The sequence below is a fragment of the Centroberyx gerrardi genome, chromosome 20 (assembly GCF_048128805.1).
Source record: "Centroberyx gerrardi isolate f3 chromosome 20, fCenGer3.hap1.cur.20231027, whole genome shotgun sequence".
NCBI classification, from domain to species: domain Eukaryota; kingdom Metazoa; phylum Chordata; class Actinopteri; order Beryciformes; family Berycidae; genus Centroberyx; species Centroberyx gerrardi.
Genome location: NC_136016.1, coordinates 17,814,842 through 18,380,397, shown reverse-complemented (window position 1 = coordinate 18,380,397; position 565,556 = coordinate 17,814,842). Strand labels below are relative to the sequence as shown.

Genomic DNA, 565,556 nt, shown 5'->3' with positions numbered 1-565,556 from the left:
TGAGCTCTAAAATCATCCTTTCATTATTGTTAAGTATTACAAAAAAGTACTGCAGTAAGTACTACAATGGCATGATTTTTCCTCATCATGCCATTTCCAGTATGCCGTATATAAATGAAGCACCCTAACCATTTAGGAACTCTTGGGTTAGGGTTAGGGTTAGCTGCATGTCTATAGGGCAAATTAGGTCCATTGTTTTCATCTAATCATCAGTCACAGTGAGCCGCTCCACTGTTCCCGCTAAATGAGGCGATGTTTGGCCGGAGAGGCGGCCGTTCACCTGACGTCTCGGCTGCTCCTCATGTCTCCTCTGTGACTGGGTGTCTTGGCTTGGTCATTACAACAGATGTTGTCACTCATGACACAAATTAAACCTCTCTGCTGAACTGATTATCTCTTCAGGCGCTTTCTGACTCTCTCTCTATTTCTCTAGCTGGTATTTTTAGAGCTGGTGTTCTACGGCAAAAAAAAAAAAAAAAAGCTCATTTCTTTTCCCAGGCGCAGCCACCTGTTTTCCACCTCCACGTATGGATGAGTGCTTGTCACTCGTCCAGTAAAAGACTAAGAGAGGGCGTTATCATTCTGAATAAAGATGCCTCCATCTTTGGAACAAAGAAAAATGGGCAAATACACATACGAACTGGACACACAGTCCTGACGGAACTGGTTCATATTCTTCAAAGTTATAAAATCCAGTGCAATTCTGGCAAATCAGCCCACTTTAAATGGCAGAACGAGGGCAGGGAGACCAGAGGAGTCAGCAGGCACGTCGTGACTTCGTCAGAGCTGTGTGTTCCTCGTTTCTCTCTCTCTCTTCCTCTAACCTTGATGGCTCAACTGCGATGTGATTGGACAGCTCCTGTGGAGCCCTCAGCGCTAGTCCCATGAAGGGGGCCGGTCGCAGCACCAGGCTCAGGAAGTCAGGCAAAACCAGACGAAACCAGGCCAGGAATCAGATCACGTCTCCCCACCTATTATAGCTTCCTTGATGAGGAGATGACGTTAGGATCAGATGTACACAAGCTTAGGACATGAACTCTCACTGTGTGTATGTGTGTGTGGGTTACTGTCCAGTGTGGAATCCATGGGTCAATTAACCTGTGTTGTCTCAAGGCATCGGTGTAGAATATTCCAGATATTCACATTTGCTGTGCGTGTTTGTGCTTGTGGGAGTGTGTACATCTGCGTTAGAACTTGTCTGTACGTACGCTTATTCCATGTTTGCATGTGTGTATGTGTGTGTGTGTGTGTGTGTGCACATGAATGTGTGTGTGTGCGCAGAGCTATTTGTAGCAGGTCTGGCTCTCTGGGAACCTATCCTCCATCTGTCGATTCCACACAGCCTAGCCCAGTGAAGCCCTAATTTTACCCTAAATTTACCAGCATCTGACCCTTTTTCACAGTGGCATCACAGAGACCCCATTATTTCGTAGCATCTCTTATTCTCTCTCTCTCTCTCTCTCCCTCTCTTTCTCTCCGACATACACACTCATAAAGACATATTTTTACTCTCTGCACACTCTCTCTCTCCCTGTCACACACTCAGCGGCGCTCACTCCATCACACGTACACACACTCATCTGTAATGTCACTAGAGTAGGCACGGGGGACAGGAACAGGGGATTTATACATGTAAATGAAGAAGGGCTTTTTGGATTAATTAAGTCACAGATGCCGACACGTGATTTATATACCATACGGTGTAAAGGGTTGAGTAAAAGTTCAGTGTAAAATGTTGTTATGGTATCACTGGTATGTTGAGATGTTGAAAAATAGGCCCGTGGCCTCGGAAAAATGAATTAACCAGTGGGGCATATGGTGGATTTGTGCAGGCATATGGTGCGCTGCCACTTGCCCCTTTAGCTTGGGGCCTTTTTGGAGAAAGCTAAGAGGGGCCATTCATAAGACTGGGCTAACAAGCTTTCCCCTACACATGACAGCTAGAGAGAAAGAGGACCGAGGACCAAGAGTGACCCGTTTTTTCTTTGGGGGGGTTGTAGCTTTTATATAAACTTTTATATAAACAAAATATTGGAGACCAAGCGGGCAGCGTGCCTGATTATCCATCGACCAAGCCTTTGCAAAACTTTTCCACTGCATCACATTTCTTCATTTCTATATCTAGATTGACTTTCACATCACTTACACTTCCTGTGCAATGCAACCTTCTCATACGCGGCCATATCTGTGTGTCTATAAATAAATATACCCTCAGCGTTGGGCACGGCAGTCTCAGTTGTTCAGAGTTTTCCAGGTTGGGCCCAGTGTTGCGTGGCAGGAGCTGATAGCAGGGGCCATAGCTGCGCCGTTGCGTCAGCCCTATTCTCTCCCGAGGCTTTACACTAATTCACTGCATCCGATCCCGCAGCAAGGCGCTCAATGGCCCCGCTCACCGGCTCCAAAGCCCAAACATTTCCCCCATTGTTCCCCAGAGAGAGGCCGGATTTAAAGAGATGGCTGGGGAAGGGGAGGATGCTCAGCAATTTTTTTTTTTTGGACTGCTACTGTTTACATGGGCGAAGTTCACCAGAAGTTTTTTTTGTGAATTTGTTTGCAGTGAGTTGCTACTAGTGCAGTGTGTGTGTGTGTGTGTGTGTGTGTGTGTGTGTGTGTGTGTGTGTGTGGATGCATTATGGATCAACACAGTGATATAACCTACATTCGGGTGTCAGCGACCCAACGTAACCCGCTGGGATTCGCTCCCCCTCTGTGAGATTAAGCTTTTTTGAGTTGCAGTCCTCCTCTAAACGGCTCTGGCTGTGGGCGTGTGGCTGTGAAGTGAGAAATAGACTGATGCTGTGTGAAATTATTAAAAGTCAGGCCTTGTTTGATTTACGGGAACCACATAGCGTTGGAAGAGGGGATATAAACTCGCCAGGCGAAAAAGAACGTGGATTTCCATCAAGCAATCATCTTGAAGGAGTGTGTTCTCTCTGCCAATCCTCTTCTAATTAGGACTGTTTTAGAGGAAAGCAAGTGAACCTCAGAACAATACTCGCTAATTATAGTATCTTGTTCCTGGGCTTATGCTGATCAAGTGTTTACAACACCATCACCAATTATTTCTATTATGCTGTTCTTGGGTTTTGTGAAATTCATATTCTTCTTTCATGTCTTGGATTCAGGGTTTTGCAGCCTCATGGTAGGGAAATACCTTGGAAACCCCTGAAATTCTGTCTTGTTGACTTGGGTTGGTACACCTGACACTGGTGACATCACTGCTTTGAGGGATTAGTAAAAAACAAAGCCTGTAAACAAGCACCTTGATGATATATATAAGTCAGAGTGCTCTCTCTGATCGTACTACACTGTAAAAAATGACAAGTTGTCAAGTGATTTTAACTCGTTCCCAGACATTTCATGATATTTTTAGTCAAATTATCTCACTGCACTGGCAGATAATCTTGCTGGTTTCATTAAAATTCACTTGATACATGCCAATATGACTTCATAATGTTTATCATAAAACAATGAAGAAAGTCTTGAAATAAGAAACTTTCTCCAAGACAATTTCTCTTTCACCAAATAAATGTCCTAAAACAAGTTACATTCTCCTGAAAAAAAAAAAGTCAAATTTGTTGAAACCAAACCAAAAAAAAAGTTTAAATAAGCTTGATAAGTCTGGATACAAGATTAAATAACTAGAAATAACTAACTAATAACAGCTGCATGTAAACTGGACCTTAATTAATATTCGTATTCTTATCTGTATTCATTCTCAGTGGAAGATGGCTGCGTTTTACCGAAGCCTTCAGAAACAGAGCGCCCGAACTTATATAACATTTAGCTCTAGTGCATCTAATCCTCTGGCATTAAAGCCTAAAGCTGTATGTGCACCCTTAACATTATCCAGCTCAGGAGACACTGGGGTGGGCCGCTCTCATTACAGGAGTGAGCGTCCTGACTGAGTCCTCATGTCACCATCGGGTTCAGACACCGCAGCGCCGTGAAAGAAGAGGTGCAAACTGACAGCCACCAGTGTTCTCTATTACACTGATGGGGAGAGGCTCTTATCGGCCCCACAATGGAGCCGTCAATGAGACGAGGGAAAGAGATCGCCCTCCGAGGTTTTGTCTCACCTGTCACACCACCTGACCCCTCCTAAACTCCGTCATTGTGTTGCCTACGAAACAAATTGATGTTATTCTCGGAGAGGGTCGTCTTAACGGGGATGTGGAGTATAATTTTCATGCAACAGGCTGGAGTAATATTATGCATCAGGATGAGTGATTAAGTGAGCAAGTTTGACATGTTCGTATGGTGTGGGTGTGTATGTGTGTGTGTGTGTATGTGGGGGGGGAGTGTGGGGGGGTTGCATTTGGGGAAAGGTTCAAAATTACTACTTATTATTATGAATTTATGAAGATAGGTAGGATATTTCTTTATACTTACTACAATGCAGTATGTATTCTAAAAATCACTATTCACTGTAAAAAAAGAAAACTGTTAAAAAAAAAAGTGTGTATTTTTGTCTCCTTGCCTTTTCCAGCTACTGTGGGACTGTTAGATTACTCTGTTGTTTGACATATTTTAGCTCATCCCTTTTTCATATTTTGTTGTGAGTTTTTGATGCAACTCTCTCTCATAGCATTTATGGTGTCCATATTTTATGGAGAAAGTCGTACAACATAACATTGTATTTCTGCATGTATTTCTCCCAGTGGCCACTGCCATCTGATCATCACTGTTAAACCACTGCTGAAGTTCAATCTCATGTTTGTTTGTTAGAAGCTCCCAAACCCCGAATTTCAGCAGAATTGTTAGACAGAAAATCGTCAATGAGTTACCAAAAGTGCATTTCAAAACGACTCTAGGTCTATCTGAACTAACATATTAGTCTTTACTGCAGGTTATTGTCTAAAGAACTGATGCAGCAAAGTGTTTGTTCTTCAGACCTACACTTACTTACTGTAACTCTCTGCATTGAGCCTCCCGCCTACAAATGAATGCATCTCTCTGTTTCAGTGTTTGAATCCTTCAGTCTCTTTGTCAGTTACTGTGTTACTATGAAGTTGGAGTGCTAACTAAGCTCCAGCACACTCTGAACATGGCAGAAGTGCTGCAGGATTATTCATTTTGTTGCATCAGAGCTCCACAAGGCAATAACAGTAGAGGACAGGAAAATCCCAAGTGGTGATGCTTCATGCTCTCATTTTGGAGGACTTATTTTATTTTTGGCTCATTCGGCACACACAAGCGCTCAAGTGGCTGTGCCAATAGCACTGTACAGTAACCTCCACGCCCCGGCCATTAATGCATGACATGAAGCGTGTCTCATTTTGGGACACAGAGCAGATTTCTAACTGTTTACACAAGTTACGTAGTAAAGGAGTAGACTTGGTTGCATGAAAGGGATCAAACCTTAAAGTATAATCCGTGATATTTTCACATTAATAAATTTCCGTTTTGCTATTCTCTATCGCCAATTGATATAACACAAAAATGATTCAACCTATACCCAGTTCATTAAAGATTTTACACTTGCTACATTTGCTGTTTTTCCTGGGAAAAATCCTCTGGCATGCAGGAAGTGATATGTTTTACATTTCTGGCAGCAGCATCAGCCGTTTGTTTAGAATAAATAGAAGAAGAACTGGGTAGTTAGCATGAGCAGCGATAGCCACCATGGCTGAACAGACAAAGAGAATAGGAAACTCAAACTTCATTCACAGAAAATGGAAAGGAAAACGACTCTCAGTATTGGACACACTGTTTGATTGACAGGTGATCTCACAGATTTCCACTTAAAGATGTTCACCAGAGAACCACACATTCAAATTGTGTTGTAATATAATAGAAAATTGCATGTATGTGTGTGTGTGTTTTGCGATTCTCATTACTTTTGCAAACTATCTAATTTCATAACAATTTCACTGTAATGTTGATACTGAAACATGTCTAGCAAGCTCTATAGTGAACGTCCAAATGGATCTTAGCGGTCAGGAAATTGAGCTTTTAATCTCTCAGCGACTGGAAATGATCCTCTAATTACCATAATTGGCCGGTGAGGACGAGGGTGAGGTGGCATGAAGCACCCACGGTGGCACCCGGGTCCCCAGCGTCATCACCTACGCCGCTCTGTCAGCTTTATGTCACCCCCCCCCCCACCACCACTCTATCCTCCTGATTGTGTTTCACAGGAGCCATCTCCTCTCCATCTGCACCCCCATGAAGACCCACAGGAGGGTTTCTGTACGGGCCGGCCCGGGCACAAGACCTGTGGCTGCGGCGAGAGCCTGAATGCTGGAAGCGTTGGAATAATAATTTAGAGTAATAAAATATTGACCCAAGTATTTTTAGGGAGAAACCTCATCTTCAAGAAATGATTACTGCAATGTTGTAACCATTCGGGAATAGTCTAAATTGTACCTTTAGGCTAAAGTACTCAATTATTTTGAGGCTGGAGTTAAAGAGCAGCAAAAGCTGAGTATTGATTGATTTAGTCTATTCGCTGAGGGATTTGAAGAGGAAACATACCAAAATCCAACCTATTAATCAATCAATGAATCAATACAAAACAATGTCACAGCTGTCCCCTCTTCTAATCTCATGATACAATTGTACTGATCAATACAGGAAGGAGCTTCACAAAGGAGTTAAAATAGTCTAAACAATTTCGAGGAAACTCCTATTGCAATCAGATCAGGTCATTCCATTTCTCCGTCCTTAACTCTTACAGTTGTTTGTTGAATTGACATAAATAGGACAAGTCAAGTTACGTTTATTTTGTTTCATTTTTTGTGTCTTTTTTGTGTTTTTTAATGTTTTTGAGTCATTTCGCAGTGTGGTTGAGAAATGAAAAAAAAAAAACCTGGACCCACAATTGCTCACTTCCATTTTGCCCCAGCTTGTTTTGATATTCATCGAATTGTAGCGTTCAAATACAAACTCTCTCCAACCGCCACAAGCAAACCAAGTGAAGAAGAAATCGGCGTAAACTCCGAAAAACTGCCTTTAAACAAGACTGACTCCTTACATCCATCGCTTCACTCAAAACCCAGCTGAGCCAAAGAGACAAGTTTTTCCACCAAATCCTAAACAAGACAGGGCAGTTTTTTGAGAATAATTGAGGTAAGAGGAGGGCGAGGGCGAGTCGACAGTGTATGGTGCTGTCAGGCCGGCTTAGTGTCTGCGGCTGCACCGGCCGCGCTGAGCTGCTGTTACAGTGAGTCTCCGAGGCAGGACACCAGCATCGCACTGACACTCCCAGGACATGTGACCTTTTACCAGCAGTCACCCTGGACTGCTCTCTCCACTGGACGCCTCCAGAGTCGCCATTCACATGTTATTGACAGTCGTTTTATATTAGCATGAGTGTGAAACTGGAATTCTGAGACAGTCGAGTTCGGCAGGTGAGACGTCATATGATCAGGAAAAACCCACCCTGTTATATATCATCAATCTGTGATGATGAGATTTATTTTGTGATCAAGTGCTGTAATTTACTTTTTTGGGTGAACCCACTTTCCCTCAACCTGCCTTGTTTACTTCTGCTTCAGTTGGGGATTTCTTACATTTCCCAGAATGCCTTTCGACGATCCCCCAGAGAACGGGCGTGAACTTGTTGCATTCAGCTGTGGGTTATACATGGAGGTGGAGAGAGTGATAGCAAGAGGTTTTCCAGTCCGAAAGATTGAGAGTCACGTCCCCTTACTCGAAATGCAACGTGTCGTGTAGCTGCATTGCATTCTGGTCTATTGAAGCTGCTGTCGGTGGAGAAATTGGTCTCTCTTCCTCTTCTACAATGGATTTCTCCCTGTATGACTGTTGCATATTAGTGGAAAATGGCGGCTCTAGAAAGAAGCCCTCGCTCTTTTTCTTTTTTCTGAGGGATTGACACCAAACCTGATGTTTATCGTTGATGTTTCTATAGCTGAAAATTTTCCGGCTATGAAACATGATGAACATGATTGTCTTCGTTTGGCCAGTTATCAACTGGAATAAGAAAAATACACCACCAAACAACAAAATGGACCCAGAAATGCAAGGAACACCCCCATAGCTATTTTTAACAGTGTCAAACTGTTTTAGGGTTGGATTTTTCCATCAAATATTTCTGAGAGGATTTCTAATGCTGCTCCATCACAGTGTGATAACGTTGATTATCTATATTTACTGTATCCAAACAGGAGGCGTTCTGGCAAGTACCCATATCTCTCTGAGACGGATTCAAAAAAAGACCTGCCATTCGCTCTCATAATAATCTGAGTCACAACTTTTTTTGCGGTTCATTTATCTCCTGCCGTCTGGGTCTCCTGTATTCTCCCCGGTCTTTTCTCCAGGGAACATCTAATCAGCTCCTGTGTAATTGGAGCTGTGTTAAGATGATCTGTAGGAGTGGGACCTCGGCTCTAATCACACACACAATGTGAACACCAGCAGTCTGGCGAGAGCAATTACGACTTCAACGCCGGTACCTTTGGCTACGCCGGAGAACAGGTTGTCCTCCGGGAGTTGAGGACTCTAATAAGATGCCGCGCATGTCTCACTTTTTTCTCACTTTTTCACCTCGCAACCTTTAAGAGAATGCATAATTATCCAGACTTTGTGGTCTTTACATCTGTTCAGTGCAAAAGGTTTGTCGATGCCCAAAGCAGAAGGTTTGTGCTCTTTGCTGTCAGCCGGCAACAAAGTGATGTAACCTGTTCATGTGCAGATTGATCTGGGAAGTGGAGCAGATTTGACAGAAAGTGGAGCAGATTTGTACTGTATTTGTGTATTTTATGTATTTGCAGATTTGTAATATCCCACTATACCATGCAGGTTGCTCACAGCCCTGTGTTCTATACATTATAATCCATATATAACTTTTAATATGCAGAGCAAATTGTCTACATTACTTGGGAGTTTCCTGCAGTCTAGTAGTATGAATTAGATTTGGAGAAAGAAGGCCTCTTTTTATGTTTAATTTACCTGCTTCTCAGCTTGTTAGCCAATGTGCTAATTCTAGAAACTGAAAACCGGAAAATGGGTTGAACGGCACAGTCAGCTGTCTCGTTGCTGAGATCTGAGGTCTTTGAGGAGCTTTTTGATTCGTTTAGCAGCAATCAACTATCACCAAGCTGTGCGTCTGTTGGCCGATCGACCGTTTCACTTTACTGTGTCAGACAGACGTTGTTTCTTCCCAGTTTCCTTTTTTTTTTTTTTTTATCCAACATGGGGTGTCACTTTGTATTTGTTCTCGCATTCTCCCTGAGGAATGATAAAGTGCTCTGTGCTTTTATAGACCTCAGCGCTTCTGAGCGTGCGGCTGTCCAGCAAAGTAACTGCTGCGCTGTCCGAGAAGTGAGAGTCCCAAAGTACAACAGGACTTTCAATATTTTGTTTTTCTCAGGGTCAATGTGGAGTCCCTTCTTCTCCAGCCGGCCTGGCGCTGAATCAAAACCAGGTCAACCGCTATCAAACTATACAGAGGGTCGCCCTTAGCCTCTGAATCACTACTATCCCCCATTTTAACTTCAACAGTTCTGACTCGTGTGTTATAATTATAGGCAGCAGGAACGGAAGAATTCAAACCTCTAATATGTCTAAAGAAATTAGATTTGATAATTGGTTGAGAATTTCCTAAATTGAGTCCTACGCGAGCGACCACGAGTGTGAGATGAAGCATGACAATAATTTGCAAAATCTTTATATAGACATCATGAGAAAAAAGGCACTGTGCACAGCGAATTTCCCGGTGTTGTCAGTGACAGTTGAGTTGACAAGTGGCCGGAGAGTTGTTTGTCCACTCACAGAGCTGATATGGCTCTGAGGCTGTGAGTGTTAAATGAACTCTGATGGGTGTGTGGACTTACATTAACACTGGCATAGTGTTGATTTTTACACTCTTAAAGCCTCAACATGCACATTTTTCACAATAAAATGACAATAAATAAATAGGATATACATTTTCAGCAGCCGGTGTCTGTCTATGACCCTGTGTGTTCATGCCTAAATCCACACTGAAACTGGCTTTTCAATCATTTTCATGACGTTTTGGGGTGTGTACACTTACTGTGGGTGAGTGTTGTATGGGAAGTCATAGCAACAACAACAATGATGGAAAGCAGTAAGAAACAAAAGACCAGCATAGCAGACAAGGCCATTTCAAAAACATGGTGAACATTGCCATTGCTTTTTTAAAATTGCAGATTGCCTGTGTACACTGTCTGCTTCTTCAGTACCTGTGTGGCTTTATGTATGCTGGTTACCGCAGCCTCAAGATAGATGCATGTTGCAACATTGCAGCTTTAACACTAATGATTTTGTTGTGTATTCCAGTTATGACACTGCATTTCAGTTTCACCCAAAGTTCTGTAAACACTTTGCTAGGTTTGCAGTTTGGTTGCTGCAGTTGCTATGGACCTGTGTTGTTTCTCTGGTTATCTTCATACACCCAATGACTTTTCTCAATTTTAGGAATTAGTTATAGTTCACAGTTACTATCATACCTTAGAGAATTTAGAATTGATGCTGTATGAAACTCTGTTACGCTGTGTGCAGCTACAGAGCAGGATTAGTCCTCCGCTCCAGCTCATGTCCATTTCTCTCCAATCAAGCTATGTAATCTCGTTACCTCACTAATTAAACACAGCCATTGATATTTTTAGAATCTGGGTCAGCATGGTGTCCCTGTGACCTGTGGAGACTGGCTGTAATTGCGTGGCCATATAAACGATAGTTTTAAGTTCTGGCAAGTGGCCACACACTGTACATTTAATATGCTTCGTCAGCTTTAGATTGCACATGAAAATGGACTTTATGAAACAAATAGTTCTGATCCTCAGTTCTGATTGGCTGAGTCACGTTCGAAGCTGTATCCGGTAAATGCACACCTGTGTCTACAAAACAGTTTAAATATGACAAAAAAGACTGACAAAAAAGCATCACTCATTCCAGTACTAGAAGGATAACATTCAATTATTGTATTTAAAGTAATATTCCGTGACATTTTCATATAAATAAATGCCGTCTACCGTCTATTGCTGATGTATCCCAATAGTGATTCAATCTATACTCAGGTCATGAAAGCTTTTACATTTGCTGTTCTAAACACCCGGAGTCTGGTAGGTCTTTCCAGGGAAAAATCCTCTGGCGCACAAGAAGTCATGCATTTTATGTTTCCGGCAGCAGCGACAGCGGTTTGTTTGGAATAAACAGAAGAAGAACTGGGTAGTTAGCATGAGCAGCGATGGGTACCATGGCTGAACAGACAAAGAAAAGAGCGCCACCTACAGAAACTCAAACTATCAACAGAAAATCCAAGGAAAAATAGATCACAGTCAGATGTCAACAACATAAAAATACGCCCACAAATCTCATGCATCGCCACTTTAATTATCATTGATTAAAACCAAAAGATTTATTGAACATTTGCATTCTTTATTTGTTACAACAGTGTGTCACCATTGTATAAGAGTGGTGACCTTCAAGAGGGCATGTCTTACTTTGATTTTAGAGCAGCTAAGAGGCAATCTGAGGAATGATGCGAAGCGACAGGAGGATTACCACTGACCCTGCACACTCAGGCAAACAGCTATTTCAAAAACTTTCCTCTGAGAGATTTTACCAGTCCTTCAAAGTCACAATGATTTTTTTCACCTTGTTAGCTAATTCTCCATATCATGTCGTACACCTATACGTAACAATGAATGCAAAGATTACTTTCTCCTATTTTATATCAAAATCGCTTTACTTTACTTCAAATCTATAGAAAACAGCATATTTTTTGTGCTCAGTTCATGGTGTACCAGTAGGTAACAGCAAAAAATACATGATTTGACTGTTCAAAAATAACTGCAGACCATTACATAGATGCAATCAGAGCCTGTCGCACTGCACACGATCAGAATCAACCATCTATCCATCAACCAAGTCGCTCGCAGTGTGGACGCACGATAAGTTGACAATATGGCTCTACGCCATCGGGACAAATTCCTGTACAATTATTTAACTTGGCGATGCAAATGATTGTGATTCTGATTCAAATTCCGAGCTGTGAATTGTTAGTCTTCCTACTCATGTCGAGTGTTTTCTCAACCACGCTCTCTTTGTCTGCTCTCACAGGAGTGTGTAATCACACTCAAAATGACTCATCTGCCACTCTGAGTGCATTGAGTGAACTGACCAGGTTACCTGCTGCACCAGCGCTGGCTCTGCACCGACCTCAACCCTGGATAAACCTCATCTCTCAGCTTGTACCCTCCATCCCCCATCTGACTGTTTTAAATGGATTGCTCCGCAGGTAAAGAAGCTCAAGTGAGACTCACTGCTGGCCTCTTTAGCACATGTTTATCAATTCCTTTATAAATAGACATAGAAATAGAGCAACATCAGAATGGAAGGCTTTTGTGTATGTAACTCCAAAAATGATTAAGCTGACAGATTAGCAGTTTACCAGTGAGTGTGCAATCGAAGCGAGTGAGTGTCTGTTGGAGAGAATGACTAATGAATATCACATTCTTCCTCCACACTTGGATCCTGTTGAAAGTATTATTGGTGAGATAATGAATACTCTTTAAGGATCCTGGTTTGATATTGTGAAATATCATATTTCTATGCTTCTCTCTCCTTCACCTTAGATGAGTTTGTGGCTTGAGCATTGATTAGTATGTGACATCCACCCCGAGCCCATGAATTCCTTACTTAGATTCTAATCTGTGTGCAAGTGATAAGGTGACAGATGATTTACCAACAGCTATGCAGATACACGCTAAAATTAGATGTTCACATCATTGCTATGCATCTCGTAACAAGGCATATGTAAAGGACCTGCAGAAGATCACACTTTGAAACCTGTGATTATTAATTTTCACTTCCAGAAGCTCCCTGACACTTTGGTGGGGGGAGCATCACTGGTTAGGAGGAACCACAGCGCTGCACGTGGCCCACATTATCATTGTGTGTGTATGTGTGAATGCATGCATGAGCGTGTGTGTGTGTATTCATGCCTGATTGTGTAAGAGTCTTTGTAACTGTATTCATATTTGTGTGTGTGTGAGTCTTGCTCTTTTCCTTCTCTGTTCTGGAAGCTGGACGGATCAGACCGAGCCTGAAGGAGCGTGTGTGTTTATTCTCAGAGGGAGACTCCGGCTCTGGTTACTACTCCAACTATGTGACACTGGTCAACCTGAAACCCGGCACCTACTGCCACCTACAACCAGTCTGATTCATTTGTCACTTTCACCACACTGCATTGTACGTAGTCGGGGGTTTCATTCGACTGTATATGCTCAAACAAAGAGACTGGAAGCACCTCAGATGATAATTAGATGATGATGATTCCTATCTCTTTATTTTGTTCATTCTGGGCTATTTTTGGAAGCCCTTTCCCCACTGTTTTTCTAAGTAGATAACTGTATATGCTCTGCCTGAAGTTATCAAACACATTTGGCCCTCCTGAGCCTTGTAAGAATCACATGATCACTCATCAAAAATTGCTGCAAACAAATAATGTTTACTATTTACCACAAGTAAGTACCACATATCTTTTTAACCAATCAATGTGTGTATGCCAAAAAATGAGCAAAAGTCACAAAGTCTGTCAGTTCCACAGTGAAGTGTGCGTAATCAGCCTATCACATGGCATTAAGCAATCCCCAGCCACAGTGGGGGTTTTTTCTCCTCCAGCTACAAAGAAGAAGGTTGTGTTTCCTGTCATGGCTGCCAGTGGTCACGGTTCCCTTGCATCCCTGCAGCTTGCCGTCTGGCTGGCCAAGCTTTTTTCCATTTTTGCCTGATGAGGCTGGCGCTGGCCGGGCCTTTCAATGAAGCCCTCTCCTCACTTTCACTTGGGCAGTGCTGAGACACGCTGGCCCTCTGCCCCGCCAGTCTCCTCCTCCCGCTGCCTCGCTTTGTCTCTGGCTGCCCCCACTGGCCACCTCCCCGCCTGCCCCCCCGCCCCCAGGAGCCAAAACAGCGTCCCGTCCAGCGAAGATGTAAACCAAGCTAGCACAACACCAGCACGCCCTCCTCCATTATTCATCTGCCCCCTTTAATGAGTTTTCCATCCACCTTCATGTATCTACCACAATTAAGGGACAATTATTGTGTTTGTTTCACGTTAATTTGGTTTAGCCTGGAAGTGTGTCTTGGTGCAAATGCATCTCTCCTGCATGAAGCGCTTTACAATGTAGAAAGTAGCAGGAATGAGGGAGGAGGAACTAAGTAATGGACTAGGAAATGCTAAATGAGGGTACATTTTTCAGCAGATGGAGTGCCCTAAAAACAACAGTAGCAACAAGCGAAACACAAGGTGCAGTACTGAAACTGATTTTTCTTTCACAATCTCATTTATCTTTTGTTGCATATGCATATATATATTTAGATAACAGTTTGCTTACTTTACAGAAACCAAAAAGTGCACTTCAAACTCTGCGCTTGCAGAAGTCTACCTTTAAGATACACCCAGTGGTCTGATCAAATCTTGCCAAAATTAATTAATCCTCCTCGGTGACCCTCTTTTCCTTTTACACTAAAGGGCTGTCTAAGCTTTCACTGTCGTGCCAGGCCAATAGATCGTGTGTCAATCACACGGATAATATGTTTGTTTACATACCATGATCATGAAAAGGAGGCCAGCTAAATATTTGATGGCTTCTTCGAGTTACCCAGGAACAGTCACCCTGTGACCCAGCCCAGGAGTTGGACCTCAACACAACCAGTCATTGTTAAACACTTCTGCAGAGCGCTGGCTCACGTTTGTGGGCACATGACTCTGGTGGGCAAATAATATCAACCATAATATACAGCATTCTCAGGCACTTTCTATATTGAAGCCTTGGCCACAAGAATGACCCTCAACAACCAATGACCCTTAATGTATACGGTATCAACTCTTCAGTCACAGCAGATTTGTATAAAAGTTCAACCCAAATAAGAAATAAGGCAAGCTACCTATACTGTATACATTATGCAAGGTGCATGTAAAAAAGAAATGGTAAGAACCCAGAACATGGAAGTGTGACATTCAGTGAGAACCATTTAATGTAAAAGTAGTGAACAATGCCACTGTCTATTTTATGGTTTGTGTTATGTTGCTATGTCAGGTTGAGGTCAGGACCATGTTGTGTGGACAAGACAGGACAGGACAGGACAGGACAGGAGAACCACAGCATGTAAGGGCAGGGAACAATGCCACTGTCTATTTTGTGGTTCATTGTTATTTTGTGATGTCAGACATAGTTGAGGTCAGGGTCATGTTGTCTGGACAAGACAGCACAAGACAGGACAAGACAAGACAAGGCAAGGCAGGGCAGGGCAGGGCAGGACAAGACAAGACAAGACAAGACAAGACAAGACAAGACAAGACAGGACAAGATAAGATAGGACAAGACAAGACAAGACAACACAAGATAGGACAAGACAGGACAAGACAAGACAAAGCAAGACAAGGCAAGACAAGACAAGACAAGACAGGACAAGACAAGACAAGACAAGACAAGGCAAGGCAGGGCAGGGCAAGACAAGACAAGACAAGACAAGACAAGGCAAGGCAGGGCAGGGCAGGACAAGACAGGACAAGGCAGGACAGGACAGGACAGGACAGGACAGGACAGGACAGGACAGGACAGGACAGGACAGGACAGGACAGGACAGGACAGGACAGGACAGGACAGGACAGGACAGGACAGGACAGGACAGGACAGGACAGGACAGGACAGGACAGGACAAGGCAAGGCAAGGCAAGGCAAGGCAAGGCAAGACAAGACAAAACAGGACGGGACACTATGAGACGGGACAGGACAGGACATTAAGGTTCCCCATAGGGAAACTGGAATGTTGCAGAAGCAAAAGGTAATAGGACACAGCAAAGGAACTAGAATAAAAATAGAACATCCACAAATATAGCAAATGGCAATTTCAACACTAGAACATGTTATGCAGAATGTATGAATGAAGAGCATGGGGAAAAGTATGGATTTAAGCATTACTAGGGTATGCAAAACAACCAAATTTATGCGCAAATGTGCAAATTTACTGAGAAAAGAATGAATGCAGAATATAATATACTCTAAAATATGAACTCTGCAGTATGAAACAGGTGGGTAACATAAAAATATATGCAATGTATAACAGTGGGAAGTATATGGAAATATGAGGAGAAACACGTGAATTCACAGCAAATATACATGACGTGAAAAATGTGTCTATAGAAGGCCATACATATGTACAAAAAGTGTCTAGGCATAAAGATCAATACAGTATATTTACTTTACAGATGTAGAATAAGGTTGATGTCTTTGGTGATGTGTCTTGTCCATCCTAACCTAACTGTCACCCCATTGCCTCTGACCCCACCTTGACCTCTTGCATACATTTACACACTTTTAGCGCAACGCCCCAGTGGATAGAGCTTAACCAAGCATGCATCAGTTAATACACTTCTCTGCGCTGTCCATATTAAAGGCATTCAATTGGTACTTGCCATACTACTCCCATCAGCCCCCACACACACCAATCTGCTCTGTGAGCTAAGACAATGTGAAACGTATAGCCCAAACAAAACAAGAGAGAGAGAACAAGAGAGAGTGGGATGGGAGTGAGTAAGAGAGCTGGAGATGAGACAACTGTCTGCAGCAACAAGAAAGGGCAATTAAACGCTTAGTCATGAAAGAACAGCTCAAGCTTTTTTTTGTTTCTAATTTGCTGTTGTGCCACTCCAAACAGAGCACTTTAAAAAGATGCAGATGAAGTCATTCTCTGTTTTATTTGTCATTTCTCATTCATTAACTATTTCATTGCCCCTTTGAAAATATTGTCTCCTTTGAAGAAATGACGACAGGATGAGCTGTAAAATTCTGCTTTCTTCCAAGATTTCTCTAGCTACAACCTATGTAGATCCTGAAACTTGACTTGTTATCATTTTGAGATGCTCTATTAAGACTCAGCTTTTGCTTCATGTATTTTTATGCATCTATAATGGACCAGGGTTGGACATTTTACCAGCTATAGCTAGTATGTAAGACAAGACTTTAAGGCAGTTAATTAGCCTAAAAACACCGTACTGCACCATGCAATATAAGATAGAGATGGTGCATTTTAGGTGAGGGTTTCCTCTGTGCTGATGACTTACATTTTTAAATAACAGTGAATTTGTAATTACAACGAGAACATCACTGTGTGCTCCCTGCTTTGTAATCCCTTTGTAACCCATATCCACCCACTGAACATGATTAGTCATGGTAGTAAGTATTAGCAGAGTTTTGGGTTATGTTGCTCCCACAGAGACTCTGTGTTTTGTCGTCCATTAGTGACAACACCAGAGTAAAAAAACAAATTCAATCAGGAAAATCTTGAGAAGCCCATTGAGTTGTATTCAAATTTTAGAAGCTTCAGAAAATGCCTGATTACCTCACAAATTAATATTAATCTGATGAGGTGGATTGGTCATTATTGAACCACTGGAGCTCCAATCTAATCAACAACTAACAACTATTTAAATTAAATGTGCAAATGGCTGCAATACTTCTCTTATCATAAAAAACACAAAAGGCCACAATTGCAGTATGGCAACAACTGTGGCTGTGGCTTAATTTAATTTATTCAATGTTTATAGGTCATTACATATGTAAGAAAGCTTTTTAAATGATTTTTTTTACCAAGGCAGCCATTCTCAAATCCACTGTAGATTCTGTTTCTATTCATTCATTATTACAGATGCCAACCAGTTATAATTGAATTAACATTTGCCTTATCGTGTGTGTTTTGACTGCATTGTGAAGGGAAAACAAGCCACCGTGATATTTATTTAATGACGGTTCAAGTGTTGTCAGGACAGCCGATAATGTGATCTGCGTCAAAGCATTAAGGCAAGTTGACCAGGTAAGAGGAGGAGATGGATTCCCCTATTTACAAGCATCTAATTACCTTATCGTGCCTCCTTAAATACAACGTTAGATGTCTCACTCCTGCATTATTCTTTACCCTCTCCTGTTCCTTTTTCCTGGTTCCCCTGTTTCTTGCCCCATATTTCCCCCAGGGTTTCTCTGAAATCCCCTAAATAATGCACACAGAGTGAAGGGCTTAAAGGGGGTGCATGATGGATCGCTCTCCTTCTCTTTCTGGAGCTGTTGTATTCTTCTTGTGCCACAGCTTATTTATCATTTCCATAATGACACTGCTCTCAGGTGAATGTCTAAATATCTATATTTACACCAGACAACCTTTAAAAAGAACCAGTTTTTCCATGATCCAGTTTTTAGCGTGTGACATCACAACAAAAATGGGTCACACGCCTGCTTTGAGGCTTTTATTTTGAAAATCCCTGTTGTACATGTAAAAAGAGCTTATTTACAGACAATGAAATCATCAAATTGCCAGTTATTCTATTTATCCAAAGCCGCACAACTTGTGGCAGCTTGTGACAGTCACACTCTTGATCAGAAACTTAACTACGCAGAAATTCAGGCCTGATGTGACCATTAAACTGCTGTCTAATGGGTTGTGAAGTAAACAGCGGAAAAACTTAAACCAAAGGCAATTTTAAAACAATAAAGCCCAAATCGAAAATGGATCTAATGGAAGTAAGTGCATATAGAAAGTGAACGTTTTGTAATATTCTGATTCCATCTGAATTCCAAACTTTTGTCAGTTTTTTCACAAACATCAAAACCTCAAAACAGTATTTAAAGCTCCTGTTTACCTATTACATACTGGCAATCATTTTGAGACAGAAAAATGCGGTATCAATCTTTCTGTAGGAACTATTCTTTTGCTTGTAGAAAGCAATTAATCTTGTAAACAAAAGGGTAGCTCCACCAGAAAAAAAGGAGTTCATTCTCAAAATTAATGATAAAGGTATAAATGCAAGGAGGTGATCGTTAAACATGAATTTTAAACTAATTTTAAAGTAGCAATTTGCAATTCTTTGTCAGGATTTGTGTTCATGGATTGATTTAAATGACTTGCTGTTTTGAGAATAGAGAGAGGATCCCCTCGAGAGGAAACAATAGTTCCTACCTGTAACAAACTGTATGCCTACATAAGATAAGATGTAGCTTTAATGATCCCCGTGGGGAAATTGGGTCATTGCAGCAGTAAGGAATAAGATATAGATAAGAATACAACAAATACTGAGGATTAAATACAGTGTATATAGGGCAGGGAGAACTCCCTGCCTAAGGACTTTTCTTTCCAACAGTGTCACACTTTCAAAAGTTTATCTGAAATGTAAATTAGATTTGGGATTAGTATTTGAATGTGTCCTGTATGTGTATGTGTCCTGCCCTCCTGCTCCAGTCGATGGGAAAGATGAAATGGCCTTAGAGGGGATCTTGCCCAAATGAATGCTTGATTCCTATCATGTCTTCTCGGTTTGGTCTAAATGTTTTTCCAAGCTCTAAGAATCCTGGATGTTTTTACAAGTTCTACCAGTCGTATTTATCATAAATTTAAAGCTGCACTAGGCAACTTTGCATTTTGGCAGCCACCAAGTAGCAACAGGAGATAAATGTTTGAGGACTTCATTACCCAGAAATGATGGAAGGACCAGAAAAGTTTATGTTTGTAGAGGAGGATATACTCTCTCATACATATTAGAATCAAATGTACCATCATGTCCTCTAAGCAAAAAATATAAAGGGTAGGCAGCTTTCCTGATGGGGCGTTTTTGGCCGCCTTAGCATCTTCATCATGCTAATTCACAGCTCCTGTTGGCTGGAAATAACAACTTGCTGTAATGGCTATTGACAGATTCACAGGTTAACAGATGTTTGCAGTTTGCAAATTTACAAATTCAGCGAGCGTCGTTCAAGTGTGCATCTTTACCTGTTCACACTATCAGATTTACAGAGGAGTGACATATGCACAGAAATCTGTTCAGAAATATGTCCTGACTCATATACAGAGATAACTGGCATGCTAAAATGAATATCAGGCCCTTAAATGTGACTCTGCAAAAGATTACCATAAAGTGAGTCACTGTTCAACATTAATGCTAAAAGAAAGTACGCTCCAAGTCTGCTGCTGTGCTTTCCCATCAGTGGTCAATTACAGTGACGACAGTCATTTATCATCGAGGTAATGAAGTCTCAAGAGACAGAGAGAGAAAGAAAGAGAGCACAGGCATAGTGGAGTAAATTAAGCAGCAACAACTCCAACTCTTTAACTGAGTGTGTATACTGTATATCAGACAACTATTTAAGTAGGAAATAGCCATAAATAGCCAATCAACAGGCAACCAGACAGATCACCGGCGGCCGTAGAAAAGCCTATGGAAAAAGGTTTGATGTCTTTTGGTAACAGTTGCAGTTCTTGTCCTGTTTTGTCTTAAAAGCAGCAGGCATTTAAGATTGATTGGCTGATTGATTTTACCCCTGATCAAGTGGCGTCACCCTCACAGTTAATCTTTGAGCATCCTTTTCACATTATATATTCTACACACTGTTCTGCGAGAGTGTGTCTGAAATACTGAAAGGCAGTGCAGGCCCAGGTCCCGTTTGTCCGTAAGCCACTTGCATCGTGACAGACCTGAAGCTGAAGTCGACTGTAATCTGAGAGATTTCGCCACAAGTATCTGCAAATGCACAGGAGAGGCCAGTGCAAGTCCATGATTATTCACACTGGTGAAGTCTGGTCATGTTTCCTCTTCAGAACAGTGAGCTCGCTGAACTACAAGGCTTCAGCTCTTAGTATGTTGTGACCCCTGGTGGCTATAAGTATACAGTTTGTATTCAACATTTTGTTAGCAACATTTAATCTTTGTTTGCCCGCTCTTGGCACCAGTTGCACACCTGACCGTCCTGCTAGGGGGATTCCTCTCTGTCAGGCCCTTCACAAGGTTTCTTCCATTTGTTTTTCTTCCTCATGAGGTTTTTGTGGGAGTTATTTCCTTGTTGTCAGTGGGGTGTTGTTTCATTTGTGTGGGTGTTGTGAAGCCCTTTGAGACTGTACCTGTGATTAAGGGCTATACAAACAAACCTGACCTCACTTTAAAATGTACTTACTTATTCTTAGATGTAGAGACGTTATGTCTTATAGCAGCCAACAACACAAACGATGAGTTTGCAACATATCTCTTCATTACATTACAATGTTAAGGCTGAAAATACTGTATATTGTTGTTGTGTCATTTTACAACATTACATTATTTGATTTAGGTTTTGCATATTGTTTGTTGATTTCTTTGTTGTATGTGGGTTTAATCCTTTGTTGAGGATGTAACGTTTTTGTAGTGGGCCTTGCTGAGTATATGTTAGCAGTTAAATTGTGGTAGTGAGCTTTTATTGGTGATTTTATTTGATTTTTCATTGTTATACTTAGGGGCCAGCCAGCTCTGCTGCCTTTCACTCTTGTATTTTATGTATTCTTCTTCTTCTTCTTCTTCTTCTTCTTCCCAAAACAGCCTTCCCATGCATGAAAATGCACGGAACTTGCATACATGCACACAGATCCAGTCACATACCGAGCAACACCCATACAGTGTGGAACCAACTGTCCTGGTGGCACAGCAGCAGTCAATATAATCTTCAAATGACACCAGACTTGCTATACAGCATCTCCAGATCCTCACCAATAAACAGTTTTAAATTCTCAAAAACGGAGCCCACAGTACATGAAAATGTCTCACTGTGAATTCCAACACAGGCACTGTAAGTTGTCGCTTAATAAATGTTGAATATCCATGAGAATTAATTACCAAATGTTTCAGTCTTTGTAGATAAAATATTTCAGAATTTCAACTCAATTTTTGACGGTATTATGAATGCTGCCCTCATGCAATTATCTTCAATGGAAAATAAAGCATCTATATTATGGAGCATTCAATCTTAGTAAAAAAAAATAAAAGACAATGACAATTATCAGAATTTTATCTTTAAAACTGAATTTTGGAGATTATTTTGAATTCTGCAGTTATAGGGAAGGAAAGTCAAAATTGCGCCCCTGGTGGCTGCATTTCTAAACTTTTGACAATATCCGCTCTCGGTCATAGTGTGAAACAAACACTGCTCAGCTCAATACTGCTTCTCTTGGAAGTTAGTCAGCCAACCAGACAGAAACCCCAGCTGTCACGTCATGATAGTCTATCTTCAGACTGGTTTATGTAGACAATCTAGTTAGTTAATCCTGATGTTGTAGTGGCAGGCTCAGGTTTCCACTTTGTCCACTTGTCAGACTCTTGTCACGCTGCCATTCAGGAGATCAATTTACTGACTATCTCACTTGAGGATTCCTCTGCAGCCTGTTTTCTCTGTGTGCAGCCTGTAAGCTTCTGCAGCAACCCTTTGGGATATTTGACTGCATGACTGAAATATGGGTCTTATTTAGAAGAAATTGGCCATTATTCCTTGATTTTATGTTTACAAATGTACATCCTGCTTAGATGCCATTGTTCTGTAGTATTCCCTTGCCAACCACAGTCACACCAGAGGACAAAATGTGCACTAGAGAGGCAGGAAAAAGCCCTCGTCATATAAATCAATGGACATGAATTCTATAGGGATACTGAACTGAGTTGTGAGTCTGGCTTGAAGAAACAGCCTTGACATCCCCTTTCTTTCTTCTCCTCTTCAACAAACATTCTTGGTCAATATTTTACTCTTCATTCCTTCTTATACTCACTCTTTCTCTCTTTATCCCCGGCAGTGGGTGGACAAGCTGCTGACTGTGGACGGTTGCTGGATTTGAACTCTTATAACTCTTATACACATTTTTTCTTTGCTCTATGTTAAATTGTTTGTGAATGGAGTGTGTTTTGTGTTCAGTGAACCTCGTGCACTTTCCTTGGCTTTGATTTCTTCATTCTATGTGTAAAGAAAGACCTCAACATCTACCTAGAAAAGAAGAGGCTGTGCTTGCCATGGTGATTCACACTGTATTATGAAGTTAAAATTATATTCTCACCTAATGAAGTCTATAGTACGAGTGCTGGTGTGACATCAGCGGAGAAGAAACCTGAACTGAGCCACCAAGATGATCAAAAGTCGTGTTTGGCGATCCGCATATCACTGAATTTCCCCTCAGTTACACAGATGTTTTTGCGCAGGAGGTGCTGCTGAAAAGTGGGGCAGAACATGGAGTGTACATGAAGTGTACTGTCGTCCCTATAGACTACAACACTTACAAAGGGCTTTCCAAGTACATTTGGGCTACAGCCAACCCACTGAAATGTACCACATTATTGGAATGGGCCACTGCACAAAAAACAAGGCACTTTAATTCAAGTTACCTGGCTGCATTAAAAAAATATGGTTAATTACTGGTGCTCCTTTCCTGTTTCATCTTACTGATCTTAGTGAAAAGGAAGAAATATAAGAACATATTATGTACTATTATGTTCAACTTACTCTCTCTTTTTTCCCACCTACGCAGCAAAGTTACTCAACTGCCTTGAAATGTTTTAAGTTAAAATAACTAAAACAATATCTATTTAGAGCAGGAGGGAACGGCAATGTCTTTGAGCAGTAAGTACTTCCGTATTTGCAAACATGGCATCAGTGCACTTCTCCCAAAATTTCAACATGAATGAATGAATGAACATGAATCAGACTGAATGGATGAACATGAATCACTGACTCCCCCACTTCCCCACCCACAGCTTTTCAGTGTCACCAGTATCAATATATGAATCAAGATTTAAGATTATGGGAATTAAGCTGCTTTCCCAGCAGTGATCTGATTTACAAACAAAACTGAAAGTAACCCACCAAGCTGCTCTCTTTTGTCACACCGGCATCATATCTGTGGAGAAATTCTGGGATATTTTGATTACTTCAGTCAGAGAAAAAAAATGCCAGGAAGCTACTCATCACAGGATGTCTCAAGGATGTGTCACTGAGGGAGAAAAAGGAAATATCAAATCAGATCAGATTTTCCATCATCTAACTGTCATTTTGTGTTAAGACTGAAAATACACTCCAGAGCTCCAGAAGTATCTGGACAGCAGAACAACACGCTAATTGTTTTATCTGTACAGTTTTATTACTTTGAATGGGTATAGGAATTTTTGATACGTAGAAAAAAATCACTTATTTATCAAATGTGATGAACAAAGAGGGCTGTAGTTCTTTAAATGTCCGTCTGACATGACTGAAAACACCTTCAAATATAAAAATAAAATGCTAGAACGAGGCTTAAAGTAAAGATATAATCCACAACAAATGGCTGAATGAATACATTTGCTAAATTAGGTTCAGGAAGAGACAATCTGTAATATCCAAAATATCCACATATCCAAAAGTTATCTGATTCTGAAGTCACTGCAAAAAGGGACATAAATTTGGGATTTGTGGTTGCTTCATGTGAACCAGTGATAATTCTCCATCTCTATATATAATTATAATCTTCAAAAATGCAAAAGAAGCCCAATACATAGAGGTTGTTTCTTATATTCTTGATTGGAATCTGCATCAAAGATTATGATTATGAGATGATGGATAATGTAGGTTCCCTGTAACTCATCTCTTTCACTTCAACAGGTGATAACAACTTATGTGGAATCATATGTTCAGGAAGTGTATGCTAGAGGGGATATCGCTTGAAATCGCACACCCATTAAACGTGGGTTATTAATAACTCATGTGCATGGATCTACCTGGGCACAATGCAGTCATGACATACTTCACAGTGGATATTTCATTACACCATTGTCTCCCCTCGATCCTCTCAGGCTCACTCAGGTGGAGCATGTCGGCCCGGAGAACATCCGGCGGGGCTCTAGAAGGTCAGGCGCTGCTGTTAGCTGAGCTGGAGAACATCTTCGGCAGGATGATGCTGGGCAAGGTGCCCGATGTGTGGGTGGCCGGGTCCCCCCCCCACCCCCACCCCACCCCTCCCTCCCTCAGTGACTGATCTCTGAGCCGGGCTGCAGTTCCTACAGGTGGGAAATAACGCTGCTTGAAATTAATGTGAAAATGAGGGGGAAAAAATCCTTGTTATGAGGGCACTACTGAGGCTATTTAAGTGTCTGGCAAGATTGATCAAGTACATATTAACTAGTTCAAATATTTGAGTCAATATACAAATATGTTTTCCCCCAGGTCTACAGTAAGGCATTTTGTTTGTGTCTTCCAAGCATTTGGAAGAAAAACAAGCAACAAATGAATTAGGATATTATGAAAGACCAAATGTTCAGGTATAAGAAGATGGTTAAAGATGCGAGTGTGGCATACTTCTCCAACTTCTCCTGGTATCAAAACAATTGCCATAACTTTGGAGGTATTTTTCATGGTATTTCGCTGTTATTCCCTTCCCAGAGAAGTGTGAGGGGTTCTTGGTTTTCTTTACCAAAAAGATAGAAAACATAAGACTTCAGATCTTCAGACCCCCCTGACCAGGACTTGTTTGATTTATCAAAACATTCTGCTGTTTTGAGCCATTTTAAACCAATTTCCCTATTGTTTTTAAAGCAAACTGTCTCCCACATGAGGTGGCATGGTGGAAGACTGGCAAACTCAAAATCACAACACATTTTTATAGACTTGCTTTTAAATCATTGTTTTTGATCTTTGATCCCACGTTTAACTTGTTTTCTTAAGTCTTTTATCTCATTTCATTTCACATATTTCTGTCTTTTAATCTTGTTTCCCATCATATCTGCTCCTGTTATATTTTCTGTTCCTGTTTTTGTGCCTTCCTGTAAAGCACTATGTAAACTCTGCTTTTAGATAAGTGCTATATAAATAAAGTTTTTTATTATTGTTATTGCCCCTGTTTGACTACACTTATAGTTAAATATACAGTATGTGCTTGGATGTCTGTAATGACAGGAATAGATATAAAACGGCTCTCCTACAGTTTACTAGCTCTCTGACTTTTACTTCACCCAGTCTTTCCTCACTGGAGTGTCTCTGAACTTTACCAGGAAGTGCATCATCCCCACAGACTACAATGGCTTTGAGTTGTAGACAAGTGAAATGTAACTCTCAATTGTTTTCCAGCTTCCTTTCCAGCGTATTTTTGCCAACATTTTTGGAGTGGATTTCATATTTTCCTTTTGTATTCCAGGTGAACACACAGACCACCCATATGGAAGAGAAGCCAAAGAATGGGGTGATATTAGGGGGGGGAAGATAGAAAACATGGATGCGGTTCCTGTCTGCAAAACCAGCACCCGTCGAGGAACCCTGTCCACCGCAGGCCGCTCTACCAGCTACTTCCCGTCCACCAGCTGCAGAAACACTGGATCAAGACAGTGGTGGGATGCCTCTGCCAGCTGGGTTTTGAGCCAACTACTATGCCTACAAAATAAGTTTATAGGCAAGAAATACACAGGCATACATCAGCCTGACTGACTGATTGGTCCAAGATATTTACACTGATGCTCAAACTATAGAGGCTGGCTGTAACATTCCCCGTATTTGCAACGTTGCATCAGTCCTGGAAAAATAGTTATCTCTGTTTTTACTTTCTTGAGAATCATAATGAATGCTTACCTTCTAAACTGTAACCTTGTTATGACTTGGCTACGACTACAGTATGATGTTTTTCTTTCACGGGCAATTCTTAAAGGGGAATACTACTGAATTTCAACATTCAAATTAAGTTATTATGAGCTAGGACATTTTATTTTGTATAGATGAACATTTGCTACTGTCCCCTATGGGCAGAGATGAGAGAAGAAACATTGATTGATTGATCAGACTTAGATTATTCAATTATTTTTGAGGCATTTTGCTTTGAGTGGTGCAGATATACAATGAGGTTACCCTATGATGGTAAGAAAAGTTATTACAGGGGATTAAATCCTCTTATTGTGGAACCACATACTGTACAGTATATTAAAACTCTTCATGTCAGGTCACATCCTTATTACTCAGGTATAAGAGCAACTTCATATTACAGTATAAACCATGTTTCTTGGCAGTTTAATTACTTGCTAATGAACAAGTCATAGGTGGCACAAAACAGTGAAAACATGTCAGAATGTGTATTTGCATTTTGACGCACTTTACACACCAAATCTGTTTTTCTATATGGTTCTATTTCTTATGCACAAGTAGTACAACAATTCTTCACATGAAATAATAAATAAATTCAAAATATAATACAACTTGATGGCATATTATATTACAAGATACACAACACTGACAGCGTTCCTGTGAATCAGTAGCTGGAAGCCTTCAACTATAGTTAAGACCTGCGTTTACAGTAAAAAATCTTTACAATGTGCCCGAACAATGAAAATAAATGGCTTTTTCCTGAACGACGGATTTTCTTGCATCTTTGAATGAGTGGTAATGAAAACCCAACCCTTGAGATCAGCCTGTGCCTGCACTCCAGTTTCCTGTCCTTGGTAACATGAACTCTTGGCAAGGATGGAGTAGCTGGAGCATCAGGTCTCGTCATGTGACTGTAAGTAAATTGGCTTGGCCTGCTTCCTGAGGCGCTGCTGTGCTCGCAGCTTCCTGCCTTTCTGCGTTGCCAGTCCCATCGGAGGCAGGTAGCTCTGCAGGAACATGGACAGAAAAATATTGAATTAAACCTCTCAACAACAATGTAACCTACACAGACACAGAAAAAGATAATCTGATGCGTGATTAGCACTTACCGCCCTTGGATATGGGTTCCTGTAGTGTAGACCTGTCAAGTTAAAGGAAAATAACAGTATGAGTTAGTGGGCATCTTCAAGATCATATGAAGTCAGGAAATAACTAAATCAACATGGGAATGGGAATTTCAGCATAAATATGTCCGAACATAAATTTCAAAACTGGTCTCTAGTAATATCCTAAGAACATTAACATCTGTGTAATCTGATTTTTTTCCTTTTAAATCTGTGTGATATCCTAATTGGGGATAATTCTGATGAAATCAATATTTGAGCTAGGGTTCAGAGCCTACCACTGACATTCGCCTCCTCCAGTCTTCTAGCCACGGCCCTTCACCAAATATAACTCTTAAAAAGTGCAAAAACCTTCTAGCCTAGACATTAACCACGTGCTTCCCCCAGTGTACAGATGATTTTTGGAGGTGCTTTAACCACTTACGCTCTCCTGTCTTAGATTCTTTACCCCTTTCAAAGCTACCTTCTGTTATAACATCCCCATGGTTAAATGGCAGCACCCATGATCTAAAAAGGGAATGTACAAGAGCTGAATGTAGGAGGGAAAAACACTAAACTACATGTCCATTGCCTACAGTTTAAGGACTTACTAACCTCTTACAATCTAAATAAATAAATAGACAAACAAACAAATAAATAATCATGGATGCAAGAGCCAAATATTTTTCTGATGTAACTTCTGCCAATAAGCACAACCCTAGGTTTCTATTTCGCACACACTGATCACATTATAAACCCTGCTCATACTAGTGTTTCTGCTTCTTTCGCTGCTCTTTTTCTGCCTCACAGGGTTTTTTTAAATTCTTTTTTGTTGAGGGAATTAGATCCAAGATTACATTCACTTCACATCCCATATATTCTGTTGTTCAAAACCACATGGATGGGAAGGACCTTTGTTGAGTCATGGGTCAATAGGTAAGAAATCTTGTGGCATCTTTCCACTCTTACCTATTTCTATCCTTGCTTCACATTCTTCGATGCACTTCTTTATTGATTCTTGATCTGTCAGCTTTAGAGAAGCAACAAAGAAGACGATTAGTCAAATTAGCTGCCATAAATCCACTGCACTTTCACTTCTGAGAGCAGAAAACATTTCATCACCTGTTGGTTCTGTCTGAATAGACTGCGGGCTTCCTGAACAATGTACTTTCTCTCAGTCTCTGTGTCGCTGGTGACAGCAGTCTGTGCCTGCCAGGTTCGGGCGATGCGAAACACCCGCTTGTACAGCGACAACACCGTCTGACGAGTGGAAGCCGTCATCAGGGCTCCTAATCTGAGAAATCAGCGTGTACCTGCACAGTGAAACAAATGAAGCTGTCTATAATTCATGCAGCTTTTGAAGACAGGAAAAACTCAAAGCAGAGGTGGGGATTCGAGTCACATGACTTGGACTCAAGTGAGACTAGAGTCAATTTTAATTGCTTGAGATTTGACTTGATGCATGAAGAGAAGACTTGAGACTTGACTTGGGTTCTGGTGACTTGGGACTTGACTTTGACTTGTACTTTGATGACTTCAAAAGGTTTCTAAAGTCTTGACAAAAGATCTTGTGTTTGTGTAAATGACTTAGATTGAAAGTGATGAGATTTGTTCCACCAGACGACTGAATTTAAATTCTGTTTTCTGAATTTGTATGGAATGATTGAATTTATTGAAGTTGAAACTGATTATAGAAATCACACTCATCATGCTCTTACCAGGTTTTTATAATATTAAAACCATATTGCATTGAAAAGGTCCAAGACATTTTGTTGTCTTTAAGATATTACATTGATACTGGATTCTTCATCTGTTCTGACTTGACTTGGTGTTCTACATTAGACTTGAAATTTGACCTGAGACTTGTGCCTCAAGACTTGAGACTGACTGGTGCAAAGTTGCCTTGGTCACACCTTGTTTATTTACGTTTTTGGCAGGGGTTTTACATACTGTACAGTGTCTATTACTGGTATAAACCCTGTACAGTATGTTTTTGGCTGGGGTTTTACATACTGTACAGTGTCTATTACTGGTATAAACCCTGTACAGTATGTTTTTGGCTGGGGTATTACGTACAGTGTTTATTACTTGTATAAAAAGCTTTCTAGTGTTTCCATTACTCGCCATTAGATGGCACTAAAAACATAAACACGTCTCTGTTTTGCATACATAACCTTACAGTTCATGACTGAAAGGTATCATGAGTCTGCTGTGTGTTGAGCTGAAGGATGTATTGAGAATAGTGTCGTTGCTTTATTCCTAAGTATCAATGTAGATGTAAATATATCGATTTTGTATTACCAAACACAAGCCATTGGGTAATACCTGTGCGTCACTTGTATTGTTAGTTAACGTTATCGTTAGCACTTACTCCTCAAACTAGGTATCTGCTGTTGACGAACGAAGGTAAAATTAGAAAGTAAGTGCGATTCATCTTAACAACCAGCATTTCTGTTGTCACACACTAGACTACACAGTTTTTAAACATTACAAAACTTGACCTACCGGCTCCGTCTGAAGGGATGGATAGTTAGCTAGCTTGGCCAGCATCACATTGTCGCTTAGTGATGACGTTTATCGAAACTGTCTGCTAAACGGGAAGGTTGCAAAGACGAGACGACGAAAAAAAATAAACTAAATGAATGCCTCTACTTTCCGTCGAACATTTTTACAGCGGGAAGTGTGTAACTTGTTTCCCACTTGCTATATTTCTCCATTTTTACAGTCCCCTGCCTGAAGACCCACTATATCTCAGATCAATGATCAAAGGTGGTTAACACCTCCATATAGAGGTATAGCTATATATTATTCTTTCAAATTGCCCTATATAAAAATACCAAAGCTAAAATATGTCATTTACTAAATGGTTCCATATAGACTTATACATCTGAATATAAAATAGTAATTATGAACAAATTGTTTCCTTAAAATAAATAATTAATCTTATCGCTCCCATCCCTGCGATGAAGATCAGCTGTGTGTTTGCTAGATGGATGCTTGTTTTGCAGGGAGGAAGTGATGCAGTGAAAATTCCCATAATGTAGCTACACTACACTCAATGACTAAAGGGGAAGCACAAAGAAACTGGCTGCTTTTAGTCCGAGATGATCTTTTAACTCACTTCAATGAGCGGACAAAATTCCAAGTGGATTCAAAAGTGTACAAGGGTTGATAGCAAGCTTTGTCTTTTTTCTAAAAGCGAAGCAAAACTCGACATTGATGTGGAAGTTTCTTGCCAGCTGCTAGCTAGTTAGCTAGCAATCTGAGTTAACGCGACGAGTTTGCCTCAGTTCTTTGCTGGTCTTTAACGCTAGCTTGGCTAACTTATTAACTACTTATTTGGATTGGCATTCCTGTAGTGATGTACATCCGATTCCATGTAATAGATGTTTTTAAAAGGGTAAGTTTCCTTACGTGGATATTTTCTATTTTCTTGTTGGCTTGATCGAAAGACATAGCTGATTGCTAACTTTTCGTTATGCTTGCTAACCAAGCTGATGCTAGCTAGCTAGCTATGGCGACGACGCCAGGGCCAGGCAGTTTTGATGCAAATGGCCCGGTGGCGGTGATGTCTCCTTTGCGAGTCAACAACAGCTTCATAGAGAGTAGCATCTGAATTGGCGAATAGTAAAAAGAAAAATACTAAGTATAGTCAGTCAAGAAATTACCGTTAACATGACATTTTGGATTGGCGTGAGTGTATTTAAAAGCTCTCTAACTTGATCCTGTTTGTGCTCGCCACTTGCCAATGCCAACTAACCTAACTTGGCTAAATAATGTTAGCTAGCTAACGTTACCTGTCCAACTTGTAAACTATGCATTATCGCCACTGCTACATATTTCAAGACGTTAGTATTTTATCTCAATTTGTATAACGTTACTCTGTGACTTTGCAGGAGTAACCTTAGCTGTAAACTATGTTGGTAGATAGCAGCTATCGATATCAATGTCTGACTAACCTAGCATGCTAGCTAGCTAAGCTAGATAATAAAGAATTATATTAAATAACTAGGCCTGCAAGCTTTCATTAGATTTAGCCTGGATGTACCAGAGAGACGGTTTTGCCTTTACATGCTCTGTGTAATGAGCTGTAGAAACTGTATATTCTGGATTTTTGATATATTTTATTTGTACTGATCTAAACCACTAAGAATCTTGACTTACCAAGATAAAGGAACACAACAGTACAAAGTCGAGGAAGTTAAACCATTATGTGGTTAAAGAAGTGAAATCATGGATTTTACAACGACTAAGGGTGATCATGAGTTGTTTGAGTCATTGAGCTAGCTTTGTGAGAGAGGTTCCTTAATATATTCCTTATAATCTGGACACCCTGTGAATACCAACCCCAGTCCCAGAGATGTAAAGTCCACTGTATACAATATATATATTTTTAAATTAAATACTATATAAGTGGTCTACGTTTTAGATATTAATAATTAACTGAATAATCTTGGGTTAAACAAAGCTGCTTTGTTGATCTCAAATTACAAATTCATGGCGTGTTGACAAAAATAGTCCTGCAGGATTGGGAAAGACAGGCTATCACATTCTGCTTATGATGACAAGATAATGTGTCTTTCAGCATTGCGGATGTCAAGGTCACAACAATGGAGCAGAATAGGACGACACTTTCATCTAGAATGGCCACTGTCATCTGAGGAATTGTCTGTGAGTAACTTGCTACTTTACTACTAACTTGCTACTGTATTAATTCTCAAACTCTAGAGCAACTCAAAGGTTTCTTGTGTAGATGTAACATCGGAGCCATTGATGTAAAAGGGTTTGGGCATTGCAATTTTCATTGGCAGCTATTGTAGCTCCAGTCTTGTTCCATGGTTGCTATTAAGCAGCTTGTGATTATAATTTTTTAATGTTTGGCATCTCATCATGGTGGTGATAGTGATATGGGAAGCACCGTTGCATATCTGCTGCCTGTATCCGTTGGATCTAAAAAAAAAGAGAGAGCAGCAATATGGCCCCTATTGAAGAACCATGTCAAAAACTCTTTCTATTAGTGGCTCTGTGTAACACAAACCGTTTCTAGCTCTGAAGGTTTCTGTGGTTACCAGCATGTTGTCTTTTTTTTGTATTTTTTTGTCAGGGTTTCTATGGTAACCCACACTGTGTAAGCATTCTGTGTATACATTCTGTGCATGTAGACCTTACTTTCTCTCATCCTCACCTCTAGGCTTTAGGGTGGTGGCAGAGCTTCACAGCTGCCTAACTGATCCTTCATCATTCACTACTCTAGCAATCAGCATTTGATTTTGTTCTACTAACAGCCATAGAAACATGGATCTTGACCTTTTTTGATCTTGAGCAAGACTGAATCAACATTGCAGAGAGCTACACTCTATGACCTTGAACTATTTATTTTAAATTCTCCTTTACCTCAGGGCCTGAGGGCATGTTGAGACGTCTCACCAGGCCAGAGCAGAGGCGTCTAGGTGGTTCGGACGGGGCCTGAAGGAGGGGAGGAAAGACAGAAGAGGGACCAGGGAGAGAGACATGGGCCAGTGTGTCACCAAGTGTAAGAATCCAACGTCCTCACTCGGCAGCAAGAGTGGAGACAAGGAGAGTGGCTCCAAGTCCCACCACAAGAAAGGTGGTAGTGCAGGCGGTGGGGGAGGGCACAAGGAAGAGCCCAGTGCCCCGTGTAGCAAAGCCCCCAGTGAGCTGTCTAATGGCACCAAGGACGTGGTTACGGTGGAGACGCCTGTCATCCCCACAGTGATGGGAGACCCGCGCAAGGAAGAGTGTCTGGTGGATGGAGATGGGCTATCGCTGCTGCGCATCGAAGAGCTGTTCTGCTGCTACAAGGATGAGCAGGAAGATGCCATCTTGGAGGAGGGCATGGAGAGGTTTTGCAACGACCTGTGTGTGGACCCTGCAGAGTTTCGAGTGCTTGTTCTTGCCTGGAAGTTTCAGGCAGCCACCATGTGCAAGTTTACAAGGTAAGATGGGGTTGGGGTGTGTAATTGGGGAGGTATTATTAGGATGACTAGCTTGTTCCCTTACCTCTGGTCACTTTATAAGATGGCAACCACTGCCTATCCCTGCACTGTCTGACCTCCTAGTCCGCAGTCTTTCACTGTGCAGCAGTCCATCCACCCCACCCTCACCACTCAGTTTTCAGCAACTCAACTCTACACACAACTGCCCACTGACAGGTAGGGGGCACACAGAAAATGGATCCGGCTCTGACGCTGCACTCCCACTCGGCAGTTAGTGTCTGAGATGAATAGGGCTGCCTGCTGGCTGGGTCACTTGTCACTGCTCCCCCTCTCTGATTTTTAACTCAGCACTTTTCTATCCAGAGGCTTTTTGGACAACAGCTATTCTCTGGTTAGGAACATGTTTCATTGTCAACTGTTGCTTACTGAAGCTATTATATTACATCTGATTTTGAAAAGCCTACATTGTTGTAGGGGTTAGATACCAAAGCATATCTGCCTGGGTCAGGGCCTGACGTGCTGAAGTGAAAGTACTGTTTGTCAGAGTTATATTGACAGAAACTTATATCCCAGGGCACCTTTCTGTTGCTTTATTAAACTGCAAGGAGCTAGGCTGGGCTTCTTTCTTTGTCCAGTTGATGTGTTTGTAGTATTCTTGCAGTTACTCAGCCTGCTGTTTGTGTTAGATGACTTTAAGTGGTTTTATTGTAGCTCTTGACAACTTTAGCTATTAGTTAGGTCCACTGCTGCTCGTATAGCTTTGTTGAGAAGTACAGACTTTACTTCTGGGCCTCATTTTCTTGAGTGAAATGGTTAATATCATTCTGTTTTCCTTGTGTCATCAGGAAGGAGTTTGTGGAGGGCTGCAGGGCCATCCAGGCAGACAGCCTTGAGGGCATCTGCTCACGTTTCCCTTGCATGCTGCTGGATGCCCAGGGCGAGGAGAGCTTCAAGGACCTGTACCGCTTCACCTTCCAGTTTGGCCTGGACGCCGACGAGGGCCAGCGCTCGCTGCAGCGCGACATCGCCATCGCCCTGTGGCGCCTGGTTTTCACCCAGGACATGCCCGCCATCCTGGAGCGCTGGCTGGACTTCCTGGGAGAGAACCCCTCAGGTGTGCGGGGCATCTCGCGGGACACATGGAACATGTTCCTCAACTTCACCCAGGCTATTGGGCCTGACCTGAGCAACTACAGTGAGGACGAGGCCTGGCCCAGCCTCTTCGACACCTTCGTGGAATGGGAGATGGAACGCAGGAAAAAAGAGGAGGAGGCACTGAGGGCAAAGGAGGAAGAGGGGAGATGTACTGAGACTGAGGGTTCTCCCACCACCGACAGACTTGAAACAGAGGGCAGCCGCGGCTCACAGACCTGGGGGGGCCACTGACCAGGAGACGAGAAATACTTGGGAGGGAGGGGAAGGATATGACCTATAAGTGAACTGTACATCTGTGAATCATTTGATGAATATTAGTATTACCATTACCGCTATTCATTTCTCTCTCCTATTCTGTTGGGGTGGGATTCCCGCTTTGCAACCTTATTTTCTGGTTATTGAAAGGGCTCTAAGAACTGTTATGTTTTAAGCACTTCTATTTAAGTTATTGTTTTACTTTGTTTTTTTTTTCTCCTTCCATGTGTGTTTTAGTAATTGGACATGTGGTCCATTTTAATCTTCACCCACCCACCATAACCCTGCAGAGTTAAGTAAAGGCTTGCTTTAAAAACAGGCAACAGAAAGCCATACCTTTTCCCATGAGCATCATTTGACAGCTCATTTTGACCTGGTAACACTGGTGATATGACTTTTTGTACAAGGAAATAGGCTTGCTTTTCATATTGCATAAAGAAGAAGGGAAATTGGGACAACCTGTCTGCTAATAACATCTGACCATCAAAACATGAGTATTACCTTGAGGGTCAGAGTCAGTGAAATCATCTTGATTGGACTAATCAATTCAGAATTTGATGCTTTATGATGATTTTATCTTGCGGTGCTGTGAGGATGAATTGGTTGCACTTCTATTGCCTTGACAACTGTTGGCCTGCAAGTATATGGCAAACAGTAATATATTCAATTTCTGTCACAGGGGCATTTTATCTTTGGAGATGATACAAATGACAATTACATTTGTATCTTTGATTCATCAAAGTTGAAATATCTATTAAAATTTCAAGTTGATTTCTTTGAAAACAGACCCGCCCTCTCTTCTGTATTGAGTGTTTATTGAGTGCTAAATACTTAATGCTGAGGAGTGCAGTTAGTGGCTTAGCTTATTTCAACAGCCAGGGCTGTGCTCCATTTAGCATCTACCCTTTTGATGTTCACCGATATTCAAGAAGTGGGTAGGGTGTATACAACACAACGATGCTGGCTTTTCTCAACTGCCCCATTAATCTCATTTATCCAGTATTTGGAAATCCGTAAACTCCAAACAGACTAAAGCTAGGTCTTGGTCATTTCTGGACAGAAGATGCCTGTACCTGGGCTACATTCAGAACTGTTACATTGGGCGTTACACAGAGCTTTATATTGTTTACCTTCAAGAGTTTGAAAGTCTTCACATCCTTAAACTGCTATACAGTAATATAGTGTGCGCACTTCACAAATATGTCGACTGCTGGTGATGGTTGTAATGAAATGCACAAAAGCCAATGCCCTGCTAAGTCGCTATACTAGCAATGCTTTGCCGAGAGATTGATGTCAGCCACATTATTTCCGTTTTAAAACTTTCAAAAACTGTTGAATGATCTTAAATATAGCCTAGGGTGTTTTGGGATGAGTGAATGATTGTTCACCAGATATGCTGGCGCATCAAGAGCCTGACTGGGTCCAGGGTGGTAAGAGGGTGCCCATAACCAGATCTGTGAGGTTTACATCTACAGTGGTTTTATTTCAGACCCCCTTTGTCCTTTTTATATGAAATGTATTGATTTATAATGAATAAAAACAGTGTTGAACTTTTGACTGTGGACCACGAAAATCTCCTGTGTGGTTTTACTTCAAAGACCTTAAAGACATAAGTGCACAGGTTTGCTATGCTCATATTGCATACCACACTTCTACTCTGCCTGGTCTACTCTGCACAAGTCGAAAAGTTTTGGCTTTGAGGTGAAAAGAGGTTTTGTGAGGCTTTGTAGGCATTTGGAGCTGCGGCCAGAGAGCAGGACCGGGGGTGTGTCTGACTCTGAGGCGGCTTTCTCCATTGGTGGACGGCCAGCCTGGTAACCAACCAACACTATCAACACACAGGGCACATGAGATGACACCTAGCGACATAATTACAAAGCTAATAATAACAAAGTAGTGAATTATCCGGACAGTAAGTATTTTTCCCAACAGTTATTAAGACTTGCATTGTCGAAGGTGGGCGAGGAGATGAAAACAATAGCTAGCTTTATTGTGAGCAAATATTAACTAGCTACATGCTAGTTAGCTTTTCAGTTTGTTATTAACGTTAATGCTAACTGAACTGGTTCACACGTTAGCCAGCTAACTGTTAGCTTGCTAGTTAACGTAGCTATTCTCTGTTAACTGTCTGAATACTATAACAGTTAAATGCACTGGAAGTTAGCTAAACGCGTTAGCTAGCCAATGTGTGCAAACCAAGAAAAAAACATTTTGCCACTAGCATTAACGTCAACGTTGGATAGCGTGTTAATAATGGCATTCAAATCCAGATATCATACGTATATGAACTCCCTGTAATAATAATCCCAGGTTAACGTTAAACTACTTCAAACGAAAGGTTTGACGAAAATGTCGCCGGGCAGATGGTTAAAGTTAGGCCTGGAAACAGTCCGCGGATTGTAGGTTTTCTCCTGCGGGACGACAGAATCCTGCTGCGGGTGGGGCAACATGTAAAATGTGCTACATTAAAGCTAATATTGGTTTTATGTCACAGGTGAGTAACCGTGGGGTATTCGTGTATTTACTTTTGCAGTGGTGAACCAATACAACGCAGGTTCCAATGATTTTTTTGAGGAACGGTCGGCCCTGTCCAAAATGTGGAACAGGGTTGTATGAGCACCATCATCTGCAGCCCCACAATGGATAACGAGGTAAGTGTAGGTGTCTTTTTGTATACATCAGCTCTTTTAGCAATGTTTCTGTAGCCCACACAAAGTGCTGGATGCATGATGAATTGTCTATGCTGTCATTTAACCTGACATGTAACACCGTCATGAAGGTCTCCTAATCTTCAGGGCAATAATTGCAACAATGCATGCCATGCCTTAGAATAGCGTTTCATCTGCCATTCAGTATTTCTATGTACTCTGTCACTAATAAGTATTCTCTACTCTTCCCTTAACCTTCCTTGCTTCTCTTCTGCTCCTGTCAGTGACAGATGCTGTAGCCTAGTTGGCCTGTAGAAACTAAGTAAGAGGCCTTGTGATTTCTTGCTCTTCCTGCATGATGGTGTCATTTATTTGCCTATAGTATGGAATGGCATGAGCTGTAAGTGACTGTATTTCGTCGACAATTGATGTTCCTTCCAAGAAACCCTCATCTGTGTGATTCATCACTGACTGAAGGCCAAGGCCAACATTTTACGACTAAAGGAAGCAGACATCTGATGTTTTTAATCCAGTCCAGGACAGTGTAGTTACTGTAGCACCCATGAGCCCACAATGCAATCTGGAGACATTCTCTTAACTGTGAGGGTCACGCCAAAGCTTTTGCATTTCCTTTTATCTGGAGCTCTTTCACTAATTGTTAAAGCTGGACTAGGCAACTTTACACATTGGCAGCTCCATACGGCAGTGAGAGGTAACTGTTTGAAAACTGTTTGAATTTGAATACCCAGAAAACATGCAACGTGATGTCAGTAAACTGCACACAGCACGCTCATGTTTACCAACCCGGCATGTCTGTGATTGCTTTATACCAAAGGGATGAGAGAGGAAAAGATATAATGTTGGGGAGTCCAGCTTTTTCTGGACGGAGCGCTCCTCACTGCTGTTTACCAGACAATTTTGTATTTTGGTCTCAAGTTTTGATTAGTTATTTCCTGTGGGCAGAGAAGTTTTTCCACCGGTGACCACATCCACCAGAGTTTCATTTGGCGTCTTAATTAGGTGGGATTGGAAGCTTTTCTCTGTTTTATCCCCACTTTGGCAATTAGGCTGATAAGACAGATGTATTTTTACAAAAACATCTTTCCTAGTGTAGCTTTAAAGCGCAAATGGTCAGATGTTTGTCAGTCACTTTCTTCTTACTATGACATTGTCGCTGTTTTGCATCATGTTTGACATTGTTTGTATTGTCAATGCACATTTATTTTTAGTGGGCTATGTTTTAAGGTATTGTGCAAGGACACATTTATGCAAGATGTAATAATAGTACTTGTTCTTCTCATATATACTCAGTAACCGCTGTATTACCTACACCTTGCGAGTACCAGGTAGGACCCCATTTTGCCTCTAGAACAGCCTGAATTCATCAAGGCATGGATTCAGCAAGGTGCTGGAAATGTTCCACAGGGATCTCGGTCCACGCGGAGTCAATAGCATCCAATAGTTCCTGCACATTTTTAGCTGCACATTCATGCTGCGAACATCCTGTTCCACCTCATCCCAAAGATTGAGTTGAGATCTGGTCTCTCATTGTCCTGTAACCATTTTGAGACAATGGTACATTATCCTGCTGAAATTAACCATTTGAAAAAGGATAGACTGTGGTCATTAAGGGATGCACCTGGTCACCAACAATGTTTAGGTATGCTGCGGCATTCAAGTGATGCTCAGTTGTTACTAAGGCCCCGAATGTGTTCCCAAGAAAACATTGTTCCTTCCACCATTCTCAGTAAATTCTGGAAACAGTAGTGCATGAAAATCCCAGGAAGGCGGCTGTTTCTGAGATGCTGGAACCGGTGCATCTGGCTCCAAAGATCATACCACATTCAAAGCTGCATAAATCACGTGTCTTGCCCATTCTAATATGTAGTTAAACAGTGACTGAACATCCAGTCTGCATGCGTTATGCCGATGCTTTATTTATACATGACTCACTGTCTGGAGAAGAAAGCTGCTTGCATAAACGTTGTGGTGGTGTACGAATAAAGTGGGTACTGAGTGTAATCCTGTGGTTCAAGACATGTACTCATACTGTCATAGTGAATATGAATACCTGTCCAACAGTGTGATGTATTGTGACACAGTCTATGCTCCTGAAACAGCTTATGTAGGCTTTGCTGACTCTGCATTGGGCTGGTCTGTGCTTGTGTGTGTGTGTGTGTGTGTGTGTGTGTGTGTGTGTGTGTGTGTGTGTGTGTGTGTGTGTGTGTGTGTGTGTGTGTGTGTGTGTGTGTGTGTGTGTGTGTGTGTGTGTATGTGTGTGTCTCTGCGTGTGTGTGTACACTTGCTTGTTCTTGAAGGAGAGTAAGACGTGCCAAGGAGGGAAGCTTGCCTCTGCTGTGGAAGAGACTCTGGATGAATATTTAATTGCCCTCCAGCACAAAAACAGGTGAAGTGTGAGCACAGGGTGTTGGGGAGAGACAGATTGGATTTCACAGAGGAGATACTCTTCCCTGACTGTCAGTGCTGCCTAATAGGAGACTTTGATTGGCTCCTTGCTCTGAAAGAACAGAGATGAGTGTGTGAAGTGCTGTGGGGTTTTTGAAGTTTGAATAGCTTGCAAATATGTGATGCTTTCTCATGCCTATGTTTGTGAATCCTGAAATTTGATCTTGGCTGTCATTTGCCTGTGCTATTCTGATTTTCAGATTTTGATTTATACATCTGTATTTTCAGAGGTGGTTATTAGTCTGTACTTGTGCCCCTCAGGATCCTAAAGCGCCTTAAAGTCAAAGACCCCAGGGAGATTGAGTTGGAACAGCTGGAGCAGGGCTTTTCCATTTATCTTAACGGAGCCAACGCTGAAGCCTGTAGCAAGCAGCCCAAGAGATCCAACCACAAGTCTCTCACCTCGCCACCTGCTCGGAGGCCTGCACACACAGCTGGTACGCTGCTGCCGGACCAAAATAAACCGACAGACACTCAAAACTGAAAGCTCTTATATAAGAGCTCATCCATTTTTTACCTCTCTATTGTGCAGGTGGAAACACTGTTCTTGAATACTCAGTCATTTATAGACTAAATTCCAAGATACCCTATTGTTGCTTTCGGCGTGGCACCAGCTAATGACCACCATCCCTTGTAGTTTGCATGGCATGATCCCATGCCCAGTGCCACTGAATAAATGATAGTGACAGTTGTAACTGGCAGCCAGTTTTTTGTTCTTCCTCTATGTGCTCTGGACCATCTGTGTATGTGACTGTGTGTTCCTTTTCCTCTGAGGGAATACTTTGCAGTGCCGCCGCTCATGTGCTCATGTTTTGTGCTGTGACTCATCTGCAGATGCCTCTAGAAGTGGCGCCCGCCAGCTAGCCGACGGTAGCCGTGATCCGGAGCAGACCCTCGGACAAAGGAGCTGCACTGCCCCAGGAAAAGTCCAGAGGAGAGAATGGGTGCAGGTAGAGGCTTCTTATTTCTGGAGCATTTTCTAATCCTTGATTGTGGCCTATCAAAAAAAAACTTCTATTTTGCCCAAAGCAAACACACCTAAGGTTTCGCTCTTTTGTCATGTATGCAGGATTCTGTCAGAATTCGAGCAGAGGAAGGACCAAGTTTGCGAGTATTCCCGGAAACGTGTTACTCTGATGATTTTGAGCCTACTGAAAGCATAGACATGGAGGTAGAGTGAAGACAAAACAATGCCTACTAGGCCTGTGTGTGGGTGTTCTTTGGGGGAGGGGCTGTGTGTCAGATGCAGCTGTCTGTACGATTTAGCATCTCTCTCTCTCTCTCTCTCTCTCTATCTCTGCCATCTCCCTTTATCTGTCCACTGGTGTTTCATGCAGAGCTCCAGCCCGCGCTCCCCCCGCAGCCCCTGCTCCCCGAGGGACACCTGCAAGGTGTCGCGCTCCTTCAGCTCCAGGGCCGAGAGCCGAGGAGGCCAAGTGAATCCCGAGCACAGTGAGAAGGTGCTGCTCAACCTTGAGGAGGTGAAGGTGAGGGCAAGAAATATGCACACGGTTTATTTCATCTTGTCAGACTTGCATGAGATGTAGTGAATCATCAGAATTTTGTTGCATGATCCCAGGTGTTCATTTATGATGTTTTTTTCAGCGGCACATCCATGAATCAGGGCATGCTTGAACTGTCAACATGCGTGCGTGTGTGTGTGTGTGTTGGTCGGATCTTACATTTACAAATGTGTGAGCGGATGCGTATATTAACGCTGACCTTTATAAACTAGGTTTTGCGTCGGAGCCTGGAGGTTAGCATGCGCCGGAGCAGCCGTGGCTCAGCGGGGGAGGAGTCAGACGAAGAGTGGGTGGAGGAGCAGATTGAGAGGGAGGAGAGCAGCGAGAGTCTGGAGGAGCTGGGGCTGCCTCCCTCTTCCAGCAAGACCTCCTCCATCTCCTCCTCTTCCCATCATCACCCTCGAGCCAGCGGCACCCACAGCCATTTCGATTCAGCAAACCTCATTGTGCTGGACTTTGGACCCTCGCCTAAAGGTAGGCTTCAGCATCTGCCATATAGAAATTCCTTATTGATTTTTAGGGCGAGTCTTAATTGTCCAGAGTGGTTCTATCTCCTCTCACTATCTGCTTCATCAGCATTGACCTGTAGTCAAGGAGAAAAGGCAAGTACATTAGCTATCTCTACAAGATGCAAGTCCTGGGTTAGTCAGCACATGTGGGAGGAAGAAAGACTATGTCCCTTTTATGCTCATGTTCTTTCAAATCTATTCACAATGGAATTAAGAGACAACTATTCTCAAGTTTATTTGGAAATGTCCCCTAGTTTATTCCTGAGACACAGATTGTTCTTTTTCTCCATGTTTCAGGTCGTAAGATTGAACGCTCTCTTTCCGCCAAGAGGAAAGACAACATTGAGACCTACATACCCACCAAGCCTATGTTGGTGAAAAGCAAAACATTGGATAGGCCACCTTCAAAGGAGAGCAGGGACGGTCAGAGTAAGTCTTTACCTTATTAGCATGGCGTATCACTGCAATGAATGTACATGATATATTTTAATGTAGTTCATGCTAAATATCCACTTTGAAGAAAAAAATAATTACCTGAACGTCATTCAGTATCTGTGAAATATAGAGGACGCAGTCTAAAAATGGTGGATTTCTCATTTCAGAATGCCATTTGAAAACAGTTACTGTAGATGTTGCACAGTTAAGTACATGGGTGTTGTTTTAAAGACATCTGTCTCCTCCTTCAGGGCCCAGGAGTCGGATAGAGAGGCCCCTGTCAGCCGCCAGGAAGGCTTCCTTTGAAGAGCGGGACCCGGAGGAGATGGCGTGCAAGGTGCACCAGGCCATCCAGAGGGAGAACAGCCCCCTGCGGAGCCCCGAGCCCTTCAGCCGCACCACGGTCCGACTGCCTCCCACCTTTACTGAACCCAGGGCCACTACTTATTTAAAAGATGTTTTCTACTGTTAACAGTTGTTTTTATTGCCTTTTTGTGCATGCTTTTTTATATGGTGATCAAGGACATAAGGTGATTGTCGACTTGTCATCCAGTACCACTAGAAAAACCCATAGCCTCTGCGTAGAAATCTCTCTTCGCTGTGTCCTCCCATAGCTCTATACATACAGTATATATGTGCTGTAGATTTGACACAGTGACAGCATTCTGGATTTGGCTTACATGTAAACCCTAATCTAAAATCTTATTTATCGCTGACTCTTTCATTTTGCTTCCGCCTCATCCAGGGCAGGGGACACCAGATGATGAATGGCTTGCTGCATGACAACAGCCGTGACAAGGATGAGAACGGTGTCACCAAGGCCATGCAGAGAATCACACTCATGGGCCCCAGGTATACTGACATTATGACATTTTAAACACACAAACATATATACTGTGCACAGAGGTTTCCTAGCGGTGAGAAGACACCAGACACCAGATACTCGTGCTAATTCTGTACTTCCTGGGAAGGCAATGCACAAAAGTAATTGTGTCTCCCAGAAACTAAATGGAACAGAAATTTATGACGTTTACGCCCACTAACCTTGAAGAATGAATTATCAATGTAGCTATGAGCTAGCCCACTGTTTAGCCCTCCCTCCCCCCTGACATCAAGGTGAAAGACGATAGATAAAACAACAGAACTGAGGATGTCATCCTTCTGTACAGGCAACAACAGAAACTACTGAAAGCCTTGGAGAACCTTGAAGCTGGCCCCGTGTACGAAATCCCTCAGTCTGTCAAAACAGACAATAGCATGCAGCCGGTGAGTCATGACAGACCGAGTGTCACAATTCAGAATGAATAACTCCCAACATTGCTGGGTGCGGCAGAAGCCACGACAAGGAAGTGCTTGTGATTAGTATGGCATGTTTGTGTTGTCATTGCAGAGAAGGCGGTCCTCGGCGGAGGTGACACCCGCACTGTACGTTACCATGGAGATCCTGTCAAACTGGGGGAGCGCTCTGCAGGTGGGGCTGACTGAGCTGCAGTTCTTCTGCCCCAGGAACAAGAAGCTCTATGTGTCACCTCACGACCTCGACATCAGGAACGCCGACTATCCCGGGAATCTGGGCGCGCTGGTCAACGGCAAGGCGAAGGTGAGTCTCGGCTCTCTGCCTCAAAATCCTGTCAATGGTTGCTGCTTGTTGGTAGGGCTGCACAGTTAATCAAATCAAATCTGAAATTCTGATTTGAACATTAGTTATATATAAACTGCAGAAGGCTGAGTTTATTTTTGATGATTGCTGCTTGTTGGTAGAGCTGCACAATTAATCAAATAAAATCTTAAATTATGATTTGAACATTATTTATAAACTGCAGAATCCTGCAGAAGTTTTTTAAAGCTATTTTCCCTTTTGCACACTATCTGTTAAACAACATGTAATACACTTAGTTGTTCAAAGCCCCTCTAATCAGTTGTTGATGAATCAGAGTCCAGTCATCAGAGGCAGTGTTGAATAGCCAGAGAGGAAAATGTGTGTCCGGTAGCAGGAGGAAAGGAAGAGGGGCAAGTAGCAAGTCAACTGGAAAATGTTACAACTCTATTGTTCAGGTTTTGAATGGTTCAGTCCATTACACAAACATTTGGAAATAAGCTGTAGCCATAATATTTTCAGTTAAAACTCATATCCAATATTTTGTTCTCACTGGTGCTCCATGCACCCCCAATTGTGTAGGAACCCAGAGTTTGCTATTAGATTCATCCAGTTCCACTTTCCTCTGAGTTTACATGTATAATCATTTTATCGAGGTGGGCTTAAAACAATTCCAGTGTGAGTTTTGCTGATTGTTTTTGTTTATCCTCTTGGGTTGACAGACCACCAAGGAGCGTCACATGTGGACTTGTCCGTTCCATCCCCCCATCCAGCTTTACTTCATCATCAGGAACACGGAGCGCTCCACAGATTTTGGAATATCCCGCATCAAAATCTGGAACTACAACAGAAGCCTCAATGTTAGTACTTAATATTTTGGTTATTTTGTGAGGGCGGCACTAAGGTTTATGTGAAGTTTAACTGTAAAATGTTACATAAGTTCAATTTCACTCATTGGTTCAACACAAGTGCAATCCTTTTCACACATCCTTTTGATTATCCCTCTCTCTCGAGTTCAGAGATTATTCAACGTTTAGCTGTCTGTAGCAGGCGAGCGCATAAATCCAATACGCTGTGTGTAGTCACTGTGATGAGGGGTGACCGTATTGGTGTGGTTGCATCGGGGGTGTGGTTCTCTTTAAGCAGTGGCTGGCTGAGCTGCCAGTCAGTCGGTCCAAATGTGGAACAGTGAGAGATTAGCCCCGGAGGATTAGTGTTAGGGGAAACCTGGGCTGCTGCCTCTCGCCCTCACTGCTGTTCATAGAGGGGTACAAAGACCCCATGATGGAGTCTCTTTCTGGCTGGCTGTAACAATATAGAACTACATGCATCATGAGTATTGGATTGTGAATGGGTGCCTGAACCTGTAAGGTAAGGAGCTGTCTAACCTGCAGGTCCACTGTGATTTACTGACTAGAGGATCTAGGAGATTTGAGTTGGGCTTTAGCCATCGCTCCATGGCAGCCACGACTTTGTGTCTGTGGGAAGGCTACTTACTGCTAGGTTAAAGAGTTCATACTCTACATGTAAGAAATAGGTAAAATAACCAATGACAGGTTTACATAAAGATGCTCTATTCTTTCCTGTTTGATTTCTTGTATTTGATTCCAGCATCAACTGATTTACTTTTTGCATCTCACCTTTTCCGTTTGTGTTTGGTGCTTGTGTTGCCCTGTGTTTTCATCGGCAAAAAAGCTGAATTGGAACCATTTTGAACTCAAAATACTGTTAGAGATATAATATGAAATGTTAATTATTTTCCTGTGGCACCATTTAACCCAAAATGCAACAAGGGTGTGTATCCTTTTGCACACTACATATTTCTTTTATTTGAATCTTACATATTCACATACATTTCTAGAATTTTCTTTTAACTTTTAACAGTAGAGTATTTTGTGTAGATCTCAGACTTAAAATCTCAAATAATTGGGTAGTTTGTTGCACAACAGAAAGTGCTCAAAGTGAAGTGGTGTGCAAACTTTTGAACATGACTGTAAATTTAAGGGTGCAGGTAAATGGATGCGGTGTTTCTTTTTTAGGAGCTGGACATTGGCGCACGGCATGTAAAGCTGTACCTCAACAGCACGTTGGTGTTTGAAGGCGAGCTACAGAAGGGCTGTGGCAACCAGGTCTTTGACTACAGCACCACCATTGACCTCCAGGCATTTCAGGTCTCAGAGTCCTTCTCTCCGAGCCCCGTGTCTTCAGGCCACAATCTGCGGGGTGCCAGCCCCCAGCGTCATGATGACAGGAAGGGTCTGGAGGGCAGCAGCATCCAGCGGGACCACAATTCGAATCCCTGGCCATCAGAAGCACGAGGCCAGGCTAGGATAGACATGCAGGACAAATCACATACACCGCTGCCACCCATCATTCCTTCACCAGCGCCGGTCTCTTCCTCCGCCCTGCACTCCTCCATTCAAAGGAACTCCTTTGACCTGTCTGCCTCAGAAGAACCCCTCCTTCTCAGGCAGCAGCTGGAGCAGCCGGCGCAGCTGCCAGCACCCATGGAGCAGACAGTCACCACCCAGCCCTCCTCCTGCCGGGTGGCCCCCCAGTGGCTGCAGCCCCTGAATAGAGGAGCCCCTGAGGGCTGCGAGGCCAACAGGGAGAGGGAGAGGCCCCGGTGGCTGGTGCCTCAGCACTCTGTGGAGCCCAAAGCCCCTTCGGCCTCCTCTTCTTCAATGCTCCCGGAGCTGTCTTGTAACCCAGGCCGGGTGTGCAGAGGGATGGAGAGGACAGTGAATGGCAGTCAGTGGAAGGCTGAATCGTTGGAGCTGGGCTGCGACCTGCTGGAGGAGCTCGGGGAACAAAGGTCAGACCGGCCCATCAGCGGACGCAGGAGCTCCATCCGAAACACTGCAGTCACCGCCAGACAGACAGAGGAGCAACACCTTGGAGCTGCTGCACTCTCAAACACTGGTAGGCGAGGCTGCTACCTGCCATGTGTGGGCTATCATGCTGAAATATACTTAATTATTTCTCCCTTGTGGTTTATTTTGTGCAATTGGCTATTACACTTCCCAATTCCATATTATAATATCTGAGTTATACTACATTTAATATTGAACTCTAGTCAGTAATGCTCACACAATGAATCAGGAAGAATTAGACTGATCAAATATATCATGATTCCTCAACGACATTACCTTTGGCTAGAGCTTCTGGTGGATTTTTTGGTCACCGCATGTCAGTTTGTTTTACATCAGTGGGTGCTTTTCGAGTCATGTGGTTTCATACGCCTCTTGCCACAGGCCCCATATATGAACCGAACACTTGGGTCCTGCAGTTACTCTCTCGGATGTTAATTTGATTTGATTAGATGCAGTTATCTCATAGTTGGACTGGTTGAAGGATGAATGGAATACTATTCATATTGTGTAGTTTAATAGAGTCCCTACAGTCCCTATACTGAGCAGCTATTCCCATTGTTTCTCTCTCTCCTCTCTCCTTTCCTCTCTTAACTTTGTTTTTGTCACTCAGTATCTTTTCAAATATAGGATTTTTGAAACTGAAACGTGAAGGAAATTTGCATCTCTAGAGATCTTTTGCTGTGCTCTAAATGAGATTATGGAGCGGGCAGATTGCCATATTACAAATCTGACTGCCTCTTCCATTATAATCCCTTGATCTCCCAGACTACAGGCAAATGAACTACTAGACTTAAGGGGCTGTTCCAGGCTCAAACACACGTAGAGAGATGAAGAGAGAGAGAGATTACACTGTTACAAGGCCATCTCTTGCCTTAACATACAGTTGAAAACACAAGTGAAGTGATCATTAGTAGTTTGACTTGTCACAGGTGGGGGCAGGTGTCTTTACAGACACTGGTGATGTAAAATGGGTTTCAACATTTGTGAAACTTAGAACTGGACAGAAATGCAATGTTTAGTCTAGGATCTCACAAGGTACTAACTTGTGTGTTTTTTGTGTGTTCGGTGTTCAGTGATAAATGTAAAGGCTGTTTATTGTCAAATATTCCCATTGCCTCATTAGTTTCTTATCTAGGTCATCTATGTTTGTGTATTCCCCAGAGGAGCCGATGTCATTGGTAACCACCAACAGGAGGCAGCGCACCCCTCGGGCCCAGCTACGCAGCCAACAGGATGACACCCTCATGGAGTCCTGGGACTCCCTCACCAAGTTCAACCAGTGCCAGCGCGGACGCATCTCCAACATGGGCTTCGAGGGTGACATCTTTGATGAGTTCCTCCAGCGCCAGGGCCGCGGCCCACCCACAGTTCTAGTGAACCCCTCCACAGCACCCAGGAGCCCACTCTCCTCCCTGGCACCCCAGGGGGGCCTGTGTGAAGACCCCGAGGATGATCCATCCACGGAGCGGGAGGAAGAGTTTGAGATCCCGGTGCTACCCCAGGGCCAAAGGCTGGTCATCAACATCCTGTCCACCTGGGGCGACCGTCACTACGTCGGCCTCAACGGCCTGGAGGTGTTCAGCTCCAGTGGAGAGCCCCTCCAGCCCTCTCACATCCGCGCCGACCCTCCAGACATCAACATTCTCCCGGCTTACGGCAAAGACCCGCGTGTGGTCAGCAACGTGATCGATGGGGTTAACCGCACCCAGGACGACATGCACCTCTGGCTGGCCCCTTTCACTCCAGGCCGCAGCCACGTCATCTTCCTGGACTTTGCAGCTCCCCACCATGTGGCCATGATCCGTGTGTGGAACTACAACAAGTCGCGCATCCACTCCTTCCGAGGGGTGAAGGAGGTGGAGATGCTGCTGGACGGAAGGTGCATCTTTAGGGGCGAGATCGCCAAGGCCTCGGGGACCCTGTCTGGAGGTAGCTGAAGAGAACAGGCTTTCTAGTTTTTATTGCCCTTTGTGTATTATTGATCAGCTGACCTTTTTCACATAAAATGTTTTTTACCTACATTTTGCATAGAGCCTCTATTACAAAATCTGCTGCTAGTTTACTTTGAATTTCTCTGTTGCCCCAGGACTGGACCAGTTTGGGGACACTATCCTGTTCACCACTGATGATGAGATCCTGGAGGCCATGTCTCGTTATGATGAAACCTTCCAGAGCGAGGGTGAGGGTCCCGAGAGCCTGGTGTATGAGGAGGAGCTGCAGAGACCGCGCACCGCCGACGGAGAGGGAGAGGAAAGACCCTTCACACAGGCTGGCTTCAGAGAGGAAGACCTCACTGTAAGTACAGGCATCCAAAAAGTTTTTGACAAGTCTTGGAAATTTATTTATAATATTATTTTCTCAACTCAAAGTCAGATGCTGGTAGATTGAAGTACCTATCAAGACCCGGGATGTTCAAACCAGCTATTCAACAAAAATCTTTAACATGTGAACACAGATGTTGACAAGTATTGGTCATGTATTTTTCACTATATGTCATGGAATGATCATGGAAAAATTATCGAATTTCATTAACAAAATTGTGTAGAAACCCAGAGTAATAATGAGGAAAGGAACCATCAGGGCATCAACAAGTTAGTGTAATACAACTACGTTTCTGATAAGTGCATGTCCTCTCAGTTGAAACTCCAGCTAAACCCCACTGTGAGCCAGTCTGAAGAGAACATGGAGCAAATCCCTGGGATGTACACTGGAAAGTGTGAGTACATGGCTCCATCTAAAAATAACCCTGTCATCATCACATCTTCACATTTACTGTATAGACACAGTAAACAACTGGCTCGTATTGTTTAGCTGTGGGTACTGCTGTTTTTCATCCATAGAACCTGACTTTACAATGACCGGATCATGTGATTGTCTCCCTCCACCGCAGGCCTTAGACTAGAGCTGGTGCTGACGTGGGGAGACTCCCACTACTTGGGTCTGACAGGGTTGGAGGTGGTGGGGAAGGAGGGAGAGAGTTTACCTTTGGACCTCTGTATGATGGCTGCCTCGCCCCGGGACGTCAACGACCTGCCTGAGTACGGACAGGACCTACGCACTCTTGATAAGTACGTGTGACGCCATGTTCTCTGTGAGCGCTTACATTACTTAATACATTTAGATTTCACGTACACACACATTTTAGGCATTTAGCTGGTGGTGTTACCCAAATTGGCTTACAACCAGTACAATACTAGAATAAGCTTAATTTCCGTGAGCAACCAATAGTAAGGAATGAAAGGCTCGAGCCAAACTACTACCAACTATAACAACACAAATATAACAAGTAGTGCTGAAACTATTAGTCAATTAATTGACTATGATTATAATTTTGATAATCGAATAATAGTTTTAGTCATTTATCAAGTAAAAATACCAAACATTTGCTGGTTACAGCTTCACAAATGCTGAGATTTGCTGCTTTTCTCTGTTTCATATCATTATAAAATGAATACTTTGGGTTTCTTTTGGCTGCTGGTCTGACTAAGTAAGCGATTTGAAGATATCACTTTGGGCTCTTGTAACTTGTGTTGGGCATTTGTCATTATTTTTGACATTTTATAGACTAAATGATTAATTGAAAAAATAATCGCTAGATTTATCGATAATGAAATTAATCGTCGCAGCCCTAATAACAAATACCCCTAATTTTAAGATTTCACCTTCTAATCACCTTTCCACCTGTTTTCCCACTCTGCTCTCTTTGTGTGAGTTTCTGCACCATGTCTCACACTCTCGCTCTCTTCCTCCCTTCACCCTGCTGCCAGAGACAAGCTAATAATATTTGCTGTTGCCGTCATAATCCTGATCTGGATCAGATCATTATTCTGTTTGTTTTAGTCTTCAGTATTGAGATGTCTACTTTCTTTACCCAGGCTTATAGACGGTCACAACATCACCACAGATGACCAGCACATGTGGCTGATCCCTTTCTCCTATGGAGAGCCCCACACCCTGACCGTCACCTTCAGCACAGCCCAGACCATTGCTGGACTCCGTGTGTGGAACTACAACAAGTCTCCAGAGGACTCGTACAGAGGGGTGAGACACTCTTCTGTCAGCCTCAACCAGTATTAAGTATTCAGGTTTAATTGTTACAGGAGATCTCTGCAAGTTCCCTTTACTTAATGATAATAATAAACAATATATACCAAACTATGTAATGTGACAATGTATTCCACCAAGCAATACAATACGATACAACAAGCTATACACCATTCTGTACAATAGCTCACAAAAGCAAATATTTCACAAGATCAGTATTTTTGTTAACACCTGAATATATTTCTAAGAGCATGATGGTTAATGAATCGACTAAATTTAGTAAGCTAGTTTGGGTGGAACGCAGCAGAGTGATGTAATCCAAGGGTCATGTGCCCTTTAATGAATCATAAAAATATGGAGGAGTGTGAGGTCGTGGTGGGATACAAGAGAGAACAGTTGATGTCCAGAGCTGTAAATAACTGAGACAGTTTTAAGAGAAGGGATTTTGAGAGTGATAGATCAGACCGAGCCAGAGATCCGTTGATGGTTTTCGATAGATACAAGCCGATAAAAACACACATGCCAATTTTAACCATGTGCCAGACAGAAAACTAAACATAAGACAAAAGTAGAGTCTGCACTTTGAAAGCTGCTCCCAAGGTGTATGCATTTATTAACACCACAAGCTCGCACTGAACTTGAAACATCACAACAGGTGTTAATCATTTTCTACACCTTGGGAGCAGCTTCCAGTGTGCAAACTCTGCTTTTGTTTATTTGATATACTATATGACCTAATAGGCAGTTCATCCTGTTAGTTTCATGGTACCGAGGATAGTCATTTGAATATTCAGAAACTATGTTAAAACTTCACAACAGTGCATGATTGGCATACGGTTAAATTGCATTAATTTTGAGTAATACCACAATGAGTTTTTACATTCAACAAGAAAGGCTTTGTACACAAGATTGCACACTATCTGTGATACAATGATATCTCATTCGTCTCCTTTCATCCCCTCATCTCTGCTCCAGGTGAAGGTGATCCACGTGTTCATGGACGATGTTGCCATCTCCCCAGCGGAGGGTTTCCTCATCAGGAAAGGACCAGGCAACTGCCACTTTGACTTTGCCCAGGAGATCCTCTTCATCGACTTCCTCCAGACGCCCACCGACAGCACGAGCGCCGAGGACTACTCACACAAGTAGGGACAGGATTTGGATTTATTTGTACTGTTACTATGAGATATTGTGAGAACTGCATCTTCTCAACTGTAATTCTGTCTTCTCTAAATCAGAGGAGGGTCTAAGAAACAAGAGCAGGCCAGCATGGACTATGAAGCCCCCATCATGCCTTGTGGGTGTATCCTTTCTTCTATGGCACCATTCATACACTGACTTAACAGTTTTGACAGCTTTGTTTGCGTCTGTTCGTGCCTTGTCAGTTGAAAAATTACCTTTGTCCCATAAATTAATGGAAAAAGAGGATTTGTTTTGATGTTTTTGACAGACAAGGCTCTGACGTCTTGATAGCTATACAATGTCTTCCATGTCACATTGTCCTTGACCTTTACCCTGCCAGTTATCTTCCAGCTGCAGCTGTTAACAACCTGGGGAGACCCTTACTACGTCGGCCTGAACGGCCTCGAGTTCTACGACCAGAACCACGAGAAGATCAATCTCAGTGACAACAGTATCCTCTTTAATGAGTGAACACCAATCCTCATGGAACTCTCCGTACAAACTAGAATATACGCATATGATCTTTTGCATTTCATCAAAATCCTGTTGTTGCTCGGTTGGGTTTTCATGGTGCAAATCCATTAAAAGATAGAGTTCAGATCTTAGTAGAGACATCTAAACAAATAAAGAATATTCTTATTATTATAACTCACCCCGAAACTTGGAGGCATGATGCTTCTTTTCACCGTGTTCCAGCATTTAAAAAATAACACTGATTGGGGCTAATGGGGCACTACTCAAGATTTTTAACTCAAAAATAATATCTCAGACACCACTCGTCCGTTTTTGACTAAACTTGAAGGGATGATGCATTTTGGCACTGTGTTATGACGTTTAACATCTGATTGATGGGACAGCTATAATTAAAGGTCAAAGCTTCAAACTTTGAAAGGCCATAATAACTGCTACACCACCAGTCCGATTTTGATGAAACTCGAAAGGATGATTCATCTTGTTACTGATTGGCCCAGGGGGTAAATAGCTGGTAATAGCTGTAGCTGAAGAGTATTCAGTTTGAATTCCTCAACGTTGCGTCTCCCAGACATCGCTGCTTTCCCAGACAGTGTGAACGTACTGGACAGTGTGAATGGTGATGTGAGGACTCCAGATAAATTGGTAGATGGAGTCAACAGCACCCATGATGGACGGCACATGTGGCTTGCCCCGGTGCTGCCTGGACTGGTGAGGATGTGTGTGTTTGTTTGTGTGTGTTTGTGTGTGTGTGTGTGTGTGTGTGTGTGTGTGTGTGTGTGTGTGTGTGTGTGTGTGTGTGTGTGTGTGTGTGTGTGTGTGTGTGTGTGTGTGAGAGAGAGAGAGAGAGAGAGAGAGAGAGAGAGAGAGAGAGAGAGAGAGAGAGAGAGAGAGAGAGAGAGAGAGAGAGAGAGAGAGAGAGAGAGAGAGAGAGAGAGAGAGAGAGAGAGAGAGAGAGAGAGAGAGAGAGAGAGAGAGAGAGAGAGAGAGAGAGAGAGAGAGAGAGAGAATGTAAGTAAGTAACCATGCCAAGACTGAGATGAAAGTGTCCGCCCTACTTGCCTTGAGTGTGTTGATTGTGTGTCACATAGGTAAACCGTGTGTACATCATATTTGACCAGCCGGTGACGGTGTCCATGATCAAGCTGTGGAATTACTCCAAGACACCACAGAGAGGAGTGAAGGAGTTTGGGGTGAGCCTCCTTGTCTGCTGTGAGCCAGAAAATCACGTTTTTTTTTAACATTTGGACGTCAGGCATGCAAATCCTTGTTTCTGTGTGTGTGTGTGTGTGTGTGTAGCTGCTCGTGGACGACCTCCTGGTGTATAACGGCATCTTGGACAGTGTCAGCCATGTGGCACGAGGCATTCTGCCGACCTGTGACCCGGTGGTGCCGTACCACACCATCCTCTTCACTGACAACGCCTACATCGCCCACCGTGAGAGGAACACCGTCATCAGGTACCCGGGCATTTCAGGACACATGAGGCTTGACTCAGACATAGACACATGATTGGCTGCCTGGTTACATGGCTGACTGGTTGCACACGTTTTGCCTGTTGCAAAAAAAATACTGATTGCTCATTGGCCCTGCATCCTTTCTATAACTTGTCACGCATGTTGTATTACATTTTTGGTACACATTGTAGACCCATGATAGGCTGAACCTCTGGTGAATCCTCTAAATCCTTACTGGATTTAGAGAGTCTTGGACATTGTGCATACAGCTCAAGAGTTTATTTTTTTCTCATTGGAGGTTTTCAATCTTAGAGTAAGCATCTCAATCCTATTGAGACAGTGGTTGATTGATATAGTGGGTTTGATAAACCCCATCACCCCAAATAGAGAGTTGTTTTGAACGGAGCTGTGCTCTTCTCCACTCCAGCCCCCGTGGCAGCAGACACCACCAACAGTGAGTAAGAGCCCTGAAAGCCCTGTGTCAGCACCCCCTTGTGGTCGATCCCTGTATTGAAGACTCCTCCAACGCCTCCGAATGTCCCCCAGCCATCCCACACCCTCACCCCACAGCCTGGCTCCCCCAATCCCTCCTCCCTCCCTTCCTTCCTCCTTCTTTATCTCTCTAGCTCCATCTTTGGTCTCAAGGCCTGGACCTGCTGGCTTCAAGCTTTGTTGTCAATCAGCCCTCCATTTTGTGTCGTTCCCTGTTCCAACGTTCCATAGGCGTGGCTAGACAGCAGATTTACTAAAGCGTAACTGCTGTGTCTTTTCCTTGTTGTGTTGCAGCAATTATGTGGAGGACCAGGATGTGAAGATGACCAATGAGAATCAGATAGTCCATCACAACAAGAAGAAGCAGACAGCAGATCCAGGTGAGCTAGCTAAACAATTTGTCCTGGATGGATGCTCAGAGTGCTTTTTTATGACTTATTAGTTTAAAAGTGTAATGCGTCAATCAATAAAACAGTCTGAGTCTAATCTTCATTCATTAACGCTCAACTAAAAGCTTGTTTGTTCTCCCTCACTGCAGCTCTTCGGCCTAAAACCTGCATGACTGACACTGGGAAGCATGGAAAGAGGAGGTACTGACTGACTGATGAGCAGACAGACATGGATGCAAGTCACACTGTTTATACAAAGGGAGCAGAACTGAAGGGGCGGAGCTATGGCTGACTTGTTTCAGCCCACTTTGTGGTGGGTGACCTCTGAGCCTTGAGCCTCCCTTACAAAAACAATCCCAAAGCGCTCCATCAGCCACTTGCCATGGTTCAGAATTGCACCCTGGCGGTGAAATGCTTATGGGTGACGAGGTCCCCACCGAAGAGGACAGAGCTTGCACAGAACACAGTGGGTCTGCACACACCCACAGGATTCCACTTTCTGGTTGGATCGCTCCCCTGTCCCTCACGGTGTAGACCCACCCACAGATATATTATCCAGAACCCGTATCGTAGCCCCTGTCCTCCCTCCCACAGTGCCAGGGTAAACCTGTGAGGCTGCAGTCTATCAGCCCTATTATCGTGCCTAGTTCTAATCACTATATCTGTGGCTGCTACTTGTGACTTTTGTGCTGCGTACTTAAATGCTGCTTGTGGCGCGTAGATTCTGACAGATAAGCTCCAGGGCCACACGAGTACACTCTCTCGTCGAGATGTGGTCGATGCTACATTTATTAATGAGTTTTATCCACGTATGAGCCTAGCCGATTTATGATAGCCCCTAGCCTAATGGCTATGAAAACTGACTGACACACCCGGCAGTGTGCACCAACCAATCAGAATGCTATGCAGACAGTGCCAGACACTAATTTATATCTATCAATAATTTATATCTGTTGGCTAATACTGTATATTACAAAGCCTAATGGTTTTATTTGGAGCAAGTGGTTCCAAAGAGGTTTTCACCTTTTGGAGGATTTATATTAATGGCTAAAGTGTTACCCATGTAGTTGTATAAAGTACAATAGGTAGATTTTTGTACATTTTAGCTTGACTAAAATAAAGACTACAGCTGTACTAGGCTACATTGGCTATTCACAGACTCTACACTTCCTTTCGGACGTATATTTGGCACTCCTAAATTAGGTATCAAAATATTTTTTCCAAGTACAACTTTTTCTTCTCAGCATCAGGTAGAAAGACTTGTTTGCTATCCAAGTGACCTTTATTGAAGTTGCTATAGAGGATTGATTTTTGGAGACAAACATTTCTTGAAGCTGTAAAGCAGTTTCAATAATTTGGTTGGAAATCGAAAGGATAAATTTGCCAGTTTTGTTTGGATTTTGAGTAGCTAACAGACAACTTCTAATATGCAAACACTGTTGACATACCTCAAATGGAGAGTTATCTTTAAAAAGGGATGAAATCTGGTTCTACCTTCACTATAATACTTAGTAGTTGGTGTTGTACAAGCTATATTCTGTATTATTTTGTTGCATGGGACAGTCTCCTCAGCATCGGCTGAGGTTACCAACTAAAAATGTTAGACATTTGTGTTTTGAGAAGATTTACTGCTTCATTGAGCCACACTATAACCTATTTCATACTCTTTAAGTCCTTGCATATGACAGGAGGAATCTAATTGTATATGAAATGCAGTTTTATGTATTTAATTTCAATATGTCCGACAGCAACAATAGTCATTATTCCGTATCTCAGTCCCGCTCCGTGTGGTGGTGGCTATTATTGTACGTTTGACATTCTGTGTTTAAAATATTTAATTATTTTTCTAATCTTGTTTAAATATGTGTATATTTGATGTAGGTATATTTGAATAAATAAAAGAAAGTTTCTGAAAAAGATGAACTCTTACTTGTTGGTTTACATTTCTAGTCATTTTTTCAACTGTAAGCCCGGTGCTTTAGGCCTGTATGTTCAGACTTGAGGTTTTATGTCCTCAGTTGAGTTATATTTCGAATTATACCAACAGAAATGATCTCCTCATAATGTAAATGCATAGACTTTATCCAGCTCAACTACCCACTGTTAAGAGAAAAAGACGAGGGACATAACATCCATCCATAAACTTTGCCTGAGACATTTTAATGCAGAATCTGCAGTACAATTCTAGTCTTTTTAAAGGAATGATGATTCAGCTGCTTTGTGCTCTGATTCCAGAGCAGCAGTAGAGGAAAGGTAGTGGAGGAGCCTCCTGGGCTCCGATCACTTATACAAACATTTAGCAGTAGAGATCAAGTCTTTGGAGACGGCAGTCTTAGATTTTTCCTGGGAAGGTCCCCTCCTCTCTCTGGTCGTCCCATTTCTGGACCTGAGGGGCAGAAATGCAGAGGAAAACATACTTTGAAATCCGAATATTATTATTCACTGATAGCTATTTTCTTGAATGTTCATATTTATTTGGTTCATTCCAGCTGATTTGCTTAAAGAGACACTGTCACTTTAAGAATTATTTAATATAGGTCACTAAAATGTAATTCCTAAAGGCTCAGAAAGTGTAAAAAAAAAAGCTTTGAAGGGAAAAATTAAGTTATTGTATCTTGTCCTTAAGGAAACTTATTGACATGCAATTGAAGAATTTAATTCAAAAACGCTATATATCTATTATGAAATTAATTTGCCAATATGTCAATATCCTCAACAGTGTTAGTATTTTGGAAGAAAAGATCTTTGGTTGGCTAATAACTTCAATAGTATTCTACAATAAAATATGCTTTTATACCAGCAATCATCTTTAACAGAAGGGGGATTGTCCCATTGTGGAATGAAACTCTTTAATTGAATCTTCCCCACTGAACCTTGTATTTATGGTAATGAGAAACAGGTGACGTGCTATTAAACCCGTTTAAAGAGCCTGTATTGTGGAACAGAGCACACCTCATGCAATGCCCACTGATATATGAAGGATTTCATTCCAAAACAGTGAATATCTGTTTCGGAAATCAAAACGTTACCCGAAATTGAGCAGTCAATATTTCAAAAACATGGATGATTTTATTGTTAATAATAAACTATTGTATGAGCACGCATCTTAAAATGACTCAGAGCTTCAAAAGTAACCCATATTAGGCTTTATTACTTTCATGCCAACAATCCTTTGGTCAGACTGAGCATTCATTTATTCCAAAGGGGAATCTCTCATTTTGGAATGAAACTCTCGATGTTGTTTTGATTCTCAGGAAGAGAGTCAGGAATGTTTGGACCGATAAGGTTGTTTTGACCTCAGCTGAACAAACTCACAGCCCACATTTACATTTTACTATTAAAGTGACTGTCTCTGTCCTTTTGGAAAACAATTGAAACATCAGAAGCATAACATATTTACCCAGGACATGGGGCAGAGTGACTTGTAGACCCTCTTGTACCAGTCGCAGGGGGCGGTGTCCACTCCCTTGGCGTCCAGGGCTTTTTGGCAGCGGTGATAGTCTGAAAATAGAGCAACAACAATGGATATGAAAACACTCCATGTCCTCCATCCATGAGTCACTTCTTAAGAAATCTCCTTGGATTGGATTATATCCAGCTCAGGGGTCAGAGGTCAACACCTTCAAAGATCTTAGGAGAGCTGACAGATTTATAAACTGCAACAAGTTTTCCCCGGCTTGAAGCATTATGGCATAATAATATCTGGTTAATATTATTTGATTATATAGTCTAGTCTAGTCTAGTCATGTTTCTTTATATAGCCCTTTATCATAAGTATGTCTCAAAGGGCTTTACATGCCATTATATCAATCAATTAGTCGATTACTAGAAAATTTGATCGATCATAATTTTGATAATTGAGTAATCATTTTAGTTAAGTAAAAATACCAAACATTTGCTGGTTGCAGCCTCACAAATATTGAGATTTGCTGCTTTACTCTCATATCACTTTCATATCATTATAAAATGACTTTGGGTGTCTTTTTTTTGGCTGCTGGTCAGACTAAGTAAGCAGTTTTAAGACTTTGAGCTGTGGTAACTTGTGATGGGCATTTGTCATTATTTTTAACATTTTATAGACTAACTGATTAATCGTAAAAAATAATTGATTGATTAATCGATAATGACAATATTCGTTAGTTGCAGCCCTAAAATACATACATCACTAAGTACCATACTACATCTACATCATATAGCCTACTACATCATATACCATACTGTACACAAACACACCCACGCCTATGGGCAATATGACCTCCCTGTTTAAATAAAGGTTAAATAAAAAAAATATAGTCTTCAATTAACCTGACCTGCATATCTCAGATTATTATTCATATCTAGTTAACACAACATGTCTTTATGGTTTTTAACTTTTCTGTCTTCATTTCCAAATGTGAGAATATCACATGAAGGAAACCAGCTAAATGCCTTGACCTTGATGCCCAGTCTTACCCAGGTAGTTGGACCAGCAGTTCCTGGTCTGGTTCTGGTTGGGGAATCTGGCGTCAAAGGGAGCAGTGCGGTACTTCTCCAGTTTGGCTTGAATGTCTTCAGCCATCTTCACTTCTGTCAACAGAATATTATTAGATGACGATGGGATGGGATGCAAGAAAAAAAGATCCCACTGTGCACTACACGTGATTTCAACGTCATGTCTCTGCTTTATTTCTCATACAGACCAGGATCTTTTTTGGCTTTGTGCAGCTTTGTACAGCAGTTTGAAACCAGTGGTAAATAGCCTACATTAAACACTACATAAAAAGCTGTAAATATCAAAAATATGCACTAGATAAATCGATGTGTACAAGAGAGTGCCTTATTTTTGTCATATACTCCAGAAGATAGTCTAAGACGCAGAAGTCTATAAACTTTCACTTTAGCCCAGACGTCTGTAATCATTCAGACGTTTTTTAAACGGTTACTCGGTGTAAAATTGCTCAGTAGAAGGTTTCTGTCACCCAAACACAAACTGAACCTACAATTACCTGGAGATTTCGTTCAATAGAACCATAATGTGTCAAATGCATGTTTACCATACAGACCGACATAACTTCACTTCGCTCCAGGTGCCTATAGATTACCTATATGCAGGTGTAAGGACTGACTTTACCGTTATAGCAAATGTCTGAAAACGCGCACGGACGAGGCTTTGTAGAGGATTATTATTTTGGGGTGTTTAGGGGTGCTGGGAGAATGCGGCACTTTGGAGATGTTTCTAGAAATCTAGGGCATGTTTTTTTTTTTTTTTTTACCCCACATTCAACAAAGCTTATTCCACAGAATAACACCAGAGTCTGGATGCAAAAATAAGCGACTGATATCATTTTCATTTTTTTTTTTTCTATCAGTTTCAGTTTTTGACTCATATTTTATTCGGTATTGATAAGTAGCTTATCAATAGCCTGTTGTCACCAGGCCTGTAAAAGCATTTCCTCCTAACATCGCTTCGTTAATGTTTCTTAATCTTACAAATATTAGCCTTCTAGCCTATTTTATTTCAGCAAGGTGATTAATTATTAACATTACAAAGTGAAATGTAGCTTATTGGAAAAATTAAAAATTCTATATACGCTACTCAAATTAAGTCATTTTCATCCGAGTCGAGCCTTATTTCATAATGCTGCATATCCTTTAAGTAACAGTGATGCTGTATTAAAGTAAATAGAAGAATAAATGCATTAGGCTAAGTGTTACCTTTGCAGCAGGTCCTGTCTGGCTCAAAGTGACTTTTACACCGGACGGTGAAAGTGTCGCGTTCCTCAGATAAGCAATGTGCGCCCCGCGCGCCCCGGTCCGAAGATATTGTTGTATCCGTGCGTGCAGTCCCGTCATCTCAGTATGGCGGCTGCAGGTCACATTGGAATGAGCCATATAGTCTCAGGGGTTTAATTTAAGGATGAGTGATGAGGAGAGGATAAAGAAACCAGCGGGATGCTTTGGAAATACCACAAGAGTTTGGAAGTGTTTTGAAATGTTTAATGTCATGTTTCGCACACAGCAATGCACTTTTATATTCAAGGCGGAAGTATTCTGCCCTCCAGCATTTCTGTTAATCATTAACAGCCCGTAGCCAACAATTTGATACGCAACATGAAAGGTATCCCAGGAGATTTTCGGGATTTACATAGACCTTATTCAAAAGCTCTAGCACGTTTTATTCTTTGATTAGGCTACATATCTGCTTTCAAGTGAGGAAATTCCATGTAAAAACAGGGCAAATTCTCACCTTGTCTAACCTAAACCAGGAACTATCTCTCTCTAGGAACAGCAGCTGCGGGTCATTTGAGGCGCAAGTGAAAATAGGCGCGCAGCATGGAGACTGTGGGGTCCTGCCAGGTTTAAAGGGGGGACAGAAGAGCACAATCCACATTAATCTGGTTGGTCGGATATATTTGTGCTCTCTTAAACTGAGATTGAATGGGGAATATCATGGGTAGTCGTTCTGTTTGAGTACAAAAGCTATATTCCGACTTAAAAAAAAACAACAACCTGTCTGAACAGTCACATGGAGTAGGCTAAAGGTATTCTGGCCACGGACTGCATTGCTCTGCATTAATACCACAATCGCTCTTTACTAATAGTCCCTCAGCCTGTTTGTACATCCAAGGCAAATATGCGTCCGTCCAGTATTCTCTCCATAAACCTAAAAAAAAAAACACTGAGCGTCCCGTTTGTCGCACATTTTTGCGCCCGCTGCTCCTCTACCCTCGCTAGAAACATGAACGCCTCCAGCCTCATTGCTCGTTCACGCCGTATACGGTCTTCAACATCAGGTTCGGGACGGGGTCTATAGGATCCGATTACTTCCATTCTCGAAATGATTTCCTATAGGAGCAGGTACAGCGTTTCAAGCCCTATCAGCCGTTGCGCGTCACGGTGAGCGGATCACGCCCCGGCTGCTGACATGCGGTGAGCAAACTGAACAGTGAACCATGAGGTACGTGACTGAGGGCCAGTGCTCCTGCACGGCTCAGCGCGAGACTCTGCGCATGCCAGCAGGACGTAGCCCGATGTATTCTACACATGTGCATTTAGTGAGTGTAGATACTATAACACAAGGCAGCAAGAGGTCACCCATAAATTAATTAATTAACACCCTGTGTGACTGACTTAAAGTCCACTCATTTGTCATAAGCATGTGTACTGAATCTACAAAATATTTAAGGATACTTACTGTTTACTTGAATTCAGGTAAAAGCCATTACAAGGATTTTTAGGATATGTGGATTCTGCAACTCAATATCAGGAAGATGTCCCTACTATTTTATACATTCGGTGTATTTGCTCCCATAATAAGCCCCATCAATGGAATTAAATGAAACTAGTTATTCTAAAATAGTTTAATATTGCTATATCAAGTCAAATCAGAAAAAGAACACGTCTCCAATGAGGGCTTGTTCCACAGGTTCAATATATTCATGTATGGCAAAAAATACTAACTTTAAAAGGCATAAATGTTCAAGAATTGGAAAAAAAACAGCAAACCTCCTTTACTGTAGACCTGCAGGAATAGCCCAGTATTTTGTTGAAACTTTGAAACTCAGTGTTGAATGCCTCAAAGGAAGTCTGCAGTTCTGTCTGTGTGCATTAAAGGCGTCACTAGTTACAGCATCATGGATTAAGGAAATACCCCCTAATGGACACAAATGTCACACGATTGTCATCTACAGTACCTTGACTACAAGACTACCTTGTCAACACTTTTGGAAGCAGGATCCTTTACAAAAGTATTTACATCAAGCACAGAGTTGAATACCTTGGGGATCTGTGGGGCTTCAACTGTCATATGTCAACAACTACTTTACAGTTTCATAGGGTTAAAGCAAGTTTACCAGAAAATCCACCCAAGGAAAACCATATCCCTCTCACTGTGTACCCATGCTTTAAGGCTATTGTAACTTGAAATGCATAGGGAACTATGACCTTTTCTATTGGCATGCTTCTGCAGCCCTTAAAGCATAGTGCAACAATCAGTTGCATAGTAGATTCAAATCATAATCCAGCTGATAGAGACTGTACAGTAAGAAAAGAGAGCATCGCACTGATGCTTGAAAGTGCTAGGAAACAATACAGCAAGTCAGGTCCTCTTGATGGATTTCTCAGCAGGAGAGCAACAGTCTGTGTGGTGTGATTGTCGGGAAACGGTAGCTTTACGGACAGAAGAAGAAAGTATGCATCCGATCAGGTCTGAGGACAGTTAATGCCTAGTTTGTCCAATGGTGACTTATGGGAAAATCCCATCAAATCAAGTCAACCTAGGCGCACTAAACATTAAGGAATTTGTTTGGTTGTCAGCAGTTGTAAGGTAGTGATAGCTAGTGTGCGCACTTTGGTTGTTAAAGTCAAGTTAAGCAACTGTACAGTCAGCTGTGCCAAATGGTTGCAGCATTGAGGATACACTGTGCAATTTCACAACTGGTCCCATCACTCATCACTGAAGCGGAGTCGATTGAAGGCCTCTTTGATGTCGTCGTTGGATTCTGAACTGGTGCCGGTGCCGGTGCCGATGCGAAGAACCCTGCTGGTTGGGACGTCCTGCTTCAACTTTCGCTTGCTGAGGGTCACCGTGCCATCAGCTCCCTCGCCCCATGGGCCCGTCAGCAGGATGTAACAAGCATGGCGCCCGCGCTCCAACAACGTGGCTAAGAGGAGGACACACACACAGACACGGAAAGTTTAATTCACCCAAGTGACATCCCCCTAAACAGTGATTCACACCATTGACTTGTTGCACTCTTGTCTACCCAAATTAATATAAAGTTCTAGGGATTTGTTGGAGCGTATGAAATTCAGAAGAGAACAAAAAAACACCTTTAAATGTAATGATGTGTTCCAGGACATTGGTTGACTCTAGGAGAACTTCAGAATAGTGAGGATGCAGCATGTAGGAACGACGGTCACCAGCTGGTACCTGAAAGAAAACATTCATTTAAAATCAGCATTTTTCGCATCTCTCATTACGATGTAAAGTGCTGAAAGAGCCAAATAACACGTAAATGATAATGAGTTGTATGTGTAATATGCATCTTCTCATACAGGCAGTGTACTCACAGAAGTGTTGGTCTCTGAGGGCAGCATGCCCCAGAACATGAAGACGGAGAAGGAGTTGATGGTGTTGACTGAGGCGGGTCGGGGTGAGTTGGGAGTGGCCAACAGGTTGACTTCCCACAGCACACCGCCCGACTTCCCATCCAGAATCCTTACCTAAATACAAGACACACAGCCACAAATACATATTCAAGTTGATATCACCATACAAGAGAAGCAGGGCAAAGAAATCAATGAAATGAGGTTGTTTTTTTAGTTACTGGAAGGATTTCTGATTACAGAGTGAGTTTTGGTATCACAGTAGTGTTTGTACAGTTGTGACCCGACTCACCCTCTTTGTGTTGTTGCCGATATCCTCCTCAATCACTACATCAAGTATACCATCTTTGTTAAAGTGACCAAAGGAGGGCTCGCTGAATGAATGAGAAGATACGTAGATGAGAAGATGTATTTGACTCAAAGAGCCTGGTTACAATCACAGAGTATGATATGTGTGTTAGAGGTGCATTAAGTAAGACTTTTAGTGTCCCATAGCACAAATGACTATAATATATCTGCAAGGGTTTAATGAGTTTGTTGATCAATACCAATGACTCAATGATTACTTCGCCAGGCCTAGGATTGAGCGACCATAGCTGCAACACATTTCGTTCTCACAAAGCAGTATTATTTTGCATTGTGATCACTAGGCGTTTCTGTTAGATTTGTAAAAATATGACTTGATTATTCCTGTCCATTAGAGGCTGCTGTAAGCTGTGCCAGAGACCCAGTGATGATGTTGCAATTCCTTAGTCGCTCGTAGAAGTCTTTACTTAATGCCCCTTTAAATATTAATTTGCATGTGGAGTGAAAAAGCTCCATCAGAAATCGGCAGAATACCTGAGGACTGTGCTGGTATTTAATCTCCACAGTATTTGCAAACTGCTTCCATCCACTAACAACACCTCCTGTCCAGTCACCAGCAGCAGGTTGGGTGGCTCATCTGTTTTCCCCGTTTGTAGCACCTGTTTCACTGAGTCAGACCTACAGAGGAGAAAAAAAACATTACTGACACAAGTCTCTGGTTAAAGCCACCATGATTACTAGCTATTCAGTGAAATCTGTGTTTCAGACCTGGTTGCAGTTTAAGTCATAACTAACAGGTTGATGTATTTGTCTGCTTCTTACTCGTAGATAGGTACGAGGTCAGAGGTGGCGCTGGCTTTGCTCTCCCAGTGTTTATCCTTCTTGAGGCCGACTTCGATCCCTGCTTTAGCCTTGGCAGCAATCTTCCAAAGCGACAGTCCATACAAGCCAGTGTCTGTGAATGAAATGCAGGATAACTCACTACTGCCATCAACTGTGTACAGATATTGATACACAATGGCTGTACTGGAGCTTGAAATCAATATACTTTTCCCAGCTCCAATATCAACACTGGAAAACCAAACCCACAACATGTCACACTGAATCAATGCAAACTGAGGATACAATTGTTAGCATGGTCAAGTACTTATTTACTGTGTACAGTGTAAAGCAAGGTTATTATTGTAAAATAAAACTAATATGAAAACTAGGTGTTAAAAATAAATAACAAGACTACCAGAATTTGGCAGAATTTGGAAAAAAAACTACAACTGAGCTAACCAACTTGTCAATAAATATATGTTAAATACGTTTTTGTCTTTTTCTTAATGTGCAAGGTAAAAAGAAACTTTGGGTGGAGAAATGTTTGGCTATTTTTACTGAACACAAACTACAGCACACAATTGCGATCTGATCTGAGATACAAACCTTTCTGAAGCAGTACATAGTGAGAACTTTTGGTGGTGTGATGGAGGAGATGTTTAGTTGTCTCTGCTGAGTCAAGAACCACCGTAGAACCGATCTGGACGCCTGTATTCCCCGACAGAAATACCAGCTGAGTCTGCAGACATGACGAGAGACATTTATATTGGGTGAATTCTGTTCTGTTGCTACATTGACAAATGATCACATTGGCAAAGATTTTCATTTGCATATTGTAGCCCTACCAGAGCTCATTATTACCAAAGAACTAGAATTAAAATGCTTAAATACTGAATACTTCCAAAGAGGCCTTGCAAAGAGCCCTAGAAGACATTGTGAGAGAGTCACACTACAATGTAACTTAATCCTTGCACTGTAAGATACTAGAAAATAAATGTAGCTGTAATAATTGACATCATTGGTGTTTACCTGTGTGGTGCCGGGTGCCACTAGAGCCACATCACTGATCCTGTCCCCATCCAGATCTGGGACACTAAGAACAGGCACAGTGCTGCGCAAACCAGGAGGATGAGGCTGCTGCCACCTGACAACACCTATAGAAACACAGACAGCACAACAGGACACTGAATTTGACTGAGTTTATTTAATCTTAAAGGTCCCATATTGTACAAAACTGCTTTTTCCTTGCCCTTCCACATGTAAGCATTTTGTCATTGTATCTAATGGCTGAGAAAAAGGGAAATTGGATATTCAATTCAATCAATGCCTGTTCATCAGCAGCCTGTTCTTTACAATAGTGGCACTGAGAGGCTGGAACACACACTACAAAAAACTAAACTGGATTTAGGTGGGGTTTTTTTGCTATACACTTCACAAATGTTTTTTTTTTTAAAGGCCACAGCGAACTGTGTTAAATTGCTAAAAAAAAAATTAAAAAAAAAGTAAAATATGGGACCTTTAAAGTAGGTAAAACTTCAGCAAACAATGGTTTCTTATCTCGACAGTCAAAGACAAACAAATGGAACAAAGGCAGCCTGTGAAATGCAGGACAACTCTACTGGAACAATATGGCATACATTTAATATGGTGCATGCATTCACAAAGCACACCATAAATTATTCCAGGAAAGCTTTCCTGGCACCTTTATCTCCCCTTTGATTAGATTTGACAATTTAAAAAGCCTTGTGCATCAGGTCCTGCTGGAATCAGGCTTATAATTTAGATACTCAAGGATGACGCAAAAGGGCTGTAGGCAATAGCTTATTTCCTTTATGTTCACAATGATTTATATCCCTGCTATACCTCTACTTGATACAGTTAGATGTACAGTTAAGATACTGCACAGCATTGTTTATTTTGGTGTCTACTAAAATATGTTGTTATCCTTTACTTTCAGTTAAATATGTATGATAATGCAGACTCAATGTTGTAAACAGAACGAGCCTCCTTCATGCACTACTTTATCACCTCTCTGCTGCAGTTATTTGGTTTATGATTATTATGTTAAGGAATTTTCTAAATAGCCATCTCAGACATTGAAAATTCATAATTCATATGATGTGGACCAACAGTTTTGAGAAAATGTAAAAACAAATACATCTCACTGTTCACTCCCTCAGTACCATCTTATACAACTGTGTTGTGAACAGTTAATAATTCAGATGGGACCAGCAGCCCTAAAACATTGTTGGAACTGTTCGGGGGTAACTTATTGCCAAACCTGACATTTTCACGTTTTTTTCATTTAATAAATGTAAAAATCAAAGTTACAAAACATTAAAAGTGCTTTGTGTTGCTTTGAAGAGGTAATTTACAAATTAGAGGTGTTTTTACCACAGTGCCTACTCAATAGCCTCTCACGAAGTGAAAGCTTCCCCACCCACAGGATTTGAAAAATCACTAGAGACCCATTACTTTGTTAAATTGTGCTGAGGCTGGCAGCATTTATGCATGGTGATATATGTGATATGTTTCACTGGAAAGGGAGGAAGTTGTCACATCTAAAAATTACAGATGGACGAAAAGAACTGAATTCATTACTTGCCATGTAGAAAATAGCTTCACTATTATTGTTCGTGTTATGACTACATACATTTGAATGATGTATTGCAACATTATAAATACTTGATGGAAATGTGGTGGAATCATTTGCAGAATACATAACAGGGGGAGGTAGAAGGAGTCACTAACCAGTGTATTTGTCGATGGCTGTGAGCTGGTCAGAGTGGGACAGCAGACAGTCCCAGTCCTTCTCTGTCTCTCTGTCCAGACCGCACTGGGCCCAGTGGAACTCTGGGAGCAGTGGACGCTCCCACAGTGTTTCTCCATCTGTCCCATCCACTGCAAACACAAACACACACGGCGACGGCAGACCTGGAAAACACACGGTGGACCCGAATTACGCACAACAACCTTAATACACAACAAATTATTTGGTCTGCAATCCAACTCGGGATCAATACATTATATTTTCATACCCGCATTAGCACATGTATTATTCTGACTGCCTTCCTCGTCCTTGAGGACAAACAGGACATCCATCACCTTGTCTTTATTTGCATCTTCGATGGCTAGAAAATCATAGGTGGCTGTAGTGGAGAAGGAGAAAGTAGTTAGTCCCTCAGTTAAACCACTAGCAAGCAGAGCAAAGCACAGAGTTGTCCTCACCTGCTTGGGGGAAAGTCCTGTTCCAGGCACTGAGATACTGTGGTCTGACGGGACAGGGGATGATGAAGGAGAAGGCAAACACTATGGTGAGGCAGAGGAACAGGGAGAAAAAGAAGACTGCAGTTCGCCAGTGGGACATTCTGGCAAAACCCAAGCCTTCCTTACAGCTCTTCTTCTTCAGCTCTGTGGGTGACGGTGCTGTTCCACTCCCATCCTCTCCCCTCTTCAGAGGGTCTCCCTCTGTAGCATGGTCAGTGGCCTCCATTGTCGCCTCAATGCATTACCAGCTTAAGGACCTGCTTGACATGAAAAGGATGAAGCATAGAGCTTACAGCAAGGCATCAACTAGATACAATGCTGCTGATCCTACGCTCTGAATAAATACTTCAATGGCAGAACTCTACAAATTTCTAATCCTCAGGGAACAAACCCAGCATGATACAGCATGATACAGCATGATACATCTGTTCTGTTGTAAACCACAAACCAGCATGTGCCACAGTTGCCTGCGATGATCATAGAGCTACAAACAAAGCTTATTGGCACTCATTGATATACATGAAAAAAATAATGAAGGCAGCAGTGCCTGTAAGTCCAGCTATTTCTGCAGCACCAACCTTTGTGGGTGTGAGCCTATTCAGACGTGCCAGCACTGACTCCAGAGATTTCTCAACAGAACAACAACAAACCCATGACGAATATTCATGTCGCAGCAAACCCTATTATTTGCTCTGTAGCCAGAGCCACACTACTCCATTCGGAGACGTTCAAGATAGTAGTGCCTTCTATGTAACAACTACGTGCCGACGATATCTGCTATTAAATTACTTGTATTTGAGATTTTACCCTGCACTTCCTAGTTTTACAGCTGAGAGCCTGCCTGTCCTCTGGCTAACTTTGTGTTGGATAACCACCTACGCTAGCTACCTTAGCTAACGTTCATTTGGTGACTTAACAGTTAATAGCTGGTTAAATTACTTAACTTGTTGAACAGAGACCAGTCAGCTCAACAGCACGAATATGGACTATCGCCAAAAGCCCCACCATCTGAGCTCTAACGAAGACTTTACACTGACTTGAGAAAAGTTTTTTCTTACTTTATTCTCCACTGCCGTCTTTGGTAGCTAGCTGGTGTAGCTAACTAGTACCAGGCCTGACTGAAACTGTCAACCTCAGCTGCGTAAACAAATCACAGGCAAGACAGGTCAGCCCACTTTCGGGTTCAAGTGGATGTGATTGGTTCATTCACTGGTTCTGCGCCGTTACAATTGGCCCATTTCAGCACAATGGGCGTATGTTTAACGTTCAGACAGGACGTTTCGTCATTTCCCTAAATTTAAAACGGAAGCTGGCGAGTCCACGAAAGAGAGAAAAGCTGCGAGCGGCGATGCTTCGAAGAGTGAATATAGTTAACTAATATTACAATAAAATACAAAGGAAGTGTAGCCAGTTGCTTGAATTTTATAGAGAAGCATCGAAGAGAGACCTACAACAATGTCTGCCCAAGCTCAAATGAGAGCTTTGCTCGACCAACTAATGGGAACTGCGAGGGATGGTGAGTTGCAGCAGAATGCTAGCTGTGCTAGCTAGCTAGCAAAGATGGAGCCATTGCAAAGGCTCGCTTGTGTTGTCGTGTGATGGACAAACCTTGCATGAATGGATGGACTGCAGGCGGCTGTGTGAAATTCAGTAGATCCAGCTAGCCTCTTCTCTCGGGTTTGGATTTAATGTTTGTATCCATTGTGGCTAACGTTGTGACTGATCACGTATTTAATTTCGCTTTTTCCTTTTCATCTCTTCGTGCCGTTTTTTATGAAGTTATTATACGCAAGCAGTGGGTAATATGACAGCAACCTATCAACGTCGCTTATTCACCAAAACAATTAGTACCGTGTCACATACATATCACTCCTAATCGATAAGCAGGCTAGACCTCCCTCCCTTGGGCGAGCCAACTGTTGATAAATGAGAAACCTACCTGGTCATTAAACTTAAGCTGGCTGACATACAAAATAATGATCAGGTAGCTGAGTACCTGTACCAAATGAGCACAATAATATCATCCAAAGTTATATCTAGCTTATAGACATAATATCATCAAAGTTGTATCTACAGAGATCAACCGATTGATTAAAGATAGGCTGATATATAGTTATTTTGATAGTAAAACTGCTATCCATGGTCTCTTCCTTTGTATATACAGAAAATACTTATGTAGTGTCTAGTAGCAGTTTGCAGCTGTTTGGATACAAACATTAAAAGATAGATCAGCTGTCAAGTCTGATGGTCATAAGCAGAAAATGACTTACTGCAACCCGACCATCTTACAAATTAGAGGTTGATTCTGACAGTTGATTGAAAAAGGACTATAGCTTTTTGGCTTATTTTTTAACAAGTTGATAATTCGATCTGTAGAGTAAGAGTGAATTTGTGCTGTGAGTTTGTGGGTGTATGTGTGTTGAGATTAATATCAAATTCTTCCCATACATATGTTGCATACAAACTGAACAATTGTGGCCCCTTTATTTTATTCATAAAGGTTCAGTGTATCTTTGCCAGCCTACATCAATCTGCAAAGGAGTTGCAGAAAAGCCTCATGTTCATCGAGCCGTGAGTCACACATAATTTTTAAAGCTGTTATGATGAATATCCAAACAATTTGTTTGCCTTCCGGAAGTTATTGTAGCCTATTTTTTTTATCACACAAATGGGTAAATCTTCAGTGGCACTAGAATTACAATTTGGAGTAGTGTATGCAGCTTGAGCTAAGACGTCTGGTCGCGCTGAATCCAAAGGAGCAGTTCTCAATGTTCCTTTAGACGTCTTTTGTCTGAAGACAATTTTAGCAATCAGTCAAAACAAACACTTTGCACAGATCATTTACAATCTGACTTGTGTATGACTCCCAACTTCTTACTACAGGTATGGGCAAGAAAACTGTTCCCATTTATACTTTTCTACAGCGGGTTTAAAATTCTGCAGCTGAGGTCTTGAAGATGCAGATGGGTACAGTATGTGGTGCAGATCGCAGTGTGTATAAACTAACTTTTTTCCTTGGTTTTCATTTGTATTTTGTGTTAATTTCTTTTCAATGTTCCATATCTGTAAAGGGCTTGGCTGGAGCAATTTTCTGGAATGTTTACTTTTCTTATCACATTTTCTAAAAGCACGGTCTTTTTCTGTATAGTCAACTTTACAACTGTTGTGTTAACATAAAGTGAGAAACTTCCCAAAATTAAGGTAGCTCTGTGAAACATGTTGTTACGTTCAAACAACACTCACATAGCCATTTACCAGTTACGTGCCCTTACTGCTGTATAGCTCTATCTATTTATTGCCCTAGCCTAATCCCATGATATTCCACCCTTACAGAGTGGACATTGAGCCTTATCACAAGCTAAACTGAATTGAGGCTGTAACATTACTGCATTATAAATGAGGCTTGGGTAAGGTAAGCACCAAGAATGAGAGGAAATAACATGGAGAGCCACCTGCCACTTTTTCTTAGTTTACTCTGTTGTGACATTAATAGCCAGATTAAATACCTTGGCCAGCAGAGGCACAGTTAGAGTATTACTGGTAACTATAATATTACAGTAATAAAGTATAAGAAAAACCTTGACTTTCAGAGAGTAAATGAAATTCAGGTGTTATGTTTCACTCATTTAGGTGGGCACAAAATCCCACAATGCAGCTATAGTGACATTGTCATGTGTCTGCCCATTTGTTATACACACAGTAACAGAATAGAAAGCATTGGATACCTCGCTCCTGCTAACAAGTATGTGAGGTCTTTCTCATTGGTTGTTTTTGGACTGTTTCAGGGGACGAGACGCGGCAGAGGGTCAAGTTCACCGACGAGCGAGTCTGCAAAAGCCATCTCCTCAACTGCTGTCCACATGACATCCTGTCTGGAACTGTAAGTCCGCTGCCATTTAGGTCTGGGTACCCAGAAATAATCTAAATATCAGTTTTAAGGCACTGAGCTTTAAATAGTTGGATTCTCCACTGGATGTTAGTACGCCAGTCACTGAGGAGGCAGACACCAGTACTGAAATGTAGGGAATGGAGGGCAGAGAGGTCAGACAGCCAAGGAACGAAAAGATCTGTGGGCAGAAACCTGGAATGAAATGCCCTAGGGCTTGTGAAAGGAGGGAATGGGAATCTGTCTAAACCGATTCTGAAAATAGCACTAGACAGGCTGAAAGGAACAGCTGAGAATAAACTAGATAAAATGGGGGATATTATCTGTGACTACGGAGCAGAAAGGTTTGGAGTCTAATGAAAAAAGATTGAAGGCAACCCCAGAACAAAAGAAGTCTAGGTGATAGCAAGAAATTGACTGACATGTAGGAAAGAAGGCAGGTCAAGGTCAAGAAGCAATGGAGACAAGATCACAAGATGAGGGAAAAAATGAGTCAAAGCACTACAAGTAAACTTGAATGATGTGATAGCATCGAGGAGGGCAGAGAATCTTAGAAAGAAATGGAAAAAAGGAGTGCAAGCAATAAAGTATGAACTCCAAAATCACCTAGAAAAGACAAACATGGACGGGGAAAGGCACAAGGAGATAAGGCTCTGTACAGATATCCCACCAGTTGAAAGGCCATAACACAAAATGGATGTTAGCCCAACAAAATGGGAAGAGGTGCATGAGCCAGCAGGTCTCCAGGACCCAACAGAGTCCTGTACTGAGTATACAGACGTGCACCAGATGTGTTGAGATTTTTATGCAAGCTCCTGAAAGTAGCATGAGAGAAGCAAATAACCTCCAGATCATAGCGGAGAGCAGGAGGAGGATTCTGAGCAAGAATGAGGCTCTAGAAATGAGTTAATTTCAGCCTATTTGCTGCCTCGGTGTAGAAGGAAGGTGTGATTTAGTGTGATATCACTACTTGAAACCAACAAACTGTTTAAAAAGAACCAACTAATTCGGTTAAATTCAACTTTGTTATCCCCAAGGGAAATTTCGTCTTGCAGCCAGGTGAATGAAAACGCACTGCAAACAGCGACATAAGTCCACAACGTATATAAAATGAAAGGCAATAGCAGCAAAAAAACAAAACAAACAATGGACAATAAGCTAAATGACAAATTAATGCAAAAAGCAGGAATATCCCTGGCTTCTCAGGATCTGACAAGCATCATTTGGCACCAAATTCAACCCACCAGACAACAGAAGAGAGGAATCCATGTTGTTTTTCTAGACCTGGAAAATTGGCAGCTAATATTTGGCTCAGTACCACAGTGACACAACCTTCTGTGTGCAGCTTTTGACTTCTGTAGCGGACTTAATGTGAAAATCTGATTTAAAGCTTTTTCCAAGCCTATTTCAAATGCTTCCTGTGGAAACATATAATTTTAAAGTTGGTGTCAATTTTGAAGCAATGGAAATATTGGTATCAAAAAATCCCAACGATACCCAGCCCTGCTTTTATTGCATATCAGTCTCATTGTGATTATCATTTTTTAAACATCTTTTCATAAGAGGTAATTGGGCGATTCAGAATTATTTTGGTTTCATTACAAAATTCCAAAAAAAAGTCTGTGTCATGTGTGCTTTTTTTGTTTGTTTTTTTTTTATAGCGAATGGACCTGGGAGAATGCTCGAAGATCCATGACCTGGCACTTCGGGCAGATTATGAAATTGCTTCCAAGGAGAGAGATCTGTTCTTCGAGCTTGATGTAAGTGATGACCTAAAGTAAACCATCTCCATATGCATGTGCAGAGATATCCATTGAGTCAGACGCTTGAGTCTTATGTTTTTTGTTTTATGTTTGTTGTTGTTTTTTCTTCTCCCAAGGCGGTGGATCACCTGGAGTCATTCATTGCCGACTGCGACCGGAGGACAGAACTAGCCAAGAAACGCCTGGCTGAGACCCAAGAAGAGATCAGCGCTGAGGTGGCAGCAAAGGTAAGAGCAAGAGGGGAATACAAAGTGTTGAATGACTTTTGTTTTGCAAGAAATGATGCAAAATTACAACCTCAGTTTGAAGATTTTGAAGTATGTGATAACGTTATGTTTTGGTCCAGACATGACCAGGTGTAACCCATGTTGTTTGGGTTGTGTTGCAGGCGGAGAAGGTCCATGAGCTCAATGAGGAAATCGGGAAGCTCCTGGCCAAGGCGGAGCAGCTCGGAGCCGAGGGCAACGTGGACGAAGCCCAGAAGGTCCTGCAGGAGGTGGAGAAGGTCCGCACCAGGAAGAAGGATGCAGAGGTGAGGAGGACTGCTCAGGAATTATTTATCTTATCCTTAAGTTACTCTGATTACACTTTTTTTAGCTTGCTCACATAAAACTTTGATAGTTTCATGTGTACAAATAATGCATATCACTAGTGTCTGAGATACTTTTTTTTTACGTTTTAATGTCACCTTAGTTTTATTTAAGCAGGGAGGCCACACAGAACATTTTCATTTCCAAGTGTGTCCTGCATACAAGAGGAAACATTTGAATTGCATAATCCCCACAGTGAAACTTAAACTCACAATGCACACATACACCAACCATCATGCATATATGCAACAGGAGCTAAGAGAGCATCATTTAAAAAAGAAAAAAAGACTGCATTCCTCATTGGTTAAATCCACCATTAGAGTTTTAAAAATTTCAGGGAGAACAAAGAGTCAGTCTTTGGATGGCATTTCAACTCTGAGGAGTTGGGGAGTGTGTCAAGCTGCTGGGATGTTCAGACAAGTCTTGAAATAAATGGGGACATTGTGCAAAATGAAAAGCTCTTTCCTCTTATTAATTCTTTCCCCTTCTGATCCTTCCATCCTCTTTTTTTCTGTCTCCTCTCAGGAGGAGTACAGGAACTCCATGCCTGCCTCCAGCTTCCAGCAGCAGAAGCTGCGGGTGTGTGAAGTGTGCTCTGCTTACCTGGGTCTCCATGACAACGACCGTCGCTTGGCCGACCACTTTGGTGGGAAACTTCACCTGGGCTTCATCCAGATCAGAGAGAAACTGGATCAGCTAAAGGTAAGTGCCTATCTGTCTCCCCATGTACAGTATAAACATATTACTAGAAAGTTCCTGACCAGAAGCTGTGAGTTTTATCTCTGTTTGACATGGAGCCTATGGCAAAGCTTATCATGAAACGTATGATAAAAAGACTGATTATGATCTGTTTTGAAGGCATGCATTAAGTCAAGTGTAGTTTCACTGCTAATCGGATACCGGTCTTTTCATTTTGATCAGAAAACTGTGGTCGACAAGCAGGAGAAGAGGAACCAGGAGCGCCTAAAGAGGAGAGAAGAGAGGGAGAAAGAGGAAAGGATGAGGAAGAGGTGGGTGCAGGCCTTGTAAAGACCTGATTTGACATCTATGGAAGGGAATTTATTGTTTGCATTGTTATATTTTACTGTTAAACTTTTTTGTCCATTTATTTCACAGGACCAGATCACGAAGCAGAGAGCATAGAAGGTAAGACATTCCCCCAGCCATGTACAAAGAACTGCATTTATTGTACCAAAAATCATTTGTTTGTTCAGTTTATATATATAAATGGAATATCTGAGCTAAATTATAACCTAAGTGCTGTCTGTTGTTCTTTCAGGTCCCGTTCTCGTGACCGCAGGCGGAGGCGTTCACGTTCCACGTCGCGGGAAAGGCGCCGTTCACGCTCACGCTCCAGGGACAGGGAGAGGAGGAGGCGGCATCGCAGCCGGTCCCGCTCCCGCAGCCGAGGCCACCGTCACAGCCACGAGCAGAGCTCCAGACACAAGTAAACACACAACCAGCTCAGCCACTCACACTGTGCTCCCACAATGCCTTGCTCACAAGCAAAAGGCCCGTAAAGCTCAGACACATTTGTCAGGAATGTGTATGCGTTATTTTTTATTTAATTATTTGTTTGTTTTCCATAATTGTAGCTTTTTTAGAGACAGAACATCCATTCTTTTGCCTGTTTATAAAAAAAAAAACTCAGTGGGCAGTTCCCCCTTAGGACTTTTTCTTTATTCAGACAGAAAGATAAAATGTGAGAGTAGGAGAGGCACAGGAGAGAAAGTTGTGACGAGATTTGATTCTAGTCCAACAAGTGCATATATTTCTATTTCTATTATTACACAGCTTTGTTCTGATTGGCCAGTGAACACGTTCTGTAGTCTATTTCTGAATAACAAATCACTGTTTCACATAACACACTGCTGTTTCACATCTAATTATATCACTGCAGTCAACAAGTCCGGTTGATTTTGTTGATTTCTAATCAAATTCATTGGTGACACCTCATGCCATGAAGACATTACTCCTTAGTTACTGCAGACAGTCCTTCTCGACTTTTTCTTTCTTTTAAAGCTTGTAAATCGCTTTAGCTTGTAATTAAACCATTTTAAAGCGATATTTCATAATGTCTTTAGTGAGTAGCCGTGTAATAAATAGGATAAGGAACATTATTGGCGTTGAAACCCCCTTGCCAGACCTGGATGTTCACACAAGCCTTTTTATTCTGTTAGTTCTGTGTATTTTTTTTTTATCAACATTTAATTTTTGTTTGCCCACACACAACACCCATTGCACACCTGACCATCCTTCTAGGGTGATTCCTCTTTGTGAGGCCCTTTCCAAAGTTTCCTCCATGTTTTGTTTCCTACTAAGGTTTTTGTGGGAGTTTTTCTATGGTTCTCATTCGTGATTGTTGTTTTCATTTATTTCTAAATATGGGTGTTCTGAAGCCCTGTGACACGTGAAACTTGACTTGAAATAAACACTCCCGTTTTCTACTTTTCCTCTTTGCTTTCCTGATGCAATTTTGTGTCACTTCCCCTGAATGTGTGCGTGTCCCGCCGTCTCGTCACCCAGGTCATCCAGGGACCAGGAGCGCTCGTCCAGAGACAAGTCACGGGAGCGGGAGCGGGACAGGAGGGACGGCGTGAACGGCAGGTCGGACTCGCGCCGGGCGGACGACAGGGACATGGGGGACCTCTGAAGACCAAACTCCATCCACCACAACACACACAACCTCCTCCTGTCTCTCTCACACACACACACACACACACACACACATCTGTCCATCCTCGCATCTCCGTGAATGATAACCCGATGTTATACAGACTCTCCTTGCCTTGTATGATGAATAACCTCATCGTTCCCCCACCTGACCCCTCTTGTTTGACTTTGCTTTAACAGCTACTGCAGCCAACCCAGTGTGTGTACATAACTGCATACAATCACCTGAAATATTATATGCATTCTCTTTTCTAGCATCCAGATATAGGTATTTTTTTTCTTCTTTTTTTTGTTTTTTTTTTTGGATGGGGATTAGTTATTGGTCAGTGATGGAGTGTATTGTAATTCCCACGCATCTGTGATTTGGTGGCTGTTTATATTCAATACATGCTGTTATATTCGTAAAAAGTACCTTGCCCTGATTCCAATAGAAAATGTTCAGATTAACCTTGAAGAAAGCATAAATTGACGGTCTGTTGGAATGAACCGGAAAATGAAACGGATCCGTATTCTTTTTGTTATTAATTGTTGGTCTTTTGATACAGAATTGCTGTCTGTAAATATCTTTCGGGCCTACTGATTGTCATGTTCAGAATAGCCTTATGCTATCAAGGCTTTAATTTCTCCCCCTGAAGGCTTTCCTCTCACCAGCTTGTGGTAAGCAGCAGTTTGACGTTGCACGGCATGAGTGCAGTTCATGAATGTCTTTCTCCACAGATTTGTCTCCAAATAAGTTAAGTCGATAAAGCCCTGTTATTATTTATGTTTTAAGAACTTGCAAATTTGAAGATCAAAAAAGGTTTTAAGGTTGCTAGTTTTAGTATCTAGCTTATGTCTCTCAACTTCTGCCAATTCCCAGCTGATGTCTCAACTAATCAAGTTTTATTTTATGCTGCCAATAGTGAAGGAATTACATCTGCTCGAGAGCTTGGCCAGTATAAGTAAATGCTTTTTTTGTATTGTTGGCATTGGTGGCAAGTCTCCTTTTTTGTTTTAGAATTTATTCCCATCCTGTTATTTTTTTGTTTTGTTTTTTTATGTAATGAAGACAAATATTAACTTCAAACTTAGTCTTGGCACGTGAAGCAATAGGTTAAAAAATGACTGTTCTTGGTTTGTTGTCATTAGAAATTTGCCACATTGGAAATCCTATCCTAAAAATTGTTCAATATACATTTGAATCGATCTGATTTTCTTCCGTTGCTCCATCTACATCAGCCTCTAATAGTTGAATGCAAACACATTTAAATGGATGCATTGCTTTACCTAATGTGTGAAGTCTGTGGACTTGTCATAATTGTTTGTTTTGCTGGAAAACTTTCTTTAAAGTCTCAATAAAAATCCCAGCCTTTTAATTTTTATTGTGTATCGGCCCTTTCTTGCCAACGTAATATGCAAAGGGACTTGGTGAGAAATCACATGCTAGAATGATAAGACAAGTATTGTACAAACAAAAGATAAATACATTCATTCAAGTTAGTCTTCAACTACCAGGCAGAAATGGCACAGGGGAAGCAATCATGCATGTCGGCATTGAAGTTAAGAACAGTGTACAACACAAATTAACAGCCTTCAATGTTAAGAAACTAAAATTTAATTTGCACTTGCTTGTACAGATTAGAATTTGCAAGCAAAACTCTGATTTGTGATTCAAGGCCAGACACTTCGGCTTTGGGATTAAGTATCAAAAATGCCCTTCATGGATGCTGCTTTTCATGGACATCATGTTGTTATTAGAAGGTCAAGGCACAGTCAGGGGTAGATTGTGTCCTCTGGCAAAAAGAAAAATGGAGCCTTTGCTATTTTCAGAGTCCAATATAAGTGATGGCTGTATTCCTCATTGGAAATTCATGATGTCGACCGCTGGGTTTCACAATGTGCTGCTCTCCAGTTTCAGATCAACCTTCATTTTCTGTTTCTCCATGACTGCCTCCAGCTCTGTGGCTTTTCGGGCGTCCTGTGAATCAAAGGAAATAGAATCAAATCAGGAGAAATGAACATAAAAAGAGGGTTGTTTTTTTTTGTCAGGCATGCCATGTGGTAATATGATGAGAGGACTATATATGCATAGTTTCAAATCTAAAAGTTGCACAGGTCTCAATGCTCCAGAGTCCAGAGGGTTGTAGGCTACAGCGAGACGATTATCGCAAAATAACCCCCGACATCACATTATTGCATTTGCAGTATTACACAGCTACTTATCAAAGATGTCAATCACTTTACACGAAATACTGATTTGAAATTATTTTATTAAAAACTACTGTAATTCACACGATTCCTTAGAAAAAATAGTCCAGTGGGACTGCAACCATAGAAACATCTGTAACTAGCATGGAAGCTAGCATCAATGGACTACGCTATTGCAGAACTGTAACCATAGCAATGTAAACAAATCCAGTAAGATTGACGTTCAGCCTCTAACCGGCAATTATATTATTTGTGCTGGAAAAATCTTCTATGTTTCTGACCTTGGTTAAGTGAGTGTCTTAAATAACCAAGGAATAACGTTTTTTTAGAGTAAATTTGATTAGAACTCAACAAAATCAACCGGACTACTTTAGAGCGGAGTGATATGATTAGATGTGAAAGACCTCAGAATGCGCATTGGTCACTCAGAACAGTTCATTACCTCCAGCAGAGCTTTCTGCACGGTGAGCTGGCTGTACACTCTGGCGCCCTCGTCTGGAATCACAGCGCGCAGCTCCTCCTTGTTGAGGGAGAAGAGCTGAGCGCCTGTCAGCACACCCAGACACGAGACCGTGCTGCAGGACACACACACACACACACACACACACACACACACACACACACACACACACACACACAGTGAGGAAGACAGAGATTAAATCTTCTGTTTACATAAACTGCCCGTGAAATTCTCATGACAAATGTTTTAGCATTATGGAACCTCCAATCTTTAGTTATTTAATGTACATAAGTAGACTTTTATTTCACACACTTGAAACTGACATGGGGAAAACTGTTTAACTTGAGAATCTGCAGGTTATTGCTATGACAGATTGGAAAGTCGTAACGTAAAACTGATCTAGTGGATGTGGTAGAATGTTTGTCTCAGCTTTTACATCCAAATAAACTTTATATTATATCCTTAAACTCACTCTGAAATGGAAAAAATTGCCTTTGTAGCTCATTCTAACTATATACCATACATCTATTTGACAATTTATGCCAAAAAACAATGACAATGTTGACAAAAAAGACAAAAATTTTTATCTTATTAGATTTTTATATCAAAATCTTATTACTTTTACTTCCTGGAAAACAGAAAAACTTTAGTGGTGACTTCATTGTGTATCAGGAGGCGACATAAAAACTCCCGCCCCTCCGCCCCTCCCATCAGATAAAACTGCCTTTCTCTCCCTAACTGATTGGTTTACGCTTTTGATTGATCCCTCCCTGCGTTATGTCCCGCCCCAATATCCTGTTTCAACAAGAAATACATCACATTAAGGAAGCAAGATGTTCTCGAAATGCTGTTTCATTGTGACTGTTGTGTTTGACTGTTGTGTTTAAACAGAAAATGTACCTTGATGTACCAGAAAATCATCCTACGCACTGTAACAGTTACCCTTTTCCATCTTTTCTAATTCATTCTCTATTAATTAACTCTCTCTTTTAATGAACTCAGGCGTATCGGTGGCATTTCAATGTTAACTGAATGTGGTTAATCTGGTCTGTGGGATTATGGCAGCGGTTGTGACATCACTCACGGTTCGCTGAAGCCCTTCCCTCTAAGCCAGTCGGCCACCTCCTCTGGAGGTGAGTGGTAGTCCAGGGGAACAGAGGTGTCCACGGAGCGAGGGATGACCAGCGGCTTGTTCAGACCGGCCTTCCCATTGGTCAGCCTCTGCAGCAGCTCGTCATTCACCAACATCACTAAGGAGGTGGGAGGTGGCACAGATATTTAGGCCTTTCACACTCAACTGAATATATAACTGTGACTGTGACTCAGTGGCAAACATCACACAAGAGATGGGCTGCACATTACTGAAGACGATCATTCCATCCCCTTTTTGTCTTTGTCCTTTCCATCTTTGACTCATAGAAACTACATAGACTACATAGAAAGTAACTTTGTGCAGTGAGAGTCTAGAAAACTATAGCTCCCTATACTATGATAATTACTGTAAACTTTCAGCAATGGAACTATATTGTCAGATTCAGTACTATCATATGCCGGGTTTTATAAGGACCCGCCTACCCAGAAATTATAACCGCAAGACAAACACAAATCATTTCAGCCATCAGTAATTGTGAGAATCCCTTGCCAAAATATGACAATTATGGACAATTATGGTCTTAGATCTTGCAGCTTTTCTTTTACAGCTGCACCATATTTTTGGAACAAGATTTCCTTACATATTAGAAATTGTGCATCTCTTGTCATCTTTAAACAATCTTATAAAAACTTCCTACTGGAGGATCAGGTCTGTCATCAACGATTTGTTGTGTAGTCAGGTCGTATCTGGGATTGCTTCCGAACCAAGAACCTTTTAAATTCTTAATCTCTTCCTTTGTTACTTCCTTGATAATCTCTTGTTTCTTATACTTTCTTCTAAATATCTATCTCTTTTGAATCGTCTCCTTTTTAAATACTTTGTTTTCCTTTTCTGTGGCTGCAGGACAGGAAGCCTCTATAAACCTACAGTTTTTCTGAGTAGGGCCCAAAGTGTTTTAAATATCTTGTATGGTGTTTTAATCTTTTTTCCTGTATAAATAAATGAATGAATGAATGAATGAAAAGCCTCCTTGCCACACGAGACAAAGATTGTCTCTATGACACAGCGGATATGTGACACACCCACACCTCCCACACACTCACACACCCGAATGTAGAGTGTGGTACCTTTATCTGAGTCCTCCGCAGCTGGGATATGCTGGCTGTAAGGCGGTAAACTGCGTGGGCGTTGGGGGGAGTGGGTTTGGGGCGGGGCAGGGGGGCTGGGAGGGGCCACAGAGAAAGGCCTCGCCTGGGGGGGCGGAGCTGGAGCCTGGGAATGCGGAGCGGGGAGAAAATAACACTGGAATTTAATTCAGGTATGTACAGGTGAGAGGATACTGTGTGGTTTGTGTGGTTGTGTATCTGTGTGTGTGTGTGTGTGTGTGTGTGTGTTACCCTGGGAGGTTTGTTGGTGACGGGGCTGTCTATGTGAGCTGCAGGCTCCAGGATGTTGAAGGGAACGAAGCCAATCTCGTTGAACCGATTACGACACTTCCACCAGCGCTTGGACGACTCGATCACCTGTCAAAGACGTAAATGAGTGTTCTGCTGGGTGTGTCGAAAACCAGAAAATATGCTTTCTAGATGAACGTACCACACAAACATGAATCATGTGTTGTCAAACCCAGCGCCACGTCATCAGTGTCTAAAAATTCCTCACTATCTGATCTATTTATACTTTGAGGTTGGCAAGTGTAGGCCTCCTGCCAATGTAATATCTGTTTGTTTGACTCAAGAAACTCCCACTATGGTCATAAATTGATCACTAATGACTGAATAAAGAACTTCCTGTCTTCCTCAGCTACAGTAACACCTGCTATATCAGTGGTGGTTATAGGGTGGGAATCAAAAATACGCCCTGAACGTCACGGTCCTGTAATCACTGTGTAATGGCAAACGAATGACTTGACTGCATTACCTCAAGTGTCTCTCCCTGCAGCACTGAAAGCTCGCTGCTGTTCCTGGCTACAAAGTCGTAGCTGCAGCTGTAGAGTCTCTCTGGCTCTGGCTGGGGCACGCTGCTGTCTCTGGAGAGGAGAGGGAATGGAGGCTGTTATCATGCAGTGGAGGTGAATAGTAGTGATAGTTGAGTGTTTTGCTCTTTGACATACGTTTCATCACTGATGTAGGTGGCAGGAGGTCCGACCAACTGAGGGGGCTGCTGCTGCTGCGGGTGAGAAAGAGACAGAGATACATAAACATACAGGAAAACAGAAACACACACATACACATGCACACACACACAGGCAGAGAGAATTAACTTTGAAGTATCTAAATCACAAATACAAAGGCCGCTATGCAGGTGAGTCATATTAAGTTGAATGCCATTTAACAGCATGTTTCAACTTTAAAAGAGGTCTGACAAGCAATTTTCAAAGCAGTATGAGGCAACAAACAGTTCCAACAAGGCCAAAAACTTGATGCTTGAATTACAGGTGTATTGGTCACAAAAACACTAATTTTAACAATTATAATGTGGCAAGGGAACCACAATTTGCATTGGCAAAGAGGAACTGTGGTAGCAAGTTGAAGCTCACCTACAGGGACAGATGGGCACTTAACAGGATAGTTGCTAAACACCACAGAACTACAGCCTCAAAAATTACAACCAAGTGAATCAACACCTCTGTGACACAGTCTCAACAAAAACTGTAGGTCATGAGCTTCACACAGCTGGTATTTAAAGCAGGGCTGCCATTCAGAAGCTGCTTGTAGCCAAGGCCAGCACACAAAGATGCATAACCTGTTGTAAGGAGCACAAAACCTGGAGCCTGAGCAGTGGAGGAAAGTAACATGGTCTGATGAGTCTGATGAGTTTTTCACCCTTTTTCCTCCATCCAGACAGGTTTATGTTTGGAGAAAGCAAAAGGATGCCTTCAACCCACAATGTCTGTTGCCAACTGTTAAACACTGTGGTGAATCTGTAATAGTTTGAGGGTTAGGATAATTGCTCTGCATGGCCATATAACAGCCAAGGAATATGAGGCCGTTTTACAGGACCAGCTGCACTCTATGGTGTAAAAACTGTTCCCATATTCCAAGATTATGATGCTCACATATACAGTACACTGCTAAACAAATTCAAGAGTGGTTTCATGATCTCCAGGATGAAGTCAAAGTCAGATGAAAACACCATTGAATCTTTATGGAAAGTAGATTTCCACCTCCTTCATCCTTTAAAGAACTGGAGGCATTCCTTCTTGAAGAAAAGCTCCAATAGCCCACTGCACAGTTCAGGACTTGTATGACAGCATTGCAAGGAGAATTTAATTGTTTCACTGTGTTATTATGAACAAACCCTTTATGTCTGCGTGTAGACACTCTGATTTTCCGTGCTCCTCACTGACACACATCTCTCTCTACACACACAATGCAGTAAGTGTCTAACCCACGTTATCCGCAGGTATTCCATACCTCCTGTTTTGCTCGGAGGGCTTCGTGTTTGTGCTGTGACTCGACCGGATCCTCCCAAACCTGCCCGTCCGCCCTCGAGGCTTCTGGCTTCCAGCCGTCCAAAAATACTGGAGTGTACGGAGCGACGGGCCCTCTGAGCTGAGAACTGAGAGAGGAGAAGAAACCGTCAGTACTGCTCCTCATCACTCATGGGTATCACGTTACAGTGCAACCAGAAACAGTGGGCAGTGTGAATAGGGTTCGACTGATATGGGTTTTTGAAGGCTGATACAGATGCTGATATTTTGGTATTGAGCATGTTCAAAATCTTAAAATTTGTCAATTTTCAAGCCCAAGAAATCCCCCAAAATTCAGTGTTTCCCCCAGAATTTATTCTTAGGAGGGTGGAAAAGGCATTTATGCCATCAAGTGACACTAAAACTCTTCATTAAAACCCATACCAATAAAATTCATTTAGGTGGTTAGCAGCTCCTTAAAATAAAATAAAGAAAAGAAAAGTTTACTGTAGGTTTTTATGTAGCTGTGGTCAGGGAGGAGCCTCCATCATAGCGGTGGATGACACTGACTGGCCAATATTCAATATCTATATATCAGCCTAACCCTAATTGTGAAATAAGTGAATCCGGCAAGAAAAGAAAAAATGACTGTCAATATTAACCATTTAATGTTTACTTTTTTAAAGAAAGAAGTAGTAAGAATTTACTCAGCAGTATTCAGTCTAAAGAAAAGCATTTCAACTCAGTGGAACTGGGACAACATTCTTTAAAATAGCAAATATTGACACTGTCATTTCATGTTACTCTGATCTCCGACTGGCACACCGAGCGACCCTCGTCACTGCAGGTAATGAGGCGTCGGGTGACGGTGCAGATTACTGACCGAGGGAGAGTCCAGTTGGGGCCCAGAGACGTCCACAGCTGCCTCTCCTCCTCGCTCAGGCTGTCCTGCAGCAGGGAGACGGCAGAGCTGGTGAGGGCGGGGCTGGTCACCGAGGCTCCCAGGGCCGGCCCGCCTGTCGTCTTCACCATCTGCACACACAGATAACACAACACTTTGTTCACACTGTCGAAATGCTCAGGGAGGGCTGATAATGTAAGTCTAACAATAGCTGGTGTGGTAGTGAAATCCACACTATTGCTTATTACTAGTGATTGACCGTTTGTACATTACATACAAAAATGGCATTGGTTGATTAAATTGCACATGAACACTGAAAAAGATCTTTGGATTTACTTGGTTCCATATCATTGAAATGTGTTTAATCAACACAAATTATTTGCTTTGGATTTAATTAATTGTAATTGATTGCATAGCGTTAAGAGTACAAACATAACTTCTTTGAGTAAATAACACATTTAGGATTTTGTAAAAGTGACAACCAATCTTTCCACGTTTTTTCAGCAAAAGCAGTCTTAATGGAGCTTTTTTCCTCTGTTACAGCAATCAGTGAGCATACATGCACACACACACATAGTGGACACATAATGGACGCACCCAAGCGCGCGCACACACACACACACACACACACACACACACACGCAATCCCAGAGACATGAGGTTTCTCACACCTGCCTGCCTCTTTCCATACAGGCGTGTCAGGATACACACATCAAACACACCCAGTCTACCTTTGATTCTGTTACTCTGGGCTGATTCATATCTTGATGGGAAAAATTAAGGCAATGTGCCATTCATGTTGCATTAAACATCAAAAGGGACACACCTGAACTTCCATGTGTGACGCACACTTGCTAAATATTTTATTTGGAAGTATATTTTATCTTAATTCAAGTATTACAGTGCAAGAGTCAAGAGTAAATGTACATGTATTGTGTTTAATTTCATTTCAGTGTTTGATTTCAGGAGAATGTGTCATGGCATTAACACTAGAAAGGCCAATGGATGGCATTTTTGGGGGGGTCTAAGAGAACAACAAGCGGTCAAATGAAGCAGGTAAATATATTTAGAAGTAGTATTTCCTTGTGTCATTTTGAAAATCTAACACTGGTTTGTACAGAAAGTCGGTCTTGGAAAAGTCATGGAGGGACATTTTGAAAGCTCAGATACTTCCAAGCTAAAATTCAAAACAGCAGTCAAGGAAGAGTGGCTTGGCTGTTCTCATGATAAAAGACTCACTGCTCAAATCCAGGCCAAAATATGTTTGAGGTATTCATTAAGAACGCATTCCTGCACACAAACTGCAGAAAAACTGCCCCGCAAACAAGCCCAAAGCAAATGCTGCATTTATCATATTCAGCCTATCAAGCAGGGAACTGCCTTGTGTAAATACTGAATGGCACTTGTAGTTCCTGGCAGCATTACTTAATGGCAATGAGGCCTTTTCCATTATTTTGACACAACACATGCTTTCAGTCCCTTTTACGCACTAACCATACTGTCCAATCATACTAGCCCAGGAACAAACATGACAACACACACAGCCTGTGTCCACTACATGAACAATTAACAGGTAAATGATTAAAATAATCATAATCCAAACATCTATAATATAACTCCATCACCATGGCAGTCTCCAAATGTTTTTCTCTCCACCTTTATTCTCTGTTCATCTGCTCTCCTACAGTTATTGATATGACATCATGGGGAATAGTGATTATTACATAAGCTAGATGTATTTTAAGACGCTCTTCACGTCTCGCCCCTGGCTTTTTATTTATCTGGCCTGCTATAAAAGACGAGACCTCGTGCTGACAGCAATAGCAACAACAGGTGTCCCACCAGCTTTGCCACAAGGCAAAGGCCGTGACTGACTCACTCACCATATCCAGAGGTTTGAACACATGGTGCACCAGCTCCTCTGATGAAGGGCTGGAGATAGCTGACTTCAGATGGGCCTGGAGAGAAAGAGACAGAGACACAGAGAGAGAGAGAGAGAGAGAGAGAGTGGTTAATATAATGCAAGATAATAAAAACTGAATTTGAAATGTGACCTGGTTAAACACACACCAGTAGGCTGAAGCAATATTTGAATTTCTGGAAGATATCGATGAATTCCTCCTCTGGCGGGGGGCGGGCCTTCGCAGTGAGTAAGTCCTCTGTTGTTGACAAACGGTGACACACAAAATACAGATAAGTGTTATCAGGTCATCGTGTTATCAGGCTCTACGTCCAAATGATAGGTTTGTTGTTTCAACCAGTTGTCTAGGTGAGTCCAATTAGCTTCCCATCAGTATGAGATCACTTCAAAACTGATAATATCTTCTGGAAAATCTCTCCCTTTTCATTACCTTCAGCATTTTGCTTTTTGCTTTTCTTCTTTTTCTTCTTCCTCTGACTCAGCACTGTGGCAGCCTCGGCAGTCTGCTGCAGCTTGGCCATGAAGCTCTCGATGTCGTCGAAGCAGTGATTGAGGATCCCCTAAGGAGGAGAGGGAGAACCAGTTAGTTGTCCTGTTCAGGTGTGAGTTACAACCAGAGCTGATTGGAAAACACAACAACCAAAAAAAAACAACAGTGTGTGTGTCAAGGTGATGAGAAGGCGCACCACTTCTCTCTCCGCTCGCAGGAAGGAGGCATCAGGCCCTCCGTTCAGGCCGTTCGCTGTTGTGGACGAGAGGAGAAGATTCAGTTCATCCATTTTCATTCATCGCCCCGGTATTTCCTGCATTTGGAATTCCTGCCCCCTTCACCCCCCACCCCCCACCCCCCAAACACACACAATGTAATCTCTGTGCTCCTGAGAGCCTTTTACCTTAAATACCTCTCTCTGTGCCTCACTTCTCTCCTTCCCTTCCTTTCCTTCCGTCCTTCCTACCTTTTCATCCTCTCCTTCCCTCTGACTTCAAGCACTTCCCGCACAAAGCGTTTTATTGACACGGCAAACACGTAATTGCTCGAGCGTGCGCAAAAACATTCACGTGAAAATAAACAACGGCCTCACCTCTGGGTCCGGGGTAAGGTGGAGGGTTGGGCGGAGGGGGGTTGGGAGCGTGTGGGATGGGGTGGTTGGGGATCTCGTAGGGGTCGATCATCCCTCCGGTACTCTGGGGAAGCCTGGAGGACGAGAAGGGAGTGTGTCAGCGGTGTAAATATAACATTTTACAGGTTTGAAAAGCTGCAGAATCAATTTTGACTGCGTTACGATAACAACGGTGCCTTCTTGTAGGTGCAGCCGCACTGCTGATGGTAGAAGCCATTCACTCAGCACCAGACTTTACAGGGAAACACCCTACAGTTGAGGGCATACGGCATTGAAACACACTGAATCACCCTTTTGATTGTCAGACAGGCTCATCCTCTTTCTGTCCGTCTCAGCAGCCTAGGTGACTAGTTACAACAGGAGGACATCTTTGATCGCTGAATCCAATTAGACGACACAGTCCGCTGTCAACAGAAGTTATGTTGTTCCTTCTGAAACTCAAGCCTGCAGCCCTCATATCAGTATCAGAGTACAGTAAACAGTGCGATTAAGCTTACTCATGGCTAAATATCCCACAAAATACAACGCCTCGCTCTAAATTCTCCTTTGAAACACATCAACAAGTAAGAAGGGAAACCAAGTCTACCAAAAGACAACAAGGACATGTATCAGTCTAGGTCAAAACTTTGGCTGACATTGGTATGTTTACCTACCCTTGCACGCGTATTTCTGCAAATACCTCTGTGTTGTACTAACTCAAACGTTGCCAGAGTTACAGTGGATCGGAAACAGGTGTGTCTTCAAGCAAAACCCAGCAGATTCCCTTACCAACAAAACAGTGTGTGTCCTTTTCACGTCCTTTAAGAGAGAGTGTGTTTCAGAGCGGTAATCCGTTCAGGCCCTGAGCCCGCGCACCTCCACCGTCATCCCTCTGCTCTCCTCTCTCTCCTTTCTGTCACAATGGCCTTGTTCTCTCTGTCACACCTTCTTAAGTTATGTAGAAACCGGAAAAACGGGTCTGTCGTCTCTCGCTCTCTCTCAGCTGTTTACACTGTCCTCTCTCTCTCTCTCTCTCTCTCTCTCTCTCTCTCTCTCTCTCTCTCTCTCAGACAGGTGGATGGTGTCTCCAGGCTGCTTTGATTCAGTAGAAACCAAGAGATAATGGTGATAAGAGCAGGGAAAGGCAAACAGTGAGAGATGGGAAGTATAACGTTGTATTATGTGTGGCTGTCTCTTTGTTTGGCCATGTGTCTGTTTTCTGTATGTTTGTCTATCTAACTCTCTCTCTCTAAAACACCAAGGGACATACTGTATGCATGCAGGAACAGTACACACACACACACACACACACACATACACACACTTTGCTTTAAGATCTTCCAATGACAAGACATGGGAATGGCAGCACTCCAAAAACCGCAATCAAACAAAAATAGGACAAGACTTGATCTCGATTATTTGTTATTTTTACTTTTTACAGCTAAGTTAAGGCTAAAGGGTTTTAGCATTAAAGCCTTCATCAGAGCCATTCCCATGTCTTTTCATGAATTCATTGGAATGTAGTCTGTAGTTTTTGGCACAACATTAAACCATAAGAAGGTTATGCAAGAAGGTGGGTGGACCTGCTATACGGTTTGCGTTGCTTTAAGAAGCATCACCATGACCGTGGTGTTCACTGTACCTGAGAGCCTCGGGGAGCTTCTTACTCGAACCTGAAACCACGGCTGTGATGTCATCGCAAATCTGCTCCGCCTACAAAAGAACAAGCAGCACGGTGAGGCGGCATCACTTGTAAAACCTGACTGGGTAAGACGGGACAGACGTCACTCAGGCTTCGCTCACCTTCACAGTCTCACAGTTGAAGAAGTGAATGTCTGGCTTCTTCTGATCTGTGCTCTGGCAGACCAGCAGAAGGAGGGATGGGAAGCGTTTTTCCGTGTGAATGGCATCGCAGCGGTAGATGGATTGGATAGAATATTTCTCCAGCTCGTCCTGCATGAGTCGATGACATTTTGAAAATCATTATCTGAGCCTGGTGGAATGGCATTTCTGAATCAGGATCTTCTACATCTACTACTGCAGCGCACTGCTGTATAGCCATTCTTTCATCCATAACCCAGAAGTACATTGCAATATAATATTTTGAATAATTTATTGACTCATTAATACATTAATTCAATTTAATGACCCACCACTTGGGCTGGGCCATATTGACAAAATCAAATATCACAATATTTTAGACAATGTGACGAGTTTTTGGGGATGAGTATTCGTGCTTTCATAAGATATTTACAAGAAAATTTAGAAAATTAGTTATGATCATTAGTAATCATTAATGTGTAATCAGTAATAAGTAATGTGGATATGATGAGAAGGTAAAGCCAATATTTGTTCATTTTACTCAGCCAGAACAGGCTGATAAGTTCAGAAAAATGTATCACTTTACTGTAATGCAGCCTTTAAGACCAGGAAAAAGTAACATTTAAGTTATTTAACATTACGATAACCAAAATCCCAGACGATATCTAGCCTCATATCACAAATCGATATTATACAATATACCGCCCAGCCCTACCCAGCCTGTGGCCCTCACCTGGCTCTGTACGTCTCGGAGCCGAATGGCCTCCCAGCTCACTTCCAGGATCATCTGTTGGCTCCACAGCTTATCGGCCTGAGCCAGGAAGGAGAGACGAGCCTGGGCTTCCTCCACGCTCTGCACCTCCCCATCCTGCAGGGAGAACGTCAACAGGTGCTGCAAACCGGGGAGAGAGAGAAGTAAAGGATGAGGAAAAAAATATATGTTCACTCCTGCAGGAAACCTCCTGTATCTGTAATAGAAAGCAGAATGTGCTCACAGAACTTACATTGACAAGATACCGTGAGATGTTTGTCATCCTTGGTCCGCTCTGACGGCTGCTCTAGTGTTTTACACTTCTGTTGAACATGGAGAGAAAATGATGGAGACATTTTGTAAGGTAGAGCGGCTCATGATGAAAAGGCTGCTGGAGCGTGGGGGAATGGATTATTAGCTTCATTCAGAAAACATATCAGGTGGATTTACAAAGGGTGTAGTCAAAAGACCTTTGATCCACTGACGTCCACTGATGAGTCATTTTAACACAGTGACTCTAATTTCTGCTATTTTTCCTTCCTTATTTTGCCTTGGCCAGTACCTGAGAAAATGCCAGTCGGTGTTAAAAGAAAGTAACATCCTCATTCACATCTTCCCTTCCCCTGTTTCAGTCTCCATCAGCCTGTCCCTCCCTCTGTTTGACTCAGTAACCCGGGACTACGTCGTGTGACTGAGCCGCCCAACCAGTCTGACGACAAGACAGTGTCGCCACATCTCAACCATTCATCTCTCTGCTCCCCAGTGGCCATCAATACTGGGATCACTGGTACTGAGGAAGTCGGGAACAGTTTCAATCTGGTATCACCCACACCTCTTCATGACTGGTTTCATCAAAATGTCTTACTTTGATTCTGTTGGTGTCAAACAGGCTGGCATGGTACTCTTATGATATGCTATTTCAAAATAAAAGTCTGAGACACTGCAGTTAAGGATAAATGACTGGTTTTTTGTGCACATTTTCCCTCTGTAGTGAAAACAGTTTTCAAAACATGGACTAAAATCAAACCAAATTCTTACATTAGCAGAGTTGAATTTCTACACTGTGCTGCTTGCCTACAGATCTCAGGATTAATGTCCCTCTAAGAAAAGACCTTTTTGTGGGAAATCCACATCAGCAAATCCTCCTTACGATAACTATCTCCAAACCACTTAAATCAGCAGTCTAGTGTATGTTTATAATGTATGTACACTTCATAGGTCGTGTTACCATGACAACAGAATTCAGGAGTTGATCAAAGGTCAAGTCAAAATAATTAAAATGTGTTTTAATAAGGATATGATGACCTATGATGAGATTGAATGAAATGCATATGATTTTTCCCAGATATCCACATCAGCAGATCCTCAGTCAAGATTTAATGAAATCTCAGATTGCGATAGATAGTTCTTTGATTTGGACTTTAGATCTCAGGTAGCTTGACAAATCACTGCAAGAGAACAGCCTCCACTGGCATTACATTCATACATCAATACTAATCATCACCAGTGGTGGAAAGAGGACTAAAATATCCTACTCAAGTAGAGGTACTGTTAATTTGCTTATATTTTACTTAAGTAGAAGTAAACGTAATGGGGGGGAAATCTACTTAAGTAAAAATAAAAAGTAGCTAATGTACTCAGAGTAAAAGAGTTACTTTTTAGAGAAGGGAACAGTTAGATCTTTTCCAAAAGGAAGAGAGTAGAGTTCAAACTAGATTCTTTTAACTGAAAAACTTGGAAATTACAAAATAAAGTGCACAAAGTAAAGCCAGATTATTCTTCTCACTGTGAATGGCTCCAGAATTTGTCAATTTACTCTTGTCCAGTTTCTGATTCTTATGGAGAGCCATAAAAATCTGTACTCTGTAATGGATGTGATTTAAAAATGTAGCTGCGTACAACACTTCAGTGAAAACATACTTGAGTAAAAGTAAAATTACTGACTTGAAAAAAATACTCAAAAAAGTACATAAAAAAGCTACTCAATTACAGTAAGGCGAGTAAATGTAATTAGTTACTTCCAACCTTGATCATCTATGATTTAGTGAAACAAAATTAATCAAAGACAGTATAAAATGTCATACAATTTCTGTCATGGTTCATGGCTGCAAAACCAAATACCTGAGAATGAAGTAATCACAAGACGATCCATCGGCAAACCTTCCACTGTACAAGCTTATTTGTTCCCTCAAGCTATTGTCTAAAAAATCACAGTCATAGATATCAAATACATAGACGGATGACTGGAAACAATTATTTGTGATCAACTTACCAAGGTTATTAGGCTTCAGATACTTTGGCTCCTGAAAATATATCAGCAAATGTGTGTGTGTGTGTGTGTTTGCTGTCTGTGTGTCTGTCTGTGTGTGAGTCTGTGTGTGACTGCAGGTATCTCATTCCTCGCTTTCCTCTCTCTTCTAAAAGCTTTTCCAGAGCAGAGGTGTGTCACCTCACCCAGCCCCGCCCAGCACACCGCTCCACCTTAGAGATAAAAATATTTACTCTCTCTCTATCTCTCTCTCTCTTGCACACCCACACACTAACAAGCACACACATTTCCAAGGGTGGAAGTAACTAATTACATTTAATCATGTTACTGTAATTGAGTAGCTTTATTGTGGAATCGATGAAGCGAGCGAGTGTGCTTGTTAATAAACTTGCTACCTACCTCTTCACTTCTGTCATTGTGGGACATGTAACCTTGAGAGGGAGAAAGCAGATACGTTTAGCTTAGCTATTAGCATTTATCCTTCCATTTGTCCTTAAAGGTCTCTGTAGTGCAGTGGCTTTGCTGTGTGTTATTTACAAATGTGTTGCGGTTTCTGTCTCCCTTTAGTGGTCAGAAAAATCGCTTATTGCAGCTTTAAGTGAAATATCAGCAAAGTTCCATAGGACATTCCAGTACTCCTTCCACAGTGGGCCACATTTGGGAAATCTGTGCCCATAGAAGGCACTCCCTGTAGGCTGAATAGGCAAATGCCTAAGTTCTCACGCATCCATTAATTTATTTTCAAAAAAACAAAACAGACAAAAAAAAAAGTGTGTTTTACTTGGTCTTTATTACTTGACAGTAGGTAGGATTTGTCTCAAAAGGGGGCCTCCACAGATATTTTTCCCCAGGGCCTCCAGCAGTTTAGAGCGGCCCCTGTCTGTGCCATAGGCTGCACTTGCAGGCAGGCACATTTCAATACGTTACCTGTCGTCGCACAAAACGTGGCCTACAGCAGCAGACAATTTCTAAATAAATACCCGAGGGTGTCATATTTCACAACAGTCTGTGACAGGATGGGACAAACCTGCGGCTCCAAGCCTCCGTCCGATCCGCCAATAGAGCAGAGCAGGCGGAGTCAGGTGAAGCGGCAGCACGTTCACTGTTTGACTTTGGTTAGTGTCCCTGAGGACATTTGGACAACTTGACTTGAGAATCTATTAACTTGATGCCATAAGGTATTTGCTTTTAATGAATGCATGAAATTATTTCCAAGTATTTCCCAGTATCCTATAGCCTATGGACTGGCGAAAGCAGTGGATCTCATATTGTATTTGAGCAGGCTTACGTGGCAGACAGTGTGACTGCACAGTGAGTACCGCAGCCTGTAATTTCTTCCCCCCGGGACAGTTACATTGGAGTGAATTTATAGCCTGATGAAGTCTTTCTGTATTCAAACTTAAACAGGTTGAAAAGGGTAAAGCAGTTTGACATTTTAAATAATTTGATCATGAATACTGTTAAAAGCCCAAAGCTATAGTTAAGATTTGTTGGCAGGAACAAACTATTGCATCAGCCCAGTTTCTGTAAATTTCTTTACTTTTTGACAAACTAAAAAGTGAAAAATAGCCAAGGAGGGACTTCTGGTAGTACACCAAGGCTATCACAGGTTTATAAAGTTAAAAGTGAGAAAGTGAATATCTGCCACGTGTTGTATTTGACAATTCAGGCAGGGCAGCCTAACGTGCGTCAAAGCCATATCAACAAATCTCCAACTTCCCCTCATTTACTTTAACCTAAATATTACAAGTTTTGCCTGATAATTTGATAAATTAAAGACAAAGCCTACGATAATAAATAACAAAAGACTGCTGTGGTCTCGCACTTGTATTTCCAAACGGCACGTCTGTCACCACTGCAACAAAGGGGAGGTGCTGGAGGCGTGTGCTGCGTTCACGTGCCCCTCCTACGTTCGTATTTCACACATCCACAGTCTCGGCGAGCGGTCAAGTGCTTTTGGTCGGAAACAATAACAAAACAAGCGCTGAAACAAAAGTGGCGTTTTGGTGGCTGTTTGTTTTATTTTAGCAATGAAGCATCACAGAGCTGCTTTGTTCTGCACTGTGAGAATGAATAGGAGAAAATGCACCAGTTGTGTAATTGATGTTTTAATGTTTTAACTTATAGGGCCTAATATCGCTATGTGTGTTCGTGCAAATGATATTACAAACAATCCAAATGCATTCTGGTCAAGCTGCACTCCTGAAGTCTGCTGAAATGTTGACTCGCTCCCGCGGCCCTCGAAGGGTCAACCAATAGGTGGAAGCATAGTAGAAACAAAATCGAACATGCGCAAAATTGAACTGTTGTCGAACACGGTGCTGCAAGCAAATGTCTGAATACTTGCTGCAACTTGAGGTCTGTTCATCTTGGAAATGAGCGAAACGATAGGGGAATAATTGGGAATGCGTAGCCCAAAGAACATACCTAAAAATGCAACCAGTCACGTGACACTGTTGACCAATTGCAGGCTCACACACTGCAGCGATCGAAGCCAATGTGTCACTTCGTTTTGGTGGCACAAACTGGCCATTTTGCCTGTGCGAGCAAATCTTGACTTCGTTTCTACTACAGCTGCCGCCTTCAGACATTTCACTTCAGTTGTCAGAGTTAAGGGAACGGCAGCGCGGGATTCCTCCGAGGGGGGAGTGGATGTTCAATTAACCCTTTGGTGGGTCGTTCAGGTGCTTTCGATTCGTGATTCCAATATTTCCGACAGCACCTGAATGCGGCACCTCTGTGATGTGGGCGCTGTCCATCCTCGTTGCATCATGCGGAAGAAACAAACCCACTCAATATAATAAGACAGACCGCGGCTTTTACTCACTGATCCTTTGACGCGGTTAGAAAACTACAACTGGCTTTTCAGCACTAATTGTTGCTCAATTTTTTTAGAAATCTTTCCATGAGCTCGGAACTTGAAAATGGTTACACACTAAAGTAAGCTGCTGTAGTACAGACTAAAGAAGGTAGCTCGCGACGTGGTTTACATTGTAGTGACAGTCGGTGCAACATCGCTGCACGTGTTCCTCTTGTTCCTCTTCTGTACGGACTGACTGAAGATTACCGCCGATTTTCTTCCTTTTTTCTGCCACATCGACTGTGTTTCTACATCTTCGTGGTCAGGTCAGTTATCCATATCAGGAGGTGGTTTTAAAACAGCGATTTTTATATCAAGAACCCCCCAATTTAGTACACAATAGGGCCAGATCTTGTCTCTCGGACACAAACTGAAAGTATTTTTTATTGTTAGACATGATTTTGTCCAGAATTCCATGACTATCAGTATTGTAGGTGGAGATCACAGTGAAACTATAATCAAAATAGTCATTCTTCAACATTTTACAGTTAAACGATTTATCAATTTGCTGGGGGACATCCTGGAACCCTGACCCCTGGTGGTCCCCGAACCCCACGTTGAGAACAACTGGCTTAAAACATATTTATCCATTTTCTGTGTGAACTCTTTCAGGGTTGCCAACATATGTCAGCTGGCTGGAGTGAGATCTTCATGTCATGGGCTTGAGCCTTTGTGTTATGTGGATCTTTAGTTGATAGTATAAAGTATGTATACTGTAGATTATGTTCTGAATTAGAGAATAGTGTAGATAATGAAAATATATCATATTGGGCCCCCACTATCCCAGGCCTTCCCATATTATTGTGATTTATTGGTATTGTGTGATTTGTGTGTGACAGGCACATTTTTATATTATTTATTATCTATGCAGATTTGTTAGCAATATGTTAGTTATAACAATTCACCTAGAGAAGAGCTGGATAAGAGAGTTGCTAACTTATGATCTGACTAAATTTCAATTTGCAAAATGTGAACATGCAAAGAATCTATGGGAGGATATCAACTCTGTTTCACTAGTTTATGGAATTGGCTAATAGTTTAATTTGCACCACATTTCTTTATGAAAAAAATTATAAGACAATTTGTCGCCTTCTTTTTTCTCTCTCCTCTCTTTCCTTTTTTGAAATCTTAACTTTAACTTTAGCTTTAGGTAGAGACATAGAGACAAAGTACAGTGAGCTGTCAGCATTGTGTCTACAAGGACAACAGTAAGTCAGATGAGGCTTTGGTGGCTATTTATTTGTTTAGGATTTTTCTCAGCCAGAGTCGTGACTTGTGATCAGGCAATCATTAGGAAAGCCTATGGGACCTATAGATTGATCTCTCTCTCACTCACTCACTCACTCACTCACTTTCTCACACTCACTCTCTCACTCTCATCAGAATAGTTATTTGTGGCCCTCCACGAGTAAAGGCTATAATTGGCCGTTGCTTTATTTGGGTAAGGTCAGTCTCAAGCCATGCCTCCAAAACAAAGGTGTTGCATGACGGAAGTGCATAGTTTACATTCTGACCTGTTTCTGTTTCCCCCTCCCCTAGATGGAGAAGCAGCCCTTGCCCAGTGACGACGACAGGACAGGTGACGCGCTCGTGACGGAGGTCGACGGCGGTGCTGGTGAGGAGAGCGGCCAGCAGGGTCCGTCGGAGCCGCCCGCCAGAGACGGGTGGAACAGTAAAATAGAGTATTTCTTGGCTCAGGTGGGGTTCAGTGTCGGGCTCGGCAACGTGTGGAGGTTTCCATATTTGTGCCACCAGAATGGAGGAGGTGAGGTCCTAGTCTTGTCAGTCAGCATTCGGTTGAACTTCACATTAGCATCATTTTTGTTTTTCTATAGATTAAGTGTACCGTTTTGACACATCTCTTCTCCTCTCCCCACCAGGAGCTTTTCTCCTCCTGTATGTGCTGCTCATGCTGGTTGTTGGCATCCCCTTGTTCTTCCTGGAGCTGGCGGCCGGTCAGGCCATCCGGCAGGGCAGCATTGGGGTGTGGAAGTACATCTCCCCCAAGCTTGCAGGGATTGGCTACTCCAGCTGTGTGGTAAGATGCCGACAGTTAAAGGGAAAATCCTCCCTCGGTTACTCTTGTTAGATATCATCAATTTGTGAAGTTCAGTGCGTTCCAGGAGTTATTTTGTGATGTGAAGTGTTTTCATTTATTTTTTTGGTGTACCCACTTTCCTCAAACTGCCTCATTTACTTCTGCTTCAGTCACTGGTGTCCTACATTTCCCAGAATGCCTTTCGGGGGCAAAATGGGGTTCTCAGTGCTGTGTAGGTGGAGAGAGTGATAGCAATAGTATAGCGTGTTTTTCCAGTTGAGGAGTGGAGACTAGAGATAGAAAAAAATTAAAAAAAACTGTGCCCGGTTGTTCAAATTACAAAAAAGCTGTTGGAAGAGGACGCTGTATTTCACACGCTACCAATGATAGATCAGCAAAATGCGAGCTGTGGCTGCAATGCATTCTGGTCTATTGAGGCTACTGTTGGTGGAGAATTTAGTATCGCTGCCTCTTCTACGATGAATTTCTCCCTGTATGATTGTTGAGCAAAATCATGATTCTAGGAAGAAGCTCTTGTTCTTTGATTCTGAGGGAGTAAAATCCAAACCTGACATGATATTTTAGATAGATGAATTGTTTTTCTGCTATCAAACTCCATCACCAGTAGCAGTGTTAAAGTGTTTTAGGGTGTATTTTGTGACTTGAACTTGTTGGACATCAAGTGTAGGGTTATGAATGTATATACAGTTATGTATACAGTATTTGCATAAGTATCCATAGAATGTGTTTAATGTTCTTAAGAACCTAGTAAACCTGGTAAACTTGTTCTCAAATATCCCCAGGTGTGTTTCTTTGTGGCGCTCTACTACAACGTGATCCTGGCATGGAGTCTTTTCTACCTTGGGAACTCGTTTCAGTACCCTTTACCTTGGGAACAGTGTCCAGAAACGGGGAACGTAACAGGTAAACACTCAGCATCACACATTACGTGACCAAGTCTATTACTCGTTAAAGGTGAGCTGATGGCTAGATCAAAACTGTCTCTGATCAAAACTGTATATCAGCCGAGTTCACACTAGTAAGACGTCCATGGTACAGCGATTGAGCGTCTATTTCTCTCTCTTCACACCAGTAAAGGAATGTGCAGGCAGCTCCCCCACCACATACTTCTGGTACCGCAAGGCCCTGGACATCACAGACTCCATCGACGAGCTGGGCAGTTTTAACCCTTACATCACCTGCTGTCTGCTGGCGGCCTGGACCATCGTGTGCCTGGGAATGTTCAAGGGTATCAAGACTTCTGTCAAGGTAACTGTCTGATCTGCTGTGGCATCTGGCTTTCAAAGCAGCGTTGTCACTATGAGGCCGACTGTGCCGGTAAAAAGTGTATAAGCGTAATTGTATCTAGCAGCTCTCAGGGTGTTGTAACTCTGCACCTGCTTGACTGAAGAGTTTCCTAATTGGTTACTAGTAGAGTTAGAGTTAGTCTATTTTTGTCTGCGTCTTGGTGTGTTAGTAGAAGTATGTTGTTAGTCTATTGTAAATCAATCACTTGCTTGTATTTCTTGTTGACAGTATGCATCATTCATCAAATGTTGAATATGTTGGCTTTTTCCATTGTTGCACATCTTGAATATCCAGTATTCAAATCCAGAGTTCAGCATGTCTGCTTTTGTCAAAGAGCTGAATTACCAAATTCTGATTATGAATGGCTTGTTTTTTTAAAAAAGAAAAGATATGTGATTGAGGCAGTCGAATAAGAATCACTTATTCAGTTTGCACTTACTGTGAGTTGCTTTGGAAAGCGAACATCACGCTGAGGCTTAGAATGTAAAATGTAGTGCAGTAATACAAAAATGTTGTGCTTGCAAACCTACCAAAATTTGTTCATCACTCAATGTTATTAAGACTGCTGATTCATTTATTCCTTGTTTTCGTGTGCCGTACATGGAGGATAGACTAAGTTGTAGAGTTTTACTTAAACAAGCACAGATCCTGTACAGACCCACGGCGTGTGTGTTCTGTTCAGTTCATTTCAATGCAACGCACTGAAGCACTGCGACACAGTTATCGGTTAAATAATTCCACTAATGTTAGTTAAATACCACAAGGTGGGCTGTACGTTGCCTACCGTTAATGTTTGAAGGGCAGCAGAAGACGTTTGTAAATGGTTACTGTTTATAAATCCCGTTAGTAACACAGGCGAGTTCAGTGAATGGTGGAATGTTAAGTTTCACTTTTGTTTTCACACCGGGAGACTCTGTGGATTGAGTTCAGTGCTGCTGGTCTGCTGTCTGTACATCTCCAAATTACAGACATGACGTGATGTGACATCAGGCGCATTAGAGATCGATTTAGATCCATTTCTCTACATTGACCAACTTTTGATTTTGTGCTTCTGTATGGGAAACACTGCATCTCTTAGCCACAAACGCCCTCTAGAAGTCATCTCATGAAGCACATCATCTCACTAAGCGTTACCTGACTGCCTGCCTGACCTGAATTTGCCTTGTGATGTCCTCGGCTGCACTGTGGGGAAAACTGCCTACCACAGTGTGTGTGTGTGTTTTCATACCTCCATGTTAGAAAAGATCAAAGCTGAGTATTTGCAAAGTAAGAATCACTTCTTATGAATGCTATGCTTTCTTTTCAAGAGATTTTTTTTATTTTTTTTTAGATTTATTTTTGGCATTTTTATGCTTTATTCGACAGAGTTAGTGAGAGAGAGACAGGAAGGCATGGGAGAGAGAGAGGGGCGGACATGCAGCAAATGACCGTGGGCAAGAGATTATTTGTGACCAGGGTCTGAAATGAACACCTGCAAAAATGCAAAATTATCAACCAAATTGCAAAGGGTGCTCATATATTGACCAGCACTGTATAGGCCTTCCCAGTTAGATCAAATCCTGGTCATGTGCTGGGCTCAGATGTCGGGGTTCCCATGGGCGATGGAATCTCTGGAATTTCTGGCGTAGGTGTCGCCCCACTTCAGAGGGCAAAGTCAATAGATTATCTCCCCTGGTAATACTAAAGCCGCCTGGAGAGGGCTACAGTTTGTCTGTTTGATTCAGATCACTTTTTCACCAGGACGTTCCAGGTGTGGGGGCATCAAACATACACAGGCATATATCAAGACAGTTTTATTACCGTTTACAGTGTTTGCTCTTACTATCATAAAAAAACAGTCCTAAAAGAGGTAGCCAGACTAGCCTAAGAGTTCACTAGCTGGGTGGAGGAAGGCATAAAGCTAGACATGGATCAGTGTGTGTGTGTGTGTGTGTGTAAACTATTTGAGACTAGCCCTGTACCGCTATGAAAACTTCATAGTACAATTGTCTAGGCCAAAATTATCTCTATATACGATAATACATAATTAAAACCGTAGGAGAAGGATTTGATGAGGCTGGTGACGCTGACGTATCGCTCGCAGCCAGATGATTCCCAGCTTTATGTGTTTACCACGGACACTTCCTCTATGACGCTGTTCACTTCCCAACAAGTGGCATTCATTGTGTGGCAAAAATGAATGATGACAGACGAGAGAGACCTGGGGCTGTGTGATTGAGTTTGTTATTCAGCCTCCCAGCAAGTCACCGGTTATCGCAGTGGTCATGGTAATACAAATTAGAGGCGGTGGCATAATGTTATTGTTATTTACCGGGATATGTAGTAATACCAGTTATTGTCCCTTCCCTATTCGAGACCCCTCCTTCCTTGTCCGTCTGTTGTAGCTGCTGGTCAGTGGTTCCTGGTCTGCGCCTGCGATTTCATTGCAGATCCTTTGCTCATGTGTTCATCCCCTCTCTCTTCCAAGGTGATGTATTTCTCCTCCATCTTCCCCTACGTGGTGCTGCTGTGCTTCCTCATCAGAGGACTCCTGCTGGACGGGGCCATGGAGGGCATCAGCTACATGTTCTACCCCAAGGTATCTGCAGCTAGTGTGTCTGGTCGGGTGTAGAGAAGGGAGGCGAACGTGAGGATTTCCCCTTTGACACATCTGTTGCTCCTTCCGTGCGTCCACAGCTGGAAATCTGGGCGGACGTGCAGGTGTGGCGGCAGGCGGCCACGCAGGTCTTCTTCGCTCTGGGCCTGGGCTTCGGATCTATCATCGCCTACTCCTCCTACAATCCTAAGAACAACAACTGCCACCGTGACGCCTTCACCGTCTCCTTGATAAACTTCCTCACCTCTGTGCTGGCCACTCTGGTGGTGTTTGCGGTGCTGGGCTTCCGCGCCAAAGAAAAAGTCATGGAATGTGTAGCCAGGTATGTTTTTAGTATAGGAAAAACAGCGTTACGCATCGAAATGCACACACAAAATCATCATCCATGGGTCACGCACGATATCTCAGATGTCACTGATCCGATTTTGACAAAACTTGATGCATCATTCATGGGGGACGACATGTTTACTGTTGCCTTGTCTTTTGTGTTTTTCTCAGTAATTTGGAGCAGCTGTCACAGCAGTTTTTCAACGGTGAGGTAGACAAGAACCTGATGCCAGGCTTCAACTACTCTGATCCCACTTCTGTGGCCCTGACGGACTACAGGACCTGGTTTAAACACTACGGAGATAAAGTCCCTGGCACCTTTACTGACTGTGACCTGGAAAAAGAGATGCAGAAGGTAAAGATGAAAGTGAAATTTTGTGTGAATTAACATTGTTGCGTAGCAGAAAGCATGTTTTGGCTCTTAGCTTTCTTATGTGTTTTACTGTTACCACTCTAACTCTCTTATGCTATCAATCAGACATCCCAAGATCTCTTGATGTAGTGTTTTAATTGAAGGAACTGAAGTAAATTTTATATTCCGTATGCATTCTGACTCCCTCCCTTTCTGTGCACCCGTCCTGTGTGCAGGGTGTGGAGGGAACAGGCCTGGCCTTCATTGCCTTCACAGAAGCCATGTCCCTCCTGCCAGGCAGCCCCTTCTGGTCGGCGCTCTTCTTCCTCATGCTGCTCAACTTGGGCCTCAGCACCATGTTTGGCACAATGGAGGGCATCCTCGCCCCCCTCACAGACAACTTCAAAACTCTGGCCAACAACAAGACCAAACTCACAGGTAAACACCCGTTCCAAGTGATACTCCTACAACTAGTAAGATGCATCGTACAGTTTCGGTAATGTATCAAAAAGAGATACACTGGGTGACTTTGTGTACAATGCTGTAGAACAACATTGCCGAAGGAGATATCACTCTTGCATTGATTACAGATAGCTCTACTGTATAGTTGAAGCTATACTTGAAGTTGAAGCTTACTTCAGTACTCTGCTGGCAGGTACCTTTCCCTGTCATTTTGCCCCTAAAAGTCACCTGGTGTCAGAGCCTGTAGATGAGTGGTAGGGGTGAAACGGTTCCCGAAAAAAACATCCGTGCCGTACAGTTCACCGCCCACGGATCGGGACGCGCATACGTCCCGCGAATCATTCGGTTCCGTGTCCCCCACTCCCCACGTGGGTCCGATCTCCCTGGAGAATATCTGTCCAATCAGTTGTCAGAATTACATGTCAGTCTACAATGGCATAACAGCTGGATACCGTTACCAACACATGCGAGTTTGGAGCAAATTGTGGAATTTTAAGTTTTGTTTGGGTCGGACTGACTACGACGCTACTGCTCTACTGGTTTGTGCATCGCTGAATGACAAACATGACGTGATGCGCACATTAGGTGGATTAGAGATCGATTCCTATTTTTGATTTGGATTTTGTGGCTTCCGTGGCGATACTGTGGCAGCGCGCCGCAGAAGAGCCCGACGTCACTCTGCTACCACACTGGCAGCACCAGGAGAGGAGGACGAGAACCAGTCGGACCAAAACAACTTGCTCTTCCCGCAGCTTTTAACCAATCTCTCGGTGCGAGTTCACAGGCACTGAGCAATAACCAAAACCTTGGGGGTGTTTACAGTGATACACCTCACTGAATGTACTGTGTTTTTCATTATCTTGAAGCCATTTTGATCTAAAGGCTTATGCTTAAATGCTTACAATGTGTTTCTCAGACAAATATAAATAGTGAAGTTGATGCCTATGTATGAATTTCTTTCCAAAGCCTTTGCCTTTCCATCAAGACAAAGGGCGGCTACTTTAAAGAATCTAAAATATAAGATCGTTTTGATTTGTTTAACACTTTTTTTGGTCACTGTATGATTCCATTTGTGTTATTTCACAGTTTTGATGTCTTTACTATTATTTTAACATGTTGTTTCACAGTGTTCAGCTGCATCATCGGCTTTCTGATTGGCCTGCTGTTCACCCAGCGCTGCGGGAACTACTTTGTGATGATGTTCGATGATTACTCTGCCACCCTGCCGCTCATCATTGTGGTTGTTTTTGAGACATTCAGTGTGTCTTGGCTGTATGGAGCTGATAGGTGAGGTCTATTTTCAAACCGTGTGAAACTTTCTCTTCATTGAGTTCTTGAGTTTCATTCAAATTCCAACTAATTAATTCGTTCTCTATTAGTCTCGTCAGTGCTTGCTTGCCACAAAAGTTCTGTAACCGTCACCACTCTTTGTGTTTTATAAAGGTTCCTCAACGACATTGAGGCAATGCTGGGTTGGCGTCCCAGTGTGATTTACAAATACCTGTGGAAATACGTTTGCCTGCTTGCTATGCTGGGGCTGCTGGGAGCCAGCATGATCCGCATGTTCCTCAAACGACCCACGTATATGTCATGGAACGAAGAGCAGGTGGGGAAAGTGTCCAAAAAAAATCCACCCTAAAACAAGACATTTTGTGTTTTGGAGTAAGGGGCGTGACTCACTTTTTCTGACCGGGAAAAACTCTTGTTCTCTTGCTCTTACTATGCTATCACTCTCTGCACCTGCATGTAAAACCCACAGATGTTCTCTGGAGGTTGTCAAAAGTAATTCTGGGAAATGTATGAAATCACTAACTGAAGTAGAAGTAGACGAGGCAGCTTGAGGAAAAATGGGCACAACAAAAAGTAAACAAGGGTGGATTCAAGGGTGGATTTTTAGCAGTTTTTATCATTTCTCACTGATTTTAATGCAAAGTAATGAAACGTCAGGCTGTTCTCTTTCAGTTCTTAAGTAATTATATTATTTCAATATTTTTATCTCTTTTTTTTCAGGCCTCTGAGGTGACCCTGGAGTACCCTGGCTGGGCGCTGGCTGTCTTGTCTTTACTGATCATATTTGCCATGATGCCCGTCCCGCTGGCCTTCATCCACTCCGTCCTGCGGGACAGGACCAAGCAGCAGTCCAGAGACACAGAGATTGGTCAGTACAGCCTGGTCAACACTGACGAAAAGTGTGAAACCCCCATGACCGACATGTCGGAGCTGGACCAAAGGAACGGGGACTCCACTCCTGTTTCCTCTTAAAGTGTGTCAGGCCGGAAATGCCTTTAGTAAAGTCAAAATTTCAGTGGATCATTATGAGGGACACTAAAATTTCACACCATTTGTTGCATAAATGGCATAGAGTGGTTGCTGCTTACACTTGAAGTTGTTGCTGCTTACGCTTAAAGTTGTAACAGAAAAATATTTTTCAGAGAACAGGTACATCGTATCCCAAACCAACTTCCAGCTGAAAGACAGCAGCAAAGTAGAAAAAAAAATCCACAGCACTGCCTCTCTTTGGGGGGAAAGGGGAATTATTTAAATGGCAGTCATAACATTATCCAGCTGTTAAACTCCTCCGTTTAAAAAATGTCTTTTTAAAATTCACTTAGTTTTGCATTTAAGTGTAATTTCCTTCAGAAGGGACTTTGAGTATTAAGTTCCCACAGATTTCTGTGTAATGTGTGTCATGGAGTTTTAGAATAATGTATAGTTGTATAACAACTACAGGGAACAATATCACTCAAGGAGCCATCGCCTTTACGCACTGAATTGTCAGCTGCCAAAACAAGCAAAAACAACTTTTCTTATTTGTTTTGTTCCACCTTTTTAAATATGCATTATATGCATTTCTGTGTGAGAGACACTTTAGCATTTCATGAATACAGACATTGCCCCAAAAAATGTCTCGTATTTTCAAAACTTCAACATTTCGCTCCTCTATCACTGTTCAGTATCTGGTCCTTATATACACATTTACCACAAATTGTTAGATTGTTCTGGTAGCAGCTTTAACGACAAGTACTATCCATACTGTATGCATCTGTACGGTGTAGCATGCAGTGCATGAAATATATCAACATGTTACACATGAATGTCAATATTCTCTGTTCACAATATCCTGACATCCAATTGCTGATGCATCTAGCATCCAGGTTTTGGTTTTGTTACCATGATTATCATTTTACTATCAGATATCAAGTCAAACTGAAAACATACAATCATATCATTGTCATGTAAAGTGTTCTGATGCTGGGAGAAAAAGAAAAGTTGAAATCAAGTATATTGGAAAAAGCCAACTGATCAGTACTGCAGTGTGGTGGTGAGTAAAGGTAAATAAGGACTGTCACCAGGCTGCAGCCTGACCTGCTGAACCCACTGGTCAAGTGACAGGCAGCACGGTACTAGAGAGAAACTGAAGGGTCATGGCCTTCAAAATTATTGTAATGTAAATATGTATATAGTATATGTAAAAACCCTTCAAGCACAAATGTACTGGAGAATATGTGAAATCATTTGGGATTTTCATTACCTGTTGAATGGAATTTGTACATTTGCATAAGAGCATTGTATAGCAACACAACATGAAACATATAACTTGTTTGTCAGTTGTCACTATGCAGTTTGCACTAAGCAGCATACATTCTTTAAAAGGGCTGGACAAAAGTCTCCTTTCCTCCAGATTTAGCGCCAATACTTGATGTAATTAAGGTGTTCTGGATGAAATTATTTTTAAACTCTAATCTTAATTTGCTTGTAATCATTTTTGTAATGGTTCACTTGCCAATTTGTGCCATTTGTTTTTGTGTTGCTCCTATATTTCAGAGACCTTTTTCTGAACGTAATGTGTAGTTTTGTACTTTTTCACAAATGGTTAAAATATCACCAGACACCCTGACCTTAACAACTTGATGCTGTTAAATGGACGAAGACCAGTACTAAGTGCCTTCATATGCTCAGTGCATTAACGAGGGTGATTGAACAAAATGTAGAGAGTATTCCACCATAATATGGGTAGTGTTTTTTTTTTTTTTGGTTTTTGTTTTTGTGTTTTTTAAGAAATATCTTTGTAGTCTGCAAGTTTGTCTAAATTGAATCTTGGAGAAAATGTAATATAATGCCTGTGCTACTGTAATATATTGTTGCCATCTTATATATTTTATAGTTTTCTCTTACAATATATTAAAATTTAGATTAAACATTGTCTTGTATTTTAAATGTTGCTCAGACGTTTGTCTGACAGTCTTGGCAATTGTTCATTTAAGTGGTTTTCAAGATTTACATTTTCAAAATGAGATTTGTTACAAGATGTTTGTTACCTTTCTTTGTAAAAAGATTCAGTACAGAACTCAAAGCATTCTCAACTGAAAACTTTGTTGCAAAAAAAAGAAAGAAAACGGACTGTAATGTGATTGGAATTGTACGATTATAATGTGAAGTAAAGTTTATCTGAACAACCGGTTTTTGCTGTTGCAGATACAAATTATTCTTGTTGAAAGACAAAACCACAGCTGTTGAGGAATAGTTGGTTTTCCACCTTCAGTACAAACAAGGCTGCTGTGTGGGATACGTGACTCTGGAACGACCTGATGGGAGCAGGCAGAGGGAACCACAACCCTCTGGCATCAAGCCTCAGGTAAACAAAGATGTCAAGTGCTTTTTATTAACTTGCTCTCAAACACATGGAAGTGAATGTAGAAGAGTGGAGCAAAGAGTGTAGAGTGGCTTTCTGAGGCCAGCTCCAAAGTAGGGTTGTATGCAAGTGGTCAAAACAATCAGAAATTTTGTTTAATAAGTGACACTTATTAGGAACTGAGGCAGGAGACAATTCCACATCAACTTGGGACACTTGAAGGATCCTGATGCTTCAAAACAAGAGGACTATTTCACTCATTTTACTTCTCATTGATTCCCAGAAGCAACAACTTACCACCGGAAGGATAATGATTCGCCGAATGCCACTGAAACTCTGTTGAAGTCAGACCATGGTCATGTTTGCCTCCCTAGGTGCTGTAGGTCTAATTCAGTATGAAGCCACTCTGTTTCTGCATCACTGAGACTCTGTTTTCTGCTTTTATCTGTCCAGGGAAGGTTTGCTGAACACGCAGCATTCACAAAGTTACACACATTCCCACCTGCGACCCAGTAAACACGCAGTCTTCTGCTGTTTGCTCCTCGGCTGAAGCAGGTGGGGGTGTAAGAGCTGCTGCGTTCAAGGCCGACTCAGCGGCAGGTTTTCGAGGGAGTGGAGAGCGTTTCTTAATCGTTTTCTCTCCACCCAGATAAATCTAACATCAGCTGCTGCCTGCCTGGGCCACTGCCTGCCAGACTTCTGCCAAGGTAAACATCTGACTGCCTGTGGCACCTGGCTGGAAAAGCACCCTTTTGGATATTAGGCCGACTGTGCCAGTAAAATGTGTCGGAGCAGTGTGAGGCCTTCTTGTGATGAGTAGCGGGTTGTACTGATTTAGAAGTGTTTCCAAATTAGTTACTGGCTAAGTCAGCGTCTCAAACATCCCAGCTTTGACTGTCTGGCTGGTGTGGGCAGATATTTGTCTGTGTCTTAGTGTCAGTAGAAGTCTGGAGGCTCATATTTGCAGAATAAAAAGTGTAGGCGGCCTGAAACACCGTGTGCCAAGGAAGTGTTCAAGGATATCAAGACCTCTGCCAAAGTAACTGTCTGACCTGCTGCGCCACCTGGCTCTCCCTGCTCTGTTTTGACTGCTGGGCGCGGTGAACAAGCCGGGACACTCTCTGTGTTTCCTTCATATCTATCAGCCCTTGAACATATTTGAATGTCCTTGTAGGATTGTGCTGACTATGGGAATGAAACACTGGATCTCCCTTTTTGAAAAGTGTTTCCAAACCAGCCAACACAAGAGGTTCAAACATCACAATATTAAAATGATTAAGACTAACAAACCAATTTAAATCTATTTTGGCTCATATTTTCGGTGTAATTTAGCGTGAAGCTGCCCTCCAGCAGTGGATGTTCAACCATTTGCTTGATTTTATGTCAGGTAAAAGGTATCTGCTTTGTCTGATTAGCACTAGCTATATCATAATTATCATTGAAACATTATGATGATATTTAATGGCCTGTGTGACAGCTACTGCACTGCCGATAACATTGGGTGACAAGAAAATGGTGTTACAGTATTTAATATTCTGATATACTGCAACAAAATGACATTATTTGAAATGTATCTGTCTTTTTTTATTGAAGTCAAATTCATTGCCAAATTCATCGTTTCATAAACTGTTTTTTATCACTGAAGGAATAACACACTGACAAAATTACTATCTTCATGTGTCCCTGAATCATTTTTTGTTGCAGGCTTGTATATGAAAGTGTCCCCACTTGAAGCTTAAACTGAAGAGGTGTTTCAGTCATTGAGGGTTAGCTTGTATAATGCACATAACAGATACTTCTCTGTGTGTGTGTGTGTGTGTGTGTGTGTGTGTGTGTGTGTGTGTGTGTGTTTGTGTTTCAAATTAATTTGTTTTCAGATCTACAGATTGACTCCAGATTGTGGATTAATGTTGGTGAATGATGGACCGAAATCAAAATTATCTGTCCAACTATCAAAAGAAATACCCACACATTTTATCTATCTTGTCACTTTTATAACATAAGATAAGATAGACTTGATTGTCCCGAAGGAAATTTGTCCTGGACACATACAGTGCCTGCTGTATAAAAAACAATCAGAATACAATACAATAAGCACAGTATAGGAAGGAATAATGAACATACTGACTCATTAGTAAATGAGCAGAAAATGCAAAATATTTCACCATATCAAATGACATTTAATCGTTACACATTTTCAGGAAGCCATTTGTTGTATGACATGTTTGTAGTACTTCTCTGTGCCAGTAGGGGGCTCTGTTGCACTCATGCACGCAACACTTTGATATTCCAGTTTACAAGTTAAAATCAGGTTGCAGCAGGTTGTGTGGCATGGATAAAAACAATAGAGCTGTTTTTTTGGTTTGCTGTTATTTTTATTTGTGATGGCTGTTATATTATTGTCTTTTAAAACACAGATGAACCTTGATCTGACTGGCCCAGTGTGGGCAGCTGTTCTGTCTAGTTTTTCTGCTGTTAACGAGTTCAGCATTTTCAAAAGCTCACAAAGCATCGTGCCAGAAACCAAACTTACAAAAGGAAAATCTCAAGCACACTCATCATTTTATCTAGATGTGAAAAATTGCTGTGAAATCAGCAGGTCACGTGAATATAATACACCCCATACAATAGATGTTAATTGTTTCTTCTTCGCAAGTTAAGAGACTTAAATTCTGTCATTTGTGTCTGCCATTTTCTGTGTGAGTAGTCTTGTGTTGCAGGAGTGCTTGTGGATTTCCCCTTGGAAATGAAGCGGCTGGGGAGTTCAGTTGTCTTGGCTGCAGTGTGACTTCAGTCAGCCAGAGACCAGGAGGGGAAAACACCCGGCAGAGAGAGACGAGACAACCTGCCATCAACTTCAGGTAAATATCGTTGAAAATATCCATATTAAACATAACTTTCTTTTGCATAATGGTGTGAGTGTGTGGCATTTAATGGTTTTAAATTGCCTTCTACTACAGCAGGACCAGGTGGGGCTTAGAGACAACTGAACCGGATCAAAAGCACTAACCAAGCTGGGAAATCATTGCTATGACCAAGAAGCTGTATGAAAAACAACTGAAATATTGTTTTGAGAGGTATTGAGTTACACAGATAATTAAGTAAACCATGGCAACTCCCTAACTGGCCCTGTTGTAGCAACCAAGCAGATACGCAATACTAGATCTTGGTACAAAAAACCCAAAATAATAGACCTTTTTTCAATGATTGCATTTCCCCCAGCGATTTACTTGTGTTTCCTAGGTGCCGCAGCAGCAGGACCCACATGGCCGGCCTGGCAGCTCTCTGCCTGCTGCTGGTTCTTCCAGTGAGCGGCTCCCAGATCACCCTGCAGTCCGAGCAGCAGATCCACGCCCATCCGGCTCCAGGTGCGCCACACATACGAGACCTGCTCAGGAAGGAGGAAACCAGTCACCTTAATGCAAAGCAAACATGTAAGTCTAGTCTGAAAACAATGTTGTTTCGTGCAGAACTGCAAATTTCTCATATCCAACTGGGACAAGGAAGGTTTTAAGATTTGTAAAGGTGAACTGCCTTTTCCCTAGGTTTTACCATCATTTTGTGAGTATTTCAGTCATTTTCAAATGGTTTTAATTAGTCAAACTGGATTGTTACATTTCCCTCATTCACAGTGAGATTTGTGTGTGAAAACTCTCACTCTGCTGCTCTCTGCTGCGTGTTTTTATGCCTCCACAGATGCCCATGTAGACAAGGATAATGCCAAAGTGGGTCTGTTCCTCGCTGCAGCCATGGGAACAATAACTCTGATGGCGGCGGTGTACTGTATCTACAACAGGTTCTACACCAAGCACCAGTACCTGCACACCCAGCTGCACGATGACCCAGGTACTGACTGTTTTACAGCACATCAGAACAAATCAACAGTCTTTCAAGTGTGACCTATCTAGAGAAGATTTTTCACTTAATGCATATCACACTTTCCTCCTTCCTAACAAAGGGATAGATAGGAGGCAAAAACAGTTGAATGTACCTATACCTATATTTAAAGCTGCACTAGACAAGATTTATATGTAAAAATAGACCTTTTTTTATCAGTTAAAGCGGGGCTGCAATACAGAAGAGTGTCCCATCCCCACTAGTTTACACCAGTTTACTGTGTTACATGATTTCTGGGTATTGAAGTTGAAGTTCAGTTCAGTTACCTCTCGCTGCCATTTGGAGGCACTAACTTACAAAATTGCCTAGTGCAGATTTAATAGCTAGAATTACAATAGAAAGACAATGGTGATGTTTAATATAGGCACAGGAACATGACTGTCCATGATGTTTGCTTTTTTTCAACAATGTCAAGAAGTGCTTTTTCATGATGTCCTAGGAATGCATTTAGCTTTATCCTGTGAGTTAAAACTCAAAACAACAGAAAAAGAATCTTAGGGACTTTTAAGGAAAATATCTACATTTGCAGAATAACAACTCAAAAGTCAGTCATGGTGGAACTGAAACCCTATTTTAGTAGTCAGTTTTTGTAGTCAATATTTCAGTCTTCATCTCTCTCTCTCTCTCTCTCTCTCTGTCTCTCTCTCTCTCTCTCCAGAGTTAACCGTAGGCCCCATGGACGATTCCCCCATGTTTTTCCGCGGCTCGGTTGCCTCCAGTGTCGGAGATGTGCGGAAAGCAGGTTACGGCTCTCTGTCTGACACCCCGTCCATCATCTCTGTTCCGCCCAGCCTGTCCCCTCCTCCCTCCGTCCTGCCCTTCCCTCCCCTCTTCCTCTCCTCCCGCTCTCTACGAACTATATCAGCTAAGGACCTGGAGAAGAGCTTTCTCTAATGTTGAAAGCATAAAGGCGTGAGGCTTTTGAGTAAATTGCATCATTTTGGAGAGCGAAGGGGAAGTGATTGTTGAATAAGCACGTTTTTTTTTTCATTAAATATACATATTAATTAGCTAAATCAGTCTTGTCTTTAAGAATGAACTGTAGTAATTTCTGTCGTATATTTGTATGTTCATACAGATACCATAAACTAGATCTTTCATTAATGTACTCGCACTTTATCTCATAACATCCATTCTTGTAGTAGACATCATTGTACCATATAATAAACCCTCCAACAGTGACAGAAATGTTGTCTTGCTCATCTCTACCTCTGTATGCTGAATAAATACAGTTTCAATCACATGGTAAAGTAGATTTGGACCCTTTTTCCATAAACTTATTGGTATAAAAACAGGCCTCTACAAAACTTCACCATGACATTCTCTCAGTATGAACATGTAATTGGTCAAACCGGAACCATTTTTACTCTTGATAATAAATACATATTATGGATAAAAGCACACCATGTGCTTTGCTTGAACTTGCTCCATATCTGCCATTACCTTTCATTTGGCAAGAAGTGCACCCAGGCACATACAACAGCCCACATGGAAATTATTTGTTGTTTCGATGAAAATAAGGTGCATCTGAAAATGTTGGCATGTATGTGCGTGAAAATACATTCTCAGAGTCTCAGTTGTGTGTTTGTGCCTCCACAGATGTCCATGTTGGCAAAGACGATGCCAATGTGTGTGTGGTCATTGCTGCAGTCTACTGTATTTGCTGTAGGCTACACACGCAGCTTCATGAAGACATAGGTAATGTTAATAAATTGATTTATAGTTTAGCAACACAAACCTACAGTAAAAGTACAGCAAAGTCCAAAAGTGTTAATATTCACAGTTTTTGTAGCCTATATAACCAGGACGCCAGAATTGATTGGATTATACATTCAGTAGGGCTGGAGTCAAGACCACTATAGTTGAGTCCAAGTCAATTCCAAGACCAGATCCAGTTAAGTTCAAGTTAAGACTAGTTTCAAAGGGAGTCGAGACTAAGTCAAGATGGAGACCAGAGCAAATCAAGTCTTGTTCGAGACCAACACTGGCAATAAACAGTGTCTTTCCAAATCTAAAAATAACACTTATGGAGTTTCTTAATGATCAACAGAGATGTAGATCTTACTGCAAGAGCTTTGGACTATAACCTTCAACATGCAACTAGTTAATGCATAGGATTCTGACTAAACAATGCATAAATGTTTGAGCACCATCATATACTATGCACAGGTGTAATCCATTAAATTGTCTGTGGTGTTGGGGAGAAAAACAAAGGTGGACCAGGTGGAGAAAAATGTATCTTTGAAAGAGTTAAATTAACATCCAATAGCGGCCACAACAGATTTGAATGTATGAAAAAAACTGAAATGGATGGAAAAAAAGGATTTAAATGAATGAATGAAAAGGGACATTGTCATAGAAAGAAGAATCCAAAACTGACACCTTCTTTTACTTTAAACTTTTTTTTTCATTTTCAAAACTTTTTTCGCTTTCAAGCTTTTTTCATGTTAAAAATAAAGAAACAAAACTCTCCATGCAAGACTCACAATACTGTCGGCGCGAGACCGAGCCAATTGGAGACAATTAAGCATATGAACTGATAGTCACAGGGTTATCAAAGGGCGCGCAAAGATGATGCGTAACGATGCGGCACTGTTGGAATGGCGCGCGGGGCGCATTGGAGACGCTGGGACGGACGCACAGACGTCCTCAGCCTCCTCCTCACCACCGGTCACACCCATGAGGTGAAACACGAACTAAACCAACAAACACCTCTGGCCCCTCGACTCAGTTCAGTTTCACACTGATATATCTGTTTAGCTTTTGCGCTCCGAGTTTGATATTTTCTCCCTCAGAGAGAATAGAATGGCAAGCACAGTTACACGTATCTCAGTATTCACGAAGGGCGTTTCATTAACCTTTTGCGGCTAATTGTGGGTGTTAATAAGATGGGACGTGATGCTCTTTCACGTGCGCAAAATTACAAATTGGTTGGGATTTATAAAGGGAAACTTGTGCGACGGAAGGCGGTTTTGTAAATCAGACTGTACTTGGGCAACCTTTCAGTGTGGAATCTAGGCGTCGTTTTATAAATAAACCCCCTGGTACGTACTCATTAATTGCTAATGCGCAAAGACTTCCACTGTGCGAGTCTGCAGGTTAACGCACGAACATTAGCACATCTGTCCTCAGAGCAACCCGCCCCTCCCATCAAGTTACAAATACCGGGGAAGTCTCTTAATATGCTCCAACGGGACAGTGTTTACTCCAACTCGCTCCATTCAGCGCTTGTGTGGTACAAGAATAGCCGCTGCCCTGAACAGCCACCGCTTAAAACGCCGGGCTGCGGGGTAGGAAGTGACATGCGGCTCACTACTCGCACTTGGAGAGATTAACGCACAGGAGCAGTAATCTGGTTTCAGGACCGCGGCCAGAGACACCGTTTGACCATGAATCCTGTCGGAAGTTGTCTCGAGCACTCCTTGAACCTTAACGGACACCCGAGACTGTGAAGAAGTTGCTTTGGACTCTCATCTTCTGGAAAAAAAAAAAAAATAGGGAGGCTGCATTTTCGTGACAATGTTTGATTCGTTTATTTTATATAGAGGTAGTTGAGGCCGGATTTATTTATGGTTAACATCGGAGGTGAATCGCTGGACAATCACTGTCACTTGCTACAAATTTTGCTAAGAAGGAACCGGCGCGTGAGGCATTTGGTTATAAAGTAAAAAAAAAAACAAGTTTTATGTGTGAGTGAGAAGCACAAGGCGGAGGGAGTAGAGGCGAAGGCTGCGCGCTCAGTCGGGAGCGCGCAAGGACTGTAAATTGGTCGGATCCTGGAGTCGTGAGGATGGAGATCCGGTCGGACAGGTTTAAGGTCGTGGCAGCCAGGACTCTCGGGAAAATATACGGGTATGTAAAACAACTCTGGAACATATTATGACTAGAAAATGTTCCCCTGAAACTCTCTTTCTCTGCTAAAGAGAAAGTTCATGTTCTGTAGTGAAGTTAGAGGACTAGAGTCATTCTGCATGCTGAAACTTGATTTTAAGCATTTCTTTAAAAATAAAAAGGGGGAAGCAAACTAGGCTACTCCTTTGAAGATCAAGATGTCCAGGGGCCTGGATTAGTTACTGAGGTTGGATGACCTGGCACAACATCTGTCTCTCCTTACAGGCTGCTGAATTTAGCGCTTCATTTTAATTGAACGAAACAGGCAGTAAAACCTGTCAATGAGTAACAGTCAAAAAGTTACAAACCTTTTCTTTGAGCGCACAAATTCTATGAAACCTTAATGCACCAATCACCAATGTCTATTTCCACCTATTTTCGCACGCAATGATTAGTGAATTAGCCTGCTGTGTCACTGAAGAGCAAATATAAAGATTCAAGTTTCATTGTAGGCCATAACTGTTTTTTCAATGTGAGATGAAGCAGTAGATCGATAGCTGGATTGATTTCGCCCAGGCCTTCTGCCCAGTTTCTGCTGTGTCGTCGTGTGGTCAAATAACAGAAAGGCCTTCTCTTAGTTTTATGTATTCCAGTCTCTGTATGGAAGACACAGAATGGCTGGTCAATCAAGTATAGTGTGTTTCAGTTTCTACCATACAGACACTGAAATATAAATAAGCATGCTTGATAGTCTGCCCATAGTTTCTCAAAAGACACCGAGTGCGTGTTGAAGAGTGTGAACTGGGCCTGTGAAGTGACTGTCAGCCTACTGGGCCTGATGGAGAGCTGCAGCAGGCCTTCTGCTACTCTGTCACTCCTGTCATTGAGACTACAAGCTTAAGAAGACTTAGACTTTCATCAAACCTCACTATCTGATATGTTTCACCTTTTGATTACAGGAATATCAAAAATGAAAAACAAGGCTTTTGCAGCTATTTTAGGATGCCTGGGACATCAAAAATATTATTATGGGCTGAGGAATCTAGGCTGTAAAACCAAAAAAACTAGAACTAAACCACTTTCCAGAAACGTGACGTGCTTTTGGGACCAACAAGGATAGAGACACCTGAGCAAAGAATTCGTGTGATTTAATAAAATTAAACCCACTAGAACCTGCTGTATCGGGAATGTCCTGCAAAGCTGCGTGACACATCTTCCTATAACTGGAGGGGAAAAAAACCCTAAAAGAGTCTGGTTGTGTGGAGTCTGGCCTAAATATACACGCAGTGATGGATATCTGAGCGCGAGAAGATGTTTGTGGACTCCCTTTCTTTCTCTCGGGATTTGAAGTAGCGTCTAAACACATAAATCCTCTCCCGAAATAGCCCTCTCCTCGTCCAAGCTGTCGGCCCACGTAAATCCCTGCAGGCCGTCCACCTTGGCCACCTCTCCCTCTCCCTCCCTCCCGGTAAGTAGCCTACCTCTCCGGGCCCGGTAGCTCGTCATCGTCCCTTCCCCCCAGGGCACTTACACCCAGGATTACTCTCCCCGCGGCACACAGACCGGTAAGCTTTCATTCCTTCGAGCACATGCTCTGAGGTGAGGAGAGGAGCTGCTGCTCCCGTGGTGCCTTGCTGCAGCGGAGCCGGGCGGGCCTGCCGTGCGTAATGCGCGCTGACCGGCGACGTGTCCTGTTCCGCTGCACGCGAGCTCTGCTCAGCCAGATAGACACCTGTCTGTTACACACTGAGCTCCACTAAAGCCTACTGTCTCTGTTCTATTCTATTCTATTCTATTCTATTCTTTTTTCTATTCTATTCTGTTATTTTCTATTCTATTCTATATTATTGTGTTATTTTCTTTTCTTTTGTTCTATTCTATTCTATTCAGTTCTGTTTGATTCTATTTTATTCTATTCAGTTCTTTTCTTTTGTTCTATTCTATTCAGTTCTGTTTGATTCAATTCTATTCTATTTTATTCAGTTCTGTGGGATTCTATTCTACTCTGTTCTGTTCAAGTCTTGTCTATTCCTTTCTATTCTATTCCTTTCTATTCTATTCTATTCCATTCTATGCTATTCAGCTCTGTTTGATTCTATTCTATTCTATTCCTTTCAGTACTATTCTATTCTATTCTGCAATAGGCAATTCTATTCAAAATGTAAACAACATTTTATTTCAGCCATCCAGTGTAATATGTTAGTCATAAAGTAATGTAAACTTCAGTTGTTCAGTTTGTGTCCATCACAGTAGCCGGTGGTCAGTTACAGTTATGTGATGAGACGAAATTTAATTGACATGAAGGACAACATGCTTCCATTGATCTGTGACAGTCTTCTGCCATTCAACCATCGAATATAAGTGGAGTGCTTGTCCTGTCTGTGCTTTGGGGATTTCACTCCTGAATCCTTGACCTTTGCCCACACTCACAGTTTGAAACTGTCTCTCCTGGTAGAAATCTGGACTCTTTGCTAATTTAATTACTTTTGATTCAATTTATTGTATTCCACTGGTGCAGATGATCCCACAGTTGAGTTTGATGGCCATTGCTGATATGCTTCTTCTAGATCTAATTCAATGTTAGGTTATGCTGAGCATCATTAAGAGTTTTTCAACTTTGGTAACAATCTACACCAGTTCTTTGTCTCTCTCTTATCCAGTCGATGACTCCAAGCTGTTGATTGAACTCTGAACTGTGCTGCTGAACTGTCCTCACTCTTGTCCTTGGTGCATGAATTAAGAGATTAAGTTGGAGAGAGAACCAGGAATACTCCCTGAGCGGAGCAGCGGTATGGATCCAGCCTTCCCGCACTTCATCTAGATTTGCATATTCATATTGTTCATATTGACCCAAATTACTGCACAGACAGGACTTCATGGTGTGACGAGAGCCAAAGGGAGAGGGTCAGATAACTGCTAGGGATTACAGGGGATATTCTGTAACTCAGGGTCAGACAAAGTCAACCTGAAGTCAGTCATGAAGAGTCATGGCAGCAGAGATGTGGTAGAAAAAAAAATCTGCCAATAAGAGACATCTTCTATGGATACATTTTCGTGCAGTTATGGAAAATACAACTGATTCTCTCCATGCTGAGACGCAAAGAGAAAGAAATTGGTGTAAAGACGAAAAAAAAAATGTTGTGAATTGTGTGTGAGACTATGTGAGAGTCGGGGGAATTGATGGTGGTTGAAAGGCAGGGTTAAAGATGAATGGGAGACAGGAAGAACGAAGAGAGAGAGAGAGGCCCACGCAGACAAAAATAGTCTGAGAGAGAGCCAGAGATATTAATAATTCAACATTGAGAATCATTAATACTTGATCAATGTCAAAGACCGTTCGAACCGCTGCTTAACTAATCTGGCGTGTGCTGTGCGCTTTGTAATCATGTTGCTGTTATTCCCTATTGAGAGCGTGCTGTCTGCTTACTGTTAGGTTTTAGCTGACTGCACTGTGCAGGTTTGTTGGCAGGAACACAAAGTCCTTCTGCAGAGTCTTTCTGTTACTAGATATGTTATGATCCCTGTCATTTCTCAAGCCGCCACAGGAACTAGACCTTTTGCCACCAGTGAGCTGCAATGACATAGAGATTGCATAGAGATTCTTGCCGCATGCTTTGGTGATCGGTTGGTTGGTGCGTCTTCTTCTCCTGGTGTTTCAGAAATGTCAGGTTTTGTGTTTTGAGTATACAGGAGAATAAATTGGTTAGGCTACGCTCTACTTGGACTATATGTACTTAGGATACAACGTGCATAAGGCTCTTTATTATACCTTTATTGCATAAATTCATATGTCAGTGTCCACTTATATATATGGCATTTGTTCATATCCTTGCAATATGTTTTTGCAGAAAAGTGAACAGGGAAAACACAACAGAAGGATAAATACACATATAAGGAAACAAACTGAACAAAGAGGGAGGAAAAAAAATCATTGAAATTATTATTTACCTTCTACTCATCAAGACTGCGCATACTGATGACCACAACCACATGAATAAGTCTTGTGTCACAGTCAGAGACACATTTCTTTGCTTTCGAACCTGTTACATTCCCTGAACAGTTTTCTTGCATCCAGCATTTACAGAATAATAGGCATTGACCTTATTCACATGGCAGCCATTTTGAATTTACGTCACACACTGGGTGGGAAATGCTACCTTGAAGATTGGCACATAAAACTACTCTTATTTTAGCACATAATTGAGGACTTCAGAGATAGTTATCAAATTAGTTAGCACTCTCAGGAACATGTAACTACAATGACTGTTTGAATTTAGTTAGCTTACTAGCTAGTTACCTAGGCTAAATTCCAGTAGCTAGCAATAGTTGGCCAAATATATTACCTTAAAATGTGAACCTATGTCCCTCTGGGCTCTTGAGATCCTTTTGTTTCTAAGATGCTTTCACTGGGGAATCTGTAAATGATAAATGTCTGTCAGATTCCTGACATAGGACATAGCTGGGCTCTTCCAGGTAGACAAACATTCAAAATGGGCACCGTGGCACATGCTATGTAATGTGACACAGCGTTGTGGCATGTCATCCCCATCTCTCCTGTCTCTCTCCACTCTCTGCTGTCAAATAAAGCATAAAATCCCCTAAAAATAATCTTTCAAAAAATCTGCATGGCACGGAAATGCAATCCGAGGTTTATCCATGCTCTGCACTATTGGCTGTTGTATTATGGCTCAAACATGCAGGACTGTGTTGAACAATGTGATTCCTCAAACGCAAGCATTTTGTAATATTGGTATCACTTGACACTGAGAGGAAATTATCTTCACCAGTGGAAGCCAGTTGGGATTTTTAACTCCTAAACATAAACATACTGTATATCCGTATGGTATAAAGCTGTGATATGAAAGGGGCTCTTTGCCAGTGCAGGTTCAGTCTGGTGTGTGAACTCAGCACAGCACGTCATGTTTAATGGATGATCCGCTGCGGTTAGATACATATTTGATGCTTCTTAGACTGCAGGCTGGCAGAGGTCAGGGTTTCTCAGCAAGCCACATGAACAGGGTAAGAGACAGCAGTGATGAAGCTTGTTTGGACAGAGAAGAGGGGCATGGATGTGCCAGGATGAGAGACGCTTCTGTAATCACTGTATCTTTTAGTCACACTGCACTGCTCACTGTCAGCCAGGTCTGTCAGGAGAGACATGGCTGCAATACAAAAAACACACCCAAGAGGAAACACCTTTCTCGGACAGGATGAGTCAAGGTTATGTCAGAAAGCTGGTAGGTTTTGTGTTTGGAGTTGATAGAAGAGTGTGTCGAGTGTCTTTGCTAAGGCGCTGGAGATACCAGTCGAATCCACAGTGAAAAAGATCTTCAGCACAGTTAGATCCATGCAATTTACATTTATTAAGCCAAGCTCTCAGTCTGCAAGACCTTCAGAGCATGAATCTTTTTCACTGTGGCAGCCGCAGTTTGGAAAACCCAGACTGATTACTGAACGAAAACTACAGTAAAGAAAGCTGTGCGTAAACTGAAGCTTTTTGATGGTTTAATAAATGTTGGATTAATTCTTTCTTTGAACTATGAACTATTCTTGAACTGAAATGTTGAGAATTATATTATTTTGTTATACTGAACTGTGAGATTTACAGATTTTACAGATTTACTGATTTACGTATTTATCTGTTTTGTTGGCTTGAACACACATACACACACACACACACACCCATCTACACTGATTCTTTATGATCTTCAATATGATTGATTTTGCACTGAAAAGTTTGTTGTTGTGTGGTTTGTAAAAGGTTTTCATTGTGGTGATTAAACTATATTTGATTGGTAAAGGGTTGTTATACAGTGTTGCAAGAGTGCATGAGTTGAATCTTTTGGTTTCTTGTGTAGGTGTGGGTTTGACATGTAATTATAACAATTTTGACTGATTTAACTTTGTCAGGCTTCAACCTGACTGACACAACAGGCAATCAAGTCAAACTGCCACAAGTTGACAGATGAGAATGACAAAGACTTGGGATATAAAAACATTAAACGCTTCAAAAGGGAACTTTGTTTTTTTGGCAGATAATCATTGGAATCCCCATCTTTAAAATGAATTACTTTGCATCTTCTCTTAAACACACTTTAATGCATATGTGTAGTTTTTTGGTATAGAGTCAGAAACGTAACTGACTGAAATCTAAACAGCAGACGCACACAGACAGTAATTTACATATGACATCCACTCATCCTCAGTTTTTCCGACCCTTCCTTCCCAGAGCGCTCGAGAAGAAGCAGGAGAATGGCGAGACCATCGAGCTGTCGGCAGAGGGCCGGCCGGAGCTGGTGGAGGAGAAGGAGATGCCGGTGGTGGACTGCACGTGCTTCGGCCTGCCCAGGCGCTACATCATCGCCATCCTCTCCGGCCTCGGCTTCTGCATCTCCTTCGGCATCCGCTGCAACCTGGGCGTGGCCATCGTCAGCATGGTCAACAGCCACACCATCTTCAGAGACAACAAGGAGGTCATAGTGGTGAGTTGGGGGCAGAGGAGTGAGGGCTGAGTGCGTGTGTTTTTGTGAGATTTACAGTTACATGTTGCAGAGTGATTTTCAATAAGAGCAACTGTAAATTGAGCTGAAATTTCAAAGTTGAGAACACAAATCTGTAAATTAAGCCGAAAAGCAGACAATAATGTGGAATGCAAAGGTCAGCAGCAGCTAGTAGAAAGAAATAATAAACATTATAATTAGATAAGTGTTAGGTAAAGGAATAAGAACCAGCCATAAAAATGTGTTTACAATATAGTATCAAGAATAGTTGAAAGTAGCGAAGGAAGGTAGAGGAGAGAGAGGCGAAAAAGTGTTTCTTGAAGTTAAGTTTTCATTACAGTGACTTTACCATATGTCTCCATGTAATCATAGGTGTAGTTATTACACAAGAGTCTCGGTGTAATGGTTATTGCAATTATCATATCAGTCTTCAGAGGGTAAATATTCCCATCAGTGGAGTTGCTATTAAATATTTGTTGATGCTATTGGTCCTCTGGGCTCTCGCCGTTTTGTGTCAACAAATTAAATTAAATTTATTACCGGGACAGATGCTGCAAATGGGAATGTTTACAACAAGGAAAGCAAAGGATTGGGTCACCATGAAGTTTCTGTCAGCCAGTCTGTTTTTGTCAGTAGGGTTACTATGGGGTTTAGAGGTCTGACATGCCTAAGTGATGTGGTCTGTGGGTTTTCTGTGAGATCAAGGTGAGGAATATGAGTGATGGGTCAATGGGTGTTTATGTCAGAGGGGCTACCATATGCCCTCAGGGGGCTAGTGATCAATCAGATCAACTCTGTTGTTGTGATGGTTCTGACTCCAGCTTAACGGTTGGTTATCCCAGTTTAAGTCTAATGACCAGCATGCAGTGTTAGATATAAAATTGTCTCTGTACATTGCAATGTGGCTGTTTGCTTGTTCATTTGAATAGAAGCCATAAAATACTAATACTTACAATCTCATCCTTGTTCTCAATCCTTCTTTAGACTTGATAACTTGTCTTCCTGTCTCTCCCAACAGAAAGCTCAGTTTGACTGGGATCCAGAAACAGTGGGAATGATCCACGGCTCCTTCTTCTGGGGATACATAGTGACCCAAATCCCAGGAGGGTTCATCTGTCAAAAGTTTGCAGCAAACAGGTCAGATTACTGCCCTGTTCATCGTATGCTAGGGGCTGCTTTATTACTATTCTTTTATTATTGCAGCTGCTTTTATATGTATATATCAAATGTCACTTTCCTCTCTCTCTCTCTTCCCCTTCCAGAGTGTTTGGCTTTGCTATAGTGGCCACCTCCTTCCTGAACATGCTGATCCCTAGTGCAGCGCGGATGCACTTTGGCTGCGTTATCATTGTCAGGGTATTCCAAGGACTTGTGGAGGTGCTTGACTCTGCTCTATTTCTTTCTTTTATATAGAAGAGTTCACACATTGTAGTTTGTCTGTTTTCTCTCTCTTGATCTGGCCGTGTTTCATACTTAAAAGGGATTTAAAGTTGTAAACTAGGGCCTTAGTTAAAGTCAGTTAGTGCACTGTAGTTATACCATGAATTTTAACACTTTTCATATCCATGGCATAATTTTCTGCTGTGACTCCCTATCCTGCAGGGTGTTTCATATCCGGCCTGTCATGGTATCTGGGCAAAATGGGCACCACCTCTTGAAAGAAGTCGCTTGGCCACAACAGCCTTCTGTGGTGAGTTTATTTTATTCCTACCCATGTTTTTCTCTGGCTTTAAATGATGGACGTTTGTAATCACTTTGGAAACATATTGTAACTTTTTTAACATCCATTATGTGTCTCTGGATGCTAGGTTCCTATGCTGGAGCTGTGATCGCCATGCCGTTAGCTGGAATCCTAGTCCAGTACTCAGGATGGTCATCAGTCTTCTACGTCTACGGTACGTGACCCTTGACCCTTATACTGAACTTCAAACTGAACAGAGATTGATCATCAAAGTGAATATTTATTTTACTATGTTTGTCATAACCAGGATTATTAGACGTAACTATAACCGAGAACACTAGACATTCAACGATTTTTCATAACGTGAAATACAATAAAAATGCATTCATTGCCATAATGGACATGAAGTGGAGACAGAATTTTATAGTAATCAATTCGCTCAAAACAATCAATACATTAGCAAAACGTTGATACCTACTATACTCATGTGAAGGAAATCTGTCAGTATGTACGCAAAGCAGGCTTTACCACAAACCAAACACTATCAGAATCACTTTATTAGCCAACAAATGCACAATAATTGGTCATATAGTCATATAGACAACTACTACCGACACACACTGATACTGCAAGGACAGAAGACCTTACATAAAGTCCAAAGGGCCAGAAATATGAGAAATAGAAGACTATACCTATCACTCTGCATGTATACATTCAACACTTAATCACAGTCTGTACTCAGGCAGCAGCTATAGAGAAGGTGCAGCAAGTTCTTTTTGTCCTTACGTCAAGTTTTAACACATCCCATGCTCTTTTTCTCTCCCCGACTCTTTCCATCCTTGTCTCCCTTCGTCCCCCCAGGCAGCTTCGGGGTCCTCTGGTACTGCTTCTGGATCCTGGTGTCTTACGAGAGTCCGGCAGCCCATCCCACCATCACCGAGGAGGAGAGGAAATACATCGAGGAAAGCATCGGCGAGTCAACCCTAAATTCCACTCCAGTAACGGTCAGTCCATGGATTTCCTGGGTTACAACTTGATGATTGAACTATGAACTATTACAAACAGATACAATATCATGTCATATTGGTTGAAGTTACCAATATTGATGTGGGAAATGAATATTTTCCTGCCATTTACATTTCCTTCAAGTGAATGTGAGGAGTTGGCAACATCACTGGAAACACAAGGACAATGTAATGCTAATGTTTAATGTTTTGTGCGTCTAACTAGAGTTGACAAAACAGCAAGTTGGTAATGGTTTAGTCTTTGTTTTCTTTTATGCAGTATCATTTGTATAGGGGGTATAGCTCAGTGGTAGAGCATTTGACTGCAGATCAAGAGGTCCCTAGTTCAAATCTGGGTGCCCCCTGAATTTCCCCACGGGGGAAATCTTAACTTATCCTATAAAAGAAGATATGATCACTAATAGATTTGAACAAAGAGCTTAGAAATGGAAAAAAAAACAGTGCAAAATAACAATAAGTAGAAAGTTAGCCTGGATGAATTTTAAGGAGGAGTCAATCTTTATTATGAGTTCTGAAAGCTACATCAAATAACTGCTGCCAGCAAGTGAACCTGTCTTAGAAAGTTTAGTGTTTCTTACAAACTGTTAACTGTCAGAACTAATCCATTTTCACCACCAGCAGATTCCCTCTTCATGACCACAATGTCATGATGCCTGTTTGCTTTTAATGGAGATCTCAAATGGGGAAAGTTGGCTCAAACCATATCTGTTACCAGCCCCTGGTTTTTGACAAAATCTGTGAAATAACAGAACGATCCTGATTTGGACGTAGGGTTTTGTTCTCTGTTTTTCCCTGATTTGAACTGAAACGTCTAACTCTTGCATCTCCCTGTTGTAGAAATTCAACACACCGTGGAGGGCCTTCTTCACCTCCATGCCGGTATACGCCATCATCGTGGCGAATTTCTGCAGAAGCTGGACATTCTACTTGCTTCTCATCAGCCAGCCTGCGTACTTCGAGGAAGTGTTTGGATTTGAGATCAGCAAGGTAACAAAACCTAGATATCGACCTTAGGTTATGTGTAATGCACCGTACCAGGAACAAAAACTTCTGTACATACAGTAGGGAATCTGCCTTCCAGTCGCATGTTGGTATGATGGCTTTGTGTGTCGACGAACCCCAGAAGTGTAGAAATAAACGGTCTATTCTCTTATCTGTTGCGTATAATTATTGTTTTTCTCTTCTACCCATCTACTCTTCATCTAGGTGGGCATAGTTTCCGCCCTTCCCCACCTGGTCATGACCATCATCGTGCCCATCGGGGGCCAGATTGCCGACTACCTCCGCTCCAACCAAATCATGACCACCACCAACGTCAGGAAACTCATGAACTGCGGAGGTAAGAAAGGACAAAAAAGAGGGGAAGTAAGGGAAAACATGCATTGAATATACAGAGATTATAGCTTAGTTTGATGCCTATGATGGCTTTAAAAACATTACCTGGATTACATCACCTTAATTTAGGATTTGTTTTCCCTTCTAATAAAGCAAAAGTGTATTTTAAAACCATGAAACTGTTATGGTTGAATTTAAGTACTAAAAATTTATGGTTCACAAACTTTTCTGGCAGATGACCCAACATTGAGGTCAAAAAATTCCTGTGACCCCAACAATCACAACCAAGCTGCTGTCAACGGCAGCTGTGTGAAAACAGTTTGTATGGATTTCTCAGTGCTTTCTGTCAGTTTTCAGTTCAAACTATTTGATATTTTTACAGTCATTTCAATACGATTTAAGACTTTTTCTAGGTGCCCATGTCTTTGTCAGAAGGCTGGTTCTTTTCTCGTTCTTCTGCTGCGGTTCCTCGTTAGCAGATCATGGGGGTCAACTACAGTATTTATTTAGCTGTGGTGAGAAACTATTTGCTGCATGAGGCAAATGATGACTCACTGTAAAGCAGCAGCACCGCCTCAGTAGGCTATTTTTGAACTACAGAGAGAAATCGATAGAGAAGCGGGCGATGGGGGAAATGGGGAAGCGTATACATATCACTTTGTGAGAAGCTGCGTCATGCATGGAGTCGATGTTGGGTCAACGTCAGGTCACACCGCTCTCAGCAGCAGCTTATAGAGAGAAAGAGAGGAAAGACTGGAATAAGAATGTCCTCCATTGACTTACTGTCTTCTTGTACTGAAACTTATTTAAGTTTCTTCCTCTTTGTTATTTTCAACCTCTGCCTCATCATTATTTCACTCTGTGTGTGTGTGTGTGTGTGTGTGTGTGACAGGCTTTGGGATGGAGGCGACCCTGCTGCTGGTGGTGGGCTTCTCACACACTAAAGGTGTTGCCATTACCTTCCTGGTCCTGGCTGTGGGTTTCTCCGGGTTCGCCATTTCAGGTGAGACTGTCACTATAGTATATTTCTCAATTTCCTCCTTACTTTCTGTTTCTTACTGTTTAAAACACCTCTTTGGTTCTCTCATCCATTTGACAGATCAAAAAAGTTCTCATTAACACCCATAAGCTCCTAGTCAGCAGAGGAGCTCTCCTTGTTCCTTTATAGCTTTTGGTTCTTACGTTTGGCCACAAATATTAGACTGTGCCGGGCTTTTGGATGTGTAACTATTTTAAGAATCATTCTAATGCTGTTATTATCTATATCCTTCCTCATAAGGTTTCAATGTCAACCACCTGGATATTGCACCGCGCTACGCCAGTATCCTTATGGGCATCTCCAACGGCGTCGGCACTCTGTCTGGCATGGTCTGCCCTCTTATAGTTGGATCCATGACAAAGCACAAGGTGAGGACTGATTCTGCATACATGTTATTCTGCACAGTAACATAATGTGCCATTTACAACAGCGCCAGTGAGTTGAATGACACATCTTTTAACAAAATTGAAGTGTAAAGGGAAAATTCCACCCTAAAATCCTTTGACACTGTTTAGAAACAGCCATTAGTGAAGTATTTACGGGTCCCTTTTGTTTGTTTGGTGGTGTATTTTTCTTTTTCCCTTGGATAACTGTCCAAAAGTAGACAAGGTGACGTCACATTGAGATATTTCCAGTGCAGCTACAATGGAGTATGATCAGACTCAGCAGAATCAAAGAGCAAGAGCTTCTTTCTAGTCTCGCCATTTTGCACCGACATTCAACAATCATACAGGGAGAAATCCGTCATAGAAGAGGAGAGAGACCAATTTCTCCACTGGCTGTAGCCTCAATAGACCAGAATGCAATGCAGCCACAAGACATGTTACGTTCTTGAGTAAGGGGCACGACTCTGGCTTTTTCTCGACTGAAAAAAATGCTCTCTTGCTCTTACTATGCCACCGCTATCGCTCTCTCCACCTGCATGTGTAACCCACAGCTGAAAGCTACAAGTTCACATCTGCTCTCTTTGGGTTGTCAGAAGGGATTCTGAGAAAGGTAGAAAATCACTAAATTAAGTAGAAGAAGAAGTAGACAAAGCAGGTTCAGGGAAAGTGGGTAAAACAAAAAGGTAAATTACAACACATGTATAACAGTGTAATCTGAGAGTAGATTTTTCTTTAAGTTTCGGAGTTTATACACATTTATAGATCACAATACAGATGCAAACTACACCTTGATTGGTTTGATTTGGCTGATTTATTGGCTTAGCATTAACACTTGCAATATACTGTACATCCATTATTGATGAGTCATTCATAAAACGTCTACTAAGAAAAAACAATCTCTGAATATCCCAAAACTATCTTGACTTTGGAGTTTAAATCCAAAATCAAAACATACACATGGAAAGTTGTCCTCACTCCAATTAATCGCCCTAAAAGTATTAGTCGTCTCTCTCTCAATCCCATTCATCTTTTACCTTTTCTTTTACATGGCCCCTCTCCTCCTCTAATAATCACTCTTCCTCTTTTCTTTCTTTTTCTTTCTCTCTCTCTATCCCTCTATAGACGCGGGAAGAGTGGCAGGGTGTGTTTCTCATCGCCTCGCTTGTTCATTACGGAGGTGTTATATTCTACGGTGTGTATATTCCCTTCTTCCTTCTTCCTTCTTCTGTTTCCTCTCATCCTTCCATCAGTGCATTAACACTAGAAAGGTCTGAAGATTTTGGGGCTCTAGGAGGAGGCCAATAAACTGTCAGTTGAAGGAGGAAAATATAATTCTAACAACTATTCCCTTGTATAATTTTGAAAATCTAAAGATATCAGGTGTTGGAAAAGCCATGGAAGGACATTTTGAAAGCTGAGATATTTCAGTTCAGTTCAAAAAGTGTGGCTTGGCATTTCTAGTGTGAAGATGTTCAAAAATCTGTGCATTGTTCTCACTGCAAACAAACTAAATGACTGATGAAAACATATTACATAACTTATGTTTTGTTGATTTTCCCTCCAGTAGAATTGTTGTCAGCGGTCAGTGTCATTCTTTAAAGGTTAAGATCAAAAGTCTGACTGATGTTTCTGCTGCAGGCATCTTTGCGTCTGGAGAGAAGCAGTCTTGGGCCGAGCCGGAGCAGATGAGCGACGAGAAGTGCGGCATTCTGGGTGAGGACGAGCTCGCAAACGAGACCGAGGAGCTGTACCGCACGAGCGACGGCGGCGGCGGCTACGGAGCCATGAACCAGGGAGCCGATCCCAACGGGGGAGGAGGCATGGGAGGAGGCTGGGTGTCGGACTGGGACAAAACTGAGGAGTACGTCCAGCCGGCCGGAGCCAATAACTACCCTTACGGAGGAGAGGACGACAGAGAGCAGAGATAAAAAAAAAAAAGAAGAAGATCAGCTGCAGTGTAGGAAGACAGGAACAGTAGATCACAGAGTGTGGATTTGAGACGGGATGGGGAAGGAGCGGCGTTCAGCGAGTCTGACCGCGTTATTCTAATTGAACTGTATGAAAACGACCACAGCACAGTGGAAGTGCAAGGAGGTGGAGGAGACATAAGTAAATCTAAAGTGTGTGTTTGTGTGTGATTGCACTTGTGTACCTTGTGTGACAGACAACCTCAGTAAGAGTATTTTAGGGCTCCACAGCCTCCCTGTTGATTTCTCTGGTGGAGAAGGGGTTTGTTTTAGGCCTGGTTTGGTTGCTTTCTTTGATAGTGTGTTTATTCATTTTAATAACTGTATAAATTCTGATATTAACTGACAGGATTTTGATTTCATTTGTATGCCTCTCATTTATATCAAAATCTTTGAAGATTACCAATCTGTAGGCACACATTGGTCACATGCATATTGCTGTTGTCGGGTGAAAACCTTGCATCTCCAAACAGAAAAGGCCTTGTTTTTAGCTTGACAACCATGCATTTTTGAGTTTATTTAATTGATTTTGAAAAGGTTTCATTAAGTGTCGTAGAATTTTCTCAACCCATAGAAGAGCATGTAATCCTTCAACTGAAGTTAAAACATGAAAATCACCAAAATTGGAGTTGCGAGGTTTTCACCCGACAGCGCCGACATGAAAGCTTGTTATCTAAAATCAGTGAAGCTAAAAAAAAATCTCAAGTTCCTTCCTTAATAATGTGCACACTTTTAAGAAAAAGCATCTTACTTGTGCCAATACAACAAAGTATTTTCCGCTGCAGTATTGGTTTGCTTATCCACTGATCCGTTAAGACCAACAAATTATATTTACACTGCTCTCTGTTAAGTCTTTACAGTGAGTGTTTTCTTTTTTTGTTTGTTTTTTTAGATTCAGCATTTTGATTTCCTCATGCAACAATATTGTATGTACTAGGCCTCTAACCTGTCTGCCTGTCTACTGACATGCTGGGGAATAAAAATGAAAATTGAAATTATGACCCCATGTCAAACTAGCTTCTTAGCTTAGAGCCACTTTTAAGACATTCTCCTCAAAATTCAACTTCTGAATCTTTCCAGTTCCATTTGCTTTACATGTGATGTATGTTTTGATGTTAATGTCGTTCTGTTGTTATGTTACTGTCGCGTCCGAACAATTCACCTTCAAAGTGTCAGCATATTCTCTTTCAGGTAAAGCAGTTTGCTGACACCGTAAAAACGTAAAAGAAAAACCCAACACATGTCTCTGTTGTAGTGACAAAGCAATAAAACACTGAGCCGGGACTGTTGTGTGGTGCCAGTCAAGTAATAAGCATTACACTTCAACATTACAGTTCAACATGGTATAATGAATAATATGATGAGGCTTGTTAGTGCTAAAGAGCCGTCGATCTCACTAACAGGAGGAGTTTCTCTTCTCCTATCCTTCGCTTTGCTTTGTAGTGCAACCGACTGAAGTGAAGACGTTTTTACACGCTAAGTAAAAAATACAGGGCTGATAATTCACGGCACAATAATGCCATTTCACTGTACATGAGTAATATCTTTGTTGGTAGATGTTGTGAGGTATTATAGTTAAAGGTGAAAAGTCCCTGTGTTAGGTCATGGGTTAAGTAGAGAGGTGCACAGCATCACTTTGACTGAAGAGTGTTTCAGCCAGTGGATTACATTCAGAAACCGTAGCTAGTCTCCTTCACAGTCGAAGAAAGGCTGAATATTAAATGTTAGGGTTTTTACTGTTTTCGTCATTTTTTTGTTTTGTTTTGTTTCACCACTTTTTCAGACTGATCTATCAGTTGCTTTTCTTTTATTGTTAACTGTTCTGTTCTTGATTGTCAACTAAAATTGTATATGTAAAAAAATCATGTACATGTGGAAAATATTATTGTATAATAAAACCTAGAGGTGATTACTCCAGTACAATGAGTACAGATAATCTCGGCAGTTCTATGAAATTCCCCACAATTCCCCCCCCCAAAAAAATGTTTCATATTGGTTTGTTTTTAGACATTATCTTACTGCAAATAGATTTTTAGAGTGGAGTATTAGACATTTGGTCTGGTTTCTCTGGTTCCAGATCTGAGCGAGACAACTTTCCCCTTCTCCCCCTCTTCTGTCCCCATAAGGTTCAGACACTAATAGGACTTTGGATACAGCGGGCATCATGTTACACTGCTGCTCCCCTTCCTCCCCGGGCAGCGTATCGATCACTGAGCTAAAAGATATTACACTAGAGGAAATGAGGAGGAGAAATAGAGATTTTGATGGGACCTGAAAAAAGGGCCTCGCCGGTTTCCCTCGACCGGTTCTAAGCGCTAAGGGACAGGGATCGGCTCTCACTGTCTGTCTCTGCCCTCTGTTACTACTGTCTAAAATCAGGGGGATTATCCTGCATCCATCTGCCAGCGAGAGAGCAAGAGGGGAGGGAGGAAGGGAGATATCCATTGCTGACATCTGATAATACTGCAATGCTATATACTTGGCGATGTTTTTTGTACCTTCTCATAGCTTTGTTCTGTGAGAAAGACAAAGGACACAGAGAGGGAAGGGGCAGAAGGAACCAGCAAGGAGGGAGGACAGGAGGGTTAGACTGAAATATCGGTATATTGGACCAATGTTAGGCTTTTATATATTAAACAATCATCAGTCATTGTCATCCATTGCCGATATGATGGAGGTTCCTCCCTGACCGCAGCTACATAAAAACAGTCTGTAAATCCTGCAATGAAATTTAAAAAATGTGACATTTTAAGCTATTAATTCTTCAATTACATTATTTGTAAATGTATTCTTCATTGAAAGGCCTATCCTAGAGCTAAAATAACTATTATTATGGTTTTCACTGAAAAGCTTAATGGTCCCATGATGGTCTTGCTCTCAGCTCCTACTGGATGTTGACTTAACTTTTTCCTGCCTGTACCTAAAAATGTTCAAAGATCCATTTTTCTCCACCTTGTATTTTGGGTTTTTTTCTCCACAGCGCTACAAACAATTTAAAAGATTATATGTGTGTAGAGTATGTAATGATCCTCAAACTTTTATGAATTGATTAGTCAAAATCCTCGGCACTGATTAGTTGGATACTGAAGGGCACACATCACAATTTAAACTTTGTGGCTAGAGTGATGGTACAAGACAGAATATAAAAACAGCAAATAAAATGCTTTATTTCAAATATAAATGCTTTATCTCAACACGTAAAAAAAAACCTAAACTAAACATCTCTATGATATCTTAAACATATTGGCATACATACTGAAAAATAAAGTGCTTTTACATTTTTAGCAAAAGTAGAATCTCACAAGTACAATCTTGTGACATTTCTTGTGTGGCAACTCGTGATAAAAATGACACGGGATGTTGCTAAGGAAATACTAATAAATATAAACAAACCACAATCACATCATGAAAGTATTCTCTTTCTCTGCTGAAGTGAGATACACTGTATGACTGACAGGACTGACTTTCTGGAAAATTTATAGATTTTTTATAGGAAATGTAAGCAAACAAAATTATTTCTGAGCACAAAAGCTGATTTGATTATTTTTTTTACCATTATTGAAAGCAATTCTTGATGGTTACAGCAGTCAAGCAACTCTGTACATTAAAAAAAACAAAATTAGAAATGAAGTCACACACTTTGGAAAAGCTAAATGTTTTTAGTTTGAGTGAGTGAGTGAACAAGCAAGTGGATGAATGAATGATCAAGATTAACATGTGGTGATGTGGGATTTTGAAACAACAGTATAAAACTGTGCAATTGTGTTAGTGGGAATATATGATGAGTATCAGGGTTGGAAAAGTGTGTTGGAGACATACAGTATCTGCTTTATTGGAATTCTTCCTATTTCCTAAGATGGCTGATGAGGTTGGGAAAAAAAGGTTTTTGTCCTCTAAATCACTTGCTTGCCTCACTCAGGGTTTCTGCCTCTCTCTGTTGTTATCCAGTATTTTGAACAAACCTCTGTGCCTTTGTAGCCGAATCTGATACAGATTTAACATTAGGAAAAAGGAAAAATCACCTAAACTCAGCATGACTTATATTTGTATCTGCACATATTTCATTGACCGTAAAACAGAAACTTTACATTTACATTTACACTTTTATTTGAGTGGAGTGAGTGGAGAGACTTTGGTGCCACTTACAGTTCCCATACAGCACTACATCTGTGTTACACTTTGTCCCATCATGGAATTTAAAGTTCAGGAATGAGACTGAGAAATCACCTCACTTTTTTTCCACATGTAATTCATTTTTGAAACATAAAGTTCGTTTTCAGTTCATTTTTTCCCTTTTAAGTAATGGTTCACCCCCAAAATGAAAATGCACTCATTATCTACTCATCCCCATGTCAGTCGAAACAATTGTGGGTCCAATATTTCAATATTTACCTCATTATCTCCTATATTTTCCTCACTGACCATGCTTTGAACATGAGGTAAATATTAGACTTTTGCACTCAGTGCAATCGTTTGACCACAAAACACAAGCTACGTATTTGGAGAAATTTAGTTGACATTTGATGCTTTTGTTTGTGTGTTTGTGTGTGTGTGTGTGTGTGTGTGTGTGTGTGTGTGTATGTGTGTGTGGGGGGTGATCCTACAAACTTCAATGGAGTTTCGACTGACATGCAAGTGAGCAGATACAGTAACTATTCCTTTAATGCCTCAGTTATACCCTCCTGTCCCTCTGCGCTCATGTCCCTGCGATTCTCCAGTGTCTCATATTCCTCTCTCTCCCTCTTCCCCAGTGCTTCATACCCCCCCTCTCCTCTTGCTCCCCCCTCCGCTCCCAGGGTGTGGTACTCCCCATCATTCATTCCCTCTCTCTTCAGCTCTTCATATTCACCCTCTTTCTTCTCCCTCTTACCTCCATCTGCTGACTGAACCACAGTCAGTCCCACATCCTGGTAAATTGCCTCTAAAAGAAAAAGAGGTGGTTTTTGATGGGCAAACAGCCTCATACACATGCATGCTCAGCCACTCAGCAACTGGAATAAAGTGAAATAAGTAGTTGTTACTTACCAGTGTTATTCCTCTTCTTATAGCACACGTAGAGGGCTACTAGCAACAGTATGGCACCCACAATGAACAGCCCAATGACGACCATAACTGCAATGTTAGGTCGAACAGCATCTGCAACAGAAATAGAGACAGTCCTTATGTTACATATAACTGATGTGTGAAAACCTCATAACTCCAAGTTGTGGTGATTTTCATGTTTTCACATCAACTGAAGCATTAACATTTCCTCTTGGATTTATGAAACCTTTCAAAACCAATTGGGTTATACTTCTTAGTTCTTGAAAAGTTGACATTCTGGAGATCTGAGGTTTTCACCCGACAGCGATGATATGTTAGATTCAATGACCTTTTCAGTGTAAGATTTGGTTTTAACTTTCAAATCCCATTCAAACCCTTTTCACATCACATGCTGTAAAGTAACATTTCTGAGAATAAGTCCCTGACTCCACACAAAGGCAGGAACTCACAAGTCTGGACGTTGCTGAGCAAGGTTCTCTTGTTCGGCCACACAGCTCTACATGCATAACTACCAGCCACACTGGGCTCAATGTAGCTTTGGACCGAGGGTTTCATTTCCCACTGCTGACCAGGGTCTTTGTGGTACCAACGATAGGAGGCGGCGCTGGGACAGTTAGGGCAAGAGCAGGTCATGCCCGAGTCTGCAGAAAGAACGGCCTTGAGAGGAGGTTCTGAAAAGGAGAAAAAGAGAGGAGAAAGGCTTTTAAATAAACGTCCATTGAGGGAAAAATGCATGTGCAAGGCGTACAGCATCACATGGAGGGAGGGGAACTTGGTTGGGTCTGCATACCGTGGACAAACAGCTCTTGAACATCAGAGGTTTCTGTGTATGGCTGCCCGGCAGTCCTGCCCCTGTACGTGAAAGTGGCAGTACACTTGTATTTCCCCTCACTGGATTCTATGACGTTGATCTGGTAGTCAGAGCTGTCACCGTCCTGTATGATCACTTCATCCTTGTAGAAAATGGCGCGGCTAATTTTATCGGTCCCCCAGGCGAGGCACTTCAGAGTCAGACTCTCCCCAATCATAGCGGGCCTGGGCAGCATCTCCAGCAACACTTTCTTCTCTGGAAGGTTGGATTAGTAGCAGTAGTAGGTTAGTATTTACCCCCTGTGTGAATTAACTAGGAACAAAAGCAAAATACCTTACAAAGTGCCAGTGCTAAACAAGCATAACTTAGGCCAACGTACAGTACAGAATAAAAGTTGAATGAAAGTTGTTGTTTAAAGTATGTAGGTAAAATAAAATATGAGTGTTTTAGTATATCCAGTGTTTTAGTATATCCAAATTTTCGTATATCCAGTGTTTAAGTATATCGATATTTTAGCATATCCAATGTTTTATTATATTTTAGTTTATTCAATGTTTTAGTATATCCATATTTTAGTATATCCAATGTTTTAGTATATCCATATTTTAGTATATCCAGTGTTTTAATATACTGTAGTTTATTCAATGTTTTAGTATAGCCACTGTTTTAGTATATCCAATGTTTTAGCATATTTTAGTTTATCCATTATAGCACTTGACCTCAGTTTCTGGGGAAAAACACTAATCTCTAATTTCCCTGGCTAAAAAAAGTTTAAGAACTCATGCTTTAGAATAACATGTAATGGTGCATATCCACAGAAAGTTTCTGTACTGGAGAGCTTTAGAATAACAGCAAGCCTACCTGAGGTCCTGATGGTGACTGGGCTACTCCTGCTTTGGTTGGTCTTATCACTGCACCAGTAAATGGCCTCCGGGTCACTCAGGTGGTGGGGCTGAAAGATGCGATTGTCACCTTCGTCCTGCTTGTTCTTGAAAGTAATCTTTCTCACCCTCCCTCCCTTTTGGACCCAGCAGTTCCACCCCTGCAGACTGTCCTCGCTCTGCAGCACCAGGGAAAACGGATTGTTCTTCCACATCACCGGCTGGCCGATCTTGATGGAGAGCGAGGCGGGAGGAAGGTAATCTGCCACAGGTGAAGTCCAAGAGGAAGAGACAAGACAGAAAATCAGCAGGAAAGTTAAGTTTTGATGACATATTTAATAAAAACTTAAATTAAAAAAAAAAAAAAGTTTTGATGACATAAGCTTAAGCTACACAGTTTTATGTATGGACAGTGGCTTCCTTTTAAAGTTGCGGTTCCTTCTACATCCTCAGAGTTTCAACACTGACAATTTCAAGTCGTGTGGTATATTTACCCAGAACTGAGATGGAGAAATTGTCACTCTTTCGCCCATCGCTTTCACACTGATAAGAGCCCGAGTGCCTGGGGGCAGCAGCCGCTATGCTCCAGGTTTGGCCCTCTTGTGAAACCTTGGCATTGTTGAAGTACCATGTCACCCCAGCTGTACTGTTGTCACAGCTCAACTTAATTGAGTCCCCAGAGAAGGTCGGCATGAATGTGGGTGACATAGAAACTGAGGTGACAGACGGACACAGGGAGAGAAGAGATGCTGTGAAGTGTTTGTGCACGTAGACCGAGGCCTGGCTCAGTTTATTGTGGTTGTTGCTCCGTGAAGCGACAAACGGTTGTTGTACGTGGTTGTTGCTGCCACCTATTGATACACACTTGACATGTCACACACTTGAGAAGTAATAGAGGGAGAGTGTGTGTGTGAGCACTTAATTACCTTGGGGCGTTTGCTGACACCTCGCCGGGAATCCTAGGATCATGAACACTGTAACAAAATTTATTGAAATTTATTGATTAATTAAATTCGATTTTGACCAATTCTTACATCTCAATCTACATCAGTCTCTATCATTTAGAGCAGTGATTCTCAACCTTTTTCATATCAAGGACCTCTAATTTAGTACACATTAGAGCCACGAACCCCCATTTCATGAGATTTTGTCTCTTGGGCCAAAATCTGAGAATATTTTTTTTTGTTAAGAGTTGACTATGACTGTCTGTATTGTAGGTAGAGAGATGACAGTGAATCTATGACCAAAATAGTCATTCTTCTACATTCTCTAATTGTGTTAACTTCTTGTAAATTAAATAATGGTGAAGTTTAACAATTCATCCATTTGCTGGGGACCCCCTGGAACCCCCTCAGGGACCCCTGGTGGTCCCCGGACCCCACTTTGAGAACCACTGATTTAGAGCAGCGAAACTCAGCCAGTGGGTCACAATTTAAAGTGGTAATCCATGTTTTTTTTTATTTTTATTTTAGTGACATCTTTGGTGCTAAGCTGTCATTGCTGTGGTGTTTCTGCACTGCAATTCCCGGAGATCACCTGTCAATCAAACAGTGTGTCCAGTACTGTTTTCCTCTGACTTTCTGTTGATGAAGTTTGAGTTTCTGTAGGTGGCGCTCTTTTCTTTGTCTGTTCAGCCATGGTGGCTATCACTGCTCATACTAACTACCCAGTTCTTCTTCTTCTGTTTATTCCAAACAACCCGGACACGTAAAACACATTACTTTTTATTCATCTCTGAAAGTCTATAACAATGGGCTTGTTTTCCAAATGTCCTTGCTTTTTTAAAACTTGTTCGTGTTTGGCCGCCTAATGCACACAAAAGAGACACAAAAGAGTGAGACCAGCTCAGATAAAATCCAAGCAGAGCAGCCTCTCTCTCTCTCTCTCTCTCTCTCTCTCTCGCTCTCTCTCTCTCTCTGTATCTCTCTCTCAAATTCAAATTTGCTTTATTGGCATGACAAGTATTCTCATATTGCCAAAGCATGAAGTTATATAATAATGTAATGTAATATAATGTAAAGCAAACAAACAAAAAAATGCAGTAGTAGTAATAATGATAACAGTAATAAAGTAATAAGCAATAAGAACAACCCACATGGGAAACAAACAAATAAGCATACAATATGAAAAAGACTCTCTCTCTCTCTCTCTCTCTCTCTCTCTCTGTCTGTTTGTCTGTCTCTCTCTCTCTCTCTCTCTCTCTCTGTCTGTCTCTCTCTCTCTCTCTCTCTCTCTCTCTCTGTCTCTCTCTCTCTCTCTCTCTCTCTCTCTCTCTCTCTCTCGCACTCAGAGATGAATAGTAATAAGAAATATAAATATTATAAATAAATTTAGCCTAAATATCAGTGTTATCCGTGATGATATCATAGGTAAACATTCAATAACAACTCAATTTAAATAAACTGAATTCAAATCATTTCAACGGTTCCATTCAAATGTTTCTAATAAACAAGTAGGATGAACCGGTTGATTATATGGTTGATGGTATACACACACACACACACACACACACACACACACTAGCAGCAGCTGTAGCTGTGTTGGTTACCCACTCCGCCCTGCAGAGCTGTCCTCCTTTCTGCGGTCATGCTGGTGGCGACCTGAGAGCGCTGTATTATTGTGTGCATCTTTCTATTTTTAAGCGCGCTTCATTTGCCCTGGCCATCCTGCACAGGTGGCAACTGAAAGCAATGTGGCGAGCTTAAAACTACCATTAACCTAGTTTTCACTTCAGTACATATTTCGCAACGTTTGTGTTTGTGTGTTTTTTGTATGTGTGCATGCATGTGTTTAGCTTTGGCTGCTGTGTGTGTGTGTGTGTGTGTGTGTGTGAGTGCGTGTGAGTGCGTGCGTGTGTTACTGTATATGTGTGCATGCATGTGTTTAGCTTTGGCTGCTGTGTGTGTGTGTGTGTGTGTGTGTGTGTGTGTGTGTGAGTGCGTGTGTGTGTGAGTGCGTGTGAGTGCGTGCGTGTGTTACTGTATATGTGTGCATGCATGTGTTTAGCTTTGGCTGCTGTGTGTGTGTGTGTGTGTGTGTGTGTGTGTGTGTGTGAGTGCGTGTGAGTGCGTGCGTGTGTTACTGTATATGTGTGCATGCATGTGTTTAGCTTTGGCTGCTGTGTGTGTGTGTGTGTGTGTGTGTGTGTGTGTGTGTGAGAGTGCGTGTGAGTGCGTGCGTGTGTTACTGTATATGTGTGGGTGTGTGCGCACATGTGTGTGTATGTATGTGCGTTACCAGCCTTTCACTGTTCAGCATAACTTAATATATTGTGCTCACATTATCGGCAGAGTACGTTCTATTTTATGAGATCAGTTTGTAATGCAGTAAATTCAAGATTTTCTAGAAGGACAGATACGGTAGATTGGCATGAAACTATTATCTACAGTTTCATGAACATTTTTGGCTCACATGCACAAAAGTCTTTAGGCTACGGTTGTGGATGATGTTGAGTATCCCTCATACAAATGACACAGCAAAATCATTTTAAATGCAAAAGTCTGAATTCAGTTAAAAGTGAATGAATTGAATGAACAAATACATTTTTGTGCACAACAAATTGGTTGTAAATTGTATGCATGTAAGCACTACCAAATCTCAGTAAATGACACAATTTGAAATGTTATGTAAAATTTAGCAACAGTAATAACCCCCTCAAAACATTAAAACCTTACAATCTGTAAAGACCTTCAGGCTCTCCGGTCATGGTTCCTGCGTGATAGCAGACTGCTTACCTGCTGACAGCAGCAGAAGGTTTTTTCCACTCATCGCTCAGAGCGACGCTGACCAGAGACGCAGCAGAATGACCAAGACAGACTTGAAACTCTTATTATGTTATGTTGAGGAAGTTAAAGCTGGGAGGGGAACTGAGTGATGAAGTCATGAAACAGAAAACTAATAGTTCAAATTCAGGCTCAAGTTTATCTAGCCCTTCATCATACACATATCTCAAAGGACTTTACAGAGAATGAGCCTAACTAGATCTAACTGATCGACAATCAATCATAGAACTTTCTTAGCTTCTTAATTTATAGGTACACACTTTCTTATTTTCAGCTGAAATACCGGTATATACGTCTCTGCATTGCACTCCTTTACCAATTTGTTTGTGTATTACTCCTCTCTCCTCAGTAGTGTTTCTTTCCAAGTATCGTACCACAGGCTGTCTTCACAGAACTAGTTCAGTAAATTTCAGCTGAGTCATTTGTCATCACACTTCATTAGTTAACTCATCTGTGAACTGATGAGTAATCATGTAGAGAGAAAGGAGATAAAAACCTATTTTTGCAATGAACAACGCAAATAGTTCTGTTAATCCCACACTAATCACACTTTTACAGAACTGACTTGAGAGAAGAACTATTTGATTAACTTTTCGCAGTCTTGTTAAAAATATCACATATATTTTATTTCTTTATTACCCTCTGTTGTCATTGTCACTGAGAAAAATCTTATAAAATTGGCTTTTCTACAGTTTTAATCTCTTTTTTCCTGACATCAACAATTCTCCTTTTTAAGTGGGTTTAAAAGAACACCTTGTGCTTGTGTTTGTGTTTCTGACCATACTAAACCACTGTAGTAGTAAAGTGTCACAGCAGTTTATTAGATCATATAGTTGAGGCTGCATATAAAGATTGAAAGCAGAAACCACAGAATTGTGATGAACTGTTGGTGGCTTCTGTCAAAGGCAATGTTCCCACACAACACAGCAAGTGTGAATAAATGAAGAAAATAAAATATAAAGACTTTATGGTAGGACTTTACATTACAATACACAAATTACAGGGTAATAACTGCATATTACATAGACAGATTATCAGAAAGTAACTGGTCAATTCTGGTAATAACGAGTAATTATTTGTAATTATAATGTGGAATTTCTTAGTTCAATGCTGGTAAATACAGCGGCTCTGTATAATTACCAATAGTAGTATTTAGCATTACAAAAGTGTAACTAATAATTACTATGTAATACCTTGGAAACATTTGTTTACCGCTCCTTTCCTTCTCTCTTATATGGAACTTCTGTATTCTAGTTCAGAAGAAGGCTGTGGTTGTTACAGTATTGTTAGCCAATACTTATTATGAAAGTACTGGGAAGTCAGGATTGATACTTCAACATTATACTGATTTTACTCTGTAGATACTTTATTCCTAACTGTTATCATGCTAATAATTACTTATCTCCAGAAATTAGCGGCATTTAACCAGGTAATTACACATTAATTACAAATAGTTACTCGTTATTACCAGAAATGACCAGTTACTCTCTCATAATTTCTATGTAATTACACAGCTATAACCCCTGTACCATAATGTAAAGTGCTACCGAGTTTAATTCTAAAATGAGATATTCACCGTTTACCACTGCACTGGATTTGATGCGGTTGCAATCCTTTGTGCCATAATCCAAGGTGACAAGTCATACAGAAACCCAATTCACATGTCAAAAGAAAGATGCACTGACACAATAATGGTGACTACAGACAACATCAGGCTCTGCCATCAGACAGGCAGCACCGTTCACCAGCCACCTATCTACATGTTACAGTGTGTGAGTGTGTGAGTGTGGGTATGCATCCCCCAGTTTCCAACATTACTCAGTAAATGTATAACTCACTATTGATGTCAACAACAACAGGCTAAAGGGTAGAGTGATCCTGCTGGTTTAAAAAAAAAAAAAGGCCCGTTCAGCCGTCCAGAAAACAAACTGTATCGGCAAACAATCATGAGCTGAGAGCGTGTATGACTAGTATCTATACGATCACACATATAACTCCTGCCTTAATCACAACATAGCTGTTCATTCATTTATTTCCTAGTCATAAGATGGAGCTGATATCCTTTCTCTTCAACCAGAGCAAACATGCTACTAAGAATGTCAGCTAGCATGCTGCAAACCATCAAAAGCTAACATGCCGATGTATTTGCATGCTAAGAAATCAATATACCAGCAAGCATGCTACTAACAAACACTGAATAATGTGGCACCTACACTTAAATGATTGACAGCAAAATATTAAAACAAACCATGCAAGCTTTTAAATATTTGGTAATGTAATGCCCCCTTGGGTGATAAAATCATAATGCGTTTACAGACTGGATCATCTATGTTTTAGAGATTTTGAGGGAATGATTGTTTTTCCCCCCAAATGGTTGCATAGTATTTTGGAATCAAGCTGTTCACTCGCAGGTCGTGTGAGGACGGTGCAGCCAGTCGATCAGCAGAAGACGCTGTGATCCTGCCAGCAGTCTGTCTTCATGTCAGACCAGACGCTGCTGAGGAGGGAGACTGTAGACAAACTGAAGCCCTTACAGTCCCAGGGCCGCCTTCTGCTACTTCAACATTTATTTTTGCATCCTTGGTGAGGAAGGGAAACTTTCATAAATTATACAGATAAACCACGGCATGTCAGTAGGCATATTTTTTTTTTGAATTGGTTAAACAATCAAACGGGGAGCTTCTTTTTCTTGGAGGGTGCACTGCAAAAATGTAGTAGTATGAGTACATGTAGTATAGAAGGGAATATAAGCGTTAACATCCAAAAGCACCGAGAGACAGGATGTGTCACTGTCTGTGTTCACTGAGGTCAGTGTCTCTAAACAGGAAGCGCATATCTGCTGAAAGGGTGCTGAGAGTCGTGCTGTGGCTTGGCAAACTTAAATGTGTTGTTTCTATTTCTGCTTCTTGTTTCTGAGAATGCAATGCAATAAATCAACAGACACTTTTATTCAGTGAGAAAATGTACACTTACTGTAGTTAGTAACATCTCTAATCTTATATAAATGTATTAGGGGCATATTGTAGCTTAATTTCTTTGAATGGAATTTCTTTTTTTTTTTTTGTCTCACTCTTTCTCTAAACAGAAACTGATACAAACAGGAAAACGTGGTCAGGAATGACAGTGAAGTCATATTGAAAGAGGAAGTTAACGATGTAAGTAAACGATGAGTAAAAACGATGGTGGTGTCCTTCAGAAACCTTATTCTCAGAATTCAGATTTAGATTCAGTTTTTTATTATCTCTTTACATTTGGCACAATGTTAATGAGGAGGCTCCTGTTTCAGTTACCTGTGATGACCACCAGAGTCCACCACTGCATTGGTTTTCCCAGAGAATTATGAATGACCAGGAGTCTTATGACATACAGCAGGTTTGAGCCCATTTCCCTGAAAGTGTAGGTGCACAGATGTTTGACTGAATGTAATATGATATTTACACTATTTGCTGTCAAAAGTGAACAGCAATATTTAGGGTTGTGTCTTCACATTTCAGTTTCAGTTTGTGCAAGAAAGCCAGTGGCAAGCAGTGACTCAGTGTTTCTCAATTACTGTTGGGTAACATTACTGGAATGTGTTGGTTATGTGAAGTACGTGCTGTGTTAATATGCCAAGTCCATTGTGTGTATTAAGCCGGTGATACTTTCTTTGTGCTACACGGCTTCTCATTTAGTAAATCAATAATTTCTCTCTTCACCTCTATTTTGACCTCTTCCCTTCTCCTGTCTTCTCCTTTTTCATTCTCTTTTTCTCCGTTTCCTCAATTCACAGAAAACACAAGTACACACGCGCGCAAACACACATACACAGAAAAAAAAAAAAAACATATACGTACACAGCATATTCTCTGCTGTACTCCATCTGCCCGTGACCCACTTTCCTCTCCTTGCCTTTGGCATGAGAAGGGTTAACACAGAAAGCAGGAGCAAAGCTAGTTTCTCAGAATAAGGACATTGGGCAGCAGAGGCAGTGGAAGCACCACTGTAGGATGAAAGTGTGGTGAATATAGACCGTGGAGTGGTGCACCATGAAAGGAGAGCACCCACTACAGCACTTATCAAGCGCTACAGTGCAGTTTATGTGATGTCATACTGTCCTTAAGAGGATGGCTGTGGCAGGCTTCATCTACATCCCCTCTTAACATATTCCAAAGAGCATTATTATGTGCATTAATATATTCAGCCAAGCCTGCCTCTGTCTGTCCTCCACCCCTCTCTTTGAAGGCCTCTCTTTCTCTAAAACAAGCATAAGAACAGTGTTTTTCCTCAAATACTTCAAGAGCATAAATGCAATTCACTAGTTTACTGCATTTGAAAACTTACTTACTATGATCACAAACATATTCAGCATTAAACTATTGAATATGTCTGTTCTTAGGTAAATCCCTGATGATTCCTGTTATGTTGGTGGTATTGCAGCTATTAATTTTTATAGCAGTTTTCATCTTTCCTCTACCAGCAGTCTGTCGAATAGCGAAATGTGACATCCTTAGACCAAAAAGCAAAGCTTTACCCACTGGGACACATATGTTAACAACATGTCATCCCCCATGAATGATGTAGGAAGCCCCTGGGCCAGTCAGTAACAAGATGCATCTTCCCTCATCAAAATTGGACCGGCGGTGCAGCATCCTTGGCCTTTCAAAGTTTGAAATACGTACCTTTAATTACAGCGTCAGGCCAGTCAGTGTCAAAATGCATCGTCTCTCTGAGTTTCATCACAATTAGACCGGCGGTGTCTGAGATATCACATTTGAGTTAAGAATGTGGATCTATAATTATAGCGCCCCCATTAAGCCAGTCAGGGTAATTTGTAAGGATTGCTGGATGTGCTTAGCAAGTTGTGTTTGAATTTAGGGGCCAGACAGAGATTTATATCTGTCAAAAACATATTGAGCCAAAGATTTCTCTATGTGGCTGAAATGTTGACGGATGATGGAGGCAACGGGGAGCTGTCCGTCTTTTTCATGCAGCGTTGTTTGTATTTTTTTGCATGTCAAAAGATGAAAACATTTGAACTTTTCAGACCGCATTATCCGTTAATTATCAACTAATCTTACTTGGACACAGCTTCCTAGAGTAGCATGAACAGCAGCCTACCAATTTACAAAGACAAAAACAGAACTAACATGGCCAGTTTGGTTCCCAGGTTGGTTGTATAGAAACACAATGTTCAAATTGCAAATCCTGATATTGATATTTTAGTTGGCCAGCAAGTTTAGCTGTAAGAGAATGGGATTAGCAAGGAGCTTGAGCTTGTCGAGATCCATGTTTCTGTGTTTTTCATCTGTTTCTGTCTGGCCGCTGTCTTACACTAAAGGAGTTGGAGCCTTTCAAAGTTAGAAATTTTGACCTTTAGTTATAGCGCCCCCATCAGGCCAATCAGTGTATTTATTTAAAACGTCAGAACAAAGTGTGAAGATGGGTCACCCCCTCCATGGTTTGTCAAAATCAGACCAGCTTCACCCACACCCCACTTTTCGTGGGAAACAGTGACACACACATATAGTACACTCACAACTGCTGTGGTTCCCGTCATCATCATTTTTTCTACTCGATGTGTGATGATGTCGTGTTAGGTGAGAGCAAACTTTGGATTTAATCAGCGGAACAAGCCCTGGAGTTTTTTATATTTTGATCACCCATCAGCACCAAAGAGACGAGAGGGAACAATGAGCTGGCCTGAATCTAGCTGCTGCCACTGTGAGACACGGAAAGAGAAGAGGGGGGGGGTGATATCATGGGACGAGTGTGTGTGTCTGTGTGTATGTGTGTGTGTGTATGAATGATTGAGAGTGAGTGAAAGAGCGAGAGAGAGAGAGAGAGAGAGAGTGAGGGAAGATTGGAGGGAGGTGGAACAGTGAGAGACAAAAAGAGTGTGAGAGAGAGAGAGAGAGAGAGAGAGAGAGAGGCATGAAGAAAATTGGGGATAATTGAATAGGAGAGCTCATGGGTGAGGAAAAAAAAGGAGAGAAAGAGCAGCTGAAAGATAGAGCTGCTGAAGTGTCAGTGGACAGTGGAAGTAAGAGGAGAGGATGGAGGCTGAGGGAGAGAGATCAATCTAGCAGCTGGAGAGAGAGAGAGAGGAGAGAGAGAGAGAGAGAGAGAGAGAGAGAGAGTGAGTGAGTGGGGGCAGAGCGATCGAGATAGATAGGGAGAGGGAGAGAGAGAGCAGAGTCATTTGAATACGCCACAGTGGAGAGAGAGTGGATGAGTGTGTGTGTGTGAGAGGAAGAGAGAGAGAGAGAGAGACGGCTACACCGGGGCATAGAGTAGGTGAAAGTGTGTGTGTGTGTGTGTGTGTGTGTGTGTGTGTACGTGTGTGTGTGAATGAAAAAGAGAAAGCTTGTCAGACCCCCCCGCCCCCCCCCCCCCCCCCATCTAACAGAGGCTGCTTTAAACAGTTGCTCAGGGTGCACACCGATGCACATTGAAAGACTAGGAGGCATGAAAATGTGATTTTGAAAGAGAAAAGCAAATCACTTTTTCATTTTTCCTCATCTATATTTCACCAGCTGGATCTTCTCCTCATCTCTAATCCCGGTCCCTATTTACTCTCTTTGTGGCTTATCAAGGAGGTCACTGCGGATACAACGAGGAGCAACACAGACTGGGCTGCACACTGACAGGTATTTACTTTTTTTAATGTTCATAGATATTCTGATCTTTTGCCTCCAGCTGTTAATTAAAAGTGAATAAGAATAATTGTGTATCTCAAGGTGCAAGTTAATGTAAAGTGTCCATAGCACAAAAGAGCAGAAACTTATGATGACAGAATCCTTGTGTGTGTGAACTGCAAACTGAATCTGAAGAAATGCATTTTAAAGTATTGGGCGCACAGAAGGGGGAAAAACAAATTATCTTTAACCGCAAAGGGGTGTGAGGGTGAAAGTCACAGCGCTCCTTAGGGAAGTGAGCGCTGGGGTAAGTGTGGCAGAGAGGGGTGTATCACCCCGGTGAGGAGGACGAGAGGGCTAACTCAGATGTTTTATGTAGGTGGGGAGAAGAGCAAAGTGGGACAGAGCGAGAATTACAAAGATCACAGAGCCTTCAAAGAAAACTCTTCATTAATTGTGCATATCGCTTCAGAACAGCTTCGAGACAGATTAGTAAAGGGCTAACCGCTTTCCTCTAGCCCATACTGCCTGTTTAAGCTTTATTAGTTATGGTATGCAGCTATTTTCTTTAAGGCAGCTGTAATGGAGGTTTTGCAGATTCAGTTGTTTCTGGTTAATGTGAACGATTCGTTGAAATTAAATGTTGAGCTGACCTCCTAACTAAGAGGATTGCTGCCAGACACACTGAAGAACTGTGGGCAGCGATGGGGAAAAAGTTTGTTCCTGTGACTGAGGCTTTCATGGTGAATCCAAGTTTATGGCCATAATTGAATCCCTCGTGACTAGCTGAAGCACTGTTTCATGTAGATTATTCCAATTTTTATGAACGGCATACAGTAATTCACGAGTGCTACCCTACAGTTACACAGCAGGTTAGGACTTGTGATGTTACAGCGATATAGTTTGCCTCCAGAAAACGGAGGGGAATTGCTGATAGAGATGATATAAAGCTGGATGTCAGTCTAGGATTTGTGCTGAACAAAATATCACCGCTTCTGCTTATGTAAAACAGTGGCTACATAAATATTACCCAGACAGTTACAGAACTGTGTCACATTGTACACCGGATGAGTTCAAAGAGGTGAAGCGCTGAAATGGAGAGGTGAGCCGGTAGGAGAGATTCATCTGAGAGCTCATCAACACCCCGGTTTCACACACTTCTTGTGCTGTGACTCGTCGAGATCATTACCTGCTCTCTGTATTTATGGTGTCAGCTGGTGGAAACCCTCTAAGGGCTCCATAGAACAGATTCACCTAGACACACACACACACACACACACACACACACACGTACACACACATACACATGTTTAATTTATTCCAGGCCTGGCTGAAATTGGGCGTTATGGTATTAGCATTGAATGTGTGTCAGAGCCTGTTTATAGGCATGGTATGGAAATGTACTATGCACCAGTGGTGTGTTACTCTGGTGCTGCAGCTTTATGGACTTTGATCCTATAGATACAAAGTAATTGACTATGCACAGCCTCCCTAGACCTGCCCTACATGGTGTAATGCACAACAAGCAATATTGGCTTTAAAAGCATATTTTTCCACGGGAGAAGTGCACCTGGGGGAATTCATTTGGAGAGAGAGGGGAAAATATACAAACTGGGCAATTTGGAGGAGAGTGCTTACAGTAAGATTAATGGCTCCCTTGCAAACACAGAACAATTGATCAAAATGGAACAAAGGTTGCGGGGTGACATTATCAAAGCCGGAGAGGGATTGAGTGATTATGCGTAATGTGGGTATGCCTATGCCAAAAGGGAATGTGATTATGAAAGAAATGAATGGAAGATGAAAGACGTGAAAGATATTGGATTGGCCAAAATGACGTGTGTCTTATTGAATCAGGAATTTCCTTGTATTCTGTATCCTATCCCATCCTATTCCACCTTATCCTATCCTATCCTATCCTATCCTATCCTATCCTATCCTATCCTATTCTATCCTATCCTATCCTATCCTATCCTATCCTATCCTATCCTATCCTATCTTATCTTTTTTCTATTCTGTCTTATGTTCTCCTTACCTGTCCTGCCCAATTCTGTCCTATTCTGTCCTTTCCCATCTCTGAAGAAAGAGTAGGAGTTGATAAATGGGTAGGTCACTATAGTAAATGTGACTCTGCTATATGGCGCAGTAATTCTCCAGGGTTTAGTGTGGAGAGAGTGTGGGACAAAAGACAGACATGCTGAGAATATTCCCAGTGGCAGCTAACTGCTGTGGAGAAATATAACTAGGCTCTATTAGCTACAAGCTGCTATCTGTGAAGCAAAATGTTAAATCCACAATAGGATTTTCCTCAAATCATTCCCATGGGGGTATTAAACTGGGCTACAGCAGTATGGAGCTGCACAAAACAAATATATAAACTCAACACATATACACGTGCACATTCATATTCACACACACACACACACACACACACACACACACACACACACTAGCTTTTTAACCAAACCAAGGACAAACATTGGGACAACTGTGTAAAAAAAAAAATGCCCCAAACTTAAAATACCGTAAATCCTATGTGTTGTTTTGGTTAAGAAGCATCATCAATTAGCCTTGAGAAGTAATTTAATGTTTAAATAAAACTTATCATCCAATATAACTTTTAATGAACTTCCCATTGCTGTTTATAGGACTGGCATAATAGAGTCCCATTGCGCTGCTCATTAAGATGGAACGTAACAGAATGGCTGTTTCTCCTGACTCGGCAGGCTTTTCGTATTACATACAAGGAGATTTCCCCCAGGGGGAAGATCTGGAGGATTGCCGTAAGCCATGAAAACTGGAGCCAGTAAACTGCAACACATCCACCATTATGAAGAACTCAAATAGCAATTTCAAAATAAAAAGCTAGTTAAAATGAAATGACTGTGAAACGCAATGTGATTCAGTCAAATTTATTGTCTTATTGGTGAACTCTTCTTCCACGGCTGGCTCACAAAGTAAAGATTATATTTTAGATGTGTTGATAGCAGTGTAAGGAACACAACAAATACCTGGCAGCTTCTGAAACAGGACAAGTTAGAGTCCAAAGTATGTAAATCTACCTTATGATCAGAACAGGAGTAATATATTGTGTGATGACATGGCTATGGAGGCAGAAATGGGCAGTCGCACACCATTTTCAGCTCTTGGTAGAATCGTCTTGCATAATTAACTTGTACTGTTTGCTGATGTAATTCATTTTCTGAACTGCTGAGCCGCCTGTTTCAAGCCGGCAAGGGCAGACTTTCCTTTAGCCGGTGACTGTTCGTACAGTTTGGTTTCTGAACTGCTGATCAGGCCGCAATAACACTACAAAAAATGACAAGCTGTCCAGTGATTTTAAATTGTTTCTAGACCTATCAAGCTTATTTCAAGATATTTTTAGTCAAATTATCTCACTGCACTGGCAGATAATCTTGCTGGTTTCAATCAATTTCACTTGATACATGCCAAAATTACTTATTTCAAGAAATCATCATAAAACAATGAAGAAAATCATGGAACAAGAAACGTTCTCTGAGACTCTGAGATTTCACTTTTAGTCAAATTTGTTGAAATTATCTGCCAGTGCAGTAAGACGATTTCACAAAATAAATCCTAAAATCCTAAAAATGAGCTTGATAAGCCTGGATACAAGATAAAATAACTTAACAAATTTGTCAGTTTTTGCAGTGAAGATAGCATAGATCTGATTAGAGTTGAGAGCAGGTGTGGAGGGAGCTGGTTCTGGGTTGCCAGATCTTAATGCTGATCCTTCTGGAGGTGTCGTGAACCTAATTCAACAAAACATCTGTACATCTGTCAATGCCTTTTTCCTCCAACAGATCCAAGCTAGGTGTCTACAGGTGCTCTTCTGAAACAGGTGGCAGTCACATCTGACACCAAGCAGTAATGAATGTTATATGCCTAGATAGTAGCATAGGGATCACTTCATGTACCTGGCAGTTGCCTCACACTTTCCTTTGCCTTCTTGGTTTAAGCAAACAACGATTACTGGGTTAGGATAAGGGTTCATTAGAAGACATTGTAGTTGCAGTTGTACACAGCAGTAATTGCAGTGTAATAGTAATACAAGTACAAAGTAAAGCTGAAGTGCAAAGTGCAAATAAAGGGTCTTCCTGTCTGTGGGAGCAGTTACACCCCATTAATCGGTAGCGGGGCAAAGCGTAATGGGGCCTGACAGACACAGGCATGGTCCTCACTTTGTCAGCCGTGTCTAACAGCATTTATTAGCATCTTGTTCACTTTTGTCTCTCAGTGTTACCTTTGTGTCAACGGACATGCAAGGTAAGTGAATCTGTCACTATAGGACAGTCTATTTGTGGCCGTTTATCCATGATAAAATCAAAGCTGAAGCGTGTGTTCGGCTCCTTTTGTCTGAGTGGTTTGTCTGTGGCCTGCTTTCATTGTATTTGAGGCCCGAGGTCTTTAGTCAGGAGCTCTGGGACAAGTATAAAAAGTAAAAGATGCCCTTGAAATAGTTATTTGATACCAGATATTCTAGAGAAGCTCCGTTTCACAAGTAATGTTTTTTGACCCTCCATCTGCACTTCTCTCCTCTTGTTGATGTGAAACAGAAGGCGTCCTGCAGCACAGTTGCCTTTGAAGTGTCTATTTTCATGGCATTTTAATGCACTTTCTGTCATATTGTGCTTGGAGAGAAGGCAGCAAAGGAGAAGGTTCTGTCTCATGGAGTTAACTAGTTTATAGTAGAGTGGAATAGGCACATTCTCATGTTAAAGCTCACAAAAATATTTACTATGTTTTTTTCTAGTTATTTATAAAGGCTATAATTAAGATATTCTGTCAATATTTTTGTGTTTTGTAAATCAGTCAATCAACAATGGGATTGCAATGCAATGCACTTCACAAAAACACAAACAGAAAAATATAAAAATAGATAGAAACTATGAAATAGTGAGAAAAAAGAGAAACTTGTACAGTAAAATGAAATAAAACATGAGTGTAAAAATTGGAATGATATTTAGACAAAATGAAAGGAGAGTGTTGCACCTCTTTATCATGTTTTTGTGTTTCAGGTAACACAGCTCAAGTTAGTGGAGCATGGCCTGTTTTTCCACATTAGCTAGTTTATAGCCAACAGCAACACAACACACCACAGCTGACAAGCACATTAGTTTAGTTTCATTGCAGCGGAAATGTGTACATGGGCCTGAGAGGTGGACTCATTCATTTCAATACTAAAGGGAATTACTAAAATGGCAATAGCGAAACTTATGACTCACATATTACGTTCAAAGTAAACACGATATCGGCCCACAGGGATTCAATCTAATAACACACAGGAAATGCTAAGTTACTTTTCCAACAGATTAAATCCGCTTCATCCGCCTCCTATTAAAACAGAACATGTAGCCAACATCATGCTTGTAAGGCTTCAAAACATTTCTTCACTATATTACGTGCTGAAAATGACATGGCTTCAATTTCCAGATGGAGACTATTTAGTGATTCATGTAGTTAGTATGACACAGACACTTTTAAAAGCTACTGTATTAAACAACCTTTTTGGTGGGAAAGGGGAAGTCTTAAAATAGCACGGGGGATGTTCAAGCCTAAATGTGTTCTGCATTCAGGTCTCCCAGCCCATACAGCCAAGTATAGCCCAAGTGCGGCCCTCATGCTCGCTCCACCTGACCCATTTACACCCAGTCTGGGGGGAAAGATAGCCCACTTTGATCTACACCCGACCGCCGGCCTCGCTCGGACCGACTTACTGTACAGCTGCTTCCTACTAGACACTTTTCCAGATGTGTTTGAGTGCTGTCTAAAGAGTCAATCTGGTGTGTGTGTGTGTGTGTGTGTGTGTGTGTGTGTTTTATCGTGTGTATGTGTGCTCGAAACAACGTCAGGCGAGCCGCCTGTAACCTCTGAGGAAAGCTGTGGCCCCTTTTTCCTAAAAAAGCTCGTCCTTGGTGAGGTGGCAGTGGAAAGGATGGAGCTGGAGAGCAGATCAAAGGAGAAGGAATTGTTTACTGTGGAGGGCTGGGGGTAATTATTTTAATCATCCAGTTAATTAATGATCAGCAGGGTGATAATTTTTTGTTTGAGTAGTGGTTTGATTAGCATCAGACACGCAGTTTGATTAAAAGGCATCTGTTTTTGTTGGACGGGAGAGTTTCTCCTCCCCACTGAGGGGGATGGCAGAATCTTGGAGTGCATGTGGGATGAATCTATTGTTATTATTGTTCTTATGTGCCTGTAATATTAATCAAGCAAGCAGTGATTGGCAATTAAGTGCTCAACGACTGCGCTTGCAGATTTTGTCAAGCACAGAACATTTAATTGACGCTTGGAAATGGCGAGCCTTGCAATTGCAATTGGAAAATATACAAATAATAGAATAGAAATATAATTCCTTCTTCTGCTCAGCAAATATGTGATTTTGATGCTCATTTTTAGACATATGTTGAGACATTTATCTACCATATGGTCCTCAGTGAGTGCTGGTATTATGCAGGGTAACTCCTGATCGTACCCTAGCTTAGCCCTTCCTCCACACACTCCCTAAAGGGAACTTGCCACGTCAGAGAACCACTCCCAACACCGACGGCTAGCGATGCACCATTCATATAAAACTAACCAACAACCCTCTTCCCCCAGTTGTTTCATTCTATCCCTCCTGTGTTGTAGTAGGCCCAGAGTATTCCTGACGGTTCCTCGTCACCGTCAAGGTTACTGATGGCGTGAAAGAGGCTGAAGGATGGAGACCCAGTGAAAGAGAGGGATATGGAGGACAGAACTTGGCCGCTCCACTTTCGCAGGACATAAAAGTGGGACAATCTGTTCCTTGGATGATCTCCAATTCTACTTTCTGGGGACCGATACACTGAAAATATATCTATACACATGCTCTGTCCTACATAGGGAGCGAGTGAGTGAGTGAGTGAGAGAGAAAGAGAGAGAGAGCGACAAAGAGAGGAAGCGTGAGTATGAGTATAATTGACTGTCCATAAGGCCTTTACAATGCTTTGTGCTGGGACTGTGCTTATCAACATTCCCTTGAGACTGGCCCAAAGGAAAGAAAAAGAAAAAAAAAAAGAAAGCCCTACAGGACATAGGCAGCAGTCACACATGTCCGCCATCATCCGCCAAACTGTAGAGAGAACAGCTAGATCTTTTATGTAGCTATGGTAAAATATTTTAACAGAAATAAAAAACATGAAAAGAGGGATGACACGCCAAAATGAATCAGACAAATCCAGCTTTATTTTGCAGTAATTCTGTGCATAATGCATCATTCATGCATTGTGGCACAGTAAATTTTAATTTGACTTATTAGCCCAAAGCATGTATGATGTTTTGTTTATGACTGTAAGGAACCCCTAGGACTACAAAACAGCCAAACCAGCCCCAAAGTCGCTGCAACTTTGTCACACTTTCTACAAGCAACAAGATCTAGATCTTATCGTTTAGTATTGGAAAAGGCAAAGGTAGATAGAGACCAGATATGCCAGTGACCCTTTTCTCCAAATCTTTCCATCCATCCATCTTGGCTTTCCGGGAGCTGAAGGAGGGAATCCATCTCTGTCCTCGTTATCATGATTAATCAGCACCTGATCTTCATCTTAGTTTCAGTCCATTTCCTTGCTTTCTGTAGACCTCTGTCTGCTAACTTGCTCTCAATATTATGCTCTCTAGACTATGGATGTCCAGATCTATCCAAATCCTCTCTTTAGGTCTCCATGTGGCTTCTAATGATCGAACGTCAGACTGTCAAATGGGTTCACTTCCCATGGGCAGACCAACTCACCAGCTTCTAAAATCTTCACGCCCCCCTTTTCTTCTCTCTCATTGCGTATAACTATTGAAATTTCTTTTCTTTTCTTCATTCGTATGACATAATTGAATCTGAGATTGCTGAAAGAAAACTTTCCTGTACCAATATTAAACATCTAGAATTACAGAAAGTATGTGTAGATGTTAAGTGTAGGTCTAAGAATATATGTCTGAAGCTGTTTATACATTTTTTCTTCAGCAATCTCAGACAATGCAAGCTACATTTATATTACGTTTTAGGCATTTAGCTGACACTCTTATTCAGAGCAAATTACAGTAAGTAGAACAGTAGAATAAGCTTAAATTCCTGGATACAAACATTACAAGCGACTAATAGTTGTGAGTAGAATAGAGTGTGAGGGTAAGAGCCATATTGTCTATTCCTGTGACCACAGAGAATGAGAATGTAAGAGAGAAGTGCAAGGAAAAGAGCAAAATAAGGGTTAAGGAGAAAGACAGAAGGGGATTTTTAAGAGCAATTAGAGTGAGTAGCGGAAAGGGGATTTGATTCAGTGGAAGACGGTGAAAAGATTATTTTTCAGCCTCCGGTGGAAGATGGGGAGTGACTCTGCTGCTCTGTCTGGAGCGGGGAAGTCAGTCCACCATCGAGGAGCCTGGAGGGAGAGGAGTCAAGACTGGATGGGTGGAGCGATGATGACCAGGCCGGCACAGGGGAAGGGAGAGGATTCACCGCAAAAAACGTCCATCTTAACAAGTCATTTAGTCATTTAACAACTCATATTCAGCCTTCGAAACTTATTTTCTTTAAACCAAGAGAAAAATTCTACCAATGAGGTGAGATTAACTTGCCTCCAATGCAGTTTCACTTGTTTTAGTAATTTTATAGAAACGAGTGTCAGTATCTTGAAGTCAGAATAAGGCAGATCACTGCACTATTATCAAGAAAATGACACTTGATTCTACAAAATACTTGAAACAAGTTGATTTGCATTGGAAACAAGTGAAATTATCTAACCCCACTGGCAGATTTTTTCACTTATTTTAAGAAATGTACAATTTTAGGACTCAATAATAGACTAAATGACTTGTTAAGATGAAGATTTTTTTTTTTGCAGTGTTGAATTTAGTTTGACAAACCACAGACAACCAGTGAAAGTGTAGGAGTTGAGTGACATGAGAGGAGGCGGGCATGGAGGGAGTTGCCAAACTTCAGACAGGAGAAGACTAAATCAAAAGAGATAGATGTTACACGCAGAGTCTCAGATGAGTGTCGAGCTAATAATGAGTCACACAAAAGTAGAGCTCGCAACTCCTTTTATGACGCAAAGTTTAGTAAGTTCCCAAAGTTTAATAAGAGCAACGTTTCGATCCCCTAAAGGATCTTTGTCAGGTGGATCGAAACGTTCTTCTTCTTCTTCTTCAACTTTGGGAGCGTCATAAAAGGAGTTGCAAGCTCTACTTTTGTGTCTTCCAGATGGCTAAATCAAGTCATTGGATTTGGCTGTTGCATTTCACTTCACATATAATTCCTTTGCACCTTTTCATCCTGTTTTTGCCTTTGTTTTTCTTTCTTGATTTTGGCTCCGTTCTCCAGTCGCTCTCATCACCCTTCCAGCCACAGCCTCACCCCCTCTTCTTTCCCTCAATCTGATTACTCTGCTTTATGCAAAACACAACTCTCTCTCTCTCTCTCTCTCTCTCTGTTTCTTTCTCTCTTGTGTATTCCCCTTTCACTTTTACATCCCAATTAGTTAGCCCCCGTCTACCCTCGGCCTGTCCTTCCAGTTCCTTATCTTGCCCAGTGCAGACTCAATGTTCTTCAATATTTAATGAGACTTTGTTCATAAATCAGCCTCCTCCTATTCCCTCTTGGTGTACTTGAATGATAGTGTTAATCTCCAAAACCTTGTGAGTGTTAACACGCTGCTCTTTGTCAACTTGTGATTAGAAAACCCATCAGTCTTGAATGTGATGCAAAATCTCAAACATGTTAATCAGACAAAAAAAACAATAGCCTGAGATAGATCCTAGTGCGCTATTCCCCAAGAATACAGATTAAATATACGCTGGATGGGTATTTCAGGGCATTGTTGGTTGAATAGGTCAACTCTCACACTATTGATGGATATCACTGAGACTCCCATATTCACTGCCAGCAGTGTAAACCTTCACGAAAAAGTTTTGATAGATATGTTTTTGTTAGATTAACCACACACTCTCCGCTTTGTTTATTTCATTGCATTTTTATTTTCTTCTTCTCCAGCAACATATCTGTGCTTGCTGAAGTGGTTAGACACATTTTATTCATCGACCCTCCACCCGGTTTCTCTCCTCCCTGTCCTCCCCGCCTCACTTGCTCTGACAGACGTTTGTTTGCGTTGAAGTGGCCCACCCTGTCACTCTCTCAGCTCCTTGGGGGATCATGCTTCCACCATGGTCAATCCTCCTCCCACTACAGTATCCATCTTTTCTCGCCAGAACTGCTCAACTGGCAGACTTCCTGATGGGCACTCAGACATGACATGAGCAGACTAGGCCAGGATTGATTTGCATGCTTCCAGTCAGTCATTCAAACACTGGTGACTTTAATCTTTAATAATCGTAAAAGATGGAGTAAGTAAGATGTTTACTGTCCCAAAACACAAAAATTACCACTATATATCTGCGGGGGTTGTTTGATAGGGTTGTTGATCGATACCAAGGACGCAACGATTTCTTTGCCAGGTGCTGAGATTCCTGGATTTTCAAACTCACTTTCAGGCCCATACTTTGTTTTGAGTACACACACACACATACACACTCACGCACACACACTCATTTTCAACTGTTCAGCGGTGCGACCGGCAAACACAGTTCGTTCCCAAGCCAAAAAAGCAAATGGCAAAGCAGTATTTTAATTACAGTATTTTGCATAGTGATATATTACCTCTTCACCAGACGTTTCTGTTGGATCTCTGCTCTAATTAGCTAGCTTACTCGTCTATATTGTGAATATGTGACTTAATTATTTATGTCAATTACAGGCCACTGTACGCTGTGCCAGAGACCCGTTGATGTTGTTGCATTTCCTACTGGTCGCCGATAGAGGTTGATAAGTCAAAAGCCATAGATCACTTAATACCGCTTTAAGTGTCTATATATTGTGTAATCTCCATCAATACTATGTTTTCTACATATTTCATTGATTATTGATGGACTCATAAAGTCTCTGCATTTTGGTAAGCAACTGTGATCATTTAAAGAATTTAGATCTCTGCCCTAATTTGCGCTCTAATGTGTGTCTCCATAGTCTGGTGTGATATTTTATTGAGCTCCATCTGTCCATCTGAGCATTCTGATACCATCTATTTCAGACTCCCAGCTCATTTTATATTCAGAGCACCAAACTGCCAATGAGACGGTGGGAGATTCCCTACGTCATTCACCATCATTAAGACGGCTGTTGACAATGGTCCAGATCTGCACGATGGCAAAGCCCCTGTAGCCAGACTTCACCACAGCAAAACCAGGACAGAACATATGGAGGCCCCAGTATGCCAAATCTGAAAAGATCTTGAAAAATCCACCCGAAAACACTTTTAACACTGTTGAAAAAGTAGCTATTGGTGATGTACCTTGCATTTCTGGGACCATTTTGTTGTTTAGTGGTGTATTTTTCTTATTCCCGTGGATAACTGGCCAAACATAGATGGAATGACGTCACTTTGAGATATTTCCAGCGCAGCTACAATGGAGTTTGATGGCAGAAAAGTTTTCAGTTACCTAAAACATCAACAGTAAACGTCAGGTTTTGGTGTCAGTCCCTCAGAGTCAAAGAGCGAGGGCTTCTTTCTAGAACCGCCATTTTGCACCAACGGTCAACAATCACACAGGGAGAAATCCATCGTAGAAGAGACAGAGAGACCAATTTCTCCACTGACAGTAGCCTCAATAGACCAGAATGCAATGCAGCTACAAGACAGTACATTTTGAGTAAGGGGGGCGTGACTCACTTTTTCTTGACTGGAAAAACTCTTGCTGTCCTGCTCTTACTGTCGCTATCATCACTGCTATCGCTATTGCTCTCTCCACCTACACATACTAAATGCAACAAGTTAAGGCATTCTCTGGGGGGTGTCAAAAGGCATTCTGGGAAATGTAGGAAATCACCAACTGAAGTAGAAGTAGACGAGGCAGATTGAGCAATTTTACATTGATTAGCCGTTAAATGGTTTTACAGGCTAAAAGTGGGCTATATGGGTTTAAAAGTGACGGTTTAGTAGACATCTACATCTAAACTCAGTGCATATGGACTTCTCTGGTGCATATTTTTGATTTTTACAGCTGTTCATGCATTGTATGAGTACGGAATAATGTATTTACTGCTTGGTCTAAAACTGGGCTATATGAGAGCTAAAGCATAAACGCAACATTGAAATGACATCTCAGTGGGTGGTTTCCACCAAAAAAGTAAATTACAGCACTTCATCACAAAATAACCCCTGGAACGCATTGAACATCACAGATTGATGATATATGACAGTGTGTGAGTATCTGAGGGTGGACTTTTCCTCCAAGGAGCTCATATTAAGCTGTTAGCCCTGGGTTGTGCCTCAGAAAACATAGACCTGCTCCATTAATACAATATAGCAATGCTCTTGACCTCACGAGAAGCTAAATTGCACATCCAACTCGCTCTGTTCTGCAATGAACCTGCGATGCAAATTCATAGAGTTTATATATAGCCAGTCTTTCATCAGCCTGTTATTCCCCTGTGCATTCCCAGTGGCTAAATGGAAAAATGTGGACCAGCTCTGTGCTCGTTCACACATGTGGATGTATTAGCAATGCCTGTTTCTATTATTGCACTTGACTTTTACAAACTTGAATTATACACACTCATTGATCAGTACAACAGTGCACACACCTATGTTATTATCAATGAAATGAGAAGAAGTAAATAAATGACCAAAGTTTTACTCCCTTCTCTGCCTGTTTCCCACAGCATGTTTCTAGGGATGAAGCCAGAGTCTCATGGGACAGCCATGTCTTGTCTCCATGACAGCTATGTCACTCAGCCCTCTCTGCAGTGACCCCTGCACAGCAAAGGATGCTGGGAAATAACAAGCACTTTTATCCCGGTCAGGACGACAAAGATGGGGAGGATGAGGAGGAGGAAGAGGAGCAGGGGAGAGAAAACACAGAAGGGGAAGATGAACGTGACACGGAGAATGGAGGGATAGAGGGACTGGAGGAGGCGGAAATGAGGGGAGGCCGACAATCATGGGAAGGGAAAGGCGGCGAGGCGGGAAAACCATCGGCCGTTGTGGTCGGTAGACAGAGGGCGGACCGGCCGCTGAGGCCCGGCAACCTGGGGAACCGGGGGATCCCTTACATGTCCAATCAAGCCCTACATCATCAACCAGCCAGTAAACAGCAGCATCATCTCATCCCGGCCAATCAGCAGCCTCATCACCCCGGCCTGACCACCGCGCTGCAGAAGAGGCGGGCTCACATGGAGCGTAGCATGACCACCGTAGCTCCGCTGGAAGACACTCACTTGACCATGATGGTGTTCCGCATTGGCATCCCCGACATCAAACAGACAGTAGGTGCATGCTGTCACCGACAACACTCAGGTCCAGGCCGGCTGTGTGTGATACTCACATAATGTAAACATCTAAACATCAAGCAATTCCAGGTTCTTTTGGACCACTAACTTGAAACCGGCCTAAGTCTACACTGGGGAAAAGTTACTAAACAATGGTATGGGGTGCAGACAGAGGTTTTGTGAAGGAATGGATGGGGATTCTTTCGGTTATTTCTTCAGCCAGGCCTCTCACTGCAAAAAACATCCATCTTAACAAGTCATTTAGTCTCATATTCAACCTTCAATTTTTTCTTAAAACAAGAGAAGGATTCTGCCATTAGGGTGAGATAACTCCACTTGTTTCAAATGCAGTTTCATTTGTTTCAGGAATTTTCTAGACATGAGTGTCTGAAAGTCAGAATAAGGCAGATCACTACACTTGATTCTACAAAATTCTTGAAACAAGTTAATTTGCATTGGAAACAAGTGAAATTATCCAACCCCACTGGCAGAGTCTTTCACTTGTTTTAAGAAAATTACAATTTTAGGACTCAATATTTTGCAGTGCTCTTTGCCTGTTCCAAATTTCCTGATGGAAACTGAAAGAATGAATAAGTAATTTTATGAAGGTTGCACACTTCTCTCCATATGAAAATGTTTATTTTACATCACCAACATGTTTCGACATTATGCCTTCTTCAGGGTGTCATGGAAACCGAAAGAATCCCAATCCATTTCCCCTCCAAAATCTCTGTTTGCACCCCAAACACAACATATCTTTTCCAAATCTTATGAGCGTACCTCTTACCATTTCAAAGCATTTTCATTCCAATTTCCCACCCTAGCCCAGGGATGAGCCCCAAAGGGAAGCTTTGCCATGGAAATATCTACAGTATGTAAAAATAAAAAACATGCACTTTGACTTATGGTGAGAAACCAGCATGTGCAGAAATACTTAGTCAACAATACAAGGGAACTGGCTGCCCCGGGTCACGTATGGTCATAATTAGTTTCCCAACCTGAAGTTAGTACCTATTCACACTTACAGCAGCTCTCAGTCGTACGGCGGAGGCAGGTGTGAATTGGCCGGCCCACACACACCACATTCAGGTGAGAATGGGCGCCCCACTGTAACCCCTCCCCCCCCATCATCCTTTCTCCGTTTCCAACTCCCTGAACATGCCGACTGTTCTACATGTCAGCTAATCTGCCCTCAATATAACAGTAATTGCTAATTATCTAATAGGTTTTTAATGAGTTTGGGGAGGGCTGGGGGAGTGAGTGACGCTGGAAAGGCATGAATGCGTCTAATGCGTTTGTGTTGCTCTTAGGGCTCCGTCGGCCACAGGCATCACACTCAGCCGCCTGCCCACTACCGACAAACACTCAGCACCCCAAACCTCGCAGCTGGGATATAATTGAACTGAATTAAAGGGAGCTGGAGAGAGGGAGCGAATTTTAGAAGCTGGCAAAAGAGACAGAGATGGAGCGAGGGAGGAAATGATGGGAAATGCAATGAAGAAAGATGAAAAAGCAAAGATATATTTACAAATACCATAAAGCTGCAGGATGAAGATCTGAGCAACTCTCCTGAGCGGATACAAGCGTTGCAGGAAAGAGCCCAGAAAATCCTTGCTTGTATGACAGAATGATGGGGAGGAAAGTGTCACTCTTATATATATTACATTAGTCTTCTCTCTCAGGGATTAGCCACACTCACATACACACACACACACACACTTGTATGTATGCACTACACTGCACACTTACACTCCCATAAGTGTGTGCACAGACACACACATATACTGTACAACTCACACATGCACGCGCACACACATACACACACACGTCCTCCTCACTCATGTGGTTTACCTCCCAGGGACCACCAAGACATTGCTACGGCAACGGGTGCCTGCCTCCTCTAATGAACTGGTTGCCATGCCAATAGTGTTGGCTACACTATCAAACAGTGCAACCTAGTGGGGGGCGGGGCGGTAATGGGACGGCTGGGGAGGGAGGAGAAGGGAGGAGAAGGGGGGGGTGAACATGGAAGTCTGCTGAGCTGTGCAATTTTACTCAGTTCTCCAAAATGGAACAATAGTATAGATCCATACATCTCATTCACGCCTCTCATTCCCGCTCCTGAAGCCCTGCACTCAGTCAACCCCGTCCCGCGGCTCCGGGCTGTAATAGGAGAGGGATGAAAAAGCTCGTCCTCCCGTGGAAATGCATGGAAATGAAATAGTATGAGCAAACGGCCAGTGCACAAATCACCGTAAAATCTAGTTAAGCATACCAGATGCACATAATACATCCAAGGTATTTTTCTCATTGTGGCCGGTGAGCCTCTGGTGTATCACGCACAGACATAAGAGGGAAACGACTTTGTTCTTTCTCTCATGGATTGTGGGGCAGATCTAACATCGTGCCATGCAGAGATAAAAGGAGAAAATAACCAAGAGGAAATATGTTTTTTTCCCAGTATAGAATCCTTACTTCCTCATTTGGTTTAGAAGAAGTGTTGTGCAAATGTGTCTTGAATATCCTTAAAGCAGACTATAATGTTATTGCCATGAATATGGCAGTGATTAATTATTTAAAGATAATGCATTCATATTCAGCACACACAACCACACACACCACATTCTTATGCATACATCACTCACTAACTGGTGTACAACCATCATGCAACAGTGCTAATCCACAGTAAAAGATACTATTTTCAGATATTTCCACACTGACTTGATGAAGCTGTGATTGTGTGAAACCATACATAATTAGACAGACAGACACACACACACACACACACATGCACAACATATGAAACCTGACTAAATGAAAGCATTTCTCTGCTGCTTTGGAGGCAGAAATAATCTCATTGGTTGAGTTAAACCTCAGTGGGCGGAGTCAAAGAGCCATAGTTTTTCTGGCCAAGTAACAACTGAAGCCAAGTGAGGCAAGAGGTAAGAGAGGAGGAAGCTAATATTATGAAGCCTAGTGCTCAGCCACTAACGGGGAAAAAAAATAATTTAACCACACTAAGTTAGCTACTTAGCTAGTTAGCCTAGCTGACCTTCCAAGTTCAAACTAGCCACATTAGCCTATAGCTATCTAGGTAAGCTAGTTAGCTAGCTGCTGACCTTCCAACATCATGAATGGCATGGTCATGAATGAATAAAAAAATCAGTAGTTTTAATAATTCATAGTATTCTGTTCCACACCATCTTGGTAGGAAAATAACAGGTGATTGTAATAAATTAACAGGTGATTATAATCAAACGACAGCCACAGTCAATGAGCTGTGCATATGATAAAGCACCATATTGGTAGGAAATGCATGTGACATCATGGGAATACTATGAATACTTTAACTAGAGCTCCTCCTCTCCCATTCAACTTTGCCAGTTAGCTAACTTGTGCTCTTGAGGTTATAACTTAACCAATAAGATGATAAGAAATGTTTGTACAGCTCAAACCTCCAAACTAACCCCCCTGTGTGCCCTGTGCTGTCTGTCAGAGGTGTCTCCAGTTTGACCCTGACTCCTCGGTGTGGAGCGCCAAGCAGCAGGTCATCTGCTCTCTGAGCGAGTCGCTGTGGGACGTCTACAACTACGGCCTCTTCCAGCCCGCCGGGGACGGACGGGACGCCAAGTTCCTGGAGGAGGAGCGGGCCCTGCGAGACTACCCACAGTCCTTTGAGAAAGGGGTCCCTTACCTGGAGGTATGTGGGTGCAGACGGTGGAAAAGTGCACGGACTGAGTGCACTTGTATTTGGGAGTGTATTTGACTTGTTTGTGATTAAATGGGACATTAAAGGGGGAATTCTGCCAAAATTGACTTTTATTCTTTTTTAATTTTTTTTACACAGATGTTTCTTTCATGCTGTCTTTTACACTGCATAAGCTGACACCTAAAATGTATCAAGATTATTTTGGTTTGCTTCTGTTTTGAGTGATTAGCTCTCAGGATCAGAGAAAATACAGTCTTGTAACATCACCGAATTGCATAGCAAGAGGCTGAAAGAAAATGTTTAAAGCCCTCTACTTTCTTGTTCCTAAGTTAAACATCTAGAACTATTGAAAAAGTAGATGTTTAATATAGGTACAGGAACATAATTGCCCATAACATTTTCTTTCAATTATCTCAGCTTTTACAGTTCGGTGATATTAATGAATTGCATTATACTTTGAAACCGCATGACTCACAACTCATTAAACAAAACTAGAAAAATAGTCAACTTTTGCGGAAGAACAACCAAAAAGTTAGTTTTGGTCCATTTCCCCTTTAAGTTCCATTTCACCCTCATCAGTGCAGTGAATGAACTGTGAACAAATCCTCACAAAGACAATATCAACTTCATGGATTTAATTTGCATTCTGTACATTGTGTAACCTACAAATTCAAAACTGAAGCTAATTTTTCCCTGTCTTTTGGAAAGTGGGTTGCGAACGGGTGCAAGGTGACATAGATTTACACTGTGGTTTCTCATGCTGTGATACAGTGATGTTACACCGCCCTCTGGTGGTTCATCTGGTGTAAATCTCCATGACCTGGGCGGGGCTCAAAGTATGCACAGTACTCAGAGTTTGGCTTGAAACCAGACAAGTGTTTCCATTCTTGACAAGGTGCCAGGTGTAAACATGGTTGTGTAGTGATGTATCTTGTATCTTAAAGGAAAACTGCACTCTGAGGCAGAATATTTACCTCTGCTACTCCACTGGTCTTGGATCAGTCTGTTTTTCTAGACTGATCTCGATTTCAGTCTAGATTTTATGCCTTTTGGTGGACGCTTTTACCCAGAATACCAGAACTGTGAGTGCATTTATTTTCAGAGTGGGTGGTCCCAGTGGGAATCATAGCTCTAACCCAGGCAATATTAGTACCATGCTCTACCTATTGAGCTACACATATGAACAAGTGTCTCCTAAAACTAGGAACAGAGAACCAAAACTCACTTGATATCTTCAAGACATAAATCCTGGAGCAGTTCCAGTGACAGTGAATGGGAGACAGGGGGTTTAACAGGGGTAGTTTAACAGGGATAATGTTACTTTTTCAGCTGCTAGACTGCAATAAACCCATCTGCATGAAGTACTTTGAGTCATGATGAATGGAAATCTGTTTAGAGTTTTTATGTACGACTCCAGTGATAAATTTAAGTGTGTTACAGTAAGTTGAATCAAAGTTTTCACACAAATCTTCTTCTGGTCCGCAGTTTAGGTACAAAACCAGAGTGTATAAACAGACAAATCTGGATGAAAAACTACTTGCCAAACTCAGCACAAAGGTACTTCTTTCTTGTCTATTGGATACGCACAACATTGCTGCTGCACAGTATTCATTTCTGCTCACACACATCCTCTTCCTTCCTCTTCTTCACCCTTCAAGGCCAGTCTGAAGAAGTTCCTGGACTACGTTCAGACTGGAGCAGTAGAGAAGATAGCAAAGGTCCTGGAAAAAGGTCTTGACCCCAATTATCACGACCCTGACAGTGGAGGTGAGTTTGTCACATGCCTGTAAGTGTTTTCTGACTCCGACTTTGTGAAATTAGATTTTTGACCTGGTCCATAGGATTATCATTTGTTTTCAAATAAACAATTTGTGAGTGACAAGTCTAATTAACTTGCTTTTTTAACTGTTAAAGGAAAAATCCACCCTAAAACACTTCAACACTGTTAAAAAATAAACACTACTGGCGATGTACTTGGTCTATTTTTCTTATTCCTGTGGATAACTGGGCAAATGTAGATATCAAGATATTTCCAGCAGCTACAATGGAGTTTGATAGCAGAATTATTTTTTAAGCGATCTAAAACTTCAACAGTAAACGTCAGGTTTTGGTGTCAGTCCCTCAGAATCAAAGAGCGAGGTCTTCTTTCTAGACTCACCATTTTGCACCAACATTCAACAATCACACAGGGAGAAATCCATCGTAGAAGAGGCAGAGAGACCAATTTCTCCACCTACAGTAGCCTCAATAGACCACAATGCAATGCAGCCACAGCTTGCCTGTTTATGGGTCTGTCGTTGGTAGCATGCCTTTTGTAAGTTGAACAACCGGGACGCACCACAGCATTGTTCTCTTGCCACTCTCACTTTTTTTCTGACTGAAAAAATGTACAATGTTATCGCAATTGCCTTCGACCTTCTGTGGGGGGCGTCGAAAGGCATTCTGGGAAACTTAGGAAATCACTAACTGAAGTAGAAGTAGATGAGGCAGGTTGAGGTAAAGTGGGTACTCCATGAAGTAAATTGCAACACTTCATCACAGAATAACACCTGGAATGAAACTGATGATATTTAACAGTGTAAGAGTATCTGCAGGTGGATTTTTTTTCTTTCAAAATCTGAACATTTGCATGATGAAGTTGACCTTTTCCTCACCTGGTGATGTTGACACCTTCTCCTTCTCTCTGTCTGGCCAACCATCTCTTCTCTGTTTCCCCCATACTTCATCTTCTTAACTCTCTCTCCCAATTGTCCCCTCTCTCTCCGCCATGATCTCCTGTCTCTCTTCCTCTTTACCTACTCCCCCCCCCCCCCCCCCCCCCCTTCAGAGACCCCCCTCTCTGTGGCGGTGCAGTCCTCCATGACGGTGGAGGGCATCAGGGTGCTGGTTCAGGGCGGCGCTCATTTGGACTTCAGGACCAGAGACGGGCTGACAGCCGTGCACAAAGCTGTCAGGGCTCACAATCACGCCGGGCTGCTGGTAACGAGGACGTCTCATTAAATCACATGCATGCATGCAAACTGCAGACACACATGCAAGAAAGGCTGGGTGTTATATAACGATATCTGCTGACATTAAATGTTAAATAATCAAATTGTTATTCATTGCGTTGAGCTGCATGGTAATAAGACGTAAAAGAGTAAATAATATTCCCTTATTTGTTTCAGATCTCATTTTGTGAGAGATTTTAATAAGCATTTGCTTTTTATCATTAATGTAGGCAATAGAATTGTGTATCACGATAACTCGATATTATTATTTCTTTACAATATGATTCTGAATATAAACGATAATACTGAATTATTGCCCAGCCCTACACCCAAGCATGTGTGTGTGTATTCACATATATTCTGGTTTTCTATCTCTCTCCTTATACACACAACAGTATTATACATTAGAATAGAAGAGAAACTTTAATGTCCTCATTGAGGCGATTTGTTTTGCAGCTTAAAAAGTAGGCAGCAGACTTATTTCAACATTCAGCACACAATCAAATCACATGGCAAAAGTTGAATCACCTATTAAAATAAAATGCATACTCCGCAGTAATAATACAGTTTCAATACTTATTTGTCAACAACCCTCGGGTGACATGCACATATCAAGATAAAGTACATACTGTAAAATACATACAATATAACATGTACACTACCAGTCAAAAGTTTGGACACACCTGATTGAATGTACTATGTTTTTCATTATCTTAAAGCCATTTTGATCTAAAGGCTTGTGTTTAAATGCTTGAAATTTGTTTCTTAGACAAATATAAACAGTGAAGTTGATGCCTATGTATGAATTTCTTTCCAAAGCCTTTGCCTTTCCATCAAGGCAAAGGGGCGGCTACTTTAAAGAATCTAAAATATAAGATAGTTTTGATTTGTTTAACACTTTTTTGGTCACTGCATAATTCCGTTTGTATTATTTCATAGTTTTGATGTTTTTACTATTATTCTAAAATGTGGAAAAATAAAGAAAAATGTGGTGTGTTCAAACTTTTGACTGGTAGTGTACATGTCCAGATAAAGTGCATACTGTGAAGTGCACATCCCATAATGTAACATCATATTTAACTGCAAAAACAGTTCAAAACATCATGAGCTAAATCAGAATTAGAAAAGAGCTGGCTTTCTCTTAGTCTCTCTGTATCCCTGTCCCTCCCTGCCAGGCTCTCTTGTCCCTGGGAGCGTCTCCGGACTACAGAGACCGCTGTGGCCTGACCCCGCTGTACCACACCCTGCTGACAGGGGGCGACACCTCCTGCTGCGAGACCCTGCTGTACTACAGGGCAAGGCTGGGGACGAGGGACGAGAACGGCTGGGACGAGTCTCACCAGGTAGCAATGGACAGACTTATGGTCAACTCACCAAATATCTATGTATCTATCTCTCTATCTATCTGGATACTTTTCAATCTATCTATCTTTCACCACACCATCTGCAGGATGGTACTGGTATTGTGTTCCACTTCCTTGTGAGTTCCCATATGGTTTCCTTTCATATTTTTATGTGTAAAGTCATCTCTGGTCGGTGTGTTTTCCTTCTTCATCTCTCTTCATGTCGACTTTCGCAACGCGCCGCCACTTCCCTGTCTTATCCGTGTTGTTGTTGTTGTCACTTACCATCACCCTCCTCTCTCTCTCTCTCTCTCTCTCTCTCTCTCTGTCTCTCTCTCTCTCTCCCGGCGCTCTCTCACGCCCCTTCCCGCCCCTCCATCGAATGACATTCACTCGCTCATCTCTGCATTCTCTCTCCTTCCTCCCCTCCTTCTCTCTTTTCCATAGCACAGGGATGAAGAGGAGTATGCAATGCAAGAAATACATAAGGTACCCTTCATCCTGCCATCGTCCGCTCCATCCACATCAGACCATGCCAGGATCTCTCTCTCAGAGTCAGAAAGAGAGAGACCCCAGATTAAAAAAAAGAAAGAAAAATGATAATAAACTGAACCACAAATGAAAGAAGTCGCCACATACTGTAGTTTCCTCACGCCTGTTCCTATCAAAATCATCTCAAGCTGTGTCCGATTCTGAAAGAACATTGGATATTATCATTATTATCTCTTTCTTAGACATGGGCACATGTGGGTACATTGCCCACATTATGTCTCTGTGGCATTCTAGTAAATTTGCGCTTGTGCTGCAAGCCGGTTGTCATGGTATTTTATTTTGGCTTCCGCCGTGCCCTATGTTTTCCTCCTTTATTTTGTATGTATCTTGTGTTATTTTAGTCCCTGCAGAAAAAAATATGAGGAAACCTGTCGGCCTGCTGGAGGCTCATTTCTGTTGTTTTAATGTTTTGTCCTTTCTTTTCACCATGGTGCAGATGTAATCGTCAGCTTTGCTCTGACCTGTTTTTCTGTAAGAGTAATTGTGGCTCTAAATGTGGATGTAAGACATTTTCTCTCCTTTTCTTTCTCTTTGCATCTTGTTCTCAATTTCTTTCTTTCTTTCTTTCTTTCTCTCTCTGTTCACCTCTTCCTAATGTACTGAAACAGTTCTATATGAAAGTCATCCTTTCCCCTTTTCCCATGTCTCCTCCTATACTTTCTAATCCTGCCAATTTTTTTGAATCTTTCTATCACACTCTTGACATTGAAAGGCTTGCCAGAACGGCTATGCCCAGCACTTGGAGCACCTTCTGTTTTATGGGGCAGACACCACCTCTCAAAATGCCTCAGGGAACTCTGCACTTCACATTTGTGCCCTGTACAACAAGGCAAGTATGGAAACAAATCCCTTATATTGAGCTATTATTACTAAAACGATTACTTCAAAGAGAACAGCTGGTGTGTTTAAGTCATGTTAACCGATCACTATCCCTCTCTGACCAATCAGGAAAGCTGTGTCCGTGTTCTTCTGTACAGGGGAGCGAATAAGGAGGCAAAGAACAAGCATGGCCAAACCCCTTTTCAGGTAAATAGTACAACTGGCAACTCATATATTCATGAACGCATTTTGGCATATTTATTAGCTTTGACAAATCAAGTCTAATGTGTTTGTAAAGCAGTTTTGATCAATGGGTTTGTCACCAACTGCTTTACAGAAAACAAAAGGGCTCAAATACAGACAAAAATTAGATAATAAAACAAGGCATAGTAATAATAATAAGAGATAGAGCAGTTACATCAGAAAAGCAACATTTTGTTTACTTTTTTTGCAGCTAGCTGTAATGTCTGGCCATTTTGAACTCGGGGAAATCATCAAAAACCATAGAGATTCTGACGTAGGTAAGCCTTCATGTCAAACTTGGTCTCTTCTGAAGGGGCCATCAAGTCTTGTAAACTAATTCCACTACTTGCCTGTCTTTGCACTAAGATCTCCTGAATCTGTCAACTATTTACCCTCACAATTTTCATCCTCTCTCCCTCCATCTCCCCCCCCTGTCATACCTACCCTCACTCCTCACCTCTGACCCCTCACCCCATATTAAACCTCACCATCACGCCTCACACCTCTACCTCCAGTGCCCTTTTTGGAATCGCCAAAGTATGTTCCCCAGCGAAACGAGAGCGCCCGCACGCTGCCTCTCCCCTTGCTCCACTCCCATCCCCTACTGCGCGCTAACAGCGATAACACCATGGCCCAGCCCGACCCTCTGGCCCTGCCCAACAAGGCCGCAACCAATCCCTTCCCCGGACAGGTACTGAGGGCCAGTAGGTCGATGTCAAACCACTGACGTAGCATCTCCGAGACTATAACTGTGATATTAAATGTGCTTTGTTGACGCTGCAGTGCTTTCTCAGCCTCTTAATGTTCTCAAGCATTCTGTTCGAGAGCGAACAGACTCTACTGTTTGGGGTTTCTTCGCCCCGCCGGGACTCAGACGCTCTGTATGTTTGGGACTTTGTGCGTGTCTTGCAGGGCCAGCGCAGAGCTTCGGTAGGCATGAGGAGCTCCAGCAGCCCCAGAACTCGCACTCGCTCCCCGTCCAGAGGGAGGGGAGGCCAGAGCGACACCGAGGAGAGACACCGCCAGCCACGAGGCAGACAAGGGTGAGGAGACACCAACCGATGGAGACGTGGACATGAACAGAGCAGTGGGCTCTATAGCTCATATCACTGATTAGTTCCTCCTCTCTGGTTTAAGGTGGAATGAAAACCTGTATACTCTTGTGTTAAGTAGAGCCTCTGAAACTTGGGATGACTTGGAATAAATAGACTGTACAATTACAAGAGGATATGTTCTCAAATATTTACAATAGCAAACAAGTTAACATGTCCCACACGAATGATGCAGGCGAGGCGCACCGTGGGCCAATTAGTAACAAGATGCATCATCCCTCCAAGTTTCATCCAAATTGGACTGTTAGTATAGGAGTTATGGTTTTTAAATTTTGTCCTTTAATTATAGCATCATCAGTGTATTTTTTTAAACGTCAGAACACAGTGCCAAAATGCGTCATCCCTCCAAGTTTCATCAAAATCGTACCGGTGGCATCTGAGGTAATATTTTTACCTTTAATTATAGGACCCCCATTAGTCCAATCAGTATAATTTGTAGGGATAGCTGGATTATGTAGCAAGTTTCGTGTCAATCGGACTTATGGACTTAAGTTATGGCCGTTCATAGTCTTAAATTTAGACCTTTAATTATAGCGCCTTCATCAAGCCAATCAGTGTAATGTTATTAAACACGGAAACAGTGCAAAGAGTCATCATCCCTCCATCCTCCCTTTGATTTGCTTACATTCAGCAAAAGGAAATGGGAAATCAATGGGAAATGTCACACAACTGTACAAAACTGGAAATTACAGATGTATGCTGCCATATCAGGTTTTGTTTATATCATACCAAGGATGGCTTTATCATCTGAGAATTTAACAATGCGGATGTTTGGCTCATCGTTTTTACAGGAATTGGTGTAGAGGGTAAAGAGAATGGGGGACAGGAGAATCAGCACAGGCGCTGGGTTTGTTTAGTGAGAAAGGAGCGATGCTCCTGATTATGTGAGCGTTCACTTCCAATTCCTGTAACTGTCTGAGTAGTATGTGGGGCTGGATGGTATGAAAGGCTGAGCTAAAGTCTAAGAACAGCAGCAAAAAGCTTTCTTATTTCATTGGCCATGAGCTCTCTTTTCTCACTTTGTTCTGCCACTGTCTCATCTCATGGTTTCGTAATAACCTCTCTCTCTCTCTCCCTCTGTAGTGCGACCTCAGCAGGCGGAGGGGGGGGTCAGATGAGGCGTATGTACAGCGCCGTACCAGGCAGAGTGTATGTGGCCACTCGCGCCCATTCTGCCAGTGGAGACAGAGAGCTCACCCTCAGCAAAGGAGACAAAGTTAAAGGTGAGACAGATGCATGAGAAGGTGAACTTGGTTTTAAAAGGAAAAATCCAGCCTAAAACACATGAACCCTGTTAAAAAGTAGATATTGGTGATGCACCTTGCATTTCTGGGCCCATTTTGTTGTTTGGTGGTGTATTTTTCTTATTGGCTATCGAAAACATCAACAGTAAATGTCAGGTTTTGGTGTCAGTCCCTCAGAATCAAAGAGTAAGAGCTTCCTTCTAGACTCACCATTTTGCACCGACGTTCAACAATCATGCAGAAAGAAATCCATCGTAGAAGAGGCAGAGAGACCAATTTCTTCAGTAGCCTCAATAGACCAGAATGCAATGCAGCCACAAGACATGTTGCATTTTGAGTAAGGGACACACAATCATAGACAGTGGCCATGAACTAGTTGGCTCGATGGCTGTATTCATATGTCCATATGCTCACTTTTGATTGAAAGCAGCAAAAGTGCCCGCTCTCCGGAGGTTGTTCAAGCATTCTGGGAAATGTAGGAAATCACTAACTGAAGTAGAAGTCGACAAGGCAGATTGAGGGAAAGTAGTTACACCAACAAAGTAAATTACAATACTCAATACACAATCAAAAATGATATATTGATGATATATAATTGTGTAAGGACTTTTCTGTTAATGTTGTGATTCACTGCAGCTTATCTGTTGCTCTTATCTTTGCCACACTTCTTCATTTCTACACTATCTATCTATCTATCTATTTATCTGTCTGTCTATGTCCTCCTCAGTGCTGAGTGTAGGAGAGGGAGGATACTGGGAGGGAATGGTGAAAGGTCGCACCGGCTGGTTTCCCTCAGAATGTGTGGAAGAGGTGGCAGGTCTCAGCAAGGACAATCGATCAGGTGAGACAAGGCCGACTGTTTTTCTGATAATAGCGTATAAAAAATCCACAGTAACTTCTGGAAGGGAGAGAGGACACCTTCACTGTGGCTGGAATTATCCTTTAAGTCAGTGCAACACCCAGCAAATGCACACTCATGTTTATCAGCAGGCCCATGCGCATATTTTAATATTTTCATAGCTCCATAGTTCGCACAGCAAGCGAACCATATGCCACAAACACAAAAAAAAACAAGGATCACGAGAACATGGTGTAAAAACGTTTGATTCGGATGTGTTGTGCTAAAGGCAACACTTCTATAGAGACACACAGAACGTGTCATGACGGAAAGTGGCGGAAGTTGAAACTGAGCATATGTTTGTGCCTGCATGTGCCTTGCAGAGACGCGCAGTGAGAAAGCCAAGAGGAAGCTGTTCCGCAACGTCACCGTCGGAGCCTACGATGGGATCGATGGCCCCAGGTGAGACTCCGCTGACCAGCTGCTCCGACCCTCGCGACCCGAGATAATTCAAACGAGTAGCTGACCTCTAATAGGTGGTCAGTGAGTGTGTTAAAACAAGGAATGAGGAACTGTCGGCTTCAATCCGGCGGTAAGCCAAGCCCGCCGCCTTTCATGTTCAGTCAATACTGAGAAAAACTAGACTGAAGCTCATTGGCTGCGACCCCTGCTGATGTTTCAGCTGTGGCTTGTCACATGAGTTTGTGGGCAGCACCTGAACTGTCTGCTCTCTGGTTTATTAAGGCCAGACTGTCAGGCAAGTGAAGTTGATTGAAATAGTAGACCATGCTGGGTTGACACGCTCTTGTTTTGTTGATAATTGGAGGCTCTGCGTGTGTGTGTGTTCGTGCGTGCCTGCCTGTTGTCTGTGTGTCCATGCCTTCACGCCTATGTGACTGCATGTCTGTTTTCCTGCTGATCCTCTGGTGAAGCTCAGAATCGAGCGCTTGCTCTCTATTGTTGTGCTGTGTGAACATGTCAGCGCTGAAAGCACAAAGAGCAGGCATGTCATTTCACTTGTTTTCCCTTTTAGCTCCACCAGACAAACGCGCTCGTCGCTGTGATTGTTCCTGATGCGCAGGACTGTGCTGGCCCTATTCAGATTGTCAGCCGCACATCCATCCACACGCTTCACTCTCTTTTGCGCTTGTTTACAATGAAGAGAATAATGCCGTAATGAGTGGTGATGGGGGTTTTCTTCTTTCTCCCCCCATTGCATCTGTCTGATCCGCCTGCATCAAGCTGCAGCTGGCCCTAGGCAGTTGTGCATTATGAAGCTATGTATGTTTGTTTATGTGTGTGTGTGTGTGTGTGTGAATGTGTGTGTGTGTGTGTGTGAATGTGCGTGTCTGTGTATACATAGGCACGAACATCATGCTGCTGATGAGTCATGAGGAGGCTGGTTTGGTCCCTGGGCTGGTGAGGAGGACTTACCAGTTGCCACCCCTGGGCTTTTGAGGCTCTTACACATTGTAGCTGACATTAGCCCCGTGCTAAGCGGCTCTCACTGTCACTCAAAAACACATTCACTTTAATGCAGCCGCGCCGGCGTTCTAAATGGAAATAGCGGCCAATGGGGTTACATTACCTGTGTTAAGTCGATTAAGCGTAATTTCAGCACCGTGGTGAAGTGGTGCTCAATTAAGAGCAGGGTGATACCGCGAATGTTCCTCACTGCGGTTAGGCATTTGGGAGAATGTCAATTGCTATTTCACAGAGAGAGAGAGACAGAGAGAGAGAGAGTGTTAGCCTGTGTATGTGGTGATGAGAGCGCTGTGCTGCGTTAGAGGAGGGGAGTGAGAGGAAAGTCTGCAAATGTGTGTGAGTAAATCCAGGGTGGGAATCAGCTGTTGGTGAATCTGTGATACACCAGTCACTGGATGTGCAAATACACGCGCTATCTCTCCCTCCTTCCCCCTGTGTCGCCTCACATCTATACCCATCCCCCCGTCCACACCCGCAAATTCAACTCCATCTCCCCCCCTCCTCTCCCCTTCTCTCATCCAGCACTGGCTGTATCCACACACACACACACACACACACAATCTCTCTCTCTCTCCCTGTTGTAATAATCTCTGGCGTTCTCCCTCTCTCTCTCTCTCTCTCTCTCTCTCTCACTCTCTTTCACATTCTCTCTCTCTCTCTTTCCCTTGTCTGAAGTATGCGGGCTGCAGACCAGCGCTCTCTCTCTTTCTCTTTCCCCACCTCTCTCTCTTTCTCTCCTCCACTCTCGCGGCTCTCTCTGGCTGAGCTCTCGCTGGAAGACCGGGAGGAGGAGGAGGAGCGGGAGCGGGAGGAGGAGGAGGAGGAGGAGGTGGCGGCGGTGGAGAGCGCGCGAGAGAGGAGGGGGGGACATGGCAATGGGGGGATGCGGAGAGAGAGATTTCTCTCTCTCCCTCTCTTCTTCGTGGCCGTCACTGGGCCCCAGAAACAGGAGCGTGTGGTTCATTTACAGGTAGCGGCTGTTTCCTCATTCATTGGCTGGCTATGGATGTGAGGAGAGGACAATGGAGAGAGGGGAGAGGTAGATGATGCTATTGAGAGGCCGTGCCTTTTCAAAGGCAGACTAATAAGCTATGTATTCTGTGTGTGTATGTGTGTGTGTCTCTGAGCGTGCGCGTGTATATGTGCGTCTGTGTTTAATTGTCTTTTTCCTCTGCATGTGAATATCTCTGTGGGACGGAAGTGCCTATTGAATGGAGACTCTGCAGCATGTTTATTTCTGTGTCTTCCTCCCGTGTGTTTCTGAATGCTGTGTGTGTGTGTGTGTGTGTGTGTGTGTGTGTGTGTTTGTGTGTGAAAGAGAGCATATATTGATGTATTTCAGTCAGACAGTGTGGGTGTATTTCATTCTCTTTGAGTCATGATTCCTTAAAGCAGATATCTCTCATTCACCTGTACTTCCCATTTATGTGTATTCCTGTTTCTTTAAAAGGCTATATTGTCATATCCCATAATTTTGTGTGTCCCATTGTATCATTAAAAATGTGTGTGTTGTTGCCATAGAGAAGGATGAAAGTGGAGTCAGTAAGTGGCAAGAGTGTGGTTTTGTCAATTCCTCTTCAGCCTAATTTGAGATACTGGTAATTTCTGTGCGTGCCTGTGTGTGCATGCATTTGTGTTTATGCATGTGTGTCTGTATACATTGGATGTGTGTGTGGTTTTCACATATAAGTGTGTACGTCACAGTGGTTGATTGTTGTGGGAGTATCTCTTCTGCATCCATCTCCATACACGGTGATGTGTGTCACTAACATCAGTCAAGTGCTTTACTTGTGGTGTGTGGGTACTGTCCCCGCACAGCCGGTCTATCTGCATGTACGCTCAGCAGACGAATGGTTAAAAAGCTGCCTTTTTTCTCAGTAATTGTGGATAGAGGAGAGGATGACTCAGGAGGGAACATAATAACTCTGTTCTCTAATAGGCTTACAGCTCCGTTGAAGCCAGTTCAGAGAGAGTGTCCTACTAGCCGGTAGAGATTAACCAGGGACGTTTGGGCTGTGCATGGCCGCAATCGACACGGCCTGAGCGGACGACATGGTGGTAGAGCGGCCGCACAGCTACGTATATGTAAAGGAAATCTGGTATGTTACTGCGAGCTAGCAACACCTCAGAATCACCTTGGGGAAGCACACTGGCTCTGTTTCCCCCTCCCGTAGAAGTGGATGGATGGATGGATGGAAGAGAGCCTGGCGGATCCAGCGTCCACCCACTCCACTCCGTGTTACTTTGATCCTCAGAGAGGGAAAGCATGATGGAGGACAGGGTGAGAGAAAAAGGAATGAGGTGTGAGGAGCAGATGGCTGGAAGGCGGCTGTGCGTTGGCGAAACAGTAACATTGATGGAGAACGCACAAGGGATGGACCTCAGTAGGGGGAATCTAGCAATCGTCTGTTCGGTGCTAAAAGTTACGGCTTGGTGTAGAAGACTTCGGGCCTGTGGGCTTAAGCCAACGCTCACGACTCTGCTGTCCCTCTCTGATGCCACAGCCGAACTCGGGTTATTCCACGCTGTGCTGGCATGAATACACAAGTAGTTGCTGGATTTGTACTGTAAGGGACAATGTGGAAAATAGACCATCATCACAACGGTGTGATATTGTTATTTTAGTCCCGCCATACACTTGTCATGTTTGGAAATTCTACACCTGCTTTTTTTTGGCAGTCAGCGATTAAGTAAAGACAATTCAGTGACCGGGCTACTCGTCCTGTTCACTCACAGTTCACCCACTCTAGGAAATCAAAACCTTTGATTTGATTTCAGTTGGAGTGCCAGTTTGAGTTAAGTTGAAGAGCACCAACTAATGCAGAAATAAGCCGCTGAGGAAAGAAATGTGTGGAATTCCTCTTAAATCATACAGCTCTGCTCAAGCCCCGGGCTTTCCAACAGAACCAGGGTGAATTGACATTGTTGGAAAGTCAAGTCCAGAAATGAGTCATGAGTAAGGTTGTGTGTGGCAGTGTGGAGTCTGTTTATTCAGTGCTACATGAGGGAAAGGGTCGTAATGCTGCTATAAATCTGACTTAGCCATAAGTCCCAGACATGGTAATAGAGTAATGAAGCAGCTTGACTTGCTGGGTTAAACGTGCCATTACACTACTCCAACCGTCTCATAATAAGATTACCGCATCAATCAATGAACATCATCAACTCCTGTGACCGCTGTAGACTGTAGTCTTGGGGCGAGCAGAGCCGGTTGTGCAGGGAGATTAGAGGACTGTCGGATTTCTTCCCGTACATAATTTGAAGTGTCATGTATGACCAGTAGTGGTGCGCTGGAGTCGGTAAAGCAGTATCCTTGCAGAAGCTGCCAGAGGCGGTGAAAGCTAATGCAGCGATTTAGGTGCATTTGGAAGTTTCCATTATCAGTGAAGTGTGTGTGCACATTTTTCTAATGTGCCGTTCCCCCTGGCCCAGCGCTTGTCAGCTCTAGCTGGATTAGGCTATAGTATGGATTGCCATCCCATATACACTTACTCCTCACCCACTGTGACACTAACTCTACCCCTGCCATCGACCCTTTTCTACAATAGCGTTTTTTGTATGACACTCAAGCCAACCTATCTTTTGGTGCAGTGTGATTTCATAATGTGATGCAGTATAGCCATTTCCCACATTCAGAAAATGCTTTATTTGCATGACAAAAAGAGTTTTCTGTTGCTAAAGAAGTCATATAGCTATCTCTCTCTCTCTTTCCCCCTCTCTCTCTCTCTCTCTCGCTCTCTCCGTTTCTCTCTTTCCCCCTCTCTTTATTCTCTCTAAGTGACTACATCATTAAGGAGAAGACAGTGCTCCTGCAGAAGAAAGACAATGAGGGCTTTGGCTTTGTGCTTAGGGGAGCCAAAGGTGAGCCAGTGCCTCTTCTCCTCCAGAATCGACCCCAAATCCCTCTGTCTCTATAGATTTCTCTGTCTCTGCAATTCTTTTCCCTTCCCTTCGCCTTCTCACCCTCTCTAATCTGTCCATCCCTCTCTCAATTTCAAACCCGTGTTCTTTTTTATCTATCTCCGTTCATGCTCATCCTCTCTGTCTTATCCTCTCCAGCTCAGACTCCCATAGAGGAGTTCACTCCAACGCCAGCGTTCCCCGCGCTGCAGTACCTGGAGTCTGTCGATGAGGGGGGCGTGGCTTGGAGGGCGGGCCTGAGGATGGGGGACTTCCTCATCGAGGTAGGGACCAGCAGGGTGTCAGTGGGTGGCATTTTGGACTGACACACACACTGAGGCTGGCTCAGAACTTCATCTGAACTCATACGTTTTAATAACTAATAAGCAAGCAACATGCCTTGTGCAGAAGCCTCATTTAGATTCAGTGTCACCTGTCACTAAAAGGAAAACTCCACCCCAAAAACACTGTTGAAAAACAGCTATTGGTGATGTACAGTAGCTTGTATTTCAGAGTCCATTTTGTTGTTTGGTGGTGAGTTTTTCTTATTCCCAACTGGCCAAATGTAGACAACGTCACATCAAGATATTTCCAGTGCAGCTACAATGGAGTTTGATAGCAGAAAAATGTTCAACTATCTAAAACATCAACTGTAAATGTCAGTTTTTGGTGTCAGTCCATCAGAATTAAAGAGCTAGGGCTTCTTTCTAGACTCACCATTTTGCACCGACATTCAACAATCATACAGGGAGAAATCCATCATAGAAGAGGCAGAGAGACCAAACTCTTCATTGACAGTAGCCTCAATAGACCAGAATGCAATGCAGCCACAAGACAATTAAGGGGCGCGACTCTTGCTTTTTCTCAGCCGGAAAAACTCGCTCTCTTGCTCTTAGTATCTTACTTACTATATAGCTGTCGCTCTCTCTACTGAATGCAACAAGTTCACACACGTTCTCTGGGGGTTGTCGAAAGGCATTCTGGGAAATGTAGGAAATAACTAACTGAAGTAGAAGTAGATGAGGCAGGTTGAGGGAAAGTGGGTCCACCAAAAAAGGAAATTGCAGCTCTTTTTCATGAAATTCATGCAACACCTCAGCTCATTGTACATTCAGTCTTTCTTTGTCTGTCTGTGTGTGTGTGTGTGTGTGTGTGTGTGCGTGTGCGTGTGTGTGTGTGTGTGTCAGGTGAATGGCCAGAACGTGGTGAAGGTGGGCCACAGGCAGGTGGTCAACATGATCCGACAGGGGGGCAACAGCCTCATGGTTAAAGTTGTGATGGTGGCTCGTAACCCTGAAATGGAGGACACCGCCAGGAAGAAAGGTTAGAGTCAAATTTTCCACGCATGTTACTTCCATCTTGTGTTTATGATGTGACGATGAAGCCGATCGCATCGTTTATTTCACCGTAAAAGCTTGTTGCAGTGTGGTTGTCATTGGTGACTGCGTGTTTATACCAGAATACTAAACATTAAGTCTGAATTTGGCCGGCTTCCTCTGGCAGCCCCGCAGCAGACTAAAAGACTGACTCCTCCTGCCATCGCCCTGCGCTCCAAGTCGATGACATCAGAACTGGAGGACATGGGTAAGTAAGACGAGGGAGGAGGAGACGGATAAGAGAGCGAGGGAGAAAGCGGAAGGCACTTAATTGGTTTAAGATTCTGACCCATGCAAAGAAAATGCCAATTCAAAAAAATACAGTAAATTAGTGTTTCCCTCAGAAGTTTTTTTTTGGCAGGGTGAAATAGCTTCAGAAGCGGCATTTTAGAGCCTGTGACATTAAAAAAATCTCTACTGAAACCAAGACATGGAATTCTATTAGGTGGGCTGGCAGCTCCTCTCTGCAGGGTGGCCCACCGCACCATTTGAGTGGAAGGGGAAACACTGCATTAAATATTAAGCGAGTTGATGCAGGGAGCCTTGAAAATTATCCAGCATAGGTGTAATTTCATTTTTTCATTAGCATTGGCTTAATGAGGGAGGATTGCTTCGATTAATTTCCCCTTGCCAGTAAATTATCATGTGTTACCTATGAATAAGAAAGCTGAACATTGCTTACTATGGGATGCCTGTGTATCTGGTTAAGTAAAGAGAGATCTAAGCAGTTTCATGCTGTGAAATGCTAGTAGCTTGATGGCATCACTAACAAACTGCTTCTTATTTCTTTTTCTGCTGAACCAAATGTGCTGCCTGAAGTGGAGAAAGGTGGGAGAATCACGGATTTGTGTGCTCTCATTTTCATTTCCGTCCTCATCACCATCACCCTCACCACATCAGCATTCCCATCATCACGTGTGTCCGAGTATGTATCTCATCCTTCCATCTGCATTATACAGACGGCTATACGGTAGTTCTAGTCAGACCTAATTTCTGTTTCTCGAATTATGTATGCCACAGCTGCCTCTCCGTGGAAAAAGAAAGCAGGTGAATATCCGTCTTTATCATTACCCCCATCAGCCCCCGAGCCTTAATTAAGAGTCAGACTGTTTGATGCTAAGAGGATTCTTTTCTTCTTCTCCTCCTCCTTCAGAATACGAGTCCTCTCAGGCTCCTGATAAGAAGAGGACAGTCTATCAGATGGCACTGAGTAAGAAATCCCTCCTGTTTCTGTCATATTATAACCGGGTGTATTTAAACCTTTAGGGGACAGGAGGGGGCTCGCTGTTTGTGCCCTGCCCACCAACTTTTTTCTCATTTTATGCTCCCTCTCTCTCTCTCTCTCTCTCTCCTCGCTTTCTCTCCCTTCCCCCTTTCTGTCTTCATCTTAGACAAACTGGATGAAATCCTGGCTGCTGCCCAACAGACAATTACATCAGACAACCAGGGCCAGAGAGGTCATGGGGGCAAGAGGGACCGGAGCAAGAGTATTGTTCCCAATGTCTCCAGTGAGGTACTGCTGGGAATTGGAAGGGAAATGGATGCTGGTTCATGACCTGCATCTGCTATGCACTCTTACCATAATTCAAGCTCCTGCTGCCTTTTTAGAATCAGCCTCTACAGTATCTAGAAATGTCAACAATAATCATGAACAGCTGTGAACCTCTGTCCTGAATCCTATACTGCCAGATTCACACATACAGCAGAGCTTCTCCACTGATTTAGATTGACGACTGCTCACAAAAACCTGACAATTGTATTTCCATAAAGTAGCACGGTCTTCAGCTTTTTCTGCGCCGTTGTTCATTCTGCTGCCCTCGCTGTGCTTTACAGAAAATGATTGACAATGGACCACCCACACCAAAACGTTTGTTTAAGTGTGAGTCAGGTTGCGTCCATTCGACTATGCTCGGGTCCCTGATACACTAATACTCTCTTTTGACTGATTGGTTCTGCTGTATTGCATTTTATATCTACTTTGTAACAGCCAACAACAATATATTTTTTATTGCTTATGTCTGAGCAAACATGTCTTCTCCTCTCTTTACCCGCTCCCTCCTCACTTTCTCTTTTGCTCTCCTTCTTTCTTTTCATTATGCGTTTCAACACCTGAAGCCGAACTATGAGCAGCAGTCGTCACTGGGTATGATGCCACCCGGTTTTGGCTACAACCAAGCTCAGTTTCAACCTGGCCATGGTCCTCAGCATGCAGTCATGATGCGGCAGAAATCTATTGGTAACGCCCTTTGTTGTAGAAAGATATTCTCCACCTGTTCAGAAAGCGAATTTGCTTTTTACACCATCTAACTGCCTGTGTCTGTGTCCTCAGGTGTGACGGAGGAGGAGAGGCAGTACCTCCACCCGCCTGCCATGAAGCTGGCTCGCAGCCTGTCAGTCCCGGGACCTGAGGAAATCCCCCCACCCCCGAACACATCCGCCCCAGAGCCGCCTTTATCCGCAGGCCCCCACCCTGGGAGAGGGCCCGCTATGCCCATACCCTCTGTACCCCAACCCCACTACCAGCTCCACTCCCAGCCGGGACAAGCAGCCTGGGAGAGGGGAGGGCCTGGTGGGATGAACCAGCCGGTCATAGTCCCCACCCTCCGGAGACAATCTGAAGGACTAACACTCACCGGCAGGGAGCCGGAGCTGCCCAGGAGGGGTGGGGGCAAGATGGGGGGGCTGAGGAGAGGCTACAGCAGTGCCACGCCACCAACAAGTGCTACACCCAAATCCCAACAAGCTCCGCAGCATCACCCGCACATGGCCACCCGGGAGCGGGGCGGAGGCGGTGGCAGGGGCGGAGCCAGGAGGGGCGGCAGGGGAGCTCTGATGAAGCAGTCGAAAGTGGAGGACGGGCTGAGACAGCACCGAGGGAAAGGAGGCGGTGCCAAGGAGAAGAGCTCCATCCCCATCCCCACCATCATCGTCAAAGCCCCCTCCACCAGCAGCAGCGGCCGCAGCAGCCAGGGCAGCAGCATGGAGGCCGAGCCCACCGTGGACATAGACGACGCCACCTCCCTCCCTGGAACCCCAGACAGCCCCAACACCAGCCTGCCCTCGCCCCTCACCCCCACACCGCCTCAGCCCCTCACCTCCACCCCTATGCCTCCGTCATCTGTCGCCCCCTCTGTTTCCACCCAGCAAAACCTGGAAAACCTGGACTACGGTACATCGTTTGCTGCGGGCTACATCGGAGGGGCGCGCAGGGACAGGGAACGTTTCCGGGACATGAGGAGAAAGAGCGCTTCTTTCTTCCTCTCATCTGAGGAGGACATCCAAGGAGAGGCGGGAGGAGGAGGAGCAGTGGAGGGAGGCGGAGCAGCAGGGGTAAGAATCCAGCCTTTACATGGCGCTACGATGGAAGTGCCCACCCCTCGCCTCCGGCCCTCCAAGTCTATCGATGAGGGCATGTTCTCTGGAGACAATTATGTCAACTACGCCAGCAGCATGCCCCCAGCCTTTGGCCTGCCTGAGTACTCCTCCCCTATCCTCGGTCAGGACGGCCAGCCCAAGTCCGCTCCCTCCAACTACGGCACCCAGCCAGCCACTACCTTCATCCACCCACTGACAGGCAAAGTCCTGGACCCCTCGTCCCCCCTGGGCCTGGCCCTCGCTGCACGAGAGCGGGCCCTAAAGGACGACCGCAGGACCCGCCGAGAGGAGAGACACTTCGGTCGGCAGATGTCCACAGTGGGAGCGTTCCCCACCCCTGTCCAGACCCCGACACCTTCCCTTTTCCCGACCCCTACGCAATCCGCCTACACTTCCCCCGTCTCCCTCCACCTCACCTCCCCCACCACCACCACCTCCCCTGCCTCCATGAGCCGGCCGCAGTCACCTAGGATACTACGGTTGGGAGGAGGAGGAGGTGGAGAGAGAATGGAGAGAGAGAGGGAGGGTGGACCCAGGGAGGGCCTCAGAGTTCGCTTCTCAGAGGACAGAACGAGCCAGTATCAAACCCAGTATTACCCACAGAGTCCTAGGGAGCGGGAGAGAGAAAAGGAGATGTATGAGGCGAGACCTGTTCCACCCTTACAGCCTCCTCCCCCACCAACTCAGCCCGCTCCCCGCAGACCCTCCTTTCTGCAGATGGACCCCGCTCCCAACACCAGCTACGTACCCCAGTACACCGTCCCCACAGCCCCAGCACAGACACATGAACCTGGGGGAGATCCAAGAGGAGGCGGAGCTGGAGGTCTGGGGCTTATGGTTCTCCCTCCGCCAGCTCCCTCAATCGACGCAGATGACGAGTTTGTCTTTGCGGACCCGTTGCCCCCTCCTTTGCAGTTTGCTAACGGTGAGAATGAAAGAATTCAGAAGTTCGCCCAGCAGCATCAACACTCCAGTCACCACTCTGCTGCTGTTGCTCCGCCTCCACCGCCCCCACTCCCAACTCCCAAACCTCCCGGAGTTGTCTCCTCAAACGCACCGCAGCCGTCTCCCCAGGGTGGCGACTCTGCCGCCTCCAGCCTTACGTCATACGACAGCGAGGTGGCCAACCTTACGCAGTCTGCTCTCTCTCCCTCTCTCCCCTCCCCACAGATATTCCCCCCTTCCTCCACCACCACCACCTCTGCTCCTGCTCTGCCTGCCCCCTCGCTGCACCGACCCCAGCCCATGTCCCATTCTCACTCCTACTACGGCGGCCCTAACAACCCCTCGGTGGGCGGTCAGACCCCAGCCCAGGACAGAGGCACGGCCGCCCTCACCACCACCATGACCTACGCCACCACCACCATGACAGCCACCGCCGCCGCCACCACCACCACAGCCTCCGCGGCATCCTCTGACTACAGCATGGCCATAGCCGGCCCCAAAGCCGGCCTCAGCACAGTGGGCAAAGCCGCCGACCACCACCATCATCACCCCACCATCACGCCCAAGGGTGGAGACTGGCAGGATGCGGTGGTGGATTCTGGGATTGAGGAGTTGGACAGTCACAGCAGTAGCGACCACCATTTAGAAATGCTGGGAATGAGCGGGCTGAGAGGAGAGAGGGGAGGGGGTGGAGGCGACGTGGGAGGAGGAGAGGGAGAGAAAGGAGGTGAGCACCAGGATCCCTACGTGACCTACTCAGGTGGGCAAACATTTGAGGTGCACAACGCCAAACTGGCAAACCCCGTGTTTCCAAAGATGACTCATTACAAGGAGGTGGGAGGGAGGGGCCCGCCTGTAGCGCTGCGCAGACAGAGCAGCACCAACCCTGCCTGCATGCAATCGCAGAGACATAGCAACCCAGAAGAGACCAGGAGAGACGGAGCTGTAGCAGAGGAGAGGAAACGCAAACAGAGCCGATCCAAAATGGAGGACGGCTTTGGCTCCGCCCTGGCCGCCTGCTTAGAGCGGCCCATCGAGGTCAGGCCCATGAGCTGGGGAGAGGTGGGAGAGCATGAGCGAGGCGGCGGCGGGGTGCAGAGGGGCGGCATGTCCCTGGAGGGCCGCAGGGTGCACTCACCTCTTTCAGGTGTGAAGGCCAGCATCATCAATGAGCTGAGCTCCAAGCTGCAACAGATGAGTAACATCAAGAGCATGGATGACTGGAGCCACACTCCCAAGTCACCCACCATGCATAGGTATGTTGTTTCGGTCAATGGGTCATTGACAATTAAAATGATAGTTCACCCAAACAACATATCAACATTACATTCTACTTATATGAGCTATAACTCATTATCAGCATTAAGGCTCACCGGTTTACCTTTGTGTCTCTTTCAGGTATTCAGCAGACTTCACTGATGCGTTTCACAGCCCCCCCACCGGCCGCTCCACCTCCCCCTTGCCCACCTCCTCCCCACAGCACCGTCAAATCCTCACGCCCAACCTGTCCGCCACGCCATCCGTCTCCCCCTCCCCCCAGGTCTCCATTCAGCGCAACTGGACCCGCTCCCCCTCTCCGCAGATGCCTTCCTCCCCGGTCCACTCCCACCCTCCCCTCTCCCCGACCTACTCGCCGTACCCGACGTCGCCCAAGCACCGCTCCAAGTTCCGCAGACAGACGTTTGACTTCCAGTGTAACCCCGTTCAGGAGATGCGGTCTTCGGGCTCCCGGCGCCGCGCCCCCAGTCCGCTTATCTATAACACCGAGCAGCCCAACCCCACCCCTCCCAGGCCCTCCTCCCTTCCCATCCTCCCCAGTACGCCCGTCTACAACAGCCCCTTCGACTTCCCCGGCCCGCTCACCCCTCCCTCCCCTGGCCACCCCCTAGGAGACTCCTACAACACCTCCACCCCTCCGCTGTTCTCCCCGTCTGGCGTTCCCACTCAAAACCCACTCCTGGTGTCCCGCTCCCTCTCCCCCACCCAGTTTCTCTCCGGAGCCTCCTCCCCCATGCACTTGCCCCCCAGCCCGTCCTGCCTCAGCTACCCCCACCTCACCCCTCCTCCGCCGGCCAAGCCCTTCGCCGTCAAGCCCCTCCCCTACTGGACCAAGTACGACGTGGCCGACTGGCTGGCGTACCTGAACCTGGGCGAGCACCGGGAGCGCTTTATGGACAACGAAATCGACGGGTCGCACCTGCCTTCGCTCACCAAGGACGACTTCTTGGACCTGGGAGTGACACGTGTGGGACACCGCATGAACATCGAGAGGGCGCTGAAGAAACTCACTGACAGGTGAGGGAGGGGACTGACTAACAGACTGAGGAACGTACAGAGGCAACGGGGTCGACCAGGGGGGGGCAACAGAAAGGAAGGACTGGATGGTGAAGGAAAGTCCAAGTGTCTCATTCCTTCCACACAAGCTAGCTGGGTCCATCCACTTCCCTCGTTAGATGTTGATTGCATATAATTTGATAAGTTACTTCATCTCCCCTCCATTTCTCTCTCTTTCTCGATCATTTCCCCCCCATCCTTATAAACCTAAGTCTTTTTATCCACCAGTCACCCCATTTAGTTTATTCCCTTTATATTTCTCTCCCGCCCATTCTTATTCCTTGATTTGCCCTCCCTCTCTCCCCAGGCGGCTCTCCTCTCCTTTGCATGTCACTTCTTCTCCCCGAGACACAGACTGAGAGAGTGAAAGATGGGGTGATTCAAAGCTGAGAGAGAAAGGGAGAGAAACAAATTGACAAAGACGAACACAATAACGGAAGAGGCGCAGGAGAAGAAGAACAGTGGACGCAAACAGGTTGTGTGGAATTCAGACTAAGGAGATGGTTATGGGGAAAAGGTGTTATGATGCTCGTTTGCTATGTGTGGAGGACGCTGTTGTGAAATTTGTGAGATTACCATTGGTCAAAAAAAAGGGTACAAGAAAGAGCCGCTTGAAACGATACTCTACAACTGAAAAAACACTTTACAACTGCTGATGGACAGGCATTTAATTAACACACACAGTTTTGTGCTGTAACAGACATAAACACATACACACACATGCACACACACATGCACACACACACACACTCATACTGTCACCACACACACTGACAGATGGATTCTCATGCCATCTGCTGCTTGGCAGCACTGGGAAAACTTCAATCCGAGTCTAGAGATAGGAATGTTGCTGCTTAAAGGGTAAACCCCAAGAAAACTGACAGTGGCAGAGCAAGAAACTCTCATTAAAATATATTAGGGCCACATTCTAACTACAGTTTTGTAGCTTTAAGCAAATCAGAGTATCAATTGGCTGTGAGTGACACAAGCCAAAGTCAGAATATGGCCCTAAAAACAGGCAAGAGGAACAGTTTTGTGTGTAAACCATGATAGAAGAAAAGGATAGATAACAATAGTAGTCTTTTTATACTGATATTATTTATTTGCCATAATCCCCCAAATGATGCCCCAATAAGCTTTGTATGTATGTACTTTGCGAGCACTAAATATATCCTACGTGTAAAAAGGGATTCACTATAAGTAGACCCATTTGTTTGTTTTGTACTAAGTGCTGATCGCAATCATTCATTTCAAACTGGTCAGGGTATTTATAATTGTTGAATTCAAGTTGTGCATAATGAGGAATATACAAATATTCAAAAATATTGTTGTGAAATGACCTGTTATTATTTTCTTGGTTATTATATAGGAGAAAGGGAACGGGGGGAAATGGCGCATATCGGAGAGGAACTGAAAAGAGTAGAGAACGGGGTTTGCATGTCATTTTACACTGCAGATCAACTTTTCTTAGACGATATCGATGTTTACGGACATAGCACAGGTCAAGGGATGGATCCGTCCTCTTTGATGCCATAATGTTGACCGCTCTCTCACACACAGGTGCAGTGATCAAAAAGGGCTTTTTACTGCTTCTCTGTCTGCCTGACTTCCTCAACCTTCAGCCTCTGTGAGTCTGTGTGTCTGACTTTGTGTGTGTGTGTGTGTGTGTGTGTGTGTGTGTGTGTTTGTCAGCCTGCCTTGGTGGCCAGATGCTCTCCCCAACCCACACACCCCTCTCTTTCTAATGCCTTCTCCAAAACATATTTATAACGGTCAGGAAACTGTTTTTTCTCACCACTTGACAATCCTAACGTTGCCCTATTCCACACATTCACCCCCTCCAAAAAAAAACTCTCACCCCCTTTTTAAAAAGGTTTTTGAAACCTTTTTTCAGAGTGATAAACTTCAGGCAAATACTATATATGTTACATAGAGTTGAACATGAACGCCCTGGATTTTTTTAGCCATTCCCTGCGGTGAATTCAACTGCAAGGTGAAAACACATCATTTATAGATCTATATGTAATGATGATGATGAGAATAATAACATAAAAAACATAGTATATTAAAGATAACAATATTAATTATTAAGTATGTAAACATTTTTAAGAATCTCCGTCTTCCAAATAGTGTGGACATTATTTGAAGCTATTTGTTTTGTTTCTGTTTCATTTTGGGTTTTCTGTAAATGCTTTCTATACTGCTCGCCCTGTGGTGACCCCAGTGAAGCTGACACACGTTTATGCATATTCTCTCTATGTGAGTATAAAATTACGACTCCATAACCTCATGCTGAGTTGCCTCACTGCTAGCTTACGATGGACGCTATTCCCAGACTGCAAACTGAAAGGACTGAGCGGTAGTGTAGAAAGCATTACATACTATGATTTAAAAAGAGTATTTTAGGACTAGTGAAATACATAATGAATATGACTATATACAGTATGAGCATAAGTATGCAGAGATAAAAGGTATATATATATATATAAATATGAAGTTTTGTTTTAAATGAAATACAGTATATACTGATAAAAATATGATAGAGCTACAACTAAGGTGTTGAAATAAATGCTAAATAAACTCTGGCCCTGTCTTGATTCTTATTTCTCCATGGATCCCCTCTTCTGACAGATTCACATAATGATCCAATTTAAAGTGCTGTGTTTGAATTGAGTCATTTGGCAGCAGCTCCTCTTCGCCCTGCGGTGGTCGAACACAACATTGTTTTCAGGTCCTGAATTATTTTCCCATCAGGCTTGATGAGGTAATAGAAACAAAACAGTGGAGCTCTCTGGGGGGGGGGAGAAGATGAGATGGCTTCATTCAAAGCATGCGGTCGCTGTATTCATGTAACGAAGCAAAAGATTCCCATAAGGCGTGAGAAACACTGAGAAACAAGAGGATTGTGGGATAAGATAGTTCCCCAGCACAGCGGCCAGCTTCAGCCTCAACACATGGAACTAATAATACCAGTTTGTTGTTTAAGTTTGTGCCAATCGTCTAGGTTGTCTGCACACAGTCAGTGTAGTTGGAGATATCTTCCCTTTTTCCATTTGCTGCCATTCATCTTTACACAGTATGAAAAACTATTTCCACACACTTGAAAATTGCCCGAGCTTGATAATCCAACACATGACGCCTTAATTTGGTTTTAAAGTTTCTGTTTTACCGTTATTTCATTTTGCCCAAGTTGAGTGTTTCCATATCAGCGCTGCATTACGTTCCGCTCTGATTACTGTCAATCACCTGACACCCACAAGAAGAAACAGAAGTCTCTGCCAAGAAATAATCCCCCAAAACATGTCACCTTAAACACTTAATTGTCATATCCATGCCTTCTTATCTGGCTTCAACGTCTTTGTTACCCAGAAGCTCATCTCAAGCTAGGTTTGACACTGGAAAGTTTGGATTTTAAACACAACAACAAAACAAGTAAATGCAAAATGATTGAGGAAAATGTAAACTAGACCTAGACAGAAGTAAATTGGCTTTAACTCTAAGTGACACCGGTGTTCCCCTTTAACTACTGGCTCAAAACAGCACAGACCAGTTAGTGAATACTATACAGCTGAACATGCTGCTTACTGTAGTCTCTTTGACACAGGCATATTTCTAGGCCTCACCAGAGAGCGGCGGGTGACAAAGGAGCGCAGGACTAATGTGGCAGTTCATGGGACACTCCCCCCCCCCCTCACACACACACACACACACACACACACACACTAATGAGCTCACATGACCCTGTGCCACACTGACACGATGCTGTGACCAGCAAATGGTCAAAATGAAGTTCACATTCTCTCCCGAGCTTGCTTAACGTGTCAACACTATAGTTCATTAGCACCATATTGAGAGAGAGAGAGGGAGAGAGAGGGAGGGAGGGACAGGCAGAGAAAGAGAAGGAGGGGGATTCTTCCAGCTGTTTTTCTAATGCAGAGGGAGAAGGGGAGAGGGTGAGAGGCAAAGAGGGACAGAAGGAACAAACAACCTGACAGCGAGGGAACCAGTGAAGTCCATAAAAAGAAGGGAGGGATGGGGATAAAGTAAAGGGGAAACAGAAGAGAAAGAAGAAGAATAGGAGTGTTCATCCATGGAATGACTGTGAACTAGAACAGCACAGCTGACAGGGGAGGAGTGCAAGAAAGGTAAGTTTTTTTTCTTCTCCCCCTCTCCGTTTGTTTGCCTCAAGCCAATTAGCAGCAAAGTGATTACCATGCAAATGCGCTGATTTGTTTAATTTTTTTTTTTTGTTGTTGCTTGCATTGCCTTGGTGACTCACACAGCCGCTCTCAGATCAACAACGAGTGTGTGTAACTTTAAGTGCCAAGGGAAAATTGGGTCAGTGAGTGAGGAGAGAGAGGGAGGCATGTGTTAGAGGAGGAGAGGCACACGGGGAGAGGGGTAGACGGACAGAGAGAGAGAGAAAGAGAGAGAGAGAAATGGAGAGAAATCCTCAGAAGCTCTTGAACTAACAAGTGGTCACTTGAGTAATCAGAGAGAAATGTAAGTGCTGGTTTCTCCCAGGCATGACCTCTGCCACTTCTTGGGTTTGTTTTGTGTGTGTGGATCGACTTTCTTTAGCATTAAAATACTTGGGCAATATGAACGCATCTTGAATTACAGTGTGATAGCTGTTGAGTCGTGTTTCAAATCAGTTTGTGCAGCTTTCTCTTGCTTTGGACGGGAACATAATCAGATAGAGGATAAAATCAGAAAGTAGAATACAAGAAGTTAAAGTGTGCAAGGACTGCCTACCACGCTTTTACCTATAGAAGATCATGGCAATAGTGAAAAACTGCAACTGGGCAATAGTTTAACATGAGAATATAACTATCAGGAGCAGCTAGCTGAGGGAAAGAAGAGGAGATGTTGGAAGATAAACACACAGGTCCTTTTCTGGAGGAGCCTGACTCTGCCTCATGCTCAGTCTTGTGATGAGGTGTGGTTAGTCACTTTCATATTACTCAGCCAGCAATGTGTCAAGTTGTTACCCAGACAGAAATAGGCCTGAATGTGACTGCGTCCTTTGCGTGTTTGTGCATGGATCTCCCTCCTTTTGTTCAGTCTGTCTTTTTACACCCATGAATCCACCGAGCCTGGAAAAATATCTGCTATCTGGACAGTTTATTCCATTTAAATCCCACACCCACACTCGTTTGCCAGATCAGAAATCTGCCCCTGTTGCGCTCTTGTGGTCATGATCTCTGGATCAAATGGCAGGGGGAGTGAGAGAGCGGGAGACAGTTGGGTCTCGTAGGCCTTGTATTAGTCAGAGCAAAGGGAAAGATGACCTTTCCCTGCTGTTTATTTTGGGACGGCAACAGGAAGAATGCCGGAGCGGCTGTTCTATTCCTGCTGTCAGATTCCAGCCCAGTGGATTCCAGTCCGCCACTGGAACGACACTCCCCTCACTCACGCATGGGCTTGGATGCATGTAAGCAATGTACAGTATAAATAACACCTCATCAGGCTCTTCCAAGTTGTCATGGCACTGCGCTAAACAAGACATGCTGCTACGCTTCAAGAGCCAATTATTTCCTATCAGACACGACTGCTACGCGAGGCAAAACGGCTCTGGTTTATGAGGAAGTCGGCTTGCTGTATCTGCATATTACACACACATAACGCAGAGGTCCAGCCTGTTATATGATAATATGTGTCACCTGTCTGCTTTTCTTTGTTTGTTATGCATCTTAACCAGTCTAGGGACTTCTTTTATAAAACAGAAACAGCTATTCCTCCCTCTCTGCGCCAGACAAGTCCCTAATAATGGCGAGTCTCCCCAAAGAGCCGCCTGAGGATGCCAAGAAACAGAGCTTCTGGATGGTGAGGATTATATTTATGAAGAAATCTGAGAAATTAACTGCCCCAGAAATAGCCAATATATCCAAAACAGTGCTTATGTGTGCTCATGGATGTCCAACTCGTGCTTGTGTGCTTGTGTCTGTTCTTCTAACTTTTCACCGCCACTTTTTCTCCCCCCGCTGTCGACCGATGTCTGTCCTCCCAGCCGGGGAATTATGAGCGAACGGTGCGGCGTACCGACCAGTCCTACCAGGCCTGCAACGACATCATGACCTGCTTCCTGGAGAGGGCCAAGGTGGAGAAACAGTACGCCCAGCAGCTCAGCCAGTGGAGCAGCAAGTGGAAGACGATAGTGGATTCTCGTGAGTATGGGAATAGCAACAGCAAGAGCCACTGTGGCCTGAAAACAAAGCTGGTTCCCAGGCCTTTTTTAATCATGTGAAGTCCCATTCTCATCAAGCTAAAGATACACTTTGAGTCCTGCTAAATGGGTGCATCTGCCCTTGTTTGAAATTCTCTAATGGACAGATGGAGGTGATTTGTTCCTTATTGGCTCCATGACTCACCTCTGCACTGTTATTTCATTCCTCCCTCTCTTTTCTTTCTCCCCCCATCCCGCCCTCCCTCCCAGGACCGCTCTATGGCTCCCTCATGAGGGCGTGGCAGAGCTTCTTCTCCTCTACCGAGCGCCTCTCCGCCCTGCACTCCTCCATCTCCCAGTCCCTGGTCTCAGAGGACGGGGACAGGGTGAAGACCTGGCAGAAGGAGACTTTTCCCAAGAAGATGTTCTGTGGCTTCAGGGAGAGCCACAGCAACGAGACGAGCTTCTCACGAGCACAGAAGCCCTGGAGCAAGAAGCTGAAGAAGGTCCAAACTCACATGTGCTTTTCTATTCATTTTTGAGGACCTTTTGACTGTGTGTGTGTGTGTGTGTGTGTGTGTGTGTGTGTGTGTGGGTGTGTAGTTGTACATGTGTGCAACAGTTTGCGCAACTACCTCTGGTTTTAGGGTACATATTTGTTTTTTATATTTATTTAATTCTGCTAGTAACCTCAACAAGATAAAATTTTAGGCGAGAAAATATATAAACTGCAAGATGTCAAAAATGTTAAAATGTAAAAAAAAAAATAAAAAAAAACTGTGACTAGCTATGAAAAAAACAGTTTAGTAAACAAAAAAAGAAAAAAAAAGAAACAAAAATTAAAATCAGCCTGAATTATTTGCAGTTTTAGTCTTTTGATAATTTCCATAATGGGAGCGGAGGGTGAATGCTCTAGCAGAGAATAAGCACATATCAAATCATTCATTCATTCAATACATTATCAATACATTGATGCACAATATAACCATGTATACACAATTTTCTGTCTGTCTGTTCATAATAGAGGCACTACAAACACACTCCATACAGGCATTACTACTGAAATACTAAAACTTTAATGAAAAATAAAGACTAAGCTAAATCTGACTTTGTGTTTCACAAATGAAACTAAATAATACTAATGCTTATACTACTAATGCTATATTAATACTAATAATAATAAACTTTAGCTGTGTAGCACTTATCTAAAGGCAGAGTTTACAAACTGTTTCACAGAGTGGCTTAAAAAACAAGAATATTAAAATATGTAATTTGGAGAAATTATGGGAAAATATGAAGCAGGAGAAAACACATTAAAAGAAAATGAATTGATACATTAAATGAAAGCAGATAAAAGAAAGCCTTAGAAACAACACAACGTTAAAAGTGAGCAGGATCAAAAACAATTACATAAAAGCAAGTCTACAAAGGTGCATTTGAAGAAGTGATTTAAAAGATGATACTGACTTCATAAAAGTAGCAACAAATAAAATGTTTAACCACTTCCTGAAAAAAACTTACTGAAACTGAACTGAAATGGAAATAAAAAAGAAATAAGAACTAAAAACTAATGGAAATCATATAATCAAAATAACCCTGGTGTGTGTGTATGAATGTGTGTCAAACAGCTGGAGGCGGTCCGAGTCGCGTTCCACAAAGCCTGTCAGAAGGAGCAAACAGCCATGAGCAAAGAGAAGCAAGCCAACGAAAACTCGGAGATGAGTCCGGAGAAAAAGCAGAAGATAACGGCGGCCAGAGAGAAAACCACAGAGGAGAAGGACAAAGTGAGGAGAGATGTTAACACACCTAAACACTCCACTCAGTCATGACACATCTAAGTTCACAATTCTCGATTCATCACAGACTTGGAAATATTGGATTCACGGAGAGTTTTGTTGGGCCGATACATGTGGTGATATTTATTCAGCTGATGTGAAACTCCTCCAGGGAAACAAATCTCTCCAAACACACACTCCAGCTTTGAGCTCTGTGTGTTTTTTCAAGCGCTTCCCTTGTATGGTGCTGTTTTATTGTTACCATGCCCCGTGTTTATGGAGGCTTAAATCATGTGCACATTGCATGGGAACGGTGTAGAGCTCCAGAACTGATTTAAACTTTGACTTTGCTCATTCATGCTTGCAGTAAAGTATACTGAATACAGAGCAGAATTTTACATAGAAACACTGGATTCATAAAAAGAGATGTGGACAAGACAAAGTACAAAGAAACATAAAAGAATGAATTCATTAAATGATCAGAAAAATGGAAATTTAGAAAGGTATATATATAGACACACATTTGGACAAAGGAAACACAAATATACACAAACTGTATTCTTACCACCTGCCTCAAAAAGTTTTTCAGTCGATTTATTTTGGCACTGAACTGTTGTGGTTGCTGCATGTCCCTTGTGAGATGATACCAGCTCTTCTTCTAATCATTTTAAGGGCTCGTCTTTAGAAATTTTCGATCCGCCATAAAAGAAACACATTATGAGGTTCTTCCTGAAGGAGGGCATGGCAGGTTTTGATCATAAAACTGCTCTTCTGAGCTCCCCGCAGGTCAGGGAGCGCTATGAGCAAGTGTTGGAAGACGTGACGTCCTACACTCCTCGCTACATGGAGGAAATGGAGGCTATTTTTGACCAATCGCAGGAGGAGGAGAGGAAGAGGATGAGCTTTCTGAAGCAGGCCTTCCTCTCCATCCACAGGCATCTTGACATCACCAACAACGAGAGGTGAGCCGCCATCTGCGTGCTTGTTTGTTTGCGTGTGTGTGTGTGTGTGTGTGCGGGAGTGTGTGTGTGCAGTGTGTGTGTGTGAGTGGCTGGGTTAATATAGGACAAGTGTTGCTGTATACTTAATGCGTCATGACAAACACGCGTCTCCCTCTGTCAGTGTGAAGGCAGTGTACAGCGAGCTGCACCACACTCTCATGTCCATCAGTGAGCAGGACGACCTGAGGTGGTGGAAGAACAACCACGGGCCCGGCATGCCCACTGACTGGCCCAAGATCCAGGTATGTTATAAAGTGTCCCATTCAAACTAACCCATTCATGAATTGAAGTGAGAATGCATGGTAAATTCCCATGTCACCCAGCTCTAAGGAAACAGAACTGGAATTGAATTGGAATGACAGAATTCAGAATTAAATCCCATGAAATCCCACTTCTAAGAGAGTTTATCTTGACTTTTACATTATAAATCAAACATTCTGAATCAAGACAGTTAAACAAATCAAATACATTCAATCATAATGTACTGTATGTATTATGATTACGTGTTATGCATCATATACCTGAAAGGAACCTTTAACATTTTACAATATTCAGTATTGATAATATATAACAGTATGTGTAATCTCAGATATGTGGTAAGAAAAAACAAATAAAAACATGGAATTTCACAGAATTTCATTGAATTAAATTCAACTTCTTAAAAAGTTAATTAAATTCACATTCTGGTTCCTGTAGGTTTTTCAAATTCCAATTCCAATTCAACTGAGGAACTGGAATTGATGAGTTCATTCATGAATTGACCCCAACCCTGCAAAATGTGATATATTTTGGGGGGGAAATTATATACTCTTTGCACACACAAAAAAAAATGCTGATGCTTTTGAAAGGATAGTGGTAGGTAAGTCCTTGGCTGAACAAATTAGAACACTTTTACAGAGAGATTATTCTTATATTTTAGAGATATTGAATTCTGAATTAAAGGTAATGATATTTTCCAAAATGGATAGAAATCTGGAATAGAACGCTTCATTTGCAGTCAGCAGCTAAATTACCTTTAACCCGAGTTACAATACAAGTATATTCCTGTGTGAAGGTTCGCTGGGGATGCATGCACCCTATTTCCTCTGCAGTTGCTCTATCTGATAAAAGCATTGATAAACTTGAAGTCTAAACCTGTATCTCTCACGTCAGGAATGGGTCCCACCGGTAAAAAAGCTGAAGAGAAAGAAAAGAGACCGGAAAGGGCAACAGGACCGATCGTAAGTTACCCTGTGTGACAACTGATAAATAACCCAGAGATGAACAATACACATTTTATTCAGTGAGTCAGATTTAATGTTGTTTTCTACTCCTGAAACCGTCCATGTCTTCTCCCGCTAGTGTGATGATTGGGGGTGTGAAGGTGCGAGCTCTGTACGACTACGTGGGAGAGGAGGGTGATGAGCTGTCCTTTAAAGCAGGTGACAACACCAAGAAGTGTGATATGACAGGACTGGGTATACACTGTATTACAGCAATATTCTCAGTGTTGAAGCTGCACTAGCTGCTTTAGTAAAAATACACCCGTCTTATCAGTCTACATCACAATGTGGGGCTGCAGCGGAGGAGAGCGTCCACTAACAGACCTTTTTCACAAACATGGCTGACGTACTTCCACTTCCACTGTCAACATAATGTATAACACAATACAGGTGTTGTCACTGACACATCTTTCTGTTTGTCAGACGACTGCAAGAATACAAAAAAGTGATTTGATCGAGGGTGCTAAAATGCTAACTGGCTAACAAAAGCTAACGATCATTTCTGTGCTGTTAGCATTTTGTGACCCTCGATCAAATCACTTTTTTATATTCTTGCAGTTGTCTGACAACAGAAACAAAAAGATATGTCAGTGACAACACCTGTATTGTGTTATACGCTATGCTGAAACACAAAACAGGTGATCAGTTGGAGCCGACAGAAAGTTGGCTTCTTTTTTTTTTTTTTATTACTTGAACTTTTATTGGTTTTTCCAACAAATAAAAAAAAAAAAGGAAACAGCATATTTCACTTACATACCAACACAGATACCTGTACAAGGTGAAAGAAAATATAAGAAACAATAGAAAAAAAAAAAAAAAGAAAGTTGGCTTCTTAACATTGCTGCCAATGGTGAGAACTGATCTGTACCCTGAAATACGTCAGCCATGTTTGTGAAAATGATTCTGTAGATTTGCCGTCTTTGACCAAATGAAATTCTCAAGTCAGGTATGGACACAATATTTCCCATTAGTTTTAGTTTCTGGAAAACAGCTTGCTAATCTAGTGGTTACTTCATGGCGTTCCAGTAGGCATCCATAAAAAAGTTCCAACCAAAAATACCATCACAGATTTTTGAACGAACATTTTTGGGTCCTCACCCCTGAAAACCCTGTTTCTTTTTCCTAACACACCATGGTTGTGTCCCGGTGGCTGGAATTTATTCATTTTGAAGAATCCAGAATTTGTGACAGCTCAAGATTATGAGTTACTTTCCATGTTTGTTCATGTCCAATAACCAAACCCCTTAATTTTATCCATGAAATGTTCTTAATTTCTTCATTACATAAACATTAATTTTAAGGGATGTTATTCATGGGTTGATTCACAGAGACACTAGTAATTCATGGATTTCTCATGCCTTTTGTGCATGGTTTACAGGACTATTAAGTGGAAATTAATGGAAAATTTCCTGTCTCCCTGAATTTTTCATTAAATTCGAAAGTAAGGAGTCAAGATTAAGGGGGTGTTTAAGGGGGTTTCGATGGGATCTCCTCCATTAATAACGCCCTTAACTGATTTTAAGGGGATTTTGCATGAATTAAGGGGTGAATTAATGTAAATTAATGAAAATGTAAGGCTATTTTAAGGGATCGCTCCCTTTTGAACAGTCCGTCCCAGCGTTATGTCCCGTCCCAGCATCCTGTTTCAACCAGAAATACGTCAAATTACAGAACCTGTTTCGAAAATGCCGTTTCCTTGTGACTTCAACAGTCTTTTATTTTCTTGAATCACAATTTGAATCCTGACCTGCATCCAAAATGTGACCCCAGGTGAGGTGTTCCTGAAGGTGGAGGAGGAGGACGAGCAGGGATGGTGCCGAGGAATACTGAGCGGAGGGAAGGAGGGCTTCTACCCAGCCAATTACGTTGAAGTTGTGGAGTGACATCATCATCCTGAACCTATTTCTCACAAAGTGTTAAGAGTTTTCAAATCTTCCAAAAAAAAATAACACCAATTAACACGTAATGTCCAAGATGTTTTGTCACGATGATTCTGAACAAATGTAAAATGTTCTCAGTAATATATGAAACGTAAGATTTTAGTAAGTACTTTAAATTCTAACCAATATGGTTCGAGTACTTTTGCAATATGGATTAACTTATCGATGACTAGAATGTGCTTTGTACTTTTTGTGCAGGAGCTATGGGTGTATGTATGTGTGTGTGTGTGTGTGTGTGTGTGTGTGTGTGTGTGTGTGTGTGTGTGTGTATGCATGTCAGCATCAGCGTGTGTGCATGTTTAAGAGAAAACAGAAGAGAACAAAGGAGGATATTTATTTACCGCCATCTTGTCCAAGTCATTAGCTCACTGTAATTACGAGCGTTTATCACGATACATAAGCTTTACCCAAGCACAGGTTTACAGTGATGTGTCATAAAGTCCAAAAAGTTAATGTTTACTTGATAAGTGTAATGAAGAAGCACATAGAAGTTCTTTTGACAGTGGAATGCATTTTCAAAATAAAAGTAACTAATAATTTTGTTTTGCCTCTTGTCCTTCTTGCTGACACATTTGAGGTTGTTTTGTGTGCGTGTGTGTGTGTGTGTGTGTGTGTGTGTATTTTTTTTACCTATCAAAAGAAAAGCCATACTTTTCAAATACTGTATATTAAGCATGTGTACTGCTTTTTTGCTTTTTTGTAAACATCTTCCAGGTCATTTTTTATATCAATTTTAAACAAATTAAATAGACGCTTGCTTACTGTCCATTTCATTTTATGGATAAAATATCTTCCAAGTAAAATAAGTAATAAGTAAATTAACAACACACAAAGCATTATTGTCCTCATTGTTTGGTTTGAAATAATCTTCTTCTTTTTTTTTTTTTGCCCACTAAATGCCCAGATGCCCTTGGTTTCATTCTGTAAAAAGTCCTCTAATGCACACCAGAAGTCTTTTACTCATTAGCATTTCCAAAACAAATCAGTAATCTTCAGCCTCAGGGTAACATACACAAAAAGCACATTTATCTTCAGTGGCAGTTTTAAATCTGTGTTTTTACAGGATAGACTCTGAATGAATTGAAAGATACTTGTTTTTCTTTATCTGATTTAGGAGTTAAATTGACCTTTAACCTTTTACTGCATAGTTTGACAACAGGGTCTCTGAATTCTGTTTTTATTTCTACACCCGTTCTCTTAACATTTGTGAAATGTTTACCTAGAGTTAGGCAATGTGCAATTAAATCACTAAACCAACTGAACAGCTTTGTGTGCACACTATGCAGGCACCACAGAGGGCTCTTAAGTAAAAACCTGTTTGACAAGAGATAAGAGGCACAAATGATGAATGGCAAGACGTCACACATAGCTTGAAACATTTCTGGGACTGGGAGGGTTTCATTTTTATGGCTGTAGTGTACAGTCAGTGTTCAAAGGGCTCTACGTGTGTGTAAGTACGTCTCGCCTATACTATCATTTGTTTGATAAAGAATCTGTTCATTTAATAATATGGCCGATATAATTTGATGCATTTTTGAATCTCTACTATACTCCTTTAAGTGTCACTTGGAATGGTTATAGTGTCTGAATTACTATTACTTTTATAAGGCGACTTCTTCAAGACTTCTTATGAGTGTAAGATTACTTGTTACATAAGTCCGCATACTTGCCTGATGAAACTGTATCTGTAATCTGTTTGCTTCTGGATTGTTTTAAAACCGGTAAAACAAAAAACATAGGTTAGTTGTGTGTTAAAGAGGTAGATTTCCACTTTAATCTCTTGTTAGGTGCTTCAGTATATTCCTAATGTCCTTTCTCTCACAGGCAGGCAGAATCACCAATGGAATTTGCCTGTGGGTTTGTTTATGTCCCACCAGCAGCCAATCAGAAGGACGTCCAAAGATCAAATCCAAATGTCCTTAAACGCTCAGGTGTGAGTTCTTTTAAACATTCCCACACATGACATTAAAGGAAAAATCCATGCTAAAACACTAAATGCAAGTACATTACAACACTTCATCACAAAATAACTCGTTGAACATCACAGATCGATGATATATAACAGTGTTAGGGTATCTGAAGATGGATTTTTCCATTAATAAGACCTTTCTTGCTGATTCTGACTACTAAGATGCGTTGTGCATTCAGCAGTGTAAACAAAACATTGATGGAAGTCTATGTTAGAGGAGATATTTCTCTTAAATCCTCCTGACTATAAAAACTAAGCTCAGCACAAGCCATCTGCCACCTGAGTCACAGTTTCATCACAGCACACAGGTCATCACTGGACCAGTTGTTTGTCTACGCTTACATTTCCCTTGCTAGACAACTGTTCTCATTTATTTATTTCCGTGACTTTTAGCCCTCCTCCCTCCCATCAACCGGATGCGTCCTAGCAACCCTCCCCCTCCTCCTCCAACAAACTCTGCCGAAGCCAAAACAACAAAATCCGCCCCGACTGCTCAGAAGTTCATTGAACACTTGGAAAAGAAGGAGGAGGTGAAGAAAGACGTAAAGCCGTCTCCCTTCTACGAAAATGTTGAATTTCACCTGAAAGCAGGAGCGGCTTCCTCTGTCGACACACCGCCTCAACAGATAACACCACCTCGAAGGACAGGTAGTGTTGCTTAAGATGTGACTGGCAATATAAAATGCATGGTGGAACCAGTATAGCTTGCTGAGTCACTAACCCACAATTCTTTGTCAATGATTTTCAGAGAATAGTGGTGACAACTACAGGGATTGTCTTCAATAGATGCAATTGATGGTTTAAAGGACTAGTTCACCCCAAAATGAAAACTCAGTCATATCTACTCACCCCTATATCAGTCAAAACTCCACTGAAGTTTGTACAACCACCAAACACACAGCGAGCTAGCCCACATGGTTTCATCTCAACCTTTTCCCAAACTATTGAAGTGAATGGGGCCATCTTTTTACAGCTACAAAAAAAGCCTAACATGTCCATCAGATTTCTCCAAACAGCTCGTGCAGCACAATCCAAGTGTTTTGTAGCCATACGAGTACACTGTGGGTTCAAAAGTCCAATATTTACCTTATTATCTCCTATATTTTCCTCACTGACAATGCTTTGCTATAAAATACACCCTGTTTGTGAGGAAAGTATAGGAGATAATGAGGTAAATATTGAACTTTTGGACCCACAGTGCGATCGTTTGGCTACAAAACACTTGGATTATGCTGCACAAGCTGTATGGAGAAGTCTAATGGCCATTTTATGCTTTTTTGGAGCTGTAAAAAGATGGACCTGTTAACTCCAATAGCTTGGGAGATGGCTGAGATGTGAGTAGATAATGACTGCGTTTTTATTTTGGGGTGAACTACTCCTTTAACGCTCTGCTCCACTTTACCCAGCTCTTCTTCCACCACACATGAGACCCGCAGCAAAGTCGCCACCTTACAGCCAGCCGCTCCCTTCCTGCCAGACTTTCAACTATGACCTTCCCAAAGAGGAGCCTGACATGAACGCCGATCCCTGGGACCCAAACTACTCATACAATATCCCAGAAGGCAGTGGGGGCGAGGTGAAGCTGCCAGTTGATACTAGCGACAGTGTGTCAACACAGAAGGCAGGTGAATATGACGACATTGTTTTTTCCTCACTGCAGTCATTTTTAATTTCATTCAACACACATGCATGCCAGATTTTAAGCAGCCTTGTGCAGATTGCTCACGGCAGCAGACACATCATCCAGATCATTTATAAACAACAACTGAAAACATATATTTTTAATGGAGCTTATAACTAGTAGCAGTCTGTTTACCATTCTAAATTATTTTATTATTTTTATATTATTATTTTATTTGATATCTTTATTATTTTAACTTTATTATTTGTGCCGTCTTCCCTTCCTTCTTAATTAAATTGTTTTTTATTGCTCTTTTATCACTAGTTGCACCCCTTGTTTTGTTATTAAACTTTTTATCTTTTTATCTGTCTTTTTATTGGTTTTTGATTTATTGCTAAATTGTGATGCACTGCATTTTATGTATGAAAGGTTTATTATTATTATTATTATTATTATTATTATTATTATTATTATTATCCCAATTTCTTCTGCTCTCATCTCAACCTTCAGCTCCACCGCTCCCTCCGAGACCCTCGTTCATGACGTCAGTCCCAGAGTACCTGGTCTTGCTGCCTTCCACACGCAAATCTTCCTCATCCTCGCAGAAGTCGCCCTCAGCTTCGCCTCTTGACTCAGCACTTACTGGTAAAGATGTAGATTAATATGTGATCACACTCTGGGCCTCCAATAACAGCCCCTGTCCTGCTGTCAGAAGGATAAAAGGAAGAGCATTTCTTTACATCTAACACAAGAAGCCTATTTTGAATGGTGTTGTGGTTGATTTTTTTACATCTTCAACACAGGCTCAGCAGATAAAGGGCCGCTACCTGGGAATCCAAACGTGATCCTTGTCAGTTTGGGAAAACTGCTCTCAGAGGAAAGAGGTTAGTAGACATTTGCCATCATCACTTGAACCTCTATTACCTGTCCTGTGGGTTGACTGTCAGTGGGTATATATCCTAATCTACCATGTTAGCCTGTGTTAACCAGTGTGTGTGTGTGTGTGTGTGTGTGTGTGTGTGTGTGTGTGTGTGTGTGTGTGTTCCCAGCGCTCCCCATACATGGAGAACCCACCTCCTGCTCCCAGTGTGGCTCTGTGCTGGACTCCTGCTATGACAATGTGGTAATTAGAGCTTTCATGTGACCTTTATTCTGAAATAGAAATCCTATAAGTAGTAACATGATTAAGAGTCATTGATCTCAAATTCAAGTCAGTACTATAAATGGCAGTCAAGCATTATTGATCATAATGTAATGAAGCAATGGATGATCGGTATTGGCTGTAGGCTGCTTTGTATCTCACTTAATGTTGGTTTAATGTCTCGTTAAGCGACATGCCCCGGGATTCAGTCCTGGTCTATTTTTATACAGTATTTATGTCAATAGCCTGGGTCAAAATGCACCGAATGCCAGTCTTCATTTTCATGCAAATGATGCAGATGTTTACTGGTATGAATCAATACCCACAACACAATCTGCTTTTGACATTGTACAGTTTCAGTTATATCAAGTGTAGCTTGTCTTGAATGCAGACAAAATAAAGTTAATGACTTTTACTAATGTTAGAAAGAAACTGTCCAATTCTCCAAACGTTGTAACCACACATAGTAAGCAAACTGAGGTAGAATCTTCTCATAAATATTTGGTTATTTTAGTTGATAGCTGTCTTTCTTCTAAGCCACATATTGGAAGTCTTGCCTGAAAAAGAAACTTGAGCTTGAAGTAGTTGTTTTATTTAGAAATACATTTATTTTTCTAGAAGAAGACACTGCTGTGTTCTTAGCTGTAGTTGATTTTTGAGTGCTGTTGTATATGAATGCGTCGGCTCAGGGTCTGCACAGGTTGGATGCTGTTAACTGTAAGGCCTTCACTCATCAATGTGCAAAATATTCCAGGGCAAGTTGCCCATCTGTGTCACTGCGTAGGCTCAGTCACTGGTTATCTATGTATTTATATTGAGTACAAATGTGGTGGACAGTAAAGTCTGAGGTGCTGCTGTAAAAGCTACACTATAGGCAACAAATTTGAAAAATGTATACTTCAATACCCAGAAATCATGTTACATGATGTCAGTAAACTGCACACAGCACGCTCATGTTTACCAACCTGGACGGTCTGTGATCGCTTGACTAAAGGAAACCAAAGAGACGAGAGAGGAAAAAGATCTAACGTTGGTGAGTCCAGCTTCCTCTGGACGGAGTGCTGCTTACTGCTGTTTAGGAGACAATTTTATGTTTCACTTCCAGAGAAGTGACCACACCCAACACCAGAATTTAATCTGAGCAAATACAGGGTCTCAATTAAGGGGAGATGGGACGCTCTTCTCTATGCAGCCCCACTTTGTGAACTCAGCTGATAACACTTATCAGCTCGGACAGATATAAACTAGAAATCACTCCTCAAAGCAGTTGTTATGAACATGGAATATACAAGACTTTATGTTTTTATTAAGTTGATTATGTTTAGACTGTACCGCTGTTCTTCTTTCCCTCTGTCTCCCTCCTGCCTCGGTCTCTTTCCTTCTTCCTTTCCTCTCACTTTTTCAAGGTTCTTGATGGGGGGTGGGAGTAGGTTAACTTGGATAAATAAAGGTTAATAAAACAAATCCAATTAAAAAATAAAACGTTCCCTCCCTATGTTGAACTGCAGGTTAATGTGTGCAACTTCTGTGAGCCGTGTGAGGTGAGGAGTCCTCCCAGCAAACCCCGCTGTCCCCCAAACGGCTACCAGGACGGCCTGTTCCTGCTCCGCCCCGACGAGGAGCTCCTGTCTCCTGCTGACGCTCTGCTCCTCTTCTGTATCGACATCTCAGGCTCCATGAGTATCACCTCCCAGGTAAATAAAAGCCATATGACTGAGACTGCTGTGTTCAGGGCCACTGGAGACTGCTGGGATTTACAAATGACGAGTTTCACTCCAAAATTAGGTATCCACCATTTAAAGAAAAGACACCCACTCTGCCATATTGACTGCTGGCATGAAAGTTAAGCACATTAGGGGTTAGTATTGAAGTTACGAGTCACTGAAAGACATTTTGCATAGAAAATAGTTCATTTTGTGAGGACAGAGTCATTTAAATCATTTCAAATATTGCCTGATGACTTTCAGACAGCAAAATCTTTCCAAAATGTGAAAACTGAATCCCTTAAAATACAGCCTGTGTTGTTACTGTGTTTGCTGTCTGCTGCTGAAGGTGTCAGAGGGAGAGCAGGTTGTCTACAGATCCCGTCTGCAGGTGAGCTCATTTTCCTTTAAGTTTTAGAGTCTAAAGTTTCCAGGTGTACTGCACAGCAAAGTCGTCAGCGTTAATGTAACCCTGAGAGTGTGAAAGTCCACACTGTGCCAGTGTTTATGTAAGTCCACACCCATCAGCGCTGATTTAAATACTTTAGATAGTTTAGATCCATATCAGCTCCATGAGTGGACAAACAACTCTCCAATCAATTCTCACTCTCCATTAACTGTCACTGACTAATCAACACTTATTAACACTGGGAATTTGCTGTGTGTATACATGCACAATATACCACAACAATAAGAGTATTCCATAGATGCTATCGAGATGCTATTAAAGATTTTTTTAAAAATAAAAATCAATGTATTCAAACCAGTTTGTCCAGGACGCTGTGCTGCAGTGTGTTCAGAAACTCAGTCAGCAACATCCAGACAAACGAGTGGGTCTCATCACCTTCAACCATCAGGTACTTTAAACTGTTAGACACACATTTCCACTGGCTTGATCACTGTAGACAACAGACACGGACTTGAATTATATCCACCTTCAAAAAAAAGCTCTTAAAGCTCAACTGTTCACTATAGCCTTTAATATATAATTTTCTCCCTTTTATTTTCTTTAGTCATTTTGTTCTATCCTTTTTTAATTTTGTGTCTGTTTGCAATTTGAAATATTTTTTCAGTTGTTTTTTTGTCTCATGGTTCTTGTTGTTTCTAAATTGCTATGAGTCATTTTATCTTTCTGCTTTCAATTTAATGTTGTTAAATTGTAATTCTTTGTATTTTTTCTGCTGTGAAGTGTCTTTTGAGCACCTAAAAAAGCGCTATGCCCATAAATTTAAAAGTTAAAATGAGTTGAAGTTATTAAGTTATTATTTATTTAGTTATTTATTTTTCACCCACTGATATTTGTGTTGCCAGGTGACAATACATGGATATGAGGATTTCACGTCATGTTACCTGTCGGATGCTGAGTTGATTGACAGCGAGTACCTGAAGGCGGCCGCCTTCAGCTTGCCGAGTCCGCCTCCGCTCTCACGCACCAAGGACTGCTTACAGAGAGAGGTCCTGGGGTAAGAACAAAAAAATTGTAGGTCAATAATCAATCATTTTTGTACCATATAATAACAGTTTATAATATTTGTTTTCATGATTCTCCTCATGCTGAAAGATTGTCTGAAAGTGGGGCCACAGCTCTGGGTCCAGCTGCTCTCCTGGCCGTCGCGATGGCCTCCAGACAACCAGGTTCAAAGGTGAGCTTGGCTGTTCAGTCGTCTGATGAAATATCTTATTTGCTTTTCATATTATATTATCATATATCTGTGTTTCATTTGGCTACGTTCTAAGCAATGCAATCCATCCTTGTTGATCTCCAAGGTGATAATCTGTACAGATGGGAAGGCCAACACAGACTTGGGGAATCTGGAGGTGGAGGACAACGACGCTCGCTCCCTCCTCTCATCCACCATCTTCTACCAGGATCTGGGGGAATACGCTGCCAATCAGGGGTTGGTACAAAGCTGTACAAATGGCTCCACAATGGCTGCCGCTCTAGCTGTGCTGTAATGGAATTTACAGTGAAATACCCTTCTTCCACTAGTGTGACAGTGTCTGTGCTGTCCATAGAGGGAACAGACTGCAGACTGGACGAGCTGGGCAGACTGGCAGATCGCACCGGGGGGAAAGTAAGGGAGAAAGTGATGTAATGTGTTTCAGCGATTGTGCCAGCCTTTTTTATTATGTATCAAACTTGTCAAATCTTGTGTTATCTCTTGTCCCCTAGGTGGTGATAGCAAGCCCTCATCAGCTGCACCCAGAGTTTGAACAGATCATCGAGAACAGGACCATCGCCACACACTGTAGCGTCACTTTACTGCTGCCCAAAACACTGTAAGATCTGAAGCACATTTCTGCATGTGTGTTTAGAAATAATACTGTTTCTAAATCTTGGTTTAATGTTTCACGAGGCGGTGTAGCTTCTTGGCACATGAATGGGCATGAAGCACGTTAAGTCACATTACTAACAACGCCCACATTGTCGTTCTCCCTTGCCGCAGGCGTGTGAGAGGCGAGAGGGAGGCGGGGCACCGGGCGACCAGAGAGGTGGGGAACGTGGCTCCGGACACAGAGATCACCTTCCAGTTTGGAGCCAATGAACAGGATTCAGAAGGTGAGATGGTGGGATGTGGGAATACGATAAGATAAGAGAAGAAACCTCAGACTCAGTGCCGCTGCTGTTGAAAGAAACACCAAAACAGGCTTTAGCAGACATAGATGGGTTACAGTACAAGACAACAAACAGACAACATTAATGTAAAACATACAGACAGTCCAGTATGCAGACATGAATTTTTGTTGTGGTTTTCTGAGCCAGTCTGACCTCTGACTCGTCATAGATGGCCTGAAGGAGCGGTTTCTGTCTGACTCCAACCTTCATTGCTTGGATTTCTTGGATTTTAGTCATACAGACAGATTTCCAAATCTAACCAAGCTGTGATACCATATCTAATAATGCGTTTTAGTACAGCATGATAAAAAAAAGCAGCATGTGCTTTCTCTCTCCTCCAAAATTCCTCAGAAAATGATTGCTAAATAACTATCTGCAACTATCTCGCTCCGTATTTCTCAGTGTTTGTCTCTCTGTGTGTTTTTAGTGTCAGCGCCGGCCTCTGGTAGCCGTGTGTGTGTCCAGCTGCAGATCAGGTACAGACAGAGGGACGGACAGACGCTGCTCAGAGTGTTGACTGCAGACCGAGAGGTGACTGATGACAGGTGAAGATGACGTTCCCAAAATCACAATACCTCACTTTTGTTAATAGAGTCGGGCCAAGAGGGAGGTTTCGCGTATTAAAAATGAATCAAACAACATGCTATTTCACCTGCTGCTATAACATACACTCAGTGGACAATTTAATTTACCAATTTACCAGGTAGAACCCCATTTTGCCTCCAGAACAGCCTGAATTTTTTGAGGCCCGGATTCAGTAAGGTGCTGGAAAGATCTTGGTCCATGTTGAGTCGATTTTTTTCAGCAGCACATTCATGCTTCCAACATCCCATTCACCTCATCCCAAAGGTCTCTATCGGATTGAGATCTGGGGACTGAACTAAAGTCACTGTCATGTTCCTAGAACCATCTTGAGATGCTGGTGGATTATCCTGCTGGAAGTTTCCATTTGGAAAGAGGTACAGTGGCTGGGATGGGATGCACCTGATCAGCAACATTTAGGTGCGCTGTGGCATTCAATTGATGCTCAGTTGCTACTAAGGGCCCGAATGTGTGCCAAGAAAACATTCCCACGAATACATCATCACCCGCAGCCTGTCCTTTTGACACCAGGCAGTATGGATCCGTCGATTTATGTTGTTTACGCCAATTTCTGACCCTGCCTTTAGCATGTTGCAACAGAAACTGAGATGTGTCAGACTAGGCAACGTTTTCCCTCTCTTCAGTCATTCAGTTTCATCACATGCCCACTGTAGCCTCATCTTGTTCTTAGCTGACAGGAGTGAAACCTGGCATAGCTTTTTTTCTGCTGCTGTAGCCTATTTGCTTCACGGTTCAATGAGTTGTGCGTTCTGAGATGCTTTTCTGCACATCACTGTTGTACCGGGCGGTTAATTGTGTGCTTGTGGCCTGTTTGTTAGCTTGAACAAGTCATTCTCCTCTGACTTCTCTCATCAACAAGGCGTTTTCACCCTCAGGACCGCCGCTGGCTGGACGTTTTTTCGTTTAGGATAACTCTCAGTAAAGTCTAGACAAAGCTGTGTTAAAAATCCCATGAGGTCATCTGTTTCTGAGATGCTGGAAGAGACACGTCAGGCACCGACGATCATACCACATTCAAAGTCCCTTAAATCACTCGTCTTGCCCGTTCTAATGTTTAGTCAAACAGTAACTGAACCACTCGACCCAGGCTGCATGCTTCACATACTGAGTCACAGTCACGTAAGTCACCGTCTGGAGGAGCGAGCTGTTTGAGCAAAACGGGGGAGAGTGCCTCATAAAGTGGCCGCCTGAGTGTATCTGTGCGGTGACATGATGAAAGGGATGAGGTTGTTGATGTTGATAAAAGTGTAACGCCGCTCCTTCTCAGCTCGGCGGCCCTCTCCTCTCTGTCTCTGGCCATCGTCCAGCTCAACTCGTCGCAGGCCAGCGCCGCTCTGGCTGTCAGAGGTCGCTTCCTGGACGCCAGGGGGGAAGGAGAGGCGCAGAGGAACCTGATCGAGAGAGCGATGTGAGTGACGGATGTAGAGACCTTTATCATTCTATCTCAGACTAGGTGAATATGTTTTTTTTCCAGCTCAGTTTCATCAGTCATGGCTGCAAGGTTCATGTCATCCTTGTTTTTTTTTCCTCAATGAAAATTATTAAGTTAGGTAGAAAACTGAGATACTACCTTTAAAATTGAAAACCTCCAGTGAGAAAAAAGTAAACTCTTGAGCTGTGTGCACAATGTCCAAGGAAATCTAAGTCCAAGAAGGAGGGAAGAGACTAAAAGCTTGAAATTGAAAAAGCCTCTATTGTCATGGCTTAGAGCCAACATGTTTCGACCATAAGGTTTTCATCAGGGCCCTGATGAGTCCCTGAGAAACTCGATTCCTGTTCCCAGTGAGTACCTATAAACCTAAGGACATTTTCCTAATCCACAAGAGCACCAAGTGTTACTTCTGTCTGCCTCTCTGATGTAGTTAGGTTTTTGACTTTCTGAAATGTTTTATTTACCTGGAAATATTTAGATTTGTTTTTCTAAACCAGCGTTTGTTTCAGCTGCATGAAGATATTTTTATTCTTTAAGATCAAGTTGATAATATCAGCAAAAAGAACAGGAAAGCACTGATGAGGAGCATCGTGTGTGTGTTGCACAAGACTAGATCATGATGTACTGACTGCTGAAAGCAGTGTCTATGAATACATATTGTTTATGAAATGTACCGTCTTATACTTAGGCTGGGCAGATACTGTAAGTGGTGTGTCTGTGTTTGGTTGCAGAGAGCATAATCGCAGTGCAGAGGACAAACAGACGTACCAAGAATGGGTTAAAACCATGGAGCCAATATACAACAACATACATAACTACACCAGGGTGAGCTTTTAATAGCATACTGTGCATTTAATATGGTCTATACCTCACAATGATCATAATCACCACACTGAAACTTAATCACTGCACTCTTTAATTTATTTTTTGCAGAGAAAATCAGTCATTTCAGACTCACAGGTAATGCACATCATGTCATAAAATCACTGTCAATTGTAGCTTGGTGGTAAAGCTTTGGGTGGCAGCTTGGTGGTGGCAGCTAACCTTTCATTTACTCTTGGAAATCTGCATTGGTTGAATACAATTAATTCATTATCCTTATAAAATGTTAGCAATTAGCATTTCATGAATAAACATTTCACTGTGTTCATTGTGTTGTACAATGTTCAATGTAAAATTGACTGTGTACTGGATGTTGCATTTTTGTGCTCTCAAGCATTTGTCCATCTATGTCCCTTATCTCTTTCCACTTACTCCCCTGATAATTCCTCCTTTCTTCTCCTCCTCCCTCCAGTCTCTAACAGACATGGGTGCAGCGCTGCTCTACAACATGAAGCACAGCAACAGGAAGTCCATCTCACTGAAGGATAAACATAAAGCCTAGCCAACTGTCACTCTTCACCTTTTACCTCTGTGGAAGCAACTGAAGTCATGTATAACAAATACAAATACGGGGGTGACTGCCGTTGGCTGGCAAAAACTAAATGATTAATGCTTCACAATGCAAATAATGTATTACAGCAGAATATATCAATTGTAGATATTGCCATCTGTATCGTAGAGAAATTCATTTCTGAGAGTAAGACTTGCTTAAGTTCTTCCTTTCAGTGTTGCAGGTCACACCTCTACCACCACCCATGTATACTGCAGTATACATGGGTGTGTATTTTACACCGTCCCTGTAGCTGACTCTGTGTTTTCACCCTGACCAAAGCACACAAGAAAAACCTGATTCAGAAACACCACCATACAGCTGAGACACACAGATCCTCCTGTCTCGGAAAAAACAAAAAACAAAAAAACAAATATACTTTCAAGCCAGTAGTTTATTTACTTCTGATTATGATTATTCGGTTGCAATTAGCTTTAACTAAACTTGACAGATGTGACATAATAGGAAAGAGTACAAGAACAACTTTGCATTACATACTTTACACACAGAAGTTATTTAGAAGATACATTAATAAAAAGATACACTGAAGCTTTGTTGAAATGCCATGCATAAAGTCTAAATCAGATATGCCTTCAGTGATTTAATATGGTAGAGACAGAAAATGCTTGAAGGACATTTATGTATAAGTGCCAGTATTTAATATTTGCAAAGATAGTGAGCAATGGCGTACATACAAAACAAGCTTGAACAAACAATAACCATGCTGGAGATGGAAGCCAAAGCGTAGATAGACATGCGTTTCTCTGGGGCGGCCCTCACAAGGCAAATGTGTAACTCTGAGCACATTTCCGTCCTGCATTTGAAGGGGCCCTTCAGCGTGGGCAGGTTCCAGGTCAGCAGAACAAACACAAACCAGACTTCAACCACAATACGCAGAATGATGCTGAGCAAGTAGAAGCCCACAGCGCTTCTGTCTCTGTGGAGATCGATGACCATCTCGGCCTTGGTGTCTGCGGATCCAGCCGGAGTCTCCCCCTTCCCCAGGGCCTCCAGCTCCACATCGACCCTCATCTGGGCGCTCTTCTTCTGGGCCAGGGAGCGCAGGTGGGAGGCGAACAGCTCCATGAGCAGGACAGACAGGATAAGCAGGACATAGAAGAAGTTCCAGGCCACCATCACCGGCTTGTGGAAGTGTTCGTTGAAGCAGGCTCGGGTGCAGATGTCGTCCTTGGTGGAGTTGCAGCTGAAGTCGGCGTCCAGCTTGAACCAGGGCAGCTCAGCCAGGAACAGGATGACCAGGCGGATGCACAGGAAGCCGAACCACAGGGAGCGGCACTTGTACGTGGTGGTGCTGTCCACCGCCGTGCGCAGGATGGGGATGAGGCCGGTTACTATGGCTGCCATCGTCTCTCCGGGCTTTTGGTGTGAATCTAACAGTGGGGAAGTTGGCAAAAAGTTAAAAAGTAAACTGTAAAATTGTGCTTATTTATCATGACAGATAATTGCACATTCAACATTAAAATAACAACTACCAATATACATCCATTTAAGGGCCTTCTACACAGAAGATTTTGCAGTGTCGCTATTTTGCAAATAATCTAAATCATAATAACTTTGCTAAGTACAATAAAGAAAATGTTCATTTTTAAATGTGTTGTGCCCAGGATGCAATGCAAACACACAGAGGAAAGCCCTCTGCTGAGCTTTACCACGCCACATATTTTCTCCTTTGTCAAACCAACAAAGCTCCCACCTGCTTCCACCTGAGGCCATCTGTTTCAAATTAATACCGGTCCTTGATTTTAAGGAAACACGCAATTTAATTGAAGTAAAAACTATTAATTGAAGCATTCATAGATGTCGCAGTAAACATATACAGCTCTATTTTGGTGTTTGGACTAAAGTGGTCCTTTATGTTCTTGAAGGCAAAATGTTGTTTATAGACATTAAGTGTAGCAGATAAGAGAGCTTACCTTGAACAGTTGCAGCCTATCCACTAATGGACTGTCTCACTGTCCTTTGCATTCAGCCTGTTATAGGTTCAAGAAATGTCGCCGTCATCAATGTTTGTGTTACAGTTTCTCACCATATAATGTGTTGACTTGACCTAAGACTACTTCTCCTTTCGTAAGCAACATTATGCATCTCTCTCTTCGGTGTTTAAGATGTTTATACATAGGAAATACTGCAAAGACACTGAAACAGAGGCTGTCTTTGAATTCTATATAGGAACACCAAAAAATGTCATTTCTTGACCTCTACTCTCCCGTTCACCATGACGCTGTGTAAAGACTGTATTGATATGTCTGGGAACGCAGGTTACTACTGATAACATTGTAATAAAAAATAATTATTAGTATGATAATGTGTTTTTATCCTTGACTCATTATTTTTCCACAATGATTCATTACACAAGAAAACAGTTACAAATTGTTTACTTGTTTCATCAAAATGTAAATTCAAAGACTGGAGAGCATTCAAGACAGGCTGTAATTAAAAATGTATTATAAAACATGTTTAACTGAAATCACAACATTTTAAGTGAGATTAGTTCTTACAGTGATCAGAATATACGTTTGCAACACCATGTTTTTATGAAGTGATTACAACAGATAAGACAATTTGATAGTAGGCTACTTATAGTACGCATTTTAAAACATGAATAACATATACATAACATCTTTGAAATCACATGGCAATACAAAACAAGGAGAAAGCTTTGACAAATTCACAATGAGTAGACTCCATATTGAAATTTTAAGGAAGCTATTTTGAAAAATAACCGACTGTCAAAATGAAGCCTGTCATCTAAAAAGATTGAAGGCCGAAGGCTGAATAGTTGTGAAATAATATTTCCAAAACAGTAAAATATCTCACAGTCCCTCCTCCTTGACCAAGTACTCTGGCAGGGTCTGGAAGGCCGTCACAGGTACAGTCACTGGAACTGCCAAGGATATTGCACTGGGCTCAACGGTGGTGGGGGAAACCTCACTGGGGGGCGGAGGAGAGGGGAGCGGGTCTGTGTGCTGAATAATGTTTAGGTCAGTCATTTGGGTAGCTGCAGTTTGCTCTGGGTGTGTCCGTAAGTGCTTGCGAAGGTAGGCAGCAAACAGGAAGGCTTTGCCACACTGGGGGCAGCTGTGCGGTTTGTTGGTGGAGTGGATCTTCTGGTGTTTACGCAGTCCAGCTTTGTTGAGGAAACCTTTGCCACAGCTGCTGCAGACGTGGGGCCTCGGCTTGGGATGCTGCTTCTCGTGCTCCTGCAAATCCGCCAGCTGTGCAAACTCCGCCTGGCAGGTCTCACACACATGTGAACCCAGGGGGACGATTTTGGTGACGGTCGCAGGAGCGGAGATGGTGTGAAGGCTCTCGTGGGCCTGCACTTCGTCCCAGGTTCCGAACGTGGCATCGCAATGCGTACAGGAGAACTGGGGCAGGGTGGTGTGAGCAGGAAAGACTGAGGCAGACCCGGGCGCCGTCTCCCGCTGTTGCTGCTGCTGCTGCTCAGATCGCTCGGCTAGGTGAGTTCTCTCATGTTTGCGCAGGCTTGAGGACACAACAAACGACTTGAAACACTCTTCACATTTGAACGGGCGCTCTCCGGAGTGCACGCGACGGTGCTTGTTGAGACTGGAGCGCTCTGCGAACGACTTATCGCACTCGGTGCACGAGAAGGGCCTGAGTCCTGTGTGTACAAGCATGTGGCGGCGCAGATCCCAGGATGCTACAAAGGCCTTGTCGCAGCTCTGGCACTTGTACGGCCGCTCGCCAGAGTGAACACGCTCGTGCACGGCCAGATCTGCCGGCTGCCGGAACCTCTTGGAGCACTTATCGCAGGGGTAGGGCTTGAAACCCATGTGGGCTCGCTGGTGGCGGCGGAAACTGGAGGGGTCAGAAAACATCTTGCCACACTGTGGGCAGAGGAACGGCTTCTCTCCAGAGTGCGTGCGGAGGTGAGACTGGTAGGAGGAGAGCTGGGTGAAGCCCTTGCCGCACTGCTCGCACTGATACGGTTTGCTCTGGGAATGAATGCGCTGATGGCAGGCCAGGGAGGAGGAGCGGGAGAAGGCCTTGCCACAGTCCGAGCACAGGTAAGGCTTTTCTCCAGTGTGGGAGCGCTCGTGGTTTTTCAGGTCCTTCAGCTCTGTGTAGGTTTTCCCACACTCATCGCAGGCGTACGGCCGATGGCCCTGGTGGTTCCGCCTGTGCTTTCTGAACACAGAGGGGTCGGCGAAGCTCTTACCGCACTCGGCACAGAAGTACGGCTTCTCTCCCGTGTGAGAGCGCATGTGCACCTTCAGTTTAGACAGGGTGGGGTAGCTCTTAGAGCACTGGCGGCAAGAGTACGGGCGCTCTCCGCTGTGCTGCGTCATATGGATCCTCAGGCATATGGCTTGCATGAAGGCCTTGCCACACTCTGTGCATATAAACGGCTTCTCCCCAGTGTGAGAGCGGCTGTGGTTGCGTAGCTCTGTGGGAGTCTTGTAAGCCTTGTGACAGTCGGGACACTGAAACGGGCGCTGCGCTGAGTGGGAGCGCTCGTGCTTTGAGAGCTGGGCCTTGCTAGAGAATATTTTACTACACTGGGAACACGAGTGTTGCTGCTGACGTTCCTTTGCGTGTGCCGCAAGCTTGTGACTCCGTAGAGCTGAGGGACTCCTGAAAGCCTCCTGACATGCAGAGCATTTGAAGGAAGGCTTGGCTTTTGGAGGCCTGCCTCTGCCGCGCTTTCTCGTAGGCTGATCCTTCACCGGCTCTTCCTCTTGTTGGCTCTCTCCATTCTGTGCAGAAGGAGGGGTGTACTGCTCTGCAAGGGGGGGGCTGCCAGGCTGAGGAGAGGCCATCTTTATGTTATATCTGGAAACAAAAAGGCATTTGTAAGGATTCTGTAAATAAAAAGATGAATATTAGCATGAGGATATGAGACTGGAAGTTAGATTTATCAACAGACAGCAGACCAAAGCCATAGGCCAGTCTTGCATTTGCAGAGCAGTACGTCAATGACAGTGGATGCTGCTGGACCTGCACCAAATCTATAGTATAATATAATAGAATGTTGTGGGTGTGTGGTATTAAATCACAAAATGGCTGGCATTAGGACCTCAGGGACAATAAGCTAACCGCTTGATGCCAGAGGAAGTTGGCAGCGCAATGGTGTGGAGACCACAATGTGCAATGCATGACAGACAGACATGTAAACGACTGGAGACCTTTTGGTACGAGAACTAACGATCACGAGTCGATGCGATGGTTTAAACAACTGGACGTAAATATGTACGTTTTCCCTTTCGCTAGCTTGCTTGCTAGTTATTTTACCTACTCAAAATGGCTGGCTTTAGGACCGGCTGCACCTACTCGCTCACTAGTGTCATCATCATTATGACCATGATTTTACGGAATGGATTTAGCTCTGTCTTTTGCATCGTGTATGTATTTCCATAAAAAAGTTATTTCTTACCTGATTCAGGGCATTAATTGGCCGAGAGTGCCTGGATTAAACGCCAATGCGACTGCATTTACTGTGAGACACTGCGATTGGCGTTGACTGCAGTTTTGAGGGACGGCTTTAGGACCATGATGACGAAAGCTCTCGAGTAACGTTAGCCAAGTGTGCAACACTTGCGCGAATGGTAAAATAGCAAGTTAGCTGGATAGTTCAGCGACTATCTAGTAAAAGTTGTCCGTCTTGATAAAGTTAGTTGTTTATATAACATTATGGAAAAAACGTCTGCAAAGCCTAGTCGGCGGTTACAGTGTACATTACAACTGAATAATGTTGCATAGCTGACGTCAAAAGCTGCGTTATGTTATTTCAAAGAGGCTGTCAATGTGCGAAAATGGAGAATAGAACAGTCTTGAGAATAATGGCTGAATTGTTGTTTTTTTTTATTTGCGTGTTATTATAGCTGTCTAGTGACTTTAAAGTTCCTCTCGCTGCAGTGTTTATTAACTCAAAAGTAACGTTACCAAGTTTACATAGCTACTTTAGAGGGGGACGTATTTCAGTGCTACACATTTCCTGTTTCCTAGCAACAAGAGCAATGTGGAAATGGGGATGGAAGAAAAAAGACAATTGGAAAAAAAGGGGGGTTGCCCTTTACAGCAAGAAATAACGTTAGCCAAGTATTGAATTAAAATACACCGTCGGAAGTGTTTATTGAATGAAAACTGCAAAAGGTATTTCATTTGACTTATGCGTTGATACGGTGGTTTCGCGTAAAACGACTTCTTCGCTTTTTGGTGCAATGTTTGTTTAGCTAAGCATGATGATGCTACTAGGTAGCGGTTAGCATGCTAACGTTAGCTCACTGTTTTGTAAAACAAACATCACTGTAGTCAGCCTGTCCGCACGTTAACATGGCCCTGTCAACACAAGTACATTTATTTGGTTCATTTTAAAATGTCGGAGAATATGGACTTTTACAATGGCGATATATTTTAAGCGTGAGGCGTTGGTCTCCCGGTTTATTGACATTGCTAGTAGAGTTAGCTCGCTAGTGCGAAGATATAGCATGACAACAAGCCGGGCTAGCTACAGTTTCTAGCCTAAGTTTATCCATAATGTTGTTTATGCTCGACTGGACATTTACGTTTTGCACATTGCACTTGGATAGCTGTGCAGGGCTTTATGGATTTTGTAAGATGTACATCATGGCTAAAGAATTGTAGATAGTTAATAAAACTAACTATGAGATGCTCTCTATCGCTACAAAACTGGCGTGGGAGCATGGTATGATTTGTTTAACATTATGTTGTAGTATGATTGTATGAATAAAATAAAACTTTAATGATAATTGTGGGGAAATTGAGTGATAGCATGTTATTCTTTGAGTTAAAGATATTGTAGAATCAACTTAACTCATTACATAAAATTGAATGAACATACTGTCACAGTCTTAGGAAAAATGAGTTTGTAACTAACATACTAATGCATTTTCCTTGGCTTATCTCTAATTGACGTTTTCTTTACCCCCCACAGCTTTCATGATTTGCCTGCCTCTCCCAAACCCAAGTCACTCTCCTCCTAATGCCGTGGAACTGGTGCTTAACATCTTATGTTGTGTCACTTTCCTGGACACTCCTTGGACCTTATTGCAAAGAATTGGCTTCTTTTCATATGGACGAGCTAGACATCTAATGCATTTCCCCTCCACTTATTTATACTATCTCTGTCAGGTTCAGTTATTTCAATTATTATCCTGTAATGGCTGTGCAAGAGCCTGGCAGGACAAAAGGTTTCCCTTGCAAACAGTGTGGCATGGTATGCTCCAATATGCCCAGTCTGCTAGAACACATGGATAGTCACCTCCGACAGGAGGAGGAACGTAAATTTAAATGTGATGAATGTGGACGTGGTTACAGGCATGCTGGTAGCTTGGCTAACCACAAGAAGACGCACGATGTGGGTTCTTTTCAATGTCAAATATGTGGCAAAGAAAACTCTAATGCTTTGGCCCTGAAGAGTCACCTCCGGAGCCATACTTCACAGAAGAAGTACTCCTGCACAGAATGTGGGAAGGCATTTCGTCTGGCTACACAACTGGCTACGCACGAGAGGGTTCATCTAGCCAGGCAAGCAAAGGAGCAGTCGTTTAGGAAGGTAGACATGGAGTATGCCACACTTGAAAATAGACATGAAAACGAAATTGAAAACGATCACTCACTTTGTTTCAGTGAGCAGTCAGCCAGTGTAGCAATTTCTACAGAAAATAGCCCCACTGAGGACAAGATGGGGCTAGTCCATAATGCGGAAACTGAGACCTCTGATGATGCAGCAAATCGACCTTTCAGATGTGATTTGTGTGACAAGTCATACATACACCATCGAAGCCTGACCAATCATAAAAAGACTCACCAGGTAGGAATGTTTGAGTGCACGGTCTGTTTCAAACTGTTCAGTAACATGGCTGCCCTCTACAGCCACCAGAGAACTCACAAGACAAGAAGTGGGGCAGACCCTAGTTCGATGGATGTGACGTACACAGGCACAACACCAGACCAGTTTTCACCTCAGAGCCAGGATGCTCCAGTAAATTTCTGCCACCTATGTCAAGTACTGTTCCCCAGTGACGAGGAGTTCCAGGAACACATCCAAATGCATAACTCTTCATCTGTGTCATTTGGGCTTCAGGATGGCTTGTCAGAGAACCATAATATATCATATGATAACAGTATTGCTTCTCCCGAGTCAAATTTTTATGCATCTCCTGTAAATAATGTTCCTTCAGTATCATCGTCAATGGATAATCATGGAGATTATGATCAGCCCCAGGAGCAGATTAGAAATAATGGTCATATTTATTCAGACTGCTCCAATAATCAAACACCATCCTCCAGCAACACTCAGGGAGAGCCCTCAGTCATCGACTCAGATATTCTCAATCCTACCCTGGCACATACACAAAATGCTGATGATGCAAGTGAAATGGAAGAGAACTTGGCTGCAGATTCTGATGGGCGTCGCTTCAAGTGTCAGATCTGTGGTAAAAGCTACCGGCACTCTGGGAGCCTAATCAACCATAAGAGGTCCCATCAGGTCGGGATTTACCAGTGTTCGATCTGCAGAAAGAGTTATCCTCATCTGGCCGCCCTCAGGAGTCACCTTCGCCTCCACAAGGCTCAACCATCCTCTTTTAGCCTGAACAATGAGGGAGACTGGCTCTCCTCTGAGCCTCTGACTCTGGAAAACCAGCAGGGCTGCTTCCCCTCACACGAGGAGGAGGATACTGGCCCTATGCTCGGTATTGATCAAGAGAATGCAGTTGACCACAGCAATGGAGCGTTGTACCATGAGCAATTCAGTCAGGATTATTCCCAGGATATGACTGTGCATCTACCTCATGACGAACACCTGATGCAGAGGCACATGTGTGCAGACTGTGGTGAGACATTCGCAGACATTGCAGGGATCAAGTCTCATAGTTGCCCCCTGCTACAACAGCAACATGAAGCTACTAACAATGGCTATGGCAGTAATATAAACTTCCAGGACAGAAATGGTCAGTGTGCCATAGGAAATACAGGGGATAATGTAGAATTCCAAGGTCTGAATGGTAGCCATGACCAAAGTTACTTTGAACAAAATTTCCATGAAAATATAAATAGTGATCAGTTGAATGGCGGTGGGGAAGGTAATAACTCTGAAGAGGATGATGACGGAGATCTTTATCAATGCTCTGTATGTGGGAACAGCTACACCAGCATGAGGGCTCTGAGGAGCCATCTCCGTGGGCACACTCAGGCCCATGGTACCCCTGCAAGCTCAGTGCCTTCTTCCATGTCCTCCCATGAAGAAGTGAAAGATGATGAGCCAGGAGAGATGATGATCTGTAGTACATGTGGGGAAAGTTTTGCCAAGAGGCAGGACTTAATCACTCATCAGCTGCTACACAACAAGGCCCAGGTAGATGATGTCAACTGTTTGCATATGAACAATAGCGACAGGTCTGGAGGCAAGCTGGAGGCACAGAGCATCATCTGTGGCAGCTGTGGCATCTTCTGCACCAACTACCATCATCTTGAGAACCATGGTTGTACAGCTGAGAGGAAAAATGAGTCAACAAATGGTGAAGAGAAAATGAAAGTAAATGTTTCCCAGGCTGAAGAAGTGCGACGCATCAAAGAAAATGTTGATAATGAAGATCGTCAGTATAAGTGTGATCAGTGTGGGCGGTCATATAGACACGCTGGCTCCCTTCTCAACCACAAGAAGTCCCACAAAACTGGAGTATTCCGCTGCCTTGTTTGCCAGAAACGCTTCTACAATCTATTAGCCCTTAAAAACCACCAGAGGTCCCACTTTGATATAAAGAGGTTAGTGCCAGCTTTAAGAAAATTCACATAATTTATACAAATTAAATGCTGACATTTTTTTACTCATGTGGCAGCTATGTCAATTCTTGTTGAAAGTGATTGTTGTAAAACACTGCAGTGAAACAAGCTAAGAATTGCTTCTGTTGTTTCTGTTGTCTGCATTGCAGATGTGTTTTGGCATCATACCTCTATTCCTTCTGTAGACTGTTCCTTGTTTTGCAAACACAGGATTAACCAAATGCCTTGTCTCCTCCCCCAGGCATACTTGCCATGAGTGTGGGAAAGCCTTCAAAATTCAGAAGCAGCTATTGAACCACCTGAGAAGGCACAAGGAGAACCAAGCCAAAATCCAGGAACTCAACAACCAGATCCAGGCCCTCATGCAGATGAATGGGACCAGGTCAGATGGAGGAATGCAGTCCCAAAATGCAAATGCCAATCAGGCTTTGACCCCCATCCGACGGCGCAGACAACCCCCTGAAGGCAAAACGGGTCAAACAAAGCCTGAGACGTTAGTCAAATCAGAGGACACAGGCGACCTCCGTCCGTTCGCCTGTGACCAATGTGGGCGCACATATCGGCATGCAGGAAGTCTGGTCAACCACAGAAACTCTCATAAGACAGGTGAATATTACTGTTCTGTATGTAACAACACGTACTCTAACCAACTAGCAATGAAGAACCACTTGCGCACCCACTTTGCATATAAGAAACATTCTTGCCAAAACTGTGGAAAAGGCTTCAGGGGAAAGAAGCAGTTACTAACCCATGTATGTGCCGACCTCAGAAAGGACGGGGCAGGAAGTAGGAGGGGTCTAAAAACTAGAGCCTTTAAGTGCAAGGAATGTAAGCAGGCGTTTCTGTCTGTTGACCAACTGGCAGCCCACACCTGTGATGGACCTTCAGGCAATAGTGTTGCACAAACAGATATGTCCCTAAATAAAGAGGAGCGGCCTTTCACGTGCAGCATATGCAATCGCAGCTACCGTCACGCAGGCAGCCTCCTGAACCACAAAAACACCCACAAGACAGGACACTTCAGCTGCACATTTTGCTCTAAGCCCTTCACCAACCCCATGGCTTTACGCAATCATACACGTATCCACACACAGAAGAAAAAATATGTGTGTCTCACGTGCGGAAAGGCCTTCCGTCTTGCCAGTATCCTGCACAACCATCAGAAGGTGCACAACCGGGTGGCAAGTCACTTCAGCTGCCCTGCATGTGGCAAGAGCTTCCAGGGCCGGTCCGGCCTGAAGAGGCATCGCTGCCGGAGGGGGCAGGATAACGCAACGAGAGCTGGTGTCCATCAGTCAGAGAGTGGAGACAAGTGCTTCATGTGAGTTACTGTCCCATTGTGAACTGAGTATGTAAGTCATGTTCTGTCTTTTGAGTCATCATTACTGTAGTATGTATTTTTCAGATTAATATTTATATTAATATATGCCATTTGTTGTACATAACTGTTCTGACTGCTATTTTGAATGTTTGTGGATTATTTTGAAGTATAATTGTAAGAAATGAGTTATCAATATTATCAGTCATTTCCAGTTTAGAAGTAATTCACTGTTGGGTAAAATGATCAGGGTAGCAATGGAATATTAAGGATTGAATATGAACGTGTCCCTGCTGCAGGTGTGACCTGTGTGGGCGCTCCTACCGCCACGCTGGCTCCCTCCTCAACCATAAAAAGACACACTCCGAAAACCTCCACCACTGTACCTTGTGTCTCCAGACATTCCCTGATCCTCTCACTCTACAGATACACTCCCAGATGAAGCGACACTGCTGTCCCGAGTGCGGCAAGACCTTCTGTCTAATCGCACACCTGCAGAGCCACATGGAGGTGCACTCAAAGGACCGGTCTGTGGTCTGCAGCCCCTGCCAACAGAGCTTTCCCAACACAGCCAGCTACCAGCAGCACCAAGACATGCACCACAGGGCTCAGGGCCACTATCAACAAGGCATGGGTGCGCCCATGGATAACAATCTCTGCTGGGACGCGGGCATAAATCAGACCATGGGGATGGAGGGAATGCCCAAGCTGGTCCCACCGTTGTCCCATATGCCAAGTAGCATTTCTGACCCACAGGAGAGTAATGACGCCCCTGGCACAGAAGAGAAGAGCCACGTCTGTGAGCACTGTGGACGCACTTACCGCCACGCCGGCTCCCTGCTCAACCACAAGAACAGCCATAAGACGGGCTCCTTCTTCTGCTCCGTCTGCCAGAAAGAGTTCACCAACCTGATGGCTCTCAAGAACCACCGGCGCATTCATACGGAGCCCAAGCGCTACCAATGCCTGGAGTGCGGCAAGGCCTTCCGCGTGTCCACTCAGCTCATATGTCACCGAAGAATCCACACCAAAGAGAAGCCCTTTGCCTGCCTGCTGTGCGATAAGAGCTTTTCCAGCAAGTCCAACCTGCGACACCATCAGAAGATGCACCAGAACACCCAGGCCTACGACTCCTCTTTTAGCATGGATGCTAACACTTTTATGGACCTGGACATGGGGTCTTTCCTTTGAAGTAGGATTCTAGAGTATATAAGAGAAGAGAGGGCAAGTGGTCCTCTTATTTATCCCTCTATCAATAATTGTAAAACAGTATTTTTTCAGAAAGTGCCCCGAGGTCCTGACAAAAACTCCTTTGAAGACACGCACATTTCATTATTGACTTCCAATCTTACCTCTGCAACGGATGGCGACGTCAATGAAAAGTCTCCAGAGGGTTTATCGGTCAGACCGCTTTTTATAAGGTCTCAATGTTTTCCATGGAGTACACAAGATCCCAGAATACTGAACTGTCTGATGGGGGCGGCTGATCAATACATTAAAGAGTCCAGTCTCCCCTCATTCCTCTTCAACAAACCAACCAACCAAAGTGAACAGAAAACTGCAGCCCAGGTCCATGTGAGAACATGATCAACACGTTGATGACTTGCTTTTTTATGAGACGGTACTGTTCTGATAAAGGTGATATTTCCTCTCTTGCTATGTATAATTGTGTTCAGTGCCTCCGTAAGTTCCTTACAAAAGAAAATATACAGACTATATTTATCTCTGAATCCTTTTGTCAGCTTTGCCATAGGTGTCAAAGGACTGTCACTTTCCTTTGAGATTTCACATAGGGCAAGCCTGTTATTATTCAGTCAAATACCTCTGGGTGTATCCAAAGGTCAATGGCAAAGTGATTTACTGAAATCATGTAATCAAGTAAATGGTTGTACTGCTAATAATATTCAAGTTCACGTTTGAGTGGCATTGTATGCTAAAATGGATGTATTTAATAATTTATTCCTGTTCTATTGATTTTATTTTCTGTGCATATTTTAATAGAAAAACTTTTTATGAATGTTGTAAAAAAAAAAATTTGCGTCTTCTAAGACTCATGTAGCCTTTAAGGAACTTCATCAATCGATTTGTAATTCCGCAGTTCTCAGTTACAACAGGTAGGAATGAATTAGCCAAGGACGGTGTTATTGGCAACACTCAGGGGAAACCTTCAAAAGGAACATACCTGATGTGTAAAACATTGTAGATAATCAGTTTCTGAACTGAGCATGATATTTTTCACTTGTGCCATTTCTACACCTATATATTTTTGCTCATGTAATTGTCAACTTTCTTGTCCGTTGTCTCTCTGTAACATTGTTGATACATTTTGTTGTAACTTCACATGCATTGCATGCTCTTGAATTGTAATCCCCCTCGAACCTTTGAGAAGCATCAGTTATGTTTAAGTGCCAGTGCCTAAAACGTAAGTCGATTGTAGCAATTAACCGTTTCATGTGAACAAACCTTTTCTCACTGTAATTGGTATACTGTAGAACACAATGTTTATTTTGTCTTTTTCATGTTTCTGATTTGCGAATTCCGTTTATTCTGGAATATTATTAATCTTCTGATTTGTTAACCTGCTCAGCCACAACTAGTTAAAACGTCTTTATGCACTCGGTGGCAAAAGTATTGCAACAGTGAAGTGAAAGTGGTTCCTTTTTGCTCCTGTCCCCATCAATGGTTTTTCCCCTCAAAAGCTGTATATGAGACAAACAAAATATAATGATTTAGGGTATTTTTTGTTTGTATGTTAAAATATCAGTATATGTGGTCAATACTCCTAATTTCAGGTAAGCACAAGTATTGCTACAAACTTAGCTTTATGGGTTTAAAGAAAAGAACCAGTTTCATCTTCACTGTCAATTAACAACTTACTGTTCTGTGATAAATGTGCAATTATTGATTCTTTGGGTTAATTATTTTTTTATTTGTCTATGGTGCCTGTTGTTCCTTTGGCCGTTTCTTTTTTGACAAATCAGAAATCTAGGAAAGTGGAGTGGAGAACACATGGCCTTCGGTGTCATTTTAACAGTATGAAATTTGATTTTCTTTATGCCTTATACGTTACATTTCATATATTAATATGTGTGGCACTGGTCAGACGTATGAAATACCTCATCAAAAGCCCTGCCTACCTAGCAACTGATATTTAATGCCTCATGCAGCTTAATTCTAGAGAATACACTGTAATCATGCAAACTTTGATAGTAATTGTAAGACACATAGACTGATAATCTATGAAGCATCAACGTAATGGTTTTACTTCATGGTTTGCAAGAGCCGTTTTCACCACAACATGATTCCTTCTCTGCGATTTGCCATTTTCAAAGTTGTATTTGCACATTTGGTAGTAGAGAAGCTTGTAGCCTAAGGGGAAGTGAAGTCTGTAATAATGCAGCCAACCAGCGGAGACGGTTGTTTGTCGGGGTGTCGATGCTTTTTCCCCCCGGGACTCGTCTCCAGTTGACCGTGAACGAGTTGGCTGGGCTGTCTGATAGTTCACCTCACCTGAGTTTGCGGGTCGTAATATTTAAGCAATATGCTGAACTCTTAGAAGATATTGTTTCAGTGCATGGATTCAATTCATCTCTCATTTGTTTTATGTCTTACCATTGTATTGAGTACAGTGACATTATCAGATTCAGTATATTCTGGATACAAACAATAGCCTTCAAAACCATGACAGTCTTGACAACTTGCCATCTGCCATTTTGTTACATTATTTAAAATCTTACGTGCATTAATTGTGATGATTTAGACTGTCTTACTGTAATGTATTTTCATATGCCATGGTAGCCTACATGTAAAATGACACGTCAACATTTCAGTTAAAACTGTAAACTGACTTATTGTTTTCCAAAATGATCCCGGTCCCTTCTCCTATGGCACTTATATGTTCACTCCTCTGTCATTGATCACAATCACAGCCTAGTATTTGTGTCATGTGTTTATCTCAGAGCTCTGTAAATATTAGGATGAAATATTGGTTGGATCTCTGTACATTTATGGCAAGATTTTCTTCTGCAGGAGAAAACTGCTAGATTAGCTATTGTGTAATAAAAAGCATATACCACACATTCTGATTTATTGAATTTTTAGTGCTCAGAAACAAGTCTGCTCAATATTTAATTCATATTTATATAACTATTTTGTCACTCTGAAGCGTAGATTTTTACTTCTTTGTTAGAACTTAGTTTAGAATATAAGCAAATTATTGAAAATTAGTTGTTGAAATTAAATGACTTGGAAAATACAATGTGTTCTGTGTCTATATTCTTCTCAGACAGTGAATGTGAGATGTATATCATTACATATTAAGCTGCTCATAACAAAGTAGATATAAGAATGTTTCCAATTAAAAATAATGGTAAATGACATGTTTGCAGATCAATAATCCTTGCATTTTTAATGAAAGTTGTCAATTTTATTGTGAAAATACATTTGGTACACAAAGCACAGTTTATTTGTAACATTGCATTAACTAAAAGAAGCCAGTGCATGTATATACAATTACACACAACTAGAAAGCAAGAAAAAGATGCAAAAAATGTTAGTTATTGCTCAGTAACAATGTTGGCTGGCCTGGTAGAAGTTGTACAAAAATCTTCACAGGAGTCCCTTTGACGATCAATATCCACATGTAGCAGTTGATGCAACTCAACGTGGCAAGATACTTTAAAAAATAAATAATATAAAGATATTAAAAAAAAATGCAAGTATCTGTATTTTAACGAATTCCCCAATTTTACTGCCAGGGGGCGAGCAGTTTACCCACAAGCAGATCCACAACATGATCTGAACAGAACATCGTCAGTCACACACCACATATCTCAATATTTTGCCTGGCAAATTATCTTGATGCATCACCTTAAGGAACAGGTGCCACATCATAGTTTGAAGATAAAGATCATTTTGAAAAACAAAAACAGGGAAGCAAAGTGAAAAAACAAACTATTTTTCCCCCCCAAATCACTCAATGATTCACGTGACCACTTAGCTTTTTGCTAGACTTCCTGGACATTACATGTCTTTTGCCCTGTTGCAGATCTGAAAGGATTTGACAGGTCAGAGTTAGTAAGTAATGTGATTATGTAGCTCCACCTAAGACATTATAGGTGCAATTTTCACTACAGTACATTCCTTGCAACCTTCTCATATCTTGTTAGCAGTTTTGGGATTGCATGTCTAGTGTTTCAAACATCCTGCCCTACAAGCACTGATACTCTCACATGTTATTTACCACAGGGACAATAACATGTGGGTAATTGGGGGTAATACAGCAAAATCCTACCAAAAAAACAAAAACAAATCACAACTTTGTAACATGGAAACAATATTGAAAATGACCTGCAATGGAGGGTCTGTTTTTGTTCTCAGGAGACCCAGGAACAGTGCATAAGAAAGTTTCACTCCCTTTATCAACAACTTTTACTGTATCAGGCTCTCGAAAGAACAGGTACACACGTTCTAAAATGGAGGTACTGGCAGGGATAATACATTTCACCTAAAAAAAGTATAGCTACATTCAAATGGCCTTGATGTGCCTAACAGTATGTCTTGCTCACTTGTTGTGGTTCATCTTAAAAGAGGCTGTTGTTGTGGTAAATGACCAGCAAATAGACCCCTCCTAACCCGGCTGGATAGCAGGCGACCAAACTGTGGCCCGGCAGGCAACAAAAGCTGTGTTACATTCACTGGAGTCCTGCTGGTGATAGAAAATACAATACAGGTTTTGGGGCGGCGTCTGTCACTCTGGAAGGATGACTGCAGTTTTGTCAAATTTCTGAATCTAAAAATATATATATACACACTATATATGTACACGACAAAGGCTTCCAAATCCAAATTTTATAAGAATTCTAATATTAAGGCAAGTAAAATGTGAAAATGATACCACCGCTAGTATAATGTCACTATTCCTAAAGAGGTGTGAGAGTTGCTCTTTGTAAGTCACATGATCAGTGCACTGTTGGACTCGTATCCGCACTTGAACCTACGCCGAGTATGAGAACTGAGCACATCTCTGCTTTGAACAGTATAATAAATTAAAATGGTCCGTTTCTACTCAAAAGATACCCTGTGGTCAGAGTACAGTTCATGGCACAGAGCGTCTTCTGACTCTGAACCAGTCTTTCCTTGGTTCCGTCACATCTGTTTCCAGAGAAAGATGAGGCTGTGGAAGACATGGGACTGATTAAAGTCTGGTGAGTTTACATTCACGTTATGTCAAACTATACAAGGTTCAAGAAGAAAAAAAAAAAGATTGAGCTCAAACAAACGTAGAGAAGAGGTGCTGCTTTACAGATGGGGGCAATCCATGAGAACGAAACGTCGCATTTTTAATGTGGTGCCAAGATAAAAAAAGTCTATTTAACGGAGAGAGTGTCATGCCTGGTCGTTGTCATAAACTATACAAGATTAAAATATTACTCACATTTAGAATTAATAACGTGTCGTGACTAGGGTTCGACAGATGGGTTTTTGAAGGGTGATAAATAAGATGTTTTGGGGTTTTTGGAAGCTGCCAATAGTCATGTTTTGTGCTGTATATTTCAATTTGACCAGAAAGTCCCCAAAATACAAGGATTCGGTCCCCATAATTTAATTATTTACCCAGTGAAAATCCATACAAAGGCAATTCATAGGCTTCTTAAGGCAGGTGAGGCAGGTTTCACTGCTGTTTTTACAGACTGACACCCAGGAAGCTGGTTGAATAAAATCATATCCTCTCCTCCATCCTATCAGCACTGGGAAACACTGACTGGCCAATATCTGATTTATATTCAAAGGCCAATATCAGCCTGATATATCAGTCTAACCCTAGTTAACACAGTGAAAAGTGAAAAGTATACCTACTCAAATGTTTAAGCTTGATAAAGTGGCCCCGCAGTTTCTTCAATGGGTTCTGCAGTAAAGGAAGAGAAACATGATTATTTTACCCAGCATTCATTTGTCTTTGGAATCAGTGCTGTGACAAATTGGCCTTGTTACCATATTAACACATTTCACTATTGTTATTATCCTGACTCAACATAACTAATAACTAAAGGTGTCTCAATATTAAAGACTAAAACTCACAATAGAGACAACTTACAAGGGGTTATGCAAAATTCAGCTGAACCACAATAATACTTAAAAGCTACACAAAGCGACCAGAGAAGAAGAGTTTCTGTGTCACAGTGACCTAAATTTGGACAGAAATTTACCTTATTAGACTATTCACTTTTACTGATTAATGTTAATGTTACTAAATGCATCTACACACAGACCAGTCTTTTTCAGGCGTTTCTCTTTTTTAGCCCAGTTGTTATATATTTAGACATTATTTGCGTACAGCCCATTCTCACATGGACCTCCATGATGGCACCAGATGTGGTCTCTAGAGATTTGAGACGCGACTGCAAAGCCTTAATACACAGAAATCATGTAGCGTGACATCGGTAAACTGCACGCTGCACGCTCGTGTTTACCAGCCTGGCCGGTCTGTGATGCTTTAGGGAAACTGAAAGGATGAGAGAGGCAAAGGATCTAATGTTGGTGAGTCCAGCTTTCTCTGAGTGGAGACAGTTGGTATTTCTCTTTTAAGTTTTGATTCGTCACTTCGTGTAGGTGGAGAAGAACGGAAGAGGATTAGGGCCACATGTGAAAGATTTATTTGAGTTCTGAGTCAGAATTCAGATTTTAAAGTCAGACTTCGGAGAAAAAAAAGTCAGAATTCTGACATTCTGAGTTTAAAGTCAGAATTCTGAGAATAAATTCAGAATTCTGCCTTTAAACTCAGAACTCATATACATTTTTCACGTGGCCCTAATCCTCTTCCGTAGAGAAGAGTCCACACCCGACACCAGAATTACATTTGGGAAAATAGAGTGAATCTACAGGGTCTCAATTGGGGAGGATGGGACACTCTCCTCTACGGCAGCCATTCTTTGCGATTTCAGCTGACAAAATGGGTGTATTTTAACCCTCTAAGTCACTCTCCAAAAGGTCAACCTCAGATCAGTTTTTACAGAAGACTCTTACCACGTAGAGGCCGTTTCTGTGACTTGCGCCGATGCACCATAACCCCGATAATCAACGCAGCACCAACCAGCACCACAGCCAGCACCGAGAAACTGGTGATGGCCGCCAGTCTCCACACATCAGATGTCTCCTCTACATATATAGGCCTACCTGTAGAGGAACACATCACATCAGAGTTCAGAGAGTTAGAGAAGATACTGCTGTTTGGATATAATGAGATCAACAACAGAAAGCATGCTAGTAGCAACATGTTACCACAATAACACTTTAATGGCACCACAAGCCAGAAGGCCCATCTGACCTGATTAAATAGCTTACATGTGTTACACGATGGCGTCTTCGGGTATTGCTTGCATGACGCACATGGCACACAGAGATCCACATCTGAATTCCAGAACTCTGAACTGCTACATTGGCCTGCGCACAGAAAAACATTGGAGATTGGCTGTTAGTTATGTCATTCTAAAGCGTCACGAGTCATCCGCTGGAACACTTTCTGCAAGAGCCAAACCCTGTGAGTGTTTATGTGAGTTCTCCCAAAGCAAAACACATTTCCTGATTTATAAAATATTTACCACCGCTCTAGCCCATGAAATATTACGACGGTGGTGGTAATGTGAAAAGGAGAATGATGATATTTGGAGTGGGACAGACTTCCCTTGAGAAAGATGCAGATGTTTTTGAAAACCACCAAAATTCCTCCTCCCTCTTCCCCCCCAAAAAAAAACAGAATCAGGTGACTCACAGGAGAAATGGAGCTGGAATGCTAGATAAAATGGTATGAGTCAAGCCGACAAGCTGAGAAACGCTGTGGGTTTCTTCTTCTTAAGAAACGAAATGGGAAATTCCTTTGGGGTTGACTGTCTGCTGATGCGCTCAAATGCAAAAGAGAATTACTCAGTGATTTTGGTTGCGCAGGCACAAGCCCGGTGAGGCGGCCGGTGTGTGAACAGCAGGATGTGTTTTCACAAAGTGCTTCCGCTGAATTGTTTTGAGTGTGTGTACGTGTGTGACTTCCAGAGAATGAACGCTTGTGTTATACAGTATCTGTGAGAAAGAAGCCGCAGCGGTGAACAAGCCTCACAAGCTCACGCACAGAGAAAATGTCTACCTCTCTGGACACAATGGAAACCTTCATATCTTTTTATGGCAGCCAGACAGTAGAACAATTAAAGCTGTGCACTTCCTACATGATAAGGGAGGAATTAGCCTGAATATCTGACACAGTAAAGGCCAACAGCAAGCTCAATGTACAGAGCAAAGATAACATTAAGTGTGTTGTTCTGTATTATCAGATGTGGGATTTACTCAACTGCTTAACTCTGGCTTTGGTGTAAATGCATGATGTGTGCATTAATAAACTGATGTGATGCATGAATGAATATCAAGCTGAACATCTTACAAACCCTATAAGCTTAATTCATAGAGCATATGCACAGCTTTTCAAAACAGTGCTACAAAACACTACTTCAAAGCGAATAAGATGAATAAAAAAAGCCAGGCATGAAATAAAAACAGGGTTACAAAGAGTGAAACAGGCAAATAATCTATAGATATTCGATAGATAATAAATATGATGTTCATCATGCTTCCTTCTCAGTGTCGCAAGTGTATTTGCATGAGCAACCTCTTTTTTTCCACATGGTAAAAATAAACCACCATACTAGGTATATGGCAAGTCATCGTATGTCATTTAATGGCACCCTTTTTTTAAAGTCAGCTGTTCCAGTCATCAAAGAAAACAATACCAAAACTACTCAAGAAAGGACTTTGACGTAAACTAAAAGTAGAGAGATGAATATGCAGGAAATTGGGTCAGCGCTGCCCTTGAATGAAAATGATAACATCAAACTGTCAGTGTGGGTTATTCACAGCGGTTTTGGGTAGACAGCGCTATTGATTGCTCATCCTGTGCATAATAGCTCACAATGAAGTGCATGCTAGACAGGATCTGTAGGCCTATTCTATATGATGGTTTTAAGTGTCAAAGTGACATATAGTGTTTGTCTGAACTTTTACATCCAAATGAGCGATATATTTTTGTAGTGCTATCAGTTCCAGTTTCAATGTAATCTTTTCTATCTTTTGCATCTCATTCTCTATGAAGCTGTACAGCAGTGACAGTACAGATTAACAGGTGGGAAAAAAACTCTCACGGTTATGGCTGTGGGAGTGCGAATGTTGGCCAAGTTAATTTAACACAGACTGCACTGTTCTGAGGAAAGATTATCTTGGATTATCTTGGCATGTTTCACCATTCACACCCAAAATGCATCCAGAATGATATTTCAGTTTTAGAATAGCCTACATCACAGTATACATTTGCAGTCAAAGCACACACACATTGCCGATTACATTGTATTATATGGCCAAGAACAGAAGAGGCTGCATGTTTACAACAAGGGTCTGAAGCCGGTCACATTACACGAGCCGCTCAATATCTGTCGATCAGGCTGTGGAAGTCACTCTTCATCGGCTGACATTAGAAAAGGCGCCAGTTTTAAAAGTCAAGTGGAAGGACTTTGACTTGTGACGGGCTGACTGTGCTGTGAGGAGGTTACATGATCCGCTCCTGCCTCCAGAGCCACAGCGGGACCGCCTGCACTGCTGCCTGCCTGGGCTGAATCACTTTATTGGGGTCACAGTAAAATGTGTCACTGATCTGGTGAGCATTTGTCATCGTGCTTTCAGCATTACTCCGCCATCCCCCGGGTCCAGGTGACCCACGACTGAAGGGCTCAAACAGTGACCAGCAGGAATTAGAGCATGACTGTGAAGTTTGAGCCTGGCCTGACCTTCACTTCTGTCCAATCACAAACCAAACCTGTCTGCTCAAAACAGACAAAAGCCTGAAATCTGCTAATATCAAACTGAGAACATTTTCCAGCAATATTTTTGTTCCTGATCAAAACTTGAACAATTGAGTGCTAAAGAACAACGTTGGGGGTATTTCAATGTAGGACTTTACATGGACTTTATATAGGTTATTCCAATGGGTTATACCACTTTATCACACATTCATAGAAGGCATAATTTCCACTAGCCAATATTAAAACTTTCAGAAGCAAAGAGGTATCGTTTTGATTCACATTTGGCAACCACAGGAGTTGTATTATGGCTCAGTATTCTGTCTGTAAATAATGGGTAACAAGATCATTTACTGTCAAAAGAATCAGTTAATACTGAGTAAAGATGAAGTTTAAAAATCATCTTTTTTTTTGTATCAAATGAGTTTTCATGACTAAAAGACCTTGACAAACCTCAACATCTAACCTGACAAAGAGGATGGGTGTGTGTGTGTGTGTGTGTGTGTGTGTGTGGGAGGGGGGGGGTCCTATAGTTTCTCCTAAGTTATTTTGGGGGGGTTGGTGGGGGGGGGGGGGGGGGGGATCACTGACAGCTGATGTCCAGATGTCCAGATACCAAATTATACAAATAAATGACTATTAATTTTCTAGATGTATTGTAGGCTATATTCTAATGTTTTGATTTTAAGGTCTATTTAAATGTAGTTGGTCCAATGCCTATAAGATAAGATAAGATAAGATCGCACTGTTTCTATGGCAATGTTCTTATCAATACAATTATTCAGTAGTTCATTATTATGTTCCAGCTCTATAGTCCAGTGCTTTAGGCTTCTCAGCCTGTTCCCAGTGCTCAGATCCAAATAATCCATCCAGAGGGCTGGGGAAAGAAAGTCACAAACTGGGATTTTTGTGAAATTGTAAAACCTTTTTATATATTTAGATGTTTTTTTTTTCTATTTTACAGTTTTCCACATAATGGACACTAGCAGTGCACCATTCCATGTGGCTTGTCCTTTTCACCCAGGGGCATGGATGGGGTGAAATAAGGCGATCGGAATGCGGAACCGGTGAGAAATGCAGCTGGTAGAGGAAGCGGCTCTGTAAGCAGCCCCATTATCTGACTCCATTAGACTGACCAACATATTCCGTGTTCACTGACAAGGATACCCGAGAAAAAAACATTTAATATAAAAGTTATATAATCCCATTATCAAGCCGAAATCTTAAGTCTATGGTAACCTATTTCTCAAGTCATCAGCTTACACAAATCACAGTTCTTGTTGGGGGAAAAAAAAAAACAAGTGTTAAGTTATTTTACTTACTTTTCTGTGCGTTCACACCATGGAAATTCGTCACGGCCGCAATAATAAGTCCGCACAGCGCGCAGAAGACGTTTGAAGCCATGTCGGTGCTGGGTCGGCTGCTCGCTGTAGGCTACACAATTCCCGAAAGTTCATCTGATTAACAATCCGTGCTGGTTTTCACCATGGAAAAGCGAGCATCAGAGTGAGTCACCCGGAGGAGTCTGCGCCTTGTTTTAATAGCGCACACACCCACGCTAACAGTTCAACTACTATGAGTCATTTCCTATGTACTGTAGCCTGCTCGGATCCTCTACGCGCACCGAGGATCCGACCCAGACTTACAGGAAACTTCATTACAACACTATTTGGTTTCGTTTGTTAAAGAGTAAAAGTGAAAGTTTAAATTGGATCGACTTTGTTAGATGCCGTTCAATCCATACACTTTATGTTATGTGGCCCCACCCTTGAGGTTTTTCACATTTCACTCGGGTTAGAGAGTCTGTGTAGTCTGGAGTTAATAGTGTTCTCATTGTTATTACCACGCCTGTCGACGTCATTCACGTCTCGCTGCCAAAAAACACAAGTCTCTGGCATGAGTCTGGGTCCCATACACAGAAGAGGAACAATAACTTCAGACTTGAGTCAAAAGACGACATTTAGACTATATAATATTTGCATTTTCAGACTAATGGGAAATTCTGCTCCGAGTAACAGAAAACCTTTATCTGTGTCCACTTCAGTGCTTTCTCTGCTCTGCCGCCCTGCACGCAGTGATAATGTTGCTTTTTTAAAAACTCACATTTGAATATTTAATGTCGCTGACGCAGGGTCGTGATATTAAAGTCTGGGGCAGGGTGGAGCCCGCTACACAAAAATGCAATAACAAAGCCAGTGGACGCATGCCTGAAGTGCAATCAGTTTGGCCGCTTTTCAACTTTTCTCTCGGCTACATAATGAAGACCAGCAGTAATTACACAACATCTGTGCTGCTTGGCACACAAATTATCACTATGCACAAAATGGAAACCGTTCTAATTTATTTATGACAGGTTATGCATGTCCATATGAGAAAACAACCACAGCCCACCTATCATGACCAACCTAAATATTCAGACATTTCTTCATCATTACATCAAAATCTCAAGTTTTCCCCAGTGCATGATGAGGATTTTGTGTTTTTTCACATCATAGACCCTCTTTTTCTGCAGCCTGGAAGCTTTTATGTGTGCTACATGGTGTGAACTGCCTTTCCCACAAGAGCTAACGTCAAACAGACGCTGCCCAAACTCTCATTAAAGAGCTCACATCATCAGAATGGAGGAAAAGGGGTTTCATTGGTTCAATTAAGACCGAACCGTGTTGTTAAACAGATGTTTTTCTACTTGGATGTCAGGGGTAACCTTTCGTAAAGTGGTCTAGGAGGACCTGGAGTAGCACAGCCCACTAAGGACACCCATATGAGCTGACTTTCCACTGGAGTGATTTCATCAGTAATGAGGCACTATAAGCTGCAGATGTTGTGTCAAACTCTCCAACAGGAACCATGGTAACAGGATGAACACACACTGAGGACTTTGCCCAAGGTGATCCAAACACTGCTGTATGTGCTGACCGGGTGCCAAACTAAGCTGTTGTCTCTTAGGCATTGTTAATACTACAACCTAAGCAAAGAAGTTAGAGAGGCTGTTGTTTTTTTTATGTAATACTAAAAAAAACATCTTTAGTTTTGTACATGCAGTCCACTCAGATTTGAAATGGATGGATGCTTGGAAGTTTGAGGGAAATTTCAGCTTCACTGGATTCACAGGATTTCCAAAACCAGCAGGACAAAATAATCCAAAGACCAACCATGTACCGGCGAAGTTCAACGTTTTTAAATACATTAAAAACTCGAAAGAATCTTTAAAAAAAAACATGGGCCCAGTTCATTAAAAGTAAAGATGTTTAACATTGGCAAGAACTGCAAAGACAAGACAGGAAAACAGTGCAGATCGTCAACATGTAAGAACATCACCGTGTGCACAAACAACTGCGTTTTATTAACTACAGCACAACACTCACTCAGTCAAGTCTCACTATCTGTTTGGTCACAAACTGAAGCACCAACTGGCAATGATGCGGTAAAACAAGTCTTTCCAAAGAGAGATTAAAATGGGAAAACACAAGCCTCTGATATCCCCGAAAACGTCTGCCTCTTTGAAAACATCCTCAGTTCCTTCGTCATTTCACTACTTTTCTCCCCTTTGGTTCCGTCTACTGTTCTCTTCTTTCTCTCCTGCGTCTCTACGTGAATTAGGTGATGTAGATGCGGTGGAAGTCGTTGGCTCCGAAGGCACAGTTGCACTTGGGGCACTTCCTCTGCCGGGTGTCATACCGCGTCTTCAGACATTCGTAGCAGAAGACGTGGAAACACTTGGTGAGCACCGTCTCCTTGTCTCGTGTGTTGCAGCAGGGGCAGCGCAGCTTGGCCTGGAGCGAGGGAGAAATACAGTTTATATGGGCCAAACAATGACTTGCTAACACTATTAATTACCTCTGTTTAGCGGATGGTAAAACAGTTAACGTTTAAAGATGCATTAAGTAAGATTTTTACAATCCCATAGCGCAAAATGACCATAATATATCTGCGCGGGATTGATAGGGCTGTTGATCAATACCAGTGGCTCAACGATTAGTTCGCAGTGTGCTGGGAATTCTGGCTTTCAAAAACTCACTTTCTGGCCCATACCCTCTGTTTTGGAAACACCCCCCCCCCCTTTGCATTTTTAACTGCTAAAAAAACACATTTCATTCTCAAGCCAAAAAACAAATGACAAAGCAGCATTATTTTGCACTGTGATATATCACTTCTTCACAAGACGTTTCTGTTTGATCTGCTCTGTTTATCTGTTTGATCTCCGCTCTCGTCTCATCTCTATTGTGAAACTGTGACTTTCATATTTCTGCCTGCAACGGTTAGTAGGCTGTGCCAGAAACCTGTCGATGTCGCAATTTCTTGGTCGCTGATTGAGGTCGAAGTCATAAATTACTTAATGCCCCTGTCTTATACAGATGTGAGTGCCTGAATATGCGATCCCTCCAATGGCACATAAACAATGTTTCCTTTCTCTCACCTTGTACTGGTTGATCTCCTCTTGCAGGATCTCATCGGCATCGGTGTAAACCTCGACCTTCTTCTGTTTCTCCAGCTTCCGTCTCAGTCTGGACAAATCCTCCTGGAAGGCAGAGAGAGAGTTAAAGCCACAACCTATTTTCAAACCCACTCACTCCTAATATGGTCTTCCCAATGACTTTCAATTAAATAAAGGACTCAAAATTGGCATGTTTTGGGGTAAGAAATGACACTGGTTAAAATCAGACATCATCTGAGTTTTTGCTCATGATATTGTCAAGAGAAATCACAGTGAAATCTTTCATTTCAAATATCAAAGTAAATATCCATCTTAAAATTTTCATCAGGATGTTAAGTGTTGATCCTGGGAGGGAGAGAGAGGTAAAGAGAACTGAGGCATATTGATGAATATGGGTGCTATATATTTTAGTACTTTCAAGGCCACCCAGTCATTTTCAAAACCTTTTAAGGCTTTATTTTAGTTTTCTGAAATCCACAAACCTTCAAGGATTTCAAGGGAGAACCCTGTTATAAGTTTGGTGAGAACTTGGGACTCTAATGAGCGATACCCCCAGGACCAAAATTCGACGTACCTGTGCTCGTTTAAGGTTGCCGCTCTCCCTCTCCCGGGCGGTGCGGTTTTCAGCCACGGAGACCTGGATCTCCTTAAGCTTGGCCTGGGTGTGCTCCAGCTGCACCTTCAGGTCCTCCGCCAGCTGGGCAGCCTCCACCGCCTGCAGCGGGGAAGGAACCGGACACACTCAATAAAAAAGTCATGTTGAAATTCCAGTGCGGTAACAGTGATTGTTTTATGTAGTAAACTGGAATAAATCTGAGCCATTTTGGTTCTATTCTTTGTGCTTCAACTGCTGAGATTTAGTACCGTGCATAGTGATAATCTGCGAGATTCTTGCTTTTCTTGATTTTGGTGAACCATTAGCAGTCATTGCTTTGGTGTTTTGCACTCAGTGTAGGCACTGGTCCAACATACTGTAATAATAAAAACACTCAATGTAGACTGCAGCTTGTTATATTTCTTCTTTTTCTTATATTTATTCCAGACAGACTGCTGTTGTTGCTTCTGTAAACACACATCACTTCCTGTGTAGCAGAGGATTTCTCCTGGGAAAGAGGGTCTTCCTCAGCAAATGTAAAAGCACTGAGTCACTATTGTATGGTATTTATTGGTAATAGAGAGTTGCAAAACGGACATTTATTTATATGAAAAAGCTGTGGTTTATTACTTTAAAGGTGATTATGATCGATGGCATTTCTCAACTCACCTTCCTCTTGTTGAGTTCTAGTGCTTGTGTCCGGACACCCAGCTCTTTCTCCAGAGCGGCTAGTGAACTCTGCAGGATGCCCTCTTTTTCCTCCAACTTCTGTACAACCAGCAGCTGTGCATCAACCTGGGGGAGGCAGCAACAGTAACCAGTCAGTGCTTGAGTACCCAGCCACAACAAAACTATTGATACTGTATTTCCAGATGAAAACAATATAAAGATGACTCCATCCAAGTCTTTCACCTGGGTTTTGAAGGTGAGAACCTGGTCAGCCAGCTCCTCCTTCTCCTCCTTCAGCAGCTTGTAGATCTGGTTGGATTTGATCCGCTCGCTCATCAGCTTGAAGTTGGCATCGTCCTTCTCCCTGAGCTGCTGCAGCAGCCGGCTGTTCTGCTCCTGCATGTCCTCGAAGGCCTGGCCGGTCACGTCCATCTCACTCAGCAGGGCTTCCTCCTCCTGGAATGACACACAGACGGCAGTGATGAAACGCAGTCATGTGCCTTTGTTGTTGCTTTTGGACACTTTAAGAAAGAGTGGGACCTGCTTTGATCACCATTTGTAGTCATTTATATACATGCTATAATGCTATGCATTTGAACAAAATTACATTTAGTAAGAAATCATTTTCCTGTCTTGTTTTTAGATAAAATTCCTGAAGTATGAAAAAAGTTGAATGTCCAGTGTTGATATTTCCTTATTTACAGATGCAAAAATCCAAAATAAAGTACTTTCAGAAGCTGAAAATCAAACAGTTACTACACAAACTTATTTCAAACAAAGGAACATGAGTTTGCACATGGTCAAAGAACTGTGTCCCTGCCAGCCACTCCCCCAAGGCCTTGGCCACCTGAGGCCATATAATATTCTCAGCCTTCCAGCAGGTGGAGAGAGTAACCTCACAACCATTAGTACACCCAGACAAATATGACTATTAGGCTCACCGATGTATCCAACTTTGAAACTGCGCTAGACAAGATTTAAATGTAAAAATACACCCGTCTTATCAGCCTAGATCACAGTGGGACTGCAAACAGAGAAGAGCATCCCATTAGTCTTATTTGAGACCTTGTAGAGTTGCTTTATTTGCCAAAATAAAATTTTGGCGTCGGGTATATTTATTCTGGCGTCTATACTTCAGTTCTAAATGAATCTCCTTGCATTCATCATTCTTAATTTATTTTTATTTTAGAGATGCAGTCAAGACAATACAAAAATATAGAAATACAGGAATAAAAACAAGAACACAGCTCCATTTGAGGGACTTGGGTGTCCTGCACTCCTGAAAAACCACATCTTTGTTATTTACTTTTTACGTCTTTAGTCCAATAGAAGCTTACAGGATGAAGAATCTTAATGTGCTCTGCGGCTCACGCTGCAGATGAGTTGTGTGAAGACAATGTGCTCCATATTAACTTGTTTTCCTCCCCAAGTCCGATAATAACCTCCTAAGCTCCACTGATATCAAATTCAAGGTGGCAGCAGGGTCAACAATTGAACGAATATCATCACGAAAAAGACATGCGTATTACATTATCTAGTGCGGGCGTATCCGCAATCCATGCAACTCAAATTATATCATTACAATGACATTACTCAATCAACATTTTGAGCCTAATCACATAATGTTTTTATAATGTCTCCTTGTCACGAGGGTCTCCTCTCGTAATCCCTTTGTTTGGTGAATTTCTAATCAAATTCCATAAGATTGTCTCAACTCTTGGAAAACATCTACAGGACGACGAGGTCAAGGAAATGATCAGTCAGCTCAGACCTGATGTGTGTCATCAATCTTCCGTTTACAATGATATTACAGGCGCTTGTATCATGTTAAATAAACCAAGGAACTCCATCGTTCTAGCTCCAGTTTGCTACGGGTTGCACACAGTTTTGCATGGGAAGAGACCTACCTGGGCAAGATTCAACAGTTAGAAAGTTTGTCTGGTAAATCCTCTCAAAAACCACTACTTATCCCATGCTCGATCACAATTCGTTTTTTTTTTTAAGGGGTCCGCTCTTTCAAACTTGGGAAAGAACAAACCATTCACCTTCTCTCATTTCATTCAGTTACGCCAGTTACTCCCGATTCACTGACCAACTTGCACATCACCGCCATGATAACAGCTTCCAAGTGCCTATAGATTTTGTATATATTTTACTGAAATCACAGACAGAAGTTACAGACAATGAGGTCAAAGCTATTAAAATAAAAAATAAAAAAAGATGATGAGCTGGAGGTACAAAAATTTTGCAAATGTGTTGCTACCAACAAAGACTGCATCTGGGATCTTAAAAGGCACTAAACATTGCAGGCAGACAACTTTGAACAGTAACCAGATGATTAGGTTCAAGTTCCAGGCCACAGCATAAGCTTTCATTTCCTCTTTGGTTGTCTAAGATTAGGAGCAGTTCGCTCTTAGGCCAATGTGATAGTTATTGTACTACTTTCATTCTTAACACAGATGGCCTATATATATATCAAGAGCTGCCCAAAGGTTTAGTTCATGCTTGAGTTCATGCTTTGTAGTCACTTTGCTTATTAGGTCTATTTGGTTAAGTATTTGTCATTGTCAGGCTTTTATCTTGTTTCTTGCAGTGCTGAAATGCTTAAAATGTTTAGGAAGTGAAACAGGTTAAAGTTTAATTCACACTTACGTCATATGTTACCGTCTTTGCACGTCATTTTGCTGTAATGACTTATGTTTTATACCATTATGACTGACAAAAGTAAATTAACAAATATTTTTTCACAATAGGCTACACCTTTCCGGCAAATTTTTAAATAGAGAATTGCTTGAAAAGAAATGCTCCCCCCCCCCCTCACTGGAGTTTCATTTCGTGTCACATCACTTAAAGGATAAGGCTGGTGTTTTTTAATGCATTGCTTACCGTCAACAAATCCTATGGAAAATAACAAAATCAGCAATGATTTTGTTTTGCCAACAAGTCTCGTCCATGTAGCCGGTGCCCAATGCAGCCATGTCCCAGCAGCCATAGAACTCCATTGTATTAAAAAAAATGGTTAAAAACACATCAAAGAGCCATGCCGTTGCTCTGGGCAACATATTTCATCATCGCGATGCACCGGGCCAGCCGACTTTTTCCTCAAACAACTTAATAAACCGGCTGTAAACACGTTTGCAATCTCAGGAAAGTAGTTCCGTAGCACCGAAAATAGTCCCCGACGTAATGAAGAATTTGTTCCCATTTGAATTTGATTTGGAAATAACTACAACAGCCTGACTTTTCGTGGTAACAGTTAGCGATTGTTAAAATGTAAACTATGTCTTTGTGAGCTGTATTTAAAGGTTTTTAGCTTACAATTGGAGCCAATGACTTCCGAGTTGACGGCTAAAAACGTTACGTGGGAAGTCAGAAAGTAACGGGAGTAGAGCGAACGCATTGTTGATTTTGTTATTTTCATAGGATTTGTTGACGGTAAGCGATGCATTAAAGAACACCGGCCTTATCCTTTAACATGCTCTGATATGGTTATGAGTGAGGGACACACCTGTTTAGTAGCAGCAAGTTTCTTCTGTAGATGATCAATTGTCTCCTCTGCCACTCTGATCTTCCTGAGGGCGTCTTCGTCAGCCAGCTTCTTGCTCTCCTTCCTCTCCCTCTCCTCAAGCTCTCGCACTCGCACCCTCAGCTCGTCCACCTGGGTGGGTCCAGATTAGAGACAGACGACTGTTAACGCATATAACTTCAGGTGTGAAAGTTTTCCTATTAGCAGCTCATGAACACCTTACTGTTATATGCCCAAAGGAATCATGTGAAGACATTTTTGAAGGATGTCTAATAGAGAAAGTGAACAAACCTCGGCTTTGGATTTGCGTTCAGCTGCCATGAGCTGGACTTTGTCCCTCTGCTCCTTTGGGGCAGACTTATACATGTCCAACAATAGCTTCATCTCTTTCTGGGACTCTTGGGCTTTCCTGAGAGGACGACATAGTTAGACGGGTTAGTGAGGACAAAGAAACTAGAATGACATGAAACAACATCATCAGTGTGATGAGTTGAGCGCTTCTAAACCCAGGTTCACACATTTGCTTAACGACATTGCTTCTAGCATTACAGATCAGCACCAGACGCTCACTTACAGAACAAAACAAAAAGCGACTAGCTACACAAAAACAGAACAGTATTGTATTTTTTGGCTGGCCTTGATAGTGTTGTGCTTCTGTGTGCAGCTTGTTTTTCAGTAACTTTTTCCACCAGCTATGATTTAAAATTCTGAATAGTTTAACAGAAGGGAACCTACTTGAGTTCCCCTCTGAGCATCTTCAGTGTGTCAGAGTCTTTTCTCTTCAGCTCCTCGCTGCGCTGCCTCTCTCTCTCTCGCTCCCTCTCTCGTTCTCTCTCAGCCTCCCGCTCTCTCTCCCGGGCCCGCTGCCTCTCCAGCTCCTTCCTCCTCTCCTCCTCCTCCTCCTGGTCCTCATCCTCCTCTTTCTTCACATCCATGCCGTCGCTCGTCGTCTCTTCCAGGATGAGAACCCCGGTGTCACCACTCTGGCACCGCAACTGTTGATAAAGCAAAAAACAAAATGTCACATCAAAAACGCTGATTAACAAAGTGACTAGCATCAGAGGAAACGTATACTACTATTGTTTCGGTATTGCTTAGGAACAGTTCTTTGCATCTCAATGTAACTGGTGATTACACATCACACTATGAATCGTATGGTCTACCTTGTTGATCTCCATCTGTGTTTCTCTCAGCTTCCTCTTGTAGCGCTGCACATCACCTTTCAGCTGGAGGTTGTGGTTCTGCAGACTGCTGATTAAGTGTCGCATCTCTCTGTTGATTGGTCCTGAGAGAGCAGAAAGAGAGCATGATGATCAGGCTGATAAAGAGGAGAGTCAACATGAGTTTTGTTTTTGGCGAACCCTAATCTGTGCTAAGAGAAGAACAATCAACAAGGGAAATGTGTCAACATGCTCGACATTAGCGATCATCAGATTCTGGACACAAAGAAAAATTTTAGAAAACATGAACAAACCGTATATTTATCCCCAGACCGGTAGTGACTGGAGGGAAGTGGCAGTATATGGTGGATACACCATCATATTTGCTTGCTCTTAGAATAACAATAAACCTAATTTATACTTTTTGAAACAATGTTACCAAGTGTTTTATGAAAAAATAACACAATAAATAAAAGCAAAGATAAACAATAAAATCTTGGACACTGATTAAAGCCACATGTGTGCTTTAAGATGAGATTTACAAGATAACAGATTTTGGCAGCCTATGCTCCAGACAAAACAGCCCAATGACCTTTGGTCTTTAGCCTAGATTATGAAATGGCCACTTGGCCAGGAAGGCCCCGCCTGAGGAGCTCAGACTATCCTATAGCACAAGAAGTCCAACCTGACAAAGCTATAAAAGTAATGAGTGAAATCTTAAATCAATTTCAAATGAATCAATGAAGCTAGGACAGATAACCTAAAATACAGGCAATAAGAACCCATGACGTCCAACTTTGTCAGTAAACTGCAGCATTTTGCACAGTCTAGAGCTGCCAGACTGGCAAACCAAGAGACAAGGACATTAGTCAAGGTAAGATGATAAAAAAACACATGTATAAATCTCTCAGAGTTGTTATTTTGCAATGTTCTAAAGTTGATAAAAACAAGTCTGAACCTGCTTATTAGTATGTTGCTCTAAGTCAAGAAATTATTCAAAGCCTAGATTCTTAGATACAAGCATGACGTACAGACTTAAAAGACCAAGTGTCAGCTGGATTTAGTAGCAGTTTTGTCCAAATTTAGTTGGATTAAGTTTTGGGACATCCAGTCCTCAACATCAGCTACGGGGTCATGCACTCACCCAATGAGAGCAACAGCTGAGTATCACCAGCATGGCAGTTAAAGGAGATGCTATGCTGACAACTAATGTGTACAAAAATCAGTATCGCCACAATGATCGAGCCTTGAAGTGCACCACACATAATGAAACAGAAGAGATATCATCACCCAAATGAAAGAAATGTTTGGGCAGGTTCCTTAATGCATCAATTTGAACAGCGTGATCAGTTGTGTCGAAGGCCGCACTTAGTTTAGGGTCAGAAGCACTGAATCTCACTAGAAGCACGATCCATAACCTGCATTCATCATTAGAATTCCCGAGAGGGGCAGATTCAGCACTGGGTTGAACTTGTCACCAAAAAAACAAACATACATACAAAGAAATGTTCACAATTATTTCATTTCCACCACCTGTAGGAGTTGTTTCAATAGTATATTCTCCAAAATTTTGGAGAGAAAAAGAAAACTTGGAACATTTCCTATCCCAAAATATAGACATAGAGAGCAAACTAGAGTCTATAGCTCCCACAGCCTCTATGAGGAATGCAGTGGGAATGATGGATGTTCTCATATGTCATACATTTATGAAGTCTGGACTAGGTTACAGCAGCAAGGCCAGCTTCTGTCAGAAATTAGGTTACCTATAAATAAATTCAACAACGGACATAGCCATCAAACATGTTTATAAAATACACAAAACATGATCCATAGACCACCCCTCACCCAGATTGACTGTGTGAAACTAAGAAGGTAAAGATGAAAGAGTGATCTGCCTATTCACCACTATACTCCACTGCGACAATCTATGCTATTGCACCACACAGCGGCATATTTTCCCTTCCTTTTTAATAGAGTGACTGATAGGAGGGTGTGTTTTGGACGGTACCTGCTTGCTCGTTGGCTGCCAGGTTCTGCTCAAACTCGATCCGCAGCATCTCGTACTCTTTGCGCACCTGGGCCAGTGTGTCCTCCAGCTGGATGACCTCAGTCCGCAGCTTCTTCTGAAGGGACAGCTCGTCACTCTGAACAGTTGAAGAGCAGTAAGGAATTGTTGAACATGTTCTCACTAATTCCCCTTTCACACTTACGGTCGACCTGCTTATTTCATGGGTCACTAGTCCAGTGTGCAAGGTGTCTACAAGTTCCGTCAAGTTAAATTTAAGACTTTTTAAGATCTTTTTAACGACAGTTAGAATGAAATATAAGGCCAGTTTCGCAAGTGAAATACAGGTGAAAATGAGAACTGTAAACTGCCAAGAAATATCTGCCAAGAAACTGCAACATTTCTAAGACCTCTAAAATGATTTTAAGGCTTATAAAGATTTGTCTACCTGTATTCAAGAACTTTTAAGGCCTTAAGTTTACATAATATAGTTTAAGGACCAGGTTTGAAGACCACTGCTTTAAATAGTTCTATCATAATATGAACGTAATATCTGCCGGTCTGCTTTTACTGAAACTGCTGAGAGCAGCAATATTCATCAGTGTTGAGTGTTCATGGGAATCTTCATGGGAATGCCTTCACACAAACACACCATCCTCTGAGAGTTACCTCCATGTGTTCAATCTGTCGGAGATGGGCGTTCTTGGCAGTGAGCAGGAGGGCCCGTGCCTCATCCAGCTGGGTCTTCACCCCTAGAGACTCATTGTACAGCAGGGAAAACTGGGACTGGAGGCACTTGTACTCTGGGGTTTCCTTCACAACCTCCTCTGGAATATTCCGCAGGTCCATCTGGGAAAGCAGGATGGAGATTGAGAGGACAGGTGAAGGTTGAGACATGGAAGTCTGATGCCACACTATAACACCAACTATAGATGAAAAGGACTTGTCTCAGGAAAATGTGATTGTGCCATTTAGAATATTGACAGACCACTACATGTATTGATAGCAATGCTTCTAATAGCCCATCCAGGGACTGCAGCATTACCTTGAGCTTCTCGCTCTCCCTCACAGCCTCCTGGAGCTCCAGCTGCAGTTTCTCCAGGTCTGCCATGCGGCTGTTTGCCAACTCCTGGTTTTGTTCCAACTCTGCATTCAGACTCTCAAACTAGGATGAAAACAAAGACAGTGTGCATACAGATGGCAAACAGGAGAAATTTGTCAAGTAAAAACCAATGTTTTGCCAGCACTGTATCCTTTTTCTCCAAGCATGATAATAACACTGTATGACTGTATTGGACAAAAATAATAAAGCATTCTAAGGTAAACACTCAAACTTTTACAGCTATGATGTGAAATCCAGTTGGATAAATTAGGTATATGTTATAAAAAATAAGTTATGAACATTGCATGCAAAAAAAAAGACTACCTATGAATCCTTACCTTCTGAATGTTCAGCGTGATCTGGCCTCCAGGTAGCCCACCTGAGCTGCCAGTGCTGTTGTACCCAGAGTTTAGCTGGAGACCACAGACAACAGAACCAGAAGTAAAAGACAATAGAATGGTCATAAAATGAAAAAACAAGAAAGGACAACAGCACAAAAGCAGACAGCACACCCACATCTATCCCATAAATCATGTTATTCAGATATTGCTTGTTTTGCTGACATTTGGATAGCTGACGTAAACAATAAAACTCTATCAACAGACACATAGACAGAAGGATATGCATTAATAGCAACAGCTGGCTTGACACGCTCAGGTGCTTACGGCCTTATCGTTATCCACTGATGTGTAAGAGAGAAACAACAGCGATAACACAGAGTCGGGTGTGTAAGCCTCATGGACAGATAGACACACACACAACAGAAACACACAGATCCATATCCAAACACACCTGCTCCAGGGCTTCAGCTAGATGTTTGTTGAGCTTTTGTTCCCTCTTGCGGAGTTTCTCAATGTCCCACTGCAGGTCCTCCACGGTCGTCTCCATCTCAGACACCTTGGTCTCAGAGCTGGTCACCTTGTCCACTAACTCATTGTACTGAGAGGAAGACAAGATATGACAGTAGCTGTTTAATCAGTGACAAGTGAATAAGGTTGAAAGAAAAGAAGTGGAAGACAGCTGCATTGATATGGAAGAAGGATTTATTTCAGGGTGGACGATGGAAACTTCTCCATTTCTACAATTTTTCTCATTCACACTCTCATACACACAAATATTCACCATAAACACTGACACCCATGCACTGTGCCAAGGACAACCTACCTCCATGGACATCTTGTGGTGTCTGCCCTGCAGGAAGGAGGCCAGGTCTTGCAGTCGACCGTTCTCCTCCAGCAGAGTGCGGTTCAGAGTGATGATGTCAGACTGGCTATCGTCCTCATACACTGTCGATGAATATCAGATTAGTAGTACCCAATCAGTGGGGAGCTTATGGGTGCCTCAAAAACACTGCTCACATTTATGCCACAGACATGCGAGCACCAATGTTCACATATGAAATAAGTAGTGAGTACAACTGGTTTTAATGTGGGATAAACAATGTATGAATGTCATGTACAGTATGTAATATCACGTAATCATGTATGAATGTGTCAATCACAGTCTCCATAGTTACCTGCAGCCTGGACGTGGTTGCAGAGCTCATCGATGCGGCTGTGCAGCCTGTCGAACACACAGACCAGGCAGGCAATGGCTTCTTTGCTGAACTGCATGCGGTCCTGCAGCTGCAGAGTGAGCTCCTCCTCACTGCTGTGGTCCAGCGTGGCCAGGAAGGCCTTGGCATTCTCACTCAGGGGAGGAGGTGGCGGCGATGAATCTGCACAGCAGGAGGGTTGCAATCAGGTTAGAATAATGAAGGCAGGTAATAATGGGATGAAAGCATTAAAACCCAAGTCTTTATCAGAAATAAACAGGAGTTGTGTGTCCCAAAAAAACATGAAATCCTGGAAAGACAAATTAGTGGAGCTGGTGCAGATAAGTGACAGAATAAGCTGGCAAAGACAGACCGTTTGGCAAAGTCCCAAGTCATTTAAAACATGTAGCAGTGTACTCAGTAAATATAGATACAGGGGATTGTGATATTGCTCTGAAACTAGGCTATGTTATGGCCCTAAGTCTGAAACAGCCTTGGGCGAAATCGAACTGCTGTCAAACTCAGCGCTGTAAGAAAATGTCTGTATACTCGCTGCAACTTGAGGTCTGTTCGTTTAATGACACTCCACACCAGATGTAGTCTTTATAGTCCCTGCTTGTGGGGTCATATAAGTGCACATATCCTCCCACAACTTCAGCAAGTCTAGCCTCAAACTGATTCATCTTGGAAATGAGGAGAGAAAAGAGGGACGCAACGTAAACAAAGGCAATGAACTGGAAACATGCAGCCCAAAGGACACACGTAAAAAAGGCAAATCAATTTGATAGTGCACTGCTATATTGGGGTAATGTGTCTGAAAACTGACTGATTGTCTGACTAATCTGAATTTGTGTCCTGATGCCCAAATTTTGCACCATGGGAAAAAGTTCCTCAGGATTTTAGCAGATAAGCTTTGACAGTAAAAATCCTCCTTACCCGTTGTTGATCCCTGTGGCGGCTCTTTGGGTGTCAACGACTCTTCCAACCCATCAGGAGGAGGGGGCTGCTGCTTCTCCTGCTGCTCCTCCTGCTGCTCTGCCTGCTCCTCCTCATTCTGTGCCTCTGGGAGTGGAGGTGGAGGCAAGGCAGGGGCTGGCGGGGGTGGAATCACCCCGTCTTCCTCCATCGGGGCAGGGTCAGGGAGAGGGACAGAGGGAGGGTCAGGGGCGGCCGTCGCTGGAGCGTCGGGCTCGATGCGTTGGCGCAGAATGTGAACATTCTCATCCAACTGCAAGTTAGAGACAAAAAGATTGAAATGAGTGTTAACTCTTTGGACAAAACATTACAGTGGAGTTATATTTTGTACAGCCTCAGCATCACTCGTATGTAATTCACAATACTGGGTCCTGAACACTGAATACAGCGCTATCTATTGCATTCTGTGAGATCTTTTAACAGGAATTACAATGATACATCTACAGACTAACTTATCACTGTGCAAGACATTGTTCTGTGTGTTAGAAGCACCTGCGACCAGTAGCGGTTGACAATCAGCAGGGTGGTGTCGTCAGTGGCTTGTCTTTTCTCCAGCTTCTCAATTTTCTCTCGCAGCTCATCCTCCATAGCCTGCCTCTGCTCCAAGCGCTCACACAGCTTCTTGTTCTTGAACTGGATCACCTTCATGTCCATTTCCTCCTGCAAGACAAAGCATTGGATAGATACAGACATGAAGACACCGGAAATCAAAGATCTTGAATGTTTTACTGAAATTGACTTGATATAGATAGATCTTTGTTGAGATACTTGTAAGTGGGCTGGTGAGGATAACAAGTCTCTTGAACTAGAGACGCTGACTAACCGTTGAAGAGACTCCCCCTATGCGTATGGGCTCAATGAGAGTGGTGGTGGTCTTCTCTTCTTTTTTGCTCTTCTTCTCAGGTGGGCCAGGGGGACTGTCCCCTCCTGAGGGCCGCTTCCCTCCCCCAGCACCCGACATCATTACTTCTGCTGTGAAAGATCAAGAGGAAATGAAATCTTGGCGTTAGAAACGTTGAAAACAAAAACAAAGAATACTGGAGAACTCATTCATTTGATGACGGTGAAGATCAGCAACGGAATTAGCTTATATTGCAGGCTCAGAAACAGATTTAACAGACTCATAACACTGATCTCCTCTTCGTCAATATTAAGTTATATGTTCCTGAACTGTTAGGTCGACTGCTGTTATATGGGCCACCGTCTGGAAAGCTAACAATCACCGTTTATTTTATACGTTCAGCTCACGTTAGCAAGCTCGCTAACCGAGCTATGCTAATTTTGCGAACTGGCTAGCTAAACTGCGCTGGTTGATTACTGCATTGAATGATTGGTCGGCAGTTTATTTCAGTAGCTATCACATACATATGTGAGGTATCTTTACAGCAACTCTATGCAGAATTATATTGACTATTTTCTGACATATATTACAAACCTTCACGAGCAGCAATTGAAATCGTAAAACATCCAGAAGCTACAGGAGATGACGAAATTGCACTTCCGGTAACTAAAAAATAGGATTATTTTCAGTCAAGAATATGAAGAGAAATAAACACAAATACATTGTGTTTATTGGAAAATCTTGAAATTTATATATATATATTTATAATAATTAAATATTCCTGAAACTACAGTAAAAAAAAAAAAAAAAAAACGCAAACCGACATCTTGCATGTTCCACTCCGTCCTCGCGGAGGCAGTGCTGTTACACTCGGTAAAAAAAACAAGTTTCAAGGAATGTGACGACTAGAATGTAAACAATTCAGGTGCTACTGCTAACATTATCTGGATAGAATCAACGTCGGCTCGCATACGGTTATGGCTTCTCGTTAGCTTCCTCGGACTGTGGATGGCATTATTAGTTTGATCGCTCATTCGGTTTCCTCTAGTCTCGTTTATTTTGTCGTTTGATTGCATACATGGTAAGTAATTTCCGGGGTACGGACAGTGAACCTGCTAAGCCAAGGCCAAAGCAAAGACACCGCTAACTAGCAAGTCGGTTAAGAGACGTTTCTAACTGTCAGTAGAGAACGAGACCTTTGAAATCCTTCTAACCAGAATCAAATCGTACAGATGCATGCAAAAACTTGCTAGTGACTCTGAGTAGATATGTAGATCAACATGATTATTCTACAGGGCTTCCTCTTACCCACCTTAAAAAACATGCAGCACTATTATAAAGTCGGTCATTTCATTGACAGTTGTCACTGTTTGTTGTTGTTATAGATTCATAATTTGTCATCATGACCAAAGACATAGTTGTTGGAGACGAGCTGCCAGACTGGGTGGGGGCCAAAGAGTTTTACCAGAAGTATGATCCTAAAGAGGTGATTGGCAGGTGAGTCCAGTAAAGAAACATAAACATCAATTTAACTTTGTGTGGTGAAAGCAGAGGTGGGGATTCAAGTCACATGACTTGGACTCGAGTCAGACTCAAGTTAGTTGCTTGAGACTTGACTTGACTTTGGTTCTGGTGACTTGGGACTTGACTTTGACTTGTACTTGACTTTAAAATGTTTCTAAAGTCTTGACAAAAGATCTTGTGTTTGTGTAAATGAATTCGATTGAAAGGTACGACATTTGTTCCACCAGATAATTGAATTTAAATTTTGTTTTTGAATTCTGAATTTGTATGGAATGATTGAGTTTATTGAACTTGAAACTGATCACAGAAATCAAACTCATGATGCACTTACCACGTTTTTATCCTATTAAAACGATGTTGCACTGAAAAGTCCTAGATATTTTGTTTTAAGATATTGAATTGATACTGGACTCTTGATTTGTTCTGACTTGACTTGGTTTTCTACATAGACTTGAGACTTGACTTGAGACTTGTGCCCCAAGACTGGTGACTGACTTGGGACTTGATCAAAGTGGACTTGGTCACACCTGTGAAACCCATGCTGTGTTCCTGGTGGTGTGTGTCAGGGGTGTGAGCAGTGTGGTGCGCAGGTGTGTGCGCAGACACACAGGACAGGAGCTGGCGGTGAAGATCATTGAAATCACAGCGGAGAAGATGACGGTCCAGCAGCTGGAGGAGGTGAAAACCTCCACGCTGAAGGAGATCCAAGTCCTCAACACGGTGAAGGGACACTCCTCCATTAGTACGTTGGTATTCTCTATTCTCCTTTGGTCCGCAAGACGCTTTGATTTGTATGTCATGAGGAATTCAATATCACTGAAACGGTTTCATTTGTCTTTTATCCCCTAGTCACTCTCATTGATTCCTATGAGTCGACAACTTTCATATTTTTGGTGTTTGACCTGTGAGTATGAAGACAAATAAGTCGTTCAACAGAAAGGTTAATATTTGTTAAATATTTCACGAAGAGAGATAGATCATGGCCTCTAGTACTGGAACATGAAAAATGTAAAAACCAAAAAAAATGGCCATTCTCAAAGATGGAGGCACACTGTTTGCAGTGAAAGATATTAAAAAGCCTTTATTATATTGGCTTCCCACCAGTGCTTTTCGGCTTACATGCCTTCATCAGGGTGCGCCTTGGTATTATTGTTCACATTTTTACTTTTTGCATGTTCAAGTACTAGAGGCCATGATGTATCTCTCTTCATGATCTAACTCCAAGAACACCTTTTTTTGCCACCAGCAACTTCACGTTTTATGGACAGTGCAGCCGTCTTTGTATCTTCTCTTCTCTTTATGAAATCTTTGTTGCATCTGTACGATCACTCAGTGTCGCTGTTTTCCTTTTCAGCATGAGGAGAGGAGAGCTATTTGACTACCTCACAGAAAAGGTTACTCTGAGTGAAAAGGAGACTAGGTGAGGATGAACACAAGGGAAAGTCTCGCTACAGTCAGTGTCGCTGTCTGAAACTGATGAACACTTAACTCATGCCTTATTAAAACATCTGTTTGTTCTGCAGGAGCATGGTGCGAGCTCTGCTGGAGGCCGTCCAGTACCTCCACTCCCTCAACATCGTCCACCGGGACCTGAAACCCGAGAACGTTCTGCTGGACGACCAGGGACACATCAAGCTGTCCGACTTTGGTTTCTCTGTCCAGCTGCAGCCTGAGGAGAGTCTCAGAGGTGATCTGAAACCAAACACATGACTGTAGATCAATATTAGAGTTTTGTGGATCCACTCCATCATGTGAAGGATTTAGTTTTCATCTGTGGAGGCAGAAGTCAAACTTATTTGATTTTGTCTTTTGTTATGATAAATTAGAGCTTTGTGGGACGCCTGGTTATTTGGCTCCTGAGATACTGAAATGCTCGATGGATGAGATGCACCCAGGCTACGGGAAAGAGGTTGATCTGTAAGTTTGTTTTTATTTTGTCATGCCTTTGTCAGTAACATTTATCTCAATATTTGAATGCTAGATTCACAAATCATATTCATGTGCGTTGTGCTCGATCTTATTTCTAATTCTTGCTTAATGTTTTTCATGTACCTGTTGCTAAGCTGGGCCTGTGGAGTGATCCTCTTCACCTTACTGGCCGGCTCTCCGCCGTTCTGGCATCGCAAACAGATGCTGATGCTCAGGATGATCATGGAGGGTCGCTATCAGTTCAGCTCCCCAGAGTGGGATGACCGGTCCGACACTGTCAAAGACCTGGTAAGACCATATTCTGTCAACTTTGATTCCTGTTTAAGCCTACAGTTGAAGTCCAGATGGCGTGTTGGTGCCACAGTGAACTACATAGCATTTTACTATTTGACAAACTTAGTTGTTTCATATAGTTGAAGATATTCATTATTAAATTCATACTGGTGATGAGTAGTTCATACCAATGTTAGAATGCCCTAATGGCAAGTTTCTCAAATAGATAAAAATGACAGTTCTCTAACTTATCCAGTTTCTCAAACTTCTCACCTGAATGTTCATTAAGTTGACAAAAGACTGGATGAAATCTTCATCCACTTTCTCCTTTTCTAGGTTGTTTGTTTAGTCAATGAGACCAGTGTGTGGACAGCTCTAAGTCCCATCATCATTGTTCAGTATATCATTGTTTTTAGTTGTTCAGTGTTTGCACTAGACCTAATTGTCAAAGCCTGTGGGTGTTTTCAGTACCAAGAACAAGCTACAATGCAATATTTGTATCTCCAAAATGGTATATAGTATAACAAACAGTTCTGTTAATTTTTTCCAATAATTCTCCGTGCTGCTCAGATATCCAGGCTGCTGGTGGTGGACCCAGCTCTCCGTCTCAATGCTGAGCAAGCCTTGGCCCATCCCTTCTTCAGGCAGTACCAGAAGGAGAACGTGCGGCTCTTCAGTCCTAGAAAGTCATTTAGGGTGAGCCGTAATGCTAACTGCTTCATTTTGGTCAACTGTTGCCATTTTATTGAATTAAGGCCGACTGTCCGAAAGAATGGGTATATTACAGTATGTGTTCATGAAGCAAAAAATGTCCTTTCCCTCACTGTAAATGTCTGGTTCCTCCCCAGGTGCTGATAGTGAGTGTTCTGGCCTGTATTAGGATGTACAGTCGTTACCGCAGGGCCCGGCCGCTGACCCGGGAGGTGCTGGCCAGAGATCCTTACTCCCTCCGCGGCGTCCGCAAACTCATCGACGGCTGCGCCTTCCGCATCTACGGACACTGGGTGAAGAAGGGCGAGCAGCAGAACCGGGCCGCTCTCTTCCAGAACACAGCTAAAATCATGCTGCTGGACCTGGAGGACTTTGAAACTTAAAGGTCAACCTCATTTCTAACTGCATTGGTTTTTATGTCGTTTGAATAATGTTACCATGTGCATGTGCTGCCGTTCCGTCGCTGTATGTCTGGTCAAATCGTTGTGTTTACTGCAGATTAATGTACAAGATGAGGAATTCAGGGACCAGGACATTTGTATGCCTTAGCGTGCACAACGGCTCTGTTATTTATAGATAAGGTGCACGACTTCATATTCCATATCTGCCTTTTGATCTGAATTGGTGGGTCAAAGATTTCATTCACGATTCTTCAAGTCAGGTCATAACAGTTGCAGAAAACAATATTTGCAGCGCCACTTTAATGCAGTACTGAACACAATGCACAATCTGCTGATAAAACACATGGCATTAAGGTGTATTATGTATATTAAGGATTTTATTAACTGTTGATCATCAGTTATAACTGAGGAGAGCATGGATTTCTAAGCATCGTGTGGCTGAAGTTGATATTAATGCACTGTAACTAATTATTTAATAATTACATGTACATATAATAAGACTCGGTTTTCAAGAAGATAGGCCATATTAAACATTAAGTGTTACTAATCAATATCAGTGGACTCAATCAAGAATGTAAAGACACATCTGAAACATTCAGGTACAGTATTGGAAGGTGTTTGGTAGAAAATCCTTCTTGCTGCCATTGCATGCCGACATTCCTTAGTAGGAAACCCACTTAGAGAAACTGTGAAGACTGTTTACGACTGTATTTCCTATTATAACTAACCGATAGCATTCCCTACTCAACTCCCTCTTCAGTTTACTAAGTGCTGCTTTTCCTGAAAGAACCTGCCTCTATGCCTGAGAAATGTACAATAATTGTACACATGAAGAAAAGAAGTTTTATTAATGATAATAATAAAAAAAATTGAGTTTGAGTTTTCTCATGTTGTGTGAGTGCTTATGCTTTGACAGAGTGGATGGCTGATGGCATTGCAGCAAATGAACACTTTGAAATGACAAACACTATAAAACAGAAAACAGAGCTTTATATAAGTCAAGTGTTTTCCATTATTTTTTGCCCTGGAGATTGGGCTGTATGGAAGCTAGTGTGATATTGAGCTGATCTGCACTTTCTTTCAGTCGCTGCTCTAGTTGGCCAAACACAAGCATCATCTCCTCTCTGAATTCCTGCTGTATCATTGCCTTCAGCTCTGATTTGGAACCTGAAAGACAAGAAACAAAGCAGTTACAATTACCACTTGGGTTGCATGAGTAACAACAGAAGGCGTTTTGATGTAGAAAGTTATTTCTGCACAATTACTTTCGTCCCTGGTATGATTTGGGAGCCTACCCAGTGTGGCTCCTTCTGGCTCTGTGGTCAATGTTTCCTGTGTTTCAGGAAACTGGTCTTTCTCTTGTGCTGCTTCTGATTCGTTTTCCATCACCTTTTCGACATCTGGTGCAAGAAAGAAAAGAAATGTGCTTAAAATATTCTCCAAGTATTAAGACTCTGAGTGGTTCAAAAGTATCAGTGGATAAAGGTCATCTGTGTCTGCTGACCTAAAATAGAACAAATATGATTCAGTGCAGATGCGGATGCAGAAGGTCATTTCATAACAGAGTCATCGCAGGTCCTTAAAAAGTATGAAAAAGTCTTACAACAAATTATCTAAATTAAAGGCCTTAAAAGGTATTAAAATGTCTTATATACAGTTATTAGAGATCTTATTCTTCTCACCATGTAATGACAGGTTTCTTTGTGCTGCATGTCTACTCTTACATTAATACAGAACAGGATTAATAGTACAATCTGCATCCTATCTGCTTTACTAAACACAGTTGGACTTCATGTCCCTCAACATTTAATTTCCTGTTGTCCTTTTCCTCACACTGCCTATTTATAGTTTCAGAACATTCATTCACTTTGTTCAAGCCTGTGGAAATAGGCTGGTTTTGCCAGCTTTGTTTCTTCATTTGTTTTTAAATTGGTATTAAATTCAATTCCAGGTAGCATTAAAAAAGGTTTTACAACCTGCAGATACCCTGTAACAATACTAATACCTGGAACAGCAGAGTCTTCAATGGTAGGATCATCTTCCTCTGGCATCCCAGAGTAAGACAGAGACAGATCAAGTTGTACCTAATGAAATGAAGAAAAGAGAAACTCTGGAAGCTCTTCACTATTACTCTCGCCTGGTGCATTTTGATGGTAGTGAAGTGAAAAGAAGTTTAAAAAAAAAAAGAATGATGGCAGAGCTTTGCAATGCAAACTTTTCTTACTCAAAACAACATGTTTATGTGTAGAGTAATAAAAATGTCCCATCACTACCTGCGGAGTGAAAATATATTTGTAGAGGTTGTAGTGTCTGATATAGGTGTTGTGGATGTACTTTAAGATATGGGTCACTTCCTCAGAGCTGAACAGGTTGATACTGAAGGGCGGCCGCTGCAGCAGACAGGACAGAGGAACATCAAGATCAAAAGCAGGAAGGCTTAAAAGATTACATATACAGAAATTATTGGGTGTTAAAATAATATTATAAATAAGTTGAAAATGAAAACAGTCTGCTGTTGGTTTACGCACCCTGACTGAGTGACAGAGCAGGAGCTCGCTGCAGTATTCAAAACACTGTTCCATGTTGTTGAGGGAGGTTTCTGTGAGGGATGAGTTTCAAACACAAACATCCCACATGAGATTAAAGAGCATTTAAATCACATCACCTATGAATGTGAAGGGCTGAGCCTTTACTGTAAGATTACTATTTTTTAGCTACTGATTTAGTTGAATAGACAAACTTGTAATATTTTCCCAGCAGCAGAGTTAAATATTAGTATATTAATATCAACTACCTCTACTATCTGCTTAGTTGAGCAACTGACTATTTTGCAACACAGACTTGTTCCTTATCCCCTGGCTGCATGAAACCACTGCATAAAGAAAGACTGTCCATTGTTGTAAAAGCCTTTCCTGGAATCAGCCACTTTTTCTTTTTTTTTTTGGACGCCGTCTTGGTTCAAAGCCTGCCAGCTCCACAGCAGTGAGACGCTCCAGTGACATTACCTCACTCACCTGTGTTAGCCTGGTGGACGCACTTGATGATGGACAGGAGAGCAGAGGTTTGCTCTCTGTTGAAGCTGCTCTCTCTGCAGAACAGCACAGTCTGCACATACAACTCCAGCTGAACTCCTCTCCTCGGCTCAGGAGTGTCAACACGAAATACACTGCATAAAGCACTATCACAGAGGAGAGAGAGAGAGAGAGAGTGAGAAAAAAGAGACAGAAAATCATGTGTGTCTGTGTGAAAATGGATGGATGTAATTCTAGTCATTAATTAGGTTAGAAACCTCTCCAACTCGGGAATGGACTGGATTTTGTCGATTTCCTCCATGTCACTGTAGCTTACATCTGTCCTGAAGACACACAGTGGAGAGGTTCAGAGTTAAAGATGACATGAAGTCTTGCAAACAGTAGATAAAGTCAAAATTAACATATGGATCGATCTGGTTCTTACCATAGCATCACCTTAGGTTTCAGGGAGTGTGGCAATGGTACCTACAGAACAAAACAAAGCATTAGACAAATATTGGATGTTGGATCTAGCATTAACGTTAGCTTGCTGTCAATCTTTAACTAGTTAAAACTCAGCAGATTACATTAAACTAGCAAACCCGTCAGCTAAAATATTTCAGCTGTGGTCAGACTGTAACTTACCTTTATTTTCGCATCCATTTTCTTTGGCCAAATCGTAGCTACACTTCTAACTATATAAACTCTAGATGTGACAGTTGATTAAAAAAAATAGTAGTGCAATTTCGTAGTTAACAAAGACATAAGTTATCCATTGCTTGGTTGCCAAAAAGTTTTTGGCTGCGACCCAAAGAGCCTCCAGTGAAGCAGATCAGTGGATCAGCTGTTTACCTTGCTCTGTATCCTAGCAACAACATTTCCACTCTTTCTTTCTTCTTCCGGTGTCGCACTTCACTGCAGAATCTGTTCGCTTCGTTCTCCCCAGAACCAAAAAACTGCTCTCTCTTCACTGGAGGAAACTACTAAAATAATGCAGGTATTCGATGATTTAGGGAAATCATTCAGACTTTTAACTGTATGAAAATCTATTATGAGATACTTTTTCAATCAACAGTCTAGGCCTGTTGATCAATTTTTAAATCTCTGATCCCATCCAAAGTAATGAATCTGTTTTGCATGTTGCTCTTGTGCAATAAGTGATGTGTGCATTGAAGTGGGCTGCAGAGGATTCACAGGCCCTCATCTCCTGGGCTTATGCACAACAGGAGGGGAAGGAACACATGGACACAAGTACAGGACCTGATCAGCCCAAACTGGGTGTGTGATGAAAGACCTGAAACGACCAGTGAGCCCAGGTTACATCACTAATGTGTCCAAGTGCATCAGAAGATATGTGTATAAATATGACAGCATGGAAGATTATCAGCTATTTATAAGCTATTTATGTAAATAGACATCCTTGGTAACACAACTCTGGTCATCAATCTTGCAAACAAATCATCAATGCATCGAACGGAATGAAACAAAAACCACAAAAAGACACAAAAATGAATAAAGAAAAGTTAATTTCAATGCTCTCGCGCCAGCTCCCGTCTCCATGGCAACGGTTATACAAGCCAGATTGTTCCACTAACGCTACATGCAACGTCTGTTTTTGGTAGCTACTAATATTTTGTGATATTTGAGTAGTTTTATTGGTATTTTAGGCGATACATTTTGGGTGAATTTATTTTACTCCTTTCTGGTAATTAAAGGATACACAATTCGGCACAACCTTCATGGAAGTTTTAGGGTTTTTTAGGGTCATTTGTATCTTTCCAGTGCCAGTCTTAGCGATTGCGCTGGCCTCGGTGCTTGATTGTTTATGCCTGGGGAAACTGTAAGAAAGACGTAGCCCGCTCACTTGTAGTAGGCCTAAATAATCTAAACTTTGACTGACAGGAGCAGGGCAGCATCTTTCTGCGTCTCCTTTACCTCTTTTCAGCTGTAGGTTACTGTATAAACGTATGATAGAAAGTCTGCATTACATGGCCTTATTTGTAGTTTCTTGCCTGCCTGAGACTGTCCATACTGACTGAGCTGTGAAGTGGAGTTTAAGAGCATTATCCCCTTCTAATCCACTTTGCCTTCTGCCACATGCAGGTGGATAGACTGTCAGATGGAGCAGGAGTGGGAGAATGAAACACTTCCACAGCTCCATATTTAATTGCTGAAAGTTTTCTTGTTTTCCTTTTGACACTGAACACTTTCTGGCATCGAGTACTTTTGATGCTATATTTCCTCTGTTATTCTGAGACATCGTGTATCTGTTGATCATCTTGTAGGCCTACTCTGTGATTAAGGGATCTTACAGCAGCGAGTCTTATTTACCATTAACTCAGACATGGAGGACCCAGATATGCGTCAACAGAAGCTGGACATCCAGGTAAACAAATGTTTAATGTCATTTAGATATGAAATACATATGGACGGTTTACGCCAGTACCAGTGGATTTAAAGTCAGTACCAATAGCAACGATAATGTTCTTAATAAGAAAATAAATGACACATTTTTTGGGGCTATTTCACTTCAAATACATAGTGTGAATGATAATATCTCTGGGTGGTATTTGCATTTAAAAAAGGATAAGCAACATGACTCCATGCTTTAGGGCAGTAGAACAATGAGCTATACTTTTCCTTGTTTAAGTGGCTAAAATGGAGGTAGGCTATAATAGCCTTGCAATTAAATATAAGCTATCTTGAGTTTCATGGTCTAGATGGTCACAGGCTACCTGAGGCAGACATTTACCTAGAAACTAGCATGAAATCACCTGTTGGCTTGCAACTGAACCTGTTACTCAGGCCCAAATTAGATTATGTCTATTTACTCTTTGGACTCTAGGTTGAGTGTAAGGATGATTCTGCCATTGAGGGTTTTTTGTTGTTTTGTTTTTTGTAAATAGGAAAATTGGTGCATGGGTTACTGTATTTAAAATCTTGCATCCATCATCCTGTCCTCAGTTGTCAGAGAGAGTTAAATCAATTCAAATTAATCATCTAAATTATATTACAAATAATTATCTAAATTATTCCAGAAACAAAACACCATCAAAAGCACATTTACAGTTAAAAGCCCAACCTTGGCCCTTTTAGGAAAACACATTATGGCCTTTTCTTGCACATCAGTTAAATAATAAAATATAATGTTATCATTCTTCTGACCAAAGAAAATGTCTCATTATACCTGTTGTTTATCTTAGTTCTTTCCTTAGCTCATCTTTGTCATGTGGACCCATACTTCTGGAAAGCACTGTATTATATCAAAGTGATAAGACGAATATACTGTATAATAATTCTAGATCTGTACCTAGTTCTAGCTCCAGTTGTGAACCGTATGGAGAGGCAGAGTTGACACAGTTTGAATTGAGTTTAATATTAAATGTCCCACAGCGAACTCTTCTCATAAAGAAGCAGCAGAGGAGGAGAGCCGACACTCAGATGGTGACGGCCAATCGAGACGCTCGGCCCAAGAACCGGAAGCACAAGGCCGGCAGCTCAGATGACATGGCTCTGCTGATCAGCCAATCCCAGAGCAACACTTCCTTGAATGGTTTGCAATAATATGAATAAGAATAATTTATTATTTTGTGAAGTAGAACAATGGCAGACTGCATCTTTTACAACTTTACCGATGTAACATTGGTCAGTCTTTTTAAGATGTAATTTCTCTAGAAAATCATTTTCCACAGCATTGTACAATTGGACTTCTTACTATATAACAGTTAAAACAGTTGTATACTTTTGTTTTCGTCTCCTATAGATGCTCAGGTTGAACATGCCCATGATAATCCACTGGAGGAGATCACTCTCGGTGAGTGCGGCCTCACAACAACGATGACGTCAGATGAGATGCCTCCTGAAGGGCCTGGCACCCCCAGGAAAATGAACCTGGACATCGAGAAAGAGCCGGAGCCAAAGTCTGAAGTGGAGACTGATGCCCAGGAAGATGGAAAAAAGACCAAGAAGAAAGGCGTGAAAAAAGAAAAAGCCAAACGTGAGATGAAGCAATTGGCATATTTTATTCCTTATGTGAATGTGTCTGTGTGTTTGTGTGCATTTAAGTTCCCGCCCCATCAGATAAGTTAGGCAAATTACACAAAAAATTGCTCAGTGTACAACTAGTGATGATAGCTGAGATAGTATGCAAATTTGTCCGAGAGGGCAAATTTACAGTTTAATTACAAATTTATCTACAGGAGAATCTGGGGCGTTCGGGGCCCTGCATGCCCAGTCAGTAATCCCTGGCCTGTGTTTTCATGCATGCATGTGTTAAATCTAGAAGACACCTTCCTTTAATAAATTATTCATTGGCAACTTACTGCTTTTTTCAGAGCTGGAACAGAACGAGGGAGAGGACAAAGACAAGGAGAAAAATGAGAAAAAAACTAAGAAGAAGGACAAAGCGAAAGGATCAGAAGACACGGAGAAGAAAGACAAGACACACGAACAAGAGCGTAAGAGTAACATCAATGTTTGTGAATTTATCCTCTGCTATCTAACTGTATTCTACAGCTCTAACATTAAAACTGGCTGTTGGTTAAATGCACTACACATGGAACACATGAAAATGCTGCCACTCAGCTTTTACAGTATGTAAACGTCTCCCCATTTGCAGAGAAACATTTCCTGGAGCTTCCAGATCTTGAGACAGACTCAGTGGTGGAGTTGGTGAAGTCAAAGATGAATAAATCTGATGAGAGTGACAATGAAAAGGAAGACTGCTCCCAGAGTCCTGCCCCGCAAACCCCTAAGAGGAAACAACAACTCAACACATGTGAGTCATCTGTCTTCTGTGCCAATCCAAGGTGGGATCAATAATACTCTAAAACAATTGTTTGTCACGTGGAATAACATTGTGTGTGTGTGTGTGTGTGTGTGTGTGTGTGTTGTCTCCACAGCCAGGTGCCAAATAAGCGACGACAGCAAAGACGAGGAAATAATCGAGAAGGAAAAAAAAACAGGAAAGACAAAGAAAGGGGAGAAATCTGCGACGAGTCTGGCTTCACTCAACTCTAATTACAGGGAGAGTTCGTCATCAGACAGTGATTCAAATGAAAGAGTGAGAAATTAAAACCTACTAAATTACAAACTCATTAGCATATTTTCAGAAGTGAATTTGGCACGTATGCAAGTTGACACGTAAGCTGTTTTGACACAGAAAAGCACAAGGAAGTGAGTGGTGGGGAAACCATTCTCAACACAGATGTGACCAAGTCAACTTTGCTCGAGTCCCAAGTCAGTCTCAGGTCCTGAGGCACAAGTCTCAAGTCTAAATGTAGATTATCAAGAGTCCAGTATCAATTTAATATCTTAAAGAAAACAAATATGTAGGACCTTTCAATGTAATATGGTTTTAATAGTATAATAACTTACTAAGTACATCATCAGTTTGATTTCTATAATCAGTTTAAGCTTCAATAAATTCAATCATTTCATACAAATTCAGAAAGCAGAATTTAAATTCAGTTGTGTGGTGGAACAAACAAAAAGTAATTTACACAAACACAAGATCTTGTGTCAAGACTTTAGAAACCTTCTGAAGTCATCAAAGTACAAAGTACAAGTCAAATCAAGTCCCAAGTCACAAGTATTCTCTTCATACATCAAGTCAAGTCTCAAGCAATTAAAATAGTGACTCTAGTCTGATTTGAGTCCAAGTCATGTGACTCAAGACCCCACCTCTGGTTCTCAGTGACTCTCCCTTTGTCATTTCAGTCGACTTCTCCCATCTCAGTGGAGGATCTGGAGAAGTTTGCCTTGCGTCCCGCTCCGAGAGACGTGACGATCCAGTGCCGGGTCACCAGGGACAGGAGAGGCGTGGAGAAGGGACTTTACCCCACCTACTACCTCCACATGGAGAAGGAGGACGGCAAGAGGGTCGGTGCTTCTGTGAAATTTGATCCTAGTCATTGCACATACTCTTGTTTTAGTTGCACTGATGTGATCTTGCTTTCTATAGCCATCACAACTCCATCTAAGTTCTCCTTTTCCATCTGTCTCCTTCTATTCTACGATTCGTTCTTCATTGCCACCTCGAAGGTATTTCTGATGGCAGGCAGAAAAAGGAAGAAGTGCAAAACGTCCAACTATCTCATCTCCACTGACCCGACAGATCTGTCCAGAGATACAAACAGCTACATAGGAAAACTAAGGTATATCTCCATTTTGCTGTCATGTGAAAACTTGGGAAACTTGGAGATTTCCACTTCAATTGAAGGATCACACGCCCCTCTATGGGGTGAGAAAATTCTCCGACCTCTTGGACTTATGAAACCCTTTCAAAACCTTTTGGACAATGTCAAAAATGCATTGTCATCAAGCTGAAAACAAAGCTGAAAAGTTTACATTTTGGAGATACAAGGTTTCACCCAGCGATGATTTGTTCTACCTGTCATCTCAGCATCATTCATCTGATAAGGCCGGTTTGTTTCAGGTCAAACGTTCTGGGCACAAAGTTCACGGTCTACGATGGAGGAGAAAACCCAGAGAAAAAACCCTTCATCAAAGAGTGTGAATCAGTCCGGCAAGAGCTGGCAGCAATTTGCTATGTGAGTCCAGCCTTAATACTTCACACTTAACTTTCCTCCATTTATGTCAACAAATAAAATCTGTAACACAATCAATGATCATGTTCCAGGAGAAGAATGTTCTAGGCTTCAAAGGTCCCAGGAAAATGACAGTGATCATCCCTGGCATGCTGGAGAATGATGAAAGAGTGTGCATCCGTCCAAAAAGTGTACGTTTATGAAAAGTTCCTCAACTTTTAAAACTCTGCAACGCAAATGCAGCATATAAAATGCCACTGGGAAGGTTTTGTCAAATGGACTGTGATTTTGTAATTTTCTTTCCAGGATATTGAGACTCTACTGATCCGTCACGACAACGGCAACACAGACAACCTGGTCACCCTGCTGAACAAATCCCCCAGCTGGAACGAACAGACCCACTCCTACGTTCTCAACTTCCACGGCCGAGTCACCCAGGCCTCCGTCAAAAACTTCCAGATCGTCCACCCTGACAACGGTAAGCTGTGAACGACTGATTCGCTCGACAACCACAGGAAACGTCTCCGAGAGCAAGATACCTTCTCGGTAGCCAAACAGCAGAAGGCTTTGGTTGTAGCGTTCATGTGCTATCAGATATATCGGAAAAACGACTTTCCTGCTCGGAAATTTCACATGAACTCCCTCCAAAGTCGGATGATTAAGTTGGAAACTCAGAGAAAGTTTTGCTCATGATACAATGGTGACCTTTAACCCCTCTCAGCAAGGCAAAAAAGTCAGTCAACAGTAGAAAAACACATACCCATGCACCTTGTTGTTAACCAAACTAACCGAACATTTGTTTGAAGTTCCATGGTCCATGTTCGTTTACTGTATGTCTTCCAGTTTTGATTTTCCGACAAAATTGCACATGAATGCAACGCTGTAGGTGTGTGTCTACATTCCTAACTTGCCCATCATCCCTCTCCTCCCCCTCCTCCCTCTATGTGTTGATCTTTACTCCAGACGATTACATAGTGATGCAGTTTGGCCGTGTGGCAGAGGATGTGTTCTCCATGGACTACAGTTTCCCCATGTGCGCCCTGCAAGCCTTCGCCATCACCCTCTCCTCCTTTGATGGCAAACTGGCCTGTGAGTGATGCATGTCGGCGTGCCTCAAGTGTGCAACCTTACAGCTTAAACTGTCCGCGCCCAACATGATCAGATGTGCTGTTGATAAGAGTATTTGTATATTTGGAGGGTCAGTGTTTATTGAATGACAATAATTTGGAGTGAAGAAGTAAAGTCATTTTTTACCATTACCATGACAGTAAAGAATCTGAAATCATGTCTTGTAATACGCTGGTGCATTGTAGAACACTACGTAAAAAAACGTACAAATCATGTGCAAAGGCTTAGACTTAAAAAGACACTTTATTGCTTCATTGGTCTAATATTTTGATTATCACTGATTTTATATTTAAGTGGAAGCAGAGTGATTTCAATTTATCACACAATTTATCACAATTTATCACACTATCACATTTCATTTTTGTTCTTTTTATATTTTGCTGGATGTCTACAAAATGGGTGCAATAATTATTGATGACAACTGTATAACATTAAATGATAATAACACAATATTTGCAGATCCACGACTCTTTATTCCTGTTAAACTAATGATATTTGTGCATATACTTGAAAATCTACTTGGTGATTTCATAGATCATGTATTTCTACTAAGTTTCTCTTTGCCATTTTTGATGTTACAACACTAACATGGAAAGTTTTCTTTCAATAACAAGCCATCAAAACTTCACATCATTTGCAGTACTCTAAATATTTTGATCTTGACATTTGAGACATGAACTTTTTGCCTTCATGCTGCTGCAGTTGCATCACTCTCCTCAGATCTTCGTCAGACAGAGTAAATGTTATTTGGAACTGTAGCTATTTTCAATAGAAACGCCTCTAGGTGTCTTCCCTATCTTCTTTAGACTTTATCACAAAGACGGAAGCTCTTTAATCAAAGTGCCGAACACTGAGAAACGTATTCATATCAGATGCTGAGGGACTGCAACAAGATGCAGATAGAGCCAAACATATCATGGTTTCTCCTGTTGCGCAATGTAAAGACTTAACAAGCCTTCCATCTCACAAGAGCTTCATTACTGATCGCAAACAGGTTTTTAATACGTGCTTGTATTGCTTCACACAGAGGAGAGAGAGAGCTATTGAGGTTCCAAGATGCAAAAATAGGCCACAGTTATGCTCTGTGGTAGAGTAAGTTGACCACGACAAGTACTGATAGTTTTATTTGAATTCAAAAAAAAAAAACAACCAAATTAAACTCATACCTCTGTCTGTGGCATAAAAAGACACTTGACACAGCAACCTGTATAGTAACATATATGTATACCTGTTTCCTGTCCAAACTACTGTATATAGCTAGCTCTGAAGACGTGTGGCAACCGTGAACAACCGATGACTACATCTTCACTTTTAACCTTTGCTGGCTCCCTGTTGCGACACCCGTTAACAAGTGATGAAGTTCATGCATTTGAACTTTTGTCAACGAGTCCTCCAGGCATTGCTCACCCTTTGATCTCATGACTCCAAATCTAACAGTTTTGTGTAATTAGAAATCACGTTTTTTCTCGTCAAACTGAAAAAGCCTCAGCAAAAGGTTGCTTGCTGCTGATTTTACCTCCGGATTTGTTGCCATTTACTTTTTTTATGTGCTTTAATAGATAGATTACATCCCAACACAGTGATATGGATTCCGCTGGTGTGAAATTTATCATGTTTACAAGCTCAGTATCAATGAAACGACACGCATTCACTCAGCACAGAGGAAGAGAAACATGATCTCGAGCTTCAGTATCAGTTCTAATCTTTAATCGAGTCACACATAACCACCAAACGACTGATCTCCTTCTATCACACGCACACACACCCACACATACACTACGCTTCACTACATGTTGCCATCACACTCTTGCAAGTGGTAATACATTCTCCACCAGTTACTGTCATCATGTTGCGATTTCAAATGAATCCTCTCAAAAAGAATCACCAATATGCACTGTCCTACATATATTGACAGTTCAGAAAAAGTCTTTTCTTCCCAATTGTTCCCATCTGTCACTGTAAACTGATCAATATAGCAGAAATGCCATAAAATAACCCTAAACACTGTCCATCAACATGAACTGTCTGCTTTCATGTTGGTATAGAACTTCACATTAAGCTAAAATAGATTTACTGATGGGGTTTCGCTATTTAAGTCACTTTGCTGTTATTCTGATCATAAATAGTATTGAAAATGTGTTTTGTGTTGTTGCTTTACCCAAGGCTCAAGATCAGCAGCTCACATAAGAACTCTACCTCAGTGTGGCATGATGGGTATCAGATACTGAAGTCCTGGAGTCGTCACATCCTTTAGCTGTGAGATTGAGGCCAGATATCAGTCTTTCAGATGAACACACTACACATGGCATCGCCCTATCTCCCAAACACAGAGACAGACCAGTCAGGTGTATTTCTATATCCCTTCATCACAAAAGCAAGTCTCAAAAGGACTTTACAGGGAACAAACCTGCCTAAATCGAACCAATCAGCAATCAATCACAAAACAAAATGACGGAATATGGTGTACAAACAAAATAAAACACAAGAAAACAAAACAAAGCACAACAAAAAAATAGCATGTTGGAAGATTTCATATATAGAAGATAATCCTCTGAAATTTTTTGATATGTTCTATGGTCATCATGTTATTTTAGACACTTTTTGGAGGAAATTCTTATGGCTCAGAATGTAATGGGTTGAAATATTTGCAACTGTCAATATTTGCAACTGGGCTTTGGCTGGTTCACCCGAAGACTTTCACATTGTTCTTGTTCTTGTTCTGAATGCATTGCAGCGTTGATTTGGCTTTAAACTCAGGTTCATTGTCCCGTCTCAACATGAATCTTTCCCCCAAACTAAGGTCTTTGGCTCTGTGAAGCAGGTTCTCCTCAGGCTCCATCCTTTGTTCCCTCTATCCCCCTCCCCCACCCCCCCACCCCCCCACCCCCACTATGCTTCAGGGCAGGGAAGGTATTAGACAGCTGATGAACTGTGCCCAGTTTCCGCCAGACATAGTGCTTTGGGTTACAGCTGAAGAGTTCAATTTTTGTTTCATCAGACCACAGAATCTTTCGCCTCGTACTTTCAGACTCTTTCATGTGCCTTTTTGTAAACTCCAGGCTGCTGTTGTGCAGTTTTTTCAAGACTGGCTTCCTTCTGCCCACTCCGCCATACTGCCCAGATTTGTGAAGTGCTGCACCGACTGTTGTCTTCTCGGCAAGATCTCCCATCGCAGCCAAAGGAACTTCGTTTTGTCAGAGCGGTCCTTGGGTTCTTGGATTTGTCTCCTCCCAAGGTCCTTCTGCCTGGTTGATCAGTTTGGACGGATGATCTGCTCTTTCCTTATGATGAAGCTGTAAACTCCCAACACTTTTGGGAAATTGTTTTATACCCTTCCCCAGATCTATGGCTCCTCACAGTCTCTTAATTTTACACACAGCTTCTTGAACTTCAGGGTAAAGTTTGTGCTCTGACATTACTGCTGTCATCTGTGGGACTTTAGACATTAGTCTTTTGTCCTAAATCATGTCCAATCAGTTGAATTGGCCACAGGTGGACTCCAATCAAGGACATTCAAAAGGTGGATGCACTTTAACTCATTTTAGGAGTGTCACGGCAAAGGGGTTGAGTACTTATTGACTCAAAACATTTTAGCCTTTGATTGTTAATTAATTTGTAAAAATCTGCAGATCTGTAGATAAAAGAAATCCACTTTGACATCATGGTTAGTTATTGTGTGTAAATCAGTGACAAAATCATTTAAATCCTTTTTTGAAATGTGGTGCTACAGCCTCAATTCAAACAACACCGCGGTTACAGTGATGACAGAATAAACCAAACTGACAATTCAACAAAGGATGATTTTCTTCCCAAATGACTGGGTCTGATGATGCATAGGCCTACTGTTGAATACCAGATTTCATTACAAAACACACCAACCTCAATGCATAGTACTAAGTTAATGATGTTAGATTGGGGGAAAGATAGCTTCTTGGTTAAACAGAATTGGTTCACACTACAATGTTTTTCAGCCTTTGGTTATGACATGTGACTAGATTACGGTTGGTTTCGCTGTAATCTTAGCCCTCTAACACTTATCACTTTCTCAAATAAGCACATCCTCCACTACCAACATCTCAGCGATAGCTATCAGTTTGAAGTGACTCTCTGCTCCCTCCCTCTTTCAGCCCTCAGAAGGTTTTTCTACAACTCAGGGCGACATTACTGCATCAAGATCTGACAAGCTGGGGTGATGCGCGTCTCGGCCGATCTGATGGAGCAGGCTTCTCTATCGAGGTGGAAGTCCATGCTGCTGATTGTCTTTCTGCTCATGTCTACCAACTCTACAATGACAGGTTATTGAATTACCACCATCTTCTACTATACAAATTCTCTGATTCAGCCTAAAATCACATGATCTGTAGTCTGTAGAGAGAGAAATTCCATTGTCTTAAAATTAGAGGCTTTAAAATAACTTTGGGAGATATAATACTAAAAACTAGACTAAAAGGGGACCTGACATTTTGATGATTTAAAAGTGCTATGATTGCATAGTATTTTTTTTTACACAGTGACACCCATATTTTGGAGGTTCACAATTATCTTCGAGAGGAAAGGCTGCTAATACTTTTAACCTGTTAGTCACAAACTGTTTATGGATAAGGAAGTATCTGTCGACGGTCTACAGCTCCTCCTGCACCTTGTTTCCCCACACCAGTGCAAAACATATACTTATTACAGTCATACCGGTACATTATTTGGATAGTCCAATTCTGTTACTCAACTTATCAAGTGACTAATATGTGTATATATCTACTAAACGTCTACTGAGTTTCTGGTGATTGTCACAGCAGTGTAAAGTAGTCTATAGGTATACAATATCTGGGTTGGGGTTAAGTCATAGTCATAGAGTTACACAGTCTGTAGAGATGCATCAAATAAGGCAAGTGATACTTTGTTGAACATCTACTTCTGGTCACCTGATAGTTGCATATCAGCATTAGCCTATCCAAATAAAGTGCTACCCTTATTACTTGTTATTATTACTAGATGTGGACCATCCCCTTCGATGTGTGACTGACTACCTGTTCACCATCAACTGTTCCCTAAAGATCACACCATCAGACAGCAGCTCCTACTGGCTCCAAGTGGAAGGGTGAGGCAGATTCCACTTTTTTTTTACCGACACATTTCACTAATGCCTTTAATATCATGATATCATGTTGGCGGTCTTATTGCTGCTTTGCCTCTCCCTATCATGGCCAGGCTGGCAGAGGAAGAGAAGTATGTGTGTATGCTGTCAAACACCAACGGGTATCATTTCTGTTCGTTGAACACAAATGAGCATGACCCAGATGCATTGAACTTCTTGGATACAGACATCTTTGAAATCTCTCTCTGTCACAACACACGTAACGGGTCTAAAAGCTGCAAGCTGCTGGACGACAAATACACACCTAGGAGAAACAGTAAGGAGCATAATGATCCTGGCTTGTTCTTTGTCACACCCAGACACACAAACATGCAGAACAAAGTATGCATTAAGAAAATAGGTCTCTCATGCGGGATCATCATTACAAACACGTTTCACGGACACGCTTTGTTCAAACACACAGAACTTTATTTTTAATTCTAGTCAAGATCCCAAGGTTTCCAAAGATACCAAACATTTCATACTGAATTACAGGGTCATGTGTATAAAATCATGCACAAGACATCTAGATTTTTTCCATTTGTTATAATGGTGCAGCCATAAAAAATGGCATCTTGGGTTTGAATATTTCACTCAGTGTACGCATGCTATAGCTTCAGGGAAGCATTGGAACGAGGAGATACAGAATATGTATGTGACATGGTTGTGCGGTTTGGAAAAATGTTTTTACTTAAAAGCTACTTACGAGGAAATTTAAGGGGAAACTCAGGGTGCAAGGGGTTAATTCTGAGGGTATTCAAGCCTAACAAGCTGATTCAAAGGCAGGCTGTTTTTTCAAATGTCCGACATTTCATGGACGTTTACCTCTTAAAAAACTGCGTATGTTTGTTTTCTTTAATATGTCATTCTCTTGACAGTTACACCAAACGCGCCATGCTGCCTCACAGTTAACTCAAGTAAATACCACTTCACCTGGAAAAGTAGCTATGACCTTCCTGGCGTCCAACTGAGCAACAAACTGTCATATGAACTCCAATACTACAAAAGAGGCCACACAGAGAATGTAAGATTCAGTAATAAACAATCAAGCATGGGATTCCCTTTGTTGATGGAAATAAAAGGATCACAGATGCTTTTTGGGAAACGTAGTTCTGGTAATTTCCCCTTTTGTAAAGTCTCATAAGAGCTCAGCCTTTTCACTCGTTCTTTTTCAGGCAAGGTCAATTAACATAGAAACAATTTACTACTCGCTGAGGGATGTTAATTTCAAACCAGGCACTGACTACTCTGCCAGGGTGCGGTCCACTCCCAACCTGTCCACACCATCCTACTACATGGGACAGTGGAGTGAATGGTCATCTGAAGTCTACTGGAAGACAGAGCCACTCGGCAAGTCCCTGAGATGAACAGCTCATCTAGGCTTACGCATTTGTATCTTTAATTTGAAAGCAACCTGATGACAATGCAGCAATTTAACCTTTTGATTTGACTTTTATTCCTACATTTGAGCCTGTGGCAATTTCGCTTTTCTTAATCTTTTCTACTTCCCATGTTCCCAGACAAAATTACACATGCTCCTCAGCCCCGACTGGATAAGAGGGTGTTCATCCCCTTGTGTGTGATGGTGCCACTCGTGTTACTTTTGTGCTATGCTCCTGTTAAAAAGTAAGGCCTTCCTTCAGCTTTTTACTCCTCAGTAAATGCCAAATCATAGGACAGAGAGAATGCAATGACCTGCAATGCAATTTCCGATATAGGGGAGAGCGGGGCAAGTTGTCACATGGGTAAGTTGTCTCAGCGGGCTTATTTCTGAAACTAAATATTATAGAGCCAAGCTAGAAAAATATATTGTATCTCAGTAGTAAGGAACTGCTGAGAAATACACCAATAAGTAAAAAGGTAAAAAGTGACACAACATGCCCTGGTCTCCCCTATATACATATATATATATATATATATATACATATATATACACACACAGAGCATTATCATCATTATAGTCATCATGCTTGCAGGTGGAGGCAGAGTGCCTTTATCCCAACTCCAGCACCCTATTTCCAGTCCCTATACAGTGACTGCCAGGGAGATTTCAAGGTAGGTTTCACTGGTCTTTCCTCTCACGTAATAAACCGAAAACGATTTCATGAGTCCCTGCAGATGAAATGACTGTGGTTTTAGAGCTGGGTGGTGACGGCAGACAACGTAGCTGACCTGCTCAAGGCCGAGGATACCCTCCAAATCGACACCATGACCAAGTGCGCACATGTCCCGGAGAAAGACGACCCCTCTCAGTATCACCACCAGCTGATGGAGGACGGCCTATGCGGATCCGACCCAGCGTTCGACGGTTCTCTCCTGGGCGTTCCTTATGCCATAAGTCCTGGACCCGGGCTGAAGAGCCTGTCCCTGGGCTGTGAGCAGGAGAGCGCTGTTGAGGGAGACTCGGGGTGCTGGCTCTGCAGCGACACGTCCTTAGAGAAAGGCACTCCCTGGTACAGCAACGAGTACTGCACCTTGAGCGCTTTCCAGAAGTCCGGTTCAGTCACGGCAGAGCGCCGAGGTTCAGGAAGCTCCTTCAGCATTGTTAAGTCTAACGGGGATTATCAGAATGGATGCCATCAGAGCAGCGTGATCTGATTTAGGGCTGGGTGATAAATCAATATTATCGCTTATCGTCTTTCAGTGGAATCGTATTGTGATGATTTTGGGATATCGTGGATAAATTGACGATAGCAAGCAAATTTTACTTAAAAACTGACAAAATGAGGTATGAAACATTTTAAGGAATATTATTTGAAAATTTCTGTTTTGTTTGACATCACACCTAGCATTAGGGATGAACATTCGATTATTTAACATGCGATTTTGCATACGCATATATATATATATCATCAATATAAAAATCCTTGATTATCGTGATATTGATTCCAACTACATTTCCCAGCCCTAATTTAACCGATACTTCTGTACACCTGATGTAGAAAGGTAGTTGGGAACACACACTGTTATTGAGTGTGAAGCTGAACTTGAAACCTTGGGAAATGGAGGGCCAGAGAGAAATATAATGCTTAATAACGCAACACTCCAGCAGCCTGAAGTGGAAAATAGACAAATGTTTCAGCAGTCCACTTTCATTGCTTTCACACTACTGAGGAGTTTAATAAGTAATTTGGTAACAGTTTATAAATTCAGCATGGATTTACATAAACTCATGAACTGTTCTCATGCTATTATGCAGAATGTAGAATCTAGAAAATTCATGTATTCATAGCACAGGCTGTTGCTTTCATGTCTTTTCAAACAACTTAATTTTGTAAGAAGCTGTAAATATGCAGTGAATGTTTTATTAAACTCCAGAGTTATATATTTTTTTTGTTTTTGCCTTTTATTCGATAGTTTACAGTAGAGTGACAGGAAAGATGGGAGAGAGAGAGAGGGATGACAAAGACTCCAGGCAGGAGTCGGACCCAGGACCCCGTGGGGTACGCACCTGGCCAACTGAGCCACCAGGACGCCCTTATACTTTTTAAGACTGCCTTCATATGGGGCCCAGGCTCATGACAACACTGACTCATGTCACATGGGGCCCCACAATCCATTTTGTGTCCTGGCTGGTAGTTTAAACACCCCATGAAATAGAAACCAGAGTTCAGTTCAGAACTTGTGACAAAATATGATTGTAGACATTTTATCACTGTACTAGGTTTGACTTATGGGCTCATCATGCCTCTTTAGAAATCACTAGCATGCTAATCTATGGAAAAAATAAATATAAGTTTGTACACGTTGTTTGATCGATTGCACATTTCCTTAGCCAACACCATGTCCTTTGAGTATCTCATGGTCAGCTATATCACCAGCACTCAATAAAAAATAACATATGAATTGGGTCTTCTAGAAAACACAATTTTGCTTTGCTTTGTTTCTAATATTTTACCTTTTAACTTGTAATAATCAGCCAGTTATTAATTTGTTAGTTTCCAATAATGCTAAAGAAAAGGTTCGTAGAAACAATTTTATTTACTCCAACACATACATGAACAAAAGCACCATATAAACTTAAAGTCTGATACAGAAGTAAGCCTACCTGCTTCAGTCAATGTGGCCATTTTCTTTATTCCATAGCAAACACTCTGAATAACAAAAAGACAGCCAAGGCAGCAGATTCTATCATATATTACAGCATGCTGAATAGAAAACCTGCGAAAGAGAATTAGACAGAGCCATCTAGAGACACTAGTGAGATACGACAGTATAAAAGTGCCATTCATTATACAGCAGTTGAAATACTGACAATGAAGTAATAAGCAAATTTTACATTATTCTTGGAAAATACAGGGGGGAAACTTAAGGAATAGACCCTGTGAAAGAGCAAAATAAAAACAAAAAGACAGACATTTTCTTCCTTGAACATTGATGACAATCAGCTTGCATGGAGTTGGTGAAACTGGTACCGAGCTGTGTCCCTTGCACCACATAAGACAATTAACGGCTAAAAAAGAAATGACCAGGGTGCTGGAGCACCCATCCCCTCCCAGCATTATGCGCCAACCGGCAATTAAGAACAAAAAATGGTAGGTCAGAGGAGAGCGGATGGCACAGAATGTGTGTGGAGTTTTAAATAGAAGTCTTTAAGCAAGTCCCGATGTGAGAGGAGCACATTCATTGAGAGACCGAGCGGGGAGGTGATTCTTGTTTAACCCATTCCTTCTGCCGGAGCGGAGTCTTCGCCCTTACGAGGGGGAGAATTTTTTGGCTTGTCCTCGAACTCTCTTTTCATATTCTATTCTGTTTTGGCTGGAAGGGGGTTAAAACAAAAACAAAAAAAAAATCAATAGGGTAATCATGATGGTGTGATGCCTCAACGAAATCACAACAAATATTTCCAAGCAATTTCCAAAACCAAAATTTTCCCGTTTCCTTTGTTGTCATGAAATCACCCCATACAGTTTGACATAATTTTACCACACAGCACAAATACATGAATCCTTTTCTGACTGATCTTTTGTGAGCAAAGGTTTATCGTCATGTAAAAGTTCATCTTTCAGGCTGATAAGCAGCATACGTGTTCACATGCAGCAATTCTTAAATGTAAAGCATCTCATTAGACCTAGCTGGTGTGCACAATGCTTATTGTACAACAGCAGTGTGAACCACAAACCACCAATGAACCACTTCATCTGCGTCGACTCGATTAGGGTGTGAAAAACAAAAATTTCCTGAAAAAAAGCTTTAAAGCAGGATTTATACTTAGTCCCAGACCTTTAATATATACACATTTACACACAGACAAATGTTCGTGGCCGTAGGGTCACTGAATATACTACCTCATGCAACCTCAGCTACACCTCTACCTTTACATTTGAGACATGTCTCTTTAAAAAAAAAAAAAAGGGTAGGCTCAGAATTTTTTAAAGAAGCCTATTCAATCAACAACTAATTAAAACAGCCCCACCTTAGAACATTAAAGTGTTCACATCAGTTAGGCGTTTTTCCCTTTTGAGAAATTGGAACCAGCCCCGTGTTCACAATGCAACGGCAAGTGAATGAGGAATGAAGTCAATTTTAGCATCAAATGGAAGCCAGTCCATCTACTTCCACAGCTGTAGTAATGGTAATAAAAAACAGATCTGTTTCAAAGAACTTGTGAGATTTAAAGCTACAATGTCCAACTTTTTGACAGTAAAATGACAATAAATAGGATATTTTTGACATTATCATTCTGTGTGTCTGTGACCCTGTGTGCACATGCCTTGATCCCCCTCCTGTCTGCCTGAAAATGGCCTTTCCATGGTGTTCGGGACATTTTGTGGCGTATACCATTTGCATTGGCCACAGTGTAGGGAAGTCATAGCGTGCAGCAGACAAAAAAAAAAAAAAAAAAAAAAAAAAATTAAAAAAGGGGACATCGGCATTGCTTGTTTTCGTTTTTAAATTGCAGGTTGGTGTTCACCGTCTACTTCTTAGCTTTACGAATGCCGGTTACCTCAGCCTCAAGTGTTGGGGTGTCAAGTGTTGGGGTGTGATCTTGACCAACTGAGGGGGAAGAGGGCAGAACTAACAATACACTTCCTGCCTCAAGGCAAAAAAGTTGCATGCAACAGTCTCGTTCTCCATTATTGTCATTTTGTCTTAGGTTTGTCTTTGTGTACTTTCACTATTCTTTGTTTTTGTGTACTTGTATTATTGCATTGCTTTTGAGGGGACCCCCTTGAAAATGAGATGGGACATCAAGGTCCCCCCCCAATAAACAAATTTGAACTAACTTGCACCACAAAAGGACAAGAACGTTCCTTAGAACCGTAAAGCGGTGAAACGCCAGCAGTCCAACCTTCTAGGCTTCCTTGGAACATTCGTTTATGAACCCATTTGTGTCAAGTGTTATAAGAATTTTAGTTCGTAAAAAGCTACATGTATAATTCAGATGATTTGGGAGGGGGTGGGGATTATATTACAAACCACGGAGATGAAGTCAGACCACTCACCAGTAGATCGTGTAGGCCTCTGCTTGGGCTGGATCCTGGATATTTGGCTCATTTAGGAGTTCCTGGATACCCAATAAGATCTGCAGAATAAATTAATGAACCAATGAGACAGAAGATAAGCACAAAGTTTAACCTCAAGTGAAAGCCTTAAAATGAGCAATTTATTCTGTTTTACATGTCTAAACGAGTCTTTGGTGGGCTGCATATCGGTGGTTATGGGTATCTGTCGGCTGCAGAAGATCTTTGTGTTGGTTACATGAATCTCCAAGCATTTTAATTTTTGTCAGATCTTACAGAGGATGCAAAGACTTGTGTGTTTACCAGTGGAGTCTATATAATCGACCAATCAGGTTGTTCCATTTTGATTTTCATGTGAAAATCAGTGGACACTCATATCAAAGAGGGTAAGAAACAAAGCCAGTTTCCACATAATTCTAATCAGTCTGGAATTGAGTTAAATATCTATATACTTCATTTTCTTCAACTTATCATAAAGACACATGTCCAATCTGGATTTGCTACATCCCAAAATAACAATGAATAATGTGAAATGCATGCAAACAATCCCCCCAATCATTTTTTTTTCTCTTAGACATTTGATTGGTCATTAGCTTTGTTGTACTTTGTAAGACATTTCACATTTAAAGTGAAGGTCCTGAACTAATACAGATATCTGACAAGATTTGCTGGTTGCAACTTTCAAACAACCCATTTTAAAATTGTCTTGAGATTTTTTCCCATATCCATTGATGTAAAAATAGACAAAACAACATTCCCCCAGGGTTCCCTTAATGTTTTATATAATTGTGTATTCATTTTAAAATAACACTAAACCAATGTGGTTTCTACTCTTAATTTTGTGGTGCACCAGCCTTTTAAGACTAACCCTAACCTTTTGTTATTTTTTTTTGTAACCCCTCCAAGCTCTTGCCACAACAATGGGCGGTGCTTGTATCACCTTTCCTGAGAAAATCTGTCACCACTGCATCATTCCTTTGCCTTTTATAGCAGATGCTGCGTGAATTGATTTATCTGACTGTTGCATTGATGATTCACATGTAAGGGAAACCACATGCTGAAGTCAGTTTAACTAAATCAAAGTAGATTTTTTTTGCCATCTAACCCACTAACCCAAGATCGCCCCTAAAGGAATACTGCGCTGAAAACCTTCATGTCAATATAATGAAAAAAACTTGCTTCCCTAATCTAATATTAACAGAACAAAGACTGGATTGCTGTTTCACGTCAGACTACATGCAAAATACAGAAATAAATTGAGCTATTTAAAAAGAGTGAAAACTTTTTCGAAAGGTCAGTACTGTGAATGAAGTAGGTGTGCTTGGCAATCCTAACCTGCTTTATTGTGATGGCTGGTCTCCAGTCCTTGTCCTCCTCTAGAATAGATAGGCATACTGTGCCTGATGGATACACGTTTGGATGGAAGAGTGGAGGCTCAAATTTACCTGCAACACAAAAAGAAATGCAAAGTGTTTCAGATACAACACAAAAGTCTTGTAAATACTAAAATACTTCTGAACTGCAAGGGATGGACAAAATAACAGAAACCCTTAATGTATGGATATCAAGTACCTGATAAGGAGTAGAGCCACCCTTTGCTCTTAAAACAGCCTCAATGCTCCTTAGAATGCATACAAGTCATTAACTGTGTTTAAAGGGATATTGCACCTTTCTTCAAGAAAGAAAGCCTCCAGTTCTTTGAAGGATGAAACAAGTGGAAATCTACACTGAACAAAAATATAAACACAACACTTTTGTTTTTGCTCCCATTTCATGAGTTAAAATGAAAGATCCAAGACTTCTGCTATGCACACAAAAGGCTTATTTCTCTCAAATTTTGCTCACAAATTTGTTTAAATCCGTGTTAGTGAGCACTTCTCCTTTGCCAAGATAATCCATCCACCTGACAGGTGTGGCATATCAAGATGCTGATTAAACAGCATGATTATTGCACAGGTGTGCCTTGGGCTAGTCACAATAAAAGGCCACTCTAAAAATTGCAGTTTTTAAATCACACAACACAATGCCACAGGTGTCGCAAGTTTTGAGGGAGCGTGTAATTGGCATGTTGACTGCAGGAATGTCCACCAGAGCTCATGTTGCAGCATGATAATGCACGGCCCCATGTTGCAAGGACCTGTACACAATTCCTGGAAGCTGAAAACCTTCCAGTTCTTGCACGGCCTGCATACTCACCAGACATGTCACCCATTGAGCATGTTTGGGATGCTCTGGATGTGTACGAGTACGACAGCGTGTTCCAGTTCCTGCCAATATCCAGCAACTTCTCACAGCCATTGAAGAGGAGTGGACCGACACTCCACAGGCCACAATCAACAACCTGATCAACTCTATGTGAAGGAGATGTGTCGCACTGCATGAGGCAAATGGTGGTCACACCAGATACTGACTGGTTTTCAAAAAAATGCATATCTGTAGCCCTAGTCATGTGAGATCCATAGTTCAGTGCCTAATAAATGTCTTTTTTCAAGATAAAACTGCACATTTTAGAGTGGCCTTTCATTGTGACCAGCCCAAGGCACACCTGTGCAATAATCATGTTGTTTAATCAGCATCTTGATATGCCACACCTGTCAGATGGATGGATTATCTTGGCAAAGGAGAAGTGCTCACTAACCCGGATTTAAACAAATTTGTGAACAAAATTTGAGAGAAACAAGCCTTTTGTGTGCATAGAAAAAGTCTTAGATCCTTTATTTCAACTCATGAAAAATGGGAGCAAAAACAAAAGTGTTGCATTTATATTTTTGTTCAGTGTACTTCCCATAAAAGGTTCAGTGATGTTTAGATCTGGTGATTGGGGCCATGGAAGGAGTTTGACTTCATCCTGATATTCACAAAAGCCACTCTTGAATTTGTTTAGCAGTGTATAATGGGGGCATCATAGTCTTGGAATATGGGAACAGTGTTTACACCACAGGGTGCAGCTGGTCCTGCAAAACAGCCTCATATTCCTTGGCCATTATACGGCCATGCAGAGCCATTATCCGACCTAAATCCAGACTCCTATAACATGGATGTGCACACTATTACAGATTAACCACCATCTTTAATAGTTCGCAGCAGATATTGTGAGTTGAACACATCCTTTTGCTTTCTCCACTGCTCAGGACTCCAGGTTTTGTGCTCCTTACATCAAGTTATGCATCTTAGTCCATTGGCTTTGGATAAAAGCAGTTTCCAAATTGCAGTCCTGCTATAAATACCAGCTCTGTGAAGCTCACTGTGCACAGTCTCTGACTTCTGTGTCACAGAGGTGTGAATTCAGTTCTTTGGTGTTTTTGAGGATGTCATTTTGTCATGTAAAGCAACTATCCTGTAAAGAGTCCTTTGTTGGTGAGCTCCGACGTGCGTGTGTGTACAAGTGTGTATGCATGTGTTGGTCAATTATCCATAATTAGTGTTTGTGGTTCAGCATGAATCGACTGTAGCATGCTGATACATTTCCATACAGTATACACACACACACACACACACACACACAGTACTGTTAATGTGAGTAGTACTACTAAAGATTGTGTTAGTACTGAGCACAGGTCAGACAGTAACTCACATTTTGGAGGCGAGGAAGGATAGTCATCCTTGAACAACATGCGCAGTTTGAACAGGCCTCCTTCCCAGGGGGTCTGAGAACAGAGAATAATAGATTCCAAAAATCGCCACATATTTATCTAGACCCAAAACAAAAAAGGTGTCTACATCAAGTTTCTCAATAATGCCCTTTAGAAACTGTGTCATTAATAGCAGCAGGTGAGACACCAATTGCAGTTGACCTCAAATTGAACTGTGAAATTTGATTCCAAGGGCAGGTTTAGGGTTTTCAGAAGCCGGATCAAGCTCCCCCTAAGGATATTCATAAAGTTTTCACACCATAGTTTTGGTTCCTGAGAAATTGGCTCAGTCTTCTTCTTGGCAATAGTTAGCTATGCTGACAAGTGAAGAGGATATGCAAGACATACCACATACCTCCAGAGTTGTAATAAGAATAAGTAATAGAGCTGCTTTTAAAAAAATAAATAAAAAAATAAAAAAGACTTGCATGCTATTCTGCATTTGCTATGCCAGTGTCACTGTCTTGGCTTACACTGCTCAAAGTGCCATATCTGACAGGGGCCACTACATAAAGCAAAAGGTGGTATTGTTTGCATACTTCAATTGCTAAACAAAATGATAACATTACCCCCTTCTTGCCAGGAATAGCGCATTCCCAATTCATGAGGTTCATGGTTCCATCTGGATTTTTTGTTGGTACAGCAACAAATCCCTGAGAAATTAAATGAGCACAAACAGTCAGAGAGCCGCGTTTACTAAAAGAGTGGACACTCCTCTTTCTACCTGAAGAAAGTCGAAAGAGGTCAGCATTGTAAAACCTGAAACAAGTGCATCTTATGAAATACTACTTACAAAAGGATGGTCTTTCCGCCATGCCTTGCGCTCCTGGGCAAGCCGGCTCAATGCAATGCCAGACATGACTGCTGGACTCCTGCAATCAAACAGACAATTTTGAGTCTACAAGAGATCAGTTACAAAAAACAATGTCTTGTCCTGAAAAAGAAACATCCCATCATCACTTCATCCAGATAATGTGAAGTAATCAATGATACAGCTAGTAGTTACAATTTGGAAAAAGGGAAGAATGAGTCTAATCTAAAACATTAATGAAATTAGCCTGTTGTCAGTTGACCAAAAAGTAAACGGCTTTATATATATAGAAAAAATATATATAAAAAAAAAACAAAAAAAAACACAGGACTTTGTTGACTAACCACTTTGCTGATGCCACATTAATGTGTCACTTGTCGCTATTAGTGGTGGAAAAAACTCCTTTGTAACTTTTTCAGGTGGGAAATTAAAACTAGACAACACCTGGCAAATTTTGGCTGTGGCTGGTAAGCTCGTTTACTCAAACCACTTTAAATTGACCATTGTGCAGGTGCGTTTGTATTTTAAACATCTAGTTGACTGAAAGAATAGTGAAAGTGAATGGTTATTTATGAGCTCCACCAGCCAATGTGCCTGTGGACAGAGAGTTTTCTGCCCAACTCTCTATCCACAACTAATATGGCAACATGGATTCATCCAGTCCAGGACTTTGTGCAGGAGATCAGTTTAATTGCCTTGAAGATTGAGTGGGAACAGATACAGTGGAGCAGCAGCACTTTATGTCCAAGACAAATTTCCCCTTGGGGACAATAAAGTTCATCTTATTATTACTATAATATATTGTAGGACTTTACTACATGTCTTCCTAGAGCGGTGATGTCCAATTGTGTGCCATGGAGAGCTGAGAGTCTGCAGGATTTCATTCCAATCAAAGATTACACCAGGTGTTATCACTGTTTAATTCCTCCTCTCTGGTTGAAGCCTGTTAATCAGTGAAATCAGCTGGTGTAGTGTTTGATTGGAATGAAAGTCTACAGACTCCATGGCACATCACTGGAGACCCATGTCCTAAAGTCACTGACCGATACGATGCCATCCATCTAGCTCATAAAAAGCCAGATCATAATTAACCTGCTCTTAAATTTTACCTAACTTGTCTCTCGCTATAAAACTGACTAGCCATCCCACAATGCTTCAGTGCTAACTAGGAGTACAAATTAAGTTCTTCCATAAGCACGCTTAATGATCTCTATGGCAACGACGCTTTTGACGTAGCCATAATAGCGAAGCAACAAAACGCTACCAGCAAAATTAGTGCCTACACGGTAACGTTACCCGTTGACTTCACAGAGTAGAGCTCCACTTTACCAACTTAAAATTTAACTTTAACAGCCTGAATATGTTGAGCCTAAAGCCGAGCCACATGAATACATGGGGCTAGCGAAGTTAGCCAGCGGTAATACACATCTGCCACAAACGTTTTTGAACTCTTCAAATAGTGGCCAGTAACGTTACCTTGAAACTACGGGGGTTATAAAGTGGAGTGAACTCGTTAGCTACATTAGTCCAATGTCCATCGAGCTCCTGGCTAAGCTTGCTACCAACGTAAACGTTCACAAATTGACCCTCAAGCTATCCAACATTATTAGCAAGCTAGCCGGTTAGCTAGATAGCTAGCTCATGTGCGCCAGAATCCTGCTGCCTAGCAGGCGCTGGCGCGCTGATAGCGCTTGGCGCGGCCTGATGCAGCACAAAAATGCGCACATGCACTTGATTTGGCCACAGATCTGGTTGCGAGAAAGTGAACACTGCTTTCATTTTAACGTTGAATACTACCTAGTTTGGAATCGCTATCAGTATTGTGAAAAAAATCAGCAGTAATATACCATATCATAACCCATGGTAGAATAGGGACAAAGAACGCCAGAGCTAAAAGGCGCACATTTATGCATTCACCAAACTAGCGAAAATGGCGCAAACTCAGGCGGATTAAATAACCTTATATACCGACAAAATTAACATGTTGAATAATGGAAATTTGCTCTTACCTTTCAGTGTGGCTATAGTGGCTCGGGTAATTAAGCTATATGAATTAATCGTGTTCAGATCGGGTTAAACCTTATAAAGTTTCCCTCCTGAAAAAATCACCCGTTCCGACTCAAGCCAGAGACAAAACTAGCGAAGCGAGACAAGAATCCCCCGTATACTTCCGTCTTTGCTTAAATATCCTCAGATTAGACCGCATCTGTTGTGACTGCGAGTCGGTTTGTCTGTCAGGGACTCCGTCGGAAAACTTTCCTCTGGCGATATGCTTATTAGTTTTAGTTGTCTTTGCGCAATATATAGTTTCCACTGATGGTGCTCCGTGCATCATAAGTGTCATTAAGTTGATGAAAATCACGTTTGTTTGGCAGTTGTCACACTTCGCACATGCGCAGTGGGACAATGTGTATTGCCGCTTACTCGGTAGCCTAAATAATAGAAACAAGCAAAGGTAAAACTTTAAATTGTCTAGGAGAGACTCTGTATGCTCGATTTCGATCATGATGCGTTGTTGTTGTATCAGAAAAAAAATCTTTTTTGCATCCCATGCGTCGTCTGTAGCCTGGATATGCGCAGGTGCTGGATATCCCATTCTAGCGGACGCTGAGACGGATTTTTATCTTCTTATATATACAATCTTTGTCCCGACGAAGACTATTAGGCCAAACAACCGACAACCCGCCTGCAAAATTGCACACCACTTGGCAAATCTATGAGGATATACGAAACACATTCAGCTATGCTAATTAAAACAAATAATTGCAATAAACTTTTTCTCGCAATCATTGTACCTTTGACGGAGTTTTTTTGTGTGTACAATTGAAACCAACAATGCTATTTATCCTCACACCCATTTTCGTTAAGACACATAATTTAGCATATTCTTCAAATATAGATTTTTATGCTCTTCGAGCTGGCAAAATTTATTGTAATTTTATCAACTACATTTAAACAGGCAATTCTTTAGGCAACTATGCCATAGGAATGATTTTTGAAGAAATGACACAAGAGGTCGCCATTTACTTACATTTCCTATTTCTTTCTATGACTGATCTCTACAGGTGAAAGGACACCTCTGTATGCAGATTTCCAACTACTAGTTATCCATTACTGCTGAAAATAGAAATCTTACAACAGAACATATAGCCGCTTCTAGTCCAGTATATTGGATTAGATATATACTATCAGATTAGATATATATCTAATAAAGACATTTATATGACCTGAAACATATTTCTGAAAAAGAACTCTACACACACAAATATGAATGACAATTTTTTTATTGGGTTTACCTTATGCAAGACCATATAGATCTATCCCATTAACATCATACTTAGTTTTGTACATTTTGAACATTGCATAAGATCAGTTATAGAAGTTAGAAGTGATTTATGTAGTGATATGAGAACCTTATTCATCAACATAATTCTTAGATTGAGGAAAAATGACACATTCATTCCCTCTGATTACAAGTGTGACCGTCTTCAATCATGCATTACAGTGGGATGTGGTTTATGAATCGAATGCATTATTAAAATACACCGGGCACTTACAAGTATTAGGCTACAGGTCTGATAAGTTCATCCATCACATGAAATGATTATCAAAGCCAAATGCTCAACTAGACAACCTGCTTGGGAAGGGCATTAAAGGTAATGTGGAGGGGTGAAACGGCTTAGACCGGAGTATATCAAATGATGTTACAACAGAATCAAGCAAACCAAATAGAAAACACTTTAAAATCTCATTGCAGCAAGGCTCAAAAGGAGACCAAAATAAACCCTCCCCCTCTGAGCCGACGTAGCTAAACTTCACCGTATTAAAAATGAGCATCACTACCGTCACAAAGCGAGATTGTCTGCTACGCTCAAGCACAGGCTGTTAGAAATAGAGTATCTTATCCATTAACAAGTCTGCGTGAATATCAGTTCAGTGTGGAGTGGGAGTGCTAGTTGCCATTGGTGCAGTCAAACAAGTCAGACTATGTTAAGGTATGTGAGGGAGTGCAAGACACAGTATATAATTGGAAGGCTTCAGAATACTATAGCAAATGTAAACATAGCCTAGCTCTGGCAGGAAATCCAGTCTATTTTGATTGAACCTCTTTGCAGATCTCAGATTTTGCACTTTAAAAGCCCTTGTGTGTGTGTGTATATATAATATATATATATATATGTATAGATATCAAAAACATGCATCCATACTTTAGTCGCCAACAATATAAAATTGTGTTTTAGTCAAGTGTATACGTGTAGGTGTGAGTAAATGGAGGTTTGTGTGTCGTTAACAAGTCTGTATATGTACAAAGTGTGCCAGCAATAAGAAAAGTTCACTCCTCCCTGACACTAAGATCAATGTGTACAATACACATAAGACATTGGATTTTGGTCATTGGGGAAAAAAAAATAAAGGCAACACTAAATGATTATTTGTGAATGAAATATCCAACCAGTCAAAACCACACGTCAAACCTGAAACAACTTCCTATAAAAAAAGTGTTCTAAAATGCAGTATTTACATTAACAACATTACAGGCTTATAAGCATTGTGCACAGTGTTATTCCCACTGTAGTGCTTGTAACGCTGTGTACGAAATCTACACAATTCAAAATGCTTAGAAGAATCTATCACACTGCAGGAAAAAAATACATTTGTTTGGGGGTTTTTTTGTTGTTTTTTTTGTTGTTTTTAAATGTAACAGTCAACTTCTTAGCCAGCCAAGTATAGCTTTGTTATTGGATATCAAAAAGATGTTCCAGGCATGTTCTCAGTGAAAGACACCATATTCAGCATCAACCGGTTCAATCCTAACTTAGAAATCTCAATAGGTCTAGAATCCTGTACAAACAATGCAAAACAGAAGTTAACATTGTCAAGATTTTCTAGCTTTTAAAGATCCAGTATAAACAACTTCTATTTGAAGTTGCATTTTTCTATACAGTGTACAAAACGTGCAGTTTTTAAGAGTTAAATATTAATATTGGACTTGGATTATTTACATCAAAAAAAAAAAAAAAAAAAAAAAAAAAAAAAAAAAAAAAGGATATGAACAGATATTCCTTCACCATCGCCTTCAAACACAGTTCCAATCCCCAAACCTCCCACACCAAAATATTTTCCCTCAAAAAACCCTTAATCAAACAAGATGTTCCCTCAACATACAAAATAAATCAGGTTAGGAAAACTCAGAAGTCAGTGAGAAAACAAAGACGACATTGTCTCTCAGGATTTTTTTTTTTTTCCTGACTGCTTGATTCAACAGGAAGAAGTCCAGGCCCTCGTCACAGGACACTGATGTTAAACGGAAAATCACCCCGAAAACAGAATTCACATTTGAAACTCCTTTGATTTTTGACAGTTCACTCTAGATTTATGAACATGAGGAAGAGTCGAGACTAAACTGCGATGTTATCAAGTGACTATAGATAAGAAACCACAGTGGCTACAGTCATTTTCATTGTCAAATGAAATGAATGAATTGCTAATACAGCTTCAGAAAATCTCTCCTGACCTCAAATACACTTGTGCTTTAAAACATTCTGAGAACAATATTTCAGCTCTTTAAAATTGTCAAATCCACATTTCCAGGAGCTGCAAAATCCTCACTGAACCTGGATTTGGAAATGTTTTGAAAACAATTGAAAAGGTTTTAGTGGAGTTTGTGAACAAGGAACATTATGAATCGTTACCTTGCATCATGTAGGCTAGAGAAACTTTGCATTAAGGTTCCTAGTTCATCTCTGAGAATATATAAATTGATCTAATTTATTTAAATGCATTAAGTAAGATTTTTCCTGTCCCATAGCACAAAGTGGCCAAATCTGCGAGGGTGTGATGGGGCTGTTGATCAATACCAATGACTCAACCATTTCTTTGCCAGGTAATTTTTTGGATGGTGATATATTACCTCTTCAACTAGACTTTTCTACTAAATCTCTAATTAGCTAGCTTACTCGTTCCATATGAAAATGTGACTTCGATTTATTTCTTTATATTTTTATTTCCACCTTAAGCTGTGCCAGAGACCTGTCGATGTTTCCGCAATTCGTCGTTGATAAAAGTCATAAATTACTTAATGTCCTTTTAACTATAAAACCAAAATCACTCACTTTTTAGGGCACGTGAAATTTTAATTTTGGTAAATGGCAAGGAAAGATTCATATGGGTAACGATTCTCAGTTCCTGCCTGCCTCGTTGACATTATGATGATGAATGTTTAATGTTTTGTTGCTCATTGTGAATGTGAATAGTAACTGGAAAGTAAAAAAAAACAAAAACTAAAATGTTTCCCCAAAAGTAGCTAACAAAAATGTGCAAGTGTGTACAAAGCCTTAGTTGTAGTTTCTATTTTTGGGATACAGTTCATCATGTTCACAAATCTCAGTTCAACTGTCCAAGATCTTTGGAATAACATTCTCTCAATTCGTTTTTGGGGCGCATCTCACATTAAATGGCCCAACTCTTAACATGTGCTAAGTAAATGCATAATTCCCTTCTTAACATCTCAATTCATCTAAATAATGAAGATTTTTTGTAAGTTTGATACTTTGAGTTATAAAGACCATAATGATCCCTTACAAGACCCTTGAGTTGGAGGATATAAGAAGGAACTCAATAGAAGACCCTGAGTGAATCATTGGCCTTGTATGATGATGGCCAGATTTTGTAGCATAAAACATTTGAAGATTACAATTCCTTACTTTTAGTTGGAAAAACCAAAAATCTTGCCGCTAATTCAAAAAGGTCCAGTTTAAACGTACAGGCACAAAAAAGTCAGTAAACAGACTTATTTACATCAAGAAATAAAAAAAAAATGGAGGGAAAACACAAAACAAATGTACACCCCCCTTTCAATCTCCATTGTGCCAAACGTTCTTCCACAAAGATGATATGTTTGCATCGTAACACCTGGAGCTCGTAATACTGAGTCCTCTTCACATCCGGGAACCCCTTTCCTGGAGAATCTGCAGAGACAGAAGAGGCTTAATGGCATAAGGAACAAAAACACAACGTACCACATGCTCTGTAAGCCCTACAACACTTCAGCAGTGCTAACTCTCTCAGCCAGCAGCACACTTGCATTTACTCTACATGCAGGCTGAAACACACACTGAGTGGAGTGAGGGGAGAAAAAGGAAATGCTAACATGAGGGAGGAAAATAAATCTGCTGTGCTACAAACTAGGAGCGCGTGCTTGTAGAGCGACGTCAGGGTCGGTTCACAAAGGGAACCTTGGCAGGTGCGGTCAACCTTGGTACCGGAAAGGCACGGCGATAAAAGCTACAACTAACCATGACGCTTCGGCCGAGTCTGAAATCCCAAAGAGATGAAGGGCGAAACTAATCTCATTAGTTTGACCCAAGGATCAAAACAAGGCAACATAAACATGTCGCACCCAGTCATGCATGATGCCGTCATTGCTTGGGCTAATCATTTAAAACTATGTTAAGCAATGCTGGTACGGTATATAGTATGGTCTTTATCTGTGGAGTCATTTGTGTGGTGTCTCGCATCAAATCTCAGACACCTAATGTTTTTAAATGCTAGAACACAGCACCAAAATGCATCATCCCTCTATGTTTTGTCAAAATCGGACCAATGGTGTCTGAGATATCGTGTTACCGAGTTAAAAATTTGGACCTGTAATCACAGTGCCCCTATTAGGCAAATCAGTGTAATTTGTCAAGACAGCTGTATTTGTGTTGCATGTTTTGTATCAATCGGACTTGTGGTGTCAGAGCTGGAGCCTTTCAAAGTTAGAAATTTTGACTGAAACTTGATCTTTATTCTCTTTTATGCATTTTAATTCTTTATTTATACCCTCTTCTTATACGCTTTATAATCTCTTTTTGTTTTTAGCTGTATTTCTTATCTAATGTCTTACATACCTTGTGTAAAGCACTTTGAATTGCCTTTGTGTGTGAAATGTGCTATATAAATAAACTTGCCTTTTAATTATAGTGCCTTTTTATAATGCCTTAATGTTAGAGTTAAAAGTTTGACCTTTAACTATAGCGCCTTTAATTAATTATAGGGCAATCTAATTTTTAACTGAGCAAACAGTGCAAAGATGCATCATCCATCTAAGTCAAAATTAGATCAGTGGTGTGTAAGATATCACGTTTGACAGAGGGACGGACGCAGCTAAATCCCCGTCATTTCATTGAGTGGAGGACAATAAGTCAAAGTGCAGCAGCTGACGATACAGGATGCCCTCCATTGACCAAGGTTGTGAGCATGACAATAGTAACAAAAGGTCCTATTTACACTACTGACAGAATGGAGCTTTTCCCATCTGGTTTCAAAGAGAGCTTTACCTGAAGGGAAATAGTTTGACCGGTCTAAGCAGGCAGCATCAGGCTTTTGATCCAGCTTTGGCTTGTAACCTCTGGAGGTGGCAGGCCAAAGCTCGATTCAAAACGTGTAAAAACATCTTTTCGACTAAAGGCGTCTTTGAAAACGAACGTGAAAAAGCCCTCAGTAGCATAAATTGGGTCAAAGAGGGATGGAAAGGGAGGACGAGGAGAAACTAAGGAGGTGCGGTGGAGGGACTAAGAGAGCAGTTGAGCGCTCACCATTGAGTCATAAGTGCTCAACCCTAATCAGAGTCATTCATTTCATAATCCGTCTCTTCGTCCTCGCTCTGAGCAACATGCAGCATGCAGACGGCACAGAAGAAGACAAGAAAGGCATGTCTTAAAAGAATGGAAATGAATGGAGGTGTAAATGTTAGAAAGGAGAATAAGGAGAAAAATAAAACTAACGGGTTACGATCAGAGGGGATTCACATTACTTAACGACTAACATTTAATCTCTCTATGCAAACAGTCCAATGAAGACTCGACTGAGTATCAGACACACCCTTCCCACTATTACTACTCTTCATTGGACTTTGACAGGGGTGAAATGAACATACACATACCCAATTACACAGAACACCACATACAAAAAAAAATAAATACAAAAGTTATCCAAAGGCACCTTTCTACCAAGCTCATTTCATCAAGCGCAATACATCTACATGTACTTGTCTAAATAGGACTAAATAAATAAAATAGGCCTATTCTGAATAATTACTAAGCATTTTAGATCTCAAACAATTGTATATTGAGTAAGGCACCGCAATCAGTCATCTAGAAAAACCCAGTCCTTATACGGTTCCCTTGAAAAGTATCACAAAATAGCCTCTGAATGTTTTTTATTCATGTAATAATAATAATAATAATAATAATGTACAAAAACAATGAGTGATCTGCTTAAAAGACGCACAAATAGTGCTTAAATCTTAATCTCAACCATTGAAATCATTCAATAGGCGAGTGGATAAAGGTTGCTCAGTGTGTTGCGGCGGATGAGGAGCGAGCCCCCATGGGTCCGTGCTGATGGGAGTTTTAATTCCTAAGGGTGCGCCTCCTGCTTTGCTCCCAAAGCCCTTGAGAGAACCACAGTCCTTGCTAATAGTCCCACTAATCCGCAGACCTGTGCTCTCATGGTCCCCCCCCCCCCTCCACCCCCACAGCACGGATTACAATGTTTAGACTTTTTCCATTTCAGGTCAAATCTAACATGACATAAATCTTAAAGCTGGGTTAATGCTATTAGACCCCTTGCGTGGTCTTTGACAGTCAACATCAAAATAACAGTTGTTCTTTTCCTGCCTAAATCCAAATGGGTGAGTGTTGTTGGCTGTGAAAATGTCCTTTACTTAAATGTCCTCAACTGACAAAATTAAATGATCAACCTTTGCTTCACTACAATCGTTTCGAATACTTAACTGACAAACTAGGGCAGGGCGATAACTCAATATTATCGTTTATCATCTTTGATAAATCATAGCTGTCTACATCGATGATAAGTAAATTCTATTTAAAAACTCAGACAAAATGAGTAAACATTTTTAGGAATATTATTTTAAAATTTCAGTTTTGTTTGACATCACACCTAACATTACCTTTTGGTTCAATGGGATGAACATTGATTTGATTATTTAACGTGTGATTTTGCATACATGAGCCATATCGTCATATATATATATATATATATCGATATTGAAAAAAATTAATTCCATTATCATGATATTGATTTAAACCATACTGCCCAGCCCTATGACAAACACAGACTCATTTTAGAGTTCAAATAATTTCCTCTGATCAATACAGGTTATAAAAGGCAGAGTCTAGTTTAACTGCAGCAGTCACAATGCGCTCCTTCATAGAGGTTCCTCATCAATAAACCAGCGGTACTTATCATAGTCCCGTGGGGAAAAGTTCATCAACGCTGTGCATTTAAAAACACCCAACACAGACCGTCATTCACAGATGTTTGCTATGGATGGATTTTCAACCAGCCTTGCCACTCGTGTACACACAGACGCACACACACTCACCTTGGCCTTCTCACTGGGCTCACTGTTTGTCCCGTATGATTGGTTGTGCAGCTCCTTGGAGACTACACACAGGAACTCGGCTTGGTCCTCGTTTCCGTAGTTGTAAGAGGAGCCTATGCTGACCAGCTACAGAGACGAGAGAGCACAGCACAGAGGAAGGATTAGCCTTGGACAGGCAACATGAAGACACAAGTTGGGCAGCTCATGGTGGAAAACAGAAGAGGGAGGAAGTTTAACGGAAATTTAAAGCAATGTGTAAGAGGTTGACAACCAAACAGGAGATGCAGAGTGTCTGCAGGTTGCAGCAAGTTAAATTTAAGACTTTTTGATATATTTTAACGGCATTTATGATGAAATATATGACAAATTTCACCAGTGAAATAAACGTCAATATGAAAAACAGACCTTTCCAAGTATCGGTCTTTATGACTCACACTATGAAATTTCAAACTAGAAAAGCAGCACACCAAGAGAACATGTTTTAGGACCTTTAAAACAATTTAAGACTTAAAAGCTACATTTACCTGCATTTAAACACTTTCTACAGCCTTAAATTTCTAAAATACAATTTAGACATTATTCTTAAATCCTTTCAGGACCTGCAGACATGCCAGCATGGAAATCCAAAATAAAAACAGGGATGTGTTAGGATTCATAAAGATTAAGGGGAAAAAAACAGTAAAAAAGAGAAATGGGTGAACAGATGGGATATTATGAAGGCAATTACCAAGAAATAAAATATGGTAATGTGAGATCCACAATAAGAAGTTAATGATTGTTAGAAAGAAACAGCTAAAATACACAAAAGGACAGCAAAAGATATCAGTAGTCAGTCACTAAGAGAATACAAGTGCATGGACTCAACCACAGGGAGCAAACATGCTAGTTGAAAAATCAAAATGGGGAACAGTGGGTTTGATTTGATGGAACCAAGCTTGTTGTCAGTGAATTGTTGTGATGCAATGAAGTATTGGAAACTGTCTCCTTAATAGTGAATAAAGTCAAGGTGGAGCAAACCACTAAGTAGCTCACTCCCAGTCTTATAAACAAGAGTGTCATTTTTTAGCTCCGTGACTATGAAGAGATTTGATTGTTAGTACCATGACACTACTAGACAGTGCGTGTAGGATTTTCTCTCATGCTTCTATTGTCAAATGAATTGTCATCAATACTATCTGCACTGTTCTACTGTCCCTGTGAGCTGCTTTCTATCAGCGTATTTCATGATGTCCGCTCCCTCCTGCTTCTGCTGCATAACTTACCAGACTACCAGAAGGGTTTTGTCAAGACTTTACAGGGAATAGAGGGTGAGAAGCCCCAAATTCAACCAAATGAAAACATCACTGTGGCTGCTGCTTGTAACAGCGAGTCACTTTTTCCCCCTAGCATTACAAGGCGTTAGTCATGCCAACCCTTTTCCTAAGGAATACACCAATGAGAAAATCCTACACAGCATTTTTAAACGGATCTCTAAGACAATCATTGCAACTTCTAATGTTCCTGTTCCTGCTAAAATGTCTTATTCACAAAAGGACACAAATAAAACAATATAAGAGGAAAAATTATAAAGGGACAAGATCTTTAAAAAAACAAAAAAAACAAAAACAGCATGCACACCTTGAAAAACACTGTTAGAAAAACAGAGCAATGCCTCTTCCGGATCGACTCCTTTTAACTCTGTGTGTTAAGTGTGTGTACACTGCAGGCTACATGTATACTGTCTGCACCCAGGTGTGCATGTTCAGACACGCACCGCCTCATTAGCCGCTTCTGCCGAAGACTTGTTGTTGTCGAGAGATCTCACATTAGCAGTCAATGCAGCAAAAAGACCAAATAATGTAAACTAGCTACCAAGGACTCTACTCTCCACAATGCTGATGGCTCAACATGCACCAAATCTAAAAGACCCTCGATGTCTCAGCTTTAAAATAATAACCTTCAATGACCAGAGACCATGACACACCCTCAAAACAAATGGACTATAATTATGGAGTCCTGAAGGCAGCGGTGCCATTAGTGGCCCTGAAAGCGAGGCAGTAGGTCAGCTGAGCTCGTCTCCCCAGATGACTCCCCTGGGCCGGCTACTGAGCTTTAAGCTTTGCATAAGGGAGTGTTTCTAGGGGTTTCCCATCTGACCTGTATAAGGAGATTAGTGAGATTTCAGCCCTGATGGGAGATCCAGTGATCTCCCCTCATCTCTTGAGGGGAGATTCATTCTCACACACACACACACACACACACACACACACACACACACACACACAAAACCACCCCAACACCCAAATGAGCGTGCCTTCCCATCAAGAGAAATAATCCCTTGGTGGTTTTGACTGAGGACAAAACCTCATGTAAAACTCAGTATTGTAAACTTGGATAATTCATACTTTAATGTTTGAATCTATTTGTATTTCTAGGTTAAGTGCCTGCTGGGAAGATAAAACAACTTAAGAGACCTCCTACACTTTTACCTCTAAAACAACCAGCAGTATATTGCAGCATAGCCCCCAAAATAGCCAAGTGGCTACATCAAAGCAAAACAAAGACAGTTGCTGACAAGCTACAACAAATTGTGGATGGGGAATGAATGGAAAAAACAAAACAAAAAAACAATCACAGACAAGAAAAAAGGTGTCATGTTCTCTTAGCCTCATTGGTGAACAAGCAGTACAAATGAACACTGAAAGGAATCAACTCAAAAAAGGCCAACAGCTATGTGTCAAGTCGGGACATAGGATGGCCAACGGGGTGTGTGTATGGACAACATGGGGACCATGCAGTGACCAGCCCGGGGACAGAAATTTGTGGGACACACCTCTCCGCTGTTGTTTGGCAAAGCAGACTCCTCTCCCTTCACCTCCCTTGACACAATCAGCAGAAACTCTGACTGGTGGGCCCGCCCGTAACCTATACTGACAAGCTGCAACAACCAATCAGAGCACAGAAGGGATGCCCGGATCATGTATGCGGACATGGATTTATTTTTTTTTCATTTCCAATATTGAGGATTGGATTGTCTGGTCAATGTGAGGATAGCGGGGTGCGTGAAGCACATGAAAGGAGGATCGCTGCTGTGACTCTGCGGGAAGAGCTTTACCTGTTCAAACTTCCAGCCGTCGGACATGGTGGACACCATCTGCGTCAGCTCCTCCTCCTGGCACTGCAGCACCCGGTACACATGCTTCACTGGAGCCTGGGAGAGGGGGGGGGGGGGGGAAGAGGGATGAAAAGGGGTGGAAAAAAAAAATACAATAATATTAAATTTGATGAGAAATCTAGCTAGGTAGAGTGTCACTGGAAGAATTGTACACACCTGTGATGTTTTGCAGTCACGTTCCCTGATCTTGTCCTTGATGAGCTTTATTAATGATGTAATGTTGTAGAATTCTGCTTCTTCTAGCACCCCTAAAAAAGTGAAAAACAGAAGAGAAAAAAATCAAGCGTTTCAGGCTGAGTGAGCCTGCAACTGCTACAGATCAGGCTTGGCTGAACACCATGGCATTCACATAAGGGGTGTACGGAGAAACTATGATATGTATGTGGTGTTTATAGTATATCTTTGTGTCAACCTCTTTTTTGAAATTCTTTAATTTTACCTCTACTTTTTGTTTAATCTGCATATTCTGCTACAAATGAAAAGAAAACCAAAAAAATCAAAAGCTTCTCTACGAGTAATATATCTTTGACTACTGTGCCTCTACTCAAATTTCTCCGAGTTGTATTTTGTGAAGACCAGTAGTGTTGATCAATCGGGAGACACAGCATCCCGCTGTACTGAACAGACTCAAGAGGACAGAGAGTCTTCCTCCACTCCCAGTCAAATCAACTCTCCCTCGCAAAAGACGGTATCAGCCAAGCAGACGTGCCAGGACAAGAACAAGCAAATAATTGGCCTCACTAATACTAAATTAGTATCAAAAAATGTACAAACAAGCAACTCTTTTTCTCTCTCTCAATTTCGGCAGTGTATGTGTGTGACAGGCAGTAACAACACAAGCAGACTGAATGAGGAACTCAAATGCCGCTCCTCTCTCTTCTGAGTTCAACTGAGAAAAAAGCCAGTCAAGTTATTTTCAGTTGAATACGTTTTCATCACGACTAAAGGCATACTATTAAAACATCTGAATAAAACTGAAAAAAATGTCGAAGTAACAAAAATGAAAACAATTTTTCATGCTTTGCAGAATATGGCATTCGGATTCGGGAACATCCCTAATCTTCATGTCATATCCCATGGAGAACATTACCTTCCTCTGCCAAGTCCCTGTTGAGCACCAGTTTGCCGTGCCTCAAGTAGTTCAGCACTGGCCCAAAGTACGTGGGGTCTCTGTCTATGAGATAGGCACCAGTTTCATCCTGGAAAGCAGAGGAAAAAGGAGGATGAGGTTAATAGAATTCTTAACTATGTATGGTTAGACTAGGAAACATTGAATTTAAGATAAGACAATCAATGGATAGGCCTCTACCTTTGTCAAACATAATGAGTAAAACCAAACACCAAAGAATTATGAGGTCAGCTCCTGTGCTGATAATCTCTACATGGGTTGAGAAGACACACACACACACACACACACACACACACACAATAGCTTTGGAATATCACTTCCCTATTCCCACAGGCCTTGGGTTTGATCCTCATTCCTTCACAACCACTGGGTATTCCCCTATTTCTGTAAGTACTGTGATTAGAAGGTCTTTGTCTCGTGGGGGAAAAGGAGGTTAAAACAATTAGAGCAGAACAGAAAGAGATTTGGAACAGCAGGCTGAATCCACCGAGGGGACCAGAAGGAAGCGCTGCTACCTTGGCGTACAACTAACAATTAGTCCAGTCTGATCTGCGTTACATAGTTAGCTCAGCCCATGAGAAATTCAGTTTGTGAAAGTTGTCGAACAACTGCAGCCAACACCAGTTCAGTAAAAAAACACTTGTGTTTAACATGGCCAAAGGCTAGAAGATCAAAGTTTCATCTGATGTCTGGAGGGTTAAGAGTAGATCACATTCACAAACACTCAGCAGGAAGGAAAAAACCCCAAGCAAATTTTATGCAAATCCACAAATGCAACAGGATGTGTGAGTTTGCATCAGTTCATCATATGGCCTCAGGACCAATCTAGACAAATTAGCAGGCCTGCTAGTCATTGCAGCTTCCCCAACATTATTTACACAAGAACACAAGCATTATTTTCATACTTTCCAGGCCATGACCACAATCAAACACACTGCCAAGTCTTCACTGACGAACAGACCTGCACATTCATAGCTAGCTCCCCTTCACAAGTCCAGGGATTGATGGGCCTTCAACTCAGAAGCCATTAATCTTTCTAATAATGAGAAAAGGTCCCAGTGCATTTTCTTTTGTAATGAATCTCTGAACCCTCTTGGCTGGCTGACCTCCTTTCCATGGCAAAAATACCCCACAGGAGCCCAATGGAGTTCTATTCTAGTCTTATTGCCATGTGTCAGTTCTTACATTTCTGCAGTCATTGAAGTTTAAGCACAAGTACAGGTGGGCGTACATGGAGGATACAGACAAGGCCACAGCTACACAGGTCACATCAAACCACATCCTACATAACAGTTAATTTCCACAAAGAGGGGTTCAGCTGCTACTGTCTGATTTTCTTCCGATTTTACCACACATTTTGCCGTGTATGAATAGTAACTTGAAAAATACAATTCACTAATGAATTTATGTTTCAACTAAAACATCTACTGTATTTCTACAAGCAAGAACTTTCCTGATTTAACATGCTTGTATCATCACCAACATTCAGCCACAGAGCGATGATTTCTGATTGGCGGTTGCTCCTCTAGCTCCTAAAAAACGAGTCATTTTTTCTGAGTCGAGGACTTCCAATAGTAGCGAGTCATTTCTACTGATCTCGCCACGCTCTGCCCCTCTTCGCTCTCCCTCTTGGACAAAGAATGGACTCTGGTCACTGCTGCTAGACTCCCGACTAAACCTAGAAACATTCAACTGCAACATAAACTAAAACAACTACATGATGCATTGGCCTTAGAACAAACCCTGGTTTCACCAAAGTTTTGAATTCGAACCCAGTCATGTTTGCAACAATGTTCAATGATGAGCATTCACGAGAAGAGCTATGATTGAAGTATGACGTCCCAAGCATGCCAAGTTGCTCGAAAAGTCTCTCATTAGCTCACTGTAGACATGTAAACCAGCATTAGATCGATAGCGCAGATATTGGCCCTTTATTAAATATCGGATATGGATATTCCCTCAGCTACATAAAGAGTATAAAACCTATGGAATTTGATTTTCTTTGCATATTTAGCATTTTCATTTAATTGTTACATAATGTTTTCTGTAAATTTGCCTAATTCTTCATTTAACGGCAGTAATGTTCCCAGAGTTCGCCCACTACTGAATAGATGGCATGGGTCAACCATGTCAAATGTTGTTTCAGAGGCTTTTCCGAACTGCCAAGAATAAAATGCTTAATGTAAACAATGAATACTTGTAATTTTGGGACAAGAAAATGGTCAAATTTAAAGAAAGTGAATATCGGCACAAAATCGGAAGCTTAAATACAAAAATATCAGTACTGGTATCGGCCTTCCAAAACCCACATCGGTTAAAACCCTAAAGTAAAAAGCCTAAAAACTGTGTGTAACTGTGTTTCTGTAAACTTGAAAGCGAGTCAACCTATTGTTCTGAGTCCAAAGCTGGAACCCCCTCGGTTCACTGGTCCTCTGGGTGCACATGGAGCTATGGGGGAGTCTTCCCACTTGGGGTGACAGTGACCCAGTTTATAGAGAGAGAGAGAGAGCTGATTACAGGGGGCACTGGCTTGTGATTGATGTGGACCCAAACACACAAAGGGGACAGTGTTGTAATTAAAAACAAGAGACTGTGTCTCTGGGGGCCCCGGCTGGGGAGCACCGGGGAACAAACAGAGGGGTGGGGACAACGAGCACGAGTGAGGGAATAGGAAGAGACCACAGGGAAATACAGTAGACAGGCAGGAGAGGAGACAAGGAGGCAAGCTGAAGAATCAGGAGGAGGAAGGTTACTGAATTAGGAAGCTTTAAGTGCAGAGGTAAACACACCTATGAAAGTGCACCATCTCTGAGCAATAGCATGATGGTTTGCTTGAATCCAGTTTATCCATGAGACGTGTTTCATGGTCGTGAAGATATTAAAAGTTAACAAAAAGTGACTGTGCAATATTCAATGACATGCTAATCACAGAGCAGGCCTAACTTAAGTTGAAAGTATCCTCAAACTTTGTCCGCCGACATTATGGGTCCATATTAATGAAGCAGAAATGCTAGATCTATATGGGACAAAAAGGGGGGCACTAAACTTGAAGAGACGGATGGTTGCGGCCGTGTTATTGTGGTGGGAATACCAACTGTATAGGCTAAACTGCCAAATTCAGGCACTCTGAAATGTCTTGGGCTGCACAAAGTTTGGTTTGTTACATTTGTGTTTTCAATGCGACTTGAGATCAGACCATAAAGACTGGATTTTGTGAGACTACATGTGCGTCCAAACACGTTTAAAAATGCCTGTTATGCATATCCTGTGGCCGTATTAAATTTAATGCGTCTGCACCCCCCCCAAACACACACACACACACGTTCATGTTACACTGGTCCTATTGTGTATTGTTGCTGTAGATGAATTTTGATCGGATTGTGAGCAAATGCCTGCTTTTGTAAATCCAAGCCCCATCACTTAATGCATCCTGGCATGATCAAATGACCCAAAAAATAAAATGAAAAAACAAACAAACAAAAAAAACCCACACTGAAACAAGTGTAAACACAACCTACAATAACCACCAGATGAGGTTAGTTCAGGGCAACATGGTGTTGTATGGTTCTCATCACAGATCACTGGGACAAACACCATTAACAGAATAACTGGCAAATTCTTCAGCTCTGACATGGATCAAAGTAGGCCCAATCATGAACAGACTGAAGATAACTGTAGACTTAAAATGACGGTAAACGGTCTAATTAGAAGGGTGGACTTCACAAAGAGGAAAGCTTACTGTATAACCTAATCGTTCTTCTCCTACACACAATACATATCCTCCCACAGGAAATACCACAGTGGCCCACCCTTCAAGCACATGGAAGTCCAATAAGGCTTTTTAGACACATGAACGCTGCAAGTCTATCTGTTATTCATCAAATCATTACAAATTATCACATGTTGGATTCTGACTACCACAAAGTGCGCACACTAAGACTTCTCATTGCAGCATTGCACCGTTTCATGCTTGGCAGGTGTGGAGGGATCCCTAATTTCACTAAACACACAAAACGAGCAGGCTGGCTTAATTGTATTCACTGCTAAATTTCATATATCCTCTCTAATAATAGGCTAGCTTGTCATGTGAAACCGTTCCAATCCACAAATTTGCTCAGGCCAAGAATAAAAAGAATGAAAGCCTTATTAACGCTGGACGCCTTCACTTCAGCTGAGCCAGAATACAAGCGCCCTGCGGAAACAGGGCTTAAAGATGTTGCGGTAGATCTTCTGAGTCACATGACTGTAACTACTTAGCCAAGCCAAGTGGAAGTCTGATCCTTGTAGAGCAGGAGCCAAAGTCCCTCTGGAGTACAAGTAGTAATGGCATAGTCAAATAGGGCTTCATCCTCTAAATAATACACGCATCACATCAAGGCTGCATTATGTGAAACTATCTCGTATTTCAAAATATTTAACACTGTCGTTTTAGTGCCTGATTTTACTGTCAAGCTTGACCTTTCCTCTGGGTTGGTGGTGGTGGTGGGAGGGGGGTCATCTCTCGTCTTTTCAGCATTTTCTAAGCATACATGATTTCGCAAAGGCAACGCCACCGGTGCATTTAGCTGAACAATTTATGACGGGGGAATGTTTCAGGCACTAAATGAACAACTCCTTTTAGATGACCCCCTAAAAGCTTCCCTGTCATGGTGAGACGGCACAGTTAAGAGTTGCTCGGCCACGCTGGCGAGCGGGAAATCACTGCCACCCGGAGCTTTAGGTAGAAAGCAGCAATGCGAATCACAGAGGAGAGAGGAGCTTAGTGTAAAATATTTACTCTGTTTAAAACTCAGTCATGGGGGAGTTCCAGCCTGCGACATTTAGGTTCATTTCAGCACAAGGCTTTAATCAATTGTGCGTGGCTGGCTTTTGTGAATGAAGTGGCCTTGTGCTGGTATAGGCAACAGAGTCGGGCTGGAGCGGTTTAAATTTGCACCTGATCTGCCAGTGGAACTCTGCAGCGTTGCATTGAGCACTGACTGCGTGGAGGCAGCGGAGGAGATGATGATGTCACCGTTAAATATTTACGTTGCCTCCCACAGTGCGCTCAGGCATGACATACAACGTGAACCCGGCATTAAATGCGGCCATATTTCTCGCACACACGAGAGAACCTTCTCAGCCAGCAAATGGGAGATGAATATGAAAAAAAAAAATCAGATGTGAAAGGAACAAGAATTCTATGTGATGGAATGCTTGAAAAATTGATGCAGCTCTCAAAACCAGAAAGCTGGATCTCCGCTTGAGTGGTGCTGAGTTGTTTGAGAGGAGTAGTCCGCCATTACACATTAACGAGAAGGATGGGCGTCCATCGATGTGCATCTCTCAGTTCGTTGATTGAACCATTGACAATTATTTGACAGCGATATCCTCTTAAGACACTCATGACGTGAATTAGTCAATGTAGGCCAACAAAACGCTTCATCAAATATTCAGAATAATGACAATACCACACCAACATGGTCACAGACAGGGGCGTTTGTCAACTTTGAGACAGACAATTTAAAAAAAATAGACTTATATAGATACTTATTTATAAAAAAAAAGTGACTGTCAGCTGTGATGGCTGGCTGCGCATATGAGTGCACTCCCTCCACTTTCTCCCTGGTCTACCCCAATGTGCAAAACAGGCTCCAGTCAACAACATGAATAATGCAGTTCTCCTCAAGAGTCCTACTGAAGCACGTCAGCCTGCGTGACTGAGAACTGAACCACTCATTTCCTTGGCTGGGAAACACAATACTGCATTCGCCAAAAACAGAGCACTTCAGAAAGCCATCAATCTTCTGGGCTTCCTGTTCATGTACAGAGTTGTGCGAGGTGACAGAAAGAATAGGCCCTCTTGACTGTCATTCACATGCGAGATAAAATCATGTAAGCATATATAGTTTGACTGCAAGTGGTTAAAGTAAAACGATACCCTGTCCTATATTGAGAGCTGTCTTGAGTCAGCTGCAGCAAAGAGGTATGGTAATGGCTTGGGAGTCTGACATGCACTTAAGACAAGGGATTGAGATAGGCTGATCAGTTGCTCATGGCAGGACAAAAAACAAGCTGATTATTCAAAGATTAAGATATTTGCATGAAAATATGAAAGGAAACAAGGCCTCCGCTGGGTATAAGGGGGGGTAGGGGTGAAGATTAAAATGTGTAAGTGGATGAGAACAATGAATAATAATGGAGCAGTAAAAATGGAGCAAAACAGCACGCCACAGTATCTGTACAGACTCTAATACATGGACACTTGACAGTGCTGGGGGACTTAAAGCACACACTGCTGTTACTGGCAGATGGACAAACAGAGAGGCGCCTGATTCTCGCCCAATGAAGCCATTCAGGGAGATGAGTGACATCATCCCTTGCTCTTGGTTGTCAGCACCTCACCCCACTTGGCAATGACTTGTGCACTCATTAGGAGATCTACACCACACAGGCTGATTATTGCAGACCAAGCAGAACCAGCGGGGCTAGGGGACAATCATTGCACTCATCGTGTAGAAAGTGACAGACCACCCAAAGAAAAAAAAAAAACACAGATAATTAGGTTAGTTTACTATTAAGTCATATGTATAGATTATTTGGTAAGTTTACAAGAAAAATCGAACAGTTGTATATGAACACTGGACAGGGCAGATTACTTTGTTATCACTTAGCTGACATTTGATACCTTGATGAGTGCAACGCAATGCAATGGCCTTGGATGGGGAAAGTTTGCAACTACTGTGGCAACTTGCTGTTTTCACTAGGAAAGCTGCAGTTAAAATACTAGACTACTAGACGATTCCGCTGAATTACCACTCTAGATAAATTGTGTCATTATAAGCCCAGGCACACTCACTTTTTAAGCACTGTAACGTTACGTATACGATCTACAGCAACATTACACACAACAAGCTAGCAAGCTCGTGTCATGTGGTGTGACTGTCGGAATCTAGCTAGCTTAGCAGGTTAAGGCTAGCTAGCTATAAAGAATGAAAGCTAGCGTTAAGTGACTACCTAAGACACATAACAGCATCTTTAACAGAGCTGAAAGAGTGACTACGCAAGTCAGCAAGAGTAACTGATACCCACCCCGCTCGGCCAACACTGGACCGAGCGATTACTAGCCAGTTTGGCAAAAAAATTTTTAAAAAACTGGAGCTACTGCGCTTCCGACTAGCAAGCTAACTTGCTCGACTAGCTTAGCATTTACCTTATCGGAGTCGAGCTCGGGGTCAGCTTGGCTCAGTCTGTACAGAAATGATTTTGGATCTCGACACAGCGTCTGTCTTGTTGTTAAAAAATACGTTCCCCCAACGTTCAGGCGAATCCATTTCGATGCCCCGACACCGGATGAAATGTTCTTCTCTGCCGAGGAATGGGCCAAACATCTCCGATAAACGGAGCCGCTTGTTTCGGAGCTGTTTTCTGCCATCCCTCTTCTCCGCCCTCGGCTCTCTCTGTCTGTGCGGCTGACAGGAAATATCTCAGCTGCAGCTACTAGATTCCACGATTCATGCAAAGCAGGGTGCCAGCTCCTCAGCCACTCCTACTCCCACTCCACCAGCAGTGACAGACACTTGCATAGATTACTCTCCAGAAAAGAGGTCTTCATCTACTGACGCTTCAATATGGACCAATGATTTGAGATACTGTAGGCCTGCTCGACTTATTTTTTGTTTTGTTAGAAATATCATAGCAATCTAAAAATGTTATGAAAAATATCTCATAATCCTGTGTCTAAAGGAAAGGGTGACAGGCATCTTATTCATATTTCGTTTTGTATACAGCATTTCAGGATCATTTAATAGAAAATATGCTTTAACCAAGACTAACTCATTGTCTAGCAAACTTCACAGTCCATATGACAAAAGACATTCATGATGGGCCGATACTTTATTTACATGTTGCAAATGTGGAGATGCCATTGTCACTGAATGCTGCTGCTTTCACTGTGTCATGACCGTGGTTGTTAACAGAAGACAGGACACACTGATTTATTTGTATGCCTAAATCCCTACATGCTTTAATTACTGGACTACCAAGCATTAAGTGGAAAATTCATCATTCAACATCTACTGACCTAGCGCACAAATAATCAGAGAGAGAATGAACAGATTCATTAAATTATCAGAAATATGATTAAATCACTGAGCAAATAGAAAATGTATATGATATAGTAAGAAAAAAGCTGTAAAATATTATAGTTTACAATAATTATTCACATTCAAAGGCTTTACATCTCAATACATACACAACATGGCCCCTGAACATGACTTCAATCCAAATATGATTCATATATTAGAATTTAAATAACACAGAATGAACTAGAGGCTAAACAATAGCCATCAAATAACCTTATACAAGAATAAAAATACAAAAACTGTATCCTAATATCATTGCATTACTTGCTTCAGATTTCAATAATACATCGTCTGTACATCACAGTTCTAGTCAGTTACAAACCAGGTAGAGTATTCCATACACAATGTAACCGACTGCCATCAACTTTGATTCGAACAATTTTTCTAACGAGAGAGAGGCACACACTTTTGTAGAGTGTTTCCTCAACTTTATAGACAGATACAGCAATTTCATCTGTTATTTGGATCAGATAGATATCCTTTAACTGACATCCAACCACATCGAGCCCCCGGCCCCCGGGCCTGAGGTTCCTATTCACCTACTCCAGTCACACACTGCACACACAGACTCAGCTGGAGGAAGAGGACCTTTGGAGAGGACCTTAAGGTAATATGTCAAAATTAAAAGCAGTACGATAATATATCTTTCTAAAACAAGAGCACAAGTTAAATCAATCGCTTAATTTCTATTGGGCCAGATGTCAGAAAGAAACAAAAAACAAAAAAAACATAGGGGCGCTCCCAATGAATGTTGAGAACCCATTGAGGCAGTCCTGCCAACTTGTCCAGGGACTACAGCTTTACTGTGATTGCTTCCGAGAATGATAGTATGTGTATGTATCTCTCTGTTGATGAAGGTTTTCTGTTCAGCATGGGGTGGTCAGCACATTAGATTTTGTTTTCAATAGGACATACTGAAGATGAGCCGACAATCCCACCACAAAAGAAATCGAAGTATTCACACCACAAAGAAATAGCCAGTGAATGGTACAGAACAGCCAAATCATCCAATAATATTAGCTATGGTTGCCAATGCAGTCAAAAATACCCACCTTTGAACTTGAATAAACTATATCTCCAGTGCCCTAGGAGAGAGAAGCGGACAAGGCTGAGCTACAAAACTGGCCGTGCAGGAAAGAGAAGCAAGTTATGATTAGGGAGTACAAGCTAGTGGCATGTTCACCCGCCCCTTATTAGCAATATATCCTCAGTAACGGTCTATGGAGAGCTCACACTAAAACACTGAGACTGATTCAGACCCGTGTGTCGCTGTAGACCAGCAATCTGCTCTGTAATATCCAGACCCAAAGTGGACTGCAATAAGCAAAGTACCAAGAGACTAGAAAACAACTCAAACAAAGGGGCTTTGACAAAAAAAAAATATAGGGTTTGAGTTTGGTAAAAGTATGAGACTGAATCAGGTTAGAGTATCTGTTGCGACTATGGAGTATATGCACTAGAAGTGGGGCCTGAGTACACCTTGCACATACAATGTAGGATTAGGATATGGTTTAAGTAAGATACTGGTATCAGGATAGGCTCTGGTTCACAAAAGCTGGATTGTGTGTTATGGTGTCATAGAAGCAGGAAACCAGTCCTTGCACTTGAGATAGTCTTAGCGGTACCTAAGCTTGTGTTATTCTACAGACAAGCTTGCCCTTCTCTTTTCCCCTGCAGAATGTACAAGAAGCAGATGTGCATGGTGGCAGTCTCATCATCCATACATGGAAAAATGCAATAGAAGCCTCACAGAGAGCACAAAGAACAAGCAAAGCAACCCTGAATCCAAAGTTGTATTTTTTTCCCCATGGTTCTACTCAGGAAAACAAACAAGGTCTAGATGCCAGCGTCTCTAAGAGTTTGTTTACATTGCGGTGATGAAGGGCACTAAAGAGGGTGTTACTCTGCTCAGTGATTGGCCTCAGAGCTAAGAAGGAGTGGCCACAGGAGGAACTGCGTTCCTATAGGCCAGGATTTTGGTGCCTTTGATAGATCTTTCTCCACACTTCCTGGATCTTCTTGCACCATTTGTCAGCATTTCCGCTGGGGTCCATCAAATAGTATGTTCGATTAGGCTGCAAAGATCACAGGAAGGAAAAAAAAAAACAAATATGAGAAGAGATTATGAACAGTGGGCAAGTGTCAACATTTTGCTGGAATAAAATATGCTGGATAAGAAATAAGCCATCATTTACCGTGTGAACAAAGAAAGTCTTGAAGTTCTTGGCCTCTGGGCGGAGCTCTAGAGACCAGGGAATCTCCCCCTTCAGGACCTTATTGACAGGATCCACGTAGTACAGGTGTGGTCCCTCGGTGAGAAGCAGCTGTCTCCGTCGAGCAAACAGACCCTGCAGTGGAGAACCAGACGTGTTGAGACATTAGACCGCCAACAGAGGGGGCTAGTACACAAATGAGACTTTCCCCACCAGACCAGGGAATTCCCCTTCATTTCCTATAAGCTTGCACACGCAGCAATGCCACGAAAAGTGACTTCACTGAGCTTGAATCAACTTGTCTTTTACTGGATGACCTGGTTACATTTTAACTTGAAAGCAAAACCATTACAGAATGCTGCAACACTCTTGTTAGTAGCAAACTCTTGAGTGCTATATGAGAAGTTTCAGTCCATAACTTGTTTATAAAGATTCTGGATTAACAAAACATTAAGAGATCATTTTCAAATACATGGGCAGGAATCTACACACCTTCCGTTTGTCCACTGGGCCCATTTTCAGGATCAGGTTATTCTCAACAAACTGGTGCCTGTGTAAATAAGCAGTGCTGATTAATGTACACAGTAAAGACATGTTTTCCCCTTTCACTCAAGACATCATTTATTCCTCAAAAGAATAAATTTTTTGACAACTATACACACTCATCTACAATATAACATCACTTCTATATTTTTAAGACATGAGCGTCAATCCAAACATGATTCATATAATCAGGATTTAAGCAACACGGTGAACTTGCCAGCACCCTACACAGAAACATCAACAGGTTGACAGGGGTGAGGCGTTTGGAGAGGGGCTCACCAGGGGTTTCCAGTGGTCTGCTTGTCCAGCAGCAGCTGCTTCTCCTCTTCGGAGAACTGCAGGTCCAGCTCAAAGGAGTTGTTGTCCAGATCGTGGATGTACTGCTCAATGTTGCTGCTGGACCTCTGTGGGGGGAGGGACTCGGGCGCCGACAAGGAGTGTGAAGAGCTGGACTGGGCCACCTGCATGCTGCTGAACTGGCTCAGGAGGTCATCGTACTGAGGATGGACAGGAGATCAGCAAGAGAAGGTAGGTTGATGTTTCACTAAATATATATATGGTTTGTACATGGCTTGGTGGCATCACAACCCCAACCACTGCCCATATGGATTTATGTGTGCATGATTGGGCAAGCGACAGACAAAAAACAAGACCTGCACAGTTATAGTAAAGAGAAGAGCTCACATTTCCATAGCAGTCTTCATCATCCTCCGACATGGCTGGCAGGTAGGGGGTGAGCTTGGGGGGCGTCTGTAGGTGGAGGTCGCTCCAGGAGATGGTCTCGAAGAAGGGGTGCTGCCTCAGAGGGTCGTACCCTCCCATCTCCTCACAACCAATCCGCTTGGAGGGGTCCAGTGACTGAGGTAGAAACAGATCACGTTCCAGTGCTTTCATTCAATCTAGAAGTACTGACCCCAATATAACCTTAACACCAGTACAGATAACCCCACGGGATCAATAAAAATGTCATTGTATCTTTTAAGTAAAGTATGAAACTATGGCATATGATGACCTTCTTCCTTGTGGCACTGTTCAAATTACAGAATGAATGAAATAATTTTCAATTTTTTCCTATGGCTCTATTGATGAAAACATGACCTACCAAAAGCTGTTTGACAAGATCCTTGGCTTTGGGGAAGAATTTCTCTGGGAATTCATACTCCAGCTTTATTATTTTCTGGAATATTAGGTACTCGTTTCTACAACAAAGCAAGTATATAACACAAGGGGAAAAGAGGAGAAAATAAGAACTCTGTTAAGGAAGTGTATCAGATGAAATGCTGTTAGCTGGAGTGATATTCTTGGGGAAAGGTTCTCTAAAGACAAACATCTGTTGCACTTGCAATCACCTTCAAAGATAATTTTAGTGGAAACAAAGAATAATAGAAGTGGATCAGTCTTCATGAAAGCATGAATTTATGACAATCAAGTGAATTGTGAAAACTAAATATCCCCTTAGTACTTACCCAGCTCTGAACGGTGGTAAACCAGCCACCAGCTGATAGATTATACATCCCAAGGCCCAGAGGTCAGAGCTAAGGAAAAAAGAAAACAAGTATAGATAAAATCAGCTATACCAATGTATTATCAAATGAGTCCAATAACATAAAAATGGAACAATGATCAGCAACTATAGGAGTTGCCTTGTGGTCAAACCCAATTACCTCTTGCAGGCTGATTTCTCTGTCAGCAGCTCTGGAGACACATACTGTGCCGTTCCAACAAAGGAGTTTGCTCTCGCTGCCAAACAATGCAAAAAACATGGTAAGGAGACAGAATTCAGTTTCTGTTATTCTGAGAAAGTGAAAAACTGACACTTGGAATATTAAATAAACACCCTGAATACTTAATGTTGAAAAGTACAAGTGAAAGTAGGATTGCGGATGTACCTTGCTTACTGTCTGATGACAACTGCTTTGCTGTCCCAAAATCTGTTATCTGGATGTGCATGTCTTCACTCAGAAGAATATTCTCTGGTTTTAGATCTCTGTAATGAAAGGAATTAGGGCAAATTATAGCAAATAAGCTGCTTAGAAGGCTTTGAAAACTCATCTAAAAACAACAGCACTAAAAACAGAAGTAAACATTATCATAAAAAACAAAAAGATAAACTTACCTGTGTATTATCCCCTTATCATGCAAATATTCTAGAGCACAAACTATTTCAGCCGAGTAGAATCTAGTACAGGTCTCATCAAATGAACCGATTTTGCGAATGTATTTCAGAAGCTCTCCGTTCTTAGCGTAGCTAAGACCAAAATCTGAGAAAAGTTAGTTAAGGAACACTGTGAGGACCAGCAACCAATTCTAAAATATTCCATGTAGGGACATTTGGAAAAAAAACCTGTCTTTAATCTTGTAAGTATAATAATATTAATGATGACCTTATTGAAAACAAGCAACTTATTCTGCCAAGTTCTAGCACAGAAAACAACAGAGCAACTGATAATTCAGTTATATACCCCATGCCATGACGAACTGAACTTGTTTAAGGATACACAACTTCTCATCATCTTGAAACGTAAAGTAGAGTTTGACGAAGAATGGGTGATCTAGATTTGACATCAAATCTCTTTCTCTTTTCACGTACTGGGCTTTGTTCTCCTTCATAATATGCCGCTTCTCCAAAATCTTAACTGGAAGAGAAAAAAAACAAGAAATTTTAGGATGTAATAGTAAAAAAGCTAAGGCACTTTCAACAACTTTACCACCTTGAAATTACAGTGCTCTTTGATGCATTTGCCAAGTGGTAATGCATTGTTACTTACTTGCATATTCTTTCCCTGTTAACTGTTCTCTTGCCAGGACAACCTTTAAAAACAAACAGACAGAATGTAACAGACGACATGTCACTGCTATGTCAGAGACTTGAGAGCAAAGCTAGTGACTCTTAAGCTCTTTCTCATCAATTCACCTCAAATGAACTGAAGATGAGTCACTGAAGTATCTTGACCACAAGAATGCTAGCATGTAGCAACATCTATCCAGGTATAATTCATAAGGTAAAAGGAATGCAGGCTACATACGGTCGAGAAGGAGCCCTCTCCCAGTATCTTGCCGAATTTGAAGTCCTCTGGCCTCTTCTTGCGCGGCTGGGGGGCCTGGATGGCCGGCTGCGTCCGGGCCTCTGAGGCTGGGCCCTCCATGCTGGGACAGTGGCTGCTACTTGCGCCTGGGATAGCAAGTGGCGAGCAGGAGTCGGGGTGATTTCTTACCATTGATGGATGTGGGCAGGAACAGATGACAACACTGGGTTGAATGGGCACAACATCATACTGGAACAGGAAGAGGGGAGAGGGTGTATTTAGATAATGTCACTTAACAGAAGATGCAGTTGGAATTCTTGTAAAAAATATTCTTGTGTCTATGTAGCTCAAATCGTGCATTCGTAATAGTCAGCAGAAGAATCTGGAATATTGTGCATCCCTGCCCAAAACTGTCTAAAACTACACTCAAAGATCGTTCCCTTTATGACCACTGATGGGATATAGGTGAGTTCAGGCGACTGTGCCAATCAACCATAAAAATGCTAATAATAAATATGTACTTTGAGGGTGCTGCAGACTGTTAAATATAACAAAACAATGATGTACAAAACAGCAAAGCAGTAACTAAATCACAGCAAATCCCTGAATGTCTGCCCTAAGAATAGGTGGAGAGCAGAGAGCACGTGCAAAATAAATCTTGTGAGAAACTACAAAACCGAATAATCCATTTAAAGTAATTGTAGCCACTACTGTGACCATAGTGGGATCAAATAAGTTCAATGGACAATTTAAAGTGGGCCTAATATGAAGACTAAAATTGATAAGACATGGTTATGGAGCGCCTATTGAAGAAGCTGCTTCTGACGGTCCCACCCTCCAGCGCTAAAGCTGAAAATCTAAACTATGTAGCCAATGTGACAGTCGTGTTGAGTGACACCACTTAAATCACCAAACTTATATCCGTGATCAAATGGACATAGCAGCGCACACAAACATTGGTGAGAAATCAATCAAATGGTGCATCAAGACCCAAAGATAGGATACAGCGCGCAGGTTAGCATGCTTACTATAACATTATTAGGTGCTATCCCTAACGTTACTTATTGTAACTTATTGAACTAGTTGTACGATTTTATGCAAATAATGTTAAGCCGTCATTCAGTGTTAAGGTCGCTTAATTTGCTAACGCTACTTAGCTTACAACTCAGTTAACGCTAGCTCAATTGGCCTGGCCTCTTTTCATTCAAATCCAAGGTGTGGCCATTTAGCTGCCTTATCCAGACATGATTGTATGTTGGCTAACTGGCCATATGGCTACTGGTATATTAATTAATACTGACTAACTAAGTAATGGTCGTTTTAAAACTTAAGCTAACGTTTACCTGACCGCGAGTACTCGACTAACATTAGGCCTGTGCAAACTTTCTTTGCTAACTAGTAACGTTTGCTAGCAAGCTAACGCTAGCTACTGCTGCCTTGTCAAATAATGCCGGCCATCATTGACAGCGAGTTAAAAACTTAACAGCGAAGCCAATTAGCTAGCTAGCTGGCCAGGTAACTAACTTACAAACCATCTGCCATTTTAACGGTAGTAAATCATACCCACGCTAACGGTGCTAAAGTTGGTCGCGAAATTTGAAAGTCAAGAAGTTGGCAATCGAACTATCCAACGCTATCCTTAATTAGTTAACGTTAGGTAGCACGCAATACAGCTAGCCTGCTAGCAAACAGGAGCATCGTTAGAAAGCGCGAACCTGGCTAGCTAACGTACAGCCTTAACGTCAGCTAACGTTAGCCAACAGTTACTGACCAACACGAATCGTGAAGGGAAAATGGTCAGACATGATATAAAATATCATAGCTTTGGCAAATGTTACACCAGCACCAAACTATTCAAATAACTTGTAATACTGAATCGGGTCAGGTACTCAAGAAACCTGATTAACGTAACATTAGCTGTTATGTTAGCTAACATTAGCTAGCTAACGCTGTTAGCGAGTCATAACGTTAGACGATCTTCTGTGGCTAGCACCGCTGTTCAAATGAAGGCCCAATGTAACAATTTGTTGTCAAACAGTCGCCACACTGTACATCTTTAGCACCGGCTTCGAACTGTTATTCGCGTTAAAGTTGCAATACTTACCAACTGACTTGTGGCTCTTGCCATGGAAGTTTTCCGCGAGTATTTATTTGAAATAAAATAATTACAGAACCTCCAGTAATGGCTGCCTCTGCGCCTTCATTTTCGGGCTGTGACGTCGTTCCACAACAATGTTACCGCAAGACAGGAGAGGATAGTCCCCTGTATCCGCCCCCTCGCCACATTTACAACCCTACTGAACTTCATTTTATTGATATGGAGTCAGATGGCAACACTTGTTGATAATCAAATATAGCAGTAGACGTGGCTTATCTAGTCTTTTTGCGCCAGTCTCATGTTTGTGTTTTTGATCGAATAATAACGCATTGCAATGAGGTTTGTCTTCAGCTCGTTTCTGCCCTAGCCATACATTTTTGCAAAACTTTCTTCTCGAAGCAGCCTGAATTCATGCAGCACACTGATGCAATTAAATGTTAATGTAAATGCACTATTCTGTTTTCACTGGTCAGTTTAGGAGCCATCTTTATCCATCTAACCAACTATATCCATCACTGAAGCTCTGATATTGTCCCACATGCCCCTCAAAATTGAATGAAGGAAGACTGCAAACATTCATATTTATTTTGTCTGTGCTGACATACACACCATTTAGTCTTTTGTTTGATACTTTATCAAAACTGGATAGCCTAAATAGGTTGCAGTTTATGTATAAATTATACATGTTACAAAAAGTCTTAATTAGTCTTGCCAGTCCTTGTATTAAAAAGATTCACAATATTCTTTAGTGTGATGTCTTTGATTCGTTCTCCTCATCACGACCTGATGGTACTCTTGACTCATCGTTGCTTTCTGTTTTCTCATCTTCTGCTTCATCTTCGTTGTCATCTGAGCCGTCGGTTTCCTCACTAGAATCATCCTCATCTTCGGGGGCACTAAATACAGAATTGACAGTTAAATGACGTAACTAAACATACTATTGGAAAAGGTCTATTTGCAAACAGAAATAGTGGGCCTGAGAGACTTAATGCCCACATGAGCAATATCAAAAGTCTTACCATCGAGTCGGTCTGTTGAGATTCATACATTCTCTTCCTGAGTCGACATCAAATGGATCTGCAAACAAGATGGATGATTAGCTGTATGATTAGATGTAGTAAAAGAAAACTGCCTCAACAGTAGAGGTCACAACCTCAGCAATATAATAAATCCCTCACAGAGTATGGGGCAATTTTCCACAGATGTAGGAAATTCCTGCCCACACAATGCAAGGGGTGTTCATATCCATGTGCAACATTTCTGAGAAAGTTGCCCAGAATTCTGGGTCAGACATCACAAATCATATTAACTTTGAATAATAAGAAATTCATAAGACTCATACATGTGCCTCTGACAATGAACCATGTTTAAATATCGTCATATCCAAAAAAGGAACATAAAATGGATAATCTGACATTAGACCCAATACTTTTCTCCCCCATTTTACCAAACTCCTCCTCCTCTGGAGCGGCAGTGAGATACTCCTGCTCCACAGACAGGAGCTCTTCCTCTGACCGGCACGCTGCATAGCGCTCCAGCAGAACTTTATTGAGCTCCAAGAACACCATCCCCCACTTGAATTTATTCAACAGGATCACTGCCAGGTCCTCAAAACCTGCAAAATCAAATATGATGGGTTTTCATTGCTTTGGCATGAGTTACCAAAAGCACTCAGGAAGGTAACACAACAAACACACATCAGCTCAAGCCTACCTACAATGCAGAAGGTGGCAGCAAAAGCTTCAACACAAGATAACTTGCAAGGCTTGCCGTAGTTGACTGGGTTTGCAGCTACAAGGTAGGGCAGTAACCTGGGATGAGATCCCACCATCTTACTGAAGGGAGTCTCCTCCAGTTTGGCCCAGGAACAGTCGATGACTGCCAGTCCACTCTGAGCCACAATCTCTCTGCATATAAAGGGCCACACATCAGAGATTTTGACAAATTATTTCATTCCAATTTGATCACAAAACAATGCCAAGTTTAACAAAACCATCTAAATAAAATACAATTTTTATGGACCCAAACACCCTCAGCTTCTCACAACAGACACACAAACCCACTAGGTATTTTCGGAGTACACCTGTCTCTCATTATGCTTGTTAGAATTACAAACTCAACAGTCCTTACAAATACAGTCTGTAATAGGATGTAGCCTGATATATTGTAACTAGCATCATGACAGGCCAACAAAAATAAAAAATAGATGTGTTCACCAATGACCTAAAAATATATGGTTTGGATGGGAAAGAAGAGTGTATCCCACTTATGTGTTTCTCCACATCCCTGTTTATCTGTGGCAGCTTATGGTGTGTCTTATAAATCCTGATAATTTGTTATAATAATAAACAATGAGGCTAGTAATCATTTTAATGGGCGCAGTATGTAAGTGGGTAACTCAAAACACACCTGTCTGCTGGCGTCACATACTTTGTGCCCATTGGACTCAGTATGAGGCCATTAAACCTCTGGTTAAGGCGCAGGTTGCGTACAAAGCCCTTGCGGACCAACTTCCTGCCAGTGCAACGCTTTGGATCACAGTGGCCCAACTCCCACATGGCAAGAGGACAAGGCAGCTTCACCTGAGCAGCCTCTGCTCCCTCCTCTGGGTGAAGACTCGCTGGAAAACACAGTGGACAAGACAGTGGACATGAGCGTACATTATAATGTGAGTGTCAACCTACATACTGTAAAATAAACACCTATACACACGTTTATTTGGGATATGAGTAATAATATTTTACTGGTTTTGTTGCCACATATGAATAGATATGAAGCATAATAATAGCTAGATCCAAATATGAATAGATATGAAGCATAATAATAGGTAGAAGCATTATTTTGGATCAACAGTCAGTGCAGCTTTACCTTCTAGTGCAGTATGCATTTCTTCTGTAAAAGCTTCTAAAGATTTCCCCTTCATTTTGTGCCGTTTGTCTTTCCCCTTGCTGTCAGGGCGGAAAGGTTTGCCCTGTTTCTTTCTTCCCATGTTGCACACACAGCGGTTAGCTAGACAACCAGATTACAGTTTGCATGAAAGCTAACCATCAGCTGTTTAAAATACTGCCTCCTCTACTTAGCTAGCTACACTAACCAGCACGAAAGAGTGACACGAGCATGAGTGTTTGAAAATTAATCTTCCTTAAGATATGTTTAGTATTTTATCTAGGCGTCCGTAACTAAATATACTTAATTTATAAGTTTAAAAAACATGTATCGCTATTATTGTATCAGTTTCTACTTAACTTGCACTGAATGTTATGCTACCACTTGGTATCTTTGGAAGCACGCAGTCTAAGGAGAGAACAACGCATGCGCAGGGCTTATTTTGATCAGCTGACCTGTCACCTGACGTGTTTTCTTCTCGAGACGACCAACGAAGCAGGAAGTGTAGCAGAATGTCGAAGACCTAATTGTTGTTTAGGTCAGAGGAGTCTGATAACACATTTTAGTTTACCAATAATTCAGCCATGCACTGTTTGTCTAAAGCAGTACGTCATGTAATAAGGACGTGGATGGTCTGTTTATCTCTTCTCGGTAAGTATTTTGTTCTCAGTTTGTTTCCCGATGATGCGCCACCCTGTGCTGGGTTGTGTTGGTGTACAATGTGTGTGTCAGTGGAAGCTATGAGGCATGTTGAGTCTATCTGTCGACTTCTTTTTACACAGTAACCCATGGATTGGCTGGTAAAATGAAGATAGTGGAGGAGCCGAACACATTCGGGTAAGCAGAAAGCCATGATGTGACTGCAACACTGCACCTTGTTGTTTTATCTTATTTCTGTTTTGTTTACCCATCTGTTCAGGCTGAACAATCCTTTTGTGGCTCAAGGAAGCAGACTGCAGCCTAAAGTCACTCCATCTCCAGTGTCTGGTAAAGTGGCCTGACATATAACTTACACGTCATCCTCCATCCATATTGTGTCTCTCTAGAGAAGATAGATTTATAAGTAATGTTGTCATACTTTTTATTTGTAGGAGTCAGAGAAATGTTATGAAAACCTCATTGTATATCTTTGACCATGACTATGTTTATGTCTTCCTCAAGGCCCAGCACACCTCCATCGGTTGGCTGGAAAGTGCTTCAGTTTCATAGAGTCAACGTAAGTATTTTACATCATGCATCATGTAGGGACTGTGTGTTTTCATTCCCCATTAAGTTTACATTTGCTTTAATCATAGCTCTTTTGGCTGCTGATTGTAGATTTGATGCATGTTACATAAGAGTAACTACAGTATGTGGAAAAACTGATATAAAAGGGTGATGATGACTGGTGATTTTGCAGGTATAAATATGAATTCTGTCCATTTCACAACATTACGCAACATGAGCAGTCATTCAGATGGAACGCCTACAGTGGGATCCTGGGGTGAGTGGCTTCTACTCAGAAGCAGAAACCTAATCTACAGTCACATTTACAAGATATTTGGAAATGTGAATAAGTGAATGATTGCCAGTAAGCAATAATCATACTGAAAGACAAGCTAACTATGTTCCCCAACAGGATCTGGCAAGAGTGGGAAATAGCAAACAACACTTTCACCGGCATGTGGATGAGAGAAGGGGATGCATGTGGGAGTAGAAATAGGCAAACCAAGGTTGGTGACATTTTGAAAAATTGAAATACATTTGGGTATTCTTTCCTTTAATAGTATTTAGGAGGTCCCACTGGCTTGGGTCAATGTCTGTATTTCTCAAATAAAAGACCCATAAAGACCGTTTTAGACCTTTGGGGGGTAATAAATGAATCCCTACATGGCAATGGATGTTCATTTAACTCAGAGTGTAAAAATCAGTTAATATACTGTAAGTCTGTACCCATCAGAGTAAATTTAACACTTTTAGATAGTTATGAACAGCCTCCTCAGAGCCATATCCGCTCTCTGAGTGGACAAACAACTCTCTAATCAACACTTGTCAACTGAAAATCATTGTCACTGAAAAATCAACACTAATTAACACTGGCAAATTTGCTGAGTAATTTGTTTTGTCACGTTTCTGCAGGTTATTCTCACCTGCGGTCGCAGCAGCAAGCTTGCTCAGGTGTCGGAGCCCAGCACCTGTGTTTACTCTCTATCCTTTGAGTCTCCACTTGTCTGCCATCCGCATTCTCTTTTAGGTAAGACAGAAGATCATTTCATACGACAAATCAGCTCTGGTAATATTGCTGTCTGATCATTTGTCTACTCTATCCTAGTGTATCCGACTCTGAGTGAGAAACTGCAGAGGGAATGGGATGAAGCTGAGCAGGCTCACTATGAAGGTCTTATTACTGAGCAGGTGAGCTACTGACAGGAGTGTATTCCAGGTGTGAGTAGGGCTGGGCGATGTGGTTGAAATCAGTATCAAGATAATCATAATGATTTTTTTCAATATCGATATATATCACAATATAGCTCACGTATGCAAAATCACGTTAAATAATCAAATTAATGTTCATGCCATTGAACCGATTGATAATGTTAGGTGTGATGTCAAACAAAACTGAAATTTTCAAATATTCCTTAAAATGTTTCATACCTCATTTTGTCAGTTACGAAAAAAAAAATTACTTATCCATTTAGACAGCAGAATTGTGCGTCACAATATCCCAAAATCACCATATAGATAGATAGATAGATGGATAGATAGATAGATAGATAGATAGATAGATACAGTATTGTCCTACAAAAGGAAATTTGATTCCACCCTTTATATCATCACGATATGATTCCACTGAAAGACGCTAAATGCTAATATTGAATTATCGCCCAGCCCTAGTTGTAAGAGGATGGAAACTCAAACCCAAACTGATTCAAATACAAACGCCTTAACTGATCCAGGCAAGAGCTGCTACATGTTAATCATATATTCCATTTGTGTTGCAAACTGTGTGTGTTTATTTACATTTCGAAGCGAAGTTATAACCAAAACTGTCTCAGAATTAAACTTCTTTTAGGATTAACAAATTGTTAACCATTTTCATTTGCATTTTAGGTATTTAGCGCTTATCCACAGCAACTTGTCCACTAACGCACTGTATGTTTGCTGCAGGGATACAATAATCTCTTGAGGGATATTTTTGAGGATGCTGGTTTCCTGAAGAGCCAAAAAGTGAAGGTGAAGCCAGATGTTGCAGCCCATTCAAAAACACACGACTCTTTACAGAAGTGCAGTGAGGTGTGTATATTTAGAACCAAGCTATAATTACATGTCCAAATGATGGTCTACAAAAGAAATTGTGTACAATATTATTACAATATTGTTTTACCTTTTGAGTGATTTCTTTTTATTCACTTACCAATATGTTTGCGTACAGGACTTCCGCAAACAGAGTGAAGAAATTGAGAGACTTCGCGCTCTCCTGACTCAGCACAACATTTCTTTTGAATCAAGCCCAAGTGAGTAAAGCCAGCTAGGCTACACGGCTTTACACAACCAAGCCAACCCTCAGTTACATGTTGTCACATTATAATCAGCTGTGTAATATCATTCTCTGTCTGTCACAGATGAAGCGCAGGGTCCAGTCAGTGTGACAGTGAAGGATCAACACCTGAGGGGAGACAACGGCCTCATCGCAGATCTACAGTGAAAATCTACAACCACCAGTCACATCCATCTCAAAATCCCACACTATTTCCAGATATAAACAGCAGGACTGGATTTGAAGATTTTGGTTGGTGTTCAGTGTGCGGTACATGGACAGTGGCTGGACAAGATGAGTGTCAACAAGGCTGTAGAACTACAGCTGAAATTATTCTGAACAACAAATATCTCCCTGAGAAATGACAGCGAGTCAAAAACTGAAGTCATTTGTGGATCTCAAATTTCTTCATTCCTTTCCAGACTTTGTCCATTTGCAAAACATTTCCTACATAGGAACTGAGACACCCAGCCAGAACCTTCTACAGAACTTGTACAGAAAAACTGTTACGCAATCAGACTGTAAATATGGCGCCATGTTGGGGAATAAATAAATATTGTGGTTTTAAGACAATGGATCACTGTAATAGTGTGAGGATCTTTTGTTTGGCCAGAGAAGAATGCTTTTTCTTTTTTTTGTTATTAAAGAGAGACTACCTGTATTCACTATCAGAGCGTAGAGTGGCAGCATAATGTTTTTTACTTATCTAGTCTTTCAGAGTCCTGGATTGACATCAGAGGCTTTATATCAAAGACTTCCCCTTAGCAGTCTAATACAGATATTGATTCGCTTCCCCTGTAGAACTCTGATTATTGAGGATTATTGTCAGTGACCTATCTTGGTATAGTGTAGAATGAACAGATGAACCAACTGGCGACCTGTCCAGGGTTTCTCTCCCTGCCTTCCGCCCCAGTGTATGCTGGGATACGCTCCAGCCCTGTGACCCTGAACTGGATGAAGTGGGTAGAGAAATTAAAAATGGGGTTAGGGTTAGGGTTATTCAGTTTAAGTAGCAGAATATGAAGAACGCTCATTCTTAATTTGCAAAACCTAACTTTTCAGTAATCCCTGTTTATCACACAGAGCAACGCCAAAGATGACAAAAGACAAGAGAAAAGATGTCTGACTTTTAAGTTGCTAGTTGTGGATGCAAGCTAGGTCTGCATGATATTGTAATGAGTCTCCTTGGCCTGCTGCCGTTGATAGGAATCTCTACAGAAAACCCCGGTCTGCTGGTTTGGTCATAAATATTAACGACTAAGTGGCGGACAGAGAGGAAATGGACTAGGGTCAGTTTTTATGAAAAGTCAGTTGTCAGGGCAAAACGTGCTGATCGTTATTATGCAGTGGATGGGGAAAATCATATTCATCAATGAGTTTACAGATCGTGGGCCTTGACATGCACAGTCATGTACTTCCTAACCATAAACAGAACTACAAACATTCCCGAGGCTTTAATTTCCACGGGACTCTCAGCCTTATACTGTATATCATCTTTGGTGATGTACACCGTGACTTTGCTCTGACTCTTCATGTCTGTCCAAACTGTCAAAAGTGGATACCATCTTGTGGATACTGAGTGTCAGGTAAGAAAAAAGTACCAAAGTCAAATCAGTTCTCTATACCACAGGTGTAATTTGCAGTATGACTCAACACAAATTTAGCACAAAATTGTAAAAAAAAAAAAATGTAATTAGAATAATCTATTTAAGCTTATTTTGTCCTATTATTACTGTACTATAAATAAACAAAATCTTATAAAATGGTGACTTCAGAGAGACTTCACTTAAGAGTTCAGAACAATGCATATTTATAATACTGTTATGATTCCTCAGATGCACAAAACTATCCAGGACACATTCAATATGAAAAAAATTAAAAAGACAAACTGATTTCATGTCTTTGCTCACTGGGGCAACAGTCATTTCAATGCGACTTATGTTGTCATACATTAAGCGACAGGTCTGGATGTACAAAACTCTTCTCACATTGCAATTGGATCTGCTTAACTGAATATGGAAGTGGTTATGCTTGCTTGCATTGTGGCTGGAAGTCTATATAGACAATTCAGCAACAATGCGGATATGAGCAATGTAAAGACAGAAAAGGAAAGTAATGTAGACACAGATTTAAATAAACACAGCTATGGGAGATGCATAACAGGCATTTTCAGGTGGTCTCATAAAATCTAATCTTCCCCCAGTGGACCCATCCATGCAAAACAACATGGGATTTATGATCAGATCCCAAAAATCACTGATCAACAAAGAGGCTGCAGTTCTTTTCTGGTATACTTGACAACTTCCCAGGATGGTGGAGTGTCAGGTAAGCAGCTGGATGACTTGTTTGGCTCTGTGCGCCCTCTGCTGGCCGTCTCTGTCGTCCGGCCCCTGTCCCGGCTGTTGGACCAGGACTGTGGCCTTCTGCACTGTGGTGTCCCTCGCCCCGCCGCGCAGCCCCTCCAAGTACTGGAGGAGCACGGAGAAGCTCTCATCAGAAATCTGAGGAGACAACAGACATATAAATACATATTTCATGACTGTATGTCTTAGCTGTGCGGACGAGAAAGAGGACGAGTATCCTCCAAAACAGGGAGAGGAATTTGGAAGCTAAGTGAATTTCATTCCCGTACTGTGAGTTGATTTCATCGAATAAGTATCACGTGAAACAAAAAAAAGGAAGTCGAGTATGCAATAGTAACTGATAACACAGAAGAAAGAGAGAATAATTACCTTATATACCTTACCTTATCTTTTTTGTTTTGGAAAGCACTTTGTTGTTTAGAAAAGTGCTATTATATAAAAATAGTTTATTATTATCAACAGAATTTACCTTTCCATGTCCTCTTCTGCCAACGGAGATTGTTATATTTACTTCTAAAGAAATCATGGAAATCTTGATATACTGTTTCTACACTAAATACTGTAATGGCCCTTTCACATTCCTCAAAATATACCGTCAATGACAATATGTTGATACATATGGAGGGTTATTGGTTGAAACTGTGTATAGACATTGTGTATACTACATGTAATTCTTTTTTTTCCAAGTTTTCTGTTCCAATTTCTTAATTTGATGCATGTACAAGACAGTTTACATACTGGATTTATTGTTGCTGGTTTTGTTTTTTATCAAAATTAATGATGGGCACAGAGAGTGTTTTTCTGTCACAGGTCTGTAGAGCCAGTATCATTGTTGTAATGTGTTGTAATTGTTTCAAGAGTACACACTTCTAAGACGCCCGCACAAGAGTGAGCATCTCACTCCTAATTTCATTTCTCTTTTCAGAGCAGGATTATCAGTGCACCTAAGGGGAACTTTTCGTGGCTCGAGCACTTTCTCTTTCAACAGAATTGGCTGTAGCAGTTAAACCATGCTTTATTGACAAAACATCAACATTTCACAAAAACTGTTTGAAAGGTGACATGAAAATCGTTTTTGGAATGAAGGATGGGAAGTAGATGTAACTGATAAACCAAACAGGAAGTTTGTCTTCAAGTCAACACCACCCATTACCTCAGAGGAGAAAAATCCCCCGTTCTTTACTTGACACTGACGTCAGTTTGAATGAACTCGGCTCAAACTCCCAGCTGAGAATCTTTAGCTCAGTTTAGGTCTCAATCACTTTCTGACGAGCTTTATGCACATGGCAATAGGTTTCAAATGACCGTTATACCTTCTCAGAGTCAAACATGTGCTGCAGTAGCCACGTCTGCCTGGTCTTCTGGAACTTCCACTCTTTGCGGTTTTCAGCCCAACTGCGAAGACAAAACCAGGGCAGCTTGCAGGCATTAGCTACCATATTCAAGGTGTTAACCACTTCAGAAAAACACATACTGAATATATTTGTGCTGTGAAATATTACTAAGGAATCAGTCATCTTAAGTTCCATCAGAAAGGGGCCAGGTGCATAAAGATGGCTGCCTCCTGGATTGATCCTTTTTGGTCCTCTAAATCAATACCAGGGTGCCATGGCTTTGATCCTTGTAAATTGCTCTGGATTGTATCTGCTAAATGCGTGGATATTGACATGTGGATGCTTTGCACTGATGTAAGAAGTGATGAGTTCGCAGCAGGAGGCACCATGTTGATTCACCTGGTCCGTGTTAAACAAGAGCTGCTCTTACCAGGTGAGGTAATCTAAGGCCTGCTGAGGTGCAATGGGCGCGGACGCTTCAGGTTTCTCTGAGGGTTGCGGCTCAGCTTTAAGCTTCTTCTTCTCTTCTTTTTTCAGGATCTTCTTCATCTTTCTCTCCAGGACTCGTCGCTCCTCCGGGCTCAAGTCCTCTTCTCCTTCCATCATCTCCTCCTCTTCCTCCTGCTCCCGTGTCACCGCAGGGCGACTGGGTGGCTCTGAAATCTGTCAAAGCACAACAAAGGCAGATTTGGAGTTATCTACACTAACAGACTTTCCTCTATAGACCTTTATCATTTCAGTGTTTACGAAAAACCTTTATCAAACATCCTTCAGAATGCTCATATTTGTATACACTGCCAGCAAAATCCCATTTCATATGTCAATATCAATTTTACTGTTCTACTCAATGCAGGGCTAATTTTCCTATTAATGTTAGATTTGATTTCCACTGACTGCAGAACTAGTGTGGCAGCTTCTTGTAAAGATAAGAGCATGAAAATAATAGGCTGCTAGATGCTGCTGCTTGTTGGGTTTGGATCACTTCCTGTTGCTCTGCAGTTCAGAGGGACGTTTCCTGCGTCTACAATCTTGTGAGGTCAGCATCACACGCATTTTCTCTGCGTATTTAAAGTTCATTGTGGTTGGCAACATCCCTTCAGCTTTAAATGCAGAGCTCAATCTACAGTACACTGGCCCTCTTGCACCTTTCAACCCCCCCCCCCCCCCCCCAAAAAAATCTGTTTTGTCAGAACATGTTCAACTCACCGTGTCTCTCACCTACCAATTTTTGCTTAAGTATGCAGAGGAGCCATTGTGAACAGATGGTCTTTGTGTGACTTTTTATGAAAAAAAAATGGATTTCAGAGAGTAAAACATTTACACTGAAGGCTGTTGAGCGAAGGTAAGAGTGCGGTGGAGGCTTCGGCTGACTCTTTATAGCAGCTGACATTTCTGTATGTTTGCAGCGGCACAACTGAAGTGTAAAATTAGAAATAAACTCAATGGAGATTTTTCTTTTTTTTACAACTATGACTTAAGGTATGAAAACAAAACTACCAAAATAGAGATAATACATAATTCTTTCATTTGTAACAGGCTAAGTTTGTATATTTCTACTTTTGCCTGCAGAAGCATGTATGCAAGGCAAAAGATTTACTAAAATTCAAGAGAAATAGTGAACAAATAAGAAGCCAGTTAAATGTTGGAGCCAGTAAACACAGTACAACTTGCATTTGACTCCGAGTGGAACTTAAACAAGGGGACATATGTTCTCTGATGTTTAACGGTCCTCAGCCTGCTTGGTGATGAAAAAAAAAGAGGGGCGGGGGGGGGGGGGGGGGTTTGGGGGCAGGAAAAGATTTTGATCACATGGTCACGAAGTCATTCTGAAAGTATGCTGGCTGGGTATTGCCCATGAAGATGAAAAAAAGCTATTCACAGTGAGCAGTTGCAACAGTGTCCATGCAACAAGCATCATTTTCAGAGCGTACGGCTTCGAGTCAAAAACAGTGTCGGCTTCGTAGAAACAAACAGAAGAAGGGTGACGAAAGCAAAAATGGTAAGTGGAAACACATGTTTGTCTGAGCAGGCAGTTCCTCAAAAGCGAGCACACAAAGGCAGGGCAGCAGGGAGATGTGGTCATAGTAAATATTTACACTGGATAAACTTGTAGAGATTTGTAATTACGGCTAGAAGTGAAGATTCAATTTTTGGGTTTCATTGTGAGTTAGCTTGGGGAGGAAATGTAAAATGTGTTGTAAGAACATGCGTCTTCATGGTAAACCTTATTTCATGAACCACAGATTGACCAATAATAAGTAAACATTGTGTAAAACCACACTTCCAGCCAATGTATGATAAAAGATACCTGACGAATGAGTTTCACTATTCAAGCAAGGTTGCAATACACAACGCATTTCTGTGTGTCATAACCTGCTCACTAAAAACCAAATAGCAACATAAAAAAAAAAAATAGTCTTTGTAGGCGCTTGAGATATTTGATTTATTTGATATTTGGCTTGATTTCTGGTCAAATCCTGATGGGAGTAAAGAAAAGCTTGATAAACTGTTGATGGTGATGCTGTGGAGGGAATCAGTGGCTCTAAGGGTGTTTTCTCTTTTCATCTCCAGTCGAATCAAAGCGTGAATCTGTCCTCCACTGTGATGAGCAACTCCACCTCAGGAGCCTCCCATACCTTCCTTTTTGATGAAATGGCAGCCAACGACCTAACCTCCAGAGCCAACTACGTCTACAGTGTCTTTGCGGTGCTGGGCTACGCCTCGGCCTGCTTCCTGCTCTACAGCTTCATCCTGACCTACCGAGCCCAGAGGCGTCTGGCCTGGCTCGACTGCCTGCTCTGGGCCTTCTGCGGCTTCCAGCTGCTGCTCCTGCTCCTCTCCTCCACAATGGCCTGCAGACCTGAGTACCTGACGGCCACAGGTTTGGGCTGCGCCGCTCTCTCCTTCACCATCAACACTGCCTCGCTCTGCGGCCTGTTGCTCCTGGTGCTCATGGCCTACGTTCTCACCTTTGACCCTCCGTCGCACGCCCTGCTGAGGCGGCCCGGGGTTTGTGCGGCTCTAGTGGTGCTGGTCTCTGTCCTGTCCTCTCTGCTGCTGGCCGGGCTTCGCGGACCCAGCAAGGATCTGGGAAACTGGGACAACTGCTATATGGACCGAGTCCAGGCTGGTGTTTCATATGCAGCAGCCAAGTTCTGTCTGGCTTTTCTGATTCCCTACATTCTCCAGCTTGGACTTCTGATAGGCGGCTGCGTCCGCCAGTGGAAATCTAACGGGCGTTTCCTCTCCGGGTCCGAGGAGGGTCCGGTGTTCCTGACGGTCACAGTGGTCATGTTCGTGTGCCAGCTCTTCTACAGCGTGGCGCTGCTGAGAGCGGTGCAGCTGGAGGAGGGGGAGAAGGGGGAGGGGGAGAATGGGAAGGGGGGGCTGAGCCATCATGAGCGAGCGTTCCTGAGCGTGGCCGAGTTTGTCCTGTTCTCCGGCAGCTGTGCGAGTCTGCTGCTGGTGCTGCTGATCCACAGGCCGTGTCGAGAGAGTCTCCGGGGAGTGGTCAGGCAGCTGAGGGACTGCTGCCGAAGCCCCGGACGCACGCAGACCCACAGACACATCATCGCACCCCGCATCGAGATCGCAGAAACCCTGCAGGACTTCGAGCCATAGAGGCCAGTAGCAATCACGGACGTGATGGAAAATCCCAAGCAAAGGCCTTGTCAATATATTCATCAGTATAAAACTTATTAGAACTTTTGATGTATCAAACAGGAGATTTTGTGGTCCGATTTATTAGACACATTCCTAGGCCAACTTCAGAAGTGCTTATGCTGGTTCATCTCATCTAAAAAGACTATACAGTATAAATGTCTTTTATATTGACAAAGTGTCTCCTCTAGTGTCACCAGAGACTTTTGCTGTTTATATCTTTTGAACCTCATTTTTTGTACACCAATTGTACACTTTTTTTTACAGATTGTAAAAATAATATTTCAGGAATTTGTCAGTTCAGAGAAGAGTTAATAAATGTTTTTTGCTGTAAATCATTACTGTACTATATGTTGGCATAGTTTTTGGTATATGATAATTCATCAAAATGTTGTTGTCCAAAGTTTAGTGTATAAATCAACAGCTATGAATGTCAAACAATAATGAAAAGAACTACTTTAGGCAGTAGGTGGGATATACATATATATACAGCTCTCCAACCTGCTCTTAGACACACCTCTTTTCCCGGAAACAGACACAGTTTGCACAAACATGATTTGCACAAAAGCCCATTTAGACAAAATGTCCGGAAAAAAGCTGTGCAATTCCCAGAATGTCACATAGGAAACATTTAGTAGCGGAAAATAACAGTAAGATTGTAGGTTCAATCCAGATGTAGGAAGGCTAATAGTGTCAATATTCTTAGTTTAATGAATTTCTCAACCTATTTAATAGCCAAAAAAGGGGTTGGATAAGGTGAGCAACTCCACGACTGCCAACTCCTCTTTCAGGAAATGTATTGACACCTGTTCTAGGAATAACTGACCTGCATGGATCGCATATTGTGTCATATTGTGTCTATGCCAGCACAACTAGAGTGGCACCAAACCAGGGACCAGCAGTCAAAACAAGACAGGAGCTGGGTCATATAAGATATTGGCGCCATGTGACACGTCACACCTGATTCACACTGATTCAAGGCAGCACTGGCTGAAGTCATTTATCTCATTCCTGTTAATCCATCAAAGAAATAACCTAAATCATTAAATACATAATACTATGCATATTTATAATATATATAATAGCATTAGAATGGTAAATCATCTCCTGACTCAGACTGAGGACTGATTTTGTTGATTGGGCAACCAAACAAAAGGAAAAGTTGCCACTGGTAAAGACAGTAAACCGTCTTACTGGGTTTTACTGTCACTGAGGACAGAAACGACAGTGTGAGGCAACACTCGCCTCTGTCCTTCATCTTGTTTTGTGTAAATATGGTGTTGGTCCATCATTGCCAAAATGTCCCCTGACTCCCATATTTATGTATTTGAACATTCTACATTAACAGTCACAGTTCACACACCAGTGAGAAAGTGTTGAGAAGTTAGCCCCAATTCACCCTACAATGTGAATGCTAAATTAATTATGCAAAGGGGAAAGTAAAAGAGAAATTAGTCCATATAAAAAGACATGGGTGGTGTTCAATGTAACTACTTACAGTAGTGCACACACGCACATACTGTGTACTGTAGCTGTAAGAAAAATAAATTGATGTTGTAATGTTTGGCCACAACACAGAATATTAATATAAATTCTATAATGCAATCAGGGTGAGATATTTCAGGGGAAAAAAACAGGGAGAAAGTGTGTGTGTGTGTGTGTGTGTGGTGCATGTGTTTGTGTTTCCTGCTCTGAGTGGTGGGAGGCTCCTCGCTACCTGAGAGAAAAGATGAGGGACGAGCGTTTGTCCAACCTCAGTTGTCTTCTCTGGATTTACGATCACCACCTCACCGGCAAAGGACATCAGGGATTAAAACGACCCAAACTGGAGCAAGGAGACTTGTGTAAGTTTATGCTATTTTATACTCATTCTTACTGTCTGTCAGAAATTATTGTTAAATGACAGTTTTATAGTTTTAAAGTCACTGTATCTGTCAATTTGATCATTAATTTGATCAGCTATTGCTGCATTTTCCCTGCAGCTGAAAACTGCTGGGGAACAATTTTTATTGTCATTTTCAGACATGAAAATACATAATAAACTACCAGACTCAACAACAAGGTCACAGCACTCTGAAACCACAGGATGCATCTTCAATGCATGACATTCTTTCTTGATCCAATTTCTTGATTTCTTGTTTCAAAACCATTGCAAACCAGACTGTGAAAATGCAGCAAACAATTTGTAGTAGAAATAGCCACAGTTATGAGATAATGAAAACTAGATTGTTTCGTAACTGATTATGTTTGGCTGACATGCCATTTGATATGATGGTAAAGGTGGGTATGTCACTCACACAGGAAAATGTGCCCAACATTATGTCCATGTAACTACAGAATGATTATTAATTGATGTCTATTCGGTGTTGTCAAATTAGTTGATATTCACTGATAATGCACATAGAATTTATGCCTACCGCTATTCTATTCTTTAACAATAAATGTGAATATGAGAAGGAGAAGAAGAAGAAAACAAGCCACTGACTCACTGCTGCTCTCCTCTCTGTCTAGAACAGAGCGGGCATCATCATCTCCACCTAACCAAGAAGACCGCATTTCAAAGTGGGGAAACACAGATGGCACCGCAGACTCCACAGCGGCTAAAAACCCCTTATGAAACTAACAGAACTATGGCACCTTAGGGCAGCCGACACGAACCGATCAACACAACAGAGTAACATGGAAGTGACGATGTACTTGGACTATGCTGTCTCCACTGAGAGTAACTTCACTGTGCAGCTGAACGGCTCCCTGGCGGTCGTCTCTAGTCCGCTGCGGGAGGCTTCAGAGCGTCACCAACATTACACCATCAGCCTCTTCCTCTCGTGCCTCTACACCATATTCCTGTTCCCCGTGGGCTTCATCGGGAACATTCTCATCTTGGTGGTCAACCTGGGCCACAGGGGCAGGCTGACCGCCCCGGACCTGTACTTTGTGAACCTGGCAGTGGCCGACCTCGTCCTCGTGGCCGATTCCCTGATCGAGGTGTTCAACCTGAAGGGGGAGTACTACAAGAGGGCCGCCCTCTGCACCTTCATGGCCCTTTTCCAGCAGGTCAACATGTACAGCAGCGTCTTCTTCCTGACCTGGATGAGCTTCGACCGGTTCGTGGCGCTGACCGGCTCCATGGGTCGCAGCATCTCCCACGCCCGCCTCAGCTGCTGCCTCATCTGGGTGTGCTCCTCCCTGCTCACTGTGCTATCGTTCGCCGTGGCCCAAGCGCAGCACGCCGGAGAACTGCACTTCTGTTTCGCCTACGTGTCCCAGATCCAGTGGCTGGAGGTGACGCTGGGTTTCTTGGTGCCTTTCTGCATCCTGGGTTTATGCTACTGGAGGATAGCGCGGGTGCTGCTGCGCGGCCACAGGCGGCGGGACGGCCTGCAGCAGCGGCCTCGTAGGCAGAAGGCTTTGCGGATGATCTCAGCGGCCGTGTTGGTCTTCTTCCTCTGCTGGCTCCCGCAGAACGTGTTTGTTAGCGTTCACCTCCTGCGGGGCGAGGCGGACGGCGGCACGCTGTGGCGCGACTACCCTCTGACGGGGCACGTCGTCAACCTGGCGGCCTTCTCCAACAGCTGCCTGAACCCGCTCATCTACAGCTTCCTTGGGGATACGTTCCAGGACAAACTGAGGCTGTTTCTTAAGCAAAAGAGCTGGGCCAAGCTGCACAGGTCAACCTCAGGGAACTCGACCGGTCTGCCGGCTGCAAAGACATGCGGCCGTCCAACGTGCAAAGGGGAGTTCCAGTCCACGCACTTCCTTCAAAGCTCTCACATCCTCCCGCAAACTGTCATATACCCCTCAAATACAAATCACAAATCTGAGATCACACAGCTTCTCTAGACAGCCGAGGTCTGTGCCATGAACTTGAAAGACAGTATTCACACTGCCTAAAAAAGTAGCAATGCAGAATGCGATAACTGGATGAAGTAGGAAAATGCCTCAAAGCTACAACTCACCACTGTTGGGAGAAATAATGGTGATACATTTATGTGTGCTTCATTTATTGGAATCAATTGTGTTATAGGTCCAAATTTGTTATTAAAAAAGTTATTACCAGGAGTATTGAAGAATTTTCTATGTGGAAGTCAATATTGAGTGTTCAGCTCAGGACTCACAGATTCCAGCATCATAACAACATTGTTTGAATCAAAAAAGAAATAATAAATAAGTAGCCAACGTTCTTACCTCCATTTGCTTTTTCTTCTTCTTTGTTTTCTCTGTGGTTTGTTTCTTTTTGTGTTTAATGTCCTTTTCCTGTTTTTTGGTATCTGTTTTGATTGATATGTCAGGAACCTGTAATGGAGCCTCCTGGATGAAATAAAGATATTCATTATTTTGACAGCACGTTCAATTGGTCTCATCTCAAAGAGATATAGGTGATGAATAACATCTTTACTGTGCCACTCACCTCTATTTCAGTGTTTTTCCTTTTCTTTTTCACTTTGCTTTCCGTCATTTCCTTCACACAAACCTCCATCTCATCTGAACTCTGCTTCTTCCTTTTAGGACCGCTCCCTTTTGATTCTGGTGCCAAAGATTTGTTCTTAGCCATGAGATACCTTACTCCTACAAACAAAAACCAAATGTGTATGTTACTAACAGACAGATCCATAGAGTCAGAAACAGACAGACAGACCATCAGCCTTGGCGGTGGTCTTTTGCGTGATTAATTTGTTGTGATGACACTAACCCTGAAAAATAGCAGCCAACCTCGACTTTCCTAACAGTTGAAAATCAATTCTAAACTGGAGTCAAATTATATTTCCTTGAAATTGGCTATATTGTCATCTTAATGTATTCCAGTAAATAGGCTAACAAATCTGTACAAAATTTCCTCATTTGACATAGGAATAGCTGATGCCTTCATCCTATTTGAGGGATCACAGAACGTCTCAGCTACATTCACAGTTGAACCATTGGTATCAATGGGAAAATAAGCAGGCGGGTTCCTTCAAAAATCATCTCAATAGTTTTGAGTGTTCAGTTCCAGGTTGGCAGAGTTGAGACTGTTAGTAACACCTGTAACAACTAAGTAAATCCTTACATATAAGCAATCCATACTGTTTCCTATACTTCCCACTCTTACAGTCTACCCAACAATTGTCGTAAACACATTTTCGTAACCACACAATTGTTTCTATATTCGGCCTACTGCTTTTATTATATTTTTTTATTTCAACATTTTATATTTGCATGTTTTATATTCTTTTTTGTGTGCTTCTTTTCTCCCCAGGAGAATCCTACTACTTTTGCTGCTGCAACAACCTATTTTTTCTCACAGGGATCAATAAAGTTTCATCTTCTCTTAGTGGCACCATATTACATGGCAGCAGTAAAAAATAAATAATACAATAGGCTAGTTGATCTCTAGTAGAACCCTGCTGAAATGAATCTATAAAAATGACTAAGAACCATAACAAGTGGTCCATTTACACTTGTTACCAAAATCCTAAAGCTTAAATCTGTGTTTGAATCTATGCATTCAGGCCATATTTAAGCACAGGTGTAAATAACAGTCACTCAATGCACACATGGCATTATGGGGCAAGATTGGGTGTAATTACATGTGTTTGAATGTCTTGGTTCCCCATCTGGTAGTAAAACCTTAATACATTTTTATCTGCAAGGTTTCCTCCCATGTGTAAATGGAGCTATAAGGAGTAAAATAACAAATTCACCTCAGTGTGATTTATAATCCCATACAAATTGAGTGAATTTCTCAGGCAAACGTTGAACAGTTTTGATAGCCAACAACTGATTTTAGCTAGCTATGCTAGCTAAAAGTAGCTAAAGCAGATTCTAAGGTTCCTACATTAAAAAGTTCTTAACACCTAAATGTATTCATACGACTAAAATGTTTATTTTATCATATAACTACTTCTTACCTATGGTAACTTTCTTGAGCTACAGAAGACACACAGGACGCTGTCGAGGCACACACCAACAAGCATGGGGATCCAACCAGGAAGTAATGTAGCTTGGTGAAAAATGATTGGACCGATGTCTCACATTGTTTTGTGATTGGTCAATGAGTGTGACTTAACATTATAAAACAGTTGAAATTCTGATTGTGAGTGTTAACGCTTCTATTTATGTTATATATTACACTTAGCACCTCACATATATATATTACCAAATAAGTAAAGTGCACAAGTAAAAATATAAGTAAATCGATGGTTCGGAAATCACTTTACGCAACACAAAACCCGGAAGGAATTCAATGTTGCACAAGCGGTGTACATGACCCTGAAGTCGAGCAGCTTCTTACCTAAAATGACCGTTGTCCGAGATGAATTCAAGACGTGTTTTCGGTAGTTTGTCACGCTTTGCCTTGAATCGAGGGATATTAATTCACGGCACTACGAGTCTGAGGTATGTATGAATCTGTGTAACTGTCGCTACAGCTGAAAGGTCGCCCACGTTGATTTTATCATGGTGGATGAGGTTCAATGACAGTGTTAGGACTTGAATGAATGGCTGCCACCAGCAGCAATTTGTATAGTTTAATTGGTTCAGCTCATGTCTGTGTTACTCAGGTTAGTACGGAGTAACATAAATGGTGTTTAAATAAACTGTTTAGTGTTTAAAACTGGGTTTCTGACACGCTGTTGCCACATGCGGACTAATCTTTTCCAACAGCTCATGATGGCCACCACCACCAAACCATTGTAATCCCACTGTACAGTAATTACCATTATAAATCCATTGATAGTGCTACATGACACCATACTGATCATAATAAATATTATGTTCTAGCAATCAGTGGTGGAGTACAGAATATCCTACTCAAGTAGAAGTACTGTAGCCTGCTTTTCTGATATTTTACTTAAGTGATGATGATTTTCTTTTATTTTCGTGTCATGCACACAAAGTGCTCAACCCTCATGGGTTTACAAGACACCAGAGTTACAGTTGCAGTGGTCATACATTTCATTTCATTACAAAATTACAGATTATTATACAGCTCGGGTTAAACAAAATATTCTGCCTTCTCTCCCAAACTTGGCAAATAAAATCTGCTACAGAAAAGATTCCCACAACTGAAGATGAAGCACAACTCAAGTTTTTCATAATCATCCAGCCCAAAGAAATCAACACAAATAGAGGACATTTTACTAAAAAGTACATCCCTTACGTCCTTGTAAACAGGACAGTAAAGCAAGAAATGAACCTCATTCTCAATTTCACCTAACTCACACAACAAACAAAGTCTGTCCTCTGGAGTGGCATTAAACCTACCGGTCTCTAGGGCTAGTGGTAATGTTTCTGAACGTAACTGTGCACATAGGGATCTTTGTCTTTTGTTTAAATTATACTTCAGGTTCTACACTGTAGCTACTCTTTATGAGACAATAAATTCGTAGTTTTTGCTTATACCATATCAACAGACCATTTTTCTTTATACATGAGAAACATTTTACTCCTAATCTCCTGAATATCACAAAGTAACCTGTTCTGGAAAATTAATGACAAATTGTTCAAATAAAATAAGGATTTCAACTCATTGGCCCAGGGATGACCATGCGAAATGTCCCAATTAAAGATCTTTTTAGTGAGTCTCTGATCAGACATCTTCACAAGTCTATTCCAAAACCGAAGCATTTGACCTATATGTCTGATGTTTGGAGATTCCCATCCCATATCTCCACTAATGGCCAAAACTGAAGTAAATTTATGGAATAGCTCTGTGCTGCACAGTGTTGCAACTTGTGTGTTCACGGAAACCCCAAACACCAGAAGCATAGTCAGACACAGGACACACACATGAATTATAGAGTTGTGTATAAGTATGGAATCCCAGATGACCACATTGTTTAATTTTGTTCAGTACAGATCCCAGTGCTCTACCCGCTGACTGAGCTAGATGTCTAATATGTACATGTATTTGTGTTTTGTCTTGATTTACCACTAGTCTCCATTTCCAGCACCATTCCGCAACAATGTTCAGCATAATCTGCAGATCTTTTTCATGTTCAGCAAGTAAGACTATGTCATCCGTATATAATAATATGCCCACAATCTGATCATCAACTGTTGGGAAAGCCATCCAGTTGTGTATTCATTCACCTGCACATGGGCAACAGGTGCTTGAAAAAGAGACTTAATGGCATAATAAAACTTCCCATTGACTCCAGAATTTAACAACCTATATTGAAGAAGTTCCCTATTAATCCAGTCAAAAGCCTTCTTGAAATCAATAAAACAAACAAATGTAGACCTATTCTGCTTAATTCTTGCACGTATAATGGAAGTGACTGCATATATATGATCAATACATGCTCTGGCTTTTCATTTTGCTCATCCACAAGCAAACCTGTCCTCTCAAGGTGGTCTACAACTCTGCAATTTAAAAGTGAAGAATACAATTTATATACACAGCTAATAAGACTTATACCCCTATAGCTGAGTGGTAGCTTGGGATCAGTAGAAGTAAAAGTTCTGGTGTAAAAATCAACCTAAGTAAAAGTAAAAAGTCGCTCATTTAAAATGTACTCAGAGTAAAAGTCATTGAGTTACTTTTTAGAAAAGAGAAGAGTTAGATGTGATCTTTCCAATGCAATTATAGAAGGATGAGAAGACATACAGCGGTTCATTTTAATTGGAAAGTAAAAGTGAAAACTAAAGCCAGACTACTCTAATCTTCTCTGCTGACTGATCATTCACTGTGAATGGATTCACAACTTGTCAATTTACTATTGTCCAGTTTCTGTTTCTTATGGAGAGCCACAAAGTTTGTACTCTGTAATGGATGTGATTTAAAATGTAGTGAAGTAGGCTACAATACTTCAGTAAAAACGTACTTGAGCAAAAGTAAAGTTACTGACTTTACAAGTACATAAAAAAAAAAGCTATTCAATTATAGTAACGTGCATAAATGTAATTAGTTACTTCCACTCTTGGCAATTACTATTATGAATTCACTGACAGTGTTACATGATACCATAACATCTATTCTCACTGTCTGAACTGTTACCCTTCTAACTGACTCTCCCTCCCCGTCAGCAGACTGAACCAGGTCAGGTCCGTCTCTCTGACCGTCCAGAAGTCGACCCGCTCCAGTAAGCCAGAAGAAGATGAAGAGGTGAACAGCGAGCCCATCAAGTTCTCCACCAGCAAGGCCAGCCACCGGACCTGGAGGGTGGACCGCTCCATGGGAAGCCAGTTCGAGCGGCCCTGGTGGAAAGTCCTGCCCATCAGCCTGTTCGGCATCAGCTTCCTGCTGTGGTGCGCGCTGCGAGGAGAGACTGACATTGATGCTCAGCTGGAGAAACAGCTGTATGAGCATTTACCTGGCTTGCTTTCAGACGAAGAGGAGGAGGAGCAAGTCCAGAATAAATCAAGTTAATACCTCTGGGACTTTATATGATGTATATATATTTCAGGTTATATTTATTTTGTCGGATGCATCTTCATAATGTCTGTGACACATGCAGGGTGAGGGATGGCACCGCCTCAATGGAGAGGCAGGGCTGAAGGTGCAGCAAGCGATGCCGTCCAGTGAGTGCTGAAGCAACTCAACAGGGACTTTTCAATCAGTAGCTATTAGGAAACACTATTGATTGTGTCCAGGGACGGGCAATTATGTGCCACGGAGGGCCAAGAGTCTGCAGGTTCTCATTCCAACCAATTACAACATCAGGTGATTTCAGATTAGTTCCTCCTCTGCGGTTGGAAGTGTATTAATCTGTGGAATCACCCGGTGTAATGTTGGAATGAAAACCTGCATATTCCGTCCTCTATGGACAGATTGCCCATCCCAGCTAGATGAAACCCTTCTGCCTTTTGTTTTCATATCAGTTGAATAGAGCAGGGTTGAGTGTACTTGACTAATTTCAGTTATGAATAGTGAAAGGGCTTGTGGATGTAATGCCTTGCTTAGATCTATTCATCCAAGATGACAATTTATTCTGCCGTGCTATACAGAGTAAAGTTGCTTTCAGTTAAGTTTAAGTGACTACTTTTTTGCCAAATCACACATCGTGTACATACCACCGCTCTAATGCATCAGCAAACATTGCCAAAGCACAAATATTACACAACACAATGTACAAGTCATTCACTAACCTAGGCAAGTGTATTCAGTGCTTTCAGTCCTTTGTCAATCCACAGCATGTGTATTTAGGTACGATCGATTGGGCAACAGAAGCAAACTTCAAAATTTAAGTCAGAATTGAGGTAGCGGAAAGTTTATTTACAACAATGTGACAACAAATCTGTCGACATGCACACACACAGGATGAAGGTACAGAGTCTAAAATAGAAGATTTTCAAAACTTGAGAAAAGCAAGGAAATTTTAGCATTTACTTACAAATCTCAAGCTCTATCCTAGTGATCAGGACAGTAAATCACAGAATTGAGGGGGAAATAAGAATTAGAAAATAGTCAAAAAAAAAAAAATGCTGAACCTACAAATGACAGACAAATGAGATGTTACACATGCCGTTATAGTTCAGATTTACAAGAATAAAATAAAAACCCAGCCAGTCCCACCCACCCCCTCTAAAAAGATAAAATTCAAACATTCAGATTATGCACGCTCTCCTCTGATTCGCCTGGCCAGCTGGATGTCCTTGGGCATGATGGTGACTCTCTTGGCATGAATAGCGCACAGGTTGGTGTCCTCAAACAGGCCGACCAGGTAAGCCTCACTGGCCTCCTACATGGACAACAAACATTTCAAGTTACACTTTAAGCAAGTCAGCAGTAAGTATTTGATATCTGTGACTATGTTGGCACAAAGGCAAGTAGCCACATTAAGTATTCAACATTAACTTCATTGATCCCAAGGGGAAATGTGGATCATTGAAGCAGTAAAGAGCAACAAATGAAAACAAATCAAACATATGGAAGCTGAGCTGAAACAACATACCAATACAGAGTTTTGTACTTTATCATTAATAAGGATTATTACACCATGTTTATTATTTGAGATCGGGCTGGGCGATATGGCCAGAGATTCATATCATTGTAAACGTAACATTTACCTCAATAACAGTAAATGAAAACTATAGTATATTTTTCTAATCCCGGTGTAGAAAAACTACATTCACCATTAACGTCATAAATATAAAAAGTATGCTTTTATTTTGAAGGTAAAAGTACTTCCAGTCATATTCTGTCCTTCTCTAGCTTGCTTGACACAGCAGATTATATGCTGCCCTTATATTTTGAAGGTAAAACCACTTTACTTATTCCGTCCATCTCTTGAGTGCCACTGTCAGTTTGGGTAAATTTTCAGTATAATCGCCCGGCCCTAATTTGAGTGCATCAAGTGTCGTCTCACCTGCAGAGCACCAATGGCTGCACTCTGGAAACGGAGATCTGTCTTGAAATCCTGAGCGATCTCCCTGACCAGACGCTGGAAGGGCAGCTTCCTGATGAGCAGCTCAGTGGACTTCTGGTACCGACGGATCTCTCTCAGAGCCACGGTGCCAGGCCTTCAATGAGAAATAAAAATCAGTTCTCTTGTATATTAAACACCCCATTACAAAGTAAACACCACATTAGAATGGAAACAGACTAATTTAATCACTTTCAGATAGATCATATTAGTACTTAAGTGAATTACCTATTAATAAAACCTCAATAAATTACACAAAAAAAGGGTAGGGATAGGGAGGGGTAGGGATTTGAAATTTACTGAATCACGTGACCAGTTGAGGTCATAAAAACGGATTCCTTTTGCATGCCAGCTTCACATCTGTACTGCTGATCATGACATGCTTTGTAAGGACACCATACAGTTTACTGTATGCTAGTAAATTGTGATCCATCATTTATCTTGTGACTCATCCAACAAACAAAATAGTTTGTGGATTTGGGCTACCGCAAATTAAGCCAACAGAAATTTGAGCATGCTTCAGTTATGATAAAGTCAATATGTATTAGTCATTACAGCAGCTGATCCATACCTGTATCTGTGGGGCTTCTTCACTCCGCCGGTAGAGGGCGCGCTTTTCCTGGCAGCTTTGGTGGCGAGCTGCTTCCTGGGCGCCTTTCCTCCGGTGGATTTACGAGCGGTCTGCTTGGTACGAGCCATATTTCAGCTGCAGGTTGGAAAACAACAAAACAAAAGATGAGACTGACGGCGAAGCAGCAGTCACTTAAAACACCGGCACCCAGCATGCCCGGCCGACATCTACCGCACTGAACTGATGCCTTTAGAAAGTAGATAGTGTAAGTTAGTGCTTCCATCAAAGACATTCAATTCATAGTCAAAACTTGATTAATTAATGTGCCATCATCTGTTCGACCATTTATGCCATGTTCGGTGCAAAAGCCATGTTGGACATGTAACGTTAAATCAAGCTTTTGCAGCGGAACGCTTAATAGGACATACTGAGTAACTTCTGACGGTTTTAAACCACAGCATGAAACACAAACCTATCCTAACGTACACCGGCCCGCCACCATTACGCTACAAGGATCATACACGTTTCCTTTTCGTTAACGAGCTAATTTAAAGCTAGCATTAACTGAAAAATGGCGCCAGCTAACTAGCATCACAAGACGCTACACTATACTAAATTATGCCGTTCCATTCTAAATCAGTTTTGCATGAAATTATATAGGACATGGCCTCCGTTTCACATTTAATAATAGTTTACTGGGTTTGCCAGCTAACAACATTTGCAGAGCGCCTACTAGCTAGCTAACAGTTAGCCAACTGGCTATGGCGCGCGTCGTTTTGTGTAGATTATTCCAGCCATACTTGGACGTCTATTTCATAACTGAAAAGCAATGTATAACAGTTACAATCGAACTTAAACAATCACTCATAAACAGCATCGGCATAATGTATAAAAACCGGCAGCAACATTAGTGATCGTAAATGCTCTCTCGTTACCTTTTTCTGTTTATTTTCTGGTACAACAGCGGCTAGTCGGCGTGTCTCGGTAGAATAGTTTAACAGAGGGCGCACGAGGTATTTATAGACTGGGCAGACTGAGAGCCGAAGCCCAACCCATGAACTTCTGTGATTGGTCAGCAGTCAAACCCCAACAGAATGTGATTGGTCGAAGTAAAAGTCTTACCACTTCCTCTACATTTGAAGTTGTGGGAAGTGTCGTCTGTTCAAGAACTCCCAAGCTCCTTCAATATAAAACCTCCTTGGTTCCTTAGATAAAGCAGCTATGTGCTTAACTTTAGATACTCACTGTGACAAACTTTTAAAGACGTTTTTGGAGCTTACTAAGAGATTTGTTATTTCGTGATTTTAAGGGAGCAACTGTTAAAATCATACTTCCCAATACCACAAGACAATGTGTAATTACACTTTTCCTCATTCAGGGAAAGACAAATTTTTTGATCATCTTTGTCCAATTACTCTATTGAACAATGATTATGATATACTGACTCACATTTATATCAGTCGTTTCAAACTGTGATTAACTAAAGTAATTGGCGAGACACAAACTGGTTTAAAAAAAATCAAGGTCTATACTTCATAATATACGTTTAGTCCAGGATTTGCTTGAGTACAGCTTTAATAAAGACCATCCGAATGCAGAAAGCAGTTGGTCAGAGCCATTCTGGACTAGCTTCTTTTAACTAGAGTAATTTGTCCAGAGTCTCGTGTTGTTGGATGTGTTGTTGCACAGTGTGGTGGAGCCTGGAGGACATAAACAACCTGATCCTTTGTGCCTCTGTTTCACATCATGTGTATCAAAGAGGAGGATCCAGAGGAGCCGGTCCAGCTGGATCCTGAAGACCCTCCTGCAGAAAGCGTCATGTCCCTAACAGTGGTAGACTCTGGTCACCAAAGGAGTTTATTTCCTGACAGATACCCTTTACCTGTGATTCTCAAGTCCGCTTTATTTGCATACAATGATGAAGGCAGTTTCATTTTCTTGTTTAATCGTGTGCTCTGTGTAGATTCATTTCATTGGATTGCATTGCATTGCATTCCATTGGATATTTTGTGCTCTGTTTTATTTCTTGCAACTGTGTTTTTTTCTTCTATTTTATCTTCTTGTGTTATCGAGCTTGATTTTATTGATTCACTCGTACCTCACACTTCATGAGACTGTGCCTTTTTCATGCTGTAAATCACTTTGTAACGTTTGTTTGTTTGTTTGTTTGTTTTAAAGGTGCTATACAAAGTTTATTATCATTATTAGGAAGATGTAACTAGCAAATGCTCATTTTCAAACTTCATAATAATATTAGTTGTGTGGCGACCTTTGCCCCTAATATGCTTCCTGTGCTGTTTTCTTTTTGATTGCTGTAGGCAATTTAATTTATGCAATGCAACTCCTGCAAATAAAATGTCAAATCAGTGCTATTTATTAATAGATTATGATATTTGCAGTCATAATATGATATTTGGATATTGGATATTTATTTGGATAATTTTCATCAATTTGTAAAATGTAATGCTGTCTTGGTCCAGAATTTGCGAACATTATGCTGCGATGGAGCACAAATGCGCGCGTGTATGTGTTAATAGTTCAGTTTTCTCCGTGACAACATTTGTTAGTCCATTAAGTCTGCAAAATCTGTCTATCAGTCCACTCACTCCTCGCTCGGACCGGTTCGGACGCATCAAGCGGAACTACCAGCATTGTGGAAACATTACCCCGTCGGAGTTATTCTCAAGTAACATCGTGGTTGAGTTTATGAGCAACATACCTCACGTTCTAAACGGTAAGCAAACCCAGAAAACAGAGAAAATATTTCATAATGTTCAAACCGATGCGCATATTTACACTACTGAAGCCTTGAATATATAAAGTCAACTGGAACAGGCGCTTTTCACCTGGAAATCTGCAAAACAGAGAATCATCATGGCTGAGCAAAGGCTGTTGGTTATAGGTACATTGTAACTTAAACAATTTAGTAACGATTTCGGCACAACATGAAGCTAAATATTATCTTGACGAGCCATTCTCTCTCTCTCTCTCTCTCTCTCTCTCTCTCTCTCTCTCTCTCTCTCTCTCTCTGTGTGTGTGTGTGTGTGCGCGGGTGCTGCATGTGTATGTGTTTATGTTTTTATGTTGAGACAGATATTGAACCCAAGTCAAACAGCTCCACTCCCACTGGCCCAGGCCGAGCAGAGAAAGCCCTCTGGACTCGCAGCGATAACTCCTTCAAGTTCAACTTCTTCTCTGGGGATTCTCCAGCAGCGCAGCAGGAGGAAACACCATCATCAGACAGGAAACCGCCATCGAACAAGTCAGCAGGCCTGACAGCCTTTACAGGACAGGGCTCTGGGTTCGCCTTCAACTTCCAAATCCCCCCCGTCCCGCCTGAAGACATGAAGATGGAAACCTTGGAGGCTGCTGCTTCTTCTCCAAGCAGCCAAAACTGCGTCCGAGAGGAAAATCCCTCCGACTCACAGCAGCAGGTTAGTTCCCCACCTCAGCCGACGAAAGCCAAGAAGAAGAAGAAATCTGGGAAGAAGAAAGCCCCAGAAAGCACCGAGGTGCAGCAGAAGCCAAGTCCGACTGAGGGGAGCGGAGGAGGCGAAGACCCGGTGCTGGTCAGTGTGAAACGTTTTCTCTCAACCTAATCGTTGTCACGGTGGGATTCGTAGTGATTTGATGTCGGAGTAAAGTGCGACTGTGTCTTGCAGAGTGCAGAAGAGCAGCTGAACAGGGAGCTGGACTGGTGCATCGAGCAGCTGGAGCTGGGAATGAGGACCCAGAAGGGGACACCCAAACAGAGTCAGTCATCATGATACGATTCCACTGAAAGACGATAAACGATAATATTGAATTATCGCCCGACCCTGTTTACTACACTTAAATGATAAAGATGATGCACTACTTAAATGTGACTGACAGTTCAGGATCATGAATGGCTCTGATAGTTGATACCTGTGTGTGTGTGTGTGTGTGTGTGTGTGTGCAGAGGAGGAGGCGTCCTGCGCGCTGAAGACGCTGCGCAGCTCTAAAGCTCCGCTGGCCAAGAAGAGGCAGGTGATGAGAGCCATGACCGGAGACTACAGGAAGAAAATGGAAGAGGAGAAGGACAAGCAGTTCAGACTCATTCAGGGCGGTGAGTAGAAATAATAAAGTGCTGAGGGAGAACAGTGTGTCTCCTGTTGCTATGATACATCTGAACAGGATCATGCAGAAGGGCAATAAAATGGCAAATCCATGGGAACAGTTTATGTGTTTATAACAAGCAGAGTTACTTTCTCTTGAGAAAGGTCACATGAGTTGGACTCGAGTCACAAATTGAGACTCAACTTGATTCATGAAGAGAATACTTGAGACTTGACGTGACTTGGGTTCTGGTGACTTTGACTTGTACTTTGATGACTTGAAAAGGTTTCCAAAGTCTTGAAAAAAGATCTTGTGTTTGTGTAAATGACGTAGATTGAAAGTGATGAGATTTGTTCCACCAGACAACTTTTTTCTTTCTTTCTTTTCTGTTTTCTGAATTTGTATGGAATGATTGAATTTATTGAAGTTGAAACTGATTATAGAAATCAAACTCATGATGCTCTTACCAAGTTTTTATCCTATTAAAACCATATTACACTGAGAAGTCCTAGATATTTTGTTTTCTTTAAGATATTAAATTGATACTGCACTCTTGATTTGTTCTGACTTGACTTGCTGTTTGCTACATTTAGACTTGAGACTTGACATTAATGACATAGACTTGACTTGGTAATATACATTTACACTTGGGACTTGTGCCTCAAGACTTGAGATTGACTTGGGACTCGAGCAAAGTGGACTTGGTCACACCTCTGCTGATTCCTGTCCTAAGCCTGAAGGTGTTTTCTAGGTGAAAAAAAGCCACTTAAACCCACTTAAAAAGTTAAAATGCTCTTGGAGTTGTAGTTTCTGTTTCTGTTGTGTGTGTGTTGAAGTCCCATTAATTAACAGATTTCTTCTCTCCACCAGCAATTGCATCAGCGCAGGTCAAAGCTGTGTCAAATTCCTCAAAGACATCTGTTTTCCACCGGAGAGCTGAAATCCAAACCCACACACCGGCCACAGAGGAAAAGAGCAAGCGGCAGACGTTGCAAACTGAGTCCCAGGCTGCAAACACGAGCGCAGCGACTCAGCAGGAGGTGTCGACTTTTGTCTTCGCTCCGTCAAAGGAAGAGTTTCGCTTCAATTTTCTTGACTCGTAGCCTGGTAATTTTAGACAAGTTTTCGACCATATGTTGGAAAAAAGGCCTCACTCACCAGGTCTGGTCAGTCTGATTTGTGCGGTGTGCCGGACATGTTTTGTGTCAGAAATTAGAAAGAAGCACGCAGAAATCAAAATGCCTTCACTAGCCAGGAGTTGCATTGCAGTTGGAGAGAGAGAATGAAATCCTTCAGTTTCCAGTCCTGACTGCTTGCAGTGCTGGCTGTTTGTATCATATGTCTAAATAAAGTATTTTGTATGTTTGTTTGCATTGTTATTTTTTATTGTAAGCTGTTAAACAATAATAAACAAGTTATTACTGCAGTATTTGATATTGTTTGATCATTGTTTCACTTCATCAATGGTATGGCACATTGATACAAATATAAGAGTTTACAGTAAAAAAATCCCAGCTAGCTCAGTCAGTGCACACGTGTTTTTGTGTTGAGTGGATTTATCACAGAAGAGAAACAGCTTATTGCTGATTACTTGTCTATGAAAAGTTGAGCTAGAGTAGTTGCTCTTGGTCTATTTCTGTCTAGAAAAAAGATTAAATGAAGTTGGTTGCTCATATCTCTAAAGTAGGATCTGCTTTACATACTGTATCTATTAAAACTTGTAAAAGGTGCTCAGTTGATGCCTAACAGTTCTGTTTGTACAGTTAAAGAGAGGCAGGTTCAATAACGTAATAACACATTTTGATTATATCAACTTCCAAAAGCAGTAATTCACGAAATAAAGTTTAGTAAACAGTAGTGTCCTGGGTTGATTACTATTTTTTGTGTGTGACACCAAATCCTTAGATTGCAGTTTACAGTTAGACTACAAAACAGAAAGTATTTGTCTTTAGCGTATAACTAAGAACCTTTGCTGTTTTTTTGTTTTACCAATATAACTGGATATATATTGGTAATGCTATCTCCCAGACTGAGAAACAATATGCACTGTTTTAAATGAAAATTCTTCGCAGTACCTTTAAAGCAGGAAAGGAACAACCCGAGCACAATTGAGTGTGACACACACAACAAAAAGTTTCAGGATTCGGCCACTGAGAAAACAAACTGTACCTGTTGCCTGTAAGTTTAAATTATAAGACTGTTTTTTTCCACTGTTTAAAATATAGATCCTTTAGGTTGTTGTTTGACGGTTTTAATTATTGTTCATTTACTATATGTGGTGGGAGAAGTTTTCCGGGCTAACTTTTATCTCGCTAAGCTAACTAGCAGAGTCAAGTTTTGAGCGATTCGTTGCGTCCACACTGTACATTATTAACTAGAACTTACTGTTAGCTAGTGTTAGGTATGAGCTAGACTTCAAATGTCAGTGGTGCCTGCATTGAAGTAATTGCATGTCATAAGCTAATATTATTTAGGACAGTTCTTCGTATATTATAAAGTAGACTCCACACTGAACCCATGGATTTTAACTGAGCATTTCATCTTTGCCTTTAGTGCATACTCACTGATTCGCCTCTGTTTTCAGGTGTGAGGAGAGAAGAGTAGAGGTGAAAATGTCTGAATTGAGTGACGAGGCCAGCGAGTCAGAGCAGCTGGGTGCCAGCCTCTCCCTGTGGCTGGGTGACACCTTGGTCCGGCCTGAGGAGCTGGATGTCCCCCTGGACCTCCACACTGCCTGCTCTATAGGCCAGTATGATGTAGTGGCAGAGTGCATCAAAAAGTGAGTACTAACAATAATTATAACAACTAACAATAATACAATAATAATTACAACTACTGCCAGGTCCATTCATCTCTGTTTGCAGTCTATAATCTTGTGTCTTCTTAGAAAACAGGTGGACCTGGATGGAAAGAACGTCGGAGGCTGGACTCCACTGATGTATGCGTCTTACATTGGACATGACAACATCGCCAATCTCCTGCTGGAGGCCGGAGTGAATGTAAACGCAACGACTACCAAAGGCCTCACTCCGCTGATGCTGGCGGCAAGCTGCGGGAATGAAAGCATTGCTTACTTTCTGCTGCAGGTACAAAAGGCGCTATTGGACAGTAACAGTTCATGCCATGCTTTATCTGTGTTGTCAGTGTTTGAAATTGCCGTGTCAGTGTTTACAGTACATCTTAATTCGACAGGGACTAGTGTTATGTATTTTCAGTATGTCATTCAATATATGAAATGTTCTTTTGTTGCCCCAAAAGCAAGGTGCTGAGCTGGAGCTGAAGGACTCCAGAGGCTGGACGGCTCTGCTCCACTGCACCAGCACAGGCCACCAGCAGATGGTCAAGTTCCTGCTGGATAACAACGCGAATGCCAATGTGAAGTCAGTGTCTTCATTCATCTTCTTAACACTGAATTACAATCTTCCATTTAGTCTGTGAGGTTTCTTATGAGGCTTTTTCCATCCACAGGGAGCCAGTGTCTGGTTTCACTCCCCTGATGGAGGCTGCTGCTTCTGGGCATGAAATCATCGTTCAGTACCTGCTGGACCATGTGAGTAGGATACCGTCCTCTGATACGCTCTAACTGATCTACTACTCCATCTGATCCTGACAGCTGTTTTTTATCGACGCTTATGCACTAACAGAAGGTGAAAGTAGATGAGAGGAACGCTAAAGGAGAGACTGCCCGCGCCCTGGCGATGATGTACGGCTACACCAAGATCGCCAGCCTCATTGACTCACGTTCTCCAAAAGTCAAACCAGGTACAGTGACATGTCTTTCAGCAGTATTAAAGAGCTTAATGTTTTCTATTCATTGATACTTTTTTCTGGACTGTCTATAAACCTTTGTAAGTCTGTCTTTGCGGTTTTCTGATGGGTTCTCTGTCTGCGGTTCACCCCCGTCAGAACACTTTGAGGACCTGAGCTCCTCTGAGGACTCGGACAGCGCACCTCCGAGGCCGAGGCCGAGTCGGAGCCGCACTAAAGGCCTCAGCATCCACGATGGGCCCCAGGCCATCGCCAAGTTCCGAGTAGGAGGCACCAGCAAACTCTGTGGTAGCGTCACATAGGTTATCCCATCCCATCTCAAATCCGCCAAACTGTTTGCATTTTTTGCATACCAATTACACTTTGCAATATCAGAGTGTGGTGGTTCAGGTTGGGAAGTTATAATACACAAAACCTCCCTCCTCTCCTGCCCCTTCCCTGCTTCAGCCCACTTTGTGTACAGTTAATGGATTTCCCCTGATTGGCTCAACTGCCTGACTGCCTCTGTATGTTGAGATCCAATAAACTGAATCATGGCAAATATGAGAGGAAGTAAAGTTGAGGACAAACCTGTATTTACATGTTAAATTAACCATACAGAGATGACTGTGGTATGAAGCACTTAATCAGTGACATGTTGCCATTAGTTAGTACTAGGATGACTTGGCACTGAATGGTTCAAGCTGGTTGTCTCTTCCTCCCTCTAGAGCCTCCTGCCGCGCCGCCGGGCTACATGACGTTCCGGGACATTGGGGAACAGAGCGAGGGGATCTGTTACCGTGATGTCACCTCGCCCATCAACGAGCTGGACGGCCAGAGCAACAGCAGCAGAGGTCTGAAACTTACAAGACTGACAACCCATAATAACCATACTGTGGTGTGACACCTATAGTACATCTGTTGAACAGTAACATCCCTTTGGAATAAATGCACCACAAGAAATCTTAATGTTGCTATGATCTTTGATTAACTCAAGGAAGATTTTAGAAATCCTCCTCCATCAGCTGTACTGTGTGTCTGCCGAAACAACCGAAATACTCTGTGATCCTCTTGCAGATGAGAGTCCGTTCTTCGACAACGACATGCCGACCATGAGGAGCAGCAGCAGCAGCAGCGAGGGCCTGCCTCGGGTGATCGGCCTTAGCTGGGAAGGCTCTGTGGAGAGCAACGAGGTGAAAACACATGAGAGCACTTTAGAGACACAAACCAGAATAATGTTTTAACTAAGCACCATTGTTGGATATCACATTGACACAGACAATGCACCTTTGTCCAACAGGACTCAGACCAGTGCAAAAAGAGCAGCTCTCGCCGAGTCAACAAGGGTCATCATTCAAAAGGCAAAAGTCGACATGGCAGCAATGATGCAGCTCAGTCCGGTGGCACAGGAAACTGCGGGATGCGCTCGCCTGTTGGTCATCCTCCTTCCTACACTGGTCCCAAGGCATGCCTGTGCTTGCTCAAGTTTTTGTTATACCAGTAATAATGACCTTTACTGCATTATGTTTGGACCATTTTATTCTTGACTGTCTTTCTGATTTTGGGTTCTTGACCTATAATCTTTTTATTTGAGTAGGATCTTGCAGAGTTCTTGGAGCAGATTGGCTTTTCTAAGTACCTCCCCGTACTGGAAGAGCAAGACATTGACCTGAGGATATTCCTCACCCTCACTGAGAATGATCTAAAAGAAGTAGGGATCACGTAAGAGATTTAGGTCCTTCTTTCACATTTACCACAGTGCATACTGTGTGAAGACCTTGCCAGTTGTTCACATTTCTGTTTGCTTATGGCATAAAACACTGAATCTGTTGCTGGCACTGCAGATTGTTTGGACCAAAGCGTAAGATGACCTCAGCTATTGCAAGATGGCACAGCAGCGCTCGACCGCCGAGTGACGCTCTGGAACAGGCCTACGCTGACCAGCTTGAGGCTGAGATGCAGGAGATGGCCATTCAGCTACACAAGGTAACTGCTAAGCTAACCCTGACTGTAACTGCCATACAGACACTAAATATTTCAGCTATGGTTGTTCCTTAAGTTACTGAACTGACTGACACCTGACTGACTGACCCTCCTCTCCCCATACAAGCGCTGTGAGGAGGTGGAGAGCCTGCAGGGCCAGGTGTCTCAGGAGAAGGAGTTGCGTACAGTGATGGAGGGATGTCTCATGGAAGACAAGATGGCGTGGAGGAGGGTCCACGCCGAGCTGGTGGAGAACCACCGGCTGGCCCAGGAAATCAGCGCCACGCTGGTGAAGGCCAGGGCCTGTCGCACAGAACTGCTGTCCCGCCTCAGTACTGATGGGAACGGCAGCCCTTATCCTGGCGGGGAAGATAAAACGAAAGGTGACACTGGTGTTAAAGGTGGGTTCAAGCGTGTTAGGTTGGATAGGACCTTGACAGTGTCTGCAGTAAATCACTTAAACATTTTTTTTTCACTTGTCCTTGTAGCTGGGGAAAGCTTGAAGCCCTGCAGTGCTGTAGAACTAATGAAAAAGCTGGATTCCTATGAAGAAGAACTGGGTAAGATGGTGTAATGCTGAGTGATCAAAGTGGTGTTGTGATGTCAGTGGAGTCGTCTTATGCTGGTGTCTGGTTGTTTCATCATACCAGCGGGGACCCTGCAGACGGTGCTGCAGAGCCTGAGGCGACTGAGCGTCCCGGAGAAAGTCACAGACAGCTGGGAGCGGCCTTAGCCTTCACAGGTGAATCCTTACAACAAATTCTCCGGCGTTATCAGACAGATACGACATGAACAGCTTTACTGCTGGTACTACTAAATCAAATGAGGACAAATTGCTTTTCTCGTCTTTGTAGGGGGCTTCTGCCAACGCTGACGGAGGGTGAGCGTACCACCCTGAACAAACTCAATGGAATGGGAGAAGGCCAAAGATGAGGCCGGCCCTGCCTGACCAGAGAGGCTGGAGGAGTGAAGCCGCTGGCCAGCTGCTTTTCCAGGAACGGCTGAAGGACCGGAGCTGGCCAGACACGGACAAGGCCAAGGCCAACGGCAGCTACTGCAGGGAAATGACAAGCAGGCAGGAAGGGTAACTGACCCACACATGCTTGTGCTGGTGTGTATTGAAAGTGCACAGAGAGGAGGATGGACTGACTCGCACGGTCCTCTATGTGAGGATCAGAGGCGGTCATGCTGTGAAGCTTCTCTACCCAGATGAAGTAAAATGTTTGTACCTTCAGTGCTTTTTTCCTATATGAAATGTGGAGTAAATTATGATTATGCCACCAATCAATGAAAGTTCAGAGGTAAATGTATTATAGTAGTCTGATCACTTAATCAAAATCATCTCTGTAGAGCGATGCTTTACGATTTGAATGAAATTTACTCATTTGTATGCTGTTGCTAGGTGTCTGGAAATATAGTCCTGCTGAATGCAAGTTCAAGAGCTGAAAAGCTCATACAGGGGAAAAATGTCTGTGAAAACTGTCAGTTTATTATTTACAGCACTACATTATGATACACCAGGAAGGGTCCTTTCTATCCATTTGAATTATATGGACATTCCCTAATGTAACTGCAGAGTGCTGAATTTTCAAAATAAAATGATTGAATACATCTTCAATATATCGACCCGTTTTTAGAGCAAAACAGCATTTTACTGTTCCAGCTTTCTGTCTCGAAGCACAGAAATATTTTGCCATCCAATTGCTGATTTCACCCAGTGTTGCAAGCTTCTGAACTCCAATCTCAATTAGTAGACGATCAAGTTGTCAGGTAGAATTGCCATGTAGCTCCACTTTCTACACAGGTCATACTTAAAACTTAATCTGTTTTACCCTGAAATCCCTCCAAACCTCTGAAATACAGATAGGTCCAAGAATAAACCCGAGGAGCCTCCACGGATAATGAAACGGTATCACTGAAACATACTGACAATTGTCTGTTTGATAGATATGATGCAAACCAGTCAAGTGCGGATCCAGAAATACTCGCCAACAGCTGAACCATTTTTCAAGAGGGACACAGCCAGCATCAACATGCATTAGAATGCCGTTAGGATGACCTGTGTCAGTGCTATGTTTAAGATAACCAGGTTAAAATTAATCAAAAATGTTAGGTTATGCAATAATTTACATATCTAATGAGAGAAAGGTGTGAAGGACTACCAACATGCAGATTTACCAAGAGAGAAAATTCTGGTTGGGTGGTGGGTTGGAGATGGTTAGTGAGTCTTCAAGGACCAGCATCACTTTTCCCATTAGATCATTGTCAGACAAAATTTTCTTACCACAACCTTGTATGACATTAATCTTGCTGGAACGGTGACAGTCTTGGCAAACGCCGCTCAAACAGCCCCAACAACTGCTGGTCATCAAATAAGCAAATCTGAATTGGCACCAATTAATCACACTGAATCTGTACAAACATACACTTGTGTCACTTGGTCTTAACATGCACCATGCAGTTGCCATCAGGATACACAGGATTGGGATTTAACATGGATGGATTCTTACGCTAACAGTCAAATTTCACAACACAAACACAAGACTGGCCTCTTGACGTATATCTGGACGGCCCTCATCTCCACAGTAAAAGAGACTGTTCATCCACACTTGTACACCGGTGGTGAGATACACAAATTATCCACATAGGACAATCCTGCATGGCCAGCCGATGAATGCAGCACACACTGGGTCTAGGGAAGAGAAGTGGGCTTGTGACTGGAAGGTTGCCAGTTTGAATTTCTGGGTCTGTCTGGGGAAAATGTGGTTGGGGAAAGTGAATGAGTAATGCTCTTCGCTCCCTTAACTACCATGGAGATGCCCTTGAGCGCGGCCCTTTACCCCCACTACTCCACTGGAGCTGCTCAGCGGCAGAAGACTAGCTGTACTGGGCGGCTGCCAGGTGTCAATGTGGGCAACTGTATGAATACGAAGCAGAGTGCGAGTTCAATCGACTCACCCTGGATTACAACCAAATTTCCCCCCTTTTGTACAAATCTGGTGCACACAGACTGTTTAACTGGTTCCACTTGCTTTTAAAAAACTAAATGCGGGGTGTGAGGATGTTCACCGTTATGTAAAACATTGAGTCTACAAATGCAGCCAAAAAGTACCATGCATCAACAAAATTCAATTAATTTGAGTTGTGCTTAATTTAGTGTGATTAATCAGAAAATCTGATTTATACATGTGACAGATATGGACGATTAAGTGCGATAAGTGAAGCTATGAAAGAAAGGCAGGTTAAAAAAACAAACACGTGGCATTTAAATATTCCTTATGATTCATAGACCAGGTTAACTTCTGTCTCAATATGTATTGCTTTAATAGAGTGCTAACCATGAGCAGCTGACCAACAGCTCAACTGTTAATAACACTTTAATAATAATAATAAACTGTAAATAATCTCATATAAATCAATTAAACATTATCCATAGTCCACCAAAATAGTTTTTATGTACATATTTAGCAGTCCATTTAATATCTGCAGATACTTCTGCACAGACTTCAGAATTTTACTGATGGGTTAAAAACAAAAAAGGTAAAATGCAGCAAGTGTGAATTCACCAATTATTGCATTCAGTTTTGAATGTCTGTCAAATACTTCCGCCCATGCAGAATTTCACCAGTGGGTTTAAAAACAAAAAGGCAACTCGAATGCAAATATAAATTCACATATAATCGTGTTTACTTCTGAATGGCTGTGACGGACTGTCCGGGAGAGACCGCTTGAGTGTGGGACGAACTCGAAACGCTCAACATAATAAATCCCCTCCTCCTTCGGACTCAATGCATCCTCCAATGAATCACACTTGAACACCCACACAGCCATCTTTCTTTCTTTCCACCGTGACAAGAGGCGATGGAATGTGGGCCCATGTGGAGGGATGAAGACGTCTCGTTCGTCTGCGGTGTGTGTGTGTGTGTGATCCAGGCCGGTTTGAGGATCGTTTCCCACAGAGAGCCGGCTGTGTGACGGGTCAGGTGTGCCGGGTCAGGTGTACTCACACAGGTGACCGCAGCCGGCCGGGCAGTGGGAGCTGCTCTTCAGCCAGTTCATCATGTGCTCCAGATGCCCGCCGTGGCTGCAGCCCTGACACCACACAAACAGCCCCTTCACCACATGGTGGCACACCGCACACACACTGGCACACTGGTGGCACCTGGAGGAGAGGCACAGGACTCTGGTCAGAGCTTGATTCATGTCAAAATTAAATGTATATTCTATGTATGCTAATCACACATAGAATCTGCATATTATGAGAAAAGATAGCAACAATACTCCTAGGGAGAGAAAACCTTTACTTCTACTGTTTAAGAGTGGCAACGTGCAACATTTTAACATCAATAAATCATTACCACATTAATGTTGAGACAGTATAACTACCGTAAACAAAGGAGACCATTACTGAGAAGATTGGCAGTCTCTATATTGCATTTTACATTGTTCGCCACCGGATCAGATTTCATGGGAAATCTGCTGTATTGTTTTATGGTATAAAACAGGAAAACGGACGTTGTTTTTCCTGCGCAAATGGAGCTAAAGCTTTCAGCGTTTCTCACAATGGCAGATGGTGGAAAGAGTGAAATGCTGATGGTGAATTTCGATGTTTATCCTTTTCAATACAGCTAAAAAGAAAACAAACGCACCCAGAGTGATGCCAGGGAGAGGGAAGTGGGGCAAGTAGCAACATCCTCTTTGTGACAGAAAGCAACAGGTTTTATGGGAAATGGGATCTTAATTTTGAACCACTAACAATACCACTGGTGTGAGAGAGAGGCTACCAGTCGTCTCCACCGTAGTCTCATTTGTTTACAGTAATTATACCAAGGTATCACAATTAATTTCACAATGATATATTGAGGTTTAAAAATGCTACACGTAGCACTTTTAAATTAACTGGACAACAAATTCAGGTGATGCGATGGTCATACCTGTCACAGATCCAGCCCTTGTTGCTCATAGGCCGTTTGCAGTTGCTGCAGTTGATGTGCAGTGTGGTGGATGCCTGGTTCAGGCAGGTGATGGCGCTGCATGTGCTCAGCTTGATGACCTCATTAGACACGTTCCACAATTCGAAGCGCTGCAGCAGATCTATGTAGGACATGTACCAGTGCTCCTGAAATGGAAACAGCACTCAAGTTAAGGCGTTTTTCATTTTCTAGTTCATAATTCCTTTTTCTAGACTGTAATGTTTTGACTGAATTTGAAGATTTTGTTTGGTGTTCAATACATGTTGATAGTGGCTGGGTGACATGACTTAACTATGACATGTCATGCTACAGCTGAAACAAAAAATATCATTATGTATATATACAGTATATATATATATATATATATATATATATATATATATATATATATATATATATATATGAGATATGAGATGACAGTAGGTCTACACCTACATAAAATGTATAGTCATATATAGTCTTTCCAGACTTTTTGTCCACATCCAAACTTCTCAAGACCTGAACATTATCAAACGATTTGTCCATACTACATCAGACTTTTAATTGTATGTGCAAATAAATAAATAAAATAAAACTACAATTTCCCAGATCTGTGTAGGAAATGTACAACCAAAATGTAGTGTTGGAGTGAACAATTAACTTCCATGATCTATATGTATGTATGTATGTGTTAGTCAAGAGTTGCTTATCTCATGTATGTATATGACTGATGATTAAATTCTTTGCCAACAACAGAATCCAAAGTTCTAGTCCATGAAATGGTTCAAATGCAGTAAACACAACTGGATTTCAAAGCAGTTGTTACTATACTACGACACCAGTCCTTCTTTCCCTCTGACCTGGGTAAGGTCGTCGATCTCTTTACGGATTCGGTCCCCCAAGACGATGAGCACGGACACGGCCATCTGCACGTCGCCCTGCTCGGCGTAGTAGCTCAGCATCTCCCGCACGACAGGGCAAAAGAAGCTGGAGGGCAGGTGGGGGCTGAACAGCGACTGGGAGATGGAGATGAGCGAGAAGGACTCGATGGGCGTCAGGCACATGACCTCCGCCTCGTTGCCGCTGACGTGCGGTGAGTCGGCCTTGTCCTGCTGCAGGTGCTCAGGAGCGGAGGGGTTATCCATGATCTCGTGGCGTAGCTGGAAGGCCTCCTGGGGCAGAGTGTACTCCTGCTCTTCTGTTAGGACACAGGGAGCTCAATTAAGATTGGACAAAAGACTAGAGGAGACACAAAGGTCTGAGCATGGAGCCGGTTATAAATAGCACGCACTGAGGTAAGCAATTGTTAGCCAGATATAATAACATTTAGTTCTTGGACTGAGACTGACCTGTCTGGTTATCATGTTCCATAGAGTAGAGGTCGTCGTCATCCAGCTCAGCATCACCGAACATGTACTCTGCCTGACCCTCACTGCCCTCCGTCTCCTCGTTTTCTGCAGGGAAACAGAATGAATGAAAGGTATTGTTTATACTAGTCATGAACATCAGACATACAACATATGGACATCAAGGTTTTCTCATTGCCCAGATTTGAAAATGGCCTCAGAAAGTTTAGGTAATCTCACCATCATTATTGTTGCTGATGTGGGAGTTCCCAGGCTCCAGGTGGATGTTGTCCTGTCTGCTCTCACCTTTACTGCGCTCCAGTCTACTCTCTGTGCCCATCCCAGAACCCATTTCCTTCATACTGAAACTGGAAAGCATACCACAACATTAGCTTTGTTTAGTCTCTAAATGAATGGCATTACTATTATTTATATAAGTTGAGCGGTAAATTTACCTGTTCATTAAAGGCAGGGTGCCCAGTTTACTGATGTTGTGGTTTGGACCAGGCGTTGTGAGGTTTGCTGGGTCTGAGAACATGATTCTCAGCATGGTCCATGTTGTTGAAACCTTTATTTTGAAGAAAATAGAATAAACTCGGTTATATACTGCATACAATTAAAAGAGATAAAAACATTGATTGAGTAAGAATACATAAAACAACATAAGCAGGGACTGACTCCTCAAAACCTCAAACCTCAAAACTTCAATGGGCTATTTGAAAATAATATGCCTAAATACAGATTTCTTCCCTGAATGATCGGACTGACCTGAGGTCTGTTGAGCTCCCGGGCCACCTTAGCATTGTGATCACACAGCTCAGCAAATGGCTTCCCACTGAGGAGGTAGAGTCGTGCTGTCTTGACAAACCAGTCCATACGGTTACTCTCCAAGTCCGTCTCAAAGACGCTGAGAGCGCTGGACACATGGGCAAACTGTTCTGTCGGGTCGGGCTTCTTGAAGAAAAAGATGGGATAGCGGCGGTCGCCACCAGGATAGGGCTTCCTGTTGGCATCACTGCTGATCAGACTCTCCTTGGCAGCAAAGGCCAAGTCTCCAAACAGTCCAAAGCACAGGCCCTCGGGGTTAGCCTTGTCCACGGGCCGGCTGGCGTCCTTGAACATATGTTGGTAGAGTGTGCTGTCCTTGGAGCCAGAAAGCAGGAAGTAAGGATCGTGCTGGTGGCGCCACACGATGCCAGTGGTCACATCCTTGTGTTCCTCAAAGGTGGCAAAGGGAATAAAAGGTCTGCGAACATCCCACACATAGATGTTGTGGTCCACCATCATGGAGCAGGTGGCCAAATGCCATTTCCTCTCTGGGCGCCACTTGACTCGTGCCACTGAGGCAATGGTCTGGACACAGTAGATCTCCTTGGCCCGGTTAGTGGTCATGTCCCAAACCTTCACCATCTTGTCCCTGCCTCCTGTGGCCAGCCATCCCCTAAAGAGGACAAGAGAGGGGTCCAGGCGTTAATGAGTGACGATATTGAACCAGACTCCGACAAATAAAAGCTTGACTACCTACACTTATAGTTAATGGAGAAGAAAACCTGAAATTTCCCATTTGTTTTGTGTCACAAAGTCACCATGACACTTTGCGATCTTTTCTATTTCACCATTTCCCTACCTGTCATCAGGGTGCCAGTCACAGCAGAACACGGGGCCAGTATGGGCGGTGAACATCCTCTCATATCGGTCCGGCCGTCTGATGTCCCACAGCTGGACGTTGCCATTCTCAAAGGATGCAGCGAACGTGAAGTAATCCTTCATGCTGAACTGGACGTCCCTTACACTCTCTGACTGACCTGGAAAAAGGTAATGAAAGGAAAAGAGGAATAAATATGGATGCAAAGATACTGCAATATCACTGATCATACCAATTCTGAGTACTAAACTTTTAAGTATCGACCTTTCCTGGGTGATATGGATTCATCACATTTCCTCAACAATATAAACTTGAACCATTAGTTTTGTGTCATTAGACAGAAATTAATTAGAGATAATTCCCTTTTCACCAAAAGCAATAACTAAGATTGCAAAGGGAAGGAGACATGTTACATGGCTCTTGGTATTGGATGTAATACTGGGTGGGGGAATTCCAATATTGAGATTCTATTTTAGCTTTAAATCAATCTGATATCCAATACCAGCATTAGTATTCTTGCATCCATAGAAAAAAAAAACATAGTACCTCACTGAACCAGAGGCGTGATTCATTTCTTCATTGCCAACAGCGGGAACATTACTTTTGTTCCAACACATTGGAGATTTGATTTCTCATTCAAAGTTGAAACTGTTTTATATTAATACAATGCAAATATGTGGTGCGAAAGTGTGAACGATCAGATGCAAAGACGAACAGAAGATGCTTCAATGACTACAGCTCAAACTACTGGTGAATTTCAGTAACCCTGAGCCAGTTCCACCTAATCGCACATTAAATTGATTTTTCTATCATAGCTGCACAGTTCTTTTTTGTGCAAAAAACTTTAGTCTTCTGTTTCGCTTGAGGGAATAATTACAATCTAATGCTGATCACGCCTCCTACCTGAGAAAGTGCTGACAGACTCCTTCTTGCGCAGGTCGAAGCACTTCATGTAGCCGTCCTGTGAGCCGCTAAGCAGCATGTAGACCTCAGTGGGGTGGAAGCACACCTTGTTGACAGTGCGCTTGTGTTCAGTAAAGAGCTGATCCTGCTTGTTACGGGACGGCTTTCCCAAGTTCCAGGTGACCACCGCCCCGTTGGTGGCGGCTGTGGCCAGCAGGTTCTCCTCCATCTGGTGCCACATGACATCCGCACAGCTGAAGTTCAGCGAGGGTTTGCGTCCTACGCGGAGATTCAGCTTCTCCACAAACTGCTCCTCCTCAAGGGTGTAGATCTTGAAGATGTTGCGGCCGGCCACCACCACCTGCGTGGCGTCACGGCACACGCTGATGGCGTTGGCGGGGGCGTCCAAGTGGCAGAACATAGTGCGGCCACTGATGGCACTGCTACCAAGGGCTGTGGTAACCCGCGACATCTTCTCCATGTTCCTGGTACAGAGAATAGTGATAGTGTTTGGGTTTAGGGACAATAAAAGTGACAAGCTGTGGTTTGCAAATTCACTTGACTCTGCAAGAGTTGTGTATAATCTTATCTTATCTTATGCAAAAATGTTGTAAGGCAATTCAAAATTTCACCAGAAGATGGCACTCCAGCAAACTGAAATGCTGAATTTATCTAAGGTGCAGTGGAGCAGGAGTGGTGGCAGTGTCTCACACACAAAGCAGTGCACAGTATACCACTTTAACATATAACGCAACGCACCTGCTGCAGGACTTACTTGGTGTAGAAGTGCTGGTCTTATCAATGTCTGCAGCAACACAGAGTCCTCTTCATGCGCTCCCGTAACAGCCAACTTGCTAGGGAGAGATTAGCATGTCAGCATGATACTTAGAAACCTTTTCCTCTGTCCTGTTTATTCAATGGGATTCTCTATTGGGTCAGCAAAAGTCGTCTTAGACTCTCTGGGTAGAATAATAGTTCTGACAGATGCCGAATGTGTCCTTACCTACAGGAAAATGGTCCTCTATTGGTTGGTTCATCAACACTGTCACCTCCTTTTGCTGGAGGCACATGACGGTCAGTTTCCTACTCCCAGCTCTACAGAGTCAAAAGTGAGATATCATACAAGGAGGCCCTGGGTAAGGTCACACCACCCCAAAGAATGCCACACCAACCTGCAAAGAAAGAAGGGAAAGATATGAGTGTTATGGTTGGAAGCACCTGCTCATCATGCAAAACAGCAGGTGCATTAATGCTGCACCAACACTGCAGTCACAGGACATTTTGACATTTGTGTTCGCTTCTGGGTTACTGCTGCAGTTACTCCAGCGTCTAGTGCGCACACACTATGTGACCCATCTAGCTCCATGCCTTCTAGTCCCAACGGCCTCAAGACGTGACTGCAATTCATTTGCATTTACGTATATTTAGTCCCAGCGCGACCCTCGCAATACCTTGGAGGAAATCTTGACCACATACCGTACGGCAAGAAGCGGTTGGTCCACAACGGGTTTTGACGATAGCTTCATATGGGAGCTTGTGCAAAATAGAAATAGACATTCAAGGGTCGATTTCGTTGTTAAATTAACTTGCTATGTCCCAGAAACTGACTCCTTCCATCAGTTTCCCTGCTGCGCAAGCGCCATTCTCCGCCTGCTTCTTGCACTCGCAGATCAAGTTTCAAAATAAAAGCAATTCGCTGATCAAACCAACCCATCAAACCCAATACATAGCATCAAATACCATTGTACGGATACGGCACTGTGACTCTGAATAGAACTATTGGCATGTGTGTTGCTCTTATTTTGAAATAGCGCTTGCGCAGTGGGACAAATTATGTTTTAAATTGACTTCAACAACGAAATCAAACTTTTTGAGCGCCTACCTTTGACATATATCTGTTCTGTAGATACTCGAGGGGAAACCATTGCATCACAACCCGTTTTCCACCGACCGCCTCTTGTTGCACGGTATGTGGTCAATAATACTCATGCATTGGTCAAGTTCGGTTTCAATATGCAAATAAATTGCAGCTACATCGTGACGTGTGGCCGTTCGGGCTAACTTTACGTTACATGGCTTGGTGTTTTGCTTGGCGTTACTTCACTTCAGAATGAGCGGCATACATAGCACAATCGAGAACAGCAAGATGTCTTTTTTTCCGATGGGAATTGTAAAAATGTAAACAGCCAGCAGATCATGTTTACTTGGCTGGTGGCTAGAAATAGCCAACCTCAGCTAGCTACACGGTGCACTTGCAACATAAACATGAGTCGAATTAGCTAACGCTAATTTTAGCTAGCTAAACTAGCGACCAAGCACTCTTGCAAGAAGGAAATGGTTCACATAGCTAGCGTTACGTTTTGCAGATATGTCCAACAATATCAGAAATGGCAAATAATTTCCTCTACTAGGTAATAGTTCAAATAAAAAGTAAATAGAGTATTTCAGAGGACTAACCTTCTGAAACTGTTGCTCACTGCTTGGAGCACCGGAAATAGTATTTTGCTCTCATGTCTCGCGCTGTTCTCGCGCGAATTCCGTATTCCATAACGGAAGCATCTTGCTACAGTTCATTCACGACTTAGTGAGCGACCAATTCTTTTTGTTTTAGTTGTCCTTCAAACCAGGTACCAAGGTGAACAGGACATCTACCGTGGAGTCAAAGCGAGAGAGATCTGGGTGTGAAGGATAATATATTCTCATATCTGTTTTTCTACATTGGACTGCACTAATCGCACAGTATTCCCTTGTTGTAAAAGTTGTAAAAAGCAAGTGCACTCAGATTGGGTTGTGACAGTATATTTCCATTTATATCTTCTCTGTAGGTAATGCTTTAATCTCCTTAACCCCTTGCACGCTGCCATGAGTGCCCTGTTTGCCTGTGAGGACACAGCCCAATGGAGAAAGATATATGATAAATACTGGGAAGTGGTGGAGGCTAAGTCCATTGGGAAAGGCAAGAAATCTGGAAAGCTGCTGAGCCTTGACAAATGGTAATTATAATTTGGTCACAGCAACAGTTACAGGATCATTTTCAGCTTCACTTGATTATCCTGAGGTATAGTGCCATCACACTGTGATAAATGTTGACAAGAAGAAAAGTAAGTGATGCTGAACTGTGTGTATCTGGCCAGGTACCAAGAGGAGCTGCCCACAGCCATTGCAAGTCGATCTGACAAATATGCCAGTCTGTCGGAGCTGGTGAAACTGATGGAGTGGAAGCTCACTGTAAGTCTTAGTGTATAGACACAATCAAAATAGCCCCATGTAACTTCAATATAGCCAAACCAAGCATTTTGTCATATTTTTACAGAACATAATCCTTCAAAATGTGTTTTGTACATTGCACTTGCCAATAACAGGCTGTCAGCACACACCAGCTCTGTTCTTGATGGGCCCCATGTGTTTTCTGCAGAGAGGGAAGTTCAGGCCGCGTCTGCAGCAGCTGGTGGCCTCCAACAGCGAGGAGACTGTGGAGAAATGCTCCAGAAAGGCCTTCAGCCTCCTGCCGGATGTGCAGGCAGCCATCGCAGAGCTCAGCACCCTGAAAGCTCTCGGCCCAGCCACCGCCTCAGGTTAGCACAAGGACTGTATTCTGTGTGTGAGCGCACTGAAATGTACCTGCTTCAGATAAATGGATCACAGCATCCAGAGAAAGAATTCACCCTGAAAAAATGTCTGAGTGATTCCCCTAAAGGACTAAGTGATTGCCTTGTCATTAAGTGCAATAAAGCTTACACAGCTCGACTGAATGGCTGGGAGTCCCTGCCTTCTGTTTAAGTACAGTTAAAATTCGGGAAACATCAGCCATGTGGTTCATGGCCACAGTTTAGCTTGGCATAAGGCTGACTGTCCATTTTGTTCCAGCTGTGTTGGCAGCAGGAGCTCCGGAGCAGGCTGCGTTCATGTCTGATGAGGCTGTGGAGAGCGTGCCTGGACTGAAGCCCGTCCAATACACAGCCAAGCACTACGCTCTCTACCTGGGCAAGGTGGTGGAGCGCACTAAAGCACTTAACAAAGGTGAGGCAGAGACTGGGACAGTAGGCTGCTTATAGTTTCACTGTTATGCCTAAATCTGCAGTTTGTATTCTGCGTTACCCTTTGCCATCAAGGTACAAAATGTGAAACGAGAGCAGTTCATTTATACTTATCTGGGCCTGCATGGCTTTAGAGTTTTCTTTTTTTTGTGACCAAATTTTTTAAATTATTTTCTATTTCTTGCATCATATGAACAATTAACTTTATCTTCCCCATCCATTTCTGAGTTTTTTTTTTCTTGCAAATTTCTGACTCAAATTTCTGACTTACTCCCCTCCCCTCGGCTGTGGTAGAAAAAAAATGTCACCTACAATGGCCCTAATACTCTTCCGTACATGTCAGTTTCGTCTGTATTTCAAGGAAAAAAGTTTTCTGTAAAGACAGTGCAGTTGCTTTTCTCATTATGAAGGCTCTGTGCAAGATGTAAGAGAAAGGAAAGAGACGATGCGTCTGTACTGACTTCCCTCTCCTCCTCAGTGGATCCCCAGCAGGACTGGACGCCCCACCGGGTGGAGCTGTGTTTGTGGGCGTGGGCTGTAGCCAATCAGCTGCAGCTCCCGCTCCTGAAGGATGTGGTTGTGAAGGGCAGCAGTGTGAGCGATAACAACTCAGACTCAGACACTGACCAGAGACCAACAAAGAAGCTGAGAGCCAAATAAAAGTACATCAAGTTTTGCGTTTATTTTTACATGAAACCTGCTTTAACGTTTTGTACAATTTCTATTTTTTCAGAGTTAATAAAGCCTTAATATGAAAAAGAATCCATTGTACCTCTGATTTAGCTTGGTGATTGTGTTTTATTTTCTTGCATAACTCATTGGGTGAATCTTCAAAATGTTGTGTAAAAGCCTCTGACCCATTTTCAAGATCAATTATGCTCAATGTCTGAATGAACTAGGGATCTCATTATATGATTTGATACACTGGGGTTCACGATTCAATACAAACATGATACGATATAATAACTAGACGTTCAGTAACAAAGTGACTGTGCAGAGTTGTTTATTTCTGAGCCACAAATCTTTCTAGCAATGGTATTGGCCTGCTAGAATATAAACAATTTAAAAATGTCATTACAAAGTGTAAATATAATTTCTTGTGAAATTGTGATGGGCAAGCCGTCTCATTTGTGATTACTACAGCAAAATAAAACTGAACTAATATGATTCATTTTTCTGCCCCACGATACGTAATGTCACATTTTTGTATTGCGATATACTGAATTTCAGTATATCGTCCCGTCCTAGAATGAACATGATCAAAAATAACCATATTTGCTGCAACAGTGAACAAGTGGAAGTTCTTGTAATCTGCTCTGTGCACATGTGTTTAGCATGGATCCTGACTGATGATGATGTGCTTAAAGAGACTAAGAAGCAGTGGGACTATGGAGATGTTGCCACAGTATTGTTCTTTATTTATATTGTTCCTAAATTAAAGCAAGTACAATGAACAGTACAAAATAAAACAAAAATATATATATACAATATAAAATGGTTCCGTTCAGAACATTTAAAAAGTACAATAGATCGTGAAATAATTAATGAGGACTTTGATATAAATTATCCATATTTATGTAAATTTAGTTTTCCTTTAGTTTCTTCATGACCAAGAGAAAAATAGCTTCTGCTTTTTTTTTTGTAAACGCTGTATTGGTACAACCTCTGGTCTGGTTTTAGAGATTGAACCTCATAAGCTTGGCACCATTTTATCAATGCAAGTAAGCAGCTCATGAAAACTACCACAGCAGCACAGATGTGACTTCATACTAAACCATAGGAGGGAAACAACTCTCATTTTAAGAGGTCACTTATGATATTCTCATGACCTAGAATGGTCCAGGCAGTATTTGTGAACATGAAAAATTCTGTACCAAAGCTAGAAACCGGAAAACCAAGACTCTAGCGGTGCTATCAGTTACAAACCGGAAAATGTACCCTCATCTCCAGAAAGAAATCCTGAATAGTGTCACAGTCTTCCTTTTACTTTTTTGTTTTTACCAATTTATTCTCTGCGGAGCTTTACATCAGTGCGCCTTCACAGACTGAGGGACAAACTCTTCTCTCTTGTTTCTAGCTATGGGAGACATTGGTCAGTGTTCACTAATCAACACCAAACTGCCGCAGGGCATATTTCAAAACTAAACTTCAGTGGCATTCCCCTTTAAAGTTTAATATTCTTAACATTTAAGTTGCAATATAATGGATAGTGGTTAGATTGTGGAACTATGAAAATCTTCAAGCATTGGCATTCATGGATGCATGTTTGGTCAGTGTTGTAGTCGTCTGGGGAGCCTCAGGGATCCTTCACGGGGTCCCAGGAGTTTCATTTTGACATTATTTTACTAGCCAGTTAGCACAATGACAGAACCTGACCCTCTTTTATGTATTTTGAGGTTTTTTTCAAGATACCTATCTATTTGCGGGTCAATTTGGGGGATAAAGCTAAATGTATATATTTTTGGGGTTCCTTGGCATAGAAGTGCGAGAACCCCTGGACCAGTGTTATGGGTTTCAATGTCTATTTAAAAAGTTGAAAATTGAATGTACTGGTGAGCATCCAATGACTCTTGTTGTAAATACAGTTAGGTATCCATCTCTAGAGCTACAGTAGCCTGCTTTGTACCTGTACAGTCCTGCATTGAGAGTTACCCATAATTTAAGTAGCAACACACACTAAGAGAAGGCAACCTGGCCTGCTTGTTGGCAAGCAGCAATTCAGAGCAGCTACTGGATATATAAACAACTTCAGTTGATCTACAAATTAACAGTGCGCTGTATCAGTGATGCGGCTTCTTTCCTTGACTGATGCCACGCATGATGATGCAGAATATACTGTACAGCTAACAGCAAAGCAGCCCTCTTGCCCATTGCTTAGTTTTGGGTTTATATAACAAGGCATTGGGCATAACAGCACAATGGATTGGCATAAGGAGGTAATACCTAAAAAAGCATCAAAGAATGTTTATGGCAGTAGAACATATGGCACACAACAACATGTCAGTTAACCACATTACGATAAGTGCAAAAAAGCCCACCAATGACGAAATACAAGAACTGGGAATAAGAAACAGTAGTCAGAGAAATCTCAAGTATGCTGCTATAAAGTTATGTTGCATTTTTGAATCAGACAAGCACAGAAGTGAAAAGAACAGAAATAGTATTTTGGGGACAGCTCCATAAAAGAATCACGTCGACAAAGGTTCATGTATCAGTGAAAGTCTACGCAAAGTTGGCACTAACCGACTGTATCCCCCATCTTACTGACCTCTGATGAATAAAGACATGCCGACTCCCAGCCCAGCGAGGGGAGGATGCGGATTACCCAAAGTGATGGATCACATGTTATAGTAGGCTGCCCCTATTCATCTCATGCCATTCCTCACCATCCCTTCCTTATATTGTTGAAAACAAATGTCACTCAAACACAGCAATTAAATCAACATCATGCAACCTGTCAGATCCACTTATTAAAGGAAGATGTTCTGTTTACAGTCTAGCTTTGGGCTCTGGTGTATCCTCGCCACAGCCATGCATCATCCTGACATTGGGGGTGTTGTGATATGAAAGCACACACGCAGCTGCTTTACAGCCCCGCCGCCGTTTTATGAGGAGCGCCGCCTCCGTTCCCGCTCCTCCACTGCCGCTCTCCCTCCGTTGCTCACAAGCCTTACGTTGGCACAAACCACAACTGTCACATATGCCAGGCAGAGGATGAGAGTGGAGCCTCTGTCACACCTTTAACTCCTCTCCCTTCAGCTGAGCCGCCCTCTGAGTGCAGGAGAGGCTTCCTCAGACAGGGAGACGGCCTTTTAAAGGTGTGATGTCAGTGCTGTGTTTGGCTCAGGCTCAGGCCAAGCTAATTTGGCTAACACACGAGTAATAAACTACTCCTGCAAGCCGTTCCCCATCTGGTTAATTAAGATATATGCATCTCTCATATTCTCTTCCATTGACAATAGCATTGTCTGCTTCATACAGCATGGTTGCTGAGGGAGAGATTTGCATGAATAAACAATTTAAAGCTTATCGTACTAATTTGAGGGTAACTAAGGGTGGGGACATTTAGCTTTATGATAGGAGAAGAGCAATGAGTTTCATTTTTGAGGTTAAGGGGCAATGTGAATTTGTACGCCTTTGAGTTCAGTTCTGGTGTATTGTATGAAACATCCATGAGGGGAAAATATTCACAGTTAATGTGTTTTACAAAAACATAGCCATTTACTAGCCCTTTTAACAACCCATCTGGGTTCCTATGAATCTTTAGTTAAAGAGGCACGTTAACCTCCTCTCAGGCATCCTCTTTATCTTCATTATAGGCTAACAGGGTAAGTATGCATTATTCATCAACATATCTATGCTATCCCAAGCAATAATGTTCCATAGTATACACACAAAAGTTTCCATCATGAAGCCATTAATACCCTACATTGGCTAATCTTTTCATTTGTAGTTGTTAATTTCTTAAGATGGCTTATTCTGAGTATTTCATGCAGATTCCCTCATTACACATGGAGTCTTCTGTTACTACTGGCATTTTCTCGTGGAAGCCAGTGCTGAGGACTGTATTTATGACCAACTGTCAAGATTGGCAAATGCATAAAATTTTTTCTCAAGCAGCCAGTGGACATTCAAATGAATTATTGATTGAAAGAGTGAAAAAATGGAACATTGCACGAGTAAATGTAATTGCTATCCTTGCCTCAGCTTTCCAAAAGCTTGAATCAGTCTAGAGCTAATATATGGCGGGACCTCCATCCATAATTTGTTATTTGCAAAAAAGAGCTGCAGTGAGGCCTCCACACACTTGAGGAGAGAATTCGGGGTCTGGCATTCGCGCAATTAAGCTGTGACCACTGACAATGAATGGCGAACAAGTTGTAAAAATGAGTGTAGCTACATGAAAATATCTAATATCTCATACTTAGAGAAACAGTCCAGGGTTTCACAGGCATGTACTTGCACAGTTTGTCTTCTTCCACCTCACACCTCATCTGTTGAATAGTCACAATGGCAATATCATTTTCAGCCTCTGATCACACAAACAATAAAATAAATAAAAACGTGAACTGAAGCTCACCAGCAATCAATCAAATGGGTTTCAACCAACTAACACCTTTATTTCTCCTCGGCTTTTGCCCCTCTGTAAATTAGTTCTTTCTATGGCTTATTTTGTAAAGCACTAAAGATTTATAAAGTCAAGCGAACTTGAGTCATTGGTGCTCGTCTAAGAAACCGGGGGGGATTTTGCCTAACAGAATATTTTTCAGAGGATCAAAGCCATACAGTAGGAGTTATCAGAAGAACAACAATCATAGCATTAAGTTTGCACCATTTGAAACGTTTCTTTTTTTCCCCTAAATGAGGAAAAAATACAAATAAATATACTCTTAGTTATGAACATACAATATACACATCCACTATCAAATGAAAAACGGGGACAACTTAATAACACTCTTGTTTTTTTTTTATAGGTACATTCCTTTACAAAAGTATACAGTCCCTAAGAATGAGAAACTGAGGTATAGACTGGGCCTGACAGAGACCCCAATGCCCTCTGGGACACGCAGGTCAGAGGTCAGGTGATGACACATCCGCGCCCTCCCCAGTTCAGTCTGTTAGAGCGAGAACAGGCAGAGGCCAGTATGTTTCTGTTCATGTGTGTGTGTGTGTGTGTGTGTTTGTCTGTGTGTGTGTTCTTCTCTTCGGTTGCCCACGCTGACCTATGGCATCAGGCAGTGGTTGTTCTCAAAGTGTGTGTGTGTGTGTGTGTGTGTCTAGTGTGTGTGTGTGTGTGCATGGGATGACATATTTTACACGGCGCTTTAGCAAGGTTAACATAATGACACAGTAACATGGCGGCGCTCACTCGCTTGAAGTGATGACCACCGAGGAAATGATAACTTCAGTTCTCATTTTCTTACAAACTTCTTCCAACGTATCTTCTTTCCCCCTCGTTACACTGTCACTTTCCCATCTGCGTGTCGTGTGTGTGTTATATGTATTCTTGCGACTATCTGTTTCCACAGTGTAGGTATAATGTTATGCACATAGTATATAAAAGAGATGCCCTCTTCTTTTTAAAGACCCCATGAAGTGAAAATGACAGTGATGTTCCTAATCCTAAGGTACTTCGAGGAGATGATATAAGCCAAAAGAAAAAAGAAAAAATCCATAAAAATGATGCCTGAAACTTTGCATTCAAAAACAGCCCAATATAATTTTTCCTCCATTCTGCCTGTAAATGCTGTGGGAAAAGGTTTTTCTTAATCCACCTAGCATTTTGACTGACGTCTCTTATTGAGCTGGAGGTGCTACAGGTTCTGTTAGTTCATCTTTAACTTCCATTAGCATGCCAGCGATTTTCGAAAAAGCCACAATGATCCCAGCGAGTTAGAGCAGGTGTGGTGAAAAAAAAAAACCCTGACTACAATCATATTTCATCACTGCTTCTATGTTTATTATTTTTTATATTTGACTGAAATATTCCACCCTGCAGCTCTACTCGGTGGCGCAGTGAGAAGGGAGACTGTGTTTCAGCCGGACTGCTCCCATTTCAGCAAACATCCGCCCTACTGAAGCGTCTCTGAGCAAGACCCTGAATCCCTACCAGCTCCAGGATCCGACCCTGACCTCTGACCTTTCTGTGGAGGGGGTTGAACGAAAAGAGAATTCCTCCTCTGGGGATCAATCGAGTATCTCATAATAATTTGCAGTGCACACTCCCACTGTTCGCCTCGCATAATTCCTGCCCACATTTCCTTTTTACCGGAGGCACGTGTCATGAACTGAGCTCAGATTTTCTTTTCTTGGGGTCTTTAAATGTGTGAAGGATGCACTGAGAGAAATGACTAATGAAACACCTTTGGGTTTTCACACCCCCTCTGAAAACAAAGAGCACAATGGCAAAATGCTCACTGAAAGGTTAGAGCTGGTAAGGTGGATGAGATTTCAACATATATAAAAAGATATAATGCTCCTCAAAATGGATCTGAGGAGCTTTCACCTGTACTTGTTGCTACTGTAATCCCTCTTTAATAAAAGAGACATATTTCTTTGATTTGCAAAGTATCTGTAAAAAAGGATTCTTGGTCGACTTTAGTTTTGAGTGAATTGATATCAGTTGGGTCTAACTCGAGAGGAAATGGGTAAGGTAACTATGGTCGAGGGGAAAACTTTGTCGAGGGCGGGGCTGGAGTCAATGTGTATGTGTGGGAGGGCCGAGGGGGGCCTTCATCAGGGCGGAGGCGGGATCTGCACGCCCAGCAGCTCGTACGCAAAGATGTTCCAGAAGATGGCGAACAGGAGGAAGGTGATAAAGGAGAAGACGATGACCCACCAGGAGCACTGCTTCTGCAGGCTCTCCTCGTAGCTGCGCAGGATGAGCAGCCCCATGCTGATGCCCACCACGGCCCCCGAGAGGTGCGCCATGAAGCTGGGCTGGGGCCCCGAGGAGGGCAGGGGCGGAGAGAAGCGCAGCCACACCGCACGACCCACCTCCGAACTCACTGTGAAGGATGGGACAGAGAAGAGCAACAGGATCAGTGTGGAGGCGTCTGAGAAGTGAGACTGTAGTCATGGGAAAAAAGAAGTTTATTTGAGTACACTGTTAGAATACTCCTTTAAAACTAAAAAAAATAAGAGAGTATACTTTTATTTTACTTTTGATGTACTTGCAAAAGAATCATGTTGAATTTTTTTTTATACTTTTGCAAAAGAAGAGAATAATATACTTTGGCTTACTTGTACTTTTTTGTACTTAAAAGTGGTCCAATTAAGTCACAAGAAGTTCAAATATACCTTAGTACACTTTTAATATTTGTGTGAGTGAAGCTCAAATCAGAGCTACAGAACTTAAATAGACTATTTCAGTCCCATCATGCACAAAATTAGTACTTTATTAGTAAATAATGGTAGTGCACTTTTAAGTTAATTTAAAGTATACCTACAAGAACACTTTTATAAACTATAAGGTGGGTCAATTTAGTCCCAACAAGTAACAAAACACTTAAAAGTAACCTAATAGTTTACCAAAGTTAGTACACTTCTTATACTTAATAAGTATACTTCAAGTACACTTCAAGTTTACTACTTTTTTGTAAGGGTATTAAAGGCTAGGATTAGTGTGGGACTTACTGTGCTAACAGTCCAGACTAGGATTGAGATGACTGTATGATGATGGCTAAAGATGAGCTTCATGCTGTAGTGTTTTTTCAAAGTTTGGCTCTGCAGGCAACGAAGGGTCACAGGAGGATTAAAATGGATCCTCTAATTATTCTATAGAAATGCTATCAAAACTTATTGGCTGTTATTTTACCCCTGCTTTCCTCAAGTCCCTATAAAGTATGGAAGGCTGAATAAAATACTGGTAGTTTAAAAACAGAGCATATGTTAGTTTAGCCTTCATAATAGCTCACAAAATCCCTTTGTGTCACGAGGATATTTTATTTTGAAAATGTGTATCCCCTGTTTGCACAACACTTCAGGACAAATATAATATTTCAGCAGAGACTGGCTGTACTCTCAGTATGGGGGAGTGAGGCATGGGACAGATGGAGGGAACATATTGCTCAGTAATGAAAGTCACAGTGTATTGGCGCTCGTGTGGCGAAAAAGGACATGTAGTATGACTCAAATGCTTTGAAAACAATGCTACATGTCCAATCAGCAAACCGCTCACTCCAAGCCACTAACAATGATTACATAAGGGGCACATCTCCTGCTCGGTTTTAAGAGGCTTTTAAACCTCACTCAGATGATAAATACTTGGCAGTTAAGTTGAACTGTGAACAGGTGTGCAGACAATAAATACGCTCAAAGTTGAAGGAAACGCACACTCCTTACTAGATGTTGAGTTAAGGATGAAACTATAAATTGAACATAAACAGTAACAGCGGGAACAGAACGTGGAGAACTTACTGCAAACGAGCGCCAGGATCATGCGGAGCAGCTTGTACGGACAGCGCATCCCGGCCCAGTTCTGCAACACAGAAAGAAAACGTCTTGTCAGCGCAAACAATCACAGCACAAACAATCAATGATAATACGAGTGTATTAACAGCTTGGCAAGAATCGCTTCGGTTCCTATTCTCTGGATGTATTTAGACTCGAGAGCGGGACAATCCATATCCATATGGGCAAGGCGGCAGCACCTATACCAGACAGAGACATGATTATACACCTGGCTACTCTCCACTTACTGGTTCCAACGCAGTGGCATTCTATTAATCAGGGCTAAGATAACTTAACGCAGGAGGGGAGAATGGCCCAATAAATAGCCCTTGTGATTCTCCTGGGGATAAAAAAAACAAAACAAAAGGCATCCTGACTTAGAATAACACATTTATTCCCCAGGATGAATAATTGCACCAATCATGTCCCTCCTTAAGTTCCTGGCCCTGGGTATATGAGAAAGTGTTTTTTTCTCCTCCTCGCTCACTGCAGAGGAAGCGAAGGCGAATACCATGCAAGATTAAAGACGCAGAAGAAAAGTATAAATAAAACCTGCTGTGCCCATATGTTTCCTATAACCGCGGAGTGGCAGGGCTCATGAAATAACAATATTATCACCGATAAATGATGAGTGTCACGGAGGGGAAGAGGTCAACAAATCTGAACTTGGTGACGTGGTTTGCTGCTTTCAGAGGGAAGGCAATTTGCTTTGACACGCTTGCACTCAGAAGGGCAATCTTTAACTAAAGGACAGCCAATTCATTTTGTACCCTACAGATCTTGTTATCATACCGCTGACACTGAAATAGAGAATTGTTCAAAGAAAGCGACATGTGTGAGAGGCGCTGAGGATCATTCATAGGCTGTCAGTGAAAGTGTTTCCCCCCTTTCACACATGAAAAAGCTTCCATCACAGCCCTTTTCCTCTATAAAAACCATATGAACGTGCTTGAGAGGATTCTGCTATTCAGAATGATTAATGTATAACAGTAATAGATGCACATACACGTACATGCACACACAGATTATGGAAATTGGGCACATTAAATGAAGACACTTTCATTTGAACACACAAAATTGAAGTTTGTCTTTAAAAAAAATCAAGAACTATAAAGAGAAATGCCTGCAATGTTCAAAGTTAAATTTCTGTTCTAGATCTTTTTATATGATGATGTATACTGACAGTTTAGCTGGAACTAGGTGATTTCTAGGGAGTCACGCAAACAGTGGCGCTTTAAACTTAACTGAACATGAATGTTTCTTTTCAGCAAAACGGATGATGAAGCTTGATGGCAGATGGGTTTACTGGGGTGAGACTGGACAAAAAGGATTTCCTTCATACCGCCAAAAACAAACGAGACAAAACCCACCAGAGCAGAACTAAGATGTGCCTTAAAGGCTCTCCCAACAACAAACAGGCATCAAGCGTAGCAGACCAAATAAACTGTCTGTTAGTTGCTATGAGCACAGACCAAAGCTACAGACTGTTGCTCTGGGCCCGTCGATGCACTTTGATTTCTATTTCTGTTGGCATCTCCATTGCCCACAGTGAAGGCCTGTATTAGTTAAAGTGATTCATCAGATATAACACTGCCTTGAGTCTTATGACAGAATGGGTAAGACATTTCACATACAACCCTCCTGACACACACACACACACACACACACACACACACAACAAATACTTCACAGAGCAGGCACTCACAGAGGATCAAGGGAATGATTGACTCTCTTAGTGTTGTAAGTAAGCAGAATCAAACACCTTTATAAGTAACTGATATGAGACTTAACCTATGCTAATGAAATGCTAATTTACTTTGTCAATAGAGATTATGAGACCAGTGTGAAAATGCAATGGTTTTGCAATATCAAATATTGGACTAAGTCTGTGCAGTATGCTACTTATCAACACACAAATGAGAGCTTCTACATTTAGGTGACAAATGGAGATGAGGTCGCCTGGCCTCTGGAATATTCCATGGCGCTCCTCCAAACACTGCTTGTTAGCGGGCAATAAAAAGTACTTATCTCATCATATCGATGTGAACCTACTGTAGCAGGGAAAAAGACTTAGCAAAACATCCAACTCACACCTGCTGCAGAGACCCAAGGGCAAACTAAAAAAAACAAAAAAACAAAAAAGGCACTAAAAACACACAACAGAAAAGCTCAGGATGTTGTGAAGGAGGGGGGGGGAACTCTCTCTCTCTCTCTCCCTCTCTCTCCATCTCCCTCAAACCAAGCGGACGGCTCCTGACATTTCGTCTCTATTGATACCGTTTTCGGGCGTAACAATGGAGGTGATGATGATGGTAGTTACCATGACGACGTTGGCCAGATGCGCCGAGCACAGAGCGTAGACTCCCCCGGAGCCCCCCACCACCGGAGCGCGCATGTCGGTGATGGACACTGTCAGGGAGCCTGCAGGGAAAGACAGAGGGGGAGAGAGAGGGAGGGAGGGAGTGTGGAGACAAGAGGGAGAGGAGAGCGCACAATGCAGGGGGAGGAGGGGTGGGGGAGAGAGAGAGAGAGAGAGAGCGAGGGATAGCATTTTAGAGCAGAGGGGGGAAAACAAAAGAGGAGAGAGTTGGATTACTCATCACACAGCAGCCCGAGTCACCTTCCTCCAAGCATTTCCAAAAAACACCCCATCTTCACAGAACTGTGCTACATCAGCTGACCTTCACACACCCTAGAATACATGACACACAGGCACAAACATCCACACACACTCACTTTCTCACACACACACACACACACACACAAGCACAAATAAAAACCTCCTTCCTCCTCCTTCCCATTGCTCCACATTGTGCACATAGACATTATTAAACTTTGTGCTGTGCATGTCTTACTTCTATGTAAATCCCATAAAATTGAGGCTGACTCATTAGATTAAAAGTGTTCAAGAACTGAGAAGGGATATATTTTAATTGGATTTTCCTTCAGCATTTGCCTTATTATATAAAGAAAAAGTCAATCTTGAAATGATCTCTGGTAAAAGAAAGGCCGAGACAACACGGACAACCCCCGGTCAAGAGGATAATTTCCTATTCATACTCTAGAAATGCCTTGCGTTATATTCATGAGAAAAGTCTAATCAGGGAAATGTATGGTGTGGAGAGAAGCCAAATGCGCTGTTTAAAAATGTATTTGTAAAATGAATGGTACAGTGGGGGACGTGGCAGTGACAAAGGAAGGGATGAACATACAGTAAGGGCCCATTACGACACACTGTATAGCCTGAAGAGTGATTGTGTCCGTTTAAATTTTGACTGGATGCCATACTGGAGTTTGCCAACAAGTTCAGATGGACTGTTGGAGGAAAAATCCACCCTAAGTTACTCTTTCACTGTTAGATATCATCAATTTGTGATATCCAGGAGCTATTTTGTGTTGTAATTTACTTTTTGGGTGTAACCACTTTCAACCTTAACCTGCTTTGTCTATTTCTACTTCAGTTGGTGATTTCCTACATTTCCCAGAATGCCTTTCAACAACCCCAGGAGTGAACTTGCTCCATTCAGCTGTGGTTTATACATGTAGGTGGAGAGAGAGAGAGAGAGAGTGAAAACAGTAAGAGCAAGAGAGTGAGTTTTTCCAGTTGAGAAAAAGCAAGTCGTGCCCCCTCACTCAAAATGTCTTGTGGCTGCATTGCATTCTGGTCTATTGGGGTTATTGTCAGTGGAGAAATTGGTCTCTCTGTTTTTCTCCCAGTATGATTGTTGAATATCGCTGCTAAATGGTAAGTCTAGAAAGAAGCCCTTACTTTTTGATTCTGAGAGACTGACACCAAAACCTATGATGATGTTTTAGATAGTTGAAACATTTTCTGCTTTCAAACTCCATTGTAGCTGCACTGGAAATATCTCAATGTGACATCACATTGTCTACGTTTGGCCAGTTATCCACAAGAATAAAAGAAAAAAACACCACCAAACAAGAAAATGGGCCCAGAAACACAAGGTACATTGCCAGTAGCTGTTAGTGTTTTAGGGTGGATTTTTCCTTTAATGGTAACATCTTGAATGAAGTTAAGCACACCTGCCACTGCAGTCCCATTGTAAAAAAAAAAAGGGCTGAAGTGACTCTATGAAGTAGGGCAGAATCCCAAGCAGGAGAAATCACAGTGGCAGTCGCTTGTGAGGATAGCGTCAGCCAGTGTTAATTATGCAAATGAGCTGATAAGGGAAGCGGAGAGGGCTGATAAAACAAAACAGTCTCTTTTTAATCACAGTTGGGGTTCGGTGGAGTTGTGATCTCAGATCTATAATGCATGTTGTAACATTCATATTCTCTGTGTGTGTAGCGGGACCGCAGAGAGTAAACAGCATCTTAAAGAACGCCTTGTCAGCCTGTGGTGGCAGCGATGATCATGGGATGACAGATGGTAATCAGAGCGTGTTCCTGAGTCATTTATCTCTCCTCGCCCCGACACTTATGGGTCTATTTTACATGGATTTATGGGGCATATGAAGGTTGATGAAGTGGATGCTGCAGCTGAAGATTTGTGAAGATTCACAGTGCCCCATTTTTAGTGGTTCCAAGAAATCGCAATTACACACTAGCATATGTGGTCTCTGATCTCTTCAAAGTAAAGGGAAAATTGAATTGGAGCAACTTTAGTACAAACAACTCTCTGAGTTTCTCTTTTAGTCTCATCCAGAGATTCACATTTTTTTTTGCAATTCAATTAATACTTCAGTGAAGCGTTAACTGACTCCTCCACAGACCTTTTGTTCTGAAGTCTTATTATTTTAATTATTAATTATTGATGCAACTTGGACAGATTTCTAGATCACGATGATAAATTCCTACAGGAAATAGGTAATTTGTTAATGCCATGGGTCAAGGAGAGAAACGTACTGGGAGCGCACCAAGTGGCTTTAACAGTAGTGTGATGAGCTGTATGGTTACCACCATGCTTGTTAGCACCAGTCTACAGCACCTCCTCATACGAGACACTTGTCACAGATATGACAAGCCATCTGTGGGTGAGGGAGACGAGAGAACTGAAGACCTCGGGCTGAGAGGAAGAGAAGAGCTCCACAGGGAGGAAACAAACTGCTCTCTCCTCCTGCTAGCTCTGCTTTGGTGAAAGGCTCACAAATACAGTATGAATATTAAACGGGCCTGTCATGTGGGCTTTCCTGCTTACGGGGGATTTGAGATTTAGGAATCTCTCACTCAGCAGGAGCTGAGACGCGAAGTGTCCGATTATTTCTGTGTGCGGTTGACACTTTCCAATTCATGCACAGATTATTTATTGTTGAGATCCTGAAAGTCATCATCAACATCCGCAAATCTTTTTGTGCGCTTGCATCACGCACAACTGCATTGCAGCACTGACAGTAAGAATGATTGTAATTTATACAGAGTATGGGTTAACTACTCACTTAAGGCTATATCTACTACAGTATAATCCCTAATGCGGCCAAAGAGAACTGAGCCTCTGTCAGACCAAACCTACCACATCATTACCGTTACTCCAGGCTGCCCTTAAGCTATGGGTCAACTCTCTACTCTTCAGCCTCTCAGGGATAAAGTACAGACACGGGAAGGTAAGCTGATCCGAGGCCAGTGCTTGACAGTGCCTGAGGCAGTGTTTCTCTGTAGCCACTCCAGTGACTGAACTGGAAGCTGCGCCAGAGCAAGTAAATGCAGCGAGAAAAAAAAAATCCTCTAATCCTCCGAAAATATGGCGAATCATGCCTCTGCGCAAACACCTACTAACCTGATGCTGTGTACCGCCTGCTTTCAAGAGGGTTTACTACACGGGGAGCTGTGAATTGTGATTACTCCTGCTATTTATAGTTGAGAGTACACAGATCCCGGAGGAATAGGGTTAATGTAGGTTAAGTCAGGAGTTGCACAGAAGATGTCATCATGACAAAACAGCTGAAATGAAACCTGACGGATCCGCAACCACATATCACCTAACTCTTAAGTGGTAAAGATGGCTGCCAGCAGCTGTTTGAGGAACTTATAGGATTGTCCCAGAACATTAACATGCATTGAGGTGCATTTCTTGGTTGGTCAGTCAATAAATTACTCAGGAGGGGACACTAAAAGGACAATGAGTGGTTATTTATTCATGTGATTTAGTCAGTGCTCAGTGCAAGCAAATCCGGCAATCAGCACAGCGCTTTAATTCCCTCTGGAGGTGATAGCGCCGGTCCAGCTACAAGGAACGACCACCCAGAGCGACTACTTCAAAGGCAAATTTACAAAGTCTCACATCCCACCAAGTGTGTTTTACCCTGAACCAAACTGCACAAGTAGGCCAATTTCTTTTGTCATGTTTCATTACTAGAGATGAGAGATTATGCGAGGCAAATTTTGAGCCCTACAACTAAGTTGGATTTAGTCCATTAGGATTAACACTTTGAAATGGACAGTTCTCAATAAAAGAAAAGAAAACTTTAAAAAAGAAACTGCTAGCAGCTCATGAGACCATATCAGTAGGGGAAACCTTTACCCGCTGATAGGATTGTTGCCTTTTAAGTTGAGGTCGCTCTATTTGTACACACTCACCTCAGACAGATCTATCCCGTATGCATTAAATCTTCTGGCCCTGCACAGAGATGTGCTGCAGTCAGCACTCCTCCACTCACAGGCTGCCTCTCCTGGCTAATAAACTGGGGAAATGCCTGATCAGATTTATTTACCGAGCACAAATAAGAAGAGGGAGAGAGTGATGGAAGGAGTATGACTGAGAGTTAGTGTATGAGGAGGGGTGAAAGAGAGCGAGAGAATGTGTTGACAGCGTGAACGGTACATGTTTGAGACAGGAAGAAAGAAAGAAAGAGGGAAGCAGGGAGAGAGGGCAAAAAGAGTTTGTGCAGAGAGGGCAGTTGGAAAGCAAAGGCTTGGCAGTTCTGACAAGATGCTTTTTCCTCAGTGAGGTTTAAGCCAAACAAGAGGAACCTTGTTGTGTGCAAACCAAGTTCTTAAGTAAACCAAAAGTTAGACCTCCTAATAAGTCCAAAAGTCACGACTAAGAGACAATTACAAGTAAACCAGGGACTCAAAAGTAGCTTGTTTATTGGACAGATTTTGGTAAACTGCCATCTGCAAAGTTGGGGGTTGGGGGGGTCAAAACAAATCTGAATCCAGTCCCTCTAACTCTAACATGATGGAGTTGTGTTCTTTGCTGTAATTTTCCTTCTCTGGTGTTCATACCAGGTAAGAAAACATGAAGAAACAGCTGAATATGAGCATCAGTCCAGACTGCAGTTTGCCCTCGCTTCATTTTGTTATGTGAGGCTTTCCAAGCATGAGTAACTGCTGGCTAGATGTCAACATCCATCTCCTAGTACCCATAAAACCTTGCGTTTTGGGGTCGTTTCCTAGTTGGTACGATTACATTCTCACTCCTAACGAACCGCAACCTAAAACATTGCTGGGAATCTTAAGTATTATGCTTGACATCTAAATTCAACTCACATTTGCCACAATGTAAATGTAACATTTACTGTAAGAATGTCACAATTACATTGCTAAAACTGTTACCATGCATCATGACTAGGATATTGATTATTTGATTTTGAATGACACTTCAACATTAAAGGTATGCAAATGACTTGAATTCTGATATACCAACAGATACAGAGGTGACAGATTTAGAGGTGACTGGAGTGAAAAACAAGTAAATTAGGGCATCTGGCTGTCCTGTTCTTTCTGCTGGGTGGTGAGGGGGACAGTCAGGGTGACACAACTGGAGGCTAGCCATCTGTCACATGAGCTTTTGTCTACTTTACAGTCTACTGGAGAAGCTCGTAGCTTCAAATGTCATTTAATAGAGTGGCGTCCATTTCCGAGCCTCATTTTAACCATAATAGTACTGTCAGGCTGGGGATGCTCTATTAAAGATATGGAGCACCTGGGAGAGAGATGGACACCTCTGAGTCTTCCAGACAGAGAGAGATAAGGGAAATGTCCTCTTCCTTGCCAAGGCTTTTCTTCAAGGGGAGCAGCATGACTTGCAATCATCCAATCTACCATCTTCATTCATCTTTATGTGCCTTAGTGTAGTGTGGGTGGGAGGGGATGGAAACCCCTTGGATGATCTGATAGAAGGGGCTGAGTCTGAATACTTTCACTTATCTGCAGTGTACAAATGTCAGGCTGTGGAGTGGAAGAGCTCCCAAACCGTCCCTTCCCCCGCAGATCAAAGCAACAAAACAACACACATCTGTGCACCTGCACTGCAGTCAAAGCAGATCATTAGAGGAACAACAATAAGGTAAACACAGAGCCAAAGTCAAAACACAGCAACATAAAACAAGACCTTTCTAGCCTACAAAACAACCCCAAACACAAAAACTACAGTAGGCCGGCACAGTCCATGCCAAGCTCCGGCCTGGAGGGACTGATAAAATTCATCAATTTCGCAGTGTGCTCACACAGCCACTCCAAAGACACCTTGCCCTTGGTTTCCTCAGAGATTGATTTGGTTTATTCTATCACAGTCTTCTGCTCCGTCCAAATTTGCCACACAGGGAAAAATATGATAATATTTATGTTACCCCAGAGCCCAGGGGGCATCAGGAAAAAAATCAATAGCCTCCAGCAGTCACATCCTCAGAGCCGCTGAGAGGAGACCCACTCAACACAGCACAGCAGTGGCCAAGTATAATCATATCTGATCTATGCGTGTGTGTGTGTGCGCGCATATGCCTGTAATGGAAGAGGCGAAGAGATTTCAGAAATTAGTGTGAGTGTACATCAAAATACGCCTAATGCTCTGAAAGTTGTCTGCGTTCCTGCTGCCTTTCTTCTCGTCTCGAGCGCACGAGGAGCTACAATTCAAAACCACCGAGCGAATTCTCGTCACGACCGCAGCGGTTATCACTCACGACTGCTTTTCAGCTAACAGGCACAATAGATGACCTTGGGTGGAAATTACTCAAATTCTTCGAACATCCCATAGAAAAAGGAGCATGAAATCACTTCCCGTGCTCAAGGTTATGAAGCCACATGGTGCGGTGGCTGCGGGGAGGGGGATCCGTTTTGTCAGAGGAGCAACCTTGAAGTAAACCACTGAAGTAAATGGGAAAAGAAACCGAGCGGAGAAACAGCCTCCTCTCTAGCTCCAACAGATGCAACCAAATTGCTGTCCTGCATTGCCTACATACAACTACATGCATCCGCACAGTGGGACCGCCCCGCACAAAAGGGGGAACCTTCAATGAGGCTGCGTTACATTAGGAATATTCATCATCCTCGGTGTTGTTATCAGTGAGGCCACAGGGGGCGGCTGTAGAGGAAGTGAGCTTGGTGTCACCCAAGAAGAGCTGACTGTAGGGTGGGGGGATGGAGGGGTGGGGTGGGGTGGGGGGTGGGGGGGGATTACCATAATCACACCGGCAGCCGCTGCATCGCACCAAGGTCACCCTGCCTCCTCAACGCACGCTCACTCCGGCCCAGCACCCAAGGGACTACATCAGAGGTGCTTACAGAAACACAAGTTCCGACTCTTTCTCGTTATGCAACACCAGCATCTGCGCACACGGCCTTCTGCAGCCGAGTCCGCCTAAACCAACAAAAAAATCCGACCTCATATACAGACAGTATCGCACGGTGACGACGGAGCATGAGGCCACAGAGCTAAAAAGGGCACGGAAAATAATTGGTATTCAGCCGGCGACGGCAGCACAAAGACGACTCCACAGCTCTGAGTCACGAAAAACACTTCCTCCTACTTTCCAAACCCCCTTCGCAAATTCACCTCGGGCCAATCAAATCACTGTGTTGTTAAATATCTTTACACCAGCACTCGGAGTGAGTCAGGGCCGGAGTGGGAGAGTCACAGCCCGAGTCGACCCTCTGGCACAGACAATGATTTATCTGGGCCCCTTTTTCTCCGTTTCTTCCTCTCTCATGGTCTGTCTTCTGTTGTCTTTTCATCTCATTCACTCTCCTTCACTAAGCTTGGTTGCTTTGCTGCTGATGGGGTGTGAGGTTGGCAGATTCAGTTCACCTGAATCTGACTTGGCTCCAAGAAAAACCCTTGGAACCCCATGCCAGGTCTGATCGCCATCGCTAGCTTTATTGAACCCCGTGTGAATCGTATGTCTGTGTAGATTCATTTCAGTCATCCAGCTAGTAAGATGTGATTTTAACATATTTTAATGGTGAGATAGGCAGGTTGATCTCAGGTGTAACCCTATGTATCATACAGTTTCATCCATAATGTGTACATGTTTCCAAATATTTGTATGGACTTTGTATTACCGAAGAAAAAAAGAAACAAAATGAAAAACAGACAGAAAAAATCAACAGTGTTTTTGACCTTCTTACAGAGATGTACTGGACAGTTTATAATGTATTTTTAAAGCATACATATTAAATTTTCAATCCCATAGCCCGGCAGAGGAAATTCTAATTAATTGTACTGCATTGTGAATAGGAATAATTCTCACAGGGTTTCTTTATCACACGGACAAATGGATAGCCAGAAGAATGCTGAATCAAACTAATAAAGGCAGGACTCCGTGATGGACACTAACCATTCCCGAAATGTTGCATCAAAGTAAAGCCATAACTCTTGAGATTGCTCAAGTGAATTTATTGATTTGGGGCTTATGGATTTTATCACACATTAAAGCTGCATTTCTGGGCTTTGGGGATTTCTGTAGAATAAAATAACTTGCAGCTTTTGTGCCACGACCAAACATCAGCAAAATGGATGATGGACAAAGTCTCTCTTGGCCATGCGCCAAGGTCCACTGCCTGCTATTCATCGGCTTCAGATATAATCATATTTACCCTTACCAATTTGTGCAGTGGGCTTTTAAAATCCTCAATCAGTTATACAACAGAAAGTGGAACGTATAAAACGGTATTATAACACCTGCAGGAATGGGCCTGAAGTACTCATTTATTAGCTGAATAGCATTTAATTAGCTTGAGAGAAAGCAGAGACAATCTTCCAGCTAAATGAGGATACAATACAACACAGCAGCTATCATGGCCAAGGCTTCACAGCTATGGTTCTGCCTGATATCTACATAAATCAGTCATTGTAACTTGGCATATAACATTTGTAAATACTGACAACATCAACTAGCTTGAAACGATGAGGTTTTACCAAAATAGTCATTTATTACATTTCCATTAGAATTTCCCAAAAGGCCACATGTCTCTTCCCTCTGACTACCAAGCACAAATGTTATACATATATAATGTGTTAACGAGCTCCTTGACACAATATCTAATTATGTTCCAAAGGTCACCGGTACACATCAAAGACTGTCGCCTACAAAATACAATTTCCAGTAGTAGTCCAGAGTATGAACATCCTCATGGTTGCCTACCTAATCCAAGCCAAAACAAAGTGAATTCAAATATTTCTGAATTAATGTCATGCTATGGTAAGACCTCAGAGATGCTTTGATCTAAACAACGCTCCTGAACGCACATTCTTTGTTTACAACTTTTCCCAAATGTGACGCCATGAGCTTGCTGTCCTGCAACAAAACAAACCTTCCTGAATCCTGCTTTCTATAAGCTACTGCCGCTGTCAACATCCCATAACACACTTTTCTGTACTGGAATTTGGTGTTATTTCACAAAAACTGAATGGATGTTTTCCTCTCAGTTGTTCGATTTTTCTCTTGCGCGCTAGCAGAAAACACTGGCAGGCACCGAAAAGCAGGAAAAAAGTGTGGGCACAACATCCTCATCACACTGACGGCAGAGTTGAGTGGAACACAGTGGGTCAGCGGACTCAACCTCAGATTGTCGCTATGAGAGGCTGCGGGCTGATTTGGATTGTCTGAAATGTAAGGTGGGAGAGGAGGAGGACGCCCTTGGGCTACGAGGAAAAATATAGTTTTTCTGGCACCTGTTGGTGTCCTGGAGTACATGAAGAGACTGAAGGAGGTGTTGGCCCGAGGGAGGGAGAACCACAGGAAAGAGAAGGCAGAGAAGAAGAAGATAAAGAAGTCCAGCTGCTTCTCTGCAGTGTGGCTCTTCATTTTACACTGATCTCTTCGACCTCGTCTCAAGCTTTGACTAATATATTTCTGAACTTGTCTTTCAGATGAAGCTCCTCATCCAGTGTTCATCCAGTAGACCCATGAAGGATTACTGAGTGGATGCAGTATGACCAAGGACAAGAAACCATGCATTATAATAAGTTGTACTTTTGTCAGTAGAGCCCCAAGGACAAAAAGTACAACTCTGTATCTTATTTTCTGAAAGTGTGCGACAGTAGAGGATCAGTGCCATGAAGTCAGGCCGTATCCAGGGGGTCAAAATGTGTCCATCACACCAAGGCATTTGTCATATTTGAGCTGCCCAGTTATTTTAATAAAGAACTTATTTTACAAGATACCTGTTGTTTGTGGAGCTAATTTAATCTTTTTATATATTTGCATATGAATAATTTTCAAGATAAACACACAACGGTAGACCAAAGTAAAGCTGCTTCTTCATGCATGTGTGATATATATTTGCAAGAACACTTATCTACCTACACTGCATAGCACGGATACATAATAAGAACTTCAAACGAAATCCGTCTTTTAGCTTCGAAAGGCAGCCTGTACGTGCCAAAATTCTTGCAATGTGTTAGCGCTCACACATAAAAGCACAATACCTGCAGCAGGTTGCTGTATGAATGCAACCACTGAGCTCAACTATAACCTGAGAGCTCCACTGCCCAACAAAAATAACAAGCAACATGCTTGCAAGAGCTGATAGCAACAGCCGACATGATTGAACTCATGAGCTAGAATGAGACTGCATGAATATAAACATGAGATAGCCATGGGCAACAAGACGGAAAAGGAGGAAAAATCAAGAGTTTCACTCAGTAATCGAAAGCACTGGGAAATTTCTATCATCCACAAGCAATCATAAGTTTAAAGAGAGGACACGACTGAGGGAAAATGAAAGCAGAATGCACAGGAAAACACCATGTAGGAACATGGAACGAAATTCTGTGCACACACACACACACACACACACACACGGCTGGGCAGATCAATGGGTAGAGGGATGGATGAGGGAGGGAGGCAGATAAACAGATAGATGGATACTTTATCCCAGAGGGAAATACAATACAGTAATCCTATCTATCTAGCTATCATGTTTTTCATTTTTCTCCAGTTTAGTCTTCTATGTAAACTTAATATTGACTCCATAAAATGAGTCTGTAAAATGCATGTAAGAACTTAACTTATTATTCAGCCACCAACTATATTTAAATAGCAGCAGTTAAAACGACTACACTCAAAATTCACAACACATGAAAGCAACTCAAAACTTTGTTATATCAACTTTGGCATCAAATGAGCTTGAAGATAAACGACTGCAGGAGCCTCACCAGCTCAGTCTCTTCATTTGATTGATGTCTCTTTGTTTGTGTACAAACTCAAGCCAAAGGTGAAGGTGTGTGTGAGTGTGAGTGTGTCTTCTAAGAGCAGTGGTTGTCAACATTTTGGTGCCAAGGTATAGTTCAACTAAACAACAAAATACCACAACAAAATACCACTACCAGTACACCAAATCAATGATTGCTTGAAAATGTAAAACAAAGCCTTGTATGATAATGTACTTGTGTTTGTTTTGAGCTCATTAACTTGTAAGGGGTTAAATTATAAAGCTCATAGGCTATGGTTGTCGTTCCAAAGCAACTTTTATCCTCTTATCAGACCAGGCACTTTATCCAGCCACAACACACATATAAACAATGTAAAGAGATGGAGAGGGAGAACAGGAAAAAGTAATACAGCCATGGGAGACATAAGTGAGGACATACAGCGATGTAATCTCCTAAAGTCCAATTTTAAAACTCACCTTCGAAATGACAAATGCAACAACTGCCATCCAAGCGAACTCAAAATAAAGGAATACAAAATGTAATCATTTCACGATTGTTTCATATTGACTTTCATAACATCTGAACAAAATGTCAACACGCGCAACACCTCAGCTCGCTACCAGCGTGCCGCGCCACGGCGGCTGAAAACAACTAGTGTCTTTTTAAACCTCCCACTGCGCCCAAAGCCCGGGTGGTCGACCTCAAGTGACCTCTCACCTGGTGGCAGTGGTGCGTTCCTTCTACTCCCAAGGAAGTTCGCCTCGTCATTAACCCTGGAACCACCCCCCTCCTCCCTCCAACCTCCAACCTCCAAACACACACACACATACACACACGCAGAGTCCCAGCGCACTTCACAACCTGCTCTCCTCTCTCCCTAATGGACTGATTTCCTATTGGCTGACATTTGTGCCAGCACAGCTTCAATTTGAACTCCATCAACCAGCATCAGAAGGTCAAGTTATTACGCTCCTGAAGTCGTTCATCGCGTTGTGACCGTGGATCGACTCTTCCTCACTGTTCAGGTGAAAAGGAGTTCAGCTGAATTGTTCCCTCTTTTGCTTTTCCACAGTCTGCAGATGTCAGAAAATTGAGGCCTAAGTAGAAGAACTGAATCTGAAAGTCTATTTAGCGTTATTTACTTCAAACGAAAAAGTTCAACGCAAGATGAATGCAATTAAGAATCTAGTTCAATTTCAAACAAGTGCATTCAACTTTAGATTCAACTTGTGCGATGCAAATTCAACTTTTGATTGCAATGATGAATGCAGTTCAAATTCAAGCTGTGGCGGTGCAAATGTCAGCCCATACGTTCCCCTCGCTGCTTTCTTCTCCCTCTTGGTTCAGACTGCAGCTTAAATCTCCAAACAGCATCTCAAACTGCACTTAGGCTAATTCCCCAGAGAGAAACCCTGCATTACTCTCCCACTTTTTCTCCTCCAACTCCCTTGCTTGCTCTCTCTCTCTCTCTCTGTCATCATTGCAAAAATAAATCAAAGCTACAATAATTCATGAGCGTTAAGAGTGTGTGTGTGACTGTGTGTGTGTGTGGGGGTGTGTGTGTGTAGGGGGTGGGGGACTGATTTTCAGCGAGCACCAGGAGTTTTGAGGAGTGTTAACTCCATTTTACTGTGTGCAGAGAGAAGACAGGAAATGGAGAAATAAAGATTTTGGATTTTCAGTCTCACAGAAAGGAAAGGCTAAAAATCAGGTTACTGAAAATGAATGGATATCACTCAATATGAATTAGGCTGCTGCTCTTGACAGTAATCAAATAATAGTTAGCAAGAGATTTACGAGATCCAAGACAAAAAGCTGTTCACAGTGAGGATCAAAGGGGAAAAAGAGGTTTATGCGTCAGTGTTGATAAGATTTCTGCAATTATGGATTGACAGCAAAACGGCAGTGAAAAACCACATGCCACAATCAGTGCGGATCTTAAATTCCCAATCTCCAAACTGCCTTGGAAGAGGATGGAAGTTAATGAGGTTTCTTGTCAACAATGACTTGAGTGCTGCAGCCCGACCTCTGGGCACCTTGAGCGATTCTGCTGCATTCGGCTTAGTGACCTGTTTTATTTAAAGGGCCAGGTCATGTATATCAAAACTATCAAAACAGGCCTCTCATGCATGTCAGCTTGTGCACAAAACGCTACCAAATCCTGCTTAAAGTCCCCGCTGGGTTTGTTACTACAAATGTGAAATGCAATACGACGCCTTCGATTTATTACCCTTGATGAATAATGAAGGCACCAACGAAACAAAATCAAACAAAGCATTCTTATGAGTAATATACTGCGCAAACAGTAATGATACAAAAGCCATTACATCAAACCATGTCAGCACTGATATCCTGCAGACACACAAAGACACACACACACACACACACACAGGATAGAGAATAAAGTAGGCATTTTTTTGTTGATGTCATTGTTTTATCTATTCAAAATAGGGATACACAACGTGTAGTGCCCAGCTGGCTGTCTCATTTTCACCTTTTAACAATAAATCCATATATAAACATATGATTACTATCCCTAAATTACCCGCTACATCACTAAATACTTCACATTTACCCTATACATTTATCTTTTCCATGCACAGCCCACTGACACTCACCGGCCACCACTCCTGCCATGTAAAGCAGACTTATTCGTAAGATGCCGTGGACCATCTCCAGAGGAACGCCAATCATCAGCTGGAGTAAAGCGTTGAACCCCAGCTGCTCCAAACTGAAGAGAGAGGACAGAGAGACAACAAGTGACGGTGAGGAAGGAGACTTTCCTGTTTATCAGCCTTCATCTGCGGTAACGATCTACTGCCATCCATTCCTTCCGTCGGGCTCGGTGAGAGGGGGTTTCGTACACTTACCCAACGTGCATGAACATGTAGCTGAAGAAGCGCCACACTTGCGCCCGGTGGCCAGGGTGGTAGACGAGGGGACTCTTCATGAAGTCAGGCTGGTAGGTCTGCAGAACCCACTTGTTCAGCATGATGCCATAGCACATGAACACGATGATCTGCGGCGAGAGAGAAACGACACAAAACGGGAGTCGGTTCTTGCTGACATCACCATCACACGCTCTCACTGCAGATTGCCGTTACAAAAAGTGAAGAGATTGCCCCGCCAAAACAAAAAATTGTTGTGGTTTATGAAAGACAGACACATGATGTTTTCTTTCTTTGTATGCCTCAGTTGTTGACTATTGGACTGCTGGAGACAATTATTGCATGCAGAAAAAGACACATCTGGTCCAATTCCATTAGCTTCTTTTCATAGATAAATGAATCATTGTCTGTATGAATTAAAACGAACGTGAACATTCATTATCATATCCCCATTGTCATTACAGGCCATTCAGTGCCATTTGGAAGTATTTTAACAGCACTTGGCTTTCGTCAGAATTATGATGAATTCAGGGGAAATGATGAGGCTTTGTTGAGCAGCAGTAGGTTATATTTACTGTCTAATCCCCAGCCATTCAACTCTTGTCTGCGCAGGCTGCTGTGCTTAGTGGTTTTCTTTTCTCCAAATGAACATAATTGGCCAATTAATGCCACTGTTGTGGCCAGAGCGCTTACTGACCTGGTTTCCAAGTTTCAAATCAGTGGCGGAAAAAACCCCTGCCTGCAGGCTGACTGGAAGTTTCAGCTTGGAGGAATGGCATAAAATGCAGCCACTAAGCCCCAGACTCCCAAATGGGTTACCAGCTCATATCAAGCTAAGCTAAAAGCGTGTGATCAAAGACCACAAATGTTTTCAGTGTGTCAGAGGCAAAAGACTGAGCCAACAGAATAGGCTAAAGTCATTTACCAGCACATATGAGGCTCAGCTAAATGTTTGTGATTAGAGGTTACATTTTTTTTTTAGGAATATCTGAACCAACAGGCTGAGTTAGAGGAATAGACTATACACTACACAAGATTTGTCTAATGATCTACTGAACCTACACCCGCATCTCAGTCTCACCTGGACGATGGTGATGATGGCCATGAAGACAGGCGGGGGACACAGGCGGTTCTGGTGGAAGTACCAGCGCCGGTCTGTCTCGCAGGGCAGGATCTCATAGGCCACATAGCGCACGAAGCGCTTGTACACGCCCAGCCCCGTCTCGTCCAGCAGGATCTCCCTCTGCAGCGTGCGGCGGCCATTGGCGATGGCCCGTCGGAAACTGCTGGAGCGCTTGCTGCTCATCTGAGGAGAGGCAGAAAAACAGGAGATTCGTGAGATAAATGTGGAACACTCCTTTGAATTGGTCCAAATGGCCTTCTTCGTCTAAACAGTGTAAAGAAAAAAATTAAAGGCCATTAAAAATGGCCTTTCAAAACGCCAAACCGTCATTAAAAATAGTCTTTCTAAAGAACGTTATGAAATCAGCCTGTTGAAAGCAACAAGGACTGAGATGTAGACACGCTAGGCTTTCAAACTACTTGCCCTCTCTCCCAGTTTCAAGAAGGGAGAGAGAAAACAAAGTGTTCTGTTTTCAAAGTGGCAAATATTTAGTCACTGCATTGATTTCATTCAATCAAAACACCAGAGTTTAGAGTTTATTCACTTGCACTTGCAATCAAAATGAGAAAACACAGACAGAACGGAGAAAAATTAACAGATTGCATAGGTGAGACAAATTAAAGCAGTTTGGTTCATCAGACAGGTCTTAAGTGTTAATTTGAAATTGTTGATGTGAAGTTACAGTGGGTCGTCTGGAATCTGAGAGGGTGCAGGTTATTAGTGTTAGTATTAGTGTTATATGCATGAACTTGTGCACTCAACTGAAAGTATACTTTACAGGGCAGGGGAAGGGATTATAGCTGATGTATGTACAGTATTTCTAAACAAAAATACATGTTTGGCACATATTTATATTGAAGAAGGACAGAATATTTGTCTAATTATTGGCCTATGGGTGTGTGCATCATTGGTGGGGGATGACATTTACTTCTTTTGCTGATGATACCAAGACACTTTTTCCATTTTATTTCAGAATAGATGAATTTTCCAGCTGAAAGATTGATCAATCATGACTCCAAGGAATGTGGTTGATGAAACCTGGCTATTTTCATTTTTTCCCATGGAAAGACGGGCGTTCGTTCGCAGAATTCGTTTTTTGCAACGTCACGTCTTTTTTTGGAATGATCCTGTTTCCAGTCAGTTTGAGATCATATATCTGTCAGCGGCTTGAGAATTCAAGGACACACACCTTATTTACCAGAGATGAGCAGATCTCATCATGGCCTGCTGCTGAATTTCTCATCTTACCAATTATATCCATGACTTCCTCCTCAGTAAGTGGATCAAAGCTCAGTAAAGAAGGATAGCTTCTTTTCATATAATCTAAAGGCGAGTCATCAGTGTGACTAATTGCCCCAGACGGGGACGAGCCAACATTCATAAAGTACTGAGTTCACAAGCGTTACCATGACGGTTTATATAAGTTTTACTTTTATCATTAAGTGGTAAGCGAAAAGGTTGAGAATCCGTTTTTCTTGTTTCAGGAACAGACTGATAACATGTTTATGATAACATAACATGTTTTCATGTTGTTCTGATATTGTTAATGAACCTTTTAGTGAAGTAATTTTTTTGTTATTCTTAGTAAATGGGTGTATTTAGGTAAACTGGCTGGTTGTTAATACATTACCTGTATATTTGTACTTGCATTCACATGTGATGAACCAAGGTTTCAGGTATCCATTCATTTCTTTTTGCATGCACTGGCTAAAGGGAATCATTTATAAATAACAGACAACCATATGTAGCTACAAATGACTTATATGATAATTCTACATCACTGATTTTGTAAACTGTTTCTCATGTGGGATCATCTCATGTGCATCTTAAAACGATTCAGATTTCTCTTGTTTAACACTTTGCACTTTGACGATCTCTACATTCCCATCGGTTTGATCCAGAGACAAAATATAAAGGAAAACATCTGAAATGTCAATGTACAGAATGTCAGTCTTGAAAACATTACGCAGACATTTGGTAAAAATATCCTATAATACTATAATAGTCAATTAGAGCAGCAATTGAAACCGGTTTTCTGATTAATGTAGAAATGATTAAGTACTTAGATTTCAAGAAATCTGCTTTGAGTCTCAGTTTTGATTAGCCTGACATTAAAATCACCCAAAACAAAACACACTCTACTTTCTTTTTCCCTATCTAAGCAAAGCTCCTATTAAAAGTATTAACATCACATCCATGTGGCGAGTATAAACAACCAATTATCACTTTTTCTGCCACCAAAGGGAGAGCAGGGAGAGAGATTGATCACCATCAATAGCTAAATTCTCAGTAAACCGAAATCTTTATTACTGAGAATTTCACACTCCAACACCAATTAATGACTTCCTGCAATAATGAACAGTATTACTGTTAGGCGTATCCTAAAGACAATTTGACTCAATTAAGCAAATTCCTGATAGAACTGCAGCTGCATATTCATGATTGATTAGGAAATTAAGTATTGTAAAAGATGCTCTTGATTTTAACAAGACTACAAATGTTAAGGTGAAAGACGACAGGATTAATTGCGGCTCAGACATCGAAACAAATAGGTTATTGAAGTGATTTTGCCTTTAAAGAGCACATTTTTGAGTGGAACTATTCCATGAAGCGTGTGCGCGTGTGTGTGTGTGTGTGTGTGTGTGTGTGTGTGTGTAGGGGGAGATGGGTGACAGTCTCATGTTATCACAGACTCCAGGTTTGCTTAGTGAGCAGAGGCACTGCAGCAGCCTGCAGGCTAGCGTGACCCACTATATTAAACACAATTGATACTTTCTTTAATAGAAGCTTAGGATGAAAAGTACCTTGACGCCATTATTTTGACAGCTGAGGCAAAGAGCTGTCAGGATAACAGCACAGAGAATTCAAGCGTCAGACTTCGCACCAAAAATATTGATGTCTGACCAGCTTCTCACAACGGGGATCCTTCACAGTCAATATCTGTGTTTTCTTTACAGACAGCGAGAATGCATGGCTCAGAAGCAACATTCACTTAATAAGGCGATGCCAGATGCCTGATGTCTCCAGTGCAGCTAAAACAATATAGCTGCAACTAGGACAAATGGCTGACTAAGCAATTATCTGTACATCAAACCGTGTCTTATGATGTGATATGACACCGCATGAAAATGAGTTTCACAGAAAAAAGATGGGTGAGGGAAGGGAAAGAGGACAGCAGCTGCTACTGTTCAAACCTTATGTATGGGTATCTCATAATCCGAGATGTTGCACAGACAATATGGCAGCTAACAAAACTGCAGGTCAGACGGTCCCCATGGGCAGTGGGGCCCTCCAGTTAAAGCACACCAGCCGTAATTCATTAGCTGGGTGCCGCTGTGTGCAGACTCATTACATGCGGACACTGCAGGGGGCATAGTGAGGGAAACTGTGGGTCAATATCTATAAAGGCTAATGAACAAAACAAACAGGGTGACAGCGAAAGTAAATAAATGAGCAAATGATGAAGAACTAATGAGCAAATTGTTCCACAAATGGAGGAACTGTCTTTGTCTTTTGAAGAAATTGTTCTGGAAACACAGAAATAGTGCTGCGCTGTTGTGGTGTTGCTGAAGTTAGCAGAGCAAGATGCTGTAACTACCATAACTATGGGTAATTATGACACTGGTGTTTGAACAATGCGGGTGTGAGGGCCTGTGGCACAGTGATAACCAGAACGAAGCTGAGCTGGGCTGCTGGCTCTCCCATGGATGGAAGGATGCATATTTAGTATGGAAATCAGGCCTAGAAAATGCAATTACACTATACTTGAGGCTGGGAGGGAAAGCAGAAGGAGAGGAGTGGAGGGACATTAGAAGGGAGAGAGGGGAAATTAAGGAGGGAAAATGAGATGCCTGCCTGAGTGAGCTCACTTCACAAACTCTGGAGGCCACCAATGGACTGCGAAGGTGAGACATCCCCCCTTCCTCTTTTTGAATATCTTCATCACAGTGTGCTGTTGAATTGACAGTCAAAAGGTGGAAGTGTGTGTTTGTGGAAAGAGGAGGTGGAGGAGAGTGGATAAGAGGTGAAAAAACACAACAGAGTTTTTTCCTCCTCTGCGGGCTTTCTTCTCTAAACGACGACTGTGTTCCTGAATTTGTTTTATCTGTGTTTGCTCACTGGAAACACCTGCTGCCTCTCCACCTTGCACTGTGTGCTTTCCCATTCGAATTCCCTCTCTGAGATTTGCGCTCCTGAACGTTCCCCGGAGACACCGTTAGACACAGTTGTCAGTCCGCTCTGCCTCCTCTGACACGCGGGACTGCTCCCTCTAAAGTGAGCATTAGCAGCCTTTGAAGTGGGGACGGGAGAGTGAAGGGAGGCAGACAATAAGGCACATATAAGCAGCCGAACTTGAGAAGACACACTGAGATGAGCTGTGAAGCAGGGTGCGCTGAGAATCGCATCACATCGCGAAACATGTCGGGGGGGAAAACCTCTGACTTGGGCATCGGTAACTGAGGAAGTCCCCTGACGAGGCAACGTCTGCCAGGGAATAATTGATGCTGAGGCTAAGAGCACAAAGAGCTAAAGATAGAATTCCCCTTTAGGGACAGCTGAACGGGCCAAACTGACAGCAGTGTGTGTGTGTGTGTGTGTGTGTGTGTGTCTCCAACAGCAAGGGTCCATTCTCCTCTTCTTGGAAGCTGCGTGTAGCCTTACTGTACATGCTGCTCTCAGCTCTAGTCAATGTCCTTGATGGCTTAATTAGCCTTACCACATGGTCAATACCTTACAACTCAATACTAATTAGTAATAACAGTGAAAAAATTTGGTTCAAAGGCCATTCAGGCGTCAGCACTACAGATACAAACCTTACTTTGGATTATTCTGATTTTGCTTTATTAACTCCTCAGCTGTTTGAGAGGTGATCTCTCACTCACTCTTTCCTCCCTGACACACACACACACACACACACTCTCCAACAACCCTGCAGGCATGACTTCAGAGAGGCCTTGTCATTTATTCATAATGATAATGTGTTTATCGTTACTAAACTGTGCCAATTAACGAAGCTTAGTTAGTGATTCGCCACCACTTCGTTAACAGTATCAGTACAGCATTTATTCAATCAGAAGACCAAAGTCTCTCTCTATCTCTCTCTCACACACACACACACACACACATACACACGCACTCTTATAGCAGAATCCAAATCACTGCGGATCTCAGCCCTGCGTTTGCTGATTCTACCCTGACCCACATTCTCAGGTTCTTTTCTGCCCAAATCCTTTTAAAATGAGAGTCCACCTTTTTCCCTCAGCAGCCCATGGCCACCACCCTCCCTCATGGTTTAATCATCGTGGTCTAAAACCCGAAAAACCTTCACTCCAGGACACTTAGGCAAAGTGCACCAGTTTTAGCCAGCAAACCATTTACAATGGGGAATGCTTTGACTGGACGTTCTGTGGTTGCGTGTGTGTCAGTATGCAACAGTGTATGCATGTGTGATGTGATGCTGATAGGTCAATCTGTATCCTTGGAGATGAATGCACTGTGGGTACTAACACAACTAAAAAGACACCACTTGAAATCTTTAAAACACAAATAATGCCTGTGTGCAGCCACTAAATATCATAAACATCCGGACAGTGGACACATAATACTATCATGGCCATAGGTGTCCTGCAGTCCTTTAACTAGGGCCTTAATCCCCAAAATTTAGCACAAAAATTGGGCACAAAGCAGCACTCTTAAAATCCTCCAACCGGAACAAAGAGAATCCCCACTATAATCTCTAAAATACATCCTCCCCCCCCCCCATATAATTAACCATGGCAGCCATCTTGGATCTCCGACGAACATTAGCCAAATTACCACCCGGAGGAAAACAATGACACACTTCTTCAATTACACAGTTGGTACATGATAGCATCAGAGCGCTCTCTTTAAAGAAATCGATACGTGCAATTACACACGTAGAAACACACCGGCTCCTTAGGCGGCAACGCGGCCCGGTTTTACCCTCTGCTCGCAGATACACACCAGTCTATCACAGACAGCGTATCATTCCCCCCAGAGCTCCTGCCATGTGTGAACTGTCTCGAAGTCAGTCTCCTGCACTGAGACAATGTCTGTGTGTAATTGTGTGGAAATGTGTCACTGGATGTAAAGTCTTGCAGCAGCAGCAGCGTGATGTGTGAGATTTTCGTGCGGAAAGTACTCTCTCTACTGTGGGTTAGTTGTACGATATGGAGCTATACTCCTTGTGAGTGTATGTGTGTGAGTGAGTGCATTAACCAGCGCTCGTGTGCGTGTGTGTGTGTGTGTGTTTGTGTATATGCGTGTGTGCGCTTCCCCAAGAGAGGCTTTAGAGGAGCGTTACTTATTCACCCCTCAGGCTGAACTGATGGAGTTCTCTGGCTAGGATCAGCCTGCATGAATAACATGAAAGATGTCAAAAACAGTTCCACATACACACACATCCCATAGAATCTGTTGCCTAATGGTGCGATTCAAACACATTTATGCCCACTCAGGTCGAGAGAGGCATCGTGGACCAACGGCTCTAAAACTCACTGAGAGAGAGTGTAGGACAACAAACCAGAGAAATGCTGCACACACTCGTTAAAGAAACAAATAAGTTGGACTCACAATGCCCTGGGGGCTGAAAGAGTTTTACAGGGCATGGACCTATACTATACACACACATAAACACACTGACACACACACACACACACACCCTGGATACTGCATACTAGTCCAGAAGCCAGACCCCAAATCAAGACAGACGCCATACTGTGGACACTGGCGATAATATAATGGCAGCGCTGCACTTTCCAAGTCAAAATATCAGTGTCATCTGTCACATACTGACTATGCAGTCATACCTCTAAATCAGCCGGCGAAAGAGAGAGAAAGAGAGAGATCCTGACGGAGGAAGGGGCGGCAGTCGATAAGAAAATGGGATAGAGAGAAGAAGCGCAAGGTAGTACGGGAGGGAGAGAGAGAGAGAAAGAAAGATGGGTTCGATGAAGAGCAGAGAATAGGGAAATGATGTGACCAAGAGAGAGTGAAGAGAGGGGATTACTGGGAGAGACAGAAGTGAAAACAAGAAAAGCGAGAGAGAGAGCTGGAGAAAGAAAGGAGAGGAAGGGAGAGGAAGGCCCGGGGGACTCGCTGATGACCTGGTTGAAAATGTCATCCTATATGCGACATGTTCCCCGTGGCGGCCCGCTGCGCAACCCAGAGAGACGGAGAACCTGCGCTCGCAAACCGAGCACGCATCACATGCTCCGCGGCAGGAGACCAGATTCACATCAACATCTGAATATCATCTGAATTAGTCAGCAAATTTGTACCGGCAGCGCTCATGTGTATGAATGAGAGTCTGTCTGTGTTTCTGTGCACATGGGGAATGTGAGTGTGTGTGTGTGTGTGTGTGTGTGTGTGTGTATGTATGAGTGCAAGAGAGCAAGAGAGCGAGAGAGAGGTGTGGGGTGGGGTGGGGTGGGTGTCTGCAATAGTCTTTGATCAAACGTCTGCATATAGTTAATATATGCAAATTGCATGCATGTATAGAAAGCTGTGTGTGTCTCTGTGTGTGTCTGTGTCTGTGCGTGTGTCTGTGTGTGTGTGTGTGCGTGTGTGTATGGGCATGTGAGTGTGCATTCACACGTGTCAGACAAATCTTTAAAATCAGACTTGGGGGTCGATATCTCTGTGAGGTTGGGCGTTCTCAAATTGCCTTAGATTACTGCCTGCTACTACCAATGCTGGGCTAATCGAAGGCAATTTGCATTTGGCTGATGGGCAATGTTAAAAGTGTCTCCCTGATGCCGTCGGAGGCGAGGCACGTTTTTTTTCCCCCGCACCTAACATATGCTCACAAGGAGTTCGGAATCAGAGACAAGGAAATGAGATCTGAGGGTTCAAAGGGGGGGAGGTTCAAAATAAGAGGGGGTGATATTATTTGGCTTGAGAAAGTGAGGGGTGAAGATGAGGATGCAGTAAAATGAAAACACCACTTCAAGGATGGCGGAGGAGGAGAGTGGTAGAGCTCCAAAAAAGGAGGGATAATATAAAGGAGAGGCAGCACTGTGGGAACAGCACCTCGCCAGCGCTTTCTCTTTAGTGGCAGAGACCTCAGGATTTGGACCGGCTTCAAATTGAGTGGCCTTCATTACAAACCACGGGTAGCACAACACAGGAAGAGAGAGAGAGTGAGAGAGAGAGACAGAGCCTGAGAAGAAATGAGCTTAAGGAAGTGAAAATATGCCAGGAATTGCATCGCGTTGAATTAATCACGGTGCTTACACCCGTATGCTGCTAGGAGCGGAGGCAGGCGCTCATCTACGGTCTTGGGGAGAATCAGCCCTTCTCATATAAGGCTCTACATGAATTTATAATGGGAACGCAATTGTAAACACAGATAGGTGAAGAAGCAATGAATGAATAAAAATTGAAGGACGTGACCTCACTTTCAAAGCACAGGCAAAGGACAAAAACAGCAGAATAGGGTATATAGCAGTATACAGATTATTCTCACGTCTCTCTCGGTATACAGAATATACTCTTGTACAGTATCGGCCTTATTGCCATTGGAACATATAGGATGGCTTTATCAAAGTAGACCCAACTCCCCTCAGTGTTATTCCACCCTAAACTATTACTACAACTTGCATTTATTATATATGCAGTAGCATATATAATGTCTCCACGATGAAATATGATTGTATGTGTATCTGTGCATGTGTGTATGTGTCCAGAATATGTCCAGTAGCAGCTGTGATAATCAAAATTCGTTGTTCTGATATTGTGCCTGTCAGCTTGGTGTGGGTGTTTGCTAGTACATGGTTTGCGAGGTTAAGTGTGTGGATTTACTGATAGATTTAACTGGAAAGATTGATCCCGCTTTTGCAGACTAAAAGACTTCAATGGTCGAGTCAATTTTGCCATCGTGAAGCTCGCTGGCTCGGTGTGCAAGAGACAGAGTCAATTCCCTAACCTTTCAGAAATCAAACAAAGGTGTGTGTGTGTGTGTGTGTATACATTCGGGTCTATGCTTCAAGACATGAAATGCCTTACGTGACTGTCAGTGCATGTGTTTGTGCATGTTTCTGCTATGTGTGTGCTTGTCTGCAAGTGTGTGTGCTGTAGGCCACTGGATGTGTGTGTGTGTCTGTACCGGTTTCCACTCACCAGCTCGATGAGCTCCTGGTAGCACACCTGCCCGTCCTCGTTGCTCTGGACAAGGGCGAACAGCATGTCCAGTTTGGATGGGTCCAGCTGCAGCTCATGGTGCTCCACCAAACTGGTGAAGTTCTCCACTGCGATGAAACCGGTGTTCTCTGGGTCCAGCTGGGAAAACACAACAGTCCGCTCTCAGAACAGTGGGACGAGAACGGCATAATAACGGTCCTAATCATGGTGTCGTTTCTCCATTGCATCTTTGTGAAACACACTGTTTTACAAGACTCTTTTTTTTCCTGAAGTACACGGCGAACAATAGGCTGCACTGCAGTGATGAGGAATGGTGTCAGTGTGTCCCGTGGGGGAATGCGTCAGTAATCAACTAGGTTCATAGACAGCTGAGAAGTCAACAACAGGAGACACAATAGACACACACGAGGACAATGGAGAGCTCAGTCAAAGACACCGGGATTAATTAAGCAATGTTGCCACCATGATGCAGATGAACAAATTAGACCTGCCTTAAGAAACAGCACCATTCGACCTCATTAAAGGAGCAGGTCTGTCGAAGAAACAGCGGGGTCATTGTTATTGCTGGAGCTGAGAGAAGATGAGCTGACACGTCTTTCTAATAGTATACGGTGACCTGCAGTTTCCCTGCAGTCAGTTGGAGCAAAAAAAAAACCCTCAACACTAAATTAGGTTGATTTTTTAGTCTTCGTGTCTGAGTGGATGCTTCATTTGACTGTGTGAGTCCGTTCCCAGCCACATTTGCAGCTCCCAATCAGTGTGGTTTTCATTAATCACCACTCACTCACTGAGACCCACAGCCCCATGGGTTATTACTGCTGATGCCTGCATGCCACTGCTGCTCCTCATAATTGATTTAAGCGGGGGAGTGTCATAAAAAAGCCTGAGTGTAGCGTCTAAAATAGTACCCGGTTAAAATGGACCGTAAAATATAGGGTGCGTATCTATGTGTGGTTTATGTAATGTGTGTTTTTTGGGGGGCAGTTTCGCATACTTATTACTTCATTTTCGTCCCTTGCTTTTTTTCACCTAAATGCAGTTCAATTTCTTTCCAATGGAGCGTTAATTTCTCATGCCAGCTCTCTTTAGTGCATCTGACTGTGTTTGTGAGAGTGTGCCTAAGGACAATCTGGAGCAGTACAAAGAGACCACATGGGAAGAGCCCTTGCCGCCTCTCCTTTTACTGTTTCCTGAATGCTAACACAGCCTCATTAGGTTTTGGATAGTAAACCAACAGCCTCTTGTTGCCCCGGGGGGGGGAGAATGGGCTTTCAGATGTTGCGTCAGTCTGGAGTCAGTCGCGCTGGATCATCTTTGCCCGTGTCATGAGTCCACGAGATGAATCCGTTGTAGGCCGCCTCAGTCTGGACCCGGGCTGTTCTGACACGGTGACACAAAGGCGTTTCGCTGGCTGCACGAGGAGAGCGGCATTAAACTACGCCACGCAGTGTCGGTCTCTACAGCAGGAGGCTCACAGCTTAAAGCTCTGCTGCTCAACTACGGAATGAGGAAGATCAATCAGAAAATCCGTTTGGTGTGCGACTGTGTGTGTGTGTGTGTGTATGTGCGTGCATGCGTGTCTCTCTCTTTGCAGGATGTTTATGTGTGCTGTGGTTTCCTTCTCCCCTATACTGTTCTCAGAGGTGTTTACGGCTGTTTAATTGAACACAAGCATCCCTTTAATTCCATTTAATCTACTTCTCCCACTGCCTTGATCACTTATTATCTATTTATTAACCTGGGACAGTGTTCTAGAGGTAAGAACTAATGGATTTGTTTCGATGATGCTTCACTCAAGTTGAATGTATGCTTCCCTACTGCTGGTATGTATAGTGAATAGTTTTTCCTACTTCATGATACTTTTACACTACTATTCTATGTCACAAGGCTCTCAGCAGCATGGAAGGTTACTCAAAGCCAAGGTTAATCAAACATGACTGTATGGTTTTACATGAATACACAACCATTGTTGTCTCTAAGGCATTCACTGGGTTGGAGAAGCGAACACACTGCAAACACTCTTCATATTACGTACATTTTTATTACGTACAAGTGAGGAGTGTTCACACATCAAGGGCAAAATCCATACAATACTTGAGTGTGCGGTTTGGCGACTGTCCCTACTCATATTCTCGCGCCATTAGATACTGGCACATAAGCACATTTGGTCCATCCCACCCTCACTGTTCCCCACACATCACACACACACACACTGTAATCTCTGCTGAATGCCGAGCTCCTGGTTGGCCGGGCCTGGCAGCCACCAACCTCAGAGCGGCTTCCTAAAATGCATCTGAAACCAAATGCATGTACGAAAAGGAACCAAGAAGGGAAAGAAAATGGGCCCAGGTCTATTTTTAGATAATCCCCTTAACTGTGTGTTCCATGGACGTTTGTTAAAACACGGCCCATTCTTCCCTTGAGGCGCAGAGAGCGAAGGGCGCTGATACGGCCAACGTTCGCTCAGGATGTATAGGGCACCGGGATAATACGAGAGGAACAGAGGGGGAGAGAAAGACAAGACTATCACAAAAAAGAGATAGCAAGAGAAGGAAAATGGGAGACAGAGAGTGGTAAGGGGGGGGTGGAGTATGAAAGAAACGACGAATGGTGAAATTGGAGGAACGGTGGAACGAGGAGAAGGTACACGAAAAGAGAGGTGAGAAGAAGAAGAAGAGACTGTAAACCGGAGAGGAGATAGACACGAAACGGAGACGCACGGTGAATAAAAATGCCCGGCCACTGTCTGCTATTCTGTGTGTGTGTGTGTGCGTATGTGTCTGCCTAGCCCAGCAGTCTTCTCTCGCAGTCTTCTCTATTCTATCAGAGGGCTGTGACACACTCCAGTGCTCTGCATCCACTTGCCACTGAGGGGAGATAGATCAGATTCTAATGTGCTCCTGGCTCGGTCCGGGCTGACAGGGGGAACACAGAGCCACACTGGGGACGTCTGATTACTGTCAGCCTCCATATGTCAGCACATCACTACACATACAGCAGCCCCAGAGATCGCACATACACACGCGGGGCTGTACGGTATGTAGCTGTGCACCATTTACGCAGACACTAGTGTTGACACCGAGCTGTCATACAGTACAGAAAACCATTCGCTTCTTTGCCTGACCTTATTCAGAAAGAACATTACACAGGGGAGACTCTCTGCGGAGAAAACAAGGAGGTGGAGGGATTGGTCCTTGTAGCCAATTAGGATTATCAATTAGCGAGATGAGGTACGCGGAGATGAATGAGTGTTGGCAAGAAGAGGCTGTTTATGCTTGGGCAGGCTGGTGACGCTCATGAAAGAGGGAGGGAGAGAGAGAGAGAGAGAGAGAGAGAGAGGGGTGCGGGAGAAGGAGGGGACAGCACTGAAAGGGGCGCAGTTATTGAAGCGATCCAACACTGGCGAGGACGACGCTTTGACAAGCTGCATGCGTTGCCATGGTTACCGGTTGCCTGCGTGTCATCGCTTTCTCGCATTTTCCCTTTTTTTTTCCTTTTTCTTTTTTTTTTCTTCTTTTTTTTACGAGGTATTGGTGTTCAAGAGGCAAAGGAAGGAGACAAAAAAAGAAGGGGAGAAAGAGGGAGATACAGATGGATGGCAAGAGGATAGACCGATGAAAAAAGAATGAGGTGGTAATAAAAAGATGAAGGCAGGGCTTAGATGTCGGAGGGTGGGTGCGTAAGATTATGGATGGAAGGTGGAGGTGTTAAAGGACAGAGAGCAACTGAACTGGGCCGGTTGAGGAGCAAGTGGGAGGAAATGGACAAGAAATAGGGGATTGTGCAGAAAACGAGGAAGAGGAGGAGGAGGAGGAAGAGGAAGTGGAATGCTGACTGCGGGGGAACGATCTCAGCGTTAACCCCCAGGACCTCTATTACCGTCAGCTACTCCGACTGACCCCAGCCCAGGACTGACTTAACTTATCAGTCTCTTCTACAGGGGCGAGGGGGACCAAACCCTGGCCTGGGTGCTCACACCTCAGCCATGACACAAGTGCAGCCAGTAGATGCTGAAATGGCAGAGTGAGAGGCCTTGGTGTTGTACCAAGGCCTCTCAGGACCATGTCAACAATATGGACTACTTTAGTGTCCGTAAGCATGACTCTCAAACCTGAATAAGGCCGTGTAGCTGCAGAGCGCGATGGCATTTACAGGGCAGAATATTATTTGCATGGCATTGGATATAACCCTTTGAATCATCTCTGCTGCCCCCAGGACCCACTGCTGTTCACCAACAACTGGGCCACTGACTCTAATTATCACATTGCATGTTCTGCCCTACTGCTACCGTCATTTACACTTCAACTTTACTACTGTGGCACTGCAACGTGATGGACGTAAGAAGCAGACAGCCCTCTCTTCAGTACAGGTGGAGATTATTGAAGAGGAGACATCCAAGGAAATTCTCCTTGATGTAAATAATCATCTTACTACATTTCCTGGCGTTTAACCATATTGCAAACAGCCGGAGGCATTTCTCAAGTGCAGCGGAATGCAAATTGGCATCAGAGAACGATGAAAGGCGAAGGTGCATAGGAGCCTTATCCTCTCTGCTTGACATAAATATGTCAGAATAGCATTCAAATCCTCCAGTCCTTATGGGAGAGATATAAATAAGCTAGATAAGAACTGAATGACATGGGGGGAGATATTCACAGACTAATGATAGCAGGCCTCAGTGATGGAGTGATGGAGTGCTGCCCACCAACGAGTTTCCTTATCAGTGACACTGCTATAGAAAGACAATCAGACAAACTGTGTGTGTGCGTGTGTGTGTGTGTGTGTGTGTGCTCTCATCATGAGCGTATGTGTGTGCTGCATAGGCCAGAAATAGCCTGAGCTCAGCATTGCTACCTCCTGCAGACAAAGACTAATAAACTCACTCATGTAGCCACTGTTGCTTTCTTTCTGTCTCTCCCTGCAGCATTTTCATGTGGTTCAATGTGAGCGGGCTGCAACAATACCCCCTCTCCTTTAGACCTGCGGTACTCATGTAAGCCAAGGATGCCCAGTCCTTTTTTTGGCAAAAAAAACCCAGCATACTGAGATTGGGATACTCCGGCATCCCCAAAATGTAAGATACATGAAAATGTGCCTTTCACATCTATGTTTACAGGATGACTTAAGGAAAAATTAGATCCTGAAGGAGGCAGAAACCACGCTGCTGTTCAGTGCTGGACACTGGGGCAGTGATAGCCTAAATGTTAAAGAAGTGGAAGGTCACAGGTTCAAATCCCCAGACCAGCTGTGAAAATGCAAGCAGGGAAAGTGAATGGATAATACTCTCCCCTCCCAAAACAACTACCATTAATATGCCCTTGAGCAAGGCACTAGGCAGCCTCCAGTGTGTGTAACTGTATAAATCTGAAGCAGGGCAGAGCTGAAAAAGGAGGTGTGGACTGCAAAAGTCTTTCCTGGATAAAAGGTGAGGAAAGCAACAATCATGTTTAGGCAGGCAGCATGGCTTTCACTGTTGCCTCTAAACTGTCCAAAAGCTGTTGGCAGTTCTCACTTCAAATTAACAATCAGACATTATCGTTGTCATTCTGGTCTAATTAGAGAAACCATTTTCAAATCAAAAGCCCCAGTGTGGAATCCCGACCTGAAGGTGGAGAAAGCCTGATGTCAGCCAATGTGAGTGATTTGGTCTAGACTTCAGCTAATGAGGACTGCAGTCTGCTCGTTTATGTTCATGGAAACTGTGGTCTACTGGAACATACTGGCACACACAGCAAACCCAACAATCAATAAGACAAGCAGCCATTTACACTGAGGAAATATTGGCTTCATCTCCACTCCAGCCCAAGGTCTTGCTACATAGAAAATGGATATTGATGTGGATGACTGGGCCTCTTTTGTAACACATTAAAACGGTGTCTGAGAGGGAATGTATGTATTGTTGACGTATCACAAACCCAAAGCAACAATATGCTTTACAGTTATCACCTGAGCACTTTCACTGGAGTGCTCGTACAGTAAATGACTCACCAAGCTTGGCTGCCGCCCCGGAGGTTTCACAGACCGCCGCCGTGACCACAGTGCACCTTCTCACCACATTGAAATTCACTCAACCCACACAGGCTTCCTCCACTTAATAGAAAAAACGCGCACACACATACATTCATAAAAACGCATCTGTGCCTGCTCTCTCTCTCCCTCTCTCACACACACATATCTCCCCTAGGCTCTTAAGTCTGTTGATCAATGTGTTGCTGATGGGCCACTCGTGACCCCTACACCCTGCAGCAGATAATCGATTCCCCCCTCTTGGACAGAATGATTGCCCAATCTATCTGCCAATCAGCCCAAACCCCTATGGGCCAGTTCATCATCAAAAACAGGAGATAGATTAGCCAGCCAGGAATTAAATACCAGACAAGAAATAGGACTGGAAATATACACACACTCAAACACATACACCTGCACAATCACACACAATCGCATCTGTCTTCAGGGAGCTCAAGCCGAAAATATCTTTTTTGGGTAGAATTTGCCTTCAAATCTAGTTTGGGTATGTTAATTTTGGAGATGGCAGACCAAAGCTAAATTCAGACACAGATTCTGTTGCACTATAAAAATATCTCTCTGGCTAGAGGACTCTTTGAAACCCGATGTGAAAAGGCAAATTTTTTTTTTCACTGGCCTAAGTATGGCCATCAAACATAGTGTTTGTTCTAGGCAATAATATTCAATGTCAGAGCCCAAAAAGAAGAGAAAGTTCAAAGCCATATAGAAGCTTTTTTTCTAGTGGAAAGCCATGACCAGGACTTCTGCCTTGTTACTAGACCCTCAGAAATGAAGAGCAGTACAATCTTGCAATGTTTGGTTCCTGTGACTCAAAGACTGCAAGACTGGGAATATGGCAAGCAGAGTAAAAACAACTCAAATGACAAGATAAAAAAGGAAGATTCAGAGGCACAGATGCACACATACACTCCCCCACCCCCCCCCACCCCCAACACACACACACACCATTTGCACAAACACACACTAGCAATTACTGCCAAAGATCATGCAACAGCTATGTGACCACTCTCGATTGGTTGACCATTATCACAAAGTCTTTCTACTATACAACGATAAAGAATACATCAATTCATCCATCTATCCATCCATCCACACCCCCATCCCTCCCTCCCTCCAGGTAAACCATGACAGGATGACCCCCGCCCCCCACCCCTCCTCCTCCTGTGGCTCATGATCTGACCTCACACTCTCGGGGCCCAGATGCCCCCATGATGCTTGTAGGCGTCATGTCGTCTTACGATCTCATTTTGCCCGTGCAAACAGCCCCCGCTATCAATCCTAACATCAGCTCTCACCCCAGCCTCCTGTCTCAGTCCCTGGATAGACGGAGAGGTGGCCAGGAGACTGTAACCATAGAAACCTCTGCCGCTGCTCGCTCGCTCGCTCGCTTACCTGCTCTTGTATGAGCTGAAACAGGGAGCTTCTATCCATATACTGGCCAGGGAGTTGAGAGGAGCCGCCGAGGACAAGGGCATAGGGAGGAGCAAGAGAGGGGTGGCGGTGTTGGTAAGGATGGAATGGGGTGGGAGGGATTCGGGTGAGGTAGGAGCTGGTGCCTAAATCGTAGCGTCAGGCCCCTTCGTAGCTGCTGCGTCCCCCTTTGCCTTGATGGAGAGAGAAAGCCCTGTGAGCCTGATTCCTGGTGGTCCCTGGTTTTCCTTGCTGGTGGTGTCGCTGGAGTAATTGGTGCTGTGGAGTCTGCGGCGATGCTGAGTGTGCGGACTGTGTGCAGGCGGGCCGTGACTCTGCTGTGTGCCAGTGCAGCGTGGCGCGGTGGTAAACCCAGCTTCAGCAGACGGCAGGCAGGCAGATCCAGCAGCTCTCATTCACTCTCCTCCTCCTCCTCCTCGCTCTCCTCTATCCCACTGCACTGACTGCTACCTCTCTCTCTCTCTTTCCTCTCTTCACACACACTGCACTGCCTGCATACCAATGAGGCAAGGGAGGGAGGTGGCCTTTCTCCGCCAATGGGAGCCGGGGAAGGAGTGGCCAGTGGCTGCAGCTCCTCTCCTCACTGCAAGGAAGGCATCTCAGGGAGGGAGCAGGGGATGGGCTCCACTGCGGCTGTGCACTTACTACTGGCACAGACCCCCCTGCACACGTCTGGTCTGTTACTCACAGGCACACACACGCACAATTGCACACATTGTAAACACTGAGCAAGCTTCTAATATGTAGGCATATGATGAAAGATGAAATTATAATCATGTAGCTATTCTGCTAATTATCAAGGGTTATGTAGTACAAAGTAGATGAATGAGACAATAGCAAAATGTGTCAAACGGACAATATATTAACACTACTAATTAGATCAATATTACTGAAGCTCCTAGAAAACTACAGATTGTTCATAAACCCTTCATATTTTCGTGCTAATTATATGCACAAGCACATTAGCACATTGTATGCACTATTGCACAATCAGGCACATTCCCGCCCCCACCACACAAGCACAAACATAAAATTGAATTAGACTGTTTGGATGGCTCACTGAGCCTCCAATGCGCTCAAATGAATGGCACTGCAAAAACACATTGCCAGAATTCTCCTGTGCACAATAGTTCATTATAAGTAATACCAGAACAAAGGGCCTTTTATGTTAATCTGATGAAGAGACCGTGGTGCAGAGACCTGAACGCAAGGGTCAGAACATACGATTGATGAATAGGAACTTGTTACTGTGCGTGTGGGCGGCAGGTAGAAGCTGTGCTTTATTATACTGAGATCCCCCTTCAAGGTGGTACATTTTCTTTCTGCGCAAATCCGCAGTGACCCCTCCTCTTAAGGACAACGGTGATAGGGAGGGGGGTGTGGGGTGTGGTGTGGTGGGGGGACTTAACTCATAAAAAAGTGAAATGGCCTTGAATGCTGTGGAGCTGAAGGGAGGCAGAGCTGCCCCAGCTGTGACCTGGTGATGTTTTGAGCTGAGAGCTCATGGTTGAAGCAGGGACGCTCCCTGTCCCCTGCATTGTTCCAACAGCCCTCCTCAACCTCTGGCTTTGTCACAGTCTTAGTTTAAATACCATGATTACCATGACCATGACCACATGTTTGGATTTCCCTTTTCTTATATGCATGCAGGATGGTAAATCGTCCTCAATGTGACAACAATGTTAAAAATATCCCGGCCTACTCATTATAGCAGCTTGTGCTTCACTGGCTCTGTTTAATGCTGCTGGCTATAGGCTAATTGAAGGCTAATTGGCGGATTTATGTTGTAATGACTGGGACTACGCCATCTTGAACATGACCTGTCACCTCCCATCATGCCCATTTGACACACACTCTTGCCAAACAAACCCTCAATAATGACCTTCAAAGTCTACGGAAAAGACACGATTTCCTTCTCCTGGTGGAGGGATTGAAGTCAGTGCATGGTATTCTTTGTTCAATTGATAATCAATATTAGCAATTCATTTGTTTCCACTACCCTTTGGTTGTGAGCATGACTAGATCTAAGCTAATGGAATCTTTCCAAGGTCACTGCTGGAGGATTTTCAATAAGTGAGACAGATTGAAAGCACAGGTTTTCAGCCAAACTGAGATCACAGAGTCAACTGTTGCCTTGGTAACCTCAAAAAACTCCTGTCAAACAATGATAGAGAAGGACCATGAACTAAAAAAATCCAATGCAATAAAAAAGTGGAGACTGCTAAAGATCAAACGCCCCTGCACTGCGGCTGTACTCTCAGTTACAAAAGGCTAACATAGCTTTGTGACCATATGTTAGTCAGAGGAACGAACAGAAGGGCAAAGATATTAAAACTGCACTGGGCCGTATGGATGACATCAACGCAGCGTGTCGTAGTTTGTGGTTGATCTAAAAGGCTTGGCTCTGTTTCTAATGGACTAAAAAAGAAAGTCACACACATTAATACACGTGTAACGCATATTGAATCACACATTATTAGGTTAAAATGTGAAAGCGGCTTTGATGGAGCGGAAAGGCCACTAGAAGCAGGTAAACATCAGTCCCTATTATGTCAATAGGATGGGAGCTAGATTGACAGCCTCATCGCCCTCCACAGCAACCCCAATATCACTGTTTCCATTAGACCGCCGCCAAGTGACATTATACAGACAGCCGATAGAGCGAGGTAAGCCTCCAGTGAAATACTGTCCTTGCTGCTTGAAGCGTCCCTGACTGAATGGTCTCTCTTGAGCTCGATGGAGGCCCTCCATGTTCTATTCACCCCTAGTGGATGGATGCAGACGGCGAGACGGAACGCAGGCAGCCCGCTCGTCCTTAACAAGGCCCGAGAGCATCAGACAAAGCACCGGTCCAGCCCCCGTGTGAGACAGGGCAGAGAATAACGAGGCCTTTCAGGGAGAGAGGAACGCGCATTAATTAGACCGCCAGTCTGCACTCTTGTACACCGGCTTAATGACCTCCAGGTCCATAAGGCAGGTGCTTATTTATCGGCGTCTGTGTGTGAATAGTTGTGTTTCTGTCGGTGGAACGGATGTTTACGGCCGCGGAGCTGTAAATGCATGCCTTGAAGCGTGTCTTAATTCAGTATGTGTCTTCATTATACACTGCCTTTGGCATGAGAGGGAGGTGCATGTCGATGTATGTTTGCACAGCAGGTTCCTAATGTACAGTATGTGCGTATGTGTACGAATGTAGGGATTTGTTTATGTGTATAGTAAGTTCCTCCAACTTTATAGTCTTAGATGCAAGGCATACACGATGCTACACCTTGCAGTAGCTTCTTATTCATTAGACTAATAAGCTGGCCTGTGACTCAGCTCTCACTTGGCTCTCTCCCTGTGAGGGGCAGAAAGGTACAAATTGTGCGAGAGAAACCAATGATCAGTAATTACCTTATATAAACTTAAACCTGGCCGGCATTGTGGCTCAGAGGTTACTGCTGCTGCCTCATAGGAAGAAAGACACGGGTTTGATTCCCGGTCTGGAGTTTGCATGTTCTCCTCGTTTTCAATTTCCTCACACCTGTTAATCTGTTAACCGATACAAATATGGGGAGGCAGTTTTCAGCTCTTATGGCCTAAGGCTCAGGAACGCCCTCCCAGAAAGTCTTAGAGCTATTGAAACACTTAGTACTTTTAAAAGACAACTTAAAACCCATCTTTTTAACATCGCCTTTAAGTAGGATTTCTTTTCTTTCCTTCCTCTGGTTTCTTATTTTAACTTGCATATCTCTTTTATACATTATGTTAGTTTTCATTTTACGTTATAATAATCTGCTGCAATTTTCTCTTGCTTATTTTAACTTATATGTCTCTTTTTATCCACTATGTTGGTTCTATTTTGTGTAGTATTCTGTTGCAATTTTCTCCTGTTTTAAATATGGGAACATAGCTGTGGTTTTACCTACTTACATTCTGTGTATGAAATGTGCTATACAAATAAATGATGATTGATTGACTGATTGATTGATTGATTGATTGATTTCAAAGACATGTAAGTCAGGTGGACTGGGGACTCTAAATTGCCCAGAAGTATGAATGTGACTGTCTGTCTGTGTTAAACCTGAGATGGGCCGGCGACCCATCCAGGGCGTCTCCCTGGCTTCTGTCCAATGCATGCTGGGATAGGCTCCAGACCCCTGCGACCCTGAAAAAGATTAGGTGGGTAGAGAAAATGAATGAATGAGGGAGACACAGGGAGACTGGTGAACAGACCAACGCTAAAAAGAGGAAGGAATGTAATTACAAGCACCTGACCGCCACACTGTGAATTCAAGGGATGATATGGCTGGTAAAGATTATAGGCTGTGTAATACAACTAACACTCAATTTGCTGGATCATAACATTACAGCGTCGCTCTATTCTTCAGAGCTTTGTCTCTTAGCTGACCTGCTGCTAATGTTTTGTGAGATAAAGAGACAAGCTGTTTTGGGGGGATTTCTGGAGCCTGTTGGCCTCAGCTGATAATGTGAATTAAGATAGATGAGGCTTGACCCTGAAGCCTCTGAATGTCAGGCTGTAGTGATTGTGCAACGGAGGGAATCACCCGTATGATGAAAACGGCAGAAAAACGAATCAGGTCAGTGAATGACACAGTTTTAGTCCAAACCGCTCCATTTATAAGATCTCGTGGGGACATAAAAAGGAAGGCGGGAGGGGGCGATGGAGTGAGTTAGAGGAAGGAGATTGAGAAAGGGGGAAGTGAGCAGAGCAAGAGAGGGGAATAAATCTGGAGAGATGCAGGGCGGCTGACAGAACATTCAGTCTTAGCCCAATTCATTATGGATTAATATCAAATTCTACAAAACTTTGCCAAGATTTGGATTCACATGGGAGACACATTTTTCAGCTCCATCTCTGCAATATTCACATCTCACATGGGGCCGGTTTTGTCTGTCAAACATCAAAAAGTGTTTTGACATTATAGTGTCACGCCTGCAAGACTTGCTTGATGAGTTGTGTGCAGGCTCACCCTTTCTGAGCAGCCTCCGATGATTGGTTTAGCGGTGGGAGGTAAAGTCGGCTGTTTAAATTGCAATGAGGTTAAAGTTGAAGCGTGGGGAGACCTCTAGTGTCTCAACCTGCTGTTACACACTAAACTGACGGCACTCGTCTTGGCCTACATCCATAGAGGCAAACCACAGAGCAGCTGAGGAGTGTTGACAAACCAGAAACAACGTCCCACTTGAGTTAACCTGAAATAATCACAGCTCATAGCTCCTGTGCTCTGATTCACATCAGGTTTAGGCTAAAATAACATAATTTGGTGTCTTCACTGCCTGCGTTTACTGTTCAGTTTCCACTTTTAAAACTATCTAATCTGGTGCAAACATACATGCTTGTCTCTTGTACCAAGCACATGACTGTAAATTCTCAGTTTCTATACAGGGCCTAATTTCTTACAAAGTGAAAAATCTGTGGATGGTAGATAACAAGATTAGTTACTCATCTTTAGCTGCTGCTGCCCTCTGTTGGTAAAAAACAGCTCCCACCAAGAGACAAGAAGGGACCAATGGTCTTTGAGATTTGACAATTATTGTGCATTAAAGTCAAGTGACAGCACAGGAATGAAGAAAACTATTACCAATCATCACTTGGTAGTTATATTGGAAAGTTTTGTCATGACAACAAACTTCAAAGATAGCCAACGATCCAGCAACTCAGAAGCTACGCACTCCAAAAGTAAACAGATACCTGTAATCAAATGAAATGGAGAAAATATTGTCTTTCATGGTTGCTATAAGAAGACTTTAACATCAGTTTTATAGTTCCAGAATATCTCACACAAATAACACAATTATGCTGTAGTCCCCCCTTTATTAAAGGTGCTACATGTAGCATTCTTAACAATACAACTAACACTCACTTATCATTGTCAAATTAATTGTGATACCTTGGTATGATTACTTGAAACAAATGAGACCACGGTCAATACAACTGGTTCCCTCTATCTCACACCAGTGGAATTGTTAGTGCCAGTGTTTCTCAAAATTTAAGACCACATTTCCTATAAACCCTATTGCTTCCTGCTGCAAAGACTATGTTGTTCTCTTTGCCTTGGAAGAACAGCGCCCTCTTCCTGTTTTGTGAAAGCAAACTCCTTTTGTGCCATAAAGCAATACAGCAGATTTCCAACGAAATCCGACCCCGTGACACACACAGTGTAAAATGCAGTTTGGAGGCCGCTGACTTTCTCAGCGATGGTCTTGTGCATGTTTCAGAATTATTGTGCTAATGATTTATTGACTTTAAAATGACATAACACCTTTAAAGGGGAAAAAATCACCTTAAAGATGCTGCATGTTGGAATTTCTTATTAATGATTATTAATTTATAATTAATATTAATTAATTTACCCAGGTTACAGACAGAATACAAGTACAGAACAAAAGTGGAGAGTGTAAACTGAAAGTTGCTCCCAAGGTTTATGAATTTATTAACATCTATATGTGACCATTTGAGCTCTGTGCTCTTCATCAGACAAAACACAATAAAAAAAAACAGAAAACAACTGTTTTTGTCTGATGAAGAGTATGGCGCTCGAAACATCACGTGTATAGGTGTTAACAAGTTCAAACACCTTGGAAGCAATTTATCAGAAACATATTGCTCCAGCTTTTTTAAAAAGTTTTTTTTAAATTTTTAAATTTTGAATTATTGACTGTTTGAGTTGATTTTCCTTGAACAGATCACTAACATCCAAACACCAACCCTGTCCAAACCGTTTACTTTCCTCAAAGCGCTATGTCATCTTGTGGTGTGAGAGACAGACAGCACACTGTTGTGGGAAGGCACAACCTACAATAGCCTCAATTAGAGTCATGTCTGCTGGCTTGACTGACAGCTCACAGGTGCCCCGAGATTGCATCCAATGAGGAGACTGTCATGCATGAGGTGATTTGACAGCTGACTTTGTGGAAATAGTTACCTGCTCTAAATACTGAGGTGAGGGGAGGGGTACAGTCGGGGGGTGAGGGAGAGGGGCAGGAGGGGCAAGATATTCACAAAGAGAGCCTTGGTGTGGGGCAAACTGATGGGCTTCTGTTGGCTGGGGCCCCAGACAGACATACTCTGTTCATTGTATGTGTGTGTGTGTGTGTGTGTGTGTGTGTGTGTGTGTTGTGCAGCAGTCGGCAGAGCACTTGGCCGCTGACACCTGCTCACACATCCAAGTGTTGTCACAACTGTCAAAACTGAACTGACACACTACCTCAACAGTATGCGCTCACACCATGGCTGGCCTGAGGACAAATATATTAAACTGCTAGTGTCCTGTCCTCACTTTCTATCGCCTCAACACAGTATGGGTCCAATCACCAAGACAAAAACAGTGTGAGTGTAACTGTGTAGGCAACTCAACTAAACGGTGATCAGCTCAATGCCAAAATTTGCATTTTACAATAGTACATTGGGATATACTGGATATCTACTATGATAAGGCTGAGCATGACACATCTAGGGATAGGCAAAGTAGGCTAGATTTCACACTTGGAAATGTCTTTTACCACAACCTGAATGAAGCAACATGCAACTGCTTGTAGTAGTATACTAGTAGTATACTTTTCTTTCTTTTCTACTCAAGGTAGTAATGTAGAGATAATGTGAAGATTTATGCCACGACTGAAAGATAAAAAATTCAAACAACATAAACATCTAGTTTGAGGAAGGTAAAGATGTTGCACCTTTGTTTTGGGGGTTTTTGTGGGAGTTTTTTCATGTTCCCATTGAGGATCTAAGGTTTGGGGGTGCGGTTTCATTTATTTTCATAACTGTGCTGTGAAGCCGTTCGAGACTGTAACTGTGATTAAGGACTACACAAAATAAACCTGACTTGGACTAAATTGCCTCACTGACAGAAATCCCATATCATATGCAACTCAAGAGCTCATTTTCACGTTATAGTTGTCTTATTTATGATCTTTTTACTAACATGTGATATTAGGTTCCTTTAAGATAGATCAATGGGATTTTGGCATGTACGCTGAGATGGACACAAGAATGCTCTAGTATACTGTAGTAAAATACTGTAAGTGATTCACTTATGAATGCCATTCAAGTCCAGTTCCTGAACATTCAATTTAAAAAAATCATTACCCTCATGCCATCACATGCAAAAATATAAAGGGGTTCACTTTCAATGCACTCTCTCTTCTAATTTTACTGGCAGTAACAGGAGATATTGGACAGGAATAGCTCACTGGAGAGCGTCCTCTATGATTTCACATATAGTGTGGTGGCAGAAGGGGGATTCATTTATTTCTTTGAAACCTCAGACACTCTGAATTGGATTTGAATGTCATCTATTAGTGAGACACATATTCTAAACTGTGTATTCTAATGCAAAGTCCACTTAAAATCCAATAGAAAAAGTGCTGAATGGGTTTGACAGCTTTAGAAAGATTTTGCATTGCTTAAAATCCCAAACTTCAGTCAAAAGATGAAATAGAAGTAATAAAAGTTACGTACAGTCGCAGTCAAAAGTGTGTGCACTCCTATATCTATCTATATCCATCCTTCTTTTTTTTGATGGGGGTGGGGGGGGGGGGGGGGTATTTTCTTGCCTTAGATCTACACAAAGTACTTTGTCCTACTAAAGAGCAAACTCTTTAGGAAAGCATGTGAAGGAGTAAAATGCATAAAAATGAAAAATTGTGTACAAAAGTGTACAAGCTCATTGTTTCAAACTGCAGCACTGGCAGATATTTATTCAACATGTTACTAAGAATTCATATTTATGTTGCAGTTATGGGTTTTTGACCAATATATTTGCTTAAAAAGTGCTCTTGCTCTAATCTAATAGGATTGTAGGGTGCAGGATGGTCTCTAGCTCAGAAAACATAATGTGGAATATCAAGAATTGGACTCTGATGGCACTTGGGGAAGATGTGTAAAGTATCAAGGGGGATAAATACTTTTTGAGAAACTGTGAATTTAACTTGTCAAGTGTGAAGAAACCGTACTGTTTAAAAACTGAAAAAGTAATAATCTCATCCAAACTCTGCCGTCTGACCTCCCTTTCAGTCGCCACTTGATTAAATCGAAATGATCTGATTTGATTTAAGCTTATCTGAGTTTCAAAGCCAAAGCAAACAACTGTTCACAAAGTCTCCAAATTAGAGTAAGTCAGAAAGAAAGTGTTGGATGAAGTACAATGTGATCATGTGCTATATTTGTTTTTGAGACAACTGATCCACAGCACTGATACAGAGCACACTGAGGCCTTCAGTAGAGGCATGGTGGATGATGTTACCCAGAATGCTTTGAGGCAGAGGCCGGCCAAGACTTGAGAGGGTTTTAGACAGCTAAAATTACAAGTTGGCATTAGATAAATTTAGATGTTGTAACTTTAAGACTTCTGACACTACAGTTTACTGTCCTCAGTAAATACATGTGGAATATAATTCCTACACCCCATTTACCCAGTTTTAACAAATAAACAAAGCACTGTGTTAAGTATTATGCAAGCTTAATATCTTTGTACCCCAGATAGCGTACTGGCAGGGCTACAGACAAAATGAAAGCTAGATTTCCATGTGTTGGTAGCAGCAATAGGCTACATTATTACACCAAGAATAGCAAAAAGAAATACCACACTATTACCAAGATTACTCCACTAAAACATTTCCACACTCTTGGGAAAATAAATAAATAAATAAGGAAATAAATAAATACATGAATGAATAAATAAATAAAATACACTTAACACAAATAAATGAAAACACTTCTACTTATATCAATACGAATAATAGCCTAGTTATACAACCACTAAAAATAAGTATTTTATTTATAAAAATTGTTATTTATAAATGGTATATCATCACAGTCATCATCAACACCAACGCACATCCACACAACAACAACAACACAATAGACCTGTTGTACTAACCTAAAAATAACACCCGTGAAAAAAATCACACACAAAAAAAGACACCAAAAACCCCCAGAAAAAAACATTGAGGACCTGCTACAGCACAGCAGGCTAAAGCTGCCATTGGACAATTCAAATCCAATCATTAGATCACTGTCAATTACGCCCCAATTAGCAGTCACCTAAATAAATAAATAATAATAATAAAACGTGCGGGTCATAAGGTTACACAAAATTATGTTAATACCGATGAAACTGTATTGATCCCGGGTGGAGCGGGTGGTTCATTGTGGAGGACATCCCTCTGTCGGCGGAGGAAGGGAGTGGTCTAACCGGGGGAGCGGGGAGTGTTTTGGGTGCTGTTTTTCAGCACCGTTTCCTGGGACACAACTGGCCAAAACACACACACACACACACACACACACCTCACTTCAGATGGTCGGTAACAGTCAAACGGGGAGAAAATAAAATTCATCCTAAAAAAAAATAAAAAACAATCCCAAACAGGTCGACGACTGTTCTTACACAGCCCGTAGGAGTCGTCAAACAATAGGCATGTTGCCCATATCATAGCGCCATTACGTGCGTTCAGACAGCGGGCTTTATGCGGCGCACTGGTTCACTAATTCACTCCCTCCCCTCCTCTTTCACTCACTCACTCATTCACCCTTTCATTCACTCCCCCCCTCCCTCCCTCCTTTACTCACTCACTCACTCACTCACTCACTCACGCATCCACTCCCTCTTTTATTCCCTCCCTCCCCATTTCACTCCCTCATCCTTTCATTCACTCCCTCCCTCTTTCACTCACTTTCATTCCTTCACCCTTTCATTCCCTCCCTCCCTTTCACTCATTCACCCCCTCCCTCCGTTTCACTCATTCACCCCCTCCCTCCCTCTTCTACTCACTCATTCTCTCCCTCCCTCCATTTTACTCAATTGTGCTATTTAAAAAAATGATTTGTTTTGGTTAACTCACTCATTCACTCCTTCCTTCCCTCCCTCCCTTTTATTCACTCATTCACTCCCTCCTTTGCTCACTCACCCACTCAGCCACTAAGTCATCCACCCTCGCTCTCTCTCTCACACACACACTCTCTCTCACACACACACACTCAACAACTCACTATAGAGAGGACACAGAGAGAAAGAGAGAGGCACCGAGAATTATTATTTTCCTCACCAGATTGGAACTTAATTTAGATTATATACAGGCTACATCCAACAAAACGGACAGGTGAAATAAAAGGCAGTTAGGTGTAATGATATTTGATGAGCAAGGGCACTTCATGACTTCAAAACGGTCAGCACACTGTACAGGACCATATCTCCCACAAGCAGCCTGGTTAACTGGCGTTGTTTTACACCATGGGAATAAAATAGATGGGGACAGACAGTGGACTCAACACCGACTGCCCTGAAAAACCGGAAAACAGCCTATAATGTAGATAACCAATATCACAAAAGTCGGAAAAAGGAGTAATCTAAACAGTGATGTGACTTTCATAAAGAAATCAAGATGGCGTTGCTATAGGTGGGGATATCAGATAGTAAATAAAATAAAAATAACAATGGAAAATAACTGTAAAGTTTGTTATCTGGGAGATTTTTGTTGCTCTAGACAAACACCGTACCCCCCTCTTGAAAATAGAAGCATGTGCATATCCAACCTGTTATTGACTGTAGCCTGATGCACCAGCTCCTGAACAAAAGAATGCCATCAATGCGCCCTATATTGAAGGAGAGCTTTACTTTGGTCCACACTACAGTCACACTTACAGCTGGGTCCACACCTGGTCAAACAGCAGCCAGTTACCCCCCTCTCTAGAATATGTTCATACATTTTATTAACTATTATCAGAAATCATGATCTTTGGAGCTGTTGGCAACTTTCCTGACAATGGAGCTCAGTGGCGACTGCCATAGTGACAGTTATAACCATTTCTGTCCAAAAAACACCAAGCACAAGAAACCCATCCGCCTCATTACAACCTACACAAATCTATATAATCGATGCAAGCTTCATCCATAACTTAGATACCGTGACATTTAATTTATAGGAGGTTTAACAGTAAATAATCTCGACCACGTCACTCAAAGTCAATGGCCGGGCTGTGTTAGTTGGAAAACTGTATCGCTGTATTAAAAGCAAAAACGAAATTCTGTACTGATCGAACCACGTGCATCCGTTCGAGTATAGATTCAATTTCGATATGCATTTGCAATTTTGGCGATCGGTTCCGTCTGTTTGGGTCAATTTAACACGAATTGTACAAAATTGTTCACAGCACGCATTACTTCCAGCGGGTTTTCCTGAAATAAAAGTTCTTCCCTGGCAGAGCCGAAGAGGAATAACTGTGTCTCCGTGAAGCCTAATGTGTCTACTATCACCCCATAGTGTTTTGTGGATCAGTACGGCACCGTAGTTTTTATATTTGTCAGAAGTTGGAGGATGAAGAAACACAAACAGGACGGCGCCAGTTCCATGGAGTCTGCTAGATCAGCTGCTGGCAGTTGGTGTTCTCAATCACGTCCGCAGATAGGCTTCATAGGCTCACAGAAGCGCCTGTGGAATAAGACACATTCATATGATCCAGCCTCCTGTGTCAGCGCGTGTGGCAAATTACTAACATCTCATTTTCTCTCAAAACCCGCAAGTTTGGCATTGTTTGCAAACTCGGACTTTCTCGGGAAAAGCCTGTTATTTCTGGACGTGCGTGTATTTCGCCGCTTGTGACGCTCGGCTGTACCAAGTCAGCCACGGATATCTGCACCTATAACAGTTTATTGTTGAATAACTCAAGAGAAAGTCACTATGGCAGAGACGGCGGCAGCACCAGCCAAAGCCAAAAAGGCAGCCAAGCCCAGGAAATCCGCTGCTCATCCCAAATACTCGGAGATGATCGAGGCAGCCATCAAGAATGATGCCAGCCGGCAGGGAGCGTCCCGTCAGTCCATCCAGAAGTACATCAAGCAGAACTACAAGGTGGGCGACAACTCCGACGTGCAGATCAAACTGGCGCTGAAGCGGATGGTGGCGGCGGCGATTCTGCGCCACACCAAAGGCATCGGTGCGTCCGGGTCCTTCAAACTGGCCAAAGCCGACGACTCCAAAAAGTTACCCAAGGCGAAGTCACCTGCCAAAGTAAAGAAGGCAACGAAAGCCCCGAAGCCCAAGAAGGTGGCCAAACCAAAGAAGGTGGTCAAGTCGCCGGCCAAAGCCAAGAAGGCAAAACCTTCAGTGAAGAAAGTGAAAAAGGTCACGAAAAAGCCGGCAGCAGCGAAACCCAAAAAGCCAGCACCGAAGAAAGCCAAGGCAGCGAAGCCCAAGACAAAGTCTCCAAAGAAGACAGCGATCAAGCCCAAGGCCAAGACAGCGAAAAAGGCAGCGAAAAAGAAGTAAAGGACAATATCAGAGAGACTTGATTACAGAAAGTCACTGTAAATACTTTGAGGAAATGTTTTCGTATATGTATTATTTTTGTATGGTCTCATGCGAACTTAAACTGATGTTTTTACCAGTTGTTCCCCTCCATTGCACTATAGCCTAATGATGCTGTAGAAATTTAAGTTACGTAATTGTGAGCATTTTTATTTGACATTAATAATACTGTTACCGTTATTCCTGTCTGATCCTTGGATACCTATAGCCTGGGGTCATATAGAAAGAAAAAACTGTATGTGACTCGAATCTGGAACATTGATTAGGCAACTGAACGAATGAATAGTTATTGATAGTGCACGAGGTCATACTGAAACACAAGTGTTTCAATAGTGTGCATTGTTGAGCCTTCACAATGTATAGACCTGTATAGGCAGTGGACGTCAGCAAGATTTTCCAGAAGGCTCCATAGTTGTCAGTTTGAGCTACATTTTTGTAGAATTTCTCATGTTCCATCGATTCATGATATCAATCAAAACATCCCACTGTGTTGAATCACTTTTAAAGACTGTTTATACTGCAATTCAATAAATCTTTGTCATCTTCTACAAAGTGTTTTTGGCAACTTATTACGCGCACTTTACGCGTGCGTAAACATGAAGTGTTCAAAACATCTCGGTGAAATGGGAGGAGGAATTAATGAGTAAAGTTGAACAATAGAAATATATAGATCAGTAAGATGGTTTCCTCTGTTTTTTTGAAAACCTGTTTGTCCAATGCATTAAAGTGAGTGAGTTATTGCGCGTCTGGATCTTGCAGACAAAACGCCTAATATGGAAGCGCCAATGATATAGATGTAGGCCTATGTCGCTGAGAGACAGATGTGTACATGCAACACAAAGCTGGTGTCATTTCGGTAAAGTTAAAACATGGCAGTCTCCAGCAGTGGAGTATTCTTAATGGAAAAAAAGCGGTGACAAATTTTGCTTTGCATGGCTGTTAGTGTGTGATCCCACTGATAGTGCTGGCGCCAGGTGCCATATGGAAAGTAGTGAGCGATTAGACACCAGGTTATAAAATAACTAGATGCAAGCATTCTCACTTCATGACGTGATAAATACTTAAACAACTAATTTTAGGGGCATTCAAGGGCTTTATAGCACATATGCACACTACAAGTTCTGTCTGTTCTTTGGGAGTAAACTCATAAAATATGTTTGCAGAGGCCTCTGATTCTGTGAAGTGGCACCTTTGAAAGCCCTCTTCGCTCAGAGCAACTGGAAGGCCCAGGTTCAAGTCCCTCATGGGGCAGCAAGCATCTGCCCTGCTGAAGTGTCCTTGAGCAAGAGACCCTCAATTCTGGCTAGCTGCAGGGTCGCTTTCCTGTGGCCAAGCCTGACCCCTGACCTCCCTGTGGAGAGGGGGCAAAAGGAGAGAAAGTCCCCTCAGGGATCAATTAGAGGATCACAAATTAATTCCCTTGTGTTGAGTGGAAAGGGCGGGGCAGCAACAGCTTGCATACTGACACAAAGCTCTTGGTGCTGACATAGCTCTCTGTAAAGAACTATGAACTTGGGCATGTTGCTTCACAAGCGCAATAACCTCAATACAACATGTTTCATTAATATCAAGAGGAAGCAATCTGCAATTGGTTCATTTTTCTAGAATTATACTGATTTTAAACCCAAATTAAAACAAAATGCTGAAAGCTACTTTACTCAGTGCCTACATAGTATTGGACAGTACGAGTTGTAAGACACACCCAACGCTTACTGTCCTGCCTCCTTTCTCTTACCTGAGGTGCAACACTTCCATCTTGTGGCGGCTTTCAGGAACAGACTTTCCCTCCTGGTTCCACTCGGCTGAGACGGCAGCGAGAGACAGAATGTAGTCTAACTGATGAAAGTAAAGATTATACGCAAATTATCTTCTCTACAGTCATTCACCTATCATCCTTAAAAAATAGCTGTCATTAAATTAGCATTGTAACTAGCTTCTTGTTGATCAAGGTAGAGCATGCAGACTCTAAAGTGTGTTACACTAATAATTAAGGTCACAGTTTGATTATTTTAAAACACCCGTGCAAAAGGATAGTAACTGGTGTTGCACCAACATAGACTAGTGCAACATTTGCTTAACAAATTTATGCAATTTGCCAGCATAGCACAATCTCCACATCAATTACACTGTAGAACGCATTACCATTCGCAGCAAATGTGGTTTTGTATTCAGCGAATTTCATATACTGTAGTTGCAACATTAATTACACTCCAATCACACAGGTTTCTGTTAGTAACACTAACATTTTTTTAAGCACTAATGTCTTACTTGTAACAAGCATTCTGAATATACCACAAGCTAGAATAAATAAAGTAAAACGTGTGTGATCAGGCCTCTGAAGTGCGATACCTGGATATAAATGCGGACCATTACTGACAGGACAGAATTCAGTCATAACAAGTCATTCATTTTAAATTTGATGGATGAAGCAAGAGGGAGATGAATAAATTCACCAATTGTCCTCCAACATATCAACACAAAACACAGCATCCACAACATCCTTACGCACATACAATCTTCCGGCCAAAAAGTCACTGGTCTGGTCTGTGTTTTATTAAGTAAGCATCTAGTTCAGTTCACTTTCAGTCAGCAATAGCCACAGTTTATAAGTCACAGAAGTTTATCCTGTGAAACAGCAGGTCCCCAGCTGAAATAACCAAAGAAATAAATGATTGTCCCATGTTGGAAATAAAGGAATACAAGGGCAGGTTAATGAGATCAAAGTGTCTGCACACAGGCAGGTGTATGAACATAAAAATAGCACAGACCAACAACCATTTTTGGATTTCATTGAAATGAATATATTGATCAATTCCAATTCAATGTCAGAAGGTAAATTCAGGTAAAGCAGAGATAAAATGGGAGCAGATATTTCTTCAGCATTTTGTCATTTTTAAGGTTTGCCTGCCCAGGACAAGACTTAGTTTTGATATGAGAAAATATTTTTCTAGTTTTTCTTCTTGCATTATAAAAACCTATGCACCTTTCATCTTTCAAATACAAAAGAGCATTTTTTCTTCATGCAAGGAAATACATTTCTCCCTGACAAGCCACCAACACGGCAGATCATTGGGGGACAAACTGCTAAAAACTATATAATCGATCAGATTCTAGCTTCTTAAAATGCTTCATTCATAGGCGTGATAGTATGCCCTAAGGGGCAAACAACAGGCTACGGCTATTCTTTGCTGCAAGATGCTCGAGTATTTGGCAATTCAGATCTGAACACCTAATCTCATCTGCGGTGGCTTGGTCAAAGGGAAGACAGTCTTGTTCGCTGAGGAGTTCCAGCAAGTTGTTCGGCAGTGGCCACTCAAGATGTCTGCTGGTGGACTTTGCTGTTGGAGTGTGTGCCTGGTGCCCTCTGAGGCTCGGGCCTGAACAACAGTGATGCCCCGTCTTTAGTCACTTCCCCAACCAATATGGAATATGGACCGTTAAAAATATTTCATGCTGCCCTTTGGTTGCTGACGAGTCTATGGTTCGGTATGATCCTCCATTCATAATTTGGCATTTTTCCCATTTCGCTTAGGAAAGACTGCATATAGAAAAAAAAAAAACTTCTCTCCAATCTTACTATGAATACTTGACAGATAAATGAGGGAAAAGCAATGGGCTTGACACAGTGTCTTCCTGCATTTCCTCCCCTTTGATAAAGCACCCGTTCGGACATCAACAGCAGCAGCTCTTCAATCAATGCACCGAGCGCAGGGAGGCTAACTCCTGCTTAGCCCGGTTAGACAGTGTAAGGCAGAGCAAGCTGGGCGGGGCGGAAAGGGGAATATATGATCACTAGCTTCCAATTGCCTTCAGATTATTACCATCAAGTGAGTCGGATAAGGTGAAGAAGCCGAGAAGGAACTGAGGACGCTGGAGGGCAGACCGGGAGTCTTTGGGGTAAATAATAAAGTGATATGGAGGCTGTCTAGTGCAGACTGTGGTGGGTCTGGAGCCGGTCCTGGAGGTTTGGTCTTGAAGGCTGCAGGGTGGGTTTGAGGAAAAAGAGAAGTGTGGTCTCTGGTCAGTTGGTGGTCGGTCATTTCTGTCTGGCAAAGGCTCTGTAGAGGGCGAAGCCCAGGACTGCGACCACAGCCGAGCCCAACGCCACTCTCAGCCAGAATGACGTGTTGCTCATGTCTGAACCGTTCAGGTGTCTGGGGAGGGGAGAAAAATCATGAAGAGACAGGCACATAAAAACAGCACACAGTAGCTACTTTTAGCGCAATCAATTTATAGTTTCTCAACCCATAAGTTTCCTAGGACTGGAAAACTCATCTTTAAATTTTCCAGGTTTTCAAGGACGCTCGATTTTAGCAAAAAATAGTAGTTGTCAAACCAGAACGTACGGGTACATTGCTGCCCAGGCAAGCTTGGTGTAGATGTTCTTGCTGGTGGAGTCGAGGGAGAGGCTGGAGAAGGGCAGCGGAGGAGGCAGCCGGTGCTTGTAACAGAACTCAGCCGGGGTCATGCCATGGAGCTGCTTCACCTCAGGAAGGTCCGCCTTGGAAGCCACCAACACACATGGGATGTTGCTCTCCATGTAGTGTTGCTAAGAAAAGACACATGATAAAAGAGTGGAGAAATTCAGCTGAGAGAGAAACGGAAGAAAATCTAGGTTACGGTTATCATCTATGGGATGAGGTCTGCCACTGTGCGAAACCCAGTGAGGATATCTTTGAAGGAAATTGCTTGTCATTTAGAGTTAAAGCCCATTTACTTCTGTCTAGGTCTAGTTTACATTTCCTCCAATCATTTTGAAATGTAAGCTGTATGTAATTCAATTTTTTAACATTTACTTTTTTCAAGTTTAGAGGTAAAGAGAACACACACACACAGCATGGTGCAGACTTGTGATAGGCAAAAAAAAAAAAAAAAAAAAAAAAAGATCTGTCGCACAACCCTTCTGTTTCATCAGGGTGCCATTTTTTAAAATACACATTTCACGGTGTCAAACCTAACTTGAAATTAACTGCTGTCCCGACTAACTAAAACACCCTAAATAAGAAGACATGAATTTGACAACAAAGTTTGTAAGACGACATGTTTAAGGATTATTTCCTGGCGCAGACTCCCATTTCTAACTGTGGGTGTCAGGTGATTGACAGTAAGCAGAGTGTAACGTAACGCAGCGCTGATATGGAAACACTCAACACTGAAATGACTATAAAACAGAAACTTTGACAAAACCAAATTGAGGCTTTGTGTTTACCGTGTTGGATTATCTAGCTCGGGCAATTTTCATGCTGTGCAAGAATAAATGGCTTCTTCTGAAGGGAAGAAAACAAGCCCTGATATCTCCAGCCACGCTGACTTTGTGCACACAGCACCAGTTACCGACCTTGTATATACTGGCACAGTAGTCGAAGGAGTGTGGGTCACTGGTGTCGTACATGAGACACGCGACATCACAGGAGGCGTCTGATGCCTTCAGGACCTCCGTCTCCACATCCACCTCATAGAGCTGTGGAGGGAAGAGAAGAGTGTGGCGGTGAGGCTTCGTTTTACTGTAATAATGATCAAAACAAAGGTCCGGTGTTGAGGTCAGGGAGGGAGCTACTTACGATAAGATACTTCTCCTGGTTGCTGACTTGGACAGTGTTTATGGTATAGGGGGAAAAGGCACTGCTGGAATTTCCTTTACTCTGGAGAAAACAGAGAAAAAACAGTCACACCTCACTGTCATTAGTGTTGATGGTGGAGATACTGACAGTTTTTTTTAATTAGCTCAAGTGATTAGATGTCACTTGGAGGCAAAAAGCCTGATGCTATCTGTAACAGTAATCTGTAACAGTTTAATACCACAACGCTTGACATGTTCAGTCCCAGACTAACAGATGGTGTCGTACCACAACGCTGCGGCCCACAAAAGCCTGGAGAAAGGCCGTTTTGCCCGTCCCCCGTGGTCCGATCACCTTGCAGAGAAACACTGAGCGCTGGGTCTGGCCCTTCTCCAGGTCCACCTCTTTCTCCCGTGTCACTGCACACACAAACAAGCACACACGCACACAAAATAAACACGATGCATAAACAGACAGTAACAGAGAGAAAAGAACAAAGAAATGTAGCAAAACAAATAAAAACAAGTACTGATTAATAACAGTGTAAAGCACTGTAACAAATCACATGCTAAAGCCAGCTGGTGGCCAACAGCCAGTCCCCACAACACTTGTTAAAAGGTGTGACTGTGTTGCAGGGCTTTCTGGCCTCTCACACATTTATAGTAGGGTCAACTAAAGGTGCTCACCTCCGAGGCAAAGACAGAATTTGTGTGATTAGTGCCAGTGAGACTTATTACATCACGCTCTCTAATCCTGCCCTAGTTTGCAGAGATACCGTCCTCAGACTCACACTAGTTCTCACACAGGTATACGCACAGATACACGACTACAACTACACATACACAAGACATACCTCCTCATATCAGCTCTCAGACAATAACTGACTATCTTAATCACTATGCTTTTAGTTAATGTTAGCAGGTAACAAAGGACATTTCATACCATGCAATGCATACATGCACACACACTCGTACCTTCCACAACACTCCCAATTCCAAGTCTACCATTCGTTCACGTGTCACTCCTACCTCAGAGGACATACATGCAAATCTATAGGCCTATAATGGACCAGATTAGACGAGTAATCCTCCTACACAAGAGAGTTTAACTATGAGACCGGGATTATTGATTCTAAGGAAGACGTATCCATCGTCCTCGGGAGACTTCCTTCCTTCTAATTTAGCTGCTTGTTGACATGAGCTACAACCGGCTGACGTCCATCCACCTTCATCCCTACACATGGGCAGGCACAAATACACACACACCTGTGACTGCTGCAGTCTGTGACTCCTGCTCAGTGAGGATAGGGTAGCCTAGGTATCCTAGGTACTCCAGGCAACGGTGGATGTCAAGGTATGCAGAAAGCCTGCATATGAAGGCATGGACATACATGTGAGCTTTCAGCAGTGCAGACTAAGGAATAAAACACTCCAATAAAATGGTGCACAAAAAGTGTAAAACCAACGCATGCTTGCAAACATACAGAAACATTAACAATCGACTAAGATACTTGCGTCCATTGACAAAGGTAGCCTCGGTAAGAGATGTAGCCCTCGTCTGTGGTTGGGACAGCCGTATAAACCTCTGCGCCCCACGGCATGTAGGGAAATGCGCAAAACAGATTCTTCAGCTCTGAGGGGGACAGAGCGGAGTCCTTATCCTGGGAGGGAACACAGGCAACTTCTTCAAAACAAGGAAACCCTTCTCTATGGAACAAGTAGCGTAACAATAACACTGAAAACCTCTATGGTAAATTGCAGACAATTCAAGTACTTGGCTAGAAGAAACTTATTTTCAAATTCCTCTTCATTTGCGCCCTCTTTATTTGTATTGAATATATTTGCATATATTCAATACAAAGTCGTATTTACTCACTGCTACTCACTTCGTCGTACTTCTCAAACAGCCGCTGGAGGAACTGGTGACCTAAATGGTTGAGCTCTGTGCTGCAGCCCACAGGAACCCGTAGTCTGACAACATAAAAACAACAATTAGACATTTAAATAACTGGGCATACCTGATTGGTCTGTAGAAACACAAACACACACACAAAACACACACACACAAAACACACACACACACACACAGAGCCACGTGTACATGCAGGAGAGACAAGCCAAGTCTGAAATAGATAACTATAAATAATGCAGCGTCAGGATCTTTATCTTTGTACTCCCAACTGTTCCAACAGAACCTACTGAAATAATGTATAGGGTTGCAAAGGGTTGGAAACTTTCTGGTAAATTCACAGAAACTTTCTGGAAAATTTCCATGGGAAGTTAAGCTTGGAAATTTTGTAAATTCTACCCAAGTTCAATAGAAAATAGTGAGCTTTCATGTATTTGGAAAATATTAAATTCTAGATGTTGTGGTTAAAACTTCCCCATTTAAGAAATTTGACTGGGAATTCAGTTGAATTGCAGCCCTCTGCATGCACTGTGCATTCCTCCATCATGTGCAGTGCAATCTTTCATCACATGTACAGGTCTTTTTTGGGAGAGGAAAGTAGGGAACACATTATTCAACATTCCTGTTTTCTTGTTGTTCAATGAAAGAATCGCATGTAAACAGTCAACTCATTTAATTAAAGTTCATTGCTAAATTGTCAATTTTTGATTTCTGCTAGAAGGGTTTGCATTTATGTCTGCTTAAGACAAAGCAAAATGTTTATATTTCTCCCTGCAAATGACATGGTAAATACAGCCTGTGCAAATAACCCAGCCAAATTTCCCTATTATTCCCGTTAATTACCATACATTCTTGTTAATTCCCATAGAAAGTTTCCACCTCTGAATATTCCCAAAATTTTGCAACCCTACTAATATGTCTCAGTTCAGCAGACAGAGCACTGGACATACTGTGGGTAAAGGTAGTCATCTGTCAGCTCCAGGGTATCGTCATAACCAAACTTCCTGAGGATCGTCCATGTGGTTTCATGTCGGCCCCTCTGGATAAATAATGTATTAAGGAACAAGAAACCTGAGAAAAAAACACAAAAGAGACAGAGTAGCCAACTATTAGTTTAGTGTGGCATTCCAAAAACAGTTTTAAATTTGCATGTTCTTGTTCCTGGCTGAGTTTTACCATTGAGGGTCAGGCCGTTGTCCTGCACTCCGTCGCTGGTGTTCTTCCACACTACTGTCTTCACATCTTCTAAGGCTTGAGGTGCCAGAGGGTTCCCAAAACAAGATTTCTATACAAAACAGATGGATTCTTAATAGAAAACACTCACTCTTTCATACAATGAACAGCTGAGCAAACACGTGATTAGTTAAGTGTTTTTGACCGGTACCTGAAAGCAGTTGAGTTCAGCATCACTGAGGATACGGTCGTTGTCCTGGTCGGAAATGCAGAAGATCCGGCTGAGGGCTCGGACACACGGGGGCTTCAGCTGGAGAACACATCAGAGGACAAAGAAGGAATGATGCAATCCACCAATCATTCGTATCTGTACAAGAGTGGGTCGGAACAAACTGAAAGATGAGCTGCCCCCAAATGGCCTCCCATCTCTAAAAATGTCTGACCTGTTTGTCCTCAGGGTCATAAAGAGGGGCGGTGGGGTGGAGAACTGCCTTCTGGGCGTAGTAAAACAGCTCTGAAATGTTTTTGAGGTTCTTCGCAGAACACTTGAAAGGGAAAACAGCAAAAAGAGTATTTCAGTTTTACAATTATCTTGGCAAACTAATAGGCATGCACAGTGTAGTGTGTGTTTGTAATTATTTGTGTGCAACCAGGCAACCATGTTTGTGTGTCAGAGGGAAGGCTAGCAAGTGTGTGCAGGCCTGAGTGAGAGGGAGGCTTCACCTCGACACATGTCTCGATCTCAGAGAACTGGTTCATGATGGGTAGGATGGTTTCCATTGAGCTCCCAGAGCGCAGATCTGACTTGTTTCCCACTAGGATGATGGGAACCCTGATACAACAAAGGGAGACAATATAAAATAACTGAATAAACACACAAGCACTGCATGCAGACACACATTTTTAGGTGCTTAAAGTCAACATAGTTTCATTCACTCCAGTCATGCGTACCCCTGCACTTCACCTGAGCATCTAGAAAGCACTGAGGTTGTGACAATATTTTCTATTTATCTGTTTTTGTTTACCTGATGCCCTTATCCAGGGCGACTTAGTGCAACAGTAGAATATGCTTAAATTCCTAGATTTCCAACATTGCACGCAGCCAATAGCAAGTAGTGCAAAGGTCAATGGCACAGCGCCTAGACAACAGCGCAGCCCAGGCAGCACACACCCACCATAAGATTTTGTGGAATCAACAGCTGATACATACTTGTTCCCCTTCTCGGCTTCTCCATTTACTAAAGGTATCCATTTAGTTTTGATCTGAAAGACAAGGGGCAACTTATGACAAGAGTGTAATTTGTTTGTAGTCTTACCTTTATAATGTATTGATTAAATGTGGTGTACTTGCTACAGTATATGGACTGAATCTGTTCGACAGTGTAAAGAAGCAGGAGATTCCTACCTTGTCTATCGTGTCCTCGTTGGTGACATCATACACTACGCACACCACATTGGCCTGTGTGGGTTGGAGAAAGGACAGTTGGCAAGGACTTCATACGAAGCACACAGAGTTAACAGACTCCATTCAACCCCTTTTAATGAAACCCCTAGCATGCATTACAGTTCTCTGAACACTAAAGAAACAACAATAGCTCCACTTCAAGATATCTGCAGAAAAAAACAAACTTACAATCACAGAAAGAAAGTAACTTTTTTTGTCTACAGTGAATTCCAAAATTAACTTACAACAAACATTATTTTACCAGCCAAGTAGGTTTTTAGAGAAAACCAAAAAGACCTCCACACCAAAGTGGCTGGTAAGGTAGACAAACTCAACAAACTCTGTTCCAGATCGTTCAGGCCCAATTTAACCCCTGGCTGCATCTGGTTTTAATTTTTCTCACCATCTTTCAATGCTCTCATATCGTTTTAAAGTGTGACATTTAGTATGTTTACTAGTGCTGGGTGGTATACATACCTTGATGATCTCGTCTTTCAGGACTTCATCAGTCTGCTCAGTCTCTGTTGGGGTTAAGGATAAACATAATTAATCCTGCAAGTCGTGCCATACAGACCCACATGCACCGTGTCTCATCCCTGACACGTAGCTTCAACAAACTCACAAACTGTTATAGCTCACGTCCAAATGTGCAACATACACACACACACACACATCAATCAGAGGACTGAATACTGATGGAGTTGCTGTGTATTAGCCTTCAGGACACGTCACCTGAATAGTCCACTATGTGTGTGGGCACCTTCTCTGGGGTGACATCAGCGGGGATGGTGATCTCTTCAGCTCTGAGGGGAACCTGTGGGAGATCAAAAACCAAATGCTGTTTGAGAAGAACTTTCAATTAAAAGTTCATTAGACTGGAGCTGCCAGGAACACAAACCCACATTTAATATCTTACAGGAAGTGCAGATGGAATGGCAGAATTTGAGTTTAAAAACAAAATTAAGGCATAACCTAGAATGCCAGGGAATTGTCAGTTTTGGTGGGAATTGCTGCAAGAACAGTGTAAAATTTTGATGAGTACTTAATACCATGAATACAGTATATGTATAAAAACAAATTGCATGGCACTTACAGCAATATCATTCTATTGTGTAACTACGATCATAAACATTTGCCTGTAGGTGTCTGTCAGAAAAAACACATGGGTTTGTCGTGAGACAATGAAGTCTGGCAAACTCAGAACAGGACAACTGTTTTGGATATTTTGCCATGATACCCTGAACTGGCATCAGTATTCTGCAATGACCATGGTGGTCCAAATCCAACTTGAACGTCAAAGAAAATTAAAACGTCACTTTTTGCGATATACTGTAGTTAACCAACACATTCACTGATGATAGGTAAAATAAACAGAAAGCCCAATCTCCAAAACAACCAATAACACCAAAAGTAAAAAATGGTAAAACATAAAACAGAACTTGAGAGGGAGGAAAAAAGGGCCCAACGCTAATACAGACTATTTATGGAGGAAAATTTTCAGCAGACCATCACTGAGACATTGAGAGCTTAAACTATAGCTGTTGTCTTATCCATATGCAAAGTAAGCTGCAAAGAAAAATGGCACCACCTTTTCCTTAACACTTACATAGGCTTGGGTGAATTTTATTATCTTGCCTACACTAAAGACTACAGAGCTACAATGTGTTTTCGGGGACCGCACAAAAAGGAACCATTCAACTGTGTGCTAGAAAGGAATGAATGTAGCAATGATTAGTAATTCTCTGAGTGGTCAACACAGTAAGCAGCAGTTGCTCAGCTACTCTAGACAATCCTCAAACTTTCAGGGAGGCAGTGTCCTCTAGGAAGTAAACACAGTGGTGCTGCAGCGCTGTACAGACACTTACATGTTCTGGAAACTCCTCTCCAACCAAAGACATGATGAGTGACGTCTTCCCCACCTTGGCTGTTAGGGCAGACAATATGAAGAGGATGAGACAGAGAAAGACTTAAGCAAAGGGTCACTCCAGCTGGTAGGGAGAGACAGACCCCTCACCTCAACATAAGCAGACTGAGGTGGACTTATTGGATTTGTTCTTCAACTGAACTACCCCAGGGTTTGGCTTTTGTAGTGTGATTCAGTTTATTGTAGGGGAATATTTTGCCAGTGTGTGCTTTGCCCGACCTCAAAACTACATGCACTGGTTGATTAGGCTTTATTTGATTATGCCCACACACGCCCTGATATGGAGTCATGTGGTGCTGATTAACATGGCACAAAGCAAACACTATTTTTACCATTGTTTTGCAGGCTATTTCTGTTGTATTAAGGAGAAATGTAATTACTGCATTACTTAGGCTATATTGGCTAAATCAAGTGGGTGACTGAGAACTAGCCTCGGTCCGTGCCATCCTCTTCTATTCCTCTCTCCAATATGAGCTAATTGAAAATGTTTCATTCATGGTGACATGAATGGTTAGCATAATTTAGCTCACAATGCGGGTGCAAAACCATAGAGCAAACTAAAGAAAAGCTGAACAAACAGGAGGCTGACAATCTGACAGCTATTCTTACATTCATGTCAACATAATGCAGCTGCTAGCTGCTAGCTAATAGACAGCTGTTAGAAACCTGTCAGTGATGATGCGTGTGTAATTTAACTGTCAATCCGATGAGGCAACAACATGTTTACAAACTACTCAACGTTACTTTATCACCAAGCATAATTTATTTGGCTATCTTACTCAAGCTAGCTGGTCCTGGTATGCTTCCAGGACATAATTTGGCACAAGTACCGCGTTTGCTAGCAATGGCAATTTTAGTAAACCAAACTAACTTTATCTGATATTACACAGTTAGTGCTGGGAGACTAATTTTCTATTTTCCACAGCTGTCGCTACAAGTCACCATAAGTAGTTGAGATAAGTTAACAAGTTAGTAGAAGTCTAGCTACATCCGCTAGCTAACTAATGCTAGCACGTTAGCTTGTGTTTAGCTGCGCCTCATTGGCATGTCAGTATGAAAGACTTACGCTCCCCCAGTAACAGTATCCTGACGTCTCGTTTCATATTTCTTCTCTTTTTGCGGAACAGATAGACACGCTGTGGTCTTAAAATACGATTTAACTTTCATTTGAAAGTCAAATTTCTAACACCAAATGTGAGCCCCTCCACAACGCTAGCATCCAAGGTGAAACCATATCGTTCCGGTTCACAGACTGGGAAAACTCGCCCTCTGCTGGACAAAACAGCACATTACTCCACTGGCTGGTTGGGTAACTAGCGCCCCCTGTTGGCTGCGTTAATAAATAACTTATACTCAATAACTTTGGTTAAACCTTCACCATAAACTAAGGCAAGGTATACATCTTATTTCAATAAAACATTGTAATTACTTTCAGTTTCATCTTTGGCAGCCCTCAAGTAAACACTAATGGATTAAGGAAGATTGTTTTATATGGAAATGTTGCCATCTGGATAAAGGATAGATATGAGGTAGAGAGCTGTCTCATTTCCAGGTCTGGTACCTATATAAATCTAATAGAAACCTCTCTCTTGTCGACAGCCATGTGGTGATTATTATTATTTCCTTCTGTCAACACAAACAGCATCTTCTAATATGCTGTGTGATCAAAAAGTCCACTGCCTGCACCTTTAAGATAGGCCTATAGAGGTCAACATTTCCTTCTACTCTGAGTGTAGAAACACTGTTTATCTCACTGTGAAGTACACATGGACACACAGAGATATTGCATATGGATTTACCATGAATGAATCCTTTGAAACCTTTTATATTTCTGCAGTATACATTTCATTTGTATGTAGTGTCTGTCTGCATGATATCGCCATTAGAGGTCAGAATTACCATCTACCTTATCTACACTTCTGAAAGTCTACAGGTGGAATTAAAACCAGAATACTTGAATTACCTTTGCTTCCTGTCTCAGTATCAAGACTAAGGCAAACTCAAAAAGCTATATGGTGGTACTACCCATTGTTTTACCCTTTTCTTGTTTAAAGGTAAAGATAATGGACAGATTGCCCTTTCATACGATACGTAAACCAGCTGAACTAGTTGCAATGTAGTTGCCCAACTCAAAAACCTTGAGTAGTTGATCAACACACTATTAATGATACATGATGACTGAACTGGTAGGATGCTCCTCTCCCAATTTTATTATTTTCAGGGGAATGACCTGAAATGATATGAAAAATAACAGTCATGCCTCACTTGTACAGTACCTCTCCATTAAACAAGTTTATTCCAGTTTTTTCTTCTATAAAAAGAATATTGCAGCATGCAGCTTCTATTAAGGCAGTGACAACATGCCCAGAAGTTACTGTAAGGAATTACAGAAATCTGATATTTATGTAGTTTGCCATTTCTCTGGTGATGTTCTGTCACAACTGAGGGGTGATGAGGGTTTTTCATTAGCAGTTTATTACAGTTCTGTCACTGAGTTAAAGTTTTATTTTGTTGCATTTATTTCTAATTGTTTAGTATTTACTTTTGTTGTGGAGTAAGGTGTTTTTCTCTGTCTATTAGCAGTTTAGTACAGTTTTGTTGTTGAGTTATAGTTTTATTTTTGTTGTATTTATTTATAATTGTTTTGTAGTAGTATGTGTTTTGTTTATGAGTTCATTACAATCTCGTTATTGAGTTGTTATTTTATAATTATTCATAGTTTGTAAGCATTTAATTTATGGTTTAGTAATTACAAGTTTATTACAGTCTGTTTTTTGTTTTTTTTAAGTAGAGAAGATGATGAAAGTGCATTTTAGCTTGCAGATAAATAACATGCATGAGCAGTAAGTAAAAAACAAAACAGTAATTACATAATAATTACATCATTCTCAGAAGTGGATACATGAGAAACACAATTTAAGCTCTCAGTGTGTTGCCAGCTGTTACTTTAGGATGTTTATCTGCTTATCACATTGTCTTATGCCAGTGTCTTCATTACTGTGCAAGGCTGGCAGCCCAATAGATTTGTCCTTCTGTATTTGCCATGGTTTATTTTGCCCGCATGATGCAATCTTGCTGCTTTTTATGAAATAAATTAATTGTTTTTTTAATAGCTATTTAACATCATGCCTGGGGACAGCAGTTGAAAAATAGCTGGGTGGCAAACACTGGCACATTTACAGTAATGTTGATTAATGTGCATTATCCCTAAAAAAAAAGATAAAATAATGTATTTCACTGATTTATTAGGCAATCTTTGTGAAGATATAATCACACCAACACAGCCGACTCTCTTACCACGACTGCACCATTTGAGACAGGGAGATTGTACCTGAACCATCATTAGTGGAATTTGAAGCGGAAAGTGTTGGGCTTCTCTCAGTAAAACAGACTGGGAGGTAATGTCAGTGTATACATAATTTCTGAATACTTAAGGGCAAATTACTAGGGAGACTGTCCTCCAACTGTTAAACCCAGATTCAAGTCCCTCGACAGAAAGCATCCAGGCTGCTGAAGTGTCCTTGAGCAAACACTGAACAACTTGAACAATGTATTCTTACTTTTGTGTGCAACACCTGAGCACAGCCAGACTCTTATCTCACGTTAAGGATTTCAATTTACATGCTCCTTTTTATTCAAAGCCTCCAATCCAGGCCAGAGCAAATAGCAGGGCTCGACTGCATCTCCTGTTTCTGCAAAAGTAAGAACACAAATTTTGCAAGAGGCAGCTTGATGTTCAGGCAGCCTGCTCTACCTGGTTTGTCCTGGAGCCTTTGTCCCGCCCAATGTTATCAAGATGAGTGCTAATCAGAGAAGGACAGGGCCACTCTTTGAATTAGTTTGCCATAAGCTGCCTTGAAAGTCCAAACCTCCAAATCCAGACAGACAGACTGAGCCACTGAATTGGATGTTTAAGCAGGTGTGTGCCAGGCTGATAGTCACCTTGGCAAAAATGGAAATTGCTGGGAACACTGTGGACTTAACAAGCTCTGAATATTTACTTTACTCTCAGTCCTAACCTCCTCATCAAAGCCATTTCTTTCCCCAAAACATGAAGACTCTTTCACAGCACCAGAGCTGCTGGTCACAAATGTACTAACAGTATAAGGTGAAGCATTCTTGCCATGATGCAAAATGAAACACCTTTTACATAAACAAAGGGAATACAAACCTATAAGAACACAGTCACAAACTGACAATCAACTTAAATGTTACTACTGTGCAACAGCAGAAATGTTCATCCACTCACCAAAACTCACACAATGGTGGTTAACTTGCAGCAAGAAAACCTAAAATAAATTCAAAACCACTAGAAATAATTCTTAACACACACAAAATAATCAATTTAATATAAAAAAAGAAGTGTATTTGAAAGATTTTGAAACCATTCACATTAAACAAAATGACATTCATGTCATAAACAGTGTAGCAAATACAGGAAGCTTCTTCATAAATTAAATCTTTTTTTCTAAAAAGAAAAAAAAAAAGTCTATGAACCCATAAAATGTCATAAATGTATTCATCAATCCTCTATTAAAAAAAACATTCAGGCACGTGAGCATGGGGACGAACTTGACACTTAGTGCACTTAAGTTATTAACAACCTTGTTCAGTTGTCAGTCCATATCGAACATTTTTCAAACACAAACCAACTGTCCTTTCTGGTTTGGAAGGTCGTCTAGAGACCCTGCACCTCCCACAGCAGGATCTCATTGTGAGCCACGGTGAAAAGCAGCTTCCCAGACGGAGAGAAGTGACAAGTCTGCAGGGAGTCGCTGTGGTGCAGGAAGTCCTGGAACCGGCCGCTGCTGGACCGGATCAACTTCAGCACTCGCTCTGAAGAAGAGACCGGGTGCACATCAAACACTCGGATGAGAACCAATCACATTTAACAAAAGAACTGTCCAGAGAAACTAACTACAAACATGTTCCAAGCTCATTAAATCTCATTAAAGTTACTCATTTATTGGCAAGCGTATACTTTATATAACTGTTAGATTTAATGGTAAACAAAGAAGAGCAGAATGCACCTTTTGATCCCACAGCTATGAGATGAATGTTGGAGAGGCTGAAGCACGTGGCCCAGTGGGGAAGCGCAATCTTCTTTATTACCTGTAGCAGTGAAGGGCAGAGTGTGTAACATTACACATGCATGTGGATATTCTGTCAACAGCAGCTGCTCAGTGTAGGTGTGAGACATCTTGGTTAAATGATAGAACAGGTAGTTCAGGGGGGAACGTCAGCTATGGCAGTGGTTCTCAACCTGGGGGTCAGGACACCCAAGGGGGTCGCGAGATAATTTCGGAGGGGTCGCAAGATGATTTATGGAACAGGAAAAAACACATTTCTGCTATACAAAGTTATTATCATGTCTATTTTTTCTGATTTTCGTCTAATTTTTGCTTTTTTCTTGTTAAATACTGACTAGTTTCAAGCCTCTAGGCCTCCTCTGATAATCAAATGAAACAACATGAAAAGGGAAAATCATTCTTTGGTTAAACTGTTCACCACTGCAGCCTGTGACAGGAGGTTGTGAGTAGGCATTGCTTCGTTTTAAGGGCTCACAAGCAAAAAATGCTGATAACCTCTGAGCTGTGGTACCTGTTTTTTAGCCAGGCTGTAGTAGGACAGCTCTTTCTCCACTCCATAGCCGGTGTAGACCACCAGGCCGGGGTCGGCGGGACAGAAGGCAGCCAGGCTGGGAGGCGGGCCGTCATCCTCCTAATGTGGCAACACAAACAACCAGATGGTCAATGGTCAAACATTTAATCAATAATAACAAACTTTATTTCTATTGCACATCTCCAAAATCCATCTATAGTCATTACCAAGTACTACCAATTAAAACACAGATGGTACCCCAAAATAGGCAGGAGCAGGAAATGTCAGCCAGTCCAGGAGGTCACACTTATCCTTCAACCAATCAGCAGCCCACACACTGACGCGCCTGTCAGCACTGGCAGCCAACCACATCTCGTTTCCTTCCAGTCCAAATTCCTTGTACTAGGGAGAAGAATATAAAATAGCTTCAGACATAAATGTCATAAAATGACAAAAAAAAATGGCAGAAAATGTCATGAGAAGCAGTGGAAGAATTTGAGAAAGCTCTTCAGTTCGTTTTTTTTCATTTTACGTCATACATGCACCCTTAGTATCACCTAATTTCCATAATTTTGCATTCATTCCGAGGAGAAGCAGAGGAGAGATGATGCAAGTAAATGTCAGAGAATGTTTTTTCTATTTGGGGCTTGCAGAAAACAGCAGCACATGCACTGAAGAAGGTTGGAGACGTTTTATGGCATTTCAATTTCCCATTAAAATTACATGGGGTGGAAAGTGGAAGTGCATTTAAAGTTTTCATTTACAAAAATGAATGTGAATGTGTATCCATTATGGAAGAAAGACATTACCTGAAGTTCATTATTCAGTATCTCTACAAATATAGCGGATATAAAGTAAAACATTTTTGTCTGGCTATTATTTTTTTAAAAGTACATGTCACTTTTTTCAGAGGCTCAGTATCTAGTATTTGGAACAAAACTCAACATTTGTAAGTAATGATCTAAAGCTTTTACATCTGCCGTTCAACACTGTTGGGTAGGTTGTTTGGAATAAACAGAAGAAGAATTGAGTAGTTAGCATGAGCAGCGATAGCCACCATGACTGAACAGAAACTCAAACTGCATTATCAGAGAGGAAAAAGACGTTGCAGTCCCGCCCACACTGTTTGATTGACAGGCGATAATTCTGACCTGCTTGCTCACACACTGGATGGTGGTGATCGGTGCCCCTTTGTGGTCCCTGATGACGCGGACAGTCACTCCGTTCACCGGGCTGCTGACCGCCACCAGGCCGTTCTGCCCAGCTGAGAGGATCACACGACCTGCAGGGGCCACAACTAGATGAACCTTACCAGCTTTAATATAATGTGGTTCTTTAATGATCCCCGAAGGAGAAATTTTGAACCTGGGTCGTCCAGTTGAAGGGCGGTCCTCCCTCCTCACTATGCAACCCTGCTGCTCCTTTGACCGTTTAACCATTATCATATTAACATTCTGATATTAAAGGAAAAATCCACCCTAAAACACTTAAAAAAAACAGCTATTGGCGATGTAGCTTACATTTCTGGGACCATTTTGTTGTTTGGTGGTGTATTTTTTGGAGTTTGAGAGCAGAACATTTTTCAGAGATCTAAAACATCAACAGTAAACATCAGGTTTTGGTGTCGGTCCCTCAGAATCAAAGAGCGAGGGCTTCTTTCTAGACCCATCAACTTGCCCCGATGTTCAACAGTCATACAGGGAGAAATCCATCATAGAAGAGGCAGAGAGACCAATTTCTCCACGGACAGCAGCCTCAATAGACCAGAATGCAATGCAGCCACATGTTGCGTCTTGAGTAAGGGGCTTAGCTGCGATCATAAACACGCCCCAATGTTCACAGATTTGTTGGCTAGATGGCTATATTTAAACGCCCATACATCCTCCTTTGATTGAAACCAACAAGTTAATGCCCGTTCTTTGGGCATTTGTCAAAAGGCATTCTGGGTAACATAGGAAATCACTAACTGAAGTAGATGAGGCATATTGAGGGAAAGTGGGTACATCAAAAAAATTAAATTACAGCACTTAATCACAACATAACTCCTGGAATGCATTGAACATCACAAATTGATGATATATAACAGTGTAAGAATATTTGAGTGTGGATTTTTCCTTTAAGTAGTACAATTACTATAAACAGATACAAATTTCTCTGGGCGGCTTGAGTGGATAGTGCTGTCCTTTCTCACCATCAGCAGAGTACTGGATGGCGGTGACAGCCACAGCGTGGGGGTTCAGCTTCATCTCCATCTCTGAGGAGGCAAGCCGGAAGATCCTCAGCGTCCCGTCGCTGTAGCCCGCTGCCACACAGGCACTGCCCTTAGAGGAGCTGAGGACGGGGCTCCAGCACACACAGCCGCAGCCCTGACCCACAGAGGACAGAGAGAGGATGTATTAAGTCACGGTGCAGATTGATTGTACCCATTTATGTCATCTTCCCACACACCGCCTGCCTGCAAAGAGTACTACAAAGAGAAACACACACGTTGAACCTATGAACTTTACACAGAGTTCCCACTGAGGCCCTGATGTAAAATTCCATCAGGGCACTTTCATGACCTAAACACGTTATTCCTTCCGGGTTTGTTGATGTGGTTTTTCAGCCCAGAAATATTCGAAAGGGGTAAACAGTCTGGCTTCCTCTACAGTTGGGCTTGCTGTGGAGAAAAACAGCTGGAAACCACCATCTACGGCAATAAATGTGTGAAACAAGTCGTGCAACACATTCTGCTAAAAATCCGATATCCCCTGACTTTCCCTGTCTGAAATACACCAATTCCATGACCAGTGGGAACCCTGTTCATAATGTTTTGCTGAGGATGGACAAGAGGTTAGAGAGGCTGTCTATAACTAAGAAGTCACAAATTCAGTTGTCCTTGAAGACACTGAACCCCTAGCTGCGGATTCACTTAAGTCATTCTGGATGAGTGTCTGAATGTAAATGTAAAACTGAAAATTCCTCTTGTTTAAATTTGACTAAACTCCACTAGTCATGTTAAATCTTTCCCTAAATGACTGATATAATGTGTAGTCTTCACTTGACTGTATTCCCTCACCTGGTTGAGCACCTGGAACTGCACCACCAGCTCGTTGCTGGGGGCCGACCACACCCTCACACTGCCGTCCTCCCCGCAGGTGGCGAAGTGGCTCTCGTCCGGGCTGAACACCACGTCATTCACCTGGACAGCACAGAGGAACACAAAAGTACCAAAGGTGAAGCCAGTGTGTCCTTGCAGATGATGCCCAGCTTTATCTCCTGCTATAAATCTATTCAATTTATATAATTTCCCGAACTGTCTTGATGATATAAATGCTGGATGGCCCAAAACATTCTCCAGCTGAATGAGAAAAAAAAAATCTGAAAATGTTTTATTTGGACCCCTTGATTCCATCAAAATGATTACAAATAACTTGGACCACTTAGGGAGTTGTGTTAAATCTTATACCAAAAATCTTGGTGTGATAATAATAATAATCATCATCATCTTTGTTTGTATTGCACTTATCTAAAAGCGGAGTTTATGTTTTACAGGAAGGCAGAAAATAGAGAATAGTAAAATAAACAAGGATATAAAAATAGATGAAATAGATGAAAGTGAGCCAGATCAAAAACAATTACAAGTCTATAATAATATATTTTAAGAAATGATGTAAAAGATGGTACTCGATTAGCTAGCCTTAGTTCCTCAGGCAGGGCTTTACACAGTCTAGGGGGCCTGATGGCAAAAACACAATCCCATCTGATCTTTGAGTCAGACCTTTAGTTTGATAAACAAGTCAATTCAGTAGTAAAAGCCAGCTTTTTTTCCAGCTTAGAACCATCTCCAAAATCAAATGTTTTCCCTCGTTCCAATATCTGGGAATGTCACTCATTCCTTCATCTCCTCCTGTCTGAATTTCTCTTGTAGATAGAGACTCAGTCTGCCATCAGGCTTCTAACTGGCTCTGAGAAGAGGGACCACATCACCCCTATGCTGGCCTCTCTTCAATGGCTCCCACTGTGCTTCAGAATTGATTGTAAGATTCAACTGATTGTCTTTAAAGCTCTGGCCCCAAATTATATTATTGATCTTGTACGTTCCCATTAGGTGCCTAGAAAGCTTCGGTAATTGGTGAAGGGGCTCTTGGATGTTCTGCGGTTGAGGTTGGAGCTTAAGGGGGATTGCATCTTCACGGTTGCTGCCCCTTGACACAACAGCCTCCCGCATTATATCAGGTCTGTCCCCTCCATCGCCTTCAAAACTCATCTCAAAACCCATTTCTATTCTTTAGCCTTTGACTCCGTATGATCTGCCAGTGTGTGTCTGTGTCGATTTGTGCAGGGATTTTTGTACAGCACTTTGGTGATGACGGCTGTTTTAAAGGTGCTTTTTAAATTTAATTTGACCGTGTGATAAAGCTCACATTAATACCTTGGTCTTGTGCCCGCTGACGAGGCGGATGCTGCTGTTGTCCACCCAGTTGATGTACCACAGTGTGCCGGCTGTGGTGCCAACGATGCCCATGTCCATTGTGACATCAAAGGCTGCGCTGACCGTCGTCCCGTCCAGCATTATCTCCTGCTCCAGCACCACCAGGGCCCCACTGATGGACACACAGGTGACCAAAGAGAACAGACTAGTCATTACATGGAGACTCAGGATAAGGATAATACCTGCTGTATTTAATATACGTGATACAAACAGGTAAACATTCCTGATGGAGGATGAGAGGATGCCATATTCAACATCCTTAACCAGTTCACATATACAGTAATTCCTCTTGTAAATTGGTGGATTGGAGGTATATTTTTCTCTCTGTCGAGTAGTGAGATATTATTTTTTGCACCTCACTACACATGTCCACCAATCCACCAATCAGGCCCAGCAGGGAGTTAAAAAGCACCACAGAGTGTGCAATCATCTATAATTTTACACTTGCGTCCACGCCCCTTATGGTTAGGGGAGCCGTCGACATCCTCCACCTTCAGCATTGGTCTTTAAATATAACTGCTATAAATACACATAAAGACACATCAGATGAGATACCTGAAGAAAATAAGCTATTGCACAGATGAGACAGGTGAAGGATGTTTACAGAGTATGAGCTGCAGACCTGTCCTCCGTGTTGGAGACCTCTCCCCCAGGCTTCATGCCCTGCACAGCTTCGATCCCCCACAGCCGCAACCAGCGGGTGTTGCTGCCTGTCAACAAACGGTTCCCTCGACACAGCAGCACTCCTGCAGCAAGAAACCACATCAATCCATTTTCTATTTACAGAAATCCGAGACCAAAATGAGGCAAAACAAACACTCAAAAAGGAAAAGAATATTTCATACCGTTTTACCAACTGAATTAAAAGCATCCCCTTAAATCAATACAAACCACTGAAAGAAAATCATGCTTTGTGGACCAATAACACCATTTTTCTAAACGTATTTATTGACCAAACAGAAAATGACCAGGATATAGACTCGTTTGTACCAATCTCTCCCTCGTCAGCTTCCCAGGTCATGAAGCAGCGCTGTGTGTTGACGTCCCAGGCACAAACATGTCCCTGATTGGTGGCGGTGAACAGAATGGAGTTGGTGTGGTAGCATAGAGCCGTCAGCTCCACATTACCCACCTCCTCTGGTGTATTCACCCTCTGGACCTACGAGGGTGACGGATTGGTCAATGCTTATGTACCTATGCAAATACAATCAGTAGCAAAGAATGATAAAATTCCATCAACTGACACCATTGCTACCCTCAACTATGTTTCCCTCACTGTAAAAAAGGTGACTGTATGCTAAATGGAGGCAATTCAAAAACACAAACTCAAAGTATTAAAATAAATAAAATAACATAACATAGAGTAAGACTTAAAATTCAGTAATTGCTGTAATTATTCTTGTAAACTTTGCTTCCCCATCAAAATGCCAATGGTGGTACTTTTAAAGAGGGTATTTGAAATACTCTACTCTGAAACCATTTCCCTGCAGTACATTGTTTGCCATTGCACAGCCACAATGTTCTCGCATGCTGGCAACAAAACAGCACAGAACAAAGCATAGGATTATCTAACATCATCTGGAGCATTAGTATCTGCTAAAACATTGCATGTGTATAATTCTGCAAAATGTTTTCACAAGGAATTACTTACGTGGGCAAGTGTTTATTCTTTGCAAGCTGGCAAGTATGACATTAAAAACTTTAGAAAAATGTGGTGTACCCAGTGTTTTTTTCAGTACTGGGTACACCATGCAACACTATTGCATTCTACTTACATTGTGACCATTGAACTACAATTCATGACAAAGTGAGTCCTCAAACGACTCATAAGTTCATCCGTCTACGATTCAGTGAGTTTGAAGTGGCTGTGTACCTTGAGGTCCACATCCAGGCCATGGGTGTGGATGAGGCAGAAGAAAGCTCCTTGGCTGCCCACACAGGCCAGCTGGCTGGCCGCTGAGGGGCTGAAGGCTGCGTCGTGGATCGGCCCGGACACACTCACACTGGACAGCAGCTGGAAGGTCCTGCTGCTCCACAGCGCCACCTCGGGGTCAGAGAAGTCTCCTACAGGACGTTGGGAGGCGTCAGCGGTCAGTGTTGGCAGAGGCATTCAATGGGGAACAGCAGTGACATTTGAGAGAACTCAAGTGAATTCTCATGACTGTGTAATGCGTGGAAGTACGTATGAGAAAAGCGGTTTTGAGAATAAACAAAATGTATTCCAATTGTTAGATCCTCAGGAACAATTATTCCAGCTTTACTTTACTAACCAACAGAGAGGAAGAAGAGGTCGTCCCTGGAGAAGGCGAGGCTCTGCACCGTCCCCCTGTGGTAGGAGATGGTATTACGGCAGGCTCCATTCTGGACGTCCCATATGCAAATGAGGCTCCTGGTGCCACTACTGCCGCCTGCTGCTGACGCCACGGTCTGGAGGGGAGACAACACCGACACTGAGCGCCGTTCATTTGAATTTATGATCACAGCAGACACAGGATGCAATTTTGGTCCATACAGCCAAGATTTATGACAGTTGCCTACCATGTCATGAATCTCAATGGTAGTAGCGGTTAGGATTTTTGAAGTCAGTTACATCTAATCCAAACCCATTGTGAGTTAAAAATGAAAAAAATAAAATAAATAACAACAAAAACACAAGTAATTAAGCACTAACTTCCTATCAAATTTTGTCAAATATTGGACATTTTTGTGTTTATTTCACTTTAAAAAATAAATAAATAAATATTGTTAGAAAACATCAGCAGTGCTTTGTGTTGATTTTCAGAAGTATTTTACAAATTAGAGGCATTTTTACCACAGTAGACTCTCACTAGATGAAAGCTTCCCAACCCAATGTGGTTTGAAAAATCACCACAGGGACCCAAAATCTTACAAGATTGTACTAAGGTAGATATACTGTATCTTATCCCTTCATTCATCATTACACTCACTAAACTCTTGAATCTGGAGCTGAGAGAGGTACCTGTGCATCGTTTGTGACTGCCAGAGTAGAGATCTCCTCAGTGTGGCCCAGCAAGTGTCTCTGATGTCCTGTGTGAAGATACTCCACCACCACCACACAGCCACAGGAGTACGCAAATAATCCTGCAACAGAATTGAATGTCTGGATAAGCCAAAAGAAACAGATACTGCCTCTTTTGATGAACAGCTGAGATCAGAGATGCAGCTTTACCTCTGTCTGGGCCAAGGTTATTATAGTTTCAGGTTTTTAAGTTTAGTTTTTATTCCCATTTTAGTTTCAACTTCTTATTCAGAGTGTTTGACAGTTTTAGTTTAGTTTTACTTTTTAGTCATAGTGTTGTAGTTAGTTTTGTTTCTGATGATAACCTTGGTCTGGACTCCACACCATGTTGCTCCGCCCATTGCCATTGTAGCCAATCACTGCTTTCAGCCTCATGCCCTCCTCTCCTGGCTGGGGAGCCACAGCAGCCTGGATCGCAGAGAAATATGAAGAGTGATCTTTCTAAAACACACAACAAACTAATTTATTAACTATAATATATCAATCTATATCATGCTCTTTACCTGATCAAGAGTGGAGGTCTTGAAACGTGGATTAAAGTGCCTGTAACAGTCTGGACGTATTGGCTTATTCCCTTTCAACTCAACTAAATGTGCCATGAAAATCAAATTAAACAGAAATATTGTGCAAATTAATCACAAAATCTTCACAAATGGAGATATTGTCCATTCACTGTTAGTGCTGAATGGGGTATTTACCATCATCCAATTGACTGGTGTTCAGTGGGGAGGAGTTGGCCAGCTCTGTGACTTTGAGGAAGGAGATAGCAGTTCTGGAGTCAGGGGAAGAACCAGAACCAGCAGCTGGCTGCGGGACGGGCGGGGACAACTGGGCATCGTCGCAAAGAGAGAGGGAGCCCAAAGCTGCAGGAGGGAGAGGGAGGAGGGAGACAGGAGAGAGCAAAATATAACTGAGCAAGAAAACAAACCTTATCAGTAAGCCCGTGTCCACTGGACACCTCTATTTTTAGCTAGTAGCACTAAAAGCATTCCTGATGGAAATGCTGCTCGTGGCTCTTATTGTTGCTAAGCAACCACTGAAAACCTGTTCGCGGCATGGCCTTCTTTTGTTAAGAGCTGAAATATTTCCTCCTTGCCGGCAGGTGAAAAGAAACACGGGGAGAGACACGTGGTCGCCTACACCCTCCCCAGCCGACAGGAGGGTTGCACAACGACGGGACCGTGGAGCACATCAGGAACTGGCAACATCAAAATTGGGCAAAAAATAGAAAAAGAAAAAAAAGTTGAAATATCTCAAACTTCTGCCGCTTGCCAGTCTCAGTGCTACAAAATATGCAAAGCTCTCAGTGCTTTAAAGAGAGATTCCTGGTGGATATGTATCCTGTCTGCAGATTAGCCGGATCTGAAAGAATTATTTAATTGTGAGCATCATGAGGCAGTGTCTGAATGTAAACCTCCATAGCATTTGCCAATTCTTACTGTGCTTCCATGTTGCGAGCAACATGATCAACAAGTCACTGGAAGTTCATTCATTTCCTAAAGAGCTGAGTGACCAGGGAAACTTGGCCGATATGTGTATGGTCAACAAGCTTGTTGGCCAAGAAAAGTTGGCCTTGGCTGAACTTTCTGCGGTCATCAGCCATCAACAGCCAATCAGATTTCTGTGCTTACTTGTTTCCCCACCGATGTGTCATTGTTTCATGAACAATAGTTCTTCCTATCAAGTGAAAAATGGATGTGAGGTTGATTACAGCCATTCAAAGCTTCCCAATTCTCAGTTCAGGAAAAAACATCTTAAAAATGATGCTTGGAGAATGGTTGCATCCATTGTTGGGTTTGACGGTTAGCTCTTAAGTAATTCTGAGGTTTTTTTCTGTATATTTCAATTAATGCTACCTAATTATCACTTGCTAGCTAGCGGTATTAACTCACTGAAACAATGTAATGTTATGAAAAGCAATACCAAAGCAGCAAAAAATAGATGATCTTTATAAATACATATCTTATTTTACTTGGTCAAAACTTTGTTTACATGAGAACACAGCTGCAATCGGAGCCTCTCTCACCGCCCACAATCGGTCAGAATAGAGTGACCCATCATCCAAGTAGCTCACAGTGTGAACAAGCAGGTATTCAGTTTCCTTGCATTTTCATATAGATAGCAATAAATAAAAGTCGAATAGATATCCTCACCGTCTTGGTCAACCCGGTCTATTGCGCTGATGTCCAGCTGTGGCGGCGGTGAGGAGGGGAGGGGCGCCGTCTGTCGAGGCATCCCACTGGACAGCAGCACTCCACTCACTTCAGCCTCTGGTTGAGCTGACAGTGATACAGGAAAACAAAAGAACCAGCAAATCATTTGTTAGTGATCAGAACATTTGTATCAGGTAACATTTTTGTCATTCTGACAAGACTGTATGAAATCAATAAAGTGAATTTACCTGATTTGGGAGGCGAGACATAGCTTACTTTGAGTGATGAGCTGTGAGTGAAGACAAAACACACTGGACATTAAGCACTGAAAACTAACATGTGTGACAAGGTGTAACACACACATCACATCAGAAGAATCAAACACGCAACAGGGATTAGTACCGGCTGTCAGTCAGAGAATCTGCAGGGTGTGCCAGGAAATCCCAGAGGAATATGGCGTCTCCCACTGAGACCACGCCCAACTGGTCAGGGGTGAAGCTCACCTGGCGGATGGGCTCGCTGTGGCCTATGAACATCTGGTACAGACAGAGCATACAGTATGTTTAGACTTCTACTGACACCGTCCCAGAAAAAACACAAACACTGCAGCCAGAACATGAATTCCAATACTAAAACTGCCGAAGACAACATACTTTCTGTGATACATTTTTTCACATCACATATGAGTCATATGCTGCTTTAAGTTAAAGAGTGTGAAATTGCTGTCTTCACAAGATGTTCATTTTTCTGTTCGTATGTTTTAATAAACAAGTTCTGTCTCAGAATATCTTGCATTGGGTTCAATCACAATATTGCCTAGATGCTTATGTGACTCATACTTGGCAAATACACAAGCTAGTGGTATTGACTTTATGGAATATAACCAGCGGAGAATTTGTAGTCAACGTTCAAATCAGTACTCATTCCAAAGAGACAAATTAATTCATTGTTTGTCTACCTGCGAGTTGACATCCAGCTGCATGTTGTAATCCCACACTTTCACAGCATTGTGTCCAGCTGTCAGCAGGAATCGACTGTCCTCACTCACTGCCAGAGATGAACACTGGTGTTTGTGCACCTTGGACACCTGTTAGGGAGGTATCCATTCAGCAACAACAAGCACTGCCAAAGTGGAACTCACAAAAAAGCTGTTTATAGAAAGTAACAAAATGCCCACAGAGCATCGCATCTGGTGGAGAAAGATAGTAGTTACAACTATGTCTGTATCACATATGACCTTTTAGAGTGGACTGAACATTCTTTCACTTATTTACAAGTAATCCACTTTCACAGTGTTGACTTCTACACTGTTACCTCTTGAATCCTTGACAAACCACAGACATCCACCAAACAGGAGGCATCACAGGACTGATTTTTCACAGACAGGGACTCCGAGTTTTCAGTACTAGTAGCAATATTCATACAGTGAGATTTTTTGTCTTCAACACGATCAGCTAATGTGTTAAAGTTCAGCGGTGTTACCTCTCGGAGCAGACGGCCCGTCTTGGTGCTAACCCAGAGGATCTTGTTAGCAGAAGTGGCGACCAGCAGGTGTCCAGCGGAGGCTGCAGAGAAGCAGACCTTCGAGGCAGAGTCCAGACTGGTGCTCTCCACGTCCAAGATACTCACATCCACACGGAGTAACTAGAGAGGGACGAGGCAATGGGGAGACATTGACAAAAGAACAACAACATGACAAAGCTCAGGCTCAGGTGACAGGCAATCTGCATTTGTGAATACACTTTAAATGGGAGACTGTTTCAAACCGATTAGTTGGTCTTATAAACATCTAAATGGGTGATTTGTGAATTACTTGTTCCTTGTGAAAACCCTCAGAGAGATCATTTCAACAAAGGGTGATAGCTGTCACCACCTGGTCATAACTCCAAGTCAAACCTTGTCTTAAATTAGCTGAGCTAGTACACACCAAAGGGCGTCATGCTGAAAGGTGACAGTGTGCATTATACCTCTTCCAGAGACCGTGCGTCAGTGATGGTGACAATGTACTCCGAGGGCCCGACAAAAGCCAGACAGCGGCTGTCACTGCTCAGTGTGAGAGCGTCTGGAGCGCGCTCAGTGCCTCGGGCCACCACATTACCTAGCCAATCAGGGACAGAAAGAATCAAACAAACAGTGCAGCTCAATGGGCACTGCATGATATGCCAACTTATGGCTGCAATTCAAATTGTTCAGCAATACCAACACTGGTTGAATACTGTCGAGGTGGAAAGTCTAGTTGGCTAAAGTCCACTCACTTAACATGGGCTGGCCTTAGCTAGTTAGTTAGCAAGTGAATCACAAACATCAAGTGTGTTTGTGCGTCAGTCAGTGTGTGTGTGTGCGTGTGTGTTTACATACACAGTACTCTGATCACATGGTGGTCCTCCTCAGAGGAGTTGTAGAGTGTAAGAGAGCCCAGGGAGCCAGCGCTGTACATGAACTCCCCATCTGGAGAGAAAGCAAGGCCCACCACTTCTCCTCTGTGCTGCCTTTAATATATATATAAATAAACACACATACACAGACACACAGACACACACAGACACGCCCAAGCACACAGAAAACAGTCATTACTACCTTCTGGATGCTGCAAACAGTTGAAAATGAAGTAGTTAAAAAAATAATTGGATTGATAGCTCTGTGTTCAAAAAAATACTGTAAATCACACCTCCACCTCAACTGTTTACAACATTTTTCCTTTCTAATGCTGAAAACAAAAGAAAAAAAACAAAACTGAACCTGAAGGTGAGGTCACTCTAAAAGCCCTTTAACACCAAAAATGGCATTATTTGTTAAATTTGAATTTGCAAATTAGAATTGCAGGGCCTACTGTCTTCTCTTCTCCTATAAAGGTTATGTGGCCAGTTGTCCAAAATCAAATTTCATGGATCAAAAGTGAAAAAAAGTGAAAATGTAATAAATTTGAATGATTTTGCTTTTCATGTTAAATTAAGTCCTCTTATCTACCACAGCAAATTCAATAGAGTGTACATCAGACCCAGATGCCAGCTTCCAGGTTTTATTGGACGTACTTGTGTTCAGCCAGCAGCTTGGCACTGGAGATGTCGAAGACCCTGACGATGCCGGAGCTGAAGCCGCAGGAGAAGACCTGCTGGCTGGGGTGGAAGGCCACAGAACAGGGGCTGTCCTCCGACATGAAGTCATACAACTGTGCACAGGAGACAACAGGAGGACGGGCATTCAGTTATACTGTATACAGGCCAATTTTGAGAAAACAGAGATAATGGCAGTTTCTTCAATTTAAAGATAAATACTTGGGAGTTTTGGGCCAGATGGTAAAATCAGTGCATATGCCTGTAGCACTGATGACTGTTTCAATATTTTACTGTAACACATTTACTGAAAATCTGCAACATTGCATGCTATGAATCAATATTGTGGTGCTGATTATGACTGAAATGAATGGAGTCATTAAGACAACAGGGCACAGACAGGAAATTCACAGCAGTCACAGAGAGCAAATGGGGAGTAATTATGGGCTGCCAGGTCAGTTTCGCCAGCAAATGAGCAGTGTCTTAATAAATCTGTCACTCCATCTCTAGAGTATAATTATCTAACAGGGAAGCCATCAGAGAGCACTGCATTGAATCCAACACATAAAGGACATTTGACAAAAAAAATTCCTTTAGAGGGCAGAGTGTCATGGTCTGGAAATGTTCTACAATGGAAGAGAGAACAAGTACAGATTGTGTACAGTCCCATGGCGATGGCATAATTAGCAGTTTATTTGAATGTGATCTCAGCCCTCTGGTTCCCTGTTTGATCTGCTGCCTTAATGTCTCCTATGGTAGTAAGGAGAATAATCTAAATTAATTTGCATACAAGATGAGGATTGTGGGAGTGTGAAAAATCTCAGCTACGATGTGAAGCTTTACAGTTAAAGTTACATTTTCACAATAATACAGCTTTTACTTGCTTGTACTAATTAGATTCTGAACATACTGTACATGATTTGTAGAACACGATTTTTACCACACCGTAATGAAGTTTGATAGCAAGTACAGAGGAGCGAAAGACATGACACACACAAGATGGAAAAAAGTAGAATAACTAAAAAAATTATCTTGCTGGACCCAAGCTATTTAGCTGGTTCAATCAACTAAAAGGAAGCGTCTTTTAGAAGGAATTCTGAAAGGAATAAAATGACGCCCATGAGCCCTATTGAAACATTGAAAACTAAATACCAAAAAAGTAAAAACGGTAGGATTCAGACGTAATAAAAGGATAATAACAGTTGTATATGTTGTTGGTTGACCTGATGCAAGGAATCCATATTCCAGATGCGAACGGTGCCATCGCAGGAGGCTGTGGTGAGATGCCGCCGAATGCCGTCCACGCTGAAGCCGAGCACACTGTCTGTGTGCGACCGCATCAGCGTGCTGTAGCCCCGGCTGCTCACATCCAGGTAACCCAGGTTACCAGTGGAGGTGGCTGCCAGAACCTGCAGGCTGTCCGCCGACACCGACACCAGGCTCACAGGCCCCTCGTGTTCTGGAAAACAGTGACACGCGTCTGAGTAATCCTGCACATAGATGGAGGTCTGTGTGAGGGTGTGAGTGAGTGAAAATACAAACCTGCATGTGTGGATATGAGTGTCTGCGCAAATGTGTTATATTATATAAAACCCTGACCAATATGTTACGGATTTGCAGTTTCTGTGGTTGCATAATAATAATTGATTACATTTATATAGCGCTTTTCTAAGTACTCAAAGCGGTTCACATATCGGGGGGGGGGGGGGGGGGGGGGGGGGGACTCAACTCATCCACCACCGATGTGTAGCACCCACCTGGGTGATGCACGGCAGCATAATGAGTGAGCTTGGAATTATAAGGTTCTATTCTCCACACATTCATGATCTTTGAATGTTACTTCATGCTTGTATGGTGTCTTTTTTTTACAGAACCTTTGGGGGTTAAATATTTAAAAGGATGTACATAACAGTTTTGCCATATCTCAGAACTGCACTCCACCCAGATTGCACTTTATAATCTAAACATCTGACGGAAGTTCATTCATTTCAAATGAGACTATCTGTTGCTGCTGCATAATTCCGTTGCAGATGCATTATGTCGGATTTATTCTACTTATGCATTGATTATACATCGGTAAATCAAAACAAATGCTTCATTTATAATAGCTGTCTGTGAAGTTTTCCTGATGAAAACAATTCATCAGTGAATCAAAATTGCAACAAAAAAAAAAAAATGTTGTAATACTACAATCGATAACCACAAATAACCACGAATTTCATCTCATTACCTTTGAGCCATGGTATCCTTGCATGGAGCGCTGCACAGTCTGCAGCAACATTCAGATTAAGTGTGATTCCGGCGTGAAATGCCAGCGGATGAGCTTTGACCCCTTTCATGCGTGCAATGCATCCAATGTTTTGATAGCTAGTCTTTGTTCAAACAGTCTCTGCACATCCAGATAAAATATTTTCATCAAACAAGCTTGGTAGTGGTGTGTCAGTTTTACTAGATCAGCAAGGACAGCTGAGCTATGTACCTGTATAGCCAATGAGGCCACATTAAGTAACAGTGACTTTCATGAGGGCAAATACCATTCAATTTAAGAATTTAAAATGTTGATGGTTCTCAAAATTTTTCAGCCAGCCTTTGATTACAGACATTTTCAGTGGCATTTCCCCTTAAAGTAAGATTGCCTCTGACATCTTTTTGTAATCTTAAGAGGAATCTCTAGATTCCCCAAATAGTGATGTGATCGTTTGTGATGTGATGCGATCGTAGTGATGTGAACGTTTTTCTGAAAACCGTGGTCAGCATCAAAAAAGGCAGGGGAAAAAAGTTATCTCCTGAAAACCTAGAAAAATATCATCCATGCACAAAGTCTTGATTTTATCCCTGCTTGTAGTGAAGGAGTGACAGGCAGCGTTAGTTTGCTGCTGCTAAATGTTATGCCGGCTCTGTTGTCCCTACCAGCCTCCAGGAAGACGGCAGAGAAATCGAGGGGCCAGAGCCGCAGGAAGCCGTCCTCAGAGCCTGTGGCACAGAATGACGGCGACACACTGATGCTGTTGATGGCAATGCCTGGACCTGAGACCAACAGAAACACACACACATGTCCAGAACTCTTCATAGGGTCTTTACAAATTCCATTCCATTTATTGATGTGTGTGTCTGCATTTTTAAATTTCTAGCTTGCTGCTTTTCTTTGGTTTAGGTCCAGTCTACTCCATCCCTCCACTAGACCATTAACAACCAAGACTTTCTCTCCCTCAACTCATTTCAGACCCACCTGTGTTAAAAGTCCATTTCTCCCTGCGGTGTGTGTGTTGTTGCTGTGCAGGCAGCAGCCTCCTGACATTTTTAATAACCACTCTGCTGTAGTCAATCTCCAGGATATGGCCACTCCGACTGCTGGCAAATCTATGGGAGCAGAGGAAAAAAGACTCAGAATAGATTCACACTTCTTCCAACAAAGTAAACCCTGATGGTTTCAGTGAGAGAAGGAGGCACCCTGTAATTAGGTTGATTTGCTGACTCACAGTGTGCGATCATCGAGCTGCTGGTCAGCAGAGTTTCCCTCCTCGAAAGCCACATCGGTGAAGTCCAGAGAGTGATACTCGCCCAGGTTGACTGGACAGGAGCGCAGGCCTCCGTTCCGCACTCGCCACAGACGGACATTGTCGCGACCGCATGACACCATCCTGAAAATGGATACCAATACACACACACACACACACACACACACACACACACACCACACGTTTGAATAATCTATACCATCATTTATCCTCATTATAATTGAAGGCTGAAATAATGTGATATTAGCAAAATAAACTAAGATAGAACTTCAATAATCCCTGCTGGGAAGTTGAAGATAAAGATATAGTGTCTGTCATGCTAATATAATATAACTGCATATAATGCAGTATACAGATCTTTGAATTTACAGCATATATGCAGTGTGAGCAAAATGTGCATCGTTGGCTCTGCACATTATTAAATACACAGAGCAGATGTGCAAGTGTCATCAACTTTAGCCGTTTACATTATCAGATCTACAGATGGAAGAACATATGAACAGAAATGTGTCCAGACGTGCAGGTAAACTATTATATTAGCTATTCACATTATCATATCTACACAAAAAATACAAATAAAGAGCAAGGGAGGGCACCTTGTATCATCAAAGAAGGCAACCTTCAGGGTGTGGATGTCCACATCTGTGTGTGCTTTGGCTAAGACGGTCACCTCTCCTCCTTTACTGACATTTAAAGTGTTCCACACCACCACCATCTGTGAAAGGTTGAGTTAGGACGCCAGAGAGACACAGTCGGCTCACAGCCTCACTGAGTCTCCAGACCCCAAATGGCAGAGATTAACCCATAGAACGCAATCTGCAGTGAAAACAACTATACCATAAGTAGCAATGTCCATCTTGAATGATAACTAGATCAGACAAGTGATGACAGATTGTGTTGTTATAGCATCTTTCATTTGGTTCAATCAATACCCAAGGCTCTCTGATTCCTCTACAGATTTTGAATGCGGCTAGAGTGGATTGTTTTCATCCACACAATGTTAGGAAAATAGGCCCTCGAATTTCCACTATGAAAAATGAGAATTTGCGGTCCTTACTGTTTTACTGTGGCTGTCTTTGCCCACACCACAGAGAACACCACCGCTGTATGAGAAGCTTTGAGAGGCAGAGAAGAAAAAAAAGACAAAATATTAGTGAATGAGAGAGGTCAAAGCTAGCTTAGCTCTCAATATCTATAAAACAAAATGAACTGTGTGTTTGGCTGTGTGTAGTTGATCACCTCAGAGAGGACAATGAATGAGCGTGAGTCCTGAACATGGCCAGGCAGTTTCCTTTATGGTAGTTCCACACTCGAACTACACTGTGGTTGCCAGTTTGTGCCGAGGCCAGCACAGTTGTGTTGCCATTGAATGCTAGTGCAGACACCTACAGTGAAAACACACATGAAAACAGACACTGTGGCTTGATCTTAAATTTGCTGAAATACCAAACACAACGAGAAAAAAATAGGTTACTGCCAATAAACAAGATGTGCGGCTTCATTTGAAGGCAAGGAATTCTGTGCATCACCAGAATATCTTGTTTAGGAGGCTGCCAGAATCACCTTTCGCTCTGATAACAAAATTTAAAAATAAGCACCCAGGTGCAATTTTACGCTAAATTTTGCCATCCTACACATTAGAAGGCATTTTGCTGCGGGGTAAGCACAACACATCACACCGCATATATACCTTATCAGTGTGTCCGATGAAGAATCTCTGCTGGCTAGAGGATATCTTCATAGAGATGATGATGGCGTGACAGGGATACACCACTGCATCACCAGATTTGGTCCACAAGGCCTAGAGTGAAGAAAATTAAACTGTTAGACTTCTATCAATCTCCTTGCAATTTGTTAGGTTACAGCTGTAAATTTATCTCTATTAGAACATACACATTTGGTGGTGGCTCCTCCAAAGCCGATGATTCGGTTGAGCCTGAGAATGGGGTCTGGAAGCAGCTTCTAACAAGGAAAATAGAAAACGCAAGTAAATGCAAAAATGTTGTGACATAAGCTCTTACACAAATTGTGTCTCGAGAACTGTTCTATCTCCCTCTGTTGTTCTCATCTACCTGCTGTTTGGTTTTCTTGGTTGACGACAGATGGACAGGGTGTGAAACTGCAGTGCACACAATCTAGAAATAGAGAGTCAAGGACATACTTGAGCACAACATTGACAATGAAGCACAATACTGAACATGGTATGCAAAAAGAGCGGAAAGTAATGTAGAATGGATTGCCTTATGCCATTGAGTGTGGCTGAGTGAGTGTGTGATATCTAGCATTGAAATGCAAGCAGTGTAAAATCCAGTCAGGATGAAACTTCACCTCGTCTTCCTCACTTCCCTCCCTGTGGCTGCTGAGGTCGTCCTCCGGGTGCACGTACACGTGTACGCCTCCGTCATCAGCACCGCAGGGCGGCCTGGATGTCAATCGGTGTGAAGCGGAGCCTGCTGACTCCCGCTGGTGTTGGTCATCACTGTGGCAAGGCCAGTCCTCTTTGGAGGCTTTTCCATTCTGGACGGTGGAGACTACACCCAGCGCGGGTATGTTGGTCACCAGCGGGGTTCGACTCCTCGGGAGCTGAGGGCACAGAACAGCATGTCGGGTAAAACTGAGAGAAGCAGAGCAGCCTGCAACAGAAAACTTATTCTTACTCTGTCATCACAAAACCAAGACTCAAGCATACACCCTCTGTCATACTTTTACAGACAAAATCGTGCTGATTGAAATCGCAGAGGCTCCATATAAGATGTTAAATGTACAAAGTTAGCAGTTCTAGGGTAAACATCAGACTTACTGATTTTGGGGTGGTGATCTGCTGGATGAGGGACACACGGTCCTGCACTGGTTTGCTGATGTTGACACAGCGAGGCTCCTCTCTCATGGGGATTTTTTGGGTTGGGACACACCCTGGGAAAGACAAACAGTATATACAGTATCAGGATTAACTCATTAGTTCATATGAAGTGATTGGCAGTGATTGGTAATTTTTAAGAGTTCCAATTGGCTCTCATTCATTTATTTTGATAAAAAATAATCTAAAAAAAAGTATGAATGGTATTAAAAAAAATGTATACAAGCATAACATAGGCCAAAGTGTATGACAAAATAAAACTTGGTAAAAATTGGAACTTCTAGTACAAAGTAGAGATGGAGCACATGTAAATGAGCACTGACTTCAATACTACTTCAATAAAATGTATAGTCTATTTTTGGGAGAATATACCTTTAAAAATATGAATAGCGTAAACGCACTGAAGAGCAAGCTCACTGAACATTCTGTAATTCATGTGTACAGGAAAATAATTAGCAATATATGTAAAATATATTAAAAAGGTATTGAGGAGAGAAATCATAGCACATGTCCCACAAGAATCTGCACAGTTTATAGTATGAATGTAAATGCTGAGGTTGGGTGAGCAGTGTGTTATTTCACGTACCAGACACAGGGTTGGGACAGTCTTTCTGAATGGAGTCAAAAGGTAGCTTTGCTCCTTCTGAGGGAAACCTGTTGGAAAGGGACAAGATGAGGAATTCCATACAGTAATTGTGTGATACAGTAGTTACCTGCAGTGTTTCAAATCAATCAAAAATGTAGATGTGAAAAACGACCCAGTACCCTCTGGGTGCATGGCATACCAACAACAGGTATTTTCAGCCAGTGAATCTGATTGGTCAAAAGCATTTTCCAACTGTGCTGGTAATTACTATATATGCTTTATTGGTTGCTATGCCAACTCTTGTGGTAACCAGGGAGCTAGTAGGCAATCTTTCATGGTTTCTCCTGTGTTTTTCTTTTTATTCTGATGTATCGATACACTCTACTCAACTATATATCACGTATCTATCTATCTAAAAGCTACACTGCATTACTGTCGTACCCATGATTCAGGGTAAAGAACACCGCTGCCTTCTTAGGTATAACTGCAATATTTAAAAGGAAAAATCCACCCTTGGATACCATTACACTGTTACATATCATCAATTTGTGATACACATATTATGTTGTGATGAGGTGTTGTAATGTTTATGGTGTACCCATTTTCCTTTAACCGGCCTCATATATCTCTACTTCAGTGATTTCCTACATTTCCCAGAATGCCTTTTGACAACCCCCAGAGAATGGGCGTGAACTTGCAGCTGTGGGTTATACATGCAGGTAGAGAGAGCAATAGCGATAATGACAGTGGAGCTATTGAGGCTAATGTCAGTGGAGAAAATTGGTATCTGCCTCTTTTATAATGGATTTCTACCTGTATGACTGTTGAACATCGGTGAGTCTAGAAAGAAGCCTTAGTTCTTGTTATTTCTGAGGGACTGACACCTAAACCTGATATTTACCACTGATGTTTTAGATGGCTGAAAAAAAATCTGCTATCAAACTCCATTGTAGCTGTGCTGGAAATATCTCAAAGTAGCACCATGCCAGCCACTTCTGGTGGCCAGTTATCCACGGGAATGAGAGAAATACACCACTAAACCACAAAATGTTCCCAAAAATGCAACGTACATCACCAAGAGCTGTTTTTTTTAACAGTGTTACAGTGTTTTAGGATGGATTTTTCCTTTAGCACTATGCTGATGAGCTGTGCCGCATATTCTGTTCCCAGGTCAGGTCACCCCACCTGATGTAATCGTAGAGGTCGTGCCAGCAGGTTCCCTTGGCCACGGGGAAGGACATGTCCCGGGGCATGGGACCTGTACCCTGAGAGGAGGCCAGGCCCATCAGCTTGGCTTCACTGAAGGACACTCCTGTTGAAAGAGAGAGGACAGGAGCAGGAGATGAAAAGAGGGGAAAGAGGAAAAAAAAACACTTTCATTAAAAAAGAGATAACCAACCTTGGCCTAATGAGCAGCTGTACCAGTCCAGCATGCACAAAGAGGACAGTATACTCAAAAATCTGAGGACACATCTGGGTAAAATGAGTCTGCCCTCATGGTACTGACATCCTGAATGGCTCGTTACGTAAATGTGTTTTTTTCTATTGAAAGATATTGAGTGCTCTCAAATGACATGAAAAAATAAAATATAAAAGAAGGTTAGCCCTTTTCTAACTACTGAGATTAAACATTCTGTGAAACAAATAACTTTTGTTCATGAAACTCAAATGTTTTCCAAAGAAAAGCAGTAGTTTGGTCCTTCACTTATTGAATGGTTTGAATAAACAGAGGGGTATGATTGACAGGCGCTCTTTAGAGCTCCAATAATGGCGCTATTTACTCAATTTCATGACATTGAAAAGCCCTGTCTTATGTTTTTCTCTCTCACACACTGGAGTGCTTTTTTTAAAGGACAGCACTGGTACAATTTTGATTTTGGCTCATTACCAACATCGCCTCAAACAAGTAGAAAACCACTGGTGACTTTCACAAACACACACACAATTTACATCTTCCCTCTGTGTCCCCAGCCACGTGGTACAAGTCATTGGCTCCAATATATTTCAACAGCATCAAAAACAGCTTCACAAAGGGTGGAGAGACAGCAGACAGCGCCAGTATTGGAAGACAGTGTTTATAGCCTCGGTCACAGTTTGGTTGGAGCGAGTCTCACCAGGATCTAGCAGCAGGTCACTGGTGAACATGTTTTTCACCGCCATGTTGGCACAAAGCTTGACGCTCTTCAGGTGACTGTGGCAGCGGTTGAGGTAGACAGAGAGGGTGTACTGCAGATCCATCATCAGACAGGTCCAACGCACCATAGAGGGGGCTGGACCCACCAGATCTGCTCCCACAAACATAAATAGTATCAGAACAGTACCAAGAGATGCACGATTATTTAGATCTAAATTCTACTTACTTACATTAGCTGAACAATTATATACCCACAAAACAATTTGGGCTCATGAATAACAAGGAGGTGTATGTTTTACCATGTCTGGCTGACTTGGCTGTGCTTTCATAGACTGAATCCTTTGCAGCTCCACACAGGAAAGGAAACTGCAGCCACGTGGCCGTGGACTTGAACTCCTTGAACATGTTGGAAAAGGAGATACGGACCACTTGACCCTCCTGCACAGCACAACACAGAGAGAGAGAGAAAGATAAAATGTAGCCTACAATCTAGAAAATATCTCTTTACTTTTTAAATCCGACTTAGAGCTCTAACTATATGGCATTCATAATTATAGTAGATTGGACTGTTAAAAACATTCCCTGACTAAGCCTATTTCTGGGGTTTTGTTTTGATTATCTGTTAACATGTCAACATCTATCTTACTGTGCGTAAAGTCATCCCTGTCCTGTACAAATTAGGACTTCAAATTGAAACTCAGTCTCAAGAGAGGGAGTTAAACATATTTCAGTGGTACTATTTAATTTGACTAATTGTGGACTAATTGCTCCCTGTGCTGAATTTCAATCAGACTAAAATGAATTAAAATAAATTAAAAACATGCACTTTGAAATGGCAGTTACATAGAAAGCTAATTAGGCCGAGCTTTGGATGAGACTACTGGTGTATTAAAAACAAATTAACTCCTGTGACATAACATGAGTGGCACCACAAGAAGTTAGCAACTTGGTCAAAAAAATATGTTAGTTTCATTATCCAGGCTACCTAGTAATGAAATCATGAGTCTAAGAGGCTTAGATTAATTTCCTTAAAATAAAAACAATGACATTTCTACCCAGTGACTAGTGCATAAAGTAAAGTTTTTGACATCAGTTGAGATTGCAGCACAGGAACTATCAAATAGTTTGGACAGGGGGAAGCATGTGGGAAAGGCCAATTTGAGCAGGATACATCAAAGAGCAATGCTTAAACAGCTAATAATCCTAAAGAGCTGTCATTTTACTTCAGTACATCTGATTAATATCCTCTAGAACTTGAATGCCACAGCCAGGATCACTGTGACGCATTCCAAGGTCTAACCCATCTCACTTCATTATCATCACGACAGCAACTGGACAAAATGTCCATTCAGTTTTTGTATTTCAAACATGTTTGGCATGTCAGGGACTGGGCTGAATGGCAGAAGCAGCAGCCCAATTAATGACCACTTAACCAACACCGCTGAAAAAAAAAGCATACCATGGGTTTTATTACACAAACACATAGTGTGCCAGGGTTTATCAAATCAGACCAGGTCCACATCAGTACCTCTGCAGCAACATCCAGGTGGACCACAAAGTATTTGCCAGGAGTGGGTCTGAAGAGGAGGTAGAAATGTCGCCCTGTTAGTCCCAGGGAATGATTACTGCTTTTGGGTACAAGGATGTAGTTGCTGGCTGGAACAGGCCCCCTGATCCGGAACACTGAACACTTCAGTGTCTTGTCCTGGTGGGATACATGGAGAGTGGAGATAACGAAAAGATGCTCTTTAATTGGTCTGAATGTTTTTTAATATCGTTTAAATGCCACAATTTGCAAGTTACCGTGTATGTTGACACATCCCCCTCTTTTGTTGACTTTTTCCAATCTTCAACTCTCACATGTTTGAATATGTTGACATATGGATGCTGCCAAACTGCGAAGATACAGGGTTCAGCAGATGGTTATGGTAACAACTAGGACTTTCACTGTTGGTAAACACAGCTAGCTTTGCTAAAGTAGGTCTAACTTCATTGCTGTATAATTTGGTGTGTCATTAACCAAGCAACTTTAACGTTAATGTTACCTCTGGAGGCCATCGATGAAGAATGTTGCATACAGTAAATCCACCTGTTGTCTCAATCGTGTTGCCAGTTGGCAAAGATCAGCACAACGCCAGCAGCTGGTGCTCTAATGTTACTAGAATTAGCCAAATAAAGCTAAGACAGATAGCTTACTCTAATCGCTATGGAACTGAAAGAACCTTCTCCGTTTCTCAGTGATTAAAATAGTAAACATATTTTGTTTCACATCATTATGAATTGCCAGGGTATTTCCTCCTGGATACCAAGTAAACAACAGCTTTGCTTTGACATAATGGGAGCCTCGCTTGCACTATCAGACACTTTTGCTTGTATCCTCACAACTCCCGCTCCAGCCACCGCGGTTTCCAACGACAACACGTCGCTCTTGACGTCAGTACGTTCCGTGGGGCTTCTGGGTAATGAAGTTCATAGAACAAACGAAACAGGGCAGAAAATATGGCATTTTTGGCGTAGACCTAAGGGCAAATATAAATCAACAAGAAAAAAACTTTATAAAGAAATTAACGTAGGCCTATATCTGTGTTCTAGATGAAATGTGCAGTAAGTGCATTTCTCATGACATGTTGACTACTTGTTTTTGTTTACTACATTTAATTATAGTTTTCCATTATCAAACACTTGGATGATAATTAAATCTTCCCATACACTTTTGTTACTGACCCATCCCACATACACATCATGCAATGTAGCCTAACTCAAGCATTAAGAGAATCCATGAATAATGAAAACAATAATCAAATAAAAACAAAAACAATAATTTTCAGAGATCATTTGTGGTATTTACTCAAAGAATATCAAGTCTTACATGATAACAATTCATTATTCACAATTTTACATATTCACAACATACCACATGGAATCTTAAAAATGTACAGTCAATGCAATAATATATTCAATCTGAATCCATATTTACAACATGTGGCGGTAACTCCACAGGGTCTTGAAGGTGTATGAGGAACGACACCTGCATGGCCATAGACGACTCTCCGGTCCCACCTCGATCCACGCGATGCAGGATGCTGTCTCTCATTATCACCGAGGGACAGTGCAGCAGGGAGGCGTCGGGCGGAGAGGGAGTCAACTGAACTTGACGCCTAAATGTCAGTGAAGTGTCAGGAGTGGGAGAGCCGTCAGGCAGGGCCCCGGTCGGCGTGGCGGAGGATCTGTTGCGCTCCGGCACCGTGGCGATGGAGAAAGTGTCCACTCTGGAGTCGGACACGGTTAGTCACTGTCCACAGCACACCATCTCCACCTCTATCCTCCAGCTGTGCAGCTTCCTCTTCAGCTCTGTCCTCACCTGCACCCAGAGTGGAAGTCAGCCAAGTCAGCGTTAACTGGCCTGAGAAATAGCCATTTAACATAGGCCTAGTGCTTTCTCCAGTTGCCTGTTTGAAAATTGATTAAAAACTCAAAAGTAAATTGATTGAGGTATTAGAATTCAGGATGCCTACTCAAGGTAATCGCATCACTGTTAGAAATGAGTGATGCAGGTCAAGCAGAGAAATAAACACAATTACAAAGGATTTAGACACCATAACTCAGACCACAGGAGAAAAATCAATGACTAAAACAAGAAATTCTGTGATTCATGGTCATTTATTTCAAATGCCCCATCCTTAATTGATTTGTATTGCTGCAAGTCTGCATTGACAACCCTAAAGGTGTGTCTCCAGCAGCTGAATATACTATAGACTGTCTCTACGCCGGCATTTTTAACAATTCACACTAATGTAGCCTATACATGAAGCCAGTTTTTACAATCAAACATCCATGTAGATTCAGGGCGATGTGTGTTGCCTCTCACATATACTGTGGCTGCTAAATCTGATGAATTACTACCTGGGAAGCTGGAAGTGAGAATATGAAATGAGTGAACAAACCTCTTTATTGGCGTAGCAGTAGAGCACAGCCACCAGAAAGCCCTGCAGAGAGGCCAAGGTTCAAGAAAAGGTTTGGTTTAGTTTGAGTTCAGTGCTCAGTATCAGCTGTGCATGGGGACAGTAGAATCCTTTCATCCATACTCACATTGTATAATAATTCTTGACATATCAGCAATAGCATGCAATCACTATCGTACCTGAAATGAATTGAGGAAGAGGGTGAAGAAGACTTTGATGTAGCGCAGAATGCCGGTAGTCTGCTCGTCTGTAGCGAAGACGAATATGACCTCATGAATCCCAAACAGAGGAATGAGGGTGAGGGTCGCCTTGGCGAGCCTAACAGGACACAGGGAACAGTGAAGCAATTTGTCACATTTTGTCACATTTGTTTTCCTTCTCTGTGCACATTTTCCATTTGTAACCTCTCTCTATCACATTCATTTTTCTTGTTACGTCTTCCTTCCCCTTCCTGCCACAATCCATTACTTTTTTTTTCTGAGAAAGTCAGACTCATGACCTTGGCTAAGCAAATCTAACTTATCATATTTGACATTCTTACCATTATTTTTTGAGACAACTTACCGAAGCTTGTAATCAGGGTAACCATTGTGGTTGCTGGCTCGTAATTTGGAAAGAATGACCTTCAGGATCTTCATGAAAATCAGCAGGTTGATCTGTTAATAAGAAAATAACAAAATGTGACCCGCTGCATTCCAGCAAAGTATGCAAACAAACACTGAGTAGACAATTTGCATAAGTGGCAGTGGCCATCCTCACCAGTGAAGCAAAAAGAATAGGGAAGCGGATGATCCACCAGTAGTTCATGTTCTCATTGACAGCCCAACACCTATAGGAATACAAGGTGTTGTTATTATCCACCCCTGTCCAAACTGAATCACACACACACACACACACACACACACACACACACACACACACACACACACACACACACACACACACGCACACACACACACACACACACACACACACACACACACTTACTCCTGGTTTTCTTTCAATAATTTCATCACTACCCAAGGTATCACAAACAGAAGTGGGGTTCCTGAGAAACAGAGTCAGTAAAGATCACAAAATTCAGTGTTGCTGTTGCTTCCAAAACAAACTTAATGAAACTTAAAGGATAAGGCTGGTGTTTTTTAATGCATTGCTTACCGTCAACAAATCCTATGAAAATAACAAAATCAGCAATCATTTTGTTTTGCCAACAAGTCTCGTCCATGTAGCCGGTGCCCAATGAAGCCATGTCCCAGCAGCCATAGAACTCCATTGTATTAAAAAAACGATTAAAAACACGTTAAAGAGCCATGCCGTTGCTCTGGGCAACATATTTCATCATCACGATGCACCGGGCCAGCAGACTTTTTCCTCAAACAACTTAATAAGCCGGCTGTAAACACATTTGCGATCTCAGGAAAGTAGTTGCGTAGCACCGAAAATAGTCCCCGGCGTAATGAAGAATTTGTTCCCATTTGAATTTGATTTGGTAATAACTACAACAGCCTAGCGATAAACCATAGCGATTGTTAAAATGTAAACTATGTCTTTGTGAGCTGTATTTCAAGGTTTTTAGCTTACAATTGGAGCCAATAACTTCTGAGTTGACGGCTAAAAACGTTACGTGGGAAGTCAGAAAGTAACGGGAGTAGAGCAAACGCATTGTTGATTTTGTTATTTTCATAGGATTTGTTGACGGTAAGCAATGCATTAAAAAACACCGGCCTTATCCTTTAATGTCATGAAACTTACCCCAGCCAAGGCAGATGTAAGGTAAGTATTTGTTGTTCTCAATGAACACTGAGGCAATAAGAACAGAGTACAAGTAAATCGCCTCTCCAAAGAACCAAAAGTGATTGGCCAGAACACAGTATTGCATCATCACCTGGGCTATCCTGCAGCCAATAGCAGCCTGGGAGGGAGGGACATGAAGAACCACTTGTTACAAAAGGCTGATAATCAAATATATGATATGCTGCACTGTTCAATCTATTCTTTGCATCTTTAATTTGTCTGCTTGTGATTATGATGATTATGAATGTGTTAGCTCCATCTAATGTACTCTGGCAGTGGTTCTCAACCTGTGGGTCGGGACCCCCTAGGGGGTCGTGACATAATGGGGTATAAAAAAACATTTCTACGATGGAAATTCATTATCATTTTTTGCTATTTTTTGCTTTTTCCTTATGAAATACTGAATAGTTTTCGGCCTCTAGGCCTCTTCTGATACTAAATCAAATGAAAAAACCTGAAAAGGGAAAATCATTCTTTGGTTGAACTGTTCACCACCATACGCAGCCTGTGATGGGGACCTTAAATGAGAAATGTCCCTCCAGATTACATCAGCAGCACACTTCAAGTCTAAGGCCCACCTGGTGACTGAGCATCTCGCTCAGATCGGCCTGCTTCATGATTTCCCGGCCCCAGTGGCGCTCCAGCATGGTGTCCTTCACGATGACGGACACCGCTCGCAGGATGAAGGACATGAAGAGGTTAGCGTGGATGTAGTTCCTGGTGCAATGCAGTTTCCTGTCAGGGGACAAAAAAGACTTCTTAGTGTTTTGGACATTGAGGCGTTTTAAATTTATGGCTATTTATTCTTATTCTTCTGCTGTTTTTCACCATGTTGTGCTTCTTTGTTATTCAGATTCTGTTATGCAAACCAGGACCAGGCTCATCTGTGCTAGTCATCTTGATTTTGTTGTTGTTGTTGTAGCTGTTGTTTTGTTTGTTTCTTTCTGGCTTTCTTTTGTTTCTTTTTGAGATGTTTTTGTAAGCCCGTTGTTTTTAGTCTGACTTGCATGAATTGATAATTTGCACTTCTTGTTTCTGTGTGTTTATTATTGTGTCATTGTCTCATCACTCCTTTCATCACTTTACTTTGATATTTTATTTATAATAGCTTGTTCTGTACAATACTTCATTGTTCTGAATGCTAAGCATCTTGACAATGCTAGGGTTCCTGATCCTGATGATAATACAATAATATTGCCAAATGCAGGTTTCCTTTTTAAAGTGATTCAGTTTTCATTCATGCCCATTGATCTTCTCAGCACTTACACTGTGCAACATGTTATCAGATTGTCTTTCAATCAGCATCTGAAAGCATCTTTCAGTGACACTTATCATCAAAGAGGAAGTGGCTGAGGGAAGAAAAAGTCAAGTAGACTCTGGGCAGTTCGCAGCCAATTATTATCTTTTGAGGAATGCATGAGGGGAATTCGTCACATGGAGCAGTTACCTGATACTCAGAAGAATAATAAGTGCCGTTATGAGAGTGAAGAGGGACAAGGAATATCCGACTGTGTATAACATCCTGAAGCTCACCATCAATTGTTTGAACCACAGCTGCAAAGACAAATCCACAGCAGTCACCTTGGGAAACTCAAACCTAAGAAATTATTTCATCAAAATGTCAAGGGGATGTCAAAACAATGCTGACACCAGTCAAAACATAAAATAAATTCTCTCCATTAAAAGCATTTGTCATCTTACAAATATAATGACAGTGAGTGAACACAGAACAAGAACTATAGCAACCAGACCTGGGTCAAATAGTATTTACAAATTCTATTTGTCGTTTTAACCTTCTTGGAACAGATGAGTGGGTTTTACCACATCAGGATAATCCAGACAGTGTTTGGTGAGTTGCTTAATGAAAAATCCATTGGCAGTGTACCTTGCATTTCTGGGAACATTTTGTTGGTTGGTGATAACTTGCCAAATCAAAATCAAAGAACTAAGGCTTCTGTCTAGACTCACCATTTAGCACCAATGTTCAACAATCATACAGGGAGAAATCCATCGTAGAAGATGCAGAGATACCAATTTCTCCATTGACAGTAGCCTCAATAGACCAGAATGCAATGCAGCCACATGACATTTGTGTGTTTGCGTGTTTAAGTCAGGGGTGTGACTGTCAACTGGAAAAAATCTCGCGCTCTTGCTCTTCCTAAGCTATCGCTCTCTCCACCTGCATGTATAACCCACAGCTGAAGGTAAAAAGTTCAGGCATTATTCTCTGGGGGTTGTCGAAAGGCATTCTGGGAAATGTAAGAAATCACTAACTGAAGTAGAAGCAGACGCGGCAGGTTGAGGGAAAGAGGGTACACCAAAAAAGTAAATTGCACTTCATCACAAAATAACTCCTGGAACGCACTGAACATCACAGATTGATGGTATAAAGTATAACAGTGTAAGAGTATCCAAGGGTGGATTTTTCCTTTCATAAGAAAAAGTATAAGCAACTTTCGTTTTCCTGCGATTGTCAAAAATGTCTAGCACTCAAAACTACAAAGACTATTTGACTCAGGTCTGACAACAATGCCGACTATTTTCCGCACGGCAGAATCTAATTCTCTCAGTAGACAATGCGCCTGTCTGAGTGTTTGAGTAAATGAGAAGCGTGGGGTTGCATGCTAATTAACCCCTGGGGCTTCAGAAAAGTTTGTCGTCGTACCTCCTGAGATGCCACCTCCTTCTCCTCCTCACACTGGGTCATGTCCCTCCACACCTGCCCGCTCTCCTCCCTCACCCACAGGCCGTCAGCGCTGCACCGCCGACGCACAACACCCTGGGACACTGGACAAGAAACATTCATTCATTCATTCATTTACCCACTTATTCCTATTCAGGTTCACGGGGGGCTGGAGCCTATCCCAGCATGCACTGGGTGCACTGGTACACTACCAGTCAAAAGTTTGGGCACACCACATTTTTCTCTATTTTTACTATTTTCCACATTTTAGAATAATAGTAAAGACATCAAAACTATGAAATAACACAAATGGAATTATGCAGCGACCAAAAAACTAAATCTTATATTTTAGATTCTTTAAAGTAGCCGCCCTTTGTCTTGATGGAAAGGCAAAGGCTTTGGACAGAAATTCATACATAGGCATCAACTTCACTATTTATATTTGTCTAAGAAACAACTTTCAAGCATTTAAGCATAAGCCTTTAGATCAAAATGGCTTTAAGATAATGGAAAACATCTGACTTTTGACTGGCAGACTCACACACAATCACGTTCCTCTCCCAATCGATCGGCTTGCCAAACAAAAACATATCGACAAGGGAGGAGGAAGCATCGACAACAACAACAACAACAACACTGTGACATTTCTCCGTGTCATAATGTCAAAACAAGTTAAGTTCGAGTGAATTCGATAAAAGTGCGATTCACCTTTGTCGAACCATGGCAGGTAGTAGGGGCAAGAAATGTTGACAACAGTGTCGGCGGGAGTGTCAGGCCAGCAGGCGTATCTGTCAAATGTCCTGTTACAGAACAAGCCTTCAAGAAAGGTAAACACTGAAAATGTAGTGTTGTAAGTTTACGTAGGAGGAGAGAAAAATACAGCAACAAAAGCATAGATTCAGCCTATACATATACTTATTCTGCAGTTTTTCTTCTGTTCTGTTTCCTCTCCTTTAGCCACCTCTTGCCACATTCCCCTTTGAAAACCAAACTGATGACTGAATACTAAACACGTGACGTTTCTCCATACCTTGAGGGAAAGGCTCATATTCGATCATTTTGGAACAGTCTTCTTTATACTGGACCCACTTCCGATAAGTCTCCTCTAGGACTTTGCCACTGGCCATCTCAAACTGTCAGGGGATTTAAAACAATAATTTAACATTTTACTGCGTCTTCATCATTACATGAATCACATCATCCAATATTTCCAGCCACTATTACATCCAATATTTCATTCAGTATTTTTGTCGAAAGAACTTGCTGAAGAAAAGAAGGGTTTTGCAGTCGAGTTGCATGCAACCTTCACTGTCAAAGCTAAATGTTAGGCTTGTCCTTCTACCGAAAGGAAAAAACAAGATAAATACTGTATTCCACCAATACTAACCTTTGACAGTTTGAGAAGCAGCAGGCAGATGAATGCCATTATATCTGATGTCCTGTCCATCACTGCAGACTTGTGCTTCTGTATGGGTAAGGCTGAAAGGAGGAAGGAGGATATGAAAGAGTAGGTTGTAAGTGTTGTGTTGAGTAAGTGTGGGCCAGATTCACAGTTAAAAGGCATTGGAGGTAGTGTGTGTTCACGCTTCCATTGATATGTCTAGTCTGTACAACTGCAAGAATGCTGGCTGTTCATGAAAGTTCAAAACGGAAATGGTTATTTGTGTAAAAGCTTCAAATGTTCAAATGTGCTTCTTGCTGCACATGCATCAAGGGAAAAGATGTTATCCCTTGATCATTCAGAAGAGATGAATCATTATCCATTATCCATTAACCACCTCCCAATTAGGTCTCCCACCCACGTCAGGACATAAACACTGATTGTGAACATTTTAATCCATGCTCATTAAACACACTGCAATGCCCACAGTTTCTAAATATAGTGTTCAGTGTTTAGGTCTCCTACCCACTTAAGGGGTAAGCTAAGTGCTAAGCACAAAACACTTTAATCCAAGGCTCTCTCAACAGACCGCAATGCCCACACAATTTCTAAATATGTTCTTTTAAATTGAATCATTCTCTCGTGACCACACACAAACACTAGAGTCAGTGCCAATTCAAGTTCTATTGACTAATGTAAGCAAACAGAAACTAAAATGTATAATAATTTATTAAAAAAAAGCTTATTCTCAATCATTGGTCACCAAATCAACAATGACAAGCTCTTTATGCTACTTACATTTTCCCTATTATTTAAATTCTGAAATTCCACTTGAATTCCAATATAAATTCAACACTGCGTCTACGCTTCAGCTCTCATATAGCCCACGATCTTTTTGGGAATACACAGCCCAGTTTTAGACCAAGCAGTAAATTCATTATTACATATTTATTACATATATCAAAAATATGCACCAGAGAAGTACAAGAATAACAAGATAATGCTTTGTTTTTGTCATTTACCCCAGAAGACGTAGTCTGCGATGTCTACTAAACTTTCACTTTTAAACCCTATGTAGCCTAATTTTAGTCTAGACACCTATAACCATTTAGACGTCTTTTAAACGGCTAATCAACATAAAATTGCTCAGTCGGTGTGATTTGTTTGTCCCTACTCCCTGGAGGTGTTGGTAGGCAATCACTTGCTTGATGAGCATATGTATAATTCAAGTCAATCATTAGGAGAGAATGTTTAACTGAAGTTGTAATGTGTGAGGAATGACAGGAACATGCTATTCTAGCACTGATTGCTTGTAGGTCCTCTTTCAGTTGGAGTGTGTCCTCAGGTGGCCTAATCCTTACCATGGGAGCTGCCTGGATGAGGCAGATAAGAGAATGATGCAAAGCTCTGAGCCGGACCAGCTGAGGCAACACTTAAATACAGCTAGTCTTACATACACCCTGACAAATCTGGAGATAGGCAAATGAAAAATCTCTGGAAAAAGATATTAAGTTTAGTTTCTGTTGATGGAACAGATTACCATTATCTTTATAAAGATTATATTGTTTGTTTTCTTGGCCATTTTCTGTCAGTCAAAATAGAGTGTGGCCATGAGGCAGTGTAAATAACCCATGGCAGCTGGATGAAATATTTTTTTGTTTAGTCATTAATTTTGATATTGTTAAGACAAACATTATGGGTTGGGAGTTCTGCCTGTGGTGGTGCTGTGCCACACTCCAGTCTTGCTGTTAGGGTTATCCTCCAGACCCTCCTATGCTGGGAGCGTATCAATCAGCGGACCAGACTCGGGGTCCCGGGGCCCAGCGCTCTGCGGTGGCCCCCCTCCAGGCTCTCTGCACCGCCTGACACCAGGTATCAAGAGACTGACAAAACACTGATTTGTTTTCCTTCTCCTGGCAGGTAGCAGCTGACAGTCACTGCCTGTGGCACTCGAAGGAATGAGATCATACTGGGCTAAAGTCTCTCAGGTCTGGAAACTGGCACACATGGCAAGACACTCCAAATGTTGAACCCAGACTCCACCGTCCCATGTGGAGCTTCCCCCTCCCTGCTAGACATGATGCCTGTTGATGGCAGGAACATTACCTGGTGCAGTCTAGACGGAAAATGGAAGAAAGGCTAATGTCACTGTGAAATGTCATTATGCAAATCCAGTGACGTGTTTTTACCACAGTGACTACGCAATGTTCATATTATGAAAATTCACAGCATACATGTTGGTGTTAGACCAATGTATCAGGACAATATTGGACTTTTATTAAATATTGGATATCCGCCAGACATGTCTTCCACTACTGATATGATTTTCCATTATAATACTTCATTTGAAGCGCTGGGTCACCCTGCCTTCAGCAGCTATTAACCTACCTAAAATAGGGCTTCAATAGCTTTAGTGTCCTGTGACGGTCTAAATGCTGTTTCAGAGGCTTGACAAAATTCTGGAGGAAACACTGAATCCTTATGAAAATCATCAAATTTAAAGATACTGAATAAATATTAGTATCGGCCTTCAAAAACCGATATCAGATGAACCCTAATACATGTGTTGTACCAGCAAAGATCTCATGATGATATTGAACTCTCACTCTTGCCTTCAGCGAAGAACTGGGAAAACATCATGCAGAGGGAATTTATCCAGTTGTTTCACAGACTATTGCTGCTTTCTGAGCCACATGCATAATGAAATGCCAGTTGAAATATGATTCACAGCAAAGCCATTCGGGGTCACGGCTAACAGTTTGGAGTATTCAGTTTGTTTTCTACAGGCTCATTTGCCCCTCAATTCAGTTCATCAATTGCACACCACATGCAAACTCAGGTCTCCCATAAACATCTGCTACAAGCACCTGCACCCTCCCCCAGCCAGGAGGATATTTAGGTTTACAGGGCTTCAGGCAAGGAAAGATATAATGGTATAATGGTATAATGGTAACAGACAATTTGCAAACCTGGCTCTAAAGCTTGAGAAAACCATCTAGTAAACCAACAAGATAAACAAGATGAACTGGTTTGAACAGGTTTGAAATTGACAATTTATTATATTATATTATATTATATTATTATATTATATTATACATGCATGTACGCACATACACACACACACACACACACACACACACACACACACACACACACACACACACACACACACACACTTGTAGTCAGGCACTTGCTACCTACAGTGACTGAAAGAAAAATGAAACTGAACATCATTTAGCCAAACGAGCTTGAATAGCTGTCAATCTACCTGCAGGAAACCACTACCACTGAACTATAATTAACACAGTTGCCAGTATGAAAGACTTCTTTTGAGGCACTTTCCCTTCCAGCTGCTCTTCTCCTGCAGTAGACTAGATCTTAATACACGATATGTGTATAGCTCAAACACCTACAGTAGTAGTCTGCAAACAATAAGCTTTTGCAAATACATATTATAGCTTAGCTATATTGCTAGAAGAATTTGGGCCGTAATAGATAGCTGTTCATCTTAATTCCACATTCACGATCACTTCAGCACTACCTAATATTAATGATAATGTTGATGGTAAGTAATATTGATTATTTCCCATCACAAGGACAAGCGATATTTGTTTGCCAGCATAAAAGTAAAACTCACCATTGAATATTAATTAAGTTATTATTTTACTTACAACATGCTGAAGAATGTCCACTGGCATTTTTTTCCCTCCCAAAATGAATATAATGGCGTTTTGGACTTAAACCCTTGACCTATCTACATCTACACAAAACTGTTAAACAGACAAGTAGACTGCCATCCACAAGCAAAAAAACAAAAACAAAAACAGCTTCCACTTCAAGGTAACTTAAATGAAAAACCTACTGTCAGAGAGGAGGTGTGGAGCTGCTCCGTCCTGAGCGCTGCTGAGTGTGTGACAGTCTGCACCTGTAGCTGTGTGTCTGCACGGACCACCAGCAAGCTGAGGCTCTCACCATAACCATTCAAAGTGGGTCTGAATAGACCTCGATTATAGGCTACGCATTATGTTTCCGATGGTTTATTTCATAACCTTGCAGCTGCTTACAGATGTTATGAGAAAAGTGAAAGTAACATCCCTACCTAAAGACATTGTTTCACACTTGAGACTAACTTGTTGAGTTGCCACTTGACTTGTGCGTTTGGTCCACAGGTAGCCCAATAATCCTTTCCATTCTGTTTGTCCATGTTACGCTTCCGTAGTACCGGTGTCGGTTTCCATGGAGTCACATTTGCGGTCTGTAATTGCGATGTGTCTTCGTCGTCTTGCCTACACTCCAGGGAAGAAATAACAAACCCGCTTCACTATTAGTGGATTGATTTCGTATCGCTAGCTTTTCAAACAAAACTTCACGGGATTTAAAAAAAAAAAAAGAAACTAGGCTAACCAACAAGTAGCCTAACGTACCGCTGCCTCATAATGAGCGCAGATCACAGTTCGTGATCTTATTATCTCAAACCACAAGCGTCCATTGATTCTTCAGGGAAGTTGGCAGGCTGTATCAGTGTACTACTTGCCATTTATTAAGCTCACTTCCCCCTCGATAGTGTGTGCAGTAGCCTACGTGGCAAAAAAAAACAGCACACACCTAGGGCAGAATGGGGACACATTTTTTTGGGGGGTTACAATTTGTGACACAACACCTGCAGTGGCCGTTCACTCGCAGCACACCGGATGACGAGCATGCAGTAGATAGATAGGCGCACTAATCAGTTTATTTTTGTAGGACTTGGTGATGGAGAGCTTGTTGACCGACCCTCTACAACAAGGAAGGACAATCATGCCCATTAGCTTTAAATATCCTTGCCAGTCTCTTACTATAATAACGCCTCGTATCGCAGGACTGTTGTCACTAGTATTAGGTAATGCCTTGATAGGTCATCCTCTGAGTCTTTTGTAATCACCAAATCTCTCCATTATACCTTATCAAAACCCTCATTCAATATTATCTATTATTAAACAAAAGACCAGGCTAACTAAATTAATTAATGCAATCAGGTAAATTACGGCAAGTGGGTGAAATCAGTTTGAAAGTTGCTGCAGGAGCTGAATCGAGCACAAAAAGCACACAATTTGTTGTGCACATTTTATTTACTTGCGGGCACGTGTAAATTACTTTGTTGACACAAATTATGAAATTTTGTGCACAAAGTAATGCAAAAAAAAAAGAGGCGCCAATCACATGTGAACAATATGCATCTTGTGCACTGGAAATAATTAAAACAAGGGCATGAGATCTATTTTGTGTATAGGCTAAATTATGTTGTAGCCTAAAATATTATTTTTCTCTCTTCTGAAGTTACTCCCGGTCTCCAGATGGTCCATATGCAAATCAGAAAGCAGTTGGTAGCTACCAAAACTTTTTAAAATTCCAGTTTTTTAGGCTTTTCACAGGTTGCAGTAGTTATCCTTAGCAAGAGCAACTGTCTGCCAGCCCCTCTCTCTCTCTCTCTCTCTCTCTCTCTCTCTCTCTCTCTCAAATTCAAATTCAGATCTTCTTTATTGGCATGACAGAAAGGATCTATGTTGCCAAAGCATTTGCAAAGAATAAAGTAAAATAAATAATGGATAATGGACTCTCTCTCTCTCTCTCCCTCCCTCTCTCTCTCTCTCTCTCTCTCTCTCTCTCTGGCCATTAGAGAACCCGCTTCATGTTTTGAAGGACAGTGCCAACTGCAACTTGCAAACTAAGTGGCTCACACTATCAACCCTCCATTTTATGTGCTAATGAATTTATTTCTGTACTGAATAGCAGCTGGCTTTGTTTACCTTGAAAAGCGGTGTTCTGTCTAAGTATTGGTTAGGGTTGTTTTCACTCGATGAGGCCCTTTGGCTTTGCTGGCCTGATACTTATTGAGAACTTCAGATAACTTGACTGTAGTGTAGTATCTCTCACTCTCTGAATGCAGATGTGAGCCTCAGGTGGACGTTCCCACTGATGTAGATACAGAGTCTGACAGAGCAGTCTTCATCAAGGCTGTGGTCCAATTGATGGTGATAACTTTTATATCTCATATCTCATCTATTTAATCTCAGTGGATATTCAGACATCAGGCCTGCTGTTAGTCTCTTTTACCGAGCAGAGGAGGATAACTGATAGTTCAGGTGGGATCACAGGTAAAGTGGAAAACATTCCTAGACTCCTTAATTCTCAGAGTGAGTGGCTCTTTCTTTCCTATATTTCCATGGTATCAATTTAGAATCAAAACGGTGAAACTTAGCCTGGTATTGAAGTACTGAAGTCAAGGTTTTGATATTATGACAGTATGAGCTGAACTGAAGCTTAATCTACTGTTGCACTTTTTGTAAGATTGTCCGTATAAGAGCGGCAGCTAATTGGCTAAAATTTGAGAAGTAAAAAAACTCCCGAACACTGTCTTCATTTACAACGTTTCGGTCAAGGACCTTCGTCAGGCAAATCATGAAGTCACAGTGGAATCTATATTATGTCAAGGCCTACAATTGGCCAATCACATCCCATTACTGATGGGAGTTTTTTTTTACTTCCCTCTTCCTCCTATGAACCTGTCACTAAGACTGCCCTTTCAGGTGTGCAGAAGATTTCTATGTTCATAAATGTCTAAAATGTAAAATATGATGTAAATCAATCACTGAATCAAATGAGGATCCAAAGGATTAGAAAGTCGGAAAAACAGAACCGCAACTTCTTTTCAGGAGTGTTGAATGCATTAATATTGGAACATTTTTTGGCTTTGGATTTTTTTGTGGTTACTTTACACAACTAATGTGACTTTACAATGTGTTGAAAAGGTGGCAATGACCGTGAATTCACCCCTTTATATTGGCCTGGCTTCTGGCTATTCAACTTTCAATGTCAGACTCAGGAGTGAAGGCCTGTGAGACTGGCAGGCGTGAGATGTGTTTGTTTTGTGCAGTAAAAGTGGAGCTCTTTCTCTCAGACGATACCGCCTGTGCATTTCCTCAAGAAATGAATTCCTTGCCAGGCCTCTGCAGAGTAATGAGACTGAGAAGGCCCCAAGCACAGCCACTGGGCAGGTTTTGGTATGTATTTCACCGTGCTGGTTTTGATTTGATTCTTTCATCCTGCAGTCTGTGTTTGTGGTGTCATTCCTCAGTATTGACCTCGCTTCATTCATTGTCTTAATAAAGTGGAAAACTGAAAAGAGGCTGGGCTGTCCACTCTGCATGATAATTATGGCTTTTATTCTTGATCCAAGTAAGTGTGGAGAAGACCAGGGACTTGCTGAATAATGTAGTGTGTGGTGAGACTGGTCTGGAGGCAAAGAAAGAAACAGAAGCAGGAGCTGGAGAGGAATGAGCAGAGTCTCCAGACGCTGCAAAGTGTCGGGTCAGGTTACAGCCTGGATTGATGGTTGGCAGCTAGCGGAGAACAAGAATTTCCCAAGGGCCCAATTTTCCTGTGACCTCTCACTAGAAACTTTTGGGTGAATTTGTTTGCAGAAATAATTGATCATTTTTTCATTAAGAGCCTCCTCTAATCGTCATGCTGAAAAATGTAGTCAAAACACCTGCTGTCCCCCTTACCTCTAACACCACCATCACTAACAGCTTCCAGGGCCGCCTGACTCTTAATAACACAAAGAAACGGTAGACTGAAGTTAAATTACATCTGTTGCCAGTGAGAATTACATGGTGTTAAGAATTTGTAGTTCAAATTTCCCCAGTGTCACGGCCAAATAGCAAAGCTTAGACTGAATGACAGGGCAATACGTTTCTATTTGAAACTTGCCACATATTGCAAATCCTAAAGTGATTTTATACAACAAGGTACTCATGTATTCGGATTATAGGACAATGCCTGGGCACCGGCCTGCATCGAAAGCACTGTAGTTCATGAACTTCCAATAGTTTTCCCTGCCTGAACCTGAAACTCTACAAACTCCAGAAACTGCCAGAAAGTCCCTGACAACATAATATGGATTTTGCACCTTGTAAAAATGTGGAGAAATTCATTACAACCTGGAAAGAATGTGAAGACATTACATTTAACTGTAAACTAAACTGAGGGGATTTCTTAAATTTTGAGATGAACATGCCTAGCAATAGCCACCAGAAAAAAAGTTGTTGATGTGTAAGTTTTGCCCGCAGTACTGTATGTCCTCAGCTTTTAGCAATATGAAAGTATTTCAAGTATTTGAACAGAAACTGGGATTGGAGTGTAACAGTTTCAAAATTGCTTGCAAAACGGCTTTAGATGGTATGGCTGGAATACTTCCTAAACCATAGGAAATTCAACTCTGAGTCCCATTTTGTCTTTTTTTTTTAATCTCAACTGCCAATAAAACCCTGAACAAAGGAACCTTATAATGGTCAACATAAGGAGTACTTTGACTGATTCTATTAATCTTGATTTTATTTATTTGTGCTACATGACTATGTTTACCTAAGTAAGCATAGTCCATTTTTTTTGTCCTTCATTCTGTCCTCTTGGCCAGGTCTCTCTTACATTTGTAATCTCAATGAGATTTACCTAGTTAAATAAAGATTAAATAAATAATAAAAATAGCTTTGCCTGTCTTTCTCTTTCAATCTTTCTCAGGAGATTCAAGCTCAGGAAGTTCAGGAGTTTTTATTTATTTTAAATATTAGTTGGGATATTTTTGCTTTTATTATATAGTTGAAAGTAGAGAGAGACAGGGAAGAGTATGGAGCGAGAGGGGAGTGACAGAAGGTCCCAGGCTGGATTCAAACCCAGGCTGTCGCAGTTACATGGTATGTGAGGGTCGTCACATAAGTGAACCACCAGGACGTCCTGAGCCTTTCAACTGTTACCAAACCATCATTACCAGCACCGTGCTTTGTGGCAGGGAAGGTGTGAGACGGGCGATGAACTGTGCCCAGTTTCCACCAGACATAGTGCTTTGGATTGCAGCTGAAGAGTTTCATTTTCCTTTCATCAGACCATGGAATGCTTTCATGCGCCTTTTTGCAAACTCCAGGCTGCTCTCGTTTGTCTTTTCATGTCCCGCCACCTACATGGTACGCGGGAGACGATGTCATCATGTGTGCGTGTCTGTGTGCGTGTCTGTGTGCGTGTAGACACATTTTTGTGAACACGAAAAGACAAGAAAAGTACTTGATACCACCGGTTCCCCCTATAGAGTAAATGATCTGATTAGATTTTTGAGTAACTTCCTGCATACATTTGCATATAAATGAGGGGAAAACTGTTTTTTCCCCTGGAATAATTCCTTTAATGAATGGCCTCATTAGCACAACTGGTTATATTTTATATATCATGATGATTATGGTGGAAGATTAGGCCTCTTGTTTCAGGAGTGGCTTCCTTCTGGCCGCTCAGCTCATACAGCTCAGATGAAGTGCTGCACTGACTGTTGCTTTCCAGCAAGATCTTCCATCACAGCCAACAAACTCTGTAGTTCTGTTAGAGTCGTCCTTGGGTTCAAGGTCTCCTCCCTGCCCAAGGTGCTTCTGCCTGGTTGATCAGTGTGGACGGATGAGCAGCTCTAGGAAAAGTCTGGGCTGTTGCATGTTTTTTCCATTTCCTACTGATGAGCTTACTGTGTGCTCTTCTAAACTCCCAACACTTTAGAAATTGTTTTATAACTCCCAGATCTTCACAGTTCTGTCTCCTTAATTTTACACACAGCTTCCTGGACTTCATGGTAGAGTTTCTGCTCTCACATGTTGTTGTCATCTGTGGGACTAAATAGACATTAGTGTTTTGTCCTGAATCATGTCCAATCGGTTGAATTGGCTACAGGTGGACTCCAATCAAGTTGTAGAGACATCTCAAGGACATTCAAGGGGCGCATTTGGATGCACTTTAACTCTATTTGTGTCGCTGCAAAGATGTTAAGTCCAGGTCAAATCCAAATCCTCTATCTAATGACATGAGGCTCTGCTGTACAGTCCAATAACATTTCCCCAGTCACTGCCTGACCATTTTAAAAAGAAATCTAAAAACATGTTTTCACTTTGTGTAGATTGTTGACAAAAACATCTCAATCCATTTTGAATTCGGGCTGCAGCACCACAAAATGCAGAAAACTCAAGAGGGTTGAATGCAATCTGAAGGCATTGTACTTCCAGCAAATGAAATGGAATGAGAAATTTAAAGCAAATTGACAAATGAAATGAAACACAAACTGGATCTCTGTTTTGAAGGATGGCAGGATGAGAAAATGTTCCACACGATTTCAGCTGGGGCCAAATGGTGCTACTCATGGTATGAATTTTGAATCCCAGTGTAGAGTCCAGAGGCAATTTAAGGTTTTTTTGTGAGTGTGTGCTGTTTAATTTGGCGGATCATCCACAGCCTGTATGACTAATACACAGCCAATGCAGCCAGGGGACCAGAACTAATGTGTTTTTATTAAACCAGGGCCAAGCAAAACATTTAAAAGACAGAACAGCATTTAATGTTTGCATACCAGCATTTTCTAAATGCCCTAAACCCAAGTTCAATATTACAGATAGTCGGAAGTTTAGTACCTAAGCTATTACTGGCACATTAAGTTTCCCAAATCACATAGATTGAGTATTTGTTCTGCTAAGACTGCATGTGGAAGATGTATTGACATTATGAAATTACACACAAAGGGCTAACTGAGTGCCATGTGCATGTATTCAAAATTTTATTATTATTAGTATTATTAACAATGAGAATAAGAATAAACTGTATTTATATAGTACTTACAGTATCTAGAAGCTAGAGATACAGGAATGTTACTCTGGGTTAGGTTAAGTTTCGGCAAGTCATACAACTAGTTAGGCTAAGTTTAGGCGGAGGCTAGATAAGGTAAAGTTTAGGCAAGAACAGTGAGTTGGTTAGGGTAAGGATTATTATTATTCGTATACTCTCAGGTTCTCGTGTCAGGTTGTGAGAGGAACTAAAGCCCCTGGCACACTAGAGGATTATCAGGCCGATTAACACATATATGGAAAGCCAATCAGGAGGGGAAACCAGACCTGAGCCTTGATCGAGACTGATAGTCCACACAGATTATCTGGTAGTGTGAGGAGTTTACAGATTCGGTCTTATCCACCCTGGTCGTCTCACCGCTTGATCGTATCAAACATGTTTGATATTTATGAGCAGATGTCTGGACGGGTCCTGTGGTGCGTGGGCATCACAGATTCCTTTCAAGAGCAGAGGCCGCCAACAGCCAATGAGAGCCCAGTTCACAGTGAATAATTTGGGAACTCTTGTTGACTGGGTGTCTCCAGCCACAGCTTTACCCAATTCTCTTTTTGTGTTTTTTCTTTGTTGTTGTGTTTTTTAGCGCATATTAATGCATGTTGCGTTAACATGCGTATTACAAATTGATTCATGCTGGATCACACGAGTTGATCCGGACATCAGTGATGTTTCAGGAGTCAGCAGGATAATTTTATATATTGTTATATATAATATTATATTGTTAAGTGTGTGATACCTTGTCCTTGCCTGATAATTTGTGTCTAGTTTGACCACATTTAAGACCGAGACACTCTCTCACTCTCTCATTGAGAGTTATTATCCTTTATTCTGTGATAAATATCTTTAGATTTAGACTGGCTGCACTATGGCCTTAGACAGAACTGTTAATTGCGAAACAAACAGACTCATTAAAACTCTGACTTTGTTTACCTTGAGAGCCACTACAAAGTTGGTAAAGCTGCATTAGGCAACCTTGCACATTGAAGAAGTTTTCCCACCAGTGACTCGACACCATCATTTATCATTAATTTCATTCAATTAGGAGAGAAAGGGCACTTTTCTCTTTAGGCTGATAAGACAAGTGTATTTTAACTCTTGCCTTTCACAACAACACATGATCACATGTCAACTGATGCTTTGACACAAATGGAATTATTTATTGTAAAATAAATGTGAATAAATATATTAAAGTAGCGTAATAATAGTTTTTACAGTGGTATATTTTCAGTGCCATTGTATGCCTGCCGATAGCATTGCACTTTAAATAAATTACATATTTAACATCTACATCAAATAAATACAGTTCTTTCTGCGCTATGACCCTCTCAGTACGAGATGAAGATGAGCTGTGTTTTCCTGGGTCAGATGTCGACCACGCAGCCTGGAGAGTTCGCCCTGATGGCGTCGGATATGACCTTCGCCCCAGACTCTCCGATGCCATTTCCCTGCAAACTACAGAGCAGATTACATGAGCAAAATGACACATATCTACACACTGACACTACATCCTGCTCACTAACACACACACACACACACACACACACACACACACACCATCACTGTCATCATCATCATCATCATCATCACCATCATATGAACTCCCAAACTTTGATACAGTAAAGTGTTACTAGGTATGAGAAGATCTGGACGAGGGGCAGATAACTCACTTCATGTACGTCAGTTGATGGTTGCCTTTCAAGGCCGTTGCAATGAATATGGCTCCATCCATACCTAGAGAATTCTCCTGCAGACTGTGCACACACACACACACACACACACACACACACACACACACACACACACACACACGCACACATACAGACATGAATCCTTAAGACCCTTCGAGTATCAGAGGCTCAATGGCCAAGCCTTTCATATATCCTTCTTGATCTTGTGTAAATAACAAGTTCATTTATTTATATAGGCTTAGTCCTTCATCACAAGCATGTCTCAAAGAACCCAGATCTATTGTGCAAAGAAAACAATGCAATGAAATAACACATAAAATGTTATCTTCACATAATATATTGTACTATTTGTATTGTAAATCCATTTTTATTGCTACTTTTTCATAATTGGGTCACTCCACCAAATTAAAGTCACAATGCATCCGTATTTTAACAGTATCTTCCTTCCTTAATGTGATGTACGTCCTGTTGAAACAGGATATTGGGGCAGCAGGGATCATCCCAAAATGGAAACCAGTGGGACATCAGTTAGGGAGAGACATGCAGTTTGATTTGATTTTAAAAGTAATTTTTCATTTCAGTGTTACTTTATGTATTTTCCTTCACAAGATCTTGGTAGATTCAACTGGCACAGTGTCCAAGCAGCCAGCAGATAATAATATTTATGTTACTGTATGTTTGCTATGGTAACCCACATTTTGCAGTGGATGTTTTTCCTTTACGTTTTGTTTGCAAGATTTGAGTCAGTATTTGTGTCTCCCCAGAGCAACAGACGTTTCATTCTCAAAAACTGTGTAAATTGTGTTTTCCAGGGTCGAGTAAAATGATACACAGTACTTTTTTTTTTCAGAATGTCACAAAAATTACCTCCGCCAAGGAGGTTATGTTTTCGGTGCCGTTTGTTTGTTTGTCTGTTTGTTTGTCTGTTAGCAGGATTACGGAAAAACTACTGGCCTGATTTTCATGAAACTTCGTGGAAGGGTGTAGCATGGGCCAAGGAAGAACCCATTAAATTTTGGAGTCGGATCCGGATCCGACTCACAAACAAGCAATAATAGCACGAACCTTGGCGGAGGTCTGCGCTCTCCGAGTGCCCTTCTAGTTTTAAAAATGTCACACAGCCGGTCATTTTTAACATGCTGCCAACTCTGCTCTCAAAATAAGTCTGCTTTACAGGTCAGTCAAATCAATATTCACTAATGGAACAAAGACCTAAGCTAGTGCAGTGATCGACCCTCACTGTCCATGGCAATGCAAGTTCTAATGCTTTCTGCACTGAGCACAGACACTGTGGGACACAGATCATGATTAGATCGCTGTGGGGACTCACTTCAAAGATTTGAGGCTTCTGTTGTTTTTCAAGGCATTGGCCAAAGCCTTGGCTCCCTCCATCCCCACAGCGTTTCCACGTAGGCTGAAAAACACAGTGGAAAAAGTGTGCTAACATTAAGGACAAAATACAGCATTAGGTGAGGTACATAAATGACTAAATCTGTTCTAACATTAACATTAGAGAAATGCAACAGGCATTAAGATTAGGGACAAAAAGCAATGTCAGAGTGGGATAAAATGTAGCCTTGGGCAGGATGTATTCTCCTGCAGCCAGATTTTTCTCCTCATTTCATTTCACCTCATTTTAGTGCCAGAGCTGGACGCAATCTCAAGAAATGTTTCTTCTCAGGGTCTGGGAAAATAACTGACTGAAATAACTGAGCTGATTAGTGTTAGCTGCGTAGCGGGAAAGGCGGTACATAGAGGTATATTTTTGTTGAGAGTCATACAATTACAGCAGCTACAGGTAGACAGGTGAGAGAACAATTCCTGCAGCTGGGGATAGGCAAATTGAAGAGTTGCAGAGAAAGAAAGTGCAATGGATTAAAATGTCTGATTAACTGATTGATCAATCCCATTTATTTTGACTGGGGAAGTACTGTATTCGCTTTTTCAAGAGAGCCACATGAGCAAGTTTAAAAAAAAAAAAAGAATAACCCAATTCTACAAGATACAAATAAGCTTCTCAGTAAGAATGAAAATGTAAGGGAAGGAGAACAAGAAAAAAGCAAAGTAACATCCAAATATATAAAAAAGAGACAAATTAAATCAAATAATAAAAATTTGTCTGCCTTGTAGATGTGTGATGGACACATCTACAAGGCCGACAAATGAGACAGTTTTTTTCCACATAGAGAGAGTAACAGAAGGACTGAACCTTGATAAGACAGATGTTCTCAATGTGAATCCTCCAGATCCACAGCCTGCTGGTTTTCACTGTAGCCATCTAATTAGGGACTATTTTGCAATTGCAATTATCCACCTAGGCTAGAAAACCAGCAGCACTCTGGGAGCTGAGGACCAGCAGGATTGAGAACCACTGGTTTAAGATAAGGCATGATGGAGTTGAATGTCCAGGTTTTGGTTGTTTTATGTGGACCAGTGTCAAATAAGAACGGGATAGTCTGGCAGAAGAGAGAGCTTGAACTCACTCTAGTGTCTGTAGGGTTTGGTTGACCATTAGAGCCTCTGCCATTGCAACGGCTCCGCTGCTGCCTGCTGAGACTCCCTGCAGGCTGAAGAGTGAGCACACAAACCATTGACCACATATGAAAACACGACATGAATTCATATAGACCCATTTAGGTCAATCTCAATTTTTCTGTCATTTGTATGCAAATTAGATACTAACCATAATGTACGCAGCGATGCATTGGTTTTCAGGGCTTCAGCGAGAACAATGACACCTTCGTTCCCGATCGTATTCTCCTGTAGACTGCAGTGAGGAGTGGAGACAAACACACACACACACACACACACACACACACACACCATGACCACACTAAACAACAAAATTGCTGTGTGATTGCAATTTCACATAACTATTAAGGGACTGACATAACCACGATCAATCAATAATATTCTGTAACTAGTCATTTGCTGGCACTAATGTTCATTGCGGCAAGCTTCAACAGAATACAGCCTTGAAAATTTGGGGAGATCAATTTAACGCAGGGGGGAGGTGTGGTGGGGGCCGAAGCAAAGATACAAAGGTGAGAGAAATGAGGACAGATAATGGGGAAATGCATGGCGTCATGAAACAATGGTAGAAGTTTCGGGTATTGGTCTTACTCCAAGAGCTGCATTGTGGAATTGGAGAGCAGCGCATGGGCCAAAGCTTTAGTGGCAGAAGACTTGATGAAATTCCACTGTAGACTGGTGAAAAAAAAAGAAGAGAGGTACATCAGGTTATAGAGCAAATCTGTGTATATTTATATGCTGTATTACATGCTGTAAAAACCTTCTGTCACAAGCATGAGCGGTAAATGCAGGGAAACACTGGCAGTGAAAGTGTCATGTCCTGTAATGGTGTGGTCTATTTACTGGAGGATTAATCTAATCATCTCTAGAAGGACTACAGGTAGGTGACATTGTAATTACTTCTGCATTGCAAAAAAAAATCGAGAATCTTGAATCACACTAGTGGAGTGATCTGCTTTATTTCAAGATATTGTCACCTTTTTGTAACAAGTGAAACTATATTGGAAACAAGTGAAATCATCTCACTCCATTGACAAAAAGAAATACGATTTTACAACTCAATACTAAATACAAACGGCTTTTCAAGATTTACTTTCTTGCAGTGTGATGACCTTAACATGATGTATTAATTTCTTGATGGGAGTGGTGCCTTCCAGGAAAACAAAGAGAACAATACCCAATCAATATGAATTGTTAACCATGCCAAGTTTTTCTCAATAACAAGATGAAATATCAGAGCATTTATTGGAGATTCAGAAACTGTGTGAGAGTGTTTTCCACTGCCATTTTAAAAATAATGGACATAGATGATCACTGAAAATCACAATATTAATTATAAGGAATGGCTTTTATGTCCGGGTGCACTCAAACCACGTGTGTGTGTTTGTGTGTGTGTGTGTGTGTGTGTGTGTGTGTGTGTGCGTGTGCGCTTTGGAAGTCTGACTTACTGCAGAGAGGTGAGACCTTGATTAACCCTGATTGCACCAGCTATAGCTTGAACCCCTTCATCATGCAGCAGGTTGGCTGTGAGACTGGGATGCACACACACACACACACAGTACATGCAATCATACACAGAGAAAAAGAGAGAACGGTTACTAAACACACAGAGAAAAAGAGAGAACGGTTACCAAACACACAGTGTGTATCATTTAAGTTACATGTATTTTAATGTGTGTTGATGCTTTCTCAATATTTTCTGCTTTTATGTCAATAAAGCACTTGAATTTAAAATCTGAAAATTGAACTGCGTTGACACAGCAACACTTGGGGCGGGAAACTTTAGCCCAAAGATTGCATAGGCTATAACTTCAACACATAGGGTGAGTGATAGACCTAACTGTTATCAATCTTGGGAACAGCAACCAATACAATGGCTTGAATTTAGCAAATAAGTTAGCCAGCTTACTAGTTAGTGATAATGGACCAAATATATTAAATTATGAACCTATATCCCTCTTAATCCTTGAAATCCATTTGTTTCTAACATGTTTAATCAGTGAAATGACAATGTTTTACAGTACGCAACAGTAGGACAGAGCTGCAGGTAGTTTCAAAATAGACAGTTGACTTGAGAATATAGAAAACATAAAGGAAAAGGATGATAATAGAAATAATCATCAGTTCAAGGCAGAGGCTCAGAGGCTCAGAGTCTCACGGGGTTTGCAGGGTTTTTTCCAACAGCAATAGCCCTGAGTGGCATATTCTGGGGGACTGACATAATTTGAACAGCAGGATATTTCTACGCCTCTGTGTGGTATGTGGTCTTGACTGCCATTAATGAGGTGACTCACTCCAGATCCTGAAGAGAGCTGTTTTCATGGAGGGCGCGGGCCATGTCCTTTGCCCCCTCCACCCCAATTGAGTTCTCTCTTAGACTGATCAGAGGACAAAGAAATAATGTGGAGAAAAAGAGAACAGGAATTACTCTGACCTTTCCAACAATTTCAATAAGTAATTCTCATTGATGAAAGTTATACTTCAAAATGCCTGTAAGAAATGCCTCACCATATTTGACTAGTATTTACCTACATGTAGCATGTATAAGAGTAGGAGTGCAGATCTACGATTAGTTATGCATTTCCTAAATCATAAATCACCACAAGCTAAAACTGAGCAGCTTGATAAACACGAGCAAATGTACTGGTTAAGCTGGAAAGTTTAATCAGCTTTTTTTTATTCATATAGAGAAAACAAGAGCTGGCACCACATGCTCTTTGGAATGAGAGAAACCGATCAGTTGTGTCAAAATATTCTCATAAGAGCCCATATATTACATTTTTATATATATATATTATATTTTCATAAATATTTGGGTTGGCTAATAGGAGATCATCTGGAAATTACAGGAAAGTTATCAAGGTGAAAGAAGCATTTAGGTGTCATACTCACTTCAAGGAGACAAGGCCATGGTTCAGCCTCAGTGCTTTGGTTAACGCTGTCATTCCCCTGTTGCTGATTGAATTACTCTGAAGGCTGCCAACCAAAAATTTTAGAAAGTTTAAGCAATGAAATAAATGTTTCAGCTAGCTGTTGTGCTCTTGTGGAACTAAAAAAAAAAGCATATATGCAGTCAATACAGCATGAACAACACGACAAACTACTTTCTATCTACACAGTATGTGAAGGTGTAATAAGGCACCGTGTTGAAGCACATAAGCTGTGCACTCTTGAATGGAAGGTGACAGATGTATTGTGTTTGTCTTTGTGCTGTGTGGAGGCTATAATGCATTCCTATTGACAAGATACTGACTGCAGAGAGAGGAGAGTGTGGTTGACAGTCAGAGCCTCGGCCAAAGCTACTGTTCCTTTGTCCCCGAGCTGATTACTACAAAGGCTGCGGACGAGAAAAACATCGGTGAAAACACGAAGAAAAATAAAGTAATTAGTTTGCTAAAATGGCACATGGTTGTCAATTTCTATGGTAACCAAGGACATTGAGGTGTTTTTAAGATGAAGCCTTTGGAGTACACAGATTACAAAGAAACTGCAAGAATTGTATAAATTCCTTGAACTAAGCAGAAAGTTCTATATTAACCAGCTTTTACAAAACAGAAACGCTGTGAAAAAATGTAATAGAATAAAATAGAAAAATAAAAAAATGATGTGGTATTTTGATTCCAGTAATCCATAAATCAATTTTAACAAAAGTTTGCATTATTTTACCACCTCGGCTGTTTTTTGATAAATATGCACAATATTGTGACATATATATTGTGACAACATTGTCAATATCAGTAGGGTGAATTGATATATTGTTTAGTTACATCAGCTCTGTAAGAGTCCGGTTTGTCTTCAGTGCGTCAGCAATCCTTTTAGCCCCATCCGCTCCAATCGAATTCTTCTGTACACTGAATCATCAAATGCACACAATAGGTAAGAAAAACACAATGATGATTCCTCCCTCTAAGCCTGAACACACACATACACTCAGTCAGCACATGCAACAAACACAAGCCAAAGGCAGACAGTTTGTGGTTGGTCGGCTACTCACTTCAGAGAGACAAGCTTGCGGTTGGATTGCAGAACCTCAGCAAGCGCTTTAGCACCTTCCTCCTCAATGGAGTTATTTTGGAAGCTGAGGAGTGGTGAGAGAACATGATCAAACACACCAACCCTAAGTGCTACTCTGGCATTTGCAGGGGGATTGAATGTATAGAGCCTGTAATGTTGCTCCCATGATGGCTGTTGCACTCACTTGATTGAAACCAAGGCTTGGTTCATTTTGAGGGCCTCTGCCAGGAACTTAGCTCCTTTAGAGCCAATGCTGTTGTTGCGGAGACTAAAGCACAGATATCTGGTTACATGATGCGCAGTTTCATTGCTTAAATCTACACAAGACATCATTTTTATGTAAAAGTATAAACGTCTTAGCAGCCTAAATCACAAAGTGGGGCTGCAATAGAGAAGAGTGTCCTATCCCCCTCTAATTGAGACACCGTAGATTCACCCTCTTTGCCCAAAAGAAATAGGGTATGGACACTTCTCCGCTCCCAGGAAGTTACAAATCAAAATTTGAAAGCGAAATACAAAACTGTCTCCTAAACAGCAGTGAACAGCGCTCCGTCCAGAGAAAGCTGGACTCATGTTAGATATTTTTCCTCTCTCACCTCTTTGGTTTCCTTTGGTAAAAAGCATCACAGACCAGCCAGGTTGTTAAACATGAGTGTGCTGTGTGCAGTTTCACATTTTTCAATTAACCTACCTCTCGCTGCCTAGTGTAGCTTTAAGCAGTTTACTTGAATACCATTTCAAATCACCAACATGAGTGTTGCTATCCAATTTAGTTTCAAGTAATTGGTTCTGAAATGTATTATGTAACATTATTTATAGTTTTCTTGACTAATGAATACCAGCAATGAACTAACTATCTTTAACTTCAGCACTGAATACTATTAATCTGCTGTCAATGCAAATAAAAACATTTGAAAATACAACGTTGTGGCAATTCAGTTCATTCAGCTGTAATCAATCATAGATCAAATAGTAACAAACAGATCTCACTCGAGCGTGGTCAAGGTCCGGTTGACCAAGAGGGCACGACTGAGGGCTTTGGCACCTTTGTTGCTGATGGCATTCTCTGCTAAACTGGAGGATGAAGAAAAGAGGCTACATTCACATGGTGTAAAATATTCATCCTCATCACATTCTCATCATCACCAGACCACTCCATGAAGCCGCATGGTAATCAATGAGTGTCTCTTTCACCCTTGTAATCAACAAAGAACAGATTATGTCTGAGACTGCAACTCAAACATAATTAAGAGTTGTTACCAATTATGGAAGCAATCAAGGAAGTTCTTTTGATACAGCAGCCCAGTACTGTTCTGTTGTAAAATCTCCTTCATATGATGCTTAACCTGAATAGCCTACTCTGTGTTTTCATGGTAACAGAGTTGAAAAGCATGTGTAATCTCACCTTATTCTCTGGATATGGCAGTCTTTGGCACTCAGTAAGCTTCCCAGCAATTCCATGACATCATCTTTGAAGTGATTGTTCTCTAGCCTGCAAAATAGATAAGACATACTTTTCACCATTGAAAAGATACATTTTTATATATAAAATTTGCATCTTTATCCTGTCAGTTGGTGTTTTATTTGAAGACAGTGCTTTGCTTAGTTATTTGAAGAGCTGACCTTAGGTAGCTGCAGTACAGGAGCTGTGGGAGCAAACATTTGACTGTAGCGTAGTTCAGACAAGCTGTTAGGTTGGTCTCTTCACTGCACTCTGGAGACACATGAAGCAGATAGCCCAGCACAACACAGTGGGCACGTGTCAACTTCCCAGCTAGGGTACCAAGGCGCAAGTCGTCCTCTACACTCCGCAACAGTTCTGTATGTTGCAGCTCCTGTAAACAGTAGGCTAGGTTGACGGCTCGCAGGGACACCACGGTGCCCCCGCCGCCCAAGAGCCCTTGTAGAAATCCTGCTGCCCACATCTTCTGGCTACCATCGTCTTTACCAAGGGCCAACACACCAGTGAGAGGTTTCACTGCCGCTGGACACAACAAGCCTGTCAGGAAGCGCACAAACACATCCAAGTGACCATCTTCGGCTTGTTGTGAGTGCTGCAAGGCACTTCTGAAGTGGTTCTGGAAGCCGATCTTGGGCCAAGACATGGTGCTCTCTGAGAACAAGTCAAAGATGGCCCGCTTAGAGGCGACATGGTAGAATGTAGCTGCCAGAAACTCCTGTATGGTCAAATGAGTGAACCGGTATGCTGTGTATACGGCTGACTCCTCACGAACAAGAACTCCAGTACCAAGACTGCTCTGAGTTGACGGTAGATCTATTCCATAGGCCCTGAAGTCCTGCTCACTAAAAGTGTACTTGTGCTTGAGGAGCCCATAGAATGCCAACCGTCCAAGATTCCCCATCAGTTTCCGATTGCTCCCATGGAGCTGCTCCATCTTTACAGGCTCCCTGCCTCTTGGTTCACCTGCTTCTGCTTTCATGGAACAAAAGTGGGCATAGAGCTCAGTACAAGTCCTTGGCAGGTTGTCCTGCATGCCACTCTGCAAGAGGTACCTCAGAGTATCAGCCACTATCCAGCAAATGCATGGTACATAGGACATCACCATTAAGATCTTATGGGACTCTAAGTGTGCCCATATTTTACTAGCAAAATCCCTCTCAGAGAAGTAGTGGTTTAGGAAGACCTGGATGTCCTTAGGGCTGAAGCCTGGGATCTCAGTCACCCTGTCAACCAATCCTCCAGGGATGAGTGAGGCCACTCTTGGCCTGGAGGTCACCCACACTGCTACCTCAGGGAGCAGATTCCCTCGGATGATGTTGGTGACTAAGTCATCAATGGACACTTCTTTCTTGGGGTCACTGCAGGACGCTGCATCAGAGAAATTTAAAGAACAGCGGAATTCATCCAAACCATCTAATATTAGCAATGTCCGACAAGAGCCGTTCAGGACCAAACTAAGGTCTGTTAAGTGTGGAAAAGCCAGCTTCACCAGCTTCTCTGCTGAAAGCTTCTCCATTGAGTTCAGCTCACAAAAGGTGAAAGGCAAGACAAAGCTCACATCTGTACAGATGGCCCCTTGGCTCCACTGTCTGATGAAGTGTCGGACCCAGGTACTCTTGCCAATACCAGCCACCCCCACTGTGAGGGAGACCCTGGGAGGCAAACTGACCCGGGTCAGGGGCTCCAAGAGTTTGGTCAGGCCCAGCTGTCTGACATGATTTCTCTTCCCTCCCCGGGTGGCTTCCACCTGCATCAGGTCATGTTCTTTTTGCTGGAGATCAGACAGTCCATCGACAAGAAGCAAGTTTCTAGAGGAAATGTTCAGTTTGGGGCAGCTGAAAGAATCACTGTCTCTCTGTAGGTCATATCGCTGTAGTAGCACCTCTTTGTGTTCCTTCACCATGGGGTCTGCAAACAACATAAATTGACTCGAGTCATACTCAGGAATGAGGGAAATTATCAGGTTTTTCATTCTTTGATGACCAAGAAGTTTTGATGTCTGAACCATTGTTGAGAGCAAACTGTTCTCCACCCATTTACAACAGCCACTGGAGTATAAATCCCAAATCCAAGTTCCTTACCATGCTTTTTGATTAACTGGGACACCTGAGAATCTGAGTTCTCTATGAAGCTCCGGACGGCATCAGAGCCTTGAGGGTCCTTGCTGGTGAGGATGGTTGTGAGCATGTGAACCTGGTCTTGCAGCTGGCCTTCTGCCTTGATCTGGGTCTCCTCAGTTGCACTCAACACATCCAGCTTTCTCAAGTGTGATAACATCCCCTCCAGGAATGGGGTGGTAATGAAGCGTTGCAGCTGGTCCTGATGCTTGTGGATCCAGCCAATATCTGAGCCAAAACAAAAAGGAGAGAAAACTCCCAATAATGATTCATGTAATGATTAGTGGTAATGAGTAATAACAATGAGTAATGATTTGCTTGGCCCAGAATGATACTTTTTGTTGAAGGACAAATCTAACTGGAGGTTCCTTCCCATACATTTTCTGTGATATGTATTTCAAGTTAGAATTTCATAATTGCCATGTGACTTTATTTTCACAAGAAGAGTCGGAGGTCCTCTCCTAATATGTGATTTTTCTTTATTTAGAGACAGTAGCTTACAGACAGAAGGCTGAAAGGAAAGAAGGTTCTGGCATTATTTACAAGACATAACGAGGCATGACAAGAAAAGGAAATTACCTTACCATCCTTTTCCCCTTTTGTGGAGAGACAGCAGGATGTAGACTGGAGATCCACATAGCAGTCGTCTTGCCATGTGATGCGCTTGCTTCGGTCCAAGATAGAATCGTAATGTGCCTTCCTCTCCATGAAAAAGTGTGATAATTCTTGCCCAGATATGTTCCTGTTTGTGTCTACACATGATATGAAATAACATAATTTACACAAGGTGAAACTACATGACAGGCTGTGATAAAGGGAGGTGAAGGAAAAAAAAAACTGAAGGCTCCACACCTTCAAAAACCTGGGTGTATTATTGTAAGTGACTGCATTAATTGACTTTGGCTCTGAGTTGATACACAGTCAGTAATAGACCTAACTGTCAGTCATTTTAGTTCATTGAACTCACTATATTGCTTGTTTGCAGAAACATTATTATTACTGAGCTGAATCTTGACTGCCAGTTTTGATTGGAGTATCTACAAAATGGCAAGCATAATGCAATTCTTCAGGCAACCCCCCCCCCCCCCCACACACACACACACACACACACACACACTTATTCAGTTACTTATTTAGCATATAATGTCTGCTGGAAAGCAGATATGATTGATCATCCAAATGAGATGCATCCATTCTAAAGCCTTCACTGAAGATGTTAAGGTCTATTTTGAATTGAGATGGTTTGGGGTTTGGTAAACAGTGGCTGAATATTCTGCTTTCTGCATATGTTGTGAGAATTTAAACTCCTGTTGGTGTCTTTTGGGGATCTCACATCACATTTCATATCATATCACCAAACTTGCAGTAAAAGTGCTGCAAACACATATTTGCATTCTAAATATGGTTGAGGTTTTCACTGAGAAAAGAGCAAATGGTAATTGCTTCCTGTATGGTCTGCTGTTGATCACGTAAGCTCTCACAAAGGAAGCTGAAGCTACAAAAAAATGCCCCAAAAACCAAACCTCAGTCTGCATAGAAGGAAGGATGACAGATTAGCAAGAAAAATAGAAAAGCAAGCTAAGGCTGATAATGGATGAATGTGCTGTAGTCTGTGTTGCTGCAAAATGATTGAACATCTATTTAAGACCTGGAACAGGTGCACTCAAATCAGTCCTCTCTAACTAGCCTATGTAGCAGGAGCAATTTAGAAAACGCAGCTGCCAAAGTTAATAATTCAAAGTTCAGTGCACAGTAAAGTCAAGTTTATTTATAAAGCCCTTCGACCTCAAAGGACCTCACAGAGAACAAGCCTACCTAGATCTAACTAATCAATAATCAATCACAAAAAAAATGATGCAATGCAGTATGCAGCAAAATACAACACAAGGAAACAAAACGAAGTAGCATGTTGAAAAGACATAACAGGCCTACCTAACCCACCAAGCCTAACCTAACCTGCACCACCAACCTTAGACCCTCAGTGAAGACCAGGAAAAACTCCCAAGAAAACCTTACTAGGACAAAAAACATGGAATCCTACAGCAGGTGCTGGACAGAACAATGAAATGGACAGGAATAATGAGACATGAAGAAATCAGATGAGACAAAGAGAAACACGAGGCAGAAAGATGGGACCGAGGCAAAGACTCTCTGAATGTTTAGTGGTTTTCAAAGGTTTACTCACCATGGGATTGTTGGAGTTTGTAGGTGCCAAAGGGTGAAAGATGTTACGACCATATTTCGATGGCAGCAGACTCTGTGGTACTGAAAACCCGGGTGAGGATGAGCGTGCGATGAACCTAATATTCTGCAGTGCTGCGGCTGGTGTAACTGTGTCAAGCTGCATCGCTTTCCTGTCTATCTTGTCTTCCTTCCTGTGTTGTGGCTAGCAGGTTTTGACACCCTATATTGAAAGAAAAAAAAAAAGGCTTTTGCTTTGTCTTTGGTATGGTATTGTATTGGGCCTTCAGTCTGGTCTTGCACCACATATGTATGCATGATTACTGGTGTTAACACTACCCAAAGAGAAGTATGAAGTGCTACTAGTGCTACTATATATAGAGACAGATAATATTTGATGGGAAATAGGGGGTGATAAATATAAGAAAATGGTACAGAGCAAAGACAGGGAATCTAAGTCTAAGTGAATGCTGGCAGAAAGAGATACTGCCAAATGTACACACACCATGCACACTGCTTTGAAGACAGACTACAATGGTTTTCATACTTGAAGAATACAGCGGTTTCAAATTATTTTTTTTTTAAATGACACTCACTGCCGCTCGCTACCACTTACTGATATCACACAGTGGATCACAGTAGTGTAGGCCCACTTAGGGTACAATACTGTGCAGTGAATGTGCTTGCTCTGCTCTTATACAACCAAGCACAATCAACTACAAAGGTACATTGTGAAAACTATATTTCCTGACAACAGTGGAGGGAGGGCGTAACTTTTTGGGAATTGATTTCAAGTCTCTCTGACTCGCTTGTTCGCTCCGTTCACCACTTTATGGTCATGTGGGTGAAAGTGGGCCGCAGGGAGTTAGATTGCAGACTTGAGTTTGATTCCCGCCAGAGAATCCACAAAATTGTTGTGAGGCTGCTTTGTAGACTCTTAAGTCTTGTTTACTCAGTGGACAGGGAAACAAGGGGAGAGGAGCGAGGGATGGAAATGGAAGAAAAGAGAAGCACAGAACAATCAGGGGAGGGAGAGACAGGATACACAGAAGAAAGGAAACTGTAACTTCATTGCACTTCTGCAGAAGTATTTTATTTGAAACTTGCCACGTGGAAAACATTGGAATGAAAACACGGGAGAGAAAGCTTGATTCATGCCCTGTTGATGCAATGTTTTTAGATAAGAAATTCTTCATCCTTCCCTCAGTAATATTCTTCCCTCAATATGTTGTCAACATTGGGATGTCAACATTATTAATATATTACTAAGAATGGAAATGCATTCATTATCTCATCCCCAGGGGTTGAATGAAGAGCTTTCTGTCCAATATTTTCTGTGAGATGTTATATGCAATTGCTTTGTGCAGGCCATGAATATTTATATACATAGACTTAACTACCCAAAATACGTTTTATGAGGTTCTAGTTTTCCTTCTACTGGTGTCTCTTTTATAGAAGGAGGCGAATGCTGCGAGACCCTGAATTTCTGACTGTGGCTTCAAGAATTTACATTCTTCTCAAATATATTTTTTCTATGCTTTTGTGTAAAGGATTATTTCTTGGTGTTCATCAGTGTGTGGGCAGGACGGACTCATTTCACATTTTACTGGAATTGAAGCACCATCAATATTATTTAGGGACTGATTTTTAAGCGCAACAGCCTCCTTCTACTTTCTGATTAAAACTTCATACCTGACCGTTAAAAGTGTAGTGAAATGTACCGTTTTACTAAAAACCCGCAAGACAAAGTAGTTTTAAATGACATTTCATGAAAATAAGACGTGATTCCAAGAGGGAAAAAGAAAGCCATTTTATGTGCTCAATTAGAAAGCTAAAAATAAAACATTTCACAAGATTTTGCTTCATGTTCAGTGGCCGGTTTGAGATCTCATCTTTAAGGACTTTTTCTTCCAGTTTTACATTTTGATACAGCAATTCTACTTTTCTGAAAGGAACAAAATTGATTTGAAATGTGATGGTAACTTTGCATGATTTATACAGACTACCGTATTAGGAAATGTCTGTTCCTATTTCTCACTGAGTTGTATTGAGGACGGAAATCACCTCACCTAGGTAACAAAAAATAGAAGCAATTTAAATTCTGTGTGCCTTGGCAGATGTGATGTACAATTACAGTACAAAGTAAGAGGAGCACTGATATTATTAAACATGAAGTGTCCTAGCATATTCACTTGTTTTATGGCACTTTGTCTCAGCTTTATTGAGGTTTTATAAAATCAACCTCTATTTTTAGAATGCATTAAAAAGTGGAATCAAAATAAATTAACCAATCAAAATTGGTCTCATTTTGCTCTGATTTTGAACCCAGCTATTTTCTGTTTTTCTCTCCATTTCAACAGATTGGTGACAAATGCATCAAAGTCCCCACCTGAGAAAACCAACATCATACTCATTATATTTACATGTAAGGCTGCACCAGAAATGGCTGTGCTTTCCCTCTAATAAATGAGGCAACAGTTGACCAAATAACAAACAAGTAAAGGCACAGTAGAGGTTTGTGAGCCACTAAGAACACAAGTGGAATAACATAAAATAGTACTGATTTTCCTTAACACTGGTCAATCTCTCATTTAAAAAAAAAAAAAAGAACTACACTTCATTTAATATCAAGAAATCGCTTCGTCCTCAACATCAGTCTCTCACATCCCTTTCTAAATTTTCAGTCAAGAAAATGTAAACAGTTTGCTTTAAGTAAGCATACAGAAGTGGTTACAAACACGCATCACAAGTTAACTAAACACATTCACATTTAGAAGACAATCAAGCACTTTGAGTGAGTATAGTCTATAATGGACTTCTACTGTTACACACAGAAGAACAGCAGGAAAAAAGGCAGGAAGTCAACCAGTTTGAAGAATAAACAAATATCACCTTGGTTACATAGGCTATTATTAAAAGACAGTGCAATACCAAAAAACTTGATGTAGGAAAGGTCATTTAAATGGACAAAAATTCCTGCATAAATCAAAAGCATGGTAACGCCATTTTGGATTTAAAGGCTTTCACCACAATAACATAAACATGATGTCAATAAAATGTTATTTTTGCATACAAATGACCCATTAGGACTTTACTTCTCAAGTATTAAAAAGCTTCCCTTAGATATTCCAGCTTGTTTAAAAGTAGCATTTGAAGTAACCAGCACTTTTCATTGGCACAGGTTCTACACTGACCTAGGTTCACTTTTTACAACTATAAAAATCTGTTTATACTTTGTGTTTTCAATTTCTCACATCCCCTCGTGCGCTGCCTGAACTGAGGTCTGAAAAGTTGCCCTAGGTGCCATGAAACATCACACGTCAAATACCACATTGTTGGCCATGTTGTTAACCGACGGCTCGCTTTGAACAGTAACAGTGTTATCCCAAGGAGACAGAAGACCTTGTAGCGCTCGATTCATAACAACCACACAATCAGTCACATACAGTTTAAAATTAACTCCTAATTATCCCTGTCAGTCACTCTCTCCTGAAGTCCTCCCACACACACAAACACTTACAGACACAAACACGCCGACTCGAGGCCTGGATTATAGTTCTGACAGTCCCTCCGCATGTTCATTTAGCTCCATGGAGTAATAGTCCAGAGGACGCCTGGGAATGAAAACAAAAATATTATTAACACACACACACACACACACACACACACACACACACACACACACACACACGTAGCCACACAATCAATTAAGTAGTAACACCTCAGGAATCAATATTCAAATACACAGCGATTAAACCATAGTTTCCACGTTCGGGTCCTCTTACACTATTGTAATTTACTTTTTTGGTGTACCCACGTCCCCTCAACCTGCCTTCTCTACCTCTATTTCAGTCAGTGATTTCCTACATTTCCCAGAATGCCTTTCAACAACCCCCAGAGAATGTGCCTGAACTTGTTCAGTTCAGCTGTGGGTTATGAGTGTAGGTGGAGAGAGCGACAGGGAGGGAAAGTGACAATTTGCGCCATCTGGTTGATGCGTTCATTTTCCCCCAGGGGGATTTTGAATAAGTGATTATAAATTAGTAACAGCTTGAAGTTTCATATGTCAGACATTTTGTGACACCAAGGCACATCAGCTATCAATGAGATGAAACAACATAATCTTTTGTAAAGGCATAACAGTGTACAGATACTGAAGGGAGAGCAAGCAATCAAGACGGTGCAGTGCTGCTCCCATAGATCTGATACAGATATAGATGGCTGTAGATATTACACATTTCCGTAGGACAATAAGCAAAAACAGATAATGGATATGGGCATCTTTGCCGATCTGAATTTATAAACACAACGCTGCTGGAGTGGACTGTGGCAGTGACATCATCACTGCGACAGGCTTTGTAGTCCGTTTTGAAATAGTCTCAATAAAAACTATAGTGTTGCATTTTAATGCCACCAGATCATCTGAAACACTGAGGTAATGATCAATTTCACAGAGAATAGAGGCGTAAACGCACCTTATGTTGTGTAATATGAAAGGTGCAAACCATCCAATTAATTCCAGTGTTGAACGCAAACAGCAGGGGGCGACATGACGACTTTCCCTCCCTATAGTTATAGCGAGAGCATTATGCACTATTGAAGCTACTATTGGTGGAGAAATTGTTATCTCTTCTACAATGGATTTCATACTGATATTTTGATATTTTTATTAAATTTATACATACTCATATTTATATATAGCACACATTTCTAATTTAGTAATCTATATTCAAGTAAGCAATTTTGACTGCTAGTAACATCTGTATGCAACTCTAAGTAAGTTAAGTAACTAAACTCCAAGTAACTTCAGTAACAACTGTAACTTAATCCACACATGTTTCTAATCCATACTCCTTAAGACTTTTGATTAATTTGTGCCTTTTGTAGCCCAGCAGAGACTGCTCTTTAAAACGCCTAACAAAATAATCAAAGGATTCATTACTGTGGATCAGGAAAGAATAAATGTAAATCCCTGGGCTTAGTGAACAAGTAAAAGAACTAAATGAAGAACTAAAAGTTCAATTTCACACAACTTTGGTTTTCAACATCCTGCTCAGAACAAGCTAACAGGCATTAGTAGGAGTCAGCAGATAACAAATTGCATTAATTCGGTTTCCTGAGCATTTCGAGCAACACAACAAGGAATGTGTAATTAAATGCTGTTGCCACGGTGTAGAGAGAGAGATAGAAATATAACAACGGTGCTTAGTGTGCACAGGTAGCACAGCAGAGAGAGGGGAAGAGAGAAGAAGACAGACAGCAAGAGCGTCCTCACCTCTTCCTGTAGAAATATGTAAAAAGAGCAGCTCCTAGTCCCAGCAGCAGAAGCACACCTGCTACCAGCCCTATCTGCAACCCCAGGGCAGACGCTAGAGAAACAAAAATAATAATTCAGTTACACTAGAACACTAGAACAGAAAGATTTAAATACAAGGTGGCAATTCAAACTCCTTGGGGAAACTTGGGTAAGTGACAAAAATAGTGCGTCATCTTGTACTTCTCTGGTGCATATTTTTGATATTTATAGCTGTTTATGCACTGTTTAAATATATAATATAATATGATATAGTTAGATATAAGTTATGTCCATTGACATTTTGTTTGTGTTTTCCCCATACATATTTTTATCTCACAGCTTAAGTGAGAAACAATCTGTGCAAGAAAGAGGGGGAATAAGTGCAAGAGTGCCTTCAAGTTCTGGTAATTATAGCTCACACTTTGAGTGCTGTAAGCTAATGGTTCCCCCGGGGTGAACTAATGGTTCAACCTTTTCCCATAATTAAAAGGTGATGAATGATTGCTAGTTCTTCCAGATTTTCTTCTTTATGTTAACCTTTTAACTTTGCGTCTGGTTGTCCTAATCAAATAAAAAAAAATAAAAAATAAAAAAAAAGATGTTTAATATCTAATGTATAGTTTTATGATTATTTGTCCCTTACTGCAATGAAAAATCTCCCGTAATTTCAGAAGTAAGTGTTAGCAGATATGAAGACTGATTGAATGCAAGGCTTTCAGTCCATTGTATGGGTCACCCAGCATGATTCCGGTTTGTCTGTGATACTTTACGCACTGTGATTGCTCTTTGTCAGAAATCCTGTCTGTCTTTTGAGTGAGGCCAAAAATAGAGGGTACAAGGTCTGCTATTCAAGAAGAAGTCATTCAAGAAGGCTTTCATTTGACTCGGAAGCATGGCAGACTCAGAAGCATTCAGAATCACCACCTTGTGGAAAGTAGTGATTATGTGACTTTTCTTTGTCTTTGTTTTCAGTGTTGAAAACAGTGTGAAGCAATGGCACCGGCTCTACTACTGAGGGCAGACTGAGGTGCAGTTAACCTATCAGAAAATACATTAACACATGAGATTCAATGGAAGCTTCATATCTCTGCAATATGTAGCTTGTAGCTGTGAATCCGGTTGTGTGTGTGTGTATGTATGTGTGTGTGTGTGTGTGTGTGTGTGTGCATCTGTGCCTCACACTTTCCTTTTCATTCCATTCAAAATTCTTAATTTTGTTTGACGGCATTTGCCTGTTTCTCACTCATTTACACCTGGTATTAAAATGCGATCTGCATCTGGATATGCTATCCACATAATGAACAATCTGGCTCCGGCCTTTCATTTCTATGCATTCTGTCCAAATTGTGATCAGCAGGGAAGTGGCGAGTCTGTCTATTGTCAACAAAAACAACAACATGGCAGGTGTAGGGGCACCAGGAGTGACGTTACTGTACTTTCCTTTGCCGTGGAATGGCTCGTCTTCTACGACTCTGACATTTCTACCTGCGATGATGCCGTTTCTACCCCATGGGCGGATCCTTTCTCACTGTTACGAACACACTGTACGGATTGCATTTGCACCTGGCTGACTTTGGCTGAGACCCAATCACAGTGCAAGCCAGACTACCTCCACAGGTGGTCTGGCAGATCTGATCACAATCCAGTCACAAAGCGTGCAGTGTGTGTGTAGTGACACATCTGGGAGATGGCTGAAGGCTGCAGGCCGGCATGTTCAGTTTTATTCAGTGTGCCTCAAGACCCAATATTGAGATGGTTTAACACGCTGCTTTTTCACAGTAGAGTACAGACTGTGTGTGCAGTGCCTTCCAGCTAGCTGATTAGTATCGGTTTTCCTCTTCAGGCGATAATGAATGAGGTGATCAGGAAATTTGGTCAACCTCAGTCTCCTTCAGCACTTCACTGGTCTATGAAGCTCGACATGTGACACCCAGGTACTGTGTTTTAAGCATGAATTGACTGTTTAGTATATGCCTTGTGCTGTTAAGTTGGTGATATGTGTTGAGAGGGAGCTGACCTGTGTGTAATTGTCGGTCGGTGGAGGGAGCGGAGCAGATGTCTCCCTGGGCAGGGGAAGGATGCATGTGGGACGTCTGGAGGATGAGGGCCTTCTGATGGTCCGACAGCGCCTGGATGTTCCCCCACACTCGCAGCCACCCGGACACACAGGAGAAGTTTGCTCCTGGAACACATACAGACAAACAATGTTTAATTATCTATGTAGCTGAGAGTCTAGGACCTTATATCTTAAACAGCACTTTTGCTGATTGGTACAGTAAGTAAAAGTAAATAAGTAAAAGTATATAGCTATATAGTTTATATAGCAACTTGTAAAAAAACACAGTTTACACAGCGCTTCACAAAGAGAGAATAAAAAGAAAGAAAAGAAAGACATAAAAGGACACATGGTCGCGAACACCAGCCCTTAAAAGCTATCTTAAAATAAAACAACCATACACATAAAGTAAAACATATGCAACATCAAAAATTTACAAACCCCATTATGATAAAGAGGCCAAACCTATAAAAATACACACAAAAAATCATACATACACACAAATCATAACCAAATACAAAGAAGAAACCATACAACAAAAGGCCAGCCTATAAAAGTGGAGTAGATGTTTGTATTCCAATATGGAAGATGTGAGTTTAAATCCAAAGAAGTCGATTATGGCAGTTATTTACTGTATATGAGGCAAGTCAGAGGGCAGTGAGGATAGCAGAGAAGCCGAGCCTGAGCCCTTCTAAGACTAAATCACTCCTTTAGCCGAGGATAACCCTCCCTGACCTGGAAGTGGTTGGTTTACAATATGGGAATCCCATGTGACTTTCTACTGATTTTGATTTAGTGTGTGTGAGCTCATGCTCTTCTGTGTCTCACCCTGTAGGTAGAGGGCAGAGATGCCGCAGTGACACCTCTGCTCCAGGTAGTCGGCCACCTCCATCACCCTCTTCCCCTGGATCAGACCACTGCAATCTGGGGAAAACAAACAAGAGACTGTCAGTGTTAATCAAGGCATACATGATAAGTGTTTAACAAAATATAAGAAAAGTGACAAAAAAAGTTGACTGTTCCGTTTTACCAATAATTGTAAGAGTTAGTTGTTGGAGTTTCCTCTTCATTGCTATCATTTTCTAATGTGTGTATGCAATGTGTGTAAGTACTTCCAGAATATTTTAATTACAGAGCCATATTTCATTCTGTGCCATGTTCAACTGATGCCACTAGATTTGGTAATTTAGTATGGCTTACTTCCTGCATGCTCTTGCCAATCGCTGGACAGGGGTCCCAGGCATAGGTCAATATGGCTTGAGAAGGCGGAGCTTGGGCAGAGGTTGGTGCTGTGAGGCGTGGGGGAGGAGCTTGTCCAGGAGGAGGGGCTCCTCACTTCGCAGCATGAACAGCGGCTGAGTGAAACAGGACCGTCTTCCACTGACCTGCAAATGCACACACAGACGCACGCATGCATTAACACACATACACACATACAGTACATGCACACAAATGGTAATAAGGATGATAATATCAAACAAATCAGTCTATTTAGAATGACAAAATAAAAGCAAAACAGTGAGTATGTTTACATGCGCACCAATACCCCAATTACTGGGAGTAATCAACTCAAGGCAATATTTTGATTATAAGGTTAACATGGCTTGAAGTAATATGATTTCTCTAATAAACTGGTTTACATGGATTCATTTAATAATTGGTCTACCACTTGCATCTGGGTTATTGCGTCTGGTGACCAACATGCGCACTTTGAAAAAGCAGAAAGAAATCTAAGGCATTTACATTCCCTAATAAATCGAAAAAGATTGAGCAGAAATTTAGGTGTGTTAACCGGGTTATGACCTTACCCCGGTTAAGATAATCAGATAAAGGTGTCTACATTATTAGTGTGCATGTAAACATACTCACTGACTGATGCTGCTGAGTTCATTCTGTCTTTACCTGAGAGCCGGGATCACTTGTCTCCCCCTGGTGGCAGAGAGAGAGGAGAGCAGCTGCTGGTTTTCACTGAACACAAGCACATCTCTAAGACTGGAGTTGGTCAGGCCGGTGCCGGCTCTGCAAACGCTGAACAGGTCATAGCACAGAACGACTGCTCCCCGCACTGGAACTGTGGAGCCCTCTGGGAAAGCCTGATCTGTGCAGGAGTGAGAGGGGAGAAAGGAGCATAAGAGAGAGACGATGGGATGGGGTAAAGAGCAAGAAAAGTAAGATATAACGGGGGAAAGAGAGAGAATGTGGGAGAGAGATTGGTATTGAGGAGAGAGCAATTAAAACAATAGTTAATTCCTGCCCAACCAGGTGTGCCCCTGACCTCACCTGCCCCAGTGACATTTCCAATGACGTAGAATCCATTCTGGTCGGTGGATCCGGTCAGAGGGAGGGCCATGGTCGTCCCGCTGCGTCCCTGGTCAAACACAGCCAGCACGAGCCCCCGCAGGGCCGTCATGGGCGGTCCGAGCAGCTCCACAAAGGCCCTCTGCTGGCTGTGATTGGTCCAGTGGCCACTAGCCACCTCACTGATGACAACGCCCTCCGGGGCTGGAGGGGGACGGGGGCAGCTGTTCTCCCTCAGAGGGGTGGGTGGAGCCACCTGTATTAATTAACACGTCTTACAGTGTTTTGTTTTTACAGCAGTGTGGCTCAATCCATGAACTTGAGTACACAATGCCATAATCAATTAATTGCAACAATACTGGATGTTGGTGACAATTTTACAAAATAGATAGTTCCTGTCCTCAGTTCTGATTGGCTGAGTCACATTGAAAGTCATTGTAAAACACCCAATAAGGATATGTGTCCACATTACTGTTAATTTAAATATTGTGAAAGTGAAAGTGACAGGTGAAAATCACCACTTGTACTTTTACTCAGGTGTTATTAAGCAATCACTTTGTTTGATGTTCAAGAACTATAGTGCTTGGCTGAAGAATAACATTTAATTATTGTTATTCAATTATTGTTGATTAAAAACAAAAGATTTAATGAACATTGTGTGTTTACAACAGTGCCTTTCTGTCATTTTATAAAAGCTCAGCTTCGGATCATGCCTAACAACCTCTGAGCTGTTCTGAAATACTTTAAAAGCACGGCCTCTCATGGCTTATTGCTTAAATTTCAACTTGCAACTCTACAGTCCACTCACGGCAAAAGCAGACAGGTCAGCGGGGTACAGGCCTCCACAGCGGCTGAGGGCCTCGTCACCCAGCAGAGCCTCCGGATCCTCCAGCAGGGGCAGCTGTCCTGGGGTCAGGGCGTCACTCAGCTCCTGAGCCTCTTTATCTGAGCCTCTCTGCCGGTACACCACCGCATCCAGCAGGCCGCGGGTGGGGATCCCCGTCTGCACGGCCGTGGGCGGGCCGAAGGGGCTGCGGTAGAGCGCCACAGCGTCCGGTCCGTTCTGAATGGTGTTGGGGGGCAGGCGGAGCGACGGGGCCGGCACCAGCCTGTCGCTGCCCAGCAGAAAGTAGCCCTTGGCAGTGGTGAAGTGTCCGCTGAGGCTGATCTCACGGTAGGGTCTGTTGTTGTGGCCGCTGAACAGCAGCAGCCAGATGCCCTGCAGGGAGACGCGGCGACCCGACGGGTGCCACAGCTCTATGTACTCGCCGTCCTCAGCCGAGCCCGGTGTGTCGGTGTTCAGCTCGTTGATCAGGAAGTCACTGTGACCCCAGGGAGGGAGGTGAGGCGGCGCGTCCGTTCCTCCTGGGTTCACTAAAGCATGACAGGTAGGGGTTTATACTTTCAACTTTTATAAATATGAGAGTCGTCAAGCACATTCAAACACTCACCAATGCTGTGAGGGCAAATCTTGGGCCAGGGGCACTGGTTGGGTTGGCCCGGGGTTTGTGGAGCCTCCCAGAAGACACCAGGGTCTCTGGCCCAGGTGGCCACACCACAGCGACTGATATAGAAGCCTCCCTCCTTCAAACTGCAAATATAAAGAGGACATTAAAGAAATAAACCTACTCCAAGTTGACGCTTGGATTGAATAATACAAATGTTTGTTGTTAAATATCTTCCATCCATATTATACATATGCTGCAATAAAACTGGCACGATTTTTAAACAACTGAGATTAGAAGAGCGGGATGCACTAAACTATCAAAAGTAAAGTATCTTGCCTAGCGCTGAGCTGGTAGGGCTGTCTGCCTGGGATGAGTGTCTCTGTGAGGTTGGCGCTGGGCCGATTCCCTGGCCCCGCAAACACAAATGCGTCCAGAGGCTGCGTCTGGCTCAGCGGACTGCCCACTGGGAAGTCTGAGGCTCTGCCACTGTAAACAGCCACTGCCCCGGACTCATCTCCTGAGAAGAAAACATCACAGGACAGATCAGCTTCATTTCTGTTCTACCAAGGACACTGGAGCTTTAATGGCAGTTAATGCAAGTCTACCAAAACATGTTGAAACTCTGCAGGGCTTCCTCAAATTAGAGTGTCCCTTTCTTGAACTTATGAGCAGGTAGAGAGCTAATCCAATAGTTCACTAGTCTGCCAGTCACTAGTCTGTCAGTCTTAATAAGATCAAATTTTACCCTAAAATGCCTTTGTCCACCAAGAAAGGCTTGTGTTACTTAAGGATGACTAGACCACAACAAGAATTACAGCAGTGGGGTAAGAAGGAGCTGAAACAGAGGTGGGGACTTGAGTCACCTGACTTGGACATAATGAGTCATAATTTTTATTACTTGAGACTCAACTTGATGCATGAAGAGAATACTTGACTTGACTTGACTTGGGTTCTGGTGACTTTGACTTGCACTTTGATGACTTGAAAAGGTTTCTAAAAAGTTCTTGTGATTGTGTAAACGACTTAGATTGAAAGTGATGAGATTTGAGACGACTGAAATTCATTGAAGTTGAAAAAAAGATTATAGAAATCAAACTCATGATGCACTTACCAAGTTTTTATCCTATTAAAACAATACTGCATTGAAAGGTCCTAGATATTTAGTTTTCTTTGAGATATTAAATTGATACTGGACTCTTGATTTGTTCTGACTTGACTTGGTGTTCTACATTTAGACTTGAGACTTGATTTGAGACTTGTGCCTCAATACTTGAGACTGACTTGGGACTCGAGCAAAGTTGAGATAATGAGACCCCGCAGCCCACTGACCTTTCATATAGTTCTTCTCTATGGTGATGGAGGCCATGCCACTCCTGGATGTGTTCACATCCACACTCACACTGACCCTGTCCGTTTTCCCATCCACCACCACCAGCACCACGGGACCCGCAGCAGGGGCCTCCGTCAGCTCCACAAACCCATCCACCTGCCCTCCTCCCAGCCTCAGCTCGCTAATCAGTGGGACGGCGGCTGGAGAGGCAGGAGGGGTGCAGTTGTTCCTCTGTCCCGGGGAGGGCAAGGCCACCTGAAAGCCCCAGCGATCTTCAGACAGCAGGCACCTCTCGATGGACTCGTCCCCCTCGTGGGCCGCCTCGTCCTCAACGAACGCCGGTTCCCCGGGGGTCAGGGTTTCAGCAAGGACCTCCGCGCCCCCCAAACGCCGCGTCATGTACACGACGGCGTCCACCAGCCCAATGGCCGTGGCGTTCATCTTCTCCCCGTAGCGAGCGGCAGACGTGTGGTAGATGGCGATGGCGTCCGGGCCGTTCTGGACCGTGTTGGGCGGGAGGAGGATGGCCGGTTTGGGCAGCAGGTCCATGGAGCCCACCAGGAAGAAGCCCTGTTCGTCCGTGCTGTGGCCCTTCAGGTCCAGCACCTTGTAGGCTATGTTTCCATTTCCATTATAGAACACAAGGGTATAGGCATCTAGAGAAGCCCTTTGTCCGCTGGTGTGATACAGCTCCACAAACTCAGTGGTGTCCAGCTTCGGGTTGTCGGCGTTGACCTCGCTGATGATGAGGCAGGGGTCACCGCTGACTAACACCACCAGGGATAAAGATAGACTGACGACATAGGATAAACTGACCGCCATGATTCACGGCTTCTCCTGGACACTAGTGGGGCAGCTTCTGCAAAGAAAATGGGGAAATGAGAGAAGCACTTCTTCAACGACTACCAGTTGCATTTCTCTGTAAAATGAAGTAACTAAAGGAGTAGTGTAATACTGTGGTTTTATGTATAGGATAACTGGACAAAATCTGAGCCACAGAAGGGATTACTGCACCAGAACAAGCAGGTTTAAAGTGAAGGCTTTACAACATGGTGCTGAATTTTATGTTTACTACATAGGAGACTCCCTAGGGGAAAACAGCGTTGTATAATGAATGAGTCTTTCTGACTCTCTGTCATAAACTTTTTTTATTCTATTCATGGTGATATTGGGTATGCACGTCTTCTGCATGAGTCACGTAATGTTGCGAAATGGGAAACTTTACATGAGGGTGCAAAAAAAAGACTTGTACGTCATCCCTATTCAGTGAATGAATAGATGCTAATACATTCACATTTGATTTAATGGCAACGTTAAAAAAAACTGATATTCTCGTTTGAAAAGATTAAATATAGGCTACAATTTTCTGAATCTAACTTACAATTATCCTGCAGTATTCCTGAGTCATCCAAAATCTGCACAACTTAACGTTATAAAATTTACGACATGTCTTCAAGAAGATGTAGCCAACGTTACTTTGCACGACAAACACTTCAATGTAAAACCCTTTTTGGGGCAGAATAGGCGTTTTAAGATGCAAAACAAATCTGTGGAGTTAAATTTTTGGCCTGGAAATTATCTCCCATCTAAAAACCACAGCAGTTATTCCGGTCACGGTAACGGTAGGCTGCTAGCGTACATCTTCCCGACGCAAACGGTTGTCAGTTATTCGTATCGGTGCCACACAAGGTTGCAAAAAGCGACGTGACTTACGGTATTTTCCTCGATCCCCGTCGGCCAGGTGTCGCCTCCTGCGATGTCGAAATCGGTCAATGAAGCGTATATCCGCCACAGTCCTCGGAAATAATATTTGGGAAAGTTAGTTCCTGCCCTCCGCCGCTCCCAGCGTCGTCGGGTCCTTCATTGACAAAGCAGCACTTTCTCCCCCCCGGAGGAGTGTGGGCGGTCAGAGGGGGATGATGCTGGTGTCTTTACTGCTGCGGAGCATACCAGGCGGAAAACAACCAGTAAACCCATATAAAACACTTTAAAGCAGGGGTCTCCAACTTTTTCCATGTCAGACACTTCCAAACATACACTGCATTACACCCGAACAAACCCTCATCTGACAAGACTTTGATTTTTGTTGTGAGCCATGATTTAGAAAATAACATGTCATAACACTGCACTTGGGTAGATAACAGTTGAGAGAGGAAAAACTCTAATTTGTATACACTATTCCTAATGTTTGCTTTTAGTGCATGAAATAAAAAGTTGTGTAATTAAAATATGTTTCATTTTGCAGAGGGCCCTCAAGGACCCTTCCAAGGACCTCAAGGGGGCCCAGACCCCACTTTGGAAACCATATACTATACAATTATCAGAGCAAAACTCTCTAAAAAAGTCCCTATAGGAATATTATATGAATGTTGTATACCATAGGAGATAAAAACACAATGAACTAGGACAATGTCACTATACATTCCCTAGCCTATAGAGTACCACAGACACACTAAGCCCCTATAGGAATATTATATAATAGTGATACCATAGGAGATAATAAAAAGAAATACCATAAAGTACAATAATGTCACAATAAACTCACTATTGAGTAGCACAAACACACTATAAGTCCCTACAGAAGCATAACTAAAACATTATAGTGATTTTTCATTAGAGCTCAGCAGCTATGCATTTATCTAAATAACTGCTTTTGCTTGTTTGAGTTGATTTACTTTTTTTTTTTTTATCATGGCTGATAATGCATTTCCTGGAAGAAGGTCTTTATCTCCAAGGCCTTGATTTATGCCTCTCCTGAGAATTTACGAGGAATGCGTAACAAACCCTTCAATATGTGCCACACTTGAGCAAGCTTTAAACACTACAAGGTTACTATGAAAACGTTTAAATACAAAATAGTCAAAATCAATCCTTTGGCAAACTAACCCTATTTTTCACAGACATGTTGCAGTTGAGCTTCCATTAGAAACATGTAATGTGAATATAGGTGTCAAAGAATAGTGACATTTTCCCAGCATTCATCATGTGGTTCATATGATGACTTAGAGCCACAGCAAATCCGCCTAGAAACACATATTAGGCTTTAAGTTTCATTTCTGGTGTCTCCAGCACCAGAAGCCTGAAGCCACCCCAAAATACAGACTTATGACTGGTCAGTGGTCAGGGAATTTCCAATATTTTGTACATTTTGTAACATTTTGCAAAAGGTTGGAATTTTATTATTATTATTTGATTTTGGATTTTGTTTTTAGAGAGAACTAGTTAGACCCAGGCCTCACTGGAGTTCCCCTACTTTTTTCTCTTATAGGGCTCTTGTGCTTGTTTTTAATTGTTTGTTTTAACTCTCTTTTGTATTGTACAGTGTCCATGGATTCCTTGAAAGGCGCTTTAAATAGAATGTATTATTATTATAGAAAGGTTGAATTCAAACTGTTTTATGGATGGATGAAGATGTTCAGAATTTTTGACTTCATGTGTCTTGTGCTATATTTTATGTATTTTTGTGTATTTATGTATTCATGTTTTTATGCTTGTTCTTATGCCACTGGCTGCAATGAGAATTTCCCCTCAGGAGCAACAAAGTTGAATTGAACTGAACTGAACTGAATTACATTTAAAAAGTACTGGGTATGGATTAAAGTACTTGATTCTTGTAGTCTGACTGTGTAATTCAAGCATTAGTTAGTAACATGTAATATGTCTGAATGGCTATTTGAATGGCTGTCACTGACATTAAATAGATGAGTGAATGTGATATGTGAGAAGTCTTTAGTAGCTGCTAAGTGGTATCTTTCCACTATAGCTGACAGTTCATTTAAATACCTAAATTAGAGTTAATATGTGGTAGATAAGATGCCTCTCTCTCGCTGAGGAGCTGACAAGAAAAAGCCGAATGCAGAGTTGTGAACAACCACAGAAAAGGAACTGAAAATGTTGCACTTGGGCTTTCATTGAAAGAAATGTGAATGAAAGCGTTTCCTTCGAGGACGTGTCAACAGAAATCGACAAGATCTGTGTGAGCAGCTCATTTATAGTTGCTCGCACAGTTTGTTCATATAAAAGACAAAGATCATATCACCCTTTAGCATCTTTAGATTGATTACCTGTTAGTTTTAGAATTGATTCTAAGATCAAGAGGTGATCCGACTTTTAACATCAGGCTTCCTCGATCTCCAGCTACATCAGTATCACCTTTAAAATCACTTTGTAACACTCACATATACAATATAGACCTGCTTTACCAGCCTACCTTTACCAACTTTTTATGTTGTTCTTTTGTTTCGTGCTTAACTGTTACTGTTGATTTTCTTCTTTCTTTTAATTCACTCCTTTATAAAGTGCTTTGTAACTGTTTTTAAAGGTCATATACATATACTTCTTCTTCTTCTTCTTCTTCTTCTTCTTCTTCTTCTTCTTCTTCTTCTTCTTCTTCTTCTTCCTCCTCCTCTTTTATTGGGTGTTCATAGTATGCCTTTCAAGTGGAAGTGTAATTTAGACCCATAGGGGTGAGGCATAGAGGCAAAAAGTCACAGTCTGTATGTATTTTAGTAATTTCACACACAGAGTCAATTTTTGAGGTTAGAGTTGCTACTTGTGAGTAAACTCTATAGGGAAGTGAGGAGATGTCTGATGAGTTGCAGGGGTTAGAAAAAGGCACAAAATTAACTTACAAATGTACTCACTAATAGGAAGTGAACACAAGGGAAACTGTGGTGTATTAGAATTAGAAAAGTGACAAATTACATATGGCAGCATGTTAACTATATTCCATGAAAAGGAGATTTGAGCTTGACCTATCCCGACACCTTAGCTTTTAAAATCAGGCGTCTGTTATTTTGCTACTTTATCATCACCAACCAAACTCCTAATACAGTAAAACTAGGCAAGAGTATGTAACGTGGTGTAATGACATTGAGGTACTGGATGATTTTGACTTATTACCCCTTCACACCACCAGATGGCCCTATAAGCTTGGAAGTGTGTGTGAATTGAGGCACAATAGGTCTTATGCATGGGCTTGTGGACAATTTGGCTTTGTGAGAGTAAAGAATCTAGATTCTGTTCAAAGGTCTTTTGAGTTCAGACGGAGGACCTGAATTATGAATTGTTCAGCTTTTCTATTACTTCTCTGTGTGTGTTTTTTTTTTTAACATAAGCAACAGAGAAGAATAAAAAGAATCTTTGGGTTTGATAAGAGAATATCTGTCATGTTTCCCATGCTGGCCTCAGTGTAGGAGACTGGCCGGACCATCCCCTCTGCCTCTCTCACTGGACCTGCTGCTGGGCCTCCAGGAAAATGAGCAACAGTTTCATTTCGCTATTCCCACTGAGCACTAGATGTGATTTCAACACTGCGTCTATCCTTTAGCCCAGTTTTAGACCAAGCAATAAATACATTATTACATATTTAAACAATGCATAACAGCTGTAAATATCAAAAATATGCACCAGAGAAGTCCATCTGTTCAAGAAAATGTTTTATTTTTATCATATATCCCAGAAGATGTAGACGTCTATTAAACTTTCTTTTTTAAACCCATATAGCCTCATTTTATCCTATACAGCTATAACCATTTAGACGTCTTTTAAATGGCTAATCAACATAAAATTGCTCAGTGGATTATTTCACTCAGTAGACATTAGCATATTGAGAGATGACTGTTTTCAAATTTTCATTCACCATACATTATAATTCTGTACAGTGATATCTAACAAGAAATATCGCCTCTGATGGGTTCCTTGTTACAAAATCTGATCAAATGTGATGATCAAAGGCTCAGTGGGGGCTTGACATGAAAAAATAAGGGAACGTTTCATCTACAGTAGTTACATGCTGTTTATCTGCCATAAATGCAAAACATTGTTACCGCACTGGCCTACCAAGGAAAGAGTTGGAGAGGGAAGTGGCATCATGTCTCTACAGTATATACCATGTTCTGTTTAGGCCCCATATGTGTCTGTCTGGGTCTGAGCCATCCCAATTAGCACTTCACATTCACCACACTAGTCTGACAGATAAGGCGAGGTGGGGGCTTTACTAACACAGAGTAAAAAAAGACTGAAGAAGGACCGGAAGCGAAACTGGAAGTGTCAAACACATTGACTGTGATTCCATTGTGTTGCTGCCAAAACTTAAATTAAACTGTCAACTGGGGAAAATGAGCAAAAATGCCTCCCATAACTGAAGTTCCCCGGGGTGAAACTGTTTATAGGTGATTCTGACTCAAGTCTGCCTGTACAGGAAGGCCAATTCTGATACTCTCCGGTGTATGTGTGGTGTTATTTGACGAGAGCAGGTAGCGTTTGTTGCAAACATCAGATTTTGACATAGAAAAAAGGTCAATTGAAATGTTAATGGTGTACAAATTTGTTTTTGGTGCACGAGAAGTTTGGCACTGGAGTGCACGCAGGTCTTTGAGCAGTTCAATTGAATTCCTGTCAAAACGCTGCTCGCTTTTCAAGAGTCAACAGCTCATTGACACGGTGGTTCATTTGGCTGACTTTCTTTGATGACTCACTATTTTGCTGCTGTTGCATCTGATGCATCACTGGTACCTACGGGTAGTGGAAAATACTAGGTTAGATAATATGGCAAGATGGAGCGCTTGTTGTAACCTAGGAGATCAATTTAATTACCTTGAAGATTTAACACAGGCTATCCATCGCCTAGAATCATTAGTAAGTGAACTGGAGTTTCATTTTATACTTGGAAGTAATTGAAGTAAAAGTGAATTGACCCCAACCCCAGCTGGCAGAGTATTGATCAACAACGACATAGCTTTGTTTAATACATCAAGTGAAGTCAATTTAAGAAAATGGATCCAGTTTCTTCTGCCATGAAGTTCTGCATGTCAAACTACTGGGTCACCCAGTTGAGACATTTACATACAGTAGCTGATAATTGCATAGCTGTTCATGACAATTGCAGCTTTTTGAGGCTACCTGCGAGCCCCCTGAACGCCCTGTTCCTATAATTAAGTGTGTCATGTATCAGGAGAAGCCATTCAAATCTGAATGCCAGCAGTGCGTAAATGCAACCAACTCAGCATAATAAAATAGGATGCACATTTTCTCTGAGCCGGATGTGCTGTCGTGTCACTCTGATCACAGTGAGACTGTGACCAGAGAGTCTGGGTGCGAGTGTTGACTCATTTGGTGGAAGTGAAGACAGTGAGCGTCATCCCTGAATCATCACATGGATTTCGGCAGCAGCAGCAGGCTTGGGGGAACATATGCACCCGTTGGGAGTATCTGACCAACTGCTAGACAATACAGATCAAATAACTGGCATGGTCAAATAACAGCTCATAACACCCTGCCCTACAGTCCATGTGGTAAAAACGATCCAAGTCGAAAACTTACACATCGCAATGTAGGAATCTCACCATTCATACTGAGGCATGTGTTGGACTCCAGATCCATCGACCTCAGGGGAAATTTGTTATCAATTTCCACATTCAAAATTTGTCTTTTTCACAAATTCCTCCTACATACAGACCACTGCAGAATACAAATCACTGTTAACTTAATTTGAAGGATTACATGCTCTTCCATGAGCTCAGAAAACATTACAACTCTTGTCCTTATGAATCTCTTTACAAAACTCATTGGATAAACATAAAACGGCAAAAAAGGCCATTTTCTTTGCTCCTGATTCAATTCAACATTTGGGAGATACAAGGTTTTCACCTGACAGTGACTAAATATCCATTTCTTCAAAGAGGTCACAGAAAGAATACACTCTCCCGAAGGCACCGAGAATGAAATCAGCAACCTTTCTGTTATTATTCAGTCTCTGTACTGCTAAGCCAACCTGCCACTGTGGGCAACCTGGCCCTTGGCAACCAGGGTCTTGGCAACCAGGGTCTTGGCAACCTGGGTCTTGGCAACCTGGCCTGATATCATTGACCATCACTGATCTACAAACAGCCAATGATCAGTGGTCTTTTTGGACGTTCCTTTGTTCGTGCAGCATATAAATACACAACACCCTTTCTGCAACTATAGCACTAGAAATTGCTTTGCATGCAGTTGACCCTGATAGCTTCCCAGGTGTACCTCAAGCTAATTTTTCACTTCATTAGCCTGGACAGAAGAACTGGGCCATTTTGAGGACAGAGGAGGTTGGTGTATCTGCCATAGGAAAGCGTGGAACAGTGCAGTGTGATGCTGCAGGAGAGGGAGGCCGTGTGAACTGGTTCAAGGGCTGCGGAGGATTTGTTCACTACTGTTCCCACAAGCATAATGACAATGAATTATGTGATAAGAAAGAGCAGCAATGCATCACACAGAGTCACGTGTGTGTGTGTGTGTGTGTGTGTGTGTGTGTGTGTGTGTGTGTGTGTGGATATGTGTGTGTGTGTGTTCAGAGGTATGTTAATATGTGTGTCGATATTGGTGTGCGTATGTGAGTGCATGCACGTGTAAGGTCTACCCAGGGGGTGATGCCAAGGTTTGACATTGATAAATGATGAGGGAAGGTCTGTGTTCTCTCTCTCTCTCTCTCTCTCTCTCTCTCTCTCTCTCTCCCTCCGTCTCTCTCCCTCTCTCCCTCTCTCTCTCTCTCTCTCACACACACACAGGCACAGATGAAGCTTTCTACCGCTTCTCCTTATTCACCAACGCACCCAAAGAACCTCATCAGCATTCAACACGCATCACCAGCTCACTGCATCCAATCACGTGAGCTTACCATACAGAGTGTGTGTGTGTGTCTGTGTGTCTGTGTACGTAAGCGTGTGTGTGTGTGACTGAGGGAGACTGGTAGAGACAGGCAGGGAGAATCCCTTTGTGTTGCCTCTGAATCCCCAAGGTCATGTATAGAGACTCGTGCACAGATCCGAGACGGGCATCAAGTGCGAAGCAGAGATGATATTCCAGGTCAGTGGGTGGGATTAGGACTGCTGTGTTGCATTTAGGTTAATGGCAGCGAAGGCATCAAGAATGTGCTTCTGACCGACCAGATGTGTGTTGGATTATTGATCTTAAGTGGCGTTTCACTGTGCGATCATCTCCCTTCTCATCACCAGCTGACCAAACTCTCCCCGGCTCAGTCTGAGCTTGTTTTGGTGATGTTAACTTATTCCCACATAATCTGAGGGATAATCCGAAAGGGTTAACTGCTCAGGGGGGATGAGAGGTGCGAGCGGGAGCTTGGCCACAAGTCGATTTCTCAGAGAGATTGCACTCATGTTTGATACCCAGTTCCCATGGCAACCAGCGACTGTGGCGTACCTGACCTACATATGTGCTGTATGTACACAAACACGCGCTAACCATCTGTTATCGGCGCTTTGTACACCGGCTCGTGGGGAGTTTCACTGGCTGCTGAGCGAACGTCTATCAGAGCTTCAAGTGCAGACAGGAGAGCGAGGAGCTGGCTTCACCATTTTGGAGAAGAAACCGAGAAACAGCAACAAAGACTGCAAGCTTTACTGAGACAAACAGCCAAAACAACACTGTAAACACATGGGCAGCATTTCCAGCAAATGCATTTGAAAAACCCATTTAATTACATTTGTGTATTTTGTTATTGGCATTTTGCAGGTGACAATAAATCTGTGTAACTTGTGACAAGATGATTTTTAAAAATGCCAAAAATATTTCTTATCAAAAAAAATATAAATATAATATATAAAATAGCATTTATATATAAAAAAGGACCTTACAGAGCCGCTTGAACAGCTCAGTGGTTTGATAGTAAGCTGATGAGACTATTTAGTGTTAAAAAACAAACAACCTTTAGGATTTTACTATTCTCTAAAGCCTCTGGTTAGACCAGTGGAAGACATGGAGCTACTGTATGCAAATTAGACTCAAAGGGCGGGTGTTACAGGATTTCCTGTTGAAGTGACATCAGCTGCTGTCTGTGTTATAGTGTTCATGTCTGCAAACGTTCACAACGTGGAATCAAAACTTCAAATATATGTTAAAACTTCCCACACAAATACAGGCACATTCTCAATAAGACATTTGACAGTTAACATACTGTATCTTCCTGTTTTGTCAATCGCCTTTTTAACTCAGCATGAGACAATTTTGCTTGTTTATGCTTGAATGTTTAAAAATCAGTGATTGAAGTATTTTGAAAATACAAAATACATAATGAAATATTTCCTTAAATATGAATTCCTTATATTCATCAATTTATAATAATATTTTTTTTATATATATTTATTGGAGTATTTATTATTATGCATTTTGAGGTATTTTTGCCCATGTCTAACTGTAAATTGTTTTTGTGAGATCATCCATGACTTGTCATTCAGAAAGAGTGGACTCTGCTGATAGATTATCAATAACTGATAAATGAGAGTGTGGATGTTGAATTGAAGCCAAGTGCAAGTTAAAGTGTCAGGATTTATTGCCAGATAGGTCTGTATTGTATAGCTGTCATGATGATTGAGGATCCATACTTTTTCATGACACTTACATATGTCATGTGAATGAGATATTTTGAAGTTGAACATGGGACTCCTTGATGTAGAGGGACATGGATCTCACGTCTCTCATCTTATCTGTCTCTACTGTGTTATCAAATAAAGTCGAAATACTTTAAATCATCTAAAAAATAATGGGTAGGTAGAATGATAGATATTCCAGGAAGGGAGGAAAGAAACTGAAAAATGTCCTACACAAACTCCCAATTCCATAGAATTCCCAAATACATAGAAAGGACAGACTTTGGGAAAACAAAGACACCACAGTCATAGTATAGCATAATGGTTCTCAACCTCGGGGTCGGGACCACCCAGGGTATCACAAGATAATTTTGGGGGGTCGCAAGATGATTTATGAGATAGAAAAAAACATACTACTATACAATTTTATTATCATGTCTATTTTTGTCTAAGTTTTGCTTTTTTCTTATGAAATACTGAATAGTTTTAAACTTCGTTTTAAGGGGTCAAGAGCCAAAAAGGTTGAGAGCCACTTGGAGATCCATTACTGAGGATCCAGGTGTAGCTGGGGGTCTGAAGCAGCTTGGGACCCCTCTGCCCTCTCACTTGCCCCCTTTCTCTCCATTTTCGTTACTTTTCAAGATGCTCTCTCGCTCTCTCTCTCTCTCTCCTGGGTGCACTGAAATCCAAAATAGCTGTTACCTTTCCTTCCTCTTCTTCTCGCTCTTTCCCACTCTCCTCCTCTCCCCTCCAAATTTCATCGATTCTGCCTAGACAGGGCAGGGGACAGCGGTCCCCTGTGGGGCATGCTGGGTAATAAATCTAATTCCTGTCTACATGTGGAGGCTCATGGGAAAGTTCTGGCCCACTTTTCACCCAGACAAATATATCCACGAAATGGAGGAAAGTGGGCCAAAAAGTGGCATAGAGGTGCACCTGAATAAGTGTGTTTGCTAAAAGCCAACAGATTATTTTATCCCAATTAGGGCTCTGCCACCAAGTAGAACTTTCTGACAGCAATGACATTAATATTTGTAAATATACTGTCACTGTTATTTGGCTTCAACGCTGAGGACTTGCTTCTCTATTTCAGCAAGACTAGATTTCTTTATTGCAGCAGGCAAGAATGCCATGTTAATGCAGAATAAGTTTACCAGACACTAAAAATAGGATTATGAGAGAACATTGTTGAACTTTTTCCGTGATTCATTTTTCCTGTGAAACCATCAGAATAATGTTCATGATCTCATTTCCAATACAAGACAGAGGAGTTGATTTAAGGTTGCCATGGCGTATGAAGGAGGAAGCCTACTTTATGTTAGTGTGTCATGCTTGCAGCACAGCGTGATTTCATTACATCCATAATACATAACTGTTATGTCAGCTGTCAGTGGCAGCATCCTGGTTTTTCATGTGTTGTAGAACAGATAAGTATTCAAAAAAAGAAATTAATAAAAGGATTTGTATGTCATAAGACCATTCTATAACTTGATGAAAAATCAGACTTCAGCATTTCCGGCTGCTATAAAAGAAAGCCTGCACCAGGAGAAGGTATTATTGGCTAAAGAGCTGTTCCTAACCTGACAATTTCTAAGGAGAATATGCCACCTGTGACTCACATCCTGCCTAGTAAAGTATGAGTGAAACCAGCTAATGATGCCTCTGCCAGCGTCTCGGCTGCTCTTCTGTTTTACACACCTTCCCCATCCGGGTCTGAGAACAGAAATAAAGGAAATGTCAAAGCTGAGGATGAAGCTCATTTTAATACGGCACATTACCTCACCTCACCCTCGACTCAGACAATCGGCTCGGAGAAAACTGCTCCCACAAGGTTCATGAACTCTGAAGGAGACCTTCAAATTCTCTTTGTCCCTCTTGGTGAATTTGGCCCACACCATTGTTTTTAAATTGAATTATGTGTCACCAGATCTTGAAAGTACTCTCTCTCTCTTCTCTACGGGTCCTTCGACTTTCTTCCACAATAATCCTCTAAGATTTCTAAGATCTCTTATTTGCACAAAGCATCGGGAAGTGAGAATAAATAAGTCCATTGTATCTCTCCAAGGACAAAATATGTGAAAATACAAGTGTCAGACCAGCATCTATTAGCAGCTGGTGCACTGAGAATTGGGCCAGGAGAATAATAATCATGCTACTTAGCTTACTTTAATATTACTGAAGCCTGTGGAAGACAGCCGAGGCCTGCTTTTTACTTATTTATTTAACTTTTTTTTTTGTTATCCCAGCATTGTTTACGTCTAATTCCCAAGTACAGTCCCCTCTTGTCTTCATGACAGGTTTGTGAGAAAACCAGTACTGTTTGTGTCGCACTTACATATCCACATTTAGCAAAAGACTGTCTGGCAGTACTGTACAAACTATGTTGTACGAAGCCATGTGAGAATATCACAATGGAGCTGAAAGTGCACTTTAGGGGACACTAAAGTGAAATGGCCTTGTCAGGTTCAGTTGTGTAGCAGTGGAGTGTGCTGCGAACAGTGGAAACACTCATTAATTTTCAACAGCAGGTTGCTAACAGTTGGACGCAAAGCACAGCAGCTGCAAGTAAAAAAAAGGTGTCCGTGGTTATTCTCGATGCTGTACACAGAGTCTGCATTTTGTCTACAGAGACCTAGCTCACTTAATCAAGGTTTAGATTATATGAAGGATATGCAAAAACAAAAAAAAGTGAGATGTAAGCACATGTGGTTACGGTGCAGTTTCTGTGGGAGGGGAGGGTGACGCTTCTCATGTGAGCCTGTTCCACCAATGGAAGAACAGGTCTCATGTCTCAAAACGTGTTGCATTGTAGACTCTTATGCTATTATATATATACAGATGTGTATTTTTGTGAATATATATGTGCATATGTGTATATGTACACTGTACGTGTGTATGTGGGCATGTGTGTGCATATGCAGTATGTCTGTGTGTATATATGTGTATGTACAGTATGTGTATGTATGTGTATGTGTATATATATACATATATATTTGTGTATGGGTATGTATGTATGGATATGTTTATATGCGTGTATGTATGTATGTACTGTATGTATGTATGTATAGTAGGCTATATCTGTGTGTATGCATGTATATCTGTGTGTATGTACTTTTGTATATGTGCATGTATACATATAGATATCTGTGTATATTTTACTCTTTTTATTTAACTTTTATTCTATATTTTCTCTCTTGTACAGGTACAGGTGCTCTATAAATAAAGATTTACTTACTTACTTACTATTAATCAAAATATGGACAACCGATACATACATACAAATACATAAAAAGTATAGAAATCTGAATAAGTATACTTCCCACAGATGGTAAGACACATTTCCCAGCCTGGTGCAAGTTCACAGACGGAGCGACGATAAATTTGTGTCGCCGTCCCTTCAGGCCGTTACTGCCCATCCTCACCTTTCCTGTCTCCTCTTCCAGGAAGGTGGTTTTATACCTTGTGCATTTCAGCTGCGTGAAGTCCCGGGAATCTTTCTGCCTGAATGCTTTATAATAATTAAAAAGGGAATTTATAGACTGGAGAGCAACCATTTTTGAGGGTTCGTTAATTTTTAATGGTTTCCCTGAATTGGAATGGGTGGAGATTATGTAAGCTAATGCATCACACTTTGCATGTCACACAGCAATAACAATATTAAGTCTACTCTACTCAGAGATCCTGTCCACGGTACTCTAGTGGCTCAAAACAAAATCAATTGCCTTGTCTTAATAGGTAATTTCTCTCCCTATACAGAATGTTACCATTGCATAGAGACCCATACCTTCCTCAGCATAAGAATACCCCCTAATGACATAATACAGCCAAAACTACTGAGCTTTCCTCCATGTCATTTTTCAACGAAATGCTGGGAACAAACACTCATGTTTTCATTTTAGGCACAGTTCATTTCCCCCCAGCTGCCCACGGGAGGCTGTTTCTGCTGGCACGAAGGCTACAGACACAAGGCTGTGCGTGCTGATACACTATGCATGAAGAGCTACCACAATTAGCCTGGAAAGCCTTCCTTCCCCAAAGTGCCTTATTTTTTTTCACTCTTTCATCTCTCCATTTGCGGCATGAGCGAGCTATTTTTGACTTCCTCACTAGTGAGGGGCACATTGGAAAAAAAACAAACAAATGAAGACACCTCCTTTGTCGGCCACAAAGGGAGTCTTTTGTATTTCCACTCGGAGCTGAAGGAGAGCTGGTTGACTTGGCACCCAGATCAATCACGTCAGAACGTCTCCTTTCATTTAGTAGCTCTTCCTCCGTGCCGAGTCACATTGTTTCCCCCCCAGTTGTCTTTGTTTTTGTCCTGAGACGCTTTGACAGTTGAGGAGATATGCCATCTCACTTGGAAGTACATTGTGATTAATAGGTATCGCTGGACTGGAGTGCATTCTGCATAAATAGAGGATTTGTAGAGAAACACAGATGCAAACATGTGGTGTTCTCACGCATATGCATAGACACACTCATGCAGAGACACACACACACACACACACACACACACACGTACACATAGGCCACTAGAGAGAGAGAGAGAACATATACTCATTTTTCTCTTCGAGCATTTACGTGCGTCACCATTTATGGGAAAATCCTGTTGGATTCTCCTATACCATCAAAGCAAGCACCTCATGCAATAATTACTTAATGAACATAAAGAGAAAGCTCTTGTTTCACAGCCCTCTGCTCAAATCCCTCACCATCAACACATGCAATCCTTTCACACAATTCCTCCTCTTTAAAGCTTTTGCAAAGACATTTTGAAAAGTCTGTAGGCATCCAATAATTCTGGTGAAAAAAGAAAACCGAGTGCATGTGTTGTGTCTTTTCTTTTGCAGATTTATTTTTTCACTCTGGACTTAGGTTGCTGCACATCTCGTATGCATCTCTTACCACCTCAGGTCTTATGCTGAGGAGACTAATTAACGTCATCAACTAATCATTAATTGATTGGTTGTGGGGAAAACATGACACCCTCTCAAAAGCTAGATTTGACAGCTGATGAAAGTGGGATTCATAACAAATATTGATTGCAAAAGGAGCGCGTCCAATTCAGCCTCCAAAACCACCCGGGATCACCCAAGTATCTTTTATACATGAAAACGTGAAGGTTACAATGCTATTCCTTCAACGAGACTCTCGCCCCGTGGCTCCAGGCAGTAAGCAGAGAGGAATCGATTGTAAGCCCAAGCCTAGTGATCCGATGACAGGAGTCCTGATTGGTCGCCGCCCTGGGAATAAAGCTCTCTGCTGTGGCTGGGATTGGCTGCCGTGGGCTGCGCTGAAAATGATCACAGCAGATTTAAGAAGTTCAAGAGTGCTTTTTAAATGCACAGAGCCGGGGCTAGAAAGGTCGCCAGCTCATAAGCCGCACCTTTTTACACGTCCGCATATTCAATCACTGCTGCCTAATGAGTTGTACAAATTTAATCATGTAAAAAAGGTCGTTAAGTTCGCCACTGGATCCTCATTACGGTGTGAGGGGGAAGTGAGCTCATTTCTCCACTGTCAGCCATACTGAGTCTTCTCCATGAACGCTACGAAGCAGGTGACTCACAACTAGAACCTGACTCCAAAAATTGATGGGCACATTATCCCGTCATCATCTCTATTCTCCACGGTCTCCATGGTGTGTGTGTGTGTGTTGTTATGAATCATATGGTTACACACACAGGAGGGTGGTAGTAGTGTACGAGATCTTTTAACTAGATTTTTTGTTCGCTTTTACATTCCCTGCCCCTCTGTCATCGGCCATTTTAATGTTCTTTTATCTGTGCAGAGTTGTGTCACGATCCAGAATGGCAATTACATCATGACTGCCATGTTTTTCTGTCATCGCCTGCAGTGAAAGTTGCTTCCACATACAGTATGTCTTTAGTATATTTTTTAAAATAGTTCAGCAGGATGTCTGTTTTTTATTCTACTGACTTGTTTGTGTGCCGTACATGTTTTGTTCAACAAACCATCATCTCCAAACCTTTCCCAGCACCTCTGCTGTTTATTTATTTAAGTATTCGCTAAAATGGCAATTTCCCTTGGTGAACACAAACTGTTTACTGTGTGTGTGTGTGTGTGTGTGTGTTTGTGTGTGTGTGTGTGTGTGTGTGTAGGTGCTTGTGTGCATGAGTGTTTGTGTCCTCTGAGCAATATGGGTTTTTGTATACCAATACCAATATTTTCAGACTGAAGTCACAATAGCCAGTATTTTGTGGCAAATTGGCCTTATTCAATATCTATATTTGACCATTTTCATGCCAAAATAATTCCATATAATTAGCGTTTCCCCCGGAATTTTATTCTTGTTAGGGTGGAAAAGCCTCTGACAACATTTAGACCATCAAGGGACAACAAATCTCTCCAATGAAACCCAGAATAATGAAATTAATTGTAGAGTTAGCAGCTCCTTAAGGCAAGGTGAACCATCTGGTAGGGGAAACTCTGGGATAGATTACTGACTCTAAATGAATACTTAATTTACAAAAAACGTAATTGAACAATTAAATGATCAAATAAAATGTACAAAGAAAATAAGATTTCATTGCAGATTTTACAGAACGTTTTTGTCTAGCTGTGATCAGAGAGGAACCTCCATTATATTGGAGCTGAACTGGTCGATATCCGATATTCAATAAAAGGCTAACATCGTCCCAGTATATCGGCAAACCGATATATCGGTCTAGCCCTAATGTGTATATTTAGAAGTGTTTATTTGCACACGTGCAAATGGGTGTCTGTGCCCTTGATCCAGTTCCATCCTCAGCGGGGATCATCACCTCCCTGCAGCTCCGCCCCTCCTCTCATCAGGTCTGACTGCGGTCCAAGCGGCCTCGGCGGGCCGGGCCGAGGAAAGTGGGTCAGACAGACAGCGATAGGCGGCGGACAGCGAAGAGAGGGACAGGAGACCATGGAAACACACAGCTGGCCTCGGTCCGCTGCTCCGACACGCAGACACAGACACACTCTCCTGCTCGGCGCATCAGGGAAATCAATCGTCCGGAAGAATAACACTGAGCTGCTGGATGAAGATCTGATGTTCCCGGGGGAGGAGAGGGGCGCTGGGAGACGGGCTGTATGGGTGGCTCCTGTGTTCAGCTGCTCAACCTCTGAATTATCCTTTAATCATCAAAACCCTCTTTTGTCGCGCGAGCTGACAAAATCAATCAGTTCATTCAAACCGCACACAAGCTGCATTCACGTGTTGCATAATGCCAATATTGACATTACCACATTTGAAGTGATATATATCCCCCCCATCACGTCAGCCTATATGTAATCTCTACAGACATGTGTGTTTCCATCACATATGTCCTGATTATATTTATAGTAGCGTGTCAGAACCAGTGCCAGGACCGAGTCTGCCAAGGACAGATGGCACTTTCTCTGTAAGCCATAGCTTTTTAATAAAGAGGAGGGAAGAATGAGGGAGAAAGGAAGGAGGCTGAGAGACTAAAAAGAGCAAGAGATAGAGAATATATATATTTGGTATGTATGCAACCAAACGAATCGGAACATTGTTGAGCAATGGAAAAAATAGCTTCCCCCGGAGTTTTGAGTCAGACATCTGAGGCTCAGTGGGTCATATTTACTGACAGATTCACCTCACTGAGTCTTTTTTAACCGCAGTCAGCTGAGTTTCCGATTCCCTGTTTGGGCTGCCTGGCAAAGGTGGAGGAGAGAATATTTTTGGTCGTCTTTCAGTACCTGCCAATTAGATGTGATCCAAGTTTAGCATCCTCGACTGGGGCATGTCTGACGCCGGTGATGATGTAAGAGCTTCAGTGGGTCATGTCTGTGAAGAATGAATGATTTGGACATTTTTACAGAGATGGCAATGCAAGCACACCACTCCATCCAAATAAATTAAGATAAATGTCTATAGGATGGACTTTCACTTGAGAAGAAAAGTTTTAGATCCTTGTTGAAAATAATTCTGTTATTATAAACCATATCATTAAGTGAAGATATCCAAAATATAAACTAGATACACTACCAGTCAAAAGTTTGGACACACCTGATTGAATGTTCTATGTTTTTCATTCTCTTAAAGCCATTTTGATCTAAAGGCTTATGCTTAAATGCTTGAAATTTGTTTCTTAGACAAATATAAATAGTGAAGTTGATGCCTATGTATGAATTTCTTTCCAAAGCCTTTGCCTTTCCATCAAGGCAAAGGGCGGCTACTTTAAAGAATCTAAAATATAAGATAGTTTTGATTTGTTTAACACTTTTTTGGTCACTGCATAACTCCATTTGTGTTATTTCATAGCTTTGATGTCTTTACGATTATTCTAAAACGTGAAAAATAGTAAAAATATAGAAAAATGTGTATGTCCAAACTTTTGACTGGTAATGTAGTATTTCTGGGTCTGTGCATCAAAGCCACACATGAAGAATACTGGCGTTTCTCCCATGAACAGGTTAAATATCTTCACATTCAGAGGCTACAGCTTCCCTGCCTTCTTCATTGCATCCATTTTTGGAAGCTCGTTGTCCTTTGAAGATAAGAGAGAGGCGATTAATGAGAGATAAGTCCCAGAGCAATAATAGCAGCCCGGCCCTCGGTGTCAGGGATGAGCTTCCCCTCTGCCATTGCTTGAAACGCTGCTTATTAGATTTCCTTCTAATGGCATCCACTTCCAGGATTTTTTTAAAATGCTTGGCAGTCTATTGAATCAAAGTCCATTATAAGCCTATGAAGAGGATTTGGGCGGGATAACATTAAGTTGTGGAGAGAGCAATGGGGTGGCATTATATTTTGGATAAGGGAATGTTATTTGTATTATCCGGTGGTCTGTCAACCAAATACAGTGTCAAAGAGCATCTTTGCCATTTCCTTTAGACCACATTTGCTTTTAAGTAGAGCAGAAAGCTGGTTGCCCTTTCTCAAAATGTCTCCTTTTAGATCTAATCTCCAAACATTGCAGGTGTCACAGTTAAGAAACATGTAAAGTAAAGATATATATTTCTATCATATCTGCTCAGCCTACTTGATGGAAGTTAGCATTTGCATATTCGGTTTGCATATTCAAAGTATAATTATTATACAATAATCATTTTAATATGCAATACTTTGTACTTACAGTTGGGGGGGTTCATGTTTGCTAAGTGGCAGAAAGGCTTTGATCAAGCAGAGAGGCCTTCAGGAAGATCTGCCCTCCTCTTCCCCAAACCCTCGTCTCTCTCTCCCTCTCTCCTACTCTTCCTGCTACTCTCACTTCTTTCTCCTCTCCTTTACATTTCCCTCTATCTTACTCTCACACATTCTTTTAACCTTCCCCCCTCTGTAAGCTCCTCTCCCTCTCTCTGCTCCCCCTACGTCTTTACCCTCGTCTATCCCCATTTTTTCCCTCCACACTTCACGCACTCTTCTTTATGGATGAGGGTGCAACACAAAAACCGCTTCCCCCCTCGCCCCCCCCAGATTCCTTAAGTAGGGTTGACGTAGCTGCAAGGATAGGATGACGCAGATGTATTCATGAGTCTAGTTGGCGTAGTCCTCAGGAGAGAAAGAGACATGAGGGGGGGAACCGGGGAAGGGAGACAGAGGATTGAGCGAGAAGGCAGGGAAGAGAGCGAGAAATGAAAGCAGACGAGAGATGGGAGTGGAAGGGAGGAGACTGAGGGAGACAGATGGAGAGGGGGAATGTGAGAGAGGACAGATTGATGAATGAATGTTTGTGCATGCTATGGCGAGGCAAATGCCAATTTACTACGCCAAGCAAGTGTTTCAAATTGAAGTGATGTTGGGAAAAAAGGCTGGAGGGGGATCCACCCGGATTCAAAGCTCCCTCTTGTTTTCATCTTCAAATCCCTTTTGAGCGGGTTTTGAAAAACACCAATATAAGCAACCTATTACAAACAAATTATTTTACCATTGCCTGTGGGTGACTATTTGCACATTCCCCAAAAGTTGTGTGTGTACGGTATCAAAATAATAGCTACAAGCTTTTTATAGGCACAGTTACACTTGAGCACAACAACTCAGCTACAGCAGCTGAATAGCAATCTTCCCCTCACTGGGAGCTTTTCTTGAAAAGCAAAGCTGCTCCAAGCCTTTGATAGATCTCTAATAGGAAGATGTAAACATATGCTACAGAAGGACCTGCTTATGCTCTCATTTACTATCAATCCCTGTTTCCATGCATTCAAGTATGAATTTATCTGGAATAAAACTAAAAGGTCATTTACTATTGAGTTTGTTTAACAGAGCACAGTATGCTTGAGAAAGTCACCAGTTGGCAATCTGTTGTGAATTACTTTTAAATCCTTTTTCATTGGAAACAGCATTACTTAAAGCTCAACCCGAGAGAATAAAACACAAGACTCTTTAAATAGGTAATGAGTACAACACACTGAGAGCAGCAGCACAGAACGTGCTTATGCACATAATAGGATATACAACCAGGGGAGGTGGTAATATTGTTTGAGGGCATGCAGTGCCAGTGTGTGTGTGCGTGTGTGTGTGTGTGTGTGTGTGTGTGTGTGTGTGTATGCTGTGTTTTGCACCAAATTATTTTTTACCTAGGTTATGTTTTCGGCCCTGTTAATTTGTCTGTCAGCAGGAGATCTGAAAAACCTATGGATTTCCATGAAATTTGGTGGACAGATTGGCCTTGGTTCCTGGAACAACTGATTAGATTTTGGTATTGATCTGAATCTGAAGCTGAGTCAGAATTTTTTAGCCATAACTATGAAACTAAGGGAGATAGAGACTTGGTTCCAAAACCAAAGGGAATGTTTGCAGGGTCAAGAAATCAATTTATCTTAAATTTGAAGTCATATGAATGATGTCTTTGGGTGTAACAGCAAGTTCTACACCACTAATCTGTCAAAGTTGACACTCTGACTCTTATTGCATTTGATGCATGAAGTCACTACTGTCATACTCTATCACATAGTGTCTATTCCAATATTAGGCATATTCTAGATAATCAAGTATTCTGTTAAAGAGTTGCTGCATGTAAACACCATATCTCATGTAAGATAAATATGCCATAATATCTGAGGTATGTTGACACAGCCAGGATACTGAGGCATGTAAACACCATATTCCTTTTACTGTTTTCTACTGTTTTTACTGTTTATTCTGCTCATATTTAGAGGGATATACAGTTCATACAATTCATACAAACAGGTGTGATCTGAATCTGAAGCTGCATAAAAACAGCTTATCCCGAATTTAACCTGAACCTGGATATGAGCTACTGTCAGGAATACTGGAGTGTGTTACATACTGTGCATGTAAACACACTCATTATGTGTGCAGAGCTGTTGTCTCCCCTGGGTGATGGGACCACTGACAAGTGTAACTAACTAGTTGAAAAGACTCAGCTGATCTGAGGCTGATTGCAGTCGGGAACAAAGTACAGCAGAGCTTCTCTCCCTCCTCAACACGACTCTGGCACGCTCTCATCAGGACGGCAGAAAAACACAATTAGAATATTTCTGAAGCGTTCCAACTGTCCTCAGGGCTAATCAGTCAAGTGCAAAATGACACTGGTGTTGAATAAGCACAGCGCACGCCACACATTATTCACATCATAGTCGTTACATATATTATGGCACTCCGGCGCGAGAGCAGGGAATAAGACCTTCATGCACCCGAGAGACAAGAGATGAGATAAAAATAATGAAGAAGGGAAAATGGAGGATGCTAATTGCGACCTTGCTGTTTTGGCATACTTCCTACAGCCTACTTTATGGCGTGTGCTAAGTCCTTGAAGGCTCAGTGAAGAGGCAGTGCTGCATATTCACTGCTGCAGTTGTTGTCTGGTGAAACAGAAAAACAAAAACCAAATGAACAACAAGAGTGGGAAGAGGAAACTTGCACACTCAAGGTTACAGAGAAAAGACGAGCATTTACTAATTTTCAGGTTTGAAAAATTAATGCAGTAAAACAATGCAGTGCATTACATTGACTAATGCATGAATACCATTTGAAGTCACTAGGTAAGCACAACGCAGGTTTTTAATCATGAGGGTGATCTTATCGGCTGAATTTGAATAATAGCAAAGTTAAAACATTAATTAATCTTCAACCAAGCAATCTGACTGATCAGAGACTCATTCCAACTGTGCTGATAATTAGTTTCTTTGCCAGGTTGTGGCAACCAGAGAGCTTTCTTTTCTACCTACTACTTTTGAGAAAACTTTTCAGACAGCACACATGTTGGTAATCATTGTATAAAGGCCTGAATACCTGAGCAGGTGCGTTTTATTATTGCTGCAATGAACTAAACAGGTTTGTGCAGGACAAAAAAAGAACATGCCTACTGCAGATAATACATTTCCTACCATTCATCACACTGCTTTAACCACAGCAGCAAGGTATGCTGAAGAGTACAGGGAGGAAGCTACATTTTGTTTGCTGCTAGGCAACCTCAACTTTAAATCAAAGCTGCTGATTGGTGGAGGTGTGTGGCGGCTGTTTGCATCTTTGTCCCTTTTACACCTAAGCTGCACTTGTAGTCATCTACTTTCGGAGTGGAAATAGTCTTAGAAAGGATGTGTCATTTTTAACACATCTGTGTGTCTTCTTTGGGACTACACACACTTGTGCTACTTTTCAACACAACATGTTAATGACAATACATTGTAACACAACATGTGTCGTTATTAACATATCTTGTGTTGAAAAGTAACACAAGTGTGTGTAGTCCCAAAGAAGACACACAGATGTGTTAAAATGACACATCCTTCTAAAAGCACAGTCCCTCCAAGCTGTTTTCAGACGAGGAATGCCATTTACTGTCATGCCCGCTTTTAACTTCCAAGCTCCTCCCCTTTGGTGCTACATCTGTTTTGACGTTGGCCGACCGCACCAAGACTGAGCCAGTTCAGTCAGACAGGCCAAAGTACTTTAGGAGAGATTAAATATTAAACTCTTTTCCTATTACCTACCACTGTACAGCACAACAATCCTGCTTTTAAGAAATACTTACATAATGTAACAAAATTTAATCAACCACTGTGTGTGTTGCATAACAAGCTTACATCAGCATCAGGACATATTGTAATTATGCCTGGGCGAGTCGATCCAGCTATAGAGGACATCATGGGTCATTTGATACTCAATCAAGTGCTGTTAATGCTTTATTTCCATTGTATTGATTGAGTTTAGTCAGAGATTTGGTTTGCTCTGCCTCTCTAATAACAGCATTAGTTTGATTGCTGTTGGTGGAGCCCAATCTTTTTCCAGATCTCTTCCTCAAGTAAATGGCAGGAAATTTAGGAAGAAAAATCATCAGCCAAGTGAAACTTAGCTGTGCAATAAGTGAATTAAATAGTTCTGGTTGTTCTTGAACACCGAAGGAGAACTATAAAAACAACATGATTTGATAATTAGGCATTCAGGCTTCTTAGGCATTGTCACACTGGAGCTTCACAAAGGCGACGCATGTGTTTGATTTTAGATTTCTTCACATCTGTGCGACCCGCTGTTCCCCTTTTCATCAAAAACATTCAAGACCATTGCTCTAACAAAGGTGCCCATTTTCAAAACATGTCACTGTAAGCGAAGGGAATCAGTTGCCTAGACAAATGCACAGTTCACTTTACATTATTTCATTTTGTGTTGACAACAATAGGCCTCCTTCAGAAAAAAAATAGACCTCACCTCCCCCCACTGAAATTATTTATGTCTTTTTGAATCAAGTGCAAAGTTTGCAGGGGATGACTAAGTGCAGGCTTGACGTCAAACATGTGTGCAAAAAAAAAGGAAGAGAAATTGCCTTCCCCCTCAGTCAGAATATCATAAATATAGATCTGACAGGGGGCAGGAGCGTTTTGCTGGCTCACGTACCCAATCAGTCTCTCGGTGTACAGTACTGGGTTTCTACGTGTGTCCGAAAACATCAAGGTTTTGATAAATGCACTGCGAAAATCTCTCCTGTGATCCCAGCCTCTAGTGATCATGACCTTCAATTGTTTGCCCGGGCTGGTGACCTCATCAGCCAAGAGATATTATCCAATAGAACGTAAGCAGACCCGCACCTTGCTCTAATGAAGTGTAAAAATAGAAGAGCGAGCAAGAAATTACCATTATATACAGCAAGGAAATTAATGAGGTTGTCTATTCCGCCTTGTGTTTTTTTTTTTTAAGTGTTAATGCAGTTAATGAGATAGAGCTATTGTTTCTTCTGTCTAGTGCTTTGAGAGCGTGAATTGGCCAAGTAATGTTCCTTTTGTTCAGCAACACTAGATACCCAGAGTATGGATTGATCCTCCGGGCTGCTGGTTTTTCAAAAAGTATTTCATCTTTTCTCATTTATAGAAGCCAAATCAGGGAGAATACAGCCCTCTCTCTCTCAATTCTTGCCTTTCTGTTTGTTTGCTTCATAAAAGCCCTTCCTCTCTTCAACCGTTTTTAATGACAAACAACAAGCAGTCAGTCATATCCTGTGTTCCCAATTCAGATTTCCCCGGCAACATAGCAGAGTGGGTTTACTCCAAATGCAAAAAGCGACCACCTCCGAGAGGGACCTGCTTTTATATCACTTCTCGGAAACTAGCGGTGTGTGTCGTCTCTCCAATCAAGCCGGGCCTCCGCTTCACAGAAACAACACCAGGCTCACCGGTTGTGCCACCAACCCGGAACAGTGTGAAGTTACCCACAGCTCGCCAGTAGTGGAATCAGCATGAGCGTGATTCACCAGGCATTGACGTATTTGGTGTGGATCTTGTTCAGTTCATTCAAAGGGCCGGATGACTCACCCATGCAGGTCTTGGCTTCTGAACATACAGCAAACATTGAACCTTGAATGTTTTTTTTTGTGCCACCCACATACAGGCATTTCAGTCTGTGCCTGCATGGTGCCTTTACAACACTGTGAGTTATGATACTGTTAGCATAACAGTTCTACAGTATGTATCAAAAGAGATTAATTATTATTGATCTCTTTATTATTACCTCCGCCAAGGAGGTAATGTTTTCACCTGCGTGTGTGTATGTCCGTCTGTCCGTCTGTTAGCAGGATATCTCAAAAAGTTGGGCACGGATTTGCACAAAACTTGGTATGAAGGTTGGTTATGGGCCAAGGAAGAACTGATTTCATGTCAATTGGTCAAAAGAGATAGTGGTGGAGGGGGGGGGGGTCTTCCACAGAAAGGTGCATTTTTGTGCATTTTAGAACAGATTCACATAATATTACAACTTTGACAAAAGGTTGTACAGGGAAGAACCACTGGGCCATGCCTTCTTATGGTTTTTGTAATGTCTCTGGGTGAAGCCTTGCAGGGTGTTGTCAAACATGGCGGAGGTCTGTGCTCTACTGAGCACATTTAGTTATTATGGAATTTATATTGAGAAAAGTAAATTTGAATTGGGGAAATTGAATTTGAAATTAAGCTGAGTTAAAATTTAATTTCAGTAATAATCGCATGCAATGTCAAGAACTCGCATTCAATTAAAAATTATGACTCACAAATAAATAAAAATAAAAAACAAGACTTTTTTTTTTTTCTTAACTCAACAGTCAAATATGAGCATGATAGGTTCAAACTGAATACAATCTTTGCTGGCACTAATCTCTTTCCATAAAGTCGTTTTCCATAAAGTTCCACTCCAATTTTGGTGATTTTCTTGCTCCTCTATGGCAGTGGTTCTCAACGTGGGGCCCGGGGACCACCAGGGGGTCCTTGAGAGGGTTCCAGGGGGTCCCCAGCAAATTGATGAATTGTTAAACATCACCATTATTTAATTTACAAGACGTTAATGCAATTATAGAATGTAGAAGAATGACTATTTTGATCATAGTTTCTCTGTTATCTCTCTACCTAAAATACAAATAGTCATAGAATTCTGGACAAAATCATATCTAGCAATAAAAATATTCTCAGATTTGGGTCCGAGAGACAAAATCTCATCAAATGGGGGTCTGTGGCTCCAATGCGTACTAAATTAGGGGTCCTCGATATGAAAAAGGTTGAGAATCACTGCTCTATGGGTTGAGAAAGTTCTACAACACTTGGGTCTTTGAAACCCTTTCAAAACCCACTGGATAAACTGAAAAATACATGGTGGTCAAGCTAAAAAACCAGGCTGGGTTTTTTAGCTTCCTGAAAAGTTGACATTTTGGGAGATGTGTGACATACTTCACTCAGCAACAGCGTTAAGTATGTCACACAGTAACTGGAACAGATTCAGTCAGTCAGTCACAGGGCCGCTGTGCCGGGTCACCACCGGCTACAGCATAGTGTTATAGAGAGAAGAGTGTATTCAGTGTGTCTTCTGTACAGTGTCTCCCATGGCTCCTGGTGGTGCCAAGGGCTTGGAGGTGAGGGAGTCTGCCTGACGTCAAACCTAAGGCGTCTTCATTAGCTGTCAGAGAAACAGACCAGGGAGTGAAGTCAGAAAGCACGAGGAAGAGCAGAGACAGTTACTTGATGCTGGCTGGGTGAGGGAAAGAGGCCAGCTAGATAAATCTGTGCACATGGAGAAGAGCGGCTTCCTTATGCACACTGCAGAGAGTGTGAGAAACAGAGAGAATAATCTGACATTGTTCTCCGTCCCAGATTCCTCGAGCCAATCTAGATCACTGTAGCTTGAAGCAACACTGTGACAGATGTCTGCAATTTGGTAATCAGAGTTAGTCTGCACTTTACACAATGACTCCAACTGATACCTAAATTAAAAATCAACCCAAAAATCATCTCAAGACGTGTTTCTGTTAATCTTGTTGTTTTTTAAGTGAGAAAATTGTAAAAAATTTCCACAGGGAATCATCAGAGAAAACACTTTAACCCTGACTCCTGTTCTCAATCTTCATTACTTCATTGAGAAATTTGAAGGTGATTTCACTTCAGTTTTGAAACACATAAAGTCTCTCATTGTATAGTTTGTTTTTTTATGTCACAACAACATACAGCTACGGTGGTGTGCAGCATGAGTATATGAGTATTTCAGGAGCTCTGTTTGAAATAGTGTTTATTGTATAAAATAGTGAAATATAATGGTGAAATAGTGTTTTATCTTTGTATTTCTCAGCCCAAACAAAAACATTTAAGTCATCCAGTCAAGCCAATGTGGGAAATCACCACCCATGTCCAGCTGGTGAAGGCAGTTTGCACTTCTGTAGTCGGAGTATTACACTGGACATGAATCATCTCTGCCGAGCCTCTGGCGGTAAATCTTGTGTCACAGCTGTACCACTCGTGTTTCCCCACTCGTTACCGAAACTCATTAGTGGATAATTAAAAGTAACGACACTGATTATGAGAAGTGCTTGAGCAGCATCCTAGGGGTCTTTGTCATTTACGAGCCGGCAAAGACACGCGGACAATGCTGTTCTGTACAGCAATCAGAAAGGGAGTTGTGCTGTTTACAGAAGAAATATTGTTATTAGTTTTGGTTTGTGATTAATTAATATGTTGTGTGCTGACATCCAAGATGAGCCGTGGAGTTTGCTTTTCCCCCCGGTAATAAATAATCACTTGAGTGGGGATTAAAGTAAAAAGTTACAATAAAGTTAAAGAAAAATACACCCTAAAAAACTTTAACACTGTTAAAAACACAGCTATGTACCTATCATTCCTGGGCCCATTTTGATGTTTGGTGGTCTATTTTTCTTCTGTCTTTCTTTGTGACGTCACATTGAGATATTTCAAGCACAGCTACAAAAACATGACCGGTAAACGTCAGGTTTTGGTGTCAGACTCACTATTTAAGCATCATTGTCCAACAATCACACAATCTGTAGAAGAGGCAGAAAGACCAATTTCTGTACTGACAGTAGCTTCAATGGACCAGAATGCAATGCAGCCACAAGACATGCTGCATTTTGACTATAAAGGGCGCAACTCTCACTTTCTCTCAACTGGAAAATCTATTGCTATTTCTATCGCTCTCTCCACCTACATGTAAAACCTACGGCTGAATGGAACAAGTTCACACCCGTTCTCTGGGGGTTGTCGAAAGGCATTCTGGGAAACACATTACCATCATCATCATCAAGTTTAATTTTCATTGTTTGTCAGTGGAGGTAACCCAAAATTGCCTCCATAAGACATAGCCACAACATCATCAATTGGGGTTAGGGTTAGGGTTAAATTAATCCTGAAATTACCAAAAAGTCCCAATAAATTACATTACCGTTACTCAATGTCAGGTCACTAAATGAAGTAGAAATAGACATGGCAGGTTGAGGTAAAGTGGGTCCACCAAAAAAAGGAAATGACAACACTTCATCACAAAATAACTCCTGGAATGCATTGAACATCACAGATTGGTGATATATAACAGTGTAAGAGTACAGTAGGGTGGATTTTTCCTTAAACAAGGAGGTTAAGTAGTTACTTGAGAATATGTGTAGCAGCATGCCTTGTACATCAGAGTTGAGCTCTCAAACCTTTCTTATAGCAAGACTTATTTTGCGCTGGAAGAGTTGAGGCCTGGATGATGACAGATGTGGCTGGGTGGCAGGCAGGTCGCAGGCCGCCGGCAGCACACCGGCTTCAAAGCGCAGGGAGACGATCTGCCATGGAGGATGAAGGATGAACCTCCCCGGGCTTCACCATTATAGGCTTCACAACGGGATGAAACAGGATCCTTCATAATTCGCAGGATCCGAATGTGACTTCAGGATTCAAACAGTAACAGGATTTAGACATAATTTATGTGCACACTGGCCACCTGGGGCCTGATCTGAGCGTTTAAAAAGTGTCAATGTGAAGGAAGGATACCAGCATCATGAAATGATGTCTTCATCTCACCATCTTCGCCTGTTAAACAAACGGCTGCTATCCAGGAAGTTTATTTGTCAGTGTTTTCGTTTTGGTTGTGCTTATTTCAGGATTTCCATAAAATCCATCTAAAACGCGAATAAAGAGTTTGTATGTGTGTTGCAGTTACTTTCAACGCCAATATTTTGCATCATGGCAACTTGGATTTGTTTATAGAGGAAGTGGTTTATATTGGAAGCTAGTTACCAGCAGTTGGGATCGGCTTCTCCTGGCTTGTAATGGAAAATCTCAACTCACATGAGCAGTTTTAGATCAGTTGTATAACCAAACTTGGTTTCCTAAAACCAAACACTCACTTGATTTCCAAGTGAGAGTTCTACACACAAGCAAATTCAGCATAAATGATTGTTGGACGACTTTTACAGATGAAAAAATACGTTTCTGGTGGGTAAAAAAATATGTTTCTGGTGGGTGATTCAGATGCATTTTGGAGGAACCGAGAGCTAGTTAAGTCAATTTCAAATCCACATTTTCACCAAGGCAAATTGAAAGTTGAAAGTCACTGCTAGCCACTGGATTCATTACAGTATTCATCATGTACTGTAGAGCATGCTGTAAGGACTGTACTGAATATTTGTCCATGCAGAGGCAGGCAGGGGGAGTAAGAGGTAGAGAGATGGTGAAATACAGTATGAGCAGGCATCCTCCTAGCTTAGTGAGCCACAACATGCACTCTCTCATAAAGCACAGAATATTCCAGTATTATAAACCCAAACAAAAACACACAAGCAAACACACCAGTAAATTCATATAGCTCCATAGCAAGGAATGTGGCGCTGGCTTCTGCAACACAAAGTCAATTTCAGAACTCTTCTAAATTGGGATCATCTCGGTTGCTATGGCAATGGTGGCAGACGACCACACACTGTCTGAGAGTTTATGTCTGGCAATGACAAATTTTAGTGGCACACCTCAGGCTACAGACAAACACACACACACACACACACACACACATGCACAACGCAGCATGCTCTTGCAGACATGCAAACTGTTGTTGCCTCAGATTTTCCTTCCAGTCACATACTGTACTGTCTGTGGGTGGGAGGCGTGTGACAGTGAAATAGGTTTCTGTTGGGGGTGCAGCTGGTTTAGGTGATGTGTGATGCTGTTGGACGTCCCTTTCTCCCCTTTGGCAGGAACCAAAAAACAGCTGTCACAAATTTAGGACACATAAGGTTATTTTCTAATGACTGCACTCTACTGAATATACATTGTCACTCATTTATACGGAAAGCGTGACCGAGTGTGCAAGCACTGCGCCCTTGTCTGACTCTTTCTCTTGCACACACACGCACGCACGCACACACACACACACACACACACACACACACAAACACATTTGTCCCACTTGACACATCTGTTCCCCCTCTTACCTCTCTCTCTGCTCTGACATACTTTTATGCATACTCCCCTACTCTCTTTCTTTCTCTCCGCAGCTCTCCAGCTGTGATCTAAGGGAACAGAACAGTTGTTTTTTTTCACATGACGCCCGGGTCTGGATCTGAGGGAGCGGGGAACATCCCTCTGCTGTGAACCCCCGCTGAGATCAAGACCCCCTCCACTACAGAGTTTCCTACTGCTGTGGCGAAACGTCTCTTTGGCCGCATTTCCACTGTCGCGCCTGCAGTTGTTTTGTAACATACGTTAGGGACGGAATAATGCCTCACTCTGGTGCATCCAGTGGTTTCAGAGTGACGCATTTGTAGGTTGAGGTGAAGCAGCAGGTTTACTACTGTATGCTCCCACTGGTGTTAAAATGAGCAGAGAAAATGTAGTCCTCTTGTCTCCATTCAAGTAACACAAGTCTTACTGTCTATAATCTGTGTGATATTGTCAAAAAAAAACATTGAGAAAACTAGAAAAAGTTACATTTTTCTGAAGAAAAATTGTGTACTTGCTTCATTTTGAAAAGTTTAAATGTCTTTAGAATTATATTATTTGGATCTTAAGCACTTTATTTGTTAGCCAAAAGTTCTGTAGTCATCATTACATTGAAGAATATGTAATAATGTTTTAAGAAGTAGTAGTAGTATGAGCAGTAGTAAAAGCAGTAGTAGTAGTAGTAGTAGCAGTAGTAGTAGTATTTGAACTGACAGTATTAATAATAATAGATATCGTCCCTCTACCCAAACCAGACTTTATTTACTACACATTCAACCTCCAGAGAAATGCTTTGCCCATAATTGACTTCACTTATACAGCTGAATATCCGCTGAAGCAAACCGGGGTAGGAGGTTTCTGTAAGGGCACAACAGCTGTACCGCTTACTGTTCACCAGCAAGGCACAAATATTCAGTGGTTACGCACCCGTGACCTCTATTTACACGAGAGAAAAATGTGTCTCTTCATGTCTGACTTTGAAGAGAGATATTTTTTCTGGTACCAAGAGGCAGAATCTGGCTTTGAAGCTAGTTTAAGTGCGTCATCACAAGAGGTAGAAGTTCAAAGCTAGATGTGCAGTAAGATTCCTTCAGTCCTTTTACACACACACACACAAATCTCTGTCCTTAGTTAAAACCCACATTTAGACACATAGAGCTTTTTTCTTGAAATGGAATTAAATTATTTCATTAAACATTTCTTTTAAAAGTTTAATAATTCAGCTACCCTTGGAGTATGTGCTGCAAGAGTAACTGACTTATTTCATTTTTTTGCACATGATTCATGCACCTTTGTGGAGCTATGAGGTTGTGACAGTTTTTTTTTTCCGCCAAACATTTCATGCTGTGATAATATCAGGTTGACAATAGGAGTGAGATGTGTTGGTTCTAGTAGAAACTACTTCAAAAGTGTCATTTTGTCATTATCTCAGAAATCACTGTGAAAACCGGTAATTGAGAGTTGAGATGCTTTGACATGGATCAGCACAGAGAGAGGTCTGCCTGTCAGTCACACAGTCAACTCATGTTACCAACATTAGCCCTTGCTGAGAGAGCGTAACCGAAGAGGATTTAACACTTGATCTCACGGAGACAGCTGCATCCAGAGAGATCACTTTCCCCGAGTTTCCCACCCATCCTAAACTCCTGGACCACCTACTGCAGGCTTACCATGCAGCCTCCTCCGGTCCTGTGAGGCAATTTTGTTCAGCCGAAGATCTTTCAAAAGCTGCGGCTTAGGTATAACCCACCCTTGCTGAACCTTTTAAACTCAGTGTATCCTGCTTGAAATGCCTCTGTTTTTTTTTTTTTTGGCACAGCCTGAATTAAACTCCCTCCATTGCTCTGCAGGAAGAGGATCTGAGGGTTGGAGCACCTACTGCTAACACAATTTGGACCCTCACACTGCCACTTGGCTTCTGTAGCAGCCCTTTAAGAGCAGAGAACAGGCTATCACAAAGGACAGGCTTTCACGCACTACACAAGCCCTGTGTGTCATGGCTGACCTTTCCCTCCTCCTGCACTGTCTGAAGTGATTAGCTTAGCTCAGTGGCAGATACACCGCAGCATACCCCGACTGTCTACACCCAGTCTGATTACAACCAGCCCAAACTCCTCCACTCTGACACGACAGCAGAGGCATACAGTGAAGGGGTGGTGGTGTGGGGGGGTGTGTGTGTGATAACTGCTCTCATTTTCACTGCCACAGTCTAACCGCCCTTGAACTCATCTGGTCTTTGCGGGCACCAGATAACTCCTATCTGCGGAAGTGTTAATTGGGCTTTCAGAATGAAGTGGGCATATTAAAGTAGTCTGGGGGCTAGCTGGCATACCAGACCAAAGCCTCTGGAAATCACATGCGATTCAAGCCGACCTTCAGCTAATATGCAGCCTTAAGGCACATCTAAAGCTGGGGCTGGATTAGCGCTGCCTACATAGGTGGAGCAAATTAAAAAAACATTGTTATTGGTCAGGAAAACATATTTCTGACTGAGACAATAATTCACAGGAGCCAGAAGTTGTGGTACACAAATTTATTTCAACATATATTAACATTTTGTTTATTCTTCTGTGTTAAAGACACAATACATACAGTATTTACATTGGGCTATACAACTATACCTGCTGGCAGAAAAACAGCTTGTTGGATCAGGACAGAACTGGGTAAAGGGAAGGCTACTCTCTAGAGCTTAAATAAAAATGTATATAATCTGACACCTCGTCATTAAATTTGACAATTCCTGTCATAACAGTCCATAGACAAACAACATTGCACTTATGACAACTGATAGCAGTGTAATGATGCCGATGGCCGTGATGTCTGGCAAAGCCACCGCTGCTCACATCAAGACACTGTTCCACTTGTCAAGTGGAGGGCTACACATGCAGTAATGCTATGCACACTTTCTATCACTTTAGGTCTATCTAATCTAACCCTGTCTTTATCTAGGATGTAGATTCTACATTATTGCACAGACAGAATAGTAGGACGTAAGGCAGGGCTAATTCACATTCCATTACAACCTACTGGGGGATTACTTCTTCACAAATCCTATCAGGCAGCCAACCACCAGCATCTCAGCATACAGTACATCCCTTTGATGAGACTTCAGTCCCAATCTTGTCGCCCTTGGAGAGCGGTAACACACAAGGGGAACAGTGGCAACAGACAAGGACACCGACTGTGACCATCAGGTCTTCGTTTCGGGGCTGATAAACAAGACTTTGGACTGTGCTCTGGCAGACACAACAGAGGAAAACCTGTATCTGCAGAAATGTGTGATCTAATATAATAGATGCCATTGCCATGAGAAGCTCTGGTTGATGGGACGGGGTTGGTGACCGGCTCTTTTATTTGGGTTGTGCACCACAAGCATTCATCAATTAGACTTGATGTTCGGGGAGAAGAGGACAGGAGCTGGCGGCTGAACCCAGAGGAGCACCGGCTCTGTCACTATAGCGACAGAGCTGATGGGCTGTCATGGGAGGAGCAGGGAAATAAACAAAAAGAAGGACAAGCACTCAGACACACACACACACACACCTGGCTGACATAACAGTAACACGATTCAACCGAGGAAAATGATGGTAATGAGCCCTAGCCAATGAAGCATTCACGCTGAACACACTGCTTTTTTAGAGGCTTACGTAATTATCCGTAGCTCTTCAGAAGCCAAAACCGGAGTGGAGCGCTGGTCAGGATCAATCATCTCCCCACAGAATGGCAAAGGCTGACACAGAGGTCACTTCTCTAGACGATGCACACCTGGTCTCCGCTATTCAAGTGGAAAATATGGATGAATTGACAGACAGCTGGAGGGATTAAATTTTAAAGGTGAGCATAGGTGGGGAGCGGGAACATATGGGGTTCTGAGCGCTAGGTGTGTATTTTGTATCTCGAAAATCTAATTTAGTGATGTTGCAGAGTGGATTTGTATGCCGTTGTCACCTGAAAAGCAACGCTCGGCGCTGTAGATTTTTGCAGTTTGAAGTGATTGAATTATATTGACAGAAGACAGAGAGGGCTGTACTTATTGACGACTAGGAAGCACCATTGATTGGATACAGGTAATGGATGTTGCTCATGATAAGGTTATGATGACAGGAGAAGGGAGGGGTGAGTGAAACCTATTCATCAATCTGAGTGTCATACCTGGGTCAGGGAATCAAACTCAAAGAAAACAGCAGCTGCTACCATATTATACATTGTGACAGGCTCTATATCACATTTCCATATACCTTTGTCTTTTTGATATACTATACATTTTGTCATATTTTGTTGCTACATACAGTGCGTTGCCCCCAACAAAAACTGTAAAACCCCATAACCCCTTTCCCTGTTGTAGAAAATTAGTACAGCTACATGGTTGAACTACCTGATATTACAGTACACTCCTGGACATATCAAATTATTTACAGTATAAAGTAGGTGTTTCCGCTAAGATGTCTCTTCCTTTACAAAAATCTTGTGCTTTAGCAAGTCAAACACACACATACACATCCGTACACACACAGCAGGTAGAAAATAAACAATAAAAACACATTCCATCTCCTCCTCCTCCTCCGCGTTTGCCACCTTTTCCACTCAGAAAATGTACAATCCCTGTATTCTGCTGCGTAACATCGGATCCCAAGAAACTGAATGTCACTGAGACCAGTTCATGTGTTGAGCCAGGAAGTCAGCATTGACCCTCCATTAAAAGTCAGCGTGAGACAGGAAGAGAGCAGCTGAAATGTCCTGAGATGATGCCTATCACCGAGAATCTGTCTCAGTCTAGACACGCAGAAGAACATACATCTTATACAAACTGCTACATTAGGGTTTCACATTTTTCTTCACATTTTTTTTTTTTTTAGTTTTTGACATTTGCGCCATTTTCTCTTCAAAACAGTCTATGACCCAAAGATCACTGGCCTCTGACTGGCAGGTTGCCTGCAGAGCGTCACCTGACCAGCTGGAGATCGGGCCTCCCCAGGGGTTATATTTTGAGATAACGAAAAGCTAAAGTAAAGAGAGGTGGAGTGATGAGTGAGAAAAGAGAGTGTTAGTTCTTCATAGAGTATCTAATTTTAGAATCATTAGCACCACTACAGTGTATGGGCAAGAAACACAGAATGGCTGAACGGCAGGAGTTTCTGAGAGAAGCAACGTCAGTGGATTCTTAAACGCTGTCCGGCCCCTCAGTTTGGGAAGCAGTCTTTGGTCACAAATCCAAACCTAAAAGGCGTGTGCTAGTGATAAGCTGTCCAGCAGTGTGTGCCATTGATTGATGATGTCCATTTCCAGAGCCGTGGATGCAATCCTGAGCTTCTCTTTCCTGTTTAAAATACCTCACCTTTTTCACCGGAGTCTCTCTGGCAGTCATTAACACCTCTTCACAGCTAGTTATGACTGTGAAAAGCCCTCCAGACTCCACCGCTCACGCCGGTGTGATCACACACAGATCTCGATGGCAGTGGCCATTACCATCTGGCTTTTGTTCTTGTCTCGGCCGGGAGAGTGGTGCTGCCCGGGCTCCTCTCTGGGAGAGAGCGGGTCGGACAGGACGCTACGCTTGAGCGGTGCCGGGCGCAGGCAGGATGTTCCCGGAGGGGTGGAGGGCTCCGGGTGTCTGTGGGATGAGCGTGATGAAGAGGAGGAGGAGGATGTGCAACTGCCGGTACACACTCCTGAGCTTGACCTCTCACCTCTCTTGGCCCGGCAGGAGGCTCGCCGTCGGAGCTCGCTGACCAGCTCGTACTTGACGAAGCAGAAGACGTCCTTGACTCCGCAGCGTTTCTCCGGCTCGGCAGCTAGCAGCCTCTGAAACATGCGCAAGGCATCGTCGGTGAAGCGGCGCCACTGGGACGGGTAAGTGCCGACAGGACAGCCCGCTTTCTGCCAGCGCCGGAACTCCTCGTAGAAGGCATCGGCTGGCAGCGCCGCCTCCCAGGGGAAGTTGCCCGTCAGCATGCAGAAGACCAGCACGCCGAACGCCCACACGTCCAGACTGGTGGTGACCAGGAAACCCTCGGCCCGGCTGGCGCGGCACACCTCCGGCGCCGTGTACGGGATGGTGCCGCTCACCCGCTTCACCCGGCAGCCCACGCGCCGGGTCATGCCGAAGTCGGCCAGCTTGACGCGGCGGCACTCGCGGTCGAAGAGGAGGACGTTCTCAGGCTTGACATCCCGATGCACCAGGCTCTTACTGTGCATGAAGTCCAAGGCCAAGCCCAGTTGTTGCATGCAGCGCTTGACCATTTCCTCCGGGAGACCCACCTGGAGGGGGAGAAGGGGGAAGCGACAGAGAGAGAGAGAGAGAGAGAGAGAGAGAGAGAGAGAGAGAGAGAGAGAGAGAGGGGAGAGGGGGAGTGTGATTAATGCAGTATAAGGGAGATACACTGTAGAGAAGGGAGGTGCAACTACAGGAAGCGATATGAGCAGAAGAGAGATTCACGGGAAGTGGGTTGCAGTCTGGCTGCAGCGAGTACCGGTTAAAAAGAATAGGTGATAGATATATTAAGTGGGGGAATGAAGGTGCAGAGGGAAAAGCGTGACACATAAAAAGGGAAAAATGGAACAAAAGAGTCTCAATTTTAAATTCCATTGCACCCATTTTTAATGAGCCGTTAGAAGAAACTTGAAGTCAAGCATTCCCAGCACATCAACCGGAATGCACTAAAACAAAGTGAGAGCTCCGCGCAGTAAGAAAACCGGGACTAAGACAAGGCTCCAATCCCGGGGGAGCTTGTTAAAACCGCAGTGTCGGAACGCGGCGGCTGATTGGCGAAGCTCCGGCTGAGTGAGGGTGGTGATTGGTGGAAGCGGGTATGATAGCGTTACCTGGGGGGGGATGATGTCGAAGAGGTCCCCGGCGGGGGCATATTCTTGTCCAAACACGTAGCTGTCCTCCGTCTCAAAAAGCACATCCAGGACTTTGATGATGAAGGGGCTGCAGCTAAGCGAGCCTGTTAGACTGTATTCCCGCAGGAAACTCTTGAGCTTCGTTTTGTTCTTGGTAACAAACTTCAGTGCCATTTTGGTGCCTAAAAAAAGTACCAGAAACACACATAAAGCACGCACACACACACATACACAAAGGCTGCATACATTTAATCCTTCTCTGGTGTATTACTATATCACTAAGCCTGCATATCAGGTAAATATTGCTGACACTATTGAGGGCAGCAGTAATGATTATTATATTACCCAAATCACTCCTGGTATTATTTTGAAATAGCTGACAGCTCTTAAACTGAATTTGGAAGGGAAGTGTTATCTGATACTGTAAGGGAGTGGGGAGATTTCCTGCCACCCAACCCCGTCTTTGTAGCAGCTGCTATGTTCATTCACTCAAACCTGCATGTATCAATGAATGCATCTCACCCCCACCCCCTGTCACACACACACACACACACACACACACACACACACTCTCACACTCCAGCTGTTCACAATCACAGCTGCAGATATACAGAGCCTCTTCAGAGTGCTAACACGACACTTTTAATCTCTGGTGCCCTCTCAGCCTCGCACTCTGCACGGCTTTACAATGCACTCTAAGTTATATTGCTTTCTTACGCCGTTTCAACCTGAGCCAGCTCTCCAGCCGTTACTTTCTTATAACCGAGGATTATACTGGAGACCTAAAAAAACATTCTTAACAAAGCCTTTTTACTGTGATGAAATTAATTTCTCACTGCGGTGCCTTGAGACTCGGTAATATAATACGATGATCTGCCTTAACTGGTTATCCTGACCTGAAAAGCATGCCGCAACATTGTGGGATTTAAGCTCTCAACAGCTATGAATCATCTGATTTCTAAAATTGCTGTTTTTTTAAAGATTATTTTTGGCATTTCTGCAGTTGACAGTAGAGAGAGACAGGAAAGACGGGGAGAGAGAGGGTGATGAAATGCGACAAAGGTCCTGAGCCAGATTGAATGCAGGATGGCACAGTTTCATGGTATGCATCTGCCAACTGAGCCACCAGGACGCCCCAAATTACCCTTCACCTTGCTGTGAACTTTTCACATCGCACCCCCACTCACCCTGGGTTCGGTGTGCCACCAGATCCACCTTGCCGTAGGTGCCCTTGCCCAGCTCGCGGATGTGCTCGTAGTGTTTGGCAACGTCTGCTGCGGACAGGGAGGTGATGGCCAGGGCCTGCATGTCCTCCACAGGCACGCCTCCGCAGTAGCCCATCTTGGACGTGGGGGAGCCGCCGCCGCTGCCCGCCCGGCCCGGCCCCGACGGAGAAAGAGACAGGCTCGCCTTGACACTATGGGGCAGACTGAGCGGGAGAGGAAGAACAGGAGATTAGCACTTGAATGATGATTTTTTGATGATTAGAATGATGTTTTACTGTGCTGCAACGACGCCAAGGTTATGGGACTCTGTGTTCTGTTGTGTATTTTTTGTGCATGTGTGTGTATGTGTACATGTATGTGTTTACGGATGAATGCTCTTGTGTGTTTGTGTACATATTTGTGCAAGTGTGCATATGTCAGTGTCTGTACAGCATCTCCCAAAGGGTGACTCAATCAGACAGGCTTCAACAGACATCATTTCCATACAATCAACGCAGGGCAGGCATCAGCAGGGGATGTGTTTTCAGTAAATGTATTGGACTTCCTGTCCCTCTAGATCACTTTAGCCAGCTTTCAGATATGGCTGCCGGAGTGGCTGGCTTCAGACAGCACTTACTGGCAGACAACTACGGAAAAATCAATATGACCAGGTAGGAGGCTTGACGAATGGAAAGAGCTGACAGGTTCGAGGTGTGTACGTGCTGGTAAGGCATGTCACAGATTATCTGCGAGCGCTCATACTGAAATTACCATACATATGCATTTCCATACAATCGATAGTGTGACGTTAGAAAGGGGATTACTTAGTTTCGCCTGGTAAACACATTTGGCCGGTACAGTGGTTGCTCAGAGTACTTCAATCAAATTGCTGAAGCTGAAAAAGTTGCTACAGAAAAGTTATTGCTGATTTTGTGAAGTGCCAAGTTTGAAATGGGTCAAACTGACCCTAGGAGGGAAAAAATATAATTGTTGTAGTTGCAAGCTGTAGATGGAATCAGTCACACTAAATGTATTTGACTGACGGCTAATTTAAATCAGAAATGTGTGACTGTGCATGTGAGGTTTTGTTATAGTGGGTGCTTGTACATACTGTACATACAATTGGACCTTTTGATAAGATGAAGTCGATCTCACCCACAAATGTAATGATCTTATCCACCGTCTCTGTCTCTCTTCCAAAACACCTCCCCCTACATACACAATCACATAACACAAACAAATGCAATCATGCACACACACACACACACAGAATCACCCACACACTCATACGCATAAAACCAGCACAAACAATTTCACTGATGGCCCTTTCTCTCCTTTCTCTTCCTTCCCCGACGTTGCTGCTCTTTGTTCTTCTCTCCTCTGAGCCAATTAAGATTCCTCAGTAAATCTGGTTTATCACACATTCAACTACCTAAACTAGAGCTTCACCACAGCTCAACCGCGGATTCTAGGATATTCAATCCATTGTGTCAGCTGTCGTTTTTTACTTTGAAATTTTTGTTCAATAGAGCCGCACGCTGTTCTATATCACAAAAGATGAAAGTATCGCATTAACACCTTATGAAAACTTGCATGGTACGAGAAGTTTTTGTTCCGGCATTAAGAATGTGTTAACTGGGTACAAGGTGTTAGAGATTCTTCAGCTATCCGGCATGATAAATATAGCAGGATGAAGCTAAAATAGGACGCGACCATTTGCAGCCTTGTTTTCTTGGCTCATCACTCTTTGTTAAAAAAAACAAAAAACTGCAAATAGAAAAGTGCCCTGTGTACCGTATATATCTTTCCCCAGATCACACTCACTTCTTGATTTTATCATGAGCATGAAGACGGTTATATAAGAGACGATGAATATTGTAGCCTACTCATGCTGAGTGCGCCCACTGTATACAGCCTACAGCGAGTCAACACAAATGCTGATCGTTATCCAGAGCAGTTTGTGGTGCAGGTTTGGTGATTAAACATTTAAACACCACAGACAGACTGGGAGCAGATTTCCTCTGACCACCCACCCAGCCTGCCCCCACGGCCTCCATCAGTCAGAACGAAGCAGGACGAGGGAGCGTTTGTTTACTGGCACTCCTTCAGCTCTGGCAGGCTGTGCGCGCACTCGGCTCCACCGGCAGAATGCGCAGCACTCCAGCACGGAGCTTAATCACATTACTCAGCTCCCACAAAGACAAAAGCACCCCCCCCCCCATCCCTCCCCACCCAAACGCAGGACGCTTTGCGCTCATTTCCTTTGCAGAACTGGATTAAGAGTCCTGAAATGTGATGAGCGGTCGGGAGACGGTGCTCTCCGCAGCTGCGATGACGCTGTAAATGTGAGGCAGAAACTTCAGCGGAGGGCCTTGTGGGTGTGCAGATGAAGTTATGCGTGTTCTAGGAGAGGTTGTGTGAGTGTGTGTGTGTGTGTGTGTGTGTGTGTGTATGTGTGTGAGGGAGGGTGGGGGGTAGCAAGGGGTGGCTGGCTGGTGTATGAATCCCACAGTGACACTCTATCAAAGGCCCTTTGTATTCCTATCTCTTAGAGGGAGCAGCTGTGAGCCTCCACACGACTCAGCATTTGTGTTCGACCGTAGCCACATTCCCCACTGAGCTCCCATACTGCCCTCTGCTCCTCTCCTGTCCTCTGAGCCGGCTAAAGACAAGGTAGCACCAACACTGTCCACATAAAAATGAGGATTTGCCTTGCAATACATTCTAATGTCTCTGGGTTTTTCCAGCCAGTCCCACCCACTCATCCTAAATCATCTGTAAGCATTTTAAAAATGGATCCCTGGACCGCTCGCTGGTTCCAATACCCTTTCTATATCACTGCTGTCATGGGAAAAACTCGCAACTCCAGATTTTCATGTTGTAACTCTAATTCAAGGATTACATGGTCTTCTGTGGGTTGAGAAAATTCTGCGGCCCCTCTGGCTCCTGAAACCATTTCAAAACCCACTGGATAAACTCAAAAATACATGGTGGTCAACCTGAAAACAAGGCTGTTTTTCTTAATTCCTGAAAAGCTGGCATGTGGGAGATATAAGGTTTTCACCCAGAAGCAACAGCATGTATTCCAGCCACTAGGGCTGAAAGATATTGACAAAAAATCGAATTGCGATTGACAGAATATTGCAATTGTAATTTAAACTGCGAACTGGTTTTTCTTGTCATAATTTCTTTAGAACCTTAAAATTACTTAAAGAAAAGTGATTTTGTTCAAATAAAAATAGATGTCAGTGTGCAGGATTTAGTTGGTTTTGTTCAGAAATCCATTTTGGACGCAACTCTCTCTTAAGCAATTAATTGCAGCCTCTGCGATTTGGAAATTGCTGAGGTTCATATTGTGATTTCAATTTTTTTTTAATTAATTGTTCAGCTCTACCAGCCACTAATTTCCCCTTAAATACAGATTGAAGCTATTCTCCAGTCAGCAACTACCCAAACAGAGACGAGTGCATTCACATTACAACCCCTCTTAAAATCCAGGCTGACCCCAAAAAGGCAAAACATCAACTTTTACGCCCTAAAACCCACAGAACCACAGTCTGGGAACCAGTTGCAGCTGGCTCCACGTGTAACCAACACAAGATAAAGCTGGAGGAGCCAGCTGACCTTTCTTCAATAAAGTCTTGGCTGGAGATGAGAACAGAGATGAACCCTGCGAAACCACTGGCAACCGTCCCTCTTGTCTCTCCTGTCTCCTCACAGCCTCTGGGTTTGCTCTCGCTGTGCCTCATCCGGTGTGTTCCTAGCCTCTGAACTTTGAGGCTTGTACTTGTGAGTACATCTCTTATTGTGGACTTAAGGCCGCAAGTTGTTTTGGCCTTTCACTTTTCTCACAAACAAGTCTCATATTTCCATTTTTCCCTCTGTATTCTCAGAGCTGCACTGCATTTACGACTCTATTCGAATCGTTCGAGTACCTACTCAGCCCGACACAAGGATGCAACAATAACGAGGCTATTTGATCTCACAAGAGTAATTGGAGTGAAATTAGCATTGCATTACCATGGGAACCATTTTTTACTGAGAACTGAATACAGAGAGGTAGCCTTCAAGTGGACAAATCGTATCTGTTGCACTGTGATATGAATCTCATCTATCATAATAATCGTGTATATTCACTGGGCTATCTGCCCTCTTAATGCAAACTACATGAATAATGCGACTGCAGTGGACTGTGACACGTTCATCAAGACAAGCTGAGGTTTGAACATGACTACAGATACACATATAGGAAACGAGTTTCCTATATATAGGAAACGAGTTTCCTATATGTAGCATAGGAAGCAGATTTTGAGCGTTAGATTTGGATGTTGCACCTTCATACTCGACTTGTAATGAAACAGCAGTATTTTCATGTTATTCTACATCAAAAATATGTTTATGGTGTGTGGGGGGGTGGAGGGGGGATCGGACTCAGCAGCTTTACACAAGTGTTTGCCCTCTTTAGTGCTGAGGAGGTCCAACCTTCCTTCCTCTGCTCCTCTTTCCCTCTTCTCTGTTCTTGAGAAATGTAAACAAGAGACTAATGAAAGAAATAAATAGATTGCAGGGTCTGCCTCATGTCTGTACCTCTCTCTACCACTAATGGACTAGCTGCTCTGCCCTCGGCAGAAGAGTCATTATCGGTGAAGACTGATCTCCTGTGTCCAATTTACCGTCAAAATGCCCAACGTGCCTCGCCTCTGGGTCACATTAAAAACAATAGGTGAAATACATTGTGACTGATATGGTTTCTCTCACTCTCTGTCTTAAAAAGAGAACACCTGCATGCATGTATAAACACACAGACAGTATGTCTGTCTATCTGCCTGTCTGTCTGTCTGTCTTTCTCCTTGTTGTCACAGTATGTACAGGACAGGTAGGGTAAAAAAACAAATCAGTTTACTCCCAAACTCCCTAAAACTCGATCACAAGCCTCCTGACGATGGCCAGTTGCACTCAGGATACTCAGTTGCCCACCCAGGCGTAAACAACTGAATCATCTACCTTAACGGCACAGAATATCAGAGCAAGGGAGTTAGTGGACTTAGTGCCCCTGTCAACATACAGCCGAGGAAACCTCCCACTGCGCGGTGATAGGTGGAGCGCTGGCCCAGGCCACGGACACTCATTTTGATAAATCACCCTCTCTCAGCTGTGCCTGGCACCCCAGAGAGGAGGATCCCTGCTGGGGCTGAGTGCCGTGTAACCGTCCCCGACTCGCCTCGCCTCAACTCTCCTTTCCCATCATCCCTCTCTCTCTGCCACACTACCCCGTGGAGCTACCGCCTGCTGAATATTCCTGGCAGATGTGCTGTCAGTCCTCGGCCCCCTGCTGGGACGACCCAAGACTCATGACGGGATAACCCAAGGTTAAATGCCCATAGAGGATCCGAACACAATCGCTGAGTGGAGCTTAGCTGTGGGTAGTGACACCACTGTTCCCAAGTTCCCTGCTGACCACAACTGACCATCCAACAGAAAATAAAGAAATAAAGCCCGACCAAAGAGCACAAAGAAAACACACAGAATCAACCCAAAACCTGTAAAAACAGCAACAACAAAAAAGGAATTGGAGAATCCATTTCTATTGTAGTTTAGGATTAGGGCTGAGTACTGAAGTGCAACTGAGTGTAAATGCCAATCATAATCATTGTCACCATCAACCTCATTGCAATCACGCACTCCAAAGCACTCAACGGTGAAATATCACTGCAATAAGCTGCCCAGGGAACATACTGTACTTCACCCCCACCCTATCACAATCCAGCAGCCTCGGGTTCCAGCGGGGAAGCTTCATATGATGTGAGAGAGAGAGAGAGAGAGAGAGAGAGAGAGAGAGAGAGAGAGAGAGAGAGAGAGAGAGAGAGAGAGAGAGAGAGAGAGAGAGAGCAGTATTGGGGAAATCCAATGAGACTGAAGCAAACCATTCCTCCTTAAGCCTTAAGTAACGCACACAACACAAGAGACTGCATCCCTTTGATGTCAAATACATGGGGAAGAAGCGTGGCTCCTTGGATATATACGCTGGGGCTAAAGGAGGAGGTAAAATGGGGGTCTAATAAGGGGTGTGGCTGAGTGATGTCACAGCACCACTAAGGAGGAAAAATCAGCTATATTTGTGGCTGTTTTGCCTTCCACTGAAAAGCGAAACTATAACCAAATTGTGATATGGGGCCATGACTGTAAGATCGTCCATCCTGCTCATACAGAACAGCCACCAGCTACGGCTCAATGCCCTGATGGTGATTGCTGAGACTGCTGAGCCAGGAGCTGCAATCAAATCCTCTCCCATCCAATCCCAACCTCTACCTCTCTCTCTCTCTCTCTCTCTCTCTCTCATCAACCTGAGCATAACTTAACCTATCACAAGAGCGTGTCAACCTGTATAACAGCCACAAGCTCTCTCCTGTGCATGTTGCCTTGTTTCAATGGTAGACAGAGGATTTTTGGGTATATATGTGCTTGTGTGTGTGTGTGTGTGTGTGTGTTTATGTGCGTAACTGCTCTGTAAAATGAGTGCCTGTTTCCCTATCACACTGTTACAATCCTAACAGGACTTCTTCTACCACACCCTATGTAGTGTATGCAATGTTTTTAATAATGCACAATGATTTTTTCCTCTGGTATCTGGGTGAAACTGGATGCCTACACTATAATTCATTCCTAAATGTTCAGATAGGATAAAACAATGGCAGCATATGTATGAAGCTGTAAATGTAGTGTTGAGGTAAAATCAGTCACATTACACAGCACAGGTAGAGCAACTTTGACTCTGAATTTCCCATGGATTTCGGATTAATTCCTTTTAAAAAAAACACATAGCCTACATAGTGCTGCCACTGCAAAGGTCAAAGCCATTACTGTTGGTTCTTGTCAGGCAATAAAATGTTTGTGACAAAAGCAAATCCATCTGTGCTGGCCATCGCTGTGTTTCATTTAGAGTCCATTACCAGCCTCCAGGCTTTTGCTGACTGCTTTTATAGGGTTTGCTCAATCAAGTCAGCCACTCATTTGAATGCATTAGAGGGCATTAACGATGAGATATTACCTGTCTGCCCAGGACAAAGCATAAAAGAGCCATTTAAAGAGCGCCCTGGGTGAACTCTGTCGATCCACTACAGACTGAACCACAAATGCAGTATCAGACATAACAAATAGGTGCAGGCATTATGGATAATGTGGCTGCAAAAAAAACTAATTGCATGGCAGCTCCACCGTCAATATTTGTTAGTTATTTATATTGGTAAATAAAGTGAGAATAATGGTGTTGAGTGCTATATGCCTTTTAACTTTGAGGCTTTGATATCAGACAGTGGGCTACATTTCCACTCAAAGACAAACTGATTATTCATGAGCTTTTGCATGTATGAACACTGTCCATTTGAGAGTGTATGGGTGAAAGTTCAGATAATACAAAGTTACTCATTTCCACTGATTTCCCTCACAGCGCTGCCTGCGAGTGATCAAAGGAGAGATATCGGCATATTTTGATATTATGTGCATAAGAATTAAGAAAACAATTCAGCTACTGTTGGGAAACAATTTGACAAAGCTTTAGGCGCATTTAGGCGTTTTTTTCATATTAAAGCTAAAAAAAACAAATCGTTCCCTGGGTGCAGCTGAATTCTTTTCATTCCTTTGGCTTTTTCTGATTCATGCACCTTGGAGGAGCTGGAAGGTTGCGACAGATTTTTTTTTTTTTTTACCCATTAGGCCTACAATTAAGTGTAACAGAATCTCAGGTAAATTAAGGCGAGTTACAGGCCTGTTTTATATGCAAGACCCGCTTTCCCTGCTATCACCTCAGGCAAGTGGTTCGTTTTTCGGCGTCCAAATGGAATATGTTGCGGTGTGACCCAGTTTGAGGCACCTTGGGGTGTTTCTCTGGGTGTTATTCGCTCACCTGCTGGCGACCTGTCTCTCTCCTCCATGGTCCTGCATCCGCACGGCGAGCAGAGCTGCTGCGCTCTGCTGAGAACCGGCTGGTCCACCCGGGTCTGCAGGCGAGGGGATGGATGTCTGCTCCTCTTTTAAATGACTGAATCGGTTCGTTTTAAAGTCTGGATAGTACAAAACCTGACCAGTTCCTTCAAAAAAAATAAAAAAAATGAAAACCCTGCTTGCAGCAATGTGTTGTTATTTTAGAGCTGGAAAAGCTTGGATGAGGTCCGTCGTTGTGTTTTGCTTGCTGTCTTCCCAAGATGATTCTTGGCTAATTTCAGAAGACGCTCCTCAGTTTGTGACTTCCTAAATCACAACACCTGAGTCCTCTCCACCCATCTGATGCTGGGTGCTGTGGTGCCTCAGTGATGAGCACACAGACTGGGATCCCTCTCCGTCTCAGCCTGCCCAGCAGCGGGAGGAGGCTGCGTGTTTATCTTTCGCTCCTCTTGTGGTCCGCATGACCCAATTCAGCAGCGCGCAGCGAGAGGCAACCCCATTCATAGAGTAGGCTGTAAACACTGCTCTCTCCTGCCTGCCCGCGAGGACAAATCTACATGTTTCCAGTCCTTCCTCAGTTTCAGTTCAGCATCTTCTTGTCGCTGTGTTGTGTCCGTCAGTCCAGCGGGACTCTGGGTGGGTTTTGCTCTCCGTGTTGCCCTCAGATGTTGCTCATCTCCTGCTCCTACCAGTCAGCTCCTTCATTGTTCACCGTCTCCACCCTCTGGCAAATTAATACGCGCACGTGTACCGGGTCCTAGCGCCGGGCATCTCCCATCAACCTCTCCTCTCAACGCCTCTATAAGCTTTTACTTCTAATTCACGCTTTGAAGGAACAAGCTGCTCCACTCTTGCATAATTCAGCAGCTTATGGCCCCAAGTACTTCACAGTGTGACTTTGCCAACTGTCCTTATTAGGTAACAGTGAGGCAAGACTTTCAATTAATTCACTGCCCTGGCAGTTCCCTATTACTGTACATGTTTAACAACAGGCTGCCTGCCAGACATGTTTGCCAACCAGAACAGATTGGATTGAGAGAATGGCATCGAAATAACAGGGATAACCTTAGCTCATCATCAGAGATCACAGATCAGAGGGGTTGAGTTGGGGAAGTTGAATTGATTGGAAGTCTGTCATCTCGTCTAAAGAGAAATAAATAGAAATAGAGTCTGCACACTGGAGTTGTTTGTCCTTGGTAGGTTTATTGTGTGATGTTTTGCCCCCCCTGGTCTTAAACGTCATACAGCAAATCTACCAAGGATCAAGAGCTTACAGTGAGTGTTAGGACTCTCTTTATTTCTCTTGATTACTTTTTTCTGCCCTGCATCTGGAAAATTGCCTTTTTGGATGTGTATGTTCTGCTTTTTTCTTCCATTTTCTCTCCCTGCACAGATTTATATTCAAGAGAGCCAAGGCAGGTCCAGATCCAGGACTAAGACTATAGCTTATGGAGTGTGAAAGATAAGCTGTTTACACACGAGCAGTCCGGGGTCAGGCTGCGGAAAAGAGGAAAAGAGGAAAAAAGAAGCATAGAAAAAAGTCAGCGCAGAGGAATATGAGCTCCCAGTTTCCTGAAACAATATCATTTGACCTGTGGGTGTTTTTATTCTTGTTGAGGAGATGGATGGGTACTGAATAGACGGGCAGCTGAAAAGGCATCTTCACCGCCTCACCTTTCTGAGGTATTCAGGTCTCTCATACACTTGAGACTGGCCGAGAGGCAGCGAGGCAGCGGGTTTCCAGAGGGTTATCGTGGGAACAGAGCTGTCATAAATCATAGTGAAGGTCAAGCACTGCGGGCTGACAGCAGAGAGCAGCGAGGGTCAAACACACCGGGGGGACGCACCTTGAGCTGCGAACAAATAGAGCAGTGCCGCTTCTCTGCTACCCTCATCCCTGTCTCTCCCCTCCTCTCCCTCTTCAGACTCCACACTCATGTCCTAGTTTTCACTTTTTATGTGTCACCTCAAGTTTTCCACCTCTTGTTGCAAAGGGGTGGCCTTGTTTTTGGCTCTGATCTCTAATTTGTCTTCATTCAGAGTAAAGTGATACTTTTGTGTCCTATAAATGAGTATGAATATTGTTTAGACCGACTCTAAAAAACCTTCCGCCGCAGGTCCTTCAAGGTCTCCTCAACTAATCTTAATCCTCCTTCCCAACTCTCTATTTTGTGCAGGAGGAGAGTCCAGCTAAATCTGTAGAGAGCATAAGTGGAATTTGAATGGGTGCTGTGGGTGCCTGGCACCCTTGACCAACAATGTAGAGAATCCTTTGGAATGTAGTAATATTGGTAAGGTAAATATAGCATTTTATGAACAATCATTGACTCTGAATCATTCACTCTTATAACTTTTATCATCATTGACAATTTTTCAAAAATGAAATATAGAAAAATGAATTTGTAGGGTTGGTGCAACATGGCAGATTTTGAAAAGAAAATGTTGCTGTAACATTGTGGCACTTACATGGTTGGTATTGGTAAACTGTTAAATGAAGTTCCACCAAATTTCGGCTAAACAAGTTGTTGTTGTTATGGTTGTTATTTGGACAGGTCATTGGGAATTAGCGCTGCATTTTCTGTAGCATAATAGCTATGAATTTTAACTGTAATTTAAATTTTTGCACTTTTAGACCTATAACATGGTTGGGTAGACAGAGATCACAGCTATAGCTTGCACCCATATGCATGAAAGGCGAGCTCCGCCCCTGGTAGAGAGCTAAAAATGTGTAAAATGACCAGATGATAAAACCAAAATGAGAGCTCAGCTGTACATGAAGGTGTGCTTCACATGGCAGTTAGTTTAAAACTCCTAGGACAGTGCAAGAGAGTTTGTTCCACTTTGGACTAACATTTCCCCAGAGAAAATGAGGTAAGGGTTGAATTCAAAACCCTGGTGCTGCATGGTTTAAAAGGCTGTGAAAGGATCCGCACCCCCCCTTCCCTCCAGGCCTCGGTCCGTCCCTACACACCGGCCCTTGATCTGCTTTCTGCCTAGACCAGTCCCTTACTGTAGCTCTCGCTCCAGCCTCCGCTTTCCCCACTCCAGTCAGAATAGCAGAGTCACTCCCCGTCTTTTGCTGCAGGCCAAAAACTCATCTTTTCAAAAAGTCCCTCACTGTCACTTCACCCTCTCCCACTGAATCACATCCTTCTCCTCTCCTCTGTGGCGATGTAGTGGGGATAATAAGGGTACTGGCTGCCCAGGGCCCCAAGCTGAGGGAGGCACCCTAAAGTGTCTGGACTAAAATGCCTTTTTGTGGTCCTCAAGTGTGTATTTATAAATATTTTACATTTTTGTTTCACACTGCTCTGGTTTTGAAACAGGGTTCGGTTGAAATCTACAAAACTGCAAGCAAATAAAACTTTCTCAAAAACACGATAGAGCAACTGTTGTGTTGTGTTATCTGAGACAAACTAGAACAAGCAGGAATTAAATTTGCCTAGCAGACTAAAACAAATTTGTCCTCCCTAGACAGATTTTGAGTAGGGGATTACTGGTGAAAGTGTGGGTTTGGGCTTTGGACGATTAGTGCCCAAAGCCCATAATTTCAAATATGGACGTGTCTGATAATTGATCAGTAAATTAATGTGTGGAGGAAGGTGTGTTTGACCTGGATGGGTAGACATAGATGTTTGTCATAGCTGGAATAATGGTGGTGTGGAGACAAGAGGAAAATGGAGGGGGACCCAGAATCATCTTCCTCTACTCACTCTAATTCCTCTTAAAAAATCACTTCTCTCTCTCTGTAGCTCTTATTTTATTTTATTTTCTTGCCACTTCTATTTTACAGGATCACTCTCTGGTCACAGGAGTATTGTCATGCCACCCTGACCCTCGCACTCCTTATAATATTGGTAATCTAGGAATTTAAGTTTATTCTAGTGCACTCATTGTAAGTCAGCCTGGATAAGAGCAATCAGCTAAATGCCGAAAATGTAAATGTAAACAGGAGATAAAGTTTGTTGGGCCTTCCCAGAATCTATGTTTTAGTACCTTGGTTAAAAATAAATAAGATAATGATTAAATAAAACCAACATCAAATAATATTCAATATTGAATATAGATTCTCCAAACTAACTAGATTTCCTACATCTCATTAGGAAGGAAGTAATGGTTAGAAATGAAAACATGCAGCAGATCATTTCAAGTAGGGTCTGTTTACTGGTAGCCTACCTAATGTCCTTCCATATCATTCCTATGTCAAGGAAAATACAGTTAAAATTGGCAAAAGTTGGCAAAACTCATACATTCATACAATGGTTTGTTGATATACATTTTTTAATTTATTTCCCTCCAGTGAGCTACCATAGCCTAGACGTGACACTCACCCGAAGACTGTCGATTTTGTCAAAGTGAAGCCTCCTGGGTCGAATATAAATTTCAGATCATTCAGATTCTGAACTCTTACTTTTCAGCTGCATACAAAATCCAGTGTGAACAACCTTCCATAAATGAAGTTGCTTGGTTACTGCTTGGAGGGTTTGGGATGCTACATTTCAAAATGGAACTACAGTTCCCACAATGCAATAGGTTACTCCTCGCTCTGGGCTCGATACGGTTGGTCAAATTACCAGGAGGGTTGATGACGCTAAAAACATGCGCATGTAACCTTGTGATTGAGGAGTGTTACCTTACCAAATCAGCTGTTATTCTGTGTTTAAAACATTTTAATGATATATTTTGTCGCCAACATAATTTGGGAATAATGAGCAAATATATTTTGCCAGTTTCTGTTTTTGGAACTGTGTTCGGCTGCGCTGTTTTACTGAAGTGAGTAGACATGGACTTGCTATTGAACTCTCTCCCATAGATAATTTCTGTTATTTATGCATGGTATTATGCACTAGTAACTGTACAACTAATAGCTAGTGCATAGGTCATTAGGTAATCAATGTAGTTTGTATTTTAACAGTAATATTCGTCAGATAGTTGCATCACTGTGTCATTTAGTTCAGACCATCAGACACAGAGCCTCATCCAGGATCTCTAATCCAGACTTGCATGTTTTCACAATTACTGCTACTGTGAAATCTATGGGAATTAATTTTGTCCTGCCATGTAATACCATTTAATGGATAGAACAACGTGCCAATGATTTACATGACATGATGAGTCAACTTAGTCGAGTCCAAATCAATTCTAAGACTAGGTCCAGTCGAGTTTGAGTTAAGACCAAGTCCAAAGGGGGTTGAGATCAAGGCCAAGACCCGAGCAAATTGAGTCTTGTTCAAGACCAAAACAGGCAATAAACAGTGGCTTTTCGAATGTAAAAATAATGCTTAAGGAGTTTGTTAGTGATCAAGAGAGATGTAGAGATTTCTGCAGGAGCTCTGGACTATAACCTTCAACACTGAACTAGTTAATGCATTGATTAGTCAAAATCCTATGTAATAAGGGTTGAGCACCATTATATACTATACACAGGTGTAACCCCCTAAATTGTTTGTGCTGCTGGGGAGAAAATACACAAAAGAGGACCAGGTGGAGAAAAACGTGTCTTTTTAGATAAACGGGGGAAAAGTCCCAATAGGAGCTGAGAGCAAGACAAGTCAAAGTAGGCAAAAGACAAATCCAAGATGTCAGAAAAGTGGCCTCGAAACTGAGACAGGACTCGGGTACTACTGCACTGAACTTGGTTTTAATTGTTCTCACAGGAACCATGTCACTGGAGGCCCGTGTCCTAGTAAGGCTACGATTAAAGGGAAGACTGTGGTCATAACAGGAGCCAACACAGGCATTGGGAAGGAGACGGCCCGAGAACTGGCAAAGAGAGGTATGGACAAAATGTTATGTGGCTTGGAAAACCTGACAGATTTGTTATTGGTGTGTGATTTCGGAGCAAAAAGACATAATATTTGCCAAAAGTATAGCAGTGACACTGAGAATGTTTTAGCAAAGATGTTTTCATGATAGCCATTGAACCAAAAAACCTTTAGGGGTCGCTTTGTTCTCACTGACACACTTCTTTTGTCATTCCCGTGCCAACAGGGGGTCGGATCATTATGGGATGTCGGGACATGGAGAAGTGCGAGGCTGCTGCTAAGGAAATCCGAGGGAAGACGCTGAATCCCCATGTTTACGCATGTCACCTTGACCTGGCCTCCGTGAAATCCATCCAGCAGTTTGCAGAGAGAGTCAAACAAGGTGAGGAACGCTGTAGAAGAAAAGTGAACTCAAAGAAAACCTGTTGCATGCAATGTCACTACCCCATGTACGGTTGAATAATGGCAATAAAACACCCTCAAAAAACAGTTTCTTAATGATTTATGTTTGTTTTCTTTGTTGCATTGTAGAGGAGCAGCATGTGGATATACTGATAAATAATGCAGGGGTGATGAGATGTCCAGCGTGGAGGACGGAGGACGGCTTCGACATGCAGTTTGGAGTAAACCACCTAGGTATGTTCTCTAAAAACAAACAAAGACAGACAGAGTGAGGTCCAAAAGGGCAAAAAACTGGTTAAAATGCTCATCTGTGTCTGTGTCTTTCTTCAGTTGTCACAATAAACATGTTTTGACTACGCTGACAAAGGCTGTACTGGTGAATTATGTTCATTTTAACACTGAATAAAGACACGACACAGTTCTGACTACTTTCCTAGGCTCTCTGAAAGAAAGTTAGCTGTAAATCATCTTCATATTTGAGTGAACTCTTCCTTACATCATCGCCACCTGACTCTGGGAAGTTTCTATCTTCTTCCAGGCCACTTTTTGTTGACAAACCTCCTGCTGGAGAAGTTAAAAGACTCCGCCCCCAGCAGAGTTATCAACCTGGCCTCGCTCGCCCACATCCTTGGAAAGATCGACTTTGATGACCTGAACTGGGAGAAGAAGAAGTTTGATACTAAGCAGGCGTACTGCCAAAGCAAGCTTGCCAATGTTCTGTTCACCAGAGAACTAGCCAAGCGATTACAAGGCAAGTCTAGTGGCTCTTGTATATGTGGGTGTGTGTGGGAGGGAGTAAAGCCTATGTTCTTATTTGTGTTCAGGAGTTGGAGATATCTTTTAAATGAAGTAGCTTGTGTGTGTGTGTGTGTGTGTGTGTGTGTAATAGGCACAGGGGTCACAGTGAATGCCGTGCACCCAGGCGTTGTTGCCACGGACCTCGGGAGGCACACCGGCCTCCACCAATCCCAGTTCTCAAGCTCAGTTCTCAGTGAGTATCCTGCTTCTTCATTGGATAATGAATTCAGAGAAATCAATCAACTCACTTAGATTCTGTCTGCCTTATGGGTATGCACTAATTAACCATAACCAATGATCATATCGCTGTTGTGAAAACCTCTTATCTCCAAAATGTCATCTTTTTATGAACGAAGGAAAACTGAAACTGATTGAAAAGGCTTAATAAACCCAAGGCTTGTAGAATTTTCTTAACCCATAGAGGAACAATGTAATTCTTCAAATGAAGTAAAAACATGAAAATCACCAAAATTGGAGTTATGAGGTTTTCCCCCGACAGCGACGATATGCTATATTGCCCCAACCACATTCATTAAATCATTAAAACCTAATGTTATGAGGTTCAAACGTTATTCCAGTCGTGTCAATGAGCATTTCACTACTAAACGGTTCACTGGCCTCCACCATCCCCCCTGCAGGTCCGTTTTTCTCCCTGCTGGTGAAGGGCCCGGAGCTGGGGGCCCAGCCCAGCGTCTACCTGGCCGTGGCCGAGGAGCTGGAGGGGGTGACGGGACGCTACTATGACGTGATGACAGAGAAGGAGCCGGCGCCCCAGGCCCTGGATGAGGAGGCGGCTCGCCGGCTGTGGGAGGTCAGCAGCAGGCTGGTGGGTCTGGAGGAGGAGCGAGGACGGGCCGGCGAGCCTGACCCACCACCAGAAGGCCAGAGCAAAACACCACAGATGAACCCAGCACACACACACGGACAGAGCCGGGGCCCAAGCCCAGCACCAGCTGGCAGGGTCACGGAGCCGCAGGTCCAGGCCAGCAGTGAATGATGGACCTTCAGGACTTGAGCTGTCATGGGGATGCAAAGCTCACAGGAACTGTTAACAGTCTGAGTCTGTGATTCTGGTTGTCTGACATTATGTAATAGCAATCGTTTGTACTTGTCCTTAGTTCCTGCATCAGGATAATGTGTTTAAAACGACCTGTGTGACAAGCAAGAGTCTTTTCTCTGGACTTTACAAGGAAAAGATATGGCTTGCAAGAAATATCTTTAAAACAATCAACTACATGATCAAAGTCTCACTGCTTTGATTGTCAAAATAAAGTAAAATTTATATTTACTGAATAACTGGGGGGATGCATTATATCTCACCAATTGAAAAATGTTATTTCTCTCAAATTGTATGTTCTGTTTGTTATAAACAGGTGGAAGCTGGCATTGAAATTAAGGAGCAGAGTCTGTAGTTTTTAATTAGGTCTCATGATCTACATCTCAAGAAGATTTGTCTCTGTCTCATAGTTCCTAACATTGACTGAAATGTTGAACAGACCACTGGAAAGAATCAATGATGAAGACTATGTGGATGTTGTTTTGTTTAAATCAATGATCATGCATATCCTTTTACAGGCATCATTTACCATAACCATTTTTGAAAAAGGACATTGATGAGCAAGGGAAGGATTTCATCCGTGCAATGCTGTCATCAGTAAACTAACCACATTCAGACGAGTGCAAATGTTTTTGTCTTGCATCTCTTCATTTTGTCGTACTCCCCTCGCTTTGTAGATCCAAGCAGAAATCGCTGCCTGTTTGTTAACAACCAATCAGACAGCGCCATCTGGCTGTGAGGCTTTCAAATACAGTTATGGGAGCAGAGGAGCATGAAGCCTTGCCAGCCTAACTGAAGTAAATCTGATAAAACTTTACAGCGTAATGTTGTATAACGAGCCTAATCATTCGTATGCATCACTTGTGTGCACTTGCTATTTTTGCGTAGAATTATAGTGCAATTACCCCCCATGTTTTACCTCTCTTGAAAAACACTGGTCAGGTTTCACTCAAAAGTGCATTTTAGATTACTGATTTTTCTCAAAATGGAAAAATCTTTTAGGCCAGACTATCTCTAGACATGCAGCCTAAGTGCTTTGGAGAAGATGCATCCCAAAAGTGTTTGAGGGATCCATTTCATGGGGCTTTCCATCAGTAAATCCCCAAATACAGTTCAATAAGGGCCTTTCTCCTTACTAATGCACACCGACTAGCATCGACCCCCGAAACTCTATCGCTTGGGTCGTTTAATCAAGTGTCGGTTTACCAATGCTGGTGCCATAGTAAAAGCTGAGATGAGCAACAGGATCGCTGGTTTTCCTTCCTCTCAGCTTAGAAAAACAAGCCAATATTGTTATGGATATATATAAATGTACACTATTGGAGATTTTATGGGAATCTACCATTACAGTCCCTGCGGAGCGTGCTGTTGTCTGACACTGGCTGCACTTCTAATTTGAAGATCATGAATTGATCTGTCATCCTGGTTTGCACTATAGTGATACATATTAATCCTGACCTCCAAAGTTTAGCTACACACAGTATTTTCTGTATAACGCCACTGCTTGATATTGAGGGGGAAAAGAAGAGTAACACTTTACTGTTTATATGCTTTCTATTGTTAAAGATTATGAGCTGTTCGCAAACTAGGATGTTGTTTGGACAGCGTTGCATTTGTGCTCTTGAACGCACCCCTCACGGACTACAATGCCCATAATGCATCACTAGTGGACGGCGAAAAAAGATGGTCCAAGGTACAACTTGTTTTCATTGAAAGAAACACTTAATGGGCGAGTCTCTGTGAAAGTTATCTGTCGGAATTTGATCAGTTCTTCGTTTACAAGCCGCACACTTCGCCAAGCAGAGTCTCTTCTCCCTTCAACGCTTCAACAGGTAAATACAACGGAGTGACATAACTTTTGCACTTCACACAACCCAGTCCATGAAGCTGCTGGCTCGCTGTTGCCAATAGACAGCAGTAGAATTAATTCCCAAGAAAGACCAGAGTCATTTATTACATTAAATCAATGCATTTATTTCACTTACAGTCAGATTCGTCAGGATGGCAGAGCCGCAGAGAGTGGGAGAGTTGCTGCCCGAAGATGTCGATACAGATGACTGCATGACTTCCTACACACACATCTACAGTCCAGATTTACTAAAGTAAGCTCACAAACCAGAACTTGTAGTCTTATTATGCATTGCCATGTGTGTTACACCTTTGCACTCCACAAAACCATCTGGTAGTTTGGCTGTTAGACACGATTAGGCCTACCAAGGAGGCAACATGTTGAAATGTTTGTTACATTTGAGGCAAAATACTTTATTTTTCAGGGATCAAGTTGCTTTTATCACAGGTGGTGGATCTGGAATTGGACTCCGTATAGCTGAAGTCTTAATGAGGTAAGAAAACCTGCCTGCTTGTCTCTCCTTAACAGGCCCAGATCTAGCAGGACTATGAAGATGCAGATATTCTTGGTCAGTTTGTCTGTATTTGCCTGTATCTTTATGTCAGAAAACTGTCAGTATCTGCTCATGTGTGCAGATATTATCTTGGAGCTTGTAGAACGTAATAAATGAGGTGAATTATCTGTGGATGTAGAACCATTACTCCGTCAGCATTTTGTCGTTACTAATTTTCTTTAACAGTAAAATGCAAATGAGTTAGTGAGTGTACTTTACACCTTCTAGTTGTGTTATCTGCCAGTCAGGCTTTCTTCTATCACGTCTTTGCTTGTGTAACAGAGTTGAAGGACTTGACTGAATTTACCCATGTGGCAGAAGTAGCCTAGTGTCTTTTATCAAATTCAAGATCACACCTTTTAATCAGCCCTATTGATCTCCTGACTGTCTATCATGCCAACGTTTCCCTTATATTGTCATCTCTCACTTTGTGCTGTGCCTGTGACCTTTTACCTCTTAAGAAGCCATCTTTTCTTTCTCTATAATTACCTAGCACTCAATGTAATTTTATTGATGATGGCACCTCTGACCTCTCATTCCCTTCCTACTGGCCCTCACAGTGTCCTACCTGCTTCACCTTAAATTACTCCCTTTGTCATCCTATCTGTCCCATACATCTATACAGTTAATACACTGCCTTTTCAACTGCTCGACAACACTACTAAATACCCAAATACATCAGATTTCAGCTGAAAAAAGTGGTTTTGGGGTTTAGTTACTCTTCTTTTCCACATGAAGGAGCATATTTCAGATCTTAATCCTCCACCTTTTCTGTCCAAATTGCTATATCTCTGTCTTTCTTTTCTTCCAGGCATGGCTGTGACGCAGTGATTGCCAGCAGGAACATGGACAAACTCAGAGAGGTTATTCCCCTTTACATAATTTCAGCAATCCTAAAAGATTTATAAAGGTCAAGGCTATTGGTCTCACACAGTATGATTGTGCGCCTCCCCAGGCAGCTACAAAGCTGTCCGCTGCGTCAGGACGCCGCTGTCTCCCTGTGTGTGTGGATGTGAGGCAGCCTGAAACCATCGCTGCTGCTGTGGAGGAGACGCTGAAAGAGCTGGGTCGCATAGACATCCTTATTAACAGTATGTAACCTCTGTTTGTGCTGAGGATTGGTGTGTTTGGAGTGGGCGGTGCTTCACACATACTCACTCACCCACACACCAGTTGGCATTATATATATATATACTGTATATACCGCCACCATAGGCACGAATAAAATATAAGGTTTCTGCAGGGCAAAGGTAAAGTATAGGAAGGTTTTGGTTGAATCATTAACTTTTCCCAAGCTGCATCTATCTTTATCTACTATCTTTACATCCTAAAGTCCCCTCGCCCAGCTGTTATGTCAGTGCAGCATTGTTAAATTTTAAATTCCCCCCTCTGCAAGGCGACGTGCGTTTGATGAATGTATTTTATAACGAAATATTGAGCTCCTTCGCCTGTCTTGAATGGGACATTTGTTCAGCAGCATGCCATAATGTTGGCCTTGGTTATGATGATGATGGTGGTGTTTTTGACAGATGCTGCTGGGAACTTCCTCTGCCCCGCCACCGCTCTCTCCTTCAACGCCTTCAAGACAGTCATGGAGATCGACACCATGGGCACATTCAACACCAGCAAGGTGGTTTATGAGAAATGGTTCAAGGTACAGTACATTTCCAGTCAGTCTGCTTGACAAAATACTCTTCACATCCAAGTTAAATCCAAGTTAAAGGGGAAATAAGTCAGATTTTCACTGCCCCATAGCACAAAAATTACCATAATATATCTGCAGGGAGCTGATAGGTTTATTGATCAATACCAATGACTCAATGATTCCTTTGCCAGGTGATGAGATTTCTGGCTTTCACACTCGCTTTCACTTTTTGGCCCGTGCTTTAGACTTTCAAGACACCTCCAATCTCCTCTCCCCTTCCAGTTAAAGTAAACGACAAAGGCTAGCAAATCCAGAGACTTGTGTAGGAACATACAAGTTCTATCAATGTTGTTGTAATTCCTACTAGTCGCTGACAGAGGACAGTAAAGATCATAGATTACATAATGCCCCTTTAATCTGTAAATGTGATTTAAATGCCTGCCTCTGCTATCTGAAGCTGATTTGATTGTTTACTTATTGCACTGATTTTGATTGCCCCATGATTTTTGAGTGCAGGATCATGGTGGAAACATTGTGAACATCTCTGCTACACTTGGCTACAGGGGACAGGGCCTCCAGGTGCATGCTGGTTCTGCCAAGGCTGCAAACGGTAAGAAATTATATCAATATTGTTTGTGTATTCATGTCCCACCACCACATCATAATGTGTGTCTGTGTGTAGATACACTCTTGTGAACAAAATAGCACAGGAACAATACATGACAAGAAACTGACACCGCAGGTTCCCCCTATAGAGTAGAAGATCTGATTAGATTTTGGAGCACCTTACTGCATCAGTGTGCATATTAATAAGGAGAAATGGCAGGATGTTAGGGAGCTCAAGTGCCTCTTGTATAATGCTGACAGAATGGTAATCCTTCTTTATAACTCCATGTCTCCTTCCCTGTCTCTAGATGCCATGACCAAGCACCTGGCAGTGGAGTGGGGGCCCAGTGGGGTGAGGGTCAACACTCTGGCCCCGGGTCCCATCTCCGGCACAGAGGGCTACCGCAGACTGGGTAAGGACTTGACAATGAAAGGACTGACTATCAACATGCACTTTACTATTAGTGCTTTATTGTGAGGAATAATTAATGCTGTTAACTCTTAAAAAAAAAACAGATTTATTTGCACCTCTTGTAAATGGAGGTTGTTCAGAAAGGGGCTACTGTTCATATATATATTTATATATATACAGTGTGTATATATATATATATATATATATATATATATATAAATGCTGTTCAAAGCTGATTGAAAACATCAAATACACATTTGCACTCATTCAAGAACAGCCTGAACATCTAAAATGCACTTCCAATGTTTTTGATTGAAAGCACCACTAGGCCCAAATCAATTTCAGCCATTGTGAAACCATGAAATGGCCTATATTTTTACATATTTTGCTGCATTCTCAGTTTGCCCGTTGGTTCGGATGTTGAATGAATTAAATTATTGGAATCAAAAGAGGGAAAGTGGATACACCAAAAAAAGCAAATTACAACAAATTTCATTGCCAAATAACTCCTGGAGTGCATTGAACATCAAAGATTGATGATACATAACAGTATAAGAGTATCTGAGGATGGATTTTTCCCTTTAAATCCCTCAGGCGGCCCTAGAGGGGAGGCTGCTGGTGCTTTCCGGTCCATTCCTTTGCAACGAGCGGGCAACAAGACGGAGATGGCCCACGGCGTTCTGTTCTTAGCCAGCCGGGCCTCCTCCTACGTGACTGGAGCCATCCTGGTGGCAGACGGCGGGTCGTGGCTGACCTCGGCTAATGACGTCTCCATGCTGTTGGGTATAGCCTCCTCTAAATCCGCTAAACTGTGAACAAGGGCCCCCATGTCCTCCTCCTGACCCAGGTGTGTAGGAGGAGGTGCAGCTTGAGGTCCGTATGGAAGGATGGTGTGACTGAGAGTGAGTGTGTTGGTGGATAGTGTCAATGTCCTGATTTGGAGAGTGATGTAACATTAAAGTCCTGCATTAGACTTGAATAATTGTGCATAAATAGAGTGTTAAAGCACCTTAAAGAGAGTGTTTACAGAAGACTGACATCAATACAGTGCAATCCATACTAATCCGCTGGTCTCTCTTATTTTCTTTCAGGTTATTGGTCATCTGAAAAGAAAAGAGACAAGTAAAAATTGAAAATAAAAGGGCAAATTAGGGGCCATCTGTAACACTGATATGCCATTTGTGGTCTATGTGATCTGATACAGGTTTAAGGTTAAGTGGCTGGAGAAGTTCAACACTAATGTACTTACTACAATGTAGAAAATATCTTAATATTAAATGTGTTCAAAACCCCAGTGATGGACCCGAATTATGTATGAAGTCATGGATAACTCACCCCTCACAGTGCTGTTATTTGTCATCATGTATTTCAGCTACAGCCATGTTAATCACTTGCCGTTTTTATGTAATTTTTTCAGAACCTCTATATTAATAAAACTTTTATAATTATATTTAATTGTGACTGCAGTTTGATTCCAGTACCACAATTCATTTGTTGTCGGCAGATGTTTGTCTCCTGTGTTCTTTTTGCCACTTCCTTGATTGTTTGAGCTTGAATTGTAATTATATGACAGAGCAGGCTGTTTTTAATGCAAGTCAGGTAGGTTAAATGTTTCTCATAACACCGTGCTCAGGCCCAGGTAAGCAGCCTCAAGCCTGAACAAAAAATATTCTATTTAATACTAGATGCTACGTTCATTACACGTCAGATGGGGGCGCCAAAATATTACATGTTACAAATGCATCCATATGTTGGTAAACTATTTTTATGATCTCAAAATGATAGATCTCCTATTTCCCCATGAAAACCCCCACAATATCAGATTCATATTAAATTTATATTTGAATTACATTTGGGTAGTTTAGTAATTAAAGAGACTGTCCTTAAATTAGAGAACGAAGTCAGGTTCAAATCCTGTGTTGGCAAACCTCCATCCTGCTGAAGTGTCCTTGAGCAAAGCACTGAATCCCTACCAGCTCGAAGGGCGCTGTTATGGAGCTGACTCTGACCTTTGACCTCTCAGTGGAGGGTGGAGGGCAGGTAAACGAGATTTTTCTTACAGGTATCTAAATAAAGTATCACATTATACTTGTCTGTCGTTCTCCATATTAATTATGCAAGTGGAGGTTAATTTGTATCACTGTTGTGAGTCATTGTGCACGACCGCCAATCATAAAGTCTTTATTGATCGCTATAAACCCAATGATACTGCGGGTTATTTTCTACGCTTGCGTGAAACGTCACTGGTTTGTATGCGGCTGGAGGAGGAGGAGGATGGGACACTGCTGATGCTGATGCGAGAGCTTTCGGTGTCTGTTATCGGTGGAGAGTAATTGGCATATGATGGAGCTTTCTGGCTGTATTTGAGACTGCTGTCGATATTATCGTGGGTTTCGACGTGCGAAGGTGTAACAGCTGTGTTTTTTGGGACGAGAATAACTGAAGAAATCGTGGAGGAAGGGACGGTTTCGTCCCGAGACTCGTCTGGCCTGTCTGGTGACAAGACACAGGTGGATGGTTGTTGGAAAACGGCATCAAAATGCGGATATAAACATTGGACTGCCTTAAAGACGAACAGTTCCGTATTTACCCTTTAAAATCGGGGAATATTGTAACATTCTGTGTCTCGTTATAGAGAGGGAAAGAAGATGGACTATTTGGCGTGCTAGCTAGCTAATAAGCTAATTTCGCTAGCTAGCTGTTTAGCAGCTTCCCTGCCCAATGGCACGAAAGAAGTGGGATGCTCGAAGGAGGAGTTAGCTGCTAGCATTTACTCGTTTCTAGTTGGAAATTTGCCACTCGGTCTTATATTTAGTCAGTCGCTTTGTAATAAGATATTTCCAGTCTTGATACTGGCTTTGGGCACCGACGCCGTTGCTGCGCTGCGCTGTTTGCGCTTCACGGCAAATTAGCTTGCGATGGATAAGATTAGATAATTGGCTAAGAAGGCTAATGTTGACAAACAGTGGTTGCTTAGTTTGTTTGGTTTCAAATTGGCTTACTAGGAGAGATGTTCTGTGTTGGTCAGTGTCGTTCTGAAGTGTTATGTCGCTAGCTTTCAGGCCAAAGTGAAGCATGTTGACATTGGATGTGTGGAAGCAGGAGCGTTTGGCAACAACCAGGAGTGGACCTGCCATGACAGAGAGGGACATACTGAGTC

At 42.2% G+C, this 565,556-nt stretch overlaps 45 protein-coding genes and 1 non-coding gene across 71 annotated transcripts; 22 read left to right on the top strand and 24 right to left on the bottom strand.

Moving 5' to 3' along the window:
- Positions 1-26,711: 26,711 nt before the first annotated feature.
- lyrm1 (LYR motif containing 1) lies at positions 26,712-30,022 on the bottom strand. Its single transcript, XM_071926799.2, has 5 exons — positions 29,969-30,022; positions 28,586-28,776; positions 28,433-28,493; positions 27,470-27,501; positions 26,712-27,367 (listed from the first exon to the last, which is right to left on the bottom strand). The coding sequence occupies exons 2-5, from the start codon at positions 28,742-28,744 to the stop codon at positions 27,254-27,256; spliced, it is 366 nt and encodes a 121-aa protein (XP_071782900.1). The 5' UTR covers positions 28,745-28,776; positions 29,969-30,022; the 3' UTR covers positions 26,712-27,253.
- A 495-nt stretch (positions 30,023-30,517) lies between these two features.
- Positions 30,518-35,914, top strand: dcun1d3 (defective in cullin neddylation 1 domain containing 3). Its single transcript, XM_071926757.2, has 4 exons — positions 30,518-30,863; positions 32,049-32,134; positions 32,863-33,420; positions 34,266-35,914. The coding sequence occupies exons 3-4, from the start codon at positions 32,975-32,977 to the stop codon at positions 34,804-34,806; spliced, it is 987 nt and encodes a 328-aa protein (XP_071782858.1). The 5' UTR covers positions 30,518-30,863; positions 32,049-32,134; positions 32,863-32,974; the 3' UTR covers positions 34,807-35,914.
- A 762-nt stretch (positions 35,915-36,676) lies between these two features.
- Positions 36,677-56,839, top strand: katnip (katanin interacting protein). The gene is made up of 28 exons (XM_078290621.1): positions 36,677-36,742; positions 37,364-37,481; positions 39,797-39,885; positions 40,206-40,381; positions 40,779-40,894; positions 41,014-41,115; positions 41,282-41,431; positions 41,680-41,941; positions 42,274-42,405; positions 42,663-42,814; positions 43,157-43,263; positions 43,581-43,677; positions 43,802-44,011; positions 44,731-44,868; positions 46,048-46,930; positions 48,043-48,810; positions 48,968-49,176; positions 49,519-49,597; positions 49,772-49,949; positions 50,757-50,922; positions 51,901-52,070; positions 52,164-52,228; positions 52,448-52,558; positions 53,150-53,289; positions 53,670-53,771; positions 53,878-54,038; positions 54,822-54,907; positions 55,066-56,839. Exons 2-28 carry the CDS (start codon positions 37,443-37,445, stop codon positions 55,122-55,124), a joined length of 4,947 nt encoding a protein of 1,648 aa, XP_078146747.1. The 5' UTR covers positions 36,677-36,742; positions 37,364-37,442; the 3' UTR covers positions 55,125-56,839.
- Positions 56,840-57,055: 216 nt separating this feature from the next.
- Positions 57,056-60,766, bottom strand: cox6b1 (cytochrome c oxidase subunit 6B1). Its single transcript, XM_071926721.2, has 4 exons — positions 60,611-60,766; positions 59,369-59,482; positions 58,317-58,417; positions 57,056-57,302 (listed from the first exon to the last, which is right to left on the bottom strand). The coding sequence occupies exons 2-4, from the start codon at positions 59,472-59,474 to the stop codon at positions 57,249-57,251; spliced, it is 261 nt and encodes an 86-aa protein (XP_071782822.1). The 5' UTR covers positions 59,475-59,482; positions 60,611-60,766; the 3' UTR covers positions 57,056-57,248.
- A 1,475-nt stretch (positions 60,767-62,241) lies between these two features.
- Positions 62,242-69,537, bottom strand: fam234a (family with sequence similarity 234 member A). 3 transcript variants are annotated; one of them, XM_071926717.2, is made up of 12 exons: positions 69,457-69,537; positions 68,360-68,658; positions 68,170-68,280; positions 67,883-68,065; positions 66,161-66,285; positions 65,738-65,870; positions 65,132-65,264; positions 64,844-64,987; positions 64,296-64,377; positions 63,968-64,120; positions 63,728-63,827; positions 62,242-63,558 (listed from the first exon to the last, which is right to left on the bottom strand). In XM_071926717.2, exons 2-12 carry the CDS (start codon positions 68,622-68,624, stop codon positions 63,341-63,343), a joined length of 1,647 nt encoding a protein of 548 aa, XP_071782818.1. In that variant the 5' UTR covers positions 68,625-68,658; positions 69,457-69,537; the 3' UTR covers positions 62,242-63,340. The 3 variants fall into 3 exon arrangements, with proteins under 3 accessions (XP_071782818.1, XP_071782819.1, XP_071782820.1); XM_071926718.2 differs by having other exon boundaries at positions 68,360-68,655; positions 69,457-69,517; XM_071926719.2 differs by lacking the exon at positions 69,457-69,537 and adding an exon at positions 68,977-68,999 and having other exon boundaries at positions 68,360-68,655.
- A 178-nt stretch (positions 69,538-69,715) lies between these two features.
- Positions 69,716-78,665, top strand: luc7l (LUC7-like (S. cerevisiae)). 3 transcript variants are annotated; one of them, XM_071926787.2, is made up of 11 exons: positions 69,769-69,914; positions 70,899-70,969; positions 72,184-72,278; positions 73,946-74,044; positions 74,164-74,274; positions 74,436-74,579; positions 75,163-75,339; positions 75,559-75,647; positions 75,754-75,783; positions 75,917-76,084; positions 77,164-78,665. In XM_071926787.2, the coding sequence occupies exons 4-11, from the start codon at positions 73,949-73,951 to the stop codon at positions 77,288-77,290; spliced, it is 942 nt and encodes a 313-aa protein (XP_071782888.1). In that variant the 5' UTR covers positions 69,769-69,914; positions 70,899-70,969; positions 72,184-72,278; positions 73,946-73,948; the 3' UTR covers positions 77,291-78,665. The 3 variants fall into 3 exon arrangements, with proteins under 3 accessions (XP_071782884.1, XP_071782888.1, XP_071782887.1); XM_071926783.2 differs by lacking the exon at positions 70,899-70,969 and having other exon boundaries at positions 69,716-69,914; XM_071926786.2 differs by lacking the exon at positions 69,769-69,914 and having other exon boundaries at positions 70,949-70,969; positions 71,282-72,278.
- A 216-nt stretch (positions 78,666-78,881) lies between these two features.
- On the bottom strand, positions 78,882-93,338 carry eps8l1b (EPS8 signaling adaptor L1b). Of its 3 annotated transcripts, none has more exons than XM_071926781.2 (19): positions 93,229-93,338; positions 91,210-91,279; positions 90,939-91,097; positions 90,188-90,337; positions 90,027-90,097; positions 88,367-88,479; positions 87,971-88,026; positions 87,715-87,844; positions 87,434-87,522; positions 87,247-87,321; positions 85,346-85,494; positions 84,467-84,611; positions 83,164-83,219; positions 82,971-83,079; positions 82,448-82,573; positions 82,178-82,322; positions 81,042-81,207; positions 79,940-80,072; positions 78,882-79,267 (listed from the first exon to the last, which is right to left on the bottom strand). In XM_071926781.2, the coding sequence occupies exons 2-19, from the start codon at positions 91,237-91,239 to the stop codon at positions 79,181-79,183; spliced, it is 1,989 nt and encodes a 662-aa protein (XP_071782882.2). In that variant the 5' UTR covers positions 91,240-91,279; positions 93,229-93,338; the 3' UTR covers positions 78,882-79,180. The 3 variants fall into 3 exon arrangements, with proteins under 3 accessions (XP_071782882.2, XP_071782883.2, XP_078146931.1); XM_071926782.2 differs by having other exon boundaries at positions 83,164-83,216; XM_078290805.1 differs by having other exon boundaries at positions 83,164-83,223; positions 84,468-84,611.
- Positions 93,339-94,353: 1,015 nt separating this feature from the next.
- LOC139932855 (sodium-dependent neutral amino acid transporter B(0)AT2-like) lies at positions 94,354-107,579 on the top strand. 3 transcript variants are annotated; one of them, XM_078290803.1, is made up of 12 exons: positions 94,354-94,403; positions 97,625-97,850; positions 97,966-98,123; positions 98,927-99,047; positions 99,217-99,392; positions 101,899-102,009; positions 102,108-102,349; positions 102,526-102,709; positions 102,943-103,144; positions 104,296-104,455; positions 104,612-104,774; positions 105,179-107,579. In XM_078290803.1, exons 2-12 carry the CDS (start codon positions 97,625-97,627, stop codon positions 105,428-105,430), a joined length of 1,995 nt encoding a protein of 664 aa, XP_078146929.1. In that variant the 5' UTR covers positions 94,354-94,403; the 3' UTR covers positions 105,431-107,579. The 3 variants fall into 3 exon arrangements, with proteins under 3 accessions (XP_078146929.1, XP_078146930.1, XP_071782880.2); XM_078290804.1 differs by lacking the exon at positions 94,354-94,403 and adding an exon at positions 96,112-96,165; XM_071926779.2 differs by lacking the exon at positions 94,354-94,403 and adding an exon at positions 96,194-96,351.
- Positions 107,580-115,488: 7,909 nt separating this feature from the next.
- On the top strand, positions 115,489-131,318 carry LOC139932799 (vesicular glutamate transporter 1-like). 2 transcript variants are annotated; one of them, XM_071926698.2, is made up of 13 exons: positions 115,489-115,550; positions 121,759-122,011; positions 123,048-123,166; positions 123,292-123,406; positions 123,632-123,719; positions 123,838-123,924; positions 124,572-124,708; positions 125,573-125,722; positions 125,942-126,074; positions 126,963-127,073; positions 127,350-127,477; positions 128,618-128,687; positions 129,134-131,318. In XM_071926698.2, the coding sequence occupies exons 1-13, from the start codon at positions 115,489-115,491 to the stop codon at positions 129,421-129,423; spliced, it is 1,743 nt and encodes a 580-aa protein (XP_071782799.1). In that variant the 3' UTR covers positions 129,424-131,318. The 2 variants fall into 2 exon arrangements, with proteins under 2 accessions (XP_071782799.1, XP_071782798.1); XM_071926697.2 differs by having other exon boundaries at positions 124,572-124,714.
- Positions 125,008-125,079, top strand: trnac-gca (transfer RNA cysteine (anticodon GCA)). The gene has a single exon. It is a non-coding gene; the product is annotated as a tRNA-Cys (tRNA).
- A 3,532-nt stretch (positions 131,319-134,850) lies between the features above and the next one.
- Positions 134,851-140,007, bottom strand: LOC139932873 (uncharacterized). The gene is made up of 6 exons (XM_071926809.2): positions 139,932-140,007; positions 137,124-137,171; positions 136,692-136,910; positions 136,178-136,459; positions 135,296-135,571; positions 134,851-135,176 (listed from the first exon to the last, which is right to left on the bottom strand). The coding sequence occupies exons 1-6, from the start codon at positions 139,963-139,965 to the stop codon at positions 134,890-134,892; spliced, it is 1,146 nt and encodes a 381-aa protein (XP_071782910.1). The 5' UTR covers positions 139,966-140,007; the 3' UTR covers positions 134,851-134,889.
- Positions 140,008-159,443: 19,436 nt separating this feature from the next.
- Positions 159,444-186,568, top strand: LOC139932805 (SH3 and multiple ankyrin repeat domains protein 1-like). Its single transcript, XM_071926707.2, has 27 exons — positions 159,444-159,941; positions 163,441-163,644; positions 165,139-165,210; positions 165,312-165,420; positions 166,481-166,632; positions 167,819-167,986; positions 168,434-168,475; positions 169,251-169,367; positions 169,487-169,564; positions 169,812-169,878; positions 170,116-170,291; positions 170,513-170,643; positions 171,796-171,935; positions 172,684-172,797; positions 173,178-173,256; positions 178,058-178,140; positions 178,339-178,463; positions 179,367-179,502; positions 179,683-179,763; positions 180,375-180,383; positions 180,576-180,602; positions 180,709-180,765; positions 180,947-181,068; positions 181,671-181,791; positions 181,885-185,131; positions 185,274-186,170; positions 186,517-186,568. Exons 1-27 carry the CDS (start codon positions 159,444-159,446, stop codon positions 186,566-186,568), a joined length of 7,104 nt encoding a protein of 2,367 aa, XP_071782808.2.
- Positions 186,569-190,235: 3,667 nt separating this feature from the next.
- Positions 190,236-198,857, top strand: LOC139932835 (protein kinase C and casein kinase substrate in neurons protein 1-like). 2 transcript variants are annotated; one of them, XM_071926749.2, is made up of 10 exons: positions 190,236-190,354; positions 191,936-192,035; positions 192,220-192,376; positions 192,646-192,881; positions 194,004-194,159; positions 194,937-195,112; positions 195,273-195,393; positions 196,304-196,371; positions 196,493-196,572; positions 198,184-198,857. In XM_071926749.2, exons 2-10 carry the CDS (start codon positions 191,979-191,981, stop codon positions 198,294-198,296), a joined length of 1,164 nt encoding a protein of 387 aa, XP_071782850.2. In that variant the 5' UTR covers positions 190,236-190,354; positions 191,936-191,978; the 3' UTR covers positions 198,297-198,857. The 2 variants fall into 2 exon arrangements, with proteins under 2 accessions (XP_071782850.2, XP_071782851.2); XM_071926750.2 differs by lacking the exon at positions 190,236-190,354 and adding an exon at positions 190,630-190,712.
- Positions 198,858-199,750: 893 nt separating this feature from the next.
- On the top strand, positions 199,751-213,197 carry LOC139932819 (circularly permutated Ras protein 1-like). Of its 3 annotated transcripts, none has more exons than XM_071926725.2 (21): positions 199,751-199,803; positions 200,178-200,284; positions 200,716-200,970; positions 201,729-201,947; positions 202,454-202,588; positions 202,747-202,827; positions 202,993-203,066; positions 204,593-204,778; positions 205,137-205,178; positions 205,555-205,644; positions 206,099-206,250; positions 206,349-206,430; positions 206,571-206,685; positions 206,804-206,862; positions 206,961-207,067; positions 207,235-207,347; positions 207,832-207,949; positions 209,275-209,415; positions 210,171-210,264; positions 210,373-210,399; positions 210,734-213,197. In XM_071926725.2, exons 1-21 carry the CDS (start codon positions 199,760-199,762, stop codon positions 210,821-210,823), a joined length of 2,331 nt encoding a protein of 776 aa, XP_071782826.2. In that variant the 5' UTR covers positions 199,751-199,759; the 3' UTR covers positions 210,824-213,197. The 3 variants fall into 3 exon arrangements, with proteins under 3 accessions (XP_071782826.2, XP_071782825.2, XP_078146942.1); XM_071926724.2 differs by having other exon boundaries at positions 206,555-206,685; positions 206,778-206,862; XM_078290816.1 differs by lacking the exon at positions 199,751-199,803 and having other exon boundaries at positions 200,178-200,286; positions 206,555-206,685; positions 206,778-206,862.
- Positions 211,529-212,410, bottom strand: gjz1 (gap junction protein zeta 1). The gene has a single exon (XM_071926723.2). It carries the CDS (start codon positions 212,234-212,236, stop codon positions 211,529-211,531), a length of 708 nt encoding a protein of 235 aa, XP_071782824.2. The 5' UTR covers positions 212,237-212,410.
- Positions 213,198-213,421: 224 nt separating the features above from the next.
- znf668 (zinc finger protein 668) lies at positions 213,422-216,386 on the bottom strand. Of its 2 annotated transcripts, none has more exons than XM_071926773.2 (2): positions 216,291-216,386; positions 213,422-215,689 (listed from the first exon to the last, which is right to left on the bottom strand). In XM_071926773.2, exon 2 carries the CDS (start codon positions 215,674-215,676, stop codon positions 213,706-213,708), a length of 1,971 nt encoding a protein of 656 aa, XP_071782874.1. In that variant the 5' UTR covers positions 215,677-215,689; positions 216,291-216,386; the 3' UTR covers positions 213,422-213,705. The 2 variants fall into 2 exon arrangements, with proteins under 2 accessions (XP_071782874.1, XP_071782875.1); XM_071926774.2 differs by having other exon boundaries at positions 213,422-215,718; positions 216,291-216,348.
- Positions 216,387-218,036: 1,650 nt separating this feature from the next.
- znf646 (zinc finger protein 646) lies at positions 218,037-226,146 on the top strand. The gene is made up of 3 exons (XM_071926795.2): positions 218,037-220,645; positions 220,905-221,984; positions 222,281-226,146. Exons 1-3 carry the CDS (start codon positions 218,037-218,039, stop codon positions 223,170-223,172), a joined length of 4,581 nt encoding a protein of 1,526 aa, XP_071782896.2. The 3' UTR covers positions 223,173-226,146.
- A 237-nt stretch (positions 226,147-226,383) lies between these two features.
- Positions 226,384-234,360, bottom strand: LOC139932829 (tumor necrosis factor receptor superfamily member 12A). The gene is made up of 5 exons (XM_071926738.2): positions 234,136-234,360; positions 230,325-230,423; positions 230,007-230,156; positions 228,840-228,888; positions 226,384-228,156 (listed from the first exon to the last, which is right to left on the bottom strand). Exons 1-4 carry the CDS (start codon positions 234,215-234,217, stop codon positions 228,848-228,850), a joined length of 372 nt encoding a protein of 123 aa, XP_071782839.1. The 5' UTR covers positions 234,218-234,360; the 3' UTR covers positions 226,384-228,156; positions 228,840-228,847.
- Positions 234,361-235,134: 774 nt separating this feature from the next.
- Positions 235,135-250,301, bottom strand: rnf40 (ring finger protein 40). 2 transcript variants are annotated; one of them, XM_071926693.2, is made up of 20 exons: positions 250,250-250,301; positions 249,638-249,786; positions 249,307-249,474; positions 248,776-249,067; positions 247,822-248,022; positions 247,470-247,591; positions 247,098-247,244; positions 246,644-246,718; positions 246,249-246,368; positions 245,873-246,052; positions 245,207-245,342; positions 243,202-243,323; positions 242,774-243,033; positions 242,330-242,447; positions 242,021-242,170; positions 238,756-238,968; positions 238,513-238,638; positions 237,823-237,963; positions 237,231-237,332; positions 235,135-236,586 (listed from the first exon to the last, which is right to left on the bottom strand). In XM_071926693.2, the coding sequence occupies exons 2-20, from the start codon at positions 249,776-249,778 to the stop codon at positions 236,410-236,412; spliced, it is 2,991 nt and encodes a 996-aa protein (XP_071782794.1). In that variant the 5' UTR covers positions 249,779-249,786; positions 250,250-250,301; the 3' UTR covers positions 235,135-236,409. The 2 variants fall into 2 exon arrangements, with proteins under 2 accessions (XP_071782794.1, XP_078146777.1); XM_078290651.1 differs by having other exon boundaries at positions 249,638-249,783; positions 250,250-250,269.
- A 260-nt stretch (positions 250,302-250,561) lies between these two features.
- On the top strand, positions 250,562-255,205 carry phkg2 (phosphorylase kinase, gamma 2 (testis)). Its single transcript, XM_071926694.2, has 10 exons — positions 250,562-250,736; positions 251,041-251,152; positions 251,746-251,921; positions 252,029-252,083; positions 252,534-252,599; positions 252,703-252,866; positions 253,006-253,096; positions 253,243-253,396; positions 253,952-254,077; positions 254,230-255,205. The coding sequence occupies exons 2-10, from the start codon at positions 251,058-251,060 to the stop codon at positions 254,473-254,475; spliced, it is 1,173 nt and encodes a 390-aa protein (XP_071782795.1). The 5' UTR covers positions 250,562-250,736; positions 251,041-251,057; the 3' UTR covers positions 254,476-255,205.
- Positions 255,206-255,495: 290 nt separating this feature from the next.
- On the bottom strand, positions 255,496-258,167 carry cfap119 (cilia and flagella associated protein 119). The gene is made up of 9 exons (XM_071926813.1): positions 258,150-258,167; positions 257,950-257,990; positions 257,783-257,848; positions 257,508-257,671; positions 257,022-257,092; positions 256,767-256,883; positions 256,499-256,577; positions 255,789-255,893; positions 255,496-255,660 (listed from the first exon to the last, which is right to left on the bottom strand). The coding sequence occupies exons 1-9, from the start codon at positions 258,165-258,167 to the stop codon at positions 255,506-255,508; spliced, it is 816 nt and encodes a 271-aa protein (XP_071782914.1). The 3' UTR covers positions 255,496-255,505.
- Positions 258,168-259,813: 1,646 nt separating this feature from the next.
- LOC139932859 (tubby protein) lies at positions 259,814-265,507 on the top strand. The gene is made up of 12 exons (XM_071926789.2): positions 259,814-259,890; positions 260,898-261,057; positions 261,268-261,501; positions 261,839-261,961; positions 262,123-262,281; positions 262,406-262,566; positions 263,223-263,384; positions 263,547-263,659; positions 263,941-264,055; positions 264,145-264,243; positions 264,359-264,530; positions 265,016-265,507. Exons 1-12 carry the CDS (start codon positions 259,849-259,851, stop codon positions 265,147-265,149), a joined length of 1,674 nt encoding a protein of 557 aa, XP_071782890.1. The 5' UTR covers positions 259,814-259,848; the 3' UTR covers positions 265,150-265,507.
- A 3,848-nt stretch (positions 265,508-269,355) lies between these two features.
- On the top strand, positions 269,356-274,028 carry LOC139932877 (interleukin-21 receptor). The gene is made up of 8 exons (XM_078290939.1): positions 269,356-269,475; positions 270,170-270,275; positions 270,386-270,588; positions 271,190-271,335; positions 271,487-271,661; positions 271,832-271,937; positions 272,288-272,366; positions 272,451-274,028. Exons 1-8 carry the CDS (start codon positions 269,373-269,375, stop codon positions 272,907-272,909), a joined length of 1,377 nt encoding a protein of 458 aa, XP_078147065.1. The 5' UTR covers positions 269,356-269,372; the 3' UTR covers positions 272,910-274,028.
- Positions 274,029-274,278: 250 nt separating this feature from the next.
- On the bottom strand, positions 274,279-283,545 carry LOC139932809 (SUMO-conjugating enzyme UBC9-B). Its single transcript, XM_071926710.2, has 7 exons — positions 283,228-283,545; positions 281,201-281,279; positions 280,977-281,060; positions 280,350-280,422; positions 278,111-278,220; positions 276,758-276,837; positions 274,279-275,069 (listed from the first exon to the last, which is right to left on the bottom strand). The coding sequence occupies exons 2-7, from the start codon at positions 281,264-281,266 to the stop codon at positions 275,006-275,008; spliced, it is 477 nt and encodes a 158-aa protein (XP_071782811.1). The 5' UTR covers positions 281,267-281,279; positions 283,228-283,545; the 3' UTR covers positions 274,279-275,005.
- A 2,668-nt stretch (positions 283,546-286,213) lies between these two features.
- On the bottom strand, positions 286,214-303,330 carry LOC139932838 (BTB/POZ domain-containing protein KCTD5). The gene is made up of 6 exons (XM_071926756.2): positions 303,084-303,330; positions 295,853-295,961; positions 294,919-295,010; positions 294,703-294,798; positions 291,609-291,734; positions 286,214-288,186 (listed from the first exon to the last, which is right to left on the bottom strand). Exons 1-6 carry the CDS (start codon positions 303,303-303,305, stop codon positions 288,157-288,159), a joined length of 675 nt encoding a protein of 224 aa, XP_071782857.1. The 5' UTR covers positions 303,306-303,330; the 3' UTR covers positions 286,214-288,156.
- Positions 303,331-303,866: 536 nt separating this feature from the next.
- Positions 303,867-312,044, bottom strand: pdpk1b (3-phosphoinositide dependent protein kinase 1b). The gene is made up of 14 exons (XM_071926700.2): positions 311,901-312,044; positions 309,797-310,045; positions 309,539-309,581; positions 309,269-309,406; positions 308,887-309,031; positions 308,660-308,757; positions 308,435-308,510; positions 308,237-308,305; positions 307,873-307,969; positions 307,455-307,628; positions 307,050-307,267; positions 306,720-306,777; positions 306,210-306,362; positions 303,867-306,089 (listed from the first exon to the last, which is right to left on the bottom strand). Exons 1-14 carry the CDS (start codon positions 311,922-311,924, stop codon positions 305,976-305,978), a joined length of 1,656 nt encoding a protein of 551 aa, XP_071782801.1. The 5' UTR covers positions 311,925-312,044; the 3' UTR covers positions 303,867-305,975.
- Positions 312,045-312,458: 414 nt separating this feature from the next.
- On the bottom strand, positions 312,459-315,177 carry tsr3 (TSR3 ribosome maturation factor). Its single transcript, XM_071926797.2, has 6 exons — positions 314,763-315,177; positions 314,304-314,514; positions 313,608-313,801; positions 313,342-313,509; positions 312,914-312,971; positions 312,459-312,790 (listed from the first exon to the last, which is right to left on the bottom strand). The coding sequence occupies exons 1-6, from the start codon at positions 314,881-314,883 to the stop codon at positions 312,640-312,642; spliced, it is 903 nt and encodes a 300-aa protein (XP_071782898.1). The 5' UTR covers positions 314,884-315,177; the 3' UTR covers positions 312,459-312,639.
- An 89-nt stretch (positions 315,178-315,266) lies between these two features.
- On the top strand, positions 315,267-318,874 carry gnptg (N-acetylglucosamine-1-phosphate transferase subunit gamma). Of its 2 annotated transcripts, none has more exons than XM_071926703.2 (11): positions 315,267-315,431; positions 315,563-315,617; positions 315,700-315,767; positions 315,942-315,996; positions 316,180-316,263; positions 316,399-316,492; positions 316,899-317,013; positions 317,092-317,174; positions 317,928-318,053; positions 318,193-318,274; positions 318,383-318,874. In XM_071926703.2, the coding sequence occupies exons 1-11, from the start codon at positions 315,365-315,367 to the stop codon at positions 318,463-318,465; spliced, it is 912 nt and encodes a 303-aa protein (XP_071782804.2). In that variant the 5' UTR covers positions 315,267-315,364; the 3' UTR covers positions 318,466-318,874. The 2 variants fall into 2 exon arrangements, with proteins under 2 accessions (XP_071782804.2, XP_071782806.1); XM_071926705.2 differs by having other exon boundaries at positions 318,353-318,874.
- Positions 318,875-319,564: 690 nt separating this feature from the next.
- chlsn (cholesin) lies at positions 319,565-331,612 on the bottom strand. The gene is made up of 6 exons (XM_071926763.2): positions 331,540-331,612; positions 330,063-330,220; positions 329,840-329,962; positions 322,425-322,657; positions 321,974-322,055; positions 319,565-320,798 (listed from the first exon to the last, which is right to left on the bottom strand). The coding sequence occupies exons 2-6, from the start codon at positions 330,204-330,206 to the stop codon at positions 320,619-320,621; spliced, it is 762 nt and encodes a 253-aa protein (XP_071782864.2). The 5' UTR covers positions 330,207-330,220; positions 331,540-331,612; the 3' UTR covers positions 319,565-320,618.
- LOC139932842 (G-protein coupled estrogen receptor 1-like) lies at positions 323,807-329,952 on the top strand. Of its 2 annotated transcripts, XR_013507535.1 has the most exons (3): positions 323,807-323,993; positions 324,566-327,498; positions 328,166-328,478. XR_013507535.1 is itself a non-coding variant. In XM_071926761.2 (2 exons), exon 2 carries the CDS (start codon positions 328,268-328,270, stop codon positions 329,492-329,494), a length of 1,227 nt encoding a protein of 408 aa, XP_071782862.2. In that variant the 5' UTR covers positions 325,612-327,498; positions 328,166-328,267; the 3' UTR covers positions 329,495-329,952. The 2 variants fall into 2 exon arrangements, 1 of the variants encoding a protein (XP_071782862.2); XM_071926761.2 differs by lacking the exon at positions 323,807-323,993 and having other exon boundaries at positions 325,612-327,498; positions 328,166-329,952.
- A 260-nt stretch (positions 331,613-331,872) lies between the features above and the next one.
- uqcc4 (ubiquinol-cytochrome c reductase complex assembly factor 4) lies at positions 331,873-335,556 on the top strand. The gene is made up of 2 exons (XM_071926807.2): positions 331,873-332,026; positions 334,661-335,556. Exons 1-2 carry the CDS (start codon positions 331,944-331,946, stop codon positions 334,998-335,000), a joined length of 423 nt encoding a protein of 140 aa, XP_071782908.2. The 5' UTR covers positions 331,873-331,943; the 3' UTR covers positions 335,001-335,556.
- Positions 335,557-335,819: 263 nt separating this feature from the next.
- On the bottom strand, positions 335,820-338,559 carry h3f3d (H3 histone, family 3D). The gene is made up of 4 exons (XM_071926729.2): positions 338,503-338,559; positions 337,568-337,702; positions 336,940-337,093; positions 335,820-336,312 (listed from the first exon to the last, which is right to left on the bottom strand). Exons 2-4 carry the CDS (start codon positions 337,693-337,695, stop codon positions 336,184-336,186), a joined length of 411 nt encoding a protein of 136 aa, XP_071782830.1. The 5' UTR covers positions 337,696-337,702; positions 338,503-338,559; the 3' UTR covers positions 335,820-336,183.
- Positions 338,560-340,255: 1,696 nt separating this feature from the next.
- Positions 340,256-545,370, top strand: c20h8orf33 (chromosome 20 C8orf33 homolog). Of its 3 annotated transcripts, none has more exons than XR_013507538.1 (6): positions 340,267-340,469; positions 340,661-341,136; positions 341,230-341,320; positions 341,508-341,654; positions 342,515-342,912; positions 545,358-545,370. XR_013507538.1 is itself a non-coding variant. In XM_078290694.1 (6 exons), the coding sequence occupies exons 2-6, from the start codon at positions 340,442-340,444 to the stop codon at positions 342,745-342,747; spliced, it is 975 nt and encodes a 324-aa protein (XP_078146820.1). In that variant the 5' UTR covers positions 340,281-340,301; positions 340,390-340,441; the 3' UTR covers positions 342,748-343,059. The 3 variants fall into 3 exon arrangements, 2 of the variants coding, with proteins under 2 accessions (XP_071782904.2, XP_078146820.1); XM_078290694.1 differs by lacking the exon at positions 545,358-545,370 and having other exon boundaries at positions 340,281-340,301; positions 340,390-340,469; positions 342,515-343,059; XM_071926803.2 differs by lacking the exon at positions 545,358-545,370 and having other exon boundaries at positions 340,256-340,301; positions 342,515-343,059.
- Positions 343,768-348,985, top strand: anks3 (ankyrin repeat and sterile alpha motif domain containing 3). Of its 2 annotated transcripts, none has more exons than XM_071926765.2 (16): positions 343,768-343,822; positions 344,229-344,423; positions 344,532-344,730; positions 344,903-345,024; positions 345,113-345,194; positions 345,289-345,406; positions 345,551-345,700; positions 346,120-346,245; positions 346,469-346,584; positions 346,692-346,856; positions 346,989-347,113; positions 347,236-347,377; positions 347,502-347,757; positions 347,863-347,934; positions 348,025-348,116; positions 348,229-348,985. In XM_071926765.2, exons 2-15 carry the CDS (start codon positions 344,257-344,259, stop codon positions 348,105-348,107), a joined length of 1,923 nt encoding a protein of 640 aa, XP_071782866.1. In that variant the 5' UTR covers positions 343,768-343,822; positions 344,229-344,256; the 3' UTR covers positions 348,108-348,116; positions 348,229-348,985. The 2 variants fall into 2 exon arrangements, with proteins under 2 accessions (XP_071782866.1, XP_071782865.1); XM_071926764.2 differs by having other exon boundaries at positions 347,502-347,775.
- wdr24 (WD repeat domain 24) lies at positions 350,682-358,700 on the bottom strand. 2 transcript variants are annotated; one of them, XM_071926740.2, is made up of 12 exons: positions 358,678-358,700; positions 357,224-357,392; positions 356,996-357,074; positions 356,221-356,705; positions 355,300-355,477; positions 354,441-355,113; positions 354,128-354,240; positions 353,913-354,040; positions 353,676-353,780; positions 353,187-353,524; positions 352,309-352,493; positions 350,682-351,536 (listed from the first exon to the last, which is right to left on the bottom strand). In XM_071926740.2, exons 4-12 carry the CDS (start codon positions 356,699-356,701, stop codon positions 351,368-351,370), a joined length of 2,370 nt encoding a protein of 789 aa, XP_071782841.1. In that variant the 5' UTR covers positions 356,702-356,705; positions 356,996-357,074; positions 357,224-357,392; positions 358,678-358,700; the 3' UTR covers positions 350,682-351,367. The 2 variants fall into 2 exon arrangements, with proteins under 2 accessions (XP_071782841.1, XP_071782843.1); XM_071926742.2 differs by having other exon boundaries at positions 357,228-357,392.
- LOC139932832 (uncharacterized) lies at positions 358,124-360,998 on the top strand. Of its 2 annotated transcripts, none has more exons than XM_071926745.2 (6): positions 358,124-358,187; positions 359,046-359,213; positions 359,355-359,448; positions 359,636-359,795; positions 360,088-360,240; positions 360,736-360,998. In XM_071926745.2, the coding sequence occupies exons 2-6, from the start codon at positions 359,083-359,085 to the stop codon at positions 360,915-360,917; spliced, it is 720 nt and encodes a 239-aa protein (XP_071782846.1). In that variant the 5' UTR covers positions 358,124-358,187; positions 359,046-359,082; the 3' UTR covers positions 360,918-360,998. The 2 variants fall into 2 exon arrangements, with proteins under 2 accessions (XP_071782846.1, XP_071782845.1); XM_071926744.2 differs by lacking the exon at positions 358,124-358,187 and adding an exon at positions 358,773-358,899.
- On the bottom strand, positions 367,494-403,170 carry rhbdl1 (rhomboid, veinlet-like 1 (Drosophila)). 3 transcript variants are annotated; one of them, XM_071926758.2, is made up of 8 exons: positions 403,132-403,170; positions 395,692-395,871; positions 386,509-386,733; positions 385,410-385,558; positions 385,158-385,270; positions 371,530-371,630; positions 369,177-369,237; positions 367,494-367,765 (listed from the first exon to the last, which is right to left on the bottom strand). In XM_071926758.2, the coding sequence occupies exons 1-8, from the start codon at positions 403,168-403,170 to the stop codon at positions 367,494-367,496; spliced, it is 1,140 nt and encodes a 379-aa protein (XP_071782859.1). The 3 variants fall into 3 exon arrangements, with proteins under 3 accessions (XP_071782859.1, XP_071782860.1, XP_071782861.1); XM_071926759.2 differs by having other exon boundaries at positions 395,692-395,850; XM_071926760.2 differs by lacking the exon at positions 386,509-386,733.
- h1-0 (H1.0 linker histone) lies at positions 415,631-417,048 on the top strand. The gene has a single exon (XM_071926731.2). It carries the CDS (start codon positions 415,855-415,857, stop codon positions 416,440-416,442), a length of 588 nt encoding a protein of 195 aa, XP_071782832.1. The 5' UTR covers positions 415,631-415,854; the 3' UTR covers positions 416,443-417,048.
- rhot2 (ras homolog family member T2) lies at positions 419,013-429,729 on the bottom strand. Its single transcript, XM_071926682.2, has 19 exons — positions 429,555-429,729; positions 428,430-428,488; positions 427,297-427,378; positions 427,042-427,085; positions 426,526-426,579; positions 426,331-426,383; positions 425,844-425,952; positions 425,564-425,665; positions 425,332-425,430; positions 425,124-425,232; positions 424,898-425,018; positions 423,925-424,009; positions 423,554-423,699; positions 423,305-423,405; positions 422,328-422,458; positions 422,043-422,123; positions 421,820-421,942; positions 420,828-421,030; positions 419,013-420,635 (listed from the first exon to the last, which is right to left on the bottom strand). Exons 1-19 carry the CDS (start codon positions 429,589-429,591, stop codon positions 420,518-420,520), a joined length of 1,857 nt encoding a protein of 618 aa, XP_071782783.1. The 5' UTR covers positions 429,592-429,729; the 3' UTR covers positions 419,013-420,517.
- On the bottom strand, positions 432,936-457,962 carry wdr90 (WD repeat domain 90). Its single transcript, XM_071926811.2, is given in 42 exon segments — positions 432,936-433,324; positions 433,519-433,600; positions 434,090-434,206; positions 434,348-434,491; positions 435,241-435,371; positions 436,281-436,455; positions 437,148-437,270; positions 438,504-438,675; positions 439,186-439,309; positions 439,554-439,722; positions 440,437-440,627; positions 440,834-440,990; positions 441,544-441,665; positions 441,909-442,011; positions 442,107-442,189; positions 442,302-442,466; positions 443,757-443,882; positions 444,142-444,292; positions 444,715-444,843; positions 445,239-445,400; positions 445,724-445,854; positions 446,115-446,245; positions 446,789-446,925; positions 448,033-448,268; positions 449,720-449,836; positions 450,039-450,169; positions 450,289-450,450; positions 450,924-451,042; positions 451,385-451,442; positions 451,567-451,712; positions 452,018-452,128; positions 452,221-452,289; positions 452,400-452,462; positions 452,656-452,941; positions 453,093-453,240; positions 453,771-453,838; positions 454,956-455,082; positions 455,885-456,055; positions 456,204-456,342; positions 457,433-457,609; positions 457,708-457,799; positions 457,950-457,962. Coding segments are annotated over 42 exon segments (5,616 nt in total). The 3' UTR covers positions 432,936-433,166.
- On the bottom strand, positions 458,799-469,660 carry LOC139932865 (glucagon receptor-like). The gene is made up of 14 exons (XM_071926798.2): positions 469,587-469,660; positions 465,731-465,808; positions 465,374-465,476; positions 465,052-465,159; positions 464,326-464,447; positions 463,108-463,214; positions 462,239-462,395; positions 461,619-461,778; positions 460,854-460,914; positions 460,626-460,695; positions 460,431-460,522; positions 460,046-460,184; positions 459,849-459,890; positions 458,799-459,265 (listed from the first exon to the last, which is right to left on the bottom strand). Exons 2-14 carry the CDS (start codon positions 465,788-465,790, stop codon positions 459,194-459,196), a joined length of 1,293 nt encoding a protein of 430 aa, XP_071782899.1. The 5' UTR covers positions 465,791-465,808; positions 469,587-469,660; the 3' UTR covers positions 458,799-459,193.
- nlrc3 (NLR family, CARD domain containing 3) lies at positions 477,543-490,525 on the bottom strand. Its single transcript, XM_071926715.2, has 19 exons — positions 490,406-490,525; positions 488,805-488,972; positions 488,185-488,448; positions 486,265-488,011; positions 486,047-486,133; positions 485,632-485,715; positions 484,826-484,909; positions 484,622-484,705; positions 484,395-484,478; positions 483,881-483,964; positions 483,520-483,603; positions 482,922-483,005; positions 482,076-482,159; positions 481,219-481,302; positions 480,779-480,862; positions 480,579-480,662; positions 479,426-479,509; positions 478,075-478,158; positions 477,543-477,859 (listed from the first exon to the last, which is right to left on the bottom strand). The coding sequence occupies exons 2-19, from the start codon at positions 488,926-488,928 to the stop codon at positions 477,769-477,771; spliced, it is 3,405 nt and encodes a 1,134-aa protein (XP_071782816.1). The 5' UTR covers positions 488,929-488,972; positions 490,406-490,525; the 3' UTR covers positions 477,543-477,768.
- LOC139932874 (uncharacterized) lies at positions 491,513-504,670 on the bottom strand. The gene is made up of 12 exons (XM_071926810.2): positions 504,543-504,670; positions 502,829-503,688; positions 501,836-502,016; positions 501,503-501,642; positions 500,860-501,425; positions 500,034-500,307; positions 499,656-499,851; positions 498,954-499,138; positions 498,582-498,677; positions 497,715-497,879; positions 495,677-495,770; positions 491,513-494,015 (listed from the first exon to the last, which is right to left on the bottom strand). Exons 2-12 carry the CDS (start codon positions 503,649-503,651, stop codon positions 493,952-493,954), a joined length of 2,784 nt encoding a protein of 927 aa, XP_071782911.1. The 5' UTR covers positions 503,652-503,688; positions 504,543-504,670; the 3' UTR covers positions 491,513-493,951.
- On the bottom strand, positions 538,212-549,309 carry sbk1 (SH3 domain binding kinase 1). Its single transcript, XM_071926805.2, has 4 exons — positions 549,272-549,309; positions 541,351-541,592; positions 540,143-540,345; positions 538,212-539,578 (listed from the first exon to the last, which is right to left on the bottom strand). Exons 1-4 carry the CDS (start codon positions 549,307-549,309, stop codon positions 538,754-538,756), a joined length of 1,308 nt encoding a protein of 435 aa, XP_071782906.1. The 3' UTR covers positions 538,212-538,753.
- Positions 549,310-553,938: 4,629 nt separating this feature from the next.
- LOC139932870 (retinol dehydrogenase 13-like) lies at positions 553,939-558,061 on the top strand. The gene is made up of 8 exons (XM_071926806.2): positions 553,939-554,082; positions 554,967-555,085; positions 555,301-555,456; positions 555,606-555,710; positions 556,015-556,227; positions 556,366-556,467; positions 556,913-557,678; positions 557,723-558,061. The coding sequence occupies exons 1-7, from the start codon at positions 554,018-554,020 to the stop codon at positions 557,269-557,271; spliced, it is 1,119 nt and encodes a 372-aa protein (XP_071782907.1). The 5' UTR covers positions 553,939-554,017; the 3' UTR covers positions 557,272-557,678; positions 557,723-558,061.
- Positions 558,062-559,013: 952 nt separating this feature from the next.
- Positions 559,014-563,813, top strand: decr2 (2,4-dienoyl CoA reductase 2, peroxisomal). Of its 3 annotated transcripts, none has more exons than XR_011785573.1 (10): positions 559,014-559,163; positions 559,319-559,433; positions 559,605-559,673; positions 560,545-560,596; positions 560,689-560,824; positions 561,263-561,387; positions 561,895-561,988; positions 562,293-562,397; positions 562,991-563,269; positions 563,488-563,813. XR_011785573.1 is itself a non-coding variant. In XM_071926793.1 (10 exons), the coding sequence occupies exons 2-10, from the start codon at positions 559,333-559,335 to the stop codon at positions 563,520-563,522; spliced, it is 906 nt and encodes a 301-aa protein (XP_071782894.1). In that variant the 5' UTR covers positions 559,014-559,163; positions 559,319-559,332; the 3' UTR covers positions 563,523-563,813. The 3 variants fall into 3 exon arrangements, 2 of the variants coding, with proteins under 2 accessions (XP_071782894.1, XP_071782895.1); XM_071926793.1 differs by having other exon boundaries at positions 562,991-563,179; XM_071926794.1 differs by having other exon boundaries at positions 562,991-563,243.
- Positions 563,814-565,556: the final 1,743 nt, after the last annotated feature.

Bases quoted from the DNA above. Each gene is read 5' to 3' on its own strand.
- phkg2 (XM_071926694.2), top strand. From the start codon at position 251,058: ATGACCAAAGACATAGTTGTTGGAGACGAGCTGCCAGACTGGGTGGGG. The intron at 251,153-251,745 runs GTGAGTCCAGTA...GGTGTGTGTCAG, and splicing joins CCTAAAGAGGTGATTGGCAG to GGGTGTGAGCAGTGTGGTGC. The intron at 253,097-253,242 runs GTAAGTTTGTTT...CCTGTTGCTAAG, and splicing joins TACGGGAAAGAGGTTGATCT to CTGGGCCTGTGGAGTGATCC.
- sbk1 (XM_071926805.2), bottom strand. From the start codon at position 549,309: ATGCAGGACCATGGAGGAGAGAGACAGGTCGCCAGCAG. The intron at 540,346-541,350 runs GTGAGTGGGGGT...TACTTTTTTTAG, and splicing joins GGTGGCACACCGAACCCAGG to GCACCAAAATGGCACTGAAG. The intron at 539,579-540,142 runs GTAACGCTATCA...CTCCCCCTCCAG, and splicing joins TCGACATCATCCCCCCCCAG to GTGGGTCTCCCGGAGGAAAT.
- LOC139932873 (XM_071926809.2), bottom strand. From the start codon at position 139,965: ATGAGTGGAAAAAACCTTCTGCTGCTGTCAGCAG. The intron at 137,172-139,931 runs GTAAGCAGTCTG...ATTTTGTTACAG, and splicing joins CCTTCTGCTGCTGTCAGCAG to TGTTCATGATCCTAGGATTC. The intron at 135,177-135,295 runs GTATGCAGACCC...TCTCCTTTTCAG, and splicing joins TCAAGAGCTGTTTGTCCACG to AACCTCCTCTCAAGGCCGTT.
- LOC139932870 (XM_071926806.2), top strand. From the start codon at position 554,018: ATGAGCAAATATATTTTGCCAGTTTCTGTTTTTGGAACTGTGTTCGGC. The intron at 554,083-554,966 runs GTGAGTAGACAT...TTGTTCTCACAG, and splicing joins GGCTGCGCTGTTTTACTGAA to GAACCATGTCACTGGAGGCC. The intron at 555,711-556,014 runs GTATGTTCTCTA...ATCTTCTTCCAG, and splicing joins GTTTGGAGTAAACCACCTAG to GCCACTTTTTGTTGACAAAC.
- LOC139932855 (XM_078290803.1), top strand. From the start codon at position 97,625: ATGGAGAAGCAGCCCTTGCCCAGTGACGACGACAGGACAGGTGACGCG. The intron at 102,350-102,525 runs GTATGTTTTTAG...TGTTTTTCTCAG, and splicing joins GTCATGGAATGTGTAGCCAG to TAATTTGGAGCAGCTGTCAC. The intron at 103,145-104,295 runs GTAAACACCCGT...GTTGTTTCACAG, and splicing joins CAACAAGACCAAACTCACAG to TGTTCAGCTGCATCATCGGC.
- decr2 (XM_071926793.1), top strand. From the start codon at position 559,333: ATGGCAGAGCCGCAGAGAGTGGGAGAGTTGCTGCCCGAAGATGTCGAT. The intron at 560,597-560,688 runs GTTATTCCCCTT...GCGCCTCCCCAG, and splicing joins ACATGGACAAACTCAGAGAG to GCAGCTACAAAGCTGTCCGC. The intron at 561,989-562,292 runs GTAAGAAATTAT...CCCTGTCTCTAG, and splicing joins TTCTGCCAAGGCTGCAAACG to ATGCCATGACCAAGCACCTG.
- LOC139932842 (XM_071926761.2), top strand. From the start codon at position 328,268: ATGAAACTAACAGAACTATGGCACCTTAGGGCAGCCGACACGAACCGA.
- gnptg (XM_071926703.2), top strand. From the start codon at position 315,365: ATGCACTGTTTGTCTAAAGCAGTACGTCATGTAATAAGGACGTGGATG. The intron at 316,264-316,398 runs GTGAGTGGCTTC...GTTCCCCAACAG, and splicing joins GCCTACAGTGGGATCCTGGG to GATCTGGCAAGAGTGGGAAA. The intron at 316,493-316,898 runs GTTGGTGACATT...ACGTTTCTGCAG, and splicing joins GTAGAAATAGGCAAACCAAG to GTTATTCTCACCTGCGGTCG.
- znf646 (XM_071926795.2), top strand. From the start codon at position 218,037: ATGGCTGTGCAAGAGCCTGGCAGGACAAAAGGTTTCCCTTGCAAACAG. The intron at 220,646-220,904 runs GTTAGTGCCAGC...CTCCTCCCCCAG, and splicing joins TCCCACTTTGATATAAAGAG to GCATACTTGCCATGAGTGTG. The intron at 221,985-222,280 runs GTGAGTTACTGT...TCCCTGCTGCAG, and splicing joins AGTGGAGACAAGTGCTTCAT to GTGTGACCTGTGTGGGCGCT.
- LOC139932859 (XM_071926789.2), top strand. From the start codon at position 259,849: ATGGAGGACCCAGATATGCGTCAACAGAAGCTGGACATCCAG. The intron at 264,244-264,358 runs GTACGTTTATGA...TTTTCTTTCCAG, and splicing joins TGTGCATCCGTCCAAAAAGT to GATATTGAGACTCTACTGAT. The intron at 264,531-265,015 runs GTAAGCTGTGAA...TCTTTACTCCAG, and splicing joins GATCGTCCACCCTGACAACG to ACGATTACATAGTGATGCAG.
- LOC139932829 (XM_071926738.2), bottom strand. From the start codon at position 234,217: ATGGCTTCAAACGTCTTCTGCGCGCTGTGCGGACTTATTATTGCGGCC. The intron at 230,157-230,324 runs GTAAGCTATTTA...GTTCCTCTACAG, and splicing joins GACGCCATCGTGTAACACAT to GTAGGCCTATATATGTAGAG. The intron at 228,889-230,006 runs GTAAGAGTCTTC...CCTTTACTGCAG, and splicing joins ACAGAAACGGCCTCTACGTG to AACCCATTGAAGAAACTGCG.
- rhot2 (XM_071926682.2), bottom strand. From the start codon at position 429,591: ATGAAACGAGACGTCAGGATACTGTTACTGGGGGAGC. The intron at 425,019-425,123 runs GTAAAACTCAGC...TTTTTTTCTCAG, and splicing joins CAACGGCCTGACCCTCAATG to GTTTCTTGTTCCTTAATACA. The intron at 423,406-423,553 runs GCAAGTATCTTA...CTTCATATGCAG, and splicing joins GGCTACCTTTGTCAATGGAC to GCTTTCTGCATACCTTGACA.
- wdr24 (XM_071926740.2), bottom strand. From the start codon at position 356,701: ATGGAGAAGATGTCGCGGGTTACCACAGCCCTTGGTAGCAGTGCCATC. The intron at 354,041-354,127 runs GTAAATTTACCG...TATGCTTTCCAG, and splicing joins ACCCTGCCTTTAATGAACAG to TTTCAGTATGAAGGAAATGG. The intron at 351,537-352,308 runs GTATGACCATCG...CCTCTCCTCCAG, and splicing joins AAGGGCTGGATCTGTGACAG to GTGCCACCAGTGTGCCAGTG.
- eps8l1b (XM_078290805.1), bottom strand. From the start codon at position 91,239: ATGACAAACATCTCACGGTATCTTGTCAAT. The intron at 88,027-88,366 runs GTGAGGCCGTTG...CGTCCACAACAG, and splicing joins ACCTTACCCCGGACCCAGAG to CGAACGGCCTGAACGGAGGG. The intron at 79,268-79,939 runs GTAATGAACTGT...TTTGATTCACAG, and splicing joins TGCAGAAAGCTCTGCTGGAG to GACGCCCGAAAAGCCACAGA.
- LOC139932799 (XM_071926697.2), top strand. From the start codon at position 115,489: ATGGAGATCCGGTCGGACAGGTTTAAGGTCGTGGCAGCCAGGACTCTC. The intron at 126,075-126,962 runs GTAAGAAAGGAC...TGTGTGTGACAG, and splicing joins GAAACTCATGAACTGCGGAG to GCTTTGGGATGGAGGCGACC. The intron at 128,688-129,133 runs GTGTGTATATTC...TTTCTGCTGCAG, and splicing joins CGGAGGTGTTATATTCTACG to GCATCTTTGCGTCTGGAGAG.
- uqcc4 (XM_071926807.2), top strand. From the start codon at position 331,944: ATGAATTCAAGACGTGTTTTCGGTAGTTTGTCACGCTTTGCCTTGAAT. The intron at 332,027-334,660 runs GTATGTATGAAT...CCCCGTCAGCAG, and splicing joins CACGGCACTACGAGTCTGAG to ACTGAACCAGGTCAGGTCCG.
- LOC139932838 (XM_071926756.2), bottom strand. From the start codon at position 303,305: ATGGCAGAAAACAGCTCCGAAACAAGCGGCTCCGTTTATCGGAGATGT. The intron at 294,799-294,918 runs GTGTGTACAATT...CCCCTCTCCCAG, and splicing joins GTGACTGCAAAACATCACAG to GCTCCAGTGAAGCATGTGTA. The intron at 288,187-291,608 runs GTGAGTGTGTGT...CTGTCTCTGCAG, and splicing joins AGCCCAGTGAGAAGGCCAAG to ATTCTCCAGGAAAGGGGTTC.
- lyrm1 (XM_071926799.2), bottom strand. From the start codon at position 28,744: ATGACGGCTTCCACTCGTCAGACGGTGTTGTCGCTGTACAAGCGGGTG. The intron at 27,502-28,432 runs GTAAGAGTGGAA...TTAACTTGACAG, and splicing joins TGAAGCAAGGATAGAAATAG to GTCTACACTACAGGAACCCA. The intron at 27,368-27,469 runs GTAAGTGCTAAT...ATGTTCCTGCAG, and splicing joins GGAACCCATATCCAAGGGCG to AGCTACCTGCCTCCGATGGG.
- h1-0 (XM_071926731.2), top strand. From the start codon at position 415,855: ATGGCAGAGACGGCGGCAGCACCAGCCAAAGCCAAAAAGGCAGCCAAG.
- cox6b1 (XM_071926721.2), bottom strand. From the start codon at position 59,474: ATGGCTGAAGACATTCAAGCCAAACTGGAGAAGTACCGCACTGCTCCC. The intron at 58,418-59,368 runs GTAAGACTGGGC...CTCTATTTTCAG, and splicing joins CTGCTGGTCCAACTACCTGG to ACTATCACCGCTGCCAAAAA. The intron at 57,303-58,316 runs GTAAATATGTTA...TCTGCCCCTCAG, and splicing joins CACTCTGCCCCATGTCCTGG to GTCCAGAAATGGGACGACCA.
- nlrc3 (XM_071926715.2), bottom strand. From the start codon at position 488,928: ATGGAGAGGAAGGCACATTACGATTCTATCTTGGACCGAAGCAAGCGC. The intron at 482,160-482,921 runs GTGAGTCACCTC...TGTGCATCCCAG, and splicing joins AGCTCTCTTCAGGATCTGGA to TCTCACAGCCAACCTGCTGC. The intron at 480,663-480,778 runs GTTAGTATCTAA...CTCACTCTTCAG, and splicing joins GCATCGCTGCGTACATTATG to CCTGCAGGGAGTCTCAGCAG.
- pdpk1b (XM_071926700.2), bottom strand. From the start codon at position 311,924: ATGGCAAGAGCCACAAGTCAGTTG. The intron at 307,970-308,236 runs GTAAGTACTAAG...GCTTTGTTGTAG, and splicing joins TTACCACCGTTCAGAGCTGG to AAACGAGTACCTAATATTCC. The intron at 306,778-307,049 runs GTGAGCCCCTCT...TTATTTACACAG, and splicing joins CAGACCACTGGAAACCCCTG to GCACCAGTTTGTTGAGAATA.
- znf668 (XM_071926773.2), bottom strand. From the start codon at position 215,676: ATGGCCTCTCCTCAGCCTGGCAGCCCCCCCCTTGCAGAGCAGTACACC.
- gjz1 (XM_071926723.2), bottom strand. From the start codon at position 212,236: ATGGCAGCCATAGTAACCGGCCTCATCCCCATCCTGCGCACGGCGGTG.
- tsr3 (XM_071926797.2), bottom strand. From the start codon at position 314,883: ATGGGAAGAAAGAAACAGGGCAAACCTTTCCGCCCTGACAGCAAGGGG. The intron at 312,972-313,341 runs GTAAAATGGGGG...TCTTGTTTGCAG, and splicing joins TCCAGAGGAGGAGGAGTTTG to ATCCATTTGATGTCGACTCA. The intron at 312,791-312,913 runs GTAAGACTTTTG...TTCTGTATTTAG, and splicing joins CTCAACAGACCGACTCGATG to TGCCCCCGAAGATGAGGATG.
- LOC139932874 (XM_071926810.2), bottom strand. From the start codon at position 503,651: ATGGCGGTCAGTTTATCCTATGTCGTCAGTCTATCTTTATCCCTGGTG. The intron at 499,139-499,655 runs GTAAAGACAGAA...GTGCATTTGCAG, and splicing joins CAAGTGATCCCGGCTCTCAG to GTCAGTGGAAGACGGTCCTG. The intron at 495,771-497,714 runs GTCAGCTCCCTC...TTGTTTCTCTAG, and splicing joins CGACCGACAATTACACACAG to CGTCTGCCCTGGGGTTGCAG.
- rnf40 (XM_071926693.2), bottom strand. From the start codon at position 249,778: ATGATGTCGGGTGCTGGGGGAGGGAAGCGGCCCTCAGGAGGGGACAGT. The intron at 246,369-246,643 runs GTAAGGATTCAT...TTTTCATCCTAG, and splicing joins TCACGCTGAACATTCAGAAG to TTTGAGAGTCTGAATGCAGA. The intron at 238,639-238,755 runs GTGAAAGACTTG...TGCCTCCCCCAG, and splicing joins TTCTCACCTTCAAAACCCAG to GTTGATGCACAGCTGCTGGT.
- LOC139932877 (XM_078290939.1), top strand. From the start codon at position 269,373: ATGCGCGTCTCGGCCGATCTGATGGAGCAGGCTTCTCTATCGAGGTGG. The intron at 269,476-270,169 runs GTTATTGAATTA...TATTATTACTAG, and splicing joins TACCAACTCTACAATGACAG to ATGTGGACCATCCCCTTCGA. The intron at 270,276-270,385 runs GTGAGGCAGATT...TATCATGGCCAG, and splicing joins TACTGGCTCCAAGTGGAAGG to GCTGGCAGAGGAAGAGAAGT.
- LOC139932819 (XM_071926724.2), top strand. From the start codon at position 199,760: ATGGCTGTAGTGTACAGTCAGTGTTCAAAGGGCTCTACGTGTGT. The intron at 201,948-202,453 runs GTGAATATGACG...CTCAACCTTCAG, and splicing joins TGTGTCAACACAGAAGGCAG to CTCCACCGCTCCCTCCGAGA. The intron at 206,686-206,777 runs GTTGGTACAAAG...TTCTTCCACTAG, and splicing joins GAATACGCTGCCAATCAGGG to TGTGACAGTGTCTGTGCTGT.
- cfap119 (XM_071926813.1), bottom strand. The intron at 257,672-257,782 runs GTTTCTAACCTA...CCTCTGTGATAG, and splicing joins TCCATTCCCGAGTTGGAGAG to TGCTTTATGCAGTGTATTTC. The intron at 255,894-256,498 runs GTATTAGTATTG...TTCTTGCACCAG, and splicing joins TGAAGACTCTGCTGTTCCAG to ATGTCGAAAAGGTGATGGAA.
- c20h8orf33 (XM_071926803.2), top strand. From the start codon at position 340,274: ATGAGCAACATACCTCACGTTCTAAACG. The intron at 340,302-340,660 runs GTAAGCAAACCC...ATGTTGAGACAG, and splicing joins CATACCTCACGTTCTAAACG to ATATTGAACCCAAGTCAAAC. The intron at 341,655-342,514 runs GTGAGTAGAAAT...TCTCTCCACCAG, and splicing joins GTTCAGACTCATTCAGGGCG to CAATTGCATCAGCGCAGGTC.
- dcun1d3 (XM_071926757.2), top strand. From the start codon at position 32,975: ATGGGCCAGTGTGTCACCAAGTGTAAGAATCCAACGTCCTCACTCGGC. The intron at 33,421-34,265 runs GTAAGATGGGGT...TTGTGTCATCAG, and splicing joins ACCATGTGCAAGTTTACAAG to GAAGGAGTTTGTGGAGGGCT.
- LOC139932832 (XM_071926745.2), top strand. From the start codon at position 359,083: ATGAGTGCCCTGTTTGCCTGTGAGGACACAGCCCAATGGAGAAAGATA. The intron at 359,214-359,354 runs GTAATTATAATT...GTATCTGGCCAG, and splicing joins CTGCTGAGCCTTGACAAATG to GTACCAAGAGGAGCTGCCCA. The intron at 359,796-360,087 runs GTTAGCACAAGG...ATTTTGTTCCAG, and splicing joins CGGCCCAGCCACCGCCTCAG to CTGTGTTGGCAGCAGGAGCT.
- anks3 (XM_071926764.2), top strand. From the start codon at position 344,257: ATGTCTGAATTGAGTGACGAGGCCAGCGAGTCAGAGCAGCTGGGTGCC. The intron at 344,424-344,531 runs GTGAGTACTAAC...GTGTCTTCTTAG, and splicing joins GTGGCAGAGTGCATCAAAAA to AAAACAGGTGGACCTGGATG. The intron at 346,857-346,988 runs GCATGCCTGTGC...TTATTTGAGTAG, and splicing joins CTTCCTACACTGGTCCCAAG to GATCTTGCAGAGTTCTTGGA.
- LOC139932805 (XM_071926707.2), top strand. From the start codon at position 159,444: ATGCTGGGAAATAACAAGCACTTTTATCCCGGTCAGGACGACAAAGAT. The intron at 165,211-165,311 runs GTACTTCTTTCT...TCACCCTTCAAG, and splicing joins TTGCCAAACTCAGCACAAAG to GCCAGTCTGAAGAAGTTCCT. The intron at 168,476-169,250 runs GTACCCTTCATC...TGACATTGAAAG, and splicing joins CAATGCAAGAAATACATAAG to GCTTGCCAGAACGGCTATGC.
- LOC139932809 (XM_071926710.2), bottom strand. From the start codon at position 281,266: ATGTCTGGCATTGCATTGAGCCGGCTTGCCCAGGAGCGCAAGGCATGG. The intron at 280,423-280,976 runs GTAATGTTATCA...CTCTGTTCTCAG, and splicing joins CTATTCCTGGCAAGAAGGGG to ACCCCCTGGGAAGGAGGCCT. The intron at 278,221-280,349 runs GTGAGTTACTGT...TTTGTGTTGCAG, and splicing joins TCCTTCCTCGCCTCCAAAAT to GTAAATTTGAGCCTCCACTC.
- luc7l (XM_071926783.2), top strand. From the start codon at position 69,854: ATGTCTGCCCAAGCTCAAATGAGAGCTTTGCTCGACCAACTAATGGGA. The intron at 74,045-74,163 runs GTAAGTGATGAC...TCTTCTCCCAAG, and splicing joins ATCTGTTCTTCGAGCTTGAT to GCGGTGGATCACCTGGAGTC. The intron at 76,085-77,163 runs GTAAACACACAA...CTCGTCACCCAG, and splicing joins GAGCAGAGCTCCAGACACAA to GTCATCCAGGGACCAGGAGC.
- LOC139932835 (XM_071926749.2), top strand. From the start codon at position 191,979: ATGGCGAGTCTCCCCAAAGAGCCGCCTGAGGATGCCAAGAAACAGAGC. The intron at 192,036-192,219 runs GTGAGGATTATA...CTGTCCTCCCAG, and splicing joins AGAAACAGAGCTTCTGGATG to CCGGGGAATTATGAGCGAAC. The intron at 192,882-194,003 runs GTCCAAACTCAC...TGTGTCAAACAG, and splicing joins GGAGCAAGAAGCTGAAGAAG to CTGGAGGCGGTCCGAGTCGC.
- katnip (XM_078290621.1), top strand. From the start codon at position 37,443: ATGAGCACCATCATCTGCAGCCCCACAATGGATAACGAG. The intron at 43,264-43,580 runs GTATACTGACAT...CCTTCTGTACAG, and splicing joins ATCACACTCATGGGCCCCAG to GCAACAACAGAAACTACTGA. The intron at 49,950-50,756 runs GTACGTGTGACG...TTCTTTACCCAG, and splicing joins GACCTACGCACTCTTGATAA to GCTTATAGACGGTCACAACA.
- rhbdl1 (XM_071926758.2), bottom strand. From the start codon at position 403,170: ATGGATAGAAGCTCCCTGTTTCAGCTCATACAAGAGCAG. The intron at 395,872-403,131 runs GTAAGCGAGCGA...CTGTTCTGAGAG, and splicing joins TTCAGCTCATACAAGAGCAG to CGGACTGTTGTGTTTTCCCA. The intron at 367,766-369,176 runs GTAAGTTCTCCA...CATCCTTCACAG, and splicing joins GATCCTGGCGCTCGTTTGCA to TGAGTTCGGAGGTGGGTCGT.
- fam234a (XM_071926717.2), bottom strand. From the start codon at position 68,624: ATGGAGGCCACTGACCATGCTACAGAGGGAGACCCTCTGAAGAGGGGA. The intron at 65,265-65,737 runs GTTTGTATCTCA...TTTCATTCACAG, and splicing joins CTATGTACTGCTTCAGAAAG to ACACTGGCTTGTATGGACTG. The intron at 64,988-65,131 runs GTAAGAAGCAGA...TCTCCTCTGTAG, and splicing joins GACCTCGTACCTATCTACGA to GTCTGACTCAGTGAAACAGG.
- LOC139932865 (XM_071926798.2), bottom strand. From the start codon at position 465,790: ATGGACAGGACATCAGATATAATGGCATTCATCTGCCTGCTGCTTCTC. The intron at 460,185-460,430 runs GTAAGTTGTCTC...GTGTCCTGTTAG, and splicing joins TACCCTGATTACAAGCTTCG to GCTCGCCAAGGCGACCCTCA. The intron at 459,266-459,848 runs GTTTGTTCACTC...CTCTGGGTGCAG, and splicing joins ACTGCTACGCCAATAAAGAG to GTGAGGACAGAGCTGAAGAG.
- h3f3d (XM_071926729.2), bottom strand. From the start codon at position 337,695: ATGGCTCGTACCAAGCAGACCGCTCGTAAATCCACCGGAGGAAAGGCG. The intron at 337,094-337,567 runs GTATGGATCAGC...TTCTCATTGAAG, and splicing joins AAGAAGCCCCACAGATACAG to GCCTGGCACCGTGGCTCTGA. The intron at 336,313-336,939 runs GTGAGACGACAC...TTGTCCATGTAG, and splicing joins CAGCCATTGGTGCTCTGCAG to GAGGCCAGTGAGGCTTACCT.
- chlsn (XM_071926763.2), bottom strand. From the start codon at position 330,206: ATGGCTAAGAACAAATCTTTGGCACCAGAATCAAAAGGGAGCGGTCCT. The intron at 329,963-330,062 runs GTGAGTGGCACA...TATTTCATCCAG, and splicing joins GGAAAAACACTGAAATAGAG to GAGGCTCCATTACAGGTTCC. The intron at 320,799-321,973 runs GTATAACGGTCA...TTGTCTCCTCAG, and splicing joins ACATGTTTGACTCTGAGAAG to ATTTCTGATGAGAGCTTCTC.